This window comes from Pinus tabuliformis, chromosome 6, assembly GCF_031772625.1.
Source record: "Pinus tabuliformis cultivar Carrire ecotype Pingquan chromosome 6, CPIR1, whole genome shotgun sequence".
NCBI lineage: Eukaryota > Viridiplantae > Streptophyta > Pinopsida > Pinales > Pinaceae > Pinus > Pinus tabuliformis.
In genome coordinates, this window is record NC_142292.1 from 1,400,602,826 (window position 1) to 1,401,179,541 (window position 576,716).

The window sequence follows — 576,716 nt, forward strand, 5'->3', positions numbered from 1 at the left end:
ATTTCTCAATTTGGTGCCCATTTTCCCCTCCAAAAATGCAATCTCCCAAGACTGATTCCTGTGTGTCCAAAAAGTGGCAGAAGGTCATTTTTTGCTTTTTTTTTACCTTTTGGGGGCCCAAATCTCAATGAAATGTCTTAGCAGTGGCTGAGAAAGTGTAATTTGTCATTACAAATCCAAAAATGCAGAGTTTTTGTGAAATGGACCTCCCCATCTTCAGGGTAGCGCGCGGCGCGCTATGCGTTGAGGGCAAAAACCTGTTTTTAGCAAAAAAAATTCAAAATTGACCAAAATTGCTCCAAATTTTCTGAATTTTGAGCTGGGGGTGTATCATTGAGCACCATGCTCCTTCAAGGAGGCTTCAGCCAAAATCTAAAGTGGATCGGGCCTTTTCCTCCATTTTAGTGCCTTGGCCAATCGTCCTTTGAGTACCTTCATTTTAGCTTTGCACACATGCATGCGGGCCCAATAATGATTCTTCATGTGGCGGAGCATATCTTTTGTCCCTGTTTGCCTTGGCTAGCAACTTCTCTAAATGAGTGTTCACCTAAATGAGCATAGACCCTTGCTCAATAGGTGTCAAATCACCGGGTCTCTTGCGAGCCAAGTTCCGGTCTTCTCGGATCTTCCGCAACTCATCAAGAGTGTGTTCATCCTCTAACTGTTTGTTGCGCTGCTCTAAGTATTTGATTGTCCAATTTTCCATTTCCAACGTTTGCTGCAACAAGTGATTTTCAGCCTTTAGTTGCTGAATGATCTCCTTTGGCTCCGAACTAGGAGAACTGATGTCAAGGTCAATAATGTCTATGTCCGGATCACCTGATGGTCCCTCATCAATCATGAGCTGCTTGCCTCTCTCCTGTACCTGTGCTGCTGTCGAAAGCGAGGCTCCTTCCACCTGATGTGGAGATAACGTTGTGCTGACGAAGAAGGCGAGACCCCTTCCACCTGGTGTGGAGATAATACTCGCCGTGCAGACGCAAATAAGGCCCTGTGGCCTCTCTGATATGTAACACATGCTGGAGTGCTGACATGCTCGGGCTCTGGAATGTGAAACTGATGTGAAGGCCCTCCCTCATCATGGACAATCTCAAGGGGTGGCTGTGGTACCGTGAAGAAGTCGCGAGAGATGAAATCCTCCCAAGCAATACCCTGCTGTGCCAACTGATGCATCACTATAATCTCGATCAGTGCATAATGATATATACTCTTGTGTTGCTGTGCGGGGTTCTTCCTTTGCACTAAGGGCACCATCCTCTCTATATTTCAGCACATGAAAAATGGAATTTTCATCATTCGTACCCGAGTGAAATGCATCAACAAACGGATATGGTACGAATATAAACGTGAAAATCTGCCCTCAGAAGTGAAATAGCGCATAATGAGCCTCATCATGGGTGCATACTCATCCCTTAGGAATCTGAAGGTAAAAACAGCAGTTAGGTGTCTCATACACCTGGGTTTGATATATGGTTGATAATGAAATCTATCTAGCTACTGGCGCTTGTTCCACTCCTCCCCAACATTTGGTATCCCGGTGGCTTGAGCAACAATTTCGGGTGATAGGGTGAAATCCACTCCTGCAAGGTTCACATGACCATTGTGTAAATGTAGGACAAACAAGCGGACTAGTTCTCTGTGATGTTGAATTTGTGAGATCCGCTCACAATATCCAAAGCATGATTGATACTGAAAACATGTCATTGCAAGTGGACAAGCTTGCAAATGAGCCAAAGAAGTGGGCTCCTCCCTGACATGCCGACCACCTTTACCACCCTTGTGATGCCTCCTTGGCACTTCTACCTCCGGTGTTGAATCACTGTCATAACTCTGCTCATAATCTGATTCGGTTTCTGACATGGTTTTGAAGGCAAGATGGCTGAAATGTATTGCTGACTTTGCACCCAATTAACTGTTGTTTGACTTTTTCAAATGTTGTCACCAAGGGGACATAAATACAAGGGGATTGTTAGGGATAGGGGAACATGAGGGAATTAGGGACAATAAACAAAAATAAGGAATTTAGGGAAGGCAACATGGGAAATCATAATATTGTGGGACTTTAAGGTGGAAGTAGGGTTTGGGAATTTAGTAGGGTTTAGGGATTTTAAATAGGAAGATTATAAAATTTTATGGGAAAATTTGAAGGAGAATGTTGATGAAGATGAGGGAAAAGAGGGATCAAAAATGGGCAACCTTGGACAGCAAAATATTTTGAAACCCTAGCACCATTAAGTCTTTAAATCTTCCACAGCAATGTAGGGTTTTGACTTCTCATTTTCATGGCATTTTAACATATTAATTTCTCATTTATCTTGCAAAACCAAAACTAGCCATGGAGGAGAGGCCTACCTGAAATTTTCTTGAGAGAAAAGAGGATTTGGTAGCTTGCTGGCAGTTTATTGGGCGAAAAACCCAACGCGTAGCGCGCCTTGCCCAACGCGTAGCGCCCCTCTGGTGCGTAGCGCCTGAACAAAATTACACTGAGAAAATCGCGCTGATGCGTAGCGCGCCCCTGACGCGTAGCGCGCCCACCCTGATGCGTAGCGCGCCCCTGAAACTGCCCAATTTGCTCAATGACTCTTGAAATCGCCTTTGCAAGGATTCACTTGGCTTGTGAGAGGCAAATGAGTTGCTAATGAAGAGTGATGTGCTTTTATATGCTCCCTTTAGATTTTTTATTTTCTCAAAACCCACCTTATAATGTTTGAGTGTTAACACTTTTTGAATTAATTGGCTCTGACTTCTGGTTTCCTTCTTTTGAAAAAAAATTGGTTGAAATGATGATTTCTTCTGAAAATTTTTGCAGGGATGGCTTCTAAGATGCTTTGGCAAAGGAGACCAAGGCTGCACTTCAACATTTGGAGAATTTGAAATTTTGACAATTTTTACAAAAACGAGATAATGACCTTTGTTTTTCAAAAACAGAGTTTTGAAAACAAGGTGATAATTTAACTATACAATGATGAGAATTATTGAAATGATGCTTTATGAAGGACATCCCTCTAGCCTGCTGGTCCTTTATGACCTCTCAAGACAAAAATTGACTCAACCCTAGACCTAAGACCTTGAAATTTAAAACAAGATGAATGACCCCATGAAGATTTTATTTACTTAAGCAAACCTGAACCAGCAGTGCCAAACAGGAGGGGAATAAAAGACACAAACTTCCTCCACCAGGGTTATGGCATGCCTAACGAAATGCAACATGATCACACTGATGAGACACCTAATCATGGAATGCAAAGAGCTTTGATCTCTGGTGGAGGGCTACTAGACCAACTCTAACAGGCTGGATGCTCCATAGTAGCTTGCTTTTCTCCTTTTTCCTTTTGCAGAACTTCTCTGAAATTTTCAGTGATCTCTGGTATATCTTCTGCCTGAATTAATTGACTATCTAGATCATTAAAACAATCAGCAAATAAAACAAATGACTCCAAATCTGTATGTACATAATTTACAATATGATTGATTGGCTTCTCTTTGTTGGTTATCATGTATTTCATCTTTTGCTCTCGATATAGCTTTCTCATTTGACCGAAGACTGGAATTGTAGCATAAGAAAAGTCTAACTGTAGAGTGCCCTTCAACTTAGCCCCCCAAGATCTTGAAAGTAGCATACCAAAACGTGGAGGAATATCTGCCACAACCACATCCATCAAGACATTCTTCGCTGGGATTTGGTCTAAGCTAACAACCAAATCTTTGATGAGGCCGATACATCTTACACGGCTGGAATCAAATGAATACAAATCACGATATTTTCTTGTAATGTCTAACCCCATTTCTCCATGATCGCCTTTGGCATCAAATTGTGCGAAGCACTCGAATCGAACATAGCATTGTGCAAAACGTATTCATGCAATCTCAAACTGATATAAAAGGGAGGAACATCACTATCAGGGGACTCACCATCCAATGATGGCCCAAATATCAATTCTGGCTGATCATCTTCAACGTTCACCGTGTCAAACATGGGATCAAAATTCAGAATTTTAGAGACTTGACTTTGGTAGCTGCTGTTTTTCATGATTTCAGTCAAAGGAATAGATACTTTTAATTTGGAAATTTCATTTTCCAAACTAAATGCTGAAACTTTATCAACTTCTTTGACCGGAACTTCCCTCCTATCTTTGATTACACTTGGCTGATTTGTCTTTCCTGCTGCTGATATCTTGCTAGTTGTGGGATCAATTGTCTCCTTTCCTTTTTTCTGTGGTATTGGTGAATCTGTATTTGGTGTTGTAGCTTCTTTTCTTTTCTGAATCGGATTGATAGGCACATCTCGGTTCCTCAATGAATACTGCTTCTGTTGAGTGGACAAGGCATTCAAATACCCTCTTTGGTAATCATCTAAATCTGCATCATTAGCTAAGATAAAATCTTCATCTTGTTGGGCGCCTGAACTTTCTCCATACTCTTCTTCTTCAGTGATGTAAATGGGCAGATCATCAGGAGTAAAGAAGTGATTTTGGTCCCCTACTACATCAGCATCTTCATCTGAATCTTGACTCACAAAATTCTGCAAAAGAGGAGTCTTGATCGGTTGCTGGGCTGCCGGCTCTTGTATTCTTGGTTCACGCTGCTTAATTCTGAACTGAGGTTGTTGCTGGCCACGGTAATTTGGATTACGAATCTGCGGTTCTGATTTGTCAAGGTTGATTCTTTTGAGCACTTTTTCCATCTCACGAAGCCAAGGCGGTTCTGATGTAGATTCTTCCTTTATAGTCACTCTTTTCTCTGCCTTCAACCGTGCTCTCTTGTCATTCAGATTTGCCTCAACATTAACAACAATCTTTTGCATATCTTCTAAAGTAGGCGGATCTCTATCCCGTAATGAATAGGCCATCTCCGGATCAAAACCATCCGGGAATTTGAGAAGAGCTGATTTTCTAGATGGCCTTAAATCATCCGGAATAGCATTATAAACTGTATTGAACCTGATAATATAGTCTTGGACAGACTCACCATGATTGCGTTTGATATTATTGTACTCGGCATTGATCTGAAGCGGATCCTTTCTGAGTTCCCAACGATCTAGAAACTATCTTTGAAGTTCAGCCAACGTAGGTATACTTCTGGCTCCCAAGCCTCTGAACCATTTTCTTACCTCTCCTCCAAATGTTTGCACAAACAACCGCATAGTTACATCCTCTTCATCAATCTCATATAAATCACAAAATTTTTCCATTTTGTCTATGTGCTGCTGAGCGGACACACTTTGAGGAGTGCCATCAAATAAAGGAATCTTACTCTGATAATCCGTGGGCATATCATGCAAATCTTGAGGAAGAGCAAGAGGAGCAAACCGAGCAGCCATTGCTCTTGGTGGATTTGGTCTGGGAGTAGTTGGTGGAGAAGATGCAACCGAAGTATGAGGAGTATGAGGAGGTGTATGCGGAGGTGAAGCGATGTGGGATGAAGGAGGGGAATTAGCTGCAGATTTTGAATAAGTAATTATAGGTTACACAGGAATGGTTGGAATGAAAGGCGGTTCGGTGGGATTTTTCGAAGCGAAAGCCGTGATAGTAGATCCAATATTCGCGGATGCAGCTTCTAAGAAATCAGCAATAGTTGCAGCCTGAATGTCACTCTGAAGGTGCCTCAAGATAAAATTTTCAATTAATTTATTATGTTTTTCAACTTTAAGAGCTGCAGCAAAATCAGGATTTGGAACAAGATAATCAAGTGCACTTTCGGATTGAGTTTTAAACAACGACAATTCAAATTTCTCGTCAAAATCAAGTTCTTCAAGATACTCAAAAATTGCAGGACATGAATGGGATTTAACCAAGGGAGTCGTCGAGCTTTCTTGACGGAGGATTTTTCGAATCAAGTTTGGATTTTCGTAAATAGGAGGTGGATTCAGATCTGGATTAGCTCTCGTATGTCTTTTTGAAGCCAGTGTGTTTATCAGAAAATCAAGGAATTAAAATAATTCAGCCAATCGTTTTCTAGACTCAATCATCCAAAGGTCTAGAACGATCAAAAGTACTGGGGTGATTTGCAAAACAAGTTTCACAAGCTAACCGGAGATTGACTGAAGCAGCGTTTATCTACTTTCGCTAATGCAAAGCAGAAGCGTTTCGAAGGCTACCTGACATAACTTCAGGCTCTGTCTAAGACTTGTGAAACAAACTCATCAGCAAGCAAACCATTGAGATTTCTTCCCCAGTATGGTCGCCACTATGTTAACGCTCGAATCTGCCTCAGGCTGAGGAAGGCAAAACTCGAGGCAACATCAAACCACGCTCAGCCTCGTAGCTAGCCCTACGAGGACAGGAGAGGGCTCTCTCCGGGTCTATCTCGGCAAAAGGTTTTCAAAGGGGCTGAGATGACCAATAAGGAATACTGATCTTAGGCTAGATATTAAGTGCAGAGGTTTAAAGGTGATTTTTTTGGATTTTTGTTGAATCAAAGGAAAAAGCAATTTTGGGTGCGGCGATGAGACACAGTTTCTGCAGAGGTCTGCTTGGAGCAAGATAGGCAATTGTTTTGATGCTTTTAAAGTGATGTGGTGAATAGATCAGACAGGTGAGGAGCTAAGGAGAGCAAGCAAGAGCAAGGGTTCTCCTTAAACTGAAGAAAACATGGAAAATTAAACAAATTTAAAGGCAGAGCACAGCAAATTTATGGATTCTACCTTAACACTTCATTTGTTCAATTGCAGAAGATGAGAGATGGAAAAATGATACACATAACAAACTTACAAGTACTGAAAGAAACACACCATCAAGACATAAAGCCACAAGAATTCCAAATAGTGCTGCAAATCCTTAGTCTTCCCTTTGCTAAAATGCTGAAGTAAAATGTACAATAAAGTCTCAAAGCCTCTTCCCAAAGAGTCCAACCCTAAAAATGAATAAGAAAATACATAATATAGGCAAGCTAACACATTCCCTTGCCTCTAGGGGTCGAGCTCATCATCCTAGGAGCTGTTTCAACCAATTCTAAACAAAGTACTATAATCTAGGCAGTCAAAACAACTTGCCTCTATAAGCTAGGAAACCAATTCATTCATTAAATGTTTGCTATTTTATGAATGAATCATCTAGAATAGGTAAATAAGTGTCAATTCAACATAAAATTACATCAAGGAGGGTGAAAAATCCCATCACAAGTCAAAACTGGTCAAATTTGGGCGAATTCCTGAGCTGGAAGGTGCAAAATGTGCAAACAATCCTGATGCGTAGCGCGCCTTTCCACCTATTTTTGAGGCACTTCCCGGCATCCAAATTGAGATCAGGTTGGCTTGTTGGAATGACGTGGATGTCTACTTTCCAACCCAAGTGGAATTTTCCAATTTGATATCTATTTACCCCTACAAAAGTGCATTCTCCCAAAACTGCTTCCTATGTGTCCAAAAAGGGGCAGTGAGGTCATTTTTTGCATGTTTTTTGACCTTTTGGGGACCCAAAACTTAATGAAATGCCTTGGCAGTGGCTGAGAAGATGTATTTCATCATGAAAAATCCAAAAATGCAAACCTTTCTTGAATTGGACCTCCCCATCTTCAGGGTAGCGCGCGGCGCGCTACACGTTGAGGGCAAAAACCTGTTTTTAATACAAAAATTTCAAAATTGACAAAAACTTCTCCAAATTTTTTGAAATTTGAGTTGGGGGTGTCTTATCAAGTACCATGCTCCTTCAAAGAGGCTTCGGCCAAAATTTGGAGTGGATCGGGCCTTTTTCTCCGTTTTAGTACCTTGCTCAATCGCCCTTTAAGGATCTTCAGTTTCGCTTTGCAAACATGCATGCGGGCCCAGTAATGATTCTTCATATGGCAGAGCATATCTTTGTCTCTGTTTGCCTTGGCTAAAAATTTCTCTAAATGAGTGCTCACCCGGATGAGCATAGACTCTCGCTCAATAGGTGTCAAATCACCGGGTCTCTGGCGGGCCAAGTTTCGGTCTTCTCGGATTCGCCGCAACTCATAAAAAGTGTGTTCATCTTCTAGATGTTTGTTGCGCTGCTCCAAGTAGTTGATTGTCCAATTGGCCATTTCCAATTTATGTTGCAACAAGTGATTCTCAGCCTTTTGTTGTTTAATGACCTCCTTTAGCTCCGAGCTAGGAGAGCTGATATCAAGGTCAATAATATCCGTGTCCGGATCTCCTGAAGGTCCCTCATCAAACATGGGTTGCTTGCCTCTGTCCTGTACCTGTGCCTGTACCTGTGCTGCAGAAGGCGAGACCCTTTCCACCTGATGTGGAGATAATACTCGCTGCACTGATGAAGTCAACGAGACCCCTTCCACCTGATGTGGAGATAATACTCGTCGTGCAGATGCAAATAAGGCCCTGTGGCCTCTCTGATATGTAACATATGAAGGAGCGCTAACATGCTCGGGCTCAGGAATGTCAAACTAATGTGAAGGCCCTCCCTCATCATGGACAATCTCGGGAGGTGGCTGTGGCACCGTGAAAAAGTCGCGAGAAATGAACTCCTCCCAAGCAATACCCTGCTGTGCCAACTGATGCATCACTATGATCTTAATCAGTGCATAATGATAGATGCTCTTATGCTGTTGTGCTGGGGTCTTCCTTTGTACTAAGGGTACCATCCTCTCTATGTTGCGACACATGAAAAATGGAAGGTTCATCATACGTACCCTTGTAAAATGCATTAACAAACGGATATGGTACGAATAGAGACGTTAAAATCTGCCCTCACAAGTGAAATATTGAATGATGAGTCTCATTAATGGTGCATACTCATCCCTTAGGAATCTGAAAGGAAAAACAGCGGTTAAATGTCTCATACACCCGGGCTTGATATATGGCTCATAGTGAAATCTGTCTAACTGCTGGTGCTTATTCCATTCCTCCCCTACATTTGGTATCCCAGTGGCCTGAGCAATAATCTCGGGTGACAAGGTGAAATCCACTCCAGCAAGGTTTACATGACCATTCTGCAAATGTAGGACAAATAAATGAACTAGTTCTCGGTGATGCTGGATTTGTGAGATCCGCTCACAATATTCAAAACATGATTGATACCGAAAACAGTTCATTGCAAGTGGACAAGCTTGCAAATGAGCCAAAGAAGTGGGCTCCTCCCTGACATGCCGACCACCTTTGCCACTTTTGTGATACCTCCTTGGCACCTCTATTTCTGGTGTAGAATCACTGTCATAACTCTGCTCATAAGCTGACTCGGTTTCTGACATATTGTTGAAGACAAGATGGCTGGAATATATATGCTGACTGTGCACACAATTGACTGTAGACTTTTTCCTGTTTTTCAAAATGTTGTGACCAAGGGGACACAAATACAAGGGAATTGTTAGGGAAGGGGGAACATTATGGACATAGGGGCAATGGAAATAAACAGGGAATTTAGGGAAGGGAAAGGATATAGAAATTCTGATAATTTTTAGGGTTTGGGGTGAATTAGGGGATATTGTGTTTGTAATAGAAGGGAGGGTTTAGAATTTCGTAGAGGGATAGTGTAGGGTTCTATGAGGAATTTTTTTAAGGAAAATGTTGGTGAACATGGGGGTAGGAAACGCAAAAGTGGGAAAACCTTGGCAGCATATAATTTTGAAAACCCTACAGCAAACTAAACCTTTGAATTCTCACAGCAAACTGAGGGTTTTTACATTTAATTTTCATGGCATAGCTAGCATAATTTATTTACATACATCTTTCAAAACTAAGTACAAACCATGGACATGAAGCCTACCTGTGTTTTAACTGAGTTAGAGGAGGAGTTGCACACTTGCTGGCGAATTTCTGAGCAAAAATCCCAACGCGTAGCGCGCCTCACCCAACGCGTAGCGCGCCCCTGGTGCGTAGCACGTGAGTAAATTTACACTGAAAAAGGTGTGCTGATGCGTAGCGCGCCCTGGGTGCGTAGCGCGCCAATGCTGATGCGTAGCGCGCCCCTGGAACTAGCCCGATTTGCTCACCAACTTGTAAAATCGCCCTAGAATGGATGCACTTTGCTCTTGAGATGTGAATGGGTTGGTTATGAGGAGAAATGCCTTTATATAGACTCCCTTTTAATTTTTACTTGACCAAAACCCATTTTGTAATGTTTGGTTGTTGACACTTTTTCAGATTAAATAGGCTCTGACTTTTTGGTTTCCCTTTAAAAACAATTGGTTGAAATAATGATTTCTTCTGATAATTTTTTGCAGGGATAGCTCTGATATGCTCTGGCAAAGGAGACCAAGGCTGCGCTTGAACATTTGGAGAACTTGAAAATTTTGACAATTTTTACAAAAATGAGATGGTGACTTATCTTCAAAACAGAGTTTTGAAGAGAAGTCCTTATTCAACTGTACAATGACGAAAATTATTGAAGTGATGATCTATCAAAGACATCCCTCTGGCCTGCTGGTCTTCTAAGACTTTTCAAGACAAAATTGACTCAACCCTAGACCTAAGACCTCAAAATTTAAAACCTGATTGTAAATGACCTTTGAAGACTTATTTTAATAAACATGCCTGAACCAGCAGTGCCAAGCACGAGGGGAATAAGTGACACAACCCACTCCATCAGAGTTATGGCATGCCTAACGAAATGCAACTGATCAAAACTGATGGGACACCTAATCATGAAATGCAAAAGAGCTTTGATCTGTGATGGAGGGATAACTATACCGACTCTAACACGTTCCACTGTTTCCTTGAGGGGAATTGAAGTGGAAGGTTGCTCATTAGAAGGTTGGTCATCAGTTACATCTTCAATGGTGGGATTGGGAGGGTTCTAATTTTATCTAGAAAGGAGTTGTAGAGTTTTTGTAACTAGAGCATCTTTCACTTTCTTAGGCTGATTAGGTATTGCTTTCTTGTTTTGGTTGAGAACATCAGTGTTCTTTTTTGCTCCTCAAATTGTACTGTTTATGCACTTCGAAGATAGCAGAGTCATACCCTTGCTTGTAATCAAAAGATTCTCCAGTTTGGGTCTGTAACTGTTGAAGCATGTATAATTCTTGATCATCCTGAGTTAGAAAGACAGTTTCTTCATCATCTAACCCCATTAAGTTGATTTGGGTGTCTAGCTCAGGGTCTTCTTGATGGGAAGTTTCAACATAATTCTCTTGGAAAGGAGGTCTAATGTTCTGATCAGGCCCATTTTTACTAGTGTTTTGGTTCTGGTTCTTCCTAAAATTTAGATTCCTCACTGGAGGTGCCTGTTGGCTATCCCAGTGAGGTTTCCTTTCAATGTTTTCTATTATGTCCATCAATTTTTCCATTCCTTTAGCTAAAGCATCCATTTTTTTATCAAAGGGTGAAGTTTCATCTTTCAAGGGTGTTCTTCTTTCATTTCTAACCCTAGCTCTTTTGGATAGCAGATTAGCTTCTACGCTAACTGCAACACTTTGCATATCTTCTAGTGTAGGGGGATTCCTTTCTCTAAGTTGAAAACCCATATTTGTGTCAAATCCGTCTGGAAACTTAATTAGGGCTAAGCCAGGTGGAGGTCTAAGGTCAAGTGGTATTACATTATATACATTGTTAAACCTAGTACAGTAGTCCTGAATGGTTTCGTTTGGTCCCTTCTTGAGGTTTTCATATTCATAAAGAATTTGAAGAGGGTTCTTTTTCTTCTCCCACCTATGTAAAAATTGATGGTAAAAAACTTCTAAACTATCTATACTATTAGGAGGCAGAGATCTAAACCATGTTCTCACTTCTCCAGCTAGAGTTTGGGCAAAAATTCTCATTTGAACATCTCCTATGTCAATTTCATGCAGTTCAAAATAATTTGTCATTTTCTTTGTGTGCTGTGTAAGATCCAGTGCCATCGAATAAGACAATTTTACTCTGATAATTTGCTGGTAAGGCGCCTTGAGGAGAAGGAATCATAAGAGGGGCATATCTGAGTGCCATAGCTCTAAGTTGGACAGGATTGAGAACAAGAGTTGGGGTAACAGGGGGATTTGGGATAACAGGGGGATTTGGAGTAACAGGGGTAATGGGTATTTGAAGGGTAGTGATAAGCTGATGGGGAAGTGAAGGTATGAAGAGAGATGAGGAACGAAATTCAGAAGTGTGGAGAAATGATGGTGAGCTAAAAGAAGTTGAAGTTGTTTCAGAAAGTTCAGGGATTCTATCAATAGTAAGGGATGATTGAGGGGAATTCAGAAGGTACTGATCAATTGACAAGTTTGCCCTTCGGACTTCAACTTCTACTGTAAATTCTGGATCTAGAACTGTGTCCTCAAGTTCACTCTCAAATTTGATTCTAAATAAGGAATGGTCAAAATACTCGTCAAAAGGGAGGTCTTCTATGAATAACCACTCACTAGGGTAAGAATTGGATCTAAATAAAAGTCTTGGGCTTACTGAACTTTCTTGCCTTCTGATTATTCTCGGAATAAGGTTGGGATTGTCAAATACAGGGAGAGGATTTGGATCAGGGTTGGCCTTGGTATAGTGAGTTCTTCCGGAAGCCAGATTTCGAGCTTTTTCTAATTATTATTTTTTTTTATGAATTTTTTAAATAACTTCTAATAAACCCTTTAAGAGGCTTGAAAATAAAAATTTGAATTTCTCAAAGGTTTATTAAGATTGGGGGTTTGAGTCCCCAGTATGGTCGCCACTATGTTATCACTCAGATGTCTTCCCTAAAAGTTATAAAAGAAGGAATAGTCCAAGGCAACCACAAACCTAATCTTTTAGACTCGGGTTCTAGGCAACCTAAGTCCAGAGAGGGCTCTCTCTTTATAATTTAACTTTGTTTTAAGTAGGATTTCAGGCTAGTTCTTAGTGCTCATGATGTTTTGGTTTTGATTGGGTGGTGGAATTAAGAAAACAGATGGGCAGAACAAGTATTCAGGCCATTGGGCTATGGAGTCAATCAAAGAGTGGCTTAACTGGATCAGATCAATCACTAAAGTAAGAGTTCATAGGGCAGGCTAGCACAGCAAAAAGAAAATCTGCAAGTTCAAATGGATGAGGTAGTCCTAACCAGGGCAAAGGGCAATGAAGAATCCTTAACCGGGATTAAGATGAAGAAAAGAAGGATGATCAATAGCAAAGGGCAACTAAGAATCCTTTACTATGGACCAAAGGGGGGGGAACTATGGAAGTAAGGGAGCAATTAAGAATTCCCAGACCAAGATAGTTTAGCAGAAAACATATAGAAAGTAAACAGTTAAAACAAAGAGCATTTAAGCTAATTCTGAGATATCATTCCTTGTTTACTTTTCAGATTTCATAAGAGACACATGTGAATATTTATAACATGACAAGAAAACAATATTTAAACATGAAGAGATAATACTTATTTTGTTCCAAATGTGCACAAGAATCCAGTGAAATGTCCTTAGCTTTATTTCATGTCCTAACAAAACCAGTCCAGTCTTGAATACAATAGCTCCTTAGCTCGATATAAAATGTCTACAGAAACGTATTTTTAATCCACCCTAATTACTTCAATTTGTGAAGTATTTATACAAAAAAAAATTACAAAATATCTCATAACAATACGAGAATTATTCTAGGAAACCGAAAATATCTTCAAGTATGAAGATAGAGACAAATGGAGAATTGTCTTCTTGCTGTCCCTTTTATTGTGATTGTGCTAGCTGTTGTTATTCGGATTTGGCTCTTTCAGTTGCTGGAATTACTTTATGTCTTCTATCTACTGATACTCTTTACCTGCTACACTTTGACTCTGTTTTAACTGGCAGCCATATAGATTTACACAGTAACTTTATGGTAAATCTATTAGTTTCATCCACCATCCACTGTCAGGTAATTTCATCCTTATCATATTTCTATATATCTCGCTAGCTTCAGTATACTTGGAAAAATTTGGCCAGTCGACGAACAAGTGCTTTACCTCACGCTCTATGAAAAATAGATTTTCCAGACTATCATATAATACCTTTCAGTGGGCAAAGCTTTTACCCCTGAAGTAATAGCTTGCCTGTTGGCCAACTTGTTTAGTCTTTCAATGTAATCCTCTTGAGTCATCAACTTGTCATAGATTACCATAGGACTGGGGAGTCCTTTTTCCCTTAAAATACCATACTTTGTCATAAATCTGTCAATATCAACTTGGATTCTTTGGCACCTTTTCTCCAGATTGAGCATCAGGTTCCTTTTGGTGAGAATATTCTTAATTTCTATAATGGTCCCTGTTCTATCATCTATGCCCAGTTCATCTGGCTAATACATGTTTTTACTGTTCAAAAGTTCTATCAACTGGTTGGCCTCTTCTGGTTTGTCTCCCAGCTCTTCTCTTGTTTTATGAATCGCTTCTATTGCCACTTTTACTAGTTTAGTTTGTTCAAAAATTACTTGAATAGATGGCCAAACATCATTGATGGAGTCAATGATGTTGGCCCAAAGAATTTCCTTCATGTCTCCAAGTGTTTGCTGCAATGTCAAGTCCTTTTCAAGGACTTTTATTCTTTCTCCCATTCTTTGATTCTTTTAAACTTCTTCTTTCTATTGTATTTGTGCAAGTTTGCAATCAGTCTCAAAACTTGACACTTTTTCTCTAAGCTTCTTAAGCTCAGTAGCCTGGATGCTCATTTCCTCCATGGCTTTTACCAATTCAGCTATCTTTTCTGTGGATGTCCCTATGCTTGTTGATGTACCTGTAACTGGCAGAGCTGTAGCTGGTGGAACTGTGGGTGCTAATGAAGCAGCCAATGTGGAGGGTACTACTGTAGAGACTATAGGAATTATAGTCTGAGGAGTGGTGGCCAACTCACTCTGTCTAGATTGTATCATGTTATCCAGCTCTTTTTCTGTTTCTTTTAGTTGTTCATTCAGCTTAAGGACTAAGTCCATAAGCTCTTCCTCCTTCTGAGTTTCCAATACTTCAACTGTCTGAGGATGATGCAGAGGAGGAATTTTGAGCTGCTTTTTCAGTGCAGTTATGTCATCATTTTTCTTTTTAATAAGCTTTTCTGCAACTTTCACATCCTTGGGATCATGCCCCAGTTCTATGACTAAGTCCTCTAAGGACTTTATTCTGGTATCTTTGGCTTGTGAAGAGGCCTTCTCTAACTAGAATTGCGCTGATATGTTATTCAGCGAATTTTGGAGTTGGTGAGCTGCAATTGCCTTGCTGGTCAAGGTGGAGTAGACCATTTCCCCAGTCTACTTGTGTAATTCTATTTGGTCAATAGGATGGATATCCTTTGCCAATACTTCAAAGTCTGTTTTCAAGTAATCTGCAATTGACCTGGGCTGCTGTGTAGTTGGCTTCATAAAATTCATCTGCATTTTACCCTCTTTCACATCAAAGGCTGACATTAGCCTTGTCTGATTAGTAGGAGCCATTTTTAGGTAATGTGCATAGCTTTGGGCCTTCAATATTTCATTCCTGGCCTTTATTTCTTTATATTTCTCTCTAATGTCTTGGCTCTGGCCACTTGGAGCTCTAAATGAGGATACTTCCACACTCTGTTGTCTCTCCAGCATTTGAGCCTGTGAGGTGGAAGGTTCTTGTGTACCTCCTAAGGGAGTGGTCTGCCTGCTTTCTACTCTTTCTGCACCTGCAGTTCCAGTTGTTTCTTCAGTAAACTCTTGTTCTGAAAATGGATTCAACCTTTGCCTCTTGACATAAGTTTGGGCAACAGGTCTGCTAGAAGGAGTGGCCTCCTCTCTATCTCTCTTAGGATTTCTCTCCTCATTTAGAGGAGTCTATAAAATAGGTGGATTGTTCATGATATGTTCTGGCTGAGCAAGTTCTTCTAATATCTCTGGCTATTCTGATTCCTCTGGCTACTATGATGGATCTTGCTCTTGAGGTCCTTCTTCTGCCATTTGCCCAATGTGTCCCTGCGATTCCTTTTGAGATTGGGACTCTCCTGGCACCTGTACAAATGAATCTTCATCAATCTTCTTTCTAAATCAATCAATACATTATTGACAACAACTTTTGTGCTATCTCAGTCTACCAAAGTGTTTTCCACCCATTCTAGCTGATTTGCATATTGTTCAATTTCAGGAATTCTATGGTGGATATAAGGAGATAATTTGTTCTTTTGTCTCCTATTGCAATGAACTCTAAAGGGTCATAATTCGAGATAAAACTTTGTTTCACTTTCAGCCTTGGGAGGATTTCTTCTGCTTCCCTACTGTTACATATAAATGGGCCAAGTTGATCTTTTATCCTAAGTTGAGCTTTCTTCTTGGCCTTCACAAAAATGCATCTCATCTGAATTAATCATTTTCCTGTAGTACTCCAAAGCAAACAATCTCATGGGGAGGTATTTTGGCAATTTGTAGGGAGCCAACTCACATCCATATATTCTGATTTCAGTGTGATTTTGGTACAAGTACCAATCTCCCACTCTATATTGTTTGGACAACTGTAGGACCCTCCTGATATTTGCACTGATTCTGGGGGGAGGACTTCCTAATAGCATAGTTTCCACTGGGTGCACAAAGAGATCTATGAAATTAGTATAAGAATATTGAGAGTCATATAGGTGGATTAATGAAGTCCAGAAGACCACTGATCTAGGGTTGCCTATGGTATCAAGCTTTTGGAGTGTGATTGGGAATTTATCAACTTGATAATACAAGAAAAGATGATATAAAACTGATGAATATTTAAACGCTCTTTCATTGTCCATCCTCATGAATTGATCATGCATCTTATCAGCAATGAACTTAGCATAGTCAAACATGATGGCAAGGGGCTGTCCAAGAGTGTAAATGGACATAAAGTCTATAATAATTTCATCAACAAATTCACTTGTAGTATGGCCTAACACACTGGATATCATGTCTATGATGTCTCAGCCAAGATCAGAGAATATGGTAGATATGTATGGTGGAGGATACTTTGGAATATATTGCTCTTCCCTGATGAAAATTTGGAATAATTGAGCATGTTTGATGGAGGTGAGTGTGGGGAATCTGTTAAGCAAATCTCCAACAGAAAGAGGGGTGAGGTTTTGGCCTGGTTGTAACTGCAGCATTTCATTTATGGACTCAACAGTGATGGTAAATAATACAGACTAGTCAAGAGTCATCACTGCTCTTTGGCTAGGGCTATAGTTCATATGGCAATAGTGGATAATCTCTGGGAAGATATGAACTCTGGGGAATTGGTATTTGGGTACCCCTGACTCCCAAAGGCTTATTTTTTCCTGCGTGGTTCAAGTACTGGTCTCTATACCTACAGTATAGTTTCAATGGGGATTCTTGGACAAAGGTATCTTTAATTTGAAAATCTTTATCTAACAGGGGGAGATGGTCTAAGTCCCTGTGTGGAGTAGAAATTGGTAGGACGTTCAATGCAATGGGAGCAACCATCCTTGGTTCTTGTCGATTCAAGGACGAGGGCGAAGGGTTTTCAGTGAAATTGGGGAAAACTGGTCTAATTCAGAGTATTTTGGAGTCACTAGGCAACTATTCTTACTGAATTACTTAGTAATTTGAACAATTGAGTCAAGGCTCGAGAATAAAACAGGGTTTCTCAATGAATTTGGGTAAATACCTGGTTTCGGCTTTGAACGGAGTGATGGGCGACTGTGCATGGTTTGCAGGAAGCGCACATGACTGAAAGGTGGTCTGGAGTTTCAAAAGGTTGCCAGTTGGACGTGGGTTGACGTTTGTACGTGCTTTGGTGCTTGCATGGAGGTCTGAGCGGTCTTTTTCACGATAAAACTAAAAACAATGATTTTTTTAGTTTTATTCACAAAGTCAACTATTTTGGCGGGTACACGGGGAAAGGGACACTTGGCGTTAAGCGGGGGATGCGATGTTTTGTCGTTTAGCACGAGGCGGTATGCAGTTTCATATCGCACTACTTTTGGGCTGGAGCAGTTTTGGGGGGAGGCCACCCGATGCCATTCATCAGGCGCCACGTAGCAGCGGGGTGAATAGTGAAACCACCCATATCGGGCGGGTAAAGGTCGGCCTTCGAAGGCCGCCTGATATGATCGTCGACCATTGGATCAAAAGGGACCAGATCGTACGGTGATCGGGGCGATGATTTAATATGAAGTTTAAATGGAGGGGCTCAACGGAGGTTTAAGCATGGCAGGTGTTAGTGTCAGTCTTTCCAGCCTTCCTCCAGTGATCAAATATGCTCTTACAAAGTGGTCTCACAGTGTCAAGGTCAAATTTTGTCATTTCAGTGAGTCTTCAAGCAAAATTTGGTCACTAGGCATTAGGTCTAGGGTTTGCTTTCACTCCTTCTAAAGTTGTCCAAATGTCAGTCCATGTCATCATTCAGCTGAGTCTATCATCATTCATAGGGTTGTCATTATCATCTCAGTGTCTAATGAGTCATTGTACACCTTGTTCATGCTTCAGTTGCGCCCAGGCAAGGTCATTTCCCTCTCCTAGGGTTTTGAAGGCAATATCTCTTGGACGGTCAAATCATTAGCGAAACTTGTATCCAGATGTTCATACACCTTCCCCTATCCTTCATGTACCTTATTAAACACTTCCCATCCCTTAGATCCGCCAAATTCCTCATTTTTGCACAAACCCTAGTTTCTAGCTACAACCTGGCAATTTTCTAGGTTGGGCCTGTGTTTTTCCCTTTTGGACCCCTTCCCCTAACTCAATCTTTGAGATTCCACTTTCCCCTGCTTCCTAACATCCCTCCCCACACCCAAAAATTTCCCCAAGAATTTAGAAGCCCCCTATCCCCTTCATTTCGCTCCATTTCGACAAAATTCCTTGTTTCACACATCGGGACAAGTCGCACTCAAATGATGTTCCAGAGCAATAAAAGATGAATTTTGGAAAACTGAGAGAGGTTTTTGTCCATAACATGCCAAGGAAGAAAAACCTCCTTCACTTTTTTCACAAGTGTCATGGTTTTAGAGAAATGTCAAAATTGCAATCGCCAGATCCAAGGAGGTTGGCCAAGGCACTAAAACGATGGAAAAGGCCCGATCCACTCCAAATTTTGGACAAAGCCTCTTTGACTGAGCATGGAACTTTATTGGGGACTCCCAGCCCAAATTTCAAGAAATTTGGAGAAAATTTTGTCAATTGTGAATTTTTTGTGCCAAACACAAGTTTTCTCCACCAATGGGTCGCGCGCCGCGCGCGGCGCGACCCTTTCATTTGGCAACTCCATTTTGGAAAAAATCAGCATTTATGGATTTGTCATGGAAAGTTGCACTTTCTCAGCCATTACCAAGAAATTTCACCAAGTTTTGGGCCTCCAGAAAGTCAAAAAAACAAGCAAAAAATGACTTTCTACCACATTTTTGACACACAGGAAGCAGTCTTGGGAGATTGCAATTTTGGAGGGGCAAATGACCACCAAATTCAGAAATTCCACTTGGGTTGGAAAGTAGACATCCAAACATTTCCAAAAAGCCCACTTTTGCCTCATTTGGACACCTGGAAGTGCCTCAAAAGTGCCTCCAAAGGCGCGTGACCCATTCAGGAATTGCGCGCGACCCATCAGGCAGTTTGCACAGGAATTCAACCTACAGCTCAGAAAAACGCAATTTTGACTGGATTTGACTTTTTGGAGTTTATTTTCATCCTCTTTGTTGTAAATGATGTAATTTTATGATATTTTGACACTTATTTATCTCTTCTAGAAGATTCATTCATAAGATAGGCAAAAATTTAATGGATGAATTGGTTTCCTAGCTTATAGAGGCAAGTTGTTTTGACTGCCTAGATTTTAGTGCTCAGTTTAGAATTGGTTGAAACAGCTCCTAGAAGGATGAGCTCGACCCCTAGAGGCAAGGAAAGGTGTTAGCTTGCCTATATTATGTATTTTCTTAGTCATTTTCAGAGGTTGGAGGGTTGGACTCTTGTGGGAGAAGCTCTTATTGTATTACTCATTGTATCTCTGCAATTTTTGGCAAAGGAAGACCAGGGTTTTGCAGTCCTTTTTGGGATTCTTGTGGTCACATGTATTGATGGTGTGTTTCTATTTGTACTTGTAAGTGTGTTATGTGAATCATTTCCTTACTTTTCCTTCTGCAAATTAGGCAAATGAAGTGTTAAAGTAGAATTCATGACTGTCATGCTCTGCTTTTAAGTTTGCTTAATATCAATGTTTTCAACTGTTTAAGGAGAATTCAAGGTTATTGCTTGCTCTCCTTAACTCCTCACCAGTCATTCTCATCCATTCACCTCTATCAAAGGCATCAATACTGTCTCCTACCTCGCCCCAAAGAACCCCCTGCGGAAACTGTGTCCAATCCCTGCACCCGAAATTGCCATTCCCCAACTTTCCACCAAAAACCTAAAAATCCCAAATCAAACCTCTTGATCAGTTTACTAGCCTAAAATCAGTGTTTCCCTATTGGTTATCTCGCCCATTGAAGATCTTTACCGAGATAAACCGGAGAGAGCCCTCTCCTGCCCTGTAGGGCTAGCTACGAGGCTAAGTGGTTTGATGTTGCCTTGGAGTTTGCCTTTCTCAGCCTAAGGTGAAATTTCAAGCGCTAACAACAGGTTTAATTAATGATGGATTATGGAGGTTTAATGACATCGGGAGTGATTCCATTGGCTGGGACAGATTATTAATTAACCACTGATTGATTAATTAATCTCTTTTATTCGGCGAAGGGTTTTGGTTATTAATTAGCCGTTGATCGACTTAATTAACCCATTAATTATTTATTAATAAAGTTTATGTTTCAAACTTCGGGGACTGGATATTAAAGTTAAAGGGGTTTAATAAAATATATACGGGAAAAGGGTTTATTTTTGGGATTTAATACATAAAGTTAATATGAAATAAAGGCGGAAAATAACTTAGCGCTAAGTACAATGTACCTTTATAATTCCTTGGCTTTGTATAAACACATTATAACTTAGGCTTAGTGTTATTTTTGAGGGTTTTTCATAAAAAAGGTGTTTGCTTGGGGGGTGATCACTTTTCTAAGGTTTTATCCTTAGGGGAAAAGGGTTTTTTTAGGGAAAATGAGTGAATTATGGAGGGGGTGAATGCTTGTGAGAGGACTTTTAGTACTTAGGACCTATAAGTTATTGGGCCGAAGGTCCGGTCCCTCTAGAAGTCAGAGAAATTCTCTAAGCCCCTTTAACTTAAGGTTTTAAGCACTTTAAGACTTTCCTTGGAAATTAGTTACGTGAAAAATGTAATGAATGAGGGAGGTTAATCAATTGACTTTGTGTACTTTGGTATATGCTCAATTATCATCCATACTTTAGAAATTTGAGGATGAAGGTAAATGATATGATCTTGTCTAATCAATCATCACAATTCTGCAACCATTCAACTACTTACCCATCTACTCATCGTACCATTTTTTCTACTCTTTATTAGGGTGCACTTAAACTGGCAAACCCTTATCAAACCTTTTCTTTTCTTTTTACAAAATTAATCTATCTAAGTCTAACCTTATTACATCCAAGGGCTTAGATTAAACAGTTGAGCTCCTTTTATTAACTCTACCTATCTACTTATCTGCCAAGATTACATCGTTTGGTCAGATTTTATTTCTCTATCTATAAGTATGAAATTGAAAACATGAATTAGCCAAGTTTAAACATTTTGACTATCCATGGATTGTGGCAAAGGTAACAAGCTGCACACAATCTTCTTATTCTACATCAAAGTAAATGGTAGTGGCATTTTGACTTGCACACTTTTATGGTCTTTTTCTTTTTGGTGTTCATATTCTTTCATTTTTTTAACCTTCTCTTTTTCTTTTTGTCCTTTGATTTTTCTTTTAGGACATGCCCTCTTTACATTTTTTAATTTTTTTAATTTTTTTAATATGGAAAGCATTTGCAGAAAGCAAAGGTATGTACATATTACAGATTTGACCTCAGCCATTAAAAAATTATGACACCTATTGGTATAGGAACATAACACCCATCACACTGCCTATTCTTGGACAGTGCATCCCATCACACTACCCTTCTTGGTAAGTGCGTTGGGCCACATTTTTCGATGTAAATTAAAAAGACCCCTGACACCTCCTGATATAGGAAGGTTGCGCTGAGCAGAGGGCCTAATCTAGCTCCTAAAAAATTAAAAAACTTGTCGATGTATGCATAAAAATGAAAACATAAACCATGAAAATGTAAAGGACATATCTCTTATATGGGACTAATGGCAGTGAAAATAGTCCATGAAATTGGCTGCAATGTTTGCTGAAGAATCAAGGTGAAATAAATCAGATCTCTCCAAAATGGTAAAAATACAAATGGTAAAAAAATAACTTACTTTTACCTCTTTTATGGTCAAAATAAGTCATTATTTAATACTATTTAATATTTATACCTAATTTTGTCATTTATCATATATTTTTATGTTTTCAATGTTTTTTAGCAGGTTAAATGACATTTGGAAGACGTAATGTAGATTATAAATTAAAGTTTTAATACAGGTCGTTTTGGTAAATGGTCACACTTTGATCGCTTTTTCGGGCTCGTAAAACTTATGAAAAAGGAACCCCTTGGAATCCTCTTTAAGCTCTTTTTAGACTCCCAAAATATGAAAATAATTCCAAGTACTTGTCTCTTTCGAAATCGTTAAAGTAAATGAAAGGATGTCTGCCAGTATAAGTTTAACCTTATTCCAAACTGGATGGACTATTTATAAAAAAGAATACTTTAGTCGAGCATGGCTAAAAGGATCTCGTGGGTATTGTTTTATGCCTTTTCGGGCCCAAGGGACTAAATTTACGAAAAGGAACTTCTTGAATTTTCTGTTTTTCCACCTCTTTTTCAAGCTCTCTAAACATGAAAAAGGAGTCGAGTTATACCTTTGTTGGACTCGTAAAAACATAAACAACATAGGACTCGTCAAGCATGACAAGACCGAACCACACCTTCTCAAGGTTTGTTAAAAATACTCATAAGGATTCCTCTAAATGGTGAACTTATAGATCAAACACATGTTATCCTACTCAATCTTGTCAAAAATAAAGAGGTACTTGCGAGAAATGGAGGGTAAATTGGAGAAATAATACATAAAAACATGTTTATGGAAGTGAGTCACTCTTGATCATGAAATATTTCACCTTCATGATTGCTTTGGGTTGGGGAATCCACTTGTATCTCTGTTTCTCACACCTTATTGAAAGCCTTCATGATGGGTCTTTGAGTCAATGTTGCCAACTCCATATAAGCGTCCCCAATATGTTCAAGAGAAAGTCCACCCTCAATTAACATCTGCTACAATACCTTAAGCCTTTTTTCATGTCTGCTGCCCCTGAATCATCATATTGTATCTCAAATATTTATACATGTTTCATGTCGTTGATGGGGGAAACATCAAGGCCCTCCTGCTATGGGTTGCTTCCTATCAACATCAGCACATTATCTAGGAATTTGACTTAGAAACTCCCTTCAGTGCCTTGGAACTTGCATGCATCAATGGCAAGTTTCCTTACATTCAATGCCAGGTTCTCATCATTGGCCTTCGATCGAAATATTTTGTGTGGTGTTTGACTTTAGCTCATATATTCACATCTCATAGATTTCACTTAGTACCTTGAGAGCCGTTATCATTATTGATGGTTCCTCTCACATTTTTTAACGACTTTCATCATTCGGTGGTAATCAGATGTTGTCTACCGTGTTCAACTCCAACATGTTTATTCATATGGTTAGACTTGTACTATGGAGTAACGAGGTAGAGTACCCCAGATCTAGTTTCATTCATCCAGGCTGCAATTTTAGGATTCATACAAGATCTACAAAATATGATGGCTATGGTCATATAGAAATTCATCCAAGCATCAGTCCAATATATGTAATCAATGGATGTGACCTTGATCATTGTACATGTAAAATTGATTATATGTTGAGTATGGGTATGCCTACCTCAACGATGATATCATGCTTAAATATACTGTGATAGTCAATTGATGATCGTAACTAAATGATTCTTGATCCAAAAATTTTCACATAGTAAAGCAATTCGGTCCTTAGCCACAACTTTTTACTTTGTACTTTAGGGGGCAATTTGTTACAGGTCATTTTTTTACATCTAAACAAATGGCCCTCAACCTAGGTCTATCATCATCCATTGACACTATACAATCATCCCCTACAAATCCAAATGCATTCCACTTCAAGGAGTTGCAAGAATCATGGATTACATTGGCTAAAACAATAATTTTATGGGTCATTGCACTTGCCTTTAAGACACACTGTGATGACGCAGGTTGCACACATATAAACTACGCTGGCCAAAGCAGGTTTCTTTCCCCAAAAGTGCGATGATTGTGGAAAATGAGTAAAAAAAATGATTTCGAAATTTCTCTCTCTAGAAGCTTCGGAAGTGGTTTTAACCATTTACTATTGGATAAAATCTCGAACTCCTAATATTGAGGTCTTATATCTTACCTTTTAGAAATTACCTCCCCCTTATGTGGATCTAAGCCCTAGAATGGTAAATCTAAAACTACCTCATTTACCCTATAAATTCACTACCTCCAATGCAGTCTGGGTTGGATTTTGGAGACTCTGAATTATGCCCATTTGTGTCTAGAGGTCCATAATCCATCCATGTGCTTAAAGTGTGATTGAAGGCTTACTATTATGGCAAAGGAAGGAAAAGATAGCTGCGAGAGGTTCACAAGGCGGAGGCCTATAAGGGTTGTAATCCCCCATACTTAAATTCAAAAAGAGTCAAGGGATCTCTACTTGAATGGTTCATGAGGCACAATACTTGCTAAGGTTTTGCAAATGGGGTAGCAAGCTAAGTGGGCTTGATTGTGGGAAAAACTCCACAGTTAAGCGCGCTTGAGCCAGAGGAGTTCTGGGATGGGTGACCTCCTGGGAAGTCCTGGTTACCTGGTGCAAGCCCCGGAAGTGATGATTGATGCTATGTGATTCGTTCTCCACATTTCACTAGTTTCAATCCCACTTCTTCACCCCTGTGAGCATCACCTGATGCAATGAGTGCTAAGTGAACTATTCAAAAATCATGAGAAATTAGTCAGTTACGACTACCTCTCATGGAAATGGTCATACGTTTGAATGACTTACTTAACGCAGTTGAATCCCAAAAATGATATCTAATATAATGCACTGTGTAATCCCCCATACTTAGGTTGTAATCTTTTCTTGCTTTTATTAATACAAAAAAGCATTATTTCTCCTCTAATTATGTCTTGTTTATGCATATGTAGAACACGAATGCTTGGCTTCTTGTTTACATTTTTTATATATGATATTTGTATGTTTTGTCTCTCTTGCTTGGTTTGGATGATTTGCAGGTTCTACTTATCGAAATTGGAGTTGGAGCTGAAGCTAACAAGCTAGGAGAAGGAGAAATGTTACATCAGATTTTCAAGTAGGTATTTCTTCCACATTTCAAACATATCTAAGGAAAGCATTGGAATTTTGTCTATATTGTTTCTAGATTAAGCCATTAGGTCTAGGGAGATTTGTTATGTCAGTAGAAGGAATTTATCCATAAAAAAGAGCATTAGTGGAGCAAGGATGATTTTGTCATGGTTCCTACAGCAAAACCCAATCACCACTCACCACTTGATTACTTACGTGATGTAACATGAAAAATGGGTGTTTCGACAAGGGTTGGGATAGTCTGGTTGTAACCACCCCCTCCAACATTTACCCAATTTCACCAGCCTGTTAGGGTAAACATGAGACGAAGAGTTACTATGACATGACCTGACCTCCAAGCTCCAGTAGCATTGGAATTTTGTCTATATTGTTTCTAGATTAAGCCATTAGGTCTAGGGAGATTTGTTATGTCAGTAGAAGGAATTTATCCATAAAAAAGAGCATTAGTGGAGCAAGGATGATTTTGTCATGGTTCCTACAGCAAAACCCAATCACCACTCACCACTTGATTACTTACGTGATGTAACATGAAAAATGGGTGTTTCGACAAGGGTTGGGATAGTCTGGTTGTAACCACCCCCTCCAACATTTACCCAATTTCACCAGCCTGTTAGGGTGAACATGAGACGAAGAGTTACTATGACATGACCTGACCTCCAAGCTCCAGTTATGGAAGTGGGGCCGACAAACTGACAACTTACAACATCCCTCAGGGCTACAGGACACTCAGGGCCAAAGGACCATCCTAGGTGACCAAAACCTGAGTCGGGGATCTTTTTTAATTCCCTAAGCCAACAACCGCATGCATGACAAGGTTTGGATACGGTTATAGTCCTCCAACCGCATCCATGACAAGGCATGGGTGCAATTATAGGCCTCCAACCACATGCACAATACTGCCTCCATGCAATTATAACCCAAAATCTCCAATTCAGAGGGTGATGTCCTGAGAACTGAGCCACTTTTCTAGGCCAACCTCCAGACCACTTCCCAAAACTATCTGAACTTCTCAAAGTGATAAATGACATAATGATGAATCTTTTCATACAAAACTTGAACAAAAACTGGCCCATGACATTCCTAGTCCATAACAAACATTTCGTCAAACACATGGCAAACATGTAAGCTACAGGTCATGAATGCATATTTGATCATATTAGTCTGAGATTTATCTGAGAATCACAATAAAGCTATATCCCCTCTCCACATAGTTGTAACAACAGTTATTAGTCCATACATTCATCTAACAAACACTGAATAAACAATTCATGACAAGAGACGTTGATGGTAAACATCATAAATCATGTTTATAACCAGCATATGACCAAAATATCAACCATAGTAGAACAAACATAAAAGGAACATAATAACTTGTACAAATTCTCATAAATTACAATAGAAAAATAGCTCTTATTAACTTATGCAAATCCAACCAAGTTAGGGACATCCGTGTACCACCCAACCATAAATTGAGTTGAACCAAATATTTCTTTCAACCAATCACCCCCATGTCATATTCCAAGCATGAATGTGGGATCTCATGGGATAAACCAAGACATAAACCACCAAGGGAATCCATAGGTTAAACCACCTCCACCCTCAAACTACCACGATCTTTCCAAAACTGGTCAAGAGATCACAAAACCAATACAAGTTTTGATGCCTCAAAATTCCTTCACCATCCCTTGAGGAATTTTCATGTCTCCACCCACCTGTTAAGGGGTTCCTGGAGAAAATGGTCTCCCACCCAACCCTTGAGAATTTTCCTAATACCACCTCACCTAGATCCAAGACCTTCCAGCAATCCAAAGCTCAACCAAAAATGAATCCCATCACACCATGGCTATCAAGGAAATGGCAAGACAAGGCTAAAACCATTGTCAAACTCAATAAAACCCATGCCAAACACAACAAATTAACCAAATGAACAAATACATGCACTGTGCATTCAAACCTCAGCGAGGAAATCACACATGCAACATGTTACCTGTAAAATCCTCCTTATGAAATTGTTGATCCAACCTTCTCCTTGATTTCCTTTATTTTCCTTGCTTGTCCCTTTCCTTCCTTTGCTTGCTTGCTTTCTTTCTCCTCTTGGTGTTGTTCTATCCTTAAAACTAATTCTAAATCCAAAGTGACAAATAGCTAAACCAACTAAATCTCAACTAACAAAAGTTGTGAACTGGTCCTCAAAAGACCTTTTATTATTTAGGCCTCTATTTTCTTCCTTTTCCTTCATTTTTCCTCTAATTTCTCTCTCATGTAAATATATGTATCTTCACCTTCCTTTTCTCCTATTTTGCTTTATTTTCATAAATAAACACCAATTAATGCCTCTTTGCCTTTACCAATTTCCTTAGCCATAAATAAACTAAAAGTGATGCCCACTATAGTACTTTTCCCAAAATTTAGTTTGGAATACGTGTCCTATGACCTTCGTCTTATTTTGCCTTTATTAACCTTTATTACATTAGCTTTTAACCAACGGTTGTTAAAAACACCTCCCCTTTGGGGGAACATTGTCTTCGGTTTTCTATGACACGTATAACCAGCAAACCATAAAAAACAAAACATACTACCTCTGGAGCTTTATAACATAGTTCAACACAATATTTACAATGGTATTCTGCTAAAAACAAAACAAATATACCACTTATTGGAGCATTATAACATAGCTCATTGCGGTATCTACAACCATATACATATACATATACCAAAACTCATTTGCTTGACCCAACAAATAATGAAGGATACAAAGTCCTCATCTAATCAACCATCTGCCATGTAGCTTCATTGGGCCCAAAGTGCTTCCACTGAACTTTAACTTGCTCGATTGCTCAGTTCCATAGCATGAGTTGTTTTCATTGCAATATGCGTTGAGGCTCTCGCTAGAATTCCCCCTCTGGCTCCACCTGCAATACAAACCAATCAATCACATGATAGGCATCCGAGACATACTTCTTAAACAATGAAACATGGAAAACATCATGGAATTTCATTTTCGGAGGTAGTGAAAGTCTGTATGCCATTGGTCCAATCCTCTCAAGGATCTCGAAAGGCCTGTAATACCAAGGTGCCAACTTGGCACATGAACTAATCCTCAAGGAGCTCCTCTTGGACTTCATGCACAAGTAAACATGCTCCCCAATTTGAAACTCCTTAAATGTCATGTGTTGGTATGCATAACTCTTCTTCCTGTCTTGTGCTCCCTTCAAATTCCTCTTAATAACTTATATTTCTTATTCTATCTCTACCAACATGTTCGGTCCAATCAACACCTTGTTCACTGGATCACTCCAGCTGATAGGAGTATTACAACTCCACCCATAAAGAACCTTAAACATACTCATCTTCAAAGACTCCTAATACCCAGTATTATATGCAAAATCTACATGTGGAAGATACTCTTCCCACTTTCGTTTTTGATGCATAACATGCATCCTCAATGTGTCCTCAAAAATCTTTTGACCCTCTATGTCTGTCCATCTGTATATGGATGATAAGTTGTACTACAGGCCAACTATGTCCCCAAACCTACAAACAAATCCTTCCAAAACCTAGAAGTGAACTTGCCATCTTTATCTGGTATGATCTTCTTAGGAACACCATGCAATCTCACTATCTCCCTGATGAAAATCTGAGCTACGTCACTAGCTGAATTCATAGACTTAACTGCAATGAAGTGAGCTACCTTACTTAACTAGTAAACCACAAACATGATGGAATCATGTTGTCTTGATGTCCTCGACAAACTTGTAATGAAGTCCATGGAAATGACCTCCTATTTCCACTATATAATCGGAATCGGTTGCAATAAACCACCTCGATTCTTACACTCTGCTTTTATCCTTTGACAGTCCAAACATCTCACAACAAACTCAACCACCTATTTCTTCAAGTTCAGCCAATGATAGAATTTCTTAATTTTTTTCAATGTCTTTTTATATCCCGGGTGACCTGAATATGACTTAACATGAAACTCCCTCAAGATAAGTTTCTTGAGCTCACTGTCATTTGGTACATAAATCATGTTCATGAATATGACCAAGCCATCTGCCGTGAGATGAGAATCCACATCCTAATCACCTGTACATTGTTGTTGTAACCTATGCCTCAATTGTTGATACATGTCATCATGTTGTCCTGCCTAGAAGATCTGCTCCTTGCAAATCTGTCCTATAGGTACTCACTGTTGCAATATGATTCACCTGCACTCTTCCACTAAGAGGATCTGCAACCCTGTTCTTCTTTCCCTTAATGTACATGATCTCGAATTCAAATGCACTAAGAGTAGCCAACCAGCTAGCTTGCCTGGAATTTATATTAGTTTGGTCAAAATAGTACCTGAGCCCACTTTGATCACTCATCAAAATAAACCTCTAGAAAAGAAGATAATGTCTCCATGTCTTCGAGGCATGAATAATAGTTGCCAACCCAATATCATGAGTCACATAATTCTACTGGTGCTCATTATACTTCCTTGACTCATAGCATACCACATGCCCTTCCTGCATCAGAACTCCACCAAGTCTCTTTTTGCAAGCATCTACACATACCACAGACTCTTTGTCAAGATTTGTAATCCTCAAAATCAGAGCATTTGTAAGCAACTGCTTCAACTGCTCAAAACAAGTTGTACACTGCTTAGTCCATTCAAACTTCTTCCCTTTTCACTGCAAAGATGTTATAGGATAAGCAATCCGTGAAAAATTCTTGATGAACCTCCTATAATAACCTGGTAGTCCATAAATGATCTGACCTCATCCACATTCCTAAGAATTTCCCACTCCATGATAACTATGATCTTTTCCAAGTCCACTATTATACATTCTTTAGAAACAACATGTTCCATGTAATGAACTTCCATCTAGAAGAAACTGCACTTACTAAGCTTGGCATACAACTGATTCTCTCTTAGCAATCTTAATATTCTTGCTAAGTGTTTTGCATGCTCTTCCTCAGTCTTAGAATATATCAATATGTCATCAATGAATACTATCACAAACTTGTCCAAATAAGAAAACAACCCACTATTCATCAAACACATTAAAGTAGCTAGAGCATTAGTAAGACCAAATGGAACCACCACAAACTCATAATGCCAATACCTAGTACAGAATGTTGTCTTGTAGATGTCCTCTTCTTTGATGCGTACCTAATGATATCCTGATCTAAAGTCACTCTTCAAGAACATTGTTGCTCCCTTTTGTTGATCAAACACGTCATCAATCTGAGTGTCGATGGGATGGAATGTACCACCAACAGCTAGGGGCTCTCCCCAATGTGAACTCCCAATTATACCTCACATTGTTTGGGATAGGCGCCCCATCAAGTATGTGGGCTTGGCTGCCACCATGAATGTTTCCGCTCTTGATTGTCAAATGAGAAGGTGTCAAAGTGGGGACAAGAATGAAATGCCCAGACAATGAAACAAAATTAGGTCAAGATTGACAGACTACAAAAAGAGGTACAAGCAAGCCTCAACATCAATAAGAAGGAGTATGCCACGAGAGGGATTAGTGAGGCAAAGCCCAATAAGACATACATGAACATGAACATGCCAGAGGTTAATTACAAATTTGTTCACAATAGATCACCGACATTGCGAGAAATAAGTAAGCACAAATTCGAAAAAAAAAAACATACATACAACAACCATGAACCAGTCCATAAATCCACTAAGTCCCTTTTTGCAAGCATCTGCACATACCACAAACTATTTGTCAGGATCTGTAATCCTCAAAACCAAAGCATTTGTAAGCAACTGCTTCAACTGCTCAAAACTAGTTACACGTTGCTTAGTCCTTTCAAACTTCTTCCCTTTTCACTACAAAGATGTAATAGGATAAGCAATCTGTGAAAAGTTCCTGATGAACCTCCTATAATAACCCGGTAGTCCATAAATGATCTCACCTCATCCACATTCCTAGGAATTGCCCACTCCATGATAACTTTGGTCTTTTCTGAGTCCATTGTTATACATTCTTTGGAAACAACATGTCCCACGTAATGAACATCCATCTGAAATAAACTGCACTTAATAAGCTTGGCATACAATTGATTCACTCTTAACAATCTTAATATTGTTGCTAAGTGTTCTGCATGCTCTTCCTCATTCTTAGAATATATCAATATGTCATCAATTAATACTATCACAAACTTGTCCATATAAGAATGCAACCCACTATTCATCAAACACATGAAAGTAGCTAGAGCATTAGTAAGACCAAATGGAACCACCACAAACTCGTAATGCCCATACCTAGTACGGAATGTTGTCTTGTAGATGTCCTCTTCTTTGATGCGTACCTGATGATATCTTGATCTCAAGTCACTCTTCGAGAACATTGTTGCTCCCTTTTGTTGATCAAATAAGTCATCAATTTGAGTGTTGACGAGATGGAATGTACCACCAACAACTAGGGGATATCCCTGGTGTGAACTCCCAGTTAGACCTCACACTATTTGGGATAGGAGCCCCATCAAGTATGTGTGCTCGGCTACCACCATGAATGTTTTCGCTCTTGCCTGTCAAAAGAGAAGGTGTCAAAGTGGGGACAAGAATGAAATGCCCAAACAATGAAACAAAATCAGGCCAAGATTGACAAACTTTAGAAAGAGGTACATGCAAGTCTCAGCATCAATAAGAAGGAGTATGCCACGAGAGGGATCAGTGAGCCAAAGCCTAATCAGATATACATGAACATGAACATGCCAAAGGTTAATTACAAATTTGTTCACAATAGATCAACGACATTGCGAGAAATAAGTAAGCACAGATTTGAAAACAAACATACATATAACAACCATGAACCAGTCCATAACTCTACCAAGCCCCTTTTTGCAAGCATCTTCACATACCACAAACTCTTTGTCAAGATCTGTAATCCTCAAAACCGGAGCATTTGTAAGCAATTGCTTCAACTGCTCAAAACTAGTTGCACACTCCTTAGTCCATTCAAACTTCTTCACTTTTCACTACAAAGATGTAATAGGATAAGCAATCTGTGAAAAGTTCCTCATGAACCTCCTATAATAACCTAGTAGTCCATAAATGTTCTGACCTCGTCCACATTCCTAGGAATTTCCCACTCCATGATAACTCTGATATTTTTCGAGTCCACTGTTATACATTCTTTGGAAACAACGTGTCCCATGTAATGAAATTCCATCTGGAAGAAACTGCACTTACTAAGCTTGGCATACAACTAATTCTCTCTTTGAAATCTTAATATTGTTGCTAAGTGTTCTGCTTGCTCTTCCTTATTCTTAGAATATATCAGTATGTCATCAATGAATACTATCACAAACTTGTCCAGATAAAAATGCAACCCGCTATTCATCAAACACATGAAAGTAGCTAGATAATTAGTAAGACCAAATGGAACCACCACAAACTCATAATGCCCATACCTAGTATGAAATGTTGCCTTATAGATGTCCTCTTCTTTGATGCATACCCGATGATATCTTGATCTCAAGTCACTCTTCGAGAACATTGTTGCTCCCTTTTGTTGATCAAACATGTCATCAATCTCAGTGTTGACGGGATGGAATGTACCACCAATAGCTAGGGGCTCTCCCCGATGTGAACTCCCAATTAGACCTCACACTGTTTGGGATAGGATCCCCGTTAGGTATGTGGGCTCAGCTACCACCATGAATGTTTCCGCTCTTGCCTATCGAATGAGAAGGTGTCAAAGTGGGGACAAGAATGAAATGCCCAAACAATGAAACAAAATTAGGCCAAGATTGACAAACTACATAAGAGGTACAAGCAAGTCTCAGCATCAATAAGAAGGAGTACGCCACGAGAGGGATCAGTGAGCCAAAGCCCAATCAGACATACATGAACATGAACATGCCAAAGGTTAATTAAAAATTTGTTCACAATAGATAACTGACATGGCGAGAAATAAGTAAGCACAGTTTCGAAAACAAACATACATACAACAACCATGAACCAGTCCATAACTCCACCAAGTCCCTTTTTGCAAGCATCTGCACATACCACAAACTGTTTGTCAGGATCTGTTATCCTATAACCGAAGCATTTGTAAGCAACTACTTCAACTGCTCAAAACAAGTTGCACACTGCTTAGTCCATTCAAACTTCTTCCCTTTTCGCTGCAAATATGTAATAGGACAAGCAATCTGTGAAAAGTTCCTCATGAACCTCCTATAATAACCTGGTAGTTCATAAATGGTCTGACCTCATCCACATTCCTAGGAATTTCCCAATCCATGATAACTCTGATATTTTCTGAGTCCATTGTTATACATTATTTGGAAACAACATTTCCCACTTAATGAACTTCCATCTGGAAGAAACTGCACTTACTAAGCTTAGCATACAACTGATTCTCTCTTAGCAATCTTAATATTGTTGCTAAGTGTTATGCATGCTCTTCCTCATTCTTAGAATATATCAATATGTCATCAATGAATACTATCACAAACTTGTCCAGATAAGAACGCAACCCACTATTCATCAAACACATGAAAGTAGTTAGAGAATTAGTAAGACCAAATGGAACCACCACAAACTCATAATGCCCATACCTAGTACGGAATGTTGTCTTGTAGATGTCCTCTTCTTTGATGCGTACCTGATGATATCCTAATCCCAAGTCACTCTTCGAGAACATTGTTGCTCCCTTTTGTTGATCAAACAAGTCATCAATCTGAGTGTTGACAGGATGGAATGTACCGCCGATAGCTAGGGGCTCTCCCTGGTGTGAACTCCCAATTAGACCTCACACTATTTGGGATAGGAGCCCCATCAAGTATGTGTGCTCGGCTTCCACCATGAATGTTTCCGCTCTTGCCTGTCAAAAGAGAAGGTGTCAAAGTGGGGACAAGAATGAAATGCCCAAACAATGAAACAAAATCAGGCCAAGATTAACAAACTTCAGAAAGAGGTACAAGCAAGTCTCAGCATCAATAAGGAGTATGCCACGAGAGGGATCAGTGAGCCAAAGCCTAATCAGACATACATGAACATGAACATGCCAGAGGTTAATTACAAATTTGTTCACAATAGATCAACGACATTGCGAGAAATAAGTAAGCACAAATTCAAAAACAAACATACGTACAACAACCATGAACCAGTCCATAACTCCACCAAGTCCCTTTTAGTAAGCATACTCACATACCACAAACTCTTTGTCAGGATCTGTAATCCTCAAAACCGGAGCATTTGTAAGCAACTGCTTCAACTGCTCAAAACAAGTTGCACACTGCTCAGTCCATTCAAACTTCTTTCCTTTTCACTGCAAAGATGTAATAGGATAAGAAATCAGTGAAAGTTCCTGATGCACCTCTTATAATGACTTGGTAGTCCATAAATGGTTTGACCTCATCCACATTCCTAGGAATTGCCCACTCCATGATAACTCTGATATTTTCCGAGTCCATTGTTATACAATATTTGGAAACAACATGTCCCAGTAATGAACTTCCATTTGGAAGAAACTGCACTTACTAAGCTTCGCATACAACTGGTTTTCTCTTACCAATCTTAATATTGTTGCTAAGGGTTATGCATGCTCTTCCTTGTTCTTAGAATATATCAATATGTCATTAATGAATATTATCACAAACTTGTCCAGATAAGAACGCAACCCACTATTCATCAAACACATGAAGGTAGTTAGAGAATTAGTAAGACCAAATGGAACCACCACAAACACATAATGCCCATACCTAGTACGGGATGTTGTCTTGTAGATGTCCTCTTCTTTGATGCGTACATGATGATATCCTGATCTCAAGTCACTCTTAGAGAACATTGTTGCTCCCATTTGTTGATCAAACAAGTCATCAATCTGAGCGTTGATGGGATGGAATGTACCACCAACAGCTAGGGGCTCTCCCTGGTGTGAACTCCCAATTAGACCTCACACTATTTAGGATAGGAGCCCCATCATGTCTGTGGGCTCGGCTGCGACCATGAGTGTTTCCGCTCTTGCCTGTCAAAAGAGAAGGTGTCAAAGTGGGGACAAGAATGAAATACCTAGACAATGAAACAAAATCAGGCCAAGATTCACAAACTACAGAAAGAGGTACAAGCAAGTCTCATCATCAATAAGAAGGAGTATGCCACGAGAGTGATCAGTGAGCCAAAGAAAAATCAGACATACATGAACATGAACATGAACATGCTAGAGGTTAATTACAAATTTGTTCACAATAGATCACTGACATGGCAAGAAATAAGTAAGAACATATTCGAAAACAAACATACATACAACAACTATGAACCAATCCATAACTCCACCAAGTCCCTTTTTGCAAGCATTTGCACATACCACAAACTCTTTGTCAGGATCTGTAATCCTCAAAACAGGAGCATTTGTAAGCAACTGCTTCAACTGCTCAAAACAAGTTGCACACTGCTTAGTCCATTCAAACTTCTTTCCTTTTCACTGCAAAGATGTAATAGGATAAGAAATCAGTGAAAGTTCCTGATGAACCTCTTATAATAACTTGGTAGTCCATAAATGGTCTGACCTCATCCACATTCCTAGGAATTTCCCACTCCATGATAACTCTGATATTTTCCGAGTCCATTGTTATACATTATTTGGAAACAACATGTCCTAATAATGAACTTCCATTTGGAAGAAACTGCACTTACTAAGCTTGGCATACAACTGATTTTCTCTTACCAATCTTAATAGTGTTGCTAAGGGTTATGCATGCTCTTCCTTGTTCTTAGAATATATCAATATGTCATCAATGAATATTATCACAAACTTGTCCAGATAAGAACGCAACCCACTATTCATCAAACACATAAAAGTAGTTGGAGAATTAGTAAGACCAAATGGAACCACCACAAACTCATAATGCCCATACCTAGTACGAGATGTTGTCTTGTAGATGTCCTCTTCTTTGATGCGTACATGATGATATCCTGATCTCAAGTCACTCTTCGAGAACATTGTTGCTCCCATTTTTTGATCAAACAAGTCATCAATCTGAGTGTTGACGGGATGGAATGTACTGCCAACAATTAGGGGCTCTCCCCGGTGTGAACTTCCAATTAGACCTCACACTGTTTGGGATAGGAGCCCCGTCAAGTATGTGGGCTCGACTACTACCATGAATGTTTCCCCTCTTGCCTGTCAAAAGAGAATGTGTCAAAGTGGGGACAAGAATGAAATTCCCATATAATGAAACAAAATTAGCCCAAGATTGACAAACTACAGAGAGGTACAAGCAAGTCTGAGCATCAATAAGAAGGATTATGCCACGAGAGGGATCAGTGAGGCAAAGCCCAATCATACATACCTGAACATGAACATGCCCGAGGTTAATTACAAATTTGTTCACAATAGATCACCGACATGGTGAGAAATAAGTAAGCCTAGTTTCGAAAACAAACATACATACAACGACCATGAACCAATCCATAACATATTACATGTATGAATGCACACATACAAATGCAGTGAAAATATCAAACATCCAATACAACCAATATGAACAAGCATGGGAATCAATGCTAGAAATAAAGAACATATTATTAATGGTGTTGCAATTTCAAGTACATATCTTCCAATTGGTCAAAACCCAACAATGGAACATAGGTTGCTCATATTATTGCTCAATGCAACACCTTACCCTCACTATAGCTCACTCTACTAGCCGCCAAGAGCTGAGTGCCTTCATCTCTCAAGCACAAATCAACTATCTAATCCTAACCTCAACTCAAGTGCTAAATTCCTATACAATGAGGCATGAGGGAACATTTATAGAGATGAGGTGATTGTTCACCTATCGTGGCCTTTGACCTTCCCACATGACTCTTGAACTTCCTCACTACTCTCTTAGGCCCAATGATTGTTACATGCTCAAATCAGTCTTAGCATATCTACTGACATTATGGTGAGTGATATTTACATTACGATGAAGGAGAAGAGGAGGATGTAGAGGGTTCTTGGAAATGCCCAAAAGCTTGTTGCCCATATGCTGCAATGGTGTGGATGCTTGGTTTTGAGACAAGCCTATTTTCTTGCCATTATGCCTCACTTGCATTCATCCATCTTTTGGTGATGTGCCTTTGAGTTTATTGAAAGGTTCTTGGAGCTTGTAAGGGACCATCTTGCTTGCTAAAGGAAACTCTAGTTATGCAATCTTCATAAGAAAACCTAATCCTTTTGCATAGACAAACATCTCATTTCCTTCCTTATACCTGCATCAAAATAACATTGGTCAGACATAATTCTAAACAAAGAATGATACTGGAAATACAGTCAACTAATTAAAAGAATGATATTAATAAATAATGAATTTAGACCCCTGTGCGTTAAATTGTGGTGCCACTGTGTTGTCAAAGAGAGTGGTTTTTCTAGGGTCTCCTTGCACTTCTTCAATTAATGTTTTTTCCATCGACATACTATGGAATCAGTGTTGAATGTAGCTCCACTGCTTTGCAAAACCAAGGGGCATAATATTGTAAAAAAAATTGGATGATATCATTTTCTATGTCTTCAAGCTTCCTTAGCCGATTCCAATCATTAATCATTGTCAATAAGAGCCTCAAGGGTTTGATCACTGCCATTTAAGTTTCCCAAGTCGGTATAAGAATCATCCACTTCTTTGTCCGCTTCCCATTCCCAAAACTTGAGACAGGAGATAGAGGTTTGCCTTAGTGGCTCCATAAAGACTGAACATGCACAATTTGTGTCAAACAATTTCAAGACCTCCATCTTAAGGCCCCAAACAACTGGGTCTTCTAAAGGAACCAAAGGATAAAACAAAGGATAATTGTTCCAACTATACTTTAACATTGGAATCATTAATCCCTTGGTTTTTAACTCACAACATCCATTACTCTCAAGGTGGCTATGCAACTATGTAGTATCACTGAAACTCGCCATTACATAAACATTAGGTGGGGAGTGAGTGTGTATAAACAAAGAGATAAAACGAGCATTAATTTAGGCAAAGCCTGTCACCTAAATCCCCACAAAGGTGCCGAACATCTTAATGCTACATGAACATCGTTCATGTTTATTGGATCACTTATCAATTTTAAGAGTATTGGCATCATTTAGGCCACTTGTCCAGTCAATAACACTATGCAATAGAAACCCCTTGCATTCCAATTGTTATGCAAATATTTAAGTAAGGATCTTCCCATGATTGCAGCAAAAAGTTGTGTATAACTCTCTTTCTACATAGGAACTATTGGAGAGATGAAACTTTTTGTTATTCTTACCAATGTTTTTCCACATATTATTTCAGTTGAATCTCAGTGAGTTCGCATAGTTAAGTGTATAGTATTAATATTAAATCAAATTAGAATAAAAATAATGTTGTATTAAAATAAATCAAATTAATAATTCATGTTAAACTAAATCAAATAGAATAATATGAAATCATATTCGTCAAATATTAATTTTTTTACAAAATCAAACCAAATGGATTTGGTTGGAGGAAGTGAAAAAGACGACAAGCAATTTATGAGGAAAAAGACTATGGAAAAGGGGAAAAGAAGGAGATGTAGAGAGAAGAGATGGGGTTGACACTTTTGGTTTGGGAGAAGGTGAGGAGTAGATCAAGAGTGAAATTGAGGTATCCATTTTGGGCATAGATTTTAGACATAGATAGTATTGGCCATGGTTCTAGGACTTTGGGCATAGAGGTCTAGGAAACCTTTGGAGGCTTTTTGGAGCTAAGGAGCTAAAGAGGTTGTTCCTAGCTAGCTACGAGGAAATTATGATTGGGTAGTAAGCAAGGAGCGAACATGAGAGACAACTATGGTCATCAGCAAGGGAGAAAATCAAACAATGACTGAGGCATTTTTCTTGTTATTTATTTAAAAGCATTGTTTATAAATGGCAAGGAATCATGTAAGAAAATATTATATTTATATATCATTTCATTTCAATCAAAATACATTATGCAAATTGGATATATATATATATATATATATATATATATATATATATATATATTCACATCTTAACTCAAATGTTCTCCCCACCAAATAGTGTCCACATCTTCAATGCATACAAAATGCCAACACACTAAACATTAGAGGAATTTTGTGGTTTAAAATGGGCCTCCTAAGAAAAATGTACAACCAAAATAAATTTTTTAAAAACCACTAGGATTCAAGATGATGATGTCAACCATGGGGGATGCTTCAACATTTTTGGAGTAAAAAAGTAAAAAGATTAAAAGATAATAAAATAATAAAACTACTTTTCAACTCGTATTTTCAACTTAACTCGCTAATGTTTTACTCAAATTTCAATAGGGAGTACTCGTTGGATGCAAAATTTAATTCCTCATCCAAAGAGTACCCATGTTGCATACTTTCGATGGATCCTGCTACACAAAAAATAAGAAATACATGAAAAAACGTGATTGCAATCACATTTTTCATGTATTTCTCATTTTTCATGTAGCAGGTCCATTGAAAGTATGCAACATAGGTAATCCTTGGATGAAGAATCAAATTATGCATCCAACGAGTGTTCCCACTTGAAATTTGAGTAAACCCATAGGGAGATAAGTTGAAAAAGTAGTTTTATCTTCTTCTTTTTATAATTTCCTTAAGAGGCCCATTATAGACCTCAAAATTCCCCTAATCTGAGTTGTGTGACATAACTCCTCTCGTGCTCCTTGGATTTTTGGATTCGTAACAAACCACATGCTCATTCTAACAATTCCACTGATTCTCTCATTGCAAACATTTATAACAAGTGCTATATTGAGTAGTTTCTTTGACCACTAAATATTTCCTTGCATTATAATTCCTATTCAAATTTAACTCCCATATTTTGTAATGATGTAACTGGATGTGAAAGGAGAATGTGACAACCCCAACCTGGGTTTCCTCACAAAAATGCAATTTAAATATTTTACAAAATATGTTAAAAGTTTCGAGTGAGAAGGGACACATATTCCAAACCTGAGGTGGTGGCTTGCTTGGGATATGTAAGTTTTCCTTATGCAAGGAATCTGGATTGTTTGGACAACCATTAAATGTTGGTTTGTGTACCTTAAATAAATTGGTTCCTAAATTAAAATGGGTTGAAAAAGGAAGTACACATGCCATGTGCTTAGTTAGAGAGGAGAGGAAAACTTATGAAGATTAGACATGGCAAGACAGCAAAGACGAGGAAGTCAATCCCTGCACATAAAGGAAAGCAGCGGAGGAAAAAGGAGGGGTTTGACTTCAAGGGGGGGGGGTGATCATTCCTCATTCACTCATTCAAGCAAAGCATCCATTTGAGCAGAAGCATGGAGGAGAGCATAAGAGAAGGAAGAGCAGAGTAAGGATTTGCTAAGGAGAATAGAAGAAAAAGACAACATTTTGGTTGGCATGATTGGCATAAATATGGTCTCTCCTTGGTGAGGAACAATGCTTCTCGAGCCCCTATAAAGCTAGAGGGTAGAGATGGTTTTCTCGAGATTCCCTTGATGGTGTGGGTGGAGGATTGTGTCCCTGGATTCCTGGAGGGAGGGCCTTTAAAGCCTCTCTTGTTGTGATTTTGCAGTGGGTTCTAGATTCCCTGAAGTGGGTGGAACCACTGTGTTCAGGGTGGAGACTTGCTTCTCTGGATTCCTTTGACACTTTTGGGGTGGAGGTTGTTGGCCTATGGATTTCCAATGTGTACTTGTGTGGAGAAGAAGCCTCTAGATTCTCTGTTTTCTTTGGGCGGAGGAAGGAGGTCATCTAGAATCCATGTTTTATCTGGCAATTGGTGTTTCAATCCTTTGAGCAAGCCCCTCAATCTCTGGAATTTGGCTCAGGGGTGACAGCTGCAAGTGAGCTTGGTTGCAGTTGTCTATGGTTGGGTGGAGAGTCCTTGTCTGGGACTCAGTTTCCCAAAATAATCTAAGATAAGTGCTCTTTATGCATTTGTTTATCTAACAATACATGTATGTGTTTACACTCTTGTATAGAAATGGTGCCTATAATTATAATGAACATACATTGCATTTCTAGTATGAAATGATGTTAATATTGTATTGAATCTATGTTGTATTTTTGGATTGAAATGATGTCCTGTGTGAAATGCATGCCAATGTTGTTAATAACATATAATAGATAGCATGATTTATTGATATGCTATGAAACATTAAAAGCATTGAAAGGGTCCTTATGGACTTGAACTTGACTATGGCATAAGAAATAATAAAAATGCACACAGGTTGAAGGCATCAGAATGGTTCATAAGGACCAGATTTAACCATTACAGTAATTAGCATCTAAACCCTCTTATTATAGAATAAAATTTACAATGAAGACAATGTGTTTGAGAGGGTCTCCGCATATAAATATATATATATATATATATATATATAGAGAGAGAGAGAGAGAGAGAGAGAGAGAGAGAGATATTGGTTGCCACCAAAAGCACCATTAATGACTGTGACATAACCCAATCCACGCCATAAATGAATGTCACCTATGTGGAGAGCTTCAGGGTGCCCCAAGGGACACTTTACATGTGATAGACGAGCAAGCACTAATACCAGCTAGCCATAGTGAGCTAGAAGAAGTAGTTTCTCCAGAACTGCCAGTAGCCAAGGTAGAGCACCAACAACAAATTAGATTCAATAGTTTAAGTAACAATGGATTAGGTTGTTTCAAATTACGCAGTTGATTGTGCCCCTTTAAATGGTTAAGCAATCATTTCGGCAGTTGTTTACATTAACTCTTAAGATAATTGGATATTTTATATGCTTATTAAAAATTAAGTGATATTGAGAAATCTTTCACAACGTATTTATTCGATGAAAAATAAAGGTGAACACGAAAATGCCCGCTATCTTCCATTTAATATAATATACAATTTGGGATGGTTTTATGCAATTCTTTTACATGTTGGGATGTTCATATACACTGTTTAATAGCATTAAATTTATTATAAAGTTAATTTTAATAAAAGTTGTTTATCTATTAGAGTGTAATTATTAAGTAGCAAATAAGGAAATAAATACATTTATCATTGATTATTCATATCCATGCTATATAAACGAGACTGAGTGCATAAATACAAACAAATTGGTTTATGTCTTCAAATAAATTATTCTGTGATCAGGTGGTGGTATTGCATGTCCTATATGCTAGAAGTAGGTCGACTGTATGACCTTGGCGGTTCATATAGGCCATGTATGCACTCTTAGATTTGGTTTGACAAGTTGTATGTAATATATGAGTAATATAGAAAAGACTTCCTGAAATCGTTTCAATATGTTATCGAATGATGCTTGTGACAAACGAGAATTATTGGTAGAAAGGCGTTCTTCTTTCACTCATGAGACCAAGATTAGTGAAAGAGTTGATTCTCTGAATATAATACGTAATGCAAGAACCCATCCCATAAAGCATATGCTCTTTGGCTATCACTTTGTTTTTTTTTCCAGGAAAGAAGATCATAAATTCGAACTTGTCGTTCACTTATATGGGCACACATTATGAGTATAGAAAATATTTAGAGTAATGTTCTTTTTAGTCAATTTCAAGCTACTGGAGGTCGACTATACATTTGTATGGTTGCAAAAGCAAGCTTTGATGAATGAGAGGTTATCAATTGTGCCAGTTTTTTCATGTCATGAAAAGGGAGATAATTGTTTATGACTTTTTAAACTTAATTGATTCAATTATGTTAGTGTAAATTCCAATGCAATGTCTGTAAACTAAATAGAGTAAAAACACGAGCGAATTTTACACGAGTTTGTTTTTAATAAATGAATTATAAATACAGGGCATGATCAAAACCATTCGGCCATCTAACTTCATGCAACCAAGGCCATGACTGGTGATTTGCCTCAGTCTTATTACATATTTTTTGATTGGTAGCAATGTGGAAACGCCTCATGCACATAAATAATTCGATGCATGCACGTAATGAAAAGACCATGATTGGTGAAGTGCCTCAGTCATGCAAAATCATTTATTACATATTTTTTACTGCTAGTGACGTGGAAACTCCTCATGCACATAAATAATTGACTGCATGCAAGGCTGCGGTAACTTGTCAAATGCATCGTCTGACCTCTCACCTCTATCGGTGTTTGTCCGTCCTCATAGACATACACTGAAGGAAGCTAGCCTAGTTCATACCTCCATTCCCCTTCATAGAGAGAGCAACAAAAGCAATCAGAAACTCTTAACTCGTTAACATCTAAATTCCTGCTTGTAGTGGGTATCAAACTGCTTCAACAAAAGAATCGACCGCTAAAACTGGATATACTAATCTGGTGGAGAAACTCGGTAGTAAATTGGCTTTGTTGGTCGTTCTGTAGGATCAACAGGTGAGCCCTTACTTGCCTTTCCCAATCAATCTAGTCTTTTCCCTTCTCAATTAATGTAGCCCAATTGTATACGTCGCAGCTATGTAAGTTGTACAATCGATCTAGCCCCTATTCTCCCAACATGAATATATTAACACGGTTAACGATTATTTGCTAATTTACCTTGAAATTGGATTGAACCTGAAATACTAAATAACAGAGGGGATTCACATTGACGTTATAAGTTTGAGATAGGGTAAAACATTTTCCCCTGAAATATGAATGTTTATGGATATCTACTACAAGAGAGGAAGAGAGAATAATCTTAACTTATATTTGGGCAGCCACGCTTTGCTTCTCTGTTTCTTTGTTGAACGCTTTGCTTATATGTGGGGACTTGGCAACCACGCTTTGCTTCTCTGTTTCAACTATCATAGAGTTTAACACCTCACTACTTGGTTGATGGACAAAAATAATTAAATTGCGCTCATCTCATGTCATGACGCACAATCGCAAACTAGGTTTCCACAAATTAGGTGTCATCAGAGTCTTTAAAGTAATGACGACTCTTCACTTTTCTCTTCCACTAATTCATCTTGAATGTCATTGCTCCTTGTCGAATCCGCATTTGCAAACCTCGTCATCGGAAAATTCCAATCTATAAAATGACCTTGTGTTGTATCTCTTTGTATTTTTCCCCGAATTTTGATCCGCGGATTAACTTGTAAATGGGGTAGGCTCCAAGAAGAAAACAATGGGGTGTGTATGGCGTCCATTTGTAAGGGCGTATATGGCATTTATTTTGTACGGTTTCCCGTGATCTTCTTTCTTCTCATCGGTTTCGCTACCGGACTGGTGAAATGGAAAGAGATCCCTACTGAGCACTCTGCATTTGAAGCCGTCAACAAAACTTAAGTGTGGGAAGAGAAGCGCCAGGTTCTCATAATATGGTGTGGTCATAGCTGGATCTCTTAAGCTTGTTCATTTCCACGATGTTCTTACTCTTCGTTGTCTCTACCTCGTCAAAACTTCTGCGTGAGGCCGCTTGCTCTCTCAGAGGACTCAGAATGGGAGTTGTGGGATCTTGAAGCCCACCTGAGAAAGGTTTCTTGCAGTTCGTATATTGCATGACAGTCATGGAAGTTGTGTCTCAAATGTGCATTGCTATGGTAAGTTGGTTCACTCCCACTATGTTATTTATGTTGTTGAATGATGTGATTGGAACCATTGTTATTACTTATGGAGTGCACCAGAGTAATAACACCAACACCAACAATAAGGACTTGAGAAGAAACCCATTTGTTATCCAGATTGAGCAACTTTAGCTTATCCAAAGGTAAGGTTGAGGAGGTAGTTGAATTTGAAAATAGGGAAGAAGGATGAGGGAAAACGCTGGATAATTTTGTGTCAGAAGACGAGAAAATGTCGGATAATGTTGTACTAGAGGAAGAGAAAATGCCATATAATGTTAAGGTAGAAGAAGAAAAAACAAAGGTGAAGATGACAGAAGAAAGCAATTCCAAAGTGGAGGCTAAGAGTGGTGGAACTTCTTAGAAAAACCCAAAAGAAAAAAATTGCTAATGGGTTGGGAAGAATAAAATCTGACACCCCCCCCACTGGAGATCTTTGTGCTCCTCCTCTGCCACGGAAGCTCAAGAAATTTGAGACTTTTGATTCCCCTTTCAATCATTTTGACAGCGAGATCGTTACAGTGTTGGAATCTACTCTTGAAGATGTGCACACAGTGGATTCAGATGACAATGACCTTGAAGATACTGAAGAAGTGAATGTTAAGGCTGATGAATTCATCAACGAGTTCAAGCAACAACTCAAGTTGTAGCGGCTCGAGTCCATCATGCGCTACATGGAGATGATCAACTAGGGCAAATCATATACTGATCCAGATTTAAACACGAATGCAACAAATTACAGGGATAACCATAAATACAAATATGCAACAGAAATAATACTTCATTTCATTACTGTAAAATACTGAAATATGCTTACAAACAGAAATGGAAATAAACTAGCTAGGGCGATGGTAGCTTATCTCTGAGAAGAGATGTGGCAGCTACATGCCTCTGAACTATGTTACAATGAGACTCAAAGGCCTATTTATTGTTGAGAAACAATGGAAAACCCTAAACATCCAAAAATCTAACCCTAAAAGATGAAACGCCAAACTGTGGGCCCTGTTTGGGTAAATTGGTACATCAACTTCCCAGGGTCGTAACTTTAGAATACGATCTCCGTTTGACACGTAAAATATCTCATTAGAAAGAACTATCCGAGAAATACAACTTTGGGAATAGCAACGTTGGTCTTGCTCCTAGTTTTCCCAAAAAACGTCGTTTAGGGCCTCAAAACGGCTCCAAAAGTTCAAGATCCGAAAAAACTGCTAAAAATAGTAAACTGTGCTACAATTAAGGAAACTAAAAAGCTGAAAGAGACAATTGTGGGGGTCCAAGTGGGATAGGTGGGTGGCCACCAACTTCCACCTGGATCATTCCTCCCCCCTTAGGAAGCAATGGTACCCATTGTGTTGAGTTCCTCCATCTGCTGAACTTGGTCCTTGGTGAGTTGTTCTTCAATCTCTAACGTGTCCAGTAATGGTGGGAATCATGGTAGAGGACATTCCACATTGAACACTCGGTGCAAGCGAAGGAATGGAGGAATGTTGTGCTCCAAAGCATTGTTTCCCATAGCCTTGGTAATGTTGTAAGGACCATGTCATAGTGGTCTGAGCTTCTGATGGGCTCTTGTAAGGCGTTCTTTTTGTAGATGTAACCAAACTTTGTCGCCCACCTGAAACTTGTGTGGTAACTGATGCTGATCATGTCGCTGCTTGTACTTGGCATTTTCTAGAATGGAGTGGTGATAGATCAGCCCGTTGGGTAGAGGTGCTCCGGAAGTCAGATCGGACAAATGCTTGACCTGATAGTGCAACAGTACCCCTATGGGTGAGGAGAAGATGACCGTATCCCTCTGCTGCTGCTGCTGCGTGGAGGAACCCTTTGCGGGGGTCATGGATGTGGTGACGATCTTCCCTTTACTCTGGGAGCGAACCAGACAGAAAATGAATTTCCTAGTACGAGAGATGAGCTGGTTGCATTTCTTAGCAGTGATTAAAGAGGTGGTAGTAGGTGGGGCTACCTCCGATATATTGTATAATGAATTACCCAAAGTAATAATAACAACGTGAGGCCTTGACTCATACACAACATGTCACCTCCACAAGTATGGTTGGCCTAATAATAGGGTTTGATGCTGTAGGGAAGGCGACATTGCTGGCGAACTTGGAGATCTCGTCCTTGGTGAAGCCACCTGATATTGTACGGTTGCAGGTGTGGTGTAGTCGGTAGGCCTAGCCGCTTCATGAATTCTAGTGAAATGAGGTTCTTTTGGCTCCCACTGTCAACAATGAATTGCAGCGGTGAACCCTTCACCCACATTTGTGAGTGGAAAAGTCGCTCCCCCTCCTCTGGATCTTCAGGCTCATTCTTCTGGATCTTGGCGGTGGCAACAGTGGCGCTGGGCTCCGCATCAATGATCTGCTTCCCTTTGCCATTCCCCTTGTCGGGTTCTGACTCAGGGTCAGAACATGCATCTGATTCTGAAGCCTTCAACTCGGCCACCAATGACTACTTGGTTTGACACTCACTTGTGTTGTGAGTGGGGCTCTTGTGGAACTCACACCACTTTCATGTGTCCTTCTTCGACTTCGTGGTGTTGTTATTTTCTTGCGGCTTCAACGGGTTGTCTTGGGTTGCCCCGTCTTGGCTTTGTCCTTGGTTTTGCGATTTGGGGAAGCCTTTCCCTTGCTTCGGATTCGCAGATCCAAAGTCTCGCTTCTTTTGTTTGAACTTCTGCTTGATTTTGACAGCGTATCGGTACGCCGTGCCGAGCGAGGAGATGTTCAGGAACTCCATCTCGTCCTGGATGTACCTGTGTAGGCAATCGCGGTATTTGAGTACCAAATGTAGCTCAGAGTCCTTGATACCCAACTGTGTGCGAAGGGTATGAAAAAAGTTTGTGAACTCCGGCACATCTTGGTCCCTTCCCTGTCGCAGCGTGGTCCACTTTATGTATTTGTCCTCATAGATTTTGACAAGGTAATACTGCTCCTTAATGGCATCCCGGAATGAATTCCAAGTGGGTGAGGCTGAAAATAATGAACCCGTACTTTCGTCCTTATGCTCGCAGTAGGTTTCCCACCAGTCCTTGACGTGGGGGGTTGCTTTGAGAAAAGCAAAAATTATCTTTTCTCGACTGGAAAAATCATGAACAGAAAAATACCCATCTAGTGGATTTAACCATTTATCTACGGCATCTGCGTCTATTTGACCCTCAAAGATGGGGATTTCAAAATTAACTTGTACCTTAAAGGGTTTGGCGTTTCTAGAGTAGCTGTTGGAAGCCGATGCGTCGCCTCTAGGTAGCCGCTGAAGGATTTGGGCAAAACTGTCCATCATCATGTTCCTTTGTTGCTCTAGGGCTTCTTTGAGCGAGATTTTGATAGGATCTCCTGCCCTCTCGTCTTTCTTTTCATCCGCCATGGGAGGCCGTTGGGATTTGCGAGGCTGGTCTTGGAAAGGTTCGACTAGTTCAAGCCCTAACTCCTTATATCTCGACCTCGTTGGGGACATGCAAAGAAAAACAGAGAAAGAGCAGGCCACTCTGATACCACTGGTCTAGATTTAACAACAAACGCAACAAATTACAGAGATAACCGTAAATACAAATATGCAGCGGAAATAATACTTCATTTCATTACTGTAAAATACTGAAATATGCTTACAAATAGAAATGAAAATAAACCAGCTAGGACGATGGTAGCTTATCTTAGGGAAGAGATGTGGCGGCTACATGCCTCTGAACTGTGTTACAATGAGGCTCAAAGGCCTATTTATTGTTGAGAAATAATGGAAAACCCTAAACATCCAAAAGCCTAACCCTAAAAGATGAAACGCCAAACTGTGGGCCCTGTTTGAGTAAATTGGTACATCAACTTCTCGGGGTCATAACTTTGGCATACGATCTCTGTTTGATGCACAAAATATCTCGCTAGAAAGATCTATCCGAGAACTACAACTTTGGGAAGAGCAACATTGGTTTTGGCCCGAGTTTTCCCAAAAAACGTCATTTAGGGCCTCAAAACGGCTCCGGAAGTTCAGGACCTGAAAAAACAACTAAAAATAGTAAACTGTGCTACAATTAAGGAAACTGAAAAGCTGAAAGAGGCAGTTGTGGGGGTCCAAGTGGGATAGGTGGGTGGCCACCAACATCCACCTGGATCATATACCCATATGCATTACATTGCATTGCATTTTCATTTGCCTTACACGTTTTTTTTTTAATTCTCTTTTTAATGTTTTAGGTATCTTTTGTTTCATGAAAAAAAATAGAACTGGTATATTGTCTTCGAAATGGCAAATTTAGAGGGGGGACTCAGACTTCAACTCCTGCTTAGACTCTGGCCACCTCTGAACCTCCAAAGCTAGTTGGAAAACTTTATGCTCAAATCCTTATTTATCTTCTTGACTTGAATGAAATTGCAATACCACATCTGTTGCACTTATTTTCTTCAAATTACCCACACCTAATTTTGCAAAAATCTGTAACAGGAGAAAGTCAACAAATGACACGTCATTCCATTAGGGGTTTTACCTTACTGCACTTTTACACATCATTCCATTAGGGGTTTACCTTATTGCACTTTTACACATCATTCCATTAGGGGTTTTACCTTACTGCGTTTTTAAAGCAAAGTGTTGCCATTGGTATTTCCATTTTGCTTATTTTTTTTTATAACTAAAACGGTTATGATTTTATTTATTTGAAAAACCTTGGGTCTTTGCCCAAGCAGCTCCAATTACATTACAGATTTCTATCTGTTGCTGGTTTAGATCTGCTTGATTTTCAGGGCATTTGTACAGTGCTTTCACTGTTTACAATTAGCAGTCCTTTCATCAGAGAGCTGCCTTTGTTTGCTAGCTGGTCTGCTTCACCGTTTGACTTTCTGAGAATATGATAAAACTTACATGTGTCAAAGTCTAGAAGAACTCTCTTCAATCTGTCCAGTATTTTGTTGAGGCTGGCATTGCTAAATAGATTTCCCAGCTTTAGGCTCTTTATTATTAACTCTGAATCTCCAAAAACTTGGAGGTCTTTGGCACCTTTGTCTCTTGCAATGTGGCAGGCTTTGAGAAGCCCAAGAATCTCTGCTTGATTGTTAGATTTCTGGCCTAATCCCCAGCTGAAACAGTCTTTCAAAGTCTCGTCAGTAGAGTATATGACCCCCCTTACACCTGCATCTCCGGGATTACCTTTAGATGCTCCATCGAAGAAAATTGTAGTTAAGTTTTGTGACCGCCACCATAGTTGGAATTTGTCATCTTCATCTCTTATGCGCCATTCCTGATTTGCCTTTTGTGGGGAGAGGAGCTGCTTGTGCGGACAGGGCTCTAGCGGGCCAAGCCATCTTTTTTCTTCAGGCAATAACAATGGATCTTCTTTAAAATACTGTTGTTGGGCTGCTTCCAGTAGAAAAGATTTAGCTTTTGCTGCGACTTGCAGTGGAGTGTGCCTCATCTCTCTGAAAATCTGCTGATTTCGAGCTAGCCAAAGCTGCCAACAAACATACTTTGGGATAGCTGTCCATATTTTATTCCAGAATGATTTGGAGGGGATGCACTGAGGATAGAAACTATTCCAAGTGGCGTATAGATCTGCAACAGAGATTTGTGAAGGCAGAATAATCTGAATATCATGTAAAATAATACTCCATACCTCTTTTGCAAAATTGCACTCCAATACCATGTAGGAATTTACAGGGTAAGTTCCTCAGACAGAACACCAAAAGGACACCGCTCACAACCAGATCGCAGATCAATACACCAGTATTTTGACGTGGTTAAAACCCTCAAAGAGGGAAACAGTCCACGGCCTGAGCCAACGCGGCCACTTCAGGCAATTTATTAATAAAAGAATGAAAATTTACATATGTTTCTCTCATGCACGGATTACCCTACAAATGACCCTCCATGCGCTTTAAATAGAATTCATGGACCAATCGGGTGTCAAGCCACAGATCAAGTATCGGTAATACCGAGGAGAGAATGAACCGTCGGATCACTACATATTGTGACCGTCGGATTGTAAGTTACAAAATGTACAACGGTAAAGAAACACACTTTACCTAACTCTATACCTAACTCTACACTAGACCAAGTTGTACTTAACTATTTCCTATGTGTCGGAATATCCTAACATCCCCCCTTAAGAACAACTTGGGATAGGATTGAAGGATTTACAAATATGACACAATAGGAGAAGGAAGGAGGCACTAGAGCCTATCCCCCCTTAGTGACAACTTCCTGAACTCCAACCATAAATCGAAGTTTAGTGAACTTCGCCTCTGTGAGAGCCTTTGTGAAGATGTCTGCAACTTGATCATCTGTTGAACAATATTGCATTTCAAGAACATGGTCGTGAATGAGCTTTCTGATGAAGTGCATGTGTAGTTCAATGTGCTTGCTGCGCTGATGTTGGACTGGATATTTGCATAGCTGAATGGCACTTTGATTATCACACCAAAGTGTAGTCGGATGCTGCTGCTGAAAGCCAAACTCTGACAGGATTTGACGAAGCCACAAGGCTTCCTTACTAGCTTCTACGGCACCACGATACTCTGCTTCTGCTGATGAAAGAGAAATGGCTGCTTGTTTCTTACAAGCCCATGTAATAGGTCCTGAACCAAGAGTGAACACATAACCGGCAGTAGACTTCCGATCATCAGGGTCACCAGCCCAATCGGAATCAGTGAAACCAACCAATAGAGGAGATGCTTTGGCACTGTAATGAATCCCAAACTGAACTGTACCTCGAACATAACGAAGTATTCTTTTAGCTGCTTTCCAATGACTTTCACGGGGGTTTTGCATGAACCAAGCAACAAGGCCAACAACAAAGGAAAGGTCAGGACGAGTATGAGTTAGATACAAGAGTTTTCCTACAGGTTGACGGTATAATGTAGCATCAACTCCAGGAGAAGTACAAGTGACTGAAAGTTTGACTCCAGACTGAAAGGGAGAAGGGGTTGGCTTACAGTCTTCCATGTGAAAATGACGTAGAATATCACAAGCATACTTGGACTGGGAAAGGGAAATACCCTCCTTGGATTGCAAGACTTGAAGACCGAGAAAATAGTGTAAGTGTCCTAAGTCTGTCATTTCAAATTTCCTTTTAAGGCTAGACTTCACATGGTTTATAAGGTTGGGATCACTACCAGTAAGGATAAGATCATCAACATAAAGAACAAGGATGATAAGAGAGTTGCCCACTTTCTTGGTGTAGACAGTATTGTCAGAATGACACCTAGAAAAGCCAGATTCTAAAAGAAAGCTATCCATTTTGGCATACCAAGCCCGAGGAGCTTGCTTGAGACCATAAAGGGATTTCTTAAGTCGACATACAAGGTTGGAGTCTGTTTGTATGAAGCCAATGGTTTGTTCCATATAGATTTCTTCATGCAAGTCCCCATGCAAGAAGGCAGATTTAACATCCATCTGATGGACTTCCCATTTGAAAGAGGCAGCAAGGGAAAGAACAAGGCGGATAGAGTTCATTTTGGCAACAGGGGAGAAGGTTTCGGTGTAGTCAATGCCTTCAACCTGTGAAAAACCTTTAGCAACAAGACGAGCTTTATGTTTATCAACTTTCCCATCTGGTCCATACTTGGTTCTGTAAACCCATTTGCATCTGACAAGTTTTCATCCCTTTGGTAGAGGAACAAGATCCCATGTATCATTTGCCAATAATGAATGATATTCTTCATTCATAGCTGCTTCCCAATATGGATGGCCTGAAGCCTCTGCAAAGGTGTCAGGATCATAATTTACTGGAGCTTGAGCCAGTAAAGAAGAGGCTCTCTTGAACTGAGAACGTGTACGTCGCTGATCTGTAGGATCACCGGCAAGATCACCTGCTGCATCTCGAGTAGCACGAACCCATTTTGGAAGCTCAGGAGCTGAAGGAGGATCCTGAGATGGTGGGGGAGGATTGTCATCCTCACTTTCATCATCTGAAGAAGAAATGTTTTCAAAAGTAGAAGAGATAGGGAGAGGTGGCACAACCGCCGGACTAGGCTCGCAGGCCGATATATTTTCATCAAATTTTACATCTCTTCTAATGATAACATTTTTGGACTTAAATGGAATAAGTCTATAGCCTTTGACATCTTCAGAATATCCAACAAAAGTATATTTTTCACTCTTAGGTTCTAAAGCTTTATGCTTTTCATCTGGAATATGGGCCCACGGTTCACTTCCAAAAACACGAAAGTGACTTACATCTGGTTTGATTGAGCTCCATGCTTCTTCTGGAGTGATATTCTTTAAAGCCTTAGTAGGAGTGCGATTTATTATGTAATTTGCACAGTTAATTGCTTCTGCCCAAAAACTAAGACCAAGTCCTTTAGATTGTAGCATACAATTAGCCATTTCCTTTAAGGTGCGATTCTTCCTTTCAGCTACACCATTTTGTTGTGGAGTATATGGAACAGTATGTTGCATTTGAATTCCATTCTCAGTGCAATAGTTGATGAATGTGTTTTTAACATATTCTCCGCCATTATCAGATCTTAACTTAAGAATTTGATGTCCAGATTGTTTTTCAACAAAGGCCTTGAAGGCCAAAAAAGTGTTAAATACTTCACTCTTGAGTTTTGAGAAGTATACCCAAGTGCGTCTGGAGAAATCATCAATGAAAGTTAAGAAATACTTGCAGCCAGAGAATGACACAACTGGAAGTGGACCACATAAATCACTATGCACAAGCTGTAAAGGGGCTGAGGCGTGCCAAGAGGCACATTTTTCAAAACTGTCCCGATGATGTTTTCTGAGTACACATCCGGAACAAACACCATCTCTGCAAGATACCATAGGAAGACCTGTCACCATATTTTCTTTACATAGATGCTGAAGGGAGCGATAGTTTAAGTGACCAAATCGCTCATGCCAAAGTTTGCTCACTTCATCATTATGAGCAACAAATACTGAGGGAAGATTTGATGACCCAAAGTTGTGAAACTTATACAACCTTGTGGAATCATCAGCAATGCCAGTAGCCAAAATCTGTTTAGGATCTCTTAAGTCCTTGATTACAACATCATGAGGTGAAAATTCAACGATTTTACCTTCACCTGAATGAGTTATCTGATATACAGATAGAAGGTTGCAGGATAAGGTTGGAACACATAATACATCATTAAACTGACCATTGTCTAGATGAACAGTTCCAGTCCCTACAACATTAAGAGATCTATCATCACCAACATATATATTTTTGGTGTTACAATCATTTAAAGAAGAAAACATGGCTTTGTTTTTGGCCATGTGATAAGAAGCTCCAGAATCAATGAGCCACTCATGAGAATGAGAAGAAGAAGATACATTTAATGCATAGCTAGACCGAGATGCTTGACAACCACATGCAGAAAGTGGCATTCCTGAAGATGAAGTTGAAGTTGAAGTTGAAGATTGCCCCAAATGGATGTTATGCTTCTTCATTGCTGCTTCCAAGGCTTCCATCTTCTTAAAGCATTTTGATTCTAAGTGGCCATCTCGATTACAAAAATTGCAATGTCTATCAGTGTTCTTCCCTTTGTTTTTATTTGTCTTATCATTTTGTTGAAATGATTTTTCATTTTGGGGCTGAAATTGCTTAGGACCCTTGTTTGGTTTAGGACCATTCTTTTTAGGATATGACTTCTTGGGATTCTTTGAATTTGGTTGCTGCTGGGCGGCTAACGCTTTCTTGGAAGAGTTTCCAAGATTAAGAAGACCAAGGTGTAAGAGTGTTTCTTGTTCTCTTATTAAAGAATCACAAAAAGAGTCAAAGGAAGGGGACTTGTAGTCTGTTCCTTGAGAAATGAAGGCTTCTCTTGTAGAATGGAAGGTGGAAACAAACACAGAGTAGGTTGGTCCCAACTTTGTAAGAATGGAATAGATAAGATTACCATCTTCTTTCTTAACTTTAACACCTTCCAAAAGATATCTAAGGGTCTTGAACTTGGACAAGAAATCTTCAATGCAAGAAAAATTATTAGGGTCCAATGTAAGCAACTCATTTTCAAGTTGATGGGCTCTAATTTCATTTTTAATGCAAAAAACTTTATTGATTTGTTTCATTGCTTCATCAGGAGAATCAATTTCTGCAATATGGAATCTAAGATCTGGAGAAATAGACATCCCTATCAGTCCACGTGCTTGATCTTGCCTATTTTCTCATTTAGCAGCCTTATCTTCATCCTTCGGTTTCTTTTCTTGGCCTGAGGCTATTCTGAAGAGACCTTTACTTCTAAGTAAATCCTCAATGTAAGCCAACCGTTGGAAGTAGTTGGTGCTGTCAAGGGTAACTTGGTATTGACTTTCCATTTCAATGGAAACTGAAGCTAAAGATGCTGAAAATAAGTGTTCCAATGGATAGATCTCGAAAAATTAGGCTGGTTTAAAAAAACGGCTCTGAAAACGGCTTCCGAATGAAGAAGTTATGGCTTTTTGAAAAACGTTGTTGAAGTTGCCGACGAAGTGCGGGAATGTGCGGAAATGAAAAGGTCCGCCCCCACAAAATGGAGACTTAAACCCAAGACCTCTACTATCTTAAAATAGCTTTGAACCAATTGATCTATACAAAAAATTTGAGAGAGAGAGAGAGAGAGAGGGGGGGTGCTTTGGGTTGCGTGCTTGCCTTGAGAAAGCTCTTTTTCCCTACAAAACACAAAACACAAAACCCAACACGGACATGCAAAGAAAACGAACCTTATGGCTCGAAGTTAGCTTTAGCCGAAAAACTAAATATTTTAAAAAATGAACCTTGCGGCTCAAAGTTAGCTTTGGCCGGAAACTAAATATTTTTCTCAATGTTTCTGATTTTCCGAGATCACCCTAAGGCGAAGGGAAAAGAGCATACGCATGAGAAAAATCCTTCCTTTCTGTTTCTGATTTGCCCAGATCGCACAGAGTCGCAGGGCAAAGAGCATACGCAGAAATGAAAGGTATAGATCCGGTAATAAAAAGGCTAAATAAACCGAAACCGAAATAAACAGAGAGAAAATAACGGTAAACTGCAAATAAACACTATATACCTCCAGATCTTAAAAATGACGCAACTAGGGCTACCGGAAACCTTTTCACGTGAAACGAAAGGGGTTCCTCACTGGAACAGATGCTCCGAACACAACAGAGCAGTCCTCTCGGCCCGAAAGCAGTCAGAAACATCAGATCTAGGAAACGACAGTCGGATGCAGTTCTACCGGCTTCAGATTTGGATCACCAACGGACGCGACCCTCAAATAGCTCTGATACCATGTAGGAATTTACAGGGTAAGTTCCTCAGACAGAACACCAAAAGGACACCGCTCACAACCAGATCGCAGATCAATACACTAGTATTTTGACGTGGTTAAAACCCTCAAAGAGGGAAACAGTCCACGGCCTGAGCCAACGCGGCCACTTCAAGCAATTTATTAATAAAAGAATGAAAATTTACATATGTTTCTCTCATGCACGAATTACCCTACAAATGACCCTCCATGCGCTTTAAATAGAATTCATGGACCAATCGGGTGTCAAGCCACGGATCAAGTGTCGGTAATACCGAGGAGAGAATGAACCGTCGGATCACTACATATCGCGACCGTCAGATTGTAAGTTACAAAATGTACAACGGTAAAGAAACACACTTTACCTAACTCTATACCTAACTCTACACTAGACCAAGTTGTACTTAACTATTTCCTATGTGTCGGAATATCCTAACACAAGAAAAGGTGTTGGGTTGTTTCGAAGTTGCTGCTGCATAGTACACATCTGTGCGGCCCTGCTATATTCCTTTTTTCCAGATTGTCGCCAATTAAGAGTTTGTTATGAGCCAGGGTCCAAAAAAAGAAATTCACTTTTGGAAGGGCTAGAGGTTCCCAAACATTCTTCCAAAAAGTCGGGGTTTGACTGCTATTTCTTGAAGCTTGCAATGCTCTATATCCTGCTGCTGTCATGTAGACTCCGCACTGACCCCATCCCCATTTGTCTTTCATGGTTTTGTTGATAGGCGCTGCTTCCTCCAGCAAATCTTCAAGCAGAATTTGTTGGTGAGTTAACCACTCTGGGACTCCATGGAAATCCCATCCTGCCCAATCTCCACGATGATCCCACTTTGACAATTCGAATATGGTGTTAACTCCTGCCTGCTTCAGCCAGTCCCTGAGATCAGCTATGTCCTCATTATCCTTCAGGGGTTCTTTCCCCATAATTCTGTCAAGCCACAGATGGGTGCGCTTGCCATTGCCGGAATCCTGTAGGCCTGTTTGTTAAAGAACTTACTGCTCCTGCAACATAGTTTCCACACCTGCGTGCTGTTGACTACATTTGCATTCTGAAGATTGCTAAGGGATTTGTTGGGTCTGTACTTAGAGCTCAGCACTACACTAACCGGATGGGTGGGTTCATGGATCAGCTTCCATAAGATCTTTCCTCCCAGCGCTAAATTTACAAGAGCTGGATCTCTGATTTGCAGCCCTCCATCTGCCTTTATTTTTTTAACCACGTCCCAGTTCACCAGATGCATTTTATTTTCGTTTCCCTTTCCTCCCTGCCACAAGAAGTCTCTGAGCAGTTTGGATATTTGCTCCGCCACATTTCTTGGTGCTAAGAGAAACGTTGCCTGGTAGATTGGTAGCGCCGACAGCATTGCTTTGATTAAAATTACTTTGCCTCCCTTCGTCAACCAATAGCCTCCCCACGCTGCAATTTTAGTTTTGATTTTCGAGATTATTTCACTCCAGAGCGATCTTTTATTTGCTCCTGATATAATGGGAAGGCCCAGATACTTGAATCTATCCCAGTTTGCTTGTCCTTTGAAACCGAGGAGAGTGGTTATGTCAGAGAGCTCCCTCTGATCTATGTTCCAGCTATAAACTTCGCTTTTGTTCTCATTTATTAATGCCCCAGAGGCTCTGCAATAATTATTGAGGACTGCGTTTATGGCTCTGGCAATTCTAATGGAGGCTCCGCCTAGAAGAAGTGAATCATCAGCGAATAACGCGTGATTCTGGGCTTCAGCTCCGTGGAAAGGCTTAAGACCTGGGATGTTGCCTTTTATTTTTTCAGCAGTAAGTTTTCGGCTGAGAGATTCCGCCATTATGATGTACAGGAATGGGGAGAGGGGACATCCCTGTCTGATGCCCCTCTGACTTTGGAAGAAATTCGTGGGGCGGCCATTGACTAAAGGGGCGATCCATGGTTTTTCTATGCAGGCTTTGATGAGGTTGACGAATTGATACGAAAAGCCAAATGAGAGCAGGACCTTGCAGAGGAATGAGCGATCCACTCTGTCGAAGGCGTTTGCCATATCTAACTTGACCAGCATGCCTTTTTCATTCCGCTGCTTGCTAGAATGGATGATCTCCTGTACCTGGATTACGTTGTCTAGAATATGCCTGCCTTCAACGAAACCGCCTTGTGGGGGAGAGATCAGTTTTTTTAACAGCGGCTTAATCCTGTTTGCTATCAGTTTTGCCAGTATTTTGTATGAAGCATTGCACAACGATATCGGCCTGAACCTTGCGAATGTCTCCGGATTGATGTCTTTGGGAATTAGAGCGAGATAAGTGGAGTTTGTTCCTCCGCCTACCTTGGCTTTTCCCATGAACCAGCGTATCATTTTGCAGAGATCAACTTTAATGATGTGCCAACAAGACTTGTAGAAATGGATTGTAAATCCATCAGGCCCGGGGGCCTTATCTGCGTCCATGGACCAGATGACTTTTATAATTTCCTCCTCCGTGGTTGGCCTGCAGAGGGCTACGTTTTCTTCAGGGCTAATAAGAGTGGGGATATTGGCAATGAAATCAGCGACTTCCTCATCATTGCTGTGGGTTTCTTCTCTATAGAGATTCCTAAAGTGGGTTTCTGCAGCTGCTTTGACCTGATTAAAACCTTTGCAAATGATACCCTCTGATGTTTTGATTTTTGCTATGTGATTCCTAGTCAATCTCGCTCTGTATTGTCGGTGGAAGAAGGAGGTGTTTCAGTCTCCAGCCTTCAACCACAAACTCCTAGATTTTAGTCGCCAGTATTCTTCCTCCTTTCTGAAAGTTTGGTGTGCAGAACGTTGGGCTTTTGTTTCTTTTTCCAGCAGCTCTGTTGTGATGTCTTTGTTTTCCATCTCTGTTTGCAAAGTCTACAATGCATGAACTGACTCCTTTCTTTGCTCAGTAGGAGTGGGTCCTGGTTTCTTTATCCAGTTCTTCAGCGCCTGCTTAGTTGCTTTTAGCTTTTGCTCCCAGACATAGCTTGGGGATCCCGTGAATGTTTTGTCCCAAGCTGCCTTTACTGTCTCTATGTAGCCTTCCTTCTCGATCCATAGGGGGCTGAATCGGAATGGAATGGGCCCTAGATCTTCTTCATCTTCCAGGAGAAGCTGAATAGGTTTATGATCCGAAGCTAGTTTGGGCAGAATTTTAGTGATGATTATCTTTTTATTCATCATTATGGAGCTTTGTACCATGAATCTATCTAATCGTGCTGAGATATGATCAGTTCCCACTCTATTATTGGACCAGGTGTAAATGCCTCTGATAGGATTGAAGTCCAGCAAGTCCCAGCGCTGAAAGAGTTCCTCCACCTCGTCTAGCATGGGGTCTCTGTTACTTGTCCCTCCCCTCTTTTCTTTTGCTTTCATAATGATGTTGAGGTCCCCTGCTATGATAATATTGCTGGGGGATGTCTGCTCTAGAAATGCTGAGAGGGAGTTCCAACATTCTCTCTTTTCATAATAAGAAACAGGGACATAAAGATTGAAAAGGGAAATAGACAACTTACTTGCTTTATGCATCAATTCCGTGTGGATCCAGTGCTGTGTTTCCTTGTGGTTTTTCAGCTGAAAAAGGTCATCGTTCCAGAGTGTTGCCAGTCCTCCAGAAGTACCCCTTGAGCTGACAGCTTTGCTTGCTCTTTTATTCCACTTTGAGCTGCTGATATCTAGAAGGGTATGGACTTCTATTTTGGTCTCTTGGAGCATGAGGATATCTGAGGGCTCCACTTTCATAAGATCCTTGATTGCTTCTACTTTAGAGGGGTTCCCCAGTCCTCTACAGTTCCAAGAGACGAGATTCATTATTTACTTGAGGGGGTATTGAGCCCTCCCTTGGAGGGCCTTGGTCTGATATTTCGCCCAATAGTCATTTCTATGGTAGCTTGGCTTCCTTGTGTTTTGAGTCTTTCTGCCTCCTCCTCCCTTTTTTCTTTGCGGGATTTCCTTCCAGCTTTTTTCGTTTGTCGCTCATAGGTTTCATCCTCTGAGGAACCAGAGCTTTCAACTGGTTTTTTTCTTGCTATCTCTGCATATGAGGGATTGGAGGGGCTGCCCTGGTTGGCCTCGATCTGGATTGCTTCCCCTACCTCCTTGTTTAAAGGTGGAATGTCCGCCTGTTCTTCATTCTCCTGGGATGGGATGGCTTGATTATTCTGAGCCCTTTCTGTCCCTTTTGGATTTACTTCCGTTTCCTGGTTGGCTTTGCTGCTGCTAGGGCCTCCGTCCGTGTTACCTTTGCCAGTTCCTTTTTTTGTGGATGCGTTCTTCTGGACTAGGGTCCATTGTTCCCCATTCTGTTTGTCTGCTTGCTCCTCTGCTCTCTTTTTACAATTCTTTGCAAAGTGGCCATGACCATGGCAATGTCTGCATTTAAAGGGTAACTGTTCGTAGTCCAACTCCTGGACATGCGTCCACCCAGCTACAATGAGTTTGATGGCTTCCGGTAACCCCTCCTCTAGGTCCACTTCTACGCAGATACGGGCGCATGAATACTGGTCTTTTCTCGCTGCCTGATCTATATATTTTCCCAAGGCGTTACCTATGATCTGTAGAGATTTTTGGTTCTAGCAGTGCAGAGGCAAATGTGGGAGCCTAACCCAGACCGGAACAACATATGGGATGTATTGGGTGGGATCGAAATCCGGGGACCATTTTTTCAGATAAAGGCCTTGGGGCCCCTTGAAATACGGTCCATTTCTAAAGATTAAACCTCTATCATCTGGGTTTTCAAAGACAAACACGAAGAAACCCTTACCTACGAAATAGCTTTTAACTCCTTCTTTGATCAGGGGCTTCCAGTTCCTTTGGGTCCATTCATCCACCGACTTGGGAGATGGCCAGAGGCCTGTGAACTGGCCTATAAGGCCTCTCTCCGCAAGGTTCAACGCAACTTTGCAAGTTTCTTCTTCTGGTAGGGCTACCGATGGAATCGTATCCAGCTTTTTAACAAACTTCTGCTGTGAAGCTGAAGGGGGGCGCTTTGGACCTGCTGCGATCATTGAACGGAAGGCTGTCACCTCCGGAGGCGGTGTAGGTGGGGGATCAGGGTCCCCGCTGCCCTCCATTGGAGCGGCAGAGCGGATTGAGGGGCGTCGGGAGCTGGGGCGAGCTGCAGCAGTCGGGGAGTAGAGCAGGCGCGCGCAAGATTCAACAATACTTGTTATTAACTATAATGGTATACCATTCCATTTTGCTTATTTATTATTAATGTTAAAATTCTCTTTTAGAAGAAGTCTAAATTTTTTGGTTCTTATTTGTTCACTTATCATGTCTCAACTTTTGGAGTGCTCAACGAACATCCATATATTTCAATTCACAATTATGCAATTGAATCTCAATATTTAATTTTGTGTATCTACCAGCTAAACAACACTTGATTTCTCATCTGGTTCTTACAAACATAGAATAATATAAGAAAACAACAGAAGAAGCACCTCAACCTTGGCCTTATCCTTGTCGCCAGTCGCATCAACATAGGGCATTGTCCACTTCAAACAGAGAATGAGTACCTCAACCTTGACCTTATCCTTATCATCAGTCACATCAACAAAGGGTGTTGTCCACTTCAAACAAAGAACGAGTACCTCATCCACAACGAACCTTGTCCACTTCAGTCACTTGTCTAAACAGAAAACGATGTACCAGAGCTTAATCCAAATGGTGGAGTAGAAGAGTGGAATGTTGTCCACTTCAAACAAAGAACAAGTACCTCAACCACAACGAGCCTTGTCCACTTCAGTCACTTGCCCAAATAGAAAACGGTGTAGCAAAGCTTAATCCAAACGTTGAAGCAGAAGAGTGGAATGTTTAAACATATTGGTTTCAGATTAAATTGCTTTGATCCCTCAGAGACAAACGTAAAGGTTGGAAGAGAGGTAAGAACACCCTAGTCTTCATGAGAGACCCTATGTGCTTGCCATGCAAAGCTCAAATGTCACATCACAAATGTGCCAAATGTCTCGGTGCAAGATGTTGGAAATACTAATACTTAGATATACAAAGATTGAAAATCAATTAAACATAACATTTGTTGTGGATGAAATAATGCTAAGCAATGGTAGCATTATTCCGTAGGAAAAAAAGAAAAAACTAATTTATAAAAGCCTTAGCTTTAATCGAGTTGGTGCCTTAGGGAGAGGTCAAATAAAACCTCAAAACTTTTGATTCGTCGACTCAAAAGGTTTTGTTTCATAAACTAACATGTAGAACAAAACTTTAGATAATTTAAATTTAAGCATCTGTATTTTTTTTTTCCAAATTCGGCATATCGATTACAATAGTCGCTAGACTCGTAACATAACAATTTAAATACCCCTCTCAACTCCCATATACGAAACCTGCATATCAGGTAAATTTTCCTCCTACCTTCGATTTCTCAGGTTTAATTTCTCTAATCTTTGAGCCGAGTATAAATATCTCATCAACTTAACATTCTTATTTGATGTCAATAACGATCTCTCGGAATTTAAAAACCTTCCATCTTCCGCTAACTACCACCTACTACCCTGTAACTGATTCAACTATCCTCAGGGCCTCTTTTTACCCCTGCACCATTTTCTGGTTCCCACTACCAGGTCCTCTTTTCGAATCCTATACCGGACGCCATGAAATTCAAAATCGAGAACCTAGAGGTATACTTCCCTTACGAGCACATCTACCCAGAGCAATACCAGTACATGATGGAGCTGAAGCGCGCCCTGGACGCCAAGGGCCACTGCTTGCTTGAAATGCCCACCGGAACAGGCAAAACAATAACCCTTCTCTCCCTCATTACCAGCTACCAGTTCTCAGATCCCAGCGTGGGGAAACTCATCTACTGCACTCGCACGGTCCACGAAATGGAGAAAGTCTTAGCCGAACTTCGCCTTCTGAACGAGTACCAGCAAAAAGAACTCGGAAGCACCGCTAAAATCCTAGCATTAGGGCTTAGTTCGAGGAAAAACCTCTGCATCAATGAAAAAGTCCGTAGTGCCAATTCCAGGGAGAGCGTCGACGCGGGTTGTAGGAAACTAACGGCGTCCTGGGTCAGGGCGCTGGCTGTGGACAATCCCAACATCGAAACTTGCCAGTTTTTTGAAAATTATGATAAACAGGGGGCCGAAGCGATCATGCCGCCTGGGGTTTATACGCTTCAAGAACTGAGAAGCTTTGGGAAGTCCAAAGGGTGGTGCCCTTATTTTTTGGCCAGGCATATGATCCAGTTTGCCAACATTGTGATTTATAATTATCAGTACTTGCTTGATCCCAAAGTGGCAGGGATCATTTCAAGAGAAATGCAGAGGGAGTGTATTGTGGTGTTCGACGAGGCGCATAATATCGACAATGTCTGTATTGAGGCGCTGAGTGTGAACATCAGAGAGCAGACACTGACTGGAGCCACCCGGAACATTACGAAGATGACGGAAATTGTTGAGAAGTATGTTGGTTCTATCCATATTTTCTATATGCGTATATGGATTTTTAAATTATTGTTTGCAGGAGTTGGTGGCCTTTTTTTAGTCCATTTGTTCATTTTTGTAGAGGCTGGCTATTGTTCATCTCGGGAACTCGTGGTTTTTTAAATATATGATTGCCTTTTTACCATGCAACTTTATACCACAGTTTCCAAGCTCGAATTCGGTAACAAATAGAAAAAAATTGCTGAGAAATTTAGTACATAAAAAATCTGGCACTATACATCTCACTAATACTAAAAATATTATGCAAATTTTTACAATCCAGATTTTATATAATCTTTTACAGATTTTCACAGTTATTCATATTTATTCATATTGTAGGATGAATTTTTGGAAAAGAACTATTTTTGTGAATTTAGTTTGTCGAACTTTTCAGACGGATACTCCACCCATCATCAGAACATCACAGTTATTCGTATTGTAAGATGAATTTTTGGAAAAGAACTATTTTTGTGAATTGTCTAACTTTTCAGATGGATACTCCACCCATCATCAGGACATTTCAAAGCTTTATGTCCTTGATGATGGGTGGAGTATCTTAAATTCACAAATACAGTTCTTTTCTGAAAATTCATGTTAAAATCCAGATTTTGACATCCATAGGGTAATCAAAATAATCACTCCCTCTGTGGTATCCAAGGGAATTTTTTTCCCTATGGTAACTTAGGCTTTCAACAAAAATCCTTTTTGGCTTAGAAGTGATACAAATAGTTCATTCAACAATACAGATGTAAATAAGCAATATAATCTTCAGTAAATAGCCCTGTTCCTTCGATCAACACTAAAACATTCAATATAGTAGCCAGCGTTGATAATATGGGTATCAGCAAAATATTGGCTGAGGATCCAAAAAACATCTTATCAGCAATATCGGCGAAAATATGGGCAAGCATAAAAAATGCATAATATATTCATTTTTTTTTTTAGATTTTAAACATATAAAGCAATAACAACTTGAAATAAACACATTGGCACATAAATATGAAGAAAGCACTGATATATATGATGTAAAATAAAAATGATACATCAAAGGCGATACCAAATCTTGCTGATCCCTGATAATTGTCCAACCAAGGGCTCAAATGTGGAGAACCAATACAAAATAGCATCACATATATTAAAGTATCTCATCATCATGAGTTATATGTAGCAAAACAAATAAAACTAGCAGCTATCTATCTGAAATCAGTGCCCTCTCCCCCTTTTATGGAAAAACATGATGGGCTGTTTGCTAGGCCTGTCCCTAGCAGTAGAAGGCCCTGCCCTTGCACCTATTGTCATATAATGAGTGCTAGGTATGGAGCTGTGCTCTCCTATATCTATAGCAGATGGTTCTGATGCTGATGCTCCCACAATCTCCTCCTCCTCCTGCTCCTGCTCCTCCTCCTCGTGCTGCTCCTCCCCCGAGTCCTCCTCTGTTGCCCTTGTTCTAATGGATCATCTGGCTCTAACCATGAAGGTGACTCCTCCAAGATGGGCACCTGAGACTCCACCCTCCACTGAGACAATACATCAATATTGTCTAAGGAAATGGCATCTCGATCCATTGGTGCTTCTATTTGCTTCACTCGAAGTCGGAGATTGTAATGCACATACATTAAATCATTGAGGTGTAAGAACTCCAACCTGTAAGACCTTCCTTCACTACATTTTCAACGCTCCTTAGCGAGGAAGGGATTTTGTACAACTCCCAACTTATCTCCAAAAAACACGAATTGGCCTTCAACTAAGGCCTTTGTCAAGATATCCACGACCTGCTTATCTGTTGGAAAGTATGGTAGCTTCACTATCCCTTTCTGCAAAAAGTCCCTGTGATGATGATACTTGATCTTGATATGCTTGGAGCGATCATGAAACACTGGATTCTCAGAGAGCTTAATGCAACTCTGATTATCACTGTGGATAACAGTGGGCTCCATCCTCTGCCTGAAAAGTCCCACAAACAACTTCCTCATCCAGATAGCTTCACACGATGCCAAACTGGTAGCCATGTACTTGATCTTTGCTGAACTGAGCGCAATTGATCTTTGCATCTTGTTGAACCAGGAAACAACTGCTGACTCAATGTCGGAGACTCAACCTAAAGTACTCCTTTGATCTGTGGAGCTCCTTGCCCAATCTACACCTCTGAAGCCCTCAATTGTCACTCCATCAACCAGTTTGTACGACAATCCATAATTTGCTCTAAGTCGCCTCAAAACCTGCTTTGCAACAACCTAGTGAACTTTGGTAGGACCATAGTTGCGGGGGAGCACCTCCCCCCCCTTGATCCCGCTCCCAATCCATGCTCCGGGCGGGAGTGACTCGGGAGCACGCTCCTTAAAAAAATCGCTCCCTGCCTTTTTGGGAGTGTTTTTCCTTTTTTGCAATTTTTTTTTTTGCAATGATGTTCCAAATGCAATTGTTTTCAAAGAAACAAATAAGTTTTTAGTGGGGCAGCTTAAGGATCAAGTCTATGGCCCTAGTATTGATATGCGATTCATGGTAATGTTAAATTCTTAAAGTAAAAGTGACATTCTCTTTAATCTTCATTTTCATCCTTTTACTTAAATTTTTAACATTACCATGAAATGACTCAGGATGTTTGAGAGTGGTTCCGACCTCATTGGATTTCATATGCAAAAAGTAGAATTTTAGATTTCATTCAAAATCCAACAGACTTATCAGTTTTTCAGGATTTCAGGATTGCAATGTTTCCATTGAATTTTGTCATGTATTAGGGTATGGAACTCGTATTTAATCAAGAGCACCAATCCCTCTATGTACCTTGATGTTAGTGACATTGGTTGTCAAACTCCTCTATCATGACCCTCTTAAAAATGTACGCATCACTCAAACAAAATCTTGACTTGACATGCTATGCTTTTTCTATCTTATGTTAATGCTTAGAGGGTGATATTAATGACAAAGATCCCTATACAAATACATAGGTAATGACAAAGATACCTCTGGATATTAATGCTTAGAGGGTGATATTAATGATAAAGATCCTGATTTTCCAACAAGACTAAAAAATTAGACATTTCTCGTTGTGGCAAGAGGCCCAAGCATAAGTAATAGATAATAGATTTACTTGTCTTTTCTAGTTTCTAGTAGTTTTTATAACTATTGACTCTTTCATATTTATTATGATATTTTTTTAAACAATATATGACAATTTAAGTTTGAAGTTGGCAATTATAACTCAGTAGTAATGAATTATGAATATGATGCTTCATGAAAGTTGAAAGTTGTTTCATTTCATTTCATGTTAGATATTATTTGTTGTAATGGTTACACTTAGCTTACAAGTACAACTTTGGTGATCAATGATGATAAATGTTATATATTGAATTTTGAAAGCTTGAAACTTCAAGATTGATGAATCATGACTCAATATGTTATATGTTACTAACTTGTGGACATGGTTGATGAAGATTATAACTTCTAGATGATTGTTGTTATATGGTTCAATCTATGTTTTTTTATGTTTTTAATATCTAATTCATCATTCTATATGTTTTTGTTGACATATATGTATAAAAATATAAAAAATATATATATCTTATATAAAAACGCTCCGGGATTCGATCCCAAACCGGGAGCTTCTGAAAATGTCGCTCCCGCACCCGTTTTCACTCCCGCTCCCTGCTTTCGCTCCCGCTCCCAAGTAACACTGCGTAGGATCCATCATGAACTGGCTCAATTGGTTCACTTGCAAAACGTATGTCAAGCCGTGTGTTGAATAAGTACGTCAACAACCCAATGAGTTGCCTATACAACGTGGCATCTACTCGCTCTACTCTACTAGCGTCCACCTTCCTCCAATTTGTGACTCTAGGCATGGTCATGGATCTGCAATTATGCATATGAAACCTCTTGAGGATCTTTGTAGTGTATTTTTCCCTGCCCTAAGAAGATTTCCCCATCACCCTGCCATTTCCAACCCAAGGAAATAATGCTTAAGCCCTATGTCCTTCATCTCAAACTCTCTTGCAAGGTTTGCCTTGCAATCCTGAATCAAGTTGGTTGCTCTAGTTAAGATAAGAACGTCGACATAGAGCACTAGAATGAGCGGAAGCCCTCTAACCATGATGTAGTACAAGTTGGCATTCACCTCACTCTTATTGAAGCCCAATCCTTGAAGGTAGCTATCAATGCGAGTGTACCTTGCTCTTGGTGCCTGTTTGAGCCCATAAATAGATCTCTTCAACACACAAACATGAGTGTCTCTGCTGAAGGTCTCAAACCCCTCAGGCCGCTCCATATAAATCTCTTCCTCAACCACCCCGTTGAGAAATGCTGTCTTCATGTCCAACTGGTGGATCTTCCACCCCATTTGAGCTGCAAGTGTCATAATTATCTTAATGGATGAACAACGAGCCACCGGGGCAAACGTCTCATCATAGTTGATGCCCTCAACATGCGAGAAGCCCTTGGCCACATACTTAACCTTGTACTTCTCCACACTCCCATTTGCTCCACGCTTCACCTTGTACACCCAGTGTGAGTCTACTACTGATTTGCCTTCTGGCTGTGACACAATATCCCAAACATCGTTTTATGGGTCCCTCTACTAGCTTTAGCACTTAGGCAAGCAAAACCCTTACTTCTCTACTCCAATTAACAAGGGAGGGAGATAGACACATAGATGGAGGGGGCAAAGAGGGAATAAGAAAGAGACACACAAAGAAAAATACAAATATTATATAGTATTATATAATATTGAACATTATTAACCATAAAGGAAGATGAAGTAAGGATTTTACAAAAGGTAAAAGAAATTGGATTTAGAAAGCCATGAATATTTTGGTTTTTCACTGAAATAGATGCATTGATTTCAGTGTAGATGTTGATTCCTAATTCTATTTGATTGATTGCACTAGATGCATTGATTTCAATGTAGTTGTTGATTTCTAATCCTATTTGATTGCTTGCACTAGATGCATTGATTTCAGTGTAGATGTTGATTTCTAATCCTATTTGATTGCTCGCATTAGATGCATTGGTTTCAATGTAGATGTTGATTTCTAATCCTATTTGATTGCTCACACTAGATTCATTGATTTCAGTGTAGACGTTGATTTCTAATCCTATTTGATTGCTTGTACTAGATGCATTGATTTCAGTGCAGAGGTTGATTTATGATTTGATGTAACTAGATGTATGATGTGCATTAATTTCAAAGTAATTAGATTAATAGTGTGCATTGATTTTAGTGTAAGCAAACAAATTATCGATGACGTGCATTGATTTCTGTGTTACAGTAATTCAACAATAAATAAAATACCTGAATTTTGATCTTAGATATAATGTTCACTCACCTGAAATGTTTGCTTCTTGAAACTGTAAACTATTTGTAATTGACTACATTTTTATTTTTCCCATTTTCCATCACTCATCATTATTAGTTAATTTGCATTCAAACGAGGTAATAGAAATCAACTATCATTAAAACTTACTTGGGGTTTAACACTCCATAAGTTGCAATGGTTGACTTTGGAGAAAGCTACTATTAATATGGGAGAGTAAGGGAGAGAAGGTTTGATATTCACTACAATAGTTTGAGTTAAAGATTTGAATGGTCTATGATTTCAACTGTCCTTTTCATTTGACTGATATGAAAAGATGGAAAAACTAACAGTGATAATATAACAATAGAAGAAAATAGTTTGAGATTGATCACAATGAAGACTATTTATAATTGACTACATTCTTATTATTCACATTTTCTATCATTCAACACTGTTACATTTTTAGTATACATTGAAAAATATTATTACATCATTTTTCATCATTCAAGTTATTAACATTCTCTATTATCTCAACAAACTGAGGTAACTGAGCAAATTTAAAATTAAAATAACTAGATTAATCTTAGACACATTTAGCATATTTAAAATGATTAGAATAATTAGATGTTCAACAAATTTTGTGTGACTGCGCATGATCGAAACTAGCGTAGATCCATCTTAACCTTGGATCTATTAAGCGTCGAGAGTGATCAAATCTCTTTCAAAAAAGAGGTTTGCACGTCTAGAAATTTGATCCCTCTCGAAGCTTTATAGATCTGGGGTTAAGATGGATTTAGGCTGGTAAATAGGAATGAAGGACTTGCATAAACTCAAGTGCTTTTTTGTTATAAATATGGACATTATGCATCATAGTGTCTAAAGAAGAAGGGTAAAGTGGAGTAGTAGTAGAAGCATGTAGTAATCTTTGCAGAAACTCAAAATGAATGAGTTTGCTGCCAAGGTCGAGAAGGATATTTTGTTGGTATCTTGCCTTTCTATAAACATGATTATGAGGTATGTGTTGTATGTGGATAGTGCAACATTTTGATACATGAGACAATCTCAACAATTCTTTTGTAGTCCAAAGCAGCAGGAATCAAGAGTACATGTTGAGCTTGGTGATGATGTCGAGTACTCAATAGTAGGAGTTGGTATTATTCCCTTCCAGCTCTTACGTAATTCTTTAGATTTTGGTGATGTCATGTTTGTACTAGGTCTTAGTAAGAATTTGCTTTAAGTTTTGGTTACAAAAGATGAGGGCTTTGTAGTGTAGTTCAAGGACCGGAGAGCCCTCATCAAATTGAAGTAATCTAGTTCAAATAAAACTTAGGGTAATATGGGTTAGAGAAGGTAATTTGTACAAGTTGTAGGGTGTACCTGTTTGAACCTTGGTGCCTAATAATGACTTGTGCAAAATGTGGCACAAGAGGATGGGGCACCTGCGTAACTAGCCATTGCCTATTTTGAAAGAGATAGTCATAGGTATTTTTAGTTCAGTATTGAGCAACATGGTGTATGCAAAGGTTGCATAATTGGTGAGTGTGTCAAGGCTACTTTCCCAAGTAGTGAGTGTAGGTCTAAGGTGATTTTGGACTTAGTACATTCAGATGATTGTGGATCGATGTCAATAGCGTCAATAGTAGGTGGCATGTATTATGTTTCCTTTATTGATGATTGCTTTTGCAAGACTTGGATGTATTTTTAAAGACCAAGAATGATGTCTTTAGTAGATTTCAAGAGTTCAAAGCTCTAGTTGAAAATTGAATATCAAAGTCTTAGGATAGTTTTATACAACCCATAGGAAAATGGGGTTGCAGTGCAAAAGAATTGAACCATCATAGGGGCTACTAAAGCGATGATACATGTCCAAGACTTCTCAGTGTTTTTTTGGTTAGAAGCATGCAACGCAGTAGTCTACATCCAAAATCAATGTCTGTACAAAATCTTTTGAGGCCAAGACACTAGAGGAGGTATTCATCGGTGTGAAACCATAGGTTTGTCATTTTTGCGTCTTTGGTTTTCTAGTTTATATCCATGTAATGGTAGAGAAGAGGACCAAGTTGGAGCCCTCCAACATGAAGGGTTTATTTGTGGGTTAAAATGAGATTGTAAAGGCTTATAGGGTCTATATTCCAGAGTAGAGGAATATAGTAGTAATTGGGGATGTAAAGTCTGAGGAAGACTTAGCAACCAGGAAGTCCCATGAGCCTATTCCAATGATGGAGGATGAGGAGCAAGAAACTTCAAAGGTTGAGCTTGGATCACTAGTGATCGCTAAATTAGTACAACCCCCTTCATCTGAATAGGGGAATATACTTTAGTTAAGAGACCTTGATGATTCAATTAGACATTCAGGGATTCTCATGAGCATGTTGAGACTACTCTTAGGAGCACATTAAGATAAAGTAGACCTTCGAAGAGGTTTCTAGACTATATGACATTGATAAGCAACATTATAGATCTTAATCCTTCTAGTTTTCAGGAGACAACAAACTGATAGGTACGACATGATGCCATGGTAAAGGAGTATGCCTCCATCACGAAGAATGTTGTTTGGGACTTAGTGTCAAGACTGGAGGGGAAGTCAATTGTGAGTTCCAGGTGGCTTTACAAGATCAAACGGTAGCATTGAAAAATTCAAAGTGAGTTTGTGGCGAGAGGGTTCTCCCCGAGAGGGAGTGGACTACGAGGAGAAATTTGCTTGAGTTTCCAATTACACTTCCATTAGAGCTATTATGTTCTTGGTTTCATTTATTTGATGGAGGATAAATTAGATGGATGTGAAGATAACTTTCCTTGGGGTCATTAAGGAAGAAGTGTACATAGCAACCTTAGGGCTTTGAGTTAACCGGGAAGGACTATCATGTGTGTAGGCTTAAGAAAGCTTTGCATGGATTCAACTAGGCACCAAGAGCATGGTATTCCATGATTGATGGATATTTGTAGATTAAGGGCTTCAACAGGTGTGATGTTGATTATAACTATATATTTGTTCAGTTTGATCTAATTATTTTGGTGTTTTATGTAGATGATTTCTTATTGATAGGTATAGAGAAGCTCATTGTAGGGTGCAAAGTAGACATGGAAGTTGAGTTCAAGATGAAGGACATCGACATGATGCATTACTTCTTGGGGTTGGAGGTTTGGTAGAGACCAGGTGAGATTTTCCTTGGGCAGGGTAAGTATGTAGTTTAGATCTTGAACATATTTTGGATGGAGGAATGTAAACCTATGGCCACACCTATGATCACTAATTGGAAGAAGATAACAACTTTATATTTAGAGTTGGTGGATCCCATGATGTATAGGTAGCTAAAAGGTTACTTGATGTATTTGGTCAACACTTGACTAGATATATGTTTTGTAATGAACACCTTGAGTCAGTTCATGGTGGAGCCAAGGTAGGAACATGGGGTGGCAACGAAACATGTTCTTAGGTATTTGAGGGGCATAATGGGGTATGGTTTGAGATATCTTGGAGACGGTGAAACGAATTTGGAAGGTTATTAAGACTCAGACTGGGCAAGTAGTGTAGCAGGAAAATGACCTAACGGTGCTGTTTTAGCTTGGGATAAACGATAATATCATGATTTAATAGAAAGAAGGTTTTCTCGGCACTTAGCTTATTAGATGTAGAATACATGGCAGCTAGTGTTGCTAGTTGTGATGCCAACTAGCTTCGCGAGTTACTTGTAGGGTTGTTGATCAGGAGTTGGAACCTATAATTGTTTACTGTGATGATTAAAGTTGTATCAAACTCTCCTAGAATCTAGTGTTTTATAACAGGTCCAAGCATATAGGGATCAAATATCACTTCATATAAAACAAGGTTTTGAAAGGAGTAGTGAAGCCCCAACATATTCCCACAAATAGACAGGCAGATGATATTTTGATCAAGCCCTTGGAAAAAGGGAAGCTTTAGGCATTCAAAGGCAGACTTGGGTTGTTGTAGAATTTGTTACTCGCTAAGAGGGAGTGTGTAGAATTATAGCTCGAACAAGAACTTCCGCACAAGTTTAGTGCGAATATGCAAGAAGTAGTTTGAAATAATTTTGAAGAGTCTATTTTGTAATACATTTGACTAAAAAATGTGAATGTTTTATATTTAGGATTTGTTAGAATTTACCGAACCCAACACCTGTTATTACTTCTTAGCAAATATTAATTGAACAAATACATGGCCATATTCCTAACAAAAAATAATATAGCAAATGCAAAAATTTGATCTGAATCACATACACAAACAGATTTTTGCCCAATCAAATCAGTTCTTCATTAATAAATTAATCACAAAACTTACACGGGCTCTCGTCATGGGATAATGGCCCAACTGAGAAAATAAACTCTGGATTTGATCCAACAGATCTGCTCTCTCTCTCGTAGATCTGGATATCTAGCCTCTACACACTCTCTTAGACTCAACACATGCTCACTGAGATGCTGCTCTCAATCTTGTGCTGTTGTTGTGTCTCATCTCCTTACCTTAGCCTTGCTCTATAACTTTACATTGAGCCAAAACTTTAATCCTAACCCTAACTGTAATTAGAAAGTGATGGATGATTGAGATTAGATCTCGCCTCATTTGAGATCGACAACTAAGATTAAAACTTAATCTCTAAAATAAATAATTTGCTTTATCTAAGTTTTAGTTTAGCTCAATAAGCCAACATATAATTTTGTGCTTTTTCCTAAGTTAAACTTAGGATAAGTTACATCAACAAATATTCTAAGGTGAAATGTGGGTGACTTCTGTATGCCTAGACACAAGGCCTGTGCAAAATTACCTACCTGAGCTACAAATTTCAACGTGATTTAAGTCTAAAAAGGTAGGAGTAAACTCAAAAATAGATTCGGGTTTTGGTCTCAACTCAAAGTATAAAGATAGGACAAGGTAGAGGTTTTCTAACCCAGTTGAGTAGTTAAGCAATTGAGTAGGTTGAGTGATTAAGAGCAATATAAAATGTAGGTGGCCAGGAAAGAGGCATTTCCTGATAGCGCGTAGTTTTGTATGGTTGTTTGGACAAAATTGTACTGATCCATATAGTCATACAAACAACAACAAGGACAAAAGCTGCACAACCTGTACAATTGGGTTTACGATTCGTACAATAGGTTGTGCTTCTCAAGGTATTGTTTTGTTCATGTTCCAGATGATTTTGGTAAATGTGCAATGCTATTTTTGTAGGCATCTTGTGGAAGTTTCCTTCTAAGTTTTTTGAAGGAATGGAATGCTAATTTGAAGGAGTAATTCCCTGTGTATGTGTGAAAATGTGTTTTATGTTTCTGCTATTTTTTCCAACGATTGTGTGATTGATGCTATGGTTTGAATATAATGTATAAAATTTAACAATTTATTATTTAATTGAGATTACAAGGACAATGGTCAGCTAGGCTTGGAAATTTTCAGAGTCCATATGCTGAAACCAAATCATCAATCAAAGTCTCGAACAATCACGCAAGTCCCAAATTTTCTATTGATTGAATTATCGAAAGCTAAAATGTGGTGAACCATCAAAATTTCATCTTCAAGCTATCATCAAACAATTGAAAATCTTAAAAAATATCAAGTGCTAAAGGCCAAACTAACGAATCCAAAACTTTGAGTGATTTCTATCAAAATCATCAAATTTTGAAACTATTGTCGTGATAGTGAAATCACTGAGTAAGCTTTGAACTTGAAGTGTAACAACTGTCACCAATATCTTCCCCCTAGTTAACTGAAAGGTGAGAAGTCTCGACTCTTGTAATCAAACAATACTGTCGTACTCCCTTGAAAGTGGAAAAGGGAAACTATAATGTCTTTGAGCGTAGTTTGAAGATTTGATCCTCAACTCAAAAGACTACATCAAGTGAGCCATGATCATGCCCTGAATCACCATTTCCCAAATCAAAAGATTCATGTCCATTTGTAGTATACACCTATCAAGTCGAGGATTCCCAAGACTTGTACATGAACTTGACAATAAGATTGCTCCAACAACTTGGCCAAGTACCTAGCAATTTGAGATGTAGTTGTTGTCCATCAATGTTTACCTATTGCTGATACTTTTTTGGAAAGGTGATTTGTCTTTGCATAGAAATTTGCATGGGGTAAGATCAAAACAATGCAATTTTGTATGGTTAACTTGGTGTTTGTTAAGAATTAGAACACGAACAAGCACAACCAAAAAATTTGGAGGAAAAGGCTTGAAGCCATTTTCTACAACTCATTGTATTGATCTCATGATATCAATACATAATACACAAATTTGACCACTTCCTGGTTTATATCTCACTTGCAACTCATTAGTAGATGATGATAACATGTCATCAATTTATAAGGATTACAACTTTGGCAACTCATTAGTAGATAATGGTAACTTGTCATTAATAGATAAGAATTACAACTCATAAGTACTTGATCGCAAACTTTGTGATTGTCTGGGGACTCACAATTAACATTCCCTTTCTCAATTACAAGTTTGAATAATTGTATCCGTAAATAAACAATAATTGGTATCATCTTTAGTTTTCAATCTGAAACTTTTGAACCAGGACTCGATGAAGATATGCAACCACCAATACGGATGTTGAAAGGTGTTGACACCTAATCTTCATGATTGGGGAATTTGTAAAATAAATAAATCAGGAATGTGAACAGTCATCGGAAGATGAACTGAACAATCACTTCTAATGTATAAAACAATAACATACCTATGGAATAATCAGACGAATCAGTCTTTTCTGTCTTTGGAGAGTTACTACCTGGCCTGACATGGTATCAGAGCCAACTCCTATTTTTAGCTGTTGTGCCTTGTAACTCCCTTGTCTGACTGAGTGTCCTGTCTGTCTGCCATGACCTGCGCTCTGCTCCATACAGAGCCTGCTCCCTGCAATACGTTGCCCATATATCCGTTGGTGCCAGATTCTGACATTGTCTGTCAAGACTGCTACTATTATGCTGCTACCATTTTCTAAACAAAACCTACGCTGCGCCACTCTGATAATGTGAATGATGGCAGTCAGTCTACGCAATGCAATGCAATGCACTGCTGTTACTTTCCTTTGCCTTCCCTTGTAACAACCTTAGAGGCCCTTGCAAAAGCGGATTATCCTTTTTGCTCCACTCTCTCGGGTTGCATCATTTCTCTTGAAAAGTGCCTAATGCAATAAGATATGAAGTCACTGTAAGATACACTTTGATGCAAGGTTCGATAGTTTGATGCACCATTTGACACAGATTAAACCGATTCTCTTTTAGTGGCCACCAAAGTTTTTTTTGTCAAGTACTTTTATTCTTTAGAAGTTTCGCCTATACGGCTGTTGCTGGAATCCAAAGATTGCAACATTTTTTGAGCCGCATTTTCATTTCCTGGACACAATAGGAAATGCTCGAATATAGCATGTAATTTAAGCTTTACAGTGGACTTTAAGTTACAGTTTTTGATAAATTGTGCAGTAGTAGGAAATGATTGAGTTTTCAAAGAAACTTAAGCTTTGGTTGGAAATGGCAGCGGGATTTAAGGTTTCGTCTGCGTGATTGGAGCTCCTTTTCGTGTACAAATGGGCTGCATACTTGCCAAGCAGACTTTAGCCCTCGACGAGGCAGAGACTCCGCATGAAAAGGCTTCGCATTTGTCTTCTGGGAGGAGGTCTAATGTGTCCCTTAAGCTTGAGAATGCCGATAAATGACAAGAGGGTGATTTTAATTCCAGTGTATATTTATGATGGCAGTTTTTGCCTTCAATGGTGTTGCGCAGTTTATATAAGCAATTTATATATCATTCAAAACGTTTTATATATCAAAGCATTTGTGGTATAGTGTTGCGCAGTTGAGTTCATAGTGTTGCGCGGTTGAGTTCATAGTGTTGCGCGGTTTATATAAGCAGTTTATATCAAAGCATTTGTGGTATTGCGCGTTTTATATATCATTCAAAACATAGTAGTATTGCACAATTTTTTTTATCATTTGAATGGTAATGCTGCGTTGAAAAGTTAAAGCATTAAAGTGATATGTAATATTGAAGTGATATGTACATAATATTTCAATGAAATGCTGATGCTTCTATCAAACATTAGAGGGATTTGAAGAAAATATAGTGCATAAGGCTGTAATGTAAGGAAGTTTTTTTTTCATCAGAAGTTTTTTTACAGAATGCATTCAATCATCTATATGGTAGGGATAGTTCTCACTGGCAAGGAGAACTATCCTGAATGGTCCCGGATGATAAAACACACCCTCATCTTCAATGAGTTGTGGAAGGGAGTGTGTGTCGGAGAAGGAGACAATGACCCAGTACAGCCTACATCAGACAAAGAGCTCGTCATTTGGGATAATAAGAACAACAAAGCATATGTATTAATCGCAACATATGTAAATGAAGAAGTAAGTCGCCATATTTCATCATATTCAACTGCCTTTGAAGCTTTACAAAAGCTCAAAGAACTCTATGACTCACATTCTGCACTTGAAGTTGTTCAGCTCATGATTAAACTCTTCACTCTTGAACTGAAAAATAATGATCCTCTTGCTCTTGCATCTGAAGTAAAATCCATAATGCATGATATCAAATCCACTAAGGTTGAGTTGGATATCCCTCTTATTGCTTTTCTCAAGGCACTCTATCCTACTTACTCCAATTACCTTGAGTCTTTACAAGCAAATGGAAATCTTAAAGATATAACCTTTGACTCTCTTGTGAAAAAGTTTGCTGAAAGAGAGAGCCTTTGGAAAGAAGACAGTCCCTGAATCTTCTGAAGAGACTGTGTGCCTTGCTCATAAAGAAAAGCATCCTGCTCAAGATTCTACAAGAGGAAGAGGTGGACGAAGAGGAAGAGGAAGATACTTCAGAGGCAGGGGGGCAGACATTCTCAAGGAGAAAAGGCAGATCTGCATTGCATTCGCTGCAAACGAAATGGATCACATGATGCTTCTACATGCAAGCTACCATGGGACAAAATTGAGCAGAAAAGAAACCAGCAGAAAGGTAAAACTGATGATACAGACAAAGGTAAAGCACCTGAATCCACTCACTATATTGAGGCACAATGTAACATTGGAGTAAATGAAGATTTGTTTAATGCTTCACTTGCTTCTTTGAAAAATGATTGGTTGCTTGATTCAGGAGCAACCTGTCACATGACTCATAGAAAAGATTTTTATGAAGATTTCACTGACAATGTTGATGGACAGTATACTTTGCAGATCAGTCAAAAATCAAGCCATCAGGGCTTCGCACAATCAGGCTTAAACTGCCTGGTCTTCCAGACTTTCTTCTGGATCATGTTATATATCTCCCACAGCTCAAGAGAAACTTGCTGTCCTTGGTCCACATCCGCCAGCAAGGTCACTCCATTCATATGTTTGATGGCAAGCTTGAGGTAAGAAAAGCATCTGACCACTCACTTGTCATGAGGGGAATAGAAGAAGAAAGACTTCTCAAACTGCAAGGAACCTCTGCTCATGCACAACATTTCTCATATATTTCTCATCATGAAGAAGGTACACTTCCATCAAGTTTATTATTGCATGCTAGATTTGGACATTTAAACTATGACAGTCTCCGCTTATTGAAGAAAAATGGTGCTGTTGGTTTGCCTACAATTCCTAGGAAACATAAGCAATGTGATGCTTGCATTCTAGGAAAGCATAGCAAACAGTCTTTTCATGATTCACATTCAAGAGCACATAGGAAGCTTGAACTCATTCATTCAGATTTATGTGGTCCAATGCTTGTTCCTTCTGCAAATGGAAATAAATATATCATGACATTTATTGATGATTACACCAGAATGTGTTGGGTTTATTTATTGAAGAACAAATCTGATGCTTTTCAAACATTCAAGAATTTTCATAAATGGATTGAAAATGATGCACAATCTCATATTGGGTCTATTCGCACTGATAATGGAAAAGAATATACATCAAATGAATTTGAAAACTATCTTCGCCAACATTGGATCAAACATCAAACAACTGTACCTTATAATCCTCAACAGAATGGTGTAGCAGAAAGAATGAATAGAACAATTTTGAATATGGTACGATCTATGCTTTTCTTCAAAAATGTAAAGATAATGTTTTGGGCTGATGCTGTTCTATGTGCTGCATATATAAAGAATAGATGTCCATCTAATGCTATAAGAAACAAGACTCCTTATGAATTGTGGTATGGACATGTTCCTTCGGTAAAACATCTCAGGATCTTTGGTTCCACCTGGTATGCTTTGATACCAAAGGTACATAGAAACAAACTTGGTGCTAGAAGTCGTAAGTGTATCTTCCTGGGGTATTCAAACACCTCTAAAGCATACCGCCTCTATGATGAAGTAAATAAAAAGTTTGTTGTATATAGGCCTCTATGATGAAGTAAATAAAAAGTTTGTTGTATCTAGAGATGTCATTTTTCTTGAATCATCCAAATCTGACAATGTTGTTGAGCGGCAACTTGATCGCTTGGATAGATTCGCAAAAACGAAATCATTTCAAGAATTTGATAATCAGATTCCACATCTTGAAGGGGGGATTTTTATACTAGATCAACATGTGGAATCTTCTTCTGAAGAACAATCTCCCTTGCATGAAACTCCAACAACGGATGATGCTTTAAATGATGTAATTGATAGAATTGTGAGACTCAATCTTGATTTAGTCCCAACTCAATCAACAGAGCAGCCTGGACCATCTCAGAAAGGTCCCCCAAAGTGGCTGACAAAGACACTTGAAAGTGTTCATCCTGATGAAATTGGAAAAACAGGAACCATAAATTCAAACCGACAAAATGGAGGTGATGTAGATGACTCTAATTCACCTGTTGATATGGATGTTACTTATGATTGTGAACTGAACTTGTCTACAGATTTTGAACCAACTTCCTTCAAAGAAGCTGCTTCTCATGATGAATGGAAAGAAGCGATGCAAAAGGAGTATGATGCTCTCATAAAGAATGGCACTTGGAAGCTGGTTGATCCTCCATTTGGAACCAAACCAATTGGCTACAAGTGGGTCTACAAGAACAAGTACAAAGCTGATGGCTCACTTGACAAGCACAAAGCTAGGCTTGTGGCAAAAGGCTTTGCACAGAAGGAAGGGGTCGATTATGAGGAAACTTTTGCCCCCACAGCAAAATGGGCCACCATCCGGACACTCTTTGCACTAGCTGCTCAGAACGGTTGGAAAGTCCATCAAATGGATGTAAAAACTGCATTCTTGAATGGAGATCTAAAAGAGAATGTTTTTATGTCCTAGCCTGAAGGATTTGCTGTGAAAGGACATGAACATAAAGTATACAAACTTGTGAAGTCCTTGTATGGCCTCAAACAAGCACCGCGAGCCTGGTATGAAAAACTAACTGAGCATCTTCTGAAACTCAGCTTCAATCATTTTGATCTTGATGATGCAACTTTATTTGTCAAGAAAGTTGGCAAAACAGTTGTGTATCTTGTGGTATATGTAGATGATTTTTTAATGACAGGGAACAATGAAAGCTACATTGCATCCATAAAGAAGGAATTAGGGAAAAGTTTTGAAATGACTGATTTGGGCTATGTTCATTACTATCTTGGCATTGAAGTAACCCAACATCCAAAATCCATATTTCTTTCTCAAAAGAAATACATTGGAGATTTGTTAAACAGATTTGGCATGACAGAGTGCAATCCTCTTTCTACTCTAATGGAACAAAACTTAAAGCTCACATCTATTGAAGGAAAGGAATTTGAGGATGCAACAAAGTATAGACAGCTTGTAGGAAGTCTCATCTACCTCACTACTACCAGACCAGACATTTCATTTACTGTTGGAATCCTCTCCAGGTTCATGCAAAAGCCTTGTGAGGGATATTGGTCTGCTGCAAAAAGAGTTCTAAGGTACTTGAAGGGAACTCAAGACCTTGGAATCAAGTATACACAGGTGGATGACTTCAGCTTGATTGGATACTCTGATTCAGACTTCGATGGAGACAAAGAAATTGGGGTATCTACTTCAGGATATGCTATGAGTCTTGGATCAGGAGCTGTCTCCTGGAGATCACGCAAACAATCAGTTCCAGCAGATTCCACAACTGAAGCAGAATACGTGGCAGCAGCTGAAGCAACGAAAGAAATTGTGTGGCTCAGGAAAATTCTTGAAGATTTGCAGGTAAAACAAGTACAATCAACTCCACTCATGATTGATAACACCTCTGCAATAAAGTTGGCCAAGAATCCAAAGTTCCATGATCGAACAAAGCATATCAATACTAAATATCATCTGATTCGACATCATGTTGAGGCCAAAACAATCCATCTCCGTCATTGTTCCACAAATGAGCAAATTGCAGACATCTTCACCAAAGCACTTGGAAAGGAAAAGCTTGAACGATTCAGAATGATGCTTGGACTCACCAACATCCCTTCAGATTAAGGGGGGGAATGTTGACACCTAATCTTCATGATTGGGGAATTTGTAAAATAAATAAATTAGGAATGTGAACAGTCATCGGAAGATGAACTGAACAATCACTCCTAATGTATAAAACAATAACATACCTATGGAATAATCAGATGAATCAGTCTTTTCTGTCTTTGGAGAGTTACTACCTGGCCTGACGAAAGGTTCATCTGAAATGAACTTTGGAAGTGAACAATTGCCATGTTTGAACATTCACTTTGTAATCTTGTAAACGAATAGGATTACATAATTTCTCTTTGAATTTAGGCATAAGTAGGTCTCAAACAACATCCCGAAGAATAGTTGATTTGGTTGACTGTAAAGAGCATGTTTTTTTTTTTTTTTTTTACAAAATCGGTTGCTTGATATATTCAAAAAAGTTGGAGGAGTCTAAGCTCCGATTTTACAAGAGATGGAATTATAGTAGTTGCTTGTTTTTGTATTTCATTGTGGCAGTACACATGAGTGCCTTTACTGTTCACTTGTAAGATCCTAGAACAAGTATAGATTCTTATGAATTGGGACAACAGAAGACTGGTTTTGCAGTACATTTAAACAATAGTGATATATCTGATATGTCAGTCGATGGAGGCCTCAGGCTGGCTGTCAAAAGTCACGAATTCTGCTAAAGAATATCCAATTTGATTTTTTTCCCAAGTCTTCAAGAATGAGAATAAACTGCGAAGACAGAGATTGCTGCAGATGGAGGTTTGATCAGACTCCTTGATAATAGAAGCGCAGTTCCTTGGAGAGTGGCGATTTGGGGCAATCATGTGGATCAAGGGATGAATTGGTGCAGGCTCGCTTGATTGCGTAAGAGGCTTCCTTTTTCCCGTGAGCTGGCATGACTAGCTCTCTTATCCGCTTCCTGGTTGTTGGATCGAACGACATGAAAAAATTGGCACTCCAAGCCCTGAGACAACATATTTTTTCAGCGGCTGATGATTTGATGGAGAAAGAGGTTGGATGCTTGTCTGTTGCTATTCATTAAACTGATTATTATAGCCGAGTCGCCGAAGACGAGGGCTTTGTTAATCCCTTGGTTCTGAAGCTGCAAAAGATCTTGGAACAGACCCAGAGCTTCAGCTCGGTTATTGCTTAGTCTTCCCAGACCCCATTCAAAGGAGGACACCGTTGCACCTGAAGGATCCAAAATGATGCCCCCTGCGTCGACAGCTCCCGGATTAGATTTGGAAGCTCTGTCAAAAAATAAAGAGTGAGAATTCTTTGAAAGGAGCCATTTACCGAAATCATCTTTTGTGAGGCGGATTGTCCATTCTGGTTTGTCGGATTTGCCACTAAACTTGCTGATCTTTGTTGCTGAAATGGTGCTGGACCTGTCTATCAGATTCCAAATAAAGTTTCGCTCCTTTGTCCATAGACTGACGGGATCGATTCTCTTTGTTATCTTGGCTGCTATAATTTCCGATGCAAGACTTAAAGCTTAAAGGATTATGTGCCTGATTGTAGTTGCCTTGTCTCGGAAGATCATACTGTTTCGGGCAATCCAAATGCGCCACAAAAGAACAAACAGAATAGTGTTCCAAACTCTTTTGGCTGGGTTTTGATTCGCTGAATGCCAAGGATAGCTACTCCTCCAGTTGTTTAAGGCTTCGACAATAGAATGTTGGGGATTCCAAATGGAGGGAGCAGAAGGTATGATGCTGTTCCAGCATGAGGTGACAAAGGGACAAGATATAAATAAATGCTATATGGTTTCCTCCGCCGCTTGACAGTTGGGACACCTAGAGGGTCCGAAAATGCCTCTTTTCTTGAGGTTCTCTGTAGTTAAAATTTTACCATGGAGAAGTGTCCACATGAAAAATTTGATCTTTGGAATTGCTTCAACTCTTTTTAAAATCTTCCCTGAGCCCAGAAAGCAGTGGGGTATTCTTCGCTGCTCAAGTAGCTGTAACCTGCTTTGATAGAATAGTTTGTTCCTGAAGGATCCCAACGATACTCGTCCTTTGTACCTTTGATGGTGGGTGCCATACTGTGCAGACAGTTACAAAGAGAGTCGAAGCTACCTTTGAGATGGTGGGGTATGGGTGGGAATTCCCATTGAACCCAGGCATTAGTTGATTCATTCCATTGAGAGATTTGACTCAGTTTGGATATGCCTTTGCTGTGGAGATAATGAAGAATAGGGCCGATATCTGGAAGGCTGTTTATGGGAGGGTTGCCCATGATTTTGTCCGTACCAATGTTCACTGTTTCACCTCCTTTTGGTACTTTGGAAACATTTTGCGGCATGAAGACGATGGCTTTTTTACAAAATTTCCATATCTTTGTACAGTGTCTGTTGGGGATTTCAACATTGAGAATTTGCGATCTTGGCTGATTAAGATATTTTGATTCTAGGACTTTTTTCCACCATGCTGGTTGATTTTCCATAAGTCTCCAAATCAATTTCCCACTGAATGCTAGATTCATAATAGATGGGGACCTGATGCCCAGACCTCCATTCTCAGGGCTTTGTATAACCTGTTTCCAGTTTACTAGGTTGAATTTTTTCTTTTCATTCTTGCCCCCTTGCCAGAGAAAAAATCTGAGGATGCTATCCATCTTTCGGTGGAATGAAGCTGGAGCTTGGGCAAGAGAAAACTGATATAAAGGAAGGGAGGAAAGCCCTGATTTTAGTAGAACCTATCGCCCAGCTGGATTGAGCCACAGAGTTCCCCATCTCTGAAGTTTCCTTTTCATTTTGTCTAGCGTTAAGTCCCAGACTCCAGTCTTTGCTTTCCCTATGGTTACCGGCATTCCCAAATAACTGAAACAATCCCAATCTAACTTGCAGGGGACACCAAAAATATTGGCAATATTATGTATCATTTGGGATGAAGCATTCCATCCATAAATACAGCTCTTAAGGTAATTTATTTTACCTCCTGAATATCTCATGAACTTGTCAAGCAAGGACTTGAATCTTCTTGCAATAATGGTGGTTGCTCCCCCTAACAGAAGGGTGTCATCGACAAATTGAGAAGGATTTATATTTTTAATGCCATCTTCAAACTTGATGCCCGTAATGAGGCCTGACTGCCTCTTTTGATCGAGGGCACAACTAAATGATTCTGCCATGAGGATGAAGAGATAAGGGGATAAGGGACAACCTTGCCTTAGTCCTCTTGAGGATTGGAAGGAAGGTCCGGGTCTTCCGTTGATGAGGGGGGCGATCCAAGGTCCAGAAATGCAACATCTTATGACATTAATAAGAAGAGGTGAGAAGCCCATCCTTTGAAGAACTGCAAATAAAAAAGAATGCCTTACCCTCTCAAAGGCATTGGCCAGATCTAGTTTTAGTATGAAGCCTTTCTCATTCCTTGCATGACTTGAGTGTATGGCCTCTTGGACTAAAAGAATAGAATCTGAAATTTGTCTATTTTCCATAAAGCCTCCTTAGTTTTCGGAGATCAGCAGCGGTAGAAGAGGTTTGAGTCGAGAGGCTATGATTTTAGTGAAGATTTTGTATGATGAGTTGTATAAAGATATGGGCCTGAAGCGAGAAAAATTGGATGGCCGGTTCTCCTTCGGAATGAGAGCCAAGTGGGTAGAATTTGTATATCCACCTATTTTGCCTTTTTTTTGGATCCACTTGATGTATTTTATGAGGTCTTTCTTTATCAGCTCCCAGTAATCCCTGTAAAAACTAATTGGGAACCCATCTGGACCAGGTGCCTTGTTGGGATGGAGGTTCCAGATTGCTTCAACGACTTCTTCCTCTTTTATCTCTGCTGTCAAGTTTTTGTTCAGATCATCTATGACTTTAGAATGCAAATGCTGTAACAGGTCATCATAAGATTCTTCCTCCTGTACTTCGGTTAAGAGATCCTTGAAATGTTCTGTAGTTGCTTCTTTAATATCTGCTTGTTCCACATGTTGTGTCCCTGCGCTGTCCGAGATGGCAGTTATGGTGTTTCTGACTTGTCTTGCGGTGGCTTGCTTATGAAAGAATGATGTGTTCTTATCCCCACTTTCCAGCCATATTTGTCTTGATTTGATGCGCCACTTTTCTTGCTCATGCCTTTTAATTTTGCTTAGTTTATTGTTCAACTCTTCTTCTTGAATTTTTTCGTTGTGGCAGTAATCATTTTGTTCGATTGCGCATTGGAGTTCAGCGATTTGAAGCTTTAACTCATGCTTTTCCTGTTCTGGCTCCTTGTAGTGCGATTTGGCCCATTGTCTAAGCGCTTTTTGCACATTCTTTAGTTTGCTCTCCCATATGTAGCCTGGGGAACCTTCAATATGCTGTCTCCAGGTGAGCTGAATGATGTTTCGGGCAGCTTGTTGATCACTCCAAATATGATTATATTTAAAAGGCAGCGGACCAAGGGCGCAGTGAGTATTCAAGGCGAGGGTGATTGGATAGTGGTCTGAAGCAGCAAAAGGCAAAATGGTGGAATTAACAGATGAAAAGGTTGACAGGAGTGAAATATTAACCAAGAATCGATCCAGCCTCTCCATGATGTTGTGGCTGCCCAGCCTTCGATTGCTCCATGTGAACTTGCGATTTTTTGGAGCTATGTCTATCAGATCACCAATGTGCATTACATTTTCCATTTGATTCCTGAAAGGGTCTGGCAGAAAATTCCCCCCTCGCTTTTCATTTGCATGCAGGATTAAGTTGAAGTCGTCGCCTACTATGGTGTTGCTGCTGTCTCCTTCCATGATGTGATTGCTAAGAGTTTCCCAGCATTTTCCTTTATCCCTATAGTGATTGGGGACATATACATTGAAGATGACAATTTGTTGATTGCTGATATTATTTCTCAGGACTGTTTTTATCCAATGCTGATCGATTAACTCAACTTCACTTTGCCAGTCATTTTGATTCCAAATGGTGGTAATCCCTCTAGAAGCTCCTCTTGCTTCGCTTATGCTTCCTTTGTAATTTTTATACTTTCCAAAGATTTTGTTGATTTCTGATTCTCTTTGCTTTGTTTCCTGAAGTAATATGATGGATGGTTTCTCCTGCACTATAAGGTCTGTTAGAGCATTGATTTTAGCGGGGTGCCCAAGTCCCTTGCTGTTCCAAGAAAGTATTTTAATCATTTCAGAACTGTGGTTCGAGGAGGTGCTCTGCCTCCCTTGTCTTTGCTTGCTGCTTCTTGATCTTTTGTGGCCTGAATGTAAGGTTCTATTGGATGCTGTAGACCAAGGGCTATGTCTTTCTGCGCGTTTTCATCCCTATGCTGCTTTGTAGTCTTTCTCCCCGGCTTCTTTTGTCCATCAAAGGAAGAGCCCTGATCCTTGGAGTTGCTACGGGTAATTCTAGGGGGGAGTGGTTCAAGTAAGAGGGGAGGAAGGGCACTCATAGAATGAGGGGAGGAGGGCTGATCAGGAGGGTTCGAAGGAGAAGGGTCACCTTCAGGGAGGGAAAGAACATGGAAAGGGTTGGTGGATGGAGGAGAATGAAGGGGTTTTCCAAGTCCAGGGGAATGAGATTGATGAGGAGGGGAAGGCGGAGAAGATGGGATTTGGGCAGAGGTTTTATGAGAGGAGGGTCCAGGTTCATTGGGTAAAGAGGGACTAGGGGCTGATTTTTTTTTTTTTTTTTAATCACTTCCCATTGCTGATCTTGAGTATTATTATCCACATTAATAATCTTAGTGCAGCGATTGGCAAAATGACCATACTCGTGACATACCTTACATTTGAAGGGGATCTGTTCGTAGTCGAGCTGTTGTATGTGCGACCGTTCATCGACTTTGATCTTGATAGCTTCTGGAAGTCCTTTGCCCAGGTCAACCTTGACGCAGATACGGGCGCATGCTTGCATGTTGTCTCTTGGTTCGCTTCTGTTAATATATTTGCCGACTGCATTTCCAATGGCTCGCATAGAGTCATCTCCCCAGCAGTGTAATGGGAGATGTACCCAAACAGGAACTGCATTAGGAATGTCAAGCTCTGGATCGAAATATGGTGTCCACTTGTTTAAGTACAGACCTCTGGAGTCCATAAAATAAGGTCCATTGTGAAAGATCAGATCCTTGTCATTCTTTGTCTCAAAGTGAAAGGTAAAGTAGCCCTTCCCGCAGAATCTGATAGCAATTTTTCCTTTGATTTTGTCCGACCAATTTCTTTCCACCCACCTTTGAACTATTTTAGGTGAGGGCCAAAGACCAGTGAATTGCCCTATCAGACCCTTTTCGGCCAAAGCAAGAGCAACCATTCTAGGCAGAGAAGGAGGAATTACAAATTTTAAAAGGGCCGGGCGATCTCGTTGAGGCGGCAGGGAGTTGACAAGGGCTGAGAAAACCTGTTGCTGTGCAACCTCCTTCGGTGGAGCCTCCGGAGGGGCCATCAGGAAGAATGGGGCGCAAACCAGAGAACTGAAGGCGGCAGGCAGCGCGCGTGCGCTAGGTTTCTCAGGAGCGTGATTTCTCTTGTTGATTGAAGATGAACAAGCGAAGATTTCTACTAACTGTAAAGAGCATGTTGAGGAGACTAGTTATGCTAGAATTCCCAATTGCTTGATGAATTTCTAGGACTTCAAAACTTTGACTATCATCAATGATATTTGACATGCCCCCTCGTTAAGTGTGAGGTGAGAAGTTTGTTAAGGGATCCAAGCTTAAAATTTTGGATTTTTCTATTCTTTAATGATATCTAGTGGTTTTTGGTTGACCACTAACCTTTTTAGCTTGAACAATGTGGTGGTTTTGGTTGATTGTAACCTTCTTCATAATATGTTCCCCCCTTGAAGGTTCTAGAGACCATCTTGTTATGTTATGAGTGTACTCCCCCCTTGAGTTGTAGAGAGTAACATCTTTAACTTCTTGTTGATGTGCTCTATGATATGGATTTCCTTGACATGAAGCCACAACTAAACCTACCATTGAAGCCAATAAAATAGCTTTTTTTCAGTTTCAGCCATGGATACAAGGTTCCTTATTGTCTTCAGATGGGGCTACTTCTATGTCCAATCTAATATTTGTAAGTCACATTGAATTAAATAGCAGCACCAAAACAAATAGCTTGCATGCAAACCATATGTTTCTTACGTAAATCTACTTCAACAGAAAAAATTAAAGTAAAGTTACAAGTGTTATTAATTTTGGAAAGCAATGTTCAGCACATAGTAGCGATAAATTTTCTGTAAAAGGAAAAGGTTCATAAAGAGGACAATTATTACTCATCAGATGATAGTAATCAATGTTGAGATCCATAAGAGACGAGTATTGTAAAAGGATGCTCTAGCACAGGTGTGCTAGAGAGAGATATCTGCAGTAACAGTGAAGATAATCCTGAAACATCAGCATTAGAGTTGATCATAAGTCCGCTAGAGAGAATAATACTTGTATTTTAAATAATGATCAAGGTAGATCTGACGATGATAAATTACGAAGGGCTTTTTGAGTGTGTATAATACATAAGAGGTACAGTGTCCTCCCCAGTTAGGGTGATGGGTGCACATATATTTTGAGTAGGTTGACCTTAGGCATAACCTAGTATTATGATAATTGAATATTGGCCATAGCCACATATGTCAATAATATAATATGGGTCTGCTGTAGCCGCATGTGAAGTTTACATAATTCTCTACAATCAATGTTCGAGATCCATAAGAGACGAGTATTGAAAAAGGATGCTCTAGCACAGGTGTGCTAGAGAGAGATATCTGCAATAACAGTGAAGATAATCCTGAAACAACAGCATTAGAGTTGATCATAAGTCCGCTAGATAAATAAGATAAGATAAGATAATTTTATTAATGTCCAACAAATGACCATAAGAGGTCAACGGGACTGTCGGTTACAATGATTACATCATGCCAAGCCGGTGGACCAAACGGTCCCCTTTAACATTTCTTTTAAAAAGCAGAAAATACATCTATAATCTAAGTAAAGTAAATGTAAATGTAGAAGCTAGAAGCTCTCGGCCTCGAAACAAAGCACTGCGATGGAGCAGAGAAGAAGAAGAAGAAGGAGAAGAAAAGGCAGGGGTCTCCTGTCCAGATCCTACTCCTAACATCCGAGGTCGAGAGAAGAAAACTGAGAGAAGCATGTCAAAGTCTGCTGTCCTGTGGGCATACTGGGCTGTCGCTTGGAGGTTCTAGGGCGCCTCCCAGGGGTGGATCCAATCCTGGAGCACTAGTGCAGTTTGGTGGGTCGGCCCCCTCGGGACCGCACTGATCTGGTCTCAGTGTTTGTGGGTCGGTCAATGGTTCTTTTGGTGCCCCGCGCTGATGGTAGCACCCTAAAGAAGTCCGTGATCTTTTGCGTGGTGTCCGATCTGGTGGGGGGCTGAAGAAAACGGGCCCGAAATCTGAAGGCCTCCTGGAGATAAAGTGCAAGGCATCTCAGATCAACATATCTGAGGAAGCTGGTCAAAGTCTGAGAAGACCTGAAGAGACAATGGAAACGACCTTGAATCTCGTAGTAAGCAGGGCATCCAAAGATGAAGTGTGTCTCTGTCTCTATCTCCTGTAAGTGACAGAGTTGGCAAATCCTATCTGCCCTATCGATGTGGTGATCTGTCTCCACCCGGAGTCTGTGAGACCCAACTCTGAACTGACCGAGGGGGATTCTAAGGGCATGCATCCAATGCTGGAACGTGTATTGGTGTCTGATGATGAGCCCATCCCTAATTTCCAGGCAATGCTCCGTGTAGAAGGCCATTTTTGGACGCAACCCATTGGGAGGATTGGTCCATGTAATCTGAATGTATCGTCTGTAAATATCCTCCTTAATGATTTTATTCAGCTCTTGTTGATTGGGGAGGAGGTGCCCTGGAGCATTCAAAGAGTACTGAAAAGGAGGGAGATGGTCAATCTGGATTCCTGAAACCTCTAGAAGCTCTGTCACACCGGTGTACCAACATTTGGATCGACCTGTCTGCATACGGGCGATGTTCTTCGAGGAGTAATATGCTAAATATGGGTATTTGTCACGACCCTTCCTTGTGTCTGCCAGGCCTCGGAACCTGTGCAGGAGCGACACTAACCTGAATATCACCTCTAGGCAGAAAGGTTGAGCCCCGAACTCTGCTAGAATGATGTGCTGAGGAATTGTCTGCTTGCACCTAATGAAAAGGCACAAAAGGAGGGTCTGGACCCGCTCCGCTGAGGCCCAATCTGACTCTAGGAGAGAGGGACCCCAAATCTCTGAGCCGTAAAGCATTGCGGGGAGAATCAAAGTGTCCAGGATACTCATTTTGGACGAGATGTCTTCGAAATGGTGCCCGAAACACTGCCTCTCCAGAAGGGCTAGGGAGCCATACCCTTTGTTGATCCGATGCTGAAGGGCTGGCCGCAGGCTGAAGCGAGGCCTTGAGAACTGAACTCCCAAATATGTATAGATGTTGACAATCTCGATCTCTTCTCCTTTAAATAGGAAGAGGAAGTCCGAGGTTTTCTTGACTCCATTGAAGACAATCACTTTGGTTTTACCGAAGTTCACAGTGAGATGCCTTTGGTCACAAAAAGCTGCGAGAGCATCCAGCTGTCTCTGAAGGTCTTCTTGGGAGGAGGCAATAAGGGCAATATCGTCTGCAAAGAGGAGGATGGAAATAAATCAGGACCTGTTGAAGAAGACACCCATCTGCTAGAGAGAATAATACTTGTATTTAAAATAATGATCAAGGTAGATATGACGATGATAAATTACGAAGGACTTTTTGAGTGTGTATTATACATAAGAGGTACAGTGTCCTCCCCAGTTAGGGTGATGGATGCACATATCTCTTGAGTAGGTTGACCTTACCCATAACCTAGTATTATGATAATTGAATATTGGCCATAGCCACATATGTCAATGATATAATATGGGTCTACTGTAGCCGCATGTGAAGTTTACATAATTCTCTACAATCAATGTTCTAGAGGACACCCTGCATCTATTAATCCCAAACCAGTGGATTTTAGGAAAAGTCAGCTATCATAGAATCTGACCTCAGTAGATGGTACATGGGAAGGAATTAAAGGACTGCACCATCCAAACACTATAATTGCTTTGGGACAAAGCAATTGAAGGAGGGTGGATTCTTTCTATGTCTAGAGATAACTGGCTCTGTTAGTGATAATATAACTCAGGGGCATTTACTTTTCTTTTCTCGGCATAAAGAGTTACTAATGCATGCTCTTAAAATGCTATCATTGTGCATGCTCACATTAGTAGATGCTATTATGCATGTTCACATTTATATTTCTCTCACTTCTGAATCTTTGGTAACTCCCCCTATATTTTGTAACTTCCACTCATATCTGTTACTCATGGAGGATTGTAATTCATCTTTTTGAAAATATCTGGAATTGTTAGCTATAAAATGGCTCTTAGGTATTAGAGTAGAGGTTGTTGTGAAGTGTGCTATTGCAGGTAGTCTGGAACGGACTATATAGGCCAATCACAGCTTCCATACTGCCTTGGAGTTTGCCTTAGTTGGCATCCATATTTCCTCAGGAAAGTTTTGGACTTTTATATGCTGAGGATTCAGGTCCTGTTACTCCTAGCTATTGTTGGTTTTTCTTCTGTTGTTACTGCTATAAAATCTGTTAACAAATCTACTGTTGAAAAATTGCTGGAGTTTTTGCTGTTTGTGCTGTATCTGCTGATGCTGGTTTTTATGATTGCTACCACATGTTCTTGTTTCTGTTGTTTTCTTCTGCTAGCACCTGTTGGTTATCAGTTTTTTTTACGTTTTAAATTAATCAGATTCCACGCTGTGTCTCATAGCATATATTGCATAAGACATTTTTGTGATGTGCTATCTACGACTTGACATCTTATTGTCTGCCATCTCATTTTCTTAGCAACAAGTGTTATCTTTGGTCTTGGTTATTTCTTCACATCTCATCACACTTATGTATTGATTAGGAAGGTTCAAGGCATCAGATGCAAACAGACTCCGAGCAGAATATAACAGGCTTGTGGAGGGATTAGCTCAACGCTCGGATTTGCCTAGTATGTAAAACGTTTCCTTTAACCTTTTCAGGTGTTTTGAGGTTATCAATCTTGAAGATTCTTAAGTTGTCTCTAAAAATGATTTTATAGCTTTTAATACTGTCCTCAGAAATGGGAATTTAATTTTTCCTATATCTCAAAACATACACTCTAAATTTCAGCGATATGGTTAACAAAGTCCTTCCATAATTTTTTACTGTTTTAATTTTTTACAGTTTTACCAGGGCACTGAATTGGATGTTTGGAAATTTCCTTTAGTAGCTTTCTTCTATAAAAAAAATCCACTTCGACATTTTGTTCTATATGAATTGATGTAAGTGTCCTGCTTGGTACCGCAGAAGAAAGATTTTGAATTGATTGCTCTTGAAATGAACAACGATAACATCTTGCTGTATGTTTTCAATATGCGACAAACAATGCTGGAAATATATGAAATGCTGGATATCTTTGACCACTTGTAATGTAGGAAACTGATGAATATTCATAGGTTACTTAGAGACTAAGTGATAAGGCAGATACAGTGCTTTCACAGTCAATTGCAGTTTCTGCATAGGAGTTGATGATCGTGTTAATATAATCAGGTGGATAAAAGACACCTAAATTTCTAGGAAAATTAGTTTCTAGATTAGTTGCCTGCCACTGCGTGTAAATGTTTCCTTGCTCTATAATTTTCTTGGAAATAAGGTGAGTAGAATAGAATTTTTATTTACCATCTATGGATTACATTCATAAACATGATTTAAAACTACAAAGATTTCTGAGGTTAAGAGCATAGCAGTTGATTTACTGTAAGAGGAAGCATTCGATGTTTAGTTTTGATAAAGAGGTTTCCCTAGGACCTTGTTGGTTGATTAACAGTAGAGCTTCAAGTGACTACTCGGAGAAATCCTATGTTACCGGATCCGTCAGCATTGGGGCTGGATTCGCGGATTGGATCTGGATCTGGATCCGGATTCGCTTGGATCCCCGCCTAGGAACTGGTTTAAATGTTTCCTCTACCATAACATGCACCCCAATATTTAAGCTGCGGTTCGTGTAAATTGGTTTTTTTACAATATAGAAAAAGTCTTTCTCTGTTCGTATTCACTGAATTCCGGTCCATTTGTTCACAGCAGAAATTCTTCCCCCATTAATACGTACCTTAAAACCTGGCTTGTAAATGGATCCGGTGGGTTGCTTGTACCCACCATCGCGGGGCACCCTTGCTGGGTCCTACCGGCCCCAATAGAACATATCAGTATTGGACAAAACGAGTGTTAAAACTCTGGTTCAGGCTTCAGCGCTATAACCCATCTTTGTTGATTTCAAGTTGAATGTATTAAACACATTCAGCGCTATAACCCAACATTGATGTTTTCTTTCCATTGCACCGGTCTAGGGTTCGAGTTCGGGCATAAGTTAGAAATATTATTGGTATCGAAAATCAGTGCCGACCATTCGTTGAAACGTGGGGACATTTGACCGCAAAAAGAAATTAATGTTCTATAGATCATTCACGTACAAATGTCGCAACTCAACTTCTAAGAATAGCAAAGAAGGGTAGTATTAATTTATAAACATATTAAAATGATAATATAGATATCCTATAAAAAATTAAATTTATAATACTATAACGTTATATCTATTAATTAAACTTTATTATATTTTAATGTTTTTTTTTTTATATTTATATTTATACCGTTCAAAATTTATAATTTAAAACTATTACAAACTTGTCTTTTAAAAATTAAAAACTAAAATTAAGTTCTATTAATATTATAATTTATATGTTGGATAAATAGAAATATTAAAATTAATATATTTATAAAATTAAGTATATTAATCTATTGTATCATATATTTAAAATTTATATTAAACATCATCTAAGTTACACATTTAAAATTTTGTATTTTTACAATTTATAATTTTCTTGACTAGCTAATGTTTATCTTCTCTGAAAGTAAGTAAACATATTAATGGCTCAAGATTTAGAGGCATCTTGCAAGTTTGGAAGTCACCCTTATTACAAACCACACACAACTTACAAGTTATTTTTAGGTGGTCAATTTTGTCACACATAATCATGTAGCGGCATGTTGAGGTCTTCAGATTGTATCAACAGAGGTTAGACTAGTGTTATTACAAACCACACACAACTTACAAGTTATTTTTAGGTGGTCAATTTTGTTACACATAATCATGTAGCGACATGTCGAGGTCTTCAGATTGTATCAACAGAGGTTAGACTAGTGACCATAAATATTGCAGCCTTTTCCCTACCATGGAAATATTTATATGCTATATATACCTGCTGTTTCCCCACCATATCCGATTCTTGGCTTTAAAAAAATCTGACGGTTTCGTATCCGCATCCGGTTCCGTATCCATATCCGAATCCTAGTAACTTAGGAGAAATCCTATCATTTACTTCCAATTTACATATTGTTTCAACGATGTAGAATGGAAATTGGATCATAGCTAATTTGCATTCCTTTCCAGGTGTAGCTATTCTTGTCAGGGAATATTTGCAGTTTGTAAGGTCATATGTGTATCTATTCACAGAGCTAAAGTGGATTATTAGCAGTGTGTTTATATTGGTCAGGATAGAGTAGTTGCTGGTCTTGTTATGTTCATCAATTGGTTCTGAGAAAAGAATGCCTCAAGAATCCCTTGGAAGTATATCAAGGGTGGCACATTAGGGGTGGGGGTGTCAGTAAGAGATTTGGGGCCTTAACCATTTGATAGCTAAAGGTTTCTAAATCTCTGCATGTTGTTTACTGTCTTAAGTGGGCTAAACAATAGGGAAGAACAAAATGATCCTCTCAGAAGAATCTGGACAAGGATGAACCTGTTTATATTGTGATTTAAAGCTGAGAACCTCCCTTAGGTAAACATCTTTGATATGTCAATTGGAACAATGTAGTGAGTGATCCATTCAATTTTGATAAAGACAATAGAACTACTTACCATAGATCTCATTCTAAATGGGGCATTTGAAAGTGCGCTTATCTAATTTGGAATGGATCATTATATAGTTTGTCATCTATCTGTAACAAACCAAGTTCGTATGCAAAAGGTTAAATACTCCAAAAGAATTGGAATATGAAGATCTCCATTGAAGATACAAGAATATATATTAAAATGTATAAATTAGAATGTTGTTACAAATGAGAGTGAACAATGAGAGTGAGGGCCCGCTTATATACCCTAGGCAAGTATCCCTTTATGAACAGTCATGTCCTTGGGGACATACCTCTTCATTAACTTATTACTAATTAATCATTATTTATGATGTGTTATTATAATTTATATTTACATTATTTATATCCATATTTGTAAAGTTTTGTAGATGTTCTATGCTAAGAGCAATTTCACTCTTCTCACAGCAATCATACAAGTAGATAAGCAAAATGCAGATAGAACATATAAGCAGATCTTACAGAAGACAAATCAGAAACAAGAAAAATGTATGTGTTTGTTTCGGCGGTCAATAGGATGCTTCAACCAGCAAAGTCTCCTTTGGTCAGCCAGCCCAGCATGTGTCACAACAACCCTCCAACCAGTAGATGAGTCAACCCAAGTCAGTTCTACAAAAGTCAACGCTGTCCTGAAAAGTCAACGCAGGGGCAGCAAGCTAAAAGTCAACGCAGCAGCAAAACGGTCAACCCTTTGACCTCGATTTTTGTGCCAAGTAGTATGGCCTTCAAAAATCGAACTTCCCACAAGTTTTCAGCTTGTTTGGACCAAGCGTTGACCAAAGTCAACGCTGGTCAAACTTCTGCGAAACCCTAGCAGCAGAAACCCTAGCAGCAGAAAACCTTAGCAGCAGAAAAATCCTCTTCGTCCTTCCCACGTGTGGCTGAAATTCGTCCTCCAGGTAGCTCGTACTTTTTAGGATGAGAGAGGAAGATGTGAGTTGTGTTGTGTTCAAATTCTTTCCAACTTTTCCTGTATATATATATATCCATCAATGAGGGTGTGTGACACATCTGTTGGGCATGTGAGCCTACATTACAAAACTGGCTGACCTTTGCACATATAATTTATTAAGAATAATAAATTCAAAATATAAGTTCTGCTCATCGGATTAAGACTATTTTTATATGGATTTTACACCTCTCAGAAAGAGGAATCCAACAAAAATATTAGCCTCTTAATCTGAGCATCAGAACATGGAGTTTGGACCTAGTTGTCCAAATTTAACACTCCCTCTCAACTAGGGAGAACTCCATCTATTAGTGCAATTAACATCGTGAGTCATCCCGCCGAAACTTGCTTTGCTGGCTTCTTTATTTCAGAACAGAAGTGGGTCAGTCACAAAGACATCATTCCCCGACTGACATAATCAGTCCAGAGGTCCCAGACCTCACAAATCTTGATCCCAGATCAAGTGGTTGGACCATGCCATCCTAGATAGAGAGTACGGCAATCTCTGATGCGTCCATCAGTCTTTGCTAATAGTCTCTAGCTTTTCCACACCTCATTGGCCAAATGAGAGGTACTTCCCATGAGCCCTGAACTCAATGGGTAGGATGCATACGGGGCACAGATTAAATGAGTGGCGAACCAGCTCAATAATCACAAGGGTGGGGCAGAAGCATTATGAGTGCTTGTAGCTCCGAGAAGCTATCCCCAAAGCCCCCCAGAGCTCCCAGAGCTCATCGTCCAACAGGACCCACATCATAGGGTCTTTCCACGACACCAAGACTCTCACGGAAGGTTAGGAACTTGACCTTCCCCAGGGGCTTAGTGAGAATATCCGCGACCTGCTCATCAGTTCCTATATGATCGAGCCTTACGGCGCCTCGCTGTACCATATCCCGGATAAAGTGGTACCTGATATCAATATGCTTGGATCGGTCGTGGAACACAGGATTCTCAGTCATACGAATCCCACTCTGATTATCACAGAGTATTACAGTGGTATCTAGCACATGTTGGAACAGCTCACTAAAGAGCTTCCTCAACCAAACTGCTTCACAACAGGCCATACTAGCAGCAATGTATTCGGCCTCCGCGGTGCTCAAAGCCACCGACTTCTGCTTCCTGCTCATCCATGAGATCGCAGCAGAACCAAGATTGAAACAGCATCCAGATGTGCTCTTACGATCCACCACACTGCCAGCCCAATCGGCATCAGTATATCCCCGGAGTATCACACTCCCGGCAGTGTATCTCAGCCCATGGTTTATCGTGCCCCGAAGATATCTCAAAAGATTCTTGGCACCAACCCAGTGAAAATGATGAGGCTCAACCATCTGTTGACTCAAAGTATTCACTGCAAAACATATGTCCGGACGGGTGTTCACTAAGAACATCAAAGCTCCTATGAGTTGACGATACTGAGTAGGATTGGCCAAGATAGGCCCTGCAGCGCTGCCACTCAACTTCTTAAAGTTGAGTTCCATTGGTGTCGACACGGACTTACAGTCCACCATCCCAAATCTTTCCAGAAGCTTCACAATATACTTTCCTTGAGAAAGGAAAATCTCTCCAGGTCTCTGCCAGACCTCTAGGCCTAGGAAATAGTGCATCAGTCCTAGGTCTTTCATCTCGAACTCAGCAGCAAGCTCCCTCTTAAATTGATGAATGAGAGGGTCATCACCTGTCAGGAAGAGGTCGTCCACATACAGCACTAGAATGAGAGGCTTTCCTTCCTCAACCTTAAAGTAAAGGTTTGGATCAGCATTGCTTTGAGTGAAGCCCAACTTCATCAAGTAACTATCCATCCTCTCATACCAAGCTCTGGGTGCTTGCTTTAACCCATAGAGGGCTTTCTTCAACCTGCAGACATAAGTGTCTCGATCTTGAACTTCAAATCCCAGAGGTTGTTCTACATACACCTCTTCCTTTATTTCACCATGCAGAAAAGCGGTCTTGACATCCATCTGATGAAGACTCCATCCTTGCGTAGCAGCAAGGGCTATGATGGATCGGATGGTGGTATATCGAGCCACAGGTGCAAATATATCGTCATAGTCAATTCCTTCCTTTTGAGAGAAGCCACGGGCAACAAATCTTGCCTTAAACTTTTCAGCACTCCCATCAGATCCATGTTTAATCTTGTAGAGCCATTTAGCGGTGACAACAGATTTGTCCTTCGGTCTCGGGACCACATCCCAGACATCATTCTTCATAATAGCCTCATATTCTTCATGCATAGCATCCTTCCAGACTTGATGCTTGATGGCTTCTTCAAAAGATCCAGGTTCAGATTGTATAATAGTACTCATGGCAGCTAGATACCCTTGGTATCTACACGGCTTCTTGCTTTCTCGGAATGTTCCCCTTGGGGCAGCATGACCCTCAGCATCTTCGAGGGTGTCCCTGAGCCATGATGGCCTCTTTCCTAGAGAAGGGGAAGGATCAATAGGGTCCATTGGCCCTTCAACATTAGGCATAGTCTCATCCTGGGGTTCTTCTAGATTTCCAGGTCTTTCTTCATGGTTTTCTTCAGATCTAGGAAGATCTACTACTTTCTTCAGGGAAGCATCTTCGTCAAAAGTGACATCATGGCTTATCTCTACTTCCCTTTGACCAGATACATAGACTCTATATGCCTTAGAAGTCTCACTGTAGCCCACAAACATTCCTTTCTTCCCAGTAGCATCCAGCTTACTTCTCTTTTCTTTCGGCACATGAAAATAGACATGACATCCAAAAATTCTAAAATGTGAGACATCAGGTTTCTTACCAGAGAAAACCTCTTCGGGAGTTTTGGAGTCCAAAGCGGAATGAGGGCATCGGTTTTGAATGTACACAGCAGTATTTGCAGCTTCTCCCCACAGAAACTTTGGAAGACCCTGGTCACATAGCATGGCACGGGCAGCTTCCACAATAGTCCTATTCTTGCGTTCAACAACACCATTCTGCTCAGGAGTATATGCAGTGGTAGTCTCCCTCTTAATGCCAGCTTCTCTGCAAAAGTCTTTGAACTCATTTGACTCATATTCAGTGCCATTGTCAGTCCTCAAAATCTTGATCTTCTTTCCGGTCATATTTTCCACCAAGGCTTTGAAGGTACGGAACCACATGAAAGCCTCATCCTTCTTCTTCAAGAAGTATATCCAGGTTTTGCGAGAGAAGTCATCAGTAAATATCATATAGTAAGAACATCCCCCCAGGGATGTTACAGGCAACATACCGGAAAGATCAGAATGGACCAGTTGCAATATCTCAGATGTCTTTGTGACACTTGAGGGGAAAGGTCCCCTTGTATGTTTTCCTTCAGCACAGCCCTTACATACACCTTTATGATTATTTCCAAAATCAGGCATCCCTGTCACCAGCTTCCTTGCTTCGGGAAGAGCCTTGTAATGAAGGTGTCCAAATCTTCGGTGCCATAGTTCGGTTTGACGGATAGTATCACAAGTCATAGCTCCCAACGGACTCCCTCCAACCTGGTAGAGTGTACCAACTCTAAAACCAATTGAGATAGCTTCCTTGAAGCTCTTCTTCCACATGAGTACCTTTACATCAGAGAAAGTTACATTGAATCCTTTGTCTTCCATGGCAGATACAGACACAAGGTTCTTCTTCAATTTGGGTACATAGAGTACATCTTGTAGATGGAGGACTTGTCCTTGAGACAAGTGGAGGGTCACAGTCCCGGTCCCTTTCACAGGATAAGTGGCATTATCCCCAAGGATAATTTCTAGTTTAGTATCCCTTTCAACCATGTCAGAAAGTGCTTCCTTGAATCCGGTGATGTGTCTTGAGGCACCACTATCGATTAGCCAGACATCCATAGTGTCTGGCGGAGATGCAGCTGAGAGAGCAGATATTAGAATATACTCATTTCTTTTATCAACAACATTAGACTCCTCATACCTGGAATTTCTGGTCCTTTTAGAAGGTGGATGGTTTCCTTCAAAGTGAGCCTTCCTCTTTCCTTTGGATTTGTCATTTCTTTGATTCCCATTCCTTCGGTTGTTGTTGTTGTCGTCACTATCGGGAGAATTCTTCTGGAAGGGGCATTCTCTAGCATAGTGTCCAGTCCTATGGCAGGTGAAACATTTACCCTTCTTCTTTTGAGTCTTAGTCCTTCCTTTGTCCTTGGAACCACCAGAGTTCTTCTTTCGGGAATGAGCAACATAGGCAGCATTTCTTTCATTATCAAATTCCTTCATCCTTGTTTCTTCTTGCATACATCTAGACAGAAGCTCATCAAAGTTAGGGATGGTATTATTGTTGAGAATGGTAGTTGTGAATACTTGCCATTCATATGGAAGTCCTCCAAGTGCGGTGAGAACCATCTCACGATCAGCTATTGTCTCCCCAATAGCTAGCAGATTGTTCCTGGTTTCGGTCAACTTCATAAAGAAAGTTTGAATAGACTCGTCTCGGCCCTTCTTCATATTCTTCAACTTGTTCTTGAGGAATAGCACTTGGTTCACATTGTTTACTCGGAACATAAGTATCAGTTTGTCATACATCTCCTTGGATGTGCCTAGTTCAGATATGTAGGCAACCAGACTCTTATTTTTGGATTCCCTGATCAGCAGTTTTGCTCTGATTTCTCCCTTCTTATACTTGTGTTTAACAGCAGCAGAGGCATTTGATGGAGGTTCTTGAATCTTCCCTGTCACATGATCTAGGAGATCATGATCTTCTAATTTGAGATCTAGTAACATCTTCCAGGCATGGAAGTCATCACTTCCAGTCAGCTTGTCATTCTCCCTGAATTCAAGCTTAGAGGAATCCATTTCCTTCGATGATGATTGCTATAGATAGAGTTTGTCTTCACCTCAGCTCTGATACCATGTAAAGTTTTGTAGATGTTCTATGCTAAGAGCAATTTCACTCTTCTCACAGCAATCATACAAGTAGATAAGCAAAATGCAGATAGAACATATAAGCAGATCTTACAGAAGACAAATCAGAAACAAGAAAAATGTATGTGTTTGTTTCGGCGGTCAACAGGATGCTTCAACCAGCAAAGTCTCCTTTGGTCAGCCAGCCCAGCATGTGTCACAACAACCCTCCAACCAGTAGATGAGTCAACCCAAGTCAGTTCTACAAAAGTCAACGCTGTCCTGAAAAGTCAACGCAGGGGCAGCAAGCTAAAAGTCAACGCAGCAGCAAAACGGTCAACCCTTTGACCTCGATTTTTGTGCCAGGTAGTATGGCCTTCAAAAATTGAACCTCCCACAAGTTTTCAGCTTGTTTGGACCAAGCGTTGACCAAAGTCAACGCTGGTCAAACTTCTGCGAAACCCTAGCAGCAGAAAACCTTAGCAGCAGAAAAATCCTCTTCGTCCTTCCCACGTGTGGCTGAAATTCGTCCTCCAGGTAGCTCGTACTTTTTAGGATGAGAGAGGAAGATGTGAGTTGTGTTGTGTTCAAATTCTTTCCAACTTTTCCTGTATATATATATCCATCAATGAGGGTGTGTGACACATCTGTTGGGCATGTGAGCCTACATTACAAAACTGGCTGACCTTTGCACATATAATTTATTAAGAATAATAAATTCAAAATATAAGTTCTGCTCATCGGATTAAGACTATTTTTATATGGATTTTACACCTCTCAGAAAGAGGAATCCAACAAAAATATTAGCCTCTTAATCTGAGCATCAGAACATGGAGTTTGGACCTAGTTGTCCAAATTTAACAATATTTTATTCATAACACTACCTTCCTCCTCAAAAAGCTTTGTCTTCAAAACTTGCTGATGAAAATGTTTGATCTCTTTTTCTGTTTCAAATGTCTTCTCGTCTCGGAATTGTCATTTTCGTTATTACAAGTTGATACGATCCTTGGAGTGATGAATAAAATTGCCGAATTGAGAAGGGATTTGACCATCCTAAGTTAATCTTCTGCGGAATCTTGTGATGACTAGAAACTTGTGATGAATTGTTATCACATGATTGGATTCCATAAACTTCAGTATTCCTTGGAACATAAATTTGTTGTTTATGTTCTGAGTGATACTGGTATGTGGATTGATTGAAAAGTCTGCTCTTGTGATTTGGATTTCAATAAGGAGTTCTTCTGTTTTGACTTTCCCTTATCATGTGTGTGGAAATTTCCTGCTTTACTTCAGCTATTGATGTTGCTGAATTGGTTACAAAATCTTCACTTGGAACTGCAACTTCTGGATATGTTTTTCCTTCAACTGGTTTGTCCTTCTTTTGAGTTGTGATATTGATTGGATCGGTATTCGTTTCCGTATCTTCAATTTGGACTGTTACATCTGACAACTTCGATACATGTTTCGTGATGAGTTCTAATTTATTTTTGCTTATTATTTTTATGTTTTTTAATTTGAGTGAGTAATTTTTTGCTATGGTCTTTAAGATGAGTAATTTCTTCTTTTTTGTCAGCGATGATTTTGTCAACTTCCCTTTGCATATTTCTTTCTTGAAGAATTACTTTTGAGATTTCTTGATTGTTTTCTAGCATCACTTAATCTGGCTTCAAAGTAATGTCCTGTAGCGTTATTTTTTCTTTTTGTGGGCAAATGTCAAAATCTTCTCTTTCGTATTTAGGATAAAGGACCCTAGAGTTTGTCGACGGTGATTTTCTCAACTTCCTTTTGCATATTTCTTTTTTGAAGATTTACTTTTGAGATTTCTTGTATGTCTTCTAGCATCACTTAATCTGGCTTCGAAGCTAAGTTGCATGGAAATGGATACGAGAACGGATACAGATACAGGGTTTGAAACAGATACAACAAATTTTCAAAAAATTTGGATACGATACGGCAGGAAACGACACAATATATATATATATATATTTTAAGAATAAAAATAAAAATTTCATATTGCCATTCATATTTCAGAATCTAGATTAGATATAAACTTTAAAGACTAAAAAGAGTAAACACATAATCTGAAATTAAAAAGCATATGCCATAATTTATAAATATTCAACATTGTCATCATCATTCAATCATTGACGATTATTATAACATTCATGATTCAAGTTTCAAGTTTCAACATATCATCAAGTTTTTGTTTCAAATTTCAAACATCAAGTTATCAATATGACAAGTTTGAAGTTACACGGACACCATCATTACCAAAATTAATAATGGATACTAATTACTACATAGTACAAAGTACAAAATGAACTATGACTGGAAGTCTACTATCATTATTCATAATTCATATGTATGTTCAAAAGTTTGAAAGTTAAAACAACATCATAAATTACATTTACATATCATCAAATATGTCTTCTTTCATGCCACTATAAGGTTCCACATCCTCTCTGGGACTGGAAGTGGGACTGAGAACATTGCTACCTTGTCCACTTGAAGATCCACCTATTGGTGACTTCGCATCAAACAAATTCATATGAGACATGGTATTCAATGTCATATCCAAGTCAGGCAACTCTGGTTCCTCGTCACATAATTTGGTGGGCCCAAATTTGTATTCATCTCCTTTGTGTCACAGAAGGCGAAGGTTTGAATGAACATACACTAGTTCCTCAGCCTTCTTAGAGCCCAATCTGTTTCGCCTCACTAAATGGATGAAGCCGTATGTACTCCAGTTCCTTTCTCCTGAAGAGGAACTAGCAACCTGTGACAAGATTTTGATGGCCAATTTTTGGATATTGGAAGTGCCCCACCATAGAAGTTCCACCACTCAATTGGATTTAATCTAGTCTTGTCCCGCATACACTCAATATCACAACCCCAACCCTCTGATCCCACAAAATGAGAAAACTGTGCACGAACCGAAGCCCAATTTCAGGATCTACAAAAAGCTTTCATTTTTAAATCCTTCTCCGACTTCTGGGTCTTTATTTGGTGCGCTTCTTTCTGGATCACGTTACTGCATATGCTAAAAGGTGCAATGGGGTGGTCATCTTGTTCCACCTTTTGGTCAATATATCTTTTATTTCTCTGTAAAAGAATTCTTCGGGTCATTCTCCTTGGCATTTATAACCAACCTTATCTTCTCTATCACGGAATCAATGCCCTCATACACCTCACCCAAATTAGGCATATCTGTGTCAAACATACAGAGCAAATCCACAATTGGCTTAGCAAATGCCAAGAGGTATTCTACCCTATCCCACCATTCATCATCAGCAACCAATTGTTTCATTGCTTGTGCTCTATTAGATTGGGATTGCCTCCATTGATTCCAAAGAGAACTGCATACCATTGATTGTAATGCATCTTTCACTTGCATAAGCCTTGTTAACACTATGATGTGAGAAGCAAATAGAGTCTCGGCAACTTGCAGGTGTCAAATTGCCAATGTTTCAAATTTCAACAAATTAAAAATCATAATTTGATTGAATAACTATTATGATTCACGAATCGTGACATTTGAGAATCCAATTTAGATATTTGAATTTAGAGTCAGAAATTAGAATTTATGAAATATTTAGTAAACTTTAGTAAGCTCCACTTAGCAAATTCCCTGTAGATGCCTTGGGACATGTGGTGGTTTGTGACAAAGGTTTGAATTTTCACCTCTTCAAAAATAACTCGAATCCACTCAATTTGCTTCCCCATCTTGCTCAACATGAGGTTCAATGAATGTACAACACAAGGGGGTCCAAAAGATGTGTTGATATTTGCCTTCAATAATTAGGCCTGCTGATCTACACACCGTTGCATTGTCAGTTATTACCTGGACAACATTTTCAGGCCCCACCAATTCAATTGCTTCAATCAAGATGTTAGCAATGAATTGAGAATCTTTCATTTGCCCCTCACAATCCACTTTCTTCAAAAACATTGCCCCATGTGGGCTTTGAGCAATCACATTGATCAAAGGCCTATTTCTTTGATCTTTCCATCCATCAGAAATGATGGACATGCCTGAAATGAGCCATGAATCATGAATGGGGCCTTATTTAGCCTCCAAATCTAACTTTTGAGCACTCAACAATGTGGTGTGTATCTTCTCATATCCAGGGCTCTTGTACCCTCTTGGGGCTTCATTCAATGCTTTTACCATCTTTGCCCAGTAAGGAGATCACACAAGGTTAAAGGGAAGACCATTTGCATAAATGCATTGGGCTACAACTGCATCTGCTATCTCTCAAGCATCATTATTAAAACTCTTTTCAAGCGGTCCCAAATTTGACCGCTTTGAACCAACAATTCCATGAGAATGAAGTGGAGGCTTTGATGAAGATGCTCCCAACCTTGTTGGGTGTTTTAAATGGGAGGCAGGATTTGCCTCATTTGCTTTAGCATCTGCCTTGTCTTGTTCTCTCTGATATTTTGCAATTTTTACTTTGCTTAAACCATTTCCATTTGTTCCATTCTCTTTAGATGGGCCACTGCATATTCGAACCCCATTGTTTCTTAACGCAAGCAAATGTGCTTTAACCCGTGTGTATGACCCCTTATACTCCTTTTTACACTCACTGCAAACCCATGCCAATGATCCACCTCCTTGGATCTTCCCAACAGTAGTTACATATTTCCAAAGTGGTGACTTTGGATCAACTTTATGGGTTGATTCAATTTCATGCGCCACTTCCTCTGCCTCATGAATGGCTGAACTTGAAGTTGACATGAATGATGATGATGTAAATGAAACTGAAAAAGGAAAATTGACAAATATCAGATATGTATTTATAAAAAACAAGTTACAATTTACAAACTTAAAAAGTTAAAATTTGTTATTCTAATTAGTTCCCATGGGACATGGGTCATGACTCATGCGTTAGTGACTTACACTGTACACTGTACAGTCTTACAGTTACAAATTACAAGTTTACAACATGTGCTGATAATTCCAGGGACCAGAAGTAATAGGCTAATAGGCTAATAGCTCATATGTTGGACTGTGGAAGCCCCCCAAAGCTTCAATTTAATTAAGTATTTGACCAAATGGTGGACTGCAAGGAATTACTTCTTAAAGTGATTGGTGTTACAGACTTCAAGGTTGCTGATTTTGATTTTCAGAATACGTGGTTTTCTGATCTCAGTCTGTGATTTGGTATAACAATCCATTGATCCAAAAATCAGATATAGTTTATATCTGCTCTTGATCTATATGCTTTTATGGTTTAAGTTTTTCAAAATACAAAGTTTTGCTTGGTGTTTTGTAAGATTTCAGATTTCAGCTTTAGGTTATATCTTTGAGTTCAGATCTGCATATAATGAATTGAAAATTGAAATCTTAACATGGTATTTGAATTGTTTTACTAAAATTTTTCCATTCAATCAATGGAGAAGGCAAAGACCTGTGACAGGGAGTTGATTCAACAGAGAATTTCAGAGGCTGTGAGGGCCAACAAGTTCCAGTAACTGGACCAATCCATGCCTGAGAAAGCCACAAAGATCTGTGAGACTGAGAGGTTGAAGTTTGAACTGTTTTTTATGCATGTAACAGTAAGGGGTGGATTTAAGTTATGAAAGATTGTTGATCAGTTTTTGTTGAACTATTTTGTAATGTTGTGAACCAAGGGATTGCAAAAATGGCCAACTTCAAAATGTCAGGGCTCAAGGAATGTGACCAATTAGAGGGAGCCTCTAATTTCCCCTCTTGTAAGGGCAGGCTGCAAATGCTCATAGAAGAAATTCATCTTGGGGTCACAGTCCAAGGCAAAGTAGCAATTCCTACTGATCCTCAACGGTTGTCTCAGGTCCAGAACCTGTAGGGTAGAAGTCAGGTTCTCTACATCAGTTTAAAGTACTTTCTTTTGCAATAACATTGAATCTTGGAAGTACTTCAGTACATTAGCAATCATACACATGCCAAGCATATTGTTAATATATTTAATAACTTGACATAATTTGGCCCATGATATCTATTGCCTGGATTCTCCTTGAGTATGGCAAAAGATCATAAGATGTTAAGATCAATGCTAATAAGGGCTAGGACCCTGGATCTATGATGCAGAAGACACCTTGGCATTGGAATAGAACAGTTCATTTCTAGGCTAAATTCAGAGCAAGTCCCTTGGTATCTTCATCCAATCAGTCATATTTGTGATATCAACAATAAACTTATAAAGATTGATAGACTGCTGTTAGTGTCTGTTAGTTCAACGGACAGAACATGTGAGAGTCTTCACCTGTGCATTACTGAGGTTTGATAATTGGAAGTCTGCTGAGTCAGTTCCAGCATAATAATATCTCACCTTAGAGATGAGGAGCAGATAAATAAAAGGGCTGGATGTACAACTGGAGCAAGAATTCAGAGGGAGCTATACAGATGACTTTAACACATGGACCAAAGGAATAAAGTCGGGAAAAGTAACAGGTTGCAGTTAGCATGAATAAACAAAATGATAACATCACCACTGTTCAGTGTTTAGTATATACCAGGACAAACGATGCTTTGAAGACGTTCAACGGTTCAGAATGCTGCGCTGTGCAGCTATATCTCTCGGCAGTGGAGTCTGGACAGTGAACCTTTCAGCGAGTCAGCGGATAGTGAACCTCTCAGCGGCGATGACAATCGGCGGCAGCACTCGTGACTTGTCGTTTAGGTTAGGGTAAAGTTGTAAACCGTAACTTGTAAGATGTAATGTGTTAAAATATAAAGTAATGTGTTAGAATATAAAGTAATGTGTTAAAACATGTAATCCAGCTTCACCGTTCCTGGCGGGCAAGGTGTGCAGTTAAAAAACGTTTTGATTTATGCCAAAATGTATCATGATTGCAGGTAAACGTATTTTTTTTTTAAAACGGGAGGGTTTTTTCGTAAAAAGGCTTGAAAAACGGCTGAAAAAAAATTGGGAAGTTTCCGAACACAAAAACGGCAACCAATACGTTTTCCGGCTTTTTTTTGCCGGTTTGACTGTGCATACGGATCCAAAACGGAAAATGGCGTTTTGGGTTTTCAGGTAGCCGTTTTCGGCAACTTAGCTTCAAAGTAATGTCTTGTAGCGTTATTTTTTCTTTTTGTGGGAAAATGTCAAAATGTTTCTTTTCGTATTTAGGATAAATGACCCTAGAGTTTCCATCCAGGGTGAGCCCCAAACAATGTCACTATTGTCAAAAAGTAAGGTTTTCACGGTGCATTGTGAGATAAAAGTATAATCCCCAATACTTAGTTGTATATTGCTTATGTCGTATTGTTTGTCACTTGTGTCAACGAAATTTGTTTCAATTATATTCAATTCAGGAATTATTGATTGGTTAGCACATTTAGGACTAACATAATTACTATCTTTAGTAGGACTAATAGAGATTATAATATCTCTTCCTGCGAGTGATCCTTTGACTTTAAATAGTGTACTAACACATTTACTAAAGGTTTTAGGAAATCTTTCATTACTAGTCTCCATTTTTTCTTTTTTGGGATGAGCTTTAGGGTTTCAAAGTAATCCCCCCCTTTTTTTTCTTGGTTTATAAAAATACACTAAATATCAAATAGAATAATCCTTTTTAACTCTTTGAAAATATAATAATCTATTCTTTCCTTATATAATAATACTCCCTTTATACTTATTTTTATATATATCCCTTCTACTTCTATTTAGTTCTCTAACTTTATTTTTTTTCTTCTACTCTATAAAAGTACCAATTAATTTTTGTTTTTTAATATAATTTTCTCCTTGTACTTTTCTCTCTATTTTTTAGAACTTGTTATATATATATATATATATATATATATAAGAAACCAGATTCGTCCTCCAGACCTGACGTGTCCCGAATCCAGCGAATCAGACACGATTTGGGCGAATTCAAGTCCGAAAATCGGGACACGTCGTGTTCGATCAGAACACGATTGAATCTAGATCGTGTCCCGATTTTTGGATTCAAATATGAAAATCAGGAACCGGCGCGACGTTATAATGTGACTTTTCTCCATTCTTTTTTCACATTCAATTGTTTAGTTTGCTGTGGGTGTTTGGGAGCAAGGAGCAAGGCGTGGTAGCATTTTCAAGGAGATTCAAGCAACATGTAAGTGCATTTTCTCTATTTTTTGCATTTTTATTACAACAATTTGCATATGCATTTCTTTTACAAATTTGTGCATTTCTGGTTTATTTGTTCACAACATTCATGCCTCAATCAAGGGCAGTAGGGAAGGGGCAAAGGAAGGGGAAGAATGTCCCCATTGGAGATGCCCCTCTCCCAATTTCATCAGAGTCTGCTGCAAGTGTTCCCTCTATTGTAAGTAATGTTAAGGGAAGACTTCCTCCTCAAGGTAACAAATATCCCTTGTGGAAATATGTCACAAGAGAGCAAGCGCTACCCAACAAGGTGAAGGGAGGAGGCAATGTGAGTTGGAAATGCAGCTATTGCCACAATACTTTCACGAGCACATATTTCCGTGTGAAAAGTCATTTGTTCACTTTACCAGGTTGTGGAATTGGAGCTTGTACAAAGGTACCTTTACCAAAGAGGAAATAAATGGAAAGAGAGTTCAATGTTGGTATGGCAAATGTGGCTGCAAAATAAAAAAACCAAGAATGATGACCCCCTTCCATTCTTGAGGAAAAGTAGCAACAAATTCTCATTTGAGAGTTTTGGTGGGGGACAAGCAGCAAAAAGAAAGGCAATTTCACTTGGTCCAATGGACAAGATCTTTTAGAAGGAGAAACGTGAAGAGCTTGATCTCACCATTGCCTTTTTTTCTATCAAAACTTCATATCCTTTAATGTTGCACTCTCACCTCTGTTTATTGAGATGTGCCAAGCTCTAACTCAAGGGGCTCCATTAGGGTATGTGCCTCCTGGGTTAGAGACGCTTAGAACCACATTGTTGACGAAGACAAAAAAAGAGGTGGAAAATGCTTGAGCCTATTAAAGCATCATGGCCAACATCTGGGGTTAGTGTTGTTTATGATGGATGGATAGATCTAGCACGACACCCACTCATCAACTTTATGGTGTCTTCCTTGAATGGTCCAATTTTCTTGAAAGAAGTGGATGCACTTGGACAATACAAGGATGCACAATATATGTGTGAGTTGTTTATTAAAGTTATTGAAGATGTAGGTGTTGATTCTTGTGTGCAAATCCTTACAGATAATGCACTTGTTTTCAAGGTTGCTGGAATGATTGTGGAAGCTAAATATCCACAAGTGTTTTGGACACCTTGCATTGTCCATTCATTGAACTTAGCACTGAAATTTGTTGCTTATGATGTGCTTTGGATTGGTAACATTATTGAGGATGCACGACATATCCGTAACTTTGTACAAAATTATGCAAATGCCCTCACTATCTACAAGGAGTATAACAATCTATCATTGTTGAAGATTGCAGATACATGGTTTGCCTCTTCATTCATCATGTTGAAGAGGTTGAGGGAGGTCAAGACCGCTCTTGGGGCCATGGTTATTTCAGAGTTTTGGTCTTTTTGGAGAAAGACAGATCAAGTAGCCTCTAAAAGAGTGAAGGACACAATGTTAGATGATGCTTGGTGGGAGAGGGTAGATCTACTTATTCAGATCATGGACCCTATCATTTCTTTGCTTCGATTTGCAGATACAGACCAACCCATCCTAGGAGAGGTTTATGAGGGATGGGATTCCATGATTGAGTCTGTGAGGAGCATTATTTTATAGAGTGAGTGCCTTGAGTATGAGACATCATCAGAGGCCTTCTTCACCACTATACAGGATATTCTTTTCAGCAGATGGGACAAGAATTGCACACCTTTACATTGTTTGGCTCACTCATTGAACCCAAAATACTACAACCATGAGTAGCTGAATGCTGGACCTTCCCAGATTCCCTCCTCACATGGATGGTGAAATCTCACAGGGGAGGAAAGATGCATTCATGAGGGTTTTTCAGGATCGAGCATCCCTTGATGAGGTGGAGGAAGCCTTTACAGAGTTTTCCGCTGGCACTGGTCGATTTGCAAAATATGATCTGATTAGAGATAGGGGGGCTAAGAAGCCCTATTCTTGGTAGGCAAATCATGGGGCAACAAGCCCTCCTCTACAATAGTTAGCCATGAGGCTCCTCTTTCAGGTGACTTCGTCTTCTTGTTGCGAGAGGAATTGGAGCACATATGGGAATTTGTATAGTGTCAAGAAGAGCAAGCTTGAGCATTCCAGGGTAGAGACAATGGTGTATGTGCACACCAACCTTCGTCTTATTTACAGGCAGAGGGATGAGTGGTAGCGATGTCTTTCTTGATGATATGGGTTTGGACAACAGTGTTGAGTTGGCATTGGCCAACTTGGATCTCAATGATCCAGTGCTAGAGCTTGTCACATTTGATGATGGTGATACTGTAGAGGGGTCATCCTCCACACCAACAGATGCAAAGATGACTTTGAATACAAGGGAGGAGGATGCATCAGAGGAGAGCAATGGTGACCATGATGATGAGGACAATGATGCTGATTTTGTTGATGACTGAGGATTGATGAAACATGAGTCGTGAGCTACCTACTGCCTTGAGGCTTGTATACTTGTAGTTGTTTTGTATTTGCTATTTCTATTTGCCATTGGTATTGCACTACCTATGTAAACAATAACACATTTTGATTTTGATGACTTGATGAGAAAACTACAGTATCTTTATCATACTATCTTATCTTTCTCCTATTGGATCATTGATGAATTGAATATGTATTATAATTTATGATTTATCATTTATGTCACAATTGTATTTGTATGCATAATGTTACTTTCTAAAACCTACATCTAGATGAAGATCTATGTTTGAATCAATGAATTTGTATCATGAATGAGAATTTGTGTAAGAAATATCTAATTTTTACTATATATATGTTTTTTTTTCTAGAAAAAATATATATATAACATATTCGAACATGTCCTATTCTGGGGGTCAACGTGTCTGTATCCGACACTCAAATCCTCATATTTGTCGAATCCTGAATCCTTGTGTCAGGTGACTTATATATATATATATCTTGCAATTCTTTATAATCCTTTTTTTATAACTTAATAATCCTTAAATAAAATTTCATGCTCACTCCAATTAGTATCGTATAATATGGTGCTTCCTTGTGTAATTAACCTTTTGGGTATATATTTCACATTAATTAAACTTCTTCTCGTATCTAAATAAACACTTTCACAAAAAATAATTATGGACCTTTTTAATAGGAGGTGTACATGGAACAGATGCGACCGAAGAGATTGGGGTATGGTGATTGGACTGGTGAATCAAATGGTTGTTGGTCAAATTTGACATTCCCCACAGATTTCTTTAAAATCAGAAGAATGAGACAATCTAAAATTCTTAGGATCATGAGTTTGTAAATTGTATGAATTCCTTATAGTCTACGAATTTAAAACAACGATGGCAGGTGCAAGGCTATGCAGGTAAGGTGGTTGTGGATTGGTCAGGTGGTCGCATGTGGGCTGTGGCTGCGTGCGGGCTACGATCGATGTGGGGGAAGCAGCTGCAGGTGGCTTGGTCAGACGACAGTGTACGACGACTTGACAAGGGTGACGTAGCGGTTGCATGCAAGGATGCAGAAGAAGTGGCAGTGCCGTGGGCAGTCAGAAGGAAATAGGTGTTGGTGGTTGGAGAGGCAGTGATGCTTGGCGGTGATTCGAGGGCGAGTCAAGGTTTTTCGGCGACGACAACGGTGATTCGAAGGCGAGTTGAGGTCTTTCGATTGTTGCGCTGGCAGACTGTCAAGGTTGTCGCGCTGAGTATGGCGGCTCCAATGGCTATTACTTGCTCGGGACAGGGCCAGTTAAGTGTGATATATATATTTTTTATTTTTATTTTTTATATAACTTTTAAATTTTTTTCATGTATGTATATATATATATATATAACTTTTTTTTTTCGATTTTTTTTTTATATTTTTTTTCCTTTTTTTATATTTTTTTATTTTGACCTTTGTTTTTTTATAATCTTTTTTTTTGTATTTTGATTTTGATTTTTTTTTATAATTTATATTTTTTTGTCTTTTTTTGTTGTCTTTTATATTTATATAACTTTTTTTTTAATGGCCGCCTAAATGAATGATGAAATTGGCGAAATGGAGAAGTTCCAAACTCTTGTAGCGAAACGCTTTAACGACAACAGGTTAACGAATTTGATGGTCAAAGACCAGATCAGATTGGCTTTGTGCAGCAGTTGAGTGGCCAGAGGATTGAACAACTCTGATACCAATGTAACGAACAAAGTTCGTATATGCAAAAAGTTAAGATCTCCATTGAAGATACAAGAATATATATTAAAATGTATGAATGAGAATGTTGTTATAAATGAGAGTGAGGGCCTGCTTATATACCCTAGGCAGGTGTCCTTTTATGAATGGTCATGTCCTTAGGGACATACATCTTCATTAACTAATTACTAATTAATCATTATTTATGATGTGTTATTATTATTTATATCTATATTTTATTCATAACACTATCTTGGTAGTTCCCATGTGGAAAAATTGAAGCAATTGGTTTGTAATGCTGTTATCCATCAAGTTACATTGGTAACCTTAGGAGAATTTTTTTTCTCCCATCTGTAGCTTGACAACCAGTTTCCATCCCATGATCCATAGATAGCCAGCCTCAGGTGCCTCTCATCAAGGATTGTCAGTATTCATTGATCTAGCCTACTCATTTGATGAAGGTGAGTCAATTCTTGTGATGTGCTTTAACCATTTCTGCATTTGAGTGCTTTTGTTTGACGTTTAAGGCATTCTAGTATGGATCACATGTTGAAATTAGATAATAAACTCCTATTGGATGTGTACTTGTTTCCTTACTTCATCTTGGTGGTTATCATGTGTCCCTAGTATAGTGTGAACTTTTGTAACATCCCCCTAGTCTACCCCTGCTATTTTAAATGATGATGACAACACCAGCGTGGAAACATCTCTGGAAACTCATATGTCTGATATTCGCCTCTTGCACCATCTCTACCGTAACTGCCTATCGCTCTATATTTGGAACTGACTTACGAAATTGAGCGCTCGACCTCTATGAAATCGCTGGTTAATCTCGTGCTTAAAGTTTATCAGTTTGGAAGCGGAGAACTGAATTGGGCATTTGCTAATTTGTTGTCATTCCACCTGCAATTTCCTTAGACCTTGGATCCGACACAGAGGTGATCAACTGCAAGAGAATTCACGGTACAACTTGGTCTATGGTTGGGAGGAGAGTGGCAGTCCCTCCTCCAATTGTTTGAGAAAACCATCTAGATAAGTGAATTGGTCTGATTTATGTTTGTGAATATTGAGTTAAATTGTTTTGAAAATTCCTAGAATCTTTGAATGAAGGCTTTTGTGATTCATTATCATATGTCATGTCTCTTTCGGATCAATCACATAGTCTTTTTTGGTCGACGCGTTTCGAACCACTTACTGTGGTTCATCATTAGGACAGAGATGAAATTCTCTCTGTTGAAATTCTCTTTTTACGATAATTTGGATATCCAACAAAGATGTTGTAGTGCATGGTTGCATAAAACTTGAATATTTGAATTTTATATAGGAGTGTTGATAATGTTTAACTGTGTCCAAGTCTTACCTTTCTAATTCAAGTGTGCCATTAAAATTTTATGGTAATAGGATTCTATATTGTATTGTGCATGTCTTAGTTATATGCATTTTTGTATGCCCATATATATATATATATATACATTCTGATAGATTTCAAAGGCCTCGTTAATCAAATGCATTCACCTACTCAATTTATGCCTTGTCGAAATAGTGTGGTAAACGCTTGAGAAAATCATGTACACGTGTCTTGAAAAATTGACTCGGGACGACTTCATTCAGGAAGAGATGCGATGAGAAGATCTTCATCCAAAGAAGAAGACTTTCAATGATGACGTGGCACTTGTAGCACAAATGAAGGGTAAGCAAAGGAAGGACTTGAGTAAGGTCAAGTGTTTTAACTGTGGCGAGATGGGTCATTTCTCGTCGAGATGTTTGATGAAGAAGGGAGATGACGAGAAGAAGAAAGGAAAGCAGATCGCTGATGTTGCCACTACTGCTGAGATAGGCGATCTCACCAAGAGATTGGAGGAGGAGGACTTTGCCATGATCTCTCATTTCTCGCAGGGTACTATCGATGAGGATGGATGGTACGTGGACTATGGTGCGACAAAACATATGACAGGGTCACAAGAGGTTTTTGAGACTCTCGCTGAATGGGACTTGAAGTTGCACATGGTGTTGGGTGACAAAAGTCAGTTGGAGATCCGAGGATCGAGAGTTGTGCCATTCAGGATGGAGACAAGACGAGTGATGTGGGTCCAGGATGGACTATTTGTACCAGGACTCAAATATAGCGTGGTTTCTGTCTTGATGGGAAGGCAAGACTCACATATAGCGTGAGGTTTTGTTCCAGGATGGGAAGGCAAGACTCAGGCCTAGAGGCTCTAGCTCCGCTCGTATCATGCTTGGAGTTAGAGAGCATGGTCTATATAGGCTAAGAGGCAAGCCTATGGATCATGAGAAGCAGGTGGAGGTTCCAGAGAAGTAGATGCAGGTGCAGGCTTCAGAGGGGAAGGTACAGTTTCCGAAGGAGAAGGTACACCTTCCCGAGAAGAAGGTCCAAATTCCAGTGACTCTAAGGGAGTTGAGTTTGAGAGGGAGCTTGCAGATTCAGAGGGAGAATTTGCAGTCCAAGAAGAGTGCGTGGTCAGTGGGGAATAAGGGTGCTCGTACAACTGCCAAGGAGTCATGGAGAGAGTGGAAGACGTTACATGAAAAGAAGTAGGGTGCTTCTAGTAGTGTCAATGAAACCTCTGAGAGAGGCGTAGTTCATAGAACAGGGATTGCTGCGATTGTGAGCGCTAAGAATTGGGCAAGTGTTGCGAATAGTGATGATGATGATGAGTTACTTCCTAGTCTTGGAAGTACCTCCCTTGCTAAGAGGGAGTGTTGATTTTTGAGTAGCTTGGGAGGTACTCCAAGCCCTAGGGTTTGGGGATTAGAGGGTAAAGAGCCACAAGAGTCACTTGTGGGCTTGCAACCCAAGTATGGGGTTTTGTACCAAATTGTTTTTTGGGCATTTCCATGAACACATTTTTACATGTGATGGCATGAGATGATAGAGGGCGGAAAGGAGAATCCAATGCTTCGAGAATCGTCGAATTCTGAGTTGTAGAAGTGGAGATATGAATTTTTGAAGTTATATTATGGGGTTTACACATGTGTGTCAAGGTCGACTTGGTGTAAACATGACCTATGACAGTTGTAGAAGCCCCTAATCATGACGTTGGAGGAGCCCTTGTGCATGGTATATATACAAGGTGAATGCGATGACTTAGAGCATCCATTTGTTCAACACACAAGGAGAAAAGGAGCTCGTTGAAGGAAAAATTATCTCTGTGGAAGCCGCAGCAAGAGAAGACTAGACAACGAGGTCAATTGAATGCTGTTTTAGGGTTTGTTTAGAGGGCCGATTTGCTAGAAGGGAGGTCGAGGTAACTCCCTAGGGGGCCGAGGCAAAGGTAAGCTATTTCAAGTCTGTTTGGGCATTGTTTTAGGGATAGGAGAATGGTATGGTGCTCGCTGTATGCTACAGGTGGACTGTGTGTTAGGCCGCATGCCTTAACATCACAATTAGGTTACGCGTAGGGAGGAGTAAGGGCCCATATATGCCTAGAACAACATTGTACTAAGGGAGATGTCTCATGAAGGTATGCCAGTCTTTGAGGGATGGTTGTGGACTGTTGAGTGGGTTTGTAAGGGCTATTGCAGCGTGACCAAGTGCCATGACAAGAACTGTCAAGAACAGGAAGTTGTGAACAAATTTTGGAGCAACGTTAGATTTGTGTTGGGTCACAGTGCGTTGACCAGATTTGGATCAAATTCAGAGAAACCCATGGGAGCCAATTTGGAGGCTTGCTTTGGTGATCAAAAGCCTTCTTCGGTGCAGATCTTGCAGTGTAGTATTGGGTGCCATTGATCTGGTGGAGGGCAGCGTGTTCGCTACCCAAAGTAACCTTAGATGAGCTATCTTGAAGTGACGAAGAAGAGCTGAGGGTTGGGTGAAGATTGGTGCCGAAGTGCAACACCTTGATGGAAAAAGGTGATTGCTAGCCTGGCAGATTGGAGCTCGGGAATTAGTCCTACCCAGAGAGCAAATTGGATTAGCTCGTATTTATGCTACATAAGTGACTTGCAACAGTGTTAGGTGGCAACCCTCTGGAGTCTCGATGTGTTGTCGTTTGAAGGGCTAAGGGGCAGCTAGTGAGCAGTACGAGAGCGAAGGACTGACATGGCAAGATACGACATTGAGTCTGCGCAGCATGTTTGTCATTGTATCTTGTATACCATAGATTGTTGTATTTTTCAGATTTGGTTTAATATAACGAAGATTGGGTTGTACATTATTGTTCAATATTTGTTAGAAGTTGTGTATACTTGTGTACATGAGATTTACTGTTTTATATTTTCCGTTGTGCAAAGTAGTTCTGGTTGAGATTCTTGGTTTGGTAGTGTCAGTGATTTTAAGATTCTAACGTAGACCCAAGATCATGGAAATTCAACATTATCCACAAACCCTAGAGCTTTCTTATCAAGAATTCTAGATTTATAGGGTTTACTAAATAGTTCTAAGAATGGCTCGATATGACTTCTCTTTTTATGTGAGAGACCCCTTCATCTCCTAGCCTAATTGCAGTAATTCTAGTAAAAGAAGTCCTTATCATTAGCCGCTAAAGCTTTCGTAGTATCATTCTTGGATTTCTGCTGATGAGGATGCTTATCATCATCATTGCCCTTTCCCTTCTTATCCTTTGATGTTACAGGACAATTATTTCTATGATGTCAAAGTTTGCGACATCCAAAACATTGGACTTTTGACAACTCTCTCTTTCCTTGTGAATTGGATCTTTGACCTGCATTTTTATTTTGAGTGCCAAACCTCTTCTTTCCATTATTCCTTCTAGATATTGCACCAAAAGCTTGAGATTCTCCTTCATCAAGAGTATGTATCTTTCCTTTAGTTATAAGCCTAGATTCCTCTTCAATACAAGAGGTCCACAATTCTTCAAAGCTTGGAGTATCCTTTCTAGCATAGATGTCAGTGACAAATGCATCCCATAATTCTAGTAGACCATTGATTGTTGTAGTGATCAGCTCGGATTCAGAAATGACTTCACTAGTGCTTTGGAGCTGATCTCTTATGTGAGATATCTTCATGAGGTAGGAGGCCACAAGTTCATCCATTGACATCTTGTATCACAAAGTCGATACCTTAAAGAAATCTTTTGACCAATGTTGTTGATTGAGTACAAATTAATAAGAGTATCATAGACTTCCTTTGATGTAGCCAATTCTAAAACAAATGGGATTAAATGGTCCTTGAGAGATTCAAATAGAATTCTTTGAGCCTTGACCTTACGCTTCCTAAACTTCGCTTTCCTTGCAGCATCATTTTCATTTTGTTGAGGTACTTTACCTTGGACATATTGCAAAACTTCATGTTCTTCTAGGACAAGATCAATCCTCTTCTTCCATGCTTTGAAGTTTGATGCTCCTTCAAGTTTGTTTCCTTCCTTGCAAGAGGGAACCATTTGCTCAAAAATCTTGGACAGAGAGATAAGGGATTTCTTCCTTGAGAGAGAGATCAAAACTCAAGATCAATTCTCTTCTTCCATGCTTTGAAGTTAGATGCTCCTTCAAGTTTGTTTCCTTCCTTGCAAGAGGGAACCATTTGCTCAAAAATCTTGGACATAGAGATAAGAGATTTCTTCCTTGAGAGAGAGAGATTCAACAAGGTGTGATCTTCAACTTTCTTTCTTCACCAAAGCTTTGATACCATATTGGTTTTTCAAGTGTAATAGATGTTGAAAATCAGAAAGGCAGAAATATTTTCTTAACTTGATAATTACTTGTGATCTTTTAGTTATCTTCTTATATCTCTTCTTTAATTTCTTTATGTCTTCTTATCATTAAGCAACCATCAAAACAAAACATGAATATTAATGACACAAGATGTATGCTCTCAGCTAGGGAAAAACCCATCTTTGAGGGAAAACCCAAAAATCTCTTCTCTTCTTCAAGAACCAAATCAAATGAGATAACCAAGACCTTTTGACCACCAAGACCTGCCACCATTCACCAAGTCAGCCTCGAATGATGACAATTCAAACTTTAGTCAAATATTCAAAAGTTAACATATATTAGATCTCAAAAAAGGGTGAAGTAGGGTCTCCACCCTCTTTGCAATCTTGAGATTTTCGTCCTGCACCTTCGGCCTTGCAACATGCCTTAGTCTACTTCGCACATGTGGCAAAATGATAAAATTTTGGCTTCTTTCTTATTGGACAAGAGTCTCCTCTTTTGCGCTGTGATCTTTCTTCTCTTTTAGGCTCTTCAAACTCTCCTTTTCACCTTGGAAAATTGCAAATTGAATCTCCACTTCCTTATCTCCAAACTAGGTTGAATGAGGCCAACATGAGGATCTTGAGGTCGACTTGTAGAGTGAGCAGGTCAACTTGATGGTGGTGGAGTAGATGACCAAATTGCATCAAATATAAGTTTATTTCTTTGATACAAAATGCCCAATAAGGGTCTAGACCATAATGACAAGGACATAGTCTCATGACTCAACCCTAAAAGCACACAATGGGTGCTTTGACCTAGAAATAAAATAATAAAGCATGAAACCCATGCTAGTAAATAATTTTTCTTTTACAAATAATTTTCCTCTTTCATTCTTTTGACTAATACATTACATCATGAATCAAATACAATATGAAGACCGATATTAGTTACATTTCTCAACAATAGAGACTAGCACGAATTTCTGAACATGATAATGATTTATATGTCTTCTTTTAGCATTTACAACTTCTTCATCAATCAATTATACTTGAAAAATTTAACCATACAAGAATAAGAAAAGTAAAGATCACAATGCACAGAATCAACAGAATCAACATAATGTTTACCTTGGGAGAACCCATTTGGGGTGAAAACCCAATAATTCTTTCCTTAGAGAATCAATTCAACAAGAGATATCAAAGTCAAAGCTATGGACAGCCTAACCAACAAAGACGTCCACCAAGAGTCCAAGTCAAGCCCTCCTCAATTTGTTTGCAACAACAATCTATCTTCCAATAAAGTTCAAACTTGATCACAAAGATGACATAGAGAATTTGGCCCCCTTTCCACTGAGTATATTTTGTAGAATTTCGATTCCTTTTTCATAAAGATAAACCACAAAATATTCAACACTTTCCACAGAGATAAACCACAAGAATCTCAACCTTGTCCACAGAGATAAACCACAAGAATCTCGGCTCTGTACAAAGATAAACCACAAGAATCTCAACCTTGTACTCAGATATAAACCATAGGAATCTTGACCCTATACTCAGAGATAAATGCCATAGAGAATTCAGCCCTTTCCACAGAAATAAACCACAGAACCTTGGCCTTCTTCACAAGCATTAGACTTATCATCAATTTGGTTCTTGATCTTCTTCATTATGCTCCTTGAACTTCTTCGTATGGATAAAAGATGTTATATTTTATGATTAGATCGAATGGTTGGAGAGAAGAGGATAAGTTCCTCTTATATATGGTGATCAATAGGTGGAATGGGTGCCTTGGATTGCTGCGCTGACTTGGACATATTGTGGTGTCAAATAGTCAAAATTTTAATTTATACATGAATAATTTAATTTTCTTTTGAGCATGAAGAACATGCCTCACATGAAAACGTATATCAACAAAAATATATTAATATGAAGACCAACCATAGCTACAAAATTTAATAGGCAAGCCTATAGGTTTAGGTACATTTCCTAAGGATACTAAGTGCTTTTATTGTGGGATTTGGTTAGATGGAAGACTGTAGAAATAGGTTGTGGGATGAGCAACACAACCTTGGGCAAATTGGAAAGAGTCATGCCATTGTTTTGGAGCATGAGGAAGAAGAATTTATGCTTTTGTGTCTTCTCTAGTGGAACATAAGTTAACAAATTGATTTTTGATTTTGGAGCATCTAAGTGTTGATTTTGGGTAGCATGGGATGTGCTCTAGCTCCGAAATTTTGTGGAGGGGCTAGAACACATGAGATCTCCAAGACTTAGAAATCGTTTGGAGAAATTCCAACCTGATGAGGAGTTATTAAAATAATTAATATTTTTAATGGGTTCTTAAGTCTAAACTAGGAAAATAAAAATATTAATGGGTATTAATAATAATAATATGGGTGAGAAACTTCTAAGTGACGAGGATCAAGTCTGTTTTAATCTTAGCCGTTGATTAGGGACTTAATCTCGGCCACTGATTCATCAACAAGAAAAGTATAAGAGGAGGCTTGAGGGTCAGTTGGAGATACACAGAGTGATAAAAGAAGTTCGATTTTTTCTGGGGTGTGGTTTGCTGAGAAAATCGAACTGGTGATCTGAGTTGCAGCAGAGGGGCAGTGATAGTTGGGGTTGGAGGATCTTCTCTGGGACCTCAAATACACAACAGAGAGAGGCAGAGATACACTAGAGTAGGTAGCGCAGACCAAATGAAGTTGACGTTGAGCCAGAAGGGCCCACGTATTGCCTAACACAGTTCCAACGCAAGGGAAGAGTTGCCCTCCTACAGAAGTCAGAATTCAGCCGAGGAGCAACAAGATCAGCCGAGAAGGCTGACGTCAGAGCTCCAGGAGGCAGAAGAGGCAGCACAGAGTTGACGCAGTGTCTCAGTGTGCTCCACGCAGCTAATGCGAAGGGGCAACGTAGTTGTAGCCAGGGATAGTCAGTCTAGTTGCCGTATTAGAGAGATTTTTCCGGGTGAAGTGAGGTAATCTCACTTAGGTTTTTGCCAGTATATTTTATCTCTATAACTGAATAGCCGAGAGGGCTATAGAAAACCCTCAGAGCTGCTTCACCGGTTTTTTCGCATTGGGTTTTTCCGGGGACGTTTGTCTAAAAATATTGGTGTCCCTTGTGTGTTTGTCTCGTATTTATTTCAGTTTATGATCTATTTATCAGTGTAGTCTGCAAAAGTGTTTTTCATTAGTGTTTAAATAATTAAATAACTTGTTGAATGTAAAAACAAGTAGGAGATGATAAACCAGTGATTGAAGTAGGATTTCTGATGTGTATATTCAGAAATTTTCACATGCTATCAGAACATTGCAAATCATAGGACATTGAAGCCATCAGCCGGGAGATCCAGCGAAACTGCTGCAAAAAGCAGTTGTCCAGAGTGACAGCGCTGTTTTAGAGCCAAAGAAGCAACTGAAGGAGTGACGCAAAGGCTCACGTAGTGCCTGTGTCAACATTTTGAGCCAGTGGAGGGTGACGTAGTACCAGAGAGGAGCTCATGCAGTGACTGTGTCAGCTCTTTAGGTCAGCGTAGAGCTTGAGAGGCTCAAATTAGTCAGTTGTCGGGGCTTGAGGAGCATATTCGATCAGTGGAGTTGGTGGGACGCTGTTGCTGTTGGTGCAGAACAATGTTTGTGGAGACAAAGCCGAGGTAGAGGGAGTCACTGCCTAGATTTCTAGCCAAAGAAATCTAGATCCGGGTTGCAGCAGCAAAGGAGGATTGGAGAGGAGTGATTCGACATTTGGCCGGAGGATTTCCCTGAAGGAAATCAGGACTCAGAGGGAATCTATAGGAGCTCGTTCCTTAGGATTTCTAGCGCCGAAGAAATCCAAATCTGAGTCTTGCTGGATTAAAAATAGGAGAGGGAGAAGAGAACCAATTCTATATTTTTGAGCAGAGATGGCAGACAATGGACTGAGGGATCAAGACAGATTGGATGGAGCATCCAATTTTGTCATTTGGAAGGCTAGGATCTTGGCAGTGCTAGACAAGAATCACATCAAGGACTATGCCTTAAATGTAGTTGTTGTTCCGGTCAACGTTGATCCGCTACAAAAGTACAAGGAGGCCCAGGCGAAGGCTAAATGCATGATTCTAGACGGGGTCAAAGACCGTTCCACACATTACTGAGAAGGAAACAACAAAGGAGATGTGGGAGACACTCACCACCTTGTACCAGGGGACTTCTGTTCAATGAAAGATGCTATTGGAGAATCTGCTAAGATATACCAGATGCAGAAGGGAGAAGAGATCGATCCCTTCCATCTCAGGTTGCAAGGGATTCGAGACGAGCTGACTTCCGTGGGGTCTACACCAGATCTTGAGTTCATGGTTAGGACTGCCCTGACTGCAGTCACCGAACACTGGGAGACATTTGTCCAGAGTATCTTGGGCAGAGCTTCTCTCCCCAGTTGGGAGGAAATGTGGGCAGCTCTTCGACAGAAAGACAGGAGGCTGACCAAGGTAGGAAGTAGCGGCAAAGGAGCTCGGGTCAAGGAGGAGGAGGAGGAGGATGCAACTCTCGCATCATCGGGACAGCATGGGCAATAGAAAAGGAAGAAAAAGGATATATCCAAGGTTAGATGCTTCAGGTGTGGTGAACCAGGACATTTTGCCACTTAGTGCCCCAAAAGAAGGGCAAGGAGGAGGCTTCTGACTCAAAGGCTTCTCCAGCGAAAGCCGACAAGGAGGATGATGACGAGGATTGTGCCATGAGTGCTCATGCACCTCTGGAGAAGAGGTGGGGCGACATCGAGCTATAGTCGAGAGGAACACATGGGGGCAGGATCCTTGAGGTGCCCAAACTCTTGGATCGCATACGATTACGGGAGCCCTTAACGATTGTAGCAAAATGACGGGTGTTAGTTGTGGTGTGAGGTGTGATGGAGCAACAATGGTAGAGCTAGAGTGCCAAAGTTTGAAGCAACGCAGTGGATGTTGTAGCAGTGCGAAAGGCATAGAGCATATTGCAGCAAGTAACAGTAGAGGGTCGACATAGATTAGCAACAGACGTAGCTTCAACATCACGAGGCATCCATACCGACCAACATGTCGGTTTTTGGGTGAAGTTTTAGTTACTTACTTCTCAGTAACTGAGTTGTAGTGCAACAGTTAGCAGTGGTAGTGCTATGGACAGCATGATGCAACATTTATGAGCGGGAGCTGCAGTACAGAGGTAATAGTGACAATGGCAGAGACATGGGCAACGATATAGGATGCAACAATGTAGTGGATGAAGGGTATCTGGCCAAGCATCAACATCATAGAGGACTGATGCAGCGGATCAGTGTAATACTTCTATTGAGAAGTATTGCTAGAGCACATTCCTCGCTAAGAGGGAGTGTTCATTTTGGGTAGCATCAGATGTGCTCTAGCTCCGAAATTTTGTGGAGGGGCTAGAACACATGAGATCTCCAAGACCCAGAAATCGTGTGGAGAAATTCCACCAGGATGAGGAGTTATTAAAATAATTAATATTTTTAATGGGTTCCTCAATCTAAACTTAGGAAAATAAAAATATTAATGGGTATTAATAAGAATATGAGTGAGAAACTTCTAAGTGACGATGATCAAGACTGTTTTAATCTTAACCGTTGATTAGGGACTTAATCTCGGTCGTTGATTCATCAACAGGAAAAGTATAAGAGGAGGCTTGAGGGTCAGTTGGAGATGCACCGCGTGATCAAAGGAGTTCGATTTTTCTGGGGCGTGGTTTGTTGAGAAAATTGAACTGGTGATCTGAGTTGCAGCAGAGGGGTAGGGATAGTTGGGGTTGGAGGATCTTCTTCGAGACCTTGAATACACAACAGAGATAGGCAGAGATACACCAGAGTAGGCAGCGTAGACCAAAGGAAGCTGATGCTGGGCCTGAAGGGCCCACGCATTACCTGATGCAGTGCCAGCGCAGGGGAAGAGTTGCCCTTTTGCAGAAGTCCGAATTCAACTGGGGAGCAGCAGGATCAACCGAGAAGGCTGACGTCAGAGCTCCAGGAGGCAGAAAAGGTAGCACAAAGTTGACACAGTGTCTCAGTGTGCTCCACGCAACTAATGCGAAGGGGTAGCGCAGTTGTAGCCGGAGATAGTCAATCTAGTTGCTAGCTCAGAGAGATTTTGCTGGGTGAAGTGAGGTAATCTCACTTAGGCTTCTGCCGGTATATTTTATCTCTATAACTGGATAGTTGAGAGGGCATCTAGAGTTGTATTTAGAACTGCTGCTTAATAATAGAAAACCCTCAGAGCCACTACACTAGTTTTCCCGCATTTTGGTTTTGCTGGGGATGTTTGTCCAAAAGTAACGTAAGTCCCCATTTGACGCTAGTTTTGGATATTTTCCATCATCACATTTGGATATTGCATATGGATTGGAGCGAGGGACGATCTCACAGGGAATCCTTTAAGGGCAGAAAGATTTGTTGAGAAGATTAGGAATTTACATTTACAGGTATAGGAAATGTTGAAGAAGTCATTGGAAAAATACAAGACAAAGCATGATTAATGTAAGACATAGAGGTCATTCAGAGTTGGAGATTGAGTATGGTTACAATTCAAAAGGAGAGGCTACAGGGTCTTGATTAGAAAATCAAGGCTTGACGATATGAACCTTGAGGAGATATTGGAGAAGGTGGGAGATAATGCTTGCAAACTCAATCTACCGCCATAGATGCACATTTACTCATTGGTGAATGTGGAAATTGTAAAACTCTATGAGCCATCGATGTTGGACTAGGAAGTGGAGCATGTCCTACCTTCCATAGAGGACTTAGCTTCTGATGTTAAGGAAGAGTAATTGTAGAAGAGGTCCATAATTACAAGACAGGGATAACATGACCTTTGGCAAATTGGGGATATGAACCTTGAGGAGATATTGGAGAAGGTGGGAGATAATGCTTGCAAACTCGATCTACCGCCATATGCACATTTGGTGAATGTGGAAATTATAGAACTCTATGAGCCATCGATGTTGGACTAGGAAGTGGAGCATGCCCTACCTTCCATAGAGGACATAGCTTCTGATGTTAAGGAACAGTAATTGTAGAGGAGGTCCATAATTACAAGACATGGATAGCATGACCTTTGGCAAATTGGGTTGAAAGGACAACTTCCAGGCAAGGTTAAATGGTGCTCTACATAAAGGTAGAGGAAAAATTTCCTCACCCCATTTGATAAAACCTTCTAGGGACCAAAGGCCTCCCAAAATGGGGATGTATGGCCTGGATTGAATAACTGTAATTTGTCATCCATATCGATGCTTGTAGAGTGGAAAAATTGAAGGAATCAGGTTATCGGAGTAGTGTTTGTAGTGGAACCCAGTTTGGAGAATTGGGGTCCGAAACCTTTTGAGGTTAATTTGAGTCTTTAAATGACATTTTTGTGGGGGTAAAACTTTGCCGCTGAAGTGCTGCACCCTGCGACGTTATTCGACACTTGACGACATTTCCAATGTTCCGAGATTTTTAGTGGAGTTCATATTGAAAAGTTATGCTTGCCGTAATGCCACCTTAGCCCCCGTTACTCATGGAAAAGGAGCTAGCCACGTGGGGAGTCGGGGACTGTGAAGAAGACTCTAGAAGGGTCAAATTGTAACTCATGTTATAGGTTGAACGGGTCAAATTTAACCCCGAATTGGCTGTCGAGTTGTGTTATAACCAGGCCACTAGGAGGAAAAGGGGTTCCATTCTATTTGAGTGCATATTGTTTCATAATAGAGCAGAGTAACTGAGAGTGGATAGAGAGAGAGAAGGATAGAGGGGGTTTGTGTTTTGTAGCAGCTCATGGAACATATGTCTCTGGTAATTCCACAAAAAGTGCCTTCTCCTTTGTATTCACATCATTTCTATTCAGACAAGAGAGCAGAGCAGCCTCGACTTCCAGCTGGGTTTTCTCTCAAGAGGGTTTCCCAAATCATATCTTGGTGTTCATTGTGATTGATGTGTGTTTGTATTTCACTGTTCTCTATATCTCACAGTTTATCTATTGCATGCAAAAGCCAAAAAATTGTAATTAATAAATCTAGAAATACGAGGAACATTAACTCGCATAGTATAGATTTTAGATTTCAGTGTATTTTTTTGAGATATGTTGGAATGAGCTGTACAACAGTCTACAGATCAATGCTATTTAATAATATTAACCAAAATGAATATATATTGTTGTTTATTTGCCGAATATATTTTCTACAAAAGCAGTGTGGGGGGATGCTCATAAGAGGCTTGTTCCGGCAGGTAATGGTATGCTACCTACCGTAAGATTCCTGGTTCTTTTGCGTATGTGTTTGTTCCGAAAGGGAACAAAAGTCTATGCAAATGTATGAAATTGACATTTGTTGGTTATACTCATCAGTATCATGCTTGTCGATGTTGGCTACAAAGAAGGTAAGAATTAAGCATGACATCATTATAAATGGAAATTCAAGAAAATTTCAGCAAGATTCATATCTGAAATTTATTGGTGGTGGCTTTTTTGAGGCCAATAAGTCAGTGAAGTTGCATGTCAAGAATGTGTAGGTTGAGGGATAATGATTGAGAGATAGTGTGAATGAAGAGCACGCTGATGATGAAGTTGAAAATGCTTTAGGACAGACTGATAGCAGCTTTGATTTGGAGGGAAAAATGCAGAAAAGAAAACCTCAATGGTATCAGAAGATTATTGTGTACTTAGACATGTCATTTTTATTATGCAAATAAATGTATTTACATGAACAATTATATATGCAAGCAAAGTTTTGTAATAATTATTGGTTGCTTTGATATTTTGTGCAGAGTTACTTATGTTAAATAGGGCCTCAAATATAAAGCTGACGTGTTTAGTATTTAATTATCTAAATAAGAGTCTAGTTGGCCCAAAAGAGCCTGAGTGCCTCGTTTGTATAAATATGGGGCATCTCTTCCCCCTCTTTTTTTCATTCATACCTATTAATCAGTCCAGTAATACAAGGTTTCATGCTCAAGGTATTTTATTTTATAGGTCAAGCACCCATTCAGTGCTTCTAGGGTTTGTCTTAGGTCAAGAAGTCAAGAGAACCATTGTCATAAGTTGAAGACCTCTTCGGGCACATTGTAACTTGTAAAGAAAATTGTTTTTGTCATTTAAAGAGTCAAAGTACCCTCCAAGACCAAGTCGGCCTAAAAGGAAGAGCCAAGTCCACCTTGAAGAGCCTATATATAGGAGGAAACTCAACCTCCTTGAGACACATTCATACATCTCTCATTCTAGCGAAGAAGGAGAAAGACGAAGGCAATGAAGAAGGAAGAGGACGAAGGAGACTTTTATTTGGGATATTTCTTTCTCACACGTGCTAAGGAGGACTAGCGTTTTTGCAGCAGATCTAGGGTTTCTATCTACAAGTTCGATCTTTGGAGAAAAGAAGGCAAGAAGGTCAAGCGAAGATTACCAAGGGTCATCCACAAGCTCCAGAAGTCAGGGAGAGGCAAGCAAAAGTCAAAGGAAGGCTCAGAAGGCAAATCAAAGCTCACACGTGTGGCAGCAACAACTTCTGGGGAGGCCGAAATTTCAGATATGCAGTGGAGGCCAAAATTCTATAGCTGAAGGACGAAGAAGTGCTACTGGAAGAGATTTGACTGGGTTTGACTGGACCAAGGTTAGCACATTATACGGAGAGGTTGGTCTTTGTCTTGGTCTTGGTCTTCGTCTTGGAGGGTACTAAGTTCAGTCTTAAGGTCTTGGAATTCTTCAATTGAAGAATCTACAAGGAAGAGAAGAGATTTGTGGGTTTTCCTCTCAACTGGAGAGGTTTTGGCCCTGGCTTGCAGCCTATATTGTGTTCTTGTTCTTTTTATTTTGGTATCTGTTTGATGATACACACACATAATAATAACTTTAAGTAACAAAGCTAATATGTAAAAGGACATCACAAGCTGTTATCAAGTAAAGAGAAATCACTGTAATCATTGCCCGTTAGATTTCTCAACAGAAATATACCATCCACCATTCTCTATGGTGTTTTTTCTGAGATGGACATATGAAATACCAACGAGAAACTAACAATGTAACAAGGTGTGTTTTTCTGTGGACTTGAGAGTAGTATTAGCACCCAACATGATGGCCATCCCACCTCACCATGTTAAAGTCTCTGTGAGTAATCCATTCAGTGGTTGGGAAGGAAGGAAGTATACATTCCCACAGTTGGGTTCTTCTACCATAGTCATTGGGGGCATAAATTGAATAAATCCTGACTGAATTCGTGCCAGCAATACAGTGATGTAACAACAGTGGGCAAAGGGAACCACCATCAATAATGGAAGGGGTTATTCAAGTCACATAAAGTACTAAAATATAGAAAACACTCTGAATACATAAGCAATTCTGATATAATCCTTTAGTAATTGACTTTTCTGTTAATTTGATACATCACATATCTGAGGCACTTATAATTATATAGTATGATTTCGGTATGATACTACTATCTAGAAAAAATGAAAGAAATCAAAATGTTCTAAATTGTTGCACCTCCAGCTTTACCAATATCTGTTCTAACTTCTAATAGATTGGAAAGCTGTTTCTGTGAGCTATGAAAGAATGCATTTCCTTTTCGAATTGTTGGAACAAAATAGACATATAGGTGATATTTTTCCCATGTTAGAAATTTCTTAAGGTTGGAATTTCTAGCATTTTTTTGTAATAACAGTTGGAATGTGCTTGTATTACAGTCTCAGACACATGGATTGCTAATCCTCTTCTACCCGATGATATAGTAAAGGAAGCTGTACCTGGAAATATTAGACGAGCTGAACATTTTTTGTCCGTTTTAAGAAGATTGGTACAATATCTGAAGATCCGTCTAAGAACTGAGGATGTAGAAACAGAAGGGCTTGTGCCATTTGTTGCTAATATTAATACGCAGGCTGGCATTGACCAGAAAATGTTGAAATTCTGCTATTTGCATTCTCTTCTGGTGACACTGGAAATAACTGACACAGATGAATTTCTGCATATCCAAACAGTGTGTGATTTTGCAACACTGATAGGTACATACAACCATGGGTTTTCTATTATCATTGAGCCTTTTGATGACAGAATGCCCGATGTTCCAGATCCTATTTTGCAGGTATTCTTTCTGTTATCTAGAATGTTTTATAGAGCATTTTAAGTACCACCAAGGTTCTTTAGTCTATTTAAGAAGGTGAATTATTGTCTATAATCTACTTATGGTTTTGCAGCTTAGTTGCCTTGATGCTTCACTTGCAATAAAGCCAGTGTTTCAGCGTTTCCAATCTGTGATAATAACATCAGGGACTCTCAGTCCTATAGATCTATACCCACGTCTGCTGAATTTCAATCCTGTTATTTCACAGACCTTTACAATGTCTCTGACAAGGGATTGCTTATGTCCAATGGTGTTGACACGTGGCAGGTTTGCATCAAATAATAAATCCTTCACTTTGAATTTTGAAAAATAGTCACCATTTCTATGCTACCTTTTTATGTTTCATATATAAAGTATCTGACTTGAGTGAAGGAACCTTTTCATGTTAGACAAATAGTAGCCTTTTGGATGCAAAATAGTCTGTGTAAATCTTACATCACCTGACCCAAGCCAAAGCATATGTTTTGACCATTTTGTATTTTTCCAAAAGTTTCACAAGAATAAAAGTGTCTTTTGAACACTTAAAATGGTATTGGGCTTGCAATTAGGTTATTTTATTAGTACCAGATATTTAGTATTAGTAAAAAATACATCTCTTAGTAATCCTACAAGAACTGAAAAGAAAAGGCATATATAGACTTTGATCAGTACTTTCATTTTTGTTAATTTCTTCCTGTACCTCTTTTTAAGAGTAAGGATGTGATAATAGGATGGTAAACAAGGTCTGCCAATTGGTTAAGTGAACTACATAGGTGATGAAATTACCACCATGAACAATAATATTAAGACCATAATCGTCATTAGTTGGCAACAGGAACATAGTCATGAACTATAAACACAGGTCAATAAAATTTTATTGCATAACAGAATGGTGATTAGGTTCTCTTGAAATGATCAAGAGATCGTGGATCTACAGTGAACATATCCACAACCCTTTATGCAGAAGAAAAACTTTCTATATTTGAGGGGGAGGGAATTTTTGAGAAGCGAGTTTGTAGACATTGTATACATTTCTAATACAAAGTCTACAAGCAATTTGTAGTAGAAGACAAGGGATGTGCAGCCTCCAGACCTTCACCGAAGACCAAACCAATGCAAGTTTCTCAAGGAAACAACCACTGGTGTTGTTGCTTGAATCACTGTTGAAGGAACAAGTGTGTCTCAATCGTTCATTGTGCCTTCTGCTGTTTTCCGGAGTTAATAGAGTCAGTAGCACCTGTTGTTGCTATTTGTTGTACTACTTAGACCACACAATAGTAATAACAAAGTACTGTTGAGTATGCTAAGCTGGCTAGACCTCCTTCAAAATGATGATATAGAGTTGGTGATTTGGTGATGGAAGTTGCAGATTTTTTTATATCTTTTTCCTTCTTAGTAAACTGATAATGGAGCTATCATTTGAGTTACCATTTTTGCTTCTGTTTGAGTCATATTGTTTTTGTGATTGGCACTGCTTGCATATAATATGCCCTTGGCACTATCTGCATGTTATTCATCGATAGTCAAACTACCTGACCATCTTCTTTGTTGGAATAGCCAACAATCCTTCCTATTTTTACTTTGATTTTCAGCTGAATTGCTAAATATCTTAAATTGGCTATGCAGAAAGTGTAATGAATTAGAATTTCTTGTAATTAGTTACTGGCAATAGTGGTTTAGTTTGTGATTAGTTAGAATGATTAATAGTTGTGATTTGTTGGTTGATAGTGAATAGTCTAGCTTAGCTGTCAATTTGCATTGAAAGCTATACTTGAGTCAGAATGCCAATCATAATCTGTTAAGTGCTCACATCAATACTCAACGAAGGACTATGTAAAAGTGGGATAACCAAATTGAAATTAGGTGGAGAAATTTCGTGAGTTATTGGACTGAGTTTGGAATTTTGTTTCTATGGACCAGTTTTGTGTTTTCTAGCTTGCAAGAAGTTTATCTGCTTATGAATCACAAGTTTTGATTTGCCTACACTAATCAACAGTTTCTAGTCTCCTTTTTGGTACTATTGAGTTTTGAATGTTTATGGGCATAGTTTGATAAGATGCAAGCAATTTTTTTTAAAGCATTTTCATTTGTAGTCCCAATGTAGATTTTCCACGAAATCCTACAACTGCTATGATGAACAATCTGAAACTAATGTCGTTTCACCAAGACAAAATTTCTCTACTCTAGATAAGCAGCAGAATAAAACACAGATATTAAGAACACAGTCACACAATATGACAATGATTTTTCTTGGGAAACACAACTGGGAAAAATCAAATCTTTGCTGTAGAATTTACTGATAGAGTTTGACCAATAGATCTCTTACAAGGCAATACTGTTTCACTAGAAAACACACTTGTTCTCACTGCTTATACCTAGCTTGAAACACCCTGCAAGCAACCCGACCCAGCTCCTACTTCCTTACGAGGTCTCTGCCCCTATTTTCCAGTGGGGCCCTTTTATTTAGGAATTTCCTTGTAAATTCTAGCACAAACCTGCAACAAGAATGTCTCTCTATCTTAGCGTATGGCTCCTCCAAAGTATGCTCTCTCTATGAGAAGCTCTCCTCACATGAACTCATGCAAACAATAATGATACAAACATGTGACTTCGTCCTCCTTTTATCAATTCGACCCATGCTATCTCTGGAAAGTACAAACTTAGAACACGAGTTGAGTTTGGCTTGTTAACTAAGTCGAACTGACTCTAACTTGTTCTTGCCTCAATTAGAAACTAAAGCTCCCACTCGTCCTCTTCTAAATTTGAACTGGCACTTGGAAGTCTGCTTAACTGCCCCTCCAACTCTGCACATGAAGAAACCATCTCCATGAACTCGTCCTATTCACCACAAACTCGTCCATGGTAAAAGGAAGACTAATGGTGGCCTTTCTTGACTAAGGCACAAGTCAAGAAGACCTTCTACACTACCATTTTCAACACCCAGTTTTATTTCCAATAATATTCAACATTAGTGAAAAGTGAAAAATATAGCAATGTTCACAAGTTGTATCATAACATTTCTTGCTATTTTGTGGAAAGAAAATGGACTGTGTAGTCTTGTGAGCATGACCCATCTTCTTCCCCTCGTAATGCAAAGCCTATCATCAACTCCTTTGCTGTAAAAGGTGACCGACCTTTCTCTTGAAGGAGATGGGTGCCACTCCTTCAAATCTTTTGGTGTACTCTTTTTCCTAGGCATAATGACATCTCGCTTGACCTTGACCCCCAATACTTAATCTCCCACACAACATCCCTTTATGACATTTCGTGGCCAACCTATTATCTGCATCCTCTCCCCACCTCCTCATGCCACCTTTTCTCTAAGAGGGACTTCAGTAGAGCAGGTAGAGCTATTAGATTCAATAGAGCGACATATGAGAAAGGGCTTAAAGCCAAATTCCTTAAACATGGCATCCAGTCTCTTGAGTCATGTATTGCCAATTTATTTAAGTATGTGGCGTGCTTAGGATTTGCCTTTCCTATACGAGACATATTATTCATCCAATCTAGAAATTAGGTAGTAGCTCTGATCCAAACAATTATCGAATTATCATAGTGGGTCATACATTTTCCAAGGTTTATGCCACAGTCTTCTACCGATGGATTTTTGAAGAGTTGGAGGGTCAATGTCTTTTAGCTTGAGGACATCCAGGTTTCTAGCCAAACTACCAGATGATTGATCACATTTTCACTCTCCAAACCATTATTGAAGAGGCTTGTCACCACTCTTGGAAGGTTTACAATTGCTATGTATACTTTCAAAAAGCATTTAACACAATTCCAAGGGAGGCATTGTTCGAAAGGCTCCTTGACATTGTCATTCCAAGATCCTTTTAGCAACCATTATGAGAAAATATGAGTCAATTTTGGGATGACATAGGATGAAAAACAACCTCTGCAGTTTCATCCAGAGTACAATTGGGGTAAAAGGTGTAATATCCCCATTCTCCGTTTCCTCTATATTATAGCCAGGATGGATTTCGAGGGCACGAGATGGCCAGGTCAGGGGAGTAGGATTATGTCATCAGGGGTCCCGGGGGAGTTTTGAGGAATTTACAAACACCTGTTGAGAAATCTATATGGCAATAGTTAGAATGATTTCTCTTATACTTAATAACTGTTTGTGATGTCTTTTTACTTTTTCCTACTTATTAGCTTCTTCTCATATTATTATGTTGTTCTTATCATCAAACAACTACCAAAACAAGAAAATCAACAGTACACAAGAACACAGGATATAGGCTGCAAGCCAGGGCCAAAACCTCTTCACTTAAGAGGAAAACCCACAAATCTCTTCTCTTCTTATTGATTCTTCAATTGACGAATTCCAAGACCTCTAGACCAAGACCAATACCCTTCCAAGAAAGAACAACATCATCATCAATGCAACAAAACATAAAGGAACAAAGAAAAACATTCACACACAAAGACACTAGGATTGGTCAAAGACTAGGGTAAAACCCATTGTGGGGAAAACCCTTTCAAATTCTTCTTTTTATTGGATTGTAATTGAATGATTTAGCAAAAGAGAGTACAATGATCAATATCTTCTTCCATACAACTATCCAACAACATTAAATAAACAATCTTCATGAAATGAACCGAGAAATTTTAATACTCAAAACCCAGATTCTGAAGCCTACAAAAATTGAGACTGTTTGTGGTCAACTGTTGAACACTGCGGTCAACTGACGAAGATATCAGTCAATTGAAAAACCGAACCCTAGTTTCCAACTGCAGGAAAGATGTGTTGTGTGTGTGGCTGAAAGGCTTTAGCTGCACGGATGAGCTGACAAGTGTGCGGCTGTAGTCGAGATTTTTCTGTGACATGCTTGCGATTGAGACCCAAAACCCTAAAATAGAGATGCGAGCTTCGAACCTTGCAATTTCACCTTCGTGAGAACCCATTCCTCCGCAAACGTGCCTCAAACCTGTGCAAGCCAAAAACAAGAAAAAGAATAGAAGAATGATCCAAGATGATTGTCCATGCAAATATCTCGAAGTGTGCTCGGCGGCAACTTAATGTGTGTGAAACGACTTAAGCATGAATGCATTCAGGTTGTTTTCTGCAAAACATATATATATATATATATACACACACACACACACAGACGAGTGTCCATACGAAACATCAATGCTTTAATCAACTATCGGTTGTCAATTCAGGTTCATCAATATATCTTCATAACTTCTTTAAATTTGATTGGAATGTCCAAGGATTCGTATTTCCACTTCCTTTAATAGCTTCACGATACATATTTTCTTTTCCATACTTCAAAAAGTAATTCATTATACCATGATTCTTCGTTTGAACTTCAGAGGCCATCTCCCTCTTACTTTGATCATCAAAGGCTCATTACCTGTCAAGAATAGACCATCAATATATAAAACCAAAATCAAAGTCATACCTTGGACTACTTTTGAAATAGAGATTTGGATTGGCACATCTTCTTGGCTTCACTAGATAACTATCAATGCGGGAATACTAGGCTCGGGAAACTTGCTTCATACAATGCTTTCTGCAAACATAACACTTGACGAAACCAATATGCTCAATCTTACACAAATCAATATTGTGTAATCAAATCAACTAAGTCAACTTATCAAGCTTTGAATGCGAGGTCAAAAACTAATATCAAAATCATGAAAATTCTGCCAATATCCCTATGACAAACTTTACGGACTAAATGTTAGGTGGAGCTCAGATCCAAAATACCAGGTTACAACAACCTTTTATTTACCAAGCATTATCGAATCAACCTTTATTAGGCCATCCTTTCTGCCACTAAATATGAATGGATACATGAGGGACAAGTCATATAAGTTTCATGCATATACCCAAAATGAGTCATAAAAGTTCCATTGATTCATAGTGAGATTACTTCATACTGAATCACAATTGTTTATACTTCAACCAATGTGCCAAAGACAATGAGGCCAATACAAAACATTATTGAATACCAATATTAGTCACTGAAAGTTACTATGCTCACATAACACTGTCATCAAGGCAAATCATCAAATATCAAGTCAAATCATTAGTCATCAAGTCAAAACCCTAATTTTGTCATCTCAATCAATCCATAAACGAAAAGGATATGAAGCATCATGTCACTGTTCTAAAGCATATGTATGAATTATCAAGCATCATGTTAAAACTCCAAACATTGCTCATCTATACCAATCAAGCAAGTCTTGTCAAACCTTTGCAACTGATATCAAATATTGTCATACAGGAGCTTCAATGATTAAATCATAATGACATATTGATATAGTAAGTCAAACATTCACACTTCCCTGCTCAGAGATATTTCTGTTGTCTGGTCCATATTTGTAGGACTGTCATTCTCTTGGTGCATTCCTAATTTTATGCATAAAGCTTCAATTTTGTGACCTATAGGCATAACTGCGCCCATAGGATTTCTTCCATGCGGTTGTGAGGCTTATAACCACAATGTTAAGCTTGCTTTTGTGCGGTTGGGGCTTGAACTAAGAGAAACCCTCTCTTCTTAAACCAGAACTTGCTGCAGTCCAACATCAAATATCTGTCTATTTATTTAAGAAAACTTCAACAATAAAGAATTTTCAATACATATAATGCAAATGATAAGAGGTTTAAGAATATTATGGAGAGTTTCTTCCTCTTAGTGAGCAACCACTTCAGTCATCATCATTCAAGTTATCAACCTATCTATCATAATGCTATCATGCATCAACAAAACTGTTAGATCATAAATCAAACTATATCATATATTCATCTTGGTCATAACATGTTAGCCTCAGTGACTTCATCATCACATAAGAACATGACATCAAATTTTCGTCAAGAGTTAGAGTCATATGATTATGGCAACTGATAGGTGTATCATCATACTTAAAAGATTATAGTCACTTCATCACTTTCAATTATCAAATCAGGGCATCCAATTTTATCATGTCATAGTTACTAAGCTAATCAAGGTCAACAAGAAGATCTTGAATATCAATATTGTTGTTACACCTATATCATCATGGTTATCATGCTTATTAATAATCGAATCAAGCTATCATATATCAAAAACAATGAGCTAGCCTTCTTATGAAATCCATCATGTCTAGGATGTGAGATGCTTTGCCCAACATTAAATATACCTATATCTCAAAAATCAATGTTTCTAGGTTGCTTTGCCATGACTTAATAGAATGTAAGATATTTGTCCAACACCAAGTGCATCTTTTCATCATAAGTATCATGAAACAAACTTACTTTTATATGCGCATGCATGAGCCATTTGTGAAGGAGACATTCTCATCATACCTTAGGGCTAACCTTGCCATCCATTATTTCAGCTGAAACCTAACGTTGAAACAATACACCATATATACCTTGTAGTATTCAAATACCTGTGCACCTTCTTATTTGACATAGGCAACTGTAGTATTTTGTCAATTTCCATTTCATGGGCAACTATAACTCCTCTTCCTGCACTAGCGATTTTTTCTTGCACCTCAAATGATCCTCAAGCAGAATCCACTTATCACATCTCATCAAGAGGTTAGAAGTATCTAAATTCTCAAATATACATGTAGGAAGCATAATCAATGATCAAATAAATCTAAAAGTAAAGACATAAAGAAGTAACATAAATAGAGAAATACTCATCTTCAATGAGAGGTGATCATCTCCCTCTTGAACCAACCTTCAAGAGTCGTGATTGTCCATTGTCCATATAACGTTGTTGCCTTCAATATTTCAACCAACTTCATCAATAACCAAATCCTAATTGGGAATATCTCATTTAGGGCTACATCAAATTTGTCACAAATGCTTGAACATCTCCACATTGATCATGTTAGGGTTTCTAATTGAATATCTTAACTCTTTGCCATAAACTAGGGTTTCTTCCAAACCCTAACCTCACAATGTCCAGCGAACCCTACTAACCAAATTGCCTAGGGTTTTCTTCAAACCCTAGTATTTTTTTAGGTCTCCTTCATCTTCTCATGATTCCATCAGGGTGTCTTCATAGGAGTGATCTTCAATGACATTTCTTGAACCCAACTCTGATTCCATGTTAATTTTTCTTAGGCTATATTGTTCTTTGCTTTGATAATTGCATTTCTTCATTTACACATTAAATTCAGCCCAATGCGTCATATCATTATTAAGATATTCAACATTATTCAACAACATATGCAAGTATATAGAAAGAACAACATCAGCATCAATTTAATAGAAAATAAATGAACCAAGAAAAGTATTACAAATAGGGACACTAGGATTGGTTGGAGACTAGGGCAAAACCCACTATGGGGAAAACTCTTTCAAATTCTTCTTCTTGTTAGATTTTCATTGAACGATTCAACCAAAGAGAGTACAATGATCCATATCTTTATCCATACAACTATCCAACAACTTCAACTAAACAATATTCATGAAATGAACCCAATAATGTCAATACTTAAAACCTAGCTTCAGAAGCCTGCAATCAATTGACATTGTTTGCAGTCAACTATCGAACACTGAGATCAACTGAGGAAAGCTTCAGTCAATTGAATAATCAAACCCTAGTTTCAATCTGTAGGGAAGATGTGTTGTGCGTGCGGCCTAAGTCACCGGGTTCGTGTTCGTGTTCGAGTTCAGCAACCTTGAAATTCGAATAAAGTTCGGCACTTAAAATTTTGCCGATAAAGTTCGACATAAAATTCGACATATAGAAATTCGAAAAAAAATGTATATATATATATATATATATATATATATAATCAATTTAAAGTCAAATTCAAAGTCCATAATGCACATTGCAAACACATAAGATTATTGCTCAAACATTTAAATCATTTCCACATAATTGGTTAAACCATTAAAGCGTGTGCCAAATTCCAATAAAGAACCAACTTCCATACATAGTAAAGAAGGTGAGAAATTCATCATAGACATTGGCACCCATATCAAATTCAACAAAACCATGGGCCATATCAGATTTCATATATTGAAAAACAATCTGATAAAAAGTATTCAAAATATATAAACTCGAAAGTTTAAAGTAGCTTGGCAGTTTTAGGAAATTATTCATGTAAAAAGTAAACTAGAAATCCAATACAGGAACACAAGTTTTATTCTTGATGTTCCTGTGGCCCACTTGTTATATCAAAAAGTTCTATATCATCAAGAGCAGCAGGAGCTGTGAATCCGCTAGATGCTTCAACATCAGATTCATCAGTCAATTCCCTGTCAATGTCACTATCAATGTAGAAATCAACTTCATCCATTGATGCATTTGGAACAGGATCGATCCACGGAGTAGAGGAATTGGATGACTCTTTAGCCACATTTTTCAAAGCCAACTGCAAGATACTATGAACATAAACAAGATCTTCTAATCTTCTAGATAACAATCTATTTCTTTTCTTGGAATGAATGTGGTCAAAGGAACGCCAATTCCTTTCACATGCTGATGCACTTGATTCTTGGCTTAAGATACAAATTGCAAAATTTTGCAATTTTGGTGCCCCTGAACCATAAAATTCCCACCAAACTGTTGGATCACTTTTGCTCCTATCATACTTTGCTGATTGTGTTCCAAATAACCTTTCTTCTAACCTGTATGCCCTCCACTGACCTTTGACCAAACATGCAATTTCTGGATCTGGATTTAGCTTCTCAATAGCGTGGATAAGTCCATTCATGACTTCTTCATTCCTATGTCTTGGTAACCCAAACAATCTAGGGTCCAAATAGCATGCTGCTACATGTAATGGACTATTCATCATCTTCCATCTTTGATCAATTAAATCCCATATCTCTTGGTAATCATCTTCCACATTATTAAAAGCAGTTGCAATGGTCTCTTTGCAACGATCAATGCTTTCATAAACAAAACCCATACAAGGTTTGTCACCATAAACCACGCGGAGCACATTAACAATTGGGCCACATGTTTTTAAAACCATGTTTGCATTTTCCCAAAAGCCATTATTGAGCACTATTTGTTCAACATTTTTCCCCTTAGTTTCTTTTGAAAGGGTAGATCTCTCCCACTCATTGTTGCAAAAAATAGCTCTTAGGCTCGCTTTTTCCTCAACAACTCTTTTCAGAGTAATATAAAAAGTGGCAAACCTTGTATCACAAGGCCTCAACAACTCTTTTGATGCATTCTTCTTGTATATGCTCAGAGTGAGACGATGGTTGATGATGAAGTTTGCAATTGTTTTGGCTCTTCGAATTGTCTCATTGACCCAAGGAAATTTGGCTAAGTCATGCAACATTAAATCCAAGTAGTGAGCTACACAAGGGGTCCAATAAATGTGATTATACTTTTCCATAATCAGCTTCCCTGCACCAACAGAGTTTGATGCATTGTCTCATTGACCCAAGGAAATTTGGCTAAGTCATGCAACATTAATCCAAGCAGTGAGTTGCACAAGGGGTCCAATAAATCAGATTATACTTTTCCATAATCAGCTTCCCTGCACCAACACAATTTGATGCATTATCTGTAATAACGTGGACAACATTTTTATTCCCAACCTCTTGAATCGCGTCATCCAAAATTCCAAAAATAAATTTTGATGTCTTCACTCGATCCATTGCATTTACTGCCTTTAAGAAAAGTACCCCTTGAGGACTATAAACAAGCACATTGATCAATGGGTGATGACGCAAATCTGACCAACCATCACCCAAAATTGTGCATCCTGTAAGCTTCCAAGACTCTTTAATCTGAACCAACTTTCCTGTCACTCTGTCTTTTGTTTTCTTTAGCAAAGTTGTCCTTAAAGCTTTAGATCCGGGAGGAACATAGCCCTTCCCAAAATCAATGGTCTTTTTAATTACATTTTTAAAATATGGACTCCTCGCCACATTAAAGGGAATTGCACATGCATAAAAGAATTCTGCACCAGCATCATCAACTTCTTGTTTCTCAACAGGTTTCCGGAATTGATTTAATGTTTTGGTTCCACCTATTTTTACTTGAGTAGAACTTGATCTCCCATGGAGGAAGACATGGCAATATCCCTCTCAATTCGCTACCTCTTATTTTCCCTTTTCTCCTTTTCCATCTTTGAAGTGAAATAGTCTTTTTCCACTGTGGCATTTTGTTCATCAGAGATCTTAGTGCAACCTTCAACACCACCTCTACTTCCATCGCTAATACTGAGAAGGTGATCCACTGCTCTAGTTAAAGAGCTAGTAATTCATGTCCACACAACTGACACAAAAGATTTTTCCCATCTATTTTTGACAAAATTCCATGCTATAGCAGTGGATTTTGGGGGTGCCATTGAAATTTGAAGGTTCTGAATTTCTGATTGTTGAAGATTGAGGTGAAGGCTTGAAGCCTGAAATGTTTGCAATTTTTTTTAATTTATATTTTAATTAGTTTTATATTTTTTTTGCAGAATGAAATTATGAAAGTTTGAAACTATAATTTATAAAAAAAATTTATCAGTTCAAAATTCAGCATGAGCCTCTTTAAACACTGATAAATTGTATAATGCATTTAACTGATAAAAACTAGTAAATGGTATTGAATAGATAAAAAAATGTGTATTTTAATTTTTGACTTACCTGGAACTTGGAAGCTGGAGTCTGGACAATGCTGCTTGAAGGCTTGCTGAGGCTGCTTGAAGGTGGCTCACTGATCTTGGCTTTGTCAGAAGTTAGAAGTTCTAACCCGCTCAAACAACTTTGCAAAGAGCTTCTTCAACCTGCTTCACAACTACTAATTGTACTCAACTTCGGTCGTGCTTAAAGCTACGAACTTCTCATCCACAATATCATGGTGTATCTCATACTAAAGTAGCACCCAGATGTGCTCATATCATCAATAACGATCCCAAGTAGCATAAGTACATCCATGCAATCACGTATCATAGGAAGAATATCTTAGACCAAAAAAATGATCATCCCATGCAAATATCTCAAAGTGTGCTCGACGACAACTCTGTGTGTATGAAGCGACTCAATCATGAATCCATTTAGGTTGTTTTGTGCAAAACAAACACACACACACATATATTGATGAGTGTTCATATGGAACATCAATGGTTTAATCAACTATCGGTTGCCAAGTTCTTGAAATTTGATTGAAATGTCCAAGGATTTGTATTTCCATTTCTTTTAATAGCTTCACGATATAGATTTTCTTTTCCATACTTCAGAAAGTAATTCACCATACCATGATTCTTCATTTTGAACTTTAGAGGCTATCTCCCTCTTACTTTGATCATCAAAGGCTCATTACCTGTTAAGAATAGACCATCAGTATATAAAACCAAAATCAAAGTCATACTTTGGATCACTTTTGAAGTAGAGGTTTGCATTGGCACATCTTCTTGGCTTCACCAAATAATTGTCAATGCGGGGATACCAGGATCGGGAAACTTGCTTCATACAATGCTTTCTGCAAACATAACACTTGACCAAACCAATATGCTTAGTGTTACACAAATCAATATTGTGCAATCAAATCAACTAAATTAACTTATCAAGCTTTAGATGACAGGTCAAAACTAATATCAAAATCATGAAGTTCTACCAATATCCCTGTGACAAGCTTTTCAGAATAAATGTTAAGTGGAGCTTAGATCCAAATGCCAGGTTACAACAAACTTTTATCTACCAAGCATTATCGAATCTAACTTTATCAAGCCATCCTTTCTGCCACTAAATATGAATGGATACATCAAGGACAAGTCATATAAGTTTCATCCATATACCAAAAATTAGTCATACAAGTTCCATCCATTCATTGTGAGATTACCTCATATTGAATCACAACTGTTTATACTTCAACCAATGTGCCAAAGACAATGAGGCCAATACAAAAACATTATTGAATACTAATATTAGTCACTGAAAGTTACTATGCTGACGTAGGACTGTGATCAAGGCAAATCATCGGATATCAAGTGAAACCATTAGTCATCAAGTCAAAACCCTAATTTTGTCATCTCAATCAATCCATAAGTCAAAAACATATGAAGCATCATGTCAATGTTCTAAAGCACATTTATGAATTATCAAGCACCATGTCAAAACTCCAAACATTGCTCATCTATACCAATTAGCCAAGTCTTGTCAAACCTTTGCAACAGATATCAAATATTGTCATACACTAGCTTCAATGGTTAAATCATAATGACATATTGATATGAATATTCCGGTCACCTGCAAACACAAGTTTAATCAACTCATTCAAATTCTCTATGATAAGTCGCACATCCAAACTTCCTTGCTCGTAGATATTTCTCTTGTTTGGTCCATATTTGTAGGACTTTCATACTCCTGGTGCATTCCTAATTTTGTGCACAAAGCTTCGGTTTTGTGACCTATTAGCATAACCACACCCATGGGCTTTCTTCCTTGCAGTTGTGAGGCTTGTAACCACACTCTTAAGCTTGCTTCCGTGCGGTTGGGGCTTAAACTAAGAGAAACCCTCTCTTCTCAAACCAGAAATTGTTGTAGTCCAACGACATCAGATATTTGTCTATTTATGTTAGAAAACTTCATAATAATGAATCTTCAATACATATAATGGAAATGATAATAGGTGTAAGGATCTTATGGAGAGTTTCTTCCTCATAATGACTAGCCACTTCAATCATCATCATTCAAGTTATCAACCTGTCCATCGTAATGCTATCAAGCATCAACAGAACTGTTAGATCATAAAATCAAACTATATCATATATTCATCTTGGTCATAACATGTTAGCCTCAGCGACTTCATCATCACATAAGAACATGGCATCAAATTTTCATCAAGAGTTAGAGTCACATGAGTAGGGCAGCTGACAGGTGTATCATCATACTTTAAGAATTATAACCACTTCATCACCTTCAATTATAAAATCTGGGCATCCAATTTTACCACATGTCATCGTTACTAAGCTAACCAAGGTCAACAAGAAGATCCTGAATATCAATCTTGTTGTCACACCTATATCATCATGGTTATCATGCTTATTAATAATCGAATCAAGCTATCATATATCAAAAACAATGAGCTAGCCTTATTATGAAATCTATCATGTCTAAGATGTGAGATGCTTTTCCAAACATTAAATATACCAATATCTCAAAAATCAATGTTTCTAGGTAGCTTTGCCATGACTAAATAGAATGTAAGATATTTGTCCAACACCAAGTGCATCTTTTCATCATAAGTATCATGAAACAAACTTATTTTCATATGCGCATGCATCAGCCATTTGTGAAGGAGACATTCTCATCATACCTTAGGGCTTACCTTGCCATCCAATATTGCAGCTGAAACTTTACATTGAAACAATACATCCTATATACCTTCTAGTATTCAAATACCTGTGCACCTTCTTATTTGACATAGGCAGCTGTAGTATTTTGTTAATTACCTTGTCATGGGCAACTGTAGCTCTTCTCTTCCTATACTAGCCATCTTTTCCTGCACCTCAAATGATCCTCAAGAAGGATTCACTTATCACATCTTAGCAGGAGGTTGCAAGTATCCAAATACTCAAATATACATGTAGGAAGCATACTCAATGATCAAATAAATCTAAAAGTAAACACATAAAGAAGTAACATAAATAGAGAAATACTTATCTTCAATGAGAGGTGATCTTGTCCCTCTTGAACCAACCTTCAAGAATCGTGAGTGTCCATTGTCCATATAACATTGTTGCCTTCAATATTTAAGCCAACTTCATCAATAACCAAAGCCTAACTGGGACTATCCCATTTAGGGCTACATCAAATTTGTCACAGGTGCTTGAACATTGCCACATTGATCATGCTAGGGTTTCTAGATTGCATATCTGAAATCTTTGCCATAAACTAGGGTTTCTTCCAAACCCTAACCTCACAGTATCCATCAAACCCTACTAATCGGATTGCCTGGGGTTTTCTTCAAACCCTAGTATTCTTTTAGGTCTCCTGCATTTTCTCATGCTTCCACAGGGTTTCTTCATAGGGGTGATCTTCAATGACTTTTCTTCAGCTCAGTTCTGATTCCATGTTAATTTTTGTTAGGGCTATATTGTTCTTTGCTTTGATAATTGCATTTCTTCATTTACATATTAAATTCACACCAATGCATCATATCTTTATTCAAATTTTCAAAATTATTCAACATATGCAATTATATGGAAAGAACAACATCATCATCAATGCACCGGAACGTAAAGGAACAGAGAAACACATTCACACATAGAGACACTAGGATTGGTCAGAGATTAGGGCAAAGCCCACTATGGGGAAAACCCTTTCAAATTCTTCTTCTTATTAGATTGTCATTGAATGATTCAACAAAAGAGAGTGTAATGATCCATATCTTCATCCATGCAACTATCCAACAACATCAACTAAACAATATTCATGAAATGAGCCCAACAATGCTAATACTCAATACCCGACTTCAGAAGCTTGTAATGATCTGACAATTTTTGCGGTCAAATGTCGAACTCTGCGGTCAACTGAAAAGCCAAACCCTAATTTCCAACTGCAGGGAAGAGGTGTTATGTGTGCAGTTGAAATGCTTCGGCCACACGGTTGAGTTGGTCAGTGTGCAACTGCAACCATGATTTATTTGTGACATGCCTGCAGCGAAGACCCAAAATCCTAAAATAGAGATGCGAGCTTCGGAACTTGCAATTTCGCCTTCGAGCGAATCCATTCCTGCACAGACTTGTGCGAGCCAAAAACAAGCAAGAAAATAGAAGAATGATCCAAGATGATTGTCCAAATGAGGTTGAGGTCACTTGTGTTTATCGCCTTCCAAGGTTGTCCAATTTGCTTTAGGGCAGGCTTGATCAAATATGCACATGTGGGTTTTTAATTCAAAAATACACATTCCCTTGTCGAATTTGAGCTCTTTGATAGTCAAAATTGGTCCTCTCGAAAAGAGAGATCTCGTCCCATGGTTGGAATTTGTCACTGAGTTGCCAAAATAACAATAACTTCATTAATTATGCTTAAGGTGGCATTTTGGGAGGAATACCTGATGGAACACCTTGGTGTAATAGCTCGTTGGAATCGAAACGAGAAGATCTATAGGATGGGATGCTGAGAAGTGACTTCCTCAGGCTAGAGAAAGTATGGTGAGCGATATACCATTTTTCTATATTAAAAGTGATTCCAATTACTCAATTAATTAAAAGAAAAAGGAAATGACTAATTGAGGAGAAAAGCAAAAAGTAACTTCTAGAAGGATAAATATATAATAAAATAAAAATACTTCTAAAAGATTGGAGATCTATCTATTGGGCCTTTAAAAGGAGGAGGGTGAGATCATTTTGCTATAGTGTGATTGGTGAACGAGTTCCCAGCTTCAACAATCCCTAGGACAAAAATCATTGGGATTCAATTGTGAGTGTGTTAGATGAAAACTCAACACTATTTGAGGAGATTTCACCACTAAATCTCACGATGCTTTAGTGGAGTTTTGGAGAGCAGATATGCAATAACAGATTTGTGCATTGGAGCGGTGATCACACAAATCTCCAATTTGGGCGATATTTTTAGTTACAATTTGGAGGCCTGATCATAGTAGAGCAAACTACTTAGGAGGCTAGTTATTTATCACACCATTTTTGGGAGTTGAGTTGCGCAAAGCTTCGCACCAGTTGGCTAGTTGGGCCACTCGCACTTGTGGTTATCAATTTTGCTACCCAGAATCAACCCAAACCATTTATGGGATTTTGTGTGTTTGTAGAGAGGATCCCATGGTTAAGTTTTCAGAATTTTCTGTTTTATTTTGAGTGCAGAAACCCTGATTCCATTCTACATCCAGTAACTATTTATGTATTGGATCACTTGCTGCAACATTTCAGAGATTTCTGCCACTTGAAACAAGATTCCATTTTTGGGTTTTGCTTAGCTTGCTTGGCAAGCACAGTTTGCACCATTCTATCTCTGATGTACTCATTTTCCATGGTTAATAAAATGTTATAGAGATCTTGCTGCCTATTTCCTGTATGAAAATTGCATCTGGTTATTTAGTGGCTATGTTCTAGTGGTTTCAAGTTTCATCCCTGCTTATTTTCTGTGTTTTCAAGTGGGACTATTATAGAAGGATGCCCTATTTCATCGACCCTCTTCAGGATCTATGTTCATTGTTGATGAGTTGGAGTTGTTGCTATAGGAGCATATCTAGGAGGGGGATGACTATCTTCTACACCAGGTGATAATCTCACTTGTTCTTTTTGTCGATGGTTTGGTCTTGTTGGCTTCCACCCCTGAGGGCTTGCAAAGACATATTGATGCATTGTCCAGCCTTTGTGACTTTTGACAATTAGCAATCAACGTGGGTAAAACGAAGGTTTTGGTCTTGAATGCATCGAAAAGATATCTTATGGACTTACATTTCTATTAGCAGGATGTCGAGGTTGAGATTGCCACAACTTACGCTTACCTAGAGGTGCAGTTCATTGGACCTCGTTTTGGTATGTGACAAGCCCTCCAGTCTTGGCTAAGTAAAGGATATGGTTTCCTCACCCTTATTGAGAGACAATGTTTTGAGCTAAGTCACCTGACACGGGGATTCGGGACACGTAGGATTCGGGATTCGTGGTGTCGGATTAGGGACACACTGACCCCCCGGAACAAGACACGTTAGGACACGTTATATATTATTTTATTAAAAAATATATATATATATATATTAAAAATTAGATATTATCATATTTCTTACACAAATTTTAATTAATGATACAAATTTATTGATTTCAAACAGAGATCTTGATTCTTCATCTATAGCTATGCCTATTACTAATTAGCATGCATAGTACATACAAAATTCAAATAAATGTTAGTGGTACTGGTCACATAAATGATAAATTTATTAAAAATTTAAATCATGATTCATAATTCATAACTGAAAGACAACTTACAACTACAAGATAATAAGATAAACACACTGACAACTGTAGTTTTCTCATTAAGTCATCAAATCAAAATCTGTTACATAGGTAGTGTTGGTGCAATGCCAATGGCAAATAGAAATAGAAAATATAAAACAACTATAGGTATACAAGCCTCAAGGCATCAATCAGCATCAGAATCAGCATCACTGTCCCCATCATCATGGTCCCCACTGCTCTCCTCTGCATCCTCCTCCTCCCCTGTATCCATAGTCGCCTTTGCATCTGCTGGTATGGAGGTTGACCCCTCTAAGTCATCAAATCTAACAGGCTCAAGCACTGGATCACTGAGATCCATGTTGGCCAATGCCAACTCAACAGTGGTGTCCAGACCCATATCATCAGGAAAGACATCCCACATCTTTGTCTTTCCCCTCAACCACTCTTCCCTCTGCCTGTAAATAAGACGAAGGTTGGTGTGCACATACACCATTGTCTCTGCCCTGGACTGCTCAAGCCTGCTCTTCTTCACAGTATGCAAATTCCCATATGTGCTCCAATTCCTCTCGCAACAAGAGGATGAAGTCACCTGAGAGAGGAGCCTCATGGCTAACTGCTGAAGAGGAGGGCTTGTTGCCCCATGATTTGCCCACCAAGAATAAGGCTTCTTAACCCCCCTGTCTCTAATCACATCATAACCTCCAAATCGACCAGTGCCAGTGGAAAACTCTACAAAGGCATCCTCCACCTCAGCAAGCAATGCACTATCCTGATAAATCCGCCTCAATGCCTCTTTCCTCCCCTGTGAGATTTCACCATCCATGTGAGGAGGGAATGTGCGGGAAGGTCCACCATTCAGCCACTCATGGCTGTAGTATTTGGGGTTCAATGAGTGAGCCAAACAATGTAAAGGTGTACAATTCTTGTCCCATCTGCTGACAAGAATATCATGTATGGTATTGCAGAAGGCCTCTGGTGATGTCTCATACTGGGGGCACTCACTCTGTAGAATAATGCTCCTCACATACTCAATCATGGAATCCCATCCCTCATAAACCTCTCCTAGGATGGGTTTGTCTGTATCTGCAACTCGAAGCAAAGAGATGATAGGGTCCATGATCCGAATAATTAGATCTACCCTCTCCCACCAAGCATCATCTAGTACCATGTCCTTCACTCTTTTAGAGGCTGCCTGATCTATCTTTCTCCAAAAATACCAAAACTCAGAAATAACCATGGACCCAAGAGCAGTCTTGACCTCCCTCAACCTCTTCAACATCATGAATGAAGATGCAAACCGTGTATCAGCAATCTTCAACAATGATAGATTGCTGTACTCCTTGTAGATAGTGAGGGCATTTGTATGATTTCGCACAAAGTTACGGATATGTCTTGCATCCTCAATAATGCTTCCAATCCAAAGCACATCAGAAGCAATGGATTTCAGTGCTAAGTTCAATGAATGGACAATGCAAGGTGTCCAAAACACTTGTGGATATTTAGCTTCCACAATCATGCCAACCGCCTTGCAAACAGGTGCATTATCTGTAATGATTTGCACACAAGATTCAACACCTACCTCTTCAACGACTTTAATAAATAACTCACCCATAAATTGTGCATCCTTGTATTCGCCAAGTGTATCCACTGGTTTCAGGAAAACTGGACCATTCAAGGAAGACACCATGAAGTTGATGATTGGGTGTCGTGCTGGATCTGTCCATCCATCAGAAACAATGCTAACCCTAGATGTTGGCCATGATGGCATAATAGGCTCAAGCATTTTTTGCACCTCTTTTTTTGCCTTCGTCAACAATGTGGTTCTCAGCTTCTCTGACCCAGAGGCACATACCCTGCTGGAGCCCCTTGAGTTAGAGCTCGGCACATCTCAACAAATAAAGGTGAACGTGCAACATTAAATGATATGAAGTTTTGATAGAAGAAGAAGGCAATGGTGAGATCAAGCTCTTCCCTTCTCTCTTTTTGGAAAATCCTGTCCATTGGACCAAGTGATCTTCTTTTTAATGCTTGTCCCCCAGTAGAAGTAGAACTCTCAAATGGAAATTTGGTGGTGGCTTTCCTCAAAAATGGAAGGGGGTCTTCATTCTTGCCCTTGGGTGTTTTTGATTTTGAAGCCAGTGCCACATGTTCCATACCAACATTGGCCTCCTTTTCCAATTCTTTTCTCTTTTGTGAAGTAATAGCTCTACAAGATCCAATCCCACAACCAGGTATAGCCAACAAATGTGATTTCACACGGTAATATGTGCTTTTGAAAGAAATGTTACAAAAGTTGCATTTCCATTGCACATTGCCTCCTCCCTTTCCCTTGTTGTTTGGCCCATCCTCTCTTGTGACATATTTCCACAATGGATATTTATCATTGTCTTTAAGTCCTCTTCCCTCAACATTACTTGCAGCAGACTCTGATGATATTGGGGGAGGAAGGGCATCTCTACCCATGACATTCTTGTCCTTCCTTGCTGCCTTTGATTGAGCCATGAACACTGTTACTTCAACCTGTAAAAAAAATGAACAAACTGCTGTAAAAATTTAAAAATGCAAAAGAAATGAACAAGAATCAACACTAATTTGAATTGTAATTTGTTACCATTACCAATTTATTGCATAGGTGATGTGCAATTGAGTTTTCAGTGGCACATTTCATCAAATACATTGAAATTTGAAATAAATACAAGAAGAGCACCTACAACAGTGTGTTTATAATTTATTTCAAATTTCAATGTATTACACTGACAACACTTAATGAAAACATAGAAAAAAATTGCAGGCACATAATTACATGTTTTAAGCTGGCCGAGTTCACACCATAAAGAGGCTGAGTTCACACCATAAAGAGGATGAGTTTGTGACCATAAGGAGGGCCACATTCTTCTTATGTATAGCTGGGTGAACGCACTTCAGTATGGGACTGAGTTGAAGAGTTGCCTAGTGTATTTGGACGCAGAACAAGGAGACACATTTCTGTGCATAATGTCAGACTGATGAGGGGCTGAGTTTATTAATCCGCTCCTCATTTACTCTTAGAAGTCTATGATTTGATTAGGGTTGGTTCTATGCTTCACAAAGAAGAATCCATGATAAGTTATTTTAATAGATTTTATAATTTTCAAGCAGGTGAACTTATGGCTTGTACAAACATCTGTCATTCAATAAAATTGCAATCTCATTGGAATTTTGTAGTTGGTGCTGTTCCTGCACGGCTACTTTTTCGTCATAGTGGTCAAGCCTTTCTCGAACTTGCCTTCTAGCAGGCTGCTCAGCATTTTTATTTTTGTGCAGTTATCACTATAATGATACAGGGTTACACAATGCAATCGATTCTATGTAGACGAATGTACAATTGACAACCTACTAATTAGTCACTATCAAAAGATATCGAATCTTTTTTTTTATATGAAACATGGATTCGTGTAACTGATAAATTACAGGGTTACACAATGCAATCGATTCTATTTATTTTTATATGAAACATGGATTCATTGACTGATGAATTACAGGGTTACACAATGTTATAAGCTGAGTTCACAATACAAGCTAGTTTGACCGCTTCTAAGTTAAACATTAAAGCAGTGAGACAAAAAGTTAGAATAGCTTCCTAGCACCTAAACGAAAACTAGACTAAAAGTACACTAGGAAAATAACTTTAGCAGTGATTCTTGACATGCACTGGAAATTCGCAGTGATTGTGCCGAGCTCTAATATATTAGCAGTGATATATATATTGGCAATTTAGCAGTGATTGTGTCCATCCTCAGCATAGAAATGCATAGCACCACCTTCAAGATAAGTTTTGGATCTGATAACGTTTCTCATACATGGTAAACACCAGTGGTCAAAGAGAGTTATGAAAGGGCCTCCCAACAATTGTAGGCACGAGGCAAACTACCACTCAGTAGCCCAAATAACCAGTATAACCGGCACCGCTGATACAAAGAGATAGGACGCTGGAGCCTTCATTGCTGGTATAAACTATTAAACTCAGAACTGCGTTATCTGGTGGACTACTTACCTCAGAAGTTAGAACTGGTGGACTGTGGACGTTGGGTGGTCGATTCTCCTTGCTGAGAGTCCGCTCCTCGCTGCAACAGCACAATCCCTTGCCAACTGACTTGCAAAATGAGCCGTCAACCGAGCAGACATGCCCCTTTAACCTAGCAGCAGTTCCGAGTCCTGGAAACGAGTCCGAAAAACAGGACACGTCATAAAAATCGCGACACGCATTGGAAATTCAAGACACGTTACCGGACACGACGTGTCATAAAAGGACACGACGTGTCCTGAAGTTTGGACACGAATCCGCAGAGAATCGTGTCGGATTCGCTCGATTCGCGATTCATCAAGGGTTTTGGACGAATTCGGTATCTTAGGTTTTGAGAATTAGTTTAGGACATATCGTCCAAACTTCACCTCATGCAGGTGATTATTAGACCCACTGTTTTTTATGGCTTCGAAGTTAGGGGGCCGAGCTTGATTCTCAAACACATCATCCACTGTAAGCAGATAATTCCATATACCATTATTCAGGCAGTGCTCAGTGTCAACCCATTCTGCCTCAAGGTTATTTTTTGTTTGGTTTCTTTCCTTCATAGAGTCAGCTTTTTTAGAGACTATACCATTAGAAGAGAGGCACTCATATCTTGCTCTTTTCTCCTCGAAGGCTCTCACCTTGAATCAACCCCGCAAGGATGTGCTTGAGGTTGGTTCTTAGAGGCATCTCGGATTCTCTAGTCACTGATTATCTCCCCATAGTGTCTTCCCCCATTTAGATTCTCCTTTGATCCAGGTGGACATTGGTGGCCGCCCGCCTATTCCACCTAGACTCCCCAATCAGTTTCATCTGTTTCCTTGTTCATTTCAGCATTTAGTATTTTAACAGTTTTTCGGGTCCTCAACTTTCGGAGCAATTTTGACCCCCTAAACAACGTTTATTTGGGGTCCGTGGCAGGCTCGTAGCCATAGGCAGGGCTGCGGTGAAACCTGTAGTACTCGGCGAGACCTTTCCAACAAGGTATTGTACGCGCCAAACAGAGATAATATGACCAAGTTATGAACCTGGGAAGTTGGCTGCCCAATTAATCCAAATGGGGCCCACAAACTCTTGGTGTTACATCTCCTGGGGTTGGGGTTTTGGTTGTTTAGGGTTTTCTCATGTTTTCCAGTAATAAATAGGCCCTTGAGCGTCATTGTAACAGAGTTCAGAGGAATGTAGCCGCCACATCTCTTCTCGGAGATAAGCTACCATCGCCTGAGCTATCTTATTTCCATTTTGTTTGTAAGCACAGTTCAATATTTTTCTATTACTGAAATGAAGTGTTTTTTTTGCTGCATCTCTGTGTTTATGATTATATTTGTAAGTTGTTGCGTTCGTTGTTAAGTTTGGCTCTGTGGTATCAGAGCGATCTGCTCTTTCTCTGATTTTCTTTGCATGTCCCCAACAAGGTCAGGGTATATGGAGTTAGGGCTTGATCTGTTTGAACCATTACAAGATCAGCCTCGAAAAATCTGACGATCCCATGGCAGAAGAAAATAAAGATGAGGGGGAGGAGAGCCTTTCAAAATGTTGCTCGAGGAAGCCCTCGAGCGACAGAGGGATGCAATGATGGATAACTTTGCCCAGATCCTTCGATGAATACCCATAGGCGATGTATCTTCATCCAATAACCACTCTGGAGGCACCACTCCTTTTAAGGTACAAGTTAACTTTGATATTCCCATATTCTAAGCACTGATAGATACAAACGCCGTAGATAAATGGTTAAATCCATAGTTTTCAAAACCGTTTTAAAAAACCGGTTACCAGTCTAACCGGCCGGTTAGCAAGGCCGCCGGTCTAGACCGGCCAAAAAACCCGGTTGGAAGGCCCCCTTCGCCCAGTTTTTGCCCTAACCGGTGAAAAACCGGCCGGTTTAGGACGGAACCGGCCGGTTTGTATCAAACCGGCCGGTTCCGTCCTAAACCGGCCGGTTTTAGGCATGCTCTTCAAACGAGTTACGAAACAGTTTACTGATCATATAAAATACCACTGGTGACTGAAGAAGCCAAGTCTTTAATTCATTGAGAAGCTGATCTAATGCCACCTTGAAGTTTGAAGTCATGCCAGCAAAAAGGTGATGAGATCTGTGAACACAAAGCCGAGGAGCTGAGCTGGTGTCTCTGTGGAGGAAGCAGCCAAAAGAAGATCTCAGTCTGAAGACAAGCAACCTAAATCCTTGTCTTTCATGTACAATAATGAGAACCAGGAAGCCAGAGATCAGAATTACAATGAAGTCTGAAAGGTGTACTAACACTATCATTCTAAGGCTCAGATACAAAAGCCAGCAGCTAAAGGACTATACCTTTTAGTTTTAAATCACTCCACAATGAAATATCTATGAAGAAAAACAATTGCTACAAAGTCTGAAATTTGAAAGCATTTTCAGAAGCCAAGCTAGTATCACCTTGGAGATAACATCCAAAAGATGCTTGAAAGGATTTCTGTCTGAAGACAAGCGCATTGTGAACAAGTCATCCTTTGTGAGACATTATACATTAAATAAGAGTTTGGGTTGATGTCACAGTTTGGACTAATATCTCGTAAGTGTTTCATGGACCCTATATGAGTATTCTGGATGATACAATTTACATTGTCTAAGAAGGATTGATCTACAGTTCTATGATGAATATGAGGCCTGATCTACATCAACAGTATGTGTCTGCAAAGTAAAACATATGAAGCAATCACTGAATTTGCTATCAGTGATTTTTCATTCTTGTAGACTGTCCGTGGACCGGTATAGGTCTGCAGAAAATCAGAACTATTGGTCTCAGTATATCTTGAAGTTTGAACTTGAAGACTCATTATAGATTAATCAGGGACTGTAAGGTATCCTTAAATCCTTAAGGACAACGATGAACAGTCTTCAATCATGCCAAATGAAATAGTGCTAAAGCAAGAAGAAATGACAAGAAGTACAATATGGATTGTGGCTCAAAGCAAGTCATAGCCACATATAAGAAATGTGAGATCTTTACTCATATACTGAAAGACTGAATTGTGGAAATATTATACTGTGAATCTTGCATTGCATATGATTACTGATGGGTATTTGAAGAACTGTATCTGTGATGCTCACCCTTGAAATAGAAAATGGATCACTTTCACTAGCATGCCTTTGGAGAAAGCACAATGTGGTAAAGGGAGTTCTATCACAGTGGAAATGAGACCAAGTACTTCTTCAGTTGAAACTTGAGAAATCAAAGGTCCTCCCTTGAACAGGTCAAATCTTTTGCAGCAGGCCAAAGACATAAAGGACATGTTGGATTGAAGATTGATGCCATATGCATTTACTATTATGAACACTTAGGTTCTGAAATCTAATGCTAAGGCCTGAATAATGAAGATCATTATTTGCACAAAATGTTGCTACAGTGATTTGGAAGCAGTGATGGACTTCATCACATGAGCAAAGGCTCTAGGGTTTTGACATTTGGGTGTGAAAAAGGAACTTGTGAAATTGGAAGGACTGTAGGCCAATGGCCTCATAGCTTGCACCATTGTTTTTGGACTTTATAGGCCATTTAGAGCCTCATTTCTTATGTATTTTGCTATTTTGTCGATGATATGTATTGCACTCGGTGCCATTTTGATATATTCACCTTTACATGGTATATAAATGAGCAAACTTTGCATATTTTGTCTCTATTGGCTTGGAATCATGGTTTTACATCTTAAAAATAGTTTTGTTTCATTAAAAATTAATTATTTAATGTTTTTTTTAAAACCGGTTCGTTTAGACCAAACCAGTCCCGGTTAGACCGGTTCCGGTCGGTAAACCGGTTCATTAGGTGGACCGGTCCGGTCACCGGTTCCGGTTTTAAAAACTATGGTTAAATCTGTTGGAAGGATATTTTTCAGTTCATGACTTTTCCAATCGGGAAAAGATTACTTTTACACTTCTCAAAGCCGCCCCACACATCAAGGACTAGTGGGAAACCTACTGGGAACAAAAGGACGAGAGTGAACCCTCGCTGTTTTCAGCCGCACCCGCTTGGAATTCTTTTCGAGATGCCATCAAGGAAAAATATTACCCTGTCGGGAGCTATGAAGACAAATACATAAAGTGGACCACGCTACGGCTGGGAAGGGACTAAGATTTGCCAAAGTTCACAAATATTTTCCATACCCTTCGCACGAAGCTGGGTATCAAGGATTTTGAGCGACATTTGGTGCTCACGTACCACGACTGTCTACACAATAGTACATTTGAGACGAGATGGAGTTCTTGGACATTCCTCGCTTGGCACAACGTATTGGTATGCTGTCAAGATTGAGCAGAAGTTTAAACAGAAGAAGTGAGACTTTGGATTTGCAAATCCAAAGCAAGGAAAAGGCGCCCCCAAACCACAGAACAAAGGACCAAGCCAAGGCGGGGCTACCCAAGATAGCCCGCTGAAACCGCAAGCAAGGAACAACACCACGAAGACGAAGAAGGAAACAGGAAAATGGTGCGAGTTCCATAAGAGGTCCACTCACAATACAAGTGAGTGTTGGGCCAAGAAGACATTGGTGGCCTAGCTGAAGGCTTCTGAACCAAACGCAGGTTCCAACTCTGAATCAGAACCGGATAGGGGAACTGACAAAGGGAAGCAAATCATTGATGTGGAGCCCAGTGCCATTGTGGCCACCACCAAGATCCAGAAGATTGAGCCTGAAGATCCAGAGGAGGGGAAACGCCTCTTCCACTCATAGATGTTGGTGAAGGGTTCTCCGCTGTAGTTCATTGTCGACAATGGGAGCCAAAAGGACATCATTTCAGCAGAGGTCATGATGCGGCTGGGCCTAAAGACTACAACACATCCACAACCGTACACCATCAGGTGGCTTCACCAAGGACGAGATCTTTGCGTCAGCCAACAGTGTCGCCTTCCCTACAACATCAAGCCCTTTCGAGGATGAGGTAATGTGTGACGTTGCTCCTCTTGAAGTTTGTGATGTATTGTTAGGACCACCATACTTGTGGAAGTGACATGCTGTATATGAGTCTAGACTTCGCTTTGTGATTATTACTTTAGCTAATAAGGGTTACAGGATACCAGAGGCTCTTTGATCACTGCAAATCAATGCAGTAAGATCATTTCCTAGTCCAGGAAATTTGTTTTCCTGATGATTCGCCCCCAGGGCAAGAAGAAGGTTGTGGCCATGACTTCTAGGTAGGGATCCTTTGCACAACAACAAGAGATGGACAAGGTCGTGGAGGAGTACAGGGATATTTTCTTCTCACCCACAGGGGCACCTCTGCACTGTCAGGTCAAGCATTCCATCGATCTCACCCCGAGTGTGCTGCTGCCCAATGGACCGATCTATCGACGCTCTGTTCTAGAGAACGATGAGATCAAGAGGCAGATTCAGGAACTATTGCAGAAAGGGCACTCCAGGCCAAGCTCATCACCTTGTGGGAGTCCGATTGTATTGGTATAGAAGAAGGATGGGACTTGGAGTCTCTGTATATGAGTCTAGACTTAGCTTTGTGATTATTACTTTAGCTAATAAGGGTTACAGGATACCGGAGGCTCTTTTATCACTGCAAAGCAATGCAGTAAGATCATTTCCTAGTCCAAGAAATTTGTTTTCCTAATGATTCGCCCCCAGGGCAAGAAGAAGGTTGTGGCCATGACTTCTAGATAGGGATCCTTTGCACAACAACAAGAGATGGACAAGGTCGTGGAGGAGTACAGGGATATTTTCTTCTCACCCACAGGGGCACCTCTGCACTGTCAGGTCAAGCATTCCATCGATCTCACCCCAAGTGTGCTGCTGCCCAATGGACCGATCTATCGACGCTCTGTTCTAGAGAATGAGATCAAGAGGCAGATTCAGGAACTATTGCAGAAAGGGCACTCCAGGCCAAGCTCATCACCTTGTCGGAGTTCGATTGTATTGGTATAGAAGAAGGATGGGACTTGGAGGCTCTGTATGACTGTCGGGTGTTGAACAAGATCACTGTTTGGAATAGGTACCCAATCCCGCAGATTGATGACCTTCTGGACCAGCTCAAAGGGGTAGATATTTCAGCAAGATTGACTTGAAGTCAGGTTGTCACCAGGTGCCCTATCGAACCCTTTGATGTGTGGAAGACTGCCTTCAAATCCAAGGAGGTTCTTTTCGAATGGTTGGTTATGTCGTTTGGATTGACGAACGCCCCTGCAACCTTCATGAGACTAATGGGCGACATCTTGCGACCCTTCACTAATGCATTTGTGGTGGTGTATTTAGATGACATCTTGATCTTCAGCCAGAGTTGGGAAGAGCACCTTCACCATATTCGACAGGTCCTTCAAACCCTTCGACAACACAATCTGTGTGTTAACTTGGAGAAATGCACCTTTGGCTTGACCTAGGTTCAATATCTGGGGTACATAATTGATGGGGTACATGTGGACCCCTCCAAGATATGAGTCATTCGGGATTGGCTAGCCCCAACCACTCTAACAGAGCTCCTAACAGAGCTCCGCAGCTTTTTGGGTCTTGCCAACTTCTACCGTAGGTTCGTGTTGGGGTTCTCTCATATCACTTGGCCTTTAATTCAAGTCACCAAGGGCGGAGCAAAAGCAAAGTTTTTTTGGTCTGAAACCCAACAACAAGCGTTCTTTGAGTTGAAGAATCACTTATGTTCTGCACCAATGCTTTCATTACCAGACGTGCAACAACTATTTGGGATTGAGACAGATGCCTCCGACTATGCTATTGGTGCGGTTCTTACTCAACATGGGCATCCGGTGGCTCACTGTAGTGAGACACTTTCAGACACAGTCCAAAAGTACCCCACATACGACAAAGAAATGTATTCCATTTTGCAAGCCTGCTGTCAATGGAGGCATTACATTATGGGGAAGGAAACAATCATCCACACAAACCACCGACCTCTATAGTTCATACAGACACAAGGGAAATTACAGAATGATTGCCATCAGAAATGGTCCACCTATCTACAACAATTCCATTTGAAGATTAAGTATAAGAAGGGCAGCACCAGTAATGTCGTTGATTGCCTCAGTCGACCACCGATCATGGCGCTGATCACTTTGCTCGACTCCTTTGGGCACGAGACATCGGGGTGGCCGCATCTTTACAAGGTCATCCCAGAATTCGGCAACATAAATCAGACACTCCTGGAAGGAAAGCAAATTCCAAATTTTCACCTTCAGGATGCACTGTTATGCCACCTGGGACACATCTGTGTTCCTTCAAGTGAGCGTGCCAAGATGATTTGGGAGGCGCACTACAGTTGGGTCGCTGGACATTTTGGAGTAGAGAAAATAGTGTCGGTATTGCAGAAGTATTTTTATTGGTCGAAACTTCGTCAGGATGTTGGGAAGTACATTAGAACCTGCACCGAGTCCACCATTGCCAAACCAACCATGAAGAAGCAAGGCCTGTATACTCCTCTACCTACTTCTTGTCGGCCTTGGGAAACTGTCTCCATGGATTACATGTCGGGCCTTCCTTTTACTAAGCACGACAACAATTGCGTTTTCGTGGTCGTTGATAGATTCTCTAAGATGGCCATCATGACGGCCTGCAAGAAGAGTATCACAACAAACGCCACTACTAAGCTCTTCTTTGAGCGAGTGTGGATACACTTTGGGATCCGACAGTCCATTGTCTCAGATCGGGACAGCAGATTCCTGAGTGCATTTTGGTCAAGTCTTTGGTCGATGCTGGATAGAAAACTTACTAAGTCGACGACTTTCCATCCCCAAACTGATGGCCAAACAGAGGTTGTCAACAGGATGATCGTACACATTCTGCGCATGTACAACTCGAAAGTGGGATGAAAGTCTCCCCTTTGTCCAAAACAACTACAATAGAGCTCTCCACAGCTCAATAGGCCACATCCCCTTTCAGGGAGTTTTGGGATTTCAGCCATGTTGCCCCATTGATGTGGCCATACCATTTGCAACCACTCAGGTAGATTCTGCTCACGTTCAGTCTGAAGCTGAAAGGGCTGACAACTTCATTGAGCGCATTCAACACACCCGCAAATAGGTCCATGATATATTGGACAGAGCCAATGCTAAGTACAAGCAGCGTTAGGATTAGCATCGAGTGCCGCACAAGTTCCAGGTGGGCGACAAAGTTTGGCTACAGTTGTAGAAGGAGCGCCTTGCTGGACCTCACCGCAAGCTTCACCCGCTCTGATATGGGCCATACACCATTACTAAGGCCGTCGGTGACAATGCCTTCGAGCTCAACATCCCACCGTTCCTTGGTCTGCACCCAATGTTCAATGTAGATCGCCTTCGGCCATACTTTCCACCATTGTTGGACACATCTGACATTGCAGAACAACTCACACCAACATAGCTCAACCTGGATTGCATGGAACAGGTCACAACTAATCAAATCATGGACACACAGATCAAGAACACTTGCCAAAAGAGGATACAGTTATATCGAGTTGTCAAAGAAGGCCAACTCCACTAGGGCAAGTGGTTCACCAGGGACCAGGTTCAACAAAAATTTCCTCACCTCATGGAGGCTTTGCACGCAATGGGGACCATTGCTTCCTAAGGGGGGATGAATGATGTAGGTGGATATTGGTGGCCACCTGCCTATTGCACCTAGACCCCCTAGTCAGTTTCATCTGTTTCCTTGTTCATTTCAGTATTTACTTTTTTTAGCAGTTTTTCGGGTCTTGAACTTCTGGAGCAGTTGTGACCCCCTAAGCGGCGAAACTTGTAGTACTTGGCAAGACCTTTCCAACAAGGTATCGTACATGCCAAACAGAGATAATATGACCAGGCTACGACCCAGGGAAGTTGGCTACCCAACTAACCCCAATGATGCCCATAAACTCTTGGTGTTACATCTCCTGGGGTTAGGGTTTTGGTTGTTTAGGGTTTTCTCATGTTTTCCAATAAGAAATAGGCCCTTGAGCCTCATTATAACACAGTTCAGAGGCATGTAGCCGCCACATCTCTTTTCAGAGATAAGCTACCATACCCGAGCTATCTTATTTCCATTCCATTTGTAAGCATAGTTCAATATTTTTCTATTAATGAAATGAAGTGTTTTTTCTGCTGCATCTCTGTGTTTATGATTATATCTGTAAGTTGTTGCGTTCCTGTTTAAGTTCGGATCATCCCTTGATGCGTTTGGCCATCCCTTGTCAACTTCACATATACTAAATTAGCCCATCATAGATGATATCTACAAATTGTTCATTTAGGGCACTTGGACCTCACCTTCGATGAGCCTCTGCTTAAAGATGTCCTTCTATCTAGAGCACTTCTTGGAGCTGTAGGATGGCAACATAGTCTACACCCCTACACACATAGACATTGGATGAACTTGCTTAGGATTCATTGGGACAAGTTCGATCTGGTTTTCATAGACTACGAATAGTGACAAACCACCATATACCATGGTCGAAGAGGATCTGCCGAATGTGACACCTACAGGAACCAGAGACAGAGACACAACTCATTTTTAGGTGCCCCCTATACTATGAGATCAAAGGATGCTATCACTTCTTATATTAGGATTTGAGAGGCTCTTTCTCTACCCTATTTAGGTACTAGGACTAATGATGCTTAACATTTTTGATTAGGGAAATTTTCGACCATTGATCTCAGTTCTTGCACACCATGCCCCACCTTGGGACAACCGAGACGATCACCTCATACTTTCATGTGGATTAGTTAGATCCGAACCACAAGTGATGAGCAAAAGTTTGGGGTGCCAGACAATAGAAGGGTGAGATTGCTTCTGTTCTCAACCTCCCTCTTTGGGAAATCGACAGATACCATTGAGACCAATTCGGCGATGCTTAATTGTAATTTAGTTCACATGTCCTTAGAGCACTAGAGGGATAAACTCCAAGCAGTTCCAAAGTAGGGTGCCCCGATTTTCTTGAATTCAGAGTTTCTTACTTTTGACCTTAGATGTTAGGAGTATCCCTCACTCCTCATCTTTCGGGATCATGTAGTAGAACCCACCTCATGTTCCAAAGGACTTTGATAGCAAGGTAGTGCCCAGTTCGTCTCCCTTGCCATGAACCATCAGACTCGGGAGCTCTTGATGTCTTTAGCTCCATCGCTAGATCTTCTTATCACACTCATTCTTTCTTGGCAGACTATTGATTATTTTGTATTCTTGCCACAATCTTTTATATCTGTGTTTCTACAAAACTATTGATTGATTTTTCCTCCTTTATGTTATTTTCAGCATTTCCGAGGAGCTACACTTACACTTCCATATTAGTTTCATATTGATTGTATTGTTCTTCAATCCCATTGACCTACTTTTGTGGTCATTTGTTGGACGTTAATAAAATGATCTTATCTTGTTGGCTAAAAGCGACAATATATTTGATGCACTGAAGGATGTAAAGATGTCAGCAAAATCTGAACAAAGCCTTATGCCCAAATTAATAGCCTTACTAATAGAATGCACAAAATGATGGCAGGGCTTGAGTACTTGGGAAAAATATACCAATGATAAAATCATGTGTGCTTCAACTCTCCTACTAACAAGGGAATAGGGTTCCATCCATTGAATATAAAGGTGTAAAAGGAAAACCTTAAATTAGGGTGCTGGAGGATCATTGATGTGTGCATGAAGGGCTTATAAGGTCCTTAGCAAGCCTTTCCTCAAAAATGAGGAAAATGCCACTTTTGATAGTGAAAGGATAATTCATGTGTGGGTTTGGATTTCTTGGATTCGTAAATTAGACATGTATTTTGTGATGGACACTATGAACAAGGAAGAGGAGATCAATTTTGTAGCATCGTGTGTGAAGGCATGTTCTTATGATTGATGGAATTGATGGGTACACTCTAGATTGGAGGTACAAGGTTATAGGGGTCCATGCATTGAATATAAAGGTGTCAAAGCAAATGCTTAAGTTAGGGTGCTAGTGTTGAAATATGTAACCAGGGTCGGTCTTCATAATGGCATATGTAATCGTGATCTTATGTATTTAATGAAAAGAGAAAAATAAATTTATTATTTGTATTCTTGAGGCATGGGTTTCATGCTCAAGGGAAATTTATTTTTGGGTCAAGCACCCATTGAGTGCTTGTACGTTTGTCATAAAGTCAATTGAGTCATTGTCATGTATTGAAGACCCATTTGGGCATGTTACATATTGTAAAGAAAAATTTATAGAGTCAAAATACCCTCTAAGACCTCGCCATGGCACAGAGATCAAATCGGCCTACGCGAAGGTACAAGTCAACCTCAAAATAACAATTCGTACCTGTCACAGGCCTATAAATAAGAAGGAATTCGACCTCATTTAAACAATCACTCAAACAAGTTTGATCTGCTCAAGATAGAAGTTGGAAAAGGACAAAGAAGAACAAGAAGATCAAGATCGAAGTTTTTGGGCCTCTTTCCCTCTCTCTCTTTCGTTAGGGTTTCTACAGTTTCTGGGCTAGACGAAATTTTGAAGCTGCAAGGTAGAAGCTGTGAAGCTGCAAGGTCGAAGCTGCCTCTAGATCGAAGTTGTGAAGCTGCCTCTAAATCGACGTTGTGAAGCTGCCTCTAGATCGAATCTGTGAAGTTGTTAGGTTGAAGCTACTGAAGCTGCATCAAGGTCGAAGCTGTGAAGTTACTAGGTCGAAGTTGTTGAAGCTGCTAGGTCGAAGTTGCAGAAATTGTTGTTGGGGTTGAAGTTGCTGGAAGGTCGAAGTTTGTTGCTGGAAGCTGTGTAAGGAAAGCACATCATGAAGGAAGGATGACTTGGTTTTGGAGGGTCTTGGTCATAGGTCTTGGAATATGTTATTTGAAGCTCTATAAGAAGAGAAGGATTCTGGTGGGTTTTCCTCTCTATTGGAGAAGTTTTGGCCCTGGCTGATCACCTATATCTTGTGTCCTATTGTCCCATTGTTCTTTATGATTTGGTAGTTGTTTGATGATAGAGAATAGTAATAATAATAAGAAAAGAAGTTAATCAAGTAAAGTAAAAATACATCACAAATAATTATCAAAGTAAGAGAAATCACCTACACTTGTTGCCCCCTAGATTTCTCAACATGGTATCAGAGCTAAGGTGACTACATCAAGAAGGGCAACACGAAGAAGGATACTCTAGGGTCGAAGTATAAAGAGATCATCTTGGAAACATCAAGAGCATCAATCATCGAGAAGGACTAACCCTCTCATCATATTGAAAGGGAATAATTAAGAGCATCAAAGAAGGCCTCAAAACCCTAGCTCATTCGAAGAAGGGTTCCACACTTGAAGCGTTCTTAGGAAACTCACACATTCTACAATCATTGTCACGAGGAAGGAAGAGCGAAGCACTTTTGGGTTTGTTTTTCTAGGCTATATTCTCCACACGTGTGAAGTATTAAGACATCCTTGTGCAGCAACAAGTATCGAATTGTAGTCACCATCGAGGATCAAGTTTTGTGCCAAGAAAGGTATCCTTCGCAAGCCGAAATAACAAGATAAAGAAGTCAAGTCAAGCGAAGTAGAGATGAGGCAAATTTGTCCATCTTCTAGCCACACGTGTGAACTAGGGTTATTACAGAAAAGGCCGAAATTGCATAACTACTACAACAAGCCGAAATTTAAGGTTGTGAAACAAGTTTAACTAGTGTTGTCTTGAAGGAAGAAAAGCAAGAAAAAATATTGTCATCATCATCAATGGCTCAATGTGACCTCCCTTTGAGCCGAGGATCACTTTTGAAGAAAGACATCTTCTATTATCTACATCATCATCAAAATCAAGAAGGCATCAAGTTGAAGATTTCATCATCTAGGAGTATCTTCACTTGACAAGTAAGTATTTTTATATCTATATTTGAATATGTGAAAATGACTTCATATTGCAAGGAGAGCAACGAATTGGTTTGGTCGTCAAACTTTCTTGCATAGAAGAAGAGGATAGATTTGATCCTCAGAGAAAATGATGTCGTTGGTCATGTTACAAGTTTAATTGTTGAATCGCCAAAAGAAGAAGCTCAAGATCTACAAGATGAAGATATCAAAAGAAGAAGGAATAGCCTCATACTTTATGAGGGTGTTAGAAATAAGAGACCAAGTCTTGGAGTTGGGAGAAATAATGTCTGACAAGGAAATGACTACCATAGTGCCCAATGCACTATCAGAGGAATGGGGCAACTTCACTTTAAGCATCTATGGGAAGAAGCAAGTTGCTCCATTTAATGAACTATGGTCATTGTGCAAAATCAAAGAAACAAGGCTGAAGGCAAAAATCGATGTAGGATCAAGCAAGCAAGCTCAAGCATTTGCTTGCATGGCTAGAAAAGAAGGGAAGTTTGGGAAGCTTGGTCCTTAGAAAAAAAAGAACATGTCGAAGGTTCAATGCTATGACTGTGATGAATATGGGCACGACAAGAGCGATTGTCCAAATCTCAAGACAGACAATAACAAAAGAGCGAGGGAAGAAGCCGATATCACTGAAGAAGTGGAAGAAGTTGAAAATAAGAAATTCAAGGAGGAAGTAAAAGATCTCTACTATGATTGAGATAGTCTTCCTCACCTAGTTCTTTTCAAGTTTTTGTTTCAAGCTTTCTGTTGTAAAGTATAACTATTATGGTAGGAATCATTAGAAGCATGATAGGATGCATCATGTTAGGAGATGGAATCATAGAAGCATACGATTGAAAGCAAGAGCTCGTGACATCATCATAAAGAAGCATGAAAGATGGTTGAAATAGAAGTCTATAGCTGTCACCTATAGAAGGATGTAGCTCTTGGTAACCTCATTAATAGCATAAGTAGTACCTATGGGAAAAGAAAGTCATCTAGTATAGAGCTCATTAGACATCATTCAAAAGGAACATTTGTAGGATGAGGATGATCAAGATCCTTTGTTGGAATCTTCACTGGGAGAAGCAAGTTTCTCGACGAGAATTCCAACTTGGATGGGATTCATGGGTTTGATGGTATGATGTCAGAAGAAGTGAAGCAGGTCAAGGGATTGAAGTTCTTTCAATCAAGGAAGTTGCCGAAGGAAGTCTAGATGACCAAAAGAAAGAGATGAGGTATGTATGCTTGTACTTGATAAAATAGAGTCATGTCATATGGTTGCAGATATCATTAATGAGTGGTCTACCTCAAGAGCATGATCAAAAGAGAGGATCTCCTCTTGTGAAAGGACGCATGAAGGCATGGTTGACACATTGACTAGATGAAATCAACATAATATGTCCTCATATGAAATATGAGGTGGTTGACAAAGTCGAAGGAACTATGATTGGAAGTTCATGGGAGGAAATGTAAAGAAAGGAAGAGATAATGAAAAATGCAACTATGGAGAAGGTAATCAACATCCAAGGACTAGAAGGTTTGACTATGATATCTCCATGGGAAAGATATGAAGACCTTGATAACGTATGAAAAAGAAAGAGACCCTTGACGTTGTATATCTTTTGGAGATGTGTCAATATATATGCAGGATCTTGATTCAAAGAAGTAGATGTCATGATGAAAGACCATCAGAAAGGTATTTTTGATTTAATGTTCATTTTCTATTTTTGAACAATATCTGGATGGGCTAATGCAGGGTTACCAAAGGAAGAGCTGTAGATGTCATCTACAACTAACACTCATGTGGTAGGATGAAAGATCCTGAAGGAAACATGATGTGAAAAAGGTAGCAAGGTATGAAGGAAAGGTCGGATATGGACTAATGGATCACTTTCCAATGAAAGAAAGGATGACATGACTGACACGATTCATGAATGAAAGTGATGGATGGTCGATGCACTACGAAGAAGTCCCAGAAAGATGAAGACTCCTGAATAAGGAAAATAAGACTCCTGAATAAAGGAAAATAAATTCATGACATCAAAAGGAGGAGCTCTTCAAGCAGTTGGTTGTCCCATGATCTCCACCTAAAGAGCTGTTGGAAGCAAGTCCCTGGTCAAGAGGGAGCTTGGTCAAGTCCCCGATTAAGAGGGAGCTTAGGTACATTCGTTCACTAGAATGGGCATATCCTCCCTAATTGAGAGGGAGAGATAGACACATCATTCTTGTCTTCACCTGGGAAGATAGAATGGAGGATTGGGTAAGCATCTGGCATCCGATACTCTGAGGATGTGGTAGGCAATCCCAGATAAGAGTAGTTGTAGAGGATCAATATTCTTTGAGGACTGGGAGTCGAAGAAAAGAATAGTCCGCGTGGAACATACTCTGAGAGAACTTGAGTGGGGTATGTTGCGAGAGAGACAATGATGAGGTTGTCTATAAATCATTGGTCTCGCCAGCATTGTGCTTTGATCTTATGGAGAGATAGAGTTGTTAGTTAAAGCTTGCTATGTGACAATGCTAGATGATATAATGCTATATAGATCGGTTACCAATCCGACTCTTCTTATGAGAATTCTTCACATTGAGAATGTCGAAGTACCTTGTATGGATTATGAACACCTCCCTAGTTAAGAGGGAGTGTTAAAATATATAACTAGGTTCGGCCTTCATAATGGTATATGTAATTGTGACTTTATGTATTTAATGAAAAGAGAAATAAATTTATTATTTGTATTCTTGAGGCATGGGTTTCATGCTCAAGGGAAATTTATTTTTAGGTCAAGCACCCATTGAGTTCTTCTAGGTTTGTCATAAAGTCAATTGTGTCATTGTCATGCATTGAAGACCCATTTAGGCATGTTACATGTTGTAAAGACAAAATTATTGAGTCAAAATTGAGTCTCTTTCTCCTCTTGGCATGTGAGAGCTTGGACCCTATAATTTTCAGACCAAATTGAACCAATGAAGAAGAATGAACCAATGAAGAAGAATGAATGATGTGATGCGATGCCTCCAAGTGATTTGACCTTAGGTGTATTTATATTTGGTTTTGGTGGGCGAATTTCTCCTTTTGGGCTTCCTCGTACTTTTTGTGTTGACTTTGAAAAGAATATTTTTCCACGAGCAAATCAAATTTTTCCAAGGGCTAGAAGGGGTTTCTTAGGGTTTGCTGGGCCTCTCCAAGGAGGAAATTGCTCCCTCAATTGTCAATTTTCAACATGAACGAGGAAGTGGAGATCAATTTTGTGGCATCATGAGTGGAGGAATTCTCTTATGATTGGTGGAATTGATAGGTACACTCTACATTGGAGGTACAAGCAACGATTGTTACACTTTGAATTTAAGGTTTCTAGTTCATTTTGGTCTTTAAACTATGGAATATAGCTTCCTTGAATTAAAATTGTAAGACAACTTGGTGGTGTGAAAGAGTATGTCGTGATGTTTTTCACGTATTAATGCTAAATGTGGATTAATTGAGGTTCGTAAAGTTTTACTCTCTATGAAGGATTAATACAGACAATTTAGGAATATGTTGTTGCTAGAGGATCATGGTTGATGAGTGTTAGTTTTAGGATAACAATGGTATGTTCTATGCTTAGAGAAATTTTACTTTAATTTCTTTATTAACCCAATATCATTATCCAGTTTAGCAATCACATCAACATGATAGTAAAATGCAGATAGAACATAAACAATAACAATAGAAGACAATCCAAGACAAAAGGACACAAGATATGGCACCAGCCAATGAAAAACCCCAATGTGGGGAACCCTTGATCAATTCTTCTTATAATTCTTCAAAGGTTCAGCAGAGAGAGAGATAGTACAATGTAAAATATTCACTTGTCCAATTATAGTGAAAATTTGACCAGTCAAACAACAGAAATAGAAAGCCCTAACCAGAAAGTCAATGCTGGTATACATGGCAGATTTCTTCCTTAATTCAGCTCGGTCAAACCCAGTCAACTTTGGCCTCCAACAACAAGACTAATCAGCCCAAAACAGTTTGAAAAAGTCCAGTCAAAACTAGTAAACAAAAGTCAACCCTGTGAGCAACCTTAGTACAGTCAACGCTGGTCAAACAGGAGGTTAGATTGCCTCGGTTCTTGTGCCCAGATATGTGGCTTGCTAAGACAAAATTCCTCCACCCAAAATAGGTCAACGCAGGTCAAAACAGCCTCTAAAATTTTCCGTCAAATTTGGTCAAAGCATGGAACAAAACACCCTTCCTTCCATTCGCACGTGTGGAGAGCAGCTTCAGATTTTCGCACCCAATCAATGAAGCGGAGAGAAGATGAGTGAGTGAAGTGTGTCCAAATGAGGAGGCATCATGTATTTATAGGCAAACGTGGAGGATGAATAGACGCGACTACTAGGCTTCTGAGCCCACGAGTTTGTTGGCCGACCTTGACAATTTGTCCATAATCAAAATAAATTCATAATTTGATTTTTACATGTCAGAATGGGATGATCGTTAGGTCAATCCTACACCTCTTGGAGAGAGGAATCCAAGAAAAATATGAGCTTCCTCATATGAGCTATCCGATGTGAAGTTTGGCCCTAGTTGCCAAATTTAACAATAAGACATGTTCCTTCATCTCATTAATTTTGAGAAACATCTCCTCTTCCACAAAAAAGTCACTTTATCCTAGAAGCTACTCAAGGAATGTTTGCTAGAAATTCTCTGAAATTTTGATTTGTATGTCAAATTGCATCACTGCTATTCTCAAATTTTAAAAGTTTGGTCCTCATTCTTATTGCTTAGTAATTTGATTTGTTGTTTGATTTACATTTTCCATACTGTGCGATATGTTATGCTTATCTATTCAGTGAGGCAATTGAAGAGTTAAATGTGCATATTTAATGCCAAAATTGGTGATATAGAGGACTAATGTGTTGTAGTTGCACAAGGATCAAAATTATGTTTTCTTTTGCTTGAAAAATTATTACAGTGATCCATCTTATGTGTCCACTACCAACATATACACCACACACATACTAACTTTCCTCAAGTTTCAGACTTTGCATAACCTTGTACATTGGTGTAGAGTTTTGTGTGATAATTCGGAATCACAAGGTCCTATCTTTTATAATCTTTTACTATTTTGAATTTTTTTTAGTGCTTCTTTGAAACTTGATAAATATTTTATTTATATATATGTACATGCATATATTTGTAATGCACTTCCCATAAATGCCACACACCTTGATTTCAAAACTAGCTTCCCTATAAATGTGCAAGCACTCGTCCTCTCAGGAACACCTTCAAACCTTGGTTAGTTGGGGAATATGTCAAAGCCCTTGGGTTGTATGACCTTGATACAACAATCAAGTGAGCTTTAAAATATGAGAGAATCTCACAACACTTGCAAGGGTAGCAATCAAGTGCATTACATTTAGGTGAAATGGGATGAGCGTACAACCAATTTGGATGACAAAAAAGGGAAGATAGGTGAGGTCAAGATTAATGCAGAACATAATGAAAGAAGGAAGGCGTATTATGAACAAACTCCCACAATTTCATTGTCTACCATCATGGGAGCAAAACAAATTCAAACCTTAAGGGTCAAAGGGAAGTGTAAAGGGATAAGGAAGGGTCACTTCACCTTGCTGAAAATCATGAGATACATGTAGATGACCAAGAAGGGTCACACGACCTTGATGAGATATGCATCGAGTGAAAGACCAAATTTCCTTCTTGAAAATCTAGAGACAATTGTGATCGAGGAGGAAGAATACAATCATCTAGTAGAGCATCACAAAATAACTATGTTGCAAGGCATCGAAGAGGCCGTTTAGATAAGATAAGGTGAGATAATAGTAATGTCCAGCAAATGGTTAGAAATAGGTCACCAACATTGAGTGCAAAGCCCACTCGTATGTAAAATCAAAAGCATATCTATTCTAAGTTCTAATCTCAACAAGAAAGAAAACGACGTTGTTAAAAAATATAGTAGTGTATGTACTACGAAGGGCTAAAAGTTGTATGTGTTGAGAAATCAAGATTCTTGTAGATTAGGGTAGATTTTTCTTAACTTCATAATTACTTGTGAATGTTTGTTGGCTTCTTATTAAATTTATTTTCTCTTTATCAAGCAATTACCAAAATGTACAAAACATGAAGATCACAAGAAACAAAGAACACCAGAAATCAGGGTCCAAGCTAGGGCAAAAGAGCCCCAAGGGGGAAAACCCAAGAAAATCCTCTTCTTATAGAATCAGATCAAAGTGAGATGTCCAATACCCAAGACCAAGACCAAGATTGCCACAATGACCGAAGTCAACCCTCCTCCAAGCCATCTCCAACAAGTCATAGTCAACAAGTTAACGCTAGTCAAATCTTTGAAATTTTGGCCCCTGAAATTTCAGCCCTGTAACAACCTCGGAAAACCGCAGAAAAAGTTGCACATGTGAACAAAATTAGGGTAGAAATCATTTCGTGTTCTCTCTCCTTTGACCTTCTCCTCCCTCCTTTGACTTCATTGGTTTTTCATCTTGTCTTGGCACAAAAATTGATATGAATGATGAGTGAATGAATGATCTCCAAAGTGGTCAAGTTGAAGTCTATATATACATGTCCAGGAGGGTTGAATAGTTGTCGCTAGGGCCGATTTGTCCAAGGAGGGCTGACTTGGTCTTGTGGTTGACAATTTGACTTTTTGACTTAAGACAAAAATTATTTTTCTCTTTCAAAAGTCCAAATGGGACTTTAACTCAATTACATTTCTTTGACTCATAATAAATTTTCTTTTGACTCAATTGACCTTATAAGCGTGAACAACATGCTTTGACTAGAAATAAAATAATAATAATAATGAATATAATGGATGAATAATAAATACATCAACTGTACATTTTAATTACATTATGAAGACCTATACTAGCTACATTTTCAACAGTCTAAAGGTGACGAAGAGTTGCTTTCCTACAATGCATTAAACTCTGTATGTGTATCTCTTGCCGACTCGATAGGTAATGAATTGGGCCATCATAGAGGATCTTTATAGATTGCACATTCAAATCACTTGGACCTCACCTTCGACGAGCTTGGGCTCTAAGATGTCCTTCTACCTAGATCACTTTTTGGAGCTACACGATCTCACCATTTTCTGCTTGCCTTATGTAGACATTGGATGCATTCTCTAAGGATCTCGCTAGGACAATCTTGAGTTGGTTCTCATAGAATTTGTAGAGAGACAGACTGCCATATGCCATGATCAGATAGGATTTGCCAAATGTGCCACCTACAGGAGCCAGAGACAGAGACACACTTCATTTTTATGTGCTCCTATTACTATGAGATTAGAGGATGTTATCATTGACTATATTGGGATTTGAGAGGCTCATTGTCTAGCTTCTTTAGGTACAAGGACCAACAAAGCTGAACCCTTTTCATCGGGGAGATTTTCAACCATAAATCTTAGTTCCTGCACACCATGTTGCACCTTGGGTGACCAAGATGATCACCTCATACTTTCATGTGGATTTGTCATATCAAAACCACAAGCGGTGCGAAAAAGTTCAAGGTGCACCAAGCAATAGATGGGTGAGATCTTGGGTCTCTTCTCAACCTCTCCTTCTCGGGGGATTGATAGATCTAATTTAGACCAATTCAGCGATGTTGAACTGTACATTTTTAGTTTCCTTGCAAACCTAGCACCCAACACTTAATTCCTAGCAGATTAATGATCAATTAATTAATTGCACAACTAAGTTCATTAACACAATAAATTTAATGGAAGCAAAATATGGCCATCTCAATCATGAAATTGATTCTATCCAATCACAGTGCTTCCTTAACATTCAAAGTTTAGTTGTGCTTCCATCCTGGGAAAATGGCTCAACTAAGGAAATACATAAAACAACTAGATTTGATTTGGTTGACCTACCGTCCTTGGCTGATCTAGATCTCCTTATCGCCCCCTTCCTTGGACCCAACACACTTACTGAGATGCCTCTCTCAATCCTCTGATGTTGCATGTTGTGTCTTCTCCTTCTCCTTAGCCTTGCTTTATAATTTTACATTGAGCTAAATCCCTAACCTTAATCTCGAAAGTGATACGACTAGGATTAGATCTCACCTTACTTGAGATCAAAGGTTGAGATGAAAACATAATCATTAAAGTAATTAACATACTCTTCCTAAGTTTACTTTAGCTTAGTAAGCCAACATAATAATTATGTGCTTTTACTAAGTCTAACTTAGGATAAGTTACAAATGCAACTTGCTCACACTTGAGCAAGTGTTCTAAAGAGATCTCTGGGAAACGTCTACACTTTTAGCCCTGTGCAGCGTTGGAAAATGTTACTAGTTCCGGTCTTCATAATTGTCGTTTGACTCATGGCATAATGTTATTCTTATGTATCTATCAAAAGAAGAAAGAAAATGATTTTTTATAAAGCATGGGTTTCATGCTCAAGTCATTTGTCATTAGGTCAAGCATCCATTGAATGCTCCTAGGGTTTTTCATGAGTCAAGAGTCCTTGTCACACTGTAAAAACCCGTTCGGGTAGTTGTATCAGGAAAAGGAAAAAATATTTTTGAATTTAAAAGTGCCTAGAAGGCTCCATGACCAAGTTGGCCAGCGAGGGAGAAGTCAGCCTAGAGAGGGCTTCTTGAGCCTCTTGAAAGGCTATAAAAAGGAGGCACCTAAACCTATTTGACACACTCAAGCATACATCTCTTGGGTTCAATCTGAAGTTTGAAGAAGGGTGCGAAGGCCTTGAAAAGCAAGGAGGAGAGTGAAGCAAGGAAGAAACACTGAAAATTTTTGGAATTTTGAAATATGGCTTCTACTGGTCACACGGGTGAGTACCCTAGGGTTTCTAGGGTTACCTTAGGTTTGAAATTGCATGAACTATTGCAAGCTGCTTTGGCAAGCTCGAAAGACTAGAAGAGCCCTCATCTTGAAGATGTCTAGTCTCGTTGTCATTGGAGACCTTGTCTTGCATTGAAGAAAGATTGGCTGGTTAACCTGGTTCTTAGTGGGAGGCTTGGTCTAGGTTCGTTTGAAGTTGATTCTATAAGAAAAGTTCTTTTTAGGTTTTCCCATTTGAGGGGTTTTTCCTGACTTGGAGCCTATATCTTGTTTTCATCTTTCTTGATTTTGATCTTCATGTTTTTGGCATTTATTTGATGATAAGAACACAAGCATAATATTGAATAAGAACACAATGTCACAAATAATTGTCATGTAAGGAAAAGTTAAATTAAATGTTGCCTCAATCGATTTTTCCAACATGGTATCAGAGCTAAGGTCAAGAATATAGGTAGTTGGAATATCATTGGAAGGGTTTTTGCTTTGCTCCGAAAGGCCAGAAAGAATGGACTATCTATAAGGCCGAATTGTTCTAGTCAAGACTGAGGAGCAGAAGGATGAACATGGGATCAAAGGAATGTTGCCTCAATCGATTTTTCCAACATGGTATCAGAGATATGGTCAAGAATATAGGTAGTTGGAATATCATTGGAAGGGTTTCTGCTTTGCTCCAAAAGGCCAAAGAGAATGGACTGTCTATAAGGCCGAATTGTTCTAGTCAAGATTGAGGAGTAGAAGGATGAACAGAGGATCAAAGGCAAGACTGGGCACTTAAATTCCACTAATCAAGGTGTCAAAAGTAACTCATGACTTCAAGAGCTGTTTGAAGTAGTCTATACAACGCTGAAGGCTTGAAAAGTATTTTTGTGCTCTCTTTGTAAGATTTGGTGGCAAGATCAGGTCACATTTATTAAGAAGAGTGTAGAAGGATCGTGGGTGTTGTAGTGGACTGTTTGGAGGGGCCGAAAGGCCTTAAACAAGTTAAGATCAGGACTATTTAGAAAAGAAAAGGTCCTTAGTTGTGGACAATATTTCTAGGCCTGTTTGTGAGGTTTTTGTTGGTAAAATGTGAGAAGAAAGGCACAAAACCTTCTTTTGGAACCCATGTGTTGCACATTGCATAGACCTAATGCTTGAGGATATTGGTAAAATAGATTGGATCAAGAACACTGTAGAGCATGCTAAAAGCATAACAAAATATATCTACAATCACTCATGGATTTTGAACCTAATGAGGAAACACACAGGGGACAGGGATATTGTTAGGCCTGCCATCACTAGATTTGCAACTCATTTTTTGACATTGCAATCTATGCTTTCCCAACATAGAAACTTGTAAAGGGTGTTTTCTAGTGATGAATGGAATGAATGTCAATGGTCTCGCAAATAGGATGGCAAAGATGTGAGAAAAAAAGTTAGTGAAGAAATATTTTGGAAAAAGGAAGAAAAGATTTTGAAGGTTGTTGAGCCACTGGTTAAGGTGTTGCGGTTGGTGGATGGGGAAAGATTGGCTATGGGCTTCATTTATGAGGCTATGGATCAAGCAAAGGAGCAAATATAGGCAACATATAAGGATAGAGTGGCTAAGTATGGGCCCATTTGGGAAATCATTGATCAAAGATGGAACAATCAACTCTATTGCCCTGTACATGCAGTTGGGTTTTTTCTGAACCCAAGGTATCATTGTAAAGCTCTGGAGGCATAACCTTTGACTGGGGAGGTAAGAGATGGATTGATTGATTGCCTTGATCGCATCGTCCCTAAGGAGAGTGACTAGCTGGAGATACACTGACAGATCACTTGTTTCAGCAGAGCCACCGATACCTTTGGCAAGAAGCTAGCAAGGATTTCAAGGGAAGCATATGCGCTAGGTAATCAAACAATTTCAATTTTCAAATTCTTATTTTGTTAAATTGTTTAAAATTTGAAAGTTGGATATAATTTGTTGAACTACCTCATTACACAACTATGTTTTTTGCAGCACAATAGTGGGAGGCATTTGGTAGCCATTGTCCTCAATTGCAAAAGTTTGCAATTTGTATTTGGGTTAAACTGAGGGCATTTGGTCTGTCTTTGAGAGGATTCACACGAAGAAGAGAAACTGTTTGGAACAAAAACGGTTAAATGATCTAGTCTATGTCCAATACAACCTCCGGCTAAGACGCAACCAATTGCTGAACAAAAGACTTGATACGGATCCCATTGTGTTGGAAGATATTGATCCAACATCAGATTGGGTAGTAGAGAGTGATCCAACAGAGTTTGATTCTGATTAGGATATTGGTCTTGATTTAGATTTACAGATGGGGGCATTAGTTGAACATAATGTTCGGTTAACTACAGATTCACTAGTACCAGTGCTTGCCCCAAGTCCTCCAGTCGCAGGCACTTCCTCTACTCAGCCACGACACAAGCATAGCTCGTCTATCTCATCGTGCAGTCGCTGCGCTTGCTAGTGCTACTACTTCTACAGTTGTAGTTAGAGATCATGATGAGGAGGAGCCATGGGTTTCCCCATCTAACTCTGATTCAGAGTTTGAGCCAGATGATGTTGGCTTCTATAGTCGTAGTCAGTAGTGACTAGTGACTAGTGATGTTTTACTTTTGTTGCGGAGGCCATTTGGAGCCTCCTTGGTTATGTGTTTTTGTTTTGATCTCTATATATTACATGTATTGGACAATGCATTAGGCGCAATTTTGATATCATGGATATATTCATGAGCCTACTTTGATGATATGTTGTCTTCTCTCTATATTCTAATGCTTTGTGTTTTGAAACATGAATGAAAATATTTAAAATTATGTTTTTTATAAAAAAATAAATATTTAATGTATCTTTTACAAACACCGAGTCATTGAAATCAACTAGGTTGAGTCGACACTGAGTCTGAGTCGGAGTTGGAGTTGACCCTCGACCGGTTCGAATTTCGAGTCGTTTTAAAACATTGTTTAAAGGTAGTCATTTTGCCATGGTGGATCCTCATGATCCTATAAGAACCATAGTTTTAAAAATCAGAACCAATGACCGAACTGGTACACGTGATAAACCGGGTTTCAAACCGGGATTGGTCAAAGGTCAATGAACCGGCCTTTAAAAAAATACATGAAATAATTAGTTTCTAATAAAAAACTATTTTTAGGATTTAAAACCATGATTCCAAACCAATAGGGACAAAATATGGAAGGTTTGCTCATTTATATACCATGTAAAGGTGAATATCTCAAAATGGCACCAAGTGCAATACATATCAACAACAAAATACATAATGAATCAGGTTCTAAATGGCCTCTAGAGTCCTAAAACAATGCCCTAAGCTATGGGGCTACTAACCTACTACAAGTCTATATATCAGTGATCAACAAGATGATCACTCCTCATCTGATCAAACTCATCACCACTACTAGACAAGGGATCGTCAACATGACCTACATAAATAATATGGTTCCTAAAACTCATCTACGACTTTAGTAGTAGTAGCAAAAATAGACATCAAAACTACAAATCATTGATCAACATGGTCACTCATGGAACTCATCATTTATTCACTGCTACTAGAAATGGGATCATCAAGAGATACATAAACATCATCTAGCTCAAAGTCTTCAAACTTGGATTGCCCAACCTTATAACATGATAGACACTGAAAATGTTTAACATGTGTAACCAATGATTTTGGTTTGAGTGAAGGGTTCATCTCTATGTTGCACAAAACTTCTAGGATCCCGACGTTTTGGGATGTACCCGTACCCGAAACTCAGAAACTTGGCCGAAACTCGACCGAAACTCGACCATAATGTAATCATCTATGAGAGTTAATATAGACTTGGTTTTCCTTCTAAATTGTCATCTATGGGTCTTATTCCCTTTTTTCTTGCAAAATATTATTCCTTCGTAGAGTATGTATGCCTTCATAGACTTAGCAGTCAAATTGCTGCGTGGAGGTGGTCCCTTGTTCCACAAACAAGGGGGTCTCATACACCAATTTGGTGTTTGGCTTGGCCGTGACCTTAAAATTGGATAATAATAATAATTATGTTATTCACTTATTTATAAATTTATTTTTATATAGATAAACATATATGATGTTTCAAACGACATATCAACAAATGTTTCCATTTTTGGGAGTTGATGTTTCTAAACGTACCCGTTTCGGAGTTTCCGAAACGTTTCGGCGCTTCGTGCAACTTAGGTTCATCTCCTCAACCTTATAATGTAGTAGAAAAAGGTTTGCATGCCTAACCAGTTGTTTTCGTTTGAGTGAAGGGTACATTCTTGTTAAGGCCATGGGAGAGGAGTTCAACAATCAATACCACCAATGTCAACGCAGTTCAACAATCGATGCCACCAACATCAAGGTTCTTAAAGGGCTTCATGCTCTTGATCAAATGTCAATCTCATACCCTCACATGATAGAATCAAATGGAAACATTGGAAACCCCCAAAACATGAAATCCTGAAAACCATTAAGTCTGCTGAATTTTGAGTGAAATCTAAAATCTTAGTTTCTCCATATGAAATCCAATGAGGTTGAAACCACACTCAAACATCTCGAGTCATTTCATGGTAATGTTAAAAATTTAAGTAAAAATTCAAACATAAATTTTACTTTAAGAATTTAACATTACCATTAATTGCCAACATTTCTAGCTTTGAGATGTGTCGGGAAAAAGTCAGGGTAGGAATACTTTTCTTGGAGGGGTTGTTTTTGGGGAAAACAACTGCAAATTTCGCTCAAAACAACTTCAAAACTAACAAAACTGCATTCTGTGGGGTCTGTTGCAGGCCTGGCAATAGACTAACTGATTTATGATGGAACTGGATGGTTCATTCATAAACCGACTGGTTTAGTCCGGTTTTTGTGATTTTTTGGCGAAATTTCCAAACAATATGGAATATATACTAATCCTTGTCGTAATGCCTTTTCCAAGAACCTCTCAAAATGATGGTTCTTATCATAGTTTTAAAAATCGATCGTCATGAACCAGAAACCAACCAAACCGACCGACTCATTAGGCAACCAGAAACCAACCAAACCGACCGACTCATTAGGAAACCAGGTTAAGAGGGAGTGTTGGAAAATGTAACTAATTTTGGTCTTCATAATTGTCATTTGACTCGTGGCATAATGTAATTCTTATGTATCTATCAAAAGAAAGAAAATGATTTTTTATAAAACATTGGTTTCATACTCAAGTCATTTTTCGTTAGGTCAAGCATCCATTGAATGCTCCTAGGGTTTGTCATGAGTCAAAAGTGCTTGTCATATTGTAAACAACCCTTTCTGGCACTCTATCAAGAAAAGGAAAAAATATTTTTGAATTTAAAAGGTGTCTAGAAGGCTCTAAGACTAGGTCGGCCAGCCAAGGAAAAGTCGGCCTAGAGAGAGTTGTTTGAGCCTCTTGGAAGTCTATAAAAAGGAGGCACTTCGACCTATTTGACATACTCTCAAGAATACATCTCTTGGATTAATTCTGAAGTTGGAGGAAGGGTGTGAAGGCCTTGAAAAGCAAGAGGAGAGAGAAGTGAGGAAGAAGCCCTGGAAAATTTCGGAAGTCTGAAATCTGCCTTCTCCTGGTCACACATGTGAGTACCCTAGGATTTCTAGCAATGGTGCATGAAGTGGGGACATCTTTTAGAAGAGGATCCGCGGAAGTGTCATTTCCCCAAAATTTACGAAGCGAAGCGTCTACTATATATATATTTTATATTTTTTTGCATTTATATTAAAAAAACATCCAAAATACCAAATTAGTTGTAGAAGATATGAAACATGCATATTTGTACATAAATCAAGATAGATAGATATGGCTTCCATTGTACATTAAAGGTTAATTATTAGAGCATCAACCATCTAGAGTCTAGATTCTTCTCCTCTTGTCTAGCCCTTGCCTCTACCTCGATTATCTAGGGATATTAGTCAACATTGCCCAATTTTGATCAAACTACCTAATCCAAGCCTTATAATATGGTAGAAAAAGCTTAACATGCTTGATCGATGATTTTGACTTGATTGGAAGGAAATTTTTGCTAAGGGCGTGACAAAGGAGTTCAACGATTAACATCACCGACACTAGGGTACATATAGGGATTGGTGCTCTGGATTAAATTCCAATCACATACCCTCATACATGATATAATCTAATGAAATGCCACAATCCTATTGATCCTGAATTCCTGAAAATTGTTAAGTCTGTTGAATTTTGAATAGGATGTGAAATTCTATTTTCTCCATATGAATTCCAATGAGGCTGGAACCACTCTCAAACATCATGAGCCATTTCATGGTAATGTTAAAAATTTAAGTGAAAGGATGAAAATGAAAGATAAAGGAGAATGTCACTTTTGCTTTAAGAATTTAAGATTACCATGAGGGAGCATCTAGGAAGCATCTAATGAACATCAAGGGAGCACGTTGGGAGTGTCCGAGAAGCCCCAACCCAACTTAAGTCAAAGAAAAAATAAAAAAAACATTAGAACCCCATGTGGAACTGCCCATCTCCCTTCGGATCCTAAGCGGATCCGTGTCCGATCCACCACGGATTCGGGGCGAATCGATAGTTTAGAAATCCGGAACCGCGAATCGGGCTGAGACGGTTCCGAATTTCCAGGAATCGTCTTTGTTGGCTCGATACATTGTTCCGGATTTTTGAACCTGAATCTGACGGCGGATCCGTACGAGACGCGGTTCTCGGTTTGGATCCTTGGGGGGGAGCGGGGCATTTTGTGCAACTTTGGTTTGTAGGGTTACCTCAGGTCCGAAATTGTTGGAAGTATTGTGGGTTGCTTTGGCAAGTTTGAAACACTGGAAGAGCCCTCATATCGAAGATATCTTGTCTCGCTATCCTTGGAAACCTTGTCTTGCATTGAAGAAAGATTGGCTGGTTGACTTGGTTCTTAGTGGGAGTGGGAGGCCTGGTCTATGTTTTGGTCTTGGAAGTCTCCTTTGAAGTTGATTCTATAAGAAGAAAAGTTCTTTTTTTTGGGTTTTCCCATGGCTTGGAGCCTATATCTTGTGTTCGTCTTTCTTGATTGTGATCTTCATGATTTTGGCATTTATGTGATGATGAGAACATAAGCATAATAATGAAGAACATAATGTCAAATAACCTGTCATGTAAGGAAAAGTTAAATTAAATTCTACCTCAATCGATTTTTCCAACATGCTGAAGTACTTGCCCGAGCTACAATCATCAACACTCACTCTTAGCGAGGGGTGCTTTTGTCACCTAGAATTGACATTCATCCTGGAAATGCATCCACTGCCATGGCTGCTCCCTCTGAACTAAAGGCCTTCCTCGCCTCCTGGTCTGGAAACATCCTTGAAGTCTTGCTCTCCTTGGCCTGAGTCCTAGAAGCCTCCTGCTCTTGAACATCCTGTAAGGTCATCTCGTGCCAAGAGACCTTCTTGACAGATTTGAAGGAATCTGTCGATTGCTCCTCCCCTCTTGAACCTGAACGCTGACTCCCTTTGAGCTGCTCAAACTTCGGAGCTACCTGCTCCTTGTTCTTTGTCACTGCTTTGTTTCATGCCATTGCTCGAATAGGCTAGCCCTTTAGCCTATATAAGTCGCTCTCTCTAACTCCAGTGTCATGTCCAACATTAGAGCTAGATCCCCTTGGTCTGATTAGTACCATCCCATCCTAGAATGCTACAAAGAACCCCTTCTTCTACATCATGGCTATGTTACCGGATCCGTTAGGCCTAGCGGCTGGATCCGTGGATCCCCGGATCAGAGACGGATTCGGATCCGGATCCACGAAGATCCGCCCCGCCCAACATTTGTTTGTGTATAATATGGTTTGACGTCAGCACATATTTCCAAATTATATTTCAGCGCAGAATCTAGAAAGAAAATGTCAGTGGATGAATAACCCGATATTGGAAAAATCAGCCGTGCGGGAGTTCATTAATCTGTGTGTAATATGGTTTGACGTCAGCACATATTTTCAAATTATATTTCAGCGCAGAATTCCAGAAAGAAAATGTCAGCAGATAAATAATGCTATATTGGAAAAATCAGCCGTGTTCATTAATTTCAAGATTATAAACGTGCGGTTGACCATAGTATAAACTTTATTTCAAGATTATAAGATACGGATGTTGGGATATTCTAATTAAATTATATGTTTATTTTAAAAGTTTCATAAAGTAAGTTTATTTAATTTAAATATAATAACTAGTAATTAATGTTTCAATACATTAATTTTAATATATTAAATTAATAATTAATTTTTTCATCTGAAATTAATAATTATATTAAAAATATTATATAGAAGTTTAATATCTAAAATTTTAAATATTAAACTAATATATATTAAATATTTATCTAATATATTTAATATATATTTTTATAGGTACTATATAAAAACTATATATTTAAAAATTAAGATATGTTTTTATTTTATTTTTATATCAATTTAAGTTTTAAAAATTATAAAATATTTTATATTGTTTGTACTTGCAGTATCCGGATCCTGGCTTTTCAAAAAACTGGCAGATCCGTATCTGAATCCGGATCCGAATCCTGGTAACTTAGCATCATGGAGACTGAGAGCAAACTCTGCCTGAGTTCTGGCACCCATAAGTTATAACATGCCTTTCACTTATTCCCAAGGATGTGGTCCAATGGTTAGGTGGGGAGGTTTGGTCCCCACAGGTCATGTGGTCCAATCCTGGGCAGGACTATGTATGCTTTAGAGCTGCTCCAGGCACGATTTTTCCAGTTGAAAAAAAAACATTTCCATTCTGCCTCCTCACTCAAGTTGGAATATCACTGTTCCAATCCCTTTTACTGCATGTTTGGTATCAATACCATTGCAAATTACACAGCAGCCATCTCTGAATCCAGAGTGATAGAGCCTGTGCTTGACAGCAAAGCTGTTGTTAAGAGCTAGCTATCGAAGTACCCTGGGCTAAAAAACATTAATGATCTTTCCAGATATTTTTGCACCTTCTGTAAGTTTATGATTTTTGAAACTCGGATGGACTTTAAACTAACATGCTTCATTACATCCACATATATGAAGTGCTGTCTGTTCCACCTCTCTAAAATTGGGGATGTCATTGGTATGTCAAACACCTGTTCAGTTTATAGTCAATTATATTTTTCTATGAAAACTCAAGATATCAACAATCACTGTATGGTTGGGCCTACTTTTTTTGAAGAATTATGAAGATTGTGTCGTCCAGTTATATTATATTGATAGAATACTGTGTCAATTTTATTTTGTCTTTCCTGTTTGGAGATTGGAAACTGACTTTTCTGAGAACTGTGCTTAAATATCATTTTCATCTCTGTCAGCATATTATTAGCTTCAGAGATATGTTTCTTTTTGGGAGATAGATTCAAACATAACTCTATGTTTGGTAGTTCTCAAATTTGTGTGGTTGTGAAAGAGATATTCTGGGTTTTTTGTTCTGACATAAATTTTTTTCGTTCTACTTTCAGTGATCACCTGCCATTGAGTACGAAATTTGATATGCGCAGTGATCCTGGTGTTGTGAGGAACTATGGACGTCTTCTGTTAGAGATGGTAGCTGCTGTGCCTGATGGTGTTGTCTGTTTCTTTGTCAGTTACTCTTATATGGATGGCATCGTTAACAGTTGGAATGAAATGGGCATTTTGAAGGTGGATATAACCTTTCCATTTCCAAATGAAAGGATACTTTCATTACATATTTGTGTTTTTTTTTTTTGTGTAGTTAACTTATCTTTTCTCATATGCTAGTATTAAATTTCTATGATGTCAAAAAAAGTGTGCTATAGAGATCAAATGCATCGTAAGTATAATTTAATTGGCACTATAATTTGCTGTGTGAGATTCGTTGTTCTATGATTGTGTCTGTTGCTTGTTTCTAAGCATTGTTATCATCAATGATTTTGAACTTAGAGTAGTTGAAAATTTCTTTGAATATGATCGGAGTTTTGTATGTTTACAACTTTGCAAAGTAACATATTCGGACAGAAAAGAAGCTATAAAGTAGGAAGAAACACGAGCAATTTTTACAGAGCACACATAAATAGACATAAATAAAATGTAATTCTTAATATTATATGGCCAGCAGTCCTTGAAGGAGATGATGGTATATGCTGTCTTCCCTGTCAATTTCTAGTTCAAATAGTCAATCTACATTGTATATTTTAGATTTCATTCGTTAAAACATTCTTATTTACATCATGGGGAAGCGCTTTAATATGTTCAATGATTCATTTGCTTCTTGAATAAGGTACTGTTGATATTTCTTATGTGTTATTGACTGCCTCTATAATAAGGTCATAATTTGAAGAATTTGTTGGACAGAGTGACACTTATCATTTATGGTGAGTAGTCTTTATAGTACACAGTTGCACATCAGGGCTTTGAACCTCATGATAGGCATTGAGACCAATGTTTTAAAACTCCGACTCTGGTTCGGAAACAACCGAGGGTCGGCTTCGACTCCGACTCCAACTCGGTATCGACTCGGCCGGTTTGATTTCAATGTCTCGGTCATTGTAAAAAATACATTAAATATATATATATATATATATATATATATATATTTTTTTTTTTTTCTTCTATAAAAAACATAGTTTGAAAGATTTTCATTCATGTTTCCAAACACAAAGCTTGAGAATATAGAGAGAAGACAACATATGATCAAAGCAGGCTCATAAATATATACATTATATCAAAATAGTACCCAATGCACTGTCCAATACAAAGTTCATACTTAGCCACCAATGCCAGGATTCTTTTGTGCCTCAGCCCAAGGACAATCACTGGACTACACCAACAATAATACCAATTATCTGCAACCAATCATAGCTTCCCAAATGATAAGCCAATGAACTGATCAATAGATATTTCAAATTTGTGCCTTTGCTACAGGACGGCCTGTCTCATGCTTCTACCTAGACTGCTGGAGATGATTTCAGAAAATCTTCCCCTAATAAAGTCTCAAAACCCTTGATTTAATTCTAGTCAAGCTCCAGAACAATCAGAGGTAAATATGTATCTATTAGTCCGTTGCCAGAACGTTTGCCTTTTTAAAAGCATAGTATGGCTCAATGCATTGTTTCAGTTTTCTAATTCATGCCACTAGGATAACAATACTTCGGCCTTGTAATTTTCAAAACTTTCTCACAGTGATAGATTACCTTAGGACTATAAATATGCAATAAACAACAACCCAACTGTTGATACGTAGGAAGCAGAACAACTTTTGACAAATGTGCTTTAGGGTCTTTTTTAAAGTGCTGAGGCGGCCGGCTTGGTAACAACCCGACCAGCCGTTCCGTTTCGGCCACCGAGCCGACCCGGCCAGGCATTGGCTCGGTCTTGCTCTCGAGTCGGAGTCGTCCCTGCCGTTTTCCATTACTACCATTCTTGGTATACATTATTGCCAACAATATTTGACACTAGACTCCCCATCTTGCAACCATTCTAGGTCTGTGCTAGCTAGTTCCCCATTGTTAATTCAATTAACAACATTAAAGTCTAATGCAAGAACAAGATCATGAGTTCCAGATGATTTTTTTACAGTGAAGAATCATAAGGGTTACATAAATTGTGAATAGACATGTATATGCACATTATTTTGACTCTTGACCTTTGGTTTCAATGACACTTTGCATACTTAAGTGATCTATCACTTCACATTCTCATGTACACATACAGATGTATGTGTCACCTCTAGTTTGCCTCATATATATTTTGACCTATATTGACGAATGTGACCATTGGGTCTAAACCTGAGGTGACAAATACTTAACTTTAATATCCCCTTAATGGTCTATGTTACCACAAAATCTAGTAGACTAGTGCAAAGCCTCACTAGGTGATTTAGGTATTAGGGAAACAATGGAATCTATCACCATTGTCACCTCAATGGTTTTTCCCCTGCTTTTTTTTGGTCAAATTGTGAAAATTTCTGAATCTACACATCATAAATCCTACTGCAATCACTGGTTTATCATCAACTACTTGTTCTTTACATTCAACAAGTTATTTAATTATATAAACAATGATGAAAACAGTATTGCAGATTACACATACATACAGATCATAAACTGAAAATAGAACGAGACAATCACACAAGGGACACCATTATTTTTGGACAATCGTCCCCGAAAAAACCCTATTCGGGAAAATCGATGCAAGATATAGAGGGTTTGTATTATTAAGCAGGTTTTTGAATACAACAAGGGTGCCAAATTCGGCTCACCCAACAGAGAATAAACCCGACAGAAGTACCTCTATCTAGAGATAGATGAACAAACCCCACAGGTGATTGCGCTGTTCCCAGTGCTAGGCAGCGATGGCTACTCGAAGCTTTGCGCTGGAACTACGTCACCTCCTCTAGGAGCTGCGTCATTGTGACACTGCGTCGGAGCTCTCCCTCTGCGTCACTGCGTCATTGTGTCAGAGCTCTCCCTCTGCGTCACTGCATCACTTCTTTGCCTCTTTGCTATGTATTCTCGGCCTTGGACTGAAGTCCCTCTGCCGAAATGCCCCTCACTACAACAAATCACTTATTTGATTTTCTCAGCAAACCTCGCCCCAGAAAAATTGAATTGACTGATTTGTCAAGTGTATCTCTAGCTGGCCCTCAAGCCTCCTCTTATACTTTTCCTATTGATGAATCAATGGCCGAGATTAAGTCCCTAATCAACGGTTGAGATTAAAACCGACTTGATCCTCGTCACTTAGAAGTTTCTCACCCATATTCTTATTAATACCCATTAATATTTTTATTTTCCTAAGTTTAGACTTAGGAACCCATTAAAAATATTAATTATTTTAATAACTCCTCATCCGGGTGGAATTTCTCCAAACGATTTCTGGGTTCTAGAGATCTCATGTATTCTAGCCCCTCCACAAAATTTTGGAGCTAGAGCACATCCGATGCTACCCAAAATCAACACTCCCTCTTAGCGAGGAATGTGCTCTAGTAATACTTCCCCATAGAAGCATTTCACCGATCCATTGCATCGGTCCTATGTGCTACTGATGCGCTTGGCCTGATGCCCTTCGTCTGCTGCACCGTTGCTTCCTGTACTGCTGCCCATGACTCTGCCATTGCCACTACTACATCTGTACTACAACTCCCTCTCAAAATGCTCCCTCATGCTGCCCATAGCACTGCCATTGCTAACTGCTGCACTGCAACTCAGTTACTGAGAAGTAACTGAAACTTCACAACATTGACATGCTAGTCAGTCTGGATGCCTTGTGATGCTGAAGCTACCTTTGGTGCTAATCTGTGTTGACCCTTTGCTGCTACTGTGTTGCTGTAAATTGCTTTGTGCCTCTCACATTGCTACAACATCCACTGCGCTTTCTCAGACTTTGGCACTCTAGCTTTGCCACTTTCGCTCCATCACACCATGCTTCAACTGACACTCGTCATTTTGCTGCTGTCGTTGAGGGCTCTCGTAGCCGTATGTGATCCAAGAGTTTGGGCACCTCAAGTATCCTGCTTGACATGTAGTCCTTTGACATGTAGTCCTCTCGACTACAACTCCATGTCGCCCCATGTCTTCTCCAGAGGCGCATGAGTACTCAGGGCACAATCGTCATCCTCCCCTTCCCTGTCAACGTTCGTTGGAGTAGCCTTTGATTCAGAAGCTTCCTCCTTGCCCTTCTTCCGGGGGCACTGAATGGCATAATGTCCAAGTTCCCCACACTTGAAGCATCCGACCTTGGAAATATCCTTCTTCTTCTGCTTCTGCTGCCCTTGTTGTCCTGATGATGCGAGAGCTGCATCCTCCTCCTCCTCCTTCTTGACCCGGGCTCCTTTGCCACTAGCCCCTGCCTTGGTCAACCTCCTGATCTCTTCTTGTCGAAGAGTTGCCTACATCTCCTCCCAACCGAGGAGAGTCGCTCTGCCCAAGATACTTAGGACAAATGTCTCCTAGTCATTGATGACTGCATTCAGGGTAGTCCTGACCATGAACTCAGGATCTGGTGTAGACCCCATAGAAGTGAACTGGCCTCTAATCCCTTGCAACCTTAGGAGGAAGGGATCAATATCTTCTCCCTTCTACATCTGGTACTATCTCAATTGATTTTCTAATAGCATCTTCCGCTGGATGGAAGTGCCCTGGTACAAGGTGGTCAACGTCTCCTACATCTCCCTTGTTGTTTCTTTCTCAGCGATGTGTGGTACTACATGATCTTTGACCCTGTGTGGGATCATGCACTTGGCCTTCGCTTGGGCCTCCTCGTACTTCTTTAACGGATCAACATCGACTAGAACAACAACTACTTCCAAGGCATAGTCCTTCATGCGATGTTTGTCTAGGATTGCCAGGATCCTGACCTTCCAGATGACAAAATTGGAGGCTCCATCCAATTTGTCCTGATCCCTCAATCCATTGACTGCCATCTCTGCTTAAAAAAAATAAATAGGACCGATTCTCTTCTCCCTCTCCTGCTGTTAATCTAGCAAGGCTTGGATCTAGATTTCTTCAGCACTAGAAATCCTTTAAGGAACAAGCTCCTCTGTGCTGAAATTTGATACCGGAGGACAGGTGGTTCCCTAAGGCTTTGATCTTTGGCCTAGGGAAAAGTGTCCAAAGAATTTAATTTTTCTCCTAAAGTGACTTTATAATTTTTATAAAGTCAAATCTAATTTAAAAGTGACTTTAAATGATAAAGTTACTAGAGCCTAATTTTAAAGTGACTTTAATAAAGTCAATGTAAAATTAGAAAGGAAAAGTGACTTTGGACATAAATGACTAAGTGGGTCTTTATTAAAGTGGGGTGAATTAAAAAATAGAAAGTGAGATTTAAATGAGCATTTGAGCATTTAATCTCAGCCTTAGATCTCAATCTATTTCAGCCATTGGATTTAGGGATTCCCCAAAAGTCACTTAGGGTTAGATTAAAGGAAGGAAAGGAAGAAAATGTCATTAATTCTTTCATGAGCAGATTGAGAGAAGGAGAGTAAGAGAGCAAGAGAGATTTCTGGATAGTGAGGAGGAGGAGGCAGCAGCTTGGCACACATTCCACGACAGCATTTCAGCAAGTCCGTACAGCTAAGTTAGCACACAGTGAAAGGCAGATTTTGGGAACGATTTTCTAGAAACGTCGTACAACAGTTTTGGTTCAGATTCCAAGGAGGCCTTACAACAAGTTAGCATAGAAATCGAGGAGCAGAAAATCTGAAGTTTGCTGGCACGATTTTCAAGGGAGGCCGTACAGCAAGTGGCTGTACCTTAGCATGCTTTTTTAGGCAGTCTGTACAATAGCATTTAAGGCCGAAATTTGGGCACAAAAATCGAGGAGGCCGTACAACATTTATTGTTGTTTTGTTTTGCTGTTTGCAAGTTTTTTTCTGTTGGCTGTGAGGCACGGAAAACAGGATAAGTTGTAAAAGTTTGCTTGCTGATTTTTTGCTGAATATTTCTCACTGAAAAAAGCATTTGCTAGAAATAAGGAGCTTTCGAACTGGTTTTCCCTAGGAGTTGTAGGGGGTTTTTCCAGGGTCACCTTGACAAAAAATCACTGTGTTTAAATGTGTTGAATGGCTGTTTGTATGTGCTGATATTTATTTCTGCATTTTCAGCGTTCTGTAATATTTCTAGAATTTGTGTTTTCAGCAAAATTTGTTTTCCAATTGTTGAATGTATGGATATGGGAAAGGGCATTTAACTATTTTGGAGAAATAAGGTGAAACTGAAAGCTGGGGTGGGAAATGAGAAATTTCTACATGGTATCAGAGCTTGAGTGCTGAAGTGCAGTTTGGGACAAAAAGGAGGAAAATTACAACCTGTTGATTTTTCACTCAGAAAATTCCAGCACGCTGATTTTTCACAAACAACAGTTTTATCTTTACTACAACAGTGCTATTTTTTAGTTTTAGGACAACAGGATGTCATTGGGATTGAGGGTGGAGGATAGCTTGGATGGGCATACCAATTACAACGTTTGGAAGGAGAGAATGCAGAGTATCTTTGAGAAGGCAGAAGTCTGGGACATTATGGTGCATACCACACAGAGACCTGTTGTTGTGCCTACTGATGCTATTCAGTTGGCTGCTTATAATAAAAAGAACAACAAGGGTAAGAGACTGATTCTAGACGGAGTCAAAGTCCGTTGCATTCCTCATGTGAGAGGAAAGAGAAATGCCCATGAGATGTGGACAACATTGTCCAATCTCTACCAGAGTACCAATGAGAACCGGAAAATGGTCTTGAAGGAGATGCTGAAGACCATTAAGATGGGTAATGATAGTGTAGCCAGATATCTCACAAAGATTACTAATGTGAGAGATGAGTTGGCAACAGTTGGAGAGGTCATTCCACCCACTGAGTTCTTGCGGATTGCAGTGAATGGCCTCCCCTGTTCATGGATGAACTTTGCTGATGGGGTTTGTGCACGTGAGACCCTTCCCACATGGGAGAGGTTTTGGGATGATTGCATTCAGACAGAGATCAGGGAAGGTCAGCTTGGGGCAGCTAAGCCAGTTGAGCAGGATGAGGATGTAGCTCTGTTGGCAGGAGGCAAGAAAGGCAAAGGGAAGAAGCAGGCTTTCATAAGCAATCGTGGGGGCAAAGGGTAAAGGTAAAGGTAAAGGGACACTATGCAGTTGTGTGTCCGGAGAAGAAGAAGAAGAAGGGGAAGAACCAGAGCTTGGCAGCTTCAGCAGAGGTTGAGGAATTTGCAGATCGTTTTGACCGGCAGTTTGGGTTCACTGCGTGTGAGTCCTCTAGTGCAGGATGACCTGCCACACAGGTTCAGAGGGAGCATGCTTTTCCCTCGATTAGCGGAGCATCTTCGGGTATCTAGTATGTGGACAGTGGGGCTTCACGTCACATGACAGGAGTTCGTGAGTACTTCTCAGAGCTTTCATAGAGTGACACTAATATAGAGGTAGTACTTGGTGATGACAGAGTTGTTAGAGCAGTCGGTGTGGGGACATTGACATTTCAGAGGGAGTCCAAACCTCCCTTGAAGGTGTCAGATGTTCTTTATGTGCCAGGGATGAGGAAGAACCTCATATCCATCTCAGCTTTGGAGGACAGAGGATATGAGGTACTGTTCAGGGGAGGACAGGTGTTGATGTATCCCAGGGGTACTTCAGCTGATTCAGCTAGAGTGATAGGTGTACGCCATGCAAAGGTGTACAAGTTTGCATTCCAGCCCCTTTTGGCATTGAGCAGTAGTACCGACAGCAGAGCTAGCAGTTCTGAGCTGTGTGAGATTTGGCACCACAGGATGGGGCATATGTATCATGGAGCCTTGAGGACCTTGCGGGAGATCACTACAGGTGTTTCAGATTTTAGTACTGATCACTTTGATACTTGCAGAGGATGTGCGATGGGCAAGTTTGCCAAATCCCCTTTTCCCAGCAGTGAGAGCAGAGCGACTGGGATACTTGATTTGATTCATTCCGATGTGAATGGTCGTATGTCTCATGTTTCCTTGAGTGGATATGAGTACCATGTTTTATTCATTGATGATCACTCCAGGAGGACCTGGATTTATTTCTTGAAGACCAAGAGTGAGGTCTTCAAGCGGTTTCAGGAGTCAAGAGCTCTTGTGGAGACACAGACAGGTCGGAAGATCAAGTCCCTGAGGTCGGACAATGGGGGAGAGTACACCCTTGGAGAGTTTGTTGACTATTGTGCGGAGGCAGGCATTAGGAGGGAGTTCACTGTTCCTTACAACCCCCAACAGAACGGGGTTGCGGAGAGGAAGAACAGATCCATCGTAGGGGCTGCCAAAGCCATGTTACATGATCAGGGGTTGCCATTGTTCTTGTGGGAAGAGGCCTGCAACACAGCTGTTTACTTGCAGAACAGGAGTCCGCATCGTGCCTTGGGGCACATGACTCCGGAGGAGGCTTTTTTTGGGAAGAAGCCTGATATTGGTCATCTTCGTATCTTTGGGTGCATTACATACTCCTACATACCCAAGGAGAAGAGGACCAAACTAGAGCCCACCGCAGAGAAGGGTATCTTTGTGGGCTACAGTGAGACCTCAAAGGCCTTTCGGATTTACATTCCTGCACAGAGGAAAGTTGTTATCAGGCGGGATGTGAAGTTCAAGGAGGACAGGGCCTTTAGGAGGTCATGGGAGTTAGAGTATCTGGATCAGCCAGACCCTCAGCAGCAGTTGAGTTAGTCGCAAGGATCCAGTGGGCCTATCAGGAGGATCCAGAGGTACATCTATGACGATATCAGGTCCGTCAGTGAGCAGTGGCTCGCCGAGCCAGAGGGGTGGTGCTCCGGGCAGCATGCAGAGCAGTCCACAGAGCAGTTCACTAGGGAGTCCATTGATGGACAATTCACATGGTACCTCAGCTTCTACAGGTTCAAGTGCAGGCAGGAGGACAACAGACAAACAGTCAGGAGTTCAGGTTCCTGATGATGATGATGAGGAGTTTCATTCTTCAATGGGAGAAGTATGCTCAAGGAAGAGGAAGCCCAAGTGGCTTCAGGACACCTTGAGAGATGCCACATCTGTTGCTGAGCCTAAGAGGCCGGTCAAAGAGAGTAGACCACCTGAGAGGTTTTGTAGCTATATGGCAATGGCTACCAGCATCCTTGACTCTGAGCCTTCTAGCTATGAGGAGGCAACTAGCTAGCAAGTCTGGAGAGAGGCCATGCAGGGGGAGTATTCTTCTATCATGAAGAATGATGTTTGGGAGGTGGTGCCGAGGCCTGAGGGCAAATCCGTGGTTACTTCCAAATGGATTCACAAGGTAAAGCATGCTGCAGATGGCAGCATTGAGAAATTCAAAGCGAGGTTTGTGGCTAGAGGGTTCTCCCAGGTAGAGGGAGTTGATTATGAGGAGACCTTCGCTCCCGTGGCTCGATATACTTCGATTCGCTCCATTATATCGATAGCAGTAGAGATGGGTTGGAAGGTCCACCAGATGGATGTGAAGACTGCATTTCTCAATGGCTTTATATAGGAGGAGGTGTACATTGAGCAGCCACAGGGCTTTGAGGTGCATGGGAAGGAGTCCCATGTGTGCAGACTGAAGAAGGCCCTTTATGGCCTGAAGCAAGCTCCCAGAGCTTGGTACTCCAGGATAGATACATACTTGCAGGGTATGGGTTTCACAAAGAGTGAGGCAGATCCGAACCTTTACTATATTGTGTTAGGTGAGGAGCCTCTCATTCTGGTGCTGTATGTAGATGACTTGGTCATTACAGGTGCAGAGAGACTCATAGAGCACTACAAGAGAGATCTTGCGGCGGAGTTTGAGATGAAGTATATTGTGGACATCCTTGGCAGATTCCACATGGAGGATAGTAAACCCATGTCGACACCGATGATCACCAACTGGAAGAAGCTTCATGGTTCGGATTCTGAGTTGGTGGATCCCACATTGTACAGACAACTGATTGGTTCCTTGATGTATTTGGTCAACACTAGAGCAAATATTTGTTTTGCAGTCAACACGATGAGTCAGTTTATGTGTGAGCCTAGGAAGGTTCACTGGGTGGCTGCAAAACACATTTTATGGTACTTGCAGGGGACGGTGGATTATGGTCTGGACTACAGGCAGGGGGATGGAGTGAGATTGGTAGGTTATACTGATTCTGATTGGGCAGGTTGTGCTTCTGATAGGAAGAGCACTTTAGGTTGCTGTTTTGGGTTGGGTTCGGCAGTAGTGTCATGATTCTGCCAGAAGCAACAGTCAGTAGCATTGAGTTCAACGGAACCAGAGTATATGGCAGCTAGTCTAGCTAGTTGTGAGGCCATCTGGCTTCGCAAGATGTTGTTTGGCTTATTTGGTCAGCCGTTGAGACCTTCAGTGATTTACTGTGATAATCATAGTTGCATTAAACTCACAGAGAATCTAGTATTTCATGACAGGTCAAAGCATATTGGGATCAAATATCATTTCATTAGAGACTATGTTCAGAAGGGAGTTGTGAAGCTTGAGTATATTCCCACTGATGAGCAGGTTGCAGATATTCTTACCAAAGCCTTACCACGGGGCAAGCATGTCTACTTCAGAGACAAGATGGGTGTGGTGAGGAACACCTTCCTCGGTAAGAGGGAGTGTTGAAATTTGGTACCGGAGGATAGGTGGTTCCCTAAGTCTTTGATCTTTAGCCTAGGGAAAAGTGTCCAAAAGAATTTAATTTTTCTCCTAAAGTGACTTTATAATTTTATAATGTCAAATCTAATTTAAAAGTGACTTTAAGTGATAAAGTTACTAAAGCCTAATTTTAAAGTGACTTTAATAAAGTCAATGTAAAATTAGAAAGGAAAAGTGACTTTGGACATAAATGACTAAGTGGGTCTTTATTAAAGTGGTGTGAATTAAAAAATAGAAAGTGAGATTTAAATGAGCATTTGAGCATTTAATCTCAGCCCTAGATCTCAATCTATTTCAGCCATTGGATTTAGGGATTCCCCAAAAGTCACTTAGGGTTAGATTAAAGGAGGGAAAGGAGGAAAAGGTCATTAATTCTTTCATGAGCAGATTGAGAGAAGGAGAGCAAGAGAGCAATGGAGATTTCTGGACAGTGAGGAGAAGGAGGTAGTAGCTTGGCACACATTCCAAGGCAGCGTTTCAGCAAGTTTGTACCGCTGAGTTAGCATAGTGAAAGGTAGATTTTGGGCACGATTTTCTAGAAAGGCTGTACAATAGTTTTGGTTCAGATTCTAAGGAGGCCGTAGAGCAAGTTAGCACAAAAATCGAGGAGCAGAAAATCTGAAGTTTGTTGCACGTTTTTCAAGGGAGGCTGTACAGCAAGTGGCTGTACCTTGGCACGGTTTTCTAGGCAGTCCGTACAACAACATTTTAGGCTGAAATTTGGGCACAAAAATCGAGGAGGCCGTACAACATTTATTGCTATTATGTTTTGCTGTTTGCAAGTTTTTTTCAGTTCGCTGTGAGGCACGAAAAACGAGATAGGTTGTAAAAGTTTGCTTGCTGATTTTTTGCAGAATATTTATCTCACTGTAAAAATCATTTTCCAGAAATAAGAAGGAGCTTTCGAACTGGTTTTCCCCAAAAGTTGTAGGGGGTTTTTCCAGGGTCACCTTGACCAAAAATCGCTGTGTTTAAATGTGTTGAATGGTTGTTTGTATGTGCTGATATTTATTTCTGCATTTTCAACATTCTATAATATTTCTAGAATTTGTGTTTTCAGCAAAATTTATTTTCCAGTTGTTGAATGTATGGATATGGGAAAGGGCATTTAACTATTTTGGAGAAATAAGGTGAAACTGAAAACTGGGGTGGGAAATGAGAAATTTCTACACTCTGGACTCCCTCTGAGTCCTGATTTCCTTCATGGAAATCCTTGGGCCAAATGTCGAATCACTCCTCTCCAATCCTCCTTTACTGCTGCAACCCGGATCTAGATTTCTTTGGTTGGAAATTTGTCAAGGCATTGACTCCCTCTACCTCGGCTCTGTCTCCACAGACACTGTTGTACACCAACAACAACAACGTCCCACCAGCTCCTCAGAATGAATATGCTCTGCTCCCCCAACACCAGCAACTGAGGAATCTGAGCTCCTCTGACTTTGCACAATCACTACATGAGCTAGATCAGTGCCTCCTGGCCACTGCATCACTCCTTCTTGGTCTGGAAAGATGATGTGGCTTTGTGTGAGCTTGATTTGCTCCTCTGCTTTTTCGTTGGCGTAGACAGTTGACGCATTTATTGCGTGGGCTCTTCCCAGCTACTACATCACCCTCACCTGGCTCAGAATGGTGATGCAGGCACTGCGTGAGCCTCTACGTCACCTCTTCATTGCGTCACTCACCCTTTGCGTCTCTGGCTTTGGAACAATGTTGTCACTCAAGATAGTTGCCTCTTTGCAACAAATTCTCTGGATCTCCCGGCTGGTGTCTTCTGTCTCCTATGCTCTGACACCATGTGAAAATTTCTGAATCTACGCATCAGAAATCCTACTGCAATCACTAGTTTATCATCTCCTACTTGTTCTTTACATTCACAGTTATTTAATTATATAAGCAACAATGAAAATACTATTGCAGACTACACATACATACAGATCATAAACTGAAAATAGAATGAGACAATCACACAAGGGACACCATTATTTTTGGACAATTGTCCCTGGAAAAACCCAATTCAGGAATACTGGTGCAACATATGGAGGGTTTGTATTATTGAGCGGATTTCTGAATACAACTAGGGTGCCAATTCTGGCTCACCCAACAGAGAATAAACCCGACAGAAGTACCTCTATCCAAAGACAGATGAACAAACCCCATTGGTGACTGCGCTGTTCCCAGTGCTGGGCAGCAATGGCTGCTCCAAGCTCTTTGTTGGAATTGCGTCACCTCTAGGAGCTGCGTCACTGCGTCAGAGCTTTCCCTCTGCGTCACTGCGTCAAAGCGACACTGAGTCACTTCTCTGCCTCTTTGCTATGTATTCTCGGCCTTGGACTGAAGTCCCTCTGCCGAACTGCCCCTCTCACTGTAACAGATCACTTATTCGATTTTCTCAGCAAACCTCGCTCCAGAAAAATCAAACTGAATGATCTGTCAAGTGTATCTCCAACGGCTAAGATTAAAACAAACTTCCTCATCACTTAGAAGTTTTTTACCCATATTCTTATTAATACCCATTAATATTTTTATTTACCCATTAAAAATATTAATTATTTTAATAACTCGTCATCTGGGTGGAATTTCTCCAAATGATTTCTGGGTTTTGGAGATCTCATGTATTCTAGCCCCTCCACAAAATTTTGGAGCTAGAGCACATCCGACCCTACCCAAAATCAACACAAATATTATCCCACAAGGGAGGCTTCCTTGGAAAGACATAGAGATTAGGTGACCTAAGGTTCCAAGCCAAATAGTTCTCCTAGGAGTTTGTAGATAAATTAGCTAGAAAGATCTTCAATAAAGTTTCATAGGTGAAAGGAGTTTAATGGTTTGGAAAAAGGTATTGACAAGGCCTAGGAGGTCGAGATAAGATTTACACTTATAGATGTTCACGTAAACCTTCCACCAACCCCAAATAGATTAAGAAGGTGCTGTTATAAGTTAAGGTTTTAATGATACACATATATACAACATTCAAAACCATACAACAACCAAGGAATAGCGTATAAAATAAAATGTCAACAGAGGCTTGACTCAAAGAGGTAAGCAAAGGATATCTTAACAAGTAGTTCTTGATGGCTAAAAATGCATATATTAACAACAATAACATAGACGTTGGCCTTAAAATTAGTGGTAAAACATGCATGAATTGATGGATTTTTCTTTTTCAAACATTAATAGATGCAATTCCTACCTGAAGGACAGTATATAGTTTCAAAAATGCTATAAAATGCAAATTTAATCAAACCTTAACTGTAATTACCATAAAAAAAAAAAATGATACATTTTATTGGTTGATTATCACCTATACTAGTGCCTCTAGTCAATTGTGGGCAGAGTTAATTAGGGCAAGGTCATGATAGAAACACCTTGGATAGAGAGGGTGCAAGGCAATTCTCTTTACTTTAAAAACCCTATTGACTTTTGTTATATAGAAGATTTTAGGTCAAAGGATACAAGAAACTAGTTCCTTTGGTGGTTATTTGATGACCAATTTTACATAAATACATAGAAACAAGAGTTCACAAGAGATATTGCACTTTTCAATATGGCATATGGCAAATCCTAATTTCAGAAATTTCATGCAAAATGGAAGAACAATAGCATTAAACTTTCACCATTAAAGCAAGCATTAGCTCATCAATCCAAGGAAAGCCTCCCCATGCAAAAGATACTCTCCCCAAGACAATTCACTTTCGACTTAGCCATTGCTGTTAAGAGAAAAGATAAATTCACTAGTGCACACTCCTTCAAGAGAGAAATGATGAGTGTGTGTGACAATGGTCCAAAGAAATTTGTCTCCACTCAATTTATATGAGGGTAACCAAGTTGAATTCCCTTAGTTTACATATAACAACATTGAAATTTTGCTTAAAGCATCCAACAAGGCTAATAGATCACAAGCCGACCTAACGATAGGTTTACAAAATGATAAATCACAATAAAATGACCTATTTCTCCACACATGTGGGAGAAAAAGTCTCTCCAACATGATGTCATCCTCAATAAATGAGCATAAACATCAAGTAAAGTAATAGTGTGACCAAAAAGTGCTCCTCAATCCAAATACATCATCATTGTGAATGGGTGCATCTCCAAGCCACATACCCTTATCCAAGGTGTCATCATTAAGAAAGCTTCTGTTAGTTTACTAGGGATTGCACAGGTGACATGGAAACCCTAGGGCATGTTATTGTCATAAAAAATAAGTATGCTAGCCCTCCCAAAGTGTCAAGTGATCACCATCCTCTACTAGACTTTGGTACAAGGCAACACCCAACAAGTGGGTACAAGGCCAGCCGTGACGTGCCCTAGTCATTCGAGGCACATAATCAATCTTGCTAATGACTAGACTTCTTGGCTTAATGTTTCAACATTTGGTGGTGTGGAAGGGGCCATACATCCATGTGGAGGTCCTTAAGGCACACCATTGATCTTTGGAGGTGCAACACTCATGTTGCAATGGTCAGAAGTTCTCTCATGTTGGGTATGATGTCTTCTTCATGTGTTGGAGAAGGGGCCAAGCCATCCCTCAAGGGATATCTAATGCATTTGTGAGAAACCACATGAAACACACCCTCAAGATCAAATGAGATCAATATCATTATGTAAAGAAACTAGTGAAGTATCTTAGTGGACTGAATTCAATGGGAGGGGCACAAAAATGTTTCACACAAGCCTTGGCTTCAAATTTCTTTCTACCTGTTGATTTGTAAGCAGGTTACCTCTCTTGTGTTAGGAGTGATTGCATAATTAACACTATAGGTGCTTCCAACCCCAATGGGAGGACAATTCTTAGGTAGAGCCATCAATCCATAGGTGCAAGTGATAAATGTGTACATGGATTGGGAAGGACCTTAAGGGAGATGCCACTGTGTTGGTGATAGTTCATGGAGGTCCGACATCTTGCGTGTAATGATGATAAGAGGGAGCAATCTTGGAGGCTTGAGTTACCCCTTTTCTTGGCTAGTTTTTTCGGCTCCTCTGGTACGCCTTTTATTCAATGATCTTTCTTTTGTTTCTTGCATAGCTTGGGTGACCAACTTGGTTAATGCTTGTTCAATAGCCCTTAAAGATGTAGTAGTTCATTTCTCATTAGGGTTTGGACTATGTAAGTTGTTTTGATTGAGAGATCATGATATGCTTAGGAATGGGGTGATGGCTAATGAGGTGAGTAGAGATCAGGCTAGGCTTCTGCCTACATGTTTATTATTAGTCCCAACCGTCGTTTGCATTTTTCATTTTTCTTCAATTGTAGCAATATATGCTTTTATCTTTTCTTTTTTCTACTGTAGCAACCTCTTAGGGCAAAGCTTTTGGGCCTTGACTCAGAGACGTGGATATACAAGGTGCCAATAACAAAGACAAATGACAATCAACCCAAAGAATTGAGATGAATATCCGGGGTAGATGGAAAATGACAAGTATGGGTTACCTTGGACATGCTATATGGGTTAGTGCCTCATATTCATGACTCTCTTGGAAAGGAAATACCTCAGGGTAGGTCACATTGGACTAGGGTCAAAGGATAACCTCCCATGTAAGGTGTGGGAACAAGGGTATAATCAATGGTAGTCAGTCATCAGGCTTAACCTGTGACTCATAATAGAATGCCTTTTAACATTAAATGAAAGCACATGATTGTAGAAATGATTAGTGCACCTTTTGATAGACGACCCACCTTCAATTAAGAAGTATGCTAGGAGGGAGAGAGCATTGACGAGAGCATATGTGGAGAGCTCTGAAGTAAAGCTACCTGTGTGTCATCATTGGGTTGCCAATTGGATGACCAAAGGGGAGAGAAGGTTTTCTCCTATTGTTTACCCACTTGGGTAGGTAACATTTGGCTCCACCTTAGAGATGTGTTATTTTTCCACGACAATGGAGTTTCTAGGTTAGGTTCTTAGAATCTCTGACACAACCAACTCAAATGCCAGAACAAACTACTTTGCACAATAGAATAAATACAAGAGTAAATCAAGTTAAATAGACAACTTTTTACAATTTTTCAACAACCCAACATCTGTAATGTTCTTAATAGGAAATTAACAGTGAATAACCAAATAGATGTAATAAATATAACACAAAAAATTTCAGTAAACACCCATAAGACAGAAAATGCTCCTCAAATGCCAAAATGGGCAATTTTACTTATATTCAGTTGCTGGAGTACAATAGAAAATAGAAAGAGTGCACTTGGGCTTGCACAAGGCAAGCTACAAGCCTCAGGTGATCAATATGTCAATGCCCAACTGCTGTAGAAACTTGTCCAACATCTATAATGTTCTTAATAGGAAATTAACAGTGGATAACCAAATACATGCAATAAATATAACACAAAAAATTTCAGTAAACACCCATAAGACAGAAAATGCTCCTCAAACGCCAAAATGGGCAATTTTACTTATATTCAGTTGCTAGAGTACAATAGAAAATAGAAAGAGTGCACTTGGGCTTGCACAAGGCAAGCTACAAGCCTCAGGTGATCAATATGTCAATGCCCAAGTGCTGTAGAAACTTGTACTCCAAAATTCTGCGCTCACCCAGTTTTCTACATTGCTGGCTGTCTTGAGACCCTAATCCAACCTGTCAAATTTGCCTAGAAAATTTTGTAAAATTAGAATATGAATCCTCGCCAAAAACCTAGAAAGAGTTTGCTCTGGTTTTGACCTCAAAATTCGGCCCCAAATAGCTTGGCCCTTCTCCGCAACCAAAAATTATCACCTGTAGCAGAGAATGATGTTTGTTGCTCCCAAAATGCCAAGAAACTCCCCACAATGATCCTCCAACCAAAATCTGAGCAACCCAACTCCTCAATCCTCTGCCCAATACTCCACTCACTTGATCCCCACAAGTGACTGTGCAGGCCTATAGGTGATGACACTGTCTCTACGCCCAACAATTCCGTCCTTCGTGAGGGACTCACTCTCCACCTGCAAATCCTCCTCCTTTACTCGGAATTTGGCCAAGAAACACCCCAACAACAATACAACCTCCAGCTCCGTCCCCAATCTCTCTATGACTGCGTGGCTCTTTCTTCGACATCCCATGTGAACCATAATGGCAGTGTTGTGTGATGCCTCTCTCTTAGCCTCCAAATAAGATAGAAATCCTTCCTAGGGTGGCACTCAAGGTCCACTGAAGAGAAGGTTGAGCTTCACTCCTTTGGGAGCCCTTGTGCTAATCAACACTTGTAACTCAGCTGGAAAACTAGAGTAACAATGGATAATAAAATGTCAAAAAGCCCCAAATGATGCTTCTCTCCACTTCTTTATACTTGTCGGGCCTTGGTCTCATGTGGGTCCCTCCATTGATTTTTGACCTCCCTTGGGAAATTCGAATTACATACAAAGTGGTGCGTATTATTTGTGGGTGGGTGGCCTCCACATTCCACTAAAAGTTCTTCAACCCATTTTTCCTAAGTCTTGCCTCCAAAATTTGCCTTTAGACCAGAATTGACAAAATTTACAAAATTGGGTTCTTTTGCCTTAGAAAATATTTAGGAAGGGACATTACAACTTTGTTATATTATCAAACTGTAATATAACTATCTAGGGCTCCTGTACCTTGAACAAGACAACACTTTACCTACTTACTTATGTGGTGCCCCTCAACCCTTTCAACCCACGTGTCTTGAAAGCATCTGCTAGTCCTTTTGCTCCCAATCTATAGCAGCGAAAATCTGCCTCTATCAATGAATCTTGCACCTTTAGGTCATTGAACACGACCCATGAATCTGCCCTCTTGCTGCTCATTAGTCTATGAATGAATCCAACACATAGGGTCTTCTTGTGAGTTGTTCACAACTCTATTTGTGAACAACTCCTAAACTGCCCAATGCTGCTCCTAAACACTTAGGGACTTCTGTCCTCTATTGCCTTCCTGTGCTGCTCCAATGAAGAAACTTAGGGCATGGAGGGTTGCCATCTATCACTGCAAGATGTCCTTCTCTTAAGCAAACTTGGGTTCAATGACTAGTCCACTTGGCTGCCTTCTTTTGTCCTTCAAAGAATCCAACCTTGACCTCAACGCTTTTGCCTCTCCTGGTAGGCTTAATGTCCTTTTTAAGTCCCGCACTTAGGGCACATAGGACACCTACTTGTTGCCCTCCAAACAACCATAAGATGCCCTACAAATTCTGTCCAACTTGCTCTCATCCACTAGCAAAATGTCAATGAAAGGAGACTAACATACCTTGTTTATCTGCTCCTGTTGCAACTCGGTTCTGTTTCCTTATCTCACAATTTAGACCTCTAGGTAGGGCGTGCTGTAACCGCTGCTACATTGCTTCCAACTTGGTATCTGCTGCTCCAAAGGATTGTGACTACCCTTCTTCTAACAGGTCACCGACTCGGCTAGTTCGGTAACAGACCGGTTTGCTCGGCCGAGTTTGACTTAAACTGGCTGAGCTAGTCAAACCTGGTCAACGATGGAATTTGGAGGGAAAGCAGACTCCAAACTTGGTTATTTTTTGGTTTTAGGTTTTTTACTTGTCCATCTAACCTCTCCCAAGCCTATAAAAGCTACCCAACCCCCTCACATTTCCTCATAGCTATCTCAGCGTGCAATTGCAGCATTTGCTAGTGCTACTACTTCTACAATTGCAGTTGGAGATTGTCATGAAGAGAAGGAGCCATGAGTTTCCCTGTTTGACTCTGATTTAAAGTCTGAGCGAGATGATGTTGGCTTCTCTAGCAGTAGCTAGTAGTGACTAGTGACTAGTGATGTTTTACTTTTGTTGTGGAGACCATTTAGAGCCTCCTTGGTTATGTGTTTTTATTCTGATTTCTATATCATGTATGTATTAGACAGTGCACTGTGTGCCATTTTGATATAATGGATATATTCATGAGCTTACTTTGATCATATGTTGTCTTGTCTCTATATTCTAATGCTTTGTGTTTGGAAACATGAACAAAAATCTTTAAAATTATGTTTTTTCATAAAAAAATAAATATTTAATTAATTTTTTACAACAACTGAGTCATTGAAATCAAACCAGTCGAGTCGATATCGAGTTGGAGTTGGAGTCGACCCTCGGCTGGTTTTGAACCCGAGTCGGAGTTTTAAAACATTGGATCAGACCACATCCCCATTTAGGCAAAGTGTCTCTGCCCAAAATACATTGGACAAACACTTGCTAGTCATCTGAGACACTATTCAGTGCCAACAGTACAAGCTCTGTGGGTTGGGGTGCCTCCCCAACAACTGATAGATGATAGCAGACTTCCTGAATCCTAGGGAGGAAGCCATCTATGCTCTTGCCCTTCTGCATTCTTATGCTCCTCAACTTCTACTTGAGAAACATCTTTCGCTGCTCGGAAGAACTCTGAAATAGCTCGGAGAGAGCATCCCACATCTTCTTGGTTGTACCTTTGTTTGCCACGTGTGAGACTAGATGATCTCAGACTCTATCGAAAACATCCTCTTCGCCTTCGCCATCGCCATTTCCTCCTTGTACTCCTTCTGCTGCTCTACATCCTGGGGTACTGCTACCACGTTCTTTGCATAGGTCTTCAGACCATGCTCATCAAGGAGAAAGGACATTCTGGCCTTCCAAATGACATAGTTGGAGGCATCGTCCAATTTGTCTTGATCTCTAAGCCCAGCTATGGCCATCTCGAATTTGTCGAAAACTCCCTCTTTCCCTCTGCTTGGATGTGGGATCTGCAGGTCGCACTCCCTTCTAGAGTGAGGAAATCTGGTCCTAGCTTTTGCCATTCTACAACTGGAAAAATCAGACCTCTAAAACTCAAAGTCCCTTGAGAGAAATTTTTCTTGTGTGTACTTTTCTCTTCCACCCGACGCTGATTTTTCTACTGCAAACTGTTGCAAAACCCTTTGCGTCCAACCAAGGAATCTTCTCAACAAAAATTTGAGCTGCTGCTGCTCCCTATGCCTCCTAGAATCACTATTCTAGGCAAATCGAATTTTTTATCACCCTGCAACTGAAAGTCAAACTCTTACCATGCAATTCGTACTCCCTGCCTATGCATTGCTCAACACTAGAAAATTTCGGCCTGCTGCTCATTCTTACCAACGAAATTTTCTTCTTCCACTTCTGATTTTCCTGGCTGAGCAGTCACACTCTGATACCATGTGAAAATTTCAGGTCTAAATTCCTATTGCAACAACTGGAAATTATTCTTCTAATTGTTAATTAATTTAACAATTTATTTGCTATGGAAAATACTGAATAAATCACACTGCAACCTTCACAAACAAAACTGCGGAAAATAATAGTGTTGGAAACTGAGAAATATTCTAGCACACATACATAAAAATTAACATGGTTAATTTTGGAGAAAAGTCCCCAGAAAAAACACAACTTGGGAAAACCGGTGCAACAACTGAGGGTTTTATTATTATTATGCAGCAGTGAGAAATTCTGAGTACAATCTGGATGCCAAAAATGGCAATCATGTAGAAAAAATATTAGCAGAAACATCTAGAGGCAAATTACCCTCACTCTGAGCAATCTCGACATTTGATTGCCACTGAAAAGCAAGCCGTCCAACTGGGTCTGTCTAGGCTCTGCGTCAACCTGCAACTAGCTGCCAAATGTGCTACTTGAATCGTTTGTTAATCAGGTAGTCTTGCTTGTTGCTAATTGGGAAAATGCTTCTACGACACTCTGGAACTTGTGCTTGGCTTTTGAAACCAAAAACGCCTTCATTCCTCAGCAAATCAAATTGCCGAATGAAGCCTATGCCCTACCTCTGCGGAACTTCATGGAGAAATTTCAGCCTTTCTCTAGCACTTCACCGAATCTGGAGAATTAACTCCGACCACACTGTTTCTGCCCCTCCCTTTCTCTGCTTCCCTACTGAAGCTCAAACTCTTCCAGCATTGCTGGCTCTTTGGAAAATCTAACTCTCCAAGGAAATCAAACTCTCCGTGGTTCTCACCAGTTTGTTCTCCATCTACCCATCAAGTTTTTATAATCTTCTATTGGACCTCCAACAACCAAAATTAAAACTTAAACAAGGGCCAAGATCATATCAGAGTCGATCTTTATGAGTTTCCAAATGATTCTTACTTTATCTCAATTAATACTAATTAATTAACCAAATTTCCTAAGTTTAGACTTAGGAAATATTAAAAAATAGGTTAATAATCTAATTGAGACACTTCTAGGTGGAATTTCCAGAAACTATTTCTAGGTTATGGAGAACTCGTGTGTTTTAGCCTCTCCACAAAGTTTCAATACTAGAACACCTCCGATGCTATATATATATATATATATATGCTATATATGAATCCTAATTAATTAATTATCAAATTAATTATTAATTCAAGTTTTTATTTTTATTTTTATTCATAAGGAGGTATATTATAAAAAAGGAAAAAGAATACATAGGAAGGTTTATAAAAAAATAAAAATTAAAAAAAGGATTAGTTTTAAACCGTAAGTTCATCTTGAAAAAGATTTAATGGAGTCGATTATTGAAGAGGAAAGAATGGACTTTATAACGAAAGAGAAAGGAAGGTTTCTAGAAACTTCATATAACTATGCTTTGGTGCTATTTAAAATTAAAGGGACTCTTGCTGGAAAGGATGTTGCTATTTCTATCTCGCCCATCGAAGATAAAAATTATACAAGTCCTAAACTTGTTAACCAATTGGTGATTGCTGGGTCAAATATGATCAAAAAGTTAGATCTATGGAACACAAAACAATGACATAAGCAATTTACAACTAACATTGGGGACTATACATTTATATCACAATTCTCTGTCAAATCCCTATGGAATGATTGAGGTGACATAATTATGGGTTCAACCTGGATGGAAACACTATGGTCCTTCATCCTAAATACGATTTTTTTTTTTTGACATTTTCCTACAAAAAGAAGAAAATAATGCTACAAGATATTACATTGAAGCCAAATTCAGTTACACGAGAAGACATAAAAGACATCTCAAAAGTAATTCTTCAATAAAATAAAAAAGCAATGCAAAATATGCGGAAGGAAGTTTAAAAGATTATCACAAACAAAAACGAATAAGTTACTTGCCTTAAGGACCATAGTGAAAAATTACTCACTCAAATTAAGAAACTTAAAAATGATAAGAAATCATTGAAAAACAAACTAGAAGAACTAATCATGATAGAAGCATCAAAGTCTTCAGGCGTAACAATCTAAGTTGAAGAAAAAGGAAGGAATACTGATATAGTCAATACCACAACTCAAGATCATGACAAACTGGTGGAAGTAAACACATTCAGATGTTGTAGTTCAAACGATGGAGATTTCAAGTGAAGATCCAACGATTAACCAAGTGACTTCCTTAGCTAATGAAAATTAGATACGTTAGGTAAATCAAGAAATAGACACAAACAAGTTAAGGGGAAATCAGATCGCAAGAACTCCTTATCTACACCCAAATCACAAGAGAAAACATCTGTATCCGTTTGTGTATCTGTATCACTTAGAACAAAAAGAATAGACTTATGTTCTGAAGAATAATGTTGTCAACACAATCGAGTCTTTACAATAACAATTTATCCCAGTTATCAAGTAATTGCAAAGTTCCACAACATATTGTTTTAGGATGGTGAGATCCTTTCTTAGTTCGACAATTTTATTTATCACTTAGAGGATCCTATCGTCTTGTATCATCGAAGATGACAATTCATAGAACTTAGAAAGATACGAATAGATTACAAGACAAAAGAAATAGATGACACTTATTAACAATAACCTTTGAGGACAAAGCTTTTTGAAGAGGAAGACAATGTTATGAATAAAAATATATAAAAATAATATAAATTATATAAATAATAATAATTATAAATAATGATTAAATTAAACAATAATTAGTTATTGAAGAGGCATGTCACTAGGGACATGACCACCATGAAGGTATAAAGACCCTCATTTGTAACATCACATATCACACCAATTCTTTTATACCCTATATATATATATATTTCTATCCTCAATGGATGTCTTCATGTTCCAAGTGTTTTGAAGATTATTGTGTAATACGAACTCTGTATACCATGTAAAGGTGAATATATCAAAATGGCACCGAGTGCAATACATATCAACAACAAAATACATAGTCAATAAGGCTCTAAATGGCCTCTATTGTCCATGCTATGAGCTATGGGGCCACTAGCCTACTATAAATCTACATATCAGTGATCACATATTACACCAATTCTTTTATACCCTATATATATATATATATATATATATATATATATATTTCTATCCTCAATGGATGTCTTCATGTTCCAAGTGTTTTGAAGATTATTGTGCAATACGAACTCTGTCTGTTACATCAAACTCTACGCCTCTGCTTACAACAATAATAAAATTCGACGCTCTTGCTTATTATGCATAATTGCGTTGATTAGTCAATCCAATGTGTCACAACCATAATATTTAAAACTGGAACTGGTGATCAGATAGGTCCACCTATGAAACCGGGTTTCAAATCAGAACCGGTCAAATTGCGGCTGGTAAGATCCCAATTAACCAATCTTTAAAAAAACATGAAATAATTAATTTTTAATGAAAAAAACTATTTTTAAGATTTAAAACCATTATTCCAAATCAATAGAGACAAAATATGCGAAGTTTTCTCATTTGTATACCATGTAAAGGTGAATATATCAAAATGGCACCGAGTGCAATACATATCAACAACAAAATACATAATCAATAAGGCTCTAAATGGCCTCTATTGTCCATGCTACGAGCTATGGGGCCACTGGCCTACTGTAAGTCTACATATCAGTGATCAACATGATCACTTTTCGTCATGATCAAACTCAATTGGTGTTGAGAAATCTATAGGGCAATAGTTAGGATGATTTCTCTTTTTCTTGATAACTGCTTGTGATGTCTTTTTATTTTTCTTTACTTATTAGCTTCTTCACTTATTATTATGTTTGTGTATCATCAAACAACTACCAAAACAAGAAGAACGATAGTAGACAAGAACACAAAATGTAGGCTGCAAGCCAGGGCCAAAACCTCTCCACTTGAGAGGAAAACCCACAAATCTCTTATGTTCTTATAGATTCTTCAATTGATGAATTCCAAGACCTCTAGACCAAGAGTCCAAGACCAATACCTTTCAAAACAAAGTCCAACCTTTTCGGATGATGTGCTTCCTTTGTTCAAGTCAAATCTAGTCAAATCTCTTCCAACAACACAACTTTGTTAGTTTCTGTAGCATTTGATGTGTTCTAGCCACAAATTTGGTGGAGAGGCTAGAATGCATGAGATCTCCAAAATCCAGAAATCTTTTATGAAAATTCCACCTAGAGATGACTTAATTAGATTCTTAACCTATTTTTTAATGTTTCCTAAGTCTAAACTTAGGAAAATTGGTTAGTTAATCAGAATTAATTAATTCAAGGTGAGAATAGTCTAGAAACTCACATCGATCGATCCATAAACGATCTGAGCCATCGATTAAGATTTAATCTTGGCTGTTGGATTCCAACATGTGGTGATGGAGAACACACCAATGCAAATACTCAGTGGCCTAGGCAGTGTGATTTTCTCAGTCGCAGAGACTTAGCAGAGAAGATAGATCCAAAGGGTGAGTAGTAGGTGGTAGAGGAGCATGAAATTCCCAGAGGGTCTGCACAAGCACTGCGTAGAGGTTGACGCAGAAGGATATGCGTGTCGTTGGGGAGACAGTTCCGGGGGATAGAAATTTGTTGTGGGGTGAGGGAAAATTTTCACAATAATTTCACCAGTATTTTTCTCAGATTAGATTGCCAGTAGAGCATCTAAATTATTGTACTCAGATTCGTTCCTGAAGAATAATAATAAAACCCTCATTTGCTGCACTGGTTTTCCCAAGTTGGGTTTTTCCGGGTACAATTGTCCAAAAACAAACTGTGTTAAATTTTTGTGTTTGCTAGAATTTGTTAGTATATTATTTTTCGCAGTATTTTTATGGTAAAAATTGAAATAGTGATTTATTCATGGTTTGCCGTGGCAAATAAACTGCATAATTAAATTTATGGTTAGGAGAATAATTTCCAGTTACTGCAATAGATGAAATTTTTACTTGGTATCAGAGCCAAGTTGATCAGGCGGGAAGCTCAGAAGTGATAGGCAGAAATTGACCAGATTCATAGGGAGTTTGGCAGCACAATCTCTTGATTTGTTCAGAGGCTGGCTTAGCAGTTCGAACTGTTGGGTAGAGGGTTCGAATTTGTTTTTGCAGGTGGCAGGAAAAATTCACAGTGCCTAGAAGCAGTTCCAACAGGTAGTGGAAACACCAGAAAGAAGTTCCAATGAAGCAAATCTGACTTTCGCTGAGTAGATTCCTTAACGCAAAGGGTTTTTGCAGTAGGTTGGATTTGCAGAATCAACATCGGGTGGAAAGAGGAATAACACACGATAAATTCTTCAGTATGACATAATTGACATTCAGGAGGCTTCAAATTTGTCTTTCAAGTTGGAGGTCGAATTTGCTTGCTTGTAAGGATCAACTTCATAGGGTGTTTGGTATATAGACAGTGGAGCATCAACTCATATGATAGGGGTTAGAGAATATTTCTCTAGCTACAAGGAGCAGATGGACTTCTAGATTACGATGGGAAGCAAAACGAAGTGTACTCCAGTAAGGAGAGGTACCATCGATTTTCAAAGGGAGTCAGGAGCAAGCACTAGCGCTACAGATGTATTGCATGTGCCAGGATTGGGTATGAACCTGATTTTAGTATCCCAGTTACAGGATAAGGGATATGATATCCACTTCGTATGGAAGAAAGTGTTTGTCAAATACTCAAGCTGAAAGAGGGTAAGATAGATTGGAGTTTGAAGTAAAAGATTGTATATGTTACAACTCGACTCTCTAATGGCACTAATAGGCAGTCACAATAGCAGTGGGAAGGAACTGAATGAGTTATGGCATAGGAGAATGAGACATCTACACCACGGAGCATGAAAGATGCTCAGGAAAATAGTAACAGGGGTTCTAGAACTTGGCATGAAACACGATGATGTGTGCAGAGGATGCGTACTTGAGAAGTATGCTAAGGCAGTAATCCCAAGAAGTGACAACAAAGCAGATGGTGCGTTAGGACTTACATTCAAATATTTGTGGCCCGATGTCCACTAGAGCTCTCAATGGTGCCGAATACATCGTCACCTTTATCGATGACCATTCCAAAAAAACCTGGATCTACTTCTTAAAAACCAAAGATGAGGTCTTCGATCATTTCAGAGAGTTTAAGGCACTCGTGGAGAATGCGTCAGGGAAGAAGATCAAGGTGTTTCGCTCAGATAATGGTGGAGAATATATTGATAAAATCTTCACAAACTTTTGTGCGAAGGAAGGTATCAGAAGAGAATGGACAACTTCGTATAATCCACAACAGAATGGGGTAGCGGAGCGGAAAAACATAACCATAGTTGGGGCTGCAAAAGCTATGTTATATGACCAAGATTTTCCTAGGTTTCTATGGACAGAAGCATGTAACACGACAATGTATATTCAGAACATGACTCCTCATAGAGCATTGGGGAAGAAAACGCTAGAAGGGGTCTTCATAGGGAAGAAGTTAAAAGTTAGTGACTTAAGGATCTTTAGAAGCGTTGCTTATTGCCATATGCCAAATGAGAAGAACACCAAATTGGATCAAACTGTAAAGAAGGGGTTTCTCGTTGGGTATATCAAGACCTCCAAGGCATATAGGATCTACATTCCTAGTAATAGGAAGATTGCAGTAAGACAAGATGTAACGTTCATGGAAGATCGAGCTTTCAAGAGATCTTGTGAGATGCTTGTAGGTGATTAGAATCAACTAGCTGAAGCTCCATTGGTCCAACAACAGGGGCAGTCAGTGCGACCACCAGTGGGACAATTACAAGGATCCAGTACAGTAACTAGTACTAGCATTTTCTCAGGAGCAGGGAATCGAGTGAGATATCAGGAAACAGAGCAGCAAGGGCAGGATGAGGAGGATCTGGTAGAAACTCCCACTACTAGTGTTCGAGTCAGTAGAGAGGTTCGTCAGACATTGAGAGATGTGGAGGAGGAGTTTGTTGGAACTACTAGGACGAGAAAAAGAGAGCGCAGGTAGCTTGACAGATATCAAGCATTGGTAGCTCAGGTTGTAGAACCTTCCAATTTTCAGGAAGTTGGACAACATCAAGTGTGGCTAGATGGCATGGGAGAAGAATACAACTCTGTCTTGACGAATGATGTTTGGGAGGTGGTACTGAGGGCTGATGATAGGTTAGTTATAGGTTCTCGATGGATCTACAAGATCACCTATGCTATAGATGGCAGTGTGGAGAAGTACAAGGATAGGTTTGTGGCAAAGGGGTATGCACAAAAAGAAGGGATAGAGTATGAGGAGACCTTCGCTCCAGTTGCTAGATACACCTCTATTCGGTCAGTTATATCCCTAACAACTCAGATGGGATGGCAGATTCACCTTATGGATGTCAAAAAAACATTCTTGGACAGGGTGATAGAGGAAGAGGTGTACATTGAGGAGCCAAAGGCCTTCGAAACTCATTAAAGTGGCACTCATGTGGCCAGATTGAAGAAAGCTTTATACGGGCTCAAGCAGGCTCCCAGGGCATGGTATGGTCGGATCGACAATTACTTGTAGTAGATTGGATTCGTAAAGAGTGACGCAGATCCCAACCTTTACTATTTGATGGTATTGGGTGAGCCACTCATCCTAGTATTGTATGTGGATCTCTTCTTTACAAGATCATTAGGGCTCATAAAGGACTACAAGAGGAACCTGACAACTGAGTTTGATATGAAGGATTTGGGGTTAATGCACTATTTCCTATGATTGGAGGTGTGAAATAAGGACGAGGAGATCTTCCTCGAGTAGGGAAGATAAGCTATAGACATTTTGAAGAGATTCAGAATGCAGGATTGTAGACCCATGTCATGATCATCAACTGGAAGAAGATAGATGCATCAGATGACAAGGATGTCGATCCCACCTTGTATAGACAACTTATCGGTTCTGTCATGTATCTAGTGAACACTAGGCCAGATATTTGCTTTGCAATCAATACCCTCAGTTAGTTTATGTTAGAACTGAAGAGGGTACATTGGGCAACAGCGAGGCATATTTTGAGGTATGTGTGCGACACGAGTATGGGTTGAGATATACCCAAGGGGATGATGTCAGACTATGTGGGTCCACAGATGTATATTAGGTAGGCAGTTCAGTGGACATGAAAAGTACCTTTGAGTACTTCTTAAACATTGGACCAGGGATGATTTCTTGATGTAGTGGGAAGTAGAAGTCAGTAGCACTAAGCTTTGTCGAAGCAGAGTATGTAGCAGCAAGAACAACTACTTGCAAAACTATATGGTTTCGAAAGTCGCTAGTAGGCTTGTTCAGGCAGAGGATGGAGGCGACCAATGTCTACTGCGTTAATCAAAGTTGCATTAAGCTCTTTGACAGTCTAGTTTTTCATGATAGGTTGAAGCACATAGATATTCGGTGTCATTCCATCAGAGATTGTGTACAACGTGGAGTGGTCGAGGTACAATATGTTCCCACGGAAGAGCAAGTTGCAGATATACTCACGAAAGCTCTAGGGAGAGTTAAGTTCGTTTATTTCAGAGAACAGAGGGTATGGTGGAGAACCTGTTTTAGTAGTAGGGACAAATTGTTTAGGATGCTTTTCACTTGTAGTAGTTTCAGTTGCAACAACAACAAATGAGAGGGAGTTGCAGTGTAGATGCAACGTTAGCAGCAGTATGGCAGTATCAAGAACATCATAGATGCAACATTAGAGTTGCGTAGTGGTTGGTGGGTTGCAATAGCCAAACGTCAGCAGCGTGACAGGAGGTGATACAGAGACAGGGTGTTGTGGCAGGATGTAACTAGAGAGAACACAATCCTCGCTAAGAGGGAGTGTTAGTTTCTGTAGTATTGGATGTGTTCTAGCCACGAAACTTGGTGGAGAGGCTAAAATGCATGAGATCTCCATAACCCATAAATCGCTTATGGAAATTCGACCTAGAGATGACTTAATTATATTATTAACCTATTTTTTAATGTTTCCTAAGTCTAAACTTAGCAAAACTAGTTAATTAATTAGAATTAATTAATTCAAGGTGTGAATAGTCTAGAAACTCACATAGATCAATCAAGAAATGATCTGAGCCATCGTTTAAGATTTAATCTTGGATGTTGCAGTCCCAATAGGAAGATATAAGAAGGGATTGATGTGGTGATGGAGAACACACCAGTGCAGATACTCAGTTGACAAGGCGGTTCGATTTTCTCAGTAGCAAAGACTCAACATAGCACATAGAGGCAGAGGAGGTCAACAACATTTCCAGAGGAAGTATTCCAGTTCCGGGAGAGGTAGTGAGAGGGAGTACGAAATTCTCAGAGGGTCTGCACAAAAACTTTGCAGAGGTTGACGCAGAAGGATTTGCGTGTCGCTGGGGAGGCAGTTCCGGGGACAAAAATTAGTTGTGGGGCGAGGGAAAATTCTAACAATAATTTCGCCAGTATTTTTCTCAAATTAGATCACTCGTAAAGCATCTAAATTTTTGTACTCAAATTTGCTGCCGAAGCATAATAATAAAACCCTCATCTGCTTCACCGATTTTCCCAAGTTGGGTTTTTTTGGGGACAATTGTCCAAAAACAACTGTGTTAAATTTTTGTGTGTGCTAGAATTTCTCAGTTTCCAGTAGTATTTTAATGGTGAAAATTGTAGTTGTGATTTATTCATTATTTGTTGTAGCAAATAAACTTCATAATTAAATTTACAGTTAGGAGAATAATTTCCAGTTACTTCAATAGATGAAATTTTCACAAACTTCAACCCCCAACTTCAGAATTTCGGCCTCTACTGCAGGTCTGAAATTTTCAGCCTTCCCAACAGAAACTTCTGCCACACATGTGGGCTTATTTTTGCCTTCAAAGGCTTCTTAAGAGCTTCTCTTGGGTTTCTCCTTCTTCTTCTTGGGTTTCAAGATTAGATTTGCAAAAGAAAAACCCTAATCCAACAACAAAAACCCTAGCCTTCCTTCGCAGGTGTGAGAGAGAAATAACCTAGAAACAAGTGTTCTTTGTCCTCTTCCTTCTTCGCTGCCATCTTGCTCTTCTTCTTCACTTGGATGAGTGAGTGATCAATGTTTTCCAAGCAGGTCGAGTTTCCTCCTTTATATAGGCTTCTAAAGGTGGACATGTTTCCTCAAAATATGCCAACTTCCTAGCTACCAAGCCGACTTCCTAGCTGCCATACCGACTTGGTATTGAAGGTCATTTTGACACTTTTCATGACAAAAATAATTTTCTTTACAAGTTGCAATGTGCCTAATGTGGTATTAAACTTATGACAATGACTCTTTTGACTTCTTGACCTAGGACAAACCCTAGAAGCACTCAATGGGTGCTTGACTGATAAAATAAAAGACCTTGAGCATGAAAGCCACACTCCAAAAATAATAATAATAATTTTGTTTCATTTTACAAAATACAAGAATCAAAAGTACATTTCATATTTATGAAGACCGAACCTAGTTACACATTTTACAACACTCCCCCTTAACTAGGGAGGTATTCATAAATGGTGCATGGACATTCTCAATCTAAGGAGATCTCATAAGAAGAGTTAGATTGGTAACTCATCTATTTAACATCATATCAACTAGCATTGTCATATATCAAGGTCAAGGCCTTGAGTAACAACTCTATCTCTCCACAAGATCATAGCATAATGCTGGCGAGACCAACGATTTATAGACACCATCATCATTGTCTCTCAAGGTACATGCCCCACCCAAATGTTCATAGAGTATGTCCTTCCTTGGACTATTCTTATCTTGGATAACTAGTCCTCAAAGAATATCGTTTCTCGACTAACCTTATCTTGGATGCCCTACCGCATCCTCAAAGAGTATTAGATGCCAGATGCTTACCCAATCCTCCATTTTGTCTTCGCAAGTGAAGCCACGAATGATGTGCCTATCTGTCCCTCTCATCCAGGGCAGATGCTAGGTCAAGGGAAACAATGGAGCAATAGCCCACTGTCTCCTCAGGTAAGGTTTCCTGCTCTTTACAATCTTTCAAGTGGTATAAGGGAATCACTATATGAGTGAGTCAATGAAAGAATAAGAAGTGATTCCTAAGGCGTATTCACAAGAGAGACTAAATTGTATGGTTTGCTTACTTGAGAAGCAAGGTGTAAGGCTCTCTAGGAAGGGCCAAGGGGATTTCAAGGGTTAGGGTTTGAGGATAAGACTTGTAAATGAGATACCTAGTCCTAGAAATTCTTGTTGAAACTTGGTTTTCAAGTGGTCTTTGTGAAATTGGCTTCAATAAGTTGTGGGACCACATAGGACCTAGTGGACCCAAAATTAGTTCAAGTTGAATTGGTCACTCAAGGAGCGGCTTGACCTAATTATGGAAGAGAAGAGGATCAATGGGCAAATCTTCTTGGAATAGAATGCAATGATCCAAATGAGGTGACTAGCCAAGGGAAACCTAGGGCAAGAAATGGTCTTTGAGCTAGGGCTTGCTATATCTCGAGATCCCACTGTCGGATTTGCTTCAAATTTGAAGGGCCTCTAGAGCAAATTTAGCGCAATTGTGGACCAAAAACCAAAGTGTTTGGATGGGTAGATTGTGATATAATTGATGCCCTAGGTGACCTATGTAGGTTAGGCCTAGAAAAAGAGGGAGGTGAAAAGAATAAGCGTTGAAAATGATCACCAATGGAGGATTAGTGCCTTGTCCTTTGGAAGAGATGGAGTCGAGGAGACTTTGTAGTTTGGAATAGATTCACTTGGTCAAGCAAACCTTGAAAACAACTTCGCGTGGCAGTAGGGCATGAGAGAAGAAAATTCAAGGTCTTTACACTTCTATTTACAATATTTGATGACCTATCAACATAAATTTTGACCTGAGTCACTTGAAATGGGACATGAAGGACAGGAGGATTCGAGTGTCGGACACGAGCACGTTGACCCTTCAAAACAGGACACATTATATATATATATATATATATATTAAAAGTTAGATATTTCTTACACAAATTTTCATTCATGATACAAATTCATTGATCAAACATAGATCTTCATCTAGATGTAAGTTTTACATAGTAACGTTATGCATACACATACAATTGTGACATATTCATCAATGATCCAATAGGAGGAAGACAAGATACTACAGTTTTCTCATTGAGTCATCAAAATCAAAATGTGATACGGAGGTAGGTAGCTCATGAGTCATGAATCATCATCATCAAAATAAGCATCACTGTCATCATCATGGTCACTTGCTCTCCTCTGCTGCATCCTCCTCCTCTGTATCCAATGTCATCTTTGCATCTGCTAGTGTGGAGGATGACCCCTCTACAATATCACCATCATCACAAGTGACCGGCTCTAGCACTGACTCATTAAGATCCAAGTTGCCCAATGCCAACTCAACACTGCTGCCCAGAACCATATCATTAGGAAAGACATCCCACATCTTTGTCTTTCTCTTCAACCACTCATCCCTCTGCCTATAAATAAGACGAAGGTTGGTGTGCACATACACCATTGTCTTTGCCCTGGATTGCTCAAGTCTGCTCTTCTTGACACTATACAAATTCCCATATATGCTCCAATTCCTCTCGCAACAAGAGGATGAAGTCACCTGAGAGATGAGCCTCATGGCTAACTGCTGTAGAGGAGGGCTTGTTGCCCCCTCAGTTGCCCACCAAGAATAGGGCTTCTTAGCCCCCTGTTTCTAATCACATCATATCTTGCAAATCGACCAATGCTAGTGGAAAACTCTACAAAGGCATCGTCCACCTCATCAAGGGATGCTCTATCCTGAAAAATCTGCCTCAATGCATCCTTCCTCCCCTGTGAAGTTTCACCATCCATGTGAGGAGGGAATCTGTGGGAAGGTCCACCATTCCACCACTCATGGCTATAGTATTTTGGGTTCAATGATTGAGCCAAACAATGCAAAGGTGTGCAATTATTGTCCCATCTGCTGACAAGAATACCCTGTATGGTGGTGAAGAAGGCCTTTGATGATGTCTCATACTCGGGGCACTCACTCTGTAAAATAATGCTCCTCACAGACTCAATCATGGAATCCCATCCCTCATAAACGTCTCCTAGGATGGGTTGGTATGTATCTGCAAATCGTAGCAAAGAAATGATAGGGTCCATGATCTTAATAAGTAGATCTACCCTCTCCCACCAAGCATCATCTAACATTGTGTCCTTCACTCTTTTTGGGGCTGCTTGATCTCTTTTTCTCCAAAAAGACTAAAACTCTGAAATAACCATAGCCCCAAGAGCGGTCTCGACCTCCCTCAACCTCTTCAACATGATGAATGAAGAGGCAAACTGTGTATTTGCAATCTTCAACAATGATAGATTGGTTTACTTGTAGATTGTGAGGGCATTCATATGATTTTGTATAAAGTTGCGGATATGTCGTGCATCCTCAACAATACTTCCAATCCAAAGCACATCAGAAGCAATAGATTTAAGTGCTAAGTTCAAGGAATGGACAATGTAAGGTGTCCAAAATACTTGTGGATATTTAGCTTCCATAGTCATGCCAACAACCTTGCACACAAGTGAATTATATTTAATGATTTGCACACAAGAATTAACACCTACACCTTCAATAACTTTAATAAACAACTCACCCATATATTGTGCATCCTTGTATTGTCCAAGTGCATTCACTGATTTTAAGAAAACTAGACCATTCAAGAAAGAGACCATGAAGTTGATGATTGGGTGTTGTGCTGGATCTGTCCATCAAAAAGAAAGAATACTAACCCCAGATATTGGCCATGCTGATTTAATTGGCTCAAGTGTTTTGTTCACCTGTTTCTTTGCCTTAGTCAACAATGTGGTTCTAAGCTTCTCTGACCTAGGAGGCACATACCCTGATGGAGCCCCTTGAGTTAGAGCTCGACACATCTCAATAAATAAAGGTGAGTGTGCAACATTTAAGGATATGAAGTTCTAATAGAAAAAGAATGCAATGGTGCGATCAAACTCTTCCCATTTCTCTTTCTGAAAAATCTTGTCCATTGGACAAAGTGCCATTGCTTTTCTTTTTGCTGCTTGTCCGCCACCAAAACTCTCAAATGGAAATTTGTTGTTTCTTTTCCTCAAGAATGGACGGGGATCATCATTCTTGGCTTTTTTAGATGTTGCTGCCACCTTTGCCATACCAACATTGGCCTCTTTTACCATTTCTTTCCTCTTAGCTAAAGGCACCTTTGTACATGTTGCAATTCCACAACCTGGTATAGCCAACAAATGAGATTTCAGAGGGTAATATGTACTCATGAAATGATCGTTGCAATAATTGCATTTCCAAGCAACATTGCCTCCTCCCTTCAACTTGTTGTGTGGCCCTTGCTCTCTTGTGACATACTTCCACAAGGGATATTTGTTATCTTGAGCCTGCTGTCTTTCTTCAACATTTGAAGCTGCTGTTGCAACTTCACTTCTTGTAGAGGGAACACTTGCAGACCTTGATGAAATTTGAAGAGGAGGGCCATCTCCAATGGGTACATTTTCCCCTTCCTTTGTCCCTTCCCTACTGCCCTTGATTGAGCCATGAATGTTGTAAAAAAATAAAAAAGAAGTGCACAAATTTGTAAAAGAATGGACATGCAAACTACTGTAATAAAAATGCAAAAAAAATACAGACAAAAAGCACTTGTTGCTTGAATTGCCTCCAAAATGCTCTTGCACCTTTTGCTATTCGCTCCCACACACCCACAACAAACCCACAGTAAGAGAGAAAGAAAATGTGCTAAAATCACCCTTTATGGGTCACGTGACACTCAAAAAAGCGAACACATGTCTCAGAATAGGGACATGATCGTGTCTCGATGGGACACGATCTGGAGGGCACGTGTCCCACAAAATAGTGTCAGATGCGACCGATTCAGGACACGAGGGGGTTGAGGAACGAATCCGGTTTTTTAGATTTTGACACAAATTATCTCTAGGAACATTCACTCATTCATACATGGCCCATGACATGATGCAACCGTATAAAAGATCAAATTCCCACAATTTCACATAAGAAAAGCAGTAAATGTTCACTCTAGTATAGTGAAAATCCCAACAACATGCACGTGACAAAACTAAATAACAAGGATAACATTAAAAGACCACTTACATGTAAGATAGGGTATATCCAATCATCAATATACGCCAATATAGAAGCTCCAAGATAATGAAAGAGATCCAAACATCAAAATTGATCCATTCATCCAAACTCATTCTTCAAGAAGGAAAGCGAAATTCTCACAAGGGGAGATAACCCAATCCAAGTGATGATGATTGATAGATAATTCCTATCTTCTATTTATACAATCCTCTTAAGGGATTCAAATGGCCTGATTTGGACTAATAATGCCCTTAAAATAAAATAATGTGCATAATAACAATACTTTTGGTGACAAGTCCACCAAATATCTTAATAATACTAGAATAAGCCTCTCAAGAGCGTCGAATGATAAAATGTGAGTTGTTGGGCCTTTGAGGAGGCCCAATGAGGTCCAAGGGGTGCCATGATGTAGAAATGGACTTCAAACATAGTGGACAAGGGGTTGGCCCCTTGTTCTCCAAGCAAGAACTTGTAGTGCTTCCAAGTGGGTGGGGGCACAAGGACATCATCATGGGTCTCCAAATGGATCGAAAATGGCTATAAACTATCTACAGGGGCTAGAATAATGATATGAACCCTTCCTCTGCAGTGGGAGAGATCCTTTGGACCCTGGAACATCTTTCAAGTGCATGGTGCACGTGTGGAGCCGACTGGGCATGGTGAACTAGGTGCATCATCCTCATCCAAAAGGTGGAACACGAGCAATCTGTTAGCGTTGTTGGGGATCGATGAAGTAATCTATGCTATGTTGGAGGTCCATGGCTCTCAACGCTCACCCTACAAGTGCTAAAGTGGTCCTTTGGAGGGATAGGACCCTGTATAGGGAGACCAAACCCCAAATGGAGATCCACTTGCAATCCTGCATAAGATCTAATGCATCTCCATGCCCTCCAATACAACAAATGATTAGAATAATCAAGTAAAAGAGCTTACAAGTCATGGAATCAATGGGGCACTTCATGGTGGCATGCGCTTCCATAGTGGGCTTTGGCATGTACAAGTGTCTCCAAGCTCAAAAGGGGGTTAAGTTGTTAACTAAGGACCCTATTAGGTGGTTTCAACCTTTAAAGGGGGTGTCATGTCCATGGTACATTCTTTAAGTGGCACGTGGCAAATGATATAATAATGGAATGGAGTGGGGATCAAGGGTAGCTATAATAAGGGAAGTCCACACCTGGGTATGTGAGTGTAGGAGGGAGCAGGTCGTGGTACATGATACCTCGACCTTTGTTTCTCCACCTTTTTTCATATGCCTTTTGCCTTTGATTGATTTTTCTTCATAACTGCTCAAGGCTCTAGGGGATGGAGAGCATGATATGTAATATGTAGCAGTGGATACCCCCTTGAGATGGGGCAGTTCATCGCCCACCAGGGGTTGGGACAATCATGAGTTCCTTAATGATGGAGTGGGCTTGTATAGGGCCCATAGGATCCAGGGTGATGGCCATAGATAAGGGGTAGAGCTCATGTTTGGCTTTTGCCCACGTGCTAAATTTGTATGTCTCGACCATCTTTTGAATTTTGTGGTACATTTCCTGTTTAGAGTGGCTAAATTATGCTTTTTATTTTCTTTTTAGTTGCATCAACCATTGGGCATCGTTCCAGGCCTGACCCAAGGTGTGGACAAGGGAAGGGGGAGGCTAACCATGTGTGGATCTAATGGACACATGTGGACCTGAATGGGAAAATAGATGAATAGGGCTAAAATGAGTGGAACCAAAGTGATGTAGGTGGTATCGGGAAGCGGGACCACCCAACCAAAATCGAGATTTCCCATGTAGTGCCAACCCAAAACCTAAATGGTCAGTAAATAGATTCCATGGGACTAGAATACAAGGGTAACCACAAAATTCGACAGTGGAGACAAGAATACAAACCTAACCCACTCTTTCCGCCGAATCTCCCACTAATTCATGCCCAAAAATGGGCATGACAAGTAAGGAAAATTACTCAAGTATATCAATGAAAAGTCGTACCTTTGGGGGGTTGGGAGGCCCACCTTTAAACATGCGTTCATAACAGATGGGCGAGGGACCACATGGCTGGCTCAGGTGGCGGAGAATGTGGCACATTGAGTTATCTGGGGGCTGCAAGGGGCTGCTGGCTATCGACTGAGGACCATCTAGGATAAATTTTTTCTCCTATGCATCCAACCCACAAGTGGTGGGTAACAAGCTCCACTTGGAACTAACTGAGAACATTTATTGCAAAACATGTCTGGTCGAGAATTCACGAAGTACATTAATGAGCCAATCAATTGTCTATACCTGGTAGGATCCACAGGGCTAGATTTAAAACTCCTTAGTCTTTTCAAGTTTTTGATCATCAGGGTTGTCATTGATTTGCAATCCATCATGTCAAACCTTTTCAACATCTCAATCACATACTTCCCTTGACCTGGGTAGATCTCATTAGGTCCTTGCTAGACTTCTAGTCCCAAATAATAGTGCATCAGCCCAAGATCCTTCATATCAAATTCTGCTACTAGTTGTTTCTTGCATTCTTCAATTTGACCTTCCAGAGCTGTCAAGAGAAGATCATCCATGTACAGAAAAATGATTACAAGCTCACCCTTTACAACCTTGAAGTAACGGTTCGGATCAACAATTTTTTTTTTGAAGCCCAATCTTTGAAGGTATGCATCCATAATTGCATACCATGCCCTTGGTGGCTTCTTAAGGCCATATAATTCCTTCTTTAATTTGCAAACATATGCCTCTCTATATTTGACTTCAAATCCCAAGGGTTTCTCTATATAGACTTCCTCATCAATTGTGCCATTTAGGAATGCAATTTTAACATCCATTTGATGTATATTCCATCCCATCGATGCTGCCAAAGAGACCAATGATTGAATAGTTGTATACCTTGCTGTTGGAGCAAATGTCTCTTCATAATCGATGCCTTCTTGTTGAGAGAAGCCCCTAGCCACAAATCTTGCTTTATATTTGTCAATACTTCCATTTGTCGCATGTTTAATCTTGTATAGCCACTTGGAAGTTACCACAGACTTGTCTTCAGGCCTAGGTACGATCTCCCATACCCCATTCTTCATTATCGATTGGTATTCTTCGTTCATAAAATCTTTCCATTCTTGATGATTGACAACTTCTTTAACAATGGATGGTTCTGCTTCTATTAACTTTGACATATATGCTGCATACCTTGAATAGCTTTTTGGTTTCTTTCTTTCCTTGAATGTGCCCTTAGCAGCTCCCTCTATATCCAATAGAGTAGATTTTAACCAGTTAGGTCTCTTTCTACTCTCGGGGAATACCACAGGTTGTATAGGTTCACTGGGACCTTCATTTTCATGATTTGACTCTTCTTCCTTCCTAGAGACTTCTTCTTCAAATATCGGAAGCTCTTCGTCATCAGAGTCCATACGAAGATCCTTTGATTTCTTGAATGCAATACTTTCATCAAATATTACATCTCGATTGACTTCTATTCGACGTCCTTCTTTTATGTAGATCCTATAGGCCTTAGAATAATTACTGTAGCCAACGAAAGTTCCCATCATGTTTGATGGATCCAACTCCTTTCTCTTATTTTTTGGTATATGAATATAGACAGGACAACCAAAAATTCAGAGATGATCTATGCTTGGTTTCTTCCTAGTGACTACTTCTTCAGGAGTTAAGTTATCTAGTGACCTGTGGGGACTTTGATTTTTTACGTATACAACTGTTTTTGTTGCTTCACCCCATAGGAATTTCAGCAAATCTTGATCATGTAGCATTGCTTTCACACTTTCTTCAATGGATCGATTCTTTTGTTCTGCAACTCCATTTTGCTCGAGATTATGTGGGACTATCAACTCCCTCTTAATCTTAGACTCCTTACAGAAGGTTATAAGTTCTTTTGAAGTATATTCTCCTCTATTATCAGATCTTAATATCTTGATTCTCCTTCCTATAAGGTTCTCTACTTCATCTTCGAATTCTTGAAATTTGGTATAGACTTCATCTATGAATGTGACATAGCATAGATGGCTTCCAAATGGTCTTTTGATGTTCTTACCCAATGCACGTCCCTTGCAAACCCCTTCATGATCTTCTTTCAATTCGAGGATGTCATTTACTATAGTATTTAGGGTTGGAAGGATTTTGTAATGGAGATGACCAAATCTTCTATGCCAAAGTTCACATGGGCTAACTTCAATCTGAACCAAATCTTGAGCGAGGGCAGTTATCAATCTATAGAGTCTTACTTCATGAATCCTAATCATTGTAGCATCTTTTATGCTTGAGTTTTTACCCCATACTACAACCTTTCCATTAATGAATGCAACTCCACCACCCTTGTCTTCTAAGCATGAAATGGAAAGTAAATTTTTGTGCAAACCTGGAACAAATAAGATATTGTTGAGATGAATGTTTCCTCCATTTTCCAGCTTAATCGAAGTTTATCCAATTCCTCTCATCGAGTATCTTTTATTATCACCAAGTTCTATAGTGTAAGAGGACTTTCCTTTTGATAATGTCTTTAATTGCTTATGTTGACCAGTGATATGCCTTGATGCTCCACTGTCTATCACCCAAATATTCTCATCTTGAAATGTGCTAGTGAGTGCTGAGAATAATCCTTCATCCTTTGTAGATGTCTTGGTCACTTTTTTCTTAGAGAAAAATAGGAGATCCAATACTTCTTTGATGCCCTTCTTGAGATGATTTGCCACCTTTGAACACTTCTTTAGGAACTTCTTCCGTGTAGTAGAGATCTTCATTGTGCCCTTAGCCAACCTTGGCTCTGAAACCATTTTGAGGAATCTATAGGGCAATAGTTAGGATGATTTCTCTTTTTTCTTGATAACTGCTTGTGATGTCTTTTTATTTTTCCTTACTTAATAGCTTCTTCACTTATTATCTATGTCACACGGTTCAGGGTCAAATTCGAGTTCAGAAACAATTAAGTTTGATTCGAATTCAAATTTTCCGATGAGGTTTGTATGAGGTTCGACATTAGATTCGACTATACATATTTTTCAATACACACACACACACACATATATATATGACATAAAATAATAAAAAATCAAAATCAATCAATAAAACTATACGAGTAGCAGTGAGCATCCACGAGCCACAAATCACGACCACTATTAAATTCACGCTCCGGGCGGTGTGGACAGGCAGCGTCTAGAAATTGAATTCAGGAATTTGTTGAAATTTGGTATCGGAGGACAGGTGGTTCCCTAAGGCTTTGATCTTTGGCCTAGGGAAAAGTGTACAAAAGAATTTAATTTTTCTCCTAAAGTGACTTTATATTTTTTATAAAGTCAAATCTAATTTAAAAGTGACTTTAAGTGATAAAGTTACTAAAATCTAATTTTAAAGTGACTTTTATAAAGTCAATGAAAAATTAGAAAGGAAAAGTGACTTTGGAAATAAATGACTAAGTGGGTCTTTATTAAAGTGGGGTGAATTAAAAAATAGAAAGTGAGATTTAAATGTGCATTTAATCTCAGCCCTAGATCTCAATCGATTTCAGCCATTGGATTTAGGGATCACCCAAAAGTCACTTAGGGTTGGATTAAGGGAGGAAAATGAGGAAATGATCATTCATTCTTTCATGAGCAGATTGAGAGAGAGAGAGCAAGAGGGCAAGGGAGATTTCTGGACAGGAAGGAGAAGGAGGCAACAGCTTGGCACACATACCAAGGCAGCAGTTAAGCAAATCCATACAGCTGAATGAACAAACAGTGAAAGGCAGATTTTTACACAGAAATCGAGGCAGCTGATTTTCTGCACAAAAATTGAGGTCTGTACAGTGCGTCCGTATAGTTCGTACAGTACAGTTCGTATAGCCGTCCGTACAGTTCGTACGACAGTCCGTACAGTCCATACAGTAGCTGTACAACATTGTGTTGCTGTTTGGAAATTTCCATTGGGTTGTGAGGCTCAGAAATCGAGATAAGTTGTAAATTTGCTTGCTGATTTTTGTTGAATATTTCTCACTGTAAAAGGCATTTTCCAGAAATAAAGAAGAGCTCTCAAATTGGTTTTCCCCAAGAGTTGTAGGGGGTTTTCCCAGGGTCACATTGACAAAAAATCACTGTCTAAATGTTTTAAATGGTTGTTTGTACCTGTTGATTTTTATTCTGCATTTTCAGCATTCTGTAAAATTTCCAGAATTTGTGTTTTCAGCAAAAAAAATAAATTATTATTATTTTATTTTATTTTATTTATTATTATTATTATTATTATTATTTTTTTGTTTTCAGTTGTTGAATGTATGGATATGGGAAAGGGCATTTAGCTACATGGGAGAAATAAGGTGAAACTGAAAACCGGGGTGGGAAAACATAAATTTTTACATGGTATCAGAGCTTGAGTGCTAAAGGGTAGTTTGGGACAGCAAGGAGGTAAATTACAGCCTGCTGATTTTTGACTCGGAAAATTCCAGCAAACTGATTTTTCACAAACAACAGTTTTTATCCTTACTATAGAAGTGCTATTTTTCAGTTTTAGGACAGCAGGATGTCATTGGGATTGAGGGTGGATGATAGGTTGGATGGGCATACAAACTACAACGTTTGGAAGGAGAGAATGCAGAGTATCTTTGAGGAGGCAGAAGTCTGGGACATTGTGGTGCATACCGCACAGAACCCTGTTGTTGTGCCTACTTATTATACTCAGTTGGCTGAGTATAATAAAAAGAACAACAAATGTAAGAGACTGATTCTAGACACCATTGCATTCCTCATGTGAAAGGAAAGAGAAATGCCCATGAGATGTGGACAACATTGTCCAGACTCCAATCTCTACCAGAGTACCAATGAGAACCGGAAAATGGTCCTGAGGGAGAAGCTGAAGACTATTAAGATGGGTAATGATAGTGCAGCTGGATATCTCATAAAGATTACTAATGTGAGGAGATGAGTTGGCAGCAGTTGGAGAGGACATTCCACCCACTTAGTTGGTGCGGATTGCAGTGAATGGCCTCTCTCGTTCATGGATGAACTTTGCTGATGGGGTTTGTGCACGTGAGACCCGTCCCACATGGGAGAGGTTTTGGGATGATTGCATTCAGACAAAGATCAGGAAAGGTCAGCTTGGGGCAGCCAAGCCAGTTGAGCAGGATGAGGATGTAGCACTGTGGGCAGGAGGCAAGAAAGACAAAGGGAAGAAGCAGGCTTCCACAAGCGATGGTGGGGGTAAAGGCAAAGGTAAAGGTAAACAGGGTGACACACAGAAGGACTATTCCAAGGTGAAGTGTTGGAATTGTCAAAAGATGAGACACTATGCAGTTGTGTGTCCGGAGAAGAAGAAGAAGGGGAAGAACCAGAACGTGGCAGCTTCAGTAGAGGTTGAGGACTTTGCAGTTTGTTTTGACCGAGAGTTTGGGTTCACTGCGTATGAGTCCCCTAGTGTAGGATCACCTGCCACACAGGTTCAGAGGGAGCATGTTTTTCCCTTGATTAGCGGAGCATCTTTAGGTATCTGGTATGTGGACAGTGGGGCTTCACGTCACATTACAGGAGTCCGGGAGTAATTCTCAGAGCTTTCAGAGAGTGGCACTGATATTGAGGTAGTACTCGGTGATGACAGAGTTGTTAGAGCAGTCGGGGTGGGGACACTGACATTTCAGAGGGAGTCCAAGCCTCCCTTGAAGGTGTCAGACGTTCTTTATGTGCCAGGGATGAGGAAGAACCTCATATCCATCTCAGCTTTGGAGGACAGAGGATATGATGTACTGTTCAGGGGAGGACAGGTGTTGATGTATCCCAGGGGCACTCCAACTGATTTAGCTAGAGTGATAGGTGTACGCCATGCAAAGGTGTACAAGTTTGCATTCCACTCCCTTGTGGCATTGAGAAGTAGTACCGATAGCAGAGCTAGCAGTTCTGAGCTATGTGCGATTTGGCACCGCACGATGGGACATATGTATCATGGAGCCTTGAGGACCTTGCGGGAGATCACTACAGGTGTGCCATATTTCAGCACTGATCACTTTGATACTTGTAGAGGATGTGCGATGGGCAAGTTTGCCAAATCCCCTTTTCCCAGCAGTGAGAGCAGAGCGACTGGGATACTTGATTTGATTCATTCTGATGTGAGCGGTCAGATGTCTTATGTTTCCTTGAGTGGATATGAGTATTATGTTTTATTCATTGATGATCACTCCAGGAGGACCTGGATTTATTTCTTGAAGACCAAGAGTGAGGTCTTCAAGCGGTTTTAGGAGTTTAGAGATCTTGTGGAGACACAGACAGGTCGGAAGATCAAGTCCCTGAGGTCAGACAATGGGGGAGAGTACACCCTTGGAGAGTTTGTTGACTATTGTGCGGAGGCAGGCATTAGGAGGGAGTTCACTGTTCCTTACAACCCCCAGCAGAACGGGGTTGCGGAGAGGAAGAATAGATCCATCGTAGGGGCTGCCAAAGCCATGTTACATGATGAGGGGTTGTCGTTGTTCTTGTGGGTAGAGGCCTGCAACACAGCTGTTTACTTGCAGAACAGGAGTCCGCATCATGCCTTGGGGCACATGACTCCGGAGGAGGCTTTCTCTGGGAAGAAGCCTGATATTGTTCATCTTCGTATCTTTGGATGCATTACATACTCCTACATACCCAAGGAGAAGAGGACCAAACTAGAGCCCACCGCAGAGAAGGGTATCTTTGTGGGCTACAATGAGACCTCAAAGGCTTTTCAGATTTACATTCCTACACAGAGGAGAGTTGTTGTTAGACAGGATGTGAAGTTCGAGGAGGACAGGGCCTTTAGGAGATCACGGGAGTATCTGGATCAGCCAGACCCGCAGCAGCAGTTGAGTTAGTCGTAGTGATCCAGTGGGCAGGGATCAGGAGGATATGGAGGTACATCTGAGGATATCAGGTCCGTCAGTGAGCAGTGGCTCACCGAGCCAGAGGGGTGGTGCTTCGGGCAGCATGTAGAGCAGTTCACTAGGGAGTCCACTGATGGACAGTCCACACGGTACCTCAGCTTCTACAGGTTCAGGGGCAGGCAGGAGGATAGCAGAAAGACAGTCAGGAGTTCAGGCTCCTGATGATGATGGGGAGGAGTTTCATTCTCCTATGGGAGAAGTGCACTCAGGGAAGAGGAAGCCCAAGTGGCTTCAGGACACCTTGAGAGATGCCACATCTGTTGCTGTGCCTAAGAGGCCGGTCATAGAGAGTAGACCACCTGAGAGGTTTTGTAGCTATATGGCAATGGTTACCAACATCCTTGACTCTGAGCCTTCTAGCTATGAGGAGGCAGCTAGCCAGCAGGTCTGGAGAGAGGCCATGCAGGAGGAGTATTCTTCTATCATGAAGAATGATGTTTGGGAGGTGGTGCCGAGGCCTGAGGGCAAATCCGTGGTTACTTCCAGATGGCTTTACAAGGTAAAGCATACTGCAGATGGCAGCATTGAGAAATTGAAAGCGAGGTTTGTGGCTAGAGGATTCTCCCAGGTAGAGGGAGTTGATTATGGGGAAACCTTCGCTCCCGTGGCTCGATATACTTCGATCCGCTCCATTATATCGATAGCAGCAGAAATGGGTTGGAAGATCCACCAGATGGATGTGAAGACTGCATTTTTCAATGGCTTCATACAGGAAGAGGTGTACATTGAGCAGCCACAGGGCTTTGAGGTGCATGGGAAGGAGTCCCATGTGTGCAGACTGAAGAAGGCCCTTTATAGCCTGAAGCAAGCTCCCAGAGCTTGGTACGCCATGATAGATACATACTTGCAGGGGTTGGGTTTCACAAAGAGTGAGGTAGATCCGAACCTTTACTTTATTGTGATAGGTGAGGAGCCTCTCATTCTGGTGCTGTATGTGGATGACTTGGTCATTACAGGTGCAGAGAGACTCATAGAGCACTACAAGAGAGATCTTGCGGCGGAGTTTGAGATGAAGGACATCGGCTTGATGCATTACTTTTTGGGTTTGGAGATGTGGCAAGAGGAGGGGCATTTCTTCCTGGGGCAGGGGAAGTATATTGTGGACATCCTTGGCAGATTCCACATGGAGGATTGTAGACCCATGTCGACACCTATGATCACCAACTGGAAGAAGCTTCATGCTTCGGATTCTGAGTTGGTGGATCCCACATTGTACAGGCAGCTGATTGGTTCCTTGATGTATTTGGTCAACACTAGACCAGTCATTTGTTTTGCAGTCAACACGATGAGTCAGTTTATGTGTGAGCCTAGGAAGGTTCACTGGGTGGCTGCAAAACACATTTTGCTGTACTTGCAGGGGACAGTGGATTATGGTCTGGACTACAGGCAGGGGGATGGAGTGAGATTGACAGGTTATACTGATTCTGATTGGGCAGGTTGTGCTTTTGATAGGAAGAGCACTTCAGGGTGCTGTTTTGGGTTGGGTTCGACAGTAGTGTCATGGTTCAGCCGGAAGCAGCAGTCAGTAGCATTGAGTTCAGCGGAAGCAGAGTATATGGCAGCCAGTCTAGGTAGTTGTGAGGCCATCTGGATTCGCAAGATGTTGTTTGGCTTATTTGGTCAGCCGTTGAGACCTTCAGTGATTTACTGTGATAATCAGAGTTGCATTAAACTCACGAAGAATCTAGTATTTCATGACAGGTCAAAGCATATCGGGATCAAATATCATTTCATCAGAGACTGTGTTCAGAAGGGCGCTGTGAAGCTTGAGTATATTCTCCCTGATGAGCAGGTTGCAGATATTCTTACCAAAGCCTTACCACGGGGCATGCATGACTACTTCAGAGACAAGATGGGTGTGGTGAGGAACACCTTCCTCGGTAAGAGGGAGTGTTGAAATTTGGTACCGGAGGACAGGTGGTTCCCTAAGTCTTTGATCTTTGGCCTAGGGAAAAGTGTCCAAAAGAATTTAATTTTTCTCCTAAAGTGACTTTATAATTTTTATAAAGTCAAATCTAATTTAAAAGCGACTTTAAGTGATAAAGTTACTAAAGTCTAATTTTAAAGTGACTTTTATAAAGTCAATGAAAAATTAGAAAGGAAAAGTGACTTTGGAAATAAATGAATAAGTGGGTCTTTATTAATGTGGGGTGAATTAAAAAATAGAAAGTGAGATTTAAATGTGCATTTAATCTCAGCCCTAGATCTCAATCTATTTCAGCCATTGGATTTAGGGATCACCCAAAAATCACTTAGGGTTGGATTAAGAGAGGAAAAGGAGGAAAATGTCATTCATTCTTTCATGAGCAGATTGAGAGAGAGAGCAAGAGAGCAAGGGAGATTTCTGGACAGGAAGGAGAAGGAGGTAGCAGCTTGGCACACATACCAAGGCAGCAGTTAAGCAAATCCATACAGTTGAATGAACAAACAGTGAAAGGCAGATTTTTACATAGAAATCGAGACAACTGATTTTCTGCACAAAAATCGAGGTCTGTACCGTCCGCCCGTACCGCCCGTACCGTCGTCCGTACAGTCTGTATGACCGTCAGTACAGTCTGTACGGCAGTTTGTACAGTCCGTACAATAGCCGTACAACATTGTGTTGCTGTTTGGAAATTTCTAGTGGGCTGTGAGGCTCAGAAATTGAGATAAGTTGTAAATTTGCTTGCTGATTTTTGCTGAATATTTCTCACTGTAAAAGGCATTTTCCAGAAGTAAAGAAGAGCTCTCAAACTAGTTTTCCCCAAGAGTTGTAGGGGGTTTTTCCAGGGTCAGATTGACCAAAAATCACTGTGTCTATATGTTTTAAATGGCTGTTTGTACCATTGTTTTAAAAAACAGCTGTTTCGATACCGAAACGGCCGAGTTGATCTGAGCTGACTTGGCCAACTCGGCCGTTTCTGTTATGACTCGGCGGAGTCACAAAAAGCCGGCCCAGAACATGTTAAACAACAATTTAATATTTTTTTAATGGATTTTTAAGGTGATTTCTGATTGTTTTGGACTCCAAGGTGTTATATGAATTTGCTAAATGTCATTTGGGGTCCATTCCCCCTCCCAAACCCTATTTAACACACTCAAATGCTCTCTACTATTGATATGCTATTCAAATTTCATGGTAATGTTAAATTCTTAAAGTAAAAGTGACATTCTCCTTAATCTTCATTTTCATCCTTTTACTTAAATTTTTAACATTACCATGAAATGACTCAGGATGTTTGAGAGTGGTTTCGGCCTCATTGGATTTCATATGGAGAAAGTAGAATTTTAGATTTCATTCAATATCCAGCAGACTTATCAGTTTTTCAGGATTTCAGGATTGGAGGATTGCAATGTTTCCATTGAATTTTGTCATGTATTAGGGTATGGAACTCTTATTTAATCAAGAGCACCAATCCCTCTATGTACCTTGATGTTAGTGACATTGGTTGTTGAACTCCTCTGGGATTCGCTCCCAAACCAGGAGCTTCTGAAAATGTTGCTCCCGCTCCCATTTTCGCTCCTGCTCCCAAGTAACACAAAGAAGAGAAACCGTTTAGATAAAAAATGGTTAAATGATCTAGTTTATGTCCAATACAACCTCCGGCTCAGACGAAACCATTTGCTGAACAAAAGACCTGATTCAGATCCCATTGTGTTGGAAGATATTGATCCAACATGAGATTGGGTAGTGGAGAGTCGTCCAGCAGACTTTGATCTTTATGAGGATCTTGATTTAGATTTAGATATCGAGACATCAATTGAACTTGAACATGCTGTTCAGTTGAATGCAGATCCCAATCCACCATCCTCAGTCTCACAGCCAGCAAGGACTCCAGTTGTAGGTGTGTTTGGAAACATGAATGAAAATCTCTAAAATTATGTTTAAAATCTTTAAAATTATGTTTTTTTATAAAAAAAATAAATATTTAATGTATTTTTTACAACGACCGAGTCATTGAAATCGAGTCGGCCGAGTCATTACCATTTCGGAGTCGGAGTCGGAGTCTATCCTCGGCCGAGTCGGAGTCGGAGTTGGAGTCTTAAAACATTGGTTTGTACCTGCTGATTTTTATTTCTGCATTTTCCAGCATTCTATAAAATTTCCAGAATTTGTGTTTTCAGAAAAAAAATAAATTATTTTTTCAGTTGTTGAATGTATGGATATGGGAAAGGGCATTTAACTACATGGGAGAAATAAGGTGAAACTGAAGACCGGGTTGGGAAAATAGAAATTTTTACAGAAATTGTTTGTGTTTTCAGCAAAAATAAATAAATTATTTTTTCAATTGTTGAATGTATGGATATGGGAAAGGGCATTTAACTACATGGGAGAAATAAGGTGAAACTTAAAACCGGGTTGGGAAAATAGAATTTTACAAAAATTGCATAAAATATAACACACAGCGGCAACACTGAGCACAATAGAACGAGTACACTCAGACTGAAGCTGACTTGTGAAAATCTATTGACAACCGTGGTAAATAAAGCGAAACCAGTGGCCATTGCAGGAAACTAATTGGTGGGAAGCGGAACAAGAGAAAACCATGTGTTGCTCATGGTTTTTCTCATAAACCTTAAAACCACTAACAAAAATCGCCTGGAATCTAACCTTAAACCCCAATTTTTTTGTTTGTTTGTTTAAATTAAAAAATTTGGCTTCAGGTTCATCTTTAGGTTTGCCTTTAGTTCGAATTTGTTGAGGTTCAAATTCGGCGAACACTGTGACATAGCTTATTATTATGTTTTTGTTTCATCAAACAACTACCAAAAAAAGAAGAACAATAGTAGACTACAACACGGAATGTAGGCTGCAAGCCAGGCCAAAACCTCTCCACTGGAGAGGAAAACCCTCAAATCCCTTCTCTTCTTATAGATTCTTCAATTGGTGAATTCCAAGACCTCTAGACCAAGACCAATACCCTCAAAGACAAAGTCCAACCCTTTTGGGTGATGTGCTTTCTTTGTCCAAGTCAATTCTAGTCAAATATCCTCCAGCAGCACAACTTCGATGCCCAGCTTTAGAATTTGGCCTCTACTGCAGGTCTGAAATTTTCGACACTCCCAACAACAACTTCTGCTACACGTGTGAGCTTATTTTGACCTTCCAAGGCTTCTTCAGAGCTTTGCTTGGATTTCTCCTTCTTCTGGTGCTTGAGAATGACCTAATGTGACCTTCGTTGACCTTCTTTCTCTTTTTTCTCGAAGATCGAACCAACAAAAGAAAAACACTAATCTAGCAGTAGAAGCCCTAGCCTTCCTTTGCACGTGTGAGAGAGAAATAGCCCAAAAACAAGTCTACCTCATCCTCTTCTTCCCTGCCTTCTTGCTCTTCTTCTTCACTTGAATGAGTGAGTGATCTATGTTTTCCAAGGAGGTCGAGTTTCCTTCTTTATATAGGCTTCTAAAGGTGGATGTGGTTTCTCAAAATAGGTCGACTTCCCAGCTTCTAGACCGACTTGGTCTTGAAGTGTATTTTAACACTTTTAATGACAAAAATAATTTTCTTTACAAGTTACAATGTGCCCGATGGGGTCTTCAACTTATGACAATGACTCTTTTGGCTTCTTGACCTAGTACAAACCCTAGAAGCACTCAATGGGTGCTTGACCTATAAAATAAAAGACTTTGAGCATGAAACCCATGCTCCAAAAATAATAATAATAATTTTCTTTCATTTTAGAAACACAAGAATCAAAAGTACATTTCATATTTATGAAGATTGAATCTAGTAACACATTTTTCAATAGTTGTTTGAGTCTCGACTTTCAAACATGTCAATTGCTTGAGTCACAAACTTCTCAGTTGGTTGAGTGACTTGAGTCTCAAACCTATGAAGGTTTTCTGCCCTAATATGCCCTATTACTTCATTTGGTGCTCTACATGGCTTTTCATGGCCTCCTATCCCAGCCATGTGTTGTTTGAACTTTTAAATATCACCTCCTTCAATAGATTTTTGGCAATATTTGCTAATTATTTTGCCATCAATCATATCACAATGAGCCCATGTAATGTCCATGGTTTTTGGAGGCATGGTGGGTACTACTTACCCCAAACTCTCTGTTGTTCCACTACTCCTGCAAAAACTTTGTTAGAAAACCAGAAAGGCAAAAAGGTTTTCTTTATGTTGATAGTTACTTGAGATATTCTTATGTTTTTCTTATGTTCCTCTTTTATCTTCAGTTCATCAAGCAATTACCAGAACAATAGCACAAAGATCACAAACACCAAATATACACGGACAACCAAGGAAAAACCCCTATCTAGGGGAAAATCCAGTCAACAACTCTTCCTTAATAACTTCCTAAGATAATCCAATGCTCTTGACAAACTTCCTCCACACCAAGTTAGCCTTTTCTTCTTTCTGTAGATGATGATCTTGTAGCATCAGCAATTAGCCCAAGAACTTCGACCCAACAGGTAGCCCAACAACAACTTTGACCCAGCAATTAGCCCAGGAACTTCGACCCAATAGTTAGCCCAACAACATCTTCAACCCAACAGTTAGCCCAACAACAATTTCAACCCAACATTTAGCCGAACAACAACTTCGACCCAGCATTTAGCCCAACAACAACTTCGACTCATTAGTTAGGCCAGCAACAACTTTGATCCAATAGTTTAGACTTCGATCCGACAACTGCACTTCGATCCTCCAGTAGTAGACTAGAAAATCCACACGTGTGAGAGAGAGATGACTTGAAAACTTCGATCTTGATCTTTCTAGCTCTTCTCCTTGTCTTCTTGGAATTTTGCACTTTTTCTTCCTCCTCCTTGATTATCAAACTTGAGTGAATGAGAATGCTCCAAATGAATTCGAACTACTTCAATAGATAGACTTCAAGTGAGGTCGAATTACCCAGTTTTGAGGCCGACTTGGTATGGAGGTGACAAATACCTTATTTGACTCAATAATAAATCTTTTTTCATGATTCAAACGCCCAAGAAGACTTGGCAAATCGATTCGAGGTGAAGTGCGTCCACCAAATTTATTGTCACTCTTGCATCGCACAGAATTCACTCTGTGTCGAGCATCTGGATTTTTTGCGCATGAGAATAAGCTTTTGGCTAGTCAAGGTAAGCGAATCTCAGGAGCCAATCAAGTTCTAATGATTCTCAAGAGAAACCAATCATTGATGGATGCGATCAAGACTGGAATGGGTCCATTGCCTTCAAACTAGAATACGGTATCATTTTCAACTCAACTGAGTAATGAAATGTTGATCATAAAGTTGAAACCAAAAACAAATTGCCCGTGAACTGAACTTAGGGTTCCATCGAGAATAGTCACGATCCTCTGTGGAAACACATTTTATCTATTACTGTGCCTGCATTCTTAAATTATCTCAAGTTTCGCCGCTGTTCTTTATGCGAATACGAGAGAATTTTTACGTGCCGGGAAATCACAAAGCGATTATTGCAATTGAGTTTTTGAGTTCATGCATCAAATTTCTGCGATCACTAAAGAGCCATTGCATAATTGCTTCAGATCGAATCAGAGAATGAATACATGCCTAGTCATTAAGTTGGTGCCAAAAAGAAATTTTGACTTGATTGCTCTCATCAATGTTGATCTACAACTCAGGGATCATTCAATCTACATGTTGAAATTGTTCCACTGCTCTTTTGAAGAGCTATGCCAGAACAACAAAATAGAGTAACAAACAACAAAGATGCCTTCATTTCATCTGTACTTATAATTTCAGAGAAATTTTTTGATTGAGTACATGCTCTAGCATGCCCAACTTTTATAGCCCATAGCTAGGGCTAGGGCTGAGCCGACTTCCCTTAATAAATTATATAAAATTTCTTCGACACCTCCTTTCATTAGGCCAGCTTGTAGTTACCCTATTGAAAACATTTTCAAATAACAAAAACCTCCTTTTTAGAGGTGTCAAGGACCAAGAGTAAAGATATAATCATAATTAAATTTTATGAAATTTACTGCCAAGATTTGACAAATCATATAGCTGCCATTCAAATTCATTTGGGGTACCTCGACAAAAACTTCTGGGCTTCAACTTTAAGATGACATATCTTGTCAACCGTGAGGATTTATGTGGCATGCCACCTATTGTTAGAAATGACATGACAAACACTATCATCTAATGATGGTCTTGCCTGCAAATTTACTAATCTTCTCATCCAAATTCCTCATCAAATGTGGGGCAAAATGACCACATTGCATGAGCTTCTTTTTCTTCCAAGGCTCTTGTCCATTGAAGCTTCCAATGAATGTAATGCATTGATGTATATTAAGAGCATTCAAAGACCGACATTGGCATCAATGAGAACACCATTCAACAATAAACTTTCCACCAACCCCAATAATTTTAGAAAGAGATTCTATAAGTTACGATTTTAATGATATGCATATTTACAACATGCAAAACCATACAACAGCCAAGGAATAACATATAAAAGATAATGTCAACAAAGGCTACTTGCTACTCGAAGTAAGAAGGATAGGTTAACAAGTAGTTTTTGATTGCTGAATGTGGATAAAAAAGCAGTTATAACCTGGATGTTAGCCCTAAAATTAGTGGTAAAGCATTCTTGAAATGATATATTTTGCTTATCAAGCATTAATAGTAGCAATTCTTATTTAAAGGGCAATAATATATAGGTTCGAAAATGATCTAACCGATTCCAACATTAGGTGGCACGCCCCAAAACTCCTAAGGGTTGAGGAGATATGGCTGATCAAAGTTTGTGCTCCAATTCTGTGGTCAAGGATCCCCAAAAATTGAATATTGAAAGACATGTTGATGTTTGGACAAATGTTGAAATAATTTAGATTATTTTGTGTGGATTTTATTTTGCCACCAAATAAGGGTTATTTTAGCCCCAATCGGCTTTAAAGTGTTGGAAAATGTAACTAGGTTCGATCTTGTGTCTTTGTATATTTGATGTGAAAAGCAAAAGAAGAAAAATAAATTACTATTATTATCATTATTATTATTTCATTAGTCAAGCATGTTCTTGATGCTTCTAGGGTTTATTGAGTCAAAAGAATATTTGTCATCAGTCAATCTATTGTACTTTAGTCGAGTCCCATTTGGACTTTTGGAAGAAAAAGGAAAAATAATTTTATTTGAGTCAAAATAGTTATTTTGTTACCCACAAGACCAAGTCGGCCTTGGAAGAGACTATTCAATCTTCTAGATGTGTATATATAGAGTGCTGTTCGACCCCATTTGGTCACCAATTGACTTCTTCGAATTTTGTGCAAGCAAGAGCAAGGAGAAAAGCGAAAAATCAAAGAGGAAGAGCAAAAGTCAAAGGAGAGAGACCAAAGGTCTAGAATGAAAAATTGAACTTTTGTCTTTCTCTGTTCACATGTGCAAACTATTGGGGTAACTTTGCGAATTACAGGGCCGAAATTTTGTTTTTGCAAAGGTGTCGGGGCAACTCTGCGAAGTTTCAGGTTTGAAATTATGATCTGTAGAGCTTTGACCTTCGTTGACTTGATTGGATTTGACTGGGTTGAGGAAGGCTTGAAGGAGGGTTGAATTGAGTCTTGTGGAAGGTCTTGGTTTTGGTTTTTGGTGGGTTTCTCACTTTGATTTGATTCTATAAGAAGAGAAGTTGGTTGGGTTTTCCCTGTTGTGGGGTTTTGCCTTGGCTTGGAGCCTATATCTTGTGTTCATTATCTTTTGTGATCTTCATGGTTTATGTTTTAGTAATTGTTTAATGCAATGTTTTAGAACTCTGACTCCGGTTCGGAAACGACTAAGGGTTGGCTCCGACTCTGAGTCCGACTCGGTATTGACTCAGCCGGTTTGATTTCAATGACTCGGTGGTGGTAAAAAATGCATTATATATATATATATATATATTTAATAAAAAAACATAATTTTAAAGATTTTTGTTCATGTTTCCAAATACAAAGCTTTAGAATATAGAGAGAAGACAACATATGATCAAAGTAGGCTCCGACTCTGACTCTGACTCGGTATTGACTCGGCCGGTTTGATTTAAATGGCTCGGTGGTGGTAAAAAATGCATTAAATATATATATATATATATATATATATAAAAACATAATTTTAATGATTTTCATTCATGTTTCCAAATACAAAGCTTTAGAATATAGAGAGAAGACAACATATGATCAAAGTAGGCTCATGAATATATCCATATATCAAAATGGCGCCCAGTGCACTGTCCAATACATACATGAATGATGATATAGAGATCAAAACAAAAACACATAACCAAGGAGGCTAGAAATGGCCTCTACAACAAAAGTAAATTGCAAAGCATCACTAGTCACCAGTACTACTGGCTACTGCTAGAGGAGCCAACATCATCTGTCTTAGACTTTGAATCATAGTCAACAACTGTAGTAGTAGAAGTGGTGGCACTAACAGGCTGTGCAACAACTGCATGCTAAGATAGATGAGATATGCTTTGCTCCAATGTTTGCCCAAGACTCCTCACTGCTACTCCAATGCTTGCCCAAGATTCCTCACTGCTGATCCAAAAATAAACTCCACAACTCTTCACAAACTCCTCACAAATTCTCACACAAATGCAATGAGATCGCTGTGAGAAAATGAGAGGGGTTGGGTAGCTTTTATAGGGTGGGAGAGGTAAATGGACGTCAAAATCACCCTAAAGCAAATTAGAATTGGCTGTGGGGGTCAATTCCCCCCCAAAAGACCTTGCTGGCCGTGTGTGTGTGTGGGTGACCGAGCCGGCCGGTTTGTTACCGAGCTGACCGAGTCGGTGACCGGCTTGGCCAGCTCGGTAACAAACCGGCCAGCCGTTTCGTGTCATCCACCGAGCTGACTAGGCCAGGCCTTGGCTCGGTCTGGCTCGGCTGAGTTGGAGTTGGCTCAGCCATATCTGAAAACACTGGTTTGATGAAGAGAACATAATAAAAGTAATAAGAAGCCAACATATATTCACAAGCAATTATGAAGTAAGAGAAATCAACCCTAATTTTCTGCCCTATTGATTTCTCAACATACAGGACGACCTATAATAATGTCTTTATATTTGTCAAAGTCAGCGTAAAAGGGGTGGTTAAATAATTGGCTCCACAATAGTCAAGTTTGAAAATTCAAATTCAAATTTGTCAAGTCGGCCTCAAGATCTTAGGGGCATGTTGGCCCCTCTAGAAGCCCCCGTCTCTATATATTGAACTTGTATTTCTCAAGAACATCATCAAATTGATTCAAGGAAATATCTATTTTTACCTTGAAACACTGAGGCCAAAATAGTACGTTTATCTTCAGAAGAGGGCCGAAGTTTCTTGAGGGTATTTTCTGAGTCAAATTGAAAGGTTTTTTTTGGCTATTGTGTAGTGGTTAGGTGGTTTGTTTTTCTGAGGCTGTGTGCATGTGAAAAAGTGCGGTGGCATAGCAAGGGTCTAAATTGCGCAATACCGTGAGTTGATGTGTGATGATTTTTTTGATTGATCTTGGTGTTTTTGGTGAATGTCTTCATTTAGTTTAATCTGGTGCACACAATATTCTATTGATCTGGCATAAATATAGTGGTTCTGTTGGCCCTGGTGCAGAGTACTTGTGGACTTGTTCTTGTGCAACGAGTTGATCTCTGTGGTCTGAGTTCATTCATTTTCATTACAGCTATTTAAATTCCTAACTGAGGAGCACTTGACATTCGAGATAGCATCTCTATTCATCATCGGTCTTCATTGCTCTGTGATTGGAGGAATACGCTAGCAGAGGCTTCATAAGTTCGAATGAAGTCTGAAATGTAGAAATTTTGAGATCTGTAGCACAACCCAGTTTCAATGGTTTTGCATGTAGTTTAATGCCCACAACCCCAAACAAGTTATGCTGATATAAAAACTATTTGCAAATTATTTTGAAATACTTCAGGCTACTTCTACACTTTTCATTTTTCCAGCTGATAAGAAAAATAGATAAACAAGTACACACAGAATTTTAGCACACTTATTTTGCTCAATAGTGACCTTGGAAAAACCCCACAATGGGGGAAACCATTACTAAGGAGAATTTTATTATGTTTTTCTCAGGAAAAAATTACACAGCTATCAAACTCAGGTATATTTATCTCTCATTTAGAACTCAACACAAATCCTTGAACTCTGTACAAGGAAAGCGTAGAACTTTCAGAAAATTCCAGCTTGAATTTTCATGTTCTCTGCCCTGACTGTCCTAAAAACACCCCCCCCCCCCCCAACCAGCATTAAATGTCCCTGAAAATCGAGTTTCAGCTGACAGGCTTTCTCCTTGATATATGTGTCAGACAACCCAAATTTTCTCCAAAAAATTTGGGCTATTCTTCTGATGGTCTCCCACAAGAAGTACGCTGAGATTTTCAATGCTAGAGATGACTGCTGTAGGCATCACAACCAGCATGCCTCTTACCTGTGATAACTCGACCTAAGGGCTACGTTTCTGCCTTGAGATTCGAACCTGTTTACGCTTCTCTTGACTGCTGTAACTCGATTTCACCTTCAGCACTTGGCTATCACAGTCTTGGTCTCCTTCACTCGCTCTTCTCTTCTTTTCGACAAATGCACATGTAGAATGAGAGAGCTTCTCAACTTTTTCTCCCTTTTTAGCTCTCATTAGATAGGTGAACCCTTACCCTTTTGATCAAGGGATGAGATTATATCTCATCCCTCTAGATCAATGGTGATCGTTCCCTCACTTGACCCCCTTTTCATGTGCCCCCCCTCATTAATGACTCCTAGTCAGTTTATAACTTTAATTTGTACCATGTACTTTTTCTCCACATAAAGTCAACTTAATTATAAAGTGACGTCAATATTAAAAGTACATAATACATAAAGTACCACATAAAGTAACTTTATAACATGACTTTAATATAACTCATAAAGTCACATGCTAAAAAGGTGTTATAAAGTGTTTTCCTAGGCAAAAAGGAAAATGCACTAGGAAACACGTCCTTGGTACCTTTTTCTTCAACATGAAATGAATGGACTCTCCGTGTGGTTGTACAGTTACAGATTGATTGCATCGGTTGATCGTTGAAGTTGAGAATGAGGGTTTTCATTCCACACATATTTCGACAGATCAATGATGTATAGTGGTAACGAAGAGCTCTTGACTATATATCCTCCAGTTTGAGTGTAATATCTTGACTTTCATTGGGTTTTGGAATCACATTTGGATCAGAATTTTTCGCTATAGCAGTGTAATGGAGTGAAGCCAGAAGCAGCTCCTCTGGAATTACCATGGGGATGAATGGTTAAGCCATTGAACCGGAAGCTGTTGGCAGTTGCACGATCTGTGAGGTTTACTCCTGGCAGAGGACCAAACGGTGAGTCTGAGCGTGAGGAAGCGCGTGAATATGCATTTAAAAATTCATTATTACATTTGCATCAAACAAAATGCAACCTTGAGCAAGGGTCAACTTAGTATATGAATTATTCATAGTTAACGATGATGGAGACACACAATGAGCTGACATCGGGTTTGCTTGGTCTATGTAAGGTATGTCATTGTATCGGCTGCTGGAAACCTGATGTGTGTTCACTGTGTGGAGAATTCCTTGAGGCCGATTTACCTAGGTTGAATTCATTTGAGGGAATCAAGTTGCAAGTTACAAATTATATTTTTCCTTGTATCTTTGTGGGTCGAAAACCCCAGATTTTCCAGATAATGAAGTGGAGAATTGATTGTTGGTTATTTAATTTTGCACTGTGATTGATCTCTCTGGTTTATTTGTGTCGCATATTCTTAATTTGAGAAGTTAAGAATATCAATAATTTTATTTTTTTGGCAAATCAGTGTTTATACGGGTAAATAAATAACTGTTGGGGATAAATTAATTTGCCATGTGAAAATAAATCTATTTAGTATTATAAATTTAACATGGTATCAGATCAGTCTAGAAGACTTTGAAAGAGAGATCTGAGTTCACAAGGGTTTACAGCAACAAGTTTTCCTTTTTGCAACAACAAAATTATTTCTTAATTTTGCAGCTGGGTTTTCTTGGCCACAGTTGATTTGTGGAGATGACATCATTGTTCAATTTGACATATGGAGACAGGTTGGATGGGGTATCAAATTTAGCCCCTTGGAAGGAGTGAATTAATTGGATTCTAAAGTCGAATGGTGTCTGCGATTCAATGAGCAAAGATGTGCAGGTTGCTTTAGATTTGAATGGATTTGAAAGTGAGCTGCATAATTTTGGATGTTGTGAGGGATCATATAACGCCACACATTAGGGAAGGATACTGGAAGACAAATGTGGTTGGCTTTGCCAATCTTTATTAGAGTACAAACAAGAACAGGAAAATGGTGTTGAAAGAGACTTTGAACAATATTTAAATGAACAGATTTGAGAATGTGGCATCTTATCTCGTGAGGGTCCAACAGGTTAGTGATGAACTTGCATCTGTTGGGGAAACTATGCACGATCCAGAGCTGGTCAAAGTTGCTTTGAAGGGGTGTGCGAAGCAGTGGGATGTTTTTGTGGATGGGATTGGAGCTTGTTATGGGATGACTTCACTCAGAAGGATATTTGGGAAAATTCCTTGACTAGAGGACAACGAAAGGGCGGTGAGGAGAAAGAAGTTGCTCTTGGTGCACAAGTGAAAAAGGGCATAGCGAAGGCCAAGAGGAACTAGTGTGGAGGAGCATCTTTATAGAACAAGAAGGAAAAGGACTTGAGAAAAGTTAAATGTTTTGCTTGTCATAAGTTCGGGCATTTTTCCAGTTAGTGTGCTAACACAAAGAAGGGCGAGGGAAAGATTGCTATAGCAGTTTCTGCATGGATGGAGGAGATGGTGGAGAAGTTCGAGAAAAACTTTGCCCTAGTATCTTGCCTTTTTGAAACTGTGACGAGAGTTATTTGGTTGGTGGACAATGGAGCATCTCATCATATGATTAGATCTCGAGATCTCTTCACCTGCATGACTAGGGTGCCCAAAGATGTAAATGTGGAACTTGGTGACAAGGCCAAGTATAGGGCATTGGGAGTATTGAGTTGTAGATGGACTCAGGGGGCATCATGGAGGTGAACAAGGTGTTATATGTATCGGGGTTGGAGAAGAATCTTCTTTTTAATTTCGTCCATGGAAGACAGAGGACTGGAGATCAACTTTATGGGAGGTGGAGTGGCCGTTGGGCCGAAGGGGACCGATTTTAGCAAGACGTAAGTGATCGGTAAGAGGGAGATGGATCTCTATCTGTTGCGAGGGCAACCAGTGAAGGCTCTCATACATGCGACTGACAACCATGGTGAGATTTGACATAGGAGGATGGGGCACCTACACTACAGAGCTCTTCTGATGGTGCAGAGGATGGTTACTATTTTTCTATAGATCCAGGGGGAGCGGGATGGATTGTGCAAAGGGTTTGCGCTTGGCAAGTAGGCAAAGGTTGTGTATCCTCACAGTGAGACCAGGTCAAAGGGTTTGCGCTTGGCAAGCAGGCCAAAGTTGTGTATCCTGACAATGAGACCAGGTCAAAGGGTTTGTGCTTGGAAAGCAGGCCAAGGTTGTGTATCCTCATAGTGAGACTAGGTCAAAGGGTTTGCGCTTGGCAAGCAGGCCAACGTTGTGTATCCTCATAGTGAGACCAGGTCAAAGGGCATGTTAAACTTGGTGCATTCTAATATTTGTGGCCCTATGTCTGTGACATCGATCATAGGGTCCTTATATTTTGCGACATTGATAGATGATTATTATAGGAAGACTTGGATCTGCTTCCTGAAGACCAAGGATGATCTTCAATCGGTTTCAGGATTTCAAGGCTCTGGTGGAGAACTAGACAAAGAGGAATATTAAGGTGTAAAGTTTAGATAATGGGGGTGAGTATACCTCCCATGAGTTCCTGGATTTTTGCAGGGAAGCTGGAATCAAGGAGCTCACAATACCTTACAACCCTTAGCAGAATGGGGTTGCCGAGAGGAAAAATAGGACCATCATGGAGGCAACGAGTGCAATGATCTATGATCAGGAGTTCCCTATGTTCTTGTGGGCGGAGGACTGCAAGATAACTGTGTATGTGCAAAACAAGAGTCCTCACAGGGTGTTGTAGGACATGTTTCCCGAGGAGCTGTTTATAGGGGTGATACTGGATGTGAGTCATTTGCGTGTATTCTGTAGCCCAATTCATGATCATGTGCCTACAGAGAAGGACTAAGCTGGAGCCCTTATCTAAGAGGGGCGTGTTTGTTGGTTACAGTGAGGTCTGAAAGGCATATGGAATCTACATTCTAGGATAGTGAAAAGTGATATTGAGCCAAGATGTCAGATTTGATGAGGACATGACGCTTAGAAGATCTCATGTGAGGGAGTCAGCAGTGGTAGAGGAGCGGGAGCGAGAAGCTCCTAAGGCTGAGCAGGTACTAGCAGCACCAACAAGGATACAACCAGTGGATTCATTGGATGTGCTGGATATTCCTTCGAGCTCTACTAAGAGGAGGCCGAAATGGGGTGAGCAAACATTGAGAGATGCTGAGGAGCATGTGGAGGACCCTAGTAGCACCTTTAGGTAGAGCATACCACCGACTAAATATTCCAATTATTTGGCATTGTTGTGTAGTGTTAGCGAGTCTGAGCCTTCCACTTTTGAGGAGGCTATAGGCGAGCATGTCTGGAGAGATGCCATGATAGAGGTGTATACCTCTATCATGAGCGTTGATGTTTGGGATATAGGGCCAAGACCAGAGGGAAACTCTGTGGTCACTTCTCGATGGATCTACTACATCAAACATGCATGATGCCACTGATGTTAGTATCGAGAAGTATAAAGTGAGGTTCGTGGCAAGAGTGTTTTCCTAGAAGGAGGGAGTAGAATATAAGGAGACATTCGCACCCGTCGCTAGATATGCACCTATTAGAGCAGTTATGTCCATTTCTTTTTAGAGATGGCGTGGAGGATACATCAGATGGATGTGAAGACCGCTTTCCTCAATGGGGTGATTGAGGAGGAGATGTATATTAAGCAACCTCAAGGATTTGAGGTGCCTGGGAGAGATTCCCATGTATGCAGTTTAAAGAAGGCCCTTTATGGGCTAAACCACGTGCATGGTATGCTAGGATCGATGGATATCTTCTTGGTTTGGGCTTCACCAAGAGTGAGGCAAATCCCGACTCATATGTTGTACTTGTTGAGGGTGAACTGCTCGTCTTGGTATTATATATGGATGATCTCTTTTTTGACAAGATCAAAGAAGCTCAATGTGCAAAGAGGATCTTGTTTCAAAATTCAATATGGAGGACATCGACTTGCACTATTTTTTGGGATTGGAGTTGTGGCAACAACTAGAAAAGATTTTCCTTGGGTAGGGCACGCATGCTGTGGATATCTTGAGGAGATTCAGGATGGAGGATTACAGGCTTATGTTTACACCTATTATCACTAATATGAAGAAGTTGAGTGCTTCTGAAGGTGAATTAGTGGATCACACATTGTATAGGCAAATGATAGGTTCCTTGATGTATTTGGTCAACACTAGGCCAGATATATGTTTTTTTGTGAACACACTTAGCTAGTTCATGGTGGAGCTGAGATAGGTTCATTGGGTGGTAGCAAAGCATGTGTTGAGATACATGCGAGGCACAATAGACTTTGGACTGAGATATGTTAGAGTTGGAGGAGTGGAGCTACAGGGGTACATAGATTCTGATTGGGCAGGGAGTGTGCTAGACAGAAAGTCGACATCTAGATGTTGCTTCAGGTTGGGATCAACCATGATCTCATGGTTCAACAGGAATTTGGAAGCAATAGTTAGTGGCACTCACTTCAATAGAGGCAAAATACATGGTAGTGAGTATGGCGAGTTGTGAGGCAGTTCGGCTTCGCAAGATGCTTGCGGGTTTATTTGATCTGTAGATGGGACCAATGATGATCCACTCTGATAATCAGAGTTGCATTAAGCTCTCTGAAAATCCTGTGTTTAATGATTGGTCCAAGCATATCGAGATCTGATATCTCTTCATCAAAGATAGAGTCGAGTGGGGTGTTGTGAGATTGCAATACATTTCTATAGAGGATCAAGTGGCAGATGTTCTCACTAAGCCTCTAGTGAAGGGAAAGTTTGTAAAGTATTGAGTTAAGTTGGGGGTAGTGGAGAATCTCTTCATTGCTAGGAGGGAGTGTTGATGTGAGTATCTTTGAAAGGTCTTTATACATTGGTTTGGCATCTTAGCATGTGGAAGGCATTATTTGCCTCTTCTAGTGATTTATCTCTTCTTTCTGAAGTCTAACTTAGGAAAAGTACAATAATTAAAGTAAACTAATTATTGTGGACTATTGAGTTATTTTCTAGGGTTAAATAATTTAATTATTTAAGTGACTTGGAAATAATTTCAATCATTGATCTCCAAGATGGTTCTCGAAGGCAGATGGGGTTAGGGATTTGGACTCATGAAGATTATAAAGGGAGCCTAGCAAGGAGGTGAAGACACAAGACAAAGAGCACAAGTTGTGTGATAGCGTCATCATTCAGAGAAATCAATTTTGTTTGCAGTGCGAGTGGCTAAGTGGACCAATGTGTAGGGAAGAAGTGCGATTGGGTTCGTGTGAATCCAAGGAAGCCGAGTAGGAGGAGATTGCAGGGCTTTGTTACTGAAGTTGCTGGTTAGAGCTTGTATTTATTTGGAGGAGCCCGGGTTGATAGAGTGCTGGGGTTTTTGCAGTTCGCAGATCTAGTCGCTGGAGGGCGCAGATTGAGTTGCTAGTGGTCGATTTCATTTGGAGGAAGATTTTTGTGAGGCCAGTTTACCTAGGCGGAATTCATTCCGAGGGAGTCGAGTTGCAGGTTCCAGATTGTATTTTTCCTTGTATCTCTATGGGTAAAAAAACCCAGATTTTCCGGCTAATGAAATGATGGAGAATTGATTGTGGGTTAATTAATTTTTCATTGTGTGATTGATCTCTCTGGTTTATTTCTGCTTCATATTCTTAATTCTAGAAGTTAAGAATATCAATGATTTTATTTTTTGGCAAATCAGTGTTTATGTGGGTAAATAAATAAACTACTGGGGATAAATTAATTTGCCGTGTGAAAATAAATCTTGCTGGTATTAGAAATTTAACAAGATGCCTTGAAGAAATGAGACTAAAAAGCACTAGTCACCATGTAGTTAGTCAAACATAGACCCAACCAAGCCAAGAAATCTAGTGCCAATACCCAGGGAAAGCCAGATAGACTGCCATAATCTCACCGTGCTTATGCCAAACTGAAACAGGTTATTCATTAACCTGTGACAGAGGGGTTTCATTCATGTGATATGAAAGGAGGGATCTCTTCTCACACATACTGTGTGTCTTGTGGGTCATGTGACGGGCCATGTGGCTACTTGAATGGATGTTATGTAGGCTACTCATTAATCATCAAGGGCTGGGTTCTTGGTACTCCTTGCTTTTAGTGACAATTGTCACCACCGTTTTCCTTGTAGCTGGATTGGCATGATGATCTGCAGCCAATTTGTTTTTTCTCAAGATGTAGTAAAATATCACATTTGTGATTGAATCATTGAGTCTTTGACATGTCTGATTCTATCAATCACTGATGCTAATTGAGAATCTTTCAATCTAGAGGATTTGTGCTTGCTTTTAGTGACAATTGTCACCACCGTTTTCCTTGTAGCTGGATTGGCATGATGATCTGCAACCAATTTGTTTTTTCTCAAGATGTGGTAAAATATCACATTTGTGATTGAGTCTTTGCCATATCTGATTCTATCAATCACTGATGCTAATTGAGAATCTTTCAATCTAGAGGATTTGTGCCCAAGTCTGTGCGTGATGACTATGTTGGCATTCCCTACAATGGTGTCAAGCTTGTAATGTGATGTTTTTTGGCAAGATTCAAGCCTCTTAGAAGTTAGAAGTGCATAGGCTGCAGCCTAATTGTTAGAAGAATGACCAAGACTCCAAGCATAGATATAAATAGATGTACCTCCGGGGTTATGAACAACCCACATCTGCCACCAACATTCTAAGTTTGGTATTTCAGAGACATCACTTTCCATGCATTTTCTGTAGATAGACCTTATTTAAGTTTTACTGTGTCAAGCTTAGTAAAATAGAAAGCAGTGAATAATTTATTTCTCTGTAATGTTATTGTTTGTTTCTTGCCTGAAATTTTACATTGTTGAGGAAAATATTTACCCTAGCCTGACATAATATATATCCTTGTAAGAGATTTGTTTCAATTGTGACATGTATTTCTTGATGCAGGACATAATGCAGCATAAATTAGTTTTTATTGAAACACAAGATGTTGTAGAGACAACCTTAGCTCTGGATAACTATCGCAGGGCATGTGATTGTGGACGTGGTGCTGTCTTCTTTTCGGTTGCAAGGTACTACTTTCTGTTATTCCTTATTTTGAGCCAAGGTGGCAAACTCAATTATAGACAAGTCTTGTGGGTTGTCCATTTTTTTTTTTATATTTTTACAAAGCATACAAAAATTATATTCAATATTTCTGAGAGGAAATCAGAATATAGATAGACTTAAAGACAAAAAGCTACAGCCAAAATGAGGTAGCCATAAGCCTCTCCTCACAGTCATGACGGACATAATTAGAGACTTCTGCTCTCATTAAGCAAAAAAGAACAGGCAGGGTAACTCTTAGAGCTCAATAAGATCATTTTTTTGTTACAAACAATCTTTAGAGATTCTTTAAACATCGGAAAAATGATGATCTGTGTCCTTAGTCTGACTGTCAATATCAGAAATAATTAAAAGATGGGCTTTGTTGGTTCATCTGCACATTGTCTTCAAATTCCTGCTTAATGTGCGTCTTATAGCAATGAAGCGGCATATTTTGACAGCTTATGAAACTTGGAATTTCATTCTCTGTAGATATGGGTGAAAGAAAGTTCTTTAAACTGACTTCTTGCCTCTGTGACTCTGCTCATATTAGGAGATGAGGCTATATTTGGGACTCTACAGTTACCATTTGCCTAACCTATGATCATTTTAGAATCTCCCAAGTATTGGAACTTTTGCAATCCTCTGTCTACTGCATGTCTTAAAAGCTTCCAAAGAGCATAGAATTTGGCTCTGTTATTGAAATGATCGTGAAAACTTGATTTCCAGTGGAAATAATTATGAGATTTGATAAGATCATTTTATTGATGTCTGGCAATTGACCACAAAAGTGGGTCAATATGATGGAAGAGTACAACTACTATTAATACAATTGAGAATGGCAACACAAGTCTTAAAAGACACTGAAAATAATACAAAGAAAGAACCCTACATAGGTATAACATCATAACATATGTATAAAACTGTGGTGAAGGTACGGTGACAGTGAGTGAGTTTGTCCAAGACTTGAAAGGTGGACAACTCAACACAAGAACCTGTTGAGAGAGAGAGAGAGATTAGATGATGGGGCCAATGATGTCAAGGTCTCCTGAGTCTGAAGGCCAAGGGCGTGGGGGACTACAGATACCTGGGGTTCTTTGGCTAGCCTCATTAAAGTAACCCCTTTGTGAGCTTCTCTGATGTCTGTTTGGGTTTTTATTGAGGAAGGTTTCCAGCTTCTTTGAAGATAAATCCTTAATACTATTCACTGACTTGTCTTCAGACAAACTCAAGAAGCAATCTACTAAGGAGTCTTTGTTCCATTTTTCACTTATATTTAGACCAACTACTACTTGAAAAGCTTCAGACCACACAGATTTTGTATTAGGGTAATGAACAAATAGGTGGTCATCTTTCTCATTATTTCTCCCAAATAATACGCAGCATTCTGGATCATGCGAATTGCATTTTTCACTGTTGTTCCATGTTAGGATTTTGTAATATGAGTCTCCAGTGGGCTATCCGGCTTCCATATGTTGACAAATCTAGGGAACCTAGAATAGGTGTGATTTCTCGTAACTTGATAACTGCTTGTGATGTTCTTTACTTCAATTGGTAGTATTTAGAATTTGCTTTCTTTTCTCTTGATTATTATGGTGTTCTTATCATCAGACAGTTACCAAAACATGAAGATCAATAAAAAAAATAGACTCAAGATGGAGGCTGCTAGCCAGGGACAAAACCTGTCCTAAAGAGGAAAACCCACAAGTAATTATTCTCTTCTTATAGAAACTTCAAATGACGAATTCCAAGACCCTTAGACCCTAGACCAAGACCCCTCCAAGACCAAGTCAACCTTCCTTTTGATGAAATTATCTCTCACAAAGTCAACCCAAGTCAAACTGCTGCAACTTTACTTTTGATCTCAAGTTTGGACCTGCAACTTCTGACTGCAGATTTCGGCCTTAATGCAGAAACCCTAATTTGCATGTGTGGGTGAAAATATGGTAAAAGAGGTCTTCTTCTTCCTTCGCTTAGGATGCTTCTTTCTCCTTAGGAATTCGGCTTCCAAACTAGATCCTTTTGACACCAAACTTCGACTCCTTTAGATGACTGCAATTTGGATCTTGCTGCAACAAAATGATGCCCTAGTTTTCGCACATGTGAGGAAATGTGTCACAAAATTCAGACTTTTGATTTCGGTTCTCTTTTCTTGAGTTCTTTCATTCACTTGTCCCTTTAGGTCTCTTTCTTGTCCTTTTTGATTGATCTTTTTTAGTGATCGAACTAGCTTGATGGTGTTCTCCAAATGAGGCCGAATGCTTCTTATATATAGGCTTGCTAGGAGTGCGAATTGTCCTTAATGAGGCAAACTTCAGCCTTGCAGGCCGACTTGGTCTTGGAGGGACTTTTGACACAATTTGACTCAAAATAAATTCTTTTGACTTGATACAAGATGCCCAATGGGGTATATTACATATAACAATGACTGTTTTGACTCCTTGACTCTATGACAAAACCTAGAAGCACACAATGGGTTCTTTGACCTAAAAATAAATTGACCTAGAGCATGAAACCCATGCTAATAAAATAATAATAATACATTTTCTTTCTCTTTTACATCAAATACATAAAATTGTGAGTACATAAAATATTATGAAGACTGAGCCTAGTTATATATTTCAACACCATATACTGTTCCAGCACCATACTTTTTCTCCACTAGCCAAGGCGGTAACCCCAATTATAGATAAATTTTGTTGGTCTTCAGTCATCAGGTGCAGAGTACTGTTTATTTGCTTGGTATATTATATAGGAATTCTGTTAGTATTGAATTGACTGTTCATCAATAGATACTAATGATTACACAATATGTTTATATGCTTTTGTAAATAGCAAAAAATAAAGTACAATTACAGCAAGAAATGAAACAATCCACATTTTAAAAATTGAATTATGTTAAACATTGTCTTTTAAAGAATTGCATTACTCTTTTATGATTCGGTAATAATAATTTGCACTCATTTCTCTATTGAGCATTATTGGCTAGAAGTGAAAGTGATTGTCACAACCGCCTCTTATTAGCGTAATTTGTTTAAGATGCAATTTACATGAACTTGCTTTTCTAGGTTTTGGCCCAGATAGGAATTGGCTTCACTAGAAAATTGTTAAAAACAGAAGACCTGCATAGCTGTTGGTGGCATTGCTTGATGACCACAATGTGAGGTTCTGATGTTTAGGCAATCTTTCATGAGGGTGGAATATGATTGAATTCCCCTAATCAATCAATTAACTGGGAATACTTACTGAGTGCAAATTATCTGGATATTAAGTTGCTAAGCTGTTGATCAAAACTAATGATTTTCCTCTTTGTTTGTAGAGTCTCCAAAATATTCATCAGCTGAATCCATGGTCATATGATGATTTTCCTTTTTCTCTTTTGAAAATCATGGCTTTGAGTACCTCTGCACATTGTATTTTACAATTCAATGCATTATGACTTGTTACCACAAACTAGTACCTTTAGCTTAAAGTCCCTATATTGATAGTATTATGGTATTACCTCACCACTACATGCTCCTCCAATATAGCGTGGTGCTCCTCTTATTGCGCCATTTGCCTGTCATTTATACCCTGCAAAATACAGCCTCCAAGATGGTGCCCTAGATCATATATCCACAATATACAAAATGACATAAACAAAACCAACAATTAGATACATGAAACACCTTATCCTCCAAATTTCGGAGCTAGCTATTCCAATCCAAGTTATAAATGAATTGAGCAGACCCTTAAATAGATTTGAGCTCTAACCCTTATAGAATAAAATATTATTATTTTCCTAGATCGATTTTTCTCTGCAAGGAATATGATGAAATTAAGACCTTCAACAACTTGGTTACTAAAAGTAACAAGAAGTTTGTTGAGATCTCAACTTCAATAAAATATTCTAGGAAAACAAAAAACATATTATCTCTAACTAGTTAAAAGAACCATGCCAATTAATGAATAAAATAGGAGTTAGTTACAACAACTTCTTAAACTAGCCAAGAGTCTAACAATCTCCTGAACTAATTTACCAAAAATACCTCGAAGATGTAACAACCTCCCCAGAGTAGTTAATTGACTATGTAATTAAGCTCTAACCCTTAAATTTCTAATACTAGCCATATTTTTTTTCTCATGGCAATTTAATTTATTCCCAATTTATTGCTTATTTACCTAAATAATAACTGAATCACCGAAAAATAAAATCACTAGTATCTTTAACTTCTAGAATTGAAATATGTAGTGGAAATAAACTAGAGAGATCAATTACACATTGCAAAAATTAATTAACCCACAAACAATTCTCCGTCATTTCATTATCTTGAAAATCTAGGTTTTTCGACTCACCGAGATACAAGGAAAAATACAATTTGGAACCTACAACTCGACTTGCCTTAGAAGGAATTCGAACCAAGTAAATCGGCCTCAAGGAAATCTGCCTGCAGATGAAATGGCTCTGAATAAATCCGCCTCCAACAATCGACTCTGAGCCTTCGAGCAACTCTATCTGCGCCTTGCCAATAATGCACACTGGAAAAGGCCCAACACTACAACAAATTAACCCCCTCCAGACAAACTCGATCTTCTTTTGGCAATTTGGCCCTGCAATCTCCTCCAACTCAACCATCTTGGATTCGATCAAAACCTCTTGCACTTTTCCTCCTCTACACATTGGTCACTGAGCCACTTGCATTGTGATCCTATTATAATCTTCATTGAGTCCAAATCTCTAACACCAATCTCCTCTCTAGAAACATCTTGGAGATCAACAGTTGGGGGTTATTTCCAAGTCACTTAAATAATTAAATTATTTATCCTTAGAAAATAACACAATAGTCCACAATAATGAATTTACTTTAATTATTGTACTTTTCCTAAGTTAAACTTAGGAAAGAAGTCATAAATCACTAGAAGAGTCAAATAACGTCTTCCACATGCTAAGACACCAAGCAATTGTAGAAGATCTTTTGATGCTATTCACAGCAACACCAACAACATTCAAAGTGTCCATAGATAGAACCAAGGAAATCACTTTAATAGAAAGCATGAGTGGGATGCCTCAACACATGGGCTATCCAAGGTTCATAGTAGATGCTAGCTCTCAACAACAAAATTTAACATGACTCTATGACATGGACCACTTATACATCAATTCATATTCTCCATATTCTTTAGGCTAAGTGACCTATCCAATTAATAATTAGTGAAGTGATTGCATGAAAAGGTCATGCACCAACTTTAGCAAAAAAAACAGTACACCCCACCCATCCATCTAAGCATCGAGTGCAACTACTGAAATAGATCCAAGTATCAAGGCAAATCACCATATAAATGACTTATTCAACATGTAGCATCCCATGCACCATCATGATAGAGTAAAAGAGAGATATCTAGAACCATCAACATGCCCAACGAAGATGCATCTCAAGCCCATCATCATCTCTACAAGTTAACCATGAAAATCTTGTCATATGATGAGAATTGATGAGAATTCATGCCATAATGAGGGGTAACAACTAGCTCCAACTTGGGTACATGTACTCTTAGGAGAATAGTGCAGGAAAACACAATATCCAATTGTTCCTATGAAAAGCTCTGTCAAGCAAGTAAAATTTGGATTGATGGTCTATGTCTCATCTCATTCAATTTATTACATCAAAATTGGCTTTATGAATGAGAAAAGGGAATAAGCAAACAATGTCATGCATGGAATGAATTTCTCATAATGGAGAGAGGTTATTCATTTATTCTGATACTCTTCAAGAGCTTACTCCTCCTCCTCCTACTTTATCATGAAAATCCATTACGGGCTGTTTGCCTTGTGTGAATCTATTGCAGAGTAACTGGGGGTTGAAGATATACCATGGATCCTAGAGTACCCCAGACATGCTCTGAACACTTTCCGAGTAACCCCAAAAGCTAACAATTATGAGTTGAGGATGGAAGAGCCTTCCATAATTTATACATTTTTTCGAAGGAAAGCCTCTTAAGGAAATCCAAGGGATGCTTCTTCACATTCATGGATGGCATCCCTAGTAAACCCATTGATGTAGGCTATTGCACCTCTATTGGGGAATTTGAAGTAGTCACCTGTTGGCATGGAATTAGCCAAATGCCCATCAACATTGGTGATGATTAGTAGAGATAATCCCATGGGCTTCATCGCTTTATACATATGAATAGATTCATCATGATATAAATAGACAAGTCATTATTCATATCCTTCATGACCCATATATTTGGCCAATTGTCCACCCTTATATTGGTGTGTTTGATGTGGTATATTGAATGTGGATTTGGTCATAACACAAGAATATGGAGAACATTTCCAAATTTGGAACTATCGATAATGACATTGCTATGACTTGAGATTGGCAGGGTTGAGTTATCACCAAAAGTTACTTCCCGCAATTTTGTTCTAGTCTATAATTAGAGAGAAGGTGTTGGCGTTTGGTCATATTCCTAGAAGCTCCAAAATCGACAATTTATTCCTACGTAGAGGAGGAAGGAAAATATGCAAAATGCACAAGCAAATGTGCATTGCGAGGAGATCTAGCATTTTATTCGATGTGATAATCATTGCCAATTGTTTTTCTTGAAAGATGTTCACTTTTTTTGAAGACAGAGGAGGAATTCTTCAGGGCATGTCCCTCATGAGAGTATTTGCATAATTTTATTCCTCATAGAGGATTTTGAGTTCTCCCCTTCAAACTCATGCCTACAAGTTGTTGACTACTTGACGAGCCTTAGGATGAGCTTGGTCTCAAGGAGGTAATTCTTCCATATTCCTCAAATTTACTTTATGTTGGATTAGATTAGAAAAGACATCCTCTAGCAATTGAGTTTTGTATCCCTTTACAAATGAAGGAAGGTTGTAGAAATTAATGGAAAAAGACTTGAATATTGTAGAAAACTTATTTACCTAGTTTGTATCTAATTTAGCCATGTCATCAAAAGTGATGATAATAGCCTTCAAATACTTGAATATTGCCATACATACATCAACATTGTCAAAGTCACCCATCTTGATGTTTGAAAATTCGATCGCAAATATATTGAATTTAGTAATATTGATTATGCAATGAGTTTCCCGAAGTTATCTTAGGTTTCGTTTGCACTTTCACTATCCTTAGTAGGATGAATCAAATTTGGCTCAAGATAGAGCGTGATTAGATCGAGAGCTTCATCCATGTACATCCGTAAGACCTGCTAAACTCTTACTAAACTGTTTGATGCTTTGGGTGTGAGTGAAATGATGTCCTATTCGACAGCTTCGCAATCGTCTTGAGGGTACCGTTTGGCCTCCAAAAGGGCTGGGGGATGAGGGGAGACACGAGGTCTCATTGTTCTACTAATTGAAATACCTTGGGACATAGCTCACTTCTTGTCGCTCCGATCAATCAGATCACCCTGAAAGTATGATGTGATCGTTCAGATTGTTCTCAAGTAAGGCGGGGTATGTAGGATTTGAATTCCCTGTCTAAATATCTCCCTGATAAAAAGGGCTAGGTATCTTTGGTTAGGATACCCGAAGAAGGTAGAGAGGGATCCGTACGATTCTCTTTATAGGAAAACGATATCTTCCTATGATCTCATAGTATATGGGGCACCAAAAAATGAGGTGCATAATTGGCAAACCTTATCTGATCGTGCTATATGGTGATCTGTCTTCACCCGAAGTTGATGGGACCCAACTAGAAATTGCCCTAGTGGGATCTTAAGTGAGTGCATCGAATGCTTGTGAGTATATGGGGGCAAATGATGAGGCCATCATGTAGCTCCAGAAAGAACTCTAGGTAGAAGAACAATTTTGAACCAAGGCTCACTGAGGGGATTGTCTAAGTGACCTGAATGCATAATATGTAGATATCCTCTCTATTGGCCTGATTTTGTATCTGCTGAGGCAATAATAGATGTGTTGGTTTGTTAAGGGGGAAAGTAAATGGAGGAAGGCACTTTGGGGAGATGGTCATCGATTGAAGGAGATGAGATGCCTCCGCAAACTATCCACGAGAACAACCTGAAGGGGTATTTGGCGATAGCCTCCGAAGAACAATGTGCAAGATAGTGGCATCTCTCTCCCCCAATATTAGAGTCTCTGTAAGCCCTGACTCTAAGGAGGAAGGAGACCAAGCAGAAAATGACGTCAAGGTGAAATCGGTCCCCAAACTCTACATAGATAATGGGTTGTGGAATTGTGAGTTTGTAGCGGATGATACATTGGAGAAGTAGGGTTTGGATGTCCTCCATTGTGGTCTAATCTGATTGTGGTAAACTAGGTCCCCAAATCTTAGAGCCATAGGTCTGATAATGGTCTCCATGAGGTGGAGCTTAGACATGATGTCTTGGAACTAGTCTTGGAAGCATTATCGCTCGATGAGGGCTAGGGAGATGTAACCTTTACTGAGCTGAGGTTGGAGTGCCTACCACATACCAAATCTAGGTCCTATGAACTGTACCCGCAAATAGGTGTAAGATTCAATGATCTTAATATTTGTCCCATGGTAGTAGAAGTGTAGGTATGCAATAGATTTCTTTAATGTTTTGAAGATTAGAACCTCAGTTTTATCTAAGTTGACCTTCAACTGCATAACTGAAAGAACAACAAGAATACACATAATACATAGAGATTTACCTTGGAAATCTTAACCGGGAAAGCCAACAAACCATAGAGCTGCACCTCTATCTTATTCATGGTGTTAAACATGAGTATACATAATAGAATGTTTAGGTATTCTGCAACATTGAAAACCCTATTCTATTAACCCCAATTAGATTACAACCCCAATCTTGTAATCAAGATTAGATTATAGTGGACTAAAAAGCTATTGCCTGAAAAGGGGCCATAAAACAAACCAAAATTAGCTAATGCCATTTGCTCATTAAGATGCAAGGTAGCTAATGCCAATTCAACGTTGGAAAACTAATGGTGGCAATATTCAGTGCAACAATTTTGTCAAATTGAAGAGAGAAAAGAGAAGAACAAGATGAAGGCTAGGACCAAAGTATGGTACAATGATTTTTGGACTACTCATTTGGACTCAACCTTCTCTCCATGTTGAGAATCATTTAGCTCACTGTAACAAAAGCCTTTTCCTTACACGCACCATTCTTGTAGCTTTCTTCATTGTATCTTGCAGTTGGTCCTCTTGGAATCCTATCTCCTAATTACTAATTTAGAAATTTGACCTCTTCCTAATGTGGTTATATGACTCATGCAATAAGAAATGTTGAGTAGTTTCCATCTCTCCATTCTTGCTCATCCAACATGTTTTTTTATCATGCTTCCTTGGGTTGTTCCGACCTCTTTGTTTCACATCTTCGTTGATGAGAGTCGGTCCTTACTTTAGCTATAATTTTTTTCCTTGCCATGATATGTTAAGCTTATTGTATTTTTGGGCCTTGATTTCTTCCATAGTGTTGAAGTTGTCTATATTCTATGATAGTCTTGTAAGTATAGCTGCAAAACTATTCGATTTCTCACAAGCTTTTGAGGATTTTTAGGTCACCTATTTATGAGTTTTGGTGAGTTTTTACTATATTTATGAGTTTTGGTGAGTTTTTACTATATTTTCTAGAGCTTTTGTCAAGTTTGAGTTTTGCATCATTGCTTGTAAGTGCATTTTTAGCTCTCCTTCTTATCACTAGGCAATGTTGTTGCCTTAATCAACACCTGGGATTATCATGGAGAAAATATCTAACTCCACTTGGTGTGACGACAAGTTTCAAGTTGAGGCTGTCACTCAATTCTCAACTCCTCCATCTAGGCTTACTCGTAGTTGAAGCCAAGGGGGTAGACCTTAAAATAACTAAGGCTTAACTAATTAATGCGAACAAGTTAAGTTCTAGGAGTTGGTGGAAATAACTAAGGTACAATTCAACTTTTGTGAAAGTGGTAGCTATGTTCGATATTTTCATTGGCAAAATGAAGGAGAAAATTCGTATTTTTCATGTTGACCATGTCAGCCCAAAATGCACATGTTGACCTCATTTAGTGACACCCACCTCGTAGCACTTGTATAAATACAAGGTTGTTGACCTCACTTTGGCATCTCATCTTAACCATCACATTGATCTGAAACAAGAAGTCTTATCCACACATGGGAAAGAGAAAAGGAGCAGTTCAGTTCTACATTGACCAACCTTCTTATCTTTTGTTTGACTAGCACCGACTTGGGATCTATTGCTTTTGTTTGATTGAAGCTTTGACTGTTTGTGGAGGCTGAAATCTTTTGAGGTACGTTCACTGGTTTGACTGCATTTGTATCTCTGTTGCGGGCTCATTGACCGCAGGTCAACCTTGAGATTTGACTAAGATTTTTGTTTGGTTCGTTGACTGATACTTTGACCGAATTTCAACCCTCCTGTTCAGCTACCTCAGGCCGAAATTCAGCCCCTCTGTTGCAGACTTGGACTTTAATTAGAGTTGACTATTTTCTCTCTGTTGACTGGTATGACTTGGAAATATTGAGGTCAGAATTTGGAATCTTGTTTGGAATATTTTGATGTACACTTGATGAACTGAATTCTCTCATAAGGAAATACTTGTTGGGTTTTCCCCTTGTGGGTTTTCCCTGGCTGCTAGCCTAAATATTGGTGTCTCTTGTCCCTTGTTTTAATGTTTACTTTGATCTTTATCGCTCTATTGAAGAAAGTGAATGGTTGAAATTTTTCATGTATAATTGTTTATTGATTGGAATACTATAAGAAGACTAATTGTATCATTGAAAGTAGTTATCAATTTGAAATGCACTTGAAAATCAACAAGGTTTCAGAGCTTTGGTGAAGGGAATGAGCATTGAGATCATCTTGAAGAACACCTTGAAGAGCATTGGGAGAGCATTGAGGAACATTGATCTTTTCTAATGAATTCCTTCATGAAGACTGAGAACAAGCTTGAAGGAACTACAAATTATAGGTTATGGAAGACTAGGATCATTCTTATCCTTGCAAGAAATGAGGTTTTGGATATTGTTACAGGAAAAGTTATTGGACCAACTATTTAAGCAAGAAAAGACAAGTTTAAAGAAGATGACATCTTGGCTATAAGCATCATTATGAAATTTATTTGGGATCATCTGATTCCTTATATTGTTGAGCTCAAATCTTCCAGGGAGATGTATGATGCTCGCAATGGATTATACACCATCAACAACATCAATCAATCTATAATTTTAATGGGTCAAGTTCGTGACATCAAGATGACAAAGAATGATATTGTGGCATCATACTTTGTAAGAATATCTCAAATCAGAGAACAACTCAAGGCTACTGAAGAAGATGTACACGATCAAGAATTAATAGTTGTGGCAATGGGTGGTTTGCTTGAATCTTGGGATCCTTTTGCAGCAAGCATTAGTGGAAGAGAAAATGCTCCTTTTGATAAGCTATGGGCTACTTGCACTCAATAAGAATTAAGGCTCCTATCCTGAGGCAAGATTTCAAATCCAGGTGAAGATTCTCAAGCCTGTGCAGCCCACTCAAAGAATAACAAGGGGACAAGAAACTTTGCAAGATTTCAAAGAGGTTCAGGTAGAAGACCTAATTCAAGACTTGCTCCAATATCTGCTGCAAGAGGGGAACCTGCTCCACAAAGAAGACGTTCTCTTCTCTCTCAAGATAGAAGAGATAGAAGAGAGATGACAAATGTTAAATGCTTCCATTGCCAAGCATATGGTCATTATCAAAATAACTTTTGTCAAAGGAATGATCTTGAAGGGATGAGTATGTAATGTTCCCACCTAGCAAGTTTTGCTAAGTAAATACAATTTTGCAAAATTTTGGCATTTTGGCATACTTAACTTAGGAAAAGTGGGTTAGGAGGACCCCACTTGACTTTTTGAGGAAAGAAGGCTCCCAAACATTAGAAGAGAAGATAAATCAAAAGTAAAGTGGGATGTGGGGGCCACTACGAAAGGGAATTCACATTCCTTAGGAGAAATTCGACTTGTGGGAAGGAGAAAGGAGGGAATTCGACCTAAGGGACCCACATGGAGGGAGCAAGAGCGAAGGGGACTTTTTGCCAATTTGATGATCAAACCCCCTTATACGCTTGAGCCGTTGAGCCGAGTCTACGTAGTGTTGTTCAACACGAGACTTCCGGGTGAGAATCTCACCTCCATCTTCAGTGGACTTCGAGTGCCACTCTAGGGGAGATCATTGCTACATTTTAGAGCTATTTCGGGAGGATTTGCAAGCGTATTGGACTATCAGTTGGAGCAGACTAGGTGTAGAAGAAGGAATACACATCCCTTGGGAAAATATTTATAGAGCACCCTTGATTACGGGCTTTCCATGAGGAGGAGTTGGACTTGGTAATTACTGGAGATTTGAGGTATTTTATAGCACTGGAGTGTTGGGAATTTTGGGGAAGTACTTTTGGTGCTTTTGGGTTGTGTGCAAGGGGTCCTTGGTTGGGTTTAGTGTGGAGTTGGCAAAGAGATATTTGTTGGGAATTTTGGAGGTATTGCCGAGATATTTGCAGGGGAATTTTTGGAGGAATTTCTGAAGGGAATTTTGAGGGTAGCAACATTTCTTGTCAGCAGGGCATACACCAGTCTAGGGAAGGGAGTTTGCATTTTTAGGACTTCCCAGGTCAACTAGAAGTAGCCCAATTGTAGGGAATTATGATTGCCGTTAGATCAAAACCCACAGGTGTTAGTCAACGACCGCATCGCCAGAGATAAGGATCCATGGGAGGCGGTTAGTCCATGTCGCGAAACACACGGGGAGCGTTGGTTTATCCAATGTCCAACAATCTCCCCCTCAATGCGAGCTGGGTGTGTATCGAACTTGTGACCTACGCTCTCATACCACTTGTTAGGAATCACGATTGCTGTTAGACCAAAATCGCAGGTGTTAATCAACGATCACATCGCCAGAGATAAGGATCCATGAGAGGCGGTTAGTCGATGTCGCGAAGCACATGGGGAGCTTTGGTTTATGCAATGTCCAACACCAATTCCCTGCTGGGCTCTTGTGGGTGTTATGAATAAAATATATATAAAATAATACAAATAATGTAGACAATAATAATAATAATAAATAATGATTAATTAACTAGTAATTAGTTAATGAAGAGGTATGTCCCTATGGACATGACCATCGCTGAAGAGGTATCTGCCTAAGTATATAAATAGTCCCTCATCTTCATTGTAATCTTCTCACTTGTATTTAAATATTCTTATATATAATTCCCTGTCCTACAATGGATGTCTTTGACTTGAAGTATTCTAAAGATTATTGCAGAGTATGAACTTTGTTCGTTTCATTACTATCAACGGCTTTTCTAGAACTGATATAGCTTGACGTTGCATAGTAAAACGGAAGGTTTGCAATTTTCTGTGGAGATTTATTTCTGCTGGGTAGATATATATATATATATATATATTTAAAAAAAAAAAACTGTCTTGCAGAACAATTTCTGTTTTTTGATTTGCACGAGGATAAGCGGGCAGCTACATTAAAATTTGTGTCAGACTTCTGTTTTGAATGTATACTATGTATACTATGTCCCTGGTATGGAAATCAATCTGCTGTCTGTCAGCTAGATTATGAGGAATTCTCCTCAGCTTGATGTAGTGTTCAGTGCACACAAGTGCTCTATTATTGACAGGGAGACTAGTCTAACCGTTGCTGTTGGCCTCGAAGACCATGGTCTATACAGACTACTTGACACCGGTGACTCTTCAGAAGTGGCTCTAGCAGCACGTGTCTCTCCCATCAGCACTCTATGGCATCAACGATATGGGCATCTAAATATGCAGTATCTCTCTCAGCTCTCTCGGGAGGGACTTGTGTCAGGATTACCTGATATTCAGACTCAGCAGTTGGGGGTATGCAGCGCCTGTCAAGCGGGAAAGCAACATCGGTCTTCATTCAAGGATGGAGAATCTTGGCGCGCATCTAAGGTACTCCAGTTACTTCATGCTGATATTTGTGGTCCAATGAATACAGCTTCTATCACTGCTTGCAAATGTTTTTTACTTATTGTTGATGATTTCAGTAGAAAGATGTGGGTGTATTTTTTAAAAAATAAATCTGATGCACTTAGTACATTTCAGAAGTTTAAAACCATAGTTGAAAAAGAGTCTGGCTGTAACGTCATGACCCTTAGGACCGACAATGGGGGGGAATTTTGTTCTTCAGCTTTTGCCAACTTCTGTGATATTCATGGCATCAAACGTCAGTTAACCACCGCCTACACTCCTCAGCAGAACAGTGTTGTCGAGCGTCGCAACCGCACGGTTGTTGACATGGCTCGTTCCATGCTACAACACAGGAGTGTTCCAAAAAAATTCTGGGCTGAAGCAGTATTTACTGCTGTTTATCTTCTTAACTGATCACCTACTCAGGTTGTTAAAGGGAAGACTCCTGAAGAGGTTTGGTCTGGCCGTAAACCTAAGATCAGTCACCTCAAAGTATTTGGCTCAGTTGCATATGTTTGGATTCCACCTACTAAGCGCTCTAAGTTGGATTCCAAAAGCCAGAAACTCATGATGACAGGTTACAATGATCATCACAAGGCCTATAGGCTGATAGATATAGCCACCGGTCGTCTTAGCTTCAGTGGTGATGTAGTATTTGATGAAGACAGAGGATTCTTTCAGTCTTCTTTTTCTGAGCAGTGTTCTGAGGATCAGTCTCACAGTGTTCTTCTTCCGGTCGGTCCACCTGATGGGAGGGATGATATAGCATCAGTATTTGATAATACTCTATCTGAGCTTCCTCCAGAAAACAACCCTCCTCTTGATGCCCCTATTGCTCTTGAGTCTTCTCCACCTCCTCCTGATATTGGTTCCTCTACTCTTCGGCCTAAATGGTTGGCTAAAACCATTGGTGATCTCCGAGATGATGAGCTTCTTGAAGGTAGAACTTCTAGACATAAGAACAAACAACAGTCTACAGTCAATTTTGCTCTTATGGCTAACCTTCACAGTATTTTTGAGCCTCAAACCTATTCAGAGGCTAAGGGTACATCTGAGTCGGAACAGGCTATGGAAGCCGAATTCCAAAGTCTTCAGAAGAATCACACCTGGACACTTTCTGATCTTCCTGCAGGGAAAAAGCCCATAGGCTGCAAATGGGTGTATAAAGTGAAATACAAAGCTGATGGAACCATAGACAAGTATAAAGCTCGTCTTGTGGCTCGAGGGTTCTCACAGAAGGAAGGCATCGACTATGAAGAGACTTTTGCTCCTACAGCCAAGATGAGTACCATAAGGCTTGTCCTTGCCCTAGCAGCTCAGTTCAATTGGAAAGTTCATCAGATGGATGTAAAGAGTGCTTTCCTAAATGGTGATCTCCAAGAAGAAGTCTACATGACGCAGCCTTCAGGATTCAAGGTTGCTGGTCAAGAACAGAAAGTGTGTCGATTAGCTAAAGCCATTTATGGATTGAAGCAAGCTCCTCAGGCTTGGTACATGAAAATTGATCAGTACCTGATAGATCAGGGTTTTCAGCGGAGCCCATCTGATGCAAACCTGTATATCAAGCATACTGCTGACGATATCTTGCTTGTGGTTGTCTATGTGGATGACCTTATCATTACTGGCAGCTCTGCACATTTGATCCATGGGATCAAACAAGATTTATGCAGAACTTTTGAGATGACAGACTTGGGACTTCTTCATTACTGTCTGGGGGTTGAAGATAGGGTCGAAAATCACTGCATATATCAAATCTACAGAGCTTGATCTCTTTTTGAATCCTTAATTTATTATTGCCGTAGCTGCTTTAAGAATCATAGGCTGAACAAGTTAGAGTTGAACTCTGAACAGTGATGCACAAGCTGCCATTGTTTAATGGAGACAAAAAGGCCATAGATGTCTCAAGGTTACCAGGACTTCAAGATTCCCTAATTAATGTCTGAACTGTTCATTTGATGTAACATTAGAGATTAGCCCATAGATATGCGAATTATCATTGAGAAGAGTCAAGATAACAATACCGGCTTGCATGCTATCTTTGTCACTGTTCTGAAGATAAAACACAGTCAATATTGTAATGCCTTTCCACTGATTATCAAAATTTAGAGATTAATATGCTTTCAAATCATCCTTGTCTCATCCAACAGACTGCAGATATTCTAGGAGCTTCAAGCTCAGATATCCTTGATACCTTGTGTAGATAATAGAGCCGAAACAAAGTGAACTGTTCTACTTCGCTGGTCTTGGACAGTTCCTCTCAGAGTTTAGACAAGGAAATCATGCAATGCCCCGATATTCCACAGATATGCAATCCATAGAGTTGAGGAAATGATCCTTTCCGAAAACTCGGTCTCTTCCATAATAACTGACTGTGCCTTCGCTGTAGAAGATAACCCAAAGAAACCTTCGCCGACTTGATGTATAGCCTTAGAACCTAATGAGGGCCAAAATTTAAGATCTGAAAAGAGTGACTGCTTCAGATTGAAACCCTTGGTTTGTGAAAATAGATCTTCACTGCTCAGAGATAGAAGATAACCCTTAATCAAGCCTTCCTTCAGAACTCGGTCACTCCACTTGTACTAGACAAAAACGAATCCCGAACCACAGAAAAATCAAGTGCAAAACCCAACCAAAAATATCCTTCCAAGCCTGTCGTCTGATTTGACTCTATACCACAGGGCCAAGGTTGTTTTCATAGCACAAAATGATTCAAAGATAATTGTTCAAATCATATCTTGGAGGTAGGATGTAGCTCTAATTTATAAACTTTGGAGGGGATTCCAAAGAGGTTGCCGTATGCACATTGTGGAGGGAAACCCATGATTTTAGATTCAAATTTTGAAGGAGAAACCCCTTTGGGTTTTTTACCTACAAATTAGGTTTTTTACTCACAAACCGTGAAGAACAATGTGGCATACCACATATCACCGGAATCAGCTCAATGAGGATAGGAGAATCGAACAAGGATGGCATGGACATCAACAAACATGAATTCCCATGTCATTTTGGCCAACAAAAGGTGGTGCATCTCCTCGTGTTGTTTGGATTAACATCAATGACAACCACATATCAACAGTTAATAAGACAATCCTATAGTTGCACGAAGTGCTTACAATAAAAGGTCGTTTTAGGACCAAGAGTTTGGGGAGGGAGGGGAATCCAAGTGCTTTAGATTCACCTCCAGTGGATGTCAACTCTCGTTTGTAGGAATTTACAGGGTAAGTTCCTCAGAAAGAACACCAAAAGGACACCGCTCACAACCAGATCACAGATCAATACACCAGTGTTTTTGACGTGGTTAAAACCCTCAAAGAGGGAAACAGTCCACGGCCTGAGCCAACGCGGCCACTTCAGGCAATTTATTAATCAAAGAATGAAAATTTACATAAGCTTCTCTCATGCACGGATTACCCTACAAATGACCCTCCATGCGCTTTAAATAGAATTCATGGACCAATCGGGTGTCAAGCCACGGATCAAGTGTCGGTAATACCGAGGAGAGAATGAACCGTCGGATCACTACATATCGTGACCGTCGGATTGTAAGTTACAAAATGTACAACGGTAAAGAAACACACTTTACCTAACTCTATACCTAACTCTATACTAGACCAAGTTGTACTTAACTATTTCCTATGTGTCGGAATATCCTAACATCCCCCCTTAAGAACAACTTGGGATAGGATTGAAGGATTTACAAATATGACACAATAGGAGAAGGAAGGAGGCACTAGAGCCTATCCCCCCTTAGTGACAACTTCCTGAACTCCAACCATAAATCGAAGTTTAGGGAACTTCGCCTCTGTGAGAGGCTTTGTGAAGATGTCTGCAACTTGATCATTTGTTGAACAATATTGCACTTCAAGAACATGGTCGTGAATGAGCTTTCTGATGAAGTGCATGTGCAGTTCAATGTGTCTGCTGCGCTGATGTTGGACTGGATCTTTGCATAGCTGAATGGCACTTTGATTATCACACCAAAGTGTAGTCGGATGCTGCTGCTCAAAGCCAAACTCTGACAGGATCTGACGAAGCCACAAGGCTTCCTTACTAGCTTCTACGGCACCACGATACTCTGCTTCTGTTGATGAAAGAGAAATGGCACCCTGTTTCTTGCAAGCCCATGTAATAGGTCCTGAACCAAGAGTGAACACATAATCGGCAGTAGACTTCCGATCATCAGGGTCACCAGCCCAATCAGAATCAGTGAAACCAACCAATAGAGGAGATGCTTTGGCACTGTAATGAATCCCAAACTGAACTGTACCTCGAACATAACGAAGTATTCTTTTAGCTGCTTTCCAATGACTTTCACGGGGGTTTTGCATGAACCGAGCAACAAGGCCAACATCAAAGGAAAGGTCAGGACGAGTATGGGTTAAATACAAGAGTTTTCCTACAAGTTGACGGTATAATGTAGCATCAACTTCAGGAGAAGTACAAGTGACTGAAAGTTTGACTCCAGACTGAAAGGGAGAAGGGGCTGGCTTACAGTCTTCCATGTGAAAATGACGTAGAATATCACAAGCATACTTGGACTGGGAAAGGGAAATACCCTCCTTGGATTGCAAGACTTGAAGACCGAGAAAATAGTGTAACTATCCTAAGTCTATCATTTCAAATTTCCTTTTGAGGCTAGACTTCACATGGTTTATAAGGTTGGGATCACTACCAGTAAGGATAAGATCATCAGCATAAAGAACAAGGATGATAAGTGAGTTGCCCACTTTCTTGGTGTAGACAGTATTGTCAGAATGACACCTAGAAAAGCCAGATTCTAAAAGAAAGCTATCCATTTTGGCATACCAAGCCCGAGGAGCTTGCTTGAGACCATAAAGCGATTTCTTAATTCGACAAACAAGGCTGGAGTCTGTTTGTATGAAGCCAATGGGTTGTTCCATATAGATTTCTTCATGCAAGTCCCCATGCAAGAAGGCAGATTTAACATCCATCTGATGGACTTCCCATTTGAAAGAGGCAGCAAGGGAAATAACAAGGCGGATAGAGTTCATTTTGGCAACAGGGGAGAAGGTTTCAGTGTAGTCAATGCCTTCAACCTGTGAAAATCCCTTAGCAACAAGACGAGCTTTATGTTTGTCAACTTTCCCATCTGGTCCATACTTGGTTCTGTAAACCCATTTGCATCTAACAAGTTTTCGTCGCTTTGGTAAATGAACAAGATCCCATGTATCATTTGCCAATAATGAATGATATTCTTCATTCATAGCTGCTCCCCAATCTGGATGGCCTGAAGCTTCTGCAAAGGTGTCAGGATCATAATTTACTGGAGCTTGAGCCAGTAAAGAAGAGGCTCTCTCGAACTGAGAACGTGTGCGTCGCTGATCTGTAGGATCACCGGCAAGATCACCTGCTGCATCTCGAGTAGCACGAACCCATTTTGGAAGCTCAGGAGCTGAAGGAGGATCCTGAGATGGTGGGGGAGGATTGTCATCCTCACTTTCATCATCTGAAGAAGAAATGTTTTCAAAGGTAGAAGAGATAGGGAGAGGTGGCACATCCGCCAGACTAGGCTCGCAGGCCGATATATTTTCATCAAATTTTACATCTCTTCTAATGATAACATTTTTGGACTTAAATGGAATAAGTCTATAGCCTTTGACATCTTCAGAATATCCAACAAAAGTACATTTTTCACTCTTAGGTTCTAAAGCTTTATGCTTTTCATCTGGAATATGGGCCCACGCTTCACTTCCAAAAACACGAAAGTGACTTACATCTGGTTTGATTGAGCTCCATGCTTCTTCTGGAGTGATATTCTTTAAAGCCTTAGTAGGAGTGCGATTTATTATGTAATTTGCACAGTTAATTGCTTCTGCCCAAAAACTAAGACCAAGTCCTTTAGGTTGTAGCATACAATTAGCCATTTCCTTTAAGGTGCGATTCTTCCTTTCAGCTACACCATTTTGTTGTGGAGTATATGGAACAGTATGTTGCATTTGAATTCCATTCTCAGTGCAATAGTTGATGAATGTGTTTTTAACATATTCTCCGCCATTATCAGATCTTAACTTAAGAATTTGATGTCCAGATTGTTTTTCAACAAAGGCCTTGAAGGCCAAAAAAGTGTTAAATACTTCACTCTTGAGTTTTAAGAAGTATACCCAAGTGCATCTGGAGAAATCATCAATGAAAGTTAAGAAGTACTTGCAACCAGAGAATGACACAACTGGAAGTGGACCACATAAATCACTATGCACAAGCTGTAAAGGGGCTGAGGCGTGCCAAGAGGCACGTTTTTCAAAACTGTCCCGATGATGTTTTCCGAGTACACATCCGGAACAAACACCATCTCTGCAAGATACCATAGGAAGACCTGTCACCATATTTTCTTTACATAGATTCTGAAGGGAGCGATAGTTTAAGTGACCAAATCGCTCATGCCAAAGTTTGCTCACTTCATCGTTATGAGCAACAAATACTGAGGGAAGATTTGATGACCCAAAGTTGTGAAACTTATACAACCTTGTAGAGTCATCGGCAATGCCAGTAGCCAAAATCTGTTTAGGATCTTTTAAGTCCTTGATTACAACATCATGAGGTGAAAATTCAACGATTTTACCTTCACCTGAATGAGTTATCTGATAGACAGATAGAAGGTTGCAAGATAAGGTTGGAACACATAATACATCATTAAACTGACCATTGTCTAGATGAACAGTTCCAGTCCCTACAACATTAATAGATCTATCATCACCAACATAGATATTTTTGGTGTTACAATCATTTAAAGAAGAAAACATGGCTTTGTTTTTGGCCATGTGATAAGAAGCTCCAGAATCAATGAGCCACTCATGAGAATGAGAAGAAGAAGATACATTTAATGCATAACCAGACCGAGATGATTGACAACCACATGCAGAAAGTGCCATTCTTGAAGATGAAGTTGAAGTTGAAGATTGCCCAAAATGGATGTTATGCTTCTTCATTGCTGCTTCCAAGGCTTCCATCTTCTTAAAGCATTTTGATTCTAAGTGCCCATCTCGATTACAAAAATTGCAATGTCTGTCAGTCTTCTTCCATTTGTTTTTATTGGTCTTATCATTTTGCTGAAATGATCTTTCATTTTGAGGCTGAGTTTGCTTAGGACCCTTGTTTGGTTTAGGACCATTCCTTTTAGGATATGACTTTTTAGGATTCTTTGAATTTGGTTGCTGCTGGGCGGCTAACGCTTTCTTGGAAGAGTTTCCAAGATTAAGAAGACCAAGGTGTAAGAGTTTTTCTTGTTCTCTTATTAAAGAATCACAAAAAGAGTCAAAGGAAGGGGGCTTGTAGTCTTTTCCTTGAGAAATGAAGGCTTCTCTTGTAGAATGGAAGGTGGAAACAAATACAGAGTAGGCTGGTCCCAACTTAGTAAGGATGGAATAAATAAGGTTACTATCTTCTTTCTTAACCTTAACACCTTCCAAAAGATATCTAAGGGTCTTGAACTTAGACAAGAAATCTTCAATGCATGAAAAATTATTAGGGTCCAATGTAAGCAACTCATTTTCAAGTTGATGGGCTCTAATTTCATTTTTAATCCCAAAAACTTTATTGATTTGTTCCATTGCTTCATGAGGAGTTTCAAGTTCTGCAATATGGAATCTAAGATCTGGAGAAATAGACATCCCTATCGAACCACGTGCTTGATCTTGTCTATTTTCCCATTTAGCAGCCTTGTCTTCATCTTTCGGTTTCTTTTCTTGGCCTGTGGCTATTCGGTAGAGACCTTTACTTCTAAGTAAATCCTCCATGTAGGACAACCATTGGAAGTAGTTGGTGCTGTCAAGGGTAACTTGGTATTGGATTTCCATTTCAACAGAAACTGAAGCTGAAGATGCTGAAAGTAAGTGTTCCAATGGATAGATCTCAAAAAATTAGGTTGGTTTAAAAAAAACGGCTCTGAAAAAGGCTTCCGGATGAAGAAGTTATGGCTTTTTGAAAAAAAGTTGTTGAAGTTGGCAACGAAGTGCGGGAATGTGCGGAAATGAAAAAGTCCGCCCCCAAAAAATGGAGACTTGAACCCAAGACCTCTACTCTCTTAAAATAGCTTTGAACCAATTGATCTATACAAAAAATTTGAGAGAGAGAGAGAGAGAGAGCCGGGGGGGGCTTTGGGTTGCGTGCTTGCTTTGAGAAAGCTCTTTTTCCCTACAAAACAAAAAACACAAAACCCAACACGGACATGCAAAGAAAACGAACCTTACGGCTCGAAGTTAGCTTTACCAAAAAAACTAAATATTTTCAAAAATTGAACCTTGCGGCTCAAAGTTAGCTTTAGCCGAAAAACTAAATATTTTTCTCAATGTTTCTGATTTTCTGAGATCACACTAAGGTGCAGGGAAAAGAGCATACGCATGAGAAAAATCCTTCCTTTCTGTTTCTGATTTGCCCAGATCGCACAGAGTCGCAGGGCAAAGAGCATACGCAGAAATGAAAGGTATAGATCCGGTTAAAAAAAACTAAATAAACCGAAACCGAAATAAGCAGAGAGAAAATAACAGTAAACTGCAAATAAACACTGTATACCTCCATATCTTAAAAATGACGCAGCTAGGGCTACCGGAAACCTTTTCGGGTGAAACGAAAGGGGTTCCTCACTGGAACAGATGCTCCGAACACAACAGAGCAGTCCTCTCGGCTCGAAAGCAGTCAAAAACAACAGATCTAGGAAACGACAGTCGGATGCAGTTCTACCGGCTTCAGATTTGGATCACCAACGGACGCGGCCCTCAAATAGCTCCGATACCATGTAGGAATTTACAGGGTAAGTTCCTCAGAAAGAACACCAAAAGGACACCATGAAAACCTCTTTTGTGGGAAGGAGATAGTTCGAGGCCTCCAGAGAGTAATTGAAACAATTATATTATCATGCTTATCTCTTTAGGCAACCAAGACTTTGCAATAGCGGGCTCATAAGGATTCCTCATTCATGTCCTCTATCTTTCCCTATATTGCCAATTAAAATGAAATGTTTCGTAACTAGGTAACGCTTCTTCATGCTTATGTTTTCTGTGTTACCTCTTCAAATCATTGGAGAGTATGCACATTATGTTGAGGATTTGGTTGTTAGTTACTGTTGGCTCTAAAATGCGGATGCAAATTAGAGTTTCATTTACTGTCAACCCGGGTAAGTAAAACTTCGAGGATCATCCAATATATGGACTCAGAGACAAACTAAACTAAGCTAGGTGAAGAAATGCCAAAGCTCCCTTACTAGGAGGTTTTTTTTCATTGGGATCTCCATCATCTATTTAGTCATTTAACAAAATGAAATCTAAAAATTAAAAGACATTGTGACAAGTGTAAGAAATATTAAAGCTCTCTTACAGGAGACTGTTCATTAATATTTCTAATCAACTCTTTAAACTAGTGAAATTGAAACTCTTAAACATAATTCTGATTGATTGCATGAAATATTAAAGCTCTCTTACAAGAGACTATTCGTTTATATCTCAAGCATATAAATCAGAAACTTAAACTAATGAAATCAAACATTAAATAACAAATCAGATTCATTGAAGGAAACATTAATACTTTCTTACGAAAGGTCATTTATTAATATTTCAAACATATGAACCTAATAATCTAATCTAATGAAATTCACAAACAAACATAAAATAAAAGCTTACCAAGACAAAAGTGTACTTGCTAGGCAATGGGTATCCTTCCAAGGATTCACAAGCACACCAAAAGAGAAGTCAAATGTAGAGGATCAAAGAAGCTCCATTTTATTCATCATAATTTTCAAAGTACAATGGCTATAAGCTCATATGATCCAAACCAAAACTATTCTAAATTCTATCTAGATTAACATTACTAGGTTACAATGAAGGACTAAGTTCTAAGATTCTCAAAATTAAGATTACAAATGAAGAAGATAACACTCCTATTTATACAAAAGCTACGATAACAAACTCATAAATGTAGATCCACTATTCCCTTCTTTGATCCACATATTTCTCAACCAATGGTGACACATAACCCTATCCTCCATGATCTCCTCCATGAGGTCCATGATCTCCTCAAATTCGAATTTGAACATAGAGTGCCACATAAAGATGCCTTGGAAGCTTCCTTTGTACCTACACATGTCAAATTTCTCATTCCAATTGTTTGGTATAAGTATAAGGATACTATTTTCTAAAGTTTAACCAAAAATTCACTTAAAAATACTAAGAATTAATAATGTTTTGGAAAACACAAGGGTTACCCATATAATGATGAAATTGAAGCTTGATGTGATGACATGGTGGTGAAATAGAGGTGATGAAATGTGTGAATGGAGTGAAAGTGGATGTATTTTAAGGATAATTCTTAGGCCCAACATACCACCAAACTGAAGGTATTGCATGTCCCAACATACTGCCAAAACATACCGCCAAAATGTTGGGTCTAAAATGCGGATGCAAATTAGAGTTTCATTTACTGTCAACCTGGGTAAGTAAAACTTTGAGGATCATCCAATATATGGACTCAGAGACAAACTAAACTAAGCTAGGTGAAGAAATGCCAAAGCTTCCTTACAGGATATTATTTTCTAAAGTTTAACCACAAATCCACTTAAAAATACTAAGAATTAATAATGTTTTGGAAAACACAAGGGTAACCCATATAATGATGAAAGTGAAGCTTGATGTGATGACATGGTGGTGAAATAGAGGTGAGAAAATGTGTGAATGGAGGAAAGTGGATGTATTTTAAGGATAATTCTTAGGCCCAACATACCCCCAAACTGAGGTATTGCATGTCCCAACATACCGCCAACATACCACCAAAATGTTGGGTCTAAAATGCGGATGCAAATTAGAGTTTCATTTATTGTCAACCCGGGTAAGTAAAACTTCGAGGATCATCTAATATATGGACTTAGAGACAAACTAAACTAAGCTAGGTAAAGAAATGCCAAAGCTCCCTTACAGGAGGTTTTTTTCATTGGGATCTCCATTATCTATTTAGTCATTTAACAAAATGAAATCTCAAAATTAAAAGACATTGTGACAAGTGTAAGAAATATTAATAATGTTAACCACATATTCACTTAAAAATACTAAGAATTAATAATGTTTTGGAAAACACAAGGGTAACCCATATAATGATGAAAGTGAAGCTTGATGTGATGACATGGTGGTGAAATAGAGCTGAGAAAATGTGTGAATGGAGTGAAAGTGGATGTATTTTAAGGTGAAAGTGGATGTATTTTAAGGATAATTCCTAGGCCCAACATACCCCCAAACTGAGGGTATTGCATGTCCCAACATACCGCCAAAATGTTGGGTCTAAAATGTGGATGCAAATTAGAGTTTCATTTACTGTCAACCCGTGTAAGTAAAACTTCAAGGATCATCCAATATATGGAATCAGAGACAAACTAAACTAAGCTCCCTTACAGGGTATTACTTTCTAAAGTTTAACCACATATTCACTTAAAAATACTAAGAATTAATAATGTTTTGGAAAACACAAGGGTAACCCATATAATGATGAAAGGGAAGCTTGATGTGATGACATGTTGGTGAAATAGAGGTGAGAAAATGTGTGAATGGAGTGAATGTGGATGTATTTTAAGGTGAAAGTGGATGTATTTTAAGGATAATTCTTAGGCCCAACATACCCCCAAACTGAAGGTATTGCATGTCCCTACATACCACCAAAATGTTGAGTCTAAAATGCGGATGCAAATTAGAGTTTCATTTACTGTCAGCCCGGGTAAGTAAAACTTTGAGGATCATCCAATATATGGACACACCCGGGTAAGTAAAACTTTGAGGATCATCCAATATATGGACACAAACTAAACTAAGCTAGGTGAAGAAATGCCAAAGCTCCCTTACAAGAGGTTTTTTTTCATTGGGATCTCCATCATCTATTTAGTCATTTAACAAAATGAAATCTTAAAATTAAAAGACATTGTGACAAGTGTAAGAAATATTAATAATGTTAACCACAAATTCACTTAAAAATACTAAGAATTAATAATGTTTTGGAAAACACAAGGGTAACCCATATAATGATGAAAGTGAAGCTTGATGTGATGACATGGTAGTGAAATAGAGGTGAGAAAATGTGTGAATGGAGTGAAAGTGGATGTATTTTAAGGATAATTCTTAGGTCCAACATACCACCAAACTGAAGGTATTGCATGTCCCAACATACTGCCAAAATGTTGGGTCTAGAATGCGGATGCAAATTAGAGTTTCATTCACTGTCAACCTGAGTAAGTAAAACTTCGAGGATCATCCAATATATGGACTCAAAGACAAACTAAACCAAACTAGGTGAAGAAATGCTAAAGCTCCCTTACATGATATTATTTTCTAAAGTATAACCACAAATTCACATAAAAATACTAAGAATTAATAATGTTTTGGAAAACACAAGGGTAACCCATATAATGATGAAAGTGAAGCTTGATGTGATGACATGGTGGTGAAATAGAGGTGAGAAAATGTGTGAATGGAATGAAAGTGGATGTATTGTAAGGTGAAAGTGTATGTATTTTAAGGATAATTCTTAGGCCCAACATACCCCCAAATTGAAGGTATTTCATGTCCCAACATACCACCAAAATGTTGGGTCTAAAATGCAGATGCAAATTAGAGTTTCATTTATTGTCAACCTAGGTAAGTAAAACTTCGAGCATCATGCAATATATGGACACAGAGACAAACTAAACTGAGCTAGGTGAAGAAATGCCAAAGCTACCTTACAGGAGGTTTTTAATTCATTGGGATCTCCATCATCTATTTAGTCATTTAACAAAATGAAATCTAAAAATTAAAAGACATTGTGACAAGTGTAAGAAATATTAAAGCTCCCTTACAGGAGACTGTTCATTAATATTTCTAATCAACTATTTAAACTAATGAAATTGAAGCTCTTAAACATAATTCTGATTGATTGCATGAAATATTAAAGCTCTCTTACAAGAGACTATTCGTTTATATCTCAAGCATATAAATCAGAAACTTAAAGTAATAAAATCAAACATTAAATAACAAATCAGATTCATTGAAGGAAACATCAATAATTTCTTACAAAGGGTCATTTATTAATATTTCAAACATATGAACCTAATAATTTAATCTAATGAAATTCACAAACAAACATAAAATAAAAGCTTACCAAAACAAAAGTGTACTTGCTAGGCAATGGGGATCCTTCCAAGGATTCACAAGCACACCAAAAGAGAAGTCAAATGTAGAGGATCAAAGAAGCTCCATTTTATTCATCATAATTTTCAATGTACAATGGCTATAAGCTCATATTATCCAAACCAAAACTATTCTAAATTCTGTCTAGATTAACATTACTAGGTTACAATGAAGGACTAGGTTCTAAGATTCTAAAAATTAAGATTACAAATGAAGGAGATACCACTCCTATTTATACAAAAGCTATGATAAGAAACTCATAAATGTAGATCCACTATTCCCTTCTTTGATCCACATATTTCTCAACCAATGGTGACACATAACCCTATCCTCCATGATCTCCTCCATGAGGTCCATGATCTTCTCCATGAGGTCCATGATCTCCTCAAATTCGAATTTGAACATAGAGTGCCACATAAAGATGCCTTGGAAGCTTCCTTTGTACCTACACATGTCAAATTTCTCATTCCAATTGTTAGGTATAAGTATAAGGATATTATTTTCTAAAGTTTAACCACAAATTCACTTAAAAATACTAAGAATTAATAATGTTTTGGAAAACACAAGGGTAACCCATATAATGATGAAAGTGAAGCTTGATGTGATGACATGGTGGTGAAATAGAGGTGAGAAAATGTGTGAATGGAGTGAAAGTGGATGTATTTTAAGGTGAAAGTGGATGTATTTTAAGGATAATTCTTAGGCCCAACAGTTACTCTAGAGGGATTTCCACTAATGGAAATCATTCCTAAACTTGATTTGGTAGGGGCTAGTTAACAAGGCCAGTTTGGATGCCTTGAATTAACACTCAAAATTGCTGGGCTAATCTATTATGGGGATGGTGTCAAGGGAGTGGTAGTAAGGCTTTGCCTTGTCCTCAAGGTTGCTCCATCAATATGGTGATGGGAAACAAGGAGGCCGATACTTGGTAGTGACCAACATTTTCCTATAGACTATTGTTGGATGAGCAGGAAAGGCTTTCTTGTTGATTTCGTTGTGACCAATTGGGTAATTTCTTTTTCTCTTGTAGGCATATTTGTTGTTCTCACTTGAATGTTACTTTACTCGTCTTTGAATCAACAGTCATGCTGACAGGGTACTCAGTATTGAATAGTTATAATCACGAGTATTCGTGAGTACTCACCATACTGCTCTACAAGTACACTATATGAGAATTTATTCTATGTTGGTAGGTCACTACTCTTAACTTTTTCTGCCTTTAGTGTTTTTTTATCTTTATTGCTGATGTCAGCTAGCCTAAGGCACTTGTCTCAACAAATATGGCGCTGTTCTTGCAGGGAGGGTTTTCACCATGGTTTGAATATCTTTCCTGATGTTGTTGATTCATAAACACGGCCTGCCTCTCAGTTAATTTTAAACCAGAGGTGTGATATTCCCTTAACAGTCTGGTGCACTGGATGTCACCATCATTCAAGTTTTCAGCGAGATTTTTTTCATTATTTTTATTCAAAATTTCTATACAATTCACAATTTCAATAGTTCTCATCTTGAAGTGCATCTTAGATATGCATTTACTGCATGTTGGGAGGTCATTACTGGCACTTTCTCTGTATTAAAAATGTTTCTTAATCTCCATTGTTGATGTCAAGTAGCGTAAGGCACTTATCTCAACAAATATGAGTCACTGTGCTTGTGGTGAAGCTTTTCACCATGGATGTCACCATCATTCAAGTTTTCAGCGAGATTTTTTTCATTATTTTTATTCAAAATTTCTATACAATTCACAATTTCAATAGTTCTCATCTTGAAGTGCATCTTAGATATGCATTTACTGCATGTTGGGAGGTCATTACTGGCACTTTCTCTGTATTAAAAATGTTTCTTAATCTCCATTGTTGATGTCGAGTAGCGTAAGGCACTTATCTCAACAAATATGAGTCGCTGTGCTTGTGGTGAAGCTTTTTACCATGGATAAACATGACCTATCTCTCAGTTGAATATTAGACTAGAGGTTGTTTCCATAATGATATGGTGCACTGTATGTCATCACATTCAACTGTTCGGCAAGAGTTCTTGTTTTATATTCTTCATTATGTTTATTCAATTTTTATCCAATTCACAATTTCAATGGTTCTTATCTTGTAATGCAGATTAAATATATATATATATATATATTTAAGCTGGAGTCGGTCTTGCTAATAAAGTTGCTTGAAAATTTGCATTTTTGTTTTTAGGTACAGGGAAAGGGCAATTGAATAGTTTCTTGTGAATATATGATTTCACTGATAAAGATGTACATGTTTTCACAGGGGAAAAGTTGCAGAGGGAATTGATTTTGATCGGCATTATGGGCGCCTTGTCATTATGTTTGGTGTTCCTTTCCAATATACTTTGAGCAGGTTTTAAATTCATTCATTTTCTTGCCTTGAACTGAGTGACTATTTGAAGTCGATAAAGATAGGATTGAGCATCTGAGGGGGTCATATTTAATAGTTATATGTAGATAACATAAAATTGTTTTCTTAATGTGTATTTTTTCAATCATTTAATATGAAGGAATAAATACATGACATGGAATTAAATGATTAAAAATATCAAAAAAAAGAAATTTGAATGTGTATTTTTTTAATCATTTAATATGAAGGAATAAATACATGACATGGAATTAAATGATTAAAAATATCAAAAAAAAGAAATTTGATCCCTCTCGGTGCTTGATAGATCTTGGTTTAAAATGGATCTAGGCTGGTGTTTGTGTGTGTGTATATATATAGAGAGAGAGAGATTCTAAAATATTATTTTGGAGCAGGATTCTGCGTGCCAGATTGGACTACCTTAGAGAAACATTTCAGATAAAAGAAGGAGATTTTCTCACATTTGATGCTGTGGTATGTTTACCCTACACTTTTCTTGAATGAATGAGTGCTTGCTCTGTAATATTTCGCTGGCATGAGGCATATCCATTTTTAAATTTCATATTGAATTTCATGTTGATTTGATTGTTTAGTAAGTGGTGGTCTGAGCTTCCAGTGGTGGTAGAGTTTATGCATCCTACGTTTACATGGAATTGCATTTAAATTTCCGCTCATCTCCTATTGAAATCCAACTGCATGCATTTAATTGTTCAGAGACAAGCTGCACAATGTGTTGGCCGTGTTATCCGATCAAAGGCAGATTATGGAATGATGATATTTGCTGACAAAAGGCAAGTAGTACTACATTAATTGTCTCATTTTATTGTTTCATATTCTTCATTATACGCAATTATTCTCACATAATATTAATCACCTTAATCACCAAGTCTTTTAGCAGTTCTTTTGTTGGGGATAATTGTTGGATGGATCTATGTAGTCTCAAAAATTGCTGCTGAAATGTTTAAAAAGGTTGCTAGGAGTCTCAGCATGTGTATGCAGTACCCTGTATTGATATCCAAAAATATGATGTGTAACCTACACGGATATATGTTATCTTGATTCTCCACACACACACACATGAAGAAGAAAGTGAAGATGAGGAAGGTGACGAGCAAGCAAATATTGTGGAATCACGCACCTTCAACATTATGTTGGGTGGCACGTACAATCATCCTTCTATTAGTGAAGTAACCCTTGAGGAAGAAGAGGATGAGCCAATCCTCAATTCCAATGATAGTGGGAGATTTAAAGGGGTCCGATATTCATGAAAGAACAAGGTTACCTCCACAAGCTCCAATGAACCTAACAAGAAAAATCTCTTCCTAAGCAGTCTTTTCCAAAAGAACCTCCTAAAGAGCCTTCAAAAAAGGATCCTCCCAAGAAGAACCAATCCCAAAAGGATCCTCCAAAGGAGTAACCCAAGCATAAAACTAAAGGAAAAGAGGTCGAGCTTGATGTTGATATAGGCACTGCTTTGGGAATGGTGACTATGCAAGACCCCTTAAAGGAGCTAGTGAAACTCCCATGCCAACAATGGCAAGTCAAGAAAGCTTTAGGGTTTGAAGAAGTGGACACACCAATCACATTGTAAAATATACACCTTTCCAATACTAGCCCTGGTCATGAGCCATTTTTGCTCACCTTAGTTATTGACGACCTCACATTGCATAATTGTATGTTGGATTCTAAGGCTTCCGCAAATATCATGCCTTTAAAAGTAATGAAGCAACTCAATCTTAACATCACTCATAGGTATACAAATGTGTGTGGTTTCAATTTCCAACCTGTCAAAGTAGAAGGCCTCATAAAAGACCTCAAGGTATCTTTAGCCATGAATCCTGACATATCATAAGTCATGGAAGTTGTTGTCATAGATATGCTTGAAGTATGGGGAATGTTATTGTTTAGGAAATGGGGTGCTACCGTAGGTGGTCAACTTCAAATGGATTTATCTTATGTTACCATACCACAATCCAATGGAACCCCTTTCATTATCTATAGAGATCCTTTATATCCATGTGGTAAAACGAGGCCCAATTCCATATTAGAAGATCCCTGAGGCTGAGAAACCACCCCCTATCCTTCCCTCTGTAACAAACAATGTTCGTACACTTAGAGAAATGCTATGATACCAATGTAACGAAGAAAGTTTGTACTTATGCAGTGATCTTCAGAATACTTAGAAGATAAAGACATCCATTGTATGACACGTAATTATATATAAGAATATTTGAATACAAGTGAGATGATTACAAATGAGGGTGAGGCCTGCTTATATACTTAGGCAGGTACGTCTTCACAATCGGTCATGCCCTTAGAGACATGCCTCTTCACTACTAATTATTAGTTAATTAATCATTAATCATTATTATTGTTATTTACATTATTTGTATTATTTTATATATATTTTATTCATAACATTGCCTTCCTCTTTAAAAAGATTTACCCTCAAATCTTACTGATGTTCATCTGTTCTTTGTCATTGTAATCTTATTCATGTCTTTTTGAATTCTTCGATCAATGATCTTCGTTGATACAAGTTGATAAGATCCTTGGAGTGATATATAAAATTGTCGCACGGAGAAAGGATCTGACCATCCTAAATTAATCTTTTATGGAACCTTGCAGTTATTGGAAACTTGTGATGAATTGTTATCACAAGATTGGATTGCATAAACTTTAGTATTCCTTGGAACATAAGTTTGTTGTTTATGTTATGAGTGATGCTGATACGTAGATTGATTGAAAAGTCTACTCTTGTGATGTAGATGTCAATAAAGAGTTATTCTGTTTTGACTTTCCCTTATCATATGTGTGGCAATTTTCTGATTTACATCAGGTACTGATATTGCTGAATTGGTTACAAAATCTTCACTTGGAATTTCCATCATCTGAACTACAACATCTGAATATGTTTTTCCTTCAACTGGTTTGTCATTTTCTTGAGTTGTGATATTGATCGGATTGGTGTTCGTATCTTTTTCTTTATCTTGGACTGAAGACTTCGACACTTTCTTCATGATGAATTTTTCTAATTTGTTGTTCAACAATTTCTTATCATTTTTAAGTTTCTTAATTTGAGTGAGTAGACATGATTTTTGAGACATAAGTGTTTCTCATTTTCTGACACAACTTTATTTTGAGATTGTAACCAACTGTTTTGTGAATGATATCCCTGGGAGAATTTTTTTCTCCAAGATGGTCCTCAGCTGGCAGCCTGTAACCCTTGTAGCCACCAACTAGGTCGTTGTGCCATTTCTCCGCCACTTGAGCCAACCATGTGGTCCCTCATCCATTTGTCATGAGCGTATGTTTGAAGGTGGGCCTCTCGAACCTAAAGGTCTGACTTGTCATTTGGTAATTGAGTATTGTAGTTTGCTTATCATGGACACTTCTAGGCATGGATTAAGGGGGGATTCAACGGAAAGAGTGGTCTAGGTTTTTCTCTTTTCCCTTAGACTTCTTTTGGATGTTAACCTTGGACCCTTGTCCCGTGGGATCTCTTTTGCTGACCCTTGGGCTTTAGGGATGGTACTACACGGGAAACCTTGATTTTGGTTGTGTGGTCCTGCTCCCTCATCCATATATATTACCCCCCTTTCACTCATCATAACCCCATTCATCATTTCTCCCACCTGGTTCCCCATTTCTCCATTGGGTCGACATAGGGTTAGCTTGCCCTTTCCCCTTGCCCACACATGAGATCTACCCCATCATCATTGCCATCACCTTGGTTCCTACAGGCCCTAGATGAGCTTCCTTTATCATTTAGGAACCCATGATTGTCACAACCCTTGTGGACAATGAACTGCAAGTAGTGGGGACCTGATCAAGGTCAAACTTGACGGAAACAGCAGCAGCAGTGGGTCGAAGCCAAAGGAGGAGAAGGATAATGCAACCCTTGCATCGAAGGGACATCAGGAGCAATAGAGATGTAAGAAGGATGTCTTGAAGATCAAGTGCTTTAGGTGTGGTGAGATGGTTCACTACGCAACTTAGTGTCCTCTTAGGAAGAAGGACAAAAATGAGAAGCACGATCCGAAGGCCTGCGCCCACGAAGATCGAGGAGGAGTTCGCCATGACAGATGAGATACCTCTAGGAGGGAGGTGGGCTGTTTTGGAGCTGTAGTTCGAAAGAGCTATAAATGGGCAAGATCCTTGAGGAGTCCACCTCTAGGATCATTTCCTTGCTATGGGAGCCCAGATCAGAAGTAGTAGGATGGACTAGTGTCGGATGCTGTCAAGGAGTGTCGGGGAGACAGTTGTAGTGGGTAGGAGCACCAGAGACTGAACAACGCAGAGCAGAGTTGGCAACAGTGCAAATGGCACAGAGAAGAGGTCAGCAACAACGTAGTAGATTTTAGAGGGTCAGTGCATAGACTAGCAGTAGTCAAGCTCGAACATTCACATGGTTTCATACTGAACACAGTTAGTTCAGTAATTTTGGATGTTTTTTCATTGCTGATAGAGTAGCAGCAACAATTTGCAGTGCAGTGGCAGTGCTAGCAACAGTACAAATGCAACACTTGAGAGGGAGCTGTAGTACAGATGCAGTGTTGAAAGTGGCAGTGTCAACAACAATACTATTGCAGCAGCAACGTAGTAGTTGGTGGATAGCATGTCAGACATCAGCAACGCAGAGGACGATGCTTCAGAGTTAGAGAAGAATGCAACAACATATATTGCTAGAGAACATTCCTCGCTAAGAGGGAGTGTTGATTTGGGGTAGCATTAGATGTGCTCTAGGCCTCAAATTTTGCAGGGAGGCTTGGGCACATGTATTCGAAAGAACCCAAAAATCGTTTTGGGAAATTCGACCCAGAGACTATTTTATTAAAATATTAATATTATTTAATGGGACCCTAAGTCTAAACTTAGGAAATTAAAAATATTAATGGGTATTAATCTAATTGTGGGTGTAACATCTAGAAAAAGATAGAGATCAAGCCAAAATGATCTAAGCCTTTAATTAGGAGTTAATCTAAGCCGTTGGTTGTCCAACAGAAAGATATAAGAAGGGGCTTGAGGGTCATTTGGAAGACACACCGAAAGATCAAGAGATCGCATTTTTGAAGTGAGAAGTTCTCAGGAGGAAGTTCTGATCGAGGAGTTGAGGGGTAGGGATAGCATCCGGAGAGAGAGAGAGAGTTTCTCAGCCGAAGAATCATCAGCAGAGAGTGATCTAGTAGTCCAGATGCAGAGCCTGATGCAGGGCCACACAGAGGCAGCGTAGAGGGTGAGAGAGAGTTCCAGAAGCCGGGAGCTGGGGTGTGAGATCGGGAGGCTGAGAGCAAAGACTCCGGGCAACAAATCGATCATCAAAATGGATGATGCAGTGCTTAGAGGCTGACACAGGGACCGCGTGAGGATTGTGCAGAGGCAACATAGGGCCTGCCAGAGGCACTTCATCTAGTATCCAAATCAGCTGGGATTTTCTCAATGATTGTGTGAGGTAATTTCACAAATCTTTTTGCCAATATTTCTCTTTGTAACTAAATTACCCGAGAGATATTCAAGATGTATTCAGAATTTGCTACTGTTTAATAATAATAAACCCTCAGAACTGCTGCACCGGTTTTCTCGCATTGGTTTTTTACGGGGACATTTGTCCAAAAATTACGGTGTCAATTGTGTTGTATTTTCTTTCTTGCTCAGTCTCTTGTTTCTGAATATAATCTAATTAAGTGAAGGTTGCAGTAGTATTTACTTAGATATTTACGTAACACATAGTAAATAACTTGTATGAATGAACAAGTAGTAGTAACATCAGTTTGCTATACTAGGAATTTCGGTTTACGAAATCTTCACACTTCTAAATTCTCTTTGCCTCAAGATCCTTTGATGATATCCATTACCTCTTGCATCCTTGACACCTTCTGTATACCTTCTTGGAGTAGGGTTTCCTTTAAGATTATCTTGATTAATCTTCTTGCTTTTGCTGGAACTGGGGGCATCAACATCTCTTTTAAGCTTCTCCACATCCTTGTTGTTTGATGAATTAGGGTTTGCATCATTTTTTCTTGAGGCTTTGCATGCATAACCAAGACTTGATTTATCAAGGGGGGATCTTTGATGACTTAGGATGTCATGGCATTTCTTTGCTTTTCTGCTTCACCTACTTGTCCTTCCAAGAGGGCCAAAACTTCCATCACCTTTTTAGCTCCTTGTGCTTGTTTCTTTGCTTCTTTTAGCTGAGATTTAAGGGAGGAGACCTCTTCCTTGTATTGACCAATTTTTGCTTCAAATTTGTTCAATTCCTCATGTCTTTGTTCAAGACGGTTTGACAAAATGACTTCTCTTTTCATTGCTTTATCCAATTGATTTGTCATGGATATGACTTCTTCATGATGCCTTTTCTTTTTTTGATGCAATTCCTCCTTAAGCTTGGTCAACTCCTTATCTATTTCTTGTACTTGAAGCTTGAAAAGGTCAACTTCCTTTCTTTTCTTGTCAAGGCCATGGTCACCATCTTGTGCTTGCTTCTTGAGCTCCTCATTTTCCTTTTTCAACTTGCTTATTTCTTCTAGGGCAATTTCAAGCTTTGTCTTAAGATCTATTTCAACTTCTACTTCAAGAATTTCTTCATCATCTTCCTTTATGAAACTGGTGCCCTCATCTTTATTTTCAATTATCTTATGTAGTTCATCTTTGTGCTGTTTGCCATCATCTTTTGGATCAGAGGTTATGACTAATAATCCTTTAGAGTGAAGATCTTGAAGCTTTTCCCAAAGCTCTTTTGCTGATGAACATTTCTCCACTTTGACCTTTATAGGATTTGGTAGCCCACTCAAGATTGCTTTTATTGCTATTGCATTATGTTCCTTGGACTCTTCTTCTTCCATTGTGCTTCCAGTAACCATTGATTACCAAACTTCATTATGAAATTCTTCATTCTTGCCTTCCATATTTCAAAGTTTCCATTGAACAATGGAGCTTTCTCAATTTTATTATCCATTGGGGAGGTGATACTTTCGAATGGTTTGCAAGCCTTCGTCCTTGACTATGCCATTTGTGTTCTAAGGATCTACCTTCTAGCTGTAAGGCTAAGATTGAAGGTACTAACTTTGATACCAATTGTTGGAAATAATGAGAGGGGGTTGGTGAATCAGTATTTCTTTTACAATTGTTACTTTACTAGTTCTAGATCACTTATAAACTAAGTCACCTGACACGGGGATTCGAGACACGTAGGATTCGGGATTCGTGGTGTCGGATTCGGGACACGCTGACCCCCGGAACAGGACACGTTATATATTATTTATATATATATATATATATATATATATATATATATATTAAAAATTAGATATTATCATATTTCTTACACAAATTTTAATTAATGATACAATTTTATTGATTTCAAACATAGAACTTGATTCTTCATCTATAGCTAAAAAAAGCCAAAGGCAGATAGACAAAGTTATAAGTTATTAGTGTTACCTTAAATTTATGCAGATAGACAAAGTTATAACTTTTATGCTTTTGAAGTAGCCTAGGGCACTCTTTGGACTCCTGCCCATTTCTCTTGGTTTTTCTCATCTGTGTATCTTTTTGGTCATTTGCAGGACATAAATAAATTATTGAAATATCTTGTCTTATCTACATATTTCATTCCCACCGTCCAATTATCCTTCTTTGACTTTAACCACCACCAAGAAAGCTACTTGTAAACTGAGTAATAAAGCAGCTAATTGTGTAGGGCTTCATTCCAAGTTCCTTAAGCATTGTGGATCCTATTTACATTTCCAGTCTACTCAATGACACAGTCTCTTCTGATTTCCTCCTTAGTTTCAACTTAGTAATCGTCCCATTCATAAGTCAGTGGATTCTTCTAATTGGGGTAACTTTCTGGTCATCTTGACAGGGCATAATTTTGCTGAACTTTATGTTATATCTATTGACACTCTCCTTCTAGATTAGTTTGATAAGGGGAGGGATAAATACAGTGGGTGCTTCTAACGAGCCTGTCAACGAGCAAACACGCCCCTTTAACCTAGCAGCTGGAAACGAGTCCTGGAAACAAGTCCCAGAAACAGGACACGTCCCAAAAATCGCGACACGCTGTGCAAATTCGGGACACGTTATAGGACACGACGTGTCATAAAGGGACACGACGTGTCATGCAGTTTGGACATGAATCCGCAGAGAATCGTGTCGGATTCGCTGGATTCGCGATTCGACAGACTTTTGGACGAATCCGGTATCCTAGCTTATAAACATAACACAAAATGAACAACATAGAATAAATGATTTTATTAATCAGAAATGACAAGGACTCCAATCCTTTTCTTTACGATAAATCAAGTACAATAATGCTTTGGGCTCCAACCCTAGATGAAGACACCAATCTTCAATGACCTAGGCTCCAACTTGTATGATGCCAAGCCTCAACTTGGTCTCTATGAGGCTCCAACTCTATCTTCCACAAGGCTTCAACCTTGTCGTTATGAGGCTCCAACCTCTAACGCTCCAACCCTCTCCATTGGCACAGGTTCCAACCCAATCTTCTTGAGCACACCTACCTTGTAGGGCTCCAACCCTCTGCTGCAACTCTTCAAGACTAGTACAATGGTTCTTCAAGGCTTCCTATGTCTTCTACAACAAGCCCTGATAGTCTTCTTTAGGAATGTCCTCAAAGTACCCTAGCTCATCAATGACAACTTTGTTAACCCCAAAAGATGTCTCCACAACTCTTCATGATCACCAAAAGAATTTTCTTCAAGGTCACATCATGAGGGCTTCAATCATGTATCAAATTCTCCAAGAATTCTTCCAAGATCAGCTTCGACAAGTCTTCTAGATGTCTTCAATAATGCCTCAAGGTGTCTTTAATAATTTGCCCCAAGAAATAAAGGCTTCTCCAAGGTATGCTCCAAATCTTCAAGAATGCTTTTAACAAGTCAACAATTCTTCACAAGATCTGCACACTAGACTTCAAGGGATCTTTGACAATACTAGAGATGGTCGAAAAATTCCTAAGTCATCAATGCTCCTTCAACAAGACTTAACAAAGCCTTCAATCAATTCTTCAAGGGCTTCTTCAAAAGGTCTACAATGTTTTCAATCACTGCTTCAATGAGTACAAAATTCCAATGCTCAAAGTTTCTTTCTCTTCACAAGTCCTCAAAGAATCAAGTCTTAGGGCCCTACAAATCTGCCCACCTAACAGTTTTGAATTCCTTAACCAATGACTGCTATTAGGTTTTGAAACAAGCCACACCAGAACTTCACACTTTTCTTAGACTGCTCCACAAACTGTCTTAAACCTGGACCTCCAATCCAGCACCCTTCTTTCCTTGAATATGTCCTACTTTCTCTCCTAATTCACTTCAGATTTGATCATATAATTTCTGAGGTACTCAGCCTTGTAGCAGCATCAAATCACAGGGAATTTCTTTCACAAGCCTTAAATCCATACATTGGTGCTCAGAAAAACACAGCTTAGTTCAGGCAGCCTACAATGCTACTCAGTCTCTCCAAAATAGGGCTCTGTCTAGCTGCTATAACACACAAAATTCTTGGCTGGTGTCACAGAGAGACTCCTATTCTTGCTCTTACAATCTCAACCAAATCTTCTCCTTGTACCGCCAGTGATTTGCAACAGATTTCAGTCCTTTCTGCAAGTCTGAAGTTGCAGGGTTGCAGGAGATTGAGGATTGTAGTTGTAACAGATCCGAGCTTCAATTATTTGTCCAAATTCTGGTCTCTCACAGATCCGCAAAGGAGTGCATCCACAGGTCCAAAAAATGTCATCACAGGTCTTGAAGATATGTGAATTTTCTTCTGTGATATGGATCTACAATAGGAGGGACTCGTTTTTCAGAAAATGCTGATTTGTTCTCTAGAAGTGTGTACCAAAAAACCCTTTAGACAGTTTGATCCGTTGATCTCCTTAACTCTTCTAGTTCATGAGTTATGAACTTGTGCTGCTCCTTTACACTCCCTTTTCTTTGACGAATTCAGAGAGCTAGAATGGAAGAATTTGACTTATATTTACAGTGATTTTACTTAAACATGAAGGGACATGTCCATTGGAGGGACATGTCTATGACTTAGTGAGCCTGCACAGGTCGGCTTGGCAGACTTTGCCATTTTTAAAATTAATATCTCTCAGTTGGCAAAGAATTAGAAGGTATATGAATACTTGTTGGAAAGGGCTTGAAGCCCTCTATCAGTTGATGTAAAGGCCTTTTCAAAATGATGTCTCTAAATGCCAATTTTTTTTCTTTTTCTTTTGTGACAGTCTTAGGGTTTTTATGACAGTCCTTAGATTTAGTACTTTAGGTCTTGTTACCCTAGGATTAGGGAATTATTGTCAAGGTATTTTAGGGCATCACATATTGAGGACTTCTTGTATGAGGCCAGGGCATCTTCACTTTCCAACAACTAGGGTTTGACATAAATGCACTTGGATCATTAAGGAATGCGCTAGGGTTTTCATCTTCAACAATGCTCATATTGACATCAATGACAACTTTGACCAACATGCACACCTGATTTCCAAGATCCCATATAGACTTGGTGATGGTTCACATTTAGGATCACGTTGTATTTGGGGTAGCAGATACATTTATGAGTGATAGGAACTTAAAAGGTATACATTATAATGACCAGGCTGTGCATAAAAATTAAAGGTTCGCACATTCTAGGGTTGTCTCACAGGTTCAAGGTTGCTGTGCATAGTAGCTTGTCTGCACCTCTTGGGATACACAGTTTTGTTTTTGTAGTGGGCATTTGTTCAGGCATACTATCATGAGTTATTGACAATGGAGATTTTCTTTCATAGATTGAGTTGCCTGAAACAACCTTTGAGATGGTTGGTTTGTATTGAGTGTCTTGCACATTTTCTTATGTTGCAGGAAATGTTGGGTCAGAGGGCGTTTCCGGCCAAAGATGATACGGAAATGCTGAAATGCGTTTGGTATGACCTAGAAAAGCATTTCAGGACGTACTGGCATGTTTCACGAGGCTGAAACGTGGCCCAGTACGACCTGAAAGACATTTCTAAGTCATACGACTACGTTTCAGCGATAAAGTGACTTTTTTTTCGGTTTTTATTTTTATTTTTTATTTTTGCTCCTTCCTAATTCAGGAGTGATAGTGGGAGCTATTGAAGATTGGAAACAATTTTTTTTGAGTGGGGCAGCCTAAGTGTTGATATGCAGTTCATGGTAATGTTAAATTTTTAAAGAAAAAGATTCATCCTTTTACTTAAATTTGCAAGATTACCATGAAATGACTCGGGATGAGACTGGTTTCACCTTCATTGGATTTTATATGGAGAAAGTAGAATTTTAGATCTCACTCAAAATCCAGCAGACTTATCATATTTTCAGGATTTCAGGATTGGGGGGATTGCAATGTTTCCATTGGATTTTTTCATGTACTAGGGTATGGAACTTGTATTTGATCAAGAGCACCAAGCCCTTTATGCAAGGGGGAATCCCAATAATCAAGAGCACCTAGGGTATTAGGGTATGGCTCTTGTATTTAATCAAGAGCTCCAAGGCCATTCTTCTATGCAAGTGGAGACTCCCAATCAAGCACGAGAAAAGAAATTAGAAATTTCTCGTGGCAAGAGGGTCAAACAATAGATAGTATATTTACTTGTCTGTTCTAGTTTCTATTACTTTTTATAACTATTGACTCTTTCATATTTGTTATGGTATTTTTTGTAAACAATACCAAACTTCGCCTTGCATCTCGTAGGGGTCCAAAATATAGTAGTGGTCCTTCTAAAGAATGGGATGTGGTCCCAGAAAGTCCTGATTTGCAGCTCTCTTTTGCTGCCCTGAATATTGAGGAACGAGAGTCTAGAAGTGGAATTGGCCAATCATCTTCTTCAGCTCCGCCATCCACTGTTGCTTTTGCTTCGATTTTTGACGAGGATGAAGGTTGAAGGCTATTAGTCTTTAGTTTTTATAGTACTTGCAGTCTCATTGTCTTTATTGTACTTGCAACCTCGTATATATAATAAAGGTTGATTTTGGATATTGCTATTTTCATTATGTGATCATTCATGAGTAAATGTGATGTAAATTTAGAGACTTATAGTTTATGCATTGACATTGGACAATTTAATCAAAATGTAATAAATTATAGTGTATCATGTATGCTGATGATTGCACAATTTCCCCGTTTCCAAAATTGTGGGGGGGTGGGGTCACGTTTCGTACCCATACCATACCCATTTTGGAAACTTGTACTCGTTTCCCTGTATCGTGCAACTTAGATTTTTTCTTTTTCTGCTTTTCGTTTTGATAGATCTTGGCATTTTGTGATAATTTTATATGGTTTGGATATAATTGTGTTACTTCTGTCTGTTTCTACACATGAAACTCCAATTGATACTGTAAAAATGTCAGGCCAATATTTTTTAGTTTTAACTGATGTTTGATTTGATTTGTACATGGGTATGATTGATCAAGATGTATTAGATACTATGCATTGATATGTTTCAGTATGCATCTTCTTACTTCCGACGTTCTCAAGCATGGCCATTTATTTGGAGGACAATGTTACTTTTGTATTTTTCTTATACACTAATTTGGTGTGATGGCTTACGCTATGTGTAGTTATGAGTAGTATGTGCCTTCTTCTGGATCAATGGTTATATATTTTGATGTTTTTGATTTTTCAGATACAGCCGTCATGACAAGCGCTCAAAGTTGCCAGGATGGATATTGTCGCATTTAGGTGATGCACATCTCAATTTAAGCACTGACATGGCTTTACACATAGCCCGTGAGGTATGCATTAGATGCTTTTGCGATTTGAGATTGTTTTTAATTATTGTGAGGACAGGCCTATATCCATAAGTTTGGGCATTGGGTACTGCCCGTGGAAGAAAGTCAGCCTCCCCCTCAGGCCGAAAGCAAGAGAGAGGTTGCTGGTACTGGGCCAGCCCTCAGTATAGACTCACATAAGAGTACAACATAGTTACTCTATTCTAGAGTGTCAACATGTCAACTTACGAGACTTGAACCTGGGTCGGGAGGATAACAACTATTCTGCCTAACCAACCAAGCTAAGCTCAATTGACAACATATATCCAAAAGTTCTATATAATTTAGTTATTTTGTTTTATTCTGAAGCCACATGTTTAATTTGGAAATGCTTCTTTTGTTGCATATCTATTTTCCATGGGGCTACATCCCTAATGTTCTAGTAATGAGGACTTAAGCCTTTGGAATTCAGCCTGGTTTTTGTCATTTGGACGATATGCATATATACGAAAGTTGATATCATTCTATTTATTTCTGGTGCTTTCTGAAGCCATATTGTTATTTTGGAAATGCTGATTTTTTGTTGTTGTTATTAAATATCCATGTTGCATGGGAATTCGCCCTGTGCATCCCCTGTGTCTCCCTCTTTGTTTAGAGAAGCCAAAAGGTCAAGTGATTTTATTTCTGTTAACAAAACTACAACAGCAGTACTGAGGACTATTGCAGACTGCTGTGTGAGGCCAAATACAAAAACACTATGATCTTCTCCATATGCTTGCGCTCTTTGAGTGTATACCAGCAAGAATAGGAATTGTTCATTCATATACAGTTTCAATTTTTCTTACCTTTATTGCTAACCTGTTCTTTTTACATAGAAGCTTCCAAAATTTTTCGGCTCCAGAATTCCTCAAAAATACAAATACAGTCTTCCCAAAATGATTCAGAAAATTGCAGTTTCAAGGAGCATTGTTCCATAATCTGTGAGAAAGTGAAGAAATTAAATCCAGGGTTCATGAAAATAAGAACAAAATTGACCTTGAGTGGGTTCTAGGATTTCCCAAGTGCTCTCTTGTAGCTCGAGTCCTTTGGAAAGCCTGCGTGGTTCTTTGCTTTTGTCCCTGTAGACACAAACAAATGAAAGTTGAGTGAAGGTTTTTTTGCATATTCTTGATGTCAAAAAATCATGGTTGGTGGGTGAAATTTCTCAAGGTGAAGTCTCCCTTCATTTATTGCATGACTAGAAGTGAGTCTCCAAAAATTTGAATTTGTGTAACTCCTCTTTCTTGAACGATTCTAATAACCAGTTCGAGAGCCATATGTTCACAGAAATTGTTTGTTACAGATCCAATTCCAGCTTTGAATGAGATGCCGTGTCTTGCAGAAAGATGTATGGTCCCCCCTGCCCCACCTGTAGTAGCATTACCTTGTCAGGTTTCATTAAAGAAAGCCTTGGGGATTTCTTTGTTTATGTGAACAGCTGTAGCTTATTTGTGAGGAAGAGAAATTGAAAATTGGGGGAAAGCAGAGGATGTTGAGACTTAGAGTGGCACATTTAAGAGGAAGGGTGTCAAAAGTTTTGGCATTTGTGGCCAGCTAGATTCCCCAAGTGTACGTGAGAGTGAGGGCTCTGTCTTTCTCTGCATCATTATTTTGACAACATCATCTAAAAGCTTCTCTAATGGTGTCCCCTTCCCGAGTATTATGAGAACTTGTGAATCCTTCTCTCTCTTTCCCGATTGTATTCTATAGCATCTTCATGTAGCCAACATCTACCAGGTCCTTCGAAGCTTCATTCTTGCAGAATGTCCCATGTTAGGGCCCTGTTGTTGAGAAGGGACCACATATGTGTTTTAGATTTAGCAGGAGCTTTGAACTTCCAAATCGTCTTCCATGTTGACTTTTCTACAATAATGCAGAGTAGAAACTGATCCTCTGATCTGATAATTACTTAAAAATGATTTCCATTTGAACCTCCAAATTGTCTTCCATGTTGAATTTTCTACAATAATGCACAGTAGAAACCGATCCTCTGATCTGATAATTACTTAAAAATGATTTCCAATCAAGTTATCTTATGTCACGTGTCATTAACCAATTATACACAGAAATCATATAGAGACAACCATGCACAATAGAGACAACAGATTTATCCTTAGAAAACCCAACCTTGGAAAAAAACCCTACAACTTTTTTTCTAAGGAGAAATGTTCTTCAACAATATTGACAATTCCAAGAATATTCTAGAAATCTGTGCCCAAATCCAAGTCTATTCACCAGTAGAACTTGGTAAAAATCCTGGATTAGTCAAAGCTGGTCAAGCCTTCAAAATGGTCAATTCTGGTCAACTTTTTGTCCTGTTCAACGTGTCTCTTGTAGTCAAATTTGGACCTGTGGTTGACCCCTGCAGTCAAAGAGTCTGCCGTTGACTTCCTGCAGTCATTCTGCAGTCAAACAGTCTCTTCCTGCTGTCAATTTCGACTTTCTTCCTACAGTCAAACTCCCAGATTCTCAGTCAAAGGTAGCGAGAATCTTGGTCAAATGAAGCAGATCAGACTTGGTCAAACGTGGCAGGACGACCTTGGTCAAATGGCAGCTTCTATATTTGGTCAAACTTTAGATTTCTTTCACTTATTCTCAGAAATGTGGATCAGAACAGAGGAGAGAATGTGATGTCCGAATTGATGAAAGTGGAGGAGTCTCATGTGTATTTGTACTAGTGAAATGGGGTGTACTTAGACCAAGGTTCCCACCCATTCATATGTGTGCTGACCTTGGGGCCTACATGAAGCTCAAAATAATAATTTTAATCTTAATTTTTGTAATTTTCCTTTGGCCGACTTGGAAGGCCTTTTGGCATGCAGGAATACGGTAATACCTCACAATGCTACACAAAAATTAACATTCCACAACCACATTTGTGGGTTCGCATTGCCTTATGAATCAAGAGCTTTGTAACCAACCTTTGGCTTGTAACCTGTAGAGGGGTTAAGAGAAATAAGCTCGTCTTCCTCTTCACTCAAATTGATAAAGCACTTTCTATGGTTGTCAGTATAGGTCTTTGAACTATATGCATACTCCTCCCAAAGATCCATTTCCCTTCAGGCAAGCCATTGCTGTTGTCAATTAGTTTTAAAGGGTCCCCTTGATATATGCCTTAAGTATAGCAGCCTTTGATCCTAAGATCCTATTGGCAGTTTGTTGGAGTCATTACTTTCAATCCACAAGTGCAATGATAGCTAAACTTGGTCTCCCTCTCTAACATGTCGTGCCAAACAATTTTCAATCAAGTGGGGGGATGAAGCAATTGTTTTCCAAATTATCAAGGGCATTCAATGGTTTTCTAATGGGGGTCTTTACCCAATCCTTAGTAGTGTTAAGGGAAAAGCATTTGTCCTTTATCATTTTCACCCATAGTCCAACACCTTGCAGAAGCCCCCAAACATTTTTTGTAGCAAATACTGTTACCGCTCAAAATAGCAGGGGACCTAAAGGGGAAAATGCTAGACCAAGGGCACAATAAGCTAGTTGGTGGCTGCAAGGGGCTGTTGGTCCATTTAGAGCAAAAAAATTTCTCATCACCCACAAAATGGTAGGTAACATCTGGCTCCAATTGGGACGTGATCTCTTGAAGAAGTGGGTGAAGCTATTCGAACTGGAGGTCATGAGAACTCCAACAATATCTTGGTTATGGTAGACCTGTCACCTGCACATACAATAGATGGAAAAACACGGGGCAACATGCTTTCGCAGCGTCTCATGATCGCACATGCTATATGTTAGGCCATAAAATCAACAAAAAAGAAAATATGCAAATATGGATCTATCTACCATGAGAAATATCATATGACGTTAATTCTAATGCAAAAATCATTATGCGATGCATCCTACCCTAACATGCATATGACGAAGCTATTATTAAGTGTAATCATAAAGCTAGTGCAACCACCATATCATCAAGTCAATATAAATATCCCTGCCTATATGATTACTTATGTAGTGTTGAAATTTCTAAGTCTGACACATTAGAAATCCCTACTGCATTATCTGGTTTATTATCTCCTACTTGTTCTTTCCATTAAGAAGTTATTTATAAACATAAATATTGAAATAAACACAAATACAGCCTTAACACATATACAAATCAACAACTGAAATAATTGAGACAATCACACAAAGGACACCGTTATTTTTGGACAATCGTCCCCGGAAAAACCCAATGCGGGAAAACCAGGGCGCTAGAAATGGCTCACCCTTCAGAGAATTTCCTCAGCAGAACTACCTCTCCTCGGAGACAAATATTTTGGTTGATCAGCAACCGGATGATTGATCCCACAACAACTTCGACAGTTCCTTAGCTGGACATCGATAGCTGCTCCTAGCTTCTCTCTGGAACTATGTCACCCCCCAGGGACTGCGTCACCCTCTACGGCTCTGCGTCTATTTCTTAGCTCCCAGTTTTCCCCACGAAAATTCCTTAGCGCTGCCTCTACAACCTAGCGTCAGCTCTGCTAGCCTCTGCGCAGCCTTTGCTGCTTCTACGTCAGCCTCTTGGCCCTCTGTGTCTTCTGTGTTGGCCTCCTCAACCTCTACGTCAGTTCTAGCTGCTTCTGCGTCAGCCTTCCTAGGCTCCGCGCTGTCTCTCCGACACTTTTTCTGCTTCTCTGATATGTATTTTCGGCCTTCTGCCGAACTGCCCCTTGCTGCAACAGATCGCTAACTCTATTTCTCAGCAAACCCTGCCCTAGAAAATTGAATTGACTGATCAACTTGGTGTACCTCCAACTGACCCTCAAGCCTCCTCTTATACTTTTCTTGTTGAGTCTTCAATGACCGAAATTAAGTCCCTAATCAACAACTAAGATTAGATTTGGTTTGATCCTCGTTATTTAGAACTTTCTCACCCATATTATATTAATACACATTAATATTTTAATTTTCTTAAGTTTATACTTAAAAACCCCATTAAAAATATTAATTATTTTAATATCTTTCCATCCGGGTGGAATTTTCCCAAACGATTTCTGGGTGTTGGAGATTTTATGCGCTTTAGCCTCTCCACCAATTTTCATAGCTAGATCACATCTGATGCTACCACAAATCAACACTCCCTCTTAGCGAGGAATATGCTCTAGTAATGCTCCACCACTGAAACATCACACTGATCCTCCGCATTGGTACCTGTGTTGATGCTTTGCCTACTGCCTCACATTCTCTGCACTACTGCCTATGACACTGCCACTACCATCGCCACTGCTGTACTGTAGTTCCCTCTCAACATGCTGCCCATGTTGCCCCTGGCATTGCCATTGCTAACCGCTGCACTGCAACTCAGTTACCGAGAAGTAAGTAACTGACTTCTCCGAAATACTAACATCCAGTCAGTCTGGAAGCCTCGTGATGCTGAAGTTGCCTTTGCTGCTATCCTGTGCTCCCTCTGCTGCCATTGCGCTGCTGCATACACCTCTGTACATCTCGCACTGCTGCAACCTCCACTGCGCTGCCTTATATTTCTGCACTCAAGCACTGCCTTGCTACTCCACTACACTTTGCTCCACTCGACACCTGTCATCATGCTACTGTCGTTATGGGCTCCCGTACCCGGATGTGATCCAAGAGTTTGGGCACCTCAAAGATCTTGCCCATAGTATGTAGTTCTCTTGACTACAACTCGATGTCTCCCCACCTCTTCTTTAGAGGTGCATGAACACTCATGGCACAATCGTCATCAGTCTTGACTTCTTTCTTCGCCTTAGCTAGAGCTGCCTTTGAATCAAAAGCCTCTCCCTTGTTTTTCTTCCGGGGACACTGGGAATCATAATGTCCTAGCTCTCCATAATGAAAGCACTTAACCTTGGAGATATCCTTCTTCTTCCTCTTCCCTTGCTGTCCCGCAGATGCTAGAGCCGCATCCTCCTCCTCTTTCTTGATTCGACCTCCCTTGCCACTACTCTCTGCCTTGCTCATCCTCCTAAACTCTTCCTGGCGAAGAGCTGCCCACATCTCCCAACTAGGAAGAGTAGCCCTACCCAAAATACTTTGGACAAATGTCTCCCACTCCTCGGAGACTGCATTCAGGGCAATCTTGACCATAAACTCTGAATTTGGTGTAGACCCCACGGAAGTAAGCTGGTCGCAAATCTCTTATGTTGATTTGGGGTAGCATCGGATGCGCTCTAGCCATGAAAATTGATGGAGAGGCTAAAACACATGAGATCTCCAAGACCCAGAAATGGTTTAGGCAGATTCTACCTAGTTAAGGAGATATTAAAATTTAAAATAATTAATATTTTTAATGGAGTTCCTAAGTCTAAACTTAGGAAAAATAAAATATTAATGGATGTTAATATAAAACTGGGTTAGAAGGTTCCAAAATTCATGGATCAAGCCAAATCGTTGATTAGAGATTTAATCTTGGCCATTGATGGACCAACGAGAAAAGTATAAGAGGAGGCTTGAGGGTCAGTTGGAGGACACACCAGAGTGATCAATCATTCATTTTGCTAGAGCGGGGTTGTTAAGCAAAAGTGAATCAGTGATCAACAGCGAGGGGCAGTGAGTACTGGACAGAGAGGCAGAGACAATATTGAGAGACCAACACAGAAGCAGGGAGAGCAAAAGCAACAACCAGTTTAGACCATGCAGAGCCCAGTAGAGAGAGCGCAGAGGCCAAAGGGACTATGTCAACCACGCAGAGGCTGTTGGAGCGACGCAGAGGGTCCCAGAGGTTGCGTAGTGCCTCAGAGGGCTGACACAGAGGGTCCTGGGGCTGACACAGGTCAGCAGGAGGCTGACGCAGAGGCCAGAAGGGCCAACACTGTGCTTCAGAGTCGCCAGAGAGGGTTTCGTGGGACAAGTTTTCTAAATACCTGTTTCTGAATATAGAGATATTGTTGCCGTGTATTTTTCTCTGTCTGGTGAGCAGGTTAGGTACCCAGTTATACTCAAGGAAACACTCCATAATAATAAACCCTTAGAATAGTTGCACCAGTTTCCCCACATTGGGTTTTCCAGGGACATTTGTCCAAAAATAACGATGTCACTTGTGTGTTTGTTTTCTTTCAGCTGATGATCTGTAGATGTTGTGATTGTATTGTGTTTATTTCAATATTTAAATGTTTTAAATAATTTGTTCAGAATTTACAAGTAGAAGAAATAAACCAGTAGAATACAGATTAATTTTCTAACGGATAGACTTAGAAAATTCAACATGGTATTAGAGCATTGCAGATCATAGGAGCGCTGAAAGCACCAGTTGAATTAGAGCATTTGCAACAGAAACAACTATCCCGAGTGACAGAAGCTGCTCCTTGCAGAAAGCAGCAGAGAAGGGTTAACGCAGAGGGCCTACTTCATCAGTTCGAGGCCAGCGCAGAGGCTGAAGAAGGTGGAAGAGGCTCACGAAGAGCGACACAGAGACTAGGAGGGTTGACGCAGTTGGCTAGTTGAGTAATTCACCCAGTGCCAGGATTGCGCAGAGCTTAGAGGCTCAGTCCTTCAGTTGCTGGGCCATAGGAAGCTATGGGCAGATTGCGGGGAGTGAAGCTGGTGGGGTGCTGTTGCTGCTGAGACAGAACAGTACCTAACAGGGCAAAACCAAGGTAGAGGGAATCGATACATAGGCAGATTTCTAGCCAAGAAATCTAGATCAGTGTTGCAGGTGTATTCGAGATCGGAGAGGTGCGATTTGACTGTTGGCAGACGGATTTCCAGGAGGGAAATCGAGGCTTAGAGGGAGTCTAGAGGAGGATTTCCAGGAGGGAAATCGAGACTCGGAGGGAGTCGAGAAGAGAACTTCCAGGAGGGAAGTAGAGAGAGGCAGTCGAACAGAGGAGCGGAGATGGCCGATGATGACGATTGTGCCATGATTGCTCATGTACCTCTAGAGAAGAGGTGGGGAGACATCGAGCTGTAGTCAGGAAGACTATAGGCGATGAGGGGCAGTATCCTCGAGGTACCCAACCTCTTGGATTATACCTTGCTGCAGGAGCCCCGAAGTGAGTAGCAGGGCTGGCGGATGTCGGTAGAAACAGATGGGGATGAAGCAGCGGAGAGTGCTACAGTGCAGTAGCCCCAGGCAACGTAGAGCTAGCAGGCTGCAACAATGCGAGAGGCACAAAGGAGGTTGCAACCAGTGTTGCGAAAATCGCGATTTTTTTAGTTTGGCGATATTATCGCCCAATTTTTACGCTATTTTTTTTTTCACAAAAAATCGCGATAACTTGAAAAAATCTTTGGAAAAAAAATCGTGATTTTTTTTTTCGACGATGTTTTTGATGAGGAGGAGCAACAGGAGGAGGAGGTGACACAACCTACCCAGGCTACCACTGTCACCAGTAGAGGACGTGGTCTACCTCCTGTAACTCCTAGTTCTTCAGCTTCTAGAGCATATCAGAGTCCATTGCCAACTCCACCGGCATCTACATCTAGAGGGGCAGGGGAAATCAATAGTATTAGACTTTAGTTATTTGGTTCATTTCATTGTATATGAAATTATGACTCATGATATGAGATACATTATTATATTTTTTGTTGATATTTTGAGAATGAGTTGGGACTCTGGAGTCAGGACTTACTATTCTAGACATAATTCACTGTTATGTGTGATGTAGCACTAGAAATGATATTACACATCTTATATGTTAGTTCTTTTATCATATTTATGTGTCAATGTATTTATTTTATGTTGTAAATGCTTTAGATATTAAAAAAATTGAAAAAAACATGAATATTTTTGTATGTTACGATTTTTTCCCGATTTTTACTGATTTTTACGATTTTTTCCGATTTTTTCCCCTCGCCGATAATATCTCGGTAACGATTACTACAACATTGGTTGCAACAGTGTAGGATGGCACAAAGAGGTTTGCAGCAATGCGAGAGGCAAGGAGTTGTTGCAGTAGCGCAGAGGCAGTAGAGAGCACATGTTAGCGGCAGAGAGAGCTTCAACATCGGGAGTGTTTCTAGCCTGACAGGGATGTCAGTAGTTGAGTGGATCAGTTACTTACTTCTCAGTGACTGAGTTGCAGTGCAGTAGTAGCACGATGTAGCATGATGCGAGGGGGATGCAGTGTAGATGCAGTATTGGGATGATGGACCAACAACAACACGGATGTAGAGGGAGCTGCTGTACGGATGCAACAGTGGCAGTGGCAGAGCCATGGGCAGGGAGGCCTAGCATCAGCACAGGTACCGGTGCTGGATAATCAGAGTGATGCTCAGTGAGGAGTATTACTAGAGCACAATCCTCGCTAAGAGGGAGTGTCGATTTGGGGTAGCATCGAATGTGCTCTAGCCATGAAAATTGGTGGAGAGGCTAAAGCACATGAGATCTCCAAGACCTAGAAATGGTTTGGGCAGATTCTTTCCTGTTAAGGAGATATTAAAATAGTTAATATTTTTAATGGAGTTCCTAAGTGTAGGAAAAATAAAATATTAATGGGTATTAATATAAAACTGGGTTAGAAGGTTCTAAAAGACATGGATCAAGCCAAATCTAATCTTCGCTGTTGATTAGAGATTTAATCTCGGTCGTTGAAGGACCAACAAGAAAAGTATAAGAGGAGGCTTGAGGGTCAGTTGGAGAAGACACCATAGTGATTAGTCATTCATTTTTCTAGAGCGGGGTTGCTAAGCAAAAGTGAATCAGTGATCAACAGCAAGGGGCAGTGAGTACTGGACAGAGAGGCAGAGACAGTACTGAGAGACTAGTGCAGAAGTAGGGAGAGCGAAAGCAGTAGCTAGTTCAGGACATGCAGAGCCCAACAGAGACAACACAAAGGTCAGAGGGACTGTGTCATCCATGCAGAGGCTGCTAGAGTGACGTAGAGGGTACCAGAGGCTGCGCAGTGCCTCAGAGCGCTGGCGCAGAAGCCAGAAGGGCCAGCGTTGTGCTTCAGAGTTGCCGAAGAGGATTTCGTGCGACATGTTTTCTGAATATAGAGGTATTGCTGCCGTTTATTTTTCTCTATCGAGTGAGTTGGTTAGGCACCCAGATGTACTCAAGGAAATACTGCATAATAATAAACCCTCAGAATAGCTGCACCGGTTTTCCCGTATTAGGTTTTTCCGGGGATATTTGTCTAAAAATAATGGTGTCACTTGTGTGTTTGTTTCTTTATCTGTAGATGTGTTAAGTTATGGTATGTTCTATGCTTATAACAATTTACTTCTTTTTCTTATTATATTCCACCGATTAACAATCACATGTACATAAAGTAAAGTGCAGATAGAACATTAAACGATCGACAGAAAACAAGCCAAGACAAGAGACACAAGATGTGGCGGCTAGCCAGGGACAAACCCCACAATGTGTGGGGAAACCCTTTGATCAAATCTTCTTTTATCTTCAATAATTCAGTAGAGAGAAATAGTACAATAAATCTGATTCATATCAGCAGTAGCAAACCCTAGATCAGTAGCATCAGCATTAACGACTTCATTATCAAACTAGGGTAGACCATATCTCAGAAACCGACAGTCAGATTGACTTCATTCCACCACCAAAAGTTTCGGCTTCTAGAGGAGGTTCAGATGAACCTACAACACAGTTCAGCTGAGGAGATCTTCTAGGCCACGCAAGTCAATCTTTGCTTCTGTAGTTGCAGCGTTAGTTTCAGCAGTTTCCGGCTTCAAACTAGGGCAGTCGATATTTTGCAAACCGTTCGTCGGATTGACTTCATTCCACCACCAAAAGTTGCGGCTTTTAGAGGAGGTTCAGATGAACCTACAGTGCAGTTCCAAAGAGGAGATCTTCTAGGCCACGCAAGTCAATCTTTACTTCTGCAGTTGCAGCTTCAAATTCAACAGCTTTCGGCTTCACATGTGTGAGAGAGAGAGACCCATTTCAGCGCAGTAGAGAAGAGACTCACATCTGCGCAGTAGAGAGAGAGAGAGACCCATTTCAGCGCAGTAGAGAAGAGACTCACATCTGCGCAGTAGAGAGAGAGAGAGATGTGATGAGATGAGTGAATCCAAATGAGGAAAAGTCCTCTTATATTTATACACAACGTTGGTGGGTGAATAGATGCGACTGTTGGGCTTTTGAGCCTACATGAGTTGTAGGTCGGCTTGATAATAATTCCATAATCAAAATAAATTCATATCTCCAAGAATACTTATCGGAATTGGATGATCTTTATATCAATCCTACACCTCTCGACGAGAGGAATCTAATAAAAATATTATTAGCCATGAATAAGATGACCCACATGAAGTTTTGCGCTGGTTGCCAATTTTAACACTCCCTCTCAACTATGGAGAACTTCATCTGCAATCTGTCTATCGGTCGTTACTATTCATCCATCAAATGCACTGCCTTGTACAACCTGACCCTTGCCCTGCTCTGCTCTATTTTGCCTGTTCTGCTTTGTCTTGTTCTGCCCTGCACTGATCTGTACTATTTTGTTCTGTTTTGCTCTGCTCTTGCATTGTTCTGTTCTACTCTGCTTTTGTCCGAATTATGAAGAAGAAGAAATGATCGAGGATGTATCATACTGACTCAAAGTCAGTCTCAGAGTATGTACCACCTGTCCCAAACCAGTCTCAACCAACCCAAAGTCAGTGTCATAGTGAGTACAACTCCAATGGTCCCAAACCAATATCATCCTCCACTGACTCAAAGTCAGTCTCAGAGTATGTACACTGATCCCAGACCAGTCTCAACCAACTCGAAGTCAGCGTCATAGTATGGTACAACTCCTACCACTGGTCCCAGACCAGTATCATTGATCTGGTCTCAGAGTATGTACACTGATCCCAGACCAGTCTCAACCGACTGGAAGTCAGCGTCATAGTATGGTACAACTCCTATCACTGGTCCCAGACCAGTATCATTGATCCCAGACCAGTATCATTGATCCCAGATCAATGGAGGTCATCCTAGCGTAGGGAGTACGGTAGTTACAACGATGCGTCCATCGGTACTACTATGGTCCCTAACTTCATTTCCCTCCTCATTGATCAGATGAGAGGTACTTCCCATGAGTCCCAGACTGCATGGGTAGGATGCCTCAACAGGAGAACTAATCAATCCTGTCCTCACAGGAGAAAACATCAATCCTGCTACAATTGCCATGGAGAACACATCAATCTAGGCCTCACAGGAGAACACATCAATCCTGCTACAATTGCCATGGAGAACACATCAATCCAGGCTGCCATGGAGAACACATCAATCCAGGCCTCACAGGAGAACACATCAATCCTGCTACATTGTCACCACGGGGTGTACATGTATACCACCAGGGGATAGTGAATAATCCTGTGGTCATATGCTGCTCCAAGAAGCACCCCGCACCCCCCTGGAGCTCTCAGAGCTCAATGCATCATACATGACCCTCATTGGAGGGTCTTTGAACAACTCCAAGTTGTTCACGGAAAGTCAGAAATTTTACTTTCCCAAGGGGTTTTGTCAGAATGTCGGCGACCTGTTCATCTGTACCGATATGATGGAGCCTTATAGCTCCCCGTTGCACCATATCTCGAATATAATGGTATCTGATATCAATATGCTTGGAGCGATCATGGAATACGAGATTCTCTGACAAACGAATCCCACTTTGGTTGTCACAAAGGATCACAGTGGTATCCAATGTGAATCCAAACAACTCACTAAAGAGCTTTCGCAGCCAAATTGCCTCACAAGAAGCCATGCTAGCAGCAATATACTCTGCTTCGGCGGTGCTCAAAGCCATCGAATTTTGTTTCCTGTTCATCCAGGATATCGAAGCAGATCCCAAGGAGAAACAGCACCCGGAAGTGCTCTTACGGTCCTCCACATTGCCTGCCCAGTCAGCATCTGTGCATCCAAATAGTCTTACATCTCTGGCAATGTATCTTAACCCATAAGTGATAGTGCCACGAAGATATCTCAGCAGATTCTTGGCACCAATCCAGTGTATGTGGTGGGGTTCAACCATATGCTGGCTCAACGTGTTGACTGCAAAGCATATATCTGGACGGGAGTTCACTAAGAACATTAATGCTCCGACGAGTTGTCGATATTTGGTAGCATTTCGTAAAACAAGTCCAGCAGCACTACCGCTTAACTTCTTGAAGTCAAGCTCCATCGGAGTAGTTACAGGCTTGCAGTCCACCATTCCGAATCTTTCCAATATCTTCACCACATATTTTCCTTGAGATAGGAAAATTTCTCCTGGCTTTTGCCACACTTCAAGTCCTAGGAAGTAGTGCATCAGTCCTAGGTCTTTCATTTCAAATTCAGAGGCCAGCTCCCTCTTACATTTGTGAATGAGAGGGTCTGCACCTGTTAGAAAGAGGTCATCCACATATAACACCAGTATGAGAGGCTTGTCATCTTCAACCTTAAAGTAAAGGTTAGGATCGGCTTCACTCCTAGTGAATCCCAACTTCATCAAGTAGCTATCGATCCTCTCATACCATGCTCGGGGTGCTTGCTTCAGCCCATAGAGAGCTTTCTTCAACCTGCATACATGAGATTTTCGATCATAAATCTCAAATCCTTCGGGTTGCTCCACATAGACCTCTTCTTTGATCGAGCCATGCAAGAACGTAGTCTTGACATCCATCTGATGTAGGTTCCATCCTTGTGAAGCGACAAGGGCTATGATTGAGCGGATGGTCGTATATCTGGCAACACGTGCAAATATCTCATCATAGTCTATACCTTCCTTTTGGGAGAAACCTCGAGCAACAAAACGAGCCTTATACTTTTCCGTGCTTCCATCTGCTGCATGCTTTATCTTGTAAAGCCATTTGGAAGTAACAACAATCTTGTCCTAGGGTCTGGGAACTACTTCCCAAACATCATTCTTTATGATAGACTCATATTCTTCGGTCATAGCATCCTTCCATACTTGATGCTTGACGACATCTGAGAATGACGAAGGCTCATTTTGTATGATCGTGCTCATGATGGTCAGGTATCCTTGATACCTATTAGGTTTCTTACTTTCACGAAAGGTTCCTCGGGGTGCAGCATGTCCTTCAGCATCATCAAGTAACCCCTTAAGCCATGAAGGCCTCTTCCTAGAAGAGGAAGGCTCATATGGAGGAGGATCAATCGGATCCATGGGTTCTTCTACATCAAGCATTGATTCATCATCCTTTTCTTTCGGTTCCCTGGTGTCGACTTCTTGAGAGCTCCTCAAAGTCGGAAGATTGATCACCTTGCTGAGAGTCATATCTTCGTCAAAGGTGACATCATGACTAATTATGACTTCCCTTTGACCGGCTACATAGATTCTATAGCCTTTAATATTTTCACCACAGCCCACGAAAATTCCCTTCTTTCTAGATGCTCCCAATTTATTTCTTTTCTCTTTCGGCACATGAAAGTATACAGGGCTTCCAAAAATTTTAAAATGAGAAACGTCAGGTTTCTTACCGGTGAATTTTTCTTCAGGAGTCTTGGAACCCAATGCTTGATGAGGGCATCGATTTTGTACATATACGGCAGTGTTTGCAGCTTCAGCCCATAGAAACTTAGGAAGACTTTGATCATGTAGCATGGCCCGGACAACTTCCATAATTGTGCGGTTCTTCCTTTTTGCCACACCATTTTGTTCAGGAGTATATGGTGTAGTAGTCTCCCTCTTGATGCCAGCCTCTTTACAAAAATCATGGAACTCATTAGATTCATATTCAGTCCCATTGTCAGTTCTTAAGATCTTGATCTTCTTTTCGGTTTGATTCTCGATTAGGGCTTTGAAGTGTCAGAACCAAGGGAACACTTCATCCTTCTTTTTCAAGAAGTATATCCAGGTCTTTTGAGAATGGTCATCTGTAAAAGTGAGATAATATGAGTATCCTCCCAAGGAGTTCACAGGCATCATACTTGATATGTCTGAGTGAGCTAGTTGTAATATATTGGAGGTCTTGCTTTGACTTGAAGGGAATGGTCCCCTTTTGAGCTTTCCTTCGGCACATCCCGGACATACACCTTCTTTCTCTACTTGGAATTCAGGCATCCCTGTTACCATCTGTCTTACATCGGGTGGAGCTTTGTAATGAAGGTGGGCAAACCTCCGATGCCAAAGTTCGGACTGAAGCGTTGTGTCACAAGACATGACACCTAGCGGACTTCCACCGACTTGATATAAAGAATCAACTCGAAACCCAAGAGTGAAAGCATCTTTAACATTATTTTTCCATATGCGTACCTTACCATCGCTGAAGGTTACCTTATAGCCTTTGTCTTCCATTGCCGAGATGGATACCAGGTTCTTTTTGAGATCAGGTACATATAATACATCTTGTAAGTGAATTGTATTACCTTGATTCAGTTTAAGAGAAACATTGCCTACACCATTCACTGGGTATTTCATGTCATCTCCAAGGACAATTTCCAGGTTAGTTTCTTTCTCTACCAGATTATAGAGTACTTCTTTGTAACCAGTGAAGTGTCTTGAGGCACCACTATCAATGAGCCAAATTCCCATTGAGTCTGAAGGAGCGGAGGTAGATAGAGCAGCTGGTAGATAATATTCAGCCTGCTTATCGTCAACAGTGTTAGATTCATACCTGGAATTTCTAGCCTTCTTGAATGGTTGCCTTATTCCTTGATTTCCTGCATTCCTTTTTCCTTTGTTGTTGAATTTTCCATTCCTTCGATTACCATGAGAGGGATTTTGATCATCGTCACGGTGAGAGTCCTTTCTATCAGGGCATTCCCTTGCATAGTGACCTGCTTTATTGCAAATGAAACATTGTCCTTTTCTTCCACCCTTAAATCTAGCCTTTCTTTTCGATTTAGACCCCGAATTATTTCTTTTCTTAGCATGAGAAGCAAAAGCAGCAGGAGGACCTTTAGGCAAGGGCATTTCCTGCTCTTCTACCCTTGTTTGTTCTTGAATACATCTAGCCATTAATTCCTCGAAACTAGGAATTACATTATTGTTCAGAAGAGTAGTCCTGAACACATACCATTCAGATGGTAATCCTCCGAGAGTTGTGAGTGCCATTTCTCTGTCAGTAATGGTTTCCCCAATAGATAGGAGATCGTTCTTGATCTCGGTGATTCTTAAGAAGTATGCTTGCATACTTTCATCTTTACCCTTCTTGATTCCCCTCGGGCCTCAACTTATTTCTAAGAAACAAAACTTGATTTGCATCATTAACTTTAAATAAACTCACCAGTCTGTCGTAGATTTCCTTGGAGGTGTGTAGATCAGAGATGTAGGCCACCAAGCGCTTGTCGATAGAGTCCCGGATGATCTTCTTTGTTTTGACTTCTCCATTTTTCCATTTGTTCCAGGCAGCAGCAAATGCATTTGATGAAGGCTCAACAATATTGCCTCTTACATGGTCCAGCACTCCTTGATCTTCAAGGGTTAGATCAATAGACATCTTCCATCCGTGATAGTCAGCTTTCTCACGGAGCTTGTCTTCGGTAGGAAAGAGTGTTGAGGACCCCATAGTTCTTTTAGGATAGCCTTGCCAATCTTCTCTTCAATGATTGCTCTTGCTCTTGCTTGGGCTTTGTCTTCACCTCAGCTCTGATACCATGTTAAGTTATGGTATGTTCTATGCTTATAACAGTTTACTTCTTTTTCTTATTATATTCCACTGATTAGCAATCACATGTACATAAAGTAAAGTGCAAATAGAACATTAAACGATTGACAGAAAACAAGCCAAGACAAGAGACACAAGATGTGGCGGCTAGCCAGGGACAAACCCCACAATGTGTGGGGAAACCCTTTGAACAAATCTTCTTTTATCTTCAATAATTCAGCACAGAGAAATAGTACAATAAATCTGATTCATATCAGCAGTAGCAAACCCTAGATCAATAGCATCAGCATTAGCGGCTTCATTATCAAACTAGGGCAGACCATATCTCTCAATCCGACGAACGGTTTGCAAGATACCGACTGCCCTAGTTTGAAGCCGGAAACTGCTGAAACTGAAGCTGCAACTGCAGAAGCAAAGATTGACTTGCGTGGCCTAGAAGATCTCCTCATCTGAACTGCGCTGTAGGTTCATCTGAACCTCCTCTGGAAGCCGAAACTTTTGGTGGTGGAATGAAGTCAAACCGACTGTCGGTTTGTGAGATATGTTCTGCCCTAGTTTGATAATGAAGCCACTAATGCTGATGCTACTGATCTAGGGTTTGCTACTGCTGATATGAATCAGATTTATTGTACTATTTCTCTCTGCTGAATTATTGAAGATAAAAGAAGATTTGATCAAAGGGTTTCCCCACACATTGTGGGGTTTGTCCCTGGCTAGCCAATTTTAACAAGATGTTGTGACTGTACTGTGTTTATTTTGGTATTTAAATGTTTTAAATAATGTTCGGAATTTACAAGTAGAAGAAATAAACCAGCATAATACAGATTAATTTTCTGATGGAGAGACTTAGAAAATTCAACATCCTGCAAACCTTAGAAGGAATGGATCTATCTTCTCTCCCTTCTGCATCTAATATGACCTCAGCTGATTCTCCAGTAGCATCTTCTGTTGCACAGAAGAGCCTTGGTATAAGGTGGTCAGCGCCTCCCACATCTCCCTTGCTGTGTTCTTCTCAGCAATATGTGGTATGACATGATCTTTGACCCTGTCTAGGATCAAGCATTTTGCCTTCGCCTCGGCCTCCTCATACTTCTCATTAGCATTCAGATCAACTGGGACAACTACAGTTTTTAAGGCAAAGTGCTTGATGCGATGTCTGTCTAGGATTGCGAGGATCCTGGCCTTCAAGATGACAAAGTTGGAAGCCCTGTCCAACCTGTCCCGATCCCTCAATCCCTTCATTGTCATTTTAGCTCCTATTTTGGACTCCCTCTGAGCCTCAACTCCCTTCCTAGAAATCTCCCTCTAAGTCCTGATTTCCCTCTTGGAAATTCTCTGGCTAACTGTTGAACTACTCCTCTCCAATCCTCCTTTGCCGCTGAAACACAGATCTGGATTCCTTGGCTAGAAATCTGTTGAGGTAGTGATTCCCTCTACCTTGGTTCCGTCTCCTTAGACACTATTCTGCTTTGACAGAATCATCGTCCCACTAGCTCCTCAAATCACAATCTGCCCACAATGCCCCAAGCCTCGACAATTGAAGAAACCGAGCCTTTCAGGGTCTACGCAATCTTGACAAAGGCTGAATCTGCTCCTCTTGGCCACAACGTCGGTCCTTCCTGGTTGAGAAAGATGACTGTGCATTGCGTAGGTCTGATCTGCCCCTCTCTGCCACTGTGCTAACCCTCCTCCTTGCTCGAAATGATGATGCAGGCTCTGCGTCACTTCTCTTGCTGCTTCTGCTCTGGAACAACGCTGACTCTTGGGACAACTGCTACTGCTGCAAATTTCAGATTTCTGCTGGTGCCTTCAGTCCTCCAGTCCTCCTGTGATCTACAACACTCTGATACCATGTTGAAATTTCTAAGTTTGACACATCAGAAATCCCTACTGCATTATCTAGTTTATTATCTCCTACTTGTTCTTTCCATTAACAAGTTATTTATAAATATTAATACCGAAATAAACACAAATGCAGCCTTAACACATATACAGATCAACAACTGAAATAACTGAGACAATCACAGAAGGGACACCATTATTTTTGGACAATTGTCCCCAGAAAAAACCAATGCAGGAAATCAATGCAACAGATATGAGGGATTTAATATTATGCAGTTTTCTGAATACAACTAGGGTGCCAAAAATGACTCGCCCTTCAGAGAATTTCCTCCGCAAAAGTACCTCTCCTTGGAGACAGATATTCCGTCTGATCATCAACCGGATGATTGATCCCACAACAACTTCGACAGTTCCTTATCTGGACAACGAAAGTTTCTCCTAGCTTCTCTCTAGAACTGTGTCACACCCCAGGGACTGTGTCACCCTCTACGGTTTTGCGTCTGCCTCTTAGCTCCCAGTTTGCCCCACAAAAATTCCTTAGTGCTGCCTCTACAGCCCAGCGTCAGCTATGCTAGCCTCTGTGCAACCTTTGCTGCTTTTGCGTTAGCTCTTGGCCCTCTGCGTCTTCTGCGTTCGCCTCAACCTCTGCGTCAGTCCTGGCTGCCTCTGCGTCAACCTTTCAAAGCTCTGTGCTGTCTCTCCAACACTTTCTTTGCCTCTCTGAAATGTATTCTCGGCCTTCTGTCGAACTGCCCCTCGTTGCAACATATCATTAACTTGATTTCTCAGCAAAGCATGCCCCAGAAAATCGAATTGACTGATCAACTTGGTGTACCTCCAAGTTCCAACTGACCCTCAATCCTCCTCTTATACTTTCCCTGTTGAGTCTTCAACGACCGTGATTAAGTCCCTAATCAACGACTAAGATTAGATTTGGCTTGATCCTCGTTATTTAGAACTTTTTCACCCATTTTATATTAATACACATTAATATTTTAATTTTGCTAAGTTTATACTTAGGAACCCCATTAAAAATATTAATTATTTTAATATCTCTCCATCTGGGTGGAATTTCCCAAACGATTTCTAGGTCTTGGAGATCTTATGTGCCTTAGCCTCTCCACCAATTTTCATCGCTAGAGCACATCCGATGCTACCACAAATCAACATGTAGGAAATCCCAAAGCGAATGCAAATCCAAACACATGGAGGATGTTGTGGGTGGGAGGTGGGAAAATATGATGCCTTCACATGGATGATTATGTGAGAAGAGGTAAGAAAAGGATGTAATCTAGTCCAGGAGATATTTTCTTGCAACCAAAATATAGAGATGTCAACAACCAAGCTCATAAATTGTTGATGGATGGAAACCTCTGGCATATCACTTCCACCATTGTCCTTATTATTTACATGATGGCTTATGGCCTTCATTCGTTTATGATTAGTAGGAGAGGGAGGCCGACGAGATGGAGAAACACAAGTAGGTTGCACATGATGATTACTCTGGAGAGGGGAGACAATGGAGTGATCATAACCCTGAGGGCGCGTCCAAGGAGGAAAAGTATAATCAATCAAGGGATTTTCCTTTAGACTTACTCGGGAGAGGGGAAGGGCTCATAGTTAATTGAGATCATATGACCAGGGGTGAGGGAATCACTCGATGAAGAATCAAGATTATGACCAATAGGAAAAAGGGAGAAGGAAGTATTGTATTCAACGGGGTGTGCTTTCCCAAAATCACAATCTAAAGGTAAGTGATCTGAACGTAGAATCATACTCAAGAGAAGTGGGAGCCTTATCAACTTCCTTTATATCAGAGATTAGGTCTGTCTTAAAGGAAAAATTGATCACTTCCAACTGCCCCTCTTTATGTAAAGGAAAATGAAGATTCTCCTTCCCAAGGGTAGCAATGGGTATGTCACCATAAATAGTGTATGAGGGGAAGGGAGGACCAATCTCATCCTCATCCTCATCATCCTTGTCAGTGTCGTAAATGGGAGCACAATCAAATTGAGGACTAGCAATTTCCCATTTCTCCTTTTCAATGTGGAAATAATCTTCAATGGCATCTTACAAGGGGCTAGTGGGATCATCTTTCTCAAGGTTTTCAAAAGAGGATTCATCGAGAGTAATATCCTTGAGAAAGGTAAGGATGGTCTCAATTTCACTTTCCATAAATTCGTCCTTCCTAGCACATGTGTCCTTGAAATCATCCTTTTCATCATGTGGACCCAAGGAAGACTCGTCTTCTTGCTCATTACCTAGATTCTTAATGTCTTGATGATGCTTGATGAAGGCTTCTTGTTGGATGCTTAATGTAGGGTGTACTTGAAAATGTCTGAGAAAGGCATCATCAAACTCTTTGATAGATGAGATGCTCCTAGGTTCATGATCATGCAACCATGAGTTATGACCACTGAGAGATCCCATGAACAATAACATAAGGACATCTTGATGGATAACCTAATCTTTTGAAGCATGTGCACTTAATATTTCTAAATGGTTAATTGCAGAGAGTGGATCACCATCAAACTTGGGCAGCCCATGTACCATCCTTCCCACGACATGATTAGGATGCCCAAGGATGTTAGCAATGTCCAGTGCGGGAAAGTTATCAAAGAAAGACAACCTATTTGAGGTATGCATGAAAAATATGTAGGAGTTGCTAAGGTGAAATTAAGGATGCCTTGCTTCACCCTACAAGCATCGACCTTAAAGTTCAATGAAGAACTAGGGCTTTGTTCTTCCAATGGAGTCGCCAATAATGATATGTCAATATGTCGTATAGGGAACAAAACTCACGTTTCGTGTTCCCAACAATGGCGCCAAAATGTTATCACTCAAACTAGCAGGGGACCTAAAGGGGCAAATGCTAAACCAAAGGCAACAAATGTAGACTTAGCCCACTGTCACCTCAGCTAAGGCTCCCTGCTATTTACGGACTTTCACAGATAAATCAACAAGTGGATATAGAGTGACCCAAATAATCCTTTTCCAAAAGAGGTCGATGAATAGAGCTTGCTTGCTTTTTGAGCATGGTACAATGTCTTCTAAGAGAAGGATGGGAGGATTTGAGGGTTAGGTTTAGGGAATGTGACTTGTGAAAGAGTTTCCGAATCCCTAAATCGTTATTGAAATTGGTATCCCAGATAGTTCTTGAAGAATTGTCTTTTCAAAGGAGTGGGACCACACGAGTCACAGTGGAACCAACCTAGGTTAAAAGGTAAGAGTTTAGTAGTCAATGATATTCTTAACCTAGACAAAGAGGGGGCAAGGATCAAAGAAATAATTTTCATTTAAAGGTGTTGAACTGATCCTGTGAGGGACTAGCCTTGGGATGCTAGGGCAAAGTTTGATCTCGGAGCTAGGGCTTGGCTTTTCTCACAAATCCACTGTCGGAATGGCTTCAAAATTGGAGGAGGCCTTGAGGAGACATCAACGCAGCAGAGGCTAGGAGATCAAACTTTTTGGAGGGTTATTTATTGGGAAAATGATGCCTTAGGTGACCCAACTTGGCTAGACCTAGGAGAAGGTGAACAAGAGTTTGATTTTTGGTGACCATCTCTTGGTAGATCAGTGCGTTAGTCTTGGGAGAAGGGAGTCTATGATAAATGTGAATGGGGACCTTGGTTCTTTGTTAAGGAGGTCTCAAGACTATCACGCTAGCCTTTTAGGACAAAGAGAAGCAATCTTGTAGCATTTATACTTTGATGTGCAAAAGGTGATGGCTTATCAAAATGAATTCAGTGATAGAATTATCCCTAGGAGATTTCATTCAAATTACATAGCCCATACATTGAGAGATTTTATATAGAGACAAAATTCCACAATTTAAGCAGTAAATGCATGCAACAATTAGCCCTAAAAATAGCGAAAATCCCAATCCAATGTATATGACAATGCAAACAAGAATAACATTAAAAGCTTGTACTTACATGTAATAGAACATATCAAACCATCCATAATTTGACAATAGAGAAGCTCCAAGATAAGATAAACCAAATCACCATAAAGCTCCAATTCATTCTCCAAGAAAAAGTGCAAAATTTTCAAGAGAGAGAAGAGATCCAATCCAAAGTAATGATGAGCAAATAAACTCATCTCACTTGTATTTATACACTAATGAGGAGTTCGAATTAGTTTTCTTGGCCTACATAAGCCCCAAAATTAAAATAATGTGGTAATAATCTAACTTTTGGTGACAAGCCCACTAAACTAGCTCACAAATGAAAGAATAAGCCTCTTAAGAAGTTAGATGATGAATAATACATGTTGTAGGTCCCTCCAAGAGGCTTTATGAGGTCCATGGGTGCCATAATGAAGAATAGGACCCTCAAAAGTGATGGACAAGGTGTTGGTCCCTCGTTCTCCAAACATTAAACCTGTGGTGCTCCCAATAGGTGTGGGTGCACAATAATAACCTCATGGGTCTACAAATGAATCGAAGATGCTTGTAGATCGTCTACAAGGGCTTTGATGATGGTGTAAGGGATGCCACATCATCCTACAAGTTTTGGGTCAGTTAACAAGTGCATGGTACATTTGTGGGGTTGACTGGGCAAAGGTGAACGAGGTGCATCTTCCTTGTCCAGCAAGAGTATCTCGAGAATCTCTGACCATCCTCGAGGATCCATGAAATGTTGTCTTCTGCTGTGGAGGCCCATGGCTCTTGACACATGCCCTTTGGAGGGTTAGGACCCCGTATAGGGAGGCCAAATCCAAGATGGAGACCATCTGCAATTCTGCATAAGATCTAATGCATCTCATAGCCTTCCAATGTAGGGGTACAAGGGTAGCTAATAAAAGGGAAGCCCACCCTTGGGTTTATAATGTATAGGAGGGAGAAATCGTGGTAAATGAGGTGCCTCAACCTTGATTTTTCCACGCACTTTTATATGCATTTTGCCTTTTGATGATTTTCTTTGATTAACTGCTTGAGGCTCAAGGGGTAAGAGAATGATGCATAAGATATAACAGTGAATACCCCTTTTTAATGTAGGAGAGCATGATGCATAAGATATAACAGTGAACCACCCCTTTTAAGGTAGGGCGGTTCATTGCCTGCTAGGGGTTTGGACATTCAAGGGTTCCTATATGATGAAGGAGGCTCATAGAACCTGTAAGAACCAGGGTGATGGCCATGATGATGGTGTAGAGCTCATGTATTGGGTTTTGCCCAGATGCTAAATGTGTTTGGCCTGACCATCTTTTGCATTTTGTGGTACATTTTCCTGTTGAATGTGGCCAAATTTGCTTTTATCTTTCTTTTTAGCTGCATCAACCTCTGGGGCATCATTCTAGGTCTGATCCAAGGTGTGGGCAAGGGGAAGGGGCGAGATAACCCTATGTGGATCCATTGGAGGACTGTGGACCTAGGTGGGAGAAATAATGAATGGGGTAATAATGTGTAGAAAGGGAGCCGGACCATGGAACCAAAATCGTGGTTTCCTGTGAAATACCATCCCTAAAGCCAAATGGCCTGTAAAAGAGATCCCATGGGACTAGAATGCAAGGTTAATATCCAAAAAGGGTCTAGGGGACAAGGGCACAAACCTAGCCCATTCTTTCTACCGAATCCCCCCATTAATCCATGCCCAAAAGTGTCCATGATCATTAAACTACAATACTCAATTACCAAATGACAGGGCATACCTTTACGTTCGAGAGGCCCACCTTCAAACATACGATCATGGCATCTGGGCGAGGGACCACATGGCTAGCTCAGGTGGCGGTGAAATGACACAATGAGCTAGCTAGTGGCCGCAAGGGGTTGTTGGCTGCTGGTTGAGGTCCATCTTGGAGATAAAAAATAATTCTCCTAGGGATATCACCCACAAAATGGTAGGTAACATTCGACTCCAACTGGGATGTGATCTCTCGAGGAAGTGGGTGAAGCTATTTGAATGGGAGGTCACGAGAACTCCAACAATTTCTTGGTTACCATAGGCTTGTCACCTGCACATATACTAGATGGAAAAACACGGGGCAACATGCTTTCACAGCGTCTCATGATCGCACATGCTATATGTTAGGCCATAAAATCAACAAAAAATAAAATATGCAAATATGGATCTATTTACCATGAGAAATATCATATGACGTTAGTTCTAATGCAAAAATCATCATGTGATGCATCCTACCCTAACATGCATATGACAAAGCTATTATTAAGTGTAATCATAAAGCCAGTGCAACCAACATATCATCAAGTCAATATAAATATTCCTGCCTATATGATTACTCATGCAGCAAATCCCAAAGCGAATGCAAACCCAAACACATGGAGGATGTTGTGGGCGGGAGGTGGGAAAATATGATGCCTTCACATGGATGATTATGTGAGAAGAGGTAAGAAAAGGATGTAATCTAGTCCAAGAGATATTTTCTTGCAACCAAAATATAGAGATGTCAACAACCAAGCTTATAAACTGTTGATGGATAGCAACCTCTGGTATATCACTTCCACCATTGTCCTTATTATTTACATCATAGCTTGTGGCCTTCATTAGGTTATGATTAGTAGGAAAGGGAGGCCGACGAGATGGAGAAACCCAAGTAGGTTGCACATGATGATTACACTGGAGAGGGGAGACTATGGAGTGATCAAAACCTTAAGGGTGTGTCCTAGGAGGAAAAGTACAATTAATGAAGGGATTTTCCTTGACACTATACTCGGGAGGGGGAAAGCATCACAGTTACTTGAGATCATATGACTAAGGATGAGGTAATCACTTGATGAAGACTCAAGGTGATGACCAATAGGAAAACGGGAGAAATAAGTATTGTATTCAACGGGTTGTGCTTACTCAAAATCACAATTTAAAGGCTCAAGTGATTTCAACGTAGAATCATACTCAAGAGAAGTAGGAGCCTTATCAACTTCCTTTGTATCAGAGATTGGGTCTGTCCTAAAGGGAAAAGTGATCACTTCCAACTGCCCTTGTTTATGCAAAGGAAAATGAAGATTCTCCTTTCCAAGGCTATCAATGGGTATGTCAACATAAATAGCGCCTCAGGGGAAGGGAGGACCAATCTCATCCTCATCCTCCTTGTTAGTGTCGTAAATGGGAGCACAATCAAATTGAGGACTAGCAATTTCCCATTTCTCCTTTTCAATGTGGAAACAATATTCAATGTCATCTTCCAAGGGGCTAGTGGGATCATCTTTCTCAAGGTTTTGAAAAGAGGATTCATCAAGAGTAATATCCTTGAGAAAGGTAAGGATGGGCTCAATTTCACTTTCCATAAATTCATCCTTCCCAACACGTGTCCTCAAAATCATCATTTTCATCATGTGGACCTAAGGAGGACTCGTCTTCTTGCTCATTACGTAGATTCTTAATGTCTTGATGATGCTTGATGGAGGCTTCTTTTTGGATGCTTAATGTAGGGTGTACTTGAAAATGTCTAAGAAAGGCATCAACGAACTCTTCAATAGATGAGATGCTCCTAGGTTCGTGATCATGCAGCCATGAGTTATGATCACCGAGAGATCCCATGAACAATAACATAAGGACATCTTGGTGGATAACATTCTCTTCTGAAGCATGTGCACTAAATATTTCTACGTGGTCAATTGCAGAGAGTGGATCACCATCAAACTCGGGCACCTTACGTACCATCCTTCCCGTGACATGATTAGGATGCCCATGGATGCTAGCAATGTCCAAAGCGGGAAATTTATCAAAGAAAGACAACCTATTTGAGGTATGCATGGAAAATATGTAGGAGTTACCAGGGTGAAATTAAAGATGCCTTACTTCACCCTACAAGCATCGACCTTAAAGTTCAATGAAGAACTAGGGGTTTGTTTTTCCAATGGAGTCGCTAATAATGATATGATATGTTGTATAGGGAACAAAACACACGTTTCGTGTTCCCGACAATGGCACCAAAATGTTATCGCTCAAACTAGCAAGGGACCTAAAGAGGATCCCTAAAGGGGCAAATGCTTGACCAAGGGAAACAATTGGGGACTTAGCCCACTGTCACCTTAGCCAAGGCTCCCTATTGTTTACAAACTTTCACCGATGGGAGATGACCCGGTGTATATGGAGTCATAAATGAAGGATAAATCAACAAGTGGATATAGAGTGACCCAAATAATCCCTTTCCAGAAGAGGTTGAAGAATAGAGCTTGCTTGCTTTCTAAGCAAGGTACAATGTCTTCTAGGAGAAGGATGGGAGGATTCGAGGGTTAGGTTTAGGGAATGTGACTTGTGAAAGAGTTTCCCAATCCCTAAAATCCTTATTGAAATTGGTATCCCAGATAGTTCTGAAGAATTGTCTTTTCAAAGGAATGTGACCACATGGGACCCAATGGAACTAGCCTAGGTTAGAAGGTAAGAGTTTAGAAACCAATGATGTTCTTAACCCAAACAAGGAGGGGAAAAGGATCAAAGAAAGAATTCACTTAAAGATGTTGAATTGGTCCTATGAGGCACTAGCCTTGGCGATGCTAGGGCAAAGTTTGATCTCGGAGCTAGGGCTTTGCTTTTCTCACAACTCCATTGCTGAAATGACTTCAAAATTGGAGGAGGCCTTGAGGAGACATTAGCGCATGAGAGGCTAGGAGATCAAAATTTTTGGAGGGCTATTTTGTCGAGAAAATGATGCCCTAGGTGACCAAACTTGGCTAGACCTAGGAGAATGTGAAAAAGAGTTTCATTTTCGGTGACCACCTCTTGGTAGATCAGTGCCTTAGTCTTGGGAGAATGGAGTCTATGATTAATGTGAATGGGGACCTTGGTTCTTAGTCAAGGAGGCCTCAAGACTACCTCGCTAGCCTTTTAGGACAAAGAGAAGCAATCTTGCAAGTTTTATCCTTTGATGTGCAATAGGTGATGACTTATCAAGATGAATTCGTTGATAGAATTATCCCTAGGAGATTTTATTCAAATTACATGGCCCATACATTGAGAGATGCTATATAGAGACAAAATTCCACAATTTAAGTAGTAAATGCATGCAACAATTAGCCCTAAAAATAACGAAAATCCCAATCCAATGTATATGACAAAGTAAAACAAGAATAACATTAAAAACATGTACTTACATGTAATAGAACATATCCAACCGTCCACAATTTGACAATAGAGAAGTTCCAATATAAGATAAACCAAATCCACATATCAAAATTCATCCATAAAGCTCCAATTCATCCTCCAAGAAAAAGTGTGAAATTCTCAAGAGAGAGAACAAATTCAATCCAAAGTGATGATGAGCAAATGAACTCATCTCACTTGTATTTATACACTATTGAGGAGTTCAAATTAGTCTCCTTGGCCTACATAAGCCCCAAAAATAAAATAATGTGCTAATAATCTAACTTTTGGTGACAAGCCCACCAAACTAGCTCACAAATGAAAGAATAAGCCTCTTAAGAGGTCAGATGATGAATAATACATGTTGTAGGGACCTCCAAGAGGCATGATGAGGTCCATGGGTGCCATAATGAAGAATAGGACCCTTGGGTTGGTCCCTCGTTTTCCAAACATTAAACCTGTGGTGCTCCCAATGGGTGTGGGGGCACAATAATAACCTCATGGGTTTCTAAATGAATTGAAGATGCTTGTAGATCGTCTGCAAGGGCTCTGATGATGGTGTAAGGGATGCCACATCATCCTACAAGTCCTGGGTCACCTGCCAAGTGCATTGTACATCTGTGGGGCCGACTGGGCAAAGGTGAACCAAGTGCATCTTCCTTGTCCAATAAGAGTATCTCGAGCATCTCTGACCATCCTAATCCATGAAGTGTTGTCTACTGCTGTGGAGCCCCATGGCTCTCGACACACACCCTATATGTGCCAATGTAGCCCTCTGGAGGATTAGGACCCCGTATAGGGAGACCGAACCCAAGATGGAGACCATCTGCAATCCTGGATAAGATCCGATGCATCCCCTAGCCTTCCAGTACAACAAGTCATTAGAGAAATCGAGTAAATGTGCTTACCAACTATGGTCCATGGTGGCGACTTCATAATGGCCTGCCATTCCATAATGGGCTTCGAGATGTGCCAATGTCTCCTTAACGCCAATTGGGGTTAACCCAGTATCCTGTTAGGTGGTTTCTACTTCTAAAGGGGATAATATGTTCAAGATACATCCTTCAAAATGAGGTGGCATGTGACAGATAGGTGAATGAAGTAGGGGATGAGAAGGGGCAACCCTGGCCACATGTTGGGGTACAAGGGTGGCTAATAAAAGGGAAGCCCACTCTTGGGATAATAATGTATAGGAGGGAGCAATCGTGGTACATCAGGTGCCCCGATCTTTATTTTTCGACCCTCTTTTATATGCCTTTTGCGTTTTTATGATTTTCTTTGATTAACTACTCAGGGCTCAAGGGGTAAGAGCATGATATATAAGATATAGCATTGAATACCCCCTTTTAAGGTAAGGCGATTCATCTCTAACTAGGTGTTGGGACAATCATGGGTTCCTATATGATTAAGGAGGCTCATAGAACTTGTAGGAACCAGGGTGATGACCATGATGACAGGGTAGAGCTCATGTATTGGCTTTTGCCCACGTGCTAAATGTGTTTGTTCCGACCATTTTTGGCATTTTGTGGTACATTTTCTAGTTGAATGTGGCCAATTTTGCTTTTAGCTTTCTTTTTAGCCGCATCAACCTTTGGGGCATCATTCCAGGCCTGACCCAAGGTGTGGGCAAGGGGAAGGGGCAAGCTTACCCTATGTGGACCCAATGGAGGACTTTGGGCCGAGGTGGGAGAAATAATGAATGGGGTAATAAGGAGTGGAAAGGGGGTAATATAAGTGGATAAGGGAACGAGACCTCGCAACCAAAATCGATGTTTCCCATGAAATACCATCCCTAAAGCCAAATGGTCAATAAAAGAGATCCCATGGGACTAGAATGCAAGGTTAATATCCAATTTGGTCTAGGGGACAAGAGCACAAACCTAGCCTATTCTTTCTGTCGAATCCCCCCATTAAACCAGGCCCAGAAGTGTCCATGATAAGTAAACTACAATACTCAATGTCCAAATGACAAGGCATACCTTTAGGTTCAGGGGGCCCACCTTCAAACATACAATCATGGCAGATGGACGAGGGACCACGTGGCTAGCTCAGGTGGTGGAGAAGTGGCACAATGAGCTAGTTGGTGGCTGCAAGGGAAAGTAATTCAGAGACCTTACAAGAGTTTCCTATGAGAATACCTTTAAAATTTCCCATTACTGAGGTTGCTTTGATGGCCTTGCTAAGCCCTTCTACGACCAGGAGAAAGACAAATGAGGATTAGTGGGATGTCTTGTTAATAAGAACAACAAAAGAAACTAAACTTATTTAGCTCATGACCCACATAACAAATAAATGATTGAAACCTAGATGGACGATGATCAACCTTATGAAAAAGATTTGGAGAGGTCTACCTTAACATGTAGATCTTATGTATCAACAATGGGGCAAAGGGTTGTTCCTTGTTCAAAATGGATAAGAAACTAAATTGATTTAGCTCATGACCCACATAAAAAATAGATGATTGAAACCTAGATGGACGATGATCAACCTTACGAAAAGCCATCTCACGTTATCAAAAGATTTGGAGAGGTCTACCTTAACATGTAGATCTTATGTATCAACAATGGGGCAATGGGTTGTTCCTTGTTCAAAATGGATCTGTTGTCCAAGTGTTACTTGTTGTTGCAACCACTTATAAAATATAGATCTTTTAATCTGTTAATATGGTTTGGCACAATCATGTTCTTTTGTGTCTAACCTATTTTGATTTCAAATTGGATATTTGGATGTATGATTTTATTTATTTATCATGAATTATGATTGATTGATATTAATAATATGATAATGAAATTACCAATGTTACATGAGAACTTGTTTCTTGATATGGATTGGATCATTATATTTTTTTTCATCCATCTCGATTCTTTTAGAACGGAAAAAGTGGAGGAATCAACTCATAGGACCATTTTTACCAGCGAGACCCAGTTTGGCAAATTGGGGTCCAGAACCTTTTTGGAGCATCTTGCGGTATCAAACGGCGTTTTTGTTGAAGAATTTAGGACAAAGTAGTGTAGTGTGATTCTTCATTACTTAATGACAATCTGTGGAGTATTTTTACTTTTCCTTATTTATTCTTCTTCTTCTTATTAGTGCATATGAGTGTACTTCATCAAACTGCTACCAAAACATAAAAACAAGAACACAAGATGTTGGCTCTCTGCTAGGGCCAAAACCTCTCTTCTCTTGAGAGGAAAACCCTTTCGTGAATTTCTCTTATTGAAGCTTCTATTGATCAATGCCAAACCCTAGACCCCTGACAAAGAGATCCTCCAAGCACAAGTCAAGTCTTCACTCCTTTCTGCACCATATACCTCGACACTTCTTCTGACACTTTGTTTATCGACACTTTTTCCTCCTACTTTTAGCACTTTGTTCTTCTTTCAACTTGTTAGTAACCCTGTTGTACTTGCTCTAGAGATGCCTTTAATGAGACCCTTTTCATATATTGATTCCTTTCTTGTTTTCACCAATCAATGAACTTGTAACACTGCAATGGGAGGGTTGTTATGACAACAGGGACAACCTCTTTACCTTTGCACGTGTCACTGTTTTCTCTATGGTGTATACCTCTTCCTTCTTCGCTTGTGAGAGCTCCTTCTACACTTGAGTGAGGGGCCTTATAGCCCTGCTTAGATTGCCCAACCAATGATATTATGTGACTGAAAGATAGTGCTGTTATGACTGCAGGAAGAGGTCTGTTTCTTGCACGTGTGACTGTTTTCTACATTAGAAAACAATCCCTTCAACTTCGGTCTAGACTCTTCCTTGTACCCTTATATATAGGTGTTTGCTCCTTATTTTAGGCCGACTTGAGGCTGATTAGATAACTTGTTTGTACGCTGACTTGAGGATTGGTCTTATGCTTCAGATTTCTTCTTTCAGGGATGTCGTTGCTTGGAGGATGCTTGTGACTTTGCTTGGAGGTATTCTCTTGACCATAATACATATACATACAATGTATAACATGCCCTTAAGGTCTTCAACTTATTCTTTTGACTATTTGACTCATTTATAGCACTTTAAATAGTGCTAGACCTATTTCAATGAGCAAGAAACTCATTGACATATATTATAAAAATAATATTTCTTTTCTTGAATAAATACAAATATCAAAAGTACATTTATGAAGACTGAACCTAGTTACATTTCCTTCAACACTCCTTAATTAGGGAGGTATTCATATAACATTCCAAGGTGTTTGGCTATTGTCAGTCTTGAAGAATTCACATAAGAGAAACCAGATTAGCAATCCATCTATTATAGCATCATATCCATCAACATTGTCATAGTGCAAGGCCTTGACTAACAACTCCATCTCTTTATGAGACCATGAGCTACAATGCTGGCGAGACCAATGATTTATATACACCTTTATCATTGTCTCTTAAGGTACATACCCACCCGGGTGTTCTCCGAGTATGACCCTCTAGGACTATTCTTATCTTGGGTTCCCAACCCTCTAAGATTATTGGTCCTCTTTCGCACTGTTGTTTTGGATGCCCTACACATCCTCAAAGAGTATCGGATGCCAGATGATTACCCAATCCTCCCATTCTTTCTTCCCAAGTGAAGACACGAATGTTGTGTCTATCTTGTGTCTACATTTCCATTCATGGCTTTCATCTAGACTTAGGGTTGTTAGTTCTGGTCTAGTGCATGACCCATGAAATGGAAAACACAATTGTCACTCCTTTGTAATCAAGGTTGATCCAAAACTTCCTCTTGATCAGGGACTTGTCAGAGCTCCCTCTTAACTGGGCACTCTTTCCTTCATCGGCAGCTTCTTCTTTGTGGGTTCTTCAACTACTTGATCCAATGTTGCACGAAGCGGGAGCGAAGCGGAAGCGTCATTTTCCAAAAATCTAGGAAGCGAAGCGTCCGCGGAAGCGTCTGCTATATATATATATATTTATATTTTTTTGCATTTATACTCAAAACAAACATTCCAAATACCAAATTAATTGTAGAAGACATGAAAACATGCATATTTTTGCATAAATCAAGATAGATATAACATCCATTGTACATTAATGATCTAGAATCTAGATTCTTCTCCTCTTGTCTAGCCTTTGCCTCTACCTCGATTGTCTAGGGATATTAGTCAACATTGCCCAATTTTGATCAAACTACCTAATTCAAGACTTAAAATATGGTAGAAAAAGCTTAACATGTTTGATCGATGATTTTGACTTGATTGAAAGGTAATTTTTTGCTAAGGGTGTGCCGCGTGACAAAAGAGTTCAACAATTAACACCACCAACACCAGGGTACATATAGGGCTTGGTGCTCTTGATTAAATGCTAATCGCATACCTTCATACTTGATATAATCTAATGAAATGCCACAATCCCATTGATCCTGAATACCTGAAAATTGTTAAGTCTGCTGAATTTTGAATAGGATATGAAATTCTATTTTCTCCATATGAAGTCCAATGAGGCTGGAACCACTCTCAAACATTCTGAGTCATTTCATGGTAATGTTAAAAATTTAAGTAAAAGGATGAAAATGAAAAATAAAGGAGAATGTCACTTTTACTTTAAGAATTTAACATTACCATGAGGGAGCATCTGCTATATTTATATTTTTTTTTTGCTTTCATTTGTCACCCTAACCCAAGGTGGACCCACCCCCAACAAGCAAACTCACCTAAAATTTAAAAAAAAATTGAAAAAAAAAACGATTTTCCGGAAGCTTTTCTGGAAGCTTTTCTGGAAGCGTCCTGGAAGCGTCTGGGAAGCGCCTGGGAAGCGTCTGGGAAGCGTCTAGGAAGCGCTGTACGAAGCGCGCTTCGGAAGCGCCAACGCTTCCAAATTTCCAGGAAGCGTCTAAAAATTTCGGAAGCGCGCTTCCGAAGCTTCCTAGGCGCTTCCGTACGGGACGCGCTTCGGGGCTTGGAACCGGGGGGGGGGGGGGGGGGCGCTTCGTGCAACACTGGCTTGATCTCCTTCATTTCTTGATGTCATGAAGTCTTTGTTCGAACTTCTTCTAGGCAGGGCACCATCCATCGATCACTTTCCTCCCTGGTTTGTCATGTCATTGCTTCCTTCGAAGAAAGTGGCTTTCATGTCATATATCAGTTTTTCTTGTCATCTTGGCTACTCCTTTGTCATCTTGTCCATGCTTCAGAATATTCTTCTCATGGATGCTTCGTTGTACTTCCCTGTTTACATGCTTTGACCTAGTAGCCCATCATGACTTCATCTTGATATTGCTTCAACATTGCTTTTCTTTTTGTGGATGGCTTCTTTATCACGACATCTTTATAGAGTAGAATCAATTATCTGCACCTTTTATATCTCCAAGGCCTTCATAGGTGTCAAGGGTCCTTTCTTTCTTTATCAGAGTTGTCTTGCCTTCTTTCGGGAGATATCTTCAAAGCATTTTGTCAGATAGTGATTCTCGGTGATCATGGTGTTCTTCACATGCTTGATCTCTTTCTTCATTTTCTTCTTCTCAGATGGATAGGTCAACCATCTAATGCTTCTTGTGAGAGCATTCCTTCATTGCTTGCTTTCTGGACTTGTCAACATTTCTTCTTGCTACTTAGTCAACAATCTTATGCTCCTTATGTGAGCTTTTTCTTTTGTTGACCTTCATTGCATTGTGATACATGCCTTCAAGCATGTTCTTGGTGAAAGAGATTCTTTCATGCTTGATCATGTTATAGAACTATCCCATGACTCAATAATATACAAATGATAACATGACTAAACTTTGATGCATACATAACTCATCTTGATTCTCCTTTGATCATCCTTTGGTGTGGCCCTTCTTGCTTCATCTTAGCTTTCCTGCATATCATCCTGCTCTTGAATCCCATGAATGGGATTCCCAATGAGACAGCTGCCTTGGTTCATGAACCTTCTTTCGAAGATTCCGTCACAGGATCTTAAAGATCCTTGCCTTGCAAATGTTTCTTTTCCTTTGATGATGGAGGTCTTCTAAGATTATTAATCATGATCAATTTTTCTTTCATCGTGGATGAGGTCCTATACTAGGTATGCTTCATCTTCATGAATATCTTTGAGCTATATCTACCATGCTCTTATATTCTAGAAGATATTTCTACTCATGCATTTTTGTTCATATCATAAATGCTACATCTTCATGAGTATCTAGAACTCTATGTACATCATGCTGCTAGATTCTAGAGGATGTTTATAGCATGCAATTTTAATTTATTCCTACATGCTCCAATACTACTCAAAACTTTGAAAAAGTCTAGAGGTAAAGAGTTCTAGAGGATGTTTCTAGCATGCAATTTTAATTTATTCTTACATGCTCCTATACTAAAAACTTTGAAAGAAGTCTGGAAGTAAAGAGTTTGACCTAGTCATAGCAGAGATCCGGAGGATCTTCCTTCTTTTGCTTCTTTCCTTCTTTTTTCACCTCTTGAGTTAGGTGAGCTTCTTCCCTCTTTCTTTTGTTGTTGTTGTCCTTCTTAAACTTAGGACAATTCCTTTTGTAGTGTCCATATTCTTGGCATCCAAAACATTGGATTTTGGACATGTCTTTGTTGTTTGTTCTTCGTGGATCAAATTTGCTAAATTTACCCTTTCTTTTGGCCATGGTAACAAATGCTTGCTCCTTTGATCTCACATCTTCCTTTGCCTTAAGTCTTGTTTCCTCTATTCTGCATAGAGACCACATTTCACTGAGAGTGGTTGCTTCCTTCTTGGCATATATGCTTGATGTGAAGTTTCCCCACTCCTCAGGTAGAGCATTGACTACTACAGTTGTCATCTCTCTGTCAGACATGACTTCCTCAAGCTCTTGAAGTTGATCTCTCATTTAAGAGATTTTCATGAAGTAGGGAGCCATTCCTTCCTTTGTTATCTTCATCTTGTATAATTCATTCCTTAGAGATATTACTTCTTCGGTTGTGGACACTGAGAATAGCTCTACTAGCTTATCATAAATTTCTTTTGATGTCTCAAAATTGGGGACATAAGGAATGAGAGAGTCTTCGCTTGATTCTATCAGAATCCTTTGAGCTCTTGTCTCATCTTTATTGTACTTGGCTAAGGTTTGAGTTTGTTCCTTAGCAGGGACAATGATATTCCTTTTGAAATGGTCAAGGAGTTCATTCTTCTTGAGAAGTAGATCAGTCCTCTTCTTCCATGCAAGAAAGGTATTGGTACCTACCAATTTATTGCTTTCCTTGCAAAAATACATTGATGTATATTCAGAAGGGGACATGTACTTACTTGATATATTTTGAGATTTAATGGATTTGCTTCCTCCTTGAAGACTTGATGGCTTGCTTTCATAGGATCTTGATGTACTTCAAGTTGCCTTCTTCAAGTAGATTTGCTTGATGACTTGGAGCTTGATGTAGGTCCTACTTCAATCTGCTCTTCTTTGTAGGTGCCTTTATGTAAGGCTCTTCTTCTAGCTTTGTAGACCTCCTTGATGAATGATGGATTGTAGACCCTTCTTGTTCTTGAAGTGATTGAGATTTCTAGGCTTGATGCTTCAACTTAGTAGATGCTTCTCCATGATGAGTGTTCTTGAGTTGCCCTTTCCTTGATGTGTCACCTCCCCTCTGATACCATGTTGAAGAATTTAGGGCAAAGTAGTGTAGAGTAATTCTTCGTTACTTGATAACAATTTGTGGAGTATTTTTACTTTTCCTTATTAGCTTATTCTTCTTCCTTTTCTTATTAGTGCATATGAGTGTACTTCATCAAACTGCTACCAAAACATAAAAACAAGAACACAAGATGTTGGCTCTTTGCCAGGGCCAAAACCTCTCTTCTCGAGGAAAAGCCTTTCGTGAATTTCTTTTTATTGAAGCTTCTATTGATGAATGCCAAACCCTAGACCCCTGACAAAGAGATCCTCCAAGCGAAAGTCAAGTCTTCACTCCTTTCTGCACCATATACCCCGACACTTCTTTTGGCACTTCTTGCGACACTTTGTTTCTCAGCACTTCGTTCTTCTTTCAACTTGTTAGTAACCTTGTTGTACTTGCTCTAGAGAAGATGCCTTTAATGAGACCCTTTTCATATGTTGATTCCTTTCTTGTCTTCACCAATCAATGAACTTGTAAGACTGCAATGGGAGGGCTGTTATGACAACAACGACAACCTCTTTGTTGAAATTTCAAAGTATTACCTATTAGAAATTTTTTTGTATTCTTTGGTTTATTTCGCCTACTTGTTTTAATTACTAGCAAGTTATTTAACCATATAAATACTGAAATAAACACAATACAGTCTCAACCATCTATAGATCAACAACTGAAAGAAATAGACAAACACACAAGGGACACAGTTATTTTTGGACAATCTTCCCTGGAAAAACGCAATGCGGGAAAACCAGTGCAGCAGTTATGAAGGTTTTATTATTAAGCAGCTTTTATTAAGTACACTGGGTGCCAAACTGGCTCACCTGACAGAGAAAATAATCTGGTAGTAATACCTCTCTTCGGAAGCATATATTCTGAAAGTCTGCTCCATGAAACCCCCTCCAACACTTCTCTTAGGCTCAATGCCAACCCTCTTGGCCTCTGCATCAGCCTGAAACCCTCTACGTCAACCCTCTGAGGCTCTGTGCAGCCTCTCTGGCCCTCTATGTCACTTCTGTAGCCTTTGCGTCAATCACGCAGGCCCTTCTGGCCTCTGCGCAGTCACTACTGGCCTCTGCGTGGCTCCCTCTAGCTCTGTGTCTGCCTCTCTTCCTCTGCGCTGGTCTTCCGACACTATCTCTGCCTCTTTGCCTTGCACTCACTGTCCCTCGTTGCAATTCTGATCACTGGTTTGATTTCTCTTAGCAAACTCCGCTCTAGAAAATCAAACTCACTGATCACTCTGGTGTATCTCCAACTGACCCTCAAGCCTCCTCTTATACTTTTTTTGTTGAGCCTTCAACAGGGGAGATTACATCTCTAATCAACGGCTAAGATTAGATTTGGCTTGATCCATGTCATTTAGAACCTTCTAACCCAGTTTTATATTAATACCCATTAATATTTTTATTTTCCTAAGTTTAGACTTGGGAACGCATTAAAAATATTAATTATTTTAATATCTCCTTCACCGGATAGAATTCCCCAAACCATTTCAGGGTCTTGGAGATTTCACGTTCTTTAGCCTCTCCACCAATTTTCATGGCTAGAGCACATTCGATGCTACCTCAAATCAACACTCTTTACCTTCGCACGTTTGATTGTTTTCTCTATGGTGTAGACCTCTTCCTTCTTCGCTTGTGAGAGCTCCTTCTACGCTTTAGTGAGGGGCCTTATAGGCCTGCTTAGAAAAGGGGTTCCATTCATTTCGAGTGTATCTTGTGCCAGAGATGAGTAGATTAGCCGAGAGAAATAGGGAGAGAGAACATAGAGAAGATTTGTGCACTATAGTAGCCCATGGGCCACAGGTAATACTTCTTTGTACTCACAACCTTTTTCTATTTAGAGAAAGGGAGTAGAGCGACCTCACCTTCCAGTTGGGTTTTCTTGTAAAAGTGTTTCCCAGGGTATATCTTGTGTTAATTATGGTTTGTGAGTTTGTATTTCGATATTCTTTATTTTCTGCATAATTATAATTTTCATGCATACACAATACACAATAATTTACAAATTCATAAATCTAAAGAGAAACAAGCCCTCTTGGTCTCTGTGTGGCTCTGTGTGAGCCCTTTTCTGCCCTCCTCAGCCTTTGCCCTGGCCTCTCTCTGGCTCGGACTAATGGTGCAGTCCGTCTGCGTCAACCCTTCTTCTGTCGCTTTCTGCAAGGATCAACTTTTGTCACTCGGGACAGCTGATTCTGCAGCAAATGCTCTGCTTCAGTTGATGCCTTCAACTCTCCTATGATCTGCAACCACCCTCTGATACCATGTTGAAATTTCCAAGTCTATCCGTTAGAAATTTAATTTGTATTCTTCTGGTTTATTTCTTCTACTTGTTAATTCTGAACAAGTTATTTAAAACATATAAATAACGAAATAAACACAATACAATCTCAACATCTACAGATCAATAGCTAAAAGAAAACAAACACACAAGTGACACCGTTATTTTTGGACAAATCGTCCTTGGAAAAACCCAATGTGGGAAAAACGGTGCAACAATTGTGAGGGTTTATTATTATGTAGTATATCCTTGAGCACAACTGGGTTCCAAATTGGCTCACCTGACTGAGAAAAACAACCAGCAATAATACCTCTCTATTCTGAAACAGGTATTCAGAAAACTTGTCCCACGAAACCCTCTCCAACAACTCTGAAGCACTGCGTTAGCCTCCTGCTGCTTTGCGTCAACCTTAGAACCCTCTGCGTCAGCCCTCTGAGGCACTACGTAGCCTTTGGGACCTTCTGCGTCACTCTTGCTACCCTTTGCATGGATGACGCAAGCCTTTTGGCCTCTGCGTTGCCTACTCTGGCTTCTGTGTCTCGCTCTCTGCCTCTACGTTGGTCTCTCGGTACTATCTCTGCCTCTCTGTCCAGTACTCACTACCTCTCGCTACTGATCATTGCTTCGACTTTGCTTAGAAACCCCGCTCTAGCAAATCGAATGGCTGATCACTCTGGTGTATTCTCCAACTGACCCTCAAGCCTCCTCTTATACTTTTCCTGTTGGTCCTTTAACAGCCGAGATTACATCTCTAATCAATGTCTAAGATTAGATTTGGCTTGATCCATGTCTTTTGGAACCTTCTAACCCAGTTTTATGTTAATACCCATTAATATTTTATTTTTCCTAAGTTTAGACTTAGGAACTCCAATAAAAGTATTAATTAATTTAATATTTCCCAAACCGGTTAGAATCTGCCCAAACCATTTCTGGGTCTTGGAGATCTCATGTGCTTTAGCCTTTCCACCAATTTTCATGGCTAGAGCACATTCGATGCTACCCCAAATCAACAATTTGATCCTGGGTTGCCTTGCTGATGAGGTCCATCCTCAACCGGTTGTGCTAGTGGGACTACCATGTTGCAAAGTATTTACTTTAAGGAAAAGAGCTTAATATCCTTATCGACAAGAATAATAAGGAAAATTACATTAATATTAATTTGGCAAATTAGTGATCAATTCTAGAACAAAATATAGGTGAAAGAAACATTATGAAATTAAAATTTTACAAATGATAATTGATGATTACGAATGAATATCCCATTTCACTGTCATAACTATGTTTGAAGCTAAGTTGCACGAAACGGGGAAACAGATACGAGTTTCCGAAATGGGCAGAGGTACGAAATGTGACCCCCCCCCAAATTTTGGAAACGGGGAAACGCGATATATATATATATATATATATATATATATATATATATATATATATTAGAATTTAGGACATCTAAGAATTGTTATGTGCAATCATAAAGCATACATGATACATTATAAATTATTACATTTAAAGTTTAAACATTATGATTAAATTTACATCATATTTACTCATAAATGATCACATAATGAAAATAGCAATATCGGAATATCCAAAATCAACTTTTGTTATATATCCAAATCTCAAAATCAGCGTTGATTATATATATGAGGCTGCGAGTACAATAAAGACTATGAGGCTGCAAGAACTATAAAGACAAAAGACCATTGCTCTATTCCTCTTTTCTCCTTTGCTAAAATCGTCCTTCTCCAAGAGAAATGACTTGCTCAATTGTGTGATGAGGGAATGTGGCGAGAGTCTTTTTATAACTTGAGAGAGGTATCTAGAAGCACCCACAAGATATTTTATTTGCCCAATAAAAAATTAGAACTGAAAAAACAAAAAAAAATCGCAATATGAAGTGAAAACTTTGTTGTACAACGTGGTTTTCCACTGTATTGGCCATGTTTCCCTAGCGTGAAACGTGCCAACACGGCTGAAAACTCGTTTCCAGGCCGTAGGGTACGCGTTTCCGTTTCGTTTCTTGGTTGAAACAGACATGGGGGCAACGTTTCTTGCAACATAGGTTTGAAGAAAAGAACGATGTAATTTTCGAAAACTAGGTACCTTCATATTAAACACCAAGAAAGAGTTTTTAGATTTAAGAAGAAGGTGACACTTCGGGACATTACAGTGTAGTTAATTTGATAGTACCTTCATCCAAAGAGTTGAATGACATATCAAAGATAATTTGTCAAGAAAGTCAAAAGTCAATATCAAAAATAATTTGACGAAATTATCTCAGATAAAAATAAAGAAATTTCTCACTTAAATAATCATGGTCATAAATTACTTGCACAAGTCAAGAAGTCCAAGGCTATGAAGCAATCATTAAAAAACATAATAGAACAACTTATCCAGATAGAAGCATCAAAATCTTATTAAAAATGTCCAAGTTGAGGAGAAGAGAACAAATACAGATCCCTTAGCCTCATGGCTTAGAAAAATCCAAATCCAATTGAAGTGAAGACATACAGGAATGCTACATTGCAAACGACATAAATTCCAAGTGAAGATCCCACAATCTACCAAGAAGCATCTGTGCATGCAGACAATCATATACGTGAAGAATCAAGAAATAACCATAAACATGATAAGAGAAAATCATGTCACATGAGCTTTTTATCGACACCAAAATCATAGGAGTAGACATTTCAACCAATCAACCTATCTAGATCACTCAGGACAAAATTAACAAACTTATGTTTCGAAGAGTGCTGATGTTAGCACAATTAAGTCTTATGATAACAATTCATTCTAGGCATCAAATAATTACAAAGTTCCACAAAAGATTGATTTGGTATGTATTGCCACACGATCTAGCAGGGGTCTTATGAGGGGAACCTATGGGACAACTACTAGACCAAATGACAACAATGGGACAAAGACCCACTTTCACCTTAGTCAGTGTCCCCTGCTCTTTACAAGCATTCACTGATAGGAGGAGTCCCGATAGGATAGAAATCACTTGAGAAAGGAAGGATCAATGATCTATGTGAAGTAATTCCACTAAGCCCATTCAAGGAGAGGCTCAATTAAGGCTTGATGCAAGAAAATCTCTCCAAGAAAGACCTAGGATGAAAATCAAGACCTAGGGCTCGAAATATGTAATGATGTTAGGTATGCCTATAATCTAGACTTCGAAAATAAGATAAGACCTCTCAAGAAGCTTTACAAGGTGATCTACGATTTCGTGGTTACCCTTGTATCCTAGTCCTGTGTTATCTCCTTTTAGGCCATTGGCTTTAGGGATGGCATTACATGGGAAATCCCAATTTTGGTTGCGTGGTCCCGCTTCCCAATACTAGCTACATTGCTCCCTTCCATTCATTTTAGCCTCCTTCATCTCTTTTCCATCTGGGTCCATATGTGTCTATTGGGTCCACACAGGGTTAGCCTCCCCCTCTCCTTGTCCACACCTTGGATTAGGGTTGGAACGATGCCCCAGAGGTTGATGTAGCTAAAAAGAAAATAAAAAACATAGCTTGGCCACTCTCAACAGGAAATGTATCACAAAATGCAAAAGATGGTTGGAACATACAAATTTAGCACGTGGGCAAAAGCCAAACATGAGCTCTACCCCTTATTCATGGCCATCACCTTGGTTCGTATGGGCCTTAGATAAGCCCCCTCCATCATTAAGGAACCCATGATTGTCTCAACCCCTGGTGGGCGATGAACTACCCCACCTCAAGGGGGTATCCACTGCTATATATTACACATCATGCTCTCCATTGCCTGGAGCCCTGAGTAGTTGTGAAGAAAAACCAATATAAGGCAAAAGGCATATGGAGAAGGGTGGAAAAACAAAGGCCAAGGTAACTCATGTACCACGATTTGCTCCCTCCTAACCCTCATATACTCAGGTGTGGGCTTCTCTTATTATAACTACCCATCCACCTTGACATGTGGTCTAGATGATTCTCTTGATCTCCCATTCCATTCCATTATTATATCACTTGCAACCTACCTTTTAAATTATGTACTATGGACGTGCCACCCCCTTTAGAGGTTGAAACCACCTAATAGGGTCCTTGGTTAACCCCTTATTGAGCTTGGAGACACTTGTACATGTCAAAGCCCACTATGGAAGGGCATGCCACCATGAAGTGCCCCATTGATCTCATGATTTGTAAGCATCATTACTTGATTATTATAATGATTTGTTGTATTGGAGGTCAAGGGGACACATTGGATTTTATGCAGGATTGTAGGTGGGCCTTCATTTAGGGCTTGGTCTCCCTATATGGGATCTTAGCCCTCCATATGGCCACATTAGCACTTGTAGGGTGAGCGTTGATAGCCATGGGTCTCCACCATAGCAGATATTACTTCATGGATTCCCAACAACATTCATTGATTGCTCGTGTTTCACCTTTTGGATGAGGATGATGTCCCTGGTCCACGATGTCCAACCGGCTCCACAATTGCACCATACACTTGGCAGAGGTTCCAGGATGCCTCCCGCTGCAGAGGGAGGGCTTATGTCATTACTCCAACCCTTACAGATGGTCTACATGCATATTTGATCCATTTGGAGACCCATGATGATGTCCATGTGCCCCCACACCCACTTGTGAGCACCACAGGTTCTTTATTGGATAACAAGGGGCCAACCCCTTGTCCACTATGTTTTGAGTCCATTTCTTTATTATGGCACCCCTCGGACATCATCAGGCCTCCGCAAAGGCCCAACAACTCACTTTGTTGATTATTTGACCCTCTTGAGAGGCTTATGCCCAACCGGCTCCACAATTGCACCATACACTTGGCAAATGTTCCAGGATGCCTCCCACTGCAGAGGGAGGGTTTATGTCATTACTCCAACCCTTACAGATGGTCTACATGCATATTTGGTCCATTTGGAGACCCATGATGATGTCCTTGTGCCCCCACACCCACTTGTGAGCACCACAAGCTCTTTATTGGATAACAAGGGGTCAACCCCTTGTCCACTATGTTTTGAGTCCATTTCTTTGTTATGGCACCCCTCGGACATCATCAGGCCTCCGCAAAGGCCCAACGACTCACTTTGTTGATCATTTGACCCTCTTGAGAGGCTTATCTTTACATTATTGAGCGATTTGGTGGGCTTGTCACCAAAAGTTTTGTTACTATGCATATTATTTTATTTTAGGGGCTAAAATAGGCCTAGTTAGTTAAATTGATTTATTAGGAAGTGTATAAATACAAGTGTGATGAATTGTTTTGATGATCATCACAGGGATTGGTCCATTCTATCCTGTGAGATTTTTGCTATTCTTTTTGGAGGATGAAATTGGATGAAATAATGAATTTTGATGTTTGGATCTCTTCATTTTTGTCTTGGAGCTTCACTATTAGCATATAATGATGATTGGATATACTCTTTCTTACATGTAAGTACTCTTTTAATGTTATTTTGTTACTTCCTTATGTCACATGTATGTTGCTGGGGATTTTCGCTATACTAGGCCGAATTTATTGCTTTTCTCATGCGAAATTGTGGAAATTTGTCTTTTTATAGCGTTGTCCCATGTCATGGGCAATTTACGAATGAGTGAATGTTCCTAGAGATACTTTGTCAAAATTTATCTTGATAAGTCTTCATATATTGCATATCGAAGTATAAATACCTTGAAGCAATTGTCCCATGCCCTAATTGCCATGTGGAATTGTTCTAGAGGCCTCCTTGACTAAGTGAAATCATCCCAAGCATTGAAATATCCTTGACTCCATTTCCCCCAAAGGATTTGGCACTGATCCTCCACTGGTGATCACTCTAAAGCATAACTTTCTCTCCTTCTCCCTTTCTTTCTAGGCCTAACTCCAATAGGTGACCTAGGGCATCAATTATCTCACAATCTAGCTATCCAAACACTTCAATTTTTGGTCCACAACTGTGCTAAAGTTTTTTCTAGAGGCCCTCCAAATTTAAAGCAAATCTAATGGCGGGATCTCGAGATATAGCAAGCCCTAGTCGAAGGACCATTTCTTTCCCTAGGTTTCCCTTGGCTAGTAAACTTATTGGGATCATAACAACAAAATTAGTGAAGATTTCCCCTTTGATCTGCTTCTCTCCCTCAATTAGTTCAAGCACACCCTTAATTGATCAACTCCACCCCCTTGACCTAATTCTGGGTCCACTTGGCCCCACGTGGTCCCACAATTTATTGAAGATAATTTACAAGGACCATTTGAAAACCAAGTTTTCCCAAGGGTTTCTAGGACTAGGTATCTCCTTTACAAGTCTTATCCGTGAACCCTAGCATTTGAAATCTCCTTGGCCCTTCCTAGAGGGCCTTACACCTTGCCTCTCAAGCAAGCAAACCATATATTTGAGTCTCTTTTGAGAATAGGCCTTAGGAATCACTCCTTATCTCTTTCATTGATTCATCCATCTAGTGATTCCCTTTATACTAGGTCTCCTCCCATCGATTAAAGTTTGTAAAGAGAAGGGAGCCTTAATTGAGGTGACAGTGGGCTATCGCTCCATTGTTTCCCTTGACCTAGTAGTTGCCTTTTGAGGATCCCCTCCTAGGACCCCTGCTAGTTTGAGCAGTAAGAAGCCCTAGATCTTTCAAATCAAATTTTGTTGCCCTTTCCTTCTTACACTTTTGAATATGACCTTTCACCCTTGTCATGAGAAGATCATTTACATATAGAAGAATGATTACAGGCTCATCCTTCACAACCTTCATGTAGAGATTTAGATCAGCAAAACTCTTCGAGAAGCCCAATCTGTGTAGGTATGCATCTATCCTTGCATACCATGCCCTTGGTGCTTAAGGCCACATAATGCCTTGTGTAGGTATGCATCTATCCTTGCATACCATGCCCTTGGTGCTTAAGGCCATATAATGCCTTCTTCAACTTGCAGACATAAGTCTTTCTATCTTTTACTTCAAATCCCAAGGGTTGTTCTATATAGACTTCTTCATCGATAGTGCCTTTCAGGGATGTCATCTTGACATGATGGATGTTCCATCCCATCAATGCTGCCAAAGAGACCAATGAACATATAGTTGTATACCTTGCTATAGGTGCAAATGTCTCTTCATAATTGATGCCTTCCTGTTGAGAGAAGCTCCTAGCCACAAATCCTCCCTTATATTTATCAATACTTCCATCTACTGCATGTTTAATCTTGTAGAGCCCTAGCAAGCCCTAGTCGAAGGACCATTTCTTTCCCTAGGTTTCCCTTGGCTAGTAAACTTATTGGGATCATAACAACAAAATTAGTGAAGATTTCCCCTTTGATCTGCTTCTCTCCCTCAATTAGTTCAAGCACACCCTTAATTGATCAACTCCACCCCCTTGACCTAATTTTGGGTCCACTTGGCCCCACGTGGTCCCACAATTTATTGAAGATAATTTACAAGGACCATTTGAAAACCAAGTTTTCCCAAGGGTTTCTAGGACTAGGTATCTCCTTTACAAGTCTTATCCGTGAACCCTAGCATTTGAAATCTCCTTGGCCCTTCCTAGAGGGCCTTACACCTTGCCTCTCAAGCAAGCAAACCATATATTTGAGTCTCTTTTGAGAATAGGCCTTAGGAATCACTCCTTATCTCTTTCATTGATTCATCCATCTAGTGATTCCCTTTATACTAGGTCTCCTCCCATCGATTAAAGTCTGTAAAGAGAAGGGAGCCTTAATTGAGGTGACAGTGGGCTATCGCTCCATTGTTTCCCTTGACCTAGTAGTTGCCTTTTGAGGATCCCCTCCTAGGACCCCTGCTAGTTTGAGCAGTAAGAAGCCCTAGATCTTTCAAATCAAATTTTGTTGCCCTTTCCTTCTTACACTTTTGAATATGACCTTTCACCCTTGTCATGAGAAGATCATTTACATATAGAAGAATGATTACAGGCTCATCCTTCACAACCTTCATGTAGAGATTTAGATCAGCAAAACTCTTCGAGAAGCCCAATCTGTGTAGGTATGCATCTATCCTTGCATACCATGCCCTTGGTGCTTAAGGCCACATAATGCCTTGTGTAGGTATGCATCTATCCTTGCATACCATGCCCTTGGTGCTTAAGGCCATATAATGCCTTCTTCAACTTGAAGACATAAGTCTTTCTATCTTTTACTTCAAATCCCAAGGGTTGTTCTATATAGACTTCTTCATCGATAGTGCCTTTCAGGAATGTCATCTTGACATGATGGATGTTCCATCCCATCAATGCTGCCAAAGAGACCAATGAACATATAGTTGTATACCTTGCTATAGGTGCAAATGTCTTTTCATAATTGATGCCTTCCTGTTGAGAGAAGCTCCTAGCCACAAATCCTCCCTTATATTTATCAATACTTCCATCTACTGCATGTTTAATCTTGTAGAGCCACTTGGGAGTAACCACAAATTTGTCTTCAAGCCTAGCTACGAACTCCCAAACTTCATTTTTCATTATTGATTGATACTCTTCATTCCAGGCATCTTTCCATTCTTGATGTTTGATAATGTCTTCAAAGGTGGATGGTTCTACTTCTATTAACTTCGTCATAAAAGTTGCATACCCTAAATATCTTTTGGGCTTTTTATTTTACTTGAATGTGCTTTTGGAAACTCCATGTCCTTCTGTATCTAGAAGGGTAGACTTCAACCAATTAGGTCTCTTTCTGCTTTCAAGTATGATCACAGGTTGCACAGGTTCACTGGGACCTTCATCTTCATGATTTGGGTTCTCTTCCTCCATGGTACATTTTTCTTTAAATATTGGAAGTTTTTCATCATCAGAGTCCATCGAGAGGTCCTTTGATTAGGGATCTTTTGTTCCTCCTTCCTGCATCCAAAACAACATCGAATCTCCACCCTTGGCCGAGTTCCTTAGCTCTTCAATGTTGCCTTTATGTTGCACTTATTAGATGCCTAAACAATGAGCCTTCGTCCCCCTTTTATAGGCATAAAGAGGGGCTCCAACATCTCATTTGAAGTGACACTTCTTTTGGATTGTGTTTACATCAAGTTGGCCTACTTCACAACCAAATTAATTTGTCAACTTCAAAAATTGATATCTCTCTAATGATAACTCAGATCCGGACAATTTTCGTTCTGTTGGAATCGTCTTTCCAAGCACTATCATCCCCATCCATCACATGTCATAAATCATCAATGTTTTGTCCCAAATCTTGATGGGTGCTAAAAGCCCATACTTGGGTTCCAAGCCCACAAGCTGGCCTTGTGCGCTTTGCCCTCCAAACCCCGAACCCTAGGGCTTGGAGTACCTCCCAAGCTACACAAATCAACACTCCCTCTTAGCGAGTGAGGTACTTCCAAGACTAGGAAGTACCTCGTCATCATCATCACTGCTAGCAACACTTGCCCAATTCCTGGAGCTCACAATCACAGTAATCCCTATACGATGAACTACGCCCTCCTCGAAAGTGTCGTTGTCACTGTTGGAAGCAACTTGCTTCTTCTTATCCTGTAATGTCTTCCACTCTTTCCATGATTCCTTCTTGGCAGTTGTAGGAGCACCCTTGCTCACCAGTGACCACACGCTCTTCTTGGGTTGGGAGACTTTGCAACCCAAGAAGAGCGTGTGGTCACTGGTGAGCAAGGGTGCTCCTACAACTGCCAAGAAGGAATCATGGAAAGAGTGGAAGGCATTACAGGATAAGAAGCAGCAAGTTGCTTCCAACAGTGACAACGACACTTTCGAGGAGGGCGTAATTCATCGTATAGGGATTACTGTGATTGTGAGCTCCAGGGATTGGGCAAGTGTTGCTAGTAGTGATGATGATGACGAGGTACTTCCTAGTCTTGGAAGTACCTCCCTTGCTAAGAGGGAGTGTTGATTTGTGTAGCTTGGGAGGTACTCCAAGCCCTAGGGTTCGGGGTTTGGAGGGCAAAGCGCACAAGGGCGGCTTGTGGGCTTTGAACCCAAGTATGGGGTTTTAGCACCCATCGAGATTTGGGACAAAACATTGATGGATTTATGACATGTGATGGATGGGGATGATAGTGCTTGGAAAGACGATTCCAACAGAACGAAAATTGTCCGGATCTGAGTTGTCGTTAGAGAGATATTAATTTTTGAAGTTGATGTAAACACAATCCAAAAGAAGTGTCACTTCAAATGAGATGTTGGAGCCCCTCTTTATGCCTATAAAAGGGGGACAAAAGCTCATTGTTTAGGCATCTAATAAGTGCAACATAAAGGCAACGTTGAAGAGCTAAGTAACTCGGCCAAGGGTGGAGATTAGCTGTTGTTTTGGACGCAGGATCGAGATGTGGGATGCATTGTCTATGCTATATCAGGGATCTTCTGAGCAGCGAAAGATTTACCTAGAGCAAAAACTGAGATATGCATAAATGCAGAAGGGGGAGTGCATTGATCCGTTCCTCATGAAGCTTCAGAAGACTCGTGACGAGTTAGCAGCTGTGGGGTCTACACGTCAAGGTTTCGAGATGGTGAGACTGACCCTAAACTCAGTGTCTGAAGAGTGGCAAGTCTTTGTCCAGGGAATCTTGGGCAGGGCAACTTTGCCAGACTGGGATAGTACGTGGGTAGCTCTCAAGCAGGAAGAGCTGAGGAGATATCTAGTCAAGTGCAAGCTTGACGAAAGCAGCAGTAGTGGGTCGAAGCCCAAGGAGGAGGATGAGAATGCAACTCTTGCATTGAAGGGACAGTAGGAGCAACAAAGGTGGAAGGTCGTCTCGAAGATCAAATGCTTCAGGGGTGGTGAAATGGGTCACTACGCAACACAATGTCCTCTCAGGAAGAAGGACAAAGATGAGAAGCACGATCCGAAGGCTGCACCCGTGAAGATTGACGAGGAGTTTTCCATGACAACGAAGATACCTCTAAGAGTGAGGTGAGCTGATTTGGAGCTATAGCGAGCTACAGATGGGTAGGATCCTTGAGGGGCCCACCTCTTAGATCAATTCCTTGCTACGGGAGCCCAGATCAAGAGTAGCAGGATGGACGAAGTGTCAGATGGTGCAGAGGAATGTTGGAGTGACAGATGTAGTGGATAGAACGCCAAGTCTAAGCAGTGTAGTGCAGAGTTGCAGCAGTGCAGGGAGGCACAATGCACTAGCAGCAGTAGTAGCAGTGCAGTGGCTTCAGAGGGATATTGTGGGACTAGCAGTAGTCAAATCTTCAACATCGAGATGCATCTATGTTGAACACTTGTTCAGTAATTTGGGATGTTTTTTCTGTTGCTGATGTAGTAGCAACAACAGTTTGTAGTGCAGATGCAGTTGGCAGTGGCTGTGCAACAACAGAACGGATGCAGGAATTCAGAGGGAGCTGTAGTACGGATGTAGTGTTGACAGTGGCAGTGTCAACAACAGTATAGTTGCAGCAGCAACACAGTAGTTGGTGGACAACATGTCGGACACTAGCAACGCAAAGGACGATGTTATGAAGTCAGGGTGATGCTTTAGTGGGAAGCATTGCTAGAGCACATTCTTCCCTAAGAGGGAGTGTTGATTTCTTGTAGCATCGGATGTGCTCTAAGCCTCAAATTTTGCAGGTAAGCTTGGGCGCATGTATTCCAAAGAACCCAAAAAGCGTTTTGGGAAATTCCACCCGAAGGCAGTTTTATTAAAATAATTAATTATTTTCAATGGGACCCTAAGTCTAAACTTGGGAAAATAAAATAATTAATGGGTATTACTGTTAATCTAACTATGGGTGTAACTTCTAGAAGAAGACAAGGATCAAGCAGAAGTGATCTTACCCATTAATTAACCTCTAATCTGGGTCGTTGAATGTCAACGAGAAGATTATTTAAGGAAGCTTGAGGGTCATTTGGAAGACACACAGAGAGTTGATCAGTCAAATCGAATTGCAGAAGCTAGAGGCAGCGCAGTGATTTGTAGTGATCACACAGAGGGAGTTCTGGCTAGAGGATCTTCTCCGGAGCTAAGAATACTTAGCAGAGAGGTAGAGAGACACACAGAGGAGGCAGTACAAAGGTCAGAGAGGGTGACACAGAGCTAGGAAGGGCTCAAGCAGGCCCCACGTAGAGGCCTCCAGCGCAGAAGTTCAAGTTTGTTGAGGAGGCTGACGTTTCTGAGTCGGGAGGGCTGGAAAAGGTTTTTGAGGGAAAATAGATTCTCAGTTTAGCTGACGTAGGGCCCAAACAAGAGCAATGCAGAGGTAGCAGGGGAATTCGTGGTTCAGCTGCTGGATTCACTGGGACTTGTAGTGTAGAGTGAAGTAATCTCACAAATTTCTTCTGTCGAGTGATATTCTCTGTAACTGGATTGCCAGGAAGGCGTCCAGTTGTTGTAGTTAGAAATACTTCATCTTAATAATAAAACTCTCAGATCTACTGCACCGGTTTTCCCACATTGGGTTTTTCGGAGACGTTTGTCCAAAAATAATTGTCATTTGTGTGTCTTTCTCTATTGTTCAGTTTCTTGTCTTGTCATATAATTTAATTGGTGTAGGCTGCAGTGTATGTATTTCTATGTTTGTCATAGGAAACTGCAACTAACTTGTTCATGTAAATCTAACAAGTTGAAGAAATATCACCAGTGCTGCAATAGAGATTCCTAGGGTTAAGGAATTTTCACAGTGAAGTGTCATCTTAGGAGTAGAATCGATAGTGATGACATTGGGTGTCATAGCGCTGGTTGGAGGGCAGCGAGTTGGCTACCCAAAGTAGCCCTAGACGAGCTATCTTGAAGGAAGAAGAGTAGCTGAAGTTTGGGTGAAGATCGGTGCCGAAGTGCAACACTTTGATGGACGAAAGTTGCTAGCATGTTAGATTGGAGCTCGAGAATTAGGCCTACCCAGAGAGTAGTTGATGAGCCCGTGTTCATTGTAGAAGACGTGACTTGCAGCAGTGATAGGAGACAACCCTCTTGGAGTCTTGATGTGTAGATGCCTTGATGGACTAAGGCACTACTAGTGAGTAGTACGGAAGCGAAAGATCGGCAGGACAAGATACGACATCGAAGTTGCACAACGAAGTTTGTCATTGTATGTTGTATACCATAGACTGTTGTATTATTCAGATTTGGTTTAATATAACAAAGATTGGGATTGTACATATTGTACAATTTTGTTTAAAAATGTATATATTTGTGCATATGTGATTTATTGCTTTATATTTCCGCTGTGCAAAGTAGTTTATGGTTGAGATATTTGGTTTAATTGTACAATTTTGTTTAAAAATGTATATATTTGTGCATATGTGATTTATTGCTTTATATTTCCGCTGTGCAAAGTAGTTTATGGTTGAGATATTTGGTTTGGTAGCATCAGTGATTTTAAGACTAACCTAGACCCAAGGTTGTGGAAATTCAACAGATTGATGAGAGAATGAATGATGTCCATAGGAGGTCGAGTTCCCTTCTATATATAGGTTTCCAAGGTGGATGAAATGCCCTAATTGAGTCCGACTTCTTAGCTGCCAGGCAGACTTGGTCTTGAAGGGTATTTTGACACTTTTAAATACAAAAATAATAATTTTTACAAGTTACAATGTGCCTGATGGGGTCTTCTTCATATGACAATGAATCTTATGACTTCTTGAAAGGTACTTTTACACTTTTAAATATAAAAATAATTATTTTTACAAGTTACAATGTACCTGATGGGGTCTTCTTCATATGACAATGAACCTTTGACTTCTTGACCCTAGGACAAATGCTAGAAGCACTCAATGGGTGCTTGGCCTCTAAAATAAAAGACCTTGAGCATGAAACTCATGCTTCAAAAATAACAATAATACTTTTTCTTTCATTTTACAACATACAAGACTCAAAAGTACATTTCATATTTATGAAGACCAAACCTAGTTACACATTTTTCAACACTCAAAAACATACAAGGGGTCTTCAATTGATGAAAAACTCTCCCCATCGAAAAAGAAAAGCTACAACAAATTATTGACAAGCGTACAACCCCGTATGGTGTTGAGGTAAATTCAATCCACACTTCGAAAATCCACTGAGGATGTACGTCCCTCTACTGGGTCGGACTTCTCCTTCTAGGCCTAGATCATATAGCCTCCTCCTTGGAATTGTACAGCCTCCAGAAATCTCACTGAAGTCGATTTCCCTTTGCTTCTCCGTTTCCTTCTTGTTGGCTTGCACAGTGAGTGAATTTATCCATCTCTCTGTGCAATTGAGTTACTGTCCCTTTTCCTTCTATCTGGCAATGGCTTATAAGTTTGAGTTGATGACTGAGTCTCCACAACCCTAATCTCTCATTGAGATTGAATCTCACAAGACATCAAGTGACACTTTATTAGAGTTTTCATAACTTAAATAAAAATGCTCTTCACTTTAATAAAGTGAATTACAAAATAGAAAGATTGAAATGACTTCCTGTGCGGTTGACACACAACCTGTATGGAAGTTCCTGCCTGAGCTACAAACATCAACACATTGGGGCTTCGAGCACAGCTACTTGAAGGTTTGCAGGAAAGTTCAAAATTTTGCTTTAGCCACTTGTCACATCATAGCCTCGGATTGGGGGATTTTCTGTGTTATTTAAGTTGGAATGCCTATGGCTGGATGGTGAAATCTCTCTTGGCAGCTTGTTTCTACATTTTGATCTAGTTAAAGATAAATATCACTCTTGTATGTTGCAAATGATGTCCAGTGCTTTGGTAAAATGCTATCTTATGTTTGTTTCCAGTTTTGAAAGTTGTTGTGTGTGTACATAGTTCTAGAGAACATGCTTATATTGCAATTTGTGTGAAAACATTTGGGTTGCTATGCATGGCCAAATGACATGATGAAACCTAAGAGTGTATGCAATAGCCAAAATTAAGTGGATTTGAAGTGAAGATGCGGGACAACACAAAGTCTCCTCGTTTTTATTAATGTAGCTTGTCTAGTCATTGTTAAACATAGAAAACAATAACCCACTTGAATCAAAGTAAAAGTTTGAAATGGAAAATTCCTTCATTTCCCACATTATGTGTAATGAACGAGTTTCTTTCCTAGGAGAAAGCAATAATTCATCATGCAAGAGAATACATCAATGTGGGCATCTCATGATCTTTTTAGCTGACCTGTTAATCACATAATCTAGAATATATGCTGGGCAATATCACTGTAATTTAATGGGGGATTAACATTCTAATACGCTGAATAATAGAATCTTCGTTGCACCATAGACTATTGAAAGCTTAAACATCAATATTTTAGTGGCCCTTGGTTTGATCATATGTGTGTGAGCTTATTTCTCATTGAGTCATTATACATATTTTCGGTTTCATATCAGATCTGAGAGGTGCATGAATGCCTTGTCTAATTAACTTTGGATACCTTTTCATCTTTTGGTTGGATGGGATGCAACTTCCTTTTGAATTTAGCTCTCTGTCGTTATTTCCTGTGCAATTTATAATGAGCGCATATACACCTGCTTTGCTAGGGTAAATATATTTCTTGTAATATTTATATTATTATAAATGCAAATTATTACCCAAAAGAAATCTAACGTCAGCCTTTTTTCTGCAAATAATTAGTTTTTGCGTCGGATGGCTCAACCATATGACAAGGCAGGCAATGGTAGCAAGAAAACGTTGTTAACACAAGAAGATTTGGAGAAGATGGAGGGTAAAACAGCCATGTCCTGAGATGTCAAAAAATTGGTCTGCTTCCTTACATAGGGTATCTCCAGTGTTGCAAGATTGTAATCAGTAGCAGTGAACTTACGGCATTGAGTTGGATAACGATGATTTACTGTAATTGCAGGAAAACTTACACAATGAGTAAGAATACTTCATGGGTGACAATTTTGTAATTTAATCTGGTATTCTAGCGTGCTTATATCTGGTCCATCAGAAGGCATCTAATGTGTTCTTTGAAAGTTTTGTAATTTAGTCTGGTATTCTAGTGTGCTTATGTCTGGCCGCTCAGAATGCATCTAACGTGTTCTTTGTAAATCTCTCATTCTTCTTCAGGAAGGAAATAGGGTCACTGGAATATGTTAAAATATGGCAAAATTTAATAGAAGAGGTTTTGCATGCTAAAGAGTATGTTATTTGCTGTACTGCATATGTATAATTCTGATTCATTAGCTAAAATATCTAAAGATCTTGAATCTTCTCAATGATGCATTTTTAACATTTAATGCTATGATATATTTTGAATAATCTGCTAACATCGATGTCTATTGTGTTTTCAACTACGCTCTCAGTGTTAATATCAAGCAGTCTCAAAAAGACAATGTGTTGAACTTTACTGACAATGACAGCTCACTATTAGTGTATCTAAGTGGTCTTTGGCATTTAGAAAGATTTTGGTGTGCTGTGTTAATTTTCTAATCCCAGTAAGTGACAAATTATTTCCTAGTAATTTTTGTTATTGATTTTCAAATTTAAAGTTCAGCATTACGGAATAAAAAGTACCACTGAGATTTTAACTGGCAAATAAACAAATAAAACATTGGAAACAAAAGAGCCAATTTCCATAGAAAAGACAAATATTTGCCCTTCGAAAGTTGTCTTTCATTTAATAAATTTCCAAACATACAAGGGCTCCCTTAGTGGGAAAATAGCACACTCGAAAAACAATTTAACTACAAAATTCTGGGAATACACTGGGCACTTGTACAATTTGTGTGAACCTCTCAAATCTACACCCTGCACTTCTATACAACTGCTGTATGGCCTATCTGCTCGATCTGCCCCTGTATAGCCACGGCCTCCACACTTGGATAATTTCCCTTGCTGCCATGATTGTGTTCTTCTGACTGGTGCACACTTGGATGAGTGCCCTTCATCGTCCAATCACTGAGATGCTCACTTAATTCACTGTGTTTTGTGCTCAATAATGTCTTCTCCCTTACCCCAACATTCTTTTTATAAGTTTGAGTTACAACTAAATCCACAATCCTAATCTCCAAAGCGATTGATAGTTGAGATTAGATCTCAATTTTACTTGAAATCAATTGCTGAGATTTATCTTATTCACTAATGCAAAATACTTCTGTATTTCATTAGAATAAACTCACTTTTTCTCATAAAATGAAATTACTTTAATAATTAAAGTAATTGTTAAGAATAAAGGGTAATTAGGCGACTTCCACATGGTTAGACACTTAGACTTTTGCAGAAGTACTTGTCCCATCTACAAACTGTTGAAATTTTGTAGCTATGGTTGGTCTTCATAATTAATATTGTAGCCCTTGAAATGCACATAATGAAAAATGTAAGACATGTTTTTCATGTCAATTTCAAAAGAGAGTTTGAATTTTCAAATTTAACTTTTGTCTCCAAAAGTTGTCAAGTTGGTCCAAGTCAGAGAGGCACCCATTCAGCCAAACAAACTTCTATATGTAAGCCATTCGATCTCCTCCTCCAAGTACAATGCATATCACACACACACAAGTATCTTTCTCTTTATCAAGTTAAGAAGAAGAATAAGAAGGCCGAAGTCCTCCAACAATTGACCGAGTTTCTCTCTCTTGTTGGACCTCGCATGTGTGGCATCCTTCTATAGTTTTGCAGATATGGAGTTTATGGGCACTTTTGGTAGTAGGTTCGAATCTTTCTAGGTGCAGAAGAAGGCCAAAATTTGAGCCTAGCAGATCAGATCAAGAAGAGTTTGTTGCACAACCTTATGACTTGACAAGAGGGCAGTTTGACCAGGGTTGTATTGCTGGTCAGTTTGACTTTATATTTGACGTAGATATATCTCTTGTTGAATAGAAGAATTTCTCTAAGGAAAAAGGTTGATGGGTTTTTCCCCAAGTTGGTTTTCCTAGGGTAAAATTCTGTGTTTCTTGTTTGGCTTTCTCTTTACGATTGTCATTCTTGTTCTACTGTTAAAGATCTTCTGTGTAATTGCTTAATGATGAATGTAAATACAAGAGAACTTAAAGTGAGAATCATTAGAAGTAATTATCAACTAAAAGACCTATGAAAAATTAACACAGTATTAGAGCCTTGGGTGAAAGAGAAGCCTTGACAAGTCAACCTGTATTGAAGGGAAAGAATCCTCAGTCATCTAATCTCGATTTTAAAGGAGTATGCCAAGTTACTTATATCAATGCAAGCCACAAGAAGTCCTAGTTCGAATCTCTGTAAGAACAAAAAGGGTTGAAGCCCTAGTTTAAGTTTCATTTTTGTTATTGTTAGAAGAGAAAAACATGATCGATTCTTGCATCTGTGAGAGGGTTGAAGTCCTCAATTTATGTTGAAAGTAGGTGGAAAGGCCTCAATCCGTTTTAGTTGGTTGAGGGAGCCTTAGAGTTTGTGATAGAGGGTTGAGAAGGCCTTAGGGTCTATCGCAGGGAGCTAAAAAACCTCAAATGAAAGATACAAAGGCCGAAGAATCTTAGAATTACCTAAGACCATTTTATCATGTCAACAAGAAGGCAAGTTACAATTTTGAAGCATACCTTGTTTGTTTGATGACATCAACTTCATCAAGAAGGAGAAGCCATGTTAATAGAAGCATGAACTTGTGATGGAAGATGCTTTGATGGTACTAGAAATCTAACACTTTTTGCTAAGGCCGAGGAGTCCTAGGAAGCAACCAAAAGAAATTGGAAATTATCTCTGTATAAGGCATAAAAGAATGGTTGGGCTTTAATGGCAAGTGATGAGATGTTCAAAGACGAGTACGAGGCATGGGAATACAGACCTATGAAAAGACCAACAAAGCTATAAGTTTGTGGATTGATGCTTGGAATAAAAGCTATGTATCATCACTCAATGATTTAAGTTGAGATCAAAGGTTTAGACCAACAAAGCTATAAGTTTGTGGATTGATGCTTGGAATAAAAGCTATGTATCATCACTCAAAGTGATTTAAGTTGAGATCAAAGGTTTTACTTTGGCAACATTCTTGTAAACCTCAACTAGAGGAAATGATCACCAAATAGCTTTGTCAATAAATATGCTTAGTTGAAAGACTTGCATCAAATTTTTTTCATAAGAAACTAAATAGGACTATGATATACTCCTTAGTCAGATCATAGGAAGGTATCAAAGGTTTGATCTATTGTCATCCTTGAAGAAACCATTAAGGGAAGTTATGAAGCTATAAGAAAATATTGTTAGATAATTTGTAGCATGAAAGAAATCCTGATATTTCAAGAAACGATGATAGTATCACAATTTGGATTATTTCTCAAAGCAAAACAAAGCCTCAAAAGGGAAATATGTGATCCATACACTTGAACATAAAAGTGTGATCTAACAAGCCTGTGTTTTTCCTTGAAGATGTTGCATTGTGTTCAGGTAGGATGTTGAAGCTATAAGCTCTTAAAGTATTAATGCCATTTGTTGTCATGGACCATGCACTGTTAAGTAAAGGCCCTAAAAGATGCATTGCATATTTTGCTGATAATGTATGACCTATGTTGTAAATATGAAACATGGATGCCCAGTCTTGGAGTCTATTCTGTAGGCAGTCAAAATTTGAAATAAGGAAAAGAACCATTATCACCAATATATGCTTGAAGAAATCGTATCTTGATGAAACAAGTTCGTTGGACATGGCAAGCTTACAATGTAAAAGAGGCCAAGTCCCCTTTCAAGTTTGAAGAACAAAGCCCTCTCAAGAAAGATGAGTCATTTCCAGAGCTTGATGTGTCCTTATTATTATTACTGTTATGATGAAGGATAAGCTCTTGGGTTGAAAAAGTCAAAATCAATGTTTAGTTGAGAATACATATTTGAAAGAGTATCATTGTAAGTAATGTTGAAGTAGTGACCAAGTATGTTCTCTTAAGGAAGACAACCCACATTTATATAGCAAACTTTATTGGAGATTCTTAATCTTTGCCTAAGTATGATATCAAGATGGAATATCCTTGATTGTTTATTGAGGCAAGGGGACTCTATGGTTTTTGAACATTACAAAGTTTGTTGGACTTGCAAAAAACTATAAAATGAGTTTTGAAAAACCAGGGTTTGATGTGTCCTTATTAGTATTGCTATGATGAATGATAAGATCTTGGGTTGAAAACGTCAAAATCAATTTTTAGTTGAGAATACATATTTGCGAGAGTATCATTTGAAGTAATGTTGAAGTAGTAACAGAGTATGCTCTCTTGAGAAGGACATCTCACATTTTTATAGCAGACTTTATTGGAGGTCCATAATATTTGCCTAAGACTAATATCAAGATGGAATATCCTTGATTGTTTATTGAGGCAAGGGGATTCTATGGTTTTTGAACATTACAAAGTTTGCTGGACTTGCAAAAAAGTATAAAATGAGTTTTGAAAAACTAGGGTTTGTAAATCCTCGAAGACCGGAAGTCTTGGATGAGAAAACCCTAGGGTTTATGGATAAAACCCTAGATCTAGACCTAGATTAATGTTTTTGCTGAAAGAAGAAACCCTAGCTCATGGAAGGAAGGAATGAAATCACGCTGATAATGAGGAGGAGGTTGACAAATTTGCAAGATGGATGCAAGAAGGCTAGGATCAAGAGGGAGTTGACATTTTCTTATAATCCTCAAAAGATAGTAACTTATATCTATCTTCCTTAATTATTGTTGTTATTGTTTTACTATTAGCCTCTTTTCTTTATATCCTTTGTTATAATTGTTCTTCCATGGCCTCCTAGTGAGGATTGCAGGTACATAGCAAAGGTTGCCAAGGCTTTGGGAGCATATGGAAGTAGTTGAAGAACAAAGTAAAGCTTGTGACAAGAGGACTTTCCCAAAATCAATTATTTGTGTTGAGATATGTTGTATTAAGTGAGATAAAAGCTCAAAAGTAGTAGGTATATTAGCAAGTTTGGAGTATACCTTGATTGTGTCGAAGAGAAGTCAATGATGACTTCTAAATGGATCTACAAAATCGATCATGCGACAAATGGTAACATAGAGAGACTATAGGGTTCTCCCAGAAAGAGGGAGAGGATCATGAAAAGACATTTGCTCTAGTTTCTTGGTACACTTGTAATAGAATTATTGTTGCTTCTGTTATGGAATTACATCAGATGGATGTAAAGTTTGCTTTTTTCAATGAAGAAATTGAGGAAGAAGTGTAGATGAACCACCTCAAGGCTTTGAGGGACATGAAGGAGTCTCTTGCTTGCAAAAGGTCATACCTTGGATTGATGGATCAAGGTTGATTCTAAATGATTTGTTTATGATGAAAGAAGAAAGACGCGTGTTAGAAGGAGAAACATTGGCAGAAATATTTGCTTCCATAATAGAGGGAGCAGTCAAGGATTCCTTAGGAAACCTTATTCTTAGCTTTAGAGGGAGTTGATCTCTGAGTTCGAAATGAAGGACCTAGATTTGATGCATTACCTCCTTGAAGCATAATACTGAGTGTTGAAATTCGAGAGCAATAGAGAATTTATAGTTTTGATAATTACTTGTGAATATTTAACATCTTATTACTTCTTAGGTGTTCCATCAAGAAATTATACAAATGTTCAGAAAAGAAAGAGATGAGACACAAGAAATTAGGCTCCAATCCAGGGGAAAACCCACAAGGGGAAAACCTGTCAATCCTTTCCTTATAGATCCATCATCAATAGGAGAAATCCAAGTCAAACTATCCAAGGTTCCAAGCGCCAAGTAAACCCTCCAAATTCTGCCATGATTCACTGATAAGTTGTTCAACCAAATTGTTTACTTAAAGCTTGCCACATTCACAAAGAACAACATCGTCATTATCACCGATATGTCCTAGAGAACCACATCATCATCATCATTGATATGTCACAAAGATGTAGTCATAGGTAGCTTGAATTGTCCACAGAGAAGTAGCCACAGGTAACTCGAATTGTTCACCATAGGTAGCTCAAACTATCCACAGAAAAGTAACCGTGGGCAACGTGCATTGTTCACCACAGGTAGCCTAAACTATGCATAGAAAAGTAACCATAGGTAGGTTAAATTATCTCAAAATTATAGCCATAGGAAGCTCACATTATTCATAGAGTTATAGCCATAGAAATCTCACTTTGTTTATATGGTTATAGCCATAGGAAGCTCCCATTTGTAGAGAGAGATATATCACAAAAATTCACCTTTTATGTGCCTCCGAATCCATGCTACAGCTAGCTCGCATATGTGCTTCAGGATCTGAATTACTCTGCCATCAAAGATCACTGAATTGTTTCAAAAATGGAGGAGGACATGTGCCAATATATAGTTGTTTCCACATGGGAAAAGACACGACCCTTGAGCAAGTCGGCTTGTCATCCTGGAGGGCCGATTTGGCAACATGGAGGAAAAAATGAAAAATTCGAATTTTTCTCCTTTTTATAGGGTCGTGAAGAACATGCCTTTGCCTTTTTCTTTTGATAAGAAAATAAAGCATGAAGAACATGCTTGATAATAATAATATTAATAATTTTTTCTTCTTTTTCATTTTTACATAAAATACATATTGATACAAGTAATTATGAAGACCGAACCTTGTTACAATTTCAGCACTCCCTCTTAACTAGGGAGTTATTCATAATGACTTATCGGATATTCTTAGGTTGGGAACTTCTATAAGAAAAGATCCGGATTGATAAGCATCAATGATGATTTACATCATCATAACCAACATTGTCAAAATACGAAGGCCTTGACTAATAAGCTCTATCTCTCCACTAGATCATATCACAATGTTGTGAGGCATAAATTTGGACACCACCGCCTCTCAGGTACATACCCCACCCGGGTGTTCCTAAGGTTTGACCTCACAGGACCATTTCTTAATCCAAGGAAAAGTACGTCCTCCAAACTATTCTTTACCAAGTCCATGTATCCAACTTAGGATGTTAATCCTAGTCAACCACAATACATGACTGAAGAATGTATGTCCTTGATGCTTATCGAATCCACCATTCTCCATATTAGTGTCTTTACTAGGATTATGAATGTTAGTCCTCGCCATAGTACATGACACATGCAGAACACAATGTCCACCCTCACTCCCTCTCAGCGAGGGAGGAGATCCTCACTCCCTCTCAGATAGGGAGGAAATAACCACAAGCCTAGACTTGCCTAAAAAATACTCATTCTCGAAAAGAAACTTCATATATTAATTGACTACCTATTCTTCCATGGAGATCTATTGTAACTTCTTGGCTCCTATCTGCATCATACTCTTGAATCGTAAAGCACTTCAACCTTCCTGGTTTTCTTTACATCTTCTTTCTTTGTATTGCAACAAAATTTTGCCTCATGTTCTTCCAAGAAATTATATCAGCTTCCTATCATTAGTAGTATATGTATCTGCATCATCACTGTCAACCCAATCAGTGTGTTCTTGAATCGAACGAATCAGTTGTCGGTACAACAATATCATAACTCTTCAAATTCTTGCTAGAGGGTACTTCTCTAGTTCTACATTTTCTCTTTTGATCACAAGCTTTTTGGGGTTTTCCGCCAAACTTTCAAGTAATATTATAGGTAGGTGAACTTCTTCACTTTTATCTAATCGAATTATTTGATGCATACTTCAAACTGCTTCCTCCTTAATCTTCATGCTTTGCCATGTTCTTCCAATTCTCCCATCTACTAGTCCAGTTAAAATCATTCTTGTCTTGACCTATAAGCTTTATTAAAAGAATAAGAAAGCACAAATATAAGCAATGTACAAATGTAATAGCAATAGTAGTAATCAAGGAGATGTAGAGTACTTATCCTTTTGAAGAAGGTTAGTTCCCTCTTAATCTTAGACCTATTCACCAACTTGTTTCCCATATAAACAAGATGTCATTCCTGTTATTTACAAGAAAATTTCACAGAGAACCACATCATCATCATCATTGATAAGTCACAAAGATGTAGTCATAGGTAGGCTGAATTTTCCACAAAGAAGTAGCCATAGGTAGCTTGAAGTGTTCACCACAGTTAGCCCGAATTGTCCATAAAAAAGTAACCATAGGTAGCCCTAATTATCACAGAGTTATAGCCATAGGAAGCTCGCATTATTAACAGAGTTATAGCCACAGGAAGCTCGCTTTGTTTATAGAGTTATAGCCACCAGAAGCTCGTATTTGTAAAGAGATATATATCATAGAAATTCACCTTTTATGTGCCTCATAATCCATGCCACAGATAGCTTGCATATGTGCTTCAAGATCTGAATTACTCTGCCACTGAAGATCACCGAATTGTTACCAAAATGATGGAGGATACGTGCCAATATATAGTTGTTTCCACGTGCGAAAAGACATGACTCTTGAGCAGACCAACCTATCATCCTGGGGGGGTGATTTGGCAACATGGAGGAAAAATTGACGCTTAAAAAAATTCAAACTTTTTATAGGGTCACGAAGAACATGTCTTGGATTTTTCTTTTGATAAAAAGATAAAGCATGAAGAACATGCTTGATAATAATAATAATAATAATTTTATCTTATTTTTTTGTTTTTGTTTTTACATAAAATACATATTGATACATGAAATTATGAATACAAAAACTAGCTACAATTTCAATAGTGGGATCCCCTCATATTTTTGGGATGATGTACTATTAGGCTAAACAATTGACATAAAAATAACTAGAGAGTTCTAGTTCCAGAGTTAGCAACCAGGATTGCCACAATAAGATAAGTTTAAGAAAGAGCACCTAGTTAGGGTAACTAAAAAGTAGCCATGGAAATGGCTCCAACAAAGGAAGTTGATTAGTTTATGGTTGAGCCAAGGCATGTGGCTGAACATGTGTTGAAGTACTTGCATGGTACAATTGGTCATGGTGCAACCAGTTATGGTTTGAGATATGTCTCAAATAGTGAAGTACAATTGCAGGGATTCACGCTTAAGAAAGAGCACCTAGTTAGGGTAACTGAAAAGTAGCCATGGAAATGGCTCCAACAAAGGATGTTGATCAGTTTATGGTTGAGCCAAGGCATGTGGCTCAACATGTGTTGAAGTACCTTCATGGTACAATTGGTCATGGTGCAGTTAGTTATGGTTTGAGATATGTCTCAAACAATGAAGTACAATTGCAGGGATTCACATATTCAGATTAGGCAGAGAGTGCAGAAGACATAAAGAGTTCATCAGGATATCACTTTAGCTTGTGATCCATTATGATTTCTTGGATGAGAAGGAAACAAACATTTGTTGTACTTAGTACTGCGAAACTCGAGTATATTGTAGCGTGGTTAGTGAGTTGTGAGTTGGTGAGTTGTGACACAACATGGATTCATAAACTACTTTTAGGATTGTTTGATCAAGTGTCGGTGACGACCATGACAACAAGTCGAAGCACAATGAGATCTCATACCAAGACATGGTACAAAAGGTAGTAGTATGGTTCCAATACTATTCTACAATTAAAAAAATTGACAAAGCCTCTATCTCAAAATGAAGTCTGTATACTTCAAGGACAAGCTTGGAATGATTAAGCATGTATCTATGAACAAGAGCGAGTGATGAAATTGAAACATAAAGGAAAATCATTCTCTTTGGGTCAGATTGACCAGGAGAATGGTCTAGAGTGTTGATGTGATAGCATGAGGGACAAACATTTCCCCGGTGGTAAGTGTGTTGATCAAAATTAGAGAGAAGGTCGAACATAGGACAATCATTCTTCCTAAGTATGTTGACTGGAATTAGGAAGAATGGCCCTAGAGGCCTAGAATCATTCAGTTGAGTGGGTGCCTTTCAACATCAAGCTTAGACTCTCTAAATAGGTCGAGTGAGCACATTTAGCGTGAGGCCCAAAATTACTCATGAAGAGTAAGGCCTTTGGAGATTCACCATAGTGAAAGATATTGACCAAGATGATGGTGAACTAAGACTAGTCTATATACCATGTTTTAGAGGGACCAAAATTATGGTGACTAGTTGATGCTAATGATGCACCATGTGTCTGAAGCACTGACCAGGATTATGGTGCACCATAGGTCAGAGGTATTGAGCAAAATTATAGTAACTAGTTGATTTCGTTGATTTACCATGAGTCAAGTTGATGACTAGGTAATTAAATGATGTTGATGTTGGTGATGAATTGTTATAACCTTTTCTTCCAAAAATTTGTCAACAAGAGAATATCTAGATAGTCATTATGAATACCTCCCTAGCTAAGAGGGAGTGTTGAAATTTTGTAGCTATGGTCGGCCTTCATAATTATTATTTTAGCCCTTGAATATGCATAATGAAAAATGTAAGACATGTTCTTCATGTCATTTTCAAAAGAGAAACTTTGAATTTTCGAATTTAACTTTTGGCTCCAAAAGTTGTCAAGTTGACACCCCTCTTAGCCCTCCTCCTAGTCAATTTGACCCCAATCAGAGAAGCACCCATTCAACCAACCAAACTTCTATATAAGGAATTTGACCTCCTCCTCTAAGCACAATTCGAATCACACACAAGCAAGTATCTTTATGCTCATCAAGCAAAGAAGATGAATAAGAAGAACGCTGAAGTCCTCCAACAATTGACTGAGTTTCTCTATCTTGTTTGACCTCGAATGCGTGTCATCCTTCTGCAATTTTTCACATATGGAATTCCTGAGCACTTCTGGCAGCGGGTTTGAATCTTTCTGGGTATAGAAGAAGGTCGAAATTTGGCCCTAGAAGATCATATCATGTATACTTTGTTGGGCAGCGTTATGACTTGACTAGAGGGCAGTTTGACTAGGTTTGACCAAAAGTTGTATTGTTGTTTAGTTTGACTTTGTATTTGACTAGATGTAATCTCTTGTTCAAATGAAGAATTTCTCTAAGGAAAACAGTTGTTGAGTTTTCCCCCAAGTGGGTTTAAGGTAAAATGCTATGTCTTTCTTGTTTGGCTATATCTTTATGATCCTACTATCATTATTGTTCTATTGTTGAAAATCTTTTGTGTAATTGCTTAATGATGAATGTAAATACAAGAAGAGCTAAAAGTAAAAATTATTAGAAGTATTTATCAGCTAGAAGACTAATGAAAAATTAACACAAACATCAACACTGACAAATTAACACAAACATCAACATTGTTAGTGAGAAAGATACTCTACACCACTATTAGCTTGTCTCTGTAAAACATAATTTCCCTTTCACCATGGGTTTTGGTGAGAGTGTCTGCAATCTACTCATTCGGAGATATATTGAAGCTTTGTTGTGCCTTTTTGGATTTTGTCTCCGATTAAGTAATTTTTTATCTCAATATGCTTGGACCTATTATGGAAAATTGGATTATCGAAGAGTTTGATACAACTGTGATTATCATAGTGTATCATTGTAGGTTTCAACTCCTAACCAAATAATCCTCTAATAAACTTGCAAAGCCAAATAACCTCACAAATCATCATACTTTCTACCATATACTATGTTTTGGTTGAACTAAGTGCAATGGTTCTTACAGAACTAGGAAGTCATTGTTGATCTAAGATGAAAGCAACACCTTGAGGTGCTTTTCCTATCTGCTACACTCCTTGCTCAGTATGTGTCATGCAACCTTACTCTATCACCTCAAAGATTCCTTAAACAATACTTCATTGTACCTTTCAACTAATTCAACACATGATTCACTACTACCCAATGCACCTTCCTTAGCTCTACCATGAATTGGCCCGTGTTCACATTGAAATAGATATTTGGCTTGTTTTTTACCAAAGACATCAAGAACCCTATCAATTGCCTATATGATATGGGATCCACCCACTTTGAGTCTATGTTGAAACCTTTTCAAATTGGTGATTATAAATCTAGCCATTGGCCACATTCTTCCATCTTGAGTCTCCTTATGATCTCTATTGCATAATTCTCTTGACCAAGATCTCACCTGGCCTCTACCATACCTAACCTGAAGAAGTAATGCATTAACTAAATGTATTTTATTTTGAACATTTTATCCAAATTTCTTTTGCACCTTTCTATGAGCCTTCTGCACTTATGAGAAACAAATCATCCATGTACAACACCAAGATGAGTGGATCGTTTGCAACAAGTGTGGAGTACAAGTTGAGATTCACTTCTCTTAGTGAAGCCCATGCGCTGTAAATACCCATAAATCCTGGAGTACCACCTCTTTGTGCCTACTTGAGGCTGTATAAAACCACCTTTAGTATGCATACATGAGACTTCCTCCCATGTACCTCAAAGCCCTGAGCTTTCTCTATATACACATCCTTTTCAATAACCACATTGAAGAATGTTGTGTTCACATCCGTTTGATGTATCTGCCACCTCATTATTGAAGCAATAGATAAAACAACTCTAATTGAAATATATATGGCGACTAGAAAAAATGTCTCCTCATAGTACACTCCCTCTTAGGAGAACCCTCTTGCCACAAGCCTTTCTTTGTAATTCTCTATGTTACCATCAACAACATGCTTGATCTTGAGGACCCATTTGGAACTCACCACTGAGTTTCCCCTTGGTCTTATCACTATATTCCATACATCATCATTCATAATGGAGTTATAATCCATCATGGCACCCCTCCAAACCTACTGGTTTGTTATCTCCTAAAAAATGGAAGGCTCATAACCAATAATGTTTCTCATAGGTGCCATGTAGTTTGGAAACTTTTCTCAAGAGGTCTTCTTACTATGAATGTGCTCTTAGGAGTCTCCACATGTTTCAGAGCATCCCTCATTGTCTACTCAAACCACCACTTTATTTCTTTAATGAAGCCCCTTCCTAGACCTTGAAGGATCTTAGTGAAGTTGACCGTCCATTCAGGTCTCTCGACAAGACTTGTAAGAGGTGTTGTTGACTTGTCCCCAGTTGAAGTATAACTCATGGAATTGTGTTGAATTTTCTGCAAGATGCACAATAGAAACCAATTTTCTAATCTGATAATTACTACCTAATGATCTTCAAGCCATTTATCCCATGCCATTGATATCATTGAGCAATATAAATGTAGTGGAAATAGTAAATATCATAGAATGACAACCATCCATGCACAATAGAGACAATAATTTTACCCTGGGAAACCCTTGGTAGAAAACCCAACAACTTTTCTTTTAGGAGAAACTATTCCTTAGCAAGGTTTACAAATCCAAATTATCTAGAAATCTGTGCCAATCTCCAAGGAAAAATACTAGTCAAGCCTGATCAAAATCAGCAACAAGATAACACTGGTCAAAACTAGTCAAGCGAGTCAACTTTGGTCAAATTCGGCCTAGTGGCTCTTGCAGTCAACTATGGTCAATATGCAGTTGGCCAGGGTCAAACTGGCCAAATTTGACTTGTGGTTCATGTATTTGACTGTAATCAAATTTCCTGCTCTTGTGCTCATTTGAGGTCAACGTATGATTGACTATGGTCCATGTCAATCAAACTTGGCTCGTGATTCTTGTGATCAACTGTGGTCAACCTGTGGTTTATTGCAGTCAAATTTAGCCTGTGGCTTCCGCGGTTGACTGCGGTCAAATTTGGCCCTCTTGCAGCTTGGTTGACCCCGATCAACATTAAAACTAATTACTCGGTCAAACTCTAGTCAATTCAACCTCTTTCTGTCACACATGAAACTGCTCTAGAAGAGAGAAGATGATGAATGATGATGAAAATGAACTGGCACATTATGTAAATATAATAGTCGAATGGAGGTGAATTAACCCAAGGGAAACACCCTTTCATGTAGCTAGGCTGATTTGTCCTCCTTGGCTGACTTGACTCCCCAAAAATGATTTTATTTTGATTTTTCTTCAAGATCGACTTAGGCATGTGATAATACCTCCTGATGCTACAAAAATCAACACTCCCTTAGCGAGGAAGGTATTCTCCTTGGTTGCAACAGATTTTCCCTTAGTTGAGATTTCTCCTCCATAAGAAATGTTCATGAGTTTTCTATGTTGACGCATGTCTATAGATCACTCCATCTTGGAGTAGGCAATGTGATTCCTGGGACATTTACCCCTAGCCAAATCAGCATGGCCTGGCCAAATCAACATGGCCTGACCAAAGTCCTTTATGGCTCCTCAAGTAAATGTATTAATCTCCTTTGATCAAATCAACATAACCTAGCCAAGGTCCTTCATGGCTTCTTAGGATAGGATCTGCACCTAGACCATTCATTCCTAGTTAAATGACCGAGCCAAGTGCTTCTGGATTCTAAGGTGAATGTATCCATCTCCCCTGGTCAAATCAAAATGAACCAACCATGTCCTTTTGGCTTCTCAGGAGATGGACTTCTTGATCCTACAAATACCTCAAGACTCCCTCTCAGTGAAGGAGACATTCTTCATCACACCAAGCTTGTCTCTGTAGTATACAGATTTCTCTTAGAGTTTGGTGAGAATTTATGCAATCTTCTCATTTGTGTATTGGTATTGGAGCTTCACTAATTCCCTTTGCACAATGTCTAAGCTGAAGTGACATGATCAAATAGTCCTGCAAGAAGCCTTCAAAGCCACATCTCTTCACGACTTATGACACAAGCTATTATATACTCTATCTCTACTGTACTGAGTGCGATAGATGTTTGCAACCTAGTAAACTAGGATGTCATAGTTAATCCCAAGATGAAGAAACACCCCAAGGTTATCTTTCTATCCTTTTCACTTTCGTCCCAATCTGAATCCATATATTCCTATAGCCTCACTTCCCCACCTTATACATATCTCAAACCATCTCCAACTATACCACACTGGTACCTCAACACATGCTTCACTGCATGCCTTGGGTTAACCATAAACTGGCTAGCTTCCTTCACTAGATCCATCACTACAACTTCTTTTTTGTCACCTTGGCTGGGTGCTCCCTCTGACACTAAAGTAGATCCTCCTATGGCAATCCTGGCTGCCCCATCGACCACTGTTTCTCCCTCTATCATCGAAGCATATCTTGTAGTCTGGCTTGGTTCCCTCATAGAAGGCATATTGTTCTTAGAGACCTCCTGTCTATGAGCATCTAGTATGATAATCTCAACCCATGAAATGTTGTTGGAAGGTTGATCCTTCCATTTTGCTTGATTTTCTACTTCCTTGGAATTGGAAGCTCTTCTGGTCATCTGGCACGGTCTTGGATGTCCTAACAATTTGTACAATCCTCCCTTTCAAGAATAAATCACTCCTACTGAGTATATGATCCAGCTCTTAGCCCAAACAAGAGCTTGACTATTTGTTGACTGGAGAAAACATCTCCTCATAGTCAACTCCCTCTTTCCATGAGAACCATCTTGCCACAAATGTTTCTTTATACTAATCAATGATGCAATCTACTGCATGAATCATTGCATTGGCAATCTGCACAATTCTTCCTTTCTACAAAAATCCACTTAAGAGGCCATGGAAGAAAAAATTATAAAATAGACAAGAGGTTAACCACCAATAATAATAATAATAATTAAGGAAAAAATACGAAGTATTTATCTCTTGATTAAAGAAGAAACTACCGAGAAATTCTCAACTCCCTCTCTGAAAAATCTATAAGAGAAACTTAGAAACATGTCATATGCCTAGAGGAACAACTGTCCACAAAGATTACTGATAGTATATTATAAAAGAATAATTGCTTTGACTTCTTCTGATGTGGATGCTCATCATCATCATCATTAATATTGGTTGTTGATGCATGCTGCTTTTCTTTCCTTTTCTTCTCGAGACACTAGGAGGCATAGTGTCAAAAATAATGAAAAATGGAGCACTTTACCTTTGACGTATCTTTCTTCTTCTAATCCTAAACAAGAGCAAGTCTTCTACCTATATTCTTCTTATCAAACATTCAAAAGTTCCTTCTTCCTTTTCCTTTCCTTTTATGATCTGCAAGGGCTTGTGTTTCTTCATCTTGCAAATTATGCAAGTTATTTGTGTACAATAATTAGGTCTCCTGTTGGACACATTAGTCCATAGCTTATCAAACGTAGACATATTTTCTCGTGCATAGATTCCCTCAATTAATGGCTTCCATGAGGAAGGAAATACATTGAGTCTCTTTGACTAGCTCTATATCATCAATGTTATCTCCAACAGCTACAAGCTTATCTCTGATCTTAGAGACTTTCATAAGATAGGAGACAATAGAACCTGGTTTAGTCATCATGACACTATAGAGTTAATGCCTCTAGGTTAGATTCCTACTAGTGTTGATACTCTCATACAATCCCACCAAAGCATCATATATGGCTTTGGTAGTCTTCAACTCAGCAACATGTGGAATCAAGTGGTCCTTTATGGAATCTATCAAGATTCTCTTTCCCTTGGCTTAATTCTTAATATACTTAGCTTTCTCTTCAAATCTCTTTAGCTCTAGAATGACTTTCTCCACATGATTTTGAAGATCATTCTTTTCCAAGATAAGGAGTATCCTAGTCTTCCAAGATCTGAAGTTGATGGCACCATGTTAAGGAAAAAATTGAGAGGGAAGGGGGGATGGTGAATCAATATTTTTAATTCACTTTAAACATTCAATTCCCTATTCAGAATTTTGTATGCTATTGTTTGTCATGCAACCCATGTATGTACGCGACTTTGGTGACTGAAAAATGCATATATCCAGATAACTTAATTTGACATAAATTCCATGAATGCGTTAACTTAACCAATGCATTATTAATTCATTAACCATCTAGTATGCAATAAAGAACAAATAAATCACAGCATATAAGCAACACATATAGAACAACAAGATTTTTAGGTGGAAACCTAATGTGGGATAAAACTACCGTTGTTATTGTCTCTGTCTTCTTTCTTATTATATAAAGAAAATCTTTGTTCCATTTTGTACTGGTGCAAACTCTTACCAGCACGCAAGCACCCACCTGCAGGAGGCTACAACCTCCACTCATTCTCCAACGCCCACTGGAAGGGAGCTAAACCCCTCAATCTCATTTATCGGCTTCTACCGGAAGAGAGCTCCTACTCCCTTACTGAAGGCTACAACCCTCAACACCTTGTGGACCATGTTTTAGAATGTTTCACACTAGACCCACTTATCAAACAATCATCAAATAAATTAGAGGCCACCTTTCATCAAATTTTCACACTAGACCCACACCAACAATAAGCCCAAACCAATATGTCAAACCGAAATACTAAATCTGAATCACTAAAGCATGGTAAACCTATTGAATCTCTGAAGCATAAAGCTACTAAATATAGAAGTCAACCAGAACAAATGAACTTGAAAATATATACACAACTCTTCTTAAGAGAACCTACATATATTGTGAAAATTCCTATACTCAAGGAACCCCTACTACAGCAAAACTGAATTTACTTCTCCTACTTGATTTTAATATACATTATCAAGTTATTTTCTGAATAATACTGAAGTAAATTACTTCTACAACCTACACCAATTTAATTTGATTACATGAAACAAGAAACTGATCCAATAAAAAGATATATAGGACACCGTTATTTTTGGACAAAATAGTCCCCGGAAAAACCCAATGCAAGAAAACCGGTGCAGTAGCTCTAACGGTTTAATATTATTAAGCAGTAGTTCTGAATACAATGCTCAATTCCCTCCCGGAAATCTAGTTACAGAGAAAAATATAATGGCGGAAAACTGAGTGAGATTACCTCACTTCACCCGACAGTTTCTGGTTGATCCGACAGCAGAGCTAGATAACCTTGACTATCTCTATGTTGGCCCTGCATAGACCTTGTGTCAACCTTACAGGCTCTGTGTCAGCTCTGCGCTATCTCTTCTGCCTCCTGTAGCTTCTGCGTCAACCTTCCCCCGCTGTTCCAACAACTCCCCAACAAAATTTCAGATTTCTGTGTGAGGGAAACTTCTCCTCTGTGCTGGCTCTCCCTGGTTTAGCGTCAGGCTTGCGTGGGCCCATACTGGCCCAACGTTAGTCCCTCTAGGTGTTGCACTACCTCCACTAGTGGCTCTCCACCTCTCTACCTAGTATTCCTAAACTATCCCTGCCCCTCTGCTGCAGAATGATCACTTAGTTTGAATTTCTCAGCTTCCTAGCCCCAGAAATTTCGAACACTAGCCTTCTCTCGGCGTATATTTCTAAATGAACCCTAAGCCTCATTTTTATACTTTTCTCGTTGAGACTTCAATGACTGAGATTAAGTCTCTAATAAATGGCTAATATTGAAAACTTGACTGGATCCTCTTTCTAGAACATTCTCACCCATATTTTGATTAATACCCATTAATACTTTAATTTTCCAAAGTTTAGACTTAGGAACCATATTAAAAATATTAATTGTTTTAATAAAATACAATCTGTGTGGAATTTCACCAAAGGATTTCTGGGTTCTTTATAAATATTGTTCCTTAGCCTCTCCACTAATTTTCATGGCTAGAGCACATTTGATACTACCAAAAACTAACACTCCCTCTTAGCGAGGAATGTGCTCTAACAACAATGTCCAACTTCATGCTACTTTGTCTCTGAAGCATCTCCTTTCCGCACTGTTGTTGCCACCAACACTATGCTACTATTGCTACTGTACTGCTGCCCATGACACCGCCACTACCACTGATGCATTTGTACTACTAATCCCTCTCAAATGCTGCATTTTCTATGCTGCTAGCATTGCCATTGCTAACACTGCATTCGTACTACAACTCAGTTGTTGAGAGAAGCAACTGAAAAACACCCAAAATTACTGAACTAACTGTGTTCAGCATAATACCATATGAATGTTGGAATTTGACTATTGCTAGTTTCTGACCCTCTGAATCTTCTGCGCTGCTCCTGACATATGCACTTGTGCCATCTGCACTGCTGCCAAGCTTGCTCTGCGCTAGTCAGTCTCTGGTCCCAAGCTATTACATCTGTTTCTCCAACCAACCCACTGCATCATCTAGCACTAAGTCCATCTCGTTGCTGCTAAATCTTGGGCTCCCATAGCAAGGAATTGATCCAAGAGGTGGGTTCCTCAAGGATCCTACCCACATGTAGTCCTCCTCACTATAGTTCTATATAACCCCATTTCCCTCCTGGAGATGCGTGGGCACTCATTGCAAACTCATCTTTGTCAATTTTTGTTGGAGCAGCCTTAGGATCATGTTTCTCATCCTTATCCTTTTGCTTCAAAGGACATTGGGCTGCAAAGTGGCCCATCTCGCCACATCTGAAACATTTCACCTTCGAAATGTCCTTCTTCTGCTTCTACTTCTTCTGTCCCTTTGATGCTAGAGCCGTGTTATCCTCCTCCTCCTTGGTCATCGTGCCACTCCCATGTTTCCATTGAGGTTAACCTTAACAAGATCCCTCCTTAAGTCTTCCTGTTGAAGGGTTTCCCACATCTCCTCCCATGAAGGTAGTCTTTCCCTGCCCAATATACTTTGGATGAAGACTTTCCATTCATCTGAGACTCCATTCAAGGCCATCGTTACCATTGCAGTAGACTGAGGAGTAGACCCCACTGCAGCAAGATGGTCTCTAGTGTCCTGAAGACATTGAAGATAGGAGTTAACTCCTTATCCCTTCTGCATCAATATCCACTGCAACTTTTGTTCCAAGTACATCTTCCGTTGTTTGGAAGAACCTTCATATAGTGTGTTAGTGCCAGTCTTTCCAGCCTTCCTCCAGTGATCAAATATGCTCTTACAAAGTGGTCTCAAAGTTTCCAAGTCAAATTTTGTCATTTCAAAGAGTTTTCAAGCAAAATTTGGTCACTAGGCATTAGGTCTAGGGTTTGCTCTCACTCTTTTCAAAGTTGCCCAAATGTCAATATATGTCACTATTCAGCTGAGTCTATCATCATTCATAGGGTTGTCATTATCATCTCAGTGTCTAATGAGTCATTGTACACCTTGTTCATGCTTCAGTTGCGCCTAGGCAGGGTCATTTCCCTCTCCTAGGGTTTTGAAAGCTAGTTTCTCTTGAATGGTCAAATCATTAGCAAAACTTGTATCCAGATATTCATACACCTTCCCCTATCCTTAAAATACCCTATCAAATGCTTCCCATCCCTTAGATCCCCCAAATTCCTCATTTTCGCACCAACCCTAGTTTCTAGCTACAACCTGGCAATTTTCTAGGTTGGGCCTGTGTTTTGCCCTTTTGGACCCCTTCCCCTCGCTCAATCTCTGAGATTCCACTTTTCCCTGCTTCCTAACATCCCTCCCCACTCCCAAAAATTTCCCCAAAAATTTAGAAGCCCCCTATCCCCTTCATTTCGCTCCATTTCGACAAAATTCCTTGTTTCACACATCGGGAAAAGTCGCACTAAAATGATGTTCAAGAGAAATACAAGATGAATTTTGGAAAACTGAGAGAGGTTTCTTTCCAAAACATGCCAAGGAAGAAAAAAGTCTTTCACTTTTTGCACAGGTGTCATGGTTTGAAAGAAATGTCAAGAATACCGTTGCCTCAGGAGAATCAAAGACACCTCTGAAATGACCTTGGGAAAATCAAGTTTTGTCCTAGCTTGGTTGGCCAAATGATTTTCTTGATGGGTAAAATGATAACTAGACACAAAGATCTTTCCAATGAGCTATCATGAGCTCAATTTGGGGTTGAGGAAGGCATTCAAAAGTTGACTGCAACAACACTCTTCTTTGAGGCAGCCTCATTTGGCACTTTTTGACCAGTCTTGGGAGATTTGATTTTTGACATGGCAAATGAACTCCAAATTTAAAAATTCTACTTGGGTTGGATAGTAGACTCAAAGACCTTTCAAACGAGCTATCCTGCACCTGATTCTGACACCGGGAAGGCCTCCAAAAGCCTCCTGAAAAAGCGCGCGACCCATCAGGACACATTTGCTAGTGGAAAAATTACGCTTGCGCGACCCGTTGAGGGCGCGCGACCCGTTGGGGATTTCTCCACAGAAATTTTCCAGTGAGCCACAAATCAACTTCTTTCTCCTAAATTTCTTCAGGTAGGCCTCTAAATCATGGTGATTTTTCTTGGTAAAGAAAAAATGAGCATGGAAGATGTGTCAAATGCTATCAAGATGAAATGGGAAATTCATGTGTATTGTGCTTAAAAAGGCCAAAGTGCAAATAAAGCTATGGTTTTGTTTTGCTGTGCTCAAGTTCATCCTCTTCATCCCCATTTTTTCCCCACATCCCGTTATCACCTCCCTTATCATTTTTACCCAATCTCCCTACCAAAAATACTAAAAGCCCTAAAACCCTACCCCTCTTCCCTAAAAAATGAAAAATTAAGCCCTAACCCTACCTCTCATTACCCATGTAAACAATGTATATAATGATGCATACGCAATGATTTTTGCAATTTTTTTTTCCCTTGAATCCCTGTTTTATATATTTATTCCCATTTTCGCTTTAAAAGTGTCCCTCCCCTAACATTTCTCCCGTGCTCCTTGTCCCCTTGAAACAACATATAAATCAGCATTTTACAAGGCACAAAAAAGGAGAAAGAGGCCCGATCCCCTACATATATTGGCTGAGGCTTCACTGAAGGACCAAGGCACTAAATAGCCCAGCCACAGCACAAATCCCAAGAAATTTTGAAAATTTTGGGTCAATTTTGATTTTTCAGGCAATTTACAGGTTTTTGTCCATTAACGGGTCTCACCCCCCGCACGACCCTTCATCCCGACAACTCCATTTTGCAAAAACTTAGCATTTCCAAACTTGTCATGAGAAGTTACATATGCTCATCAATGGACTTGAGATTTTATGAAGTTTTGGGCCTCCAGAAAGTCAAAAAACAAGAAAAAATTGACTTTCTGCCACATTTTTGAGTTGCAGAAAGTAGTCTTGGGAGATTGCAATTTTGGAGGGCTAAATGACCTCCAAATTCAGAAATTCCAGTTGGGTTGGAAAGTAGACTCACAGAACTTTCCAACAAGACTACTCTTGCTCAATTTGGATGCCTGGAAGTGCCCCAAATGTGGCCCCAACGACGCGCGACCCGTCAGGCAAACTTCTCCAAATTTCAGTGTACAACTCAGAAAAACGTAGTTTGACCCTATTTGACTTTTTGGGTTGGATTATTATGCTCTTTGATGTAATTAATGTACTTTTATGAGACTTTTACTCTTATGTACCTCTTCTAGAAGATTCATTCATGAAAAGGGTGAAAATTAAATGAATGAATTGGTTTCCTAACTTATAGAGGCAAGTTGTTTTGACTGCCTAGTTTGTAGTGCTTAGTTTAGAAGTGGTTGAAACAGCTCCTAGGATAGTGAGCTCGACCCATGGAGGCAGGGAAAGAGGTTAGATGATCTATATTATGTACTTTCTTTCTCATTTTCATGGTTGGACTCTTGAGGGATAAGCTATCATTGTATTATTCACTGTATCTCTGCAATTTTTGGCTAAGGAAGACCAGGGTTTTGCAGTGCTTTTTGGGATTCTTGTGGTTACATGTATTGATGGTGTGTTTCTCTATGTACCTGTAAGTGTGTTATGTGGATCATTTCCTTTCTTTTCCTTCTGCACATTAAACAAACGAAGTGTTAAAGTAAGAATTCATGACTGTCATGCTCTGCTTTTAAGTTTGTTTAATTTCAATGCTTTCTACTGTTTAAGGAGAATTCAAAGTTATTGTTTGCTCTCCTTAGCTCCTCACCTGTCATTCCGGATCATCCACCTCAATCAAAAGCATCAATACTGTCTCCTACCTCACCCCAAAGAACTCCCTGCAGAAACTGTGTCCAATCCCCGCACCCAAAATTGCCATGCCCTCAATTTGCCACCAAAAACCCTAAATCAACCTTTTGATCAGTTTACTAGCCTAAAATCAGTGTTACCCTATTGGTCATCTCACCCATTGAAAATCTTTACCGAGATAGACCGGAGAGAGCCCTCTCCCGCACCGTAGGGCTAGCTACGAGGCTAAGTGGTTTGATGTTGCCTTGAGGTTTGCCTTTCTCAGCTTGAGGTGAAATTTCAGGCGCTAACATATTGGCGACCATACTGGGGAGAACAAACTTGTTTTGATGTGTTTGTCTCATAAGTCTTAGACGAAGCCTGAAGTTATGCCAGGTAGCCTTCGAAACGCTTTTGCTTTGCATAAGCGGAAGTAGATAAACGTTGCTTCAGTCCATCTCCGTGAGCTTGTGAATATAGCACTTCATTTGCATTTCACCCCAGTACATGTATCAAGTTCAGATCTGATTGTTGATTGTGGACAATGATCAGGCACTTGAAAGGCTGAAATCATTCACTTGGCGACTCTAAATCAGTTTCGAGATCAGATCCAAAGACTCCACTGGAGGATGATCCCGACCAGCAAAAACATGAAAGGACAACATGGACAGATCAGGTATTCAAGTTGGAATTTCATCCAAGACATTTTGTTCTTTGTCATAAATTATTTCTTCTCTTTTCCCAAGAATGTCAAGAAGGCTTTGCAAAGTATATTGTATTTGAGAAGAGATCCCAGGCCTGCAGTTGATTCGTTCCCTTTGAAGATTGTGAATACCAAAGATTTGCATGCCTTTGAGCTTGATCAAGATCCTTTTTCCAAATTTTGTGATGACCATCTTCAGATTGATGAATCTCAAGAAACCAAAACTGATTCCATACCTTCTGTACATACCCCTATACCTTGTAAAATTCCAGATCGGTATAAACCTCTTGTTTTACCTTATGTTCTCCATGCTTTCCCCAAAAACTATGATCTATACTTGCCGAGGTTTGATGGTGAAAGTAAGAATGTCAACGCTGAGCAACATGTGCAGAATTTTGAGAATTTTCTAGATCTTTTTGAAGTTGATGAAGAGGATGTCAGTATAAGGCTTTTTGCTCTTTCTTTGCAAGCCAAAGTGAAGAGTTGGTTCAAAGCCCTGCCTGATGCGAGCATTTCAGATTTCCAGCAGTTTGTCAAAGTTTTTCTCGATAGGTGGATGATTGGACAGAACCTTTTCTTGATTGTAGAAGAGTATAACCAGCTGAAAAGATTGCCAGGGGAGACAGTACAACAATTTTCAGCTAGATTTAACCAAGTTTATTATTCGATGCCAGTTGATATAAGACCTTCTCCTAGATCTGCTCTCTTGCACTATCCAGGTGCCTTTGATCCGGAGATGGAGTTTCAGCTGAGAGAAAGGGATATTGCAACGCTTCATGAGATGCAAAACAATGCAGTAAATGTAGAGGCGCATCTGCTGATCTGAAGGGCAAGGTTGAAGGAAGAAGAGATGAAAAACATAGATCCGGCCGAATCAACATCTCTAGAGGTGAAGCTTGACATTTTGGTAAGTGCAGTGGAAAAGATGATGGAGAAGGTCACCGCAAGAAATGCTTATGATGTTCAAGCTCATGGCTCGCTGATTGAAGAAGAACAAGTTGCTGATCCAAAACATTTTGTTTCTTATCCTAGTTGTTATAGATCTGATAATGATTGTTTTGTAGATCACCTTGGCGAAGAAAGAACTGTTGATATGACCTGCATGCTTGATGATGTCTTTTATACCGATGATTTGCCTCATTTTGATCAGTATGATGATGATTATGTTCTCCAAACAGAAGCTAATCTTGTAGATAAATCAGCAACTAGTTTGTGGGAGGAAGAAGTTCATTTTCAGCAGCTCGAATACAATGTTCAGCCATCACATATCAGCTATGACATTGATGAGGAAAGTGCAGCAAAATTTGAAGTAAGTGAAGGATCTTTGCATTTTTGTTTTGATTCGTTTCAGTTCATCAGAGATAACTACCATGCAATCAGAAATCAAATGTCAACAAGTCTTGATTTGAATCATCTTGAGAGCAATGGAAATTTTGTTCAAGACTTTTCATATTCCGATTTGCAACCCCCGAAAGCCATTGATTTTCAAGTTGCAGCTGAAGACTTGGAAGTGGACACACATGATTTAATGATTCAAGGTGACTCCGTACCATTCTGTTTTGAATCATTTCAGTTTTTGAAGGGTAGATTGCATAGTAAATCTTCAAATGAACAGCCTATAACAAATCAACAATCTCTCAGTGTTAATGTTGAGGATGAGACAGATAACAAAATTCTTGAGCAGCCTGTAGCATCAGATTTGCAGCCACCAAATGAACTTGAAGGGCAGATTACAGATGAAGGTATGGCAGCCGAAATACATGATTTGATGATGTAGGAAGATTCTATACCCTTTTGTTTCGAAGCATTTCAGTTTATAAGGCAGAATCTTTGTAAAATCTCTCAAGAAAAAGATGAACAGCTAGAAGGATGTCATACATTTTCAATGGATACATTGCAGCAGTCTTTTCAGGTTTTTCATGATCCAATAGCTGATGTTTTGGATGAGGTTTGCAGTCAAAGTCTTTCTCCATTGACTACATGTGAGCTTGAAACATGTGCTGATATGAATTTGATCCGGCAGCCGGTTTCTTTGTCATTTTCAGCAGAGGTCTCGTCACAAGGCTTAGATCAAAGTTTTCATTGATGGTATGAGGAGAAGAGAAGTAATCTATTGGATGAGCTAAGTTCCAGTGTGCTTGAATTTCAAGATCCTTATGCAGTGTTTTTGGAGGTGGATAGAGAAGCCATATCATTCAATGGATCTGTTTCTAAGTTGTCATGGGAGTTGCCTTTTAGTAGTTCTCTCTTGTTGGTCATAAGTGAGCACTTGTGGAGAATTCAAATAGCAGATGGGATACTTACTTGGTTGCATTGGTTGTTTCATTTCACTTGATCAGGTGCTGAATGAAACTGTTAGAGTAGGTTTTGATGAATAAGCTCAAACTTTAGCATCATTTCTAGTTTGTCGGTTGTGTTTAAGAATTGAGTCAGTTTTTAGTTGAGTGAGAGTCAATTTGTGTTGTCAAGTCATCAGTTTTCAGTCATGCATTTCAGCTTGAGTTTTTGACTTCATCGCCCAATGGTTGCAAGGACTGGTCTGCTCTCCCAGAGGTCTAAGGTTCTTGGCACCTCCAAGGAGCTACCATCCCCATTGGAGCCAATGTTAGTGTCAGTAATTCCAGCCTTCTTCCAGTGATCAAATATGCTCTTACAAAGTGGTCTCAGAGTTTCAAAGTCAAATTTTGTCATTTCAAAGAGTTTTCAAGCAAAATTTGGTCACTAGGCATTAGGTCTAGGGTTTGCTCTCACTCTTTTCAAAGTTGCCCAAATGTCAATCTATGTCACTATTCAGCTGAGTCTATCATCATTCATAGGGTTGTCATTATCATCTCAGTGTCTGATGAGTCATTGTACACCTTGTTCATGCTTTAGTTGCGCCTAGGCAGGGTCATTTCCCTCTCCTAGGGTTTTGAAAGCTAGTTTCTCTTGAATGGTCAAATCATTAGCAAAACTTGTATCCAGATGTTCATACACCTTCCCCTATCCTTAAAATACCCTATCAAATGCTTCCCATCCCTTAGATCCTCCAAATTCCTCATTTTCGCAGAAACCCTAGTTTCTAGCTACAACCTGGCAATTTTCTAGGTTGGGCCTGTGTTTTGCCCTTTTGGACCCCTTCCCCTCGCTCAATCTCTGAGATTCTACTTTCCCGTGCTTCCTAACATCCCTCCCCACTCCCAAAAATTTCCCCAAGAATTTAGAAGCCCCCTATCCCCTTCATTTCGCTCCATTTCGACAAAATTCCTTGTTTCACACATCGGGACAAGTCGCACTAAAATGATGTTACAGAGAAATAAAAGATGAATTTTGGAAAACTGAGAGAGGTTTATGTCCAAAACATGCCAAGGAAGAAAAACCGCTTTCAATTTTTTCACAGGTGTCATGGTTTGAGAGAAATGTCAAGAATACCGTTGCCTCAGGAGAATCAAAGACACCTCTGAAATTACCTTGGGAAAATCAAGTTTTCTCCTATCTTGGTTGGCCAAATGATTTTCTTGATGGGTAAAATGATAACTAGACACAAAGAGATTTCCAATGAGCTATCATGAGCTCAATTTGGGGTTGAGGAAGGCATTCAAAAGTTGACTGCAACAACACTCTTCCTTGAGGGAGCCTCATTTGGCACTTTTTGACCAGTCTTGGGAGATTTGATTTTTGACAGGGCAAATGAACTCCAAATCGAAAAATTATACTTTGGTTGGAAAGTAGACTCAAAGACCTTTCCAACGAGCTATCCTACACCTGATTCTGACACCGGGAAGGCCTCCAAAAGCCTCCTGAAAAAACCCGTTGAAGGCGCGCGACCCATCAGGACACATTTGCCAGTGCAAAAATTACACTGGCGCGACCCGTTGAGGGCACGCGACCCGTTGGGGATTTCTCCACAGAAATTTTCCAGTGAGCCACAAATCAACTTATTTCTCCTAAATTTCTTCAGGTAGTCCTCTAAATCATGGTGATTTTGCTTGGTAAAGAAAAAATGAGCATGGAAGATGTGTCAAATGCCATCAAGATGAAATGGGAAATTCATGTGTATTGTGCTTAAAAAGGCCAAAGTGAAAATAAAGTTAGGGTTTTGTTTTGCTGTGCTCAAGGTCATCCTCTTCATCCCCATTTTTTCCCCACATCCCGTTATCACCTCCCTTATCATTTTTATCCAATCTCCCTACCAAAAATACTAAAAGCCCTAAAACCCTACCCTTCTTCCCTAAAAAATGAAAAATTAAGCCCTAACCCTACCTCTCATTACCCATGTAAACAATGTATATAATGATGCATATGCAATGATTTTTGCAATTTTTTTTCCCTTGAATCCCTGTTTTATATATTTATTCCCATTTTCCCTTTAAAAGTGTCCCTCCCCTAACATTTCCCCCGTGCTCCTTGTCCCCTTGAAACAACATATAAATCAGCATTTTACAAGGCACAAAAAAGGAGAAAGAGGCCCGATCCCCTCCATATCTTGGCCGAGGCTTCACTGAAGGACCAAGACACTAAATAGCCCAGCCACAGCACAAATCCCAAGAAATTTTGAAAATTTTGGGTCAATTTTGATTTTTCAGGCAATTTACACGTTTTTGTCCATTAACGGGTCTCACCCCCTGCGCGACCCTTCATCCCGACAACTCCATTTTGCAAAAACTCAGCATTTGCAGACTTGTCATGAGAAGTTACATATGCTCATCAATGGACTTGAGATTTTATGAAGTTTTGGGCCTCCAGAAAGTCAAAAAACAAGCAAAAATTGACTTTTTGGCACATTTTTGAGTTGCAGAAAGCAGTCTTGGGAGATTGCAATTTTGGAGGGGAAAATGACCTCCAAATTCAGAAATTCCAGTTGGGTTGGAAAGTAGACTCACATACCTTTCCAACAAGCCTACTATTGCTCAATTTGGACACATGGAAGTGCCCCAAATGTGGCGCCAACGGCGCGCGACCTGTCAGGCAGAAGCGCGCGACCCGTCAGGCAAACTTCTCCAAATTTCAGTGTACAACTCAGAAAAACGCAGTTTGACTTTTTGGGTTGGATTATTATGCTCTTTGATGTAATTAATGTACTTTTATGACACTTTTACTCTTATGTACCTCTTCTAGAAGATTCATTCATGAAAAGGGTGAAAATTAAATGAATGAATTGGTTTCCTAACTTATAGAGGCAAGTTGTTTTGACTGCCTAGTTTGTAGTGCTTAGTTTAGAAGTGGTTGAAACAGCTCCTAGGATAGTGAGCTCGACCCATGGAGGCAGGGAAAGAGGTTAGATGATCTATATTATGTACTTTCTTGCTCATTTTCATGGTTGGACTCTTGAGGGATAAGCTATCATTGTATTATTCACTGTATCTCTGCATTTTTTGGCTAAGGAAGACCAGGGTTTTGCAGTGCTTTTTGGGATTCTTGTGGTTACATGTATTGATGGTGTGTTTCTCTATGTACCTGTAAGTGTGTTATGTGGATCATTTCCTTTCTTTTCCTTCTGCACATTAAACAAACGAAGTGTTAAAGTAAGAATTCATGACTGTCATGCTCTGCTTTTAAGTTTGTTTAATTTCAATGTTTTCTACTGTTTAAGGAGAATTCAAAGTTATTGTTTGCTCTCCTTAGCTCCTCACCTATCATTCCGGATCATCCACCTCAATCAAAAGCATCAATACTGTCTCCTACCTTGCCCCAAAGAACTCCCTGCAGAAACTGTGTCCAATCCCCGCACCCAAAATTGCCATCCCCTCAATTTGCCACCAAAAACCCTAAAAACCCTAAATCAACCTTTTGATCAGTTTACTAGCCTAAAATCAGTGTTACCCTATTGGTCATCTCACCCATTGAAAATCTTTACCGAGATAGACTGGAGAGAGCCCTCTCCCGCCCCGTAGGGCTAGCTACGAGGCTAAGTGGTTTGATGTTGCCTTGAGGTTTGCCTTTCTCAGCCTGAGGTTAAATTTCAAGCGCTAACATAGTGAAGAAAAATCTTCCCACATTTCTCGGGCTGTATATTTTCCCTGCAAGTGTGAGACCACATGATCTCAAACTCCATCGAGTATGAGGCTCTTTGCCTTTCCCTGCTTGGCCTTGTACTTATTCTTCTTATCATTGTCCACCGAAACAACCAGAACACTCTTAACGTATGCTTCGAGATCGTACTCCTCCAAAACAACTAAGATTCTGGTCTTCCATATGACATAGGTGGAAGCTCTTTCTAACATGTCCTGATCACTTAGCCCATGTGATGCCATCTCAACCAAACTGTCGAATTGACTCCTCTAGTCACTACGCAGCACTAGTCTGCTGCTCGAAAAGTGAAAAATTCGAATGTTTGGAGAGAGAAGTCCTCTGAGGAGAAAATTCACCTTCTATGTGTCTTTTCTCTTTTCTGATGGATTTCTGCCCCAACAGAAAATGCACCCTTCAAGCATTGTGCTAAGGCTCTGCGTCACTTCGTCTGTCTCTGCAAGCTCACGAATTGGAAATCGTACCTTTGTCGACTCTCTCAGAGAGAGATTTAGTTGGAATATCTACTTTCCCCGGCAAGGACTGCAAAATCCCTTCAAGGGGATTCGAATTGCTTCCAAATGAAACTATTTGCCTCTCTACTCAGCGTTGGATCTACTCTTCCTGTTTCAAAAGCAATGCTTTGCTACCATGTGAAAATTCCTACACTCAAGGAAACCCTACTGCAGTGAAACTGAATTTACTTCTCCTACTTGATTTTAATATACATTATCAAGTTATTGTATGAATAATACTAAAGTAAATTAATTCTACAACCTACACCAATTTAATTTGATTACATGAAACAAGAAACTGAGCCAAGTACAATATACGTAGGACACCATTATTTTTGGACAAAATAGTCCCTAGAAAAACCCAATGTGAGAAAACCAGTGTAGTAACTCTGAGGGTTTTATATTATTAAGCAGTAGTTCTAAATACATTGTTGGATGCCCTACTGACAATCCAGTTACAGAGAAAAAAATAAGGGCGGGAAACTAAGTGAGATTACCTCACTTCTCTTGACAATTTCGGTTGATACGGAAACATAACTGGCTAACCTCGACTATCTCTACGTTGGCCCTATGTAGGCTTTGCATCAGCCTTACAGGCTCTACGTCAGCTCTGCATTGTCTCTTCTGCATCCTAGAGATTTTATGTCAACCTTCCCCGGCTGTTCTGACAACTCCTCGACAAAATTTCAAATTTCTACGCGAGGGCAGCTTCTCTGCGCTGGCTCTCCCTGGTTTAGCGCTAGGCCTGTGTGGGCCCAGACTGGCCTAGCGTTAGTCCCTCTAGGTGCTGCGCCACATCCACTAGTGGCTCTCCACCTCTCTACCTAGTATTGCCGAACTATCCCCGCCCCTTTGCTGCAGAATGACCACTTAGTTCGAATTTCTCAGCTTCCTAGCCCCAGAAATCTCGAACTCTAGATCAATTAGTTCTCTCGATGTTTATTTCTAAATGAAACCCAAGCCTCCTTTTTATACTTTTCTCGTTGAGACTTCAACGACCGAGATTATGTCTTTAATCAATGGCTAAGATTAAAAACTTGACTTGATCCTCTTTCTAGAACATTCTCACCCTATTTTGATTAATACCCATGAATACTTTAATTTTCCCAAGTTTAGACTTAGGAACCCCATTAAAATTATTAATTATTTTAATAAAATATAATCCGGGTGGAATTTCACCAAATGATTTTTGGGTTCTTTAGAAAGCTTGCGCCTTAGCCTCTCCACCATTTTTCATGGCTATAGAACATTCGATGCTACCAAAAACTAAATATATATGTGCTTACTATGCATAAAACTCGCATACAGATATCAGATTATTTAATCATTTAGCTAATTGGATCATTGTAACACTGAACCACCCACTAAATCATGTACTAAACTAATCAACAGATCATTGAACCATACCCAATAATTATAGTTGATCAATATATCAATCCACAACTCAAACAACCCAATCAACACTGCCAGATAGGGATCATCATGATCAATGAATTATTGATAGACAACAACAAATACAACATAACTCATCAACAATCATCATCAGGAAGTACTGCAAACCATGAGCAGATATAACTCAAAATACATATGCCACTTCTATTAGGAAGGCTTGCGTATATACACTCTTATCATGTGCAACGCTCGCGTACAGATCTCAACATACTGAAAAGACATCTCTAAATATATACACGCCAGAAACAAAACTGTGTATGTACGCGACTATTTGGAAGAAAACTAGCGTACAGATCTTAAATCATTGAAACATACCTTTTTGCAACAAAAAATCAGATGTCGCAACCTTGATTGCCACACATTCATATCATAGCATCATTACAACCACAAATCTATCATTGTTAGGTACAAGAATAAATAGATCAAGAAAGTGTATTCATTAGTCTTTACTACAGTTTCATATCTATCAGATCTGAGCCATCTCCTTTCTCCTCAGTGCACACTCGTTTCAAAGCAAATCACATATGAATATCTCATTAACTTGCACACACAACACGTTGATTTCCATATCCTTATATAGATTTTTCCTTAGCCAATACCTTAGGTAAATCCTTTGGTAATGTCATTAGTATTTGTTGACGGGATCAAGTGAATGTTGCCACTCCAATTAATATGGGCCAATACCATGGTAATGACCACTAGTATCTAGATTTCCATCGTTTAGAATTTGTAAATGGATTTAACTCATAAGACTTGCGTATGTATGTGACGCTTCTTCACAGGAACCATGTATACTTTCTCAAGCTTCACTTTTGTTATTCATCTCTAACTGAACTGCCATTTCTCTGTCCATATCATTTGTAACATTTGTACCAGTTATCATCTTTAGTTCCACAATCATATTATCACATTGTTTTCATCAAGTACATCTTTATCAAGCAGGTTTCCATCAAGGACAACACATTAACCATAATGCCAACAATCCCTCCCTTTGGACTTGATGGCAACCACTTTGGTGTTTGGACACCACCTACAAATACATGCAAACACCAAGTTTTCTTTCCAAACTCTCTCTCCAAACACCAAGATTTTGTCTCCCCATTTGACATCAAGGGAAAAGTGTTGAACTGGGTTGAATGAAGTACTTCCCTTGTAGTGCTCATTGCTATAAGTTTGATCTACTGATATGAAACATGAAATCTTCATATTGACCATGCTCCCCCTGAGCATATGTTGAACTTTCTGAAGATATTCAATAGAGTATAATACTTTATGACAAATCAAATATGACATTTCCTATCACTAATGACTCATGATTACAATAGACACCCAACATATTGGGTTTACATATTGAACCCAAATTTTACATCAATGTACAAAAATAATGGTATTACATACATAACGTGACTTGATCCCAATAGCCCATACATCACTGAATTTTAAAATGATTTAAAACATGAGTCTTTACATGACCTTTACATCAAGAGACCTATATGACACTTATAATGAGAAACATGGACCTCAACAATGAGGTAGCAAGACCATGATAGTCATCAACAACCAACATGCACCATATAGGAATCTGCAACATAATCATCAGATGATAGTAATATAGATAGCGACATGATTATCCTCAACATGTAAGACAAGATAGTGTAGGAATCAATATCTCCTCATCAATCAATAATATAACTGCATCATAAGACCCAAGAATTCTTACAAAATGAAAGTAGTATATATATATATATATATATATATCTCAAACAGTGAGCAAATCATGAACTCATCATAAACACCATCATGCAACAAGAAGTTATTAAGAAACCATGATGCCAACAATGCACTATTAGAAGCATAATAGATGCTCCCCTGAACCTGGGCCAATTCTGTTGGAAATACCGAGGGGGGTGAATTAATATTACTTAGAAATTAGCACTTTTAAATCTTTTCAAAGCATTAGTTAATCTTCAATTATTATTAATGTTTATGCAGTAATAACAGTAAATAAAAGAACACAGTAGGCACAATAATTCTAAGTGGAAAATCCTCTTTGGGTCAAAAAACACCAAATGCTTTTCTAATAAATTCTTTAATCTTCAGCCCCAACTGAAATGAAAGCAAATGTTGAAAAGTGTGCAACAAGAAATGCTTGTTGAGAATGCAACAAGATGGAGCTTAATGGAAAGGAATCACCTTAACTAAGTGGGACCGCAGGCAAATTATGGCGCAAATTCTATTTTTGGATCACAGCAGAAGTGATCACAGTCTATTTTTAGACTGCTAGTGAAAAATAGAAAAGTCAAATGTTATTGTCTCATAATAATATTTAGACTATAAACTTTATCTTATCCTCTTGGAGCACTTCAGTTTGAGCTACAGATGTGGCACATGTAGCTGTCAGAAGGAAATATGTTTTCTTATGTGTTAGTTGAGATATTGTATGCAGGACATCAGTTAGAACTCATGTGGTTGAGTTCTGTGGAGTTGGATGAGCAGTTAATGGAGTTGTGTTCAGTTTGACTTAGTTGAACTAGTTGTATTTAGTCTAACTGATCAATAGACTAAGTGATGAGTTGTGTGAATTAGTTATTAATTAATCCACTAATTATTAACTGATAATGCAACTGAAGAATACGTCAGTTAACTCAGTGCATGTACAGTTCAGTGGAGACAGGTGTCAAAGGTTGAGATTTCTATCAGTTGTGCATGTGATTTTGCACATGCATGGATTGAGTAATGCCAATGACAATTGCACAGTATGGGGCCAATACCAAGTGAATATAGCCTCTGCTCATGTGATTCCCAGTGTGGGTGATTCTCTTGAGGTAAATAGGAGTTTGGATCAGCCATTCTCATTCATTCTCTTGCAGGGTTGTGCAGTGGAGGCAGGCAAAGCAGCGGAGGAGATTTGGAGATCAGATCTGAGCTGTATTGTGTGTAACATGTGGAGATAGTACTGAATAATTGTGAGGAGTATTGTACTATGTATTGTTACATGTTCTCAATCATTAATATACAGATAGTGTGGGGTTTTTAGCTGTAAGCTTTCCCCGGGTTACATACTGTGTTAATGTGTGCATGCGATTGATGTTTCATTGTTTTTGATGCTACTAAATTGATGATCAACGTAGAGGAGGTTATGTATTATGCATGTATTCCGCAATAGTGTATAATTGGGATAATATCTATGAATATGTGTCATATTATTCAAAATTTCTACATGGTATTGGACTGAGCTGATTTGTAGAAGAAGTTCTACATGATATCAGTGCTGTATTGATCATCAGATCTATTATTCATGAAGTGTTTACATTTTATTTCTTCAGGCAGAGTCTGTGATTGGGCCAGGTAGCCTCTGGATTCATCCTTATTTTGGAAGGTGAGATATCCGGTGAATGCCCATACAATCGATCTCTGTACGAGAAATACTTTGTTCTCACGAATTTTAGATCAGAAGCGGTTGAGTTTTGAGCTGGTGGAATGGCGCTCAAGGATAAACTAAGAAACATCAAAGCTGAGAATGGAGATGCCACAGATTATCCGCAGAAGAAGAAAAATAAGCAAGCTGTTGGATCTACAGCGGGAGAGGCCTTAGCCTCGCAGTTTGAGCTGGATTTTCGCTGATCGCATGCTTGGTATCAAGTGTGATGGGATCATTATGGTTCTTGGATAGTGGTGCGTCTTCTCACATGAGAGGAGATCAAGATTTGTTTTCTGATCTGGATGAGAAAGATCTTGGAGTGCACATCGAGATAAGCGATGATGGTAGATACAATGCGACCAGTATCGATACCATTTCCTTTGAGACGGAGTCTGGTAAACCATTCAGATTGAAGGAAGTGATGCATGTTCCAGGATTGAAGAAGAATGTTATCTCTGTGGTGATGTTAGAAGACAAGGGATATGATGTTGTCTTCAGTGAGGGAAAGGCTTTCCTGCGCAGCAAGACAACTAGAGAAACTTGGAAGATAGGGGTTCGAGTTAGGAACCTTTATCAGTTGCATGTAGATGCATGCAAAGCCTTGAGCAGCGAGGCAACTGATGGATACTTGGTGGTTGAGAGGGAGCATATATTACCTCTCAACATGCAGAGCCAGAAGAAGTCTCAGACAATTGTGGAGGAGCCACGATTGGTATAGCAGCTTCAGGAGGTTGTGGAGCAGCCACAACAGGGGAAGCTGAGAGGAGATCGAGTAGAGACATCTACTCATGCAGAGACCTCCAGTAGGGGGAAACTTCAAGCTAGGTGGGCAGAGTGATCGCATGTAGCCATACCTCCAGGTAGGAGGTGGGGTGACGTGGATTGATCGTTCCATGGAGGAGGGGCAAGATCCTTGAGGTACCCAACCTCTTGGATGAGACCTTGCTACGGGAGCCCCAGATGTGGAGTAGCAGTAACTGATTGATTGGGTAGAGACAGATGCGGATGGAGCGACAGAGAGAGTGACAGTGCAGGGAATCCCAGGACATCGCATAGCATGCAGGCTGCAGCAATGCGAGAGGCACAAGTGTTTTTCACAGTGCTAGGTGGCACAGAGAGGTTTGCAATGGTGCGAGATGCATGGAGATGTTGAGTAGCGCAGATTTCAGAGAGGGAGCACTTGTCAGCAGCAGGTAGAGCTTCAGTATCAGAGTATGTTCCTAGCCCAACAGAGTGGTCAGTTGGGAGTGTTTTTGTTCCAAGTGTTGTTGGAGCAAAGTGGACCAGGCAGATGTGTTGCATGCAGAACATTCCAGAGTTTTAGGATCGGGTTTGAGAGGAAGCCTTTCTTGTTGAGAGGGAGTGTTGAAAAGTGTGCAACAAGAAATGCTTGTTGAGAATGCAACAAGATGGAGCTTGGTGGAAAGGAGTTGCGTTCACTAAGTGGGCCCGCAGGCAAATTATGGCGCAAAGTCTATTTTTGGATCACAACAGGAGTGATCACAACAAGAGTGATCACAGTCTATTTTTAGACTGCTAGTCAAAAATAGAAAAGTCAAATATTATTGTCTCATAATAATATTTAGACTATAAACTTTATCTTATCCTCTTAGAGCACTTCAGTTTGAGCTACAGATGTGGCACATGCAGCTGTCAGAAGGAAATGCGTTTTCTTATGTGTTAGTTGAGCTATTGTATGTTGGACATCAGTTAGAACTCATGTGGTTGAGTTCTGTGGAGTTGGATGAGCAGTTAATGGAGTTTTGTTCAGTTTGACTTAGTTGAACTAGTTGTATTTAGTCTAACTGATCAATAGACTAAGTGATGAGTTGTGTGAATTAGTTATTAATTAATCCACTAATTATTAACTCATAATGCAACTGAAGAATACGTCAGTTAACTCAGTGCATGTACAGTTCAGTGGAGACAGGTGTTAGAGGTTGAGATTGCTATCAGTTGTGCATGAGATTTTTCACATGCATGGATTGAGTAATGCCAATGACAATTTCATAGTATGGGGCCAATACCAAGTGAATATAGCCTCTGCTCACGTGATTCTCAGTGTGGGTGATTCTCTTGAGGTAAATAGGAGTTTGGATCAGCCATTCTCATTCATTCTCTTGCAGGGTTGTGCAGTGGAGGTAGGAAAAGCAACGGAGGAGATTTGGAGATCAGATCTAAGCTGTATTGTGTGTAACATGTGGAGATAGTACTGAGTACTTGTGAGGAGTATTGTACTATGTATTGTTACATGTTCTCAATCATTAATATACAGATAGTGTGGGGTTTTTAGCTGTAAGCTTTCCTTGGGTTATATACTGTGTTAATGTGTGCATGCGATTGATGTTTCGTTGTTTTTTATGCTGCTAAATTGATGATCAACGTAGAGGAGGTTATGTATTATGCATGTATTCTGCAATAGTGTATAATTGGGATAATCTCTGTGAATATGTGTCATATTATTCAAAATGTCTGTAGCAACAACTTCCTAGGATTCTAGAAAAACATTCTTCTCCAGCTCCCACTGGAAGGACGCCCCAACACCCTGGTTTCTTCAGTAATCAACTAAATGGATGCCCCAATACCGTAGTGAGCCATAACTCGCCCTCGCACCACCCTACCACCCTGAAGTGTTCACAGGCTCCAACCTATAGGCGAATTCATACACCTACCTAGCACCTCCCTACCACCCTATAATGACTGAAATAAGACAAGACTGTGGATTCCTAAACCAGGGACAACAATCCACGATACAATAAGATGTACAATGATTTTTTTGTACTTGACCAAATACCCAATCACTCTATGACCTGTAACCTAACCAAGACATCATCCCAACAGTGACTCCTATACCTCCTGTTGACCACTACGTGTCAACAACCCATAGCAGTTCACCCCATTTTTTCGCAAAAGGGATAGCGTCTAATTGATGTGTCTGTGTCGTTCAACTATCGTCATCAACTTGATTTCTAAGATGTTATAATGTAAACCCTTTCTCCATGTATATGATGTAAATAATCTCAACAGATCCATGTCGTTTATGTGATGACCTAGGTAAACCTACTTTTCTAGTGACAATCTACATTCTAGGAGGTTTTTTGTCTCACTGATCCATTCTCGGATGGTTGGTAGAGTTTTCTTTCAATCTCACCCCAAAGCCAGGATCTTAGGTGAGTCCTAGTGTTATAGATTGAGTCTATGTAAAAGTGATTTGAGAATAATCCTAAATATTTGGTTAGGTTATTTTATTATAAATTGCTTGGTCTGCTCGATTATATTTGTGTCGCATAAATGGGTAGTCTGTGATGGTTTATTACAAATGGGTTTTCTCCTTCTGTTGTAAAAAAATATGAAAATCATGATGTAAAGTGTCTTGAGGGATGAAAAACTAATTTATCCCCTCATAGGTTAATTAATTAACTTTTCTGGCAAAAAAAGTAATTAAAATCCTAAGCCACAAATTTAATTATTTCTAGGTCCTAGGTAAATTTAGATTCTCTAAAGGCAAAATTCGCCGGTCCATAAAAATTAAATTTTAGGAGGCCCAGGGACTAAGGTAAATTAATTATTTTGTTAAATTTTAAGTCTTTGGTCCCTGGGGGTTAAGTCAAAGTCAAATTTTTGAGGAAATTAACTCAAAATTTTAATTTTTGAGTTAATTAAAATGCATTTAATCGAAAAATTCAAATTTCCTCAAGAATGTAATATTTTGACAGATGAGATTAAAATATATTTTAATCCTCATCAACGGTCGAGATTGCTTTGACGAGGATCACTCAAACTAGTCATTGGAGGATTTATCTTTAATTAGGAATTCATTTGTCAGTTGATCGATCCGATCTTTGAATTGTGTGCTAAGCGAAAAGCTCTTGTGTAACCTTTTTCTGAATAATAAAGAAAGACTTTGGGGCTAATTTTCGACGGTGTTACTGTTCATGGAAATACTGTAAGATGTGTCGTTTTCATTCGTAAACATTTTTTTAGCCATTGATGATAGCTTCTGAAGAGTGATTTGAGTACAGGTATCTTGCTCAGTCATTGGGGTTTAAATGATAATTTAAATTTTGAATGTAATAACATGTATCTCTATTTATCTGAATTTTATTGTCTTTTTCTCGCTCTATTTTAATGGTTAGATCGAGTTTTGTGGGAAAATCGTGATTTTTAGATCCTCAGGTGTTAGGGGAAGTTTTTAGTTGGACTAGCCAACTCCTGATCTTTGTTTTCTGAAGAGCTCAGCTAAGATAGCTCCAAGCTTATCATAAGATCTTTAGCAGTGATATACGAAGGGTTTTGAGCTAAGCACCTCTTTTAAAATTTTAAATATTTAAATTTTGTGTGGAAAATTAATAAATCTGGCTGTTGAGAGCCTTAGATTATCATATATGGGAGCGGAGTTGGACTCACACTCCTCAGATTTGATAGATCTTCCATTTCTGTGCATAGATCTGTAAAGTTTTTGGGTTTTCTGACTTGGGTTTCTGGGGTTTTATTTATTTTTTGCATATCTGGGTTCTGGGTGTTTTTGTTTTCAGGTACAGGGTGCAGATCTGAAGGTGAAGTTTGATTTGAAACCAGATCTAGGCATTGGAGGGTAAGATTTGGTGCCAAAATTATTTTTGCAGAGATACTATCCAGATTTTTGAAGTCTAAGGGTTTTTAAAATTTTTTAAGTCTGGAAATAATTTTTTTTTATAACGGTTTCACTAATAAATCTGAAGTAGAATATATTGACGTAATCAAAGATTTCTGGAAATTTTTCTTGGGTTATTTGGCTACCATTTTGTCTGCTACATGGAGTTTTTTGCATTTTTTTTTGCAGAAATTTCGATTTTTTTTAAAGATAGGTCCACAGCTACAACTCTGCGCCCTTCGATTGCTGCTCTTTCCTAAACCCGCGGCTCTCATTGGTGCGTGCTCTCTGCCATCCCAACGCTCCCTCGACCTCCTCTCGCTGCATCTGCAAGCCCCTTCTGCGACTCCTTCTCATAAACCTGCAGTTGTCCAAACCTCGCCCTCACTGCTCTGTCCATCCCACGGCTCCTTCCCTCAAACCTTGTCTGCAACCCTCTTCTCTTTCCGCGTTCTCCATCCTTGCTGCCGTCGAGTTGCTCACTGTCGTCAGTCTAACTTGCAAAACAAAATACATTTTTTTCTTTTGTGTGTTTTATTATGTGTGTTAGCTTTAGACTTCGGATTTTTTTTTTAACATTTCGACATTTTTATTTTTAGGTTTCACTTGTTTATTTTTTTGTTTTATTGTATCCACGAATAGGGTTAGTTTCGATTTCAAATGCATTTGATGAATTTTTTATTTTTTATTTTATTTTATTATATTTTTTATTTTATTTTATTTTTTACTTTATGATTTTAATCTTTTTTATTTTCATTTAAAAAAAACATTAAAAAACATAAAAATTTTAAAATTTTAAAAAATCTAAAAAATCTAAAAATTGAAAATGAAATAAATTAAAGGTGTATTTGCGCTTTCACATATAATAATTTTAATGTGGCCTATGGCTCGTTAAAATTTTAGTTTATGAACCCTTTGATTTGTTTTACTTCTTCATTTCTCACATTAATTTAAGCAGTTGCCTAAGGAATAATTGAAATGCTAATTTAAAGTTCCTTGGTGTATTTGGTGATTAAGTGAAAAATCTCAAATTTTCATGATTTTTCTATGGTCACGGTGCGATAAATGTTTTAAATCATATTGACTGTTGGAGAAAGATTATTTTTCTAGAGTATACTTTATGCTAAAGTTTTGAGCATTTTACATTTATAAGTTTTCTCTAGATAACTTGTTTTATTTAGTCTAGTGCTAATTTAATATAAAGGCACTAGTCTGTAGTCATTTATATCTTGTGGTTGTGTCTTATTTTAATCTATCCATCTCAATTGACCGATACTCGCTTTAAATTCATCAAGTTGTTCATCTTTAAAATCTCCTAGAGCCTGTGTTCCACTAGTTATTCTCATCCATTCACCTTAGGGACTACCCCCCTTGACTTGTCTAGGAGAGAGTCTAAATGAAGTGAGTAAGGATTAGAGTGACAACCCTTACTCTGAGCATTGTCGCGGTGCCTAGACACTTTGTGCGACAACATTTTTTGGCACTGTTTCCGCGAATAATTTTTCCTATCCTTGGTCCTCTCATCTCTTCTCATCATTTGATCCTTCCATCTTCATCTCATCTTCATCTCATATTGTCTTATGTGTCTAAGTTAGATTTTTGTCTGAGTGGAGACTCCACTTCCTTCCTTTTCTATAGGGGCTTGTACTAGGAGGAATCCAAGCATCTTGGCTAATCTAGCTCCAGATGCTGAAAGGGCTCTCAGAGCTAGATTACACAAGTTCTCTTCTCGTACAATCCTTGTCAATCTCGGCCAGGAATCTCTCTGTGACATCCATTCACTCTTATTGAATCCTCCTGTTCTAGACATCATGTATATCTATCATGCTCTTAGCTTTGCTAACATCCAGGGTTATCCCAAAAACCTTCCAGCTAATACTCGTCTACACAAGCTACCCGCTTTCCAAGGAAATAATGCAATCACTGTTAAAAATCATTTATATGATTTTTAGACTTGGTGGGCTAAATTCGCTCTGGCTCAAAATTATGAGGATGTGCAAATGAAATGCTTTGTTTTGACCTTTGAGCAGGATGCTATGGATTGGTTTACGGATAGGCCTGATCATAACATTGATTCATATGATTCCCTCCTTAATGATTTTAAAGAGAAATTTGGCGATAAGAAAGAAGATCGATTTCTAGAAAAAGCCATTAGCGTCATTAAAAAGAAAGAAAATGAGATGTGTGAAGAATTTAATAGAAGGTTTAATGGTATGCTTAAAGAAATATCTACTAATCACAAACCAACTGAGAAAATGATTCTTGAACACTATCTCGATGCTTTCAATCCTGACACTTCTTATGAACTGAGAAGGTCCAAGCCTGGTGATTACATGGCTTGTCAAATCACAACTGAAGAGCTGGAAAAGGATAAGAAGGCTTCTGGGAAATATGAAGCTCCTGGGTTTGATAGATCTGCTGTTAAATTAAAAGAACCTAAAGGAAAAGAAAAGGAATTTGAAGAAGAATCTATGCAACAATTGCTTAAGAAGTTAAAAAATATGGAGTTAAATCAAGCTAGGATGATTGCTGATCATGGTAAGGAGATAACTACATTACAGTCTAGGTTGATTCAAATGGAACAAGCTCAACCTATGGGTCAGAATAATAGTAATAATAATAATAATAATAATAATAATAATAATAATCGAAATAATTGGCAGAAGAAAGGCTAGTCTAGTGAGAAGAGGCCTCCTCACCCTCTTGAAATGAATAATATTGTGGAGGAGACCCCGCCTTATTGTAGAGCCTGTGATGAGGTTCATGAATAAGCCACTTGTCATACTATCAAGAGAATCATGCATCATCAAATTCTTGAGACAAGCAACCAGATAAACATGGTTGGTAAAGAATATCATTTATCGCACGAGAATTGGGAAGAGGTCAAGGGAAATAGTCAACCCATCAAACCTTTCACATCTTCATATAGAATTAATAATTTTGGTCAAGAAACTGATTTCTTTGTTTAACTTTTTGGTTAGGAGCCTCCTCCTAAGTGAGTTCTTGAAATTCTAAGGACAAGGGATTAACCTATCAGAGAAGAAGTCAAAATGATAATCAAGTTAATTCTCGAAGTCTTAACCCCATATCAACTTCTGGTATGAATATTGATTTAGAAGGTTGGTTTAATAATTCTAAAGTTTTGGTTCCTGTCACCGAAATAGTGAAGATCCCCTCCCAGAAGGCCAAGTTACTAAGTGCTATTGGCATTACCTAGGTGAATGCAACTCAAGAGGAAACTCATGAGGCTTTATACTATGATGCTCCCGTGTATTTGCAAAGTATGGAATCCAATAATAAAGGGCATTCTCCTTTTTTCATTACTTTGCTTTTTAATAAATATCTGTTATATAACTGCATGTTTGACTCTGGTGCTTCCTCTTGTGTGATGACTAAGAGACTCATGGAGCAGCTTAACGTAAAAGTATCTAGGCCTTACTATAACATATGTGCCATGGATTCAAATAAAATTGAAGTTCATGGGTTGATTAAGGACCTACAAGTCCATCTGTCTATCTACCCCGATATCATGATTGTTATGGACATTGTTGTGGTTGATGTGCCTGATTCTTGGGGTATGCTTTTGTCTAGGAAATGGGCCTTTGATTTAGGAGGAAGCATTCAAATGAATTGGTCATATGCGAATGGTCAAGAATTTCTTAAATTAAACAGAGAGCCCGAAAGGAGATTCCATGTCGAAGATCCTAAAAGTCCCCATAATGAGATAATATGTGAGCAACCTAACCCTGGGAAGCATGCTATTTTATCTAATTCGATCATTCTCGTAGAGGTCAAGGTTGATAAAAAAGAGGGTGATTTAAAAGATAAGGTTTGGCATTTATACTTTGATGGTAGAACATATAGGCATGGTAAAGGTGCAGGAATTGTCCTAAAATCTCCCCTTGGTCATATTTTCAAGAATTTGAAGCAACCAACAGTGTGGTTGAATATGAAGCCTTGTTGTTGGGTATTGAATTGGAAAAAGCTTTGAAATTTAAATTGCTAAGTATCAAGGGTTATTCAGACTTAGTTATAATGCAAATAAAAAAAAAATTACATGTAAGAATAAGAGATTAAGAAATTATAGAAATGTTGTGTGGGATACTATGGAGTATTTTGATGCCATCAATCTTGAAGCTATCCTTTGAGAGAAAAATTACTTAGTTGATGAGTTATCTGTTGTTGCTTCTACCATGCAATTGTCTAATAAATTAATTGAAGATAAAACTAGGACGGATATCATTTTTAAACCTTCTATCCCAAATAAATCTGAACATGGGCATGGAACATGATAATTTGGATAAGTTTCAGGGTTTTCACGTAAATTCTACGAAAGACGGATCCAAACGAATTAATTCTCAGAGAAGGAAGAGTCCTACCATATGTACAATTGAAAATGGCACATCTGAAAAGCACCTATAGATTTTCCTGAAAGCAAGAAAATGCTCAACATGCACTACATTGAACATATTTGATGCCATGGGGCATCCTTTGTATTGTATTCCTAACCCTACCCCTTTTATTTCAGTATTTTATTTTGTAGGTAGATTTATGTTTTCCATGTTGTTAGACTAATTAATAAATGAAGAGCTTATATCTTTCATGTGCTTAATGTTATATGATGATTTTTGAATGAAAGTTACTTATGTTATCTTGTGTGTTGTGTGGATGCAGATTCTGGATTCTCACATTCCTCCGGTGCAAAAAAGTGTCCCCAAGTATAGCCAGATGTTGACCACTACATGTCAACTATCCATAGAAATATACCCAATTTTTCGCAAAAGGGATAGCGTCTGATCAATGTGTCTGTGCCGTTCAACTATCGTCATCAACGTGATTTCTAAGATGTTATAATATAAACCCTTTCTGCATGTATATGATGTAAATAATCTCAGCAGATCTATGTCGTGTATGTAATGACCTAGGTAAACCTACTCTTCTAGTGACAATCTACATTTTAGGATATTTTTTGTCTCACCGATCCGTTCTCGGATGGTCGACAGAGTTTTCCTTCAATCTCACCCTAAAGCCAGAATGTATTTTTTCACTGGGATCTTAGGTGAGTCCTAGTGTTATAGATCGAGTCTATGTAAAAGTGATTTGGGAATAATCCTAACTATTTGGTTAGGTTATTTTATTACAAATTGCTTGGTCTGTTAGATTATATTTGTGTCGCATAAATGGGTAGTCTGTGAGGGTTTATTACAAATGGGTTTTCCCCCTTCCGATGTAAAAAAATTTGAAAATCATGATGTTAAGTGTCTTGAGGGATGAAAAAATAATTCATCCCCTCATAGGTTAACTAATTAAATTCTCTGGCCAAAAAAGTAATTAAAATCCTAAGCCATAAATTTAATTAATTCTAGGTCCTACGTAAATTTAAATTCTCCAAAGGCAAAATTGGTCTGTCCTTAAAAATTAAATTTTAAGAGGCCCAGGGACTAAGGTAAATTAATTATTTTGCTAAGTTTTAAGTCTTTGGTCCCTGGGGGTTAAGTCAAATTCAATTTTTTTAAGAAATTAACTCAAAATTTTAATTATTGAGTTAATTAAAATGCATTTAATCAAAAAATTCGAATTTCCTTAAGAATGTAATATTTCAACAGATGAGATTAAAAGATATTTTAATCCTCATCAACGTTCGAGATTGCTTTGACGAGGATCACTCAAACTAGCCATTGGAGGATTTATCTTTAAATAGGAAGTCATTTTTCAGTTGATCGATCCGATCTTTGAATCGTGTGCTAAGAGAAAATCTCTTGTGTAATCTTTTTCTAAAAAAAAAAAAAAAAAAAAGAATTTGGGGTTAATTTTCGTCGGTGTTACTCTTCGTGGAAATACTGTAAGATGTGTCGTTTTCATGCATAAACGTTTTTAGCCATTGATGATAGGTTCTGAAAAGTGATTTGAGTACAGGTATCTTCCTCATTCGCTAGGGTTTAAATAATAATTTAAATTTTGAATTTAATAACAGGTATCTCTATTTATCTGAATTTTATTGTCATTTTCTCGCTCTATTTTAATGGCTGGATTAAGTTTTGCAGGAAAATCTTGATTTTTAGATCCTCGAGCGTTAGGGGAAGTTTTCAGTTGGACTAGCCAACTCCCGATTTGTATGTTTTGTTTTCTGAAGAGCCCATCTAAGATATCTCCAAGCTTATCATAAGATTTTTAGCGGTGATATACAAAGGGTTTTGAGCTAAGCACCTCCTTTAAGATTTAAAAAATTAATTTTTGTGTGGGAAATTGATAAATCTGGCTGTTGGGAGCCATAGATTTTCATATATTGGAGCATAGTTGGACTCAAACTCCTCAGATCTGATAGATCTGCCATTTCTGTGCATAGACCTGTAAAGTTTTTTGGTTTTTCTGACTTGGGTTTCTAGGGTTTTATTTATTTTTTGTATATTTGGGTTTTGGGTGTTTTTGTTTTCAGGTACAGGTTGCAAATCTGAAGGTGAAGTTTGATTTGAAGCCAGATCTAGGCCCTCAAGGGTAAGATTTGGCCTCAAAATCATTGTTACAAAGATACTATCAATATTTTTGCAGTCCAAGGGTTTTTAAATTTTTTAAATCTGAAAATAATTTTTTTATTAGGGTTTCACTGATAAATCTGAAGTAGAATATATCGACGTAATCAAAGATTTCTGGAAAATTTTCTTGGGTTCTTTGGCTACCATTTTGTCTGCTGCCTGGGGTTTTTCTCATTTCTTGCTGTAGAAATTTCGATTTTTTTAAAGATATGCCCACAGCTAGATCTTTGCGTCCTTCCATTGCTACTCTTTCCTAAACCTGCGGCCCTCATTACTGCGTGCCCTTTTCCAGCCCATCGCTCCCTTGAGCTCCTCTCACTGCATCTCCTCCCCTGCGATTTCCTCATCAAATCCACTACTACATTCTCGTTGTCCTCCTACAAACAAGCTCCTCACCGTCGTTCCTCTCTATCTGCGTGTAGTATCCATCTGACGACTCTTTCTCTCCTCTCACTGCATCTGCAAGCCCCTTATGCGGCTGCTTCTCATAAACATGTAGTTTTCCAAACCTTGCCCTCACTACTCCATCCATCCCATGGCTCCTTCCCTCAAACCTTGTCTGTAGCCCTCTTGTCTTTCTGCACTCTGCATCCTTGCCGTCGTCAAGTTTCTCACTGCCGTCAGTCTAATCTGCAAAACGAAATACATATTTTTCTTTTGTGCGTTTTATTATGTGCGTTAGGTTTAGACTTTATATATATATATATATATTTTTTTTTCATTCGATTTTTATTCTTAGGTTTCATTTGTTTGTTTGTTTGTTTGTTTGTTTTTGTTTTGTTTTTTTTTTTTTTTTTTTCATTCTTCGCCTTAAGTTAGATTCATTTTTCTTTTTAATTTTGTTCTTTGTTTGACTTTTATTTTTATTTTTTTTTTAATTTTTGATTTTTATTTTTAACTCTATGATTTTTTATTTTTTTTTTCATTTAAAAAAACATTAAAAACTTAAAAATTTAAAAGTTTAAAAAATAAAAATAAAATCCAAAAATTGAAAATGAAATAAATTAAAGGTGTATTTGCGCTTTCGCATATAATAATTTTAATGTGGCCTATGGCCCATTAGAATTTTAATTTATTAACCCTTTGATTTGTTTTACTTCTTCATTTTTCACATGCCTAAGGAATAATTGAAATGCTAATTTAAAGTTTCTTGGTGTCTTTGGTGATTAAGTGCAAAATCTTAAATTTTCATGATTTTTCTATGGTCAAGGTGCGATTAATGTTTTAAATCATATTGATTGTTGGAGAAAGATTATTTTGCTAGATTATCTTGTATGCTAAAGTTTTGAGCATTTTACATTTAATTGTTCATGATAGTCACTTTGCCACATTTATAAGTTTTCTCTGGATAACTTGTTTTATTTAGTATATGGTTAATTCAAATATAAAAGCACTGGTCTGTAGTCATTTATATCTTGTGATTGTGTCTTATTTTAATCTATCCATCTCAATTGACTGAGACTCGCTTTAAATTTATCAAGTTGTTCATCTTTAAAATCTCCTAGAGCCTGTGTTCCACTGGTTATTCTCATCCATTCACATTAGGGACTACCCCCCTTGACTTGGCTAGGAGAGAGTCTAAACGGAGTGAGTAAGGATTAGAGTGACAACCCTTACTCTGAGCATTGTCATAGTGCCTAGAGACTTTGTGCGACAACACCTCCCAATACCACCTCTTCGACTCTAGGTAAAATGACTCTTTTACAATCTTTACAATGATGACTCTTTAACAAATGACTCTTTTACAACTTTACAATGATGACACTTTTACAAATGACTCTTGGCCTTGATACTTCTTCACAATATGTAGATGGCTATCATGTCTTCAAAGGATGTCCTATTGACTCTTGGCCTTGATACTTCTTCACAATATGCAGATGGTTGGCATGTCTTCAAAGGATGTCATGTTGACTCTTGGCCTTGATACAGCTTCACAATATGAAGATGGTTGTCATGTCTTCAAAGGATGTCCCGCTGCAATTCTTCCTTTGATTTGATACTTCAGCTCTTGAATGCTTTCTTGAAGTTGTACTTGAATCTTCTTTTACCTGCATGCAAAATTTTCCCGGCGAAACCAATCCCAAAACAAAAAAAAATACCCTTCAACTTACCTCTACCTGCAGAACACATGTAAGTGCATAATAATGAATAAATACAAATTAAAACTACAATGTGTACCTGAAGTGTGCTTGTCAATTTTGTTGTTGACTTGTTGCAGCAGTAGACAAAGACTCCCACTCTTGATGTAGGCTTGGACTCTATGCAAGAGATGATGCTCAAATTTTTCCCTGAAAATTTGAAGCTTTGCTTCTTTCACCTTTGAGTCACCTGCATATATACTTTAAAGCTTTCCCCATACCTCTTTAGCAATTTTGCAACTCAATACCTTAAGATAAACAGATTCGATAAGCCCACTAATAATAAGATCTTTAGCCTTTGCATCATATACCATATTTTTCTTACCTTGTTCATCATGGGTCGGTGTGAAGCCTTTGTCAACGATTTCCCATACTTCATATCCTTGCGCCTGCATATTTATTTCCATTTAACAAAGGAACTCTATTCTTAGTATAGTACATGATCTCCTTCTAGTTGTTAGAATGATATTGAAGGAACCAAGTTTTGATGCCAATTGTTGGAAATACTGAGAGGGGGGTGAATAAATATTCCTTAGTAATTAACACTTTTAAATATTTTCAGAGCATTAGTTAATCTTCAATTATTACTAATGTTTTTGCAGTAATAACAGTAAATAAAAGAACAAAGTAGGCACAAGAATTTTAGGTGGAAAACCCCCTCCGGGTCAAAAACCACCGAACATTTTTCTAATAAATTCTTTAATCTTTAGCCCCAACTGAAATGAAAGCAACGACTTCCTAGAATTCTAGAAAAGTATTCTTCTCCAACTCCCACTGTAAGGACACCCCAATGCCCCGGTTTCTTCAGTAATCAACTAAATGGATGCCCCAACACCCTTGTGAGCCACAACTCGCCCTATCACCACCCTACCACCCTGAAGTGTTCAGAGGCCCCAACCTATAGGCGACTTCATACACCTACCTAGCACCTCCCTGCCGCCCTATAATGACTGAAATAAGACAACATTGTGGATACCCAAACCAGGGACAACAATCCACGATACAATAAGATGTACAATGATTTTCGTGTACTTGACCAAATACCCAATCACTATATGACCTGCAACCCAACCAAGACTCTAGGCAAAATGACTATTTTACAATATTTACAATGATGAATCTTTTACAAATTTACAATGATGACCCTTTTACAAATGACTCTTGGCCTTGATACTTCTTCACAATATGAAGATGGATGTCAAGTATTCAAAGGATTTCCCGTTGACTCTTGGCCTTGATACTTCTTCACAATATGCATATGGTTGTCATGTCTTCAAAGGATGTCCCGTTGACTCTTGGCCTTGATACTTCTTCACAATATGCAGGTGGTTGTCATGTCTTCAAAGGATGTCCTGGCGCAATGCTTCCTTTGATTTGATGCTTCAGCTCTTGAATTCTTTCTTGAAGTTGTACTTGAATCTTCTTCTACCTGCATGCAAAATTTTCTCGGCGAAACCAATCCCCCAAAAAAAACAAAATACCCTTCAACTTACCTCTGCATGCAAAACACATGTAAGTGCATAATAATGAATAAATACAAATTAAAATTACAATGTGTACTTGAAGTGTACTTGTCACTTTTGTTGTTGAATTGTTGCAGCAGTAGACAAAGACTCCCACTCTTGTTGTCCCTTGACTGTTGATGTGTGGTCCTTACTGCAGTGATCCTTGAATGCATGCGTTTTCTTGCTTTCTAGGAGCTTGATATTGAATTTGTTGTATCTATGTAGTTTCGGATCTCCAGGGTCTCCAATTTTGTCTTGTGGTAGCCCTCTGAGTCCTATTTTCAACCCCACAGGTCTGATCAATATTCAATTCTTCAAGAAAGAGTTATGTCTAATCGCCCATGATGACCTGGTTATAGACTGGTTCAGTAGAGCGAAATTGTACGAAGTACCATGTGTCACTGTTGCGGCCTTCGGTCCTGAAAATGCTACTAAAAAAAGTATAGTCCATCCTCTTTCTATGACTATTTATGAAATTTGAATCCAATGCTCAGAGAGATATTTATGACGATTTTCCCAACATCACCTGTTTGATATGGAATTCGGGAACCTGCAAAAACCCTAACTTCCTCAGATCATATCTTTGAAAATATAACAGAACAAGATCTGAAATGTTTATAAATATTTTGGCTCAAATGGGTTTTAATTTTAGCTTCTGAAGCTTCGCAGAAAATAGTTATAGCGAAAATGCCACGATGACCTATTTGAAGCTACATTCCCTACTAGAGGAGGGTATGAGGGTCATTATTTATATCAATGTCTTGAGTTGAAAGGGTGCTCAACAAGTGAACGTTGGAGGGATTTTAGGAGCAAAAAATATTTATTAATTATTGAATATTCAATGACCACAACCAATTATGAGTGCCATGCCACAACCCCGTAGGATTTTAGCCCACTAACTGTGGTTACTAACTTTAAACATGAATATCTCTCAAACCATGAAGAATTACTTGGCATGCCATATATCAACAGAAACGTCTCGACGAGTAGAATCCATATAAAAGATCCTTGAATCAAAATAAAGTAAGTTGTCAAGTCAAAATTATCTTGAAATATCGGGGTAGCCTCTGGTGTTGCTTGGGTTGACATCAATGACGACCACTGATCAAAAAATTATTCATCATCAAATTTGACCATATCCATCTCATCAGTCAACAAATGCACCAAAGCAGCATTAATTTAAGATTTTTCAACAACTCGTGAATCATCATTCCTAAGTAGCATATGGATATCATTAAAATTTGGCAATAAAGCAATATCAGAACCAAAAGATCAGTAATAATTGAAGAAATTTGTTGAGGGTGTTGGACCTACCAACATTCAAGGGGTCTCCCCGATATGTGGTCCTATTGATTTGGGGTAGCATCGGATGTTCTCTAGCCACGAAAATTGGTGGAGAGGATAAAACGCATGAGACCTCCAATACCCATAAATGGTTTGGGCAGAATCTAACCAGTTTGGGAGATATTAAAATAATTAATATTTTTAATGAAGTCCCTAAGTATAAACTTAGGAAAATTAAAATATTAATGTTAATTAATATAAAACTGAGTTAGAATGGTCCAAAAGTCATGGATCAAGCCAGATCTTATCTTAGCCGTTGATTAGGAACTTAATCTCGGTCGTTGAATTATCAACGAGAAAAGTATAAGAGGAGGCTTGAGGGTCACTTGGAGAACACATCGAGTTGATCAAGAATTCGATTTTTTGGGGTAGGCTTATTGAGAAAATCGAAGGAGTGATTAGAGTTGCAGTTGAGGAGCAGTGAATGCAGCAGAAGAGAGGCAGAGTTAGTACCGGGAGCATCAATATAGAATTTAGGTTAGGGTTGACGCAGAGCCAGCTAGAGGCCACGCTGAAGCAGCCAAAGGCCACACAAAGGTAGCTCGGAGTTGTGCAGAGCTTGAGGAAGGCCATCATGGGAGACACGGAGGCTCCAGAGGCTGACACGGAGCCCTGAGAGGCTGACGCTGGGCTAGAGAGGCTAACACTGGGCTGACACTGGGAAAGAGAGGCTAACACAGACCCTAGAGGCTAACACTGGGAGATTTCGTGGGGCAGATTGGGGCTGATATCTGTCTCCAACTGAGAGGTACTACTGCCGAGGGAATTCTCTGTTGGGTGAGCCATTTTTGGCACCTAGATTGTATTATGAAACTACTTAATAATAAAACCATCAGATAGCTGCACCATTTTTCCTGCATTGGGTATTTTTGGGGACATTAGTCCAAAAATAATGGTGTCACTTGTGTGCTTGCTTTTCCTTCAGTTGATGATTTGTATGTGTTGAGACTGTACTTGTATTTATTTTCAGTATTTACATGGTAAATAACTTGTTAAGTAAATGAATAAGTAGGAAGAAATAAATCAGATAAGTACAGGAAGAATTTCTGACTGCTAGACTTAGAAATTCCAACATGGTATTAAAGTGTGGTTGCAGATCACAAGATAATTGAGGGCATTAGCCGAGCAGAGCAACAACAGTAGAAACAGTTGTCTCGAGTGACAGAATTTGTTCCTAGTGGAAAAACAACAAGGAAGGGGTGACGCAGTGCCTACATCATTAGTTCAAGCCGAGAAGAGGATTAGTGCAGTGGCAGAGAGGAGCAGACCTGACCTACGCAGTGCCCAGTCATCTTTCTCAGTGAGGAAAGATTGATGCCTGTGGCCAGGAGGTGCGGATTTTGCTAGTGCCGGGAATGCGCAGAGCCTATAGGCTCTAACCTTCAATTTTCTGGGGCATAGGAGGTTGTGGGTAAGTTGCGGAGTGAAACTGGTGGGGTACTGTGGTTAGAACAATAATTAACAGGGCAAGAACAAGGAAGAGGGAGTTTCTGCCAAGGATTTTTAGCCAAGAAATCTAGATCAGTTGTGCAGCTGCACTAACTATCGGAGTGGGGGCATCTCGATATTGGTAGAGGGGTTTCTAGGAGGTAAATCGAGGCTCAGAGGGAGTCACACCGAGAACTTCCAGGAGGGAAGTAGAGAGATTTGAAAGAGTCAAAAGATGAGCAGTGAAATGGCAGTGAATGGGGTAAGAGATCAGGACAGACTAGATGGAGCCTCAAACTTCCTAGTTTGGAATGCCAAGATCTTGTCCGTTCTAGATAGGAATCATCTCAAGCACTTCACCTTGAACACGATATAAATCCTAATTGTCCCGGTTGAGAACGAAAAGTACGAGGAGGCAATGGAGAGGGTTAAGAGCATCATCCTTGATAGGGTCAAGGACCATGTAGTATCACATATTGCCGAAAAGGACACAAAAAATGTGATGTGGGAGGCTCTAACAAAATTGTATCAGTACACTTCCGTGCAGAGGAAGATGTTACTAGAAAATCAGTTGCGGTCATACCAGATGCAGAAGGGAGAACAGGTAGAAACCTTCCTCGGTCGATTGAAGGAGATCCGGGATCATCTTACTTCCATAGGGGCCCACACATGATGAGGAGATGTTGGTGAGGACCGCATTGAACACAACCTTAGAGGATTGGTAGGTATTTGTTCAGAGCATATTGGGCAGGTCGAGCCTTCTAGATTGGGAGGAACTGTGGGTAGCTCTTCGTCAAGAAGAGATTAGAAGGCTAATCAAGGTGGGAAGCAGCAACAAGGGGGTCAGAATCAAGAAGGAGGAAGAGGAGGATGTTTCTCTTGCATCTGACGGAAAGTAGGAGAAACAGAAGAAGAAGGACCTCTCCAAGGTCAAATGCTTCCACTATGGGGAACTGGGTCACTATGTGAGCTAGTGTCCAAGGAAGAAGAGCAAGGGAGAGGCTTCTGAGACCAAGGCTACGCCAACAAGGGCGGAGAAAGAAGTGGAGACAAATGACGACTATGCTATGAGTGCTCATGCGCCACTTGAGAGGAAGTGGGAAGACATTGAGCTATAGTCAGACAGATTACATGCGATGAGGGGCAGGATCCTCGAGGTACCCAACCTCTTGGATTATACCTTGATATGAGAGCCTCGAAGAGGATTAGAAGGACTGGCAGATGTCTGTAGAGATGGATGCGGATGGAGCAACAGAGGGAGCTACAATGCAAGAGTTCCAGGACAACGTGAGGTAGCAGTGCGAGATGCACAAAGTTGTTGCAGCAGCGCAAAGGTCAAAGAGGAAGCACTTGTCAGTGACAGAGGGAGCTTCAACATCGAGAGTTTTTCTAGCTTGACGGAAATGTCAGGGTTTGGAGATGAGTTACTTACTTCTTAGTAAATGAGTTGCAGTGCAACAGTTAACAGTGGCAGTGTTATGGGCAACACGATGTAGCATGATGAGAGGGGTTGTAGTGAATATGCACCAGTGGCAGTGGCAGTGCTATGGGCAGTAGCACGGATGCAGAGGGATTTTTCGTATAGATGCAGCAGTGGCAGTGGTAGGGCCATGGGTAGCAATACATGATTCAGCAGTGCAGAGGATGTTGGGAAGCAGGCCTAGCATCAACACAGGGACCGATGCTGGATGATCAGGGTGATGCTCAGTGAGGATTATTACTAGAGCACAGTCCTCGCTAGGAGGGAGTGTTGATTTGGTGTAGCATCGGATGTGTTCTAGCCACGAAAATTGGTGGAGAGGCTAAAGCACATGAGATCTCAAATACCCAGAAATGGTTTGGGAAAAATATAACCAGTTTGGGAGATATTAAAATAATTAATATTTTTAATGAAGTCCCTAAGTCTAAACTTAGGAAAAATAAAATATTAATGTGAATTACTATAAAACTGATTTAGAATGGTCCAAAAGTCATGGATCAGGCCAGATCTAATCTTATCCATTGATTAGGGACTTGATCTCAACTGTTGAATTTTCAACGAGAAAAGTATAAGAGGAGGCTTTAGGGTCACTGGGAGAACACACTGAGTTGATAAAGAATTCGATTTTATGGGGCATGGCTTGTTGAGGAAATTGAAGGAGTGATCAGTGTTGCAGCTAAGGGGCAACGAATGCAGTAATAGAGAGGTAGAGATTGTACCAGGAGCATCAGCGCAAAAGCCAGGAGAGGGTTGATATAGAGCCAACTAGAGGCCACGTAGAAGTAGCTAGAGACCATGCAGAGGCAGCCAGGAGCTACGCAGAGCCTGAGGAAGGCCAACGTGGGAGACACATAGGCTGACTTGCAACCCTGAGAGGCTAACGCTGGGTTGACAGTGGGCCAGTGAGGCTGACACAAACCCTAGAGGCTGACGCTGAGAGATTTCGTGGGGTAGATTGGGGCTGATATCTGTCTCTGACTGAGAGGTACTATTGCCAAGGGCATTATCTATTGGGTGAGCCATTTTTGGCACCTAGATTGTATTATGAAACTTCTTAATAATAAAACCCTCAGATAGCTGCACCGGTTTTCTCGCATTGGGTTTTTTCGGGGACATTAGTCCAAAAATAATGGTGTCACTTGTGTGCTTATTTTTCCTTTAGTTGATGATTTGTATGTGTTGAGACTGTACTTGTATTTATTTTCAGTATTTACATGGTAAATAACTTGTTAAGTAAATGAACAAGTAGGAAGAAATAAATTAGATAAGTACAGGAAGAATTTAGATGGCTAGACTTAGAAATTCCAACAGGTCCCAATTAGACCACACACCATTTTGGATAGGAGCCCCATCTGGAATATAGCCCGGTTGTCGGTTTCTTAAATATTTTCCTTGGCTCTAACTATCAACAAGATAGAGGAATGAAAATGTGCCTTTGAAAAGCAAGTGAGTGTGCTTGGTGATTGTTTGGTTGTAAGTGTGTCAAGGTTCTTCTACTGTAGAGCGAGAAATGAAAGTGAGCCTCTAAGAGAGACATAATAGTACCACCCTAGTAGAGACACACACAACCAAGAAGGATCCATCTAACATCCAGCGGAATAGTGCACAAAGATGTGATGATCATTATAACCAATCAACAAGAAATGTTTGTCTAATATCCAATGGAATAGTCCACAGGGATGTGACAACAATAGCAACCATTACCACACATTCTCAATATATTAAGTACTAAAATAACCCAAATAGTTCAACTAATTTAGCACAGATGAAAGAAAACACGAATTACAAACATCCACATAATAGTCTGACAAATATTCATAATCCATGCATGAAGAACGTGTTGGCCATGAGGCTTCTGATATTAAGTAAAATTTCCAAGACACATGTATACAATGAACACCATTAACTCCAATAGTGGAGTGTTGGGGCCACTACTTTCTCCCCAAAAGAACTAGCTTGTCTCTCTAATGCCTTGCGGGAGGAGCCAAGGTGAAAATTCCTTTGATCATATATTGAGGGTGTACATATAACCAATGGGGTGACGCTTCACCTCACTTATGACTCTTTGACTACCCCCATGATAGTTTGAATTCCTTTGAATTTTCAACTTTACATGACTCTTCATGTTGTGAACATGTCCTTTGGAATTCCACTTTACAATACATTTTCAAATAAGAAAGTACATGATCCACAATAATGATGTGGCATATGGCAACTCATGACATGACATGACATGACATGACACTGCTAACATGGACTGCTTGATGACATCACAATTTCAAGCCACTTTTTCTACTGCTTGCTACATGTATTCTTGGGGATGCTCTTCTATCCACCTCCTTATGGCTTAGACGTAAGGAATCTTCAATGATATAAAGTCTTGAGATGTGGTCGCAAACTAGTGTCCCTTTGTTTTCTCTTGCTTGATCAGCTTGCACAATCATCTACAAAGATGTCTTTCAGCATGTTTCCCTTCTTCATCATCCCGTCATGGTATGATAGAGTACCTGCATGTGTAATTCACTCATGATGAGATGACACCAGTCTGATAAACCACTAGTATAAGATGGTGCATGTTTATCCACTCACTGCACCGGAACTGGGTGGTGGGTTGAGGGAGAGGCTTAATGACTACGCAATTGTGTAGCTCAAGTAGCTAAGGGTGAAGCTTGAGCCTTGAGACTACTCAATGCGTAGTTTAGGCTGCACTTTCAGGTAGATTGCGCCGTTTTGGGACTTAGTGAGCCGGGCTGAGGAGTTTTTCACTATTTTAGCCAACTGCACAATTCTGGGAGGCAAAGAAGACCTGGTGATTGCAAAATTTCATAGCTTAGGATCTCAAGGGCTGAGCTTAAGCTAAGAGACTGTTGAATGCACAGTTTATGCCAAGCTGGAGGGTTGGATTGCGCAATTTTGGGGGACAAGGTCTAGCCTGGAGCATTGGAATTGCATAATGCATAGTCCTGGAAGTTAGGAACTATACATTGCGTAGTGTCAAGGGGTAGGGTTTTAGCTTGATGGTTGGGTCTGTGCAATGCACAGTTGAGGAAGGTCAGATGAGGCTAAGTTGCTGTGAAATTTCCCAAATTTGGCTAAGTGTAGGATCAATGGACTAATGCAATCAGTGGCATGATTTGATTATGATCACACACTTAGAGAACTTAACAACACAATAAAATAGATCATCCATGACACATGAACAACACATTTCCCTCAGTGCGACAACTTCGTGATGAATTATGACAAGTGCGACACCAAAGATACACTTTGTGATGACCATGATGACACTTGTGCGACAATGCTTAAAACTTTGGAAATGAGTACAAAATATGTTTACATGACTAGATCAACTCATTTACACAAGAGAAACCCCTTTAAACCTCCAAAACATGCTTATATACATTGTGCGACAGCTAACATGCAAAGAGACAAAATTTTTCCTTTCTTGCAGATGTGACCAAAACACTTAGAGAAAACACATGGAATGGATTTGAATGTTTGCAATAACAATATAAAAGACCAATGTAGGCTTTGAAATTTGGTGCAGGCCAAAATTTTGGAGGGTTTTGTAGTAGTGACAACACTTGGTGACACACTGGTAGAATTCCAACTTCTCTGTCTCCGATAACTCTTTGTGTAGGGTCTCAGTCTTTTAGGGAGTATTTATTCATTGTGCAGATCATTTTGGCTTCCCCACTTACATTATGATTGAACATGGTCTCCTTTGTGCCTTTCTTAGTTGAACACAAGCATAAGATTCAACGATATCATAATGTTTCGAATTGGAAAGTGTGGTGAAGTTCACGAGCTTTAGATTTTCAGAATATATATTTTTTATCTTCGGTGTTTCTCTGCTGCCAGCAGGCTTGGACAATACCCTGACAGAGTCACTTCATGAACACAAACATTTCTCCACTACCACCGATTCTGGATAGTACCCCAATGAAGTTGCTTGCTTCACCTCTCTCCACAGGAAGCCTTTCTCTTCTTTCGCCCTTATTTATATATTTAAAGAGGATTTTGCATTGACACTTATTTATTTTGTGGATGGAAGAGGGATCCTGACTTATTGAGAGTGGGAGAGGTTGTTCCTTAAAAGAAGCATATAATGTTAAAATTGGCAACTAGGGCCAAACTCCATGTGGGTCTGCTTATTCATTGAAGCGAATATTTTTCTTGGATTCCTCTCATCGAGAGGTGTAGGATTGATCTAAATATCATCCGATTTTGACATGTATTCATGGAGATATGAATTTATTTGTGTTATGGGACAATTCGTCAAGGTCGGCTAGCAACCAAATTTCCCCCACTTGTGCTCAACGTTTTAGTATAAAAAGAGGTAGCTTGTAAGTCATTTGAGACATACATTCATCTCTCTTGTGATCTCTTCCTCTCCACTCATTTGGGTTTAGTGGAAGGAAGAGTCCCTAAGAGAGTACGTTTCCCTAAGAAGAGATGCCCTAGATGCAGTCATAGGAGAGAAGGCTCTATGCTACCCTAATGTGGTAGAAGACTAACATTGTCATCAAGAAGCTTAACGTTGTCATGGAGGACAACCCTTATCTCAGCCACAAAGAATCCCATACACTTCCCTATGAAGAAGCCCTAACGTAGCCTATGAAGAAGTCTAGTACAAAGTCATGAAGGGTAAACTAAATGTTGTCATGAAGGACAACTCTTAGGCCCAAACGCAGGATAAGTAAGTGACATTAATTCACTGTTCTAAGTCACAATTCTAAATGGAATTTTAGACTCAGTAAAGGCACTTTGAGAAGCCTATATACGTTGCCCTAGTTGTAGCTCACACAGTTAGACATAGTCCAAAAGAAAGGATATACCCTAGCTATAGATAAGAATGAGGGCTCTTCACTGTTAAGGAAGGAGCCCTATAAAAGGTGTCCTATTGAAGGATGATCATCACATTGACAAGGAGACCTTCCTACACAGTCATAGGAGAAGCCTTATCACATGTATGGAGATGCACTAAGAATAGATCGGTGACTAGGTGTAGTCATAAAAGGAAGCCTAATAGCAGTAGTAAAGATTGTGGTTCTAATGCATGATTTAGGCATGTTTGGGAGCAATTGTCTCTATATTAGAGGACTGAGGGAAAAGTTGTTTGCATGGGCCTGTTGAAGAATTCTACAACTATAACCTAGCTACTCTGCTAGGTTGTAAGCCATAGCAAGCAGCTAAGGCTGGTTTGCATTGAGTGTAAATAGTTGCAACATATTAGATGTATTATATTGGGTGCAGCATAATATCATGAAGTGTAGCACAGTGACATGGGTGCAACATAATATAATGCAGTGCAACACAATGACAGTGGTGTTGCATAATGATGATGAATGGTGCAACATAGTGCACAGTGACAATGGTGCAACATAATGATGATGAATGGTGCAACATAGTGCACAGTGAAAGTGGTGCAACATAATGATGATGAATGGTGTAGCATAGTGCAACATAATGATGATGGGTGCAGCATGGTGCAACACAGTGATGATTAGTACAGCATGTTGAGATGCAGCATAGTGATGATGAAGTGCAACATGATGGGTGCAACACAGTGGTGATAAGTGCAACATGATGAGATGCAACATAGCAGCGATGGGTGCAGCTCAGTGATGGGAGCAACATAGTGATGAGAACAACTTTGTGATGGGTGTATCATGGTGATGGAATCACCTTGGAGAATCAGTTGAAGAAGTATTCCTTCACCTGAATTCAGATCAGCTACCTCATGTGTTATATTCTTAGTGAAGATCTCTGCTCTTATTTTGTGAAGTCAAAATGTTGACTTCCGATGTTTATGTACTATCTCTCTCTCTGCTGAACTATTGAAGAACATAAGAAGAATTGATCAAGGGTTTCCCCACATTGGGGTTTGTCCCTGGCTGACGCCACATCTTGTGTCCTCTTGTCTTGGCTTGTTTTCTGCGATTTATATTTATGTTCTATCTGCATTTTAAAATCATGCTAAATGTGACTGCTAATCTGGAATTGATATTGAGCTAATATGGAAAATTGAAGTAAATTTTCTCTAAGCATAGAGCATACCTAAAATTAACATGGTATTAGAGCTAAGGTGAAGACAAAGCCCAAGCAAGAGTGAAAGAGAAATCGTTGAAGACAGTTGGAGAAGGTCAAAAGACTCAATGGGTTCCTCATCCCACTTCAAATTCACGAAAAGTGAAGTCAAAGTAAAGAAGATTATCAGAGTGGCGTAGTGGAAGCATCTAGAGGCCTACATAAAGGTCACTTCAATGGGAAGTACAGATCTAAGGATGGAAGGAAAGGCAGATGCCTTGGTTGCAATGAGTTTGTCCATTGTGCAAAGGAGTGTCCGAATAGAAGGGACACATCACTTGATGATGATAACGATGATTCCAGGGGCATCTTCAATGATCAAAGGAATGACATGTTCAATGGCAAAGGAAAAAAGAATGCAGGTCATCAAGGAAATGACCGACTCTTCAAAGAAAGCAAGGAACTCCAGGTATGAAGAATCAAATGTTTTTTCTGATAAGCTAAAGAAGTATTATCTTATATTGGCCCTCTCCACTACTTCTCCTCCAGACTCTTTGAGAATCTGGCTTATTGATAGTAGTGCTTCAAGGCACTTCATCGGATAGAAGAAAGCTCTCTCTAATTTGATAGAGAAAGAAACAATAGTGGAGATTGTTCTGGGAGATGATGCTGTTTAGTCAGTTTAGTGTGTCCTAAATTGCTACATTAATTATCAATCCAGGAGTCGTAAACTGATGAAGTGTGGCGCACTGTATGTGCAAGACAACCTCTTTCTTACTTTATTGTTTTCAGTTTTTATCTTGTTTTTGGGGTTTTGTTCTTGTTGGTTTCCTAAAGTGTTTAATGCAAATGGAAATCCTAATCTAAGGTTTTAAGAATATTTTTAAAGGTCAAGTATGGATGTAGAATTTAAGACAAGGTTTATGCCTCTTATGGTAATTTCCAAACTTAGCACTTCAAAGATCTCAAAACTTGCTATTTATGAAATCAGAACTTGGACAAAAGTGTAAACATGCAGCTACATAAATCAAGCAAAAGATGAAGTACTGATCATGAGGTTACTGTCCCTACTTTCCATCTAATCAAAAAAATAAAATCTAAACTATTGCACTCAAAACCAAATAAAGAAGTTGGAAACTAGTCACTGATTTCACCCATAATTCCAATATTTTGTCAATTAACTTCTAAAATGAGGTTAAGCTAAAGACACCAGAAATATCATCATATAGCATGAAAGAATGACACTTAAACTATCTACTTTCAAACTAATGAAAGAAAAAGCAATTATCTCACTTACAATTCCAATAGCTCACCAATTAACTTCTAAAATGGGGTTAAGCTAAAGGCACCGGAGATATCGTCATGTAGCATGAATAACTGATATCTAAACTATCTACTTGCAGGCTAATGAAAGAAAAATCAAATTACTTCACTTATAATCCAATAGCTCGCCAATTAACTTCTAAAATGGGGTTAAGATAAAGGCACCGGAGATATCGTCATATAGCATGAAGAACTTGATATCTAAACTAGCTAAAAGCAGTAAACAAATCTCACTGAAATCAAAGCATAACAACTGGAATTAAAAGCTAAAGTTCAATAGAGGAAGCAAGTCTCAGATCACCACTTGATGCAAAAAGTATATTAAAAAGCTCGAGCATAACCTATCCTGAAATGCACTGATCAATGTTAGTGGAAAATATAACAATGCTGCAAAAACATGTACAGGAGTAAAAACGATTAATACTATAAACAAATCATGAAAAATGTATAGTTGAAATAAAAGAAAACATGCATAAAAACTATACAAAATGAAAGGAAAAACCTCAGCCAGCAGGGGCCTTCTGCACAACCTTGGATTAATATGCTATCACCTCAAAACCATGCTTAAAACAGTCATAAGAAAATAGAGTTTTTGTACTATAAAACAAAGGATATGTCTCTTGGTTACAACAGAAAAATAACGCTAAAACAACAGCATCAAGACTGACTACTTGCGTTGCAGACGCTTTATTTATAGAGGAAATAGATAACTATCTTTTGGAGAAAAATCTTGAGAAATGGACACGTGAATAGGCCAGAATCCGGAAGTTCAGCCTCTTGGTTGCCATAAACATTAAATATATGAAAAGTGGATGTTAGGTTGCATCATGGAGACGGCCTGCAGATGGAAAAAATGGATCCATGAACTCAGGAACGGTTGACTTTTTCACGTGCTGAAACAGAGTCCTAGTTAACGTAGGAATCTATGTTGACCATCCTTTGACCGATGCCTTTCTTCATGAATTTGGTAGGCAGATAGCTGCGGAAAGTGGCTACATTCCGTAGCTGATGAAAAAAATCTAAATCAAATAGCACACACAGGGATATAGTTTGAAAATCACTTAAATGCACTCCTAAGATCAATATGTAACAACTTTTGATAGCTTATGAGGCACTGGTATGGGAAAATAGAAGAGAAAAAGGTTTAGGAAAGTATGTAGAAGAGAGGTAGTTCTGGGGCTCAACATACCCCCACTGTGAAGATGTTGCATGTTCTCATGCAACCAAAACTGTGACTATCCTTCCTTCAATTCATCTGCTCTGAGACTTCTGCTAATACATCTAGCCTTTTCTTCTTCTAACAATGTAAACTTTGAAACGGGAACTATAAACTCAAAACGAGAACTCTGGCCCAAAAACCCCAAAAAAACCACAAAAACAGTGCTCAAAACGAAAAGTGTGTATACTGGAACGATGTTTTTTCTTTTTAGGTGTCAATTTTGCGGTTGTTTTAAAAATGGCAACGACTACGAAATTTTCTACGAAATTTTCCTGCAAAATATAGCTTCAGAAAAAAAGTGTTGATACTGGAATAATGATTTTTTTTTTAGGGGTCAATTTTCATACTTTTTAAACAATGCTAATAAAACCAATTTTTTATGTCTCAAACAAAGTTAACTTTTAAGGAAAAACACATTAATGTTTCTGGTAGAATATCATTTTTCGTTCTTAAGTATAAATTTAACATGTTTTCAACCACAAAACTAAAAAAACATGACATTATGAACAAATTATTTCACTGAATGAATTCAAAAGTCTTTATTTGTACACTGAATAAAAGAGACATTATATCTCTAATTTGATATTGCATTGTAGATATTTAAACAATAAGATTTATCATACTTAAGACATAATCCAACAACATAAAAATGCTTCATAACATCTCATTTAACAAAATATGGAAAACATCCATTTTATTTGAAGATACGATGCATACATCAGTTATATAAACTGTCTTAAACAATTATTCAAAATCACTCATATTTTCTTGCACACCATCAGAATTCACATCTTCAGATGAGTGACTGGATGCTGACGAAGATGTTCCATATTCTTCTCTGTCATCAACTAGTGCCCCATCTGAGTCCACATGCATGCCCAAGATTCCAGGTTTCAAAAGTCTTCTAGATCTACGACTGGTTTCAGCAGAGTCCCATGTCAACACTGTTCCTTCTGGTAACAACCTTTTCAGAATCTCTGTCGTCTTGAAGCGAAGAGTCCCGGAATCGACGCTCCGCCCTCGGGCGGGGCGGGGCGGCCCGGGGGTGGCCCTGTGCGGGCGGGTGGGCTGGGCGGGGCGGGCGGGCGGGGTGGGGCGGGCCGGGCGGGCGGGGTGGGCGGGGGGGGGGGGCGGGCTGGGCCGGGTGGACGGGCCGGGCGGGGGGGGGGGGGGTGGGCGGGCCGGGGCGGGCTGGGCCGGGTGGGCGGGGCGGGGCGGGCTGGGCCGGGCGGGGCGGGCGGGTGGGATGGGCGGGTGGGCGGGCCGGGTGGGATGGGCGGGTGGCGGGTGGGATGGGCGGGGTGGGCGGGCGGGCGGGATGGGCGGGGTGGGCGGGCGGGGCGGGCGGGCCGGGGTGGGCGGGCGGGTCGAGTGGGATGGGCGGGGTGGGCGGGCGGGCCGGGTGGGATGGGCGGGGCGGGCGGGCGGGGGGGGATGGGCGGGGCGGGCGGGCCGGGTGGGATGGGCGGGGTGGGGGCCGGGTGGGATGGGCTGGGTGGGCGGGCGGGTGGGATGGGCGGGGCGGGCGGGCGGGGGGGATGGGCGGGGTGGGCGCGGGCCGGGTGGGATGGGCGGGGTGGGCGGGCGGGTGGGATGGGCGGGGCGGGCGGGCGGGGGGGATGGGCGGGGTGGGCGGGCCGGGTGGGCGGGGCGGGCGGGTGGGATGGGCGGGGTGGGCGGGTGGGCTGGGCGGGGCGGGCGGGGTGGTCCAGCCCCCCCGCCCGCCCGCCCCGCCCATCCCACCCGCCCGCCCACCCAGCCCATCCCACCCCGCCCATCCCACCCGCCCACCCCGCCCATCCCACCCGGCCCGCCCGCCCCGCCCATCCCCCCCGCTCGCCCGCCCCGCCCATCCCACCCGCCCGCCCACCCCGCCCATCCCACCCGGCCCGCCCACCCCGCCCATCCCACCCGGCCCGCCTGCCCCGCCCATCCCACCCGCCCGCCCATCCCACCTGGCCCGCCCGCCCACCCCGGCCCGCCCGCCCCGCCCGCCCACCCCGCCCATCCCACTCGCCACCCGCCCATCCCACCCGGCCCGCCCACCCCGCCCATCCCACCCGGCCCGCCCACCCGCCCATCCCGCCCGCCCGCCCACCCGCCCGCCCCGCCCACCCGCCCGCCCCGCCCGGCCCAGCCCACCCCGCCCCGCCCACCCGGCCCAGCCCGCCCTGCCCCGCCCCCACCCCCCCGCCCACCCCGCCCGCCCGCCCGCCCACCCGGCCCAGCCCGCCCGCCCGGCCCGCCCACCCGGCCCAGCCCGCCCGCCCGCCCCGCCCCACCCCGCCCGCCCGCCCCGCCCAGCCCACCCGCCCCGCCCAGCCCACCCGCCCGCACAAGGCCACCCCCGGGCCGCCCCGCCCCGCCCGAGGGCCGGAATCGACGCTCCGCCCTCGGGCGGGGCGGGGCGGCCCGGGGGTGGCGCTGCGCCAGCGGCGCCGCCCGCGCAGCGCCACCCCCGGGCCGCCCCGCCCCGCCCGAGGGTGGAGCGTCGATTCCCGGAATCGACGCCCGCGCAGCGCCACCCCCGGGCCGCCCCGCCCCGCCCGAGGGCGGAGCGTCGATTCCGGGAATCGACGCTCCGCCCTCAGGCGCGGCGGGGCGGCCCGGGGGTGGCCCTGTGCGGGCGGGTGGGCTGGGGCGGCGGGCGGGCGGGCGGGGTGGGGGCGGGGTGGGCGGGGGGGGTGGGCGGGGCGGGGTGGGCTGGGCCGGGTGGGCGGGCCGGGTGGGCGGGGTGGGCGGGGCAGGGCGGGGTGGGCGGGGGGGGGGGGGCGGGGCGGGCGGGCGGGCGGATGGGCGGGTGGGTGGGATGGGCAGGGTGGGCGGGCCGGGTGGGATGGGCGGGTGGGCGGGCGGGATGGGCGGGGTGGGCGGGCGGGATGGGCGGGGTGGGCGGGCCGGGTGGGATGGGCGGGTGGCGAGTGGGATGGGCGGGCGGGTGGGATGGGCGGGGTGGGCGGGCGGGTGGGGTGGGCGGGCGAGGCGGGCGGGCCGGTTGGGATGGGCGGGGTGGGCGGGCGGGTGGGATGGGCGGGGTGGGCGGGCGGGGGGGATGGGCGGGGTGGGCGGGCGGGTGGGATGGGCCGGGTGGGCGGGGGGGATGGGCGGGGTGGGCGGGCGGGTGGGATGGGCGGGTGGGGGGTGGGCGGGGGGGCTGGGCGGGGCGGGCGGGGTGGTCTGGTGGGCGGGTTGGGCGGGTGGGTGGGATGGGCAGGGTGGGCGGGCCGGGTGGGATGGGCGGGTGGGCGGGCGGGATGGGCGGGGTGGGCGGGCCGGGTGGGATGGGCGGGTGGCGAGTGGGATGGGCGGGCGGGTGGGATGGGCGGGGTGGGCGGGCGGGTGGGGTGGGCGGGCGAGGCGGGCGGGCCGGTTGGGATGGGCGGGGTGGGCGGGCGGGTGGGATGGGCGGGGTGGGCGGGCGGGGGGGATGGGCGGGGTGGGCGGGCGGGCGGGTGGGATGGGCCGGGTGGGCGGGGGGGGATGGGCGGGATGGGCGGGCGGGTGGGATGGGCCGGGTGGGCGGGGCGGGCGGGTGGGATGGGCGGGGTGGGCGGGTGGGCTGGGCGGGGCGGGCGGGGTGGTCTGGACCACCCCGCCCGCCCCGCCCATCCCACCCGCCCACCCCGCCCATCCCACCCGCCCACCCCGCCCACCCCACCCGCCCATCCCACCCGCCCGCCCACCCCGCCCATCCCCCCTGCCCGCCCACCCCCCCGCCCACCCGCCCGCCCGCCCCGCCCATCCCACCCGCCCGCCCACCCCGCCCGCCCCACCCGGCCCGCCCAGCCCAGCCCGCCCCGCCCATCCCGCCCATCCCACCTGCCCCACCCGGCCCGCCCGCCTGCCCCGCCCATCCCGCCCACCCCGCCCGCCCGCCCCGCCCATCCCACCCGGCCCGCCCACCCCGCCCACCCGCCCCGCCCAGCCCACCCGGCCCGCCTGCCCCGCCCAGCCCACCCCGCCTGCCCGCCCCGCCCAGCCCACCCGGCCCGCCCCGCCCAGCCAACCCGCCCGCCCCGCGGGTCTGGACCACCCCGCCCATCCCACCCGCCCGCCCCCACCCCGCCCATCCCCCCCGCCCCGCCCATCCCACCCGCCCGCCCGCCCCGCCCATCCCACCCGCTCGCCCACCCTGCCCGCCCCACCCGGCCCGCCCAGCCCAGCCTGCCCGCCCGCCCCGCCCATCCCACCCCGCCCGCCCATCCCACCCGCCCCACCCGGCCCGCCCACCCAAGGGGAAAACAAATTCAAGGATGCAGCTTACATGGTAAGATGTTTAAAGGTATATTTGATTAATGTTGAAAAATTAATTTATGTACAAGTTAATTGAAATTTTACTATTTTATGTTACAGGCAAAAGTCAAATCTTCTTGACAATGAAGATCAACAATTTATAAATGACTGTGAGTTCATTCACATTGATAGTTGGGCAAAAGATGATAGCCATATGTCTATGATTTTTAATCGGGTGGACAAAAAGAGTCATAGCCAAATACTGTCTTATGATGCTGTTGTGAGAAAACTAACATATGAAGACAAAGAAATGAAAGGAGAGATAGTTAACATTTATCAGAAACCACAATTATTGATTAACTATCTTATAGACATATGTTCAAATGAAGGAGATTGGGTTCTGGATTTATTTTCTGGCTCAGGTACGTTTTGCCACATGGAATTGAATTTCAATATGTTCTTTTTTTTAATTAATATGTCATTGTACTAATTTACTTCATTATTTTTTTGTGCTTGATAATTAGGTACAACACTAGCATGCTGCCTTCAAAAAGGAAGAAATTGCATTGCAATTGAGAAAGATCCATTACAATGCAATTTCATTCAGCAAAGAATTAATGCTCTCCAATTTCTTCCAGATGCAATGCAAGAAATTGGGTTGAAGAAAGGGGACTTTAGTGAATCACGTGTGGCAAAAAAGGCAAAGGAACCCCAACCACCATTACATGGAATGTATGGAAAGACACATATTGGGGGATTTGCAGACATGAAAGACCCATTAGAAGAGGAAAATGAGCAAAATGAGCAAAATGAAACAGAAATAATTGTGGAAGAGGACAATGATGAAACTCTAGAGGACGAAGAGTTTGGATTACGTGACATTCTTGATTAAATTTAAGTTATGCTTGTAACTCAAGCTTTGCAATGTTTTGACTTTGACATTTTATGAGAAGAATAAACACTCAATTAGGGTTGTTATACGTTCAATATTGGTAATATGTGATTTTTGCATTGATTTTTAAGTTAATCATTTTTTTTGAAAAAAAAGTAGTTATTATTATCCTTTTGACATGAAATTCATAAAAAAAACTATTATTTGACCATTTTTAGTTAATATTTTTGTATAAAATTTGTGATTTTGACATGTTAATTCTAGCAAAAAATTATCAAAACGTTTAGTTTTTTTGTTATATTTATGTTAAAAATGGTTATTTTTTATGTCCATTGTTAAAAAATGTTGTTTTTTAGAAACAATTATTTCATGTCGATTGAAAAATTAATTAAGGGGGTTGAAAAGATGTCTAAATATGTAGATTATCTAAAATTCAAACTATCGACTTTATAATTTAAAAACGCAAAACAATAAAAAGCCCACTAAAAAAAAAAAAAATTAAGATAGAGAACAAGAAAATATGAATACAATGACGACTTCAAAAACTATCAAATTTAGAAAATAATTTTTTACATTTCACACACTAGAAAATTTAAAGTCAAAAAATAGGTCTTTTAAAAAAAGGGTGTGATGCAGAATACACACTTTTTAAAATCAGGATGAAAATCACTACCATTCACCGAGCCTCACCCACTTAATGCACATGAAAAAAATTAAAGTTCCAAAAAGCATGTTCTTAAAAAAACATGTGTATTCTGCATCAACACTTTTGAAAATCGGGTCATTTTTTTGCCACCTCTACAAAACGGGTAACAGTATCAGTTCCCGTTTCAAAGTTTACATTGTTTTCTTCCTTGGTGTCACTGTCATCCTGAGCTTCATCATAAGGTACCTGTATTTGAGGTTGATAAGGGCTCTGCTCAACCTCCTATTCTTCTTCTTCAATTTCCTATTTTTCTTGTGCCACAATCCTAAATGCAGCATGGTATTGTCATGGATAATTTTGTCCAATTTGTTTTGCTCTTTCAATGTATCATTTTCTCTTTTGATATGTCTGTTTAGGATTTCTAGTTCATAAACTTCTTGTTTTAATTATTGGATCAAAATTTCCTGACTTGTACCAGGCTAATTAGATGAACTGCCCTGTTATGTTGCAGTCTTTTCCAATGATTCAATAAAATCATACATCTGATGCTGAGTTTGATCAATTTCTGTTGTGGTCTTCCTTGGACTGATTTCAAAATCTAGTTGAGGAGAAGGAGAATGTTGTGGACTATGGTCAGAAGGAGTGATTTCTGGTGACTTTTCTGGTGTTTCTCCTCCTAGGTCTATGAAGTAGGCTCCTTTGATTTGCATTTTCTTCAATTTGCCCTTAAGCCTTGAGCTCCTTCTTAAATCCTGTGAGCTTGTATCTCCCTTTTCCATACTCTGTTTCTCCTTTCCTTTTTATTTTGCCTTAGCTGACTGTTCCTTAAGATGAATTAGTCTCTCAGAAAGTACCTGTTCTTCTTCTGAAGAAGGTTCTGGGGTCTGATAAATATCTTCAACATTTCTTTTCCCTTTCTGTTTTACTTGTTTTCTAATCTCAGTCAAAGTTTCAGACAATATTTCTTCTTTACTGGTTTCCTTGGTTATACTAGTAGGAGTATCTTGGATGTTTAGATTTGTTCTTTTTCTCCTACTTTTTCTTGTCGAGCTCCCCTCAAGTATTTCAGGTGGGTCCTGGAAGAAATTCCTAATTAGGAATTGTTCCCATGTATCCTATCTCTCTTTCAATTGGTTTTCAACTAGAATTTTAATATGCCCATGATGATAAAGATGAGGCTACACATCATCTAGATTCTTTTGTACAGTGGTAGGCATTTTTCTCAAGCTACTCAACAAGAAATAAGGAATATTGATGGAATATTGTACATGTACCTTATATGGTACATGTACATAGACCAATACCTTCCTTCACATGTAATGAACTTCTGAATTATCAGCAGCAGACTAGTCCATTTTTCCTTGAGGGCTGAAACAGGAATTCCACGTTTAAAAACGGATATGTTCATACCTGGGTTGTGTAAAATGATCCTCCAGGCCTTTTCATCGAAGTCTTTATTCTTAAACCATTGTTCTCCTTCTTGTGGGATCTTTGTTGCTGCTACAATGGATGCCTCTGTTACCAGGAATTTGATGTCCCAAATCTCGACTTCCATACCGTTGAAGGACCTTGCAAACGTCTTTGTGACTTCCTTATTATGACCCCTAAACTTTTGAATAAACTGCAACCATCTTTCTTTCCTTAACATGCTCTTTAGTTTTGGATAACCCTCCATAAATTTAGCTCCATCCGGCTCTGTTCTTACCAGAAGACCCATTCCTCCTCCTTACTGTTTGGTCAATTTAGTGTGTTCTAAATTGCTATTTAAAATGTCAATCCGGGGTTCGTAAACTGACGAAGTGAAGCGTACTATATGTACTAGATAACCATTTCCTTAGTCTTTTGTCGTTTTTGAGTTTTTTTAGTTTGTTTTTGGATTTATCTTTCCCTAATGTGTGATGGTGAAAATGAAAGTTAAGTATGGATGGTGATGGTGATTTCTACAATGATTTTCCAAAACTTAAAAGTGCTTCAAAAAGAAAGCTTTAAAACAACTGTAATGAAATCAATTCTTAAGAGGAAGTAAATGTATTAAACAATGAACTAATGACAATGGCCCAGTATCCTTGCTGCTGAATGAAAAAGAAAGTAAAAATTGAACTTAAAGCAACTCAAACTAAAAGCAAAGCAACTAATTCACACTACTTCAACTCTTTAGATCCTCTACCCTTCAGCTCAATCTACCTTGTAGGAAGCAATCATGAACAAGTCAAGCAATATGATATCTAGATGGCAAGAAATTAAATTGCAGAAAGGAAACTAATCATACTACTTCAACTCTTCTGATCCTTTACCCTTCAGCTCAATCTACCTTGTGGGAAGCAATCATGAATAAGTTTAAGCAATATGATAACTAAATTGCAAGAAATTAAATTGCAGAAAGGAAACTAATCATACTACTTCAACTCTTCTGATCCTTTACCCTTCAGCTCAATCTACCTTGTGGGAAGAAATCATGAATAAGTTTAAGCAATATGATAACTAAATCACACTACAATAAGTAATATTATGATTTCTTACTAATAGAGTCACTTGACTATAGAAAGAAACCATAAACTGATGAGTAGTATGATGTCCAAGTAACAAAACAATAAATAAGCAAATCACAACTTGAAAAAGAACATTGCTGGAAATAAATTTCAGAAAATGGAAGTTAGCAGGAAGGACAAGATGATCTCATATGTCAATAGTTATCAAAAAGATGAAAATTTGCCCGGGCTGCCTAAGAAAACCTGCAGAAAAGCATTGATCAGCTGATAGCTATAAAAAAAACGGAAGTGAGCATGTAAACAGTAGTGAATTTAAAAAAATCCAAACAACATGTTATATACAAGCTAATGATTATGAAGACAGAAACATAATGAAATCAAATGACAACTATACAGGGCTTTAGTGCGCAGGGGCCCTCTGCCACCTCAGCCAGTCAACGAACAGTCACAAGAACGAGCTCAGCAAAGTAGTCTTCTCATGTATTAAAGCAGCAGCAACATATATAAAACAAAGTATAGTGGGGTGCTAATAGAAACAGTTCCAAAAATTACATCGAAAAAGCTTCTACACAATGTTCATCAACACGTTATTTATAATGAAAAAGTGTTGAAACTAACTAACTAAATCCTATGCTATTAACTGTGTTGCCAAAGACACGTAGATCTCCTCAGCCGAGATCTAGCGTAACTGTCATCATGTCTATTAAATCTTCGGAGTGGTAGCTGTTGGATTCAGGTTACGGGGATGATCTCCAGGTGTGCCGATGTCTTCGTGGGCTGAGGAATGTGCCACGTAAACGTTCACGTGCTCAAAACATAGACGTGCCACCGCTAAATTCCTTGGTTGGCTTTGCCTTTGACCCTTGTTGACCGTGACCTTCTATGGATGATTTGGCTGATTTGAAGGGACACGTTCCATGTACCCATCACCTGTAGCTTGCCCATGTGGCTCATTTCTTCATAGGGCACATGTAGCATAGCTTTTAACAAAATAGCTGCGGAATCCTATGCTGGCTGCGGAAACCTGTGCTGGCTGCGGAAATTGACAAGTTTCCGCAGTTGCCTGAATGAAAATATAAACCAAACAATAGTCATAAGCATAGTCAGAAAACCATGTAAAAAGCTTTTTTTAGACTATAATGCAATGATTTAACAGCTCGGTGGATGAAGTAAGTGGAAAAAAGAAGGCTGAGAGGGTGTATAGGAAGGTGCAGGTTTGAGGCTCAACATACCCCCACTGTGAAGGTGTTGCATGTCCTCATGCAACCAAAATTTAGTTATTTCCCTCTAATCCATATGTTCTGAGGCTTGTGCAAGGACATCTAGCCCTCTTTTCATCTTCTTTGATGCTAACATCATCCTTGGTTTCCTGACTAGACATTTGAACTTGAGATTAATCAATGCTTTGCTTAATTTTTTGCACTTTTTCTTCAGCCTCCTGTTTTTCTTTTGCCACAGTCCTAAATGGAGCATAGTGTTATCATGGACAATCTTGTCTACCTTACTCTGCTCTTTGAGTGCTTCATTTTCCTGTTTGATATGCCTATTTAGGACTTCTAATTCAAATACTTCCTGTTTCAAAGACTGAACTTGTGCATCAAGTGGCAAAGTGGTACTCGGTCCTGCAGCTGATTGTTCTAAGGATTCCAGGTAGTTATATACCTCTTGCTGATTAGGATCTACCTCAGGTGTCTTTCTCGGACTAGGCTCAAAATCTGGTGGAGGAGGAAGACTGCTCTCTCTTTCCGGCCGAAAAGGGCTTTCCTCACGTGGAGGACTTGATTCAATGCTTGGCTGAGCTGGAGATTTCTCAAGTGTCTCTTCACCTAAATCAATAAAGTGAGACTGTTTTTCTTGGGTTTTATTCCCTCTCCCTTTTAGCCTAGTGCTCCTCCTTAAGTATGGACTAATACTCTTCTCTTGTGCACTCTGTTTTCCTTTTTGCTTTTTCTTGGCTATAGCAGCAGCCTGAAGGTGTACTAATCTTTCTGACAGAGGTTGATAATCCTCTTCTATGGATTGCTCAGGGGATGGATAGACTTCTTTAATGGTTCTTTTGCCTTTTTCTTTCTTTTGTTTCTTATTTTTAGCTCTATCTTCTTCTTCTTTTTGGATGGTTTCTTGAATTTCTATTGTAGGGGAGTCTTGGACTGTAAAGTTCTTTTCTTTCCTCCTACTTTTCCTTGGAATCTTTGGTGGACTGCTTCCAGAGGCCTCAGACGACTCTTGGAAGTAGTTCCTTGTCAAGAATTGCTCCCAAGTATCCTTAGTTTTCTTTAACTGGTCCTCAATAAGAATTTTTATGAATCCATGATGGTAAAGATGAGGTTCAATGTTGCCTACGTGTTTTTGAACTGTAAAACTCATCTTTTTCAAACTTAATAGCAGAAAATGAGGCAAATTAAGAGTGTGACCCTCTATGAAATTCATCATCAGTCTGGCATGATACATATACATAGAACCAAAACGACCTTCACACGTAATAAATTTCTGGATGACTAACAGTAGACTAGACCATTCCTCTTTTAGTGCATGAACAGGGATGCCTCTTGTAAATACGGTGGTATCCATACCTTGGTTTTGTAGCATGATTCTCCATATTTGATCGTCCACACTTCTATTTTTAAACCACCTTTCACCTTCTTGAGGTAGGCCTTTGGCAGCTGCTACTGTGGCCTCAGTCACTGTAAACTTTAAGTCTCCAATCTCCACTGTTTGTCCATCAAAAGACCGCGCAAAAGCTTTGGTCACCTCCTTGTTATGCCCTTTAAACTTTTGGATAAATCGTAGCCATCTGGCTTTCTTCAACAATTCCTTAGTTTGAGGATAACCCTCCAAGTATTTCGGTGCTTCTGGCTCAGCTCTTAGTAATTTTTCCATTTGCTGTTTTAAATTCCAACTGAGAGTTCTTCTGTGTGTGAGGGTTCAGAAAAAAACGGCTCTGTTATAGGGTTTAGGATAGACTGTAGTGACTGCAGTTGGTGTTTTAGGATGACTATAGTGACTGCAGTCGGAAATGGAGAACAGGGAATGGAAGTACTCAAATTACCGGAGGAACAAAGGGTGAGCAGCAGTGAACAAGTTTAAAATGTGGATGCATGTGAGGAGTATGGTATTAGTAGAGTGGTAAACGAGTGGAATAACGGTGGAATTCTTTCGAATCGGGTGACTGTGTATGAAATTTTTACACGTCTCAACAGACGGCTGTGGAAATTACGGCTAAGAAGAGCCGTAACACAATAGGTCACGTCTCAAGAGTACGGGTAATAAATAGAAGTGCAGTCAGTCTTGAGTTTAAACTCGGAATAATCATGAGACCGTTGGAGAAATGAATGCAAGGTGTGTGGAGTGATATCGTGGAATAGGAGTGGTAGTGGAGCTATCGTATCAAATCATTGCACATAGTAGAACTTGTTATGGTTTAATAACTATGCATAATTACGACTTGTATTGTTATTTGATAAAGATTTTTGATCATACCTTTGGAAACTTTGTCATTTCTAGCTCAAGGCTTCTAACCAATTGCTCTTCTTTGATGTCTTGGAGATGCCCCATGTCTTTAGCTCAATTACACCTGCATTTCATGATTATGGCACTAACAGTTGATTGTGAATTTTGAAAACAGAGTGATGCTGGCTGCGAAAATTGTTTCTGGCTGGAGAAACTGCTTCTGGCTGCGGAAACGGTTTCCAGCTGCAGAAACTGAGACAACACCCCCTTAACTGCACAAAGATAGTTAGAGAAGAACTAACTGAATGAAAATAGTCCTGGAAGAGACTTTTATTGATGGAGTGAAATGGAATGAGTGGAATGAAATGAAAATGAAGTGGAATGAAGTGAAATGGAAATGAGAACGAGATGGAGGTGAAGTGAAATGGCAAATGAGATGGAGTGAAGATGGCAAGAGAAGGAGAGGAGATTTTTTTTGGAAAATATAGTGTGTCAGGTGTCCCTGATTTTCACTCTATATTTTCTGTATAAGACTGTCAATCTATGATTGGTTCTTAGGCCTATACGATTTTTATTTTATTTTTTATTTTAGTTGAAAGAAACAAAGGCTAGGCTGATGGGGAAGAAGGATTCTTCTCCACCAGCCTTATTGCAGAATTCTCTTGGAACATTTTGACAAATTCCTCTTTTGAGAGTGGCTTATGATAAATTTTCAATCGGTGGCCATTCACAATGAGAGGAGTTTGAAACTCATCAATGGTCTTGATTCTTACCGCTCCATTGTTAAAGACTTTGTCAATCTCATATGGCCCAAGCCAATGAGTCTGAAATTTTCCTTTGAAGTCTTTAAACTTGGAATCAAACAGTAATGCCCAATCTCCCTCTTGAAACTTTCTCTCTTTGATATATCTGTCATGCCACTTAGCTCTTTGATGTTGAACTAGATCAGTCCTTAAAATTGCATCTTGTTTGATCTCATCTAGCTCATTGAGCTGCTTCATTCTGTGCTTTTGGGCTTCTGATACATTCATCCCCAACTGAACTGCCATCTTGAAAGTCTTGACTTGAAACTCAATGGGGAGCAGGACTTCTTTCCCATAAACAAGTTCATAGGGAGAATGTCCTGTTGTGTTCCTCCATGTAGTTCTGTAGGCCCATAAGGCTTCAGGGAGCCTTTTTGCCCAATCTTTTCTGTGTAGGTGAACAGTTTTGGTGATGATATTCTCAAGAACTTTGTTTGTAGATTCCACTTAGTCATTTGCTTGCGGGTGGTAAGGAGTAGATTTTCTATGCTTGATTTTGTATTCTTCCATCAGCTTCTCCATCAAGTTAGATGTAAATTGACTTCGCTGATCTGTAACAATTTCTCTTGGGACACGAAAATGAGTAAAAATATCCTCAAAAAGAAATTGAACAACTGAATTTTCAGTGGCAGAAGGCAATGCTTTAGCTTCTACCCATTTAGTGACATAATCAGTGCATACCAATATATACTTCTTTTGTTTAGACGGTGGATTAATGGGTCCAATGAAATCTAAAGCCCATTTTTCAAAGGGTTCGATGAGTACCTGTGGTTGTAATGGAATTTCATTCGAAAGAGTCGGTCTCCCAACTCTTTGGAAGCTGTCACACCTTCTGACATACTGTTTTGCATCTTTGAAAAGGGAAGGCCAATAATATCCTAAAGAAAGGATTTTATAGGCCGTCCTTTTGTCAGCAAAGTGTCCACCGCATGGTTCATCATGACATGCCTTGAGGATGTTAGGCATTTCGTCTTCTCGAACACATCTTCTGATCACACAATCTAGCCCCGTTTTAAACAATTCATTAAAAATCCATGAATAAATTGAGCTCTCTTGAATAATTTTTCTTTTTCACCAGGAAATAGATGTGGAGGTAGCTTCCGTGTAACCAAGTAGTTAGCAATATCTGCATACCAAGGAGTCTTAGTAGTTACTGCAAACAAATATTCATCTGGAAACTTATCCTCTACAGGAGAATCTTCGTTAGTATTTTGGATTCTAGACAAGAAATCAGCTATTGTATTTTGTTTCCCTGGCCTATCTAACACAGTAATATTGAATTCTTGTAAAAGTAAAAGCCATCTTGTAACTCTGCCATTAGTAACAGGTTTGTTCATGAGATATCTAATTGCAGAATGATCAGTATGGACAAAAGTTTCATAGCCTGTTATATAATGTCTAAACTTGTTGATTGCATCAACAACAGCTAAGAACTCTTTCTCAGTCACGGTATAGTTTAACTGAATGGGAGTCAAATTTTTACTTGTGTAGTAAATGGCATAGGGAACTAAATCCTTTTGTCCCAACACAGCTCCTAGAGCTGTATTTGAAGCATCTGTAGAAATATGGAAAGGAAGTTTCCAATTTGGACCTCTCAAAATGGGTGCTTCAAATATTCTCGTTTTCAAAGTTTCAAATGCAGATTGACAATTAGGATCCCATTTGAATTCACAGTCTTTTGTAAGTAATTTGAAGAGTGGAGATGCTATTTTGGTGAAGTTTTCAATAAATCTTCTATAGTATCCAGTAAATCCAAGAAAACTTCTAACATCTTTTTGACAATTTGGAATAGGCAACTTGGAGATGACCTCAACTTTTGATCTATCAACTTTAATCCCATCTCTTGAAATATGATGTCCCAAAACAATCCCTTCAGTAAACATCATAAAGCATTTTTCATGACTTAATGATAGGTTTGTTTCTTTACATCTTATAAGGACTTTTTCCAAATTCTCTAATGCCTCTTCAAACGAATTATCATAAACTGTAAAATCATCCATATAAACCTCTACACAATCATGGATTAGATCGGAAAAGATTCCTAGTACTGCCCTTTGAAATGTTGCAGGTGCATTACATAATCCAAAAGGAAGTACTCGGTAAGCAAAAGTTCCCCATGGACAGGTAAATGTGGTCTTGTCCTTATCTTTAGGTGCTACCTGAATTTGATTGTAACCACTAAAACCATCCAAAAATAGAAAATACTTTTTGCCTGCTAAAGTATCTAATACCTGATCGATAAAGGGTAAAGGAAAGTGATTCTTCAAAGTTGCTTTGTTCAATTCCCTGTAATCAATGCATACTCTCCATTTACCATTCTTTTTAGGTACTATCACTAAAGGAGAAACCCATCGGCTATCTAAAATTGGATAAATGAAGTTCACATTAAGTAACTTTTGGAGCTCTTCTTTCACTATCTCCCTAAGGTTTGGATTCATCCTTCTCTGAGGTTGTCTGATTGGTCTACTGTTTTCCTCAATGTAGATGTGGTGAATGCAAGTCTTAGGGTCAATACCTTTCATATCGGTATACTCCCATGCAAATGTAGTAGAATGTTTTTGCAAGATTTTGGTTAGTTCTTCCTGTTGTGATCTTTCCAAATTTTTGTTGATATTCAATGTTTTTCCTGGAAAGATCTCAATGGCGGAACTACCAAATTCTTCCATAGAGAAAAGAGACATTTGTCTAGATGATAGATACTCAATGTCAGAACCTAACTGAAATTGTGTGTGGTCATATTCTGAAGATGTTTCAAAATTTTCTAATGTGTTCAGAATTTGACTATCTTCACTAACTTCATAAATGGTAAAGACAGGTTGTATAGTATCTTCATCATCAACCCATTCATTATCTCCTATTTCTGTAATTTCTTTTGCTGGAGGATACAGATTGAATTTCTTTGTTGAATTACCATCAGAAATATACATATCCCCAGACCTACAACTGATGAAAGCATCGGCTGTGGCTAGCCAAGGTCTTCCTAAGATGAGAGGATGTTACTATCATTCATGACTATCTAACACATGTGCATGTGACTACACTAATCAACTAGCATTTATCATACATGTAACCATAATAATAATAGAATGACAAGCATATCAGGTACCCTAATGCTTATAACAAACATTAACCAACATATCTGCATGCCCACCATACAAACCTGTATGATGATTCACTCTTACCCTAAAGTCCATTCTTGCAACTTCAATTTAATGATCTACATCTCCTACTCTATCTCATCCAACACATTAGCATCATAACATACCAATATCATCATAATGACCTAATTTCATACAATTACCTCACAATACATGTCTGACCTACAATACATGCATAACCATACCCATAACAATGCATGCACAATTACCTATAGACATTGACATGCATATACAACCATACACTCATGACGAAACATCCCACAACAACACCATCAACCTTCACATGGTGACATCACTACAACCATGATCAACACCATGAAAATGCAACAATCACATGGACTACTAGCATAAGGAACACATACGAAACCAACATGAATGCATGACCAACACACCACTCATCCAATCTGAGGGGCGGACCATGCTCTGATACCACTCTGTGGTATCATATATCACCAAAAAAGAACGAAAACCAAAAAACACCCAAAGAGAACTAAACCCACTCTGATACCACTATGTGGTATCAGATATGACCCAAAGAGAGAGAAACCCATTCTGATACCACTCTGTAACACCCTCATCCCACATCTACCCAAGTAACCGACCAACCGAGGTAAATATATGATGAGAGGCCACTATAATGGGATTCAACCTCTTATGTGACCTTAAGGAAGTAGAATCAATGAAAACACACCACACCTACTTTCCACATCAGCAATAGAACTCCCATGAGCCATCCCAACCACTAAGGTATTCCAACCCCTGGGTCCCACTGTTAATCTAGGTTGTCATTGATGTCAATATGGCAATATTCTAGACAGTAAACAATGATGTGAAGCCAAGTAGAGCAGATCCATGAAGCAACATGAGTATGTCAATATGGAAATATTCTAGGATACTAAATGATGATATGAAGCCAAGGAGTAGCAGAGTATCTCCGTGAAGAAAGCAAGAAGCTAAGGAGCAAAGCCATGAAGAGAATCTAGAGGAAAGCCAAGCCAGCCAAGCCATGAGTATTGCAGAGTATCAGAGGAGTTAAAAGAGGAGCCATATCAGACCAGAGAAGAGTGGAAAGTCAAGGGAGCTGAGATGATTAGGTTTTGAGTGAGAAGCGAGAGGTTGAGTGTTAGAGAGGATTTGAGACAGAGATCAATTTATTGTTGTAATTGAGCTGAGAGGGCAAGACTCGTGCCTAGTGTGGACTCTCATTACTCTGTATATCTGCGTTTAATAGTTAACCAGGTATTTCTTTGTATTCCCACTGAATGGATCAATGGTGATCCAATATTAAGTGAATGAATCGATATATGAATGTCGTGTGTTAAACAAAGTGTGGCAGAATCCATGGTTTTAACATAGAGTCCACCAAAAGCAAGCGAGATTAAGTTAAGGACGAAACAGACGGAGAGTGCACAGGATCCATTGGATCTCATAGATCAATGGTAATCACATGGTGGAAGAGCGCGAAAGATAATCAACGAAGAGGTGGTTTCTCAAAACCATAAGTGGTATTTCAGGCAGACAAAAAGTTGTAAGCTATATTGAAGGGTAGTCACCTGATTCCATTAACCGTTCGACACATAGCAGCCGAGGAGAGAGAAAAACTGCTTTATCGGGTGGGTATTCTTCGTGCTTGTGTCTCACTTGAAATCATTTTGGATCATCAGATCAATCGGATCCAGATCAACGGTCACAAAGTGTTGTGCAAGTTGATTGATCGGGAAAAGGCATTAGCCGTTGATCTGATGGAAGGAGATCAAAGATGGAGTTCGAGCGAACTGGTTCATGATCAGGCTAAGAAACAACCATCGGATCGAGCACCAGATCAATGGTCGTGATTTAATTGCTAATCAAAGTTATGAAGGACTGTCACCCCCGAAACCTCCAATTGCGATAATACATGCAAACCCACGGCTCCATTGTAAACCGCCTATTGAAATATCACATCCTCCATTATACAAGCCTCTTGTAAAGCCTTGACACATTGAAAGCACTGATTGCGATAATAATGTGGACCCAAATGCACCATTTAACATGACTAAATGTAATATCACATCCACGTTGTATCGCTAGTCTCTAAGGGATGTCAAACCACCGATTGTGATAAGGTTGTGGATTCGACGGACTTATTAAAAGCAGTTTAATATAATATCGTATTCGGTAGGGGAAATCGACCATTGGCTATGGTATGGGCACGACTTATAAAAAACCTCCAGAAGCCGCGATTGAGATTAAAGGAATGCGATGTCCATGAAAAATTAATGTATACTGTATGAATATTAAAAAGGGCCTCTCTGATATTTTTTAATATGTAACACTATTGTAATTCGGCCTCTCTTCCAAATTAATGTGTCCTGTGAGTATTGGAACACTCGAATACACAAAGGAAGCCATAGATTGGGAATCCAAAGAATCAATCGAGCAAAGAGGATGCTAAAGAGACCGGAGGTGGGAAGCTAGAAGGTCAAGCGAGTGTTGAGGAAGTCGAAGTTTAGGCGAGCAAGGAAGAAGCCAAAGGTCAGCATATCAGGTTTATATAACAGAGAAAAAAAGGTGGTTGGTGGTTGGAAAACTGGAAGAAAGGAGCAAGTCATAGGTCCAGCAAGACAGAAAAGGGCCGAAGGTCCAGCAGGATAGGAGGAAGTTGAAGGTCCAGCAGGACAGGAGGAAGTTGAAGGTCCAACAGAACAGGAGGAAGCCGACAAATGAGAAACTATTGATCGAGCTAACTTGTGAAAGGCTCATACTAGTGATGAATTAATCAGGTATATAACACAACCTGAAGAACAATTTTATGAAAATATAAATAAAGTTTCATTTGATATCGATTGAAGGGAATGGTAGCCAGCACCAGTATTTGAATGTATTTCTGGGAAGTAAGAGATTGCAATAGCAAGAACAGTGTGTAGCAGTCACGCTGGAAGCATTCACCATGACAGTGGGAACAGAGGCTTGAAACAGAGAGTTGATTCTTGTGCAGAGCTTAGTGCAACTAATAGTAGACTCACTAAAGCTATGTGGAGACATTATCAGAGATCATGATGGCTATTTGATATCATCATGAGATAAATTTTGCATACTCTTTGTGGACAATATGAAGAGTTGTAAATACTTCTTCATATGAAGACTAGTTTCCATTGATGTTGTAGCGTGGAGACTACAACGAAGTTGTAAACATACAAAATTCAGTAAAGAAGAGTTTTGGGAGCAGAACATCACTATCAAGCATGCCTTGACAAGATTGGGTCGAAGCCCTTGGGGTTGGTGCCTCAGAAGTTGGAAGGATTGGCGTCCTTGGAGTTGGTGCTCCTATATCCAAGGTTGGTGCCTTGACAATAGAGGGTTGTAGCCCTTGAGGTTGGTGCCTTATAATTGGAAGGATTGGTGTCCTGGGAGTTGGTGCTCCTAAGTCCAAGATTGGTTCCTTGACAAAACAGAGTTGATGCTTTGGAGATTGGAAACTCACAAAAGTCCGAGTTGGTGCTTGGCAATAGATTGGAACCATATATATATTGTATCTATTTTATTGCAAATATTATATTAATAAAAGCATTTATTCTTGTTGTTCATCTTGTGTTCTGAATATAAATGTTTTAACTAGTAAAATAACGATTGAAAAGAAATATTGATTCACCCCCCCTCTCAGTATTTCCAACGTCCACTAAGTTTATCGACCATTAAACCCCCGGACGCTCCCTTGATATGGACAAGCATGCATCTAGGATGCTCCAGATGCTCCCACAACATGGGTATGCATGTGTCTGTAGAATTTTCTCCTCATATATGTGTGTGACTCTGAGATTTTTGCCACTTCTCAGAACTTAATGACAAGTTAAAAAATGGAATTACACAATAGAACAATGATATATTTGAAAAATCATTGACATTGTCTAGACTACATCCCTACTAGCTATGATAGGCATTTCGTCAAACATGTCACAAATATGTAATCTGCATGTTTAAACAACATATATGAGCCTAGGGGTCTCATACTTATCTAAGAATCACTAAGAATCTTTGTTCCCTTATATCATTAGCTGCATTATCATCTATTAGTTCATAGATACATTATTCATGCATTTACAAATCAAAACATGAGGAGAGACACACATCATCATTGTCATAATACATGCTTATAACCAACATAATAACAACAAAAATATCAAGGATACATCAGACATAGAATCCACATATAAACTAGTAAAATTACACATAAGATACCAAGGAAAGAACCTCCTATTAAGGAATGCAAAATCCAACCCGGTATGGGACTACCATGTTCCACCTGAACATAGATTGGTTGAGCCAAATCTCTCTTCAACCAATCACCCCCATGCCATATTCCAAGCACGATTTTGGGACTCAACCAAAAGAACCAACCAGGGCATCTCGAGCCTAAGCCACCTCATCCTCGTCAATAGAAACCAGGCTTTACTGCAATCCACACCGAATCACTAGGACAAAGCAATAAACATGTAATAAGAGGCCTTACCATGATCTCCACCAGATCACTAGGCAAAAAAAAGCATGGATGCCACCAGATTTCTCCACCTACATCATGCGGAATTTTCTTGTCTTTGAGTCTCTTAGGATTTACTGCAATCCACACCAGATCACTAGGAAAAAACAATAAACATGTAATAAAAGGCTTTACCATTATTTCCACTAGATCATTAGGCAAAAAAAAGCATGGATTCCATCAGATTTTTCCACCTACACCATGAGGAATTTTCCTGTCTCTGAGTCTCTCAGGATTACCGCAATCCACATTGGATCACTAGGCCCTAAAATGAGACTCCGCACTCCAATATTTATCACATATCCCATCTTGGGATTGATAGGCCTAATGGAGGGCACACATGTTTAGGATTTACCATATATCCTTCCATTCACTAGTCGAGGATTCCTAGGCCTACCGAGGCAACACACAATCTAGCTTTAGTGCAACCCACATTTTTGTTTAGGGGTTACTAGGCCATGCGTTATTTTATTCAGAGATCCACCTCCCTCAGCTTCAAATCCATCTGGAAAACGAGCTCAACCAAAACATGAGAACCCAATCACACCATGATTATCCAAAAATCGCAAGGTTAGGATGAAAACACTGTCACACCTAGAAAAACCCATGCCATGATAGCAAGAACCACATCCAATACCATGCATGCAAAATATAACAAGGAAATCACACATGCAAATTGATACCTGCAAATAATCTTGTTGTAGCTACTTGATCTGAATCTTCTTTGCTTTCTCTTTCCCTCCTCTTGCATTCTTTGCCTTTCTTGATCCAATACGAAAGTGCTCCTAGAAAACTCTAAGTGTCTAAGAGAATGAGAGAGAGAGAGAGAGAATATAAGAGAGCTCCACCAAAACCTATCAAAATCTTTCCAAATTATCCTCATAAGCCTTGTTATTAATGAGGCCTCTATTTTCTTCATTTTCTATTATTTTCCTTCATTTTCCTCCTCACATGCAACATGTGCCCTTTCACCTTCCTTTTCCCCTAATTTCCATTATTTTCATAAATAATTGTGCCAAAAAATGTCATTTTTCCTTTCCAAATCCTTTTCCATTTCCTTTTATGATTTCCTTAGCCATAATAAACTAAATGAACACCCACTAGGATGTTTTCCCCACCATTCATCTTGGAATATGTGTCCCATGAACGTGGTATTATATTTTTATATTTATATGTATTTTTCAATAGGGCGATTACATATCTCTTGGATGACGAATGGTGATTCTATGATGATTATGTGCTCATTTACTGCAAGTATTTTCTCCCATCTTGTACTTATTGAAGAATTAGGGTTTTTATGAAATTTTCACCAAATTTTCATTGAATGTTATATGGCTCTAAAATCTCATTGACAATATTTTTCATCAAGTTTATCTTGAGTAACCTAAGCGAAAATTCCTCCCATTTAAGCTCCAAAGACGATTTAAAGATGCTAGGTTTTAATGGATAGAGAAGCCTACATGTAAATTTTTTTGTTAACTTGAAATTGCTTCCATTGATCCTCATATGTATATTTTTAGTTGTAGATTCCATTTTCCCTTGATTAAGAAGTCCATTCTCTTGTGTTAATCTCATAAAATAATAAATAAATAAATAAACCCTAAAATTCTTATTTTGTATGTTTTTTAGGGTAAAATTAGGATTAGGTTACAACAAAATTTACATTTTTTGTATTATTTACATTGGACATTATTGTTCTAGGGTCAATCTTTGCATGCATTTAGTTGAAAAGTGAAAATATTATTTTTATGCATTTCTCAGCCATTAATTAGGATTGACGTCTACAATTTCAATTGTTTTTTCATGTGTTTCCAACCATTGAAAATTAGTGTGAGTTATTTCCTTGTTTACTAATTGAATACGTCTATTTTTCACTAGTTTATGGTAGCTTCTGGGGTCATTTTCTTTTTGTTGTTATAAATGTTTGCATGTTGTAATTTTGATGATTAAACCCATAATTTATAATAACAAAGTACAATTTATATATCATGTGTTTGGGAACCTATTTAAGCCTATTTAGTACTTGCTAATCCCTCTAGATTTAGCCATAAGGTCCTTTGAACTCACTTTCTTGGAATTACAATTTGATTCACCCAAACCCTTGAATATTTATTCTTGGTTGATTTTTGTAGTAGAACCCTTAGGGGGGTATTTAGAAAAAAATAATTAGATAATCCCTATTGGGAAATCCTCCCTGGTGGGGATTGCATTCAACCACATAATAAAAGGGGAGTAGTTGCTAAGGTGACAATGGTGACTAATTCCATTTTTCTCTCAATCTAGATTACTTACTGAGGCTTTATACTAAGGTGCTAGATTTTATAGTAACATTTATATCAATGCTACTTTCACCGAATCGAACACCAAACTACATAAATATGCTTTCTTAAATATTATGTTGTATATTTTTTTGTAGTTTAAAAGTACATCGAATCTGAAATGCTTAATAATATGATCATCAGCTAACCAATAAGACATAAATTGATTGACTACAAAAAATGTGGAAAAATAGGTAACTATTTTTTGTTAATTATTCTTTTCATATCATAATTTCAATCAACTTTCTATGGTTCGTAGATGCTCTCAGTTGAACAAAGATTCATTAAATTTTATTATTAACGTTAGATTGAATAGAAGTTATGATTCAAATATGTTGCACAACCAACAGGCTCTTCAATTACCTCCTAACTATTTGACAAATAAATGAAGAATTGTGGATTTAATTATCAATATGGTGTTTGTGTAGAACTTGTGAACTATCATACATTTTATATGTTAATACAATATTGCTAAGTGTCAGTGAAGCTTTAATATTCTAGATATGTTTTAGAGAAATATTTTAATTTCCTTTACAAGTCACCAACGAAATCAACCCACATTTGCAAGAAATTAAAGGTCACACTTGCATAAATTGGAATAGCACACTTCTACCTACTAGGCCTAAGAAGCATAACATTGTAACCCTTAACCCAAGTAGAATAATCTATATAAGGAAAAAGTAAATCGCACCAGCAAGAATAAATCACACAGGAAATAAAGTGGTAACATGCTCAAGGTTTATGGTGATCCTAATCCCTGGAAGAAGATGCATATGTAATGGTAAAATCCAATATACATAATCCAACCCAACTGAATATATTAAATACAACATTTTAAATATGGAAAATAGAGTAGTGAAAGAAAATCTTAGGGAAAAGAGTAAGCTATCGATTCAAATTTATGAGTTGCATCACTAGAAGGAAACAAAACTATTTATCAAATCAATTAACATCTTAGAGGAAAAATGTTATTTATATTGATTGTGAGTTGAAACAACATACATGAACCAAGTAACTTATCATATTAACAATTTGTAGCAAAATAAAGTTACCATATTAATGATTTATAACAATATCAATAAACTAAGTCATAAAAATGTAGTTGAAACTAAAAATAATATATATAGTTATAAGCAATACTTAACTAACGAGGGGGACTACCTCCTTAGGGGAGGAACTATTTCTAAAAGAAAATCACCTAAGTTAACAACAAACCATTCACATAGAGCATAATAGAAAATGGAATAGAACCATAATATTTGTACTAATAGAAGTTTAGAAAGTAAAAGACAATTATTTATATCCTCCCCTAGCTTGAGTAGAATAGAGTGTTTTATACACAACATTATAGTCTAAATTGGATTAAGAGGTCGAGGGATAACCATAAGAATCTTTAGGTTCTCATGATGTTATTTCTTAGTTGCAACAATTCACAAAAATTAGAAAATATCAAACAAACATTGACTCTTTCAACTATTATGAAAAGTGGAAATTAGTCGATTTTCACTTATGATTAGACTTTCCTTACTAAAAACAAATTACATATTGTCACTTTATTCATTAGGTGGACAAATGGTTGTCTTGTAACTTGTTAATGACATTTGTGCACATGGAGGTTGGCTAGAGGTTCGTTGCATCTGTTGTCTCTAAGTGGCATCAATTGTCCTCTGTAATATTCCTTCATTGTTTTAATATTGTTTTGGTTAGACTAAGTTACGTTAGAAAGAATGGCGTAAAAGTCATGAATAATATTGGAATAATTATGTAAATAAATATTTATTAATAAATAAATAAATGGAATGTATGTGCTTGTGAATGAGACACCTAGAAATGATATTCTTGCCAAAGAAAGAAAAAACAAAATTAAAATTTCATTGGTAAATGAAATTGGATAATTCTTTCATGATAAGAATTCTAGATAAAATTATAGATAATTTTAATGGATGGGAGAGAAAAATACATTAAAGTGCTTAGGTAGGGAAATATACTAATATTTTTTAAGCAAAAAGCATCGTAGGAGAGAAAGGCAGGCTTTTATGTAAAAGCCCAGGCAAGTGGATAAAAAGCTCCAAAAAAGTAGGACGATGCTAAAGGAAAACCTATCATGAAAGAAAGGTATAAAATACCTATTGAAGGGATCAATAGAGGTTGTTTATCCTTTGGTAGGTACTCTCATCTTGGAGGGAACTAGAGGTACATTATATGGTTGGGTGGAGAGTGTGCTCATTAAATACGATTTGGTACAGTGATTTCTGGTTAGAAAACTGGTGCATAGTTCTTCCTGCGATTAATTATGAATTTATTTTGATGTGTTTGAATCATGCCATTAATTCTTGTGCATATTAGTATTGCAATTTTTTTAACACATATAAATTTTGATGTGAATTTTGAGGTCTATGTATTTCGAAATTATTATCTTTATTATGCATGCGAACTCTATAATTGATTCTAGTGATTATGGATTTTGGGTTTTTCTTTTAATGCATGTGATGGAATGTATGTTGTTAATAAAGAAAGATATATATATATATATATATATATATATATATATATATATATATATATATATATATATATATATATATATATATATATATATTATAATCTAAATAATTGCATGTATGAGAATGTTCAAATTCAATAGAGAACATTAATTTCCTCGGTATGTAATTATGGATGTTTTCCTAAGTATGTAAATATGGATGGTACGACCTGCAGACCACGATAAGAGGATAGAGTTATTAAGGGTAAATTACAAACATAGAAAATGGGGTAGAGAGAAGTTATTTATTATAATATGTAACATTTATTCTAACAGGAGTTTATTCCTCCTTCCGGTACGAAGTAGGTATAATAATTTCGTAAGAGGATTAAAACGTATACAATGAGAATTACTTACGGGAAGTGGAGAAGATCATGTACCACGAATATACTGAAATTGAAATTACTAAGTTTGGACAAGTGTTCATGTACCAGAGCACCGTAAGGATTAAATACCCATGATAATTAATGGATGAAGAGAACCACAATAGACATTAGGGACAAAAATCAAATTGGAGTGTTATGGATAATGTAGACATTCAATTTCTGGCTAATACTGCATATTGCACTAAGTATGCAAATAGTTGGAATTCTTAACACTAACAGTAACCATTCTTCTAAAGTCAAAATCATACATGAAATGAATTAATTAATATAGAGGTGGACACATAATAAGCTCCTATCTCAAAACTTTCGACATACACGGACAATGATTTTCTTTTATTCAAACTCAAACTAGTAGAAAGCAAGTAGATTAGTGATTCCTCTCAAGAAAGAGTGACCAAGAATTCAGGTATAAACATAAATGTATTATAAACATAACTAATCATTTGCAACATAGATATAAAACATGGAACAAACATAGACTTGTATATCTAAGATTGAATTGCATATCGAAATAGCGGAACCAATTGAAAGACATAATATAAGAAAACAAAAACAAGTAATATCAGTAAATTACCTAAGAAGGTGCAGAGTTGTTGGTGTAAGTATAAGAGGGAATTTTGAAGGGCTGCAACATACGAAAAAACAAGAATACTAAGCGAAGGTGGTTGTGAACATCTGCCTCAAGCTAATGAACTGCCAAAGAAAATTGGGAGAGAAATGAGATAAAGATTAAGGACAAAGAAAATTTTAGATTAAAGTATAACCCCAGAGAGAATGAGGAAGTGACACCAAATGTGGTGATTAACATACCTCCAACCCATATAGCTGCCATGTCGCATTCTAGGTGGGAGTTGTGAGTATAGTCTTTGTGGAAGAAGGGTTGCGGACCGGTTCCATGGTTCCGTTATTCCAAATGAGGAGAAAGGTTTTCCAAAGGAGGATTAGTCTTGAAGTTAATGTCATGGACCATTAGATTAGGAAAGGGTCATAAAAATAGTCCATCCCATCCCTGTATGGCGATTCTATTTCCGCCACAGTTTTTTAATTAATGTCCCCTGACATGGGGGCGCGATAGGGAAATATAACGCAAGACTGTTTTTTTTTCTCCTCCAGTTTTTTTTTCTCGTGTTATATTTCCCTATCGCACCCCATGTCAGGGGGCATTAATTAAAAAACTGTGGCGGAAATAGGAATTGCCCCCTGTACCACACCGTAGGGTTTCCCAAGTAAAGGCATAAAGTCATTCACGTGAATTATGTGAGTTGGCATCCAATGATTGGGCACACTACTCTAAAAAAAAATCCAAATTAGCATCATTCATGTATTCATAGAGGTAATACATGCCTAGGGAGATAACTTATAACCAAAGTCTAGAGGTCCGATAGAGAATATACATTGCTTGAATCAATAATTTTGCATTAACATAAATTATTCATCTTGGAGAGGGTAATATTGTTAAATAGTGTGAACAAGTTATTAAGAAGGTGGAATTAACCATAGAATATAAATCACTATAGTATGGGTAGCTTAATAGACACATTTCCACTTTTGGGAAGTGTGGATAATGAAAGTGTTATACTATGTATATTATGGACCCTAAAGGTGCCAAAGACCAAGGAGTGGAAAATATAAAATAGGAGGGTGATTATAACGTTATAATAATTGTGAACCTTCTTCAACACACTCACTCAAAGTAGTACCCTTAAATGGATAGGTAAGACATACTTTTCTATGCAAGTTGCTAATGTGATATTACTCAACGATTAGCTTAAATTTTTCCTAGTACATCAACGAAATGAATGGTGCCATTGTGACCTTATGGCATATAGTTGGATGAGGCAAAAAGGGCATGCTTCTCATATATATGGGTTAATTATATTAAATTTAAAACTTAAATCCAGTTCCTAATTAGAGAGGGAGAATAAGAAATTTTGTAAGGAGACATTTGGAATACCATACATATATTGTATTATGCCCAGGGAATAGAAGTATATATATGTATATGAACTTCTATTCTTGAACTAGTGCAGAAAGTTCATAATGACCATACAGTTCTTCATAGGAATACTAGAAACATAAGAGAGCAATAGCACTGGTGATGTATACAATAAAGGAAAAAAATAATGACCCATGAACGAGAGAAGTTACAGATGGTATCAGAGCCAAGTTATCAAACCTCAGAGACCTAATGGGCTCAAGTTAAAGTTGTTATGCTATGGTAGTGCATAAATGGATCGACAAGATAATTGTTGGGTGTCGAAGTATTACCACTTGTTGGGAGTAGGTTCCTCCATTGTTCTATGTAATATGTCCTTCATCTAAAGGAAGAGAAATATTATTGGGGAATATCTCCTTTTGGCTGGAATAAAGAAAAAAAAAAAACAAAATAGGTACCAATTATCAAGCTAGCCACACTTATGTTTAAATTGAACTATTCACAAAGTGATTCTTACTTCTTGAAGAATGAAACACTTAGTACTATATAAATTAACAGAAAGAATGTCTGGAATTATTGTTGGAATAGAAAATTCAGGTTTGACAATGATCTATTATATGTTTAGTAACCTAGGTTCATGGAATGTTGTTTCTGAGAATCATTCCTTATTGCCACTAGGAAATAAGTGACATAAGAAAGTTATATCGCAGCAGTAGTACTAGACATATTTATCCTGTATCAGTGGAGTGTGATAATTTTGGGATAGTGATAACATAAACAACTTATTTAATTTATGTGGGTGAATAGGAGTTGGGGAAATAATAGTGGAAATTAACAAAAACTCTATCATTAATTTAACTCAATTTCTATCCCTTCTATGTGAGATAAAATAATTTAGTCTTATGATTTATGAAAAAAACAAAGAAGAAATTATTATAAAACCCGTTGCGCTAAATAAAACATTGAATTGTAAATTCAATCCAATGGGATAAGGGTATACATAGACCTGTCAAGAGACTTTGAAATGGATGGGTAACATATTAAATTCTACCTTTGTTTAAGATTGAATTTCTTATATGACAATTTTCTTTTACAATAAAGTTGAAACATACATCTTAGAGAATGTAATACAGAGAATTATGGACTGCCTACAACGTTTTCATTGGTGATTGTTGAAAATAGCAATCAACTTAACTCCTTAAACTAGTAATAGACACATATATGAAGGAGTGTGCACAATGAATAAGCAATTTGATCTTTCCTTAATAACCTTTGAAGCAATGTTTAAAAAAAATACTCATTTCTAGTGACAAAACTAAAATAGATTGGTTATGGGAGAGTATTTTTTCATTTTGGATACACTACCCGAAGTGGGGTATTTATAATGATATTAATTATATCACAGACCAAAATATCGTTGCAGTAAATAAAAATGAAAAATTCATACTTGAAATCTTGTAGTGAAATGAAATTGTGGCTTAAAAAAAAAAATTGAGGAAATCTGGAAGAAATATATCAAGAAAATAAGGTTGAAATCCTTTCCATCAAAGCCTAATCTAGGGTACTTGCCCGGATTTGTACAGAGTATTGACCTCTTCACTACCAATTGATTGTTGCATTTCAATATTAGGAGAAAATGGCAGTTAATATTCAAGATATATTATGGGAAATAAGTTGGTTTTTATCTCAATAGTTTGATGAAGACCTATAGATGGAATATTTTAGGAGGTTCACAAAGATAAATTCAAAATTATATTAATTTAATTACAATAAAAAAGAGAGATACATGTTGGACTTGAGAGAAAGAAGAATCAAACATGTGCCAAATTATAGAAGTGGTTGGGGAATGTTGCACATACAACTTCTTGTTTTCTTATATAAAACCCAAAGGTGATAACCATTATTCTTTCCAACTTGACTAAGGTTGTGTCTAATCTAATGATATGATCTACCTTTTATGTGAATAAGGGTTGATCTGGGCGATGGTCGAGACATCATTGATGTTATACTAAGGCTAAGGGAGTTATGTGTCATTGTTCTAGATATAAATATATCTATAAATTGTTGAGTTTTGATCTAAATTGACTAAAAGTGAATGCACCACACCAAGCTTATTAACACCCACAATCCTGAGTGGTGCTAAGATGATCAGTTTGGGATAGGTGGTGTAAGGCACGTATTGTAGAAAAGTGGAGAGAGTCACTCAAATCAGTGACATGTTCTGCAGAAAATATGCACTTTAAAGAGAAAAGTGTGCTAGAGACGCTTCTGCAAGAGAAATGAAGGTTGGAATATGCCTTGGATGCATAATAATTCTATCAGATACATGAACTATCATTAATTAAGGAAAGAGGAAGATAAGAACAATGGTATTTAATATCGAGAACCTAAGGTAGGATAATAAGTGGAAATGGAAAATAGTAACCTTATACAATCAATTTTGCATGATTAAGGGTAACACATAGAATCCACTATAGGTTCTCATAGTGGAATGAAGTAAGAAGGTAAGAACTTGAATTAGAAGTTGAGAATACCAAGTATTTTTATGAACAAAATGTATAAGAAAAGCTTTGTCCTTAGAGATAAAGAAGCATGTGGTGTGTCCATAAGGTATAAGCCATTGTAATGTATATAAACATAGATAGGAAATGGATTATAATAAGGATTAAGAACTATTAGCTTACAAATAACATACAAAAAGTAAGAAAGAAAATAAATTTTCTTGAGCATAGTTGATATTCATATTGATACAACTAAAATGCTACTATCAAAACAACAAATGCTAAATAGCATAAGTATTCTAAATATTACACCTTTATGGTTGACAATTAAACTACCAAGGATGTAATTGTTTTGAACAACTGATAAGATTTTGAGGAAAGAAAATGAATTTTGTTACAAAGGAAGTAGATAGCTGAATTGGTTACCTCCTCAATTGAGGAAGTTAGAATAATTCCTTGTAGATTAAATTCCAATGTCTAAATACCCACAATAATAGAAGTACAGAGTGTAACCAATGGAAAAGTCTACAAAAGAAAACAAGTGGTGACACTATAAGAATGGACTTGATTAAGCCCACCTTCGGACAGAATCAACAAGATATAAGAACCATGAGTAGGATGTTATACACCTAAATGTTCAAGACATCTACGTAGTTGATTTGAGGGTACCAAAATGATAATTATAAATTACATTAGCTCCTAAAAAGAGGTAAGAAACATGAATTAGTAGTAATATTAAGAATGCAACAATCTAAAAAAAAAAGGTTCGGGATTAGAAACTTGTATTGTTGAACCAACAATGAAAAAAAAAACACTCAAAGGACTAAAATAAAGGGGAAAAGGTGTAACCGTATTTTGAAGTACTTTATGTTGATCCAATCATGAAAAATGGTGAATAGCTAGGAAAACAATCGAGGGAGGACAGAGCTAATTCCACTTGAAGGTTTCTCTAATCATAACATAGAAGCCATGGAAATGGCTAAAATAATATATGCACAATTGATACAATGATATCCAAGTTATAGAATTCTACAAATAGTCCCTTGATTATTGTTATCTATCCAATCAATGTGAAAAGAAATTTACAATTCCCTATATTGAATTTTATAAGTAAACAATATTCATGTTAGTGGGCATAGCCATAGGGTTGGTTGTAGTAATATATCAATGGTGTTGATATTGTTGGATGCATGGGGAAGTATGTTGAGTGCAGGTGAAAATTAGGAAGCACATATGAAGCATGTATACAAATGTGCTAGAAAAGAAGAATCGAAAAAATGAAAGAGTATGTATGCTTCAGTTTTGATTCATCACACCAAATGAAATATAGTGATGATTGTAATTGTGAAAGATGGAAAGAATTTTCCTGTCGGTCTTAAGAAAAGATGAAATTTCTCAGAAAATATGAAGAGTTTATAAAACTACTAAAACCACATAGAATGACAGAATGGGAACCGTAACTCATTAATTAGTAGAGCCGAAGGAGACCTTCTAGAAAAACCCCATTGTATCTTATACCGAAAAGAGGTTTGGCTCCGGAGTTGAGCCATCACTCAGGATAAAGAGAAACGGTAGCCTTTACTTTCGAAGAGATTACATGAGAGAAAGAAGATGAAAAGAAGAAAATCTATCTGTTTTAGGAAGAATAAATTGGGCAACGAACATCGAGGATGGTGTGAATAAAAGGGAAGAAGAATGTAATATTCCTGTGTTGCTATAATATTGTTTTGGTTGACTGAGTTACATATAAAGAATGGCGGAAAAGTCATGAAAAATATTGGAATAATTATGTAAATGAATAGTTATTAAAAAAATAAATAAATGGAATGTATTTTCTTGAGAATGAGACACCTAGAAATGAGATTCTTGTCAAAGAAAGAAAAAACAAAAATAAAGTCTCATTGTTATATGAGATTGGATAATTCTTTCATGATAAGATTTTTAGATGAAATTATAGATAATTTTAATGGATGGGAGAGAAAAATCAATTAAAGCGCTTAGCTGGGGAAAAATGTTAAGCCATAAGAATAAAAAAGTGTTGTGGGAGAGAAAGGAAAACTTTTATGGAAAAGCCTAGGCAAGTGGATAAAAAGGTCCACAAAAGGGGGACGCTGGTAATTGAAACTCTATCATGAAATAAAGGTATAGAATACCTATTGAAGATATCAATAGAGGTTGTTGATCCTTTGGAAATTACTCTCAGCTCAAGGGAACTGGAGGTACAGTTCATGGTTGGGTGGTGAGTGTGCTCATTAAGTACGATTTGGTACAATGATTTTTGGTTAGAAAACCTGTCCACAATTATTCATGCGATTAATACGAATTTATTTTGATGCATCTGAATCATGCCATTAATTATGATACATATTAGTATTGCAGTTATTTTAACGCATATAAATTCTGTTGTGAATTTTGAGGTCTGTGGATTTCAGAATTATTATCTTTATTACACATGCAAACACTATAATTGATTATAGTGTTTATGGATTCTAGGTTTTTATTTTAATGCATATGATGGAATGTATGTTGTTAATAAAGAAAAATATATATATTGTAATCTAAATAATTGCATGTATTAGAATGTTCAAAGTCAATAGAGAACATTAAGTTCCTCAATATGTAATTATGGATGTTTTCCTATGTATGTAAATATGGATGGTATGACCTATAGACCACGATAAGAGGATAGAGTTATTAAGGGTAGATCTTACAAACATAGAAAATGGGGTAGAGAGAAGTTATTTATTATAATCTGTAACATGTATGCTTACAGGAGTTTATTCCTCCTTCCAATATGGAGTAGGTATAATAATGTAATAAGAGGATTAAAACATATACAATGATAATTACCTATGGGAAGTGGAGAAGATCACGTACCACAATATACTAGAATTGGAATTACTAAGTTTGGACAGGTGTTCATGTACCAGAGCACTGTAAGGATTAAATAACCATGATAATTAATGGATGAAGAGAATCACAGTAGAAATCAAGAACAAAAATCAAACTGCAGTGCTATGGATAATGTAGACACTCAATTCTCGCTAATACTTCATATTGCACTGAGTATGAGAATATTTAGAATTCTTAATGCTAACAGTAATCATTATTTTAAAGCCAAAATCATAAATGCAATGAATTAAAAAGGAGAACCAACAAAGTAATTAAATACAGAGGCAGACACATAAGAAGATCTTATGTCAAATATTTTGACATACACAGACAATAATTTTCTTTTATTCAAACTCAAACCAGTAGAAAGAAAGTAGAGGAGTGATTCCTCTCAAGAAAGAGAGATCAATAATTCAGGTATATACATAAATGTATTTTAAATTAACTAATCATTTGCAACACAGATATAAAACATGGAATGAATAGAGACTTGTATATCTAAGATTGAATTGCATATCGAAATATATGAACCAATTGAAAAACAAAGATATATTTGTTCTAAAACCTTTAAGAATCACAAAATGTTACATAGGGTTCTAGAGAATAAAATTATATTCTTTTCTACTACAAGAATAAATAAGCAAAGTGTCTAGGCCAATATATAAATAACATCCTTAATACAAAATATGTTATATATTCTCTAAAGAGTGAATGGTTCATGTTACAGAAGGGCTTATGAATCCCTTCATTATGATAAAACTTCATTGGATAAGTACAATGATCGAGGTTTGTCTCCATAACCGTGAGGGATGCCTTGAATAAAGCTGACAGATAACATAAGTATATAGGATATTTTATACTGAGCTAACATTAGCAGGGGAGGAGAGTGACAAAATTATAAACCTTGATAGCCTTATTGAATTCACATTTTCATTGTTCAGAAATTAAGTAGAAGTAAAAGAGGCACACTCTAGTAGAATGGTTATAACAATCTTAAACTTGGAGTAGTTGATCTGTGTGGAGAAGTGAACCAACGTGGTTGAAGTGGGGGTATGGTATATTTGGTTGAAGAAAATTGGATTTATATTGTCATGAAAGAAGGCAAAGAAGTAAGGTACATCTGAAAGTTGAGTGGATTCAACATCAGCTTTCCAGAACAGAGGTTGTATCACATAGAACCGGACAAAAAAACAAAAACAAAAACAAAAATAAGAGAAAATAAAATCTAAAGGAGTTAGTTAATGTAAAGGAATTAGTTAATGTGTACCTGGGTTTCTCTGTGGAGAATAATATGTATCATATGTACATACTCTGTTAGAGTCATGCCTCGTCGAGTAATGGATAGCGTAGGGGGCAACCCTGCAATAGTAAGAGAAATCAACAAAAAAAAAAGAGATTCAGAACCTAACAGATTATTACATTGTTTTACACCTAAACTGGAATAAACAATCTTGGAGCCATTAAAATTACTTGTACGAGTTTGAAAGGTGCCTGAACCGAAATTGAAGCCATTTCTTCAAGTGGGTTTGCATCCCAGAATCTTCTGGTGAAAATATGAAGCTAGAGGAATTGTAGAAATTCTCAACAAAGAAAGATTTTGGTGGTCGAACGAAACGTTGGAGCACGAAGATAAAACATGACTATTATCCCAACTTAGGTTTCATATTGAAAAATAATATGTAAACAAAAATGAAGCAACTAGTTAAGGGGAATGTTGTAGCTAGTAATAAACTCGTAGATTCATTATAGAATATAAGAAAACAAAAACAAGTAATATCAGTAGATTACTTGAGAAGGTGCAGAGTTGTCGGTGTACGGAGAAGAGGAACTTTTGAAGGGATATACAATATCAAAGAACGAGAATACCAAGCGAAGGTGGTTGTGAACCTTTGCCTCAAGCTAGCAAACTGTCAAAGAAAATTGCAAGAGAAATGAGATAAAGATTACAGAGTAAGAAAATTTCAGATTAAAGTATAACACCAGAGAGAAAGAGGAAGCGACACCAAATGTGGTGATTAAGGTACATCGAGTTCGCATGGTTTCCATGGTGCATTCCAGGTAGGAGCTATGAGTATAGTCTTTTTGGAAGAAGGGTTATAGACTATCTCACTAGTTTCGGCTGTCTAAATGAAGATAAATGTTTTCCAAATTAAGATTAGGGTTGGAGCTAACACCATGGGTCATTAGATTAGAAAAGGGTCATCAAAATCGTCCATCCCACCACTGTATCACATCGTAGGGCTTCTGAGGTGAAGGCGTAAGCTCATTCACGTGAATTACATGAGTTGGCATCTAACGATTGGGAAAACTGCTCTAAAACAAATTAATTCCAAACTAGCGTCATTCATGTATTCATAGAGGTGATACATGCCTAGGAAGATGACACTTTTAACCAAAGTCCAAATGGCTGATAGAGAATATACGGAGTTTGAATCAATAATGTTGCATTAAAATAAATGAATTAACATAAATTATTCATCTTGCAGAGAGTAATATTGTTAACTAGTGCGCACAGGTTCTTAAGAAGGTGAAATTAACCATAGAATAGAAATCCCTATAGTATGGGTAGCTTAATAGACACATTTCCACTTTTGGGAAGCGTGGATAACAAAAGTGTTATGCTATGTATATTACGGACCCAAAAGGTGCCAAATACCAAGTAGTGGAAAATATATAAAATAGGAGGGTGATTATAATGTTATAATAATTGTGAACCTTATTCAACACACTCACTCAGAGTAGTACTCTTAAATGCGTAGTACTCTTAAATGCCAAGGTAATAGATAATTTTCTACGCAAGTTTCTAATGTGATATTAATCAATGAGTAGCTTAAATTATTCCGAGTACATTAATGCAATAAATGGTGCCATTGTGACCTTATGGCATATAGTTGGATGAGGAAAAAAGGGTATGCCTCTCATCTATATGGGTTAGGTATATTAAATTTAAAACTTAAACCTAGTTATTAAGTAGAGAGGGAGAATAAGAAATTTTGTAAGGAGACATTTGGAATAACATACATATATTGTATTATGCCCAGGGAATATAAGTATATATATGTATATGAACTTATATTCATGAACTATTGTTGAAAGTTCATAATGACCATGCAGTTTTTTGTAGGAATACTAGAAACAAAAGAGAGCAATAGTACTGGTGATGTATACAATAAAGGAAAAAAAATATGGCTCATGAATGAGAGAAGTGACATCCTCAATGGTTAAATTTCAACATGTTGGAGCATTAAGATTGGTGTGTTGCAACATTAGTTTTATTGACTCTTCCATGTTGAAACAATAGAGCTACAAATTTGTATTTCATTATATTATAGCAATAGAGTTGTAGCAATTTTCTCCATCATGTTACAATAATCGAAATTGCAACATTTCACTATCATATTATAGTGGCATGTTTTAGTGTTGAACCTTGTTCATGTTGCAGCAGTTGGAGTTACAAATCTTTCACTTTAGTTGTGCCACGAAGATTTGTACCACCTACTCTATAGTTGCATTGCAACATCTTCTCTATAGTTGTATTGTAGTAGTGGGATTTGCAACAATGAGGTACCTAGGTGTTACAACTAAATAATGGTGTTTTTGTAACATGAAATTGTTTTAGAAACACGCAAGGGTATTGCAGCAACTATCTTTGGCAGTTGCTTCAAGAAAACCTGCTAAGATTTCCTAAATGGTGCTCATGGATTCTCATGGGTTAGCATAAAATGGTAAATTACTTCGTAAATACATAAGAATGAACATTAAAATGACATAATAAGAAGATAATGGTACCTCAATAAAAACAATTATCAACACAGGAAAAGTAGGTAATAGGGTGGTATGCAAAGGGAAAATATACTAAAAACGGTGTTTGACAGTCATTAAAAACATGCCCATGAGGGCGCTTATCATCTCCTCCCAACCAATTTAATTATTGTGTGTCCCTACACAACTAGGTAGTTAGCCTTAATCTGAGAGGATGTGGCTCCCATGGATATTGTTGATATTGTAGTCAACTTCCCTTGCTTCATGTCCATGATAATAACCTTTTTTCTTTTCAAACTCCCTCGAACAGGTGAGATATTCCTTCCTATTCATGTTGTAATGTTTCTGATATCTCGTGGAAGGTAGACACATCATAGGATAATGAAAATTGAGGTTGAATCAATTATTTCCACAACTTTCCATTCATTCGATGTATCAATGCACTCTCTTTAGTTCTAATGAAACATTACTTGGATAGAAGGAGTCTTTTAAGTGCATGTCCCATGTGGCTTATTTCCATCGCTGGGTGAAACCTTCTATGGATTTATTTGATAGTATCTAATTTATTTTTGCAATGATTAATGGCTTATTATATGGTTTTGGCCATAAACTCTAAATGTTTTCAGGAGTTCACCCAACTATAATGTATAAGGAGAACATCCTTAGGTGTATAATACTCCCCTTTGATCCATAGATTGCAATTGAAATTTTATCTTCCACCTTATGAGAAATTCTACAATCAATATGGTTTTTCATTTCATTCATAAAGTCTCTTAGTTGAACATCTCCCACAAAATGGTTAAGATTCAAAACTAGATCATGGTGCAGGAAAATGTTATATTGGAACAACTCACACAAGTTCTTCTCCTCATTCTTTCTTTCATAATAGGCTTCTAGGAAGGTTCTTAGAGAAGTGATCTCAAATTATTTTCTATTAATGATGGATTTCCTTTGAAACATAAGGTAGTTATCCTATAAGTACATGTTGTAGACAAGGGTGGGATCTCTACATCTAAGTGCAATTTCAACTAACATCCCAAGCTAAATATTTTTTATTTCTAGCTTGTTCACCTGTCTTTGGAAATCGATGGTTTTAACCACTTCCTCTATTTCCTTCCTCCAATGATCCCATTTGACTCTATGGACTTATAAATGCTTTACCCCCTTCTCCCTGAGGATTTTTCCTTTTGGCGCTCCTTGATGGGAAGTAGCCCTTCTTCATAAGTTTTCATCATTCCCTTCCATTTATCATTCTCGGATTTTTCCCATACATCTAGGAGATATATCTATTTATCCTTATATTCCTTATTAGGCTCTGGCTGGGTGGCTGTTGTTTTTAGTTCAGATATGTCATTTTTTTCATTGCAACCTCCTCTTGGGTAGGAATTGCCTCTTTTTGAATTGTTACCTCTGCCCGAAGAGTAAGCTCTTCCTTGTCCCTTGTATCAAGGATTTTTATTTCCTAAGAAAGCTAGTCTAATCCTTTAAAGGATTGGTTTTCCTTTAATTTGGCCTCTAAAGTTATGATGTTGGCTTGCAGGTCCTTATTTTATCCAAAAATGTATTTTTCTTTTTAATAAATGAGTGTAAAGGAGTGGAGGACAATTTTCCTACATATTTATTCTTGTTCTTGGCCTTGTCTATTTTTCTTAGGCTCTAAGCAGCAACACTAGTATGGGGGGGCTATAATTTATTCTTATATTCTAGCACTTGGTATTGCAACCCCTCCTTCTCCTTGAGTTGCAACAAAATATCAATGCAAGTTCTCCTTTGTTGGTTCTTGTGTTGTAGCAGAGGCTTCAATATCTCCTTCCTCCATCCCTGTTGGTTCTTTTTGTTTAGTAGAACCTTTGTCTTCTTCAATTTATCCTATTGATTTGTGTGTTTTAGCAGGTATTTCCTCATCTTCCTCCTATGATATAATAGGTTATTCTTCATCTATTTCCAACCCTTATGTTTCTAGTGTTGCATAAAGTGTTTATATCTCTTCTAGATCTATCCATGTTGCAACATGTACTTCTTCTTCCACCCCTATTGATTTTTGTAGTAGGGGTTTATGTCTCCTCTTCCACCCTTACTGGTTCTTACATCATAGTAGGGGTTGCTTTCTCCTCTGTAGAAATTGATTTCAACTCTTCCTTATTACTATACATTTCTCTCTTTTTCTTGGGTTCAACTTCGGGTGCAAGCCCCTTAGTCAGTTTCCTCAATATTCTTACAAGGGTCGACTTATTGTGACTTCTAGATCATTAGCATGGCCTCCTCTAGCCTCTTCTTCCTATGGTTGCAACTCAAAAATTGCTCTCATAAGGGGAATTTTGATGTCTAAAATGGACCTCCTAAGGAAATTATAAAATAATAAAATAAGATCAAATTACATCATCAAATTTGAGAGGGAAAAAAGAAAAACTATTTTTTTTAATCTCGTATTTTCAACTTATCGCCCTATGGATTTACTCAAATTTCTAGTGGAAACACTCATTGGATGAAAAATTTGATTCCTGATCTAAGGATTACCCATGTTCCATACTTTGAATGGACCCTACTACACAAAAAAATGAGAAATACATGAAAAACATGATTGCAATCACGTTTTTTCATGTATTTCTCATTTTTGTGTATCAGGCTCCATCAAAAGTATGCAACATGGGTACTCCTTGGATGAGGAATCAAATTTTTCATCCAACGAGTACTCACACTCGAAATTTGAGTAAAACCTTAAGGAGATAAGTTGAAAATACGAGTTGAAAAAGTAGTTTTATTATTTTATTATTTTTTACTCTTTTTACTTTTTTACACCAAAAAAGGTGAATCATCCCCCATGGTTTACATCATCATCTTGAATCCTATTTGTCCTTATCAATTTTATTTTGGTTGTACAATTTTCTTAGGAGGCCCATTTTAGACCTCAAAATTCCCCTAATTTGTTTCAAGAGTTGCAACAACTTCTACTTTAGGGTTCACACACCTGCAACATATGTGGATTTGCAACAACTACAAATTTAGCTTTGTCTCCCGAACTTAATGCTTGCACAATTTCATCCCAAGTGAAACCTTCCCTATGGATTGCATGCTCCAGAAACAATGATCAAGAAGTTTCAGACTAGGTTTATGGTAACTCCTCAAAATTTAATTTTATTAAGTAGAACATCAATATATATATACATAGGAGTGAGAGACCCTTATGATTCACATTCCAAGCTGTATTTGTCTCATAGTGTTATATTTACATATTTACAGTATATTTTCCCAATCCCGTAGGATTAGGTGTCAACATTCCCCCCCAATCTAAAGGGGTGTTTATAACTCCAAGCACCATTTTGAACCTTTCAAACTTTTCGCTTCCAAGAACTTTGGTAAAGATGTATGAAATCTACTCATTGTGGAACAATGGAATAGGTGAATAGTCGTGACCTCAATATGATGTCAAATCAAATGATACTTTGTATTGATATGCTTGGTTTTATCATGGAACTTTTGATTCTTAGAAAATTTTATTGCAAAAGTATTGTTAATTAAAAGAGGATTAGAGTGCACTTGTTTTTCTCCTACAATTATTCAAGAATTTTCTAAGCCACACAATCTCCTTGGTTTCTTCTGCAACTGCCACATATTATACCTTTGTTGTGGAATCTGTTGGAACTTGTTATTTGTGTGACATCTAGGAGACATCTCCTAATCCAAGATTCATAACCTACAATAAAGTAGATACTCCATTTTCCTTATCTCCATCAAAGTATGAATCAGAGTATCCAATCAATTTCGAGTCATCCACATGTGTATATTGAGTCCAAAGTCTTGAGTTCCCTTCAAGTACCTTAGAATTCGTTTTGCAGTAGACTAATGACCCTCACAAGGTTTTTGCATATACCTAGAAAGGATTCCAAGAATAAATTAAATGTGTGTTCTGATATTAGCGAGGTAGTTAAGACTTCCAATGAGTTATCTATACTTAGTTGCATCCTCAAATTCATTTATTTCTTTGGATGTGAGCTCTAAATTTTATTCCATTGGAGTGGACAAAGGATTTCACTTATTCATGCCAAATTTGTTCAACAAATCTCTAGTGTACTTCTTTTGAGAGAGGAGTATAAATTTATGATATTGGGTTACTTCAATTCCTAAATAGTATGAACATATCCCAAATATGTCGTCTCAAATCCTTTCTTCAATTCTTTCTTCATGGATGCAATATAAATTTCATTTTTTCCATGTCATTAGTAGATCATCTACATACACCATAAGATAGATAATAGTTTTGCTAACCTTCTTGACAAATAAATATGCATCATCAAGATCAAAAAGTTTGAAATTAGTTTTAGAAGATGTTCAGTCAATATCTCATACCAGGATCATGGTGCTTGTTTGTGGCCATACAAGGATTTGATAAGCTTACATACTTTGTGCTCTTATCCCTTCACAACAAATCCTTGTGGTTGAGACATAAAAATATTTTCTTTCATATGTTCATTCAACAAAGTAGTTTTTACATCCATTTGATTGACTTTCCATCCATTCTGAGTTTCCAAGGAAATGAGAGTCTAGATGGTAGCCCATTTTGTTGTGGGGGTAAAAGTATCCTCATAATCGGCCCCTTCTTTATGTGAAAATCCTTTTCCACGATCCTTGACTTGTGGTTGTAAAGTAAGCCATCTTATTTATACTTGTTTTTGACAACGCACTTGCAACTAGTAATAGGTTTGGTTCCAAAGGGAGGGTGCACCCGATTCCATGTTCCATTCTTTATCAAATCATCATACTCTTTCTCCATTGATTCTTTCCAATCATGAGAAGAAACTTATTTAAAGGAAGTTGGTTCAAAATTAGTAGGAAAATTTAATTCACAATAATAAGAAACATCCATATCAACAGCTAAATCAGAATCATCTACATCATCTCCATTATGCCTAGTAAAAATTCTCGTTCATGTCTTTCCAACTTCATCAGGATGAACACTTTCAAGTGTCATAGTGAACCATTTTGGAGGACCTTTCTGAGATGTCCCAATTTTTTTGCTGACTAAGATGGGTTTGTATCAAGATTAATCCTTCTAATTCTCTCAATCGCATCACTCAAAGTGTCTTCTTGACTAAAAGTGGTTGGAACTTCTTAAGGGGAAGAGGGTGTTTCAGAAGGATATTCCACATATTAATCTAGGAAAGGTATCCCCCTTCAAGATGTGGAATCTCATTATAAAATTCCTAAAAATATTTTGCATGCCCAAATTTGTCCAAGCGATCAATTTTCCCTTCAAGAACATTGTTAGTGTTGGAAGATTCAAGAAAAATCACATTTTTAGAAAATATAAACCTATTATTTACTTCATCATATAGTCGATATGCTTTGGAGGTATCTAAGTACCCCAATAAGATACACTTTTGACTCCTCACACCAATTTTGTTTCTCTATTCCTTAGGAATCAAGGCATGGTAGGTGGACCCAAAAACCTAAGATGCCTTACCAAAGGGATGTGGCCATACCACCTTTCATAAGGAGTCTTGTTTTTTATAGCACGAGATGGAAATATATTTTTAATATACACTACACATAGAAATGCATCAACCCAAAACATCAGATTTACATTTTTGAAAAACATCATTGAACGAACCATATTTAAGATTGTCTTGTTCATCCTTTTTGTTACACCATTCTATTGAGGATTATAAGCCATTGTTCTTTGATGCTGAATCCCATGTTGGAAATGATAGTTTTCAAATTCATTTGAAGTATTTTCCTTTCCATTTTCAATAGGGATAGAGCCAATATGAAATTGTGTATCATTTTCAATCCATGCATGAAAGTTTTTGAAAGCTTCAAAAGATTTATATTTATTCTTCAATAGATATACCCAACACATTTTGGTGTAGTCATCATGTATTTATTTCCATTTATAGAAGGAATAGGCATAGGGTTGCACAAGTCAGAATGAACCAATTCAATATTTCTATGTTCTCTAGAAAGAGAATCATGAAATGGTTGTTTTTTATGCTATCTTAAGATACAAACATCACATTATTTCATTTTCCTAGGAATTTTTGGCAAACCAGTAACACCATTTCTCTTTAGTAAATGAATATTTTCATAGTTCAAATGTCCAAATATAGCATGCCATAAGGGACTGGATAGAAATGTACCTTCGTTATACTAAGGACTGCATACATAGTTCTGTGCATGAGAAAAGTTTCCTTGCAGCTTCTAGAGTCTTTCTTCTTCCATTCCCATCATAAAAAGGGAGTTATCTGCTACTTTTCTCACTTCAACTTTTCCATCAAACATGTGAATGGATTGTTCTTGTTGGTAGATGTGAACCAAGGATAACAAGTTTCTCTACAACTCTTGGAGGTAAAGAACATCATGCAGAAGAAATTCAGGGAGTCCAAGCAGTTTCAGCCTAATGGTGCCAACTTTGGATGGCTTTATGTTATAGACATTTTTGTGCCTCGCGTCATGGAGCATGAAATGTCGATAATTACAGGGATCCTCAGTCCCTAAACATGTTGTTCTTACCCCTAAAAGAACAAGGTCATCAAACAACAGCACTTCCAATCAGTTCTCCACCTGAAAACACTTCAAAACAGGCTTATTTTGGATCATGTCAGCTGCTTAACTGAGCTTCTGCGCTGTAATGCAACTGTCCCACTCTGTACCTGCGCTGGAAGTCAAAAGTAATGAAGGCTACCTGCGCTGGGCGAGATTGGCCAAGTGGCACAGTCATCCTGCAAGGTGTCAACTGCCCAGGAAGCTTCCAAACTGACACTTGGTTCATCAGATTCGCCTTGTGATGAGTAAGAGGTACTTGATCACCATGTGTAACCAAGGATCTCCAAGTGGACTCAAGAACTGAAGATTAACTGAAGAGGGAGAGGACACTAGTTAGCTATATGCCAGCCTCCAGCTGACTCATCCTCTCTTCTTCTCTCCTATATATAGAGCTCTTCTATGAGGTCTAATGAGGCTGGAATTTTGTATTAAGCAAGGAGGTGTTGTTGGATTACAGTTAGAGCTATTGGGTGATTGTTTTACTAGAGGTGAAGAGGAGAGTTCTTGCTGCTGGGGAGGTGCTGCTGGATTGGAGCCATCATTGGTTGTAACCTTCTCAGAACCCTGTTACTTTCTATCAATAAAGTTTTGCATGTTCTCCTATATACTTGTATTACATAGATGTTTTGTGTTTACATGTATATTTGATGCACCCTAATCCATGTTTCAGTTATGAGTACATGTATCTTGTAGTTTGCTCTCTTGTTTTGTGCAGGATCTGTGTGTAGCTGGACCGGCTGAGAGAGCAAGAAGCTGGGAACGAGATACAAAGAGAGAAGGACAAGGATCGACTAAGCGAAAGACACCAGGTTGGTTGACCTTCTTTTCATTCTCTCTGTATTTTCATAAAGTAGAACATCAAAACTTTACTTTCAGTTGTTGCTAAAGACTGTCACCTTTAGAGTAGGGATAGGGTCATCCGCATCGGATACTTTTCCCCACAACAAACTGGCGACCATACTGGGGAAACCTAGTATCTTGTTGGTGTTTGTAGTATTTTGCTATTCATTTCTTGAAGAAAAGAGTACCAAATCGAAAAGCTTTTGACTATATCAAAAGCGAAGTAGAGGGACTGCTACTCTTGCTCTTTGCTGAGCAGATTCAAGATTTGAAGAGCTTATCTACAAAAGACTCTTTACTCTTTGTGATAGATCTTCATCCTCTTGATCATCCCTTAGCCTGTACTTGACCTATAGCTTTTTATTTCAGCAAAAACAGTGCATTTTTAAGCTTTTTATGACCCGGAATTCTTTATAGACGAAACTCTCGTGAGTCAGTGCAGGCTGTACACAGGCAGCCTGCATTACAGCGCAGGTACTCCCTTCGGGAACTGCGCTGAGAGTCAAATTGGCAGACTAGAACCTGCGCTGGTCCAGTTAGCCCTTGTCTTGCTCAGTCTTCCTATTGTGTCTTGGCCCTGTTTGCACTTGTTTTTGGCTGATTGCTTGCTGGTTATTGTACTTGCTGTAAGCCACTTCTCCTTGACATTATTCCGCCTCAGTTGTGTGATGAAACTGTGAATGTTCTTTCAGTATTTCTTGTTTCAGTTACAGTTTCCCATTGTGAAAAGCGAACCAGTATAGCTGTGTCCTCTTAGATCCTGAACTGTAAAAGTGTCTTTGTGATCTGAAGAGTTAGTTTTATTACTGTTCATGGCTGTTTGAGTTTGTTTGCTTTTCACTTTTATGGTTTGAATCTATACATTTCCTGTGTTTAAACAAGTCTATCATAAGGTGTCTTTTTGATTGTGGACAAGCTTGTTTATTTCTACTTGAAAGTTGTTTCAAAAATCATACAACAGTTTCCTTTTGTTAGCATCAACATTAAGGATAACGAAAAGAAATACATGCATTGTGCATTTTGCATTTGACTGTGTGCTTGACGATTTAGGAAAATGTGCATTTTAGTGTGTGTTCTTTGATCTGTGGAAAAAGTTGTGTCTTTCTTTTCCCTCAAGTAGATTAAGGTTTTCAAAGTTGAAAGATTGAAAAGATTTGCTTCTCATTCTTAGATTGCATATAGGAAGTTGTATATATACATCTCGTGGCGAACCTGAAAGGCAAACTGTTAAGAAAGATCAACATTAAAATAAACTCAATTTACATAACAACGCTTTGGAATTTAACGCAAACATCTAGAGGTCTAGGTAGAGACGTGTTCCGGCGTCGTTAAACATAGTGACTGTCGATCTCTACGAAGGTGGGTGATTCCTCCTGAGAGTCGGTGGCACTAACACGGACTTGAGCTCCCGCGTACCGTCGCGTATATTGGGAGACCCCTATAGGCTTTTATCCTTTATCCTTAGGAAACCGTGTCGGCCGCCCTACTGATCGCGATGCAGTGAACACAGCATTCACGAAGATCGACCACCCGTACCGTAAAACGTATTCTGTGGTTTCGCGAAAGGTTTGGCACACCCTCTGCCTAGATCTCCAGAGCAGTTTCTTTTGGCCCTTTTCAAACTCTATAACTGAAAAGGTCCAACCGAGCATTTGTCACTTCGGGCTCGTTAATACATCGAAGGCGACTAGAGTCATCTTTAGCTTTTTCTCGACTCTTAAAACATGAAAAAGCAAGTTTGTGTCTAAAAGCGTCGTTAATAAAATTTATTTTAAAGCGGAACATAATCACCTGTTATTCCCACGTTGATCTTTCAGTTGAAAAGTATGGAGCCCACCAACCAAGGAAGTAACCTTGGCGGAAGTTCAAATCCCTTCTCCTCTTGGGGAGATGTTGGTGCGCCTCATATGGCTACATTGTCGCTTCCAGGATTGACAATCGGCCTTCCTATATGGCTCTTTTCAACTAATGTAGTCCAGATCGCCACTAATCCTGAGCATTCGAATCAACAGTCAGAACAATCTAGAACTACCCACCAGCCTTCCACTTCTTATGATACTTCCTCTGATCCTTCATCTTCGCAAGGTAGAGCCGGCAAAAGTCAGCCTCCCAAGGAGAAGAAGGAAAAGAAGAAGAGAGAAAAGAAGCAGAAGGAGCCTCTGGCGAAGGCGACTGGGGGCAAGCAGAAGAAAGCTGACAAAAACCCACACACTGCACCGACCGGGCCTAAAACGCCATGTGTCATTTGCAAAGGGATCCATTTCCATCGTGATTGTCCTTGTATTCCCCGGATACTAAGGGACTGGTCCCCAAGGTTGCACAATCCGGTAGCATCAACCTCTGGTTGTCAAGTTGATTGCATTCCCTCAACTAGCGAGAGTGAAGGACGAAGAAGGGGACCAAGATCACCCTGTCTATTGTGTGAAGGTCATCATGCCATCCACAAATGTCCATTCTTAGATGAGGCCAAGAGAGTTTTGGAAGATCGCCCGGTGTCACCGGTGCAACTTCCTCCTGGATATCGAAAACTCGCGCCTAATCCCTCGATAGTTGAAAATCCAGTTGGACCACTCAAGTGGTCAGCTGAAGTGTCGGTCATTGAGAATGAACCTACTGAATCTAGACCAGACGAAAGTCTAAAGGTTGAAACGGCAGTTGGCCCGGTTCTTCCTTCAGAGGTTCTATCGTCCAATGACTCCGTCATTGAAGATCCGTCTTCAAATGACACCGTCGCCGAAGAGTCGTCTTCATGCGACACCCTCACTGATGAGAACAAGGATGAAACCATCCAGGTTCTTTTCATCAGCACCGACTCCGACGAGCGTCAGGGCAATGCGCCCATTCCTTTATCGCAGGAAGGAACATCATCAGAGTCATATCCGGCCGTATATTCGGTCCCACCGCCAAGCAACCTGGTTGTATCCTTTGATTGGAATCAACTAGGCAGACCCCGGTTACCAGCCAGTGTACCATTCAGAATCATTGTCCAGATCTATAGAATGATTATGGCTGGTACTATCATTGATGAAGGGGCGTTTGTGAGTATCCTTTCCTCTGTTGCTTGGAAAGCACCGGGTTCCCCAGCGCTTTTACCTGAGTTGAGAAATCTCTCAGGTTTTGATAAAGGAACCAGTCGACCATTAGGGATCCTCCCCGATGTACCTGTTACATTGAAAGGGAAGACCGTCAGGATGAACGTGTTGGTAGTTCAAGGACCCTTGGATTATAACCTACTCCTTGGACGCGACTATATTTATTGCATGGGAGCGATAGTCTCCTCACTCTTTAGAGTAATGTGTTTTCCACACGAAGGAAGGGTGGTCAAGCTCGTAGACCAACTTTCATTTCCGGGATCTCGCATCGCAAATAGTCAAATACCAATCCTAAATGGTCTGTTCACTCAAGATTCGCCTCCACCCCCGGTCCTCCTTCCCGATGAGCGCGAGTGATTCGGAAAGAAAGACTAGGACCCAGGGGGCATGCACCCTGGTCTGCTTCGGGCAGAAGAAACTCCGGGTATAAGAAAGAATTTCCGCAGAAGAACATGACTAGTCCGTACCCCGTCTGAAGGAAGTGGGGTTGTTCTAGAATAATGATCTTTTGTTAAAGTTATGTGTTTGGGAATCATTCACCTTTGTCTAAAAAAGTGGGCAATGCCCAAGTAGGAATTCCCTTATCGCAACAAGTAGTCACCATCTTTAAATTCAAGCCTCGCCCATCGAAACATATGTTTTGAAGGATAAGCAGGGGCAGTCTACTAAGAAGGAGACTGTATTGTTGTGACAGAGGGTAACCATCTTAGGACAACCCAATGATAGACACCGCCGAAGAAAGAGATTGACTTGCGGCAGCAAATCGAACCGTCTTTGGAATAATAAGAAAGAGGCAAGCCTCCCTCAATAATACCAATGTTTTATCTTTGATTGGTGTTCTTCTATTGTCACAAATAGCTGTTTGTTAAAAGTGGGCCGACGGGAAGCCTGAGTACTGCATAAGACCCCTTAAAATAACGAGAAGACAAGTATCGTTAGCATTAGATTAGCAAGATGACAAATAAGTGTGAACACCCAAAGAAAAACAGAAGTAGGGGAGAGGAGGGGCAGCCTCGAAATTCTATCCTATACCTGGGGGCATGCAAACTTTCTGGAGTGCAAGCTAGGAGCGGTTATTTATCTGGTTTTAAGATTAGCCGTTTCCAAACTTGCATGAAAGAAAGCCTGTGGGGCAAAAGTAAAATTTGCCAAAAGTGAGCACAGCTGTGGTAAGGCATAAGCTCTATAAAAATTGGTCCTTACGAGAGGCGTTCTTCATATGACTGGTATATCGAGCAGTTTTAGCATATAGTTCATGCTCGTTAAAAAATAAACGCAAATCCGAGCAGTTTTAGGACTGAATTTATGCTCGTTAAAAAATAGAAAAGTGTGAGCAAAAGTTTCCCTCAGAGTTCAAGCTCATGAAAAAAAATGAACCGGTAAATAACCTTTTGAGATCGTAAATTCATCAGCCATAAGAACCTTGATCGTGTTTTCATCCATCACCTCCACTGTTCATTTGGCTGATCATTCACTTCCATTTGTGTGTTTACCTCTTTTGAGAAACAGCTGCGAAGAGTGATTTCACCTAGCCATCCTTGTGACACTGCCGTAATTGGAAAATTCCAACCTGTACCTGGAATCTGTAGCTATCCCTGTTTATCACTCGTTCCTCAAAAGACGAGTCTTCTTTCAGCTCTTTTCACTGACTCGTAAAATATGAAAAGTTTGCCGAGTTTTGGCCTTCCAGCTCGTTAAATGACCGGAACGCTATCCCTCCTCTAAATTTTAATCTTTTTGGACCTGAGGGATTATTGCACAAAAGGATCGAGCGCTTGTCTTGTTCGGCTCGTTAAAAGTACCGAACAGCCATCCCTTCTGTATTGTTTTATACTTTTTCGGACTTAAGGGATTAGCTGACGAAAAAGGAATTATGGAGTTAACTTTCTGTACCTTTTTAGACTCTCTAAAAATGAAAAGGACCGAGTTTTCTTTGTCGTTAGACTCGTTAAAATGATTAAATAGCGACAAACTTGTCTTTAGACGAGAACGAGTATCCCTATCGCTAGGCTCGTTAAATCATAGCGATGGGCTTGCCCGAAGGGCAGGTTATAGAACAAGCATATGTTATCCTCCTCAAGCTTGACAAAAATAAAGAGGTACTGGTCAGAAATGACTGGGGAAAAATTGGGAGAACATCAAAGTTTAATGGTAGCAAGTCACTCTTGAACATGACACTTTTCCTCCGTACCACATCGGGTTGGGTTGTTTCATTCACCGGTCTCATCACCATGGTCCTCGCCACACCATCCACATTTGGGGTAATGCTACCGATCCATCGCATCAGTGTCGTTATATGTTCAAGAGGGGTCATTCTGAAAGTGTCAACCGTGTCCCATCCACTACCATACATTATCCTTCATCCATTCATGATCGCCACCCTGAATCATATTTCACAGTTTGTTTTCGCCTCCACTAAAATCATTAGCTCCGTTCCGTGTCATTGATGTGGGATTCATTAAGGCCCTCCTTTGACGGATCGCTTCTTGTCGACTTCAGCTCATTATCCAAGAAGTTGATCTAGGAACACCCCCATCAGTACTTTGAAGCTTGCATGCCTCAATGGCAAGTTTCTCACTTCTGGCGACAGGTATACATCAATGACCTTCGACCAGAAGATTTTGCGTGGCGTTCGACGCCAAGTCCTTTATTCACGCCACGTGAATTGTACTGCAGTACCTTGAGGGTCATCGTCATTATTGGTGATTCCTCTCGCGCTTGTTAACGGTTTTCATTATTGACCGGTAATCAAGCGATGTCTTTCCATGTTCGACTTCAGCGCAATTCTCACATGGATCGACTTGTACTTAGAGTGAAGATCGAACGAGTTTGAAGACCCCGGATCTAGTTTCATCCATCCGGGCTGCGATATATATTCAGGAAATATAAAAGCATTTGCCATGTACATCATTGCAGCAGATGATCATCCTATTCAAAGGATGATAATTTCAGCAGAAAATTATCAGTCTACCTTCAGACGATCGTCTGTCATATGTACCAAAATGTATTTATAAAAGCTGAGCATGGGAATGCCCGCCTCAGCTAGATCATGAAAAATAGAATGAAAAATAATGTATTGTATTGTATTGTATTACAGGGCACTCTCCTCAGCACTGGAACGAACTTCGGATCCTCTAGATAAAGCATTTCACCCGATAAACGGCCTCATACTTTAAGGGGCAACTGTTATAGACATTTTTGTGCCTCGCGTCATGGAGCATGAAATGTCGATAATTACAGGGATCCTCAGTCCCTAAACATGTTGTTCTTACCCCTAAAAGAACAAGGTCATCAAACAACAGCACTTCCAATCAGTTCTCCACCTGAAAACACTTCAAAACAGGCTTATTTTGGATCATGTCAGCTGCTTAACTGAGCTTCTGCGCTGTAATGCAACTGTCCCACTCTGTACCTGCGCTGGAAGTCAAAAGTAATGAAGGCTACCTGCGCTGGGCGAGATTGGCCAAGTGGCACAGTCATCCTGCAAGGTGTCAACTGCCCAGGAAGCTTCCAAACTGACACTTGGTTCATCAGATTCGCCTTGTGATGAGTAAGAGGTACTTGATCACCATGTGTAACCAAGGATCTCCAAGTGGACTCAAGAACTGAAGATTAACTGAAGAGGGAGAGGACACTAGTCAGCTATATGCCAGCCTCCAGCTGACTCATCCTCTCTTCTTCTCTCCTATATATAGAGCTCTTCTATGAGGTCTAATGAGGCTGGAATTTTGTATTAAGCAAGGAGGTGCTGTTGGATTACAGTTAGAGCTATTGGGTGATTGTTTTACTAGAGGTGAAGAGGAGAGTTCTTGCTGCTGGGGAGGTGCTGCTGGATTGGAGCCATCATTGGTTGTAACCTTCTCAGAACCCTGTTACTTTCTATCAATAAAGTTTTGCATGTTCTCCTATATACTTGTATTACATAGATGTTTTGTGTTTACATGTATATTTGATGCACCCTAATCCATGTTTCAGTTATGAGTACATGTATCTTGTAGTTTGCTCTCTTGTTTTGTGCAGGATCTGTGTGTAGCTGGACCGGCTGAGAGAGCAAGAAGTTGGGAACGAGATACAAAGAGAGAAGGACAAGGATCGACTAAGCGAAAGACACCAGGTTGGTTGACCTTCTTTTCATTCTCTCTGTATTTTCATAAAGTGGAACATCAAAACTTTACTTTCAGTTGTTGCTAAAGACTGTCACCTTTAGAGTAGGGATAGGGTCATCCGCATCGGATACTTTTCCCCACAACACTTTAGTTTTGATTTTTCTACAAAGTAGATTGCTCCATCTACATTGTCACTAGAATATTCAAATATATCATTCTAAAAGCTCATGTGGTAGGTTGCACCTGTATCAAGTAACTTTTCATCACGAATAAAATGAAGTATTAAACAGTCTTTAGTTACTCCAATATTACAATGTGGCAATATAATGAGCATAGTTAGGTACTTCACCTTTCTCTAGGTTTGGTGTTTTACCTTTCTCTTCATTTCTTTCTTGCTTAATTCCTTCCCAAGGGAGCTTGCATGCAATACTAAATATTGATACATTTTTTTATGGTTCCTTGTCATTATTGTGATGATGTTTCGTAGTTATAACGAAGAAAGGAGATTTCAAGAAACATCGTTTCCGATGTAGTCATATGTTTGACCCCTTCTAGTTCTTCAAAATTTAGATGCGATATGTCATCGAAGTGCTGACAATTTTTCATCACAAATTCTTATTAGATTTCCCATGGTTGTGACATTGTTTTCATCAGAAATGGTGTCGTAAGATCGACAGATCCTGATTTTTTTTTAAATATATTGCGACAAACCTGTCATGGTTGTGATGTTGTTGCCATCGAAACATGTATCACAAGACCAAAAATATAGCCAATATTTTTTAATATATTGTGAAGAACTCATCATGATTGTGACATTTTCTTTGTCAAAACTTATGTCGCAAGACCAACAGCTCACCAATTTTTTTAAAATATATTGCAATGCGCTCGACATGGTTGTGACATTGCTATGGTTGGAAGGGTCATTGTAAGACTAACACGCTCACATTTTTTTTAGATATATTGTGAAGAACCCACCATATTTGTGATGCAATTTACATGGAAATGATGTCGGAATACTGACGACATTGGTAATTAAAAAAAAATGTGCTTAGAATTTTCATAACCCATAACCCCATCCTTACAATTTTTATAATGTCCATGATGGGGCATTTGAATTGTCCTCCCCACATTTCCTGCCAATGATTATAACCTTGAATGGGATAGGATTGGTTTGTCATTGCCATCTCAAAATGACCTGGCAAATGAAAATTTACCATGTTTATGATAATATTTCTATGCGATGTAAATTCAGTGTAAATTAAATATATTCTATGAGCTTAAAAAAAATCATTACATATTTTCTCATTATTTGCCTTGTATTTTTATTCCCAAAGGGAATTAAACTATAAATGAATGGGAGATTTATTTGTATCTGGCATGCATCTAATTTGTGCTCAACCTATTGACTGGGAGAGGGAGATAGTAGTTGTAGGAAGTCGAGTGCTCGACCTAAATGAATGTTATCTACGGAACAAGCTTAGGGGTTGATGGATAAAAATGAAGTGTTTCTAAGACTTCTTAATCTGGATGGTGGACATTCACTTCTTAGTAAATATGTCCTCCACTTCCTCATTCACATGGACTACTGGGATCCCATCTTGATTCTACCTAGTTGGCATTGTTGGCAAGGTGGGGAATACCTCAATTATTAGGTCTAGTATTCCACTTTCAATTTGTCCTTTGTTAATGGAAGTTCTAATTCTGATTAGTAGTAGTATGATGAGGCTATTTATGAGGAACATTCCTTCGGTTAGAATGCCATTAATTCATTTTTGTACCATTTTCTGCATATTATCCCATTCGATATTAGGAGTAGGGATTTGGGTTACCTTTTGTTGTTCCTAAGGAGTACCCACAAAAGCATTAGCATTAAGAAATGTGGGCACCACTTTAGGTTTTCTTATATGATTTGTGTGAGTTGTGTAGTTAAAGACATTTTGGGTTACTTCTTGATTGTCTAAGTACGTAGGCATTAAAGCAAGAGTAGGTAGCACCTAAATTAGGAGTGTGGAAGTGTATGGTGGAGTAGGATAGGGATGCAAAGCATTAGACGCTTGAATTGTCATGGGAATGGATTTTTTCAAGGCTTAGTGTAACATGAGAATCTGATAGTCTCTTGGTGTTCCTAACAGAGTTAATTTACTTATACCATGAATTTATCAAATTTTTAACCGTGCTTTTTGGTTTTTCCTGGAATATGTGTGTGTGTGTGTGGTATTATATACCCTCCCTGTATTTTGGGTTAGTTAATAGGGATTATCAAGCATAGGTGGGATAGCATGTCGCTAGTGTATAGCCTAACCCTACCTGTCTCTCTATCTATATGGACCAAAGTGATCATCTTCCAGCCTATTTGTGTTGGACAAGGTGGACCATCCTATGAATCTATGATGATTGTACTAGGATATAAATCTATTACTAATCCATTGCATCAATATGTAACTGAAGCCATGGTAAGATTTGAGCTCAAATATGGGTATACTATTGCTGGTAAATTGTGGATGATCAACCCTAATATTGATATCTAAGCATAAGAGATTGAAATTTGAAATTTAAATAATGTTATGCATCTATGAAATTATAAGTATAGCAGAAATCCTACATTACAAGGAGTTGATCTATGTTTCTTTGGAGAAGCTTAAAGAAATTGTGATTTGACACAATATTTTAAGGTAGAAAAAGAAGGAAATCATGTTCCATATTCATGTATTCCCTACTTCATTTCATCAATAATTTCATAATCCAATATAATATATAAAATATATTCAAAAAAATAATGATTATTCCTAATTCAATATAGAGTCCAAAACTCATTGACGAACTTTCACTTCAATGCATCTTGTTATTTTCCTTCCCACTAGGAAAACATTAAATATTGATATGTCCACATCTCAATAAATTCATAAAGAAAATAAACTCATGATCATTGAATCAACTAGGTTAATTCATCATATGTTATCTAAGAATCACATAAAATAATAATTAAACCATTAAATTATCATCAAATACTCATCATAAAATAAAATATTGGTTTTATCATCATAATAACAAACACAAAACTAGGTCATTTATAAACCATCACCCTCAAATAATAAGTTTGGTTTTTCATAGTAATTAGATAAAATGGGTCACTATAGCAGTACTCTTCTGCTACTAGGTTAACAACTCACATATGATATTTGAGGAGAAGACAAGCTCTTGGTATTGCACTTCTAGATTCTTCAGTGTAGAGTTTGATTGAGTTTCCTTCTCAATTTCCTAGTTCATAATGGACTTTGGCTTGTATAGTATAATACCAACATATATTTCCTCATTCCTACATGCCAAGAAATCATGGCTCTAAATTTAATATTACAAAACACATGGATCTCAAAATGGGGATTGCAAGGCCCAATTAACACACTATAAATATGTGGGAAACCATACTTTTTAAAGTAAGTAGTTTTCCTTATCGATTTAGGCATTCTTAGAGAATATGCTATTTGAGTAAATGAATCCAACAATATAAATTAATGTTTTTGGTCTGTGGTGAGAAGATGGGGTTTCCATAACAAGTTTTCTATAGGACTAGCCAAGGTGGACGTAGGGTGAAATTTCCACCATTGATGCTAGAATTAGAACATGTGGAAGACATCATGGGGAAATAGGAGGAAGTTTTCAACCTCACTAAGAATCCTTTGAAGTATCAATCGATTTGGTCTAGCATTAGTGTAGGTCATGTGGATGCATTATGAGATTCCAAGAAGCTACACCACTTGGGATCCAAAATCCTCGAGGAGGCCATCATGGAAATTTGAGGAGAGTTGGCATGAGAGCTTAAACAAATAATTCTTAATTATTAAACCAAGGACCACAATTACTTAACTGCACAACATATGATTTAGATTCTGATCCTAAGAGTGTTGCACTAGGATTTGTGTCAAGCTACAAGGACTGATTTACTACCAACCTTGGGGACCGAACTTCTAGATGATGCACTACAGTGTGTGTGGGATGTATGATTGGAATGATGTGCATGCTAACAATGCCGTTAAAATTAAAACCATCGTGATGGCAGCATCTGAGCGTGTGAACAAAAATCATTTATCAAAACTAGTTTACTTTTTTCGAATTTGAGCGAGGAGACCAGCAGCCTCCTCTGGCAGGGGCTTTGTCTAGGAGAAATTAGAGCTATAGAGAGAGAATCAATGACTTTTTCATTACGAGATCATCATATATGAACCACGTAGACATGGATGAAACGGGCATGTATGTTGTTCATGGCCAAGTGGAGATATGCCAATATCATCCAAGTTCATCATGTATTGGGTCGGTGTCCCTAAAGGAAGGCATGCAGGTTCATGCCTTTGTAAGAAACACTAGAATCAGGTCAAAGTTCAAGCAGTGACTCTAAGCAACTTTGTAGAAGCAAAGTTGAATTCTACTGGTCAATTTGTATATGGATTGGATTTATCTTGTTGATGAAAGATTATATAGGGAAAGGATTGCTAGGTATTCCCCTTGTGGGTTTTTCCCTAACCTCTAACTTAATTTCTTGTGTCTCTTGTCTCTGATTTCTTATGCATTGTGATCATTATTTGAATGGCTAAATTATTAATATATAATTTCTCGATGACTTAAGTAAACAAAATGAATACTAAGAGAAAAACATACACATATTTTTCACAAGTAATTATCATGATGAGAAATTCTCTCTTGCACTAGAATTTCAACAACAAGATCTAGTGCTTGAACATTTCAAGAGTTTGATCAACTTGTGGACGAAAAGAAATATTAACAAAATCTAAAACATAGGAATAATAATAGCACAATCACACATTATACACAATATTTGGATATATTTTATGAAATGAAAAAGGTAGGGTGCACACCTGACGGGGAATGGCTACTCAAGAGGAGAAATCCATCCACTTGCCTTCCAGCCATGTTACATTTTTGGATGACATATTTCTGGAATAAGAATACCTGCAATGAATATAAATTTTAGTAAAGGTGGATAAAGAATAAGCAAAATAATAAAATAAATTAAGAAACATTTTTATGACTAAATAAAAGTTAGACAAGACTGAGGTGCATGAATACCCGAATGAGCTCCTCATAGTTTCAAGAATAAATTATTGGAGTATTCTAATATTGGAGAAAACATTCCTCGATTTGACGAAGTAACAACAAAGTCAACATTGACTTAGTTGTTCATTTGTTGGAATCATAGAGTTTTTCTCTAAGACTGTCTGAATCCTAAATTATTCTCTATTGAACATGGACAACCACTGGAATGTGGAAGCTCTTTGTAATTCCCTACTTAATCTTATCATGCAAATTTTACTAGTGTTTAAATTACCTAAAAATATTGACTTATAATTATCAAGAAATATTGGTACATACCTACATGGGTGAAACTGTAAATTTAATATTGATATAAATTTTATTACTATTCCCAACTTACCTCCTTAAATTTAAATTTTGATAGGATATGGTCTCCTTCCATTTATTCCAATTTATATATTCATATCTCATCCCAAAAATGTCCCCTCAAATTTACTTGGGAGAAGATATGGTCCTATCTAATTAATTACCAAATTATATATTCATATCTCATCCCCAAAATTTCCTCTCAAATTTACTTGGGAGAAGATATGGTCCTCTCCAATTAATTACCAAATTATATATTCATATCTCATCCCCAAAATTTCCTCTCAAATTTACTTGGGAGAAGCTATGGTCCTCTCCAATTAATTACCAAATTATATATTCATATCTCATCCCCAAAATGTCCTCTCAAATTTACTTGGGAGAAGATATGATAAGAAAAGTCAAATGTAAGGATGAGGGGGTAGTTATGGCATTAATGATAGGTGGTTGAAGTGGATGGGAGAAAGAGGCATAAAAGGGGAAGGATGACGGGAGGAGAGGGGATCCTTGGTCTAGGTTTTGGTTTGGTTTTGTTTTTGGTGGTGGTTTTGGAGAATTCTGTTTTGAGAAGGTGGAGAAAAGATAAGGGAGAGAAGGAGAGTATTGGTTTAATTTGGACACACTACATCTGGTTGGACTTGGACTCGGAGGGCTAGGGAACCTGTAGAGGTTTCCTGGGCTAGGAAATACTTCCTAGTTGGCCGGGAGGTAAATCCAGTCGGTAGTTAAGAGGAGCATCCCAACAGGATTAGGATCTCAGGGGCATCTCAACTCGGCTATTGGAACAGGTATTCCTTTGTTTATAGATTAATCATGTACGTGATTGCAATGAAATGTTTACTTATTTAATTGTGGGAAATAAATTTTAATGATAATTATCATCAATTAAAAGTTTAGTTAGAAATAAGTTATTTCCCGTTTTATTGTATTTAAAATTAGAGAAATTTAGTTTTGTTAGAGGACCCTAGGATGGAGCCTCACACGTGGTATTAGAGCCAAGTTTCAACTCTTCGGGACTTTATAGTCCCTATGCACTTGCTTCAACATACTAAAATTCATGATCCAATATTTTAAGTAGACACTTTAACCATCAACATAGACAAAAATTATGAGAAAACTTGTTAAATACTTTCCAAGAAGTTTACTTTTTTTTCAAAAAGCCTCCAAAACCTTCCAAATGGTTTCTTTCTCATCTAAAAGAATTCAAATGTGTTACAAATATTATAATTAGTTGTATTTCAAATTATAAAATTGAGTTTTACCTGAGTTTCAGTCAAGCCAAACTACTGTGGTAGCTAGATAGGCCCAGCTAATAAGCTATATACAGAGCTAGTAATTACATAGACCAAAGACATATAGTGGGTCTTTCTGTCTGCCCATATAACTGTAGCGTAGAATTTCTATTAGATTCCTTGTGATGCAAAGTGCTAATTCTAGAATTTCTATAATGCAAAGCACCAATCTTCCCTCTGCATTTCGGTATTTCATATCTATCTTTCCAATATCAACCCAGTTTCCCTATTAGATATAGATACAAAGCCATTCCCATTACATCATCTTTGGCATTTAAACCAAAATATTTGGGTTGATTCTCTATATGCTGGTTATTTCATATCTATTTTTTTCATTATCAACATAGATTCGTTTTTCTTCATTATCAACATAGTTTCCTTTTTCTTCATTATCAACCTAGTTTCCTTATTAGATATAGATACAAAATCCTTTAACATTGCATTATCTTTAACATCTAAACCAAGAGATTCATTGCATTGGTGTTTGGTTGGTTAAACTAGAGCAGGTTAGTTAAACTGGAGTCAAGTGGGTGTCAGTGAAGATATGATGGGATTGCTGCAATTGGGCAGTGTTGTGTAATGCTTGAAGAGTTGACCCTCTCTAAGCATGGCCTTGACCAGGGTTGGACTGTAGCATTTTCCTTCTGCAGTAACTTGAAGACCCTCAGGCTTCAGAGCTGTGGGATAATTGACCCTGACCTTGGTCCAGTGGAGCACTTGGGGTGTTGCCCAGCAATTGAAAAACTTCAAATCCAACATTGTAATGTGAGGGATAAGTAGGGTTTCACATCATTGCTTGTGGTTTGTGGGCCTGTGAGAGAGCTTGATTTTCAGGAATACTAGGGTCTGGAGGATGACATTTTCATCCTTGCTATAAATTGCAGGAGGGTTAAATGTGTCTCCCTCTAGGGTTGTTCTTTGCTAACTATGGGGGTTGGAGGATAGTTATTGAAGATGTAGTACTTGTATTTGTATTGGAATATATCCACACAAATATAGAGAAAACATAATCATTATAACATTGAGTTGTGAGGACTGAGGAAGAAGGTAATGTAGGCAAAATGTAGCTCATAAAATGGGGGAAGAGGGGCTGAACTTGAAGAATGGTGAATATTCTGAGAATGTTTTGACATTTTTACTAAGCTATGAGATCCTATTAAGAATCTTTAACAGATTGCCTCAAAACCCATTTCCCTTATCACTCGTTGTCGCAGATGACTTTGGTTGCAGGGCCTGCTCCACCACAGCATAAAGCTACACAACTGGTCCTTTTTAGAGCAGGGCCACATGACCTCAAGATTCCCCAAACTCACCCATGTCGATGTGGTACCAGCCTCCATTCCATCACTACAAAACACTTGCATTTTTCTCACCCAAGAGTTCCTAACCGTCACTCTCGACTCTGACTCCGAAGAACAGTTCATTCCATATGAAGAGCAGTTAGCCCCCCCCTTCGCTCGATCGGGGACTGAAGCTTCTGGCCCAAGGATGCCTAGGTCTACAGAAGTTATGCATTGTAGATGCGAGGAGATCCACAAGGAGCACTGAAAATATAGAAGACCATGAGACAAGACTAGCTTGTGTTGTTGTGAAATGCACAATGTTGCAAGAGCTTGAACTACATGAATGTAGTGATGACTCCTTGAAAGCAATATATGGCTGTAAAAATGTTCAGATCTTGTGCTTGGTGGGGATTAGGGATAGTTTTAGTTTTCATCAGTGTGGGATTAGTGATATAGGCTTAACTATATTGGCAAAGGTGAGCGACATTCAGCTCAACATTCTGAACCTGAACAGCCCTGGGAAATTTTGGCGATTTGGGCTTCAAACAACCTCCTTATGCATGTTTTTGAGACACCCCCAAAAATAGAAAAAAAAAATGCCTAGTACCCAAAGTACGGTTCCAAGTATTAGAGGGAAGTCTAATTTGTGAGATTTTCTATAATAAGTTATAGGATGCCATTAGCCGATGTTAGGAATTTTATAAGATCCTTCTCTAGAGAAACAAATCATAGAAACTATGTCCTAAAAAAAAAATCGCATGAGATTAAGGCCATTGAGAACACCTAGTCCCCAACCAATAGTAATCTAATCATGGATCTCCTTGCCTTATTCCAAAGTCGACAAGCCTACACATGCCTTGATTGCAAAAGAAAGGTGAACTTGTTTGGCTCAATGCCTAATCCTTGCATTTCATAATAAAGTTCAAGTGTTTCCTGCTAGAGCCCTTTCCTGCTATAATCCCTTATAACTACATTCCATAAGTAAACATTCTGTTTACACATTTTGTCAAACATATTGCACGCATTCTTCCAGCTATCCCAAGTGCCATATAAAGTCATAAGTTTGGTAACAAAAACTATGTTTTGTTCAAGTCCACAGCGAGTAACTTCTGGTTATAGTCTGCAATTTCTTCTCTGTCTGGAATGCGAGGAGAGTGTATATCATAAACCCTAGGGCTGATTCTGGCCCCATATTTCACACCCTCCTGGAAAACTCTGAGTGGGAATTCTCAATGGGAATGACATCGGCATCCATATCAGTAATGGAATGAATAATGTCGTTGAAGTTGGAGTAACACATGTGGGTGTGGATCTCAGTAGTACCCTTTACCCCACAGTTGGTGATACGAAAACCATGAACAACCCATTCCAAGTAGTGAGCCTGTTCTACCTTACGCAAGGGTATTCCTTCCCTCAGGGTTTCGTCATCGATTTGGATCACTTGAATACCAACTGCCTCCAAATATTCAACCTCCTCTCTAATAGCTAGTGCAATTTGCATGCTAGTTTCTGACCTGGGTTGATCATCTCTTAAAAAGCACCCTTGAGTAGACATGTCCAAATCTATAAGCTTGTGTTTCTCTCTATTTGAAGAATGTTTTTTTATGATGTCACCCCTTCTTTTTGCCGAAATCCAATACGCTTGTGGGGAAGAGGACCGTGTGAAACATGGTTATGTTTTGAGCAATGACTTAGGTCTGATATGTTCTCTAAATCAGTTTCCTCAACCTTGAATGCTTCTTAGTTTCCTGAATCATCACTCTCTACACCTACAAACACATTTTCTCCTTCAAAATCATCATTTGTTGAATTCATCTCCCCTTGGATGAAGGGTATTGCCGAATTCAGATCAGGACGGAGAAGTGGACCACCCATTATCAGCCCCATATCCAAGACCCGTAAAGCACCCTCTAGTTATTTTTCCCCATGCAAGGATGATGAAAGATGGTAATAGACACAAACGATTCATTCCCTGTAGCAGGAAGTCTGCCATCCTCCATCTTCCTTTATCCCTATGTATGTTGCGAATTCGGCCTATAAAACAACAACCAAGAATTCATTTATGGTGTCTTTATCTAGAGCAGCTTACAACTGAAACAACTATTAAGAAGACGAGAAAAACCACCTCCCCAAAAATTTAAACATCCACGCAACTATCAATTTTCAATCATTTTCATCTATGATCGAGCTTCCAAGTCCAACATTAAGTTCTTAAGTCACACCATGTATTAATGTTTGGAGTTGTCTTAAAGACAACCCATTAATGTTTATTTGTTAAGCTAACATGGTCACAGATATTTCATAGGGATGAAGTTAAGTTACATTTAACATAACATTGTGCTCTACAATGTTGATATTGTGTTTGTCGACCCTTTTGTTTTAATAATGTGTAATCAGTAATAATTTTGTTTTAATAATATTTAATTAGTAATAATAATGTTTAAATAGTAAGTCAATGTTCAAAGTGGCATTCTTTCATCCCACAATATTTTAGATTTTCTATGAAGTTAGTAAGAAGTCACATTTATTTTGGCAACAAAAAATTTTCTTCTTTAATCTAATTATTGCAAATAGGTATATATATATATGCATTCATGGATAATTTTTTAGGAACCTTACTTCAAAGACACTGCCTCTTCAAGAGGTGAGACCAATTGTTTATATGTCCTATAGGAAATCCCAAGATTCATAAAATGGACATAAAGGATTTAACAAACAAAAAAAGGTGGGAAGGAACAACTAATGGCCATAGAAGGAAGACATGACTAAAAAGGGTATTATTCACATTAGTATTTAACTTAATTATTTGAATATATTAAACCAAGTTGTTAATTAGCTTAGTATTAAATTATATTTATGGTACTAAATAAAACAATTTGTGTTAGAGCGTGACTTACAAGTAAATTGCACCAGTACCCTAGCGAGTCTCAAGAGAAAATTTGTAAGTTATGTAGAACTCACACATGAGAGGATTTGGTAGATCCTTGGGAATCTTCTCAGTACTAATAATGCTTGTTTACGAGCATAGTAAAAGAAAAACTTATGAATTTCGTTATACACATGTATGTGAGTCAACTAAGAGGGACAAGTCCTAAGATGGATTAATGAGTCTTGCGTATCATACAGATATTTGAACAATTCAAAATGGTGAGGACACAAAGAAATCAAGGTCAAGGAGAGTCATCACAAGGACCTCCTACAAATAACCCATTACCTTCACTGGAGTTGACTCTCATCTTGCGTTCCCTAGAAGCAGTTAATGAGACTTTAAAAGGGCGCAAAAAAAAGGAAGTGGAAGTGGAGCACCCTCCATCAGGTTTGGGAAATCTCGAGGGATCAAGAGACTCTGATAGAGGACCTCCAATTGAGGACATTACTAGGGAGCTCCAAAAGATTAAGCTCCTGGAGTTTGCAAGAGGTCGTGTCAGCGAACGTGCAGAAGCTTGGTTAGAAGGAATGAGAAGGTGCTTTGCACTAAGGGATTATAATTCCAATTCAAAAGCTAAAATAGCAATATTCCAACTCAGAGATAGTGCTCTAAATTGGTGGGGTAACTTAGAGCGTCAACTACACCTCACTCCGAACATAGTTACTTGGGAGTTATTCGAGGAGAGATTCAGGAAAAAGTACCTACCAGCATATTATGAAGAAAACAGGTAGAATACTTCCATGCCTTGGTACAGGGAAATCGTACGGTAGAAGAATAGCAAATTAGATTCATGGAATTGGTCAAGTATGTCTCCTACATGGATACTGACCAACACCAAGCAGATTGTTTCATTTATGGATTGAACCCTAATATTAGGGCAATGGTACGGATGTGGAAACCATCCTCTATTGTAGAAATTGTGGAACAAGCTCATTATGTTGAAGAACACTTAGACTTAAAGGGTGGAAACAAAACCATTTTTCCACGCCAACCAAGGTTTATGGGGAAGGCCCCTCCTACCTTCCCCAGGGGAGGAAGTTTGAGGCCACTGCCATATGGAAACAAGGTTGTACACAGAGTACTGACAGTGGGGATTTCAATGGTTAGTAGTGCAGCTTCACCCACAGCTTCAAGGGCGCATGCAATTCAAGGTCATACGCGAGGAGCATCAATTAGGGGCAGAGGTCCCAAGGGAATGAACTCTTTCAAAAGAACTCCACAACATTCATTTCAGGGTCTACCATGCATCATGTGTTGGGGATGTGTGGGACCTCATTACCAGCGTGACTGTCCTGAGTTACAAATTAGTCAAAACCAGAGAGAAGTAAAAGCACCAAAGGGGGGAGCAAGTAGCCACCATCGAATCTATGCAGCAGTTGATAACCAACAAGTTGAACATCGATCTGCCGTGGTAGAAACCTCAAGTATGATAAACAAAGTAAAAGCTAAAATTTTGTTTGATTCAGGTGCTACAGATAATTTCATTTCACCAGTTGCATTAGAAAAATGTGGGTTGGAAGCCTATGAGCACGATGGCTTTAAGAAAGTTGAGATGGCTTCTGGGATAAAACAAGCAGTAGGACCTATTGTTGACCAATGTTAGGTAAACCTCGGGGCGTGTATGACTAATTTAAAGGCATATGTCATAGAAATGGGGACGTATGATGTAATTATTGGAATGAACTGGCTAGAAGCTCATCGAGCATTGGTAGAGTGTTTCAAGAAGAAGGTGATTTGTCTAGATGATGAAGGTAGGCCAATTGAGATTTTTGGAATCAAGAGAGGAGTGTCGTTACAATTCATATCCATGATGAAGGTAAAACATTGTCTCTAACAAGGTTGCAAGCTATATGTGGTCAAGGCTGTAAGTGACCAGAAAGGACCCTCCCTATATTAACACCCAATTTTGTCAGAATTCAAGGATGTTTTTCCTAAGGAATTGCCTAGATTACCTGTTGTAAGGGAGATTGATTTCACAATCGACCTAAAACCTAGTGCAGAACCAATATCTAAGACACCCTCTAGGATGAAAACTCATGAACTATGTGAGTTGCAGATGCAATTAAAAGAGCTCTTAGACTTGGGATTTATCAAACCTAGTATTTCACCTTGGGGTGCACCAGTGGGTTTTTTCAAGAACAAGGATGGTTCCTTAAGGCTATGCATAGATTACAGGGACTTGAATAGAGCCACGATAAAGAATATTTACCCGATACCCAGAATAAATGACCTATTTGATCAAATGAAGGGAGCAACGATTTTCGTAAAGATTGATCTACGATCTAGATACCACCAATTGAGGATTAAGGAAGAGGACATCTCAAAAACTACATTTCAAACTCGGTTTGGGCACTATGAGTTCGTAGTTGTTCCATTTGGTTTCACCAATACACCAACAGTATTCATAAGCCTCATGAATGGTGTGTTCAGGAAGTATTTGGACCAATTTGTGCAAGTCTTTCTGGACGAAATTCTTGTGTATTCCAAGAATGAAAAGGAGCATGAAAAGCACCTAAGGGTTGTATTGACTTTCTTAAGGGAAAATCAATTGTATGTAAAATTGTCAAAATGTTCCTCCTTTCAAAAGAAAGTTCATTACCTTGGGCACATCATTTCAGGAGAAGGGATTTCAGTTGACCCAGAAAAGGTGAAGGCCATAATGGATTTGCAAGTACCGAAAAATGCTCATGAGGTGCATAGTTTTATGAAGCTAGCAGGGTATTATCACAAGTTTGTGGAAGTGTTTTCGAGGATTGCAAAACCCATCACCACATTACAATGAAAGGGGGTCAGGTATGAATGGGCATATGAATGTGACACTGCATTCACAGAACTAAAGAGGTTACTAACTAGTGCACCGATCCTTCGAGTCCTAGACATGGAGAAATACTTCACTGTGTGCACCAATGCTTTGAAGCAAGGATTGGGAGCAATATTGTTGCAAGAAGGAAGAGTAATAGCTTACGCATATAGAAAATTGAAGAAACATGAAGAGTCATATGCTACCCATGACTTAGAGTTAGCAGCAGTGATGTTAGCTTTGAAACTGTGAAGACAATACCTCATTGGGAGAAGATTTGAGTTAAGAACAGATCATCAAAGGTTGAAGCATCTCTTCACTCAAAGGGATTTGAATGCTAGATGAAGGCGGTGGAGCGAATTCATGAGTGAGTATGATTTTGAGATCTCATACATTAAGGGAAAGGAGAATGTGGTGGCCGATGCACTAAGCAGGAGGCCAAAAACCTTCTCCCTAGTGGCCTTAAAGATGAATTTGAGGGAACGTGTGTTGGAGAAACTCTTTGAAGATAGTTGGTATCTAAAGGTTATCTCAGCACTCCAGAGTGGAAAGCAGATAGAACCAAAGTTTGAGGGATATTTTCTTGAACCAGATGGACTATTGAGATTTCAAGGGAGAATGTACATACCTAATGAAGGAGCTATAAGAAGGACCATCCTCGAAGAGTCACACAAAGCACTCTATTATGCACATCCTAGAGTGAAGAAGATGTGCGCGGACACGAAGAAACTCTTCTTTTGGGCAGGCATGAAGCACAACATAGTCCAGTTTGTCGCAAAATGTATTGAATGTCAACGAGTGAAGTTTGATCATCACCATCTAGTAGGACTCCTACAACCACATGACATCCCTATGTCTAAATGGGAGGTAATTTCTATGGATTTTTTTGTGGGTTTACCACTCATGTCATAGAGGCACAATGCTATATTAGTTATAGTTGATAAGTTGACCAAAAGTTCCATTTTCATTCCAGTAAGAGACACTTATGATGTTACTGATGTGGCATGAGTTTTCATAAGTGAAGTTATTTGACTACACGGGTTATCCACAAAGATCATTTCTGATAAAGACTCTCGATTTACATCTAAGTTTGGACAAGTTTCCAATCAAAACTAAGGACTCAGTTGAAATTGAGCACTGCATATCATCCAGAAACAAATGGGCAAACTAAAAGAGTAAATCAGGTTATGGAAGACATACTTACGATGTATGTCATGGATAATCAGACTTAGTGGGAAAGGTACTTACCATTGGTATAGTTTGCCTATAATAACAGTTACCACAGTTAAATCAGGATGCCTCCTTATCAAGCTCTATATGGAAGGCCATGTAGGACGTCGTTGAGTTGGGAAAAGTTGGAGGACCGAGTAATAGTTGGGCCAGAATTAATTCAAGAAATGGAGGAATAGGTAAAATAGATTCAACAAAGGTTAAAGGAAGCACAAGATAGAAAAAAGAGTTATGTTGATTCACATAGGATTGATCGCAGTTATGAAGTAGGGGACCAAGTTTTTATTCGTATCCGACCCAACAAAAGCACCATTCGGTTTGGGAAAGGGATGAATTTGTCACCTCAGTTCGTAGGACCTTTTAGGATCAAGGAGAAGATTGGACCAGTTGCCTATCATCTTGTACTACCACCCCATTTGCATAAAACTCATGATGTTTTTCATGTATCTATTTTACGACATTATGTTTCTAATGAATCTCACAAACTAGATTGGAGGGAATTGCAGGTCTCGGACATGGGAACTGTAGTGGTCGAACCATTACGCGTATTGGACCATAGGGTTCGACAACTCAAACGTCGTATGGTGGACCAAGTTAAGGTCCAGTGGGACAAGTATAGCCAAGGATCTGCTACCTAGGAGGATGCAAAGACTATACATCATGACTACCCCTCGCTTTTTAAGCATATGTGATGCCCATTTTTTACTTAGATAGCTAACTATGCTAAGGTTCTATTTTGTAGTTCCATGTCATTTATTTATGAATGCTATGTGATATTGATGCATTTAGTTGGACACGCGAAACTACTTATATAAATCATTTGATAGATTAGGTATTGACGATGGAAATGTTTGATGTATGACCTAATGTATAACTTACTTTGTGATGATTTATCTAGTGCATGACTTATCAGAGTTGTTAGTGTTGGTATCTTCATCCCTCCATCAGTGATCAAAATTCTCTTTTTTCATGCATTTTAGGTGTCTCATCCGATTAGGTGTATTCCATTAGGATCATGGATCATCTGATGGTAGTGGCTCAAATTTCCCTCATGGTCTTTACTTGCTGGCCTATTTTTACAAGTTCAGGTCATTTACAGTCATCTTTTGTCTGTACATTTGCAAAAGCCATTTTTAGGGTTTTAGGTCTCATTAGGTCTAGGGTTTTTCACCATAGTCATGTAAAAGCTCAATAATGGTCAGCGGGCACATGAGTAGGTCTAATAAGATCTCAGCATAAAAATTTCAATAATGATTTACTCAGTAATTGATTTTTCCTCAAAAACCTGTTTTGAGGAAAAACAGAGTTTTATGTTCTATGTATAAAAATTTCATGTAACTTTAATCTTCCTATATGTAATAAGTTCAAAAATGCAGGCCTGGGTCACCTTTCCAAACTCCTACACTCCAGCTCCTGCAAAAGAGACAAGAAAATCCAAGCATTAGTCCATCAAATGTCAAAAGAGAGCTAAACTACAAAACAGAGTTTTTAAAGAACAAAGTGAAAAAGAAAACTTTAGAAAGTGGGTTTACTAAATGAAAAATTAAATTCACTTGTATATAGAGTGCTCCTTGTGTTGAAGACTTCATTTTTTGTGCTAAAGTGAGAGAAAAAGAGAAAATCGCGTTTTTGAGGTGAAAGGAGAGAAATAGCAACAAAGTTTTGAAATTCTTCTTGGCACAGTGCACCTGGGCATAGGCGCGGCGCAGCGGGCGCAGAATTTGCATACAGAGTTGAATTGGCGCGGCGCACATGGGTGTTGGCGCGGCGCACCAGTCTGCTAAGCTAAAATTTCCTTCAAACGACCTTCTCAAGCTCCAAAATCTTGCAAATATCATTCCTCAAGTAAGTAAAACACCCATTGTGCCATTGCAAGACATTTTATCATCCTTGATGGTGTTTTGATAGGTGAAAAACCAAACCCTAGTTTGCTTCACAGTGGCATTGCAAAACTATCTAGGGTTTTGTAATTTGTCATTCTTGTTGTTTTTACTCCCCTACATAATTCTCCCATATCCCATCCCTCTCCACTGAATTTCCCTATTTTTTATTTCCCTTTCCCTCTCTCATTTACGCTCATCCTACCCCTTATCCCCAAACCCTAAAACCCTAACACCTAATTCCCACTATTCCCCAAACCCTAATCCTCATTCCCAAAACCATATCACTCCCTAATAACCCTACAGCCAACATCAAAATCCTTCACTCATCAGTCCCATTCATCAAACGGAAGTCACCTATTCTTGAAATAAAATCTCTTCATACTCATCATTTTACACCATACAATGGCAAATATGGAAACAGATTCAGCTTATGAAAGGGATGAGGAAACTGTGAGTGATTCCTCCCAAGAGATTCATGCACCAAGAAAACCACATAAGGGAGGAAAACACATTCGGGAGGAGCCCACTACACTCACAGAGTTATTGGCTTGTCCTCTTGCAGTAACATGTTTCAAACATCAGTCTTGCTACCAGTTTTGTGAGATGGTGGAAAGGGTGAAATATCACCATGAACTTGCTAGACTATTTGTTCTTCATCTTCACAATGGCCAGGTCAATTTAGCAGGTGTTACCTTCACTTTGACACCTGAAACTATAGCTGAAGCAACAAGTATTCCTAATGTGGGTGAACATTGGAACAAATGACATCTTGTGCGCAAAGAGCATTATGAGCCTCATATCAAGGCTAGTTATCAAAAGCAAATCAGTAGAGTCTTTCCTTTCAGATACCTACAGGACACTTATGCTCCACTCATAAAGCTAATTATCAAATACTTCAACTGTGAAGGGAGATTTTCTCGCTTGTACACTTATCATGTTAGATTATTGATGCATTTCACTAGAGTGAGGATGATGAACCTCCCCTATTTCATATGCAAAAATGTTGAGAAAATGACCACATTGGTGCAAAGAAAACCTCCTCATCAATAGTAAAATAGCATTTATCATTTTTCATTGATCAAGATTGTTGTTTTGCATCAGCTGAGTTTGTTGAATGTTTCATGGGATGCTTTCATTCCACATGAGGTTTTGAAAAGCCCTCAAGTGACCCCATCAATATTTCAAGAGGCAGGAGGGCCTTCAAATCAGCAAGAGTTTCATGAGACTCAAACTATAGGTGTGCCAGTATTTGTCACTTATGAAAAAGGCACAAGGAGATTATTTGCAACTGCCAAACGAGTACTATCTCCACCTTGGGTGGAAGGGGTCTCGTTTCCTTCATCAGACCATAGGAAAATGCTATCTTCACCCGGGGTGAAAGGGGCTTTGCCTTCTTCTTCAGCAAAGCAGATACAGGGTAAATGGAAGCAACCATTGCATGAGGAAGGGCCTTCTGAAGGTTGGGAAAGAGATTTTATTTAGATTCAAGATGAGAATACTGATTTGTGCTCCCAAATCTCAAAAATCAAGGAGATCATCAAAGAACAAGAAGTTGACATTCATGACTTATCTCTTAACCTTGAAAGAGCTAAGTGGATCATAAATTACCTTGAGCAATGGAACAAGTAGTTGGATGATAAGCAGACAATCATGGAGCTGCAAACCATAAGGGAAAACAAGCAAGCAGCAAAAAGGAGGAAAGTCAAATTGACACGACTTGAGCAAGAGATTGATGCTGACCGGGAATCTTGACTAGAGAGGGAAAATATGCACTTGGAGAAGCTTCTTGACAAATCCAGCAAGGAGAAAAAGATGTTTCAGCACATGGATTATCAATATTTGGCACGAAAAAAGATTTGCAAAGCAAAGATAAGGAGCCTAAAAGCCAAGTTGAGGAAAAATTTGAGGAGCAAGAAAGAGCAAGATAAGCTCATGATCTTGGCTGAAGCTTCATTGGCCCAAAATAGTACTTGATGCAGATCACTCATGCTAAATTTCAAGAAATTTGGCAAACTTTTTGGCAATTTTGAATTTTTCAAGGAAAAAACAGGTTTTTCCGGCAGGTGCGTAGCGCCACCCAGCGCTCGCTTTTGATAGGGACCTCCTTTGGAGGAAAACTTTACATTTTTAGATTCCTAATAAAAAATTATGCATTCCCAGAAATTACTAGGAAGTTTTGACAAGATTTGGGCCTCCAAAAGGGTCAAAAACACCTCAAAAATGCCCTCTCTGCCACTTTTTGGCCACACAGGAAGCAGTGTTGGGAGAACTGATTTTTGGAGGGGCAAATAGACACCAAATTCAAAAATTCCACTTTTCCTAGAAAGTATACAGACGTAAACTTCCAACAAGCCCACTTGGAGAAGATTTGGTGAAGGGGAAGGCCTCCAAATTCAGCTGGGAAAAAGCACTACGCATAGAAAAAGTGGCGCTACACACAAGATGAAAAAGTGCCAATTTTGCTCAAGAACTCTATTTTTCGCCTAGTTTTCTTTTAGTTTGACTTTTTCACTCTTATGGTCAAATTCATGAGATGAAATGATGTAAAATGATGTACTATGATGTAAAAATGATGAAAATTGACTTGATAAGGTAGATACATCAGTGGTAGGTGGTTTAAAGTTGAATGAATCAGTTTCCTAGGTTTTAGAGGCAAGCTGTTCCACTGCCTATTTTTGTGTTCCTAGTTTAGATGTGGTTGAAACCACTCCTCTTCTCAAGGATTTGACCCCTGATGGATAGAAAAGGTGGTTTGGAGGTCTATATCATGTGTTTTTTCAGTCATTTGTAAAGGTTGGACTCTTGTGAATGCTTTGAACATTATTGTACATCATATCCGTAGTTTCGCAAGGAAATAGACCAGGGTTTGCAGAATTTTGTGGGATTCTTGTGGCAAGATGACTTAGTATTATTTTTCCTTCTGTGATTCAAGTTATTATGTGTTTATGTGTGCCATTATCTCTCTCTATTCAGCTTAACTAAATGAATCAAGTATAAAGGTGGAAATCATTGATGTTGCAATGCTCTACCTTAGGGTTTGTTTAGCTTTACATGTTTTCTACTGTTTGAAGAGGACTCATGACACTTCCATGCCCTCTCCAACTCCTCACTAGTTTGAAGACTCTCCATTTCAATTAATATAAGGTACTAAATCATTTTCCTACCTCGCTCCACAGAAACCTCTGCAAGACTAAGTCCATTCCCCGAACCCAAAACTGCCTTTCACATTTGATCCAGCAATCAACCATAAAACTCAATCAAAATTATCTAAGCATATACCTAGCCTAAAATTAGTCTTTACATCAGTCATATCAAGCCTCATTTGATATATTTTCCTGAGATTGACAAGGAGAGAGCCCTCTCCCGACCTAGTAGGGCTAGCTACCAGGTTAAGCGTGGTTTGATGTTACCCTAGACCTGCATTTCTCAGCCTGAGGTAGATTTAGGCCATAACATAGTGGCGACTCCACTGGGGAAGAAAAGATTGCTTGTTATCATTGTTTTCTTTGTAGACTACAGACGGAGCCTGAAGTTAGCCAGGTAGCCTTCGAACTGCTCTTGCTTTGCAAGTGTGTAAGTAGATGAATGTTGCTTTATTCAATCTCTAGTTTAGTTTATAAACTGAACATCTGAACTAAAACTATTACCCCAATATCTTAAAGCAATTCCGAACTTTAGATGATGAGTTTAGAATTTTATAGGCTGACAAATTGATAATGTCCATTTGATTTTTGGGAATAATTCAACACACTAGCTTCCAGACGATACACCAGAGCCAATCCTAATCCTGATCCTCCTCCCGTGTATGAAAACCCAAATCTCATCCCAAGAATTCTCCGACAAAAAAGTTCTGTGATTCCCATTTTCAGATCTCATTCATGTCCAGTTGTTTTTGAATACCTTGAAGATCTTGAGTTTGATGAACATTTTGATCTATCATTGTTTGAAACTAAATTTGAAAGTGTTGTTGGTTCTACTGTTCTAAATCTGGAGTTTGTCAAAGATCTTGAAACTAAAAAGGCTAATATATCAATTGATGATTATATCTTGAATCTTCAAACTTCCATTGTGGCTACAAACATTCGCAAGTTCTTAGAATCTACATCTGCGACTCTTGGTTCATCCGTTGTTGTATCTGGTTCAGACATTCCTACTGAAACTCCTTTCATTCCCACCATTCTCGTGCAACCCACCATATCTGATTAGAGACCTCCTATCTCTTCTCCCACATCAACCCCTTCAACACCTCAAACATCTCATATTTCCTCCGCTCATTCTACACCTCATACACTAATTACATCGTCTGCTATTTTTGTTCTGACTCCTCCTACATCCCCAAGTTCAGTTTCAAATCCACCTAGAGCAATGGTTGCCCGATATGCACCTCTCTTTTTGCCACAAAGCTTAGATGTTATGCCTGCTAATTACCAAAGCAAAATTCCATTGTTTGATGGTACCCAAGGTATCACAACGCAGCAGCATGTGGATTAGATGACCGATTTCTTTGACCTTCATGAGATAGATGAAGAAAATGTGACCATGAGATTATTTGTGCAAACTTTTGGAGACGAATTGTGGAAGTGGTTCAAAGCATTACCAGCTGGGACTATCAACACATTGGTTGTTCTTCAAAGAAAATTCTTGGATCATTGGCAGGTAAAGAAAAATCCTCTTCAAATTCTTTCTGAATATGAAAACATAAAGAGGAACATTGGTGAAAGTGTTCAGGATTATTGTGTTAGATTCAATATTGTTTATAATGCAATTCTTGTTGATATAAAGCTACCAGTGGGGTTGGATTTGATTAAATTTCGTGATGGCTTTGATCCTGACATGGCATATCAACTGAGAGAAAGAGATCCAGCCACATTGGAGGATATGCAGAAAATTGCAGTGAGCGTAGAGGCAAATCTGCTAGCCAAGAGAGCTAGAACAAAGATCGAGAAAAAGGTAACCATAAAGGAGGAAGCTTCTTCCTCAGATCATTTTCTTCGCAAGATCGAGAAGATGTTTGATAGACTCATGATTGTAGATAAGCCTGAGACACAGATCAAAAATCCAAACTTCTGTGGTAAGCAGCAACCACAGTTCAGAATCAAACAACGGGAACAAAGAGCACAAGACCAAGTAGCACAACAGCAAGTTAAAACACCATTACAGCAGAATTTTGTACATGGTTCGAAATCAAATGATGATGAGAATATAATAGGAGAGGAGAATCATTTCTTTACACCTGATGGTTTGCCAATTTATATCACGGAGGATGAAGAGTATTCAGAAAGCCTAGTTGTACAAAAGGATGAAGATTTTATCTTAGCAAATGAAATAGTCCTAGAAGAAGAATCTGATGAATATCATAGGGGATACATGAATGCATTAATAGACCAGCAACAACAATATTGACTCAGGAGTAGAGAGGTACCCATCAATCCAATTTGAAAGAGGAAGGAAGAAACACCACCAAAGAACGATTCTCCAAATGTGCAGAAAAAAGGAAAGGAGGCAACAGATCCTACCACCAGCAAAACACAATCAGCAAATGAAAAGTCAAATTAGCCAAATGTATCAAAGGAGAAGACTGAAAAGAAAGATGCTCCACTCAAAGAGGTAGAAAAAGCTACAGCCTTTAGCTTAGAGAATGAGATTGCTAAGTTAAAAGTGTCAATACCTTTGATTGAATTAATGAAGAATAACAGCTCTAAAGGTCATGTGTCAAAGATTTTGAATTTAGATCCGTTATCTGATATGGTTAATGTGGAGGATGACTAGCTCGAGCTTATCTTTGGTCCGGCATTAGAAGGTCAATTTGAGGATAGTGATGTAGCTCCTTTTTACATCAGCCTTAGATTGCATGATTATGTCTTTCACAACGCCATGTTTGATTCAGGAGCATCTCATAATCTGATGCCAAAGGAAATTATGGAAAATTTGGGTATAGACATCACTCGCAAGTACCATGATCTTTATTCCTTTGATTCTAGTAGGGTCAGATGTATTGGTCTCATTAAATATTTGGTTGTCACTTTAGATCAGATTCCAGCGAAGAATGTTCTTATGGATGTGGTTGTGGCCGACATTCCCCCTAGATTTGGCATGCTTCTATCCAAATTGTGGGGAGAAAAACTCAAAGGGACATTGCAGCTAGATTTCTCCTATTCCACTATTCCCATGTTTGGTCAGTTGAGGAAATTATATCGGGAGAAAAAGATGAACTACATGATCACAAGCAAGGAGAAACCTTTAAATCATCCAATCAATTATGTACATACTGATTTGGAATCTTTTTTTCTTTATTATGATAGTTTTAATGATGTAAATAGTCAATTAGTTGAAGTAGAAGATATTCTAGAGATCAAGGAAAATTTCAAAGCCATACTTGATCAAGAAAGACAAAAGCTTGATAGTACTGTTGAACACTCAACCTTCCGCCAGCAGCAGAAAATTGATGGACAGCAAGCAAAGGTAGAAGAGCAGGAAGAATTTCAGCACTTGGAGGACGAAGCCGGTTTGTGGAGTATGGACTTTGATAGAGCAGTAGGTAAGGATGGTGCTGGAATTGGTATTTGGATACGTAGCCCTGTTTTCCTACCAAACAAAGTTCTGAGTAATAGAAGAGTTTGTTCGTATAAATTGGATTTTGATTGTTCCAATAATGAAGCTGAATATGAGGCTTTAATTGTTGGTTTGAAAATCCTCAAGAAGTTGAATGAAAAAATAATTTCAGTTTATGGCGACTCCGAATTAGTGATCAAGCAAGTCAAGGGTGAATACCAAGCTAAACATCCTCGAATGCGGGCTTACTGTAATGCGGTATTAGATATTTTGAGGTTGTTTCCAGATTATACTTTGACATGTGTCCCTCATATACAAAATGTTATTGCAGATTCCCTTGCAACAACTGCAAGTAGTTTGAAAATCCTGATGAATTCAAACAATAAGTTTGAAATTCATGTAAAACATCGCCTAGTTGTCCCTAATAATCAAATATATTGGCAGGTGTTTCAAGATGATAAAAAGATTGAATAATTTCTGCAAAATGAAGGCAAATAGAAAGATACTTCTATTGATGGAGATCAAGATGATGGTGAAACATACATAGAGGTAAATCAGATGGAAGTTTTACAGCTGAAGGACAATGTCAATCCTAAAGGTCTAATACCTTTAAAGGAGTTATTTGATCAAGATGATGTAGCCCGGAAACCAAGCTTGGTGCCGACCGAGAAGGGAGTTGAGGATGTGAATATTGGAATAGCAGAAAATCCAAAGATGGTGAAGTTGTCAAAGGCATTGCCTCCTCAGGTAAAGGCAAAATACATTAGTTTATTGTCTTCATTTACTGATGTATTTGCATGGGACTATTCAGATTTGAAGGCGTACGATAAGAGTATAATTCAGCACATCATTCCAATCAAGCCAAACCAGAAGCCATTTCGACAAAAGTTAAGAAGGATAAATCCAAAGTTGCTACCATCAATAGAAAAAGAGGTGAATCGATTGTACAAGGCTGATATAATCATTCCAATAAGATTTTCAGATTGGATTTCCAATTTTGTGCCCGTGCGGAAGAAAATAGGTGAGATTAGATTATGTATTGATTTCAGAAATTTGAATAAGGTGTCTTTGAAAGATAACTATCCATTTCCAAAAATGGACCGCATACTTCAAAGAGTAGTTGGAGCATCTTGTATGTCGCTGCTCGATGGGTATTTCGGATATAATCAAATTCTGGTCCATGAGGATGACAGGGACAAAACAATATTCGCCACTCCATGGGGAACTTTCCATTATGCCAAGATGCCATTCGGATTAAAGAATGCTAGTGCAACTTTTTAGCGGGCTATGGATATCGCCTTCACAAATGAGAAAGATGTATTTTTAGTAGTTTATCTTGATGATTTGACAGTTTTTTCCAATTTAGATGAATAGCATATTTATCATTTGAAAATTGTTTTTCAGTAGTGTAGAAAGTATGGCATATATCTTAATCCAAAAAAAGAGCTTGTTTGCCATGGATGAAGGGAAGCTTCTAGATTGCATCATATCTAAGGAGGGCATCTGCATCGATCCTACTCGAGTGGAAGCCATTCAGAAGATTGATTTTCCACGAAGTAAAAAGGAGATCCAAGTATTCAACGGTAAGATGAACTTCTTACGTTGTTTTGTGCCAAATCTAGCTAAACATTTGAGGGAAATAACAAACATGTTAAAGAAAGATAGTGTAGTAAAGTGGACTGAAGAAGCTATCAAGTCTTTCAATTTGGTAAAGTTGGCTCTTTCTTCAGCTCTGATTTTAATTAGCTCGAATTATACCCAAGATTTTATTTTGTTTTCATTTGCTTCGGATCATACCATGGAAACGGTCTTAATGCAAAAAAGAGACCAGCTTGAGAAGCCAATTGCCTTTTTCAGCGGGACAACAAGAGATGCAGCGTTAAAGTATAAAATTATTGAAAAGCAAGCTCTTGGCTTGGTAAAAGCTTTGAAATATTTTCGGGTATATATTCTACATTCTCATATTCTTGCTTATGTCCCTAACGCAGCCGTTAAAGATGTCTTAGTACAAACAGATCCGGAAGGGAGACGAGGCAAATGGATCGCAACTTTGTTAGAATATGATGTGGAGATAAAGCCAACAAAGCTCATCAAGGGCCAGGGGCTGGAAAAACTGATGGCAGAGTCTAATTTGCATGCCTTGGACATAAATATGATTGCTGCTATGTCCAAAGAAGATGAAGAAAGTTCGCTTGTTCAGGTATATGAAATTTTTCTTCTTTCTCCTTGGTATTCGGATATTGTATATGTGTTCCAGCATCTTTCACCGCCACCGGGGATGGCTAGAAATAAAAGTAGGACCCTGAAATTAAAGGTTTCCAAATTTTGTATTATGAATAATGCACTCTATTGGAAAGATCCCAGCGGTGTCTTGCTGAATTGTTTAGTTGAGGAGGAAGCAAAACAGGTCATGGATGATTTTCACAAGGGAGATTGTGGAGGTCACATATTTTTGAAGACAACAACCAATAATATTTTGAGAGCGGGATATTATTGGCCTACACTATTTTCTGATGTGTATAAAATTGTTACAAGTTGTCACGAATGCCAGATTTTTCAAGGAAGGAGAAAGTTGCAGCCTTTACCTCTCAAGCCGGTCGAAGTAAGTGCTCTGTTTTAACAGTGGGGTTTAGATTCATTGGTGAGATTCATCCTACATCTTCAGCTCGACACAAGTGGATCCTCACAGCGACAGATTATTTCACAAAATGGATTGAGGCGATTCCCACCCGGCAGGCCACTGACTTGGTAATAATTCAGTTTCTTGAAAATAATATTTTGTCACATTTTGGCTGTCCTAACAAGTTGATTACAGATAATGCATCATCTTTCAAATATAAAAATATGATTGATTTTTTGTAACAAATATCAAATTACCTTGGGGCAATCTACTGCATCATATCCACAAGGTAATAGATTGGCGGAATCTTCAAACAAATCATTGGTTAACATCATCAAAAAGCTACTCGAAACAAACAAAAAGAGATGGCATAAGAAATTGGTCAATGCACTATGGGTGGATCGAGTAAGTTAGAAGAAATCAATAGGCATGTCTCCTTTCGAGATCGTGTCTGGTGTTGACACAGTGTTCCCGACATCTCTCGCAGTCCCGGTTGTTAAAATTCTAAAGGAAGATGGAAACGAGGAAGATCATTTACACCGAAGAATAAACCAAATGATCCATTTATAGCAGATGAGAGAGGAATTTTTTCATAATACCTTCAGGCTGCAAGAGAGAATCAAGAAAATCTATCATCGGAAGGCAAAGGCGGATAAATTTCAAATTGAAGACATAGTGTTGAAATGGGATGCTAGAAACGAGGACAAAGGCAAGCATGGCAAGTTCAAGAATCTCTGGAAGGGACCATTCATAATTGCTGCATATCGGGGTCAAAATGGTTTTCTATTGAAAGAAATGAATGGGGAAGATTTTCCAGGTAGGTCGGTTAATGGTCGGCTGCTGAAACAGTATTATCTTTGAGATATTTTCTACTGTCACATATGTCACTGTACATACCATTTTATTTCCTTCATTGCAAAGTGTGTACTGTCGTCATTCATTCAGTTTGGGGCCCAAAATTAAGGCTATAAAACTGAAGATCTGATTTCAGTTTTTGATTACTTGGTGTGGATTGTTTGAGTCAGTTTTCAGTCTTGTAATTGAGTTAGTTTTGAGTCAAGATATTGGTTTTGGTTTTTTGAAGTTATTGACTCCTTTTAGCCCAATGGAAGAGGCACTGTTTGCTTTCCAGAGATATGTAGTTCTTGGCACCTCCAAGGAGCTACCATCCCCATTGGAGCTAATGTTAGTGTCGGTATCTTCATCCCTCCATCAGTGATCAAAATTCTCTTTTTGCATGCATTTTAGGTGCCTCATCCGATCAGTTGCATTCCATTAGGATCATGGATCATCTGATGGTAGTGGCTCAAATTTCCCTCATGGTCTTTATCTGCTGGCCTATTTTTACAAGTTCAAATCATTTACATTCATCTTTTGTCTGTACATTTGCAAAAGCCATTTTTAGGGTTTTAGGTCTCATTAGGTCTAGGGTTTGTCACAATAGTCATGTAAAAGCTCAATAATGGTCAGCAGGCACATGAGGAGGTCTAATAAGGTCTCAGCATCAAAATTTCAATAATGATTTACTCAGTAATTGATTTTTCCTCAAAACCCTATTTGGAGGAAAAACAGAGTTTTATGTTCTATGTATAAAAATTTCGTGTAATTTTAATCTTCCTATATGTAATAAGTTCAGAATTGCAGCCCTGGGTCACCTTGCCAAAGTCCTGCACTCTAGCTCCTGCAAAAGAGACAAGAAAATCCAAGCATTAGTCCATCAAATGTCAAAAAGAGAGCCAAACTACAAAACAGAGTTTTTAAAGAACAAAGTGAAAAAGAAAACTTTAGAAAGTGGGTTTTCTAAATGAAAAATTAAATTCACTTGTATATAAAGTTCTCCTTGTGTTGAAGACTTCATTTTTTGTGCTAAAGTGAGAGAACAAGAGAAAATCACATTTTTGAGGTGAAAGGAGAGAAATCACAGCAAAGTTTTGAAATTCTTCTTGGCACGGTGCACCTGGGCATAGGTGCAGTGCACCGGGCACAGAATTTTCATACAGAGTTGAACTGGCGCGGTGCACCTGGATGTTGGCGTGGCGCACCAGTCTACCAAGCTAAAATTTCCTTCAAACAACCTTCTCAAGCTCCAAAATCTTGCAAATATCATTCCTCAAGTAAGTAAAACCACCCATTGTGCCATTGCAAAACATTTTATCATCCTTGATGGTGTTTTGATAGGTGAAAAACCAAACTCTAGTTTGCTTCACAATTGCATTGAAAAATTGTCTAGGGTTTTGTAATTTGTCATTCTTGTTGTTTTTACTCCCCTACATAATTCTCCCATATCCCATCCCTCTCCACTGAATTTCCCTATTTTTTATTTCCCTGTCCCTCTCTCATTTACACTCATCCTACCCTTTATCCCCAAACCCTAAAACCCTAACACCTAATTCCCACTATTCCCCAAACCCTAATCCTCATTCCCAAAACCCTATCACTCCCTAATAACCCTATAGCCAGCATCAAAATCCTCCACTCATCAGTCCCACTCATCAATCCCATTCATCAAACAACAATCACCTATTCTTGAAATAAAATCTCTTCATAGTCATCATTTTACACCATACAGTGGAAAATATGGAAACAGATTGAGCTTATGAAAGAGATGAGGAAACTATGAGTGATTCCTCCCAAGATATTCATGCACCAAGAAAACCACATAAGGGAGGAAAACAAATCCGAGAGGAGCCCACTACACTCACATAGTTATTGGCTTGTCCTCTTGCAGTGACATGTTTCAAACATCAGTCTTGCTACCAGTTTTGTGAGATGGTGGAAAGGGTGAAATATCACCATGAACTTGCTAGACTATTTTTTCTTCATCTTCACAATGGCCAGGTCAATTTAGTAGGTGTTACCTTCACTTTGACACCTGAAACTATAGCTGAAACAACAGGTATTCCTAATGTGGGTGAACAATGGAACAAAGGACAACTTGTGGGCAAAGAGCATTATGAGCCTTATATCAAGGCTAGTTATCAAAAGCAAATCAGTAGGGTCTTTCCTTTCAGATACCTACAGGACACTTATGGTCCACTCACGAAGCTCATTATCAAATACTTCAGCTGTGAAGGGAGATTTTCTCACTTGTACACTTATCATGTTAGATTATTGATGCATTTCACTAGAGTGAGTATGATGAACTTCCCCTATTTCATATGAAAAAATATTGAGAAAATGACCACATTGGTGCAAAGAAAACCTCCTCATCAACAGTACAACAACATTTATCAATTTCATTGATCAAGATTGTTGTTTTGCATCAGCTAAGTTTTTTGAATGTTTCATGGGATGCTTTCATTTCACATGAGGTTTTCAAAAGCCCTCAAGTGACCCCATCAGTATTTCAAGAGGCAGGAGGGCATTCAAATTAGCAAGGGGTTCATGATATTCAAACTATAGGTGTGACAGTATTTGTCACTTATGAAAAAGGCACAAGGAGATTATTTACAGCTGCCAAACGAGTACTATCTCCACCTGGGGTGGAAGGGGTCTCATTTCCTTCATCAGACCATAGGAAAATGCTATCTTAACCCGGGGTGAAAGGGGCTTTGCCTTCTTCTTCAACAAAGTAGGTACAGGATAAAGGGAAGCAACCATTTCATAAGGAAGGGCCTTCTGAAGGTCAAGAAAGAGATTTCATTTTGATTCAGGATGAGGATACTGATTTGGGCTCCCAAAGCTCAAAACTCAAGGAGATCATCAAAGAACAAGAAGTTGACATTCATGACTTATCTCTTAACCTTGAAAGAGCTAAGTGGATCATAAATTACCTTCAACAACGGAACAAGCAGTTGGATGATAAGCAGACAATCATGGAGCTGCAAACGATAAGGGAAAACAAGCAAGCAGCAAAAAGGAGGAAAGTCAAATTGGCACTGCTTGAGCAAGAGATTGATGCTGACTGGGAATCTTGGCTAGAGAGGGAAAATATGCACTTGGAGAAGCTTCTTGAGAAAGCCAACAAGGAGAAAAAGATGTTGCAGCACATGGCTTATCACTATTTTGCGCGAAACAAGATTTTCAAAGCAAGGATAAGGACCCTAAAAGCCAAGTTGAGGAAAACTTTGAGAAGCAAGAAAGAGAAAGATAAGCTCAAGATCTTGGCTAAAGATTCATTGGCCCAACATAGTACTTGATGCAGATCACTCATGCCAAATTTCAAGAAATTGGTAAACTTTTAGGCAATTTTGAATTTTTTAAGGAAAAAACAGGTTTTTCCAGCAGGTGCATAGCGCTACCCGGCACTCGCTTTTGATAGGGACCTCCTTTGGAGGAAAATTTACATTTTTGGATTCCTCATAAAAAATTATGCATGCCTAGAAATTACTAGGATGTTTTGACAAGATTTGGGCCTCCAAAAGGGTCAAAAACACCTCAAAAATGCCCTCTCTGCCACTTTTTGGCCACAAAGGAAGCAGTGTTGGGAGAACTGATTTTTGGAGGGGAAAATGGACACCAAATTCAAAAATTCCATTTTTCCTAGAAAGTAGACAGACATAAATTTCTAAAAAGCCCACTTGGAGTAGATTTGGTGAAGGGGAAGGCCTCCAAATTCAGCTGGGAAAACGTGCTACACACAGAAAAAGTGGTACTACGCAGAGGATGAAAAATTGCTAATTTTGCTCAAAAACTCTATTTATCACCTAGTTTTCTTCTACTTTGAATTTTTCACTCTTATGGTAAAATTCATGAGCTAACATGATGTAAATTTATGTACTATGATGTAAAAATGATGAAAATTTACTTGATAAGGTAGATACATTAGTTGTAGGTGGTTTAAAGTTGAATGAATCAGTTTCCTAGGTTTTAGAGGCAAGTTGTTCCACTGCCTATTTTTGTGTTCCTAATTTAGATATGGTTGAAACCACTACTCTTCTCATGGATTTGACCCCTGATGGATAGCAAGGTGGTTTTGAGGTCTATATCATGTGTTTTTTAGTCATTTGTAAAGGTTGGACTCTTGTGAATGCTTTGAGCATTATTGTACATCATCTCTGCAGTTTGGCAAGGAAATAGACCAAGGTTTGCAACATTTTGTGGGATTCTTGTGGCAAGGTGACTTAGTATTGTTTTTCCTTATATGATTCAAGTTATCATATTTTTATGTGTGCCATTATCTCTCTCTATTCAGCTTAACTAAATGAATCAAGTATAAAGGTGGAAATCATTGATGTTGCAGTGCTCTACCTTAGGGTTTGTTTAGCTTTACATGTTTTATATTGTTTGAAGAGGAATCATGACACTTCCATGCCTTCTCCAACTCCTCGCCAGTCTGAAGACTCTCCATTTCAATTAATTTAAGGTACTAAAGCATTTTCCTACCTCGCCCCACAGAAACCTCTACAAGGCTGAGTCCATTCCTAGGACCCAAAACTGCTTTTCACATTTGATCCAGCAATCAACCATAAAAATCAATCAAACTTCTCTAAGCATATACCTAGCCTAAAATTAGTCTTTACATCAGTCATCTCAAGCCTCATTTGCTATATTTTCCTAAGATTGACAAGGAGAGAGCCCTCTCCCGACCTGGTAGGGCTATCTACCAGGTTAAGCATGGTTTGATGTTACCCTAGACCTGCCTTTCTCAACCTGAGATAGATTTAGGCCATAACAAGAGATATTGTTGTTTCATGTATGGATTAAGTGAATATGATTTATTTAGTGAATGACTCAGTGAAATTATGATTTATTTCCAGTATGAACTACAAAATTGACACGTGAAAACTAGACTTAATAACATGATGTTTAAGATCACTTATCTATATATATCTTGTTGGTATATAAATGCATGAATGACAACTAACCCACAGATTGGAAAGAACTGTATGATAACCAACCTCTACTCTTCCATTGGGGAAGGTCAAGGCATCTAATGAGGAAAGGTATGATGTACATTGTTCTCTTACATTTTGTATCTACTGGATATGCACTCATATTACATGGGTAAAATGTAAATGGCAAGTGACAAGACTACTTGACTAGATTATTCAATGACAAGTATCCAACCAGCATTGTAGTGTGGTCCATATTAGGGTGTTGACCCTAGTTGTGAGGAGGGTTGGAGGTATTTCCCACCGTGTAACCTTCAAACCTAGAATCGTGGGAGGGCAATGATGGACACGCTCCCCTAGATGTGTGATGATGATTTTCAGTTGCCTGTTGGGGAAGTTAGGTCGATATAGTCGATGCTTCCACCATATTGGTCTTATTAGTGGTTAGATTGGTATAGCCAATGCCATAGTATATAGCAGCAGAGGATGGATAGGGTAGGAACGGAAGTAGGCTGGGAAGGATCGGAGGATATAGATTAGTTGATGACTCTTGATGGGACATGATGTCATTATCTGACTTATCAAATTTTACTACTATATCTCTCTCTTTGTTTTGTTATGCCTTATTATCAAACTACTTTGAACTCCTTGTATATTTTTTTTCACTCTAACTTTGGGACAAAGTTTTCTAAAGGATGGGTGTATGTAATGCCCTACTTAATCATATCATGCAAATTTTACTAATGTTTGAATTACCTGAAAATATTGACTTATAATTATCAAGAAATATTGGTACATAGATACATGGGTGAAACTGTAAATTTAATACTGATATAAATTTTATTACTATTCCCAACTTACCTACTCAAATTTAAATTTTGATAAGATATGGTCTCCTTCCATTTATTCCAATTTATATATTCATATCTCATCCCCAAAATGTCCTCTCAAATTTACTTGGGAGAAGATATGGTCCTCTCCAAGTAATTACTAAATTATATATTCATATCTCATCCCCAAAATTTCCTCTCAAATTTACTTGGGAGAATATATGGTCCTCTCCAATTAATTACCAAATTATATATTCATATCTCATCCCCAAAATATCCTCTCAAATTTTACTCGGGAGAAGATATGATAAGAAAAGTCAAATGTAAGGATGAGGGGGTAGTTATGACATTAATGATAGGTGGTTGAGGTGGATGGGAGAAACATGCATAAAATGGGAAGGATGATGGGAGGAGAGGGGTATCCTTGGTCTTGGTTTTGGTTTTGGTTTTGGTTTTGATTGTGGTTTTTGAGGATTTTGTTTTGAGAGGAAGGTGGAGAAAAGAGAAGGGAGAGAAGGAGAGTATTGGTTTAACTTGGACACACTACATCTAGTTGGACTTGGGCTCGGAGGGCTAGGGAACCTGTGGAGGTTTCTTGGGCTAGGAAATACTTCCTAGTTGGCTGGGAGGTAAATCCAGTTGGTAGTCAAGAGAAGCATCCCAGTAGGATCAGGAGCTCAGGGGCATCTCAATTAGGCTATTGGAACATGTATTCCTCTATTTATAGATTACTCATGTAAGTGAATTCAATGAAATGTTTACTTATTTAATTGTGGGAAATAATTTTTAATGGTAAATTATCATCAATTAAAAGTTTAGTGAGAAATAAGTTATTTCCTGTTTTATTGTATTTAAAATTAGATAAATTTAGTTTTTTTAGAGGACCCTAGGATGGAGCCTTGCACTCTTATCCCCTCGCCCTCCCCCGCCCCCACACACACATCACTCTCCATTACCCAGTAGCCAATCTAGCTACTATAAAAATGTTGATAGCAACACATTAAGATTCAAGCATATACACTAGCAAAACATAAAATTGATAAAGAAACATATGTGGTTTTGTACATAAAGAAACATATGGTAATTGTTCATTAACATATAATATTCATTCATTCATCATAGACACAAAATACTTCATCTCAATAAAGTTTATCATCAAAAATATGTTTTCATTATATGGTGCGCGATGTTTCTAATGATATAATTAGTACAATCATTTCTTTTTATTTTTCTTTATTTTTGAAGACTCGGTTGTGTACTCATTGTAGGTTTTAACCCTGTACAAAAATTATTGGCATACAAATTTTAAAATAAAAAAATAAACAATGACGAGAGCATAAAACATAAAACATATATACACAGATATTTTCCCCTGGATCCCAAAACCAGGACTACCAGATTGATTTTTCATTATGTTCCTTTCAATGTTACAATACATATATATACATGTTGAAACATCCATAAACCTCAATCCGTTAACCCTGGATTAGAACATAACTATAGTTACCTTGACTAGATCTACAAAATACAATGGGTAGAAAACCATAATGCCTAAAACTATCTGCAAAACCCATGCACAAAACCATAGGTAGGTCTGCCCACCTAATATAGGGTCAAAAAAAAAAAATTCTCATAGCAGACACCGTAGAGGGGGGTTACCACCCCCCTCAAATGCCCTGACAATGGGGGATACCTCCCCCCCACTGTGTCTAAGACAATGAAGGGGTGTTGGTCACCCCCTCTCTAACCCCCCGGCTTCACGTGTGCCGCTTGTCATAGACAGAATATAACACACACCCAACATTCTCCCACTTGTTGTTTTCTTTTCCACACAGGGGGTCACAGGAAAGCTTAGTCATTGGTCCAGCCCTGTAATACCCATTATTTCTCTACACCATGAAAACTTCTCAGTACTCACAGAATTCGTCAATGCATCTGCAGTATTCTTCAAAGTGTCCACCTTTACCAGCAACACCTTTTTTTCCTCAACCATATCCCTCACAAAGTGATACTGAACATCAATGTGCTTTGCCTTTGAATGATAAGCAGGGTTCTTTGCCAAGAAAATTATACTTTGGATGTCACAGTCTATCCTTATAGCTCATTGTACTAACCCCATACTTGAACACATTCTATGCAACCAAACTGGTCCCTTGATTGCATGAGTGGCTGCCATGTATTCTGCCTTTGTAGTTGAAAGTGCCACTACATACTGTCTCTTACTCATCCAAATAACTGCACCTCCAAATAGGGTAAACACATGCCCACTTGTAGATCTTCTCTGATCCAGATCTCCAGCCTAGTCTGCATCAACAAATCCATGGATGTCCAAAACTAAGTCCAATCTTGGTCTTACTTGGTAGCACATACCATAATCACTAGTTCCACACAAATACCTAAAAACCTACTTCATTGTTGTCCAATGCTCCTTCCCTGGTTTTGAAATAAATCTGCTCAATACTCCCACTTCATGTGCAATGTATAGTCTAGTACAAACCATTATGTACATCAAGCTACTGACTGCACTTGTGTATGGAATAGGGGACATGTCCTCTTCCTCTTCTTGTGTCTTGGGACATTGTTCGGCAAATAACGTTACACCTACAGGAATTGGAATCTTCACCAGTTTACTATCCTGCATATTAAAACTCTGCAGTATTGTCTCAACATACTTCCTCTGGTTTAACTAGAGCTTCCTCTTTTCTCGGTCTTGTTTAATTTCCATGCCCAAAATATAGTTTGTCGCACTAAGATCCTTCATGCCGAATTCGGAGGACAATTGGGTCTTCAAATCCTGGATAATTTCTTTGTCATTTCTAATCAGCAACATATCATCCACATACAAGACCAAATAAATAACACAGTCACCAATTAATTTAAAATACATACATTGATCTGCTTTGCTTCTAGTGAATCCAAGTCCCCGTATAAATGTTTCAAATTTCTAATACCACATCCTTGGTGATTGTTTTAACCCATACAGAGATGTTTTTAACCTGCATACCAGTTCTTTCTTACCCTTCACCGCACAACCTTTAGGTTTCTTCATGTAGATCTCTTCTTCTATATCCCCGTGAAGAAATGGTGTCTTCACATCCATCGCAGCAACAATGGATAAAAGTAATCTAATAGAAGCTACCTTGGCAACAAGAGAAAAAATATCACCAAAATTGATTCTCGACACTTGGGAAGAACCTTTTTCTACCAACCGAGCTTTGTATTTCTCCACCTTGCCTTATACATTCATCTTCTTCTTAAACACCCAATTTTTTCCAATGGGTTTCCTTCTAGTTGACAACTCCGCTAGATTCCAAGCCTCATTTTTGTGCAAAGATGCCATTTGATCAACCATCGCCTCTTTCTATAGTTTTCCATCCTCTGAATCTATTGCTTCCCTGATAGTTCTGGGATCATCATTAGTAATAGATAATAAAAAAAATTAAACAAAAAGAAGACTAACTATACCTTTCTGGTTGCCTTGTTTCTCGAATTGATCTTCTCACAGCTGGAGTTTGTGGCTCTTCATCTTCTGATTCCTCTTCTGCTGTAGAGTCTGATTCTTCCCCCTTTAGCTCAAACTCTATACTCTCAAGTTCCTTTGGTAGGACTTCATGTTTAATAACATCTTTCACCTCTCTAAATACCACATCTCTGATGTACACAACCTAAGTTAGCTTTGGGTTCCAAAGGTTATAACCTTTTAAACCATCCTTATACCCAATAAATATGCACCTTTTAGATTTAGTATCCAAGTTGGTTCTTTTTCCTTTGGAACATGTACATATGCATCATAGTCAAATACCCTCGGATGTGAAAGAGAGGGTTTCTTACCAGTCCATATGTCTTATGGAGACTTGTCCTCCAAAGTTGTTGAAGGTGATCTATTAACCAGGTAACATGCAGTCTCCACTACCTCCGCCCAGAATTCTTGTCCTAACTCAACACCACTAAGCATGCTTCTTGCCTTTTCCATCAGCATCATGTTGATTCTTTCTGCAACTACATTTTTCTGAAGTGTGTATGGAGTAGTCTTCTGTTGTGTTATACCACACTTCTTACAAAACTCTTCAAGTTCCTTCTTGCATAACTCTCCACCATTATCTTTCCTCAACACCTTTATCTTCTTCTCTGTTTGGTTTTCCACCAAAGCCTTACATTCTTTAAAAAATGTCAAAGACTTCAGATTTCTTCCTGAGGAAATATATCCATGTATTCCTTGAGAATTCATCTATAAATGATACATAGTATAAAGACTTACCCAGTCATGGAACCAACACATGTCCAAACAGGCCATTGTGCACAAGTTGTAATATCCCTTTCACCCTCTTAGCACCAGAGGGGAAACTCACCTAATTTTGTTTCTCATAAACACAATGTTCGCATAAATCGAAATCCAGAGAAAAATTAGACATACCTTCTACCATACCATTACCATGAAGTATTTGAAGGCCCTTCTCTCCAATATATCCAAACCTTTGATGCCATACATGGTCTTTTCTCCAAACACTAGAATGTTTTCTACTCCACTTTCGGGAACCACAGAAATTTTGCACCCATCAATAATAGTGCTACCCAGAAGCTTGTACAAATTTCCAATCCAAACTCCCCTCATCAATACGAGTGCTTCGTGAACCATCTTGCAGGTATCTTTCTTGACCATTGTTTACACTTGCATCATCTAGCTTTCTTACAAAAACAGATTTTTGGCCAATGCAGGAACATGCAGAACACCCGGAAGTGTTCTAATCCTTCAACCTTGCAAATTCAGCTTGAATTTTTCACGTCTAACGATTCGAGCCTTCCTGTCATCCCCTAAGAAAAAATCACCACCATCATATTTCTCATACCCACAGAACCACTCCTTGTGGGGAGTGAAGTGAAAGGGTGCACCAGTGTCAATCAACCATGCCTCATGATTTACATGTGTACTTGAAGAAGAATCCAAGTACATATCCCACCTTCATCTAAGGTGGTTCCCACCTTTGCAGAAGGAGCATCATCAGATTCCTTTCCTTTCTCAGGAGCTTAGATCTACAGTAAATTTTGAAGTTCCCTTCCTTTCCTCATTTCCAGCACACCCTTACAAGTTTTCCTGCAGATTTAGATCTCCCTCTAGATTTAGATCTCCCACTCGAGGACTTATTTTTGTTTATGTTCAGGGACCGTCCTCATACAGACAATGCATCTCCATTCTGGCCCTCTATATTTTTCCATCTCATATCTTCTGACAACAAGGATGAGACTATTTCATTAAACTTCAAAGTAGTTGTATTGCTACCTATTTCAACAACCAGACTATCCCACAAATCTGGTAGAGAACACAGAAAACTGATGCACTTATCTCCATCTGAAATTTTAATATCAACAGATAAAAATGATCTTACCACAGTATTAAAGGCGTTCAGATTCTCTATCACCAAGTCTCCATCCTTCATCCTCAAGTTATATAACTTTTTCCGTAGGAACAATTTTATCGCTAGAGATTTAGATTGGTACAAAGTCCCTAACTTGTCCCACAAAGCCTTCACCATAGCTTCCCCTGATACATTCAATAATATTGAATCTGAGATACACAACCATATTTTTCTCTTTGTTTTTTTATCCAACTTCCCAGAGTCTTCATCTGACATTGTTGTTGGTTTAGTTCCCAGGTCTCCCGCGATCCATTAATCTTTATCCACCAACAGATCCTCCATCTTGAGTTTCCATAATTCAAAAATATAACCTTTAAATTTCTCGATCTCTATCTTTCCATTGCTCTCCATCTTAATCACCACAAGAATCAATCCCACAGATCTCCCACTGAATAGGGTCTTCCACAGACCCGAGAAAAATCCCTCAGTAGCAAAGGTGTCCCCTTGAAGCCGAAACAACTCTAATACCAAATGTAGGTTTTAACCCTGTACAGAAATTACATGTATGCAAATTCTAAAAACAGAAAATAAAAAATGGTGAGAGCATAAAACATAAAACAGATATACACAGATATTTTCCCCCGGATCCCAAAATCGGGACTACTCAATTGATTTTTCATTACGTTCCTTTTAATGTTACATATATATATATATATATATATATATATATATGTTGAAGCATCCATTAACCCTAGTTTAGAACATAAACATAGTTCCCTTGACCAGATCTACAAGATACCATGGGTAGAAACCTATCATGCCCAAAACTATGTGAAAAACCCATGCACAAAACCATACGTAGGTTCGCCAACCTAATATAGGGTCCAAAAACAAATTTCCTAGGGTGTTGCCTCAAACCCCCTGACAAGGGGGGCTTCCACCCCCACTGCGCCCAACACAATGAAGGGGGGGTTGAACGCCCCCCCTCTAACCCCCTCTCTTTGCGTGTAGGGCTAGTCGTGGAAAGAATATAACACACACCCAACACTCATGACATCGTTGAGGCTACCACAAGAGGTGTGGATCATCAGTTGTAACAAGAAAGAAATGCTAAATTGATATTTTTACTATTATTAATACAATTTTTCATTAATAAAAAGAAAATTAGAGTTTTCTCTACCTGCTTCAGTAGTGGAGGCAAGAGAAATAGTTTTGGATGTGGCCATATGTTCCTCTTCTTGTGTAGCCTCATCCTTTACATGCTATCAATTTGAAACAAGAAATGTTATAATTAATACACCATTTGCAATTAAATATGTTTAATTGTAATCCTCTTTCTATATGAAGAAAAGGTTAGGGTACCCAACGATTCAAAGAACTCATTCAAAGGAAATATCATTGAAGTAATTCATTAATACTAGAAAATACCTTTGCAATGTAATTATTTACCTCATCCACTAGTTCACAGTGTTGGAATGACTGACATGTGCTCCTCTTTTGGTAGAGGATCCTCATGTATGAAATTCTCTTCCATTGAAAGTTGGATCGTGGTATGTTATGGTGTGATCTCTGCCAAAAATACTATATAAGAAATAAAAATCTTTTTCGATTAGATAATGTAAAAAAAAAAAAAAAAAATCACTTTAAAAAATAGTTATTATTTGATATCTTTGAAGATGTTGGTTGAATATGTTGATTCTACCTTTAATCTCACAAGTTTTATCTCTAATGTGAATCAAATGAACAAGTTATTTGTTCATTATAACCACAAGCTTATTGATTGTTATGATTGGGTCAGGAGAAATGAACAACTCATCCTCATCAAACCAATTAGGTTCACCATGTCATCTCCCCCACACTACATATTTCAACAAAAGAAAAGTTATTTCAGTTATCTAAACAAATAATCAATCTACATTAAGTTATTTCAATAATTTAAACAAATAATCTCCTACCTTCTTTTCAACCCTTACCAATATTTCTAAAGTATATCTTTATTGAAAGAAAAAATTATTTTCCTGTCATAAATATTCCTGGAAGTAGTGAAATAAAGAAAACATTTCATTTTCCTATTGTAAACATTCTTGGAAGTTGTGAAATAAAAGAAAATAAAATTGTAAAATTGATTGAATAATCAAGCCAAAGTCATTTTTGTCTAAAATTGTGTAAGTGATGAGTTCCCTTCACTCCTATAGTCAATAGGAAATTCACATTCTAGTTAAAACATCTTAATTCAACTTGTTCGATTTGTTGTGTTAACAATCTTTCCAACCATTTAATATGTTAGAAAATTATATATTACGAAGCAATGGAACACATAAAATATAGCAAAAATATAAACACAGAAAACGCACAAAACAAGAGAGACACAGATATACGTGGTTCACCCAGTTTGGGCTACGTCCACCCCGAACAGCCAGTCCTTCCTTTCTATTATCCAGCAAAATGAAGAGACACAACCTACAGCAAATCCACTATAATATCCTCTGTTTTCTCTCACAGTCTCACCTCTTTGTTTCTCGCTCACATAATACACATCTATTTCACAACCTCAAATACAATACCCTCATACAAAGAGAGGGGTTGCCTTCTAGAGCAAAAAAACCCTAAACTAAACATAAGTTCTACCGTCAGATCATCCACCTAATGAACGACCTAGATTGACTAGAAATTACTATATGGTAATTTTACATTTGTTTTTAGCTTCGGGGGCGTTGCCCCCGAGCCCCCGGACCCCGGACCCCGCAGGGGTGACAAGTCCCCCCCGTGTAGAGGGGTGTACAAGACTTCCTGGGGTATACATCCGGCTGAAACAAATACCTTTGAACAATCATGCTCCACACACAACAATCTCCCACTTGGAGAATGATTGTAGCAACTCCACTGCTGCTTCATTTGCTGGACAATGACTCCTCTTTGGACCTGGTTGTTTTTCATCTTCATCGTCATCCTTGAAGACCAATTGAAACTGAGCATGTTCTCAATTTCTCCCTAGTTACAACTTTTGTTAGCATATCTGCAGGATTCTTGCTAGTGTGTATCTTTTCTAGCTTCAACTCTCCATCTTCGAACACTGATCATATGAAATGGTACTTGAGATGTATGTGTTTAGTCCTAGAATGAAATGTTGAGTTCTTTGCAAGATGAATGGCACTTTGACTATCACTGTATAACGTGCCCATATCATGCTCCTTACCCAATTCACCCATAAACGTTTGTAACCAAATCATTTCTTTACTAGCCTCTGTAGCAGCAACATACTCTGCTTCTGTTGTTGAAAGTGCAACAACACTTTGGATTTTTGAAACCCAACTGGCAGTTGTTCCTCCAACAGTAAATACATATCCTGTAGTGCTCCTCCTGTTATCTCTGTCACCTTCCATATCTGCATCAACATACCCTTGTAGGGAGATGTTTGAACCACCAAAGCATAATGCTTGATTTGTGGTACCTTTCAAATATCTGAGAATCCATTTCACTACCATCCAATGTTCCTTTCCTGGATTGTTCATGTACCTGCTTACAACTCCCACTGCATGTGCAATATCAGGCCTTGTGCAGACCATTGCATACATTAAGCTTCCAACTGCTGATGCATATGGAACTTTAGACATATAATCCATGTCTTCTTGGGTCTTTGGGCACATTTCCTTGCTAAGTTTGAAATGGCTAGCAAAAGGTGTACTAACTGGTTTTGCATTGTGCATGTTAAATCTTTCGAACACCTTTTGTATGTACTCATTCTTAGACAATGTTAATTTACGATTTTTCCTGTCTCTAGTTATTCTCATACCAAGGATTTGTTTTGCAGCTCCCAAATCCTTCATTGCAAATGAATTTGCCAATTTTCTTTTGAGCACATTTATTTCCTGCATGTTAGATCCTGCAACAAGAATGTCATCTACATACAATAACAATATAATATAGCTGCCATCATTTTGCTTTTTCAAATAAACACAATGATCAGAGTGACATCTAGTATAACCTTGTTCAGACATAAACTTGTCAAATTTTAGATACCACTGCCTTGGAGCCTGTTTTAAGCCATACAAGCTCTTCTTCAACCTGCACACTAGTTTCTCCTTCCCTTTCTCCTCATATCCTTGTGGCTACTGCATATATATCTCTTCCTCCAAATCCCCATGGAGAAAGGTTGTCTTTACATCTAACTGCTCAAGATGCAAATCTTCAGCTGATACAAGACTTAAAATGGTTCTGATTGAAGTCATTTTAACAACAGGAGAAAATATTTCATCAAAATCAATACCTTTCTTCTGTGCAAACCCCTTCACCACAAATCTAGCTTTATACCTCTGTTTTCCTCCATCTTCTTCCTTCAGCCTGTAAACCCATTTATTCTTCAATGTAGTTTTTCCTACAGGCAACCTGACTAAATCCCAAGTCTGGTTATGCATTAAGGAGTCCATCTCTTCTTCCATGGCTACCTCCCACTTCTTCTTGCTTTCAACCTTCATTGCTTCTTCATAACATTCGGGTTCACCGGAATCAGTCAACAATAAATAATATAATGAAGGAGAGTATCGTTCAGGGGGTATACTTATCCTGTTATATCTTCTAACACCACTTTCAGGTGTTTGGGGTGCCTGTTGTTGTTGTGGTGATTGTTGTTGTTGTGGTTGTTGATTATTATTATTTTCAGGCACCTTTCCTTTTTCAGTGATTTCATCAAGAACTGCGTATTCCTTGTTTTCCTTTTCCTGTTTCTTTTCCTGCAACTGATTCTTATACAAGACCTTTTCATTGAATATTACATCTCTGCTCCTAATGATTTCGTGATTTTCGTAATCATATAAGTGATAACCAAAATCATTAACACCATATCCAATAAAGGTACATTTCTTTGACTTTGCCTCAAGCTTTGTTCTATTTTCTTTATCAATATGGACAAAGGCCTCACAACCAAAATGCTTTAAAATAGAGTAGTTTACCTTTTTACCTGTCCATGCTTCCTCTGGAACACCACCATCCAAGGAACTTGAAGGCCCTCCGTTTATTAGATAAACAGCAGTATCTACAGCATCTGCCCAAAACTGTAAAGGCAATCCTGCATGCAATCTCATGCACCTTGCACGCTCCATGATTGTTCTGTCCATCCTTTCTGACACACCATTTTCTTGTGGTGTTCTTGGAACCGTCTTCTCTCTATGAATTCCATGCTCTGAACAGTACCTATCAAACTCTTTGTTGCAATATTCACCTCCATTGTCTGATCTAAGACACTTCAAGTTCTTCCCTGTCTCAATCTCAACCAAAGATTTCCATTTCTTGAAAGTATCAAATACATCATATTTATTCTTAATACAATAAATCCAAGTTTTTCTAGTTGCATCATCAATAAAAGTAACATAATAACGAGAGCCACCGAGAGATGATACCTGAGTAGGTCCCCATACATCTGTATGCACAAGCTCTAATTTTTCATTCTTCTTTTCTTTCCCAACTCTGAGAAATCTAACTCTCTTCTGTTTTACATAAATGCAATTCTCACAGAAGTCCAAATCAACATTCTTCAAACCCGGCAACAAATTCTTTGAGTGAATAATCTTCATCCCCTTTTCACTCATGTGTCCAAGCCTATGATGCCATAATGTTGCATCTGCTCCTTTGGAAGTTAAAGCATTAACGGAGTTAGAAATACCATTGCATAAATACAATGTACCAACCTTTTCGCCTTTTGCTATTACTAGGGTTCCTTTGGTGACCTTCCAAGCTTTATTTGTGAAAGTTGTCACACAACCTTCACCGCCTAACTGTCCTGTTGAAATTAGATTTTTCTTTAGATCTGGAACATGCCTTACCTCCTTTAATAGCCATTGGTTTCCATTCTGCTGTTTTACAAGAACCTTACCCATTCCAACGATTTTACAGGGTTTATCATCACCCAGATGAACTTGCCCAAAATCTCCTTGAGCATAGTCATGAAAGTATTTCTTATCAGGTGTGGCATGGAATGAAGCCCCTGAATCTACCACCCAGGAATCAGTAATATTTTCGAAAGAAAGAACCAAAGCATCTTGTAACACCTCCCCTGTCACATTTGCTTCATGATTGTTTTCTTGCTGTGCATCTCCTTCTTTTCCCTTCTGAGATCTACAGTCTTTCTTTAGGTGTCCTTTCTTTCCAAATTTCCAGCACACTATCCCCAATCTGGACTTGGATCTGCCTTTCCTTGATTTACTGCGATATCCTGAGATCTTTCCTCTTTCCATTTTTCTTCCTCTAGACTCTGCACTCAAATCATTTCCCGATGTCTCACCGGAGCTTTTCCGTCGCATTTCCTCGCTAAGGATAGCACCGACAACATCATCAAACTTTAAGTACTAGATCCAGAAACGGAGTTACTAATGGCCATTACCAAACCATTCCAACTTTTTGGTAATGAGCACAAGAATAACAGAGCTCTAACTTCATCATCAAAGTTTACCCCTACAGAACTTAACTGACTTGTAACTGTATTAAAATCATTTAAATGGTTTGCAACAGATCCACCTTCCAACATATTCATATTAAATAACAGTTTCATAAGAAATACCTTTTTTGAGGCCGAGGGTTTTTCATATAGTTTCGATAACGTCTGTGTCAAACCCTCTGTCGTGGTTTCCTTCGAAATTTTGAAGGCGACTGACGTAGCAAGGCACAATCGTATTGTTCCGAGTACCTTTCTATCGAGAAGGTTCCATTCTTCGTCTTTGATACCCGTCGGCATCTTTGTTTTTCCGCCCAATGGTAGGTATAGATCTTTCTGATACAGATAATATTCCATCTGCATCTTCCACAGCAAGAAGTTTTGGCCGTTAAATTTCTCGACCCTAAACTTACCATCCTCCGCCATTGCTCCCACTCGAACCAAGAACCCTTCTTTTCTGCGAGTTTATCAGCCAAATAGACCTTCGGCTCTGATACCAGTTGTTAGAAAATTATATATTACGAAGCAATGGAACACATAAAATATTGCAGAAATATAAACACATAAAACGCACAAAATAAGAGAGACACAGATATACGTGGTTCACCCAGTTTGGGAAACGTCCAACCCGAACAGCCAGTCCTTCCTTTCTATTATCCAGCAAAATGAAGAGACACAACCTACAGCAAATCCGCTGTAATATCCTCTGTTTTCTCTCACAGTCTCACCTCTCTGTTTCTCGCTCACAGAATACACATCTATTTCACAGCCTCAAATACAATACCCTCATACAAAGAGAGGGGTTGCCTTCTAGGGCAAAAAAACCCTAAACTAAACATAAGTTCTACCGTCAGATCATCCGCCTAATGAACGACCTAGATTGACTAGAAATTACTATATGGTAATTTTACATTTGTTTTTAGCTTCGGGGGCGCTGCCCCCGAGCCCCCGGACCCCCCAACTGGGGGGGATCAGCCCCCCTGGACCCCTGCGGGGGGGACAAGTCCCCCCCGCACCCCCCCACGTGGAGGGGTGTACAAGACTTCCTGGGGTATACATCCGGCTGAAATAAAGACCTTTGAACAATCATGCTCCACACACAACATAATATTTAGAAATGCTAAATAGTTGATTATCATATTTTGATGTGTTTCTTGTGTCCTTTAGTGTTCCACCAATTGTGTATAAGAAGGCATGACAATTTCCTAAAAGTAAGCAAGAGGCACATTAGCCCTGAATTTGGTCTTCCTTAGCTAATAATTTCCCTTAAAAATGGTTGAGATTTACTGGCTAGTTTGAGAGGTTTGGCTAGCCATAAGTCTAAAATCCTAGTTTCATCCCTGGGCCTTTTAGCAAGTCTCTTTCCTTTCAGGGTTTGAAGAGAGTGATTTGAGCAGGGTTTCTAGACTCAAATACTTGAGACTTTGGAGAAGAAATGTTGACTTCTAGTTACTCTTTACTCATGAATGCAAGGAAACATTGTAGAGTACTCATTTTGGAAGTCATAGGAGGATAAAAAGATGATCCTATATTGATATCTTCTAGTTGGGATGCAAAGGAGAACCATGCTTAGCTAGAACTCCAGGTTCTTTGCTATGAGTTTCATCTTTTTCTGTGGAATCTGATCTTACTGTGATAACATATTTTTTTGTTGAATCCAAACTCACTGTGGCTATCAGATCTACACACACCAATAGCCTTATTTTATGTGAACAACAACTTGAAATGTTATGCAAGGAGAGGTTGGGCACTTTGCACCACTAGATAGCAACAAATTTTAAGTTTTAATCAAGAAAGTATTCATCCAATGTGAGAAATATTACATGTCAAATGATTTTCTTTAGAAACTGTCAACTACCACCTGCTTGACCTTATTGGTCCCACATTAAAAGTGATATTAATGAAAGTGCATAAGAAATTAAGGTCAAAATATACAATGCAATAAAAGTAGTTTCTCCTCTACAATTGGTGTACACCTATATATATTTTATATTTTTTTGATGTAAAATTGTGATAACAAAGCCTTACAACTAGTGGAAGAACCATATTCTAAAACTAAATTGAGTATAAAGTTTGTTAAAATAAATTATGAAATTTCTTTCTCTCAAAGCATGCACAATACACCTTAGTTTAAAAATTATTATATTTATAAAATATATTTGGGCTCAATGGTTGAGGGTAGTAAGTGTGTCTCGTGAATATAGATTCAATAAGAGAATCTGTGCTAAATAGTTTGGCATCAAATGTTGGTATTTGCTAGACAAGGGGAAATAAATAAGAGAGATCTATTTACAATGAAGTTGGAAATATTCAATGTCTATCAAAATGCATGGTATAAGTAGGCTTATGGAATGAAAAGAAGTAATTGATACAAAAATGGTGACTTAAGGGCAATGAATGATAATAGTACATTAAAACATAGATCCAATACAATTGTAATAATGGATATTCTTAATGATATTGTGGACAAAATTTCAAGTAAGGTTTGACATCTAATGATATTGATACTTCACAATGGGACAAGGGAATATATTATATTATTTCCTTGAAATATGACTTAGACATCACTTGGAAAAATGATTAATGAAGGCTTGCAACTATTGGGTGTGCCTCCAATGTCATAATTTTATTTTCAACATAATAATGACGAATCAATTTCTAGAAGTGTTAATAAGAAATAACAACTTCATTGAAATGTGTGATGATTATTTCTCAATAATGGACATGCCTAGGGTCAGCACTAATCCATTCAAATAAAAAAAAATGTGGGTAATTTAGATGACCCATGATAACTATATTACAAGTTAGTCATAGTGTGTACTATTTCCATAGATTGAATTTAGATAAGCATGCTCATACCTTATACACTTGAAACTTTTGCATGAAAAAATGCATAAGGCAAAGAATTCTATTACAATGTTAGGTAAGAAGAAAAGCATTATTACTAGTGTCATGAATCTCTCAACTTCTTTACCTAGCATGCTTACACATGGACAAAATATTGGGGCTTTGTCTACTTTATCCTTTCCTTTCACTATGTGTTTGCATTTACATCCCTTTTAATAACAAAAAGGGTGTTTTACATTCTTGTATTTGGTTCCCTCATAATGTGACACACACATGAAAACATATATGTAACTTATGAGATGATATAAGCTGGAAAATAAAGTGGAAATACATGTTTTCATTGTCATAGATGATGGACACATATAAGACATGTGAGTACCACAATTCCTTTGTTCTATATCTAATTTATGAACTCTTTAACTTCCAAGCTTTATGGATCAAAACATGTTGGATGGTAACTCAAGTTAACTAGTATCAAAGGATGTCAATGCTTCAAATTTCAACTCATACACTACATGCCTATTATGAAATATAAAGCCTTGGTTTAGGATGAAAGTGGTCACCTCTTGTTAAACCATGGCTTTCTTCTCTTGAAGGTCATTCAAACCTACTTACATGGGAATCTTAATTGTCAAATATATAGGTAAATAGACCTTCTAATAAGAATAAATAAACAACGATTGGAAGCATATATTTTATTATCAAAGAAAGGGATTGATAACCTAGGGAGACAATATTGGCATCCTAAGATAACTTATTGGGAGAATATATTAAAATCCATGGACACACTCTTTTTACCATTAAGAACTCAACAAATAATTACTAGCCATTCATAATGCAAGAAATAAGAAACAATGATCATATACAACCCACACATGAATTCATGGAAGCTTACTTAAGTGATAATGTCTATACCATTGAGAATCACTACATTGGACCTCTTATGAAACAAGCCTAAACATGAATTCTCTTTAAGAGAAGATGTTAGAATGATCATAGTGCAGTCATCAATCCCATATTATGAAATATAGTTGGGTAGGATAACGGGTAATGTATACAAATATTTAGATGTTGCCACTAAGACATACAAAATAGTGGTTCATTTATGGAAGCCCATAAGAAGAACAAGGAAAAATGAAGTTTTGTTAAAAAAATGTTTAAAAAGAACACAAGAGTGGGTTTTTGGAACAAAAAAAGCAGTATCCATAAATGAATAGCATCATATGGGCATGATCATCAAAGGTAGGATGAAAAGGAGAGATAATAAAAGTAAATTGGAAGGGAATTGAGGCAAATGAGGTACAATGAGAACAAATTGAATAAAAATGAGGGAGTGATAATGATGTTGAGAAATGAAGCTTTAATTGAACAAAGAACTAAAAACCTCTACACTTGTCATTTTTTAATGCCATATATCTTGTAAGAACTCATAAATTAGTAGTTAGTTTTAATTAATACTTGTTGCTTCATGTAAATATTGAATGTTGATTGCTCACTTCTCTTTTGGGATACAGATTTTGTGACATGTCAATAAATTTTCCACGATTAAAACAAGTTATAGTGTTTTTAGCGAAGGTGAGGAAGTTGTTAAAAAAGCACTAACTCATAGTCATCATTTTATTTACATGGAACCTTGTTGTACACTGCCTCAAATATTTGTGCAAAGGGTAGAAATATGTAATGCAACAATTATTATACTTGTTTTTACTTTATTATATCTCTTCAATCTTGATATATTTAGCAATGTATGTCATTATGATGCTATTCATACAAAAACAAAAAAAAATATGTTGAGAATTACACATGAATCTTGGATTTAGATATTTTATACACATTAGAAAATAAATTTAAAATATTGAAATCAAAGTATGCATTGGAACATTTCATTATCAGCACTTTTGGAATTAAAATTTATAATTTCAAAATTAGAACTCACCGTTTTGGGATCAAAATTGATACTAAGTGTGGGATTTGATATCAATAACAGTGATCTGAGAGCTTGATCTGAAGTCTTGTAACATCAATTCAAAGTTTTGTTGCATTCACCAAAGTCTACAACACATAACCAAATCTCTGTGGTGGTTTGATCAAGGTCTATGTCTCCTATCTGAACTCTATGGTGAATTGACCAAAATTTTGAAGTACATATCCAAGTTCTGTGGTGAAAGTTTGTTGCATAGATCCGAGTATGTGAGATTGAGACAGTGGTTCGAGATATGTAGCATATGTCCAAGGTATGTCAAGATACACCATGATTTATGCGAAAGACCCCATCGAGGGACCAAGTCAAATTTACACACTGAATCTAGAACGCGTGTTTGATTCATTAGTTGTAGGTTCACTATCCAGGTAGGTTTTGTTGGGTTGTGTTATATTCTTTCCATGACTAACCTACGTAGTGAACCGGGGGGTTAGAGGGGGGGCGAAGCCCCCCCTTCGTTTTGTCGATTACGCAGCAGGGGGGTTACGAGGGGGCGGCAGCCCCCTTGTCCGGGGGTTTTGAGGGGGGCAGGTAGCCCCCCTCTACAGGGTCTGGGGCAGCGCCCCAAGAAAAAAAAATGGACCTTATATTAGGTTGGGCGGACCTACCTATGGTTTTTGGTCCATGGTTTTGGACGCGATGGTTTTCGGTCCATGTATTGGATGCTTCGGCATGTATAAATATGTATTGTAACATTGAAAGGAATATAATGAAAAATCAAGTTGGTAGTCCCGGTTTTGGGATCCATGGTAAAATCTCTGTGTATATGTGTTTTATGTGTTATGCTCTCGCATTGTTTATTTTCTATGTTTTAGAATTCGTATGCAGGTAATTTTTGTATGGGGTTAAAACCTACAAGTTTATTCCATGATTTATGCCCCAATGGAAAGAGCACAAGATACAGATAGGTTGAGCTCATGAGATAGATCATGGGTCAAGTTATGAGTCACCACGGGAAAAGAATGAGGGTGATTTAGATGCAAGAGGCTAGCAGCAGGTTGAGTTATGGGATGAGTTGCAGGTTGAGTTATGGGTTGAGCTGCAGGCTGAGTTGTTAGAGGGTAGCTCACGGGCCGAGCTATCGGCAACCACAGCAAAAAAAATCACATTAGTTTTAGGTCTAAAATGGGCCTCCTAAGGAATATTATAAAATAATAGTGGAAATAATAAAATAAGATTAGATTACCTCACCAAATTTTGGAGGAAAAAATGAAAAAACTACTTTTTCAACTCATATTTTCCATTCATCTCCCTACTATTTTACTCAAATTTCAAGCGGAAGCACTTGTTGGATGCAAAATTTAATTTTGCATCCAAAGAGTACCTATGTTGCATACTTTCGATGGACCCTACTAAATGAAAATTGTGAAATACATGAAAAATCGTGATTGCAATTACATTTTTCATGTATTTCAAATTTTTCATGTAGTAGGGTCCATTGAAGGTATAAAACATGGGTACTTCTTGGACGCAAAATTAAATTCTGCATCCAACAAGTGCTCCTGGCAATTGAAAATTGAGAAAAAGTGTAGGGAGATAAGTTGAAAATGTAGTTTTTTTTATTTTTTTTTATCTTTTTACCTTTTTACTCCAGAAAAGTTTAATCATCCCCCATGGTTGACATCATCATATTGAATCCTATTGGTTCTTATAAAATTAATTTTTGTTGTAATTTTTTGTTTTTGAGACCCATTTTTTACCTCAAATTTTCTCTAATGTGAGCCGAGTTGCAGACAACCATTGTCGACGACCTACATTCTCCACTAGGCAGAATTACCAAGTCAAATTTATACAGTGAATCTATGGGTGAAAAGGTCATTTGATTTGAGTGAAGGAGAAAAGGTATTAGTGGGAAGGTTCAAGAAGTAGTGAAGGGATAAGGAGGAAGGTGGGGCACAAAATAATGGTTAAGTTCAAACTATAATCATGGTTGAAATTTCAATCAAACAAAAATTTTATCAAAATACTCATGGAAGAGTTTTTACGAGAGACTATAATCATGGTTAAAATTTCAATTAAACAAAATTTGTATCAAAATACTCACAGAACTAGGGTTTTATTGACATTACCATTTTTCTATCAGCCTTTCTTTGTCTCCTTTGACACAACGCTCAAACGGGCAGGTGTAATGTAGCCTCTTCATCTCACAACATGGAGAAAGGAGTAAGGATCAAACACAGAGCTTAGGGAAAAAAATTGGAGCAAGGAGTCTCATCAAAGCTCAGGGAAAAAAAAATTGGAGAAAGGAGCAACCATGGTTTGAGTCTTATTGGAGCTCCGGGCAAATAATGTCACTGGGGAAAAAGATTGGAGCAGGGAGAAGTCACAGTTCAAGTCTCATCGAAGCTCAGGGAAAACAATTTGTCACCCGGGAAAAAATTTGGAGCAAGGAGCAATCACGATTTAAGAGTCATCATAACTCACGGAAAAACATTTGTCACTAGGAAAAAAATTGGAGCAGTCATAGTGCAAGTCCTCCGAGCTTATGGCAATGTTCATCGAATTTCAGCACCAGAGCTTAGTTGGAAACAAATGAATTGTGCAAAATTAAGCAGGTATTATATATCTATATATATATATATATATATATATATATATATATATCCACAAATCACACCAAACAATATATACATATATTAATGAAAGGTAGATTGCTTATAGCTTTAAATGGTCGAGTGCATTGGACCTTTTTCCTAAGTCATAAAAACAATGGATTGGATGCCATTTATGTGAATTCTATGAAAGGTGCACTTATCGCATGAGGTTGTATGATATTATATAAATGGTGAAATCTAAATGTTTGTACCAGATTCCATTTACTTGGAGGTTGAGTATGATCACTTGAATCCAAAGTACTTCACTGATATTTATTATGAAAGTTTGATCATGTATATAAAACAACCTCCTTATGATCCTCTTATCCTTCTACAATGAACTCTAATGAACTCTTCTTCTTCACAATATTATCAGGTACATTATGCATTGTAATAAGTTCAAAAGTAACCATGAAACTCTCATTTGAACAAGGGACTTACATATAAGATTCACCATGTATCATTATTTGAGACCTTATGTGATTGTAATCTCTGTAAGAAAGAAGATGAATATTGTGACAATGTACTAATTTCAGTTGCAATTATGGTAATGCATTGTGTCTTCCATATTGTGTAGAGACAACTGTCATGGGGTAATGACAACAACATCATCGCATTTTATTGCATGAATTTAGAAAGTGTCGTGCACATCATCATTCATAGTAATAAAATGGAGAGGTCAAGTTCTCCCTTTCAAGTGCTTATGCCTCACCTTTTAATAGATCTCATAATAATAAATACTTCAACAATGCTTACAACAAAAATGAAGATAAAATAATTTTGTATGTGTATGTGTGTGTCAACAATGCTTACAAAAAAAACAAAGATAAAAATATGTAGTATAATTTGATTTATACTACATAATTTCCTCTTCATTTTTGTTGTAAACAATGTTGATGTATTATTTAATACACAAACACACACACACACACACACAATGATTTCAATTTATATTAATAAAACTAGTTTTGTGTATTAAACCACTTCATGTGGATAATTCACACCTTTAAAATTATAGTGACATATGTGCATGACATCCACATAACTTTCAAATATTAGTGCCCAATAGAGTGTTCCCACAATGGAAACCTCTACTAAACAATCAGACACTTCCATATTATATGAAAATTTCAATGGCTCGTCTTTAGATATGCAAGAAAAGCTTTCATAATAAATATGGACATGTACACCTACCTTTAAGGAACAATCAATTGGATTTGTGCTATACACCAAAATACCAATGATTTGAATGAATTTTTTTCTACCAATCTTCACAAAATGACCATATCTCAATAAGGGATTCACATCTAAACATGATCCATCATAAAACCCTCACCTAGTGACTATGTTGGCCCCATTTAGTATAGGTCACAACGCAGCAAGCTCAACGAACCTATGTGGCCCTTTCGAAATCAATACACTCAAAATTGCAGATAATTAATAGAGAGAATTCAAAATAATAAAGTACAAAATCAATTAATAATACTTTCATATTTTACGAAAATTTGAAAATACATCTTTCTCCTTATTCATAGTGAAGCACAATGATGAAATTAGGGTGATATTGATTGATTGTAGAAATCTTTATGTGAGTCATATTTGAGTATCGAAACCCTGCCAAACTGTTAATGCATGCATCTACTATAGCCATGTCAAATTCTATTTTATACGAGCACAAATTGAAAACATTTCAACGTTGGACCCATTCATAGGTCACAATGGCGAATTCTTTATGTGATTTGTATTTGAGTCTCGAAACCCTGCCATACAGTAAATGCATGCATCTACCACATCCATGTCAAATTTCAGTGCATACGAGCACAAATTGAAAAAATTTCAAATTTGGCCTCATTCACAAGTCACACTATGGCGAATTCAAGATATTTTTGTAGCCCTCTCGAAATTGATTCAATGAAACTTGCAGATAATAGAGATAATACAAAACAATAAAGTATACAATCAACTGATAAATTATGTCATGTATTGACCGTGACAAGAAGGCTTGAGATCAATGAAAACAATAATTTTCTCTTGGTTTCAAGAATAATATAATAATATCTATTGAACAAGACCAACCACATGAAGGTGGAAGCTCATATGACCCCTCCCTCCCCTTACATCACTCTTAATATTCCCAATACCCAATTTATCTACTATAAACTATTTGAAATCAACATAGTAAGAATCAAGCATATATAGAAATTAAAAAAAAAATTAAGTTAAATGAAAGAGAAGAAATCAACTGAAAACATATAAATGCATACCTCGTACATTTCAACATTTTGATATATCATTAATCTTATTCTTCATCCAACTCAACATCTATGTCATGCAGCTAAAAAATGGTGTTGAAATGCTCATCCATTTTAGCGTCATTATCAATGTCATCAACATCATCATTATCATGAACATCATCTCCTACATCTGGTTCAACCTCTTCAACTTCTTCATATGGTGGCACATCATTGATATCATCTTCATCGAGGTAAACATTGTCTAGAACATATCCTTGAACTTGTTCGAAATATTTGTGATCTGACATATCATCAACTAACTATTCCTCTACATCATCATCCTATTAAACATTATCATCTTCTTCCAATACATTATACTCTACTAGCCTTCCTCTTGGATCTAACAACATATGACCAACCCGTTCTACCTAGAACCTCTGAGTAAAAGAATTTTTTCACATTGGCTTGGAAGAACATAACGATCCAATCCTAACTCAAATGACCTTGTATTAACCATGGTAAATCCATTATTGTGTTGAATAACAATTTTATCAGGATCATGTTCATTCATTCATAGCCTATACCATTTCACGTCGAACAAAACCAATTTGAAGGAATCAAAGTCACACTCAAGTATGTCATCCAAATACCCACAATATATATTTTCAGAGACTTGCGGACATGTGTTACTTGTACTGGAAACATTAGTGACCTGGAAGACTGTAGTTATCCCACACTCAATAATTTTCCTCTTTTCATCCAACTTTTTGATTCGAAATTTACAGCCATTGTACCACATAGCCTTGTGGTGTTTCAACTGCAATATGCCAAACACATTAAAAAGCATTGTCAATAAATAAACATATTCATATAACTTGGAAAGTATGTGAAAAAACACACAACATATTCATATAACTTGGAAAGTATGTGAAAAAAACACACTTGCATTCACATTAATAATATATTTATAAAATAACTTAATAAAATATTCCACATCGGTGAAAATGCATGCTTGCTTGTCTATCTTCCAAACCATTTACTAAATCAATTTCCCTCTGCATAAGATCAATATCTCGATCATGAAGAGCTTACTTAACCAATACAGACACCCCTTTCCATGATAATGTACCATGATATTGTTCACATCTTTCAATCCATGGTTTCATCCAATCAATATTGTTTGCAATATATAAATGTAGTGCATCCCACTCTCGACTTACTGTATCAAAAAATCATAATTCACCAATAAATATTAGTTACCATGGTCAATATTAACAATTAATGAAAGAATAAAAAATAAATAAGTATGATATACATAAAAATGAAAAATATTATAAGTTTTATAAAATTTCTTATAAATCTCCACATTAAATATTTAAATACATCCCACTTTCATCATTCTACATTTCTCAAACAAGTGCTCCCCTTCAAATGGTTTTGATGGAGTTCACATAGAAAATGCAATCCACATGCATATGTGTTGCTAATATAGGAAGATATTGGCTAATATGCACCATGGATTGATATACCATATATCCCCCCACCATATAACCCTCGGCACGTGCTCTTTGTCTAACCAAAGCCTTTAATGATTTCAAGTGCCTCTCCACCATCCACATTGACCTTGTGTGTATAGGTCCAGCTAATTCAATCTCCTCAACTTGGTGGATGAGGTAGTGTTTTTGTACATTGAAAAATGTTGGAGGTGTATAATTTTTCATTTCACACATTAGCCAAGGAATTTCTCTCTTCTAATGCTTTATATTGTCTTTATGTATCTCTTTCAATGAAAACCATCTACATATGATGCAAGCAAATAACATGTTTCAAAAAAACATAATAAATTACATTACAAGTAAAAAACATGTCATTAAGTTTACCAACAACTGATTGAAAGAACACTTGGCAAATAAAGCGCTACTTACCTCATGTATTTGTGAAGATCATATATAACTAGTTTGACACTGTTGTCAAAGTCATCTAGGAGAGATAGATGTAGAAAATATTGTAACAATAAAAATGAATTGTAAATTGTTTAATCCAAAGTAGACAAAAAAAAAACCATAAAGATGTATATATACCAAAATAATCACCTTAATGAAGGTATGTCAATCGTGTGTTTTTATCCCACCAAATTCACCTTCTTTGTTAAGATATTATTTATGTTTGAAGAAAATCTAGTGGGAAATTTAATTTTTCGAATGACCTATTTTACATCATCACTTTGCTTCTCTGTTAATAACCATGTAAGGTTGTTTCAGTCTCCATCACTACTTGATCACATCCCACTTTTCATTGCTTTTTGGCTTGCACAATGTCATTACAAATTTTGGGGATTTTTTCTTTATCCCTCCTACCATCTATGACTCGCCATAAATTTTATGTCACATTCTTCCCAATATGCATTGTATCAAACAAATGAGCTATTGTTAGGTGCTCATAGTATGGCAATCTCATGAATTGAGAGGGATAACTTTCCATTCGTCATAGAATCCCATGTCCTTCATGATGATTTATATTATATTCCAACTTCCATAGGTGAGGTGTCATTCTTTATGGTTTTAATCTAGTCTCTTCTTTCCCATTGAAAATATGGTTTTCAGTAGCATGATAACTATGGTTCTTAGAGAGGAAGTGCTTATACTCATCAAACACCTCATTTCCTAAACTTGTTGAACAACAAGATTTCATCTTAGGACCCAAAACTGGGCATGTAAATTTACCCTTTGTTTGAAGGCCTGCAAGAGATGGATTAATTCCAATTAAAATAAACAAAGGGATTATTTAAAAAACATGCATGATATGATATAATTGAAATAATTATATACTATTAAAGTGCAATGGAGCATTTCATACCACAAAAATGTTTTAGTCCTGGGGCATCATGAATTTCCCATACAAGTATTCCATAGAATTAAAATTGTCTTTCCCTTATTAGTTTACAAATGTCATACATAGTGATATTAGCCCATAACTTCATTAAATCATCGATAAGAGGTTCGATATATACACTCATATCATTAACTTGGTACTTACCTAATTGTTTTAAATTACGCATAATTACTAACATGATATGTACATCTAATTAAATAAATAAATATAACATATTATGCAACAAATAAGATCACAAATGAAAATGTTATAATATTTGAAAATTTAATGTAAACAATTACCTGGAATAATCATTGTCAAGATAATGTGCTCCTTATTTATTTACATCCAAGGAAGAAGGTTATTGTTGATAATAAAAATTGGCCACACTAGGTAAATAGGCATGAGCTCTCCAAATGGATTAACACCATCAACTGCCAATGAAATCCTAACATTACGAGGTTCATCTTTAAAATGTAGTCATTTTTCCTCAATTTTCCTAAATGCATAACCATCTGCAGGAATTCGAAGAAAACCATCTCCACTTCTCTTTTGTGCATGGTAATCCATAAATTGTGTTATGTTTTGACACTTGAACAAATGTTGAAAACATGGAATTATGGGAATATGACGAAGAACCTTTTGAGGCGCCTTTTTTGTTATTTGATCAACTCGATATCTATTGTTGTCACATTTTGGGAAATTTGTTTTTGATGCATGTTGTCCATAATATATAATATGATCATTAGGACATGCAACTATAGCTTGATATTGCATTACAATTTCTTTCATAACAGCATATAAATGTCAATATGTGCAAGGTAACTTATTTGGCAATGGTAATAGAAATTCACCTAACAATCTAGTACAAAGTAAAAATCACTAGTTGTTGTAAAGAATTTTAATCATAAATATTGCATTATTATTTTAGACATTAATGAACACTTAAAAAAGAAAAAAAAAATCAACCTTTCATTTGATGAAACATATTACATTATACCTTAAAATTTGTGTCATAAAAGTGTTTGACAAACCATTCAAAACCTTTAAGATCACCAACAATAGTGTTGCAGAGAGAATATTTTATTTTGAGCCTTCATAAAGTGGTGTTGTTTCCTTCTTTAGCACAAGTTCATCATCACAAATAACATCATTATTCCCATCGTCAAACAAGTCTTGGATCAATTCATTTGTGCCATAATCTTGAACTATGTTATTATTTTCATCTTCTTCCATAGGATCATTATCTTGATCTTCCATATTCTCTCAATTTCCTCAACTTGTAGAACATCATTTCTAGTACTACTACTTGGCACATTCAAATCACAATACCTAGGGGGCACCTTGCCTTCTTAATAATTACAAACAATCATGTAAAATTGGTCCACAGAACAAATATTATAAAAATAAAAAAAATTACAAATACGATTAATATAAAGAAAATATATATAATTCATAAAATATATCTTAGCACTAGACGATATTCGTTCCCCCCTTCAATGTGCCCATTCTTCCTATAATATCTAGTAGTTGTTTCATATGAAATTATATACACACCTTTACACCTGCAAACTTTGCAAGTGAAATAACATTTACCATCATTGAACCATAGCTTATTAGTTCCCCATATAATTCTTTTTGACATTCTTCCCAACCACAAAACAATTATATAAAACAAAATTTGTTTCCTGCTCACGAAAAATACCTTATAACCTTTCAGAATTACTGTAGTTATAGCAAATATGTTGCAACATCTCTTACATGTGGGATATTTATAAATTTATTTATCGTCACAATTTCGACATTAATTAATTAGTCAAAGTCAAAGATGGTCATCAAACAAATGGTCAAATTGATGTCAGAGTGAAAAATCCCTTTGTCATTGCAATTGCGACTACAGATGTTCTTCGTCGCAATTGTGACCAGAAAAACATGTAGTCGTAATTACGAAAACCTATAAATCATCCTTCGCAATTCCAATGACATATTCTGACTACATCACTATATGTAGTAGTGATGTGGATGCATCATGTCCATTTCTGTTGCATTGAATACAATGGAGATCATGTCTTCCTCCTTGATAATGTTTGACCCCCTATCTCTGTTATTCTTCTTTCCACGTCCTCTTCTACCACCTCTTCCTCTAGAAGAATCTTGTGCCTGATTCTTCTCTTTCTATGCAAGGCACACAACTTCTTCAAAATACTGAGTAGTTATCTTCCTCTTCCCAAAATATTTCTCTCTTTTTGCAAACTTCTCCACAAGAGAGTCAAAAGTAATCTCTTTAAGTTGGCCACTAGCTTGTAATGATTCAAGATAGTGAGAATATGTGGGATATAGTGCCTTGATGAAATTTGTGAGAGGAACATCCATTTTAACTCTGATGGCTTCTACATCATGCATAATAGCTCTGATTTCATAGGCTATGGAAAGGGGATCATCATCTTTCAATTCAATATTGAAGAGTTTGATCATTAGTTGGACTACTTCAAGCTCTAAGTGTGAGTCATATAAGTCTTTCAACTTCTTTAAAAAATTAAAGGTATTGGTTATTGGTGCAATGTGACAACACACTTCTTCATTTATTGATGTAACAATCAATATATAGGCCTTATTGTTCTTGTTCTCCTACACACACCTTTCCATAGTTCATTGAAAATTAGAGTATAGTTTATCTTTCTAGACCATTCATGGTAGTTCTCTATGCTAATGAGCATCACACCCACAATGGAGATGAGAGAATGCATATTTAATAATGGTCAAGCGAACAATGTGCACCAATATTATAATAAACAACAACTAGTGAAGTAGTATCAAGGTAATGAATATAATGGTTGTGTAGTATTATCAAGGAAATCACATACTATAATGAACGCAATCAACTAAACATCCATTATTCACTTTCCCCGATGTCTTTAAATGCATCACATTCCAAAATGAAATGTTTTTCTGATTCCACAACCCCAGATGTGCAAAATGTACACACCCATTATTCCCAAGCTTCTTTAGGCCTTTTCCACCATCCTATTTCACACCAAAGTTGATGTGAGTTGGTCCTTAATTAAGCAATAAAAACATTTTCCCTCCATGAAATGCTAGCTCCAATGAACTATTTTTGTTGTAGATCACAGGTGGGGTTGAATTCCTCAATGTAATATTTCTTCTTTCTACCCAACTCTTTTCCCCAAACCTTTTTACTAAACTTCTACATAACAAAATCCTTTAGCTTCTTGCTATTTGTGGGACAGGCATTGAGGTAGATATTCCATTTTTGCATCCATGTGTAGTTTTGTTTCATTCATTTTTTCTTTCTTTCACTCATGCCTTCATTGAAGATAACATTAGGCCATCTACCTACACTCATTTTCTCAATTCTTTTTAGATATCTTATGAGTCACACCATAGCAATTGCTTCAATGAGAGTTGCTCCTGTTTCACTCAACATTATCTCATTAGGTACTGAAATTTTTATTTTGATCTTGCTCATGATCAAGTGTTTTTGGATTTTCTCAATTTGTTTCCATTTTGAGACGGGAGTGCTCCTAACCCACAATTCACACCCATATATCATCACTGGACAAACTAGGAGTCCAAAAAGCACTTTAATCATTTTCCAATCCCATAACTCTACCTCTCTACATCTGTTTTGAAGAGCATATAATTCTTTCCACCCTCCTAAAATTCTCTTCTTTCTACAATCCTCCCAATTGAGTTTGTTGTTGAAATCAATTCCAAGGTACTTGTACTCATTTACTTCTTCAAGAATGTTGTCTTCAAAGAAGAAAGTATGTTGGCACTGCTTCATTTTATTAGAAAAAATCATTATTTTGGTCTTGCTAGTATTGGCTTGCATCCCCACTGCTCTACAAAACTGTTCAAAGGCATATAAGTGAATTTGCAATCCATGGGCCAATTTAGAAATCAATACAATACCATCAGCATATAAAAGAAGCTTTATCACAAACTTCCCCAACCGAACACCATTTCCACCTTGCAGATTTAGCCACTCTTCCAATTTATCAATATATAGACCAAAAAGAGTAGGGGATAGAGCGCAACTTTGCTTGACTCCAATGTCACTTCTAAAGCTTTCTAAAATACCTGCTGAGGTTTTAATTTTGACTTTCACCACTTCATAAATTCTATGGACAATGGCTCTATAATGCACAGGAATTTCAAGTTCTTCCATTCTACACCACAACTTATCCCTAGGGACTGTTTCAAATGCTTTTTTGAAGTCAACAAAGCAGCAAAATACTTCTTCTTTGTCCTCCTAAACCTTTTCAACAATGTGTCTCAACGTGATGCCATGATCCATTGTAGAATGTTTCGGCCTAAAACCTTCTTGTCCTCTTTCCCTCCCTACTTACTAATTATATCTTCTACTTAAGAATGATATAAAGAACATAAAACGTACCTGCATTGGCATTTGAAAGCCATAAATCCTACAAGATCCCCACGAGAATGACATCGATTTGGAACCCATGGAGACTCTTGGGTTCAACCCATTCACCTTTCGATTCAACGCTTGTGCGCTATGCCATGCATACCGTGGGCTTGTTCCATCGTGCCAAGCTCATAGTTCTAACAAAATAGACCCGTAACAGCTCGATTCTTTCATGTGATAGCCCTCTTGCCACTCAGCCTACCTCATGTGATCACGTTGCACAACCCATACAAGCTTGTGTGGTTAGAAAACCCTGTAGCGCATTTTTGGCATACAAGAACCCAAGTCATAACTCAGATAGCTAGTCTCTTGACCCATCGATATTGTGTCTAAGATTGTGATAGTATGCGACTCTTCAGAAGCCACAAGGATGACCCGACAACTTCTGCAATGTTACAAATCCCTGAGCAGAACACCTCTGAAAGCGAGGACACGGACCCCTGCGTGTGTTCTTCTCTTAAATAATAACGACGATGAGTTCGAATGGTTTCAAGCCCGCACAGTCTGAGTTACGGCCAACACTGGTTTATGCAGGGGTTTAAAAAGACATCAGTTCTTTGGTTTCAAGTTCCACAACTAATTCAAGGCACGATATTTTCCCACATAATAATATCATCATATCAATAATATCACCATACATAATCTAGTCAACAACAAGAAAAATGAAGGAGTGTTGGTTATCACGTTGGGATGGCTAGGTGGTGTCGATGGAATTTTTCCTTGAGTGGACATCATGGAGAGACATTACTTAGAAAACGAAAAGAACATGGGAATGATCTTGGAGATGGTGCAATGGTCGCAACATAGAGTGAAACCTTTTAGGAAGTCTGAGTGTGATTAGGCGGAAGAATGCCAAATTGAGATCTATGCTCTAAGACCATGTCAGACTAGGTTTATGGTAACTCCTCAAACTTGAATTTTATTAAGTAGAACATCAATATATACACATAGTAATGAGACACCCTTGGGATTCACATTCTAATGTCTCATCATCTTCTTATTTTATATTTACATATTTACAATATATTTTCTCAATCCTAGAGGATTAGGTGTCAACGAGAAGTGATGAGGAAGGGAATCCTTTGACTGGTTAGATTTCTAGACACTAAAGATCATGTGTTGGAGTGTCTTCCATAGGAAAAAAGGCGTGTTGACCAAGCATTGGTGCATCATGTGGTCCAACAACTAAAATTATGCCAACATATGACCCCATGACATCCCTCGCATGTGAAATATATTTGATGATGAGATCTACATTTGCCCAAGGTGTCGACAAAGACTTCCTATCAAAGTTTCCTCTCTTCATCAAACCCTCTTCTAGATCAAGAATCTACTCCATTAATTCAAGGTTTGGCTTCCTTATGAAATACCATTTTTCTTTTCTATGTGGTAGCCTAGAAACTATGGCTATGGTGTTCTCGTTACTTGGACTATTGTTCCTCTTACCACAAACTTGTCATGTTTTAAATTCAATGCAAATTTTAGGACAATGGTATGATTATACCTCTATAATTGCTCGACCTACCCTATCAAACTTGCAACCTAAAAATTTTCACAAACGTTGTCATAAGTTGTAAGAGGAGGGTCTATATGGACTCTCTGTGGTTCAATGAACTTCCCATTGTTCCCACTTAGTGCTCAAAAATCCTACAAGCTACAGGTTCAAATGAACACTACATTCGGGGTGAAGTTTTCTAAGGTAGGGTAATTATTATTCAATGATGTGATTCACATCATAGACTAATGGAAGCTATGGAGTGTTATGGTGATTCATGCATGTAGTCTTTTCGAGGTAAGTGAAAATCATGTCCATTAATTTAATTCAATATGGAAAAGGAAAGTTATACCTTTTACTACTTACTGTGGGTTGTCAACCTTTTTTAGGTTAGCAGAACTAGGTTTTCATGTCTTTTACCTTTTTATGATGTCATCTTGTCTACAAAATTGTTTTAGTCCAAGTTGGAAGGGGTGTTGCAACACAAGGTATTACATCATTATACAGACTGGGGTCGCAATAGCTACTCGAAGCAAGTGTTTCAACATTTATCCTAACCAAAAGGTTTGCAATAATGTGTGGCAGCATATTCATTGTGTCACCCTAGACGATGTTGCAAGATAGGTGCGGGGTCCACTCATTCAAGGGTTATTTGTGAAAAACATGTTACAACAACCATGTTGCCGAAATTGTGTGGGTTCCATCTCATGGATGGTGATGCAACATCATGTTCCGGCAACAAGGTTGTACCCTTCGCTTCTTCTTTAAAAAATCCTAGAGTGATTTATTAGTAAATCAAAAAAATGAAAGGAACCTACTAATCACATGAGTATGAGGATCTTGACATAATTGTTGGGATCTTGAAAGGATTGTTGCCTTATGGAAAATATCCATATCATTTTGGGACATCCTTCACTTATCTTCCTTAAAATGGCTTCTTTTGATAGGGGTCTATGATATAATTGAATTCAATGACCATTCACCATCAATAGAGTTCCCTTCTCATAAATAGTACAAACCTTGATGGCCCCATTATCATACACAGTGTCAATATCATAGAGACAATGCAAGTGAATGCAAATATTTCCTTTGAAATTGAATCAAACGATAAGGCCCAATTTCCATCCTTGAACCTCTTCTTTTATATGAACTTGTCATGTCACCAATCTCTCTAATGCTAGATCAGTGTTGTATAATGAAGGAAAGCCTAATGAAGTTCATCAAATTCATTAATATGGAGAAGCCTCTATTGATGTTCTTTAGATATGTCCATACCATGTTGTATTATTTTCCTTAGGGTTTATATTTCTATCTCTATGTGAAAAAAAACTTTCACATAAACTAGCTCATATGGTGTGCAACCACTAGTAATCTTCCACGTTTTCTAGTAGGCCCGTAGTTCTTCAGGAAGTTAGTCTACCTAGTCCTTGAGGTGCAATCAATTTTTTTTTGTTATAGTTATCTAAAGGATCTTGTTTTTCCCTTCTACAAGTTCATTAGCCTACATATGATATGGCATTGCTACCCTATTTTTAATCTTATATGTGTCCATGAGGTTCTCAATGATCCTTGAAGTAAATTGTGTTCCTCCATTGGTGATAATCTCCCGTGGTATCCTGAATTTTGTAAATATTTCATCATGGATAAAATCTACTACTACTTTCTCTATTGAAACTAAGAGTGTCTTTGCTTATATCCACTTTTTGATATCATCTATGAAAACTAGGATGTAGGAGTTACATCGAGAATGGGGATTGATAGGTCCAACAAATTCAAGACTCAAGAGCCCATTTTTTGGAGGGTTCTATTACTAGTTGTGGTCATAGTGACATCTCATCTAATTATATTGGCCTTCCCATGCATTGACAATTGTAACATTTCTTTACATATTATTTGGCATGTCAGACGATTATGGGCTAGTAGTATCCTTGATAGAGTACTTTATATTTGGTATTCTTATCTAAAAAATGACCCCCATAAGGGCCTTCATGGTAAGCCCTTAGTATTTCATGGATCTCATCCTCTCACACACATCACTAGATAATTGGCTATGTCTAAAGGAGGCATCCTATGATCCATGAAAATCTCTAGCTTTGCGTGATGATCTTTTGTCACTCTTTTGGAGATATGTGATGTGAGATTTTTCCTGTAAACAAATAATTAGAAGTATCTACAAAGCATAGTGAGTTAGTAGATATTGGTAAAAGATGATGTGTCTTATTCTCATTTCTTGTAATCCTAGAATGAAAATATGCCACTACAATATCTTTTTTTAAGATGATAATGCCAAATTCTTGCAATAACAAAAACCATCTAAATACCTTACCATTAGCGATTGATTTTTTCATTACATATTTAATGGGGGCATGGTCAGTGTGTAATATTATATGGTATCCAATTATATAATGCAAAATTTTATTAATATCATGATCTACAACAAGAAACCCTTTCTTTATCACTATGTAGTTTAATTCTACTAGAGAGATTTTTACTAATAAAGAAAAATTGCATACGGATGATTTCCTTCTTGTTTCCCTAAGACAACTCCAATTGTAGAATCTGACACATATGTAGATATGTGGAAGGGGATGGATCAATTCGACCCTCTTAAGATAGGATCTTTATATAGTCTAGATTTCAGTTCCTCGAAAGCATGTTGGAAACTATTTGCCCACACAAATTCAACATTTTTACTTAGTATGAAAAACAAAGGAAAATTTATCCAAGAAAAATATCCGATAAAATGTCAATAATGGAAAGCACGTCCAAGAACACTATGTACCTCTTTCTAATTCCATGGAGTACGCAAGTGTAATATTACCTTAATTTTTATTATATCTACTTTGATACCCTGTGAAGAAAAATGATTCTCTAACAATATATCTTATATTAACATCATTAATAATTTTCCGCTACTAAGGGATACATGACACACCTTAAACTTTATTAATAATTTCTCTATATTATCTAATGCCACACCAAATTTGTCATCATAATTTGCAAACGCATCCACGTATATATCCACGCAATCATTTATTAGGTTAGCTAATATTCCATTTATAGCTTGTTGGAAAGTCTTGGGAGCATTACGAAGTCCAAATGGCGGAACACACTAGGAAAATTTTCCCCAAGGACAAATAAACATGGCCTTATCTCGATCTTCTAAAGCAATCTAAATCTAGTTATATCCACTAAACCCATCGAGGAAACAAAAGTATTTTTTTCTACCAATTTGTTACTAAGTATTTTATGAATGGGAGTGGGAAGTGGTCTTTGTGTGTGGCTTTGTTGATTTCTCTATAATAGACACAAATTATCCATTTTCTATTATTTTTAGTTACAATGACAAGAGGAGAGACCCATTGGATGTCAAATGTGGACTAGATAAAACTAGTTGAAAGTAATTTCTATAGTTTTCTTTTAACTATGTCCTACAAAAAAGGATTCATACATCTTTGAGGTTATTAGATAGCCCCCCTTGATATAGATATGGTGTGGACACAAATTAGGATGGCTCCCTTTCATGTCACTAGATTTCTAGGAAAAAGCATCTTTATGCTTTTGTAGAACCTTGATTAGTCATTTCTTTTGGGTTTTCTTAGCTCTTGATTGATCTTCAAGGTTCTTCCGAGGCAATTTCTATGGTTTCCAAAGTTAAATCGTGTTCTTCTTCGAAAGAGGAATCATGTTCTATAAGTAACATATCTGTGGTGGTGAGAGAAGCCTGGACTTTAGGGTCCATTATGTGGGTGAGCATATGAGGTGGACGAGGAGGAGCCGACTATAAAGTCACAAATTTCTTTGTCCTTGTTTTGTCTCTAAGGGAAATATATTGGTCTACAGTAAGTAGTTGATGAGAAATTTCTTCCTTGTCACTTCCTCTCCATTTTCCCAAAATTGAATTTCAAGATCAATGCTAGTTTTATCAAGAGGATATAGGGTAAGTTGTTTAGTGGAGGTATTGTGAGACATTGTCATGTTAACAAATCTGCAGACGATGTACACGTCCACAATGGCAATCCACGACTTTCAAAATATTAAAAAATAGACCCCTAGGGGGATCTTAGGTTGTAGAAACATGAAGTCATCAGGATAACCCCACGAATCCACAAATATTACTACATCCTCTAATATTCCTTCTAGTTTAATGATAGATTGGTCAACAAGTTATAAGATTGTGGTGTATTGACTAAGACTCAAAATTCCTAGGCTTCCATTGTCTCACAAGTCATTACATTAATAGCAACACCAAGTTCAATTAACGTATTGGGAATAATTATGTGATTAATTTTCTCATTGACTACAGAGATGTTGGGATCCAAATATTTTGCAACAAGGAGTCTCATCATCATAAGGCATAACAATTTTCCCATGACATGTACGGTATGAGGGTCTTTCTTTCTTCTACCAGATCTCTTTATTTATAACCCCCTTACTTCATTTGAGTAAATAGGAATGTATTTTATTTCTTGTCGTAGTATGAAAACACACACATTCTTGAGTTCACCTAAGAAATCAAATTCAAGCTTGGTGATAGATTTCTCTAGATCCAATATTTTGAGGTAAGGAGGAACCTGGATTTTGGGAAAGTTTGATTTGCTCTTAAGGTCTTAGGAGATTGAGTTTTTTTTATTCTTCATTTCAAATTTTCTCATTATCGTATTCAACTTACATAGGAGGAGTTTCTTTAGTCATGGTATTCCCTAATCTAAGGTGGATGTTGGGACAATCGAGGGAAGAGATGGAGTAAGAGGGGTAGGTGGCAAGCCTAGTAGCTTGTGTTGGTTGATATTCCTTACCATTATTTGGGTTAGGAATGGTTTCTACAAGAATTTTAGGTCAAGGAGGAGCATATGTGGATGGTTACATTGGTGGAGAAGGAAGAAGTGGCATAGGTGGTTGCAATAAGGTTTGTTGAGGGCCTTTGAAGGATGGATTCTTACATCCCTATGACCAAGGATGTAATGTGGGTAAATCCATCCAAGGTTGAGTAGGAAAGATCCATTATGGAGAATAATATAGAACTGAAGGGTTAGTCTAATACGAATTATAATATTGTGATTGGACTTAAATCATACCTTGAAGCTTTGGATGCCATGGACACTTATGAGAGACAAAACCTAATTTCTATGATTCTTCATATTCCTAATAGACAAATTTCAATCTATAAAGGGATGGACACTTGCTTGTAGGATGTTCCTCACTACATATTGCATAGACCTCAATGTGATCCAATGGGAATTGCTTCAATGGGTGCTTTCTTTTGCACTTTTGACAAAATATTTCCAAAGCTAGATATATTTCTCTCTTCTTCTTGTTTATAAGTAACATGTCCAATTGGTCAGTCAATGAATTTATCATGTCATTTTTAAAATATTCTAACATAATTCCAATCTTAGCTTTGATAATCCCATTACCATCAATCTTTCTAACTCATTTTAATATCTCTCTTGGTCCTTTTCCAATCCTAAGTATCTCTAGAACATCTTCGATATAAATCAAAAATGTCACTATAAATATGTTGGAAGGCATATCCTGAACCCCTAAAGTTTTAAATCTCACTAGAGAAATATTGTATTCCTCATAGCAGCAAGACACATAGTGTGAAGGAGACACGCCTCCAGGTCTTTCCCTCTGTGATTTGTAGTTACATATTTCAATGTAGTCATCAAGGCTCTCATCTTCATTTTGTGTCATACTAAAGACTTCCTCCCCCTTTTATTTGTCTTTAAAATAATCTTGGTATTTCTCTAAGAATTTATGTTTCATTTGTGCCCAAGTGCACATGTTGCTATTGTCAAGGCTCATGAACCATTATAGTGAAAAAATTTCTTGACTATAGAAGGGAAAGGCCTCAATTTTTGGGTGTTTTTCACATAATTATAGTTCTACAGAGAACGTCACATTAAAATAAGGTGTCAAGATTCTCTTTTGATAAGCCATGGAAGTTAGGAAAGCCTGAGAGTGGAATGTTCTTCATATCGGTCTCTTCATCTGACTCCAAAATAGGGAATCATGCAATGGATGCTTCCTCCTTAACAGTATCGTGTTCCATATTTTTTTAAGAAATTTCCTCCCCTTTTGTAAGTGCTTTGGGATAGTCCAGTAAAACCATTTCTTCTGAGTGGGATTGCTCCTTTATTGGACCTTCAAGGAACATAATTTTTTTAGTGCAGAGGATGAAGCATGTACAACTTCATATCCTTGAACGGAGAGTTCAAGTTTCTTCTTGGAAAGGAAGATTGTTATAAGAGCTAAATAGTTCAGCAAATTGTGTTCCTTCTCCTCTTAGGAATGTCTTTCACTATTAGAATTATGGTGTTTTTTGTGGAACTAATGAATCTACCTTGTTGGTCTCTATCTTGAAATTTTAAAAAGACATCATTTCTAAAACAAATTGTTGAAAAGACCTTGAATGAAACATATCACATTGATTAGTTATATCATATCTATTGACTAAATTAAATAGAAATTGCACTATTGAGAGCTCCCCAACAATGACACCAAAAATGACAAGCTCTTTAATTACCTCCTAATTATTTAGCAAATAAATGAGGAAAAGTGCATTTAATTATCAATCTTGTGTTTGTGTGAAACTTGAAAATTGGCATGCAAAATATATATGCTAGTACAATATTATTAGGTGTCAATGATGCTATAGTATGCTAGAGATGTTTTATAGCAAGATATTAATGTCCTTTACAAGTCACAACAAAAGAAAACTAGACTTGCAAGAAATTAAAAGTCACACTTAAATTAGGTATAACAATCCACACATAGGTAGAACAATCCACACGTGCTAATTTAAAGAAAATCACACAGACAGAAATAATTGCATAAGTAGTAAAGTGATGACTTGCTCAAGGTTTATGGTGATCTTGATCCCTGGTCCAACATAGTAGCATATGAAATGGTAAAATTTTGATAAATTGTAGTATGCAGAGTCCAACCCAATTGAATATAATAAATATAACATTGTAAATCTAGAATCGGAGTAGTGAAAGACAATATTCACAAAACATAGTAAACTACCTATTTAGATTTATGAGTTGCAACACTAGAAGGAAACATAACTACTTATTATATCAATTAATAACATAAAGGGAAAATGTTATTTATCTTGATTAGTGTGTTGTAGTAGCATACAAGAACTAATTAACTTATCATATTAATTAGTTTCATCAAAAGAAACTATTTTATTATATTAACGAGTCGCAATGAAACAAATTGAGTTACCAAACTAATGAGCTGCATCAATATAAAGAAACTAAGTTAGAAAAATGTAAATGAAACTAAATCTAATCTATATGGTTACAGAAAGTACTTGACTAAGGAGGTAACCTTAACTCCTTTAGGAGAGGCACTATTTATAAAAATAGATCACCTAATTTAGGACACCATTTGCACAAAGAATAACTTAAAATGGTAGAGAACCATGATATTTGTATTAACGCAATTTCATAAAGAAAAATACAATTATTTTAATCCTTTCCTAGCTGAAGTAGAGCAAGGTATTTTATACACGGTACTATAGTTTAAACTAGATTAATAGGTTGAAGTACATCCATGAGAATCTTCATATTCTCAAGCTATTCTTTCTTGATTACAACAATTCTCCAAAAAGTAGAAAATATCAAACAAATTTTGACTCATTCAATTGTTGTGACTAGGGATAGCTGGTCAATTTTCTGTTGCGGTCAATATTTCCTTTCCAACAACCAACTACATCTTTCCACTTTCTCCATTAGGTGGTCAAATATTTGTCCTGCTATCTGTTGATGACAAGTAGATGGTTTAAGGTTGGCTAAAGGTGTGTTGTGCTAGTTGTCCCTAAGTGTCAGCAATTATCCTCAATAGTTAATTGTCAATGTGTTGCAACATTAGGATTAGGCATGTTGCATCACCAAACCTAGGTATGCTAAAGAACCGGTTCTATTGGTTATGTCTTATTGTAGCAACAAAGTTGTAGCATTGCACTTCATTGTATTGCAACAAAGGAGTTGTAGCACTATGCCCCATTGTGTTGCAAAAAAATGGATTTGCAACACTTTTCTATGACTTATTACAATGACGTATTGTAGCACTAAACCCTATTCATGTTGCCACAACTAGAGTTTCATCTTTTTCCCTATATTCAAGTTGCAATAGTGGGAGTTGCATCATATTCTTTATAGTTGTATTGCAACAACAAGAGTTGTAGCACCATGTTTTAGCAACAAGGTACCAAATTGTTGCAACAATATAAAGGCAATGTTGTAACCTAAAAGTGTTGTAGTGACACATGAGGTATTATAGAAACTAGCTTTGATTGTTACTTCAAGGGTACCTTCTTGAGCCTGCCTAAAATGGTTCTCATGGATTCTCACAAGTTAGCATAAAAAGGTAAATTCCTTCCTAAATACATAAGAATGAATATTTAAGGTACATAATAGGAAGATACTTTTACCTTGATAAAAAATGCATCAATATGGAAAGATAGGTGATAGGGTGACATGAAAAGGGAAAAGGGTACTAAAAAAGGTGTTGGACAAGCATTAAATAGATGCCAATTTGGGCACCAAACAACTATCAATGGATCATTAATCAATTTGTAAGTTAAACACGGGTATGGAATTATCATTGATTTTCCAATGGTATATGTAATTTCTAATATAGTTAAAGCATGTTGTGTACAAATGAATCAAGCAGCATATAATTAAGTCACAATATTATTCAAACACTAAATGGAATCTTTTAGTATGAAAGGAAGAATTTAAACTATCCAAGGTGTGTAGTGAAATTAAAATGTAAATGGTATAATGATAACATAAACATGTAAAGAAAACTAAAATTGCATCCATAATGAGAAAAGAATCTTTCTTATAAAAGGTTACAAGCTAGTAGGTCAAACCACTTTATGGTTGAGATGAACTAAGAATCACACTAAAGAGAATAAAGCATGAAAGCATAAAAAAAAAAAAAAAAACTAAAATCAAAGTGAAATTAATGTCTAATATCTAATTTACCAATTTAATTGTATCTTTAATGCACTCCCTTAATGGTCAATATACTAGTTTCACCTACCTTATCTTAAAATTTTACATATTATTCATGACACAAAGACTTGGTGAAAATGTTTGCAACATTTTCCTCTATGGGATAGTATTGTAACTCAATATATCTATAATTTTCAAGTTGTCTAATAAACTGGCAAGATATTTTAACATTCTTGGTATGCTTGTGGAATATTGGATTATTTTCTACTTTGAGAACCACTTTGTCACAAAATATAGGTGTTGGCTTAGTCCACTACATCTTCATGTTTTAACGGATTCTCTTAAGCCAAACTACCCCACATGCTCCTTTCATTGTACCTTGATAGTTTTATTCTATTAATGAAAGGGATATTACATGTTATTTCTTGTTGGTCCATGTGACTACACTCGTGCCAAGGACAAAAACATACAAAAATGTTATTTTTCTATCATCCACATAGTTTTCCAATATAAATATGTAAACCCATGCAACCTATGTTCTTTTCCTATGTTTTACATAATGTCAAATTCAAATTTCCCTTTCACATATCTCAACATTGGTTTTTGCAATCCAATTTTCTACCTTCAATGATGTCATAGATCTAGAAATGAAGCTCATAATGTCACTTAGATTAAGTCTATTGGTTGTAAGATATATCAAACTCCATATTAGTTATCTATAGATGGACTCATTGAATTCCTTAGAGTCTCTCTTATTTGAAAGCTTCAACCCTTTCTCCATATTTGTAGATGAGATTTCTTAATCCAACATTATAAACTTCTCAAACAAACTTTTGGCATATTTTTCTTGTGAGAAAACAATGGCGCTACTTGTTTCCCAAGTTGATACACTTATATAGTAGCATAGAAAGTTTAGATCAATTATGTCAAAATAATTAATCATATTAGATTTTATATGTTCAATATCACATTCCTAAACACATATGATAATGATTTCATATACATAAATGACTAATGGAATGAAATTACTATTGATTATTTTTTCATATAAATTGAAATATGAAGGACTTTGTTGGAACCCTTATTCATCCAAGGACCTGCCAATCTTAATGTATTGTGCCTAAAATTCCTATTTCAGAATACATAGAGTTTTCTTAAGTCTACAAACAAGATGTTCCTTCTATAGAACTTGAAAATCCTATAGTTAATACATGTAGACCTCTTTCTTCAAATCTCCATTGAGGAAGGCACTCTTCACATCCATGTAATGGCCCTTCCAACCAAATTATGGTGACATGGATAGAAATAATTAGATATTGTTGATATTTTATATAGGAGAAAAGGTCTCATTAGAGGAAATTTTAGCTTAGAAGTGGCCTCCTAAGAAAAAATAATAAAATAATAGTTAAAATAATATACTAAGAGTTATGAATTTTGGAGGGAAAATAAGAAAACTACTTATTTTATTGTATTATAACATGTTTTTTAAAGTATCTTTAACATTTATCAATGTATGTCTTCTCAAAAGTATGCATAATGGGTACCCATTGGATGTGGAATTTAATTTTGCATCCAACGAGTGTTTACACTTAAAATTTGAGTAAATCTATAAGGAGATAAGCCAAAAATATCATTTAAAAAAACAGTTTGTTTTCCTTCCAAAATATTTACATGTACCTGTTTTTAAATTTAAAGTATTTTGATTGGTTTATATATTATGTACATGAAAATTTCATGGGCACTTTTAGAATTAAATTTCCTATAATGCCTCATAGTTAATGTGCTCTCACTATGGAAATCCTTTCGAGGCATGATTGGTTACAAATGTCTCCTCACAGTCAATTATGGCATACTGAGAGAACCCTTTGTGACCAATTATTCCTTATACGTCAATTGTACTATCTACCTTGTACATGACTGTGCACACCAACTTCCAAACAATGGGTTTTTTCCTTGTTGGAACATCTATGAGATCTTAAGTATAATGTTTCATTAAAATTTCATGTTCGACTACCATAGCCTTCTAATATTCAAGTCTCCCTTTTGCCTCCTAAAACATGTGGCTTATATACACCTTGAACATTGGCCATTAAATGAAAGTTGATCATATTAGTTTTCATGCTCTTGTTTCTTAATAATTGTCACTTGATCATTTCATCTATTCAAACATGTCCAATGGTGTTGTGCCACCACTTTGATCTTTTCTTGGGATCTTCCCTATTAAAGATTTCACCATCCTCTAGGCTACTTGCATCAAACCCCAAAAATTCCTCATTCTCAAAATCCTTCACACTTTCAAGTAGAAATGCCTTAAACTTGTTACGTGAATCCTCAGTTACAAAAAGCTATTCTTCTAGGATTTAGATGTCCAAAAACTCTAGAAAGTCAAAACTTCCTAATCAATTATGACATCTTTGTTTAAGCTCAACATATTGGTGTTAACATCAACCAATTTATAGGATTATCAATGTTAGTGTTGTATCTCCTAGAGATAGCCTTTGGGTTGAAAGGAGACCAGTGCCAAGGACATCTTGATGAGTGCTTCAAAGATCTACTGATATTTTCTATTACACTTAGTATTGATTACATTTGAGATGGAATTGATTCAAAACCTTCCTTAAGAGGAGAAATGCAAGATTGAATGTCAAACATAACTCATGGAAGCATTAATATCTGGCTCTAGCAGAAATTTCATAGGTCATTTGTAGTATATTAGATGGAAGAAATAAAGAGGAGAGAAAAGAAATGCACAGGGCTTAAAACTAAGAATCATGTTCATTGAAGCTCACGTGAAATGAATGAGAAGGAGATTTTAATGTAGTGTTGAGATACATGGAGAACATTTTAATTATAACAATTCATATCAGTTACAAACATCTTTAATCAACATTTGACCTAGATAAATCCGTAATTCCATGAAAAACATATCCAACAGTTGTTATTACATGTAATTTGAGAAGAAGAGTGAAAACATATGGAACAAACACAAGAGGAAATACATACTGCACATTTATATGAGCTAGAATCGCCAAAAACTTTTATTAATCCTCAACAGGGCATATATTTCGTGGAAAACTTGCAGAGATTCTCTCTTGGAAAACCAAAAATTTTAAACCTTTCATTCGATATCATAAACCATTTATATAGGGCCTCAGAGGGAGAACCAATTACAAAATATTTTTTCTTGGTTTGCTAGTGAATCATCATAACAAAATATCAACTTTCTCAGTGGAACATTTGTACTACTGAATTCTAACTAACTGACATAGTTACTACTGAAATAAAATATTTACATAAATATATAAATATATATATATATATATATATATATATATACATATACACATACATATACATATACATATACATATACATATACATATACATATACATATACATATATATATATATATATATATATATATATATATATATATATATATATATAGATATATATTCAAATTGTCATGATTGACATGATCAGCAGCGTCCTTAGTCATGATAAGCAGGTTATTGAGGCAGCGTCACTGGTTTAATGATCTGAACCACAAGAGGATTAACAAATTGCTCACACCTTTTCCATAGTGCTAGAGCAGGTAGAGGAGCACAGAAGGATCACTGATATGCAATATTGAGATTCGTGACCCCTATATAGTCCAACCTAGGGTGGAACAAGGTATTTATCAACCCTGACTGTTGGAACTCCTTTTTGATATAGTTAACCATGATTTCACCTTTAAGGGCGGCAGTCTTCTCATAGGAGGAATATGCCTTGCTCTTGGACTTCACTAACATCTGATTGTATTCTCTCCATGGCATTAGCATTCCCACAAGATCCCAATAGCAAGGCAACCATGCCCTGACTCTCTCATCAAAATCAACATGGAAAGAATCCACATATTTTTGTACCACCCTTAGGCATTCCTCGGCTTTGAGTTTGGCCTCCTCCTTCTGGACAACTTTAGAGATCTCCATGATAGCAGACACTCTACTACCACATCAATTGGCCTCAACTCACTGAGTGGCCTTTTGAATTAGCTTTGGGGTCACCTCAAGGATTTTGACCCTGGTTAAGGAGACAAAAGAAAAATCTCATCTATGTAAGTTGTTGCTAGCCAAGAGACAATCTCATGAAAATGGTGTACCGAGGGTGCAATCTGGTAGTACAAGCTTGATTTGACCACCCGAAATGGGTCTTCCCCTATGACATGGCTACCATATAGGTTGAATCACAATTCCACAAGGTGGTAAGAACTAAAGGGGTTTGTGATTTGTGTCTCAGTTTCCATGATATGCTCGACACTAGAGGAGGATTTAGCCTCACTGGTTTTAGAGGGATTAGGGGTTTCCTTCTTTATTTTCTGATGAATATTAAAATGAATTGCAGGTGAAAGGGACTGACTGGCTACCTATTTTTCCTGGAGAATATGAAAATGAAATTGGAGGGGTTGTTCCATAGTGGTTGGGCGATTGGTAATCATTTGTAGAGCAGATGAAAGGTGGGAGCCTTTTGCACCGGAAAGCAGTTCAAAACTTTGAAAAATCTAGGCGGGAATGGTTTTTATAGGTGAAGGGGGGCCAACGGTCAACTGATGTGGGGGTGGCATCATGGTTATATGCGTGGTAGAAGCGGGCTAGGTGGTGACAGGCGAGAGGTGGATGAGAGCGGGAGGAGGGTGTGTTGTGGGGAAAAGTATCCGACTCGGAATGACCCTATCCCTACTCTAAGGGTGATAGTTCCTTAGCAACAACTGAAAGTAAAGCTTTGATATTTTCCTTTATGAAAGTACAGAGAAGGAAGAAAAGATTGACCAACCAATATCCTTCACTTTTGTCGATCTTCTCTTCTCTCTTCGTCCTTTGCTCCCAGCTCCTTGTTCTCTTGCCGGCCCAGCTACACAAAGATCCTGCACAAACAAGAGAGGGAAACTACAAGAAACATGTACTCATAACTGATGCATGGATTAGAGTGAATCAGATATACAAGTAAATACAATACATCAATGCAATACAAGTATATAGGAGAACATTCAAAGCTTTATTGATAGAAGTAAAAGGTTCTGAGAAGGTTACAACCATCAATGGCTCCAATCCAGCAGCACCTCCCCAGCAGCAAGAAATCTCCTCTTCCCCTCTATAAAAGCAATCACCCAATAGCTCTAATTGTAAACCAACAGCACTTCCTTGCTTTGCACAAAATTCCAGCCTCCTTAGACCTCATGAGAGAGTTCTATATATAGGAGATTTGGAGAAAGGATGAGTCAGCTTGAGGCTGGCATAACGCTGACTAGTGTCCTCTCCCACTTTAGTTAATCTTCAGTTCTTGAGTCCACTTGGAGAATCTTGCTTCCACTTGGAGATCAAGACCTTCTTACTCATCACAGGGCGAATCCCTTGAACCAAGTGTCAGTTTGGAAGCTTCCTGGGCAGTTGACACCTTGCAGAATGACTGTGCCACTTGGCCAATCTCGCCCAGCGCAGGTAGCCTTCATTGGAGTTGACTTTCAGCGCAGGTACAAAGAGGAGCAGTTGACATTCAGCGCAGATGCTCAGTGGAGCAGCTGACATGATCCAAAAATAGCCTGTTTTTGAGTGTTTTCAGGTGGAGAACTGATGGGAAGTGCTGTGGTTTGCTGACTTTGTTCTTCTAGGGGTAAGAACAACATGTTTAGGGACTGAGGATCCCTGTAATTATTGACATTTCATGCTCCATGCTGCGAGGCACAAAAATGTCTATAACAGTTGCCCCCTAAAGTATGAGGCCGTTTATCGGGTGAAATGCTTTATCTAGAGGGTCTGAAGTTCATTCCAGTGCTGAGGAGGCGCCCTGTAATACAATACAATACAATACATTATTTTTCATTTTGTTTTCATGATCTAGCTGAGGCGGGCATTCCCATGCTCAGCTTTATAAATACATTTTGGTACATAGAACAGACGATCGTCTGATGGTAGACTGATAATTCTCTGCTGAAATTATCATCCTTTGAATAGGATGATCATCTGCTGCAATGATGTACATGACAAATGCTTTTATATTTCCTGAATATATATTGCAGCCCGGATGGATGAAACTAGATCCGGGGTCTTCAAACTCGTTCGATCTTCACTCTAAGTACAAGTCAATCCATGTGAGAATTTCGTTGAAGTCGAACATGGAAAGACATCGCTTGATTACCGGTCAATGATGAAAACCGTTAACAAGCGCGAGAGGAATCACCGATAATGATAATGACCCTCAAGGTACTGCAGTACAATTCACGTGGCGTGAATAAAGGACTTGGCGTCGAACGCCACGCAAAATCTTCTGGTCGAAGGTCATTGACGTATACCTGTCGCCGGAAGTGAGAAACTTGCCATTGAGGCATGCAAGCTTCAAAGTACTGATGGGGGTGTTCCTAGATCAACTTCTTGGATAATGAGCTGAAGTCAACAAGAAGCGATCCGTCAAAGGAGGGCCTTAATGAATCCCACATCAATGACACGAAACGGAGCTAATGATTTTAGTGGAGGTGGAAACAAACTGTGACATATGATTCAGGGTGGCGATCATGAATGGATGAAGGATAATGTATGGCAGTGGATGGGACGCGGTTGACACTTTCAGAATGACCTCTCTTGAACATATAACAACACTGATGCGATGGATCGGTAGCATTACCCCAAAATGTGGATGGTTTGGCGAAGACCATGGTGATGAGACCGGTGAATGAAACAACCCAACCCGATGTGGTACGGAAGAAAAGTGTCACGTTCAAGAGCGACTTGCTACCATTAAGCTTTGATGTTCTCCCAATTTTTCCCCAGTCATTTCTGACCAGTACCTCTTTATTTTTGTCAAGCTTGAGGAGGATAACATATGCTTGTTCTATAACCTACCCTTCGGGCAAGCCCATCGCTATGATTTAACGAGCTTAGCGATGGGGAAACTCGTTCTCGTCTAAAGACAAGTTTGTCGCTATTTAATCATTTTAACGAGTCTAACGACAAGGAAAACTCGGTCCTTTTCATTTTTAGAGAGTCTGAAAAGGTACAGAAAGTTAACTCCATAATTCCTTTTTCGTCATCTAATCCCTTAAGTCCGAAAAAGTATAAAAAAATACAGAAGGGATGGGTGTTCGGTACTTTTAACGAGCCGAACAAGACAAGCGCTCGATCTTTTTGTGCAATAATCCCTCAGGTCCAAAAATATTAAAATTTAGAGGAGGGATAGCTCTTCCGGTCGTTTAACGAGCTGGAAGGCCAAAACTCGGCAAACTTTTCATATTTTACGAGTCAGTGAAAAGAGCTCAAAGAAGACTCGTCTTTTGAGGAACGAGTGATAAACAGGGATAGCAGCAGATTCCAGGTACAGGTTGGAATTTTCCAATCACGGCAGTGTCACAAGGATGGCTAGGTGAAATCACTCTTCGCAGCTGTTTCTCAAAAGAGGTAAACACACAAATGGAGGTGAATGATCGGCCAAATGAAAAGTGGAGGTGATGGTGCACAAACACGACCAAGGCTTTTATGGCTGATGAATTTACGATCTCAAAAGGTTATTTACCGGTTCATTTTTTCTGAATGAGCTTGAACTCTAGGGGAAGATTGCTCACAACTTATGTTTATTTTTTAACGAGCATGAACTATGTGATAAAACTGCTCGGATCTTGCGTTTATTTTTTAACGAGCATGAACTATGTGCTAAAACTGCTCGATATACCAGTCATAGAATAAGAACGCCTCCTGTGAGATAGCTATTTTTTAAGGAGCTTTATCTCACGAAGCTATGCTCCAATTTTGGCAAGTTTTTACCTTTGCCCCACAGACTTTCTTCATGCAAGGTCGGAATCGGCTAATCCTACGAGTTTAAAGGGTTAGACCTACAGGTTTAAAGGGAGGACCTAAAAATTTAAAAAATAAATAGTCGTCCCTCGCTCACATTCCAAAAGTTTGCATGCCCCCAGATGTAGGATAGAATTTCGAGGCTGCCCCTCCTCTCCCCTACCTCTGCTTTTCTTTGGGTGTTCACAGCTACTTGTCATCTTGCCAATCTAATGTTAACGATACTAGTCTTCTCGTTATTTTAAGGGGTCTTACGCGGTACTCAGTCTTCCCGTCGGCCCAACTTTTAACGAACAGCTATTTGTGACAAGAGAAGAACACTACTCAAAGACAAAACATTGGTATTATTGAGGGAGGCTTGTCTCTTTCTTATTATCCGAAGAGGGTTCTATTTGCTGCCGCAAATCAATCTCTTTCTTCGGCGATGTCTATCATTGGGTTACTCAAAGATGGTTACCCTATGTCACAACAATAGAATCTCTTTCTTTGGAGGCTGCCCCTACTTATCCTTCAAAACATTTGTTTTAATGGGTGAGGCTTGCTTTTCCCCAAAGATGGTTACTACTTGTTGCAATAAGGGAATTCCTACTTGGGCAGTGCCCACCTATTTAGACAAAGGTGAATGACCTTTTTGCCAAACACATAAATTTAACAAAAGAATACTATTCCAGAACAACCCCTCTTCCACCGTCGGACGGGGTACGGACTAGTCATATTCTTCTGCGGAGATTCTACCTTATACCCCGGGTTTCTTCTGCCCGAAGCAGACCAGGGTGCATGCCCCCTGGGTTCCAGTCTTTCTTTCCGAATCACTCGCACTCATCGGGAAGGAGGACTGGGGGTGGAGGTGAATCTTGAGCGAACAGACCATTTAGGATTGGTATTTGACTATTTGCGATGCGAGATCCCGGAAATGAAAGTTGGTCTACGAGCTTGACCATCCTTCCTTCGTGTGGAAAACACATTACTCTAAAGAGTGAGGAGACTATCGCTCCCATGCAATAAATATAGTCACGTCCAAGGAGTAGGTTATAATCCAAGGGTCCCTGGACGACCATCATGTTCAAATTGACGGTCTTCCCTTTCAATGTAACAGGCACATTGGGGAGGATTCCTAATGGTCGACTGGTTCCTTTATCAAAACCTGAGAGATTTCTTAACTCAGGTAAAAGCGCCGGGGAACCTAGTGCTTTCCAAGCAACAGAGGAAAGGATACTCACAGACGCCCCCTCATCAATGATAGTACCAGCCATAATCATTCTATAGATCTGGACAATGATTCTGAATGGTATACTGGCTGGTAACCGGGGTCTGCCTAGTTGATTCCAATCAAAGGATACAACCAGGTTGCTTGGTGGTGGGACCGAATATACGGCCGGGTATGACCCTGATGATGTTCCTTCCTGCAATAAAGGAATGGGCGCATTGCCCTGACGCTCATCAGAGTCGGTGCTAATGAAAAGAACCTGGATGGTGTCCTCCTTATTCTCTTCAGTGAGGGTGTCGCATGAAGATGACTCTTCGGCGACGATGTCATTTGAAGATGGGTCTTCAATGACAGAGTCATTGGACGATGAAACCTCTGAAGGAAGAACCGGGTCAACTGCCATTTCGACCTTTAGACTTTCGTCTGGTCTGGATTCAGTAGGTTCATTCTCAATGACCGACACTTCAGCTGACCACTTGGGCGGGTCAGCTGGATTTTCAACTATCAAGGGATTAGGCGCGAGTTTTCGGTATCCAGGAGGAAGTCGTAACGGTGAAACCGGACGATCTTCCAAAACTCTCTTTGCCTCATCTAAGAATGGACATTTGTGGATGGCATGCTTGCCTTCACACAATACACAGGGTGATCTTGGTCTCCCTCTTCGTCCTTCACTCTCGCTAGTTGATGGACTGCAATCAACATGACTACCAGAGGTTGATGCTACCGGATTGTGCAACCTTGGGGACCAGTCCCTTAGTATCCGGGGAATACAAGGACAATCACGATGGAAGTGGGTCCCTTTGCAAATGACACATGGCGATTTAGGCCCGGTCGGTGCAGTGTGTGGGTTTTCGTCAGCTGTCTCCTGCTTGCCCCCAGTCACCTTCGCCATAGGCTCCTTCTGCTTCTTTTCTTTCTTCTTCTTTTCCTTCTTCTCCTTGGGAGGCTGACTTTTGCCAGCTCTACCTCGCGAAGATGAAGGATCAGAGGAAGTATTGTAAGAAGTGGAAGGCTGGTGGGTAGTTTTAGACTGTTCTGACTGTTGATTCGACTGCTCAGGATTAGTGGCGATCTGGACTACATTAGTTGAAAAGAGCCATACAGGGAGGCCGATTGTCAATCCTGGAAGTGACAATGTTGCCATATGAGGCGCACCAACATCTCCCCAAGAGGAGAAGGGATTTGGACTTCCGCCAAGGTTGCCTCCTTGGTTGGTGGGCTCCATACTTTTCAACTGAACGATCAATGTGGGAATAACAGGTGATTTTGTTCCGCTTAAAATAAATTTTATTAACGACGCTTTTAGACACAAACTTGCTTTTTCATGTTTTAAGAGTCGAGAAAAAGCTAAAGATGACTCTAGTCGCCTTCGATGTATTAACGAACCCGAAGTGACAAATGCTCGGTTGGACTTTTTCAGTTATAGAGTTTGAAAAAGGCCAAAAGAAACTGCTCTGGAGATCTAGGCAGAGGGTGTGCCAAACCTTTCGCGAAACCACAGAATACGTTTTACGGTACGGGTGGTCGATCTTCGTGAATGCTGTGTTCACTGCATCGCGATCAGTAGGGCAGCCGACACGGCTTCCTATGGATAAAGGATAATTACCTATAGGGGTCTCCCAATATATACGCGACGGTACGTGGGAGCACAAGTCCGTATTAGTGCCACCGACTCTGAGGAGGAATCACCCACCTTCGTAGAGATCGACAGTCACTATGTTTAACGACGCCGGAACACGTCTCTACCTAGACCTCTAGATGTTTGCGTTATGTTACAAAGCGTTGTTATGTAAATTGGATTTATTTTAATGTTGATCTTGCTTAGCAGTTTGCCTTTAAGGATCACCACGAGATGTATATATATACAACTTCCTAAATGCAATCTAAGATGAGAAGCAAAACTTTTCAATCTTTCAACTTTGAAAACCTTAATCTACTGAGGGAAAAGAAAGACATCAACTTTTCTCACATATCATAGAACACACACTAAATGCACTTTTTCCTAAATCACATGCAAACTGTCAATAATGCACATGCACAATGCAGATATTTCTTTTCTTTATCCTTAATGTTGATGTAAGACAAAAAGGAAACTGTTGTATAACTTTGAATCTAATTTCAAGCGAAAGTAAACAAGCTTGTCCAAAATCAAAAGACACCTTAAGATCGACTTGTTTAGACACTGGAAATGTATAGATTCAAACCACAAAATGAAAAACAAATAAACTCAAACAGCCATGATCAGTAATAAAACTAGCTCTTAAGATCACAAAGACACTTTTACAGTTCAGGATTTAAGAGGCCACAGCTATACTGGTTTGCTTTTCACAATGGGAAACTGTAACTGAAGCAAGAAATACTGAAAGAACAATCACAGTTTCATCACACAACTGAGGCGGAATAATGTCAAGGAAAGTTGGTTTACAGCAAGTACAAATGACAAGCAATCAGCAGCAAAATAACAGTGAAAACAGGGCTAAGACTCAGTAGGAAACCTCAGCAAGACACTGGCTAACTGGTTCAGCGCAGGCTCTGGTCTGTCAAACTGACTCTCAGCGCAGTTCCCGAAGGGAGTACCTGCGCTGAAATGCAGACTGCCTTTGGACAGCCTGCACTGAGACACGAGAGTTGCGTTTACAAGGATTTCCGGGTCATAAAAAGCTCAAAAATTCACTGTTTTTGCTGAAATAAAAAGCTATAGGTCAAGTACAAGCTAAGGGATGATCAAGAGGATGAAAAGCTATCACAAAGAGTACAAGAGTCTTTTGTAGATCAGCTCTTCAAATCATGAATCTGCTCAGAAAATGAGCAAGAGTAGCAGCCCCTCTACTTCGCTTTTGATATAGTCAAAAGCTTTTCGATTTGGTACTCTTTTCTTCAGGAAATGAATAGCAAAGATACTACAAACACAAATCAAACGGATACGCTCCCCAGCGGAGTCGCCAGTTTGTTGTGGGGAAAAGTATCCAACTCGGAATGACCCTATCCCTACTCTAAGGGTGATAGTTCCTTAGCAACAACTGAAAGTAAAGCTTTGATATTTTCCTTTATGAAAGTACAGAGAAGGAAGAAAAGATTGACCAACCGATATCCTTCGCTTTTGTCGATCTTCTCTTCTCTCTTCGTCCTTTGCTCCCAGCTCCTTGTTCTCTTGCCGGCCCAGCTACACAAAGATCCTGCACAAACAAGAGAGGGAAACTACAAGAAACATGTACTCATAACTGATGCATGGATTAGAGTGAATCAGATATACAAGTAAATACAATACATCAATGCAATACAAGTATATAGGAGAACATTCAAAGCTTTATTGATAGAAGTAAAAGGTTCTGAGAAGGTTACAACCATCAATGGCTCCAATCCAGCAGCACCTCCCCAGCAGCAAGAAATCTCCTCTTCCCCTCTATAAAAGCAATCACCCAATAGCTCTAACTGTAAACCAACAACACTTCCTTGCTTTGCACAAAATTCCAGCCTCCTTAGACCTCATGAGAGAGTTCTATATATAGGAGATTTGGAGAAAGGATGAGTCAGCTTGAGGCTGGCATAAAGCTGACTAGTGTCCTCTCCCACTTTAGTTAATCTTCAGTTCTTGAGTCCACTTGGAGAATCTTGCTTCCACTTGGAGATCAAGACCTTCTTACTCATCACAGGGCAAATCCCTTGAACCAAGTGTCAGTTTGGAAGCTTCCTGGGCAGTTGACACCTTGCAGAATGACTGTGCCACTTGGCCAATCTCGCCCAGCGCAGGTAGCCTTCATTGGAGTTGACTTTCAGCGCAGGTACAAAGAGGAGTAGTTGACATTCAGCGCAGATGCTCAGTGGAGCAGCTGACATGATCCAAAAATAGCCTGTTTTTGAGTGTTTTCAGGTGGAGAACTGATGGGAAGTGCTGTGGTTTGCTGACTTTGTTCTTCTAGGGGTAAGAACAACATGTTTAGGGACTGAGGATCCCTGTAATTATTGACATTTCATGCTCCATGCTGCGAGGCACAAAAATGTCTATAACAGGGTGAATAAGTTACCGTTCTGATTTGAATTCCCTTCTCGCTTGAAGTGACACCAGCAGACCAACTGTTGTGGTAGGTGGTCCCCACCATCCACCAGAGAGTAGGAGGGTGGAACTTCAGATCCATCGGTTACCCCCTAGAATTAATTTGGGTCGTTGGATCGGTGGTCTTTCCAAGTTGACTTGTCAACTTCGGGGGGTAGCGCCCGCCTATCACCCACACATGTTACCCCCTCAAAATGTTGTCGGGGGCTAGTCGGGCGTATATGGACGGTGATTTCCCCTTAACCTTCTTGGATTTTAACCAAAGGGTGTGTATGCTCCAAGTTTCGTTTTAGCTAGATGCGCTTACTTGGTGGAGGCTCCATGAGCACGGATTTGAACCTTGGAACTTTTTACATTGCACTGGAGCCTGAAACTTTTCCCCCATCACTAATTTATTTGATTCTTTAGTCAGGGATCTTGAATTTGACCTCTCAGTTCTCTCTAAACAAGTATTAGAGGGAAAACAAATCATCTCCAATTGGGGACAATGCATTGAGAACCTGCATATTATTGCCTTACTCCCTCGGTATGGAGTCCTTTTATTTAAACCTCTATAAAACGAAAAACAATAATAAAAACCACAAAACGGTGTTGGTATTTACAATGACTCACCAATATTTACAGTGGATGAGAGTGCACTTCTTCAGTGTTGGAAGTAAGGCTTGAGAAACTTACCATCCACTGAAAGCTCAACCACTTCACCATCTAAATTCTCCAACAATAAGGTATTATCCCTTTTGTTTCAACAACCTTGAAAGGTCCAAACCACAGGGGGTCAAACTTTCCATGTTTTCCTTTGTCTTCTCTTTGGACATCCCATATAATCAATAAATACCTATCATTTTCCTTTCTGTCAAACAGGTACTTCATTTTTTCCTAATAACTTATCAAAATTTGATTCACCTGTTCTCTCATCTCTTGAAGTTCTACCAACTAATTCATCCTTTTGGTTAGAGAATTTCTCTCCTCCTCAACATCTTATAGTAATTTAGCAACTGGAATGGATAAATGTGTGTGAAAGATTGCATCCTTCCCATAAACCAAATCAAAAGGGGACTTCCCATTGTATCTTTTGGTGATAACCCTATTGGCCCGTAGGGAAAATTCCAAATGTGAATCCCAGTTATTATGATTTTCTGATATTATTTTCTTTGTAACACTTACCAAAGTTTTATTTCAAGATTCATCCAATCCATTTCCTTGTAGACAATAGGTGGTAGAAGGGCCCACTATGATTTTATATTTTTTGCAAAAATCAATAAACTTGGCTAACTTGAACACCTGAGCATTTTTAGTGACAATCTTCTTGCGGCAGCCAAACCTGGCAAGGATTTTTTTCTCCATGAACTTAATGACTAAAACATTTGTTTCATTTCTAGAAAGGGTTGCTTCTACCCACTTGGTGAAGTAATCAGTAGCTATGAGTGTCCACTTTTTCTGGTGTTACATAGCATTTTGTCACTGTCACTGTCCCTGTAATCCCTGTCCACGATCATAGAGGACCTTTACAGTGAACCCTACAAGCTTTCCCATCATGAAGAAACTCCCCAATATGGTCGCAAATTTGTGGTGCAGGTAAATTCTCAGTGCGGATATAAACAATTCCTCTATCCCGAGTGACTGGGTCTAGCCATAAACAAACAATCTATGGAAAATCTCCTTAAGCTAGAATCAAATAAGAGGGCCTACCTCTTAGAATGATATTCCACTTGGTGATGATCTTGCTTCCTTACTCCATCTATCTTTTGTTTCCTTCCTTTGATTACCTGAAACAAGAAAACAAGCTTCAACCCTTAGGGGTCCTTCCAAAGTTCCCTATTACTTTGGGAGGAAAGACCATCTATATAGATGTGATGGTAGTCCAAGGTCCCTTATATTTCAATCTTCTCCTTGGACACGACTATGTTTATGTCATGGGATATCTTGTTTCTTCACTTTTCCGTGTGGTTTGTTTTCCGCACAAAGGGATAATTATGAATATCGATCAACTGTCGCTCATTGGTCACAAGGCGCCTCCTTTACAACCATCTTCCCCTATCAACTCTTTTTTGCAAGCAATACCTTCCCCACCACAGGTCAATTATGTGGCTACTCATTCCATCTTTTCATTTGCTGATGATCACATAGATGGTATTGTACATTATGTGTTGGGGGCATTGGAACCCGATCTGTCTTTGGTACCAAATGACATGTATTCCTCCCAGAGCGTGGTTCTTCTCTTGGGAGCCATATTCTCTTGTGGGCCATGAACAAACGTCATGAGGATAGTTCCTAGTCTTGTGTCAACCTCGTTAAAAAATGAAACAAGGATTCATGAGCATGGTTCCTTGTCTTGTGACAACCTCGTTAAAAAATGAATCAAGGAGTGCGGAGCAGAGTTCCTTGTCTTGTGTCAAGCTCCTTAAAAAATGAAAGAAGGACATTGGAGAATAGTTCCTTGTGTTGTGTCAATCTCCTTAAAATATGAAACAAGGAATGTGAGCATAGTTCCTTGTCTTGTGTCAAGCTCACTAAAAAAATGAAACGAGGAATGTGAGCATAGTTCCTTGTTGTGTCAAGCTCGTTAAAAAATGAATCAAGGAGACCGAGGATAGTTGTTCCTGTATCAACCTTGTTAAAAAATGAAACAAATTTCTGAGGACAGATTCTTCCTATATCATCCTCGTTAAAAAATTGAAATATATGTCTGAGGATAGTTCGTTTTTTGTGTCAAACTCGTTAAAAAATGAAACAACCCCCTTTTCCAAATCAAGTCTTTGACTAGGATTTTGTAAAATCCCAGTCAAGTCTTTCCTGGATCTCGAAAGTGAACCTTCATTCCATCTTGTTGAAAATGCAACAAGATGATGGAGCTTAGTGAAAAGGAGTCGCCTTCACTAAGTGGGCCCGCAGGCTATTTTTGGCGCAAAGTCTATTTTTAGACATGGATCATGGTCTATGAGTTGCAGGATGATATTTGTGGATGATTGGTCATGTTGGTAAAAATAGATGGACTTCTATTTTTAGACATATGGGTAGAGTCTATTTTTAGACTGTCGGGCTAAAAATAGAACAATCGAATATTATTATCTCTTAATAATATTTGGACTATAAACATTATCTTATCCTCTTGGAGCACTTCAGTTCGAGCTACTGATGTGGCACATGCAACTGCCAGAAGGAAATACGCTTTTCTTATGGGTCAGTTGAGCTATTGAATGATGGACCTCAGTTAGAACTCAAGTGATTGAGTTTGGTGGAGTTGATTGAGGAGTTGACAGAGTTGTGTTCAGTTTGACTTGGTTGAACTAGTTGTATTTGGTCTAACTGTAGAATACACTAGTGATGAGTGATGTGAATTAATTATTAATTAATTCACTAATTATTAACTCATAAAGCAACTAAAGAATACATCAGTTAACTCAGTGCATGGACAGTTCAGTGGAGACAGGTGTCAGAGGTGGAGACTACTATCAGTTGTGACTATAGTTGTGCATGACATTTGCACAATCAATGATTGATATTTCCAATGAGGATTGCGCAATACAAGCCAAGGAAAACGAGATTGGATCATTCCTATTCTCAACTTGGATTGCACAGTAGAGGCAGGCAAATAGTGGAGGAGATTTGAACCTGTGACTTGATTCAGATTTGAGCTAGTTTGTGTGTAGCAGGTGGAGAGAGTACTGAGTACTTGTGAGGAGTATTGTACTATGTATTGTTACATGCTCTCTATCATTATAATATATAGATAGTTGGGGGTTTTCAGTTGTATGCTTTCCCCAGTACATACTATGTTGATATGTGTGATTGATGTTTCAATGTGCGCATGTGATTGTTTTTTATTCCGCAAATTGATGATCAACGTAGAGGAGGTTATGTATTATGCATGCATTCTGCAAATAGTGTAAAATCAGGATCATCTCTGTGAATAAGTGTTATATTATTCAAAATTTCTACATGGTATCTGAGCAGAGTTGATCATCAGATCTATTATTCAGAAAGCGATTACATTTTATTTCTTTAGGCAGAGTCTGTAATCGGGCCAGGTAGCCTCTGGATTCATCCTTCTTTTGGAAGGTGAGATATCCAGTAAAAGCCCATACATTCAATCTCTGTACGAGAAATAATTTTTTCTCATGAATTTTAGATCAGAGGCAGTCGAGTTTTTGAGTTGGTGGAATTCGAATTTGCAGCAGTGCTTTCTTGGTGTCAAAGTTGAAATGTCTTTCAACGAGTTGTGATTGGAGTATGCCCTTGAAGGCAGCTCGAATTATATTGCATGGAAAGATAGGATGGAGACGGTGTTAGATGACAATGGGTTGAAGGAGTTCATAGAGGCTGAGGTCCCAAAGCCTACTGATGCTGCTCACGTTGAGGCTTGGCAAAAGAAGACAGCAAAGTGTTGAAGGATTCTGTTGGAGGGCGTGAAGGATCACATTGTATCCAACTTGCATGGAAAGGCTTCTCCATACCTGATGTGGAAAGCGTTGACAGATTTATTCCAAAGCAAGAGCGACCAGAGGAAGTTGGTGCTCAAGGATAAACTCAGAAACATTAAGTGTGAGAATGGAGATAGTATGCCCAAGTATCTCACGAAGTTCACCCAATGCCGGGATGAGCTGGGAAGTGTGGGGGTGACTATCGATGATGAGGACTTGGTGAGCTTGGTTCTCCTTAGTCTTCCGAAGAGTTGGCATTGCTATCAGGACTTTATCAATGGTTGGGAGAAATTTCCAGGATGGCAGAGACTTTGGTCGGATCTTGTGCAAGAGGAGATCAGGCGGAATACCAGGGATGGATCTTCATCAAAGGAATCTGATGAAGAAAATTGTGCTTTGGCTGCCAAAGAAAAGAAGGGGAAGGAGAAGGGTTCTCTTTCCGAATCCAGTTCTTCCAATGATGGAAGAAGGTTGACAAATCGAAAGTGCGATGCTTTCATTGTAATGAGGTGGGCCATTATGCTGCAAATTTTCCACGGAGGAAATCCAAGAAGGGATCCGGGGAAGGATCTAAAGGTGAGGCACTTGCTTCACAGTTTGAATTGGATTTCACACTCTTTGCATGCATCGTTTCATCCATGGTGGGAAGTGGTTGGTTTCTTGACAGTGGAGCTTCTTTCCACATGACCGGTGACAAGAGTTTGTTCAGTACTTTGGAGGAGAAAGATCTCCAGATACTCATAGCGATGGGTAATGATGAGAAGTATAGTGTCTCAGGTGTAGGCACGGTTATTTTTCAGATGGAGCATGGAACTCGCCTTACCTTGACCGATTTAAAGTATGTACCAAGACTGAAGAGAAATTTGGTGTCGATCGCGATGCTAGAAGACAGAGGCTATGATGTATTCTTCAGCGAGGGAAAGACTTTCCTGCGCAGTAAGACAACTGGAGAAACCCAAAAGATAGGGGTTTGGGTCAAGAACCTGTATGCTCTTGAGGTTCAAGATGCATGCAAAGCCTTGAGCAGCGAGGCAACTGATGGAGACTTGGTGGTTGAGAGGGAGCGTATATTACCTCTCAACATCCAGAGCCAGAAGAAGTCTCAGATGATTGTGGAGGAGCCGCGATTGGTGCAGCAGCTTCAGGAGGTTGTGGAGCAGCCACAATAAGGGAAGCTGAGAGGAGATCGAGTAGAGACATCTACTCATGTAGAGACCTCCAGTAGGGGGAAACTTCGAGCCAGGTGGGCTGAGGGATCACATGCAGCCATACCTCCAGGTAGGAGGTGGGGCGATATAGAGTGATCATCCCAAGGAGGAGGGGTAGGATCCTTGAGGTACCCAACCTCTTGGATGAGACCTTGCTACGGGAGCCCCGATGTGGAGTAGCAGGAACTGACTGATTGGGTAGAGACAGATGCGGATGGAGTGGCAAAGAGAGCACCAGTGTAGGGAATCCCAAGACAGCGCATATCTTGTTGAGAGGGAGTGTCTGAAATGCAACAAGATGATGGAGCTTAGTGAAAAGGAGTCGCCTTCACTAAGTGGGCCCGCAGGCTATTTTTGGCGCAAAGTCTATTTTTAGACTATGTCTATTTTTAGACATATGGATCATGGTCTATGAGTTGCAGGATGCTATTTGTGGATGATTGGTCATGTTGGTAAAAATAGATGGACTTATACTTTTAGACATATGGGCAGAGTCTATTTTTAGACTGCCAAGCTAAAAATAGAACAGTCGAATATTATTAGCTCTTAATAATATTTGGACTATAAACATTATCTTATCCTCTTGGAGCACTTCAGTTCGAGCTACTGATGTGGCACATGCAACTGCCAGAAGGAAATAGACTTTTCTTATGGGTTAATTGAGCTATTGCATGATGGACTTCAGTTAGAACTCAAGTGATTGAGTTTGGTGGAGTTGATTGAGGAGTTGATGGAGTTGTGTTCAGTTTGACTTGGTTGAACTAGTTGTATTTAGTCTAACTGCAGAATACACTAGTGATGAGTGATGTGAATTAATTATTAATTAATTCACTAATTATTAACTCATAAAGCAACTAAAGAATACATCAGTTAACTCAGTGCATGGACAGTTCAGTGGAGACAGGTGTTAGAGGTGGAGACTACTATCAATTGTGACTATAGTTGTGCATGAGATTTGCACAATCAATGATTGAGATTGCCAATGAGGATTTCACAGTACAAGCCAAGGAAAACGAGATTGGATCATTCCTATTCTCAACTTGGATTGCGCAGTAGAGGCGGGCAAACAATGGAGGAGATTTGAACCTGTGACTTGATTCAGATCTGAGCTAGTTTGTGTGTAACAGGTGGAGATAGTACTGAGTACTTGTGAGGAGTATTGTACTATGTATTGTTACATGTTCTCTATCATTATAATATAGAGATAGTTGGGGGTTTTCATCTGTATGCTTTCCCCAGTACATACTATGTTGATATGTGTGATTGATGTTTCAATGTGCACGTGTGATTGTTTTTTATTCCGAAAATTGATGATCAACGTAGAGGAGGTTATGTATTATGCATGCATTCCGCAAATAGTGTATAATCAAGATAATCTCTATGAATAAGTGTTATATTATTCAAAGTTTCTACACATCCACCTAGCTGAATGAAATGAAGCTTGGGGGCATGTACCTCGAATTAAGTCATTATGGTAGGGGCATGCAAACCAAACTCAAGCATAGTTTTTTGTTTCAAGCTTGTAAAAACATGAAACCGAATTCAAGCAGAGTTTCCCATGGTTCAAGCTTGTGTAAAAATGAACCCATGCCCAATTTACATCTCGTGATTGGCATTTTTATCATCTAATTTCTGCTAGATGAGCCTTGATCATTTTATTCCATCGCCACCATCTCTTTGGCCGATCATATGCTTTCACTTGGTTGTTTTTTCCTTTCCTGAGGAACCGTGGCAATGAGTGGTTTTATTAGCCAGCCTCTTGACCATTACATGTTTTGATCAGTTCCTCCATTGTCAGAACTAATTGCTACCCTTTATACCACACATTCCTCCAGGACGAGTCACCTTTAAGCTCTTGTCTGACTCGTGAAAGATGAAAATACTGCCGAGTATTTTTTCCCTTTTTTGACTCATTAAAGGCTGTGAAATTTCGTTTACCCAGTATATGTTTACCCCTTTTTCAGGTTTGGATAAACTATTTACGAAAAAGGTACTCCTTGACTAAAATGATCAAGCAATTCTCTCAAGTATAATTTTCTACCTTTTCAGGCTTGAGAGACACACATATACGAAAAGGGATCATGTGGAGTTTTCTTTTCTGTGTCTTTTTCAAACTCTCTAAACATGAAAAAGATACTGAGTTACACCTTTGTCGAACTCGTTAAAACATTAAAAGACATCGGATTCGTCACCATGAAGAACATGAGCTTCTCCTTCCTAGGGCGCATTAATATTACTAGGTTAGATTCATCCGAAGGATGGACTTATATTACAAGCATATGTTATCCCCGTCAAGCTTATGTAAAAATAACTGGGGTACCTATGAGAAATGGTGGGGGAAAATTGGAAATTATATCAGTTGTGTTGGAAGCTTACTCTTGAACATCACACTTTCTGCTTCGTGTAAAGTTTGGATATCCTTCTTTTCATCATTGACCTTCCTGGGTTGGGCCATTCACTTTTTCCTTCCATTTGATCTCTGCCACATCATCATGACCACCGATCCTATAGATCCATAAGTTTCCAGAACTCTAGAATTGTGTCGCCGATATGTTCAAGAGTTAGTCCCTCTATAGTTACACTTACTCCTGATTCTCTGTATCGTCTAAGATCATTTGCATCCCTTTGTATCGTTTCGATGATGTGGGATACATCATGGCCCTCCTTCGACATGGTCACTTCCTATCAACTTCAACTCATTATCCAGGAAGTTGGCCAAGAGTCTCCCTTCCAGTGCCTCAGAGCTTGCATGCCCTAATGGCAAGTTCTTCTCACTCAATGACAAGTTCACATCATTGGCTTTCGATCTGGTGATTTCATGGGTGTTTGACATCAGTTCCTTTATTCGCATTCCGTGAACTATGCTACTAAGTACCTTGAGAGCCATTGTCATAATTGGTGGTTTCTCTCGCGTTTGTTAACAGTTCACATCATTGACTGGTAATCAAGCAATTTTCTAGCATGTTTGATTTCAACACATTCATTCACATGTTAGGATTTGTACTTTGATTGGTTCGTTTGGAGCACAAGACCCTGGGTTCATATTACACCACTCCAGGTTGCAAGGCGATGTGACATGATCATGTTAATATACATGTCTCCTTCAGATGGATGGTTGTGACCATACCATGACTTGTTATATGTGGTCCTTCTCATTATTGGATGGTTGCGACCATACCTTGGTTTTTTTATGATCCTTTCTATTGGATAGTTGTGCCCATGCCTTAGATCCATTTACATTATCATTCTCTAGATGGTTGTTTCCATACCATGATTGATGTATCATTTGTCAGAGTTTTCAATGATGTATATGTATCTATGCTTGCTTGCATGTTTTCCAACGATGAACTTTGGTTCCCCGCGTCCACTTGTAAAGAATTTCACCCTTCACTCTAGTTCGGCCTTCATGCTTTAGGGGGCATCTGTTACACATCATTTTGTCACTGTCCCTGTACTCCCCGTCCACAATCATGTATGACCTCTACAGTGAACCCTACATGCTTTCCCATCATGAAGAAACTCCCAGTATTTCCCTCTTCATGAGAAGAATAATTTCCCTTTGCATAATTTCCCAATAATATTCCTTTTACCCCAATTTACAAGACCGGTGCTACTTATTAGTTTCCTCCTCTCACCGATTTGCAGAGATTAAAACTAGCACTAGTGTCGTATGGAGTGACTGAGCCCTTTCCAGTCACGTCGATCCTCTTTTAGCAAGTTTTTTAAATATGGAATCGAAGCTTGCAGGTCTAGAAGCTTCGTAACGAAAGTCTAGTAGATGGTTGGGTTGGATGGAGCTGAAGAAGTTAGTTTGGGCTCCTTTCCCCTGTTAGGATGGAACAAACTCAAGAGATAAGACCTTCTCCCAAGATGAGAGGAACCATCTCCCATCCATCCAAGCTATATAAACCTCTCTTTTCCCAAGCTAAACTAGTTCTTGGAGTGAGTTTGAATGATCAGCAAGACATCTATAGCTTGTAGCTTTCTAGTGTATGTTTGAGGGAGAATAGTGTGTTTGGTTTGGTTTGAGACTAAAGGGAAGAGGCCTTAAAACTTCCGTTGTTGGGGCTATCCATGAGATGCTAGCAGAAGTGTGGGAACTCGAATACGTCAGAGGAGACCAGCAACATCAAGGCATTGGTTATAATCTCTTTCTAAATTTATATGAATACAACTATTGATTGATTTCCTACATGAAGTGTTATCTTACATTTTTATGGCTTAATTTTCCTTGAAATTTTAAGTAGGTTGAATACAATATTGTATGATATCATGTTTGTTGTTGTTGTTTGTTTGCTTGTTTTAGGTAATCGAAGGAAGGAAACGAAATATAGCTGGAGTAAGGAAGCAAGATCATCACCAAGCGAAATAGTGTTCTAAGAGGTAGGACCTCTTATTTGATTCTAGCTTAAGGAGATTTTCCATAGATTATTTGTTTGTGGCTAGACCTGCTCTCTCGATCTAGAGGAATTGTTTGTGTCTACATTGAGAATTTACCTGCACCACAGCTGGCCACTGGAAGGTGGTGTATTTCCCCAATGAATTCCAACCCCCACTTCTTGAAAGGTTCTTCGACGAAAATAGGGATTAAAGGAAAATGTGATAGGTTCTGCTTTTATGCAAACCTTTGGCACTTCTCACAGGCCTGAACATAGGTATGCACCTCACCAAACATCTTAGGCCCATATAATCCTACCTTGAGGATTTTGTGGGTTGTAGCTCTCCAGCTGTAATTTCCTCCAGAGACACAATTATGGAATCCATCAATCACTTAGTGGATTTCTTCATCAAACAAGCATAGGAATAAAACTTCCATTGGTTCCTTCCAATACAATTGGTCATTGGAGATAACAAATTTATGGGCTTGCAGTCTTAGAGCCCTAAACTTAATTTTGTCAAAGTTCATTGGTCACCTCAAAAAAAGTAGATAATGGAAAATATGTTTATACCAATAGGACACAATGTATTTCATCTGAATTTTCAAGGTTGAAGTTTCAATCCCTTGTTGTTGCTCCAACTTTTCACACTCCCCATCTTTTCCAACCAGTAAGTTTATGCCCAATGCTTGGAAATTTGCTTCATACAAAATTTTAGCTAGCCCCTTCCCTTTGATCAACTTGATAGGTTTGATATCCATATCATACTACTATATTTTAGCAATCCATTTTCATCTTTTTCCCTCACTATCACCTTGCACTAGGATATCTTTCAAAACAGTTGTAGGAACATAGGTAGTTATATTTTATTGCATGACATAGATTCTGAAAGCCTTCAAGGCCTTGACCAAGGCAAAGGCATGTTCTCCAAAATATTATATTTTATCTCAACATCTCTTAGCACCTTACTCAAAAATCAAATTGGTTGCTTGTATTCTTCATCATTATTTTGCAATAAGAAATCAGCCACTGTGTGAGGGGAAGCAAGATAAATAATGAAAACTGGTTTTAAATAATATGGGCTGACTAGTACATGAGCTTCCATGAAAGCCTTTTCTATTCTAGAAAATCATTCTCAGGCTTTTGAAGTCCACTTCACTTCTTTATCCTTCTTCAACATCTCTGTAATTTATTTGACTATCTTAGCATAGTTTGGTATGAACCTCCTTAGAAAGTTGTTTATGTCCGAGAAAAATTGGACTTCTTTCTTATTTCTTGGTAATGGGATGTTGTTGATGGCTTCCACCCTTTTGGGATCAATCTTCATCACTTCCTTTTCTAGAATATTCCCTAGCAGTTTTCCTTCACTTAGAGCGAACTGATATTTCTTGGGATTTAAAGGAAACCCATACTTTCTACATTTCTCAAAAGTGATCCTTAAATGTCCAATGTGCTCTTCATATATTTTTGAAAAAAATGTGATGTCATCTACGTAAATTACAAGAAAAAAAAAAAAAAATCTCTCGCAAACGCTATATCCATTGCTTTCTGAAAATGGGCTCCTGCATTTATGAGGCTGAAGGGAATTAAGGCATACATAAATGTTCCCTGGGGCGTGGTGAAAACAGTTTTATTCTGATCTTCTAGGTGGGAATCCACTTGATTATATCCAGAACAACCATCCATCATAGACACCCAGGCTAAACCTACCACCTTCTACAGAATGTAATCCATTTTGGGCAGTGGGTAATTGTCTTTTAATGTAGCCTTGTTCAGATTTCTGAAATCACCACATAACCTTATCTCCCCATTCTTCTTTCTAACAGGGACTAGGCTTTCCACCTAGTCTGAATACCTCAAGGGTACAATGATTTTGGGATAGAGTAACTTATTTACCTACTTTTCAATTAATGGGGGTAACAAAGGATTAATTTGCCTAAGGTTATGTTTATATGGTTTCACCCCACTTTTTAAAGATATCTTATGTTGAATGATATTAGTGTCAAATGTTTGTAGGTCATCATAAGACCAAGCAAACACATCCATGCAATGTTTAAAAAGGTCCACATACTTATGCTTGTACTCATCAGGAACTCTTTTTTCCAGTTTTATCACCCTGGGTTCTTGGTCTGTACCAATGTTGCAATCTTCAACATGTTCTTCCAGCTCTTGCTCAATAGGTTTGGAATCCACGTCATTTGGGTTAAACAACCTTTAAAATGGGACCAACCCCCTAGGGATGGTGTTTCCCTTTAATTGTAAAATCTTGTTTCCAATAACAATTTCTCCCCAACTAACTTGTTGTCCATCTATTACTTCCTCATCCTCCTAGTCAATCACCGAGTCTAAAAGCTCCTTAATAAACTCCATGAAGCGTTTAATTTTTTCCTCGTCTTCAAACACCTGCCAATGTTTGAAATTCTGGCACTGAATTTTTGTACCTGAATTCAACTTCATATCTGAGTAATGGATTTTTAGGAGGCTTTAAGTTACTAAAAGCTACATCCAACGAGTCAGCCATCCGATTTATCTTTCTAGGCAGAAATTGGATATTGAAGGCTAAGAATACATTATCAATCATGTCTCATACCTCATTTAGGTAAGCCTTAGATATTGGATGTTTAGCTTGGCATTGATTTATGGTTTTCTTCACCACCAACTTTGAGTCTCTAAACATTGTCAAGCATCCAATGTTGAGATTCCTGGAAGCTTGTAGTCCTAACAACAAAGCTTCATACTCAACAACGGACTAGGTTTTCCACCTAGTCTGAATACCTCAAGGGTACAATGATTTTGGCCTAGAGTAACTTATTTACCTCTCTTTCAATTAATCAGGGTAACAAAGGATTAATTTTCCTGAGGTTATGTTTATATGGTTTCACCCCACTTTTTAAAGATATCTTATGTTGAATGACATTAGTGTCAAATTTTTTTAGGTCATCATAAGACCAAGCACACACATTCATATAATGTTTTAAAAGGCCCAGATACTTCTGCTTGTACTCATCAGGAACTCCTTTTTCCAATTGTATCACCCTGGGGTCTTGGTCTGTACCAATATTTCAATCTTCCACCTATTCTTCCAGTTCTTGCTCAATAGGTTTGGAAGCCACGTCATTTGGGTTAAACAACCTTTCTAATGGGACCAACCCCTAGGAATGGTGTTTCCCTTTAATTATAAAATCTTGTTTCCAACAATAGTTTCTCCCCAACTAACTTGTTGTCCATCTTTTACTTCCTCATCCTCCTAGTCAATCACCGAGTTTGAAAACTCCTTAATAAACTCCATGAAGCGTTTAATTTTTTCCTCATCTTCAAACACCTACCAATGTTTGAAATTGTTTGGCACTGAAGGTTTGTACCTGAATTCAACTTCATATCTGAGTAATGGGTTTTGAGGAGGCTTTAAGTTACTAGAAGCTACAACCAAGGAGTCAGCCATCTGATTTATCTTTCTAGGCAGAAATTGGATATTGAAGGCTAAGAATAAATTATCAATCATGTCTCATACCTCATTTAGGTAAGCCTTCAATCTTGGATGTTTAGCTTGGCATTGATTTATGGTTTTCTTCACCACCAACTTTGAGTCTCTAAACATTGTTAAGCATCCAATGTTGAGATTCCTATAAGCTTGCAATCCTAACAACAAAGCTTCATACTCAGCAACGGACTACGTTTTTCACCTAGTCTGAATACCTCAAGGGTACAATGATTTTGGCCTAGAGTAACTTATTTACCTCCTTTTCAATTAATGGGGGTAACAAAGGATTAATTTGCCTGAGGTTATGTTTATATGGTTTCACCCCACTTTTTAAAGATATCTTATGTCGAATGATATTAGTGTCAAATGTTTTTAGGTCATCATAAGGCCAAGCAAACACATCCATATAATGTTTAAAAAGGTCCAAATACTTCTGCTTGTACTCATCAAGAACTCCTTTTTTCCAATTTTATCACCCTGGGGTCTTGGTCTATACCAATGTTTCAATCTTCCACTTGTTCTTCCAGCACTTGCTCAATAGGTTTGGAAGCCACGTCATTTGGGTTAAACAACCTTTATAATGGGACCACACCCCTGGGGATGGTGTTTCCCTTTAATTGTAGAATCTTGTTTCCAACAAAAGTTTCTCCCCAACTGACTTTTTGTCCATCTATTACTTCCTCATCCTCCTAGTCAATCACCGAGTTTGAAAACTCTTTAATAAACTCCATGAAGCGTTTAATTTTTTCCTCATCTTCAAACACCTGCCAATGTTTGGAATTGTCTGGCACTGAAGGTCTGTACCTGAATTCAACTTCATATCTAAGTAATGGGTTTTGAGGAGGCTTTAAGTTACTAGAAGCTACAGACAAGGAGTAAGCCATCCGATTTATCTTTCTAGGTAGAAATTGGATACTGAAGGCTAAGAATAAATTATCAATCATGTCTCATACCTCATTTAGGTAAGCCTTCAATCTTGGATGTTTAGCTTGGCATTGATTTATGGTTTTCTTCACCACCAAATTTGAGTCTCTAAACATTGTCAAGCATCCAATGTTGAGATTCCTGGAAGCTTGTAGTCCTAACAACAAAGCTTCATACTCAACAACATTATTAGCTTATTCAAATTCTAGCTTGAATGAAAGAGGAACCAGGTTTCCTGCTAGAGATACCAAGAACACACTTGCTCCATTTCCTTCCTTGGAATAAGCACCATCAAAGTATAGATTCCATGCTTTATTACATTCTAGTAATTATTTGTATAGCTGGAAAGAATACTCCACTTGTGTTTCATCCAAGATTAGATCAGTTTCTTCTAACAATAGACAGGAGAAATATTTCTCTTTACTAAACACAAGAGCATTATTTGAACAATCATCCCTTGTAACTGCCTTTACAAATATCGATTCTCTATACAGACACCTTTCTTCTCCTCCAAACACAAGGATGGTAGCATACGTTAATTCTATTTTGATAGATCCTCCAATCTTAGAACCCCATGACCTAGACAAAAGCATACCAAACCTTGTAAGGACATCAACAACCACAATGTCCATTACTACACTTTTTACAGGAATCTAAGCCAAATTTACCACCAAATATTTAATCATCCCCAGACATTTTACTATATTGGAATCAAAAGAGTATAGATCCTTACATGTTTTTTTAATTTGCAACCCCAATTTCTCCATCATAGACAGTGGCATCAGATTGTGAGAGGCTCATGAGTCAACAATACATTTATGTAAAATAATTTCATGAATCACCAAGGTAACATAGAAAGGATCAGTGGAAGATTATCTCTCTTGAACATGAGGTCCAAATACAACCACGGGCCTTTCTTCTTGGAGGTTCAGGCTATCTTGCACAGGATTTTTCGTAGGTGGACACATGAACTGAGATACTTGAGCTTGTTAATTTGGTTGTTTCAACAATTCAGTTAAGGGAACATAGATTTTGACCTTCTCCAACTCTTTTTGAAGATTAAAGGCAAAGGGAGTCTTATTGGTTATGGCAACCTCAGCAGGCTCTTTCCCTCTATCACGAATGGGTTTGGATGGTAAGGGTGACTTCTCTATTTTAGAAACTTCAGGATTGTGAAGAATGGGATCTGAGGACACTTTCTTTGTTGGTGAGACTTAGTCCAGATGCTTATTTCCCTTCTTAGATTATTTGGGAGAATTTAAGGGAGGGGGCTCATTATTTTGGTCTTTCATTCTTGACCTTTTCCTGCAGGATCTTAGGTCATACTTTCTATGTAACTAAGTATGCATGAATTAAGCAAACTTTCTACAATAAATATTGATCTCACCATCATCCAATGGAGAATCCAACTCATCCCCTTCTTCCTCATGTGATTCAATTTCATATTCCTCTTCACAGAGAGAGGAGAACTAGTTTTCTTGATCTTCCATGGTATCTTCAACATGCTCCTCTAGATCATCTTCCAAATGCAATGGAGGGTTAATCTGGTCTTATCAATCTTTTATTTCCCTTTGCAAGAGATGTAAATGTGGTCTCCTACATTGGGGATTAAAATTTTGATTAGGATTTGGTTGACTCTATTGAGGAGGGTTTTTTTTAATATAATTTCCCAATGGAGGTGAAATTTTATTCAACGTCTACAACATCTATTTGGATCTAGTCCAGGGTATGGGACTTTCTTTCTCTAATAGTGAATTTGAATTCAGGTTCAAAAGCCCCAGAAAACACCACTTTAGCAACATCCTGTGGAGGTTTGATTTCAGATGGAAGATTGTTGTATAACTTGTTAGACCTTTTTATGAATTATGAGACATCTTCATTATGTTTTTTATTCATTGCATTGAATTCAGTGAGGATGCATCCATGATCCATTTTCTCTCCCAATTTCTACACAAAAAAATTCTCCATATCCTCCCAGGTAGTGATTGAGGTGTTTGGGAGGGATTTGAACCATTTCCTTGCTTCCCCATCCAAATATTGAATAAAAAGTCTCAGCAGCACATCCAAGTGTTCTACATTCAAATTTTCTGCAAATGCACAAAAGATTTCTATATGTCCTTGTTCTGAGATATCATCTTCTCCAGTGAATCTTGGCAAGATCTTAAGATAGTCATGTGGTATACCATTTAGGTATTGTGGCAAGTTCAGTGGGACATATTTATTTAGGAGAACACCAGGGAGAGCCATGTTTTTTAAAGGAGGTGGTAAAAGGTTTGTCACATGGACTTGCTGAGGAATTGTATGAATTTTTGTTGACTGGGGCTGAGTTGGAAGGCTATTTACACTCTATGTTGGACTATTTATGAGAATTTATTTAACCTCCTCAGTTTCTGAGAAGGTATGAAATGTGAAAGTAGGAAATTTGATGGAAGCTTTTTCGATTTTAACTCTAGAATAAAATGGGCCAAATAGTGCACAATGTTCCTCGGGATATTCCAAGACTTTGGAGGGAGAATCAGGGTAATTTATCATAGCTTTTTGAGAGTTATTTGATGATACCTGTGGAAAATAAGTCACGAAAACTATAGTTAAAAGGGTTCTTTCTTTCCAAACTCTCCTAGATATTATCTTTTCAGGGTCAAACACAAGAGGAGATCTTTGTTGTGAAGTATCAGAGTGAGTGTGTGGCCTTTTGAAAGCCAGGGTGCTCAAAATAAGACTTGAAAAGTGGAGTTGCCAAGGTGAGAAGTCTATAGTCCACACCCCTTCTTTCTCAACTTACTGAAGGGTGTATGGATGTCGTACCAAGGGAAGATTTTATGATTTCCCTGGAAATGGCGCTAGAAGATGTTGTAGCTCCTAGAGACAACCTCTAGGTTAAAAGGAGACCAGTGTCAAGGACATCTTGATGAGTACTTCAAATATTTGTTGATATTTTCTATTACACTGTATTTATTACATTTGAGATGGAATTGGTTCAGAACCTTCCTTAAGAGGAGAAATACAAGATTGAATGCCAAACATAACTCACGGAAGAATTAATATCTGGCTCTGGCAGACAACATCATATACACATGCAATTTCATAGGTCATTTGTAGTATATCATATGGAAGAAATAAGGAGGAGAGAAAACTAACACACAGGGCTTAAAAATAAGAATCGTGTTCATTGAAGTTCAACGTGAAATACATGAGAAGGAGATTTTTAACGAAATGTTGAGATACATGGAACTCATTTTAAGGATAACAATTCACATCAGTTGCATGCATCTTTAATCAAAATTTGACCTAGATGAATCAATAAATCCATCAAAAACATATCCAACAACTGATATTACATATAATCTAAAAAAGAACAGTGAAAACATATGGAACAAACATAACAGGAAATACATACTAAACATTTATATGAGCTAGAATCACCAAAAACTTTTATTAATCTTCCACGGAGCATACACTTCATGGATAACTTCTAGAGATTCTCCCTTGAAAAACCAAAAATTATGAACCTTTGATTTGATATCATAAACCTTTTATATAGGGCCTTAGAGGGAGAGCCCATTACAAAACATTCTTTCTTGATTTGGCAATGAATCATCATAACAAAATACCAACGTTTTCAGTGGAACATTTGTACTAACAAAATTCGAACTCAGTGACATAGTTACTTCTAAAATAAAATATTTACATAAATAGAAAATAAAAGTGTCACGATCGACACGATCAACAACATCCTTAGTAATGATAAGCAGGTTCTGGAGGTAGCATCATTGGGTTGATGGTCTGAAGCATGTGAAGATTGAAAAATTTCCCACATTTTTGCCATAGTATTGGAGTAGATAGAGGAGCATGAAAGAATCACTGATATGCAATCTTGAGATTTGTGACCCCTGTATAGTCCAACCTAGGGTGAAACAAGGTCTTTAACAACCCTAACAACTAGAACTCCTTCCTGAGATAGTAACCTTGTTTTACCTTTAAGGGTGGCAGCCTTCTCATGGGAGGAATTTTCCTTTCTCATGGCCTCCACTAACATCTGGTTCTATTATGTCCATCGAATTAGCATTCCCACAAGATTTCAGCATCTAGGCAACCTTGCCCTGACTCTTTCATTAAACTTGGCATGGAAATCATCGACATCTTTCTGTACCACCCTTAGGAATTCCTCAGCTTTGACTTTGGCCTCTTCCTTCTAGACAACTTTAGAGATCTCCATGATAGCAGACACTCTATTTACCACATCAATTTCATTCAACTCACTGAGTGTCCTTTTGAATTAGATTTGGGGTGACCTCAAGGATTTTGACCTCAGTTGAGGAGACAAAAAAAAATTCTCAGGTATGTAAGTTGTTGCTAGCAAAGGGACAAACTCGGGAAAATGGTGTCCTAAGGGTGCAATCTGGTAGTACAGGCCTGAGTCGACCACCCGAAATGGATCTTCCCCTCTGATGTGGCTGCCATACAGGTTGAATAATAGGTTTGCAAGGTGGTAAGCACTAGAGGGGTCTGCAATTTGCGCCTCAGTGTCCATGAGATGCTCGAAACTAGAGGAGGGTTTAGCTTCCCAGGTTTTAGAGGGCTTAGGGGCTGCCTTATTCATTTTTCGATGAATAATCGAAGGAATTGCAGGTGAAAAGGACTGATCGATTACCTGTTTCCCCTGAATAAGCTGAAAATGGTGTTTGAGGGGGTGTTCTAGACCAACTAAGTGGTTAGATGTTGTTTGCAGAGCAGATGGAAGGCGGGAGGCATTTTCACTGGGAAACAATTCAAAATTTTGAAAATTTCTAGGCATGAAGGGTTTTTATGGTGGAGGGGGGCCAACGGTCAACTGACATGGCGGTGACGTCATGGGAGGACGCATGGTAGAAGGTGACTGGGTGGTGATAGCTGACTAGTGGATGGGAGCGAGAGGAGGGCGAAAAAGTTATTGTTCTTATTTCAATTCCCCGCTCGCTTGAATGACGCCAATGGACCAACCATTGTGGCGGGTGGTCCCCACCATCCTCTGGCAAGTAGGACATTGAATCCATCGGTTACCCCATGGAAGTAATATAGGCCATTAGATCGACGAGCCCGCCAAGTTTACTTGTCAACTCTGAGGGGTAGCACCCGCCTATCACCGGCACATGTTATCCCCCCAAGATATTGTCAGGGGCTAGTTGATCATAGATGCATGGTGATCTGCCCATAACCTACTCATATTTTAACCAAAGGGCACGTACTTGGTGGAGGCTCCATGAGTGCGGATTTTAACCTTGGAACTTTTGTCATGGCATTCGGGCCTGAAAATTCCCCCCCATCACTGATTTATTTGACTTTTTAGTTAGGTATCTTGAATTTGACCTCTTAGCTCTTTCTACACAAGTATTATAGGGCAACAACATTCAACTCGAAATTGGTTCTCTTCTCATTTGGAATATAGGAATAAGCAATAGAACCATAGACCTTAAGATTACTCACATTGAGCTTCATGTTTGACAATTCTTCCTCTAGAGCCTTGTTCTTCACTGCAATCATCCAAGATCTATTTAACATGTAATTCTTTTTAACATTGCCTCAACATAAAATATATTTGGAACAAACTTGTTTTGCATCATACACTTGGAAATCTTTGTGATTATGTAATTTTATTGTTGTGGAATATAGGGTGTAGTGAATTTATTTTCATCCCATGTTTAACACAAAACTTATTGGGTTCTTTGGAATAGAATTCCCCACCATTATTAGACCTAAGAGCAGTAATTTGAAACCTGACTCTTTTTCTACTAAGGCTTTGAATTTTTTGAACTTATTAAGGACATCAAATTTTATTTTAAAATCATACACTCACATCTTCATAATATATCCATCACTAAAAAGGGGAAATAATTTACACTAGTGATGGATGTCCTTTTCATTGGTTTGCAAACATTTGGGTGAATCAATGAAAAAAAAAAATCTCCCCAAACTTGTCCTTCATGAAATTTCACCTTAATATGTTGCTTGCCTACCTAGCAAACTTCGCAAACACCTTGAACCCATTGTTGAATATTAGGAATCCCATCTACCGAATTATCTCAAACCAACTAAGAGAAGTAGGTTAAGGTTCCCATACCATTGATGTCAAAGTGTAGTGATTTCTAATACACATTCCCTACCAATGCATGTTCTTTGACCTCAAATATCAACCAATATGAACAATCCATGAATGTCCTCACCAAGACCAATATTTTGGTAACTTGGTTAACTATATAGCATTTCTGATTACTAAAGTTGACACCAAGATGAGAGAAATGCCTTGTAATATGACTCACTAAAGGTAGATTAAGCCCATACTTGGCACATAATACATATTAAATAAAATCAACATTTGTTCTCCAAGTGAAAATAGTGCATTTCATTTTCAATTATTGGGTACTATGCCTACCACTAAATATTATTGAATCAAGCAATGTACTCTATGGACAAATATTACATTTTGTTGAAGTGTCAATAGGAACCTACAAACAATGTACTTAGTAGATGGTTTATCTTAATTAGCTTGATTCTTGGCCATAAATGCAAAGAAGGTTGATTCCTCCTCTATATGCTTTGTGACATTAGTCTCATATTGAGGCCCAACTTAGTTGGGTTTTTTATCAACCCAACTAGGTGATGGCACCCAAGCTCTTGGATACATCTTCACAGGTGCCTTGAGAATTTTTCTTTGCCTATTTACCTTTTCCTTCGATATTGGTTGCAAATGTTTGTATATGTTATTAACATTACAAAACTATTTCTTCCATACGTCATATTGTAAAAGCATATTGCATATTTCTTCAAAAAGATCCAGTCCCACTTCTAATGTGGTCCTCAATGTCTTGATCTAAAATTTTATCAAGAGGACCACATGCTCCCCATATACAATTTCAAACAAAGTAAATCCTATCATGTTTCTATAAGTGGTTATGAAAATCCATAGGCCTTCTAGAAGACTATTAACCTAGCCTCTTTGGTGTTGTTAGGTTGTCTTTGTCAAAATGGATTCTAATACCTTATTAGTGACTTCCACTTGTCCATTGGCTTGTATATGGTACAGGGTGGATATTCTATGCTTGATTTTGAACTCCTCGATAATAAATCGGATAATGTAGGAAGTAAAATATGTGCCTTGGTCAGTAACGATCTCTCAAGGAATTATGAATCAAATGAAAAAATCCTCATATAAGAAATTAGCCACTGCATGTTTTGTAGCCTCTGGAAGAACCTTAGCTTCAACCCATTTGGTGCATTTACACCAAGATGTACACCTTTTTTTTGGATGTAGGGTTGATTGACCCCATGAGATTTAAGGTGCATTTCTTAAATGTTTCTATCATAAGTTGAGGTTGAAATGGTATTTTTTCAAATTGTTATGGTCTTCCCATCCATTGACACTTATCACATAGTCTAACATACCTTTTAGTGTCTCTGAAGATTGTTTCCAATAATATCGCAAGTGTAATAATTTATTGCAATATGTTTGTCAGTGAAGTTCCCTCCACAGGGTTCATCATGACGACTTAAGAATATCATAAATCTAACCCTCCCTCAAACATCATTTATTAACATAACCTAGTCTAATGCAAAAAATATATCCTTCCACCCAAGAGTACAATATGCTTTTCTTGATACCCTTCTGCCATTACCTAGGTGACATATGTTGAGGAATTTTTCTTGCAGCTAAACAACTAGCAATGCCTACAAACATGTTCGTGGAAAGAGAAAACATATGCTCATCAATAAAAACATGTCTACATGGATGGTTCCCCCTCATTATTGATTCTAGAGAGAAAGTCAACAACCACATTTTCTTTTCTAGGTTTGTTAGGGATGGTGATGTCAAATTTTGACAATAAAAGTAGCGATATGGTCACTTTTCCATTAGTAATAGGATTATCATTAGATAGCAAATGGAAATGGTCAGCATGTATAAAAACAACATATTAGTGATAAAATGACATATTTTATTAATAGAATGAACGTCAATGAATTCTCTTTCAATAACTGTATAACTTTTCTCCGTTGGAGTTATATTTTACTAACATAATAGATTGCATAAAATCATTGTTCCTCTTTCTGACATAATATAATTGTAATAGTTGTGTTGGAGGCATTAGTGGAAATGTGAAAAGGTAGAAACTAGTTTAGAACTCTTAAAATAAGATCTTTTAATAAATTGTCTTTTAAATTTTCAAATGCAATTTAGCATTGGTTAATCCAAGAAAATATGGTTGTCCTTGTTAATAATTGGAATAAGGATGATACCATTTTAGTAAAAGTTTCAATAAAACCTCCAATAATATCCAACATCTCCCAGAAAATTGTGAACATCTTTCTATGTTTTGGAATTGGGAGTTTGAGAATCACTTCTATTTTGACAAGATCTATCATGATCCCAATTGGTGCTATATGATGACCTAGAACAATTCCTTCAGTAAGTAACATTGAAATTTTTTGTAACTAAGGGAAAGGTTTGACTCCTGAAATCTAACAAATACTTATTTCAAATTATCTAGGTCTTATTAACAATTATATCCATAAACAGTAAAATCATCCATGTAAATTTATGAAGCAACCCTTTGAAAAGTAGTCGTAGCATTACATAATCTAGATGGAAGTACTCGATATCCATAATTTATCTAAGGGAAAGTGAAGGTAGTATTTTTTTTCTCTTCATGGCCACTTGAATAGGTTATACCTATTGAATCCATTAAGAAAAGAAATGAATTATTTCCATCTAGGGTATCAAGGACTTGATCAATGAAGGCTAAAGGAAAATAATGTTTTAGGGTGGATTTATTCAATTCTAGGTAATCAAAAAATTCTTATCACTAACCATTTTTATTTGGTGCAATAAGAAATGGTGAAATCCACTTGCTATCAGAGATTGGGATATGAAATTTGTATCAAGATATTTCTTGGGTTCCTATTTAACTACATCCTTAACAGAAAGATTCATTCTTCATTGGGGTTTCCTAATAGGTAAGAATAATTCTTTAAGATAAATGTGATGAGTACATAAATTTGGATGGATTCCTTTCATATATGTATAGTCTCAAGCAAAAACACTACTATATTTCTACAACATTCAAACTTTTGTAGAAAGTTCCAAAACAATTTTAATATTTAAAGTCTTCCCTTGATAAATTTAAATAGGTTAGATACAAATTTTAGTTATATTAATTAATAAGAATGTGGTTTCATGTTTTTGTGCTAGCTTGACTAAAATTCCCAAGAAAAAATCTTCTAATACCTACCTGAATGGTGGGTAAGTGGATGTATGAGACCCTGTGTTAGAGAAACAAAAATAAAATCATCCACAATATGTTATTTGAACATTATTGCTTGATCCAAAGTTAAGAAAGGTTGAAGATATTCCTCACCATTGTTTTCAAGCCAAGGAGGGTCTTCTTGAGTGAGTGAAGATTTAGTAGGAGGATAGAAAGTCTATTTTTTTAATGGAATCTCATTGGGATATGGTCATATTTTCATATCTATAACTGATAAACACATCAATCATTGCTAAGCATGGCCTACCAAAAATTAATGGGTATCTCGCCACATTGGCTTAGGCTATAATATCAAAAAATCAACAAGGTACTTCCATGTGTTGAAAAATGTAACTAGGTTTGGTCTTCATGAATGTATTTGAGTCATTATGTAATGTCTTTGCCAAAAGAATGAAAACTATTCCTTTTATTATTATCACAATGACTTATTAAAGCATGGGTTTCATTCTTGGGTCATCATGTTTTAGGTCAAATTCCACATTGAGGACTTATAGGATTTATTCTCAGTCATTAGAGTCATTTCCCATTTAAAGAGACCCTTATTGGGATTTTGAATCATGTAAAGAGATTTATTATTGAGCCAAATTAGGTATTTGACACCTCCACACCAAGTTGGCCTCAAGAAGATCATGTTGGCCTCAAACACGGAAATTTGACCTTTCCTCAAGCCTATATATACAAGGAGATCGAATTCATTTGGTGCACTCTCTCACTCACTCACAATTTTGATATCCAGAAGAAAGAGCTGGAAAAGTGCGAAGAAGGAGACAAGGATGAAAGAAGTGTGAAGTTGGAGAAAGAGGAAGGAAAAGATAAAATATAAGTTCTGGGTTATCTCTCTCTCTCTCTCTCTCTCTCTCTCTCTCTCTCTCTCGTTTGGTTTCATCTGGGAGATCGAATTTTTTCTTGTCTAGTTGAAATTGTTGCTACTGCCATCTACTGGGTCAAAGTGTTGTTGCCTCATGGTCCAAAATTTTGCGTCGAAGATGCTGGAAGAGGATGTTGACTTGGTGGTTGGAGGATGTCTATGTCTAGGTTGAAGAGTCTCAAGAAAATTATTGAAGGAAGAGATTTTGATTGGGATTTCCCCCTAAATAGGGGTTTTTCCCCGACAGAGTGCCTACATATTGTGTCTTGTGTTTTTTTGATCTTCATACACACATAATTTGGTAATTTCTTGATGAAAGATAATATAACAAATAAGTAAAATAAGCCAACATAATTCACAAGTAATTATCAAGAAAGATAAATTTAACCCTAATTCTACTAGCATTGTTTTCTCAACATGGTATTAGAGCTAAGGTCAAAGAAGATTTAAGATCACTTCATTGGCTTGAAGGAAATGATTACTCCCTCTATGATAAGAATGGGCTTCAATACTGCAGGAAATTGGATCAATAAGATCTTCTACTACTTATTCAACAAGGTCAAGAGTCAAGGCTTCTTAGCTGCACTTATAGGTTCACTTAATGATGATAATGCATGGATCATTGACAGTGGAGCATCAATGCATATGACAGGGGAAAGTAAACGACTTCAAACTTTATCAAAGGAACCATATTCTCATGCAGTGGAATTGGGAGACAACAAAATCTATGCTTACTCTACAACCCAACAATCCATCTACAATTCAAGAAGAAGAAGAAGAAGGACCAAGTGATCCTACTCAACATGTGATCATATCGAACACAAGGAAAAGGAAAAATTGGTTAAAAGCTACTCTTAAAAATGTTTAAGGACATGGAGCTACTAAAGGAACCTTTAGAGAAAGAAAAAGGCCAAAAATATATTCTGGATATGTTGCATATATGAAAAAACTGATTGAAGCTCAAATATCTACATTTGAATAATTTTCTCATCAAGAAGTATGGAAGAAGGAAATGAAGGAAGAGTATCAATCCATCATGAAGAATGGGGTTTGAGAAATTTTTCCTAGACCTAGTGACAAATCAATTGTCACCTCCAAATGGATCTACAAAATCAAGCATGTTTTGATGGAAGTATAGATTTTAACAAAGCTAGATTTGTTGCAAAGGGTTTCTCTCAAAAGGAAGGCATAGATTATGAAGAAACCGTTGCGCCCACTGCAAGGTATACTAAAATTATATATTTGGTTTCAATGGCCACTACAATGGGATGTGGATGTAATATCCATCAAATGGATGTGAAGACAACATTTCTAAATGGGACCATCGATGAGGAAGTATACATTGAGCAACCTGGAGGCTTTGAAGTAAGAAACAAATATACTCATGTTTGTAGACTCAAGAATGCCCTATATAGCTTGAAACAAGATCTTAAGGCATGGTATGCAAGAATGGATGCATACCTTCTAAGAATTGGGTTCATGAACATTTTTTTAATCCAAATCTCTACATCAAGGTTGTGGATAATGAGCGAGTCATTATTCTACTATATGTGGACAATCTATTCATTACAGGTGTGGAGTGAAGGATACAAGAATGCAAGAAGATGTTTGTAGCCGAATTTGATATGAAGGATCTAGAACTAATGCACTATTACCTAGGTCTAGAAAGTATATCATAAAGTTGTTGCATAAATTTGGGATGATGGATTCCAAGTCCATCACTACTTCTATGATCACCAATCTCAAGAAGTTGAGGAGCTCTGACTCAAGTGTCGTAGATCCTACCTCCTATCGTCAGTTGGTGGGATCTCTGATGTATTTGGTAAATAATAGGCTAGATATATGCTTTGTTTTGAACATTCTTATTCAGTTTCAGTTGGATCCTTGTCATGATCACTAGATAGCTTCCAAGCATATATTGAGATATCTTTGTGGCACTATACATCATTTCCTAAAGTATGATATTAAGAAATTCAAGTTAATTGGCTTCACAAGTTCTTATTGGAGTGGCATTGACACTAATAGAAGAAGCACTATAGGTGGATGATTTAGTTTGGGATCTACCATGATCTCATGGATGAGTAGAAAGAAACATCTCGTTGCTTTGATTAGTGTTGAAGCAGAGTATGTGGTTGCATGTGAAGTAGGAAAGGAGGTTGTATGGTTGAGAAAGCTTCTTACATATTTGTTCGAGAAGCCTTTGAATCCTATTGTGATAAACTGTGATAATCAAAATTGCATAAATATGTCTAGAGATCTCGTGTTTCATGCTAGGACAAATCATATCAACAATAAGTTCCACTACATTAGGAACTTGGTGCAAGATGTGACCATGAAGCTACTATGCGTCCTAACAAACGATTAGCTAACTGATATCTTAACAAAGTCTCTTCCTAATAAGAAGTTTGAATATCTTAGAAGCATGCTTGGTTTAGTTTATACTACTAATGTTGTTGATCATGATGATAAAAGTTTGGAAGATATTTTTTGAGGCTTTGTGTGTGAGACACATTGCCTAGGAGGACCTCTCGTCAGCACTATGTGTTGATGTCTAGATCCCGAAGTAGGGAGGGTGACGTTGGTCATGGAGCTCTGACCTTGGATATGCACCTAGATCCCTAGGTTGATGGTTAGAAAGTAAGCCTGATGGTACCTAGAGAGGCTGAAATCTTTAGTCCATCTTATTCCCGCCAGATAGATTGCTCTGGTCAGGAACCTAGTATGTGGCATCATGAGTGCCTAAACTATTGGAGGACCTTGGATAGATTGTCATGGTCAAGAATCTAGTTCTTGGCATTTCAGTGCCTAAAATATTCATAGTTCATATGTTTTGAGATCTTCCATGTACTTGTATATGTTGTTATAAATACCTCCCTCGTTAAGAGAGAGTGTTGAAAAAGGTAACTAGGTTCGATCTTCATGAATGTATTTGAGTCATTATGTAATGTAGTTTTCAAAAGAATGAAAAATAAAATTGTTATTATTATCACAATGACTTACTAAAGCATGGGTTTCATGCTTAGGTCATCATGTTTTAAGTCAAAATCCCCATTGAGGACTTCTAGGATTTATTTTGAGTCATTAAAGTCATTATTCCTTTAAAGAGACACAAAGATTTATTATTTATTATTGAGTCAAATTAGGTATTTGAAACCTCCACACTAAGTCGACCTGAAGAAGATCAAGTCGGCCTCATCGGCCTCAAACAAGGCAATTCTACCTCACTTCAAGCCTATATATACAAGGAGATCGAATTCATTTAGTGCAATCTCTCACTCACTCACAAGTTTGATATGTAGAAGAAAGAGCTAGAAAAGTGCAAAGAAGAAAAGGAGGCTAAAAGAAGTGTGAAATTGGAGATCAGGTTTTTTCTTGTCTAGTCAAATTTGTCATTGCTACTATTGCTACCATCTGTTGGGTCGAAGTGTTTTTGCTTCAAGGTCGAAATTCTGGGTCAAAGTTGCTAGAAGAGGTTAACTTGGTGGTTGTAGGAGGTATGTGTCTAGGTTGAAGAGTCTCAAGAAAATTATTGAAGGAAGAGATTTTGACTGGATTTTCCCCTAGATATGGGTTTTGCCCTGACAGAGTACCTACATCTTGTGTCTTGTGTCTTGTGTTTTTGTTATCTTCATACACACATAATTTGGTAATTACTTGATGAAAGATAATATAACATACAAGTAAAAGAAGCCAAAATAATTCACAAGTAATTATCAAGAAAGAGAAATCTAACCCTAATTCTACTAGCATTGATTTCTCAACACCATGAATCAACAAAAACAATAATTTCATTGAGAATTTCTTCTAGATTTACCATTAGCCTATCTGTTAATTGAAGTATTGTGGGTGTTGGTTGTAATCCAGGTAAATGGATATTTTCCATAGTTTCCTTTGTTGTAACATTAATGGTTGCACCTAAGTCTATCATAGTATTAGGGATGAAAATATTATTGATATTAAAAATAACAATTGAAGTTCTAGGGTCAGCATGCTCGGTTATGAATGTTTCTAATAGAATCAAATCAACCAGTTTTACAATAACATGAATAGTTTTAGGATCTTTTTTCTTGATTTCTTTACAAAAAAACCTTTGATAACTTAGAATAAATTAGAACATCCTTAACTATTTGAAAGGATTTTTTCTAGATGTGTTACTACGTTTTCCTAAAAAATCAAATTTCAATTTTATAGGAGTCTTTTATAGACAATCTTTTTGGATGTGTGGGGTTTATAATATTTTTATCAACATGTTGTTTTGGTGCAATGACCTATGTCATCTTAGAGTTGTTCATTTGATTATCTAGTTCAATAAAACTTTCCTCATCATCATGTTACTGAATAATGAGGATAATTGGGCCATGACCCACTTTCCTTTGAAAGTAAATGGATATTCCCACACTCCATAGCAAAAATGGCAGAGGTTAGAAAAAATAGTAATTCAACGTTGTACATGGGATGTATTAATTTATTATTTGGATAAGGTATTAGTGGGATAGGTAAGTATGGTGGGTTTTGAGGAGCTTGGTTGGAAGGTAATTGGAGTTGTTGCAGTTCTGACTTAGGATAATACTACTGACCTTGCAATTGAATGCCCCTAAACGAGGAAGGTCATTACCATCCTTTCATGATGGGTTTTTCATAGGAAGTCGATGCCATGGCATGGGTAGGTGCCATTCCTAATGTGGTTATTAGTATGGCATGGGTAGGTGCCATTCCTCGGAGCTTCATAATTCAATGCATTTTGTTGAGTTCTCCTCAAATGATCGTGGAACCCCTCGATATAATCTTATAAACTTTCATTGTCGTGTTGTGTCATCTTAAATATTTCTTCCTTGATAATCCACACTTTACAGTAGTCTTGGAATTTTTCTAATAATTTTTTACTCATTTGGTCCCATGTTTAAAAGGAATTTCCCCCTAATCCCATAAACCATCGTAAGGCGACATCTCGACTGGGAAAAGTTTCAATCTCTTGGCATCAAAGGAATAGTCATAAATACCATAAAGGACGTTGAATTCAAAAAGAAAATGGTTTCTTGGTATCAAAGGAATACTCATAAATACCATAAAGGACATTGAATTCAAAAAGAAAATGGTTTGGATCTTCAGTAGCCAATACTCAAAAGTTAAGAAGAGAGGAGGGTGGAATGTTCTTGATTTGAAAGTGACTAGTTCCCTCACCCTTGATCCATTGACATCCTCTCCCATCTTGATGTATACAATATCACAAAGCCAATACTCAAAAATTAAGAAGAGAGTAGGGTGGAATGTTCTTCATTTGAAAGTGACTAGTTCCCTCTCCCTTGATCCATTGACCTCCTCTCCCATCTTGATCTATACAATATCACAAAACTTTGGTTTTTATATTCAACTGAAACACCAAGTGCATTAAACACATAAGAAGAATCTACTCTAGTCACACTTCCTAATATGCAATTCAATCTACTAATCAAAAGGAAAACATAAAAGCAACTACTTGTAAACACTCAAACATAAAGAAGAGAGAGTCAACAATGCTCTAAGTTCATTACTTGGTTGTTGACACTTCACATGGTGGATCCCTTGAGATCATGCTCATGACTCTCACCATTTAGCAATTTTTCCTAAGTAGAACAAAGAGCAGGGTGATTCTACAACACTCTAATTCTATAGCAAAACTTAAGAGTTTGAAAAAAAAAAAATATCACATAGGAATGGATGCAAGTAAAGAACTGAACATAATAAACTCATAATAACACAATTAAACTCATGGGTTATGAGCACAATACCTCATCCTATGGGTTTCCCTCAGCCTATGTAAAGGTACTTACGTGATCACTACAGAAAAATACTTGTCACAAACCACGCATCAAACTTTAGATAATGATCATGGGAATAGCAAGTAACTTATATTAATCAAAATAGATTTTTACATATATCACTACCAACTTCCTCTTAAGAGCATCATTACATACATACAATTAGGGGAGGAGGTAGGGGGGTCTACCAACTTCATGAATGAAGCAACAAAACCCCTTAATCTTCGAGTTATGTTCAAAATGATTATACTATTCTAGGAACAATTATGAAAAGAAATGATTTTTCTTAGTAAGTAGCATGATAGTTGATGCTTGGTCCAGTCCTTAGTCAAGCCAAGCATGTTATTGGGAATCTCTCGTGATGGGTTCCAAATTGCAGATCAAGTTTTTCCTGTAGTTGATGGAAAGGTAGGGGGTTTACCAACTTCATGAATGAAGCAACAAAACCCCTTAATCTTCGATTTATGTTCAAAATGATTATACTATTCCCGGAACAATTATGAAAAAAATGATTTTTCTTAGTAAGTAGCACAATAGTTGATGCTTGGTCCAGTCCTTAGCCAAGCCAAGCATGTTATTGGGAATATCTCGTGATGGGTTCCAACTTGCAGATCAAGTTTTTCCTGTAGTTTATGGAATCTATTAGGAAACCAATCAATGTTCAACTAAGGCCGCTTTGAACTACTTGTTTGGTTGAGCACATAGGTGGTTCAAATGATAACTAATTCCCTAGGTGCATTAATGCATTTCTGGAGGTACCCTATGACCAAAATACCACCATATCGAGTATATTGTGCCAAAAGAACCAAGCTTGTGCTATATTTTGGTACTTGCACCAACATATTTATTATCTTGAGTTAGTACTTATGTTGATTCCAAAGTTGTTTTATGTTGATGTGTAATCAAATTGCATTCTATGTTTATGACTAACTTTCATGTTGACACGTGATTGAACATATTTGCAATACTAAGGTTGGTATTATTTCTAATCAATCATAAGATTGAACATACAATAGTACAAGTACTTTATCCAATACACCTTAATATTTTAATTACAAAATAAAATAAGAAGACAATTTGATTATACCTTTTTGAGTAAAAACCATAACAAGAGAAAAAAGTGAATCTTATGTACAAAAAGGAGGGTAAGTTAGTCCATATAAGAGCAAAATGGAGATATTCTTTTTGACAAAAAAATGACAAAAAGGAGTTTCAACTGGATGCACTCTTGTTCATTGTGATAAAAAACAATATATTCTTCAAGAAGAAGTTTCTACCCTTGCCCAAAGTAGCCTTCCAAATCCTTTTTGAAATCTTGTTTGTCTAGACGTCAAGAAGCATTTAACTTGTCACTAATGGCATGACTACTTGATCTCACTCATCAATCACCTATATTAAAAATTGTGCAACATATGTTGCCTCCACATATTGTAGTTCTTGCCAAAGAACCTTCGGTTGCCTTCAAACATGATGTTGGGTAAAGAGACCATAGCTACAAGTCATTAAAGTATAAAAATATATTAACATGAATAAAGATGCATGTTCATCCCTCCCTCAATTTGAAAGTAAGAACATTGAGATATTACCTCTAGATTGTTGTAGCATTGATTTATCACTAAAAAACATGCATATCTCTCATAAATCTGCCCTTAAAAACAACCCAATACACCAAAAATATACTCTCAAATAGTTGACAAACACAAACCTCGGTATATCTACTAGAAACCAACACCAAATTAGTCAATTTCCACATGGATATGGTGAAAAATAATAAATAAATGGCTAATTTATCCATATCTATAAATCTAGACAATAATACATGTAAAAACAACTCAAAATTGCTTCCAATTCCTTTATATTGTCAGTTGGTGATAAATCATTTTGATTTGCCTATCAAACAACCCATACGATCCAAAATTTCGCTAATAAAAAACCATGTAACGGTATAACTTTACATTGGAGAAATTTTGAAGTCAAAAATGAGCCTCAAAGTAAAAAATGTACTAATGAAATAAACTTTAAAAGAACCAATAAGATTTAAGATGATGAAGTCATCTCCAAGTGAAACCAATTTTTGAGGAGAAAAAAAGAATACTACTTATTTTAATCTTATTTTGACTTATCTCTTTGCATGTTTATTTCAAGTGTGTGCACTCATTAAATGTGAAATTATATTTCACGAAATTCATCTCCAAGTGAAACCAGTTTTTGAGGAGAAAAAAGGAATACTACTTATTTTAATCGTATTTTGACTTATCTCTTTGCATGTTTATTTCAAGTGTGTGCACTCATTAAATGTGAAATTATATTTCACGAAACAAGTACCCGCTCAGCACACTTTTTGGCAGATTCACACCAATAAAAATACAAATACATGAAAAAACATGTTTGAAACACATTTTTTCATGTATTTTGTTTTTTTCTTGTGTGATTCTGTTTAAAAGTACAAAGAGTGGATACTCGTTGAATGTAGAATTTACTTCCACATCTAAAAAGTATATGTGCTTAAAATTTTAAGATTTAAGATGATGAATTCATCTCCAAGTGAAACCAATTTTTGAGGAAAAAAAAAGAATACTACTTATTTTAATCGTATTTTGACTTATCTCTTTGCATGTTTATTTCAAGTGTGTGCACTCATTAAATGTGAAATTATATTTCACGAAATTCATCTCCAAGTGAAACTAGTTTTTGAGGAGAAAAAAGGAGTACTACTTATTTTAATCGTATTTTGACTTATCTCTTTGCATGTTTATTGCCCCGGCCGAGATGCTTCACGGTCGCGGTTTGCAAATGACATGGGCCCCTAGGGGTGACAAAGCGATGCCCCTACTACAGGTCGAGATACAGTCGAAGAGTGACATGCACCGCTTCTAGCGTGGATTCTGACTTAGAGGCATTCAGTCATAATCCGACACACGGTAGCTTCATGCCACTGGCTTTTCAACCAAGCGCGATGACCAATTGTGTGAATCAACGGTTCCTCTCGTACTAAGTTGAATTACTATTGCAGTGTGCTTCATCAGTAGGGTAAAACTAACCTGTATCACGACGGTCTAAACCCAGCTCACATTCCCTATTGGTGGGTGAACAATCCAACACTTGGTGAATTATGCTTCACAGTGATAGGAAGAACCGACATCGAAGGATCAAAAAGCAACTTCGCTATGAACGCTTCGCTGCCACAAGCCAGTTATCCCTGTGGTAACTTTCTGACACCTCTAGCTTCAAATTCTGAAAATCTAAAGGATCGATAGGCCATGCTTTCATGGTTTGTATTCGTACTGAAAATCAAAATCAAATGAGATTTTACCCGAAACAAGTACCCGCTCAGCACACTTTTTGGCAGATCCACACCAATAAAAATACAAATACATGAAAAAACATGTTTGAAACACATTTTTTCATGTATTTTGTTTTTCCTTGTGTGATTCTGTTTAAAAGTACAAAGAGTGGATACTCGTTGAATGTAGAAATTAGTTCCACGTCCAACAAGTATATACGCTTAAAATTTGAGTAAACGTACAAATAGATAAATAAAAAATACAATAAAGTAAAAATATAAAAAATTCTCTTTTTTCTTTTAAAAAATAACAACCCTTATTTTATTATTTTTACCATTATTTTATTACTTTCTTTAAAAGCGCTATTTTAAACCTCAAAATTCTCCTAAAGATTTTTAGTGACTTTCTTACACAGTGAATCCATAGAATAATATAGTGGATGTCTGATTTGATTTGTCGTATGGTGGCTCACATGCAATTATATTGTGTAGCAATTGTATATGTTAGAGACATAGGTTAACTCCACAAACACACAAATAACTTGACTTCATACTGAAATTTTGTTTTAAACCTACCTTTGAAAATTAAAATCAATCAATCTGAATGACACAAAACCCTTTGGTTTTTTGATGTATCATGTTGACAATCAATCAACCCATCTCCATTGATAGCAATCTTTAAGTCTTCATGTTGACTCCACAAACACACATATAACTTGACTTCATACTAAAATTTTGTTTTAAACCTACACACAAAACCCTTTGGTTTTTTGATGTATCATGTTGACAATCAATCAACCCATCTCCATTGATACCAATCTTTAAGTCTTCATGTCCACACAAACTTTGTGGCATTCAAAGTGTTGAAGTCTCAAAATTGTTGAAGTTGCAATAGTGAAATCTTGTTTTTCAAAAGCCAAAAACTTTTGATGAACTTCTAGAATATTAAACTTTGATACCATATAATGATAACCCAAACACAAAGAAGTCCAAAATTACGTTCATAATGAGAAAGAAAATCTTTCATGAAAAGGTAACAAGCCATTGAGTCAATCCATTTTATGAATGTGGGTCAACCAAAAAACACAGTAAATAAACTAGAGTATAAAATAACTTACAATGTCAAATTTATCAATGTTTATATGTAATATCTAATTCCCTTATAAACTAAAATCTATATTAATAAATAGCTAAATGTAAGAAGCATAGACAAAAATAAGTAAAAACCAATAGTAAAGATATAATAAAGAAATGTTTTTGGAAATTTAAATGTTGTACATGTTAATTATTATTATTATATAACGAGATAAACAAAATATTTTGAAATTTTGAAATATTGCATATTTTGTCATTCTTCTCTTTAATAGGTTGGGTAATCA

The 576,716-nt window shown here is 38.9% G+C and overlaps 1 protein-coding gene and 1 pseudogene across 1 annotated transcript; both read left to right on the forward strand.

The window, feature by feature from the left end:
* Positions 1-44,580: 44,580 nt before the first annotated feature.
* LOC149263895 (uncharacterized) lies at positions 44,581-48,904 on the forward strand (annotated as a pseudogene).
* Positions 48,905-62,178: 13,274 nt separating this feature from the next.
* Positions 62,179-343,650, forward strand: UVH6 (RAD3-like DNA-binding helicase protein). Its single transcript, XM_089426800.1, has 11 exons — positions 62,179-63,251; positions 91,792-91,874; positions 129,131-129,528; positions 129,641-129,834; positions 182,428-182,608; positions 247,141-247,265; positions 276,619-276,708; positions 277,119-277,197; positions 277,438-277,514; positions 289,364-289,472; positions 343,138-343,650. The coding sequence occupies exons 1-11, from the start codon at positions 62,440-62,442 to the stop codon at positions 343,246-343,248; spliced, it is 2,259 nt and encodes a 752-aa protein (XP_089282926.1). The 5' UTR covers positions 62,179-62,439; the 3' UTR covers positions 343,249-343,650.
* Positions 343,651-576,716: the final 233,066 nt, after the last annotated feature.

Bases quoted from the DNA above. Each gene is read 5' to 3' on its own strand.
- UVH6 (XM_089426800.1), top strand. From the start codon at position 62,440: ATGAAATTCAAAATCGAGAACCTAGAGGTATACTTCCCTTACGAGCAC. The intron at 247,266-276,618 runs GTACTACTTTCT...ATGTTTTCACAG, and splicing joins GTCTTCTTTTCGGTTGCAAG to GGGAAAAGTTGCAGAGGGAA. The intron at 277,198-277,437 runs GTATGTTTACCC...TTAATTGTTCAG, and splicing joins TTCTCACATTTGATGCTGTG to AGACAAGCTGCACAATGTGT.